Consider the following 489,832-nt stretch of genomic DNA (forward strand, 5'->3'; position numbering starts at 1 on the left):
GATGCAAACTATTGGGTGGGTTCAAAAGTCACTTGCCCACCCTGAGTCCAGTGAACCACCTCTGGTTAAGCATCAGTGAACTCAGAAGCTGGACCAGTCCATTCACCACAAATTTCCTTCTTGTTCACAGCCTTCTCAGCAGCAGCATGACAGGGAGACTTGGTGTCTCTAAATTTATATTCTACGTCCAGTTAGTTCATTGATACCATTGCATGCAAGCAGGCATGGCACAGAAACCACTGAAATGGCTGTTCTGTTAGGGGGAAGATTTTTATAGTAAATCAGAAAGAGAAGATCTCCAGAGGCATCTGAAAAAGTCCAGAGCAGAGAGAGAGACAGAGAGAGACAGAGAGAGAGAGAGAGAGAGAGAGAGAGAGAGAGAGAGAGAGAGATATCAGACATGGCCAGGAGAATAAGAGAGAATGAATATAAATAGTGGAGATAGAGAAAAACAAGATAATGAAAGATCAAGACATGAAGAGTCACACTGAGACAGCAAGAAAGCAAAAGGATAGCAAAAGAGAGAGAATAGCTAGAATAGGTGTAACTGGGTTATAGGTAGGATGAATAGCTGTGGGGAGCGAAGACCAGGAGACGGAAGGAGTTTAGGGTGGTAGAGAAGGATATGGGGAGGGCCATGATGCTAGAGTGGGGGCTCTAAAATGTATATAAGTTCTTATGAATTGGAACTGAGAAGCCTGGAGGCTCTCATGGACTTTGATATGTAAACTTTTGGGGTGACAGAAACTTTTTTATAAGTTATTTCTGAGAACCAATCCTTACATTAAAAAGACATTGAAGAGCTGGAAGAGTTTTTAGAGGTTCTTTGGTGTGACGGCAAAGGATGGGGAGGAAAGGGGTCAAAAGACAGAGAGGGAGCTGCTAGAGAAAGCCATGCCATTTGGCTTAGGCTGGTTTGGAGGCACAGGGAAACAAGCAGTCACAAGAAGAGAGGGGAGTTTTAAAGAAAAAGTGAAGCCCCGAGTGCCTTCTTAGACTCTGGCCAGTGCCTAGAAAACAAAACAAAACAAGAGATAAGTGTAAGAAAAAGCAAACATTACACAGGCCCAACAGATCCTCAGGGAAGGACTGGAGTCGGCTGCCTGCAGGAGGAACTGGGAATTCTGTTATGAAAAAGTGTATTACGTCATTGTCCTGCGAAGTGGTTCCTTAGCCAGGTGATTGGCCTGCCCAACTGTACCAACTAAGAGAAGACAATGATAGGTAGACTGTAAATAACAATGACACACAAAAGGTGCGGGCAGACCTGAAACAGCAGGTGTCTGTTGAGAAACTCCAGACAAAACAACAACAACAACAACAACAACAACAACAACACTATTCTAATGACACTCCTAGCCACACACGTGGCTCACTTTTTGCCTCTATTTTCAATTGAAAAATAAATTCAACAATATAGCTAATTCTTTCAACATGTATATACCTATTCAACTTAAACTTTAAAAGAAAATGGGTTACATTATTAATGACCAAAGTGGAGATGGAATTTTTTAACTATGTATATAGAAGACAACAGTGATCCCTAATTCCCCATCCTCTGCACAGTGCCCAGGGACAAATTAAGCTTCTCGTCATTCTCTTAGTAGGAAATGAAAAGTTGCCAAACTGTGCATAAATTAACGAAAGGCAACACATCCAGTTGTAATTCATCCTATTGCTCTGAGGGGCATAAAGTGGGAGCTGATTCATTACTGTTGCTGCTGGACTCCACAGAGAACTGGAAAGCTCTTCGCTGCTCCACCAACTCTTCTGTTGTCGACATCTGTTTGTTTGTCACATTTGAACTTACTTGATTGAAACATATATAACCTGACATCTGGAAGCTAACTTTAAAATTTAATTTTTCGGGTTGGGGATTTAGCTCAGTGATAGAGCGCTTGCCTAGCAAGCGCAAGGCCCTGGGTTCAGTCCCCAGCTCCTGAAAAAAAAAAAAAGGAAAAAAACTTAATTTTTCTTTAAAAGAATCACTTTAATCCAGACTGGCCTTTTCTGGTGGAATTTAGAAATTAGTTTCTGTCTAAACCCTGATATCAAGAAATGCTGGAAATTCTAGCGTAAAAGTCATTAGCACTTTCATTGAATTGTGTTGACTGTTTTGCAAAAATGCTAGAAAATAAAAAGCAATTAAGAAACAAAGCAAAATGAAACAAAGTGAAATGTAAGACCCTGCAGACAGGGAGGGGCACATTTCAGAGAAGAGCAATGTGATGGCCATTAGGATGAGTCTTCTTCACCTTCCAGAGTGCCATGAGCTCTTATCCTTTGGGAAGATTCTATGAAAGTTTAAGGTAAAACAAAAACAAATGTACTTTTCTTCAGGCAAATATTAGAGGATGTAAGTCTGAAATTGAGAATTTTTGTGATATCATCATAATTAATATATCTTCAAGTTTCCTAACTATGAGTATATGTAGAGGAAAATCATTAAAAACAAAGGAAATAGAAATTATTAGTTGAAAGTATGTGGTATATTACTATTATTTTTGTTGTTATTATTCTTACTTTGAGACATGGTGTCTTTAGGTAGCCCTGGATATTCTGAAACTCTATATGGAGGCCAGACTGCTCTCAAATTCAGAGATCCCACAACCTCTGCCTTCCAATTGCTTGCAAAGGCAAGCATAGTAAGGCATGTTTAAGTATATCCAGTTACTATTCTATGATTTGGTCATTGAAATGTATTGACTCTTTGTCATCAGGACTAGAACCTATTAACATGTAGAGACAGAAATTAGTAGAAAGGACAGTTTTTATTTAATTCTAGTGTTGGTAAAATGGAATAGCGCTTAAGTGGTTCTTAACCTGTGGGTCATGACTCCTTGGGTTACATATCAGATATCCTACATATAAAGTATTTATATTACGATTCATAACAGTAGCAAAATTACAGCTATGAAGTAGTAATGAAATAATTTTATGGTTGGGAGTTTCCACAACATGGGGAACTGTATTAAAGGGTTCCAGCATTAGGAAGGTTGAAAACTACTACATAGAAGAGACTCATAGTGCCAGTGGGATGGTGCATTGATTAGCAGTGCTTCAGCAGCAGACTGATGACCTGAGTTCAATTCCCAGGACCCACAGTAGAAAGAAATGATTTTGTCCTATGACTTCCACATGAATACCCACATTCACACATTCACATCACATTCAACACACACACACACACACACACACACACACACACAAACACACACACACACACACACACACACGATAATAATGGTGGTTATGATAACAATACCACATTTCAAAAGACATTCATTTCCAAGTTCTCGGGAACTCTTGTAAGTGGAAGATTCTCGAGCCTGCAGAAATTAGTTTCTGAACTTGGGGGAAGGTCCCATATGTTCAAGAATTTATAGGGCAGATACTTGCCTACTTGTTCTTCAAGGTCAACTACCTGTGTTGCTGTAAACACGCTAATTCTGAAAATGAATAATGGTCATAAATTTAAAAAGGAGAAGGTATAAATGTATGTCCCTGGAATTTACAGCTCATATGAAAAGCACAGGCTAACACAGAATCAGGTGAAAGGTAAGAAGAGGCATTAGCACAGATTTATTTACACTGGCTCTCAAAACCCAGCAAACACAAGCCTAGTAAAGTATAGCTCCCTTTTCACAATTTATTCTCATTTTTCTCTCTGTATTTAAAAACCACATTCATTTATGCATGAACACAAAGGCATGTTGTAGAGGTCAGAGAACAACTTGCTGGGTGGTTAGTCTGCCTCCATCATGTGTGTCCAGGGACCAAATTCTGGTCCTCGGGCTTGGTGGCAAGTGCCTTTACAGTCTGAGTCATCTTACCAGACCCCGGCTGTAAGTTTTTTCTGTTCGTTACATCTCACATTCTTCATGTAGTGACTCCACAGGTGAATGTTCAAACCAGGGATTCCACTTGCTCTTTAAGCGCATTCTCGTTGGTCCTAGAGGGACAAAGGATCAGAGCCTGCTTCCTGGCAGGCCTAGTAATTCAGGTTCACCCACCCATCCTTCAGTGAATTAAACCTAACCATACTAAGAGCAGACAAAGGAGGCATGTTCAACATGGGTTCACTGAGAAGAAGGATAAAGAGATCCAGTGGGACCCAACTTCCCTGTCCAGGAATTAGCATGGGGTTTGGGTTCAAGAAGGCTAAGTTAGGCATGGCCTAACAGTTCCAGTAGGTGGTGGTTCCACTCATCACTGTCCTGACTCCAGTCAAGGTGGTCTGACAAGCTGACAGCACTGTGTGAAAGCTTCTTTCCAGAAGAACAAATCCTGGTGCCCTCTGGATGGCACCAGAACCTTGCCTTTTCCTTCTCCTACCATGAGAATCCTGAAGGAGATTCCAGTTCCTTAGGGTGGGTAACTGTTCAAGAGTCTGACAGTCAAAATATCTAGATATTTTCGTGCATGTCAGCTAGTTACATTTCATACCCACCTCTCTGCCTTTTCTTCTGATATTCTGAAATTTCATATCCTTGTACCACTGAAAGGCAATTTAGTTCATAATTTTCAGAAACTAAACATGAAACTAGAAGCTTGGGAGGATACTCTCATGACCAAAGAAAGAATTCAGGGGAAACAATTTACTTTGTTGCTGTTTCTCAACTACCCCAATCACTACATCATGAAAGACCTCTGTCAACTCTGTACTAAGATAAGAAGAATTGAGGGGTTTTTGGGTTAGTGGGACACATGGTAATTTTTGTGGCTGAGACTCAGTATAGTGAAAACCTGACATTTTCATCATCTAGAAATTTATCCCCGTAAGAAATGAATATTTAAAAAAAATAGCAAAAAGCAAGGACTGAAATTGTGTTTACAAATGCTCTTGGGGAAAGAAGTCTCAGGAAGGACTGAAATCTTCTGTTATTCATTTTACTTGATTTTTTACATGCAATATGTTGTGATCATTTTCCTCTCCCCTAATTGTTCTAGATCCTCCCCTAGCCCCATACCCATCCAATTTTATGTTTTTGTCTCCTCTTAAAAACAAACAAAACAAAAATAAGACAACCCCCTTTAAAAAACACACAAAAATAAAAATAAAAATAAACAAAAATACTAATAAGACAGAAAGTACCCAAAGTAAAATGAGACAAAAATGTGCATAAATATTTTCGAGTTCATTTTGTGTTGGCCAACAACTTCTGGATATGGTGCTTGCCCTGAAGTGGAGCTAATGTATCCAAAGAGAAGCCGCTGGAGAAAACTAATGTTTTTCTTTGCAAGTGGTCCTTAATTGTAGATAACTTTTTTTGTAGGGATTGGAGCCCATTTTCACTTCTCTGTCTCAGCGCTGGGACCCCATCTGGCTTGAGCAGAGGCCCTGTGCATGCTGCCACAATCTCTGGGAGTTCCTATGTTCTTCAGTCCTAATATTTCTGGAAGCTCCTGTTTCCTTGAGGTCAAACATAACCTCTGGCTTTTATCATCTACCCATCCCCTCTTCTGCATAGATCTCTGAGCCTTGAGGGAGGGCTTTGATGAAAACATTTAATACTGAGTGTTCCAAACATTCTCTCTCTCTCTCTCTCTCTCTCTCTCAACATTGCCCTGTTGTGAGTCTCTGTGTTAGTTACCATCTATTGTAATGAAAAGCCTCAGGGCTGAGCAAGGCACTGGTATACTTTTATAGAAATATGCCATTAAGAATCAGTTTGTTGCTATTTTCCTTTAGCAGAACAATAGTATTAAGTTTTCCCCTGAGCCCAGGTTTTTGACCACTGTAGCAATGTTAGGTATGAGTTTCCTCTTATGTAATGGGCCTTAAATCCATTAGAAAGTGGTCTGTTACTCCCATAATATTTGTGCCACTGTTGTGTGAATATACCTTGCAGATAATTCACTGTGGTAGGTTGCACAGTTTGTATCTGAAGGATATGATGATTATCTTGTCCCTCTGGTAGCATACAGAGTACCTTCCAATACCATGAAGGCTAGTCAGTACAGGTAAAGCTTCTAGTTAGGCACCAACTTGACTTCTCCTTGTTTGATGACATATGTAAATGTTCTCTTCAACATTAGGGACTTACCATAAAGTTGTAGAAAGCAACCTTGGTAATAGACTGTGATGTTGGGGATTTCCATAGGACCTTTTATGGTCTATTGATAAGCTATAACCATAGCTTGATAAATTATAACCATTTTTGACACCAGAAATTTTACTTGGTAGCATAAGATGTCTCGTTGGGGCAGTGTCTCCTCTATTATTTGGTGACTTGATTTAGGTTTCTTTATATGTGTATTATTTTTAAAAGCTTCTCTGATAGTAGGTTTCCATATTTTTAAAAAGTTCTTTAGTGTTAGTTGTCTTTCTGAATAGTTCCACTTTACCCTTCTCCAAAACCCTTTCTATTTAATTCTTTTATTTTAGTTTTCCCTTTATCTCTCCATAACAATATATTCTATTTTCCCATCCTTGGAAATGTTTAGAATTGTGATACCTTTTTAATGGATTTTTCTTTAATAAGTATGTAGTGTCTTTTTCTATTTATTTTTTCTGAATAGTTGTGGTTTGAGGATTATTTTGTCAGATAATAAAATAGCTAAACCTACTTGCTTCTTGGGTACATTTGCTTGGAATGTCTTTTTATATTTGTTTACCCCGGGGTGATATCTATCTTTAATGGTGATAGATATCTTTAATATCTATCTTAGATGTAGTAGAATGATGGATTTTCCTGTTTTCTAATCCAATCTCTTTTCTTTTTATTGCCGAATTGAGAACTTTGCTATTGAGAACTATCAAAAAGCAGTATCTTTTAACTTCTGTTAGTTTGTTGTTATGATGTAGGATCCCCCACCCCACTTGATTTACTGTTCTGAAATTATTTATTCCTTATGTTTTCTTAAATGTGGTTATGTTCTTTAGCCTAAATTTTTTCTTTAGCATCTTCTATAGAGATGAATAGATAGAAATTACTTAAGTTTTGTTTTATCATCGGATATTTTTCTCTCTCCATGTATTGTGATTGATAGTTTTGCTGGGTAAAGTAATCTGGGCGGGCATCTGTGATATCTTAGAATTTCTAAAATATCTGTGTAGGTTCTTCTGTTTTCCAGAGTCTCCACTGAGAATCAGGTGATTCTAATGGGCCTGATTTTATCTGTTACTTGGTCCTTCCTATGTTACTTTTCCCATTGAAGGTTTTAATAGCCTTTCTTTGTTCTGTACATCTAATATTTTGATAATCAGATGTAATGGGAATTTGTTTTCTGGTCCTGTCTATTTAGTTTTATGTTTAAATTTCCCAAATGTTCTAAATGTTTTTTCTCTTTTTTCCGTTAATTTATTTTTTTATTCACTTTACATCCTGATTTCAGCTCCCCCCTCTCCTCCAAGTCCTCCCTCACACAGTCCTCCTACCTCCCCTCTCCTTCTCTTCTGATGCTTGAATTCTTAGAGTTAACATTTTATTTGACCGAGTTATCAATTTCTTCTTGATTAACTTCAATACCTGAGATTGATTCTTCCATGTAGTAAAATCTGTTGGCGGTATTTACCTCTGAAGTTTTGTTTGACATCCTTAATATCTATGTCCAGTTTTACTTAAGTTTGGGTTTTCTTTAATGATTCTACTTCTTTGTTAAATTCAATTCAAGGGAATGGAGGTAGGGTGAGAAAGAGGGCTCATGAAAACAGGCTGATGTAGGTCAAAATAAGTCAACTCTTGAATTATTTTTATTACTTTATTCAACTGTTTGTGTTTTCATGGACTTTATTAAAAGATTTATTCATATCCATTTAAGGTTTCTTAACATATTCATAATTGCTATTTTGAAATTCTTGTTTTATGTGTCAGCTGCATTAAATTTCTCAGGGCCTACTATAGTAGAGTTATTGACTTCTGATGGAGGCATATTGCCTTGTTTATTTATGTTTGTTTGTGGCTTTTCTGAGTATCTGAAAATACAATGCTTGAGGTGTTTCTTGATGTCAATATCCCATCTTTCTTTGTCGCTGGTGGGGGTAGTGAGGTGTTCCATTCTTTGGTTGTTGTTGCCCTCTCTGGATCCTGGCAAGTGTGGTGTCTATGAGATTAATTCATGGTGGAGAGTGCATCTACTGGTTGGTGGGTGACAGAAATGAATGGAGATGAGCTAAGAGGAAAGGTTGAGAGGAACCTCAAGAGAAAGGGATTCTAGGGAGGATCAGGGTACATACAAAGAGGTAAAGTCTACAGGGAATGGAGGTAGGGTGAGAAAGAGGGCTCATGAAAACAGGCTGATGTAGGTCAAAAATATGTCTGGAGAGGCAGGGATGGAAGAGCTAGGGGGACTCTGTGTCTGCATCACAGGGAATTGAGGTGGGATGAGAGGAGGAGTTTCTATCTATAAGATGCCGTAGGACTAAGAATAGGTCTGGAGAGAGTATAATTGAGGACAGGAAGTATAGTGAAAATCGACTACCTGAGTCCCAGCCCAGTGGGGCCATTGGAGTCCTAGTAGAAAGTGTTTCTGTAGACCAGAGGCACAAACACAAAGTACTGGAGGTGGCCTTGAAAGGAAAGCTGACAGGACCGTGAAAAAGAGCTAACTTAGGTCCACTCCAAGAGTTGGACTCTTACTCGGTTTTTAAAAATTGGAACTCCTCCTTTCTTACCACAAAAACCTGCTCAAACAACTCATACTTTACTTCAAACTCTATTCTAACATGGTCAGAGTTCCATGATTTCCATAGTTCAGGTTCCACTAAAATCCTGCCATGAATTTCCTTGTTGATGAGATTATGGATACTTAAAAAAAATCTAATAAGAATAAGTTGAACTTAACTATTATCCTTAATGTCCTTCTGGGGTACTTCATATTCCCATCTAGTAAAAACACCTCCGATTCCCTGGAGAGAATTTCTCAATGCTCAGTGTTTCCAGGGATCACTGACTTTTCTATTTCTAGGACTGAAATGGCTTGTACTTACGTGATTATTGCATTCCCCTTGAACTAACTCCGGATGTGTGAACATATCAGACAGCGAGAACTGATGAACATCATGACGGAACTACTAATAAATAGGCATTTTGTTAGACTGTCTGTTCTTCCTTGTATATTGTTAGGGTTGCAGCTAAGCAAATTGTCTACTAAAAGTACAATGAACAAGTAAAATTGTGCTATATTCATATGATGGAACATTATGCAACAAAACCATATGTTAAAATAGCATTGTAGATGAATCTCACAATCTAATCTTAGATGAAAGGAAGGCATATCACCCCAGAGGTACTTGTGTGACTATTTCCAAACAGCAGACACCTTCAGGGAAAGGGAAACATCACGACTGAGGAAAGGTCAGTGTAAGGCTTTCTGTTCTCTTCTTTGAGCTGGACGGTGCCTCATGAATGTTTTCCAGTTAGGAAATTCATTCAGTTGGATGTTTATTATGGAAGTTACACTTTCACTGTGTGTTGTGCTTTAATAGAAAATGTTACTTAAGAAGGCTAGGAATGTGCCAGCTCACATTGCCCATATTCTCACCTGTCCAGCAGGCTAACACAGGAAGATTGGTTAAGGTTAAGAACCTGAGGCCACCACATCAAACCAGATACACTCAAATTAATAGAAAAAAAAGTAGGGAAGAATCTGGAACACATGGGCACTGGAGAAAATTTCCTGTACAAAACACCAATGGCTTATGCTCTAATATCAAGAATCAGCAAATAGGACCTCATAAAACTGCAAAGCTTCTGTAAGGCAAAGGACACTGTGGTTAGGACAAAACGGCAACCAACAGATTGGGAAAAGATCTTTACCAATCCTACAACAGATAGAGGCCTTATATCCAAAATATACAAAGAACTCAAGAAGTTAGACCGCAGGGAAACAAATAACCCTATTAAAAAATGGGGTTCAGAGCTAAACAAAGAATTCACAGCTGAGGAATGCTGAATGGCTGAAAAACACTTATAGATATGTTCAACATCTTTAGTCATAAGGGAAATGCAAACCAAAACAACCTTGAGATTTCACCTCACACCAGTGAGAATGGCTAAGATCAAAAACTCAGGTGACAGCAAATGCTGGCAAGGATGTGGAGAAAGAGGAACACTCCTCCATTGTTGGTGGGGTTGCAGACTGGTACAACCGTTCTGGATATCAGTCTGGAGGTTCCTCAGAAAATTGGACATTGAACTACCTAAGGACCCAGCTATACCTCTCTTCCACATATACCCAAAAGATGCCCCAACATATAACAAAAACACATGCTCCACTATGTTCATAGCAGCCTTATTTATAATAGCCAGTAGCAGGAAAGAATCCAGATGCCCTTCAACAGAGGAATGGATACAGAAAATGTGGTACATCTACACAATGGAATATTACTCAGCTATCAAAACCACGACTTTGCAAAATTCATAGGCAAATGGATGGAACTTGAAAATATCATCCTGAGTGAGGTAACCCTATCACAGAAAAATACACATGGTATGCACTCATTGATAAGTGGATATTAGCCCAAATGCTCAAATTACCCTAGATGCACAGAACACATGAAACTCAAGAAGGATGACCAATATGCGAATGCTTCACTCCTTCAAAAGGGGAAGAAGAATGTCCTTGGGAGGGAATAGGGAGGCAAAGTGTAGAACAGAGGCAGAAGGAACACCCATTCAGAGCCTGCCCCACATGTGGCCCATACATATACAGCCACCAAACTAGATAAGATGGATGAAGCAAAGAAGTGCAGGCTGACAGGAACCGGATGTAGATCTCTCCTGAGAGACACACCCAGAATACAGCAAATACATAGGTGAATGCCATCATTAAACCACTTAACTGAGAATGGGACCCCCATTGAAGGAATCTTAGAAAGGACTGAAAGAGCTTGAAGGGGCTTGAGACCCCATATGAACAACAATGCCAACCAACCAGAGCTTCCAGGGACTAAGCCATTACCCAAAGACTATGCATGGACTGACCCTGGGCTCCAACCTCATAGGTAGCAATGAATAGCCTAGTAAGAGCACCAGTGGAAGGGGAAGCCCTTGGTCCTGCCAAGACTGAACCCCCAGTGAACGTGATTGTTGGGGGGAAGGCAGTAATGGGGGGAGGGTGGGGACGGGAACACCCATAGAGAAGGGGATGGGAGGTTAGGGGGACGGAAACCGGTGAAGGGAATAACAATCGAAATGTTAATAAGAAATACCGAAGTTAATAAAGATGAAAAAAAAAAAGAATCTGGGACAAGTCATGGACAAATAGGTACTCATCTCTCAGAAAGATGGAGGGAAAAGGAGATCCAGAGGGAGAGGGGAAGAGAGAGCAAGAAAAGGAGTGGGATAGGGAGTGAGAGGAGATGACTTATCACTTAAAAGTAATTACACATACACAGATATATATATATATATGTATATTTGGTTATATTTTAGATGAAAGGGTTAAATAGTATTTCATATATAAAATCAATTATAGTAAGTTAAGTAATTAAACATGAAATAGCACTATTAAAATCTGAAACACAAACACAAATGTGTGTTTGCTTAAAGTGAAAGGAAGAATGCAAGAAACGAAAGGTGATTTGATACATGATCTTTTCTGTTCAACATTAAAAACTAAACATGTTTTAAACATGTAAACCAAAAGATATTAATAAAAACATTGAAATATAAATGATGAACAGGAAATAAGACTTAAGAAGCAAAAACACTGAAAAACTAAGACATTGGCTCATCTACTTCAAGAGCAATAATCAATCAGGTTTGAAGGTTTGAAGGATTTTTCTTTTAAAGAACTGTATTTAGCAGTGTATGCACGATGTATTCATGTGAGTGTGCACGCCATAGTACATGGGAGTCAGAAGATAGTTTGGTAGAGTTGGTCTTCACCTCTCAACTTTACATGGCTTCTAGGAGTCAAACACTTGCAGAACAGAACAAGTGCTTCACATTGTGAGCCATTTCACTGGAGATGGCTCAGCAGTTAAGAGCACTGACTGCTCTTCCACAGGTCCTGAGTTCAATTCCCAGCAACCACATGGTGGCTCACAACTATGTGTAATGCGATCTGATGCTCTCTTCTGGTGTGTCTGAAGACAGCAATGGTGTACTCATATAAACAAAATAAATCTTTTTAAAAATCCTCACAAATTAAAAATAAAAGACTTAGACTTAAGTAAAAAAAAAAGAGAATTCAATGAATTCAATAGGACAGGAACTTAACTCAGAGCAACTTTTATGAAGCTGGCTGTATCCTTTTTTTATACATCTCACAAAAGCATTCAAATATATTTGACTGTAATACCAGTTGTATTTAAATTATTTAAATGTATTAAGTGTATTAAAATTGTCAAAAATTCTATTAAAATCATAGTCAAAACAAAATGCAAATCTTACCTTTTACAATGTGGAGAGATCTCTCCCTCAGAGTCATATATTGCCCATGACCAGAGAATACAAATAGGTCTTATGAAGCTCCAGCCCTCTTTCGCGTAGAGTGGGAGTACAGGCCCACGTCTGGAGATTTTAGACTGTATAGACAGGGCTCAATAGATGAGACTAGTCCACAGGTGTAGAACTCATCCTAGGCCTGAGGAGCAAGGAACTTGTGGACAAAGCAGGGGCAGTCTTGCTAAAATAGAAACGCCCATACTGACCCAAAACTTCAGGTTTGATTTCGGATTCACTTCCTGATTGTCAGCCTAGGCCCCTGTGATTGGCTGATTTCATCCTTTCCAGGCTACACTCAACTTTCAGGCTTAGCCCTGCCCAGCATAACTTGAATTAAGACCTAAGCATCTCTACAGGAAGTGGCTGTCAGCAGGTATGTCATTTGAAGTTGTATCTTGTCCTGCCACCCTCACCTTCTGTCTGCTATGAAATGTGTACCCCTTGGCAATACTCCAAGCCACTATAATGTCATGCCTGACCAAGGTTCCAGATGAATGGAGATAAGGACTATAGACTGGAACCTTTGACTCAAAATAAATCTTTCCACATCCATATTGTTCTGTCAATTATTTTGTCAATCACGAAATTCTAATTAGTACATAAAATAGTTGGTAGGACTAAGGTGCTTGCTCTTAAGACTGTACCTTTCTTTCATCTTTGGGATTAGTTTGCAGAGGGAATTTGGAAAAGTTTGGAGACGTGAGTTAGAGAAAATTTAGAATGACCTAAACAAATGATTGACTCTGGTTTGGAGCTCAGAGGTTCAGAACATAATAGAAATGGGGACATTTCTGTGCTCAAAAGGTTTTAGGTGAGAGGGAGAACTCTACTGGGAATTTGACTAGAGGCCAGGCAACTTTCAGCAGTCAACATTCATACCTTTTCCCTGTCTTCAGCCTTCATATATGGCTGGTTTTCAAAGTGACTACTTAGACAATATAGTGAAGAAAATTTCAAAACAGCATAGTGTTTAAGCTATAGCATTGTTTTTATGCCAATTGCTTCAAACTAGGCTTAGAGTGAGAATCAGAAGTAAAAGCTAACCAATTTAAAAGACATGCAGTTTGACCTGAAAAGGATCTCATTCAAAGGTTTGGAGCAGGCTGATGTTAATGTCTCTCTTGTTGTTTATTTGTTGTTGTTACTGTTTGTATGGTACTAGAATTGAACTCAAGGTCTTATATGTGTCCGTGTCTCTTATCTCTTCAAAGAGCAAGTTATTTGGCTGGGAATTTAGCTTGGTGGTAGAGCCTGTCAAGATTGAGGCAGTAGGTCCAATACCAGTACTGAAGAAGAAAAAGAAGTGAGAAAAGGAGGAGGAGGAGGAGGAGGAGGAGGAGGAGGAGGAGGAGGAGGAGGAGGAGGAGGAGGAGGAGGACCAGGGGAAGGAAGTCAAAGAGAAAGAGGAAGGGGAAGGGGAAGCGGAAGGAGTTAAGTACTTTGCATCAGAACAAAAGGTGTGTAGTAAGAGACTATACTCAGTACTTGAAGCTAAGGCAGGATAATTGCCCTACTTCTAGGCCTGGGCTGCAAAATGACATCCTGTTTCAATAAATACCAACAAAGTAATTCCTTGAGGGTATCTCAGAAATTGTTCATGCCTCAGCCACCAAGACAAGCTCAAGAGTGTAAATGTTTTGATTCATTTAAAGGATTTCCCTTCCAAAGACAAATTCAGGTTACCTAGTGAAGAGATGCAGGTAACCTGCCCCAGTGGAATCCTGCACTCTTTGTCCCTGCGCTGGGCCCAAACGGCCTGCGTTCCCTTCCCCAGTGTTCCCTTCCCCTAGACCCCAGTGCAGATGCCTCTGCCTTTGAAAAGGGCAAAGTGCAGCCCAAAGTCTCAGCATCTATCCATGGCACAGAACATTGCACTCCCCTTTTGTGATAATTGCTAGCACCTTCTCAGTACAGATGGCTCTTGCCTTTGAAGGAGGCAGGAGTTAGTATCCTTGAAGTGATAAGGTCCCCACTCTTGAGCTATGGGAAAGAGGCAAATAAGTGTTCCCAAACAGCTGTGACCTTTTTGTAAAACATGCTGACCTCTGATAATGGAATGAGTTACTTTTTACAAGGTCAAAAAGGTCCTTCTCCAGCTGCTCAATTCTGCCTCTCTGTCTGAATAAAAGCTATCAGCTTTGAAGGAAAGCACTCCTTCACCCCCTACCCAATCATGTAACGCCAGAGCTGGAGAGCTCCAGCTTATGCACTTTTGTAGTAGGATATGATGATTTTTTAAAATTTCCCGTTTCTTTTTTTGTCTTGCTTTTCACTTCTGATTTTGTTAATTTGGATAGTTTCTCTGTACCCTCTAGTTAGTCTAGCTAAGGGTTTATCTATCCTGTTGACTTTCTCAAAGAACCAGCTCCTAGATTCTTTGTATAGTTCTTTTTGTTTCTATTTGGTTGATTTCAGCCCTGAGTTTGATTTTTCCTGCCATGTACTTTTCTTGTGTGTATTTGCTTATTTTTGTTCTACTGCTTTTAGGTGTGCTGTCAGAGAAAATGCAAAATGCAAAAATCTTCAAACTCAAAACATCCAGGAAATCCAGGACACAGTGAGAAAAATCAAACCTAAGGATAATAGGTATAGAACAGAGCAAAGATTCCCAAATTAAAGGGCCAGTAAATATCTTCAATGAAATTATTAAAGAAAACTTCCCTAACCTAAACAAATAGATGCCCATAAACATAACAGAAGCCTACAGAACTCCAAATAGATTGGACCAGAAAAGAAATCCCTCCCATCAATAATAGTCAAAACACCAAATGCACAAAATAATGAAAGAATATTAAAAGCAATAAGGGAAAATAGTCAAGTAACATGTAAAGGCAGACCTATCAGAATCACACCAGACTTCTCAACAGAGACTATGAAAGCCAGAAGATCCTGGGCAGATGTCATACAGACCCTAAGAGAACACAAATGCCAGCCAAGGCTACTATATCCAGTAAAATTCTCAATTACCATAGATGGAGAAACCAAGATATTCCATGACAAAAACAAATGTACACAATATCTTTCCACAAATCCAGCCCTACAAGGGATAATAAATGAAAAACTCTAACACAAGGAGGGAAACTACACCCTAGAAAAAGGAGGAAATTAATCTACTTTCAAAAAAACTAAAAGACGATAGCAACACAAACATACTTCCACCTCTAACAACAAAAGTGACAGGAAAAAGCATTCATTGGTTCCTAATTTCTCTCAGCATCAATGGACTCAATTCCCCCAATAAAAAGACATAAACTAACAGACCAGATATGTAACAAGCATTTTGAACAAACACCTCAGTGACAAAGACAGTCACTACGTCAGAGCAAAAGACTGGAAAACAGTTTTCCAGACAAATGGTTTCATGAAACAAGCTGGAGTACCCATTCTAATATCGAATAAACTTTTCAGCCAAAAGTTATCAAAAAAAGGTAAAGAAGGACACTTCATATTCATTAAAGGAAAAATTCACCAAGATGAACTCTTTCTAACCTGAATATATATGCTCCAATTGCAAGGGCACCTAATTCATCAAATAAACCTTACTAAAGCTCAAAGCCCACATTGAACCTCACACAATAATAGTGGGGGACTTCAACAACCCACTGTCATCAATGGACAGATCAAGGAAACAGAAACTAAACAGAGACACAGTGTAGCTAACAGTTTTAAGCCAAATAGATTTAACAGATATCTATAAAACACTTCATCCTAAAACAAAAGAATATACCTTCTTCTCAGCACCTCATGGTACCTTCTCCAAAATTGACCATATAATCGGTCACAAAACAGGCCTCAACAGATACAAGAAGATTGACATAATCCCATGCATCCTATCAGATCACCATGGACTAAGGCTGGTCTTTAATAACAACAAAAACTACAGAAAGCCCACGTACACATGGAAGCTGAACAATGCTCTACTTAATGATAACCTGGTCAAGAAAGAAATAAAGAAAGGAATTAAAGACTTTTTAGAATTTAATAAAAATGAAGCTACAACATACCCAAACTTATGGGACACAATGAAAGCACCAAGGGCACAAATGGCCCTGGCCCAGCTCTCTGGAGGACATCTAGTTCTGAGCTATATCTGTTGACTGGTGATTAACTGCCTCTTTGGAAGAGGAGAGATTTGCACACTTTGTGTTATTTCCAGGAACCATGCTATGTGACTCCCAAGGGCTGGAGTATTGCCTGAGTGCCTCCTCAGTATCTCCTGAGTGCAGAAAATAATGCAGTAGGACTGGTGACTTCCAGCAGCTGCAGCTGGATGGATATGTTTTATCCTGGGGCCTGCAACTTTCTTTAAACTTACGTTTCTGGGCCTCAGCTTAGGTCTTTCAGTAGGTTATCAATTCTTTTAGGCCAAGATACATACACCAAGGGGCGGTATAGCTGGGTCATATATAGATTTATTTTTAGTTTTGGGAGATTTCCCATATTGATTTCCAGAGTAGCTGCATTAGTTCACGTTCTCACAAAAGGATCCTTAGCACCACTGCTGCTCCCCAACCCCGGATACCACTGTTGTTTTTGTTTTTGTTTTTTTGAATGCTAAGCAAAAACTATTTCCACATGTCTATGGTCTGGAAGTCTCAAGGCAGTGACAATAAACAAACAGGAGCACATCAGTTTCCATGTATCAGACACTGAGGTTTTGGGATTAGGGGTCTAATTTTGAATACTCCATTGCCTAGAGTTCATCCAGTACACAAGAATCGACTCTCAACTACTCCAAAACATGTGGCTTGTGTTCTTTGTCAAAGAATTTGACTTTCCTCTAGAAGAAATGGTTTAAAATAAGGTGCTTACAAAATTAAAGCTGGTGTGGAGCTCTTGCTTCTCATCTCAGTATTGGAGGTTGAGCCATAGGGTAGCCTGGGTTATATAGCCAGGCCCCATCTCAAAAAAAAAGGTGTTCTAATAGTGAAAGACATCATTCAAGTCTTCCGAGGTTCAGTTTCTTCTGGAAAATGAAGGAGTTGAGTCAGAGTCTGCCTTTTCAGCAGGCCACTTCAAAGGGTGTGTGGTGACAGCAATATAAATTCTCTAATATGAACCCTAGCAGAGAAAGGCAGGAGATAGGGCAAGACCTAGAGAAGTGACTGTGAAAAGTCAGTGGGGAGGGCTGTGACTTTGAACAAGCCAAGGCCAAGGTAAACCATCAAACATAAAGTCCTGAAAGTCTATTCTGTTTTGCTTGTTTTTGAGACGGGGTTTCATGTAGCTCAGACTGATCTCAAATTTTCTATGTAGCCAGTGATGACTGGGAACTCCTGATCCTCCTACCTCAGCACCACACTCAGTTTATGCAGCAATGAGGCTGGAACCCAAGGCTTCATGCATGCTAAGGGCACTACAGCAGCTGAGCTCTGAGAACTCTACCACTGAGTTACCATCATAACTGTCTTAGTCTCACTCTAAGAATATGATTGTGTCACTCACCCCAATGTCCACACTTGCTGTGAGCTTAGGAACACAATTAAATACCATTTATTAACTTATAAACTACAAGAAAAGTGAGACAGGCCCCACATTAGAAAAGGGAAGACATGTTGATATATTAATATCTGCAACGTCATGGAGATCCAAAACCTTTCCATTTTTTTAAATTTAAATTTAGGACATTTGGGTTTTTTAACATTTCTTTAGTTCTTTGAATATTCTGGATATTAATCATTTTACAGATGTTACAGTCTCTCCTACTCGTTGGGCTTCCCCATCACTCGGTTGATTGTTTCTGAGCTGTGCAGACACTTTGAGTTTTGTGAGGTTGTACTTGTCAATTGTTGACCTTCATTTCTGGTCAAATGAGTCCTGTGAAGAAAGTTCCGTCCTACCCCTGTATGTGCTCAGAAAGTTCCGTCCTACCCCTGTATGTTCTCAGAGGGCACCACGTATGCTTGTTTCTTTCAGTTCTAACTTTCAAATTGAGGCTAGGAACCCATTTGGAATGAATTCTTGCTCAGGGTGATAGACTGGTCTAATTTCACCTCTCTGTGTGTGGCCAATCAGCTTCCCCTCCACCAGTTACGATGCTGCCTTTTCTCCACTGTGTGTCTTTTTAAACTATCAGATGGCTATAGCTATGTGTACTTATGCTTGAGACTTTTATTCTATTAGTTACAAGTCTGCTTTTCTGCCAGTAGCATGTTGCTTTTGTCACCACAGATATATAATATATCTTAAAATCTGGAATGGCAGGATCGCTTCATGTATCCATGTTTCAAATGAGTTTTATGATTTTTTAAATTTTTATTAAAAATACTATGGTTATTTGATTGGGAATGCATGAAGTCTGTAAATTGCCTTTGGAGATTGGTCATTTTCACAATATTAATTCTATTGATCTTTGACGAGAGGATCTCTTTCCATTTTCTCATGCCTTTTTCTTCAGAGATTTGAAGATTTCATGGTAGAGGTCTTTCACTTCCCTAGTTACTTTTACTCTAAGATATTTTATAGTCTTCGAAGCTATTTTCAGTGAGTCCATGATTTCTTCCTCAGTGTTACTATTGCTGCTATGAGGGAAGACTATTGATTTTTCACAATCAATTTTGTTTCCTGCTACTTTTCTGAAAATGCTGATTGTGTCTAGGTGTCTCATGAATAATGTCATATCATGTGCAAATTTTATATATATGTATATATATATAATTTACCTTCTTTCATCTTTGTAACCTTTAATTTTCTTCTTGCTTTTTTAGAAATATGCATATTTTAAAATTAAAAACCGGCTGGAGAAATGGCTCAGTGGTTAAGAACACTGATTGCTCTTCCAGAGGTCCAGTTCCTGACCATCTACCCAACTGATTGGCTACAGTAAACGATTGTACATCTGGCCATCTCTCCTTCCAATTACATTTAGTGTACTACTTAAAGTTCTCCCTACCATGGAGACTTCTCTTGAAAAGTCTTTCAAGGCTTTCTCTGAATGGGATTGTGATGACGCTACTGTCAGCTTATGTGTGGTGTCTGTATAGCATGTAGAACCATTAGTAAACCAGGCCCTAGTCTACTCTTCCTCAGACACCTGATCATAATCATTAGTCATTCTTAAGAGTAGATGGCATTTTAACAGCATTAGAAACTATAGACATATGGGCAAGTGGGGGGGGGGGAAGAGAGAGAGAGAGAGAGAGAGAGAGAGAGAGAGAGAGAGAGAGAGAGAGAGATACACATATATATGTATATATTTCACTTCCATTTTTAGGGAATTGCTATTGTGCACATCCATATTTATGGCATGATGGGTAAGATAATCATGGGCATCTCAGGTCCCATGTTAACTTGATGGCAAATTGTCCAATATTTACTTTCTACTAGGGCCCAATATCATACCACAAGCTGCTTCTCAAAAGGAGAATAGTTGTCTACAGATGGTGATGGTAGAGCCTTGCTCTAAAATCACAAATCTCATCTGTGATTCACCTATATGGGCCTTCCAAAAGTTTCAAACAACATCCATATCTACCATTAATACCTCAAGTACTATAGGGTCTACTGGATCATATGGTGCAAATAGTAGAACAGCCTGCACAGCAGCCTGAACCCTTTGAAGAACCTTCCCTTGTTCTAGGTCCCACTCAACACTATTAGCTTCCCAAGTCACACGAGATATGGACTGAAGTAATACACTCAAAGAAGGGATGTACAACTCCCAGAATCCAAATAGGCCCACTAAATATTGTGCTTCTTGCTTGGTGTTAGGGCAGGCCATGTCTGATAATTTATCCTTCACCTTAGAGAAATATTTTTATATGTCACACACCACTAGCCTCCTAAAATTTTCACTGAGGAAGAAGGCCATTGAATTTTGGTTAAATTTTATTTCCTATCTTTTGATATATATCGTTACAAATAAGCCCAAAATGATTGCTATCTCTTGTTCACTTGGTCTGGTCAGCAGAATGCTATCAACACAGTAGGCTAGTGTGTTATTACATAGAAGAGACAGATAATTAAAATTCTTCAAACTAAATTATGATACAGGACTGAAGAGTTAATAGATCCTTGTGGTAAAACTATAAAAGTAGACTACTAGATAGGTCAGCTGAAAGAAAATTGTTTCTGGTGTTTCTTATGGACCCATATCAAAGAGGAGGTGGATTTGTTAGATCAATGACTATTTGTTCAACTATGGATACTATATCTAATACAGTAGCTGAACTCAAAGTCACTACTTGATTAAGTTTTCAGTACTCAACTGTCATTCTCTGTGATCCATCCATCTTTTGCATAGGCCAAAAAAGGAGTTGAAGAACGATGAGAACCTCTTCATCATTAAATTCTTGATGGTGGCACTGATTTCTGTCATTCCTTTGGAGACGCCATATTGTTTTGGGTTCACCATTTTTCATGAAGAGAGAACTCCAATGGCTTTCACTTGGCATTTCCATCCATAATATCCTTTGCTCCACAAATCAGAAGGAATGTGGAGTTCTACAAACTTCTTACTTTTGTTCCAATTCTGGAAGTAGAAGAATAATCACAGATTAAATCCCTGCACTCATTGGACCCACTATGTGCCAGACTTCAGCAAAGGCTGCATGAATCCCCGAGTCTCCATAAGCCCCTACCTTAAGTGGAGGGCTACAGTGCTTTTTTGTGGTCAGAACCAGCATCTAACAGTCACTATTGCAAAAGGCTAACAGTAAAATTCTGGCATATGTTTTAGCAAGATCTTTCCTCAGCGGTACCTGGCCTTTCCTTCATTCAAGTGGTAATCTGGGTCTGCAAATTGGTTTGTGTCTAGAAAATGGTACACAAGCCAAAATTTCTCCTTGTTATATTCTAATTTAGCCTTTCTCTTATTTATTTGAGATTCTTTTTTTCCTGCTTATACAGGTCAAACAAAAATGTAGCATCTATTTCAGTCCTGGAAATACCAGATTAATTATTAGCGAAAGTGTACAAGCCATGCCTCCCTAAAAATCATTTGCCTATGCTGCCTATTATGGGTCAAGCCATAGTGACATTACTTCGCCTGTGCTGCCCTCTAGGATAATTATGTTCACCTTGCCTTTGGCAATTCAGTGCTGCCACCTGGCCCCTGCTACTCCTTGGCCCAATTAAACACGTTGTATTTAAGTTATACAACTGAGAAGCAACATCTCTGACCAGAAGGTTTGGCACAAGGAAAAGAGCAATGGCCAAACTTTTCAAGTGTGCTGGTGCCTCTTCCACCATTTTGTGACTTAGAGCATTAGTGAAGGGCATGTCCTCTGGGCCTTTCTGGAGTGGAGGATTTGGCTTTGCAGAGCACACCCACTCTAGAATTACATTTTCCCTGAGCTTTAAAAATCCTTCAGCACAAAACCAAGGGATATTAGGTATCTCCAGTTCCCTTTTGGTAGGCCATCTTATAAAAACTGCTCCAGTAAACTAATCAAACAGACTTCTGACACCGCTTTTTTTTTTAAACTGTGCAAGCTTTCATGTTAAACCTAGAATCTCAGTGGACCTATCTAAATAAAGTCAGCCTGATTTAATTTTACCTTTCCATCATTATCTCATATCTTTAAAACCATTCCAACACACACTTCCCGGATTTTTTGAATGAATTAGCAAACTCTCATTTGTGTGGCGCACACACCTTTTCAAAGACCACACTTTCCATACCCTGCTGTAGGAGCCTCTTAGTCTTAAGTCTGGTAATAAGGTCTAGAGACAAGTGTTGTGGGGCACTGAGCTACATCAGTATGGATCTTCTTCCGAGGATCTTCTTCAGGCTGTCACTGTTGGTTCCAGAGAAAATGAGCAATTGATTCCCTTATACAAGAGTGAACAGGGGAATATTGCAGAGGGTAGGGGTAACAATGCATCCTCTGCTAAGGGGGGAGAGATTGTTCCTCGGGTGAGATAAACTCTTTAGAATCACAGGCTTCCAGGTCTTTGACCTCTTAATGTTGCTCCTACAGATCTTGATCCCAAGTTTCAGGATCCCACTATTCACCAATAAGTGCCTTTAGTTTAACCCCTGACACTCTCCAAGGTTCAAACCTGAATTTTCACTGTAGGTCTGCCAATGTTATAAGAGCTTGGGTTTGATTTTCTGTAACTTAAGCTTTATGGCTGCTGGAGAGAAGATTCTCTCTCAGGGCACACTTTACTTGAGTAAAATAACCTAGACCCAGAAACAGAAATATTATGTGTATTCACTTATAAGTGGGTATTAGCTGTTAGGTAGATAATTAAGCTACAGACCCAGAAATGTTATGTAAAAATGAGGGCACTGGGGGTTGGGGGGGTATAGATCTTCTTGGGAAGGGTGAATAGAGTAGATTTTCTGGATGGATTAAGGGTTTGTGGGGACTGGAGAGGGAGTGAATAGGTAGGGGTAGATGGAGGAGAGAGTGTGGGATGAGATAGCTGAAATGGGGGTTGGGGCATTTGGATTGCAGTGTAGAAACCTAAAGCAGTAGAAAATACCTGAAAACTATGAAGGCAATCTTAGTGAGAACTCCTAGTAGGGGAGGTTAGGAAGTCTGAACCGGCCATCTTTTGTAGCCAGACAAGGTTTCCTGTGGTAGGACTGGGTTCCATTCAGTTGAGTTGTTGGCTGAGGAGGTCCAGTTTGGGATCCCTAAACAACCCAATTTCATCCTAGGACAGAGGGATACTCTCTGAAAACTGATAGTAGTGTTGCAGAGGACAACATCCATACAGCTCATTAAATGGCGGGAGGAATCGCTTTGCGGCTTTCTCTAGGTCAACTAGAATACAGATATGTCAAGGTGAGCTCTAGTGGGCTTCACTCAGTGGCTAGGAATTTGTCACAGAAAATGGGGTAAATAGAGAGTTTAAGTTTATTCTTCCTTATTTGAGGTTGTAAGATTTATGCTTAGATTCTAGAGGTTGGTACATGTATATCTCAAGAACATATATCTCAGTCCTTTCTGTAAGAGCTGCCGTCACTAGACTACTGCCCAAGAACCTTCATCATCTTATCTATTCTCAATTATACCGTTAGTCTTCACCCCCAGCTCTTCTGCTATCTCTGTATCCATAACCCTTTATGCTGTGCCCTTTCAATTAGTCCAGTCAAGAGTTTGAGTTTCTCATATTTTTTGGTTGTGAGCCTAGCCTTTAATAGCTGAGCCATCTCTCCAGCCCTAGACCTTGAGTATTTTTACACTTGAATCTGCACTGGCTTATGATCAGCTTTAGCCAACAAATGAAAATGACAGTGCTAGACTTGAGACCAGGTCTCAGAAGCACCCCTTCTCTCTTAAATTTTTCCCTCCCTCTCTGTTCCTGTGTCTCCTCCTTAACCATTATTCAAATCTTGTACAAGTTGTTTCAACGACCACTGCCTATGTCCGTTAGACATAAAGGATTCTGTTTCCTTGTGGTCATCTACCTTGTGGAAATCTACCATTCTTTCAGCCCTTTCTTTCTTGATGATTGGTGAGCTACCAGTGACCCTAAGAGCTGCAATAATGACTGGCACAAAACAGCAGGTGTACTAGTGTAATCGTGGTATAAGTATCGTGGGATTAAGTAAAAACATTCTAATTGGATTTAAGTCCCTGACACAGGATGTAACTCATACCTGGTCAAGAATCTATGGTTAGGCAGGTTATAGGCCCCAAAGGAGAGCACACTACTAATATGCTGCTAAATAGATGGAGTGTTAAACTGACTTCTAACGACTTATTATTATACCCAGAGATGAGATTTTCTCTTAACCCTCATCAGAGAAGCTTAAATTTGCATAGAGGGAGATTTAACACAGAAACCCATAGCTGGCCAAAGTGCATGGAGTAAGAGACTGAAATGTTCAGCTCTCAATGTAATATAAATATTGCACCCTTCCTTAAATATATCTTATATCTGGCTTGTCTCAAAAATCACCTTTAAGCTTTATTTAGTTATGTCTCAGTTTTGTGAGGACTCCTATTAGTGGGTAATGAATTTCTTAGTTTATAATTGCCTGTTGTTTTTGTCTTGTACTTTTTGATAAGTATTTTGATGAGAAAGTAAGGGTAAATTAGTCAGTTGACAGCCTAATCTAACTCTTCTATTTTGAGCATCATCTTAATATTCTAAAAGTATTGCAAAGGTAAAGTTTTACCGTACATGTTTTTTGTGATGTAGTAAAAGTAATTCTTACTTTACTTATTGGCATTGAAACTCTTTATGATTCTTTATATCCTAAATAATCACTCATAAGGGCTGGAACAGACCAATACTTGATTCGTCATCCATCTTAAACCTTTCCTTCAAGTTTTATCTCTGACCTTGCTTTGTCTTTGTTGTGTTTCTTCCCAACAATTAATTTTACTCCTTCCTCCCTTTCTTCTCACATGTTACATACTTTGTACAGTGTCCAGGCTTTTAATAGTCTTCTCCCTACAAACTCATATTTTCAAAGGTCTTTCTAGCTTCCCCAGTTAGTGTGGTTGTTTCTATTACAGTGACAACACACCCCTGACACTATGATAGTAACTATACCATATCGTTCTTAAATTTAATTAAGCATAAATATTGAAAAAGTTTAGATTGCCTATCATGATTAGAAGTTAAATAATAAATTATTTTGTTAATAAATTAAATAAATATGTACACAAGAAGTAAGATAGAGAGGAAAGTATTGAAAGGTTCCGCAGGTCACAGCAAATATAACTGCATATATTGACAATTCAGCAAATCTCTGCATAAGATTCCTAAGACTAAAACAATGCATTAAGTCAAGTCCCAAGATAAAATACAGACATCCATTTGTTTTTATCCCTGCCTGCACTGAATAAGACTATCAATCCTTTTTTTGTTTTTAAATAATATTTATTTATCTTTACTATTTGTCTGTGAGTATTTGCCTGCATGTGACTAGGTTAACAACATCAGTGTCTTGAACCCTCACAGGGCAGAAGTGGACATTGCTCCCCCTGAAATGTCACACTAAGGACAGGGAAAGAACAGCTAGAGATGATGGCCTAGAGCTATAGGAATGTCCTATCCTGCATCACCCTTTCCTGTCCACAGAAAACAAAGATACCGACTCTGGGCCATGTTCTCCCTTTGCTCCTTCTGCATTTTTACGACTCCATTGCTTGCCCATGTGACTCTGCCTCAGTCACTTGTCCTGACTCTAGTGATTGGTGAGTGCACACTTGTTTGTTTGTTTCTTCGTTTGTTTCTCTCAAACAGGGTTTCTCTTTGTAGCCCTGGCTGTTCCAAAATTCACTCTGTAGACCAGGCTGGCCTCAAACTCATAAAGATCTGACTGTTTCTGCCTCCCAAGTGTTGGAATTTAAGGTCCATGCCACCATGGTCCAGCTGGAGTATATACTTCTTAGTTTTATGACAATGATTTAATTATTTTTGTATTTGTATGTTGGTATACCCATGCAATATTCCTACATTTTAATAGAAAGTGAAAGTCAAAAGTTATGAGACAGTTATATGATGATGATCTGAATTTGATCACTGATACACACATAGAAGGAGAGAACATACTCTCCTAAATTGTCTTCTGGCCTCCACGAAAATACTATGGTGCATGAGAACCCCCTGCAATAAATAAATAAATCCAATTTTTAAAAGATAGGGGAAAATTCAAAATCAGAAACAATAGCTTTTATAAAATCACCAAAAAAAAAAGAAATATTATGTACCTATCTTCCAAATTTTGTGTAGTATCTATATAATATATACAAATTTCAAAATCTTGTAAGATAAATAAAGCAAATATGCAAAGAACTATACTATGTTTATGTATAATAAGATATTAATGAATTGGAAATCTGTTAAAAATAACAATTCTTGCAAAATTGACCTATAAATTCCATATAATCTCAATCAAAATTGAAACAGAAGTTTTTGGTAGATATAAACTTGATTTTAAAATTTGTATGGAAAAAGAAATAAACATTAAAATAATTTGCTAAATAAGAGAGTTGGGAGACTAACATGACAAGATAATATAAGTTTACATAATCAGAATAGTATTGGCAAAAATACGAACATGCAGACCAGGGATGAAGAAGACAGCATCCAGCTGGCATTTTTTTTCTTTTAAGTCCCAAAAGCAATTCAACTGAGTCTTTAATAAAAATGGTGTTGGAATAACCTGATATGCATAAACAAACAAGTGACCAAATTAAAACAAATCATGGCCTACACATCAAAACCAAGAGGTAACAATTAATCAAAAAGGATCACAGACCAAATTATAAATATAAAACTATAAATCGTCCCAAGCTAAACCCTTATAACTTTGGTTTATCAAAAGAGTACTAAGATACAATATTAAAAGTTGGTCATTTGGGGGTTGGGGATTTAGCTCAGTGGTAGAGCGCTGGCCTAGCAAGCGCAAGGCCCTGAGTTCGTTCCCCAGCTCCGAAAAAAAAGAAAAACGAAAAAAAAAAAAAGTTGGTCATTTGAACTCCATTAAATGTAAATGTTCTCATGGAGGGAACAACTAAAAGACTTAAAAGATAAGCCACATGGCGAGGGTATTCAAAAATTACATGCTTTTCAAATAATTTGTGTACAGGACAAACAACTCTTCAAAATAAACTATATAAAAGCAAACAAGCCATTTAAAATGGGAAGATGTTTCAAAAAGATGAATCACTAAAAACGAGAGCTGGAAAACAAACACAAAAATAGACCATACCTTATCAGTCATTAGAAGTGTGCAAGTTAAGAGTATAGGGAGACATCACTGTACACCTTTGCCATAGCTGATGCTTGAGTCAGATTGAGAACTCAGGCCTCTCTGTCTTCTGGCTATCTGTTTCTTCTTCATCAAATTCATTCTTAGTAATGTTTCAGGCCTCAACTCAGGCACTAAAGTCTACTCTCAATCCCACCCTTCTTTCACCTTGCCCCACCTGGATCTAGATTACATACAGCCTCTATGTTTTGTCAGCTTGACAGTTTACCTTTTCCTGTTCCTATCAAGTGTTCAATGATTGCTTGTTTAAGTAGAAGTTTCCGTGCTCTCAACTCTAATCTAACAAATCATCATACTTCAAAAATAACTTTATATGGAGAGATAGCTATGTTCTTTCATGCAATGCCAGCCTAGAATTTGCCTTGCCCTAAAACTGCCCCAAGACTTTCTAAGAATCCCACTCAGTATCCACATGCAGGCTTACCACCACCCCTTCAAAAATTAAAACTGTCCTTTCTATCATTGCAAAGGGACAGGTGTGTAACTTGCTCTGTTCCGTAACACTAGGCGGCCTTGCCTCTGAGCTCTTGTCCTAGGCCTCAAGTCTGAGATGTTAGCCATCTAAGTCAGAAGATTTCAGTTTCCTGGCATCTTGGCTCACATAGACTACAATGGAGCAGAGAAACATTACTCAAAGTAAACAGATAGAACAAATTAGAACACTGTCAAGAGTGACAGTTGCCTGAGAATATTCAGGGCCAATTTTTGTTTGGGTCTCCTTTTTCTGGAGTTCAAGGAAAAGCTCTCTTTTGACTGATAGGCTTGGATATCATGTCACTTTGAACACTATGCATATCCTTTCCTACGAAACATTTCATTTTAGTAATATGCATGAACTGTGACTAAATTATGAATAAGCATAAGATGATAAGTAGAATATTCTCTCTAAAAGTTCTCTTAGAGAACACAGGTTGCCTTATTGTGTATACAACCCCAAAACAGTTTAAACTAAATCAGCCCCCTACCCTGCTATAACTAAAGCATGATTGAATAAAAATGTGGATGTTAATGGTCATTAAAGGGAGAAACATGTTCCACTGTTCGATGTGAAGTGTGCATGCAACTGGATGGCGCTGAGGTTTTTAGGTTACTAACAGGTTTCTGGGCACATCATTCAGAGAGGGTTATGGGTCAAATCACTTCTTATGCTAGCCAGCCCCATAATATGTCTCCATGTGGTAAGCCAGCTAAAGTCTCCATGCTGTAAGTCTCCAAAAGAGAGACCCTTACTCTCAGAAACCATGAGTGCTGCTTCAACAGCTCTTTTTCTTCCTTAGCTATATAAGCATGTGCTTCTGACATCACATTGAAGGTTTCTTCCAAAGATGGCCTCTGACCAGTCATGATTTGTGAGCACTGCAGAGGTAGGTTTCTGGCAGATGAGGCATGTAGAAAGTGCTCTACAAAAATTTGGTTATTTATTCTACCTGTTAAGCTGTGATACTTAAGGATCACACACACACACAAAAAGTGATCAATGTAGAAAAATGTCCCTAAAGGTGAAAAACTAGCATTTACATCGTGGTGGTAACCAACTGTTCTTGCTGGACTTAGGACCTATTCAAGAAGATGGAAATCGTGCTTGGAACTGAAATCATAGCCAACCACCCATGGCTGCTGATGAGTCATAGTTCTTAGAGGAAGACCTCATTTTTAGAGTTCTTCTGGGTATAGTTCTTAACTACATTCTAAATATCTATCCTTATGCTCGCAGATAAGTAAACCTCTCACCAGGTTTCGAAAGAGCTTCTTTTCCAGAGCTCGTTAGTAAAGTCACACCTAGTCAGAATGCATAGCATATCTGGACTGTGGGTTGCCAGCCTCAGTTGATGTATCTACAACACAAGCTCTACATCTAAGGTTCAGGGAACAACAGGTAAGACAAGGTAGAAAGACTGCAGTAACAGGAGGACCAGGAAGTCTGCTGCAAGATTGTATCTTCTAAATATGGCCAGGAAGCCACACATATGATGTCTCAACAATGTGGCTGCTTAAATAAGACCTGAGGAATGACAAGCTAACATAGGTGGGGATTATTGTTCAGGACCCCAACCCTACAGGCAATTAAAGGCTATTGAAAGAATTAATCTTTTCCAGGGATGAGCCCCTAAATGATTATTCAGTCCCAGAACAACACACATAAGTAGCACTGAACAGACTCAGCAAGTTGCTGAGTCTGTGTCTGATCAAAGAAACTTCAAGGAAGGAGGGGGTATAAAGAGAGGGGTTGGACGGAAAGGAGGTGGGTGATATAATTATGTTTTAATTAATTAAAAAATTATAAAATTATAAAAGCTGTGAAACTCTGGTGCCTTTTACTCTTGGTAGAAAAAAGAAATAGAAAAGAAGAAAATGCCTAGAGGAAAATAAAGCATACCTCAGGCTTGTTGCATCAACGACACCCTGAGAGATGCTGACTTATCAAGTTATCCTCATGACACAACAGGAAGAAAATCTCTTTGAGCCAAATAAATGCAGCAGAAAACCAAACCGAACGACTTAGCAATTAATCGAGGTGAATAAGCACTCTTTCTGGCAGTTCGTTGGGATTGTGTGTATTCAGATGCCTTTAATATTAATTTATACAAGAGGATTTGTTGGTTTATATTTTTCTTTCTAATTTCTGGTTTCTAATTTCTTCATTTGGTTGATCCTGGTGTCTATGGTTGAACCTCAGCCACGTGCATTCTTGGAGGTTTTCATCATACCGAAGCTCTGTATTAATTCATGTGTCAAACCTGGTGAAATGTATGCTCAGGGTTCTGTGTGGCTTTTCAGATATGGTTCGAGAAATGGTCAGCCTTAAACTCATCTGGGAGAAAGATCAGATTACTGCCAGACAAAGGGAACTGTCTATTGAGAAAGTGCTGGGCACCTGGAGTGATGAGTCTGGAAGGGAGGTGCTCTTAGGGAAGAGGAGGATACTTGAGTCTTTACTTGGTTTCCTCTTCTGTAAAGTTCTACTGCAAGAGTGTAATCAATGGCAAGAAGTGGGTCAACGAAAAGAACAGCACTGAGAAGCCACCGGTCTCACTGTTATAAGTGGGTTGGAGATGAATCCAATCAGCTCTTCAGGAAAAGGTTCTGAATTTAGAGGTATTACTGGGGTAAGGTATGGTAAGTATAGTAAGAATGCTAGAGTGTTCCGTGGGTAAGAGGAAAAAGTACACTTCTAAGATGTGGAAAATGGTTTGCCTAGGGAGTACTGAGCAGAAAAATGGAAAGAAAGAAATAAGCATTGTGAAGAGCACATGACGATTCCGTGCTCAGAACCTTCTCACTTTGTAAACAGAGCGAGCCCAAATTAGAGCAAATCAGTGACCAGCATTTCACTTTCTTTTGCATCTTGGTTGGCTGCTCAAAGAAAGGCTTGCATTTTTCCCACTTCCAATTTCCTATTTTGACAATGTGCACTGCTTAATACTAAACCTGTTTGGAAAGCTAAGCTTGCCAACAATAGATACCTAGGGCGATTTACAAGCATCGTATTTGTGACTTGCTATGGGAATACTGGAGGATGTTGTGAAACATATCTGTGAGATGGACAAGGAAGGTCCTTACAATTGAGGTAAAAACACCTGACATAGCGCACCTACCTAGAAGGTTTGTACTCATCCGTTTGAACACAACATTTGCATATACACAAAGGGGACCATACAGCCTTGGCTGGTTCCTGTTAAGCACCGCTGATGCTTGCCGGTAGTTGGAAGGATGGGGCCCTGGTATCCATAATCTGTCTGTCTGTCTATCTATCTATCTATCTATCTATCTATCTATCTATCTATCTATCTATCCATCCATCTATCTATTTATCTACTACGGGGGCGAGGAGGAGGGTGAGGGTGCGTGAGGCTGCAGGGCGGAGCACAGCTACAGAGAGCAACCCTGGCTCCTGGTTGGTTCTCAAGTCTGGTTCCCACAGAGGAACAGGCAGGAAGGGAGGGGATGCGGGAGGGAGGATAAAGCAATAAAGTGTTCTGCGTTGCCACGCACCAGGAGTCCTTGCTTGAGCCGCAACGCCACGCGCCTCTGACCCAGGAGGCCCCCTCCTGGCTCGCACAGGTTCACTAGCCGAGAGCTGCTCCAGCGGTGAGTCAGAGCAAGGCAAAAGATGCTGATCGCCCAGGACTAGCAAACCAGTTCCTCAATGCCTGGCACCACTGCAAGCCACGTGCGACCCCCGGTTCTAACCTGCGTGCAGACCGGAGCATGATCTGTGCCCAGCTGGAGGCTGCCAAGGTAAGCAGACGCCACGCTCAGACCACCAGCCTCCTCTTCTCTGCCCTCTCCCCACCCCCTTTCTGCGGCGGCTTCCTCACCCCTTCGAAGCCCCTGCAGCGCCCTCCCTCCCAAGAGCCGGGATCCACCCTTTTACCCACCCTCTCTCTTCTCCCGCGAGGTTCAATTGTTGGTTTGGGGCCGGTCGCCGCCCAAGCCGGGCTGGCATCCCAAAGCTTGGGTACAGCAGGCTGATAGGGCCCTCCCGAGGGCCCCAAAGAGAAACAAAGAAGCCCCCAAACGGGTTCGCAGCGCCTCCTCCGCCCCTGGGCGCCCTCCCAGTGGCTAGGAGATAGCAGGGGAGGGGGCGGAGAGACCTACGTAATCCCCCTTCCCAGCCCACACCCACTCCTGGTGAACCTAGGCTTTTAGACAATTGTATCGCATGGTCTCCGCTCGAACTCTCTGCTCACTCACCCGCTCCTGCAGCCCGCGGCCAGGTGCAGGCTACTGGGTGGTGACTGGCGGCGAAGATGCTCCGTGTAGGTGTTCCCCAGGAGCCTCCCCATTCCTGGCCAGTTGTGCCTCTCATCTGGGCCTGTCACCTGAGTTTCAGCGGGAGCAGCTGGTCATTTCGCCCACCCTACTGTTACCTGCACATAGGAGGGGAAAGGGGCGGGGGTTGGGGGGGGCAAGAGGGCGCAGGGAAAGCTGCATCCGGTCCAGTTTTGTCTGGAGATTCGACACATTCTCCATACTTTACCAGGCCATGACAATGCAGCAAAATCCTAGAGCTCAAAGTGGCCCTCCATTTCTCCACTCCAGGGCTTTCTGACAGCCTTGCAGCCTCGATTTCCCAGGCACTGCACTGCACTAATTTGGGGAGTGTGGATGTATGGTTTGTTCATCTCGCACACAGAGGCTGGGCAGGGTAACTTCTTTCCTGCCAAACTCAGAGTAGAGCATGGGGGCGCCGCCCGGAGGGGGGGGGGAGCTGGCAGAGAAACAGGCTGCAGAGATGCCCCAGCTTGCTGTGGTTCCGGCCACAGCTAGCCTCAGTCTGCATTGAGCTCACAGCAGATAGCATTCGGGGATTTTCCTAGCTACTGAAGACATTTTTTTCTTTTTTGACGTTGCTGTAGTTTTGGGGCTTACTTCTGGGATCAGCAGTGGTGGGAGTCTCCCTTGTTTTCCTACTTTCTTTGAAGAGATAACTATGCTGTATTCAGCAGAAGTGGATACAGGACGAACAGCATAGTTCAAAGATAAGAGGTGACCTCTCTTTTCCTGGAATTTAAAAGGCGGTTTAGGAGGTGAGGTGCCCTACCTAAAAAGGTCAACTTTAAAAGACCCCAGCGGTGTTGTGTTTCAAGGCTTTCTCAAAGGAGGTGGCCAGATCCGCTTTTCTCAACCGTGGGACTCTCCGCCTGGAAACTATCACGGTAATGGTAATTCACTCTAGCTTGGGGATTCATTTTGAAAATGTGTTTTCCACTAAGAAGGGATTACAATCCAAATGCCCACCCTAATATGAATGTGTGTAGAGACGTAGCTTGTGGCAGAATTCCCTGTCGCCTGATTCCTCTGCTTGCTACCTCCTTTGGAATGTGGCAGTGGTAAAATGAAGAACTATTTTTAGTTCTAGATCAACAGGCAAACCAGGGTCCGTAGTATTTCTTTAAAAAAAAAAATATGTTCTAGTAGATCCACCTAGGATCCCAGTCTAGGGCAATTGGTTTCTTTGCAGGATGACAGATCTCTTTTTGTGGGGATAGATCTTCATTAAGACAGTTGCCTAAATTTATACAGATTGTGACATTATTGACAAGGTTCAGGAGGCCACATCCTGAGCTGGTACAGCTTGTCATGCAGAAGGACTGCAGCTGCTGTTTATTTCCTGGATATGGCATCATTCAACTCTTACCTTTCATACTTTGGCTCCTAAAGATGGGCCTGTGGAGGCTTTGCCTTCCACGCTCTAGACATGCCGAGGAATGAACTAATACTTAAAGGGCAAAATGTAATCATTAGACAAAAGCTCTAAGTTCCATTCCTCAAGTGTAACGGGTCCAGTTAATCCTACGGTTCCCTTTAGTTCCAGCTTTCTTTGCTAAGTGATTAAGGAGGTAAGAAAAGTTAGCCAGTCCGGGAAACACAAATAATTACAGCCCAAAATAATGGATGCAAACCCCGGCTTTATTTTGGACCTAATTATTTTTAATCTTAAAATGTTTACTTCAGCTTCGGCGCTTCTCCCGGAAGTGAAGTGAGCTGATGACTTAAAACAGATCAATTTTAGTCCACTATAGAAAGAGGCTTCACAGGGGAGGGGAGCTGCAGGGCAGTAGAGGGTATGGAGTGCACTGTGTAACAGGTTATCTTACTTTCTGCTTTAATTGCTCGCTGATAATTCAGAACACTTCCAGCTTCTGATTTCTGTTTGCTTATTTCTTAATGAAAGAGGTCAGGCAGGTGTTTTGTCCTGTGCAGTAATTAGCAGTAGCATCAGGTTGACTGTCTCTGTTAGGGTTTGCTATTGCCCATAATGCTCCCATGCTCACATTGGCTACTGTTATGAGAACATCTGAGACAATGGTGCTTCTAAACAGGCAAATAGAGTATTTTGTTCATTTTGGTAACTGTTAGAAGTTAGACACAGTGAGGCATTTAATAATTGACTCTAGCCTAGCTACGCAAAACACATTTGAGCACTAATTTCCTTAAATGTTATGATCAAAACATCCTGGAATAGCTGTGCATAGTTGACTGTTCCCCTATAGCCTTTCCATTCACACAGCTAGGTTAGTGCTGAGCATACTGCAGTTATCTGAGTTGTGAATATGTTACAGCCTCCTGTTTAAATGTTACTCTGAAAGCTCAGAACAAGGCCACTATCGAACTCGCCCCTCAAGTCTGCAGCACCTAGCACTTTGCCTGGTACATGATCTGTAGTGGAGAACGTTTGCTGAATGGATTTCAGGTCATGGGAATGTTCTGTAATTGTATAGGCAGGAGGAAGGTGGGTATTTTCTGCTTCATGAGTCAGTTGGAAGAATCAGAGGGGTTACATAATATGCTTAATGGAAATGGTATGCAAGGACTCAAATGCAAGCCTTTCAGCAGATGCCTTTGAGGGAGGCTTTACTCCTCTCAAGAAAACAAACAAAACTATGTAGAGAGAACATTAAAATGCTGTAGGGTTGGGGAAAAATTTTTTTTCCTTTTTACTTCAATGGTCTGTATGTGTCATTCTATTTTGACAAAATTTTTCTGACCACTGCTTTGTTCTGTCTTAGCTTTGAAAGAAAATTGTTTGTATTCTGTTCTCTGAAGACCAAAGCATTGCTGTCACTTCTTCCTCAAGTCTAGATTCTACTGCCTAGTGCTTGCAAGGATGGCAGCCATGTCTAGGAAATGCTATAGACTGACCCATATTTGTACAAATCACATTTAACAATTATACATTATATTTCTAAAATGATCAAGTAGTTAGCGACCAATATTTCCTGAGCCAGCTTACTTTGATGGAATCTTCATGAATTCAGATTCTTAGATAGACAGGTATGTCTCACAGACATTGAGACTCCAGGACAAATCACCTTGGGAAACTAGAAAAGCCCAGGTCTTGTACCCTTCCTGCTCAAAACTCTGAGTGTTTAAGTCATTGATCTCTCTGTGACCTCCTCCTTCTCCTTCTCCTTCTCCTTCTCCTTCTCCTTCTCCTGCTTCTCCTCTTCCTCCTCCTTTTCCTCCTCTTCTTCCTTGTCCTCCCCCTCTCCCCCCACCTCTGTCTCTATCTCTGTTTCTTTCTCTCTTCATTTTACTTATTCACTTGCTCAGAGGATTTACTTTCTTTTTTAAAAGTAAGAGGTTTAGGCAGACAATGCTACAGGTCACTTAGAGAACACAATTCTGTTTGTTTACATTTATTTTATTTCATTGTGCAAACTCCAGAATTAAAATAATTAATTGATAATCAAATTAACATTTAAAATTTATATGTATTATATGATGTATGGGCATAAAGTAACTTAAGGCCACTTGGGAACACATGTGGTTTTCCTTGTGATCTTGTTGAATCTTCTGTTAACCCTATTCTCTATAGATACTTACAGTAATTCTTTCTTAACTTTATAACTAAATATATTCTGTTAAAAAAAGGTTCTTGATGTTTCTGGTTCCTAGAGTACAGCATTAAAAGGTGTACAATTTCAGAGATGTTTAGAACTTCAGGATTTGATAGTCAAGGCTTGGCTTTCATCACCATGTAGGGTGTTTTCTGAGTGATCCTTGATCAGAAGTGTTCCCTGAGGTTAACCCAACACTTTCTCTTTTCTCTTTCTCTAATTATGATTTGTCCTGTATTTCATGTCAACCTAATCTCCTGAAAAAAAACCCACCTCCCCCATTTTGAAAATGCACACCAGAGTAACACTAACACTCATCTCGTGGACTAGATTCAAGGGTAATACTACCACTTACCTTGTGGGCTACACCAAGGGAAACATCAGAATCCCATGCCTTCCCACTTGTCTTACCCATTTCTGATTACTGAAGTTTACTTGTACACATTATTTTTCCAAATTAGGGGACTGTGAAGTGGAGAGACAGTTGGAGTCTTCAAGGATGTTGTAATATTCCTGTATTTTCACAGACTTTCAACTTCACCTGAAGCATGAACTCTGGGCATTTTGTCTTTAAAGCCTCTTTTAGATATTTTAGGAAATGGAACAGCACATTGATGAATTTATATATCTTATTCCATAATGCACATACATGGGGTTATTAGTAAGTGGCTATTTTGTTTTAAGGCATGGACACTGGAGGAGAAAATGACAAGTGATCCATGTAAGATGCTGATAATACCACAGTTATTGATGCCATGCGTGATGACCACTAGATTCCTAGGTCACTGAACTTCTATGGCAACAAGACATGGGCAATCTGAGTACTGTGTGACCAGAAACCATACTTTTCTTGAATTATCAGCCAGAAGTTGAATGCACAATAAAAATATCATGTGCAGATGGGCTCTGCTGGTGTTATCTACTTTCACGTGATATTTTTGGATGAATACAGTGGATAAAATTTAAGCCTGCTTGAGGGGAGGGAGGGGTGAGCTAGAGGAGGACACCATCTGTGCCCATGATGATGCAAACTATCATGGAAACTTCATTTGGGGTCTCTTTCATGTATTTAGCAGAACAGATTTTTCATTTCACACTTTCTAGATATATTTGTATTTCACAGATGTCAGGGAAGTATCATGTGTGTGAAAGGGAAAAAAAAGACCAAAATTTACTTCTATGACCAGGGACTATAATTTAATCATGTTGTCCTTAAGTCAACACCTGTTCACACTGCAGGAATGTTGTCTGCTTTTTCTTTGGGGTTTAAGGAAACAGAAATCTTTATCCTGTACATTATTAAAAGGCAGAGATTCAGATTAAGCAGGAAAAAAGATGGAGAGATAAAAATGAAAGGCCATGCTTTGGGTGGATGAAACCTGTCAACAATTCATCATTTGCCCTCTCATCCTTGCATAAACCAGGAGTGGTTGCACACACACAAACACACACACACACACACACACACACACACACACACACACACACCTTCAGTCTTAGCACTTGGAGGTGGGAGGCAGACACTGAAGGAGCAAAAACTAGCCGTGGTTACACAGGGAGTTCCAGAACCCGTCTCAAAACCACAAGGGAAAACAAAACAAGAAACCATCACAGAGTATGAACAGTAGGTTACTGGCCTATAAAGGGCTTCTGTTTTTCTTTGCTATATTCAGAATCCCCTTCACCCCTGTGAACAAGAATTTCTGGGAAAAAAAAGTTGTATCTGATGTGGAGATGTTGAAATGTTTCAGGTTTTACCTTGAGAACTTTTTAGCCCTCTAAGTAGCTGTTCCTTGCCTACCTGTGTGTTTCATCTGCCACCCTGTGATTGATAGATAAATCCAGAATTATTATCTAGTGATAACAGATAAAAACCTTTCGAATGTATTAACAAAGCCCCATTTCTCATCAATCAAAGGGCTAAGAATTTTGACAGAGATCTCTAGCTGTGATTTTACCTTCCGATTTTCTATAACCTGCCTCTCTGATATTTCAACGATGTATTTGAAAAATGTTTGATTTATGACTTTCTTTGTACTGACACTATAAAAACTTCATGAAACTATTTCCATGTTGGAAAAGGAATCGGGTGGTAACCCAAACCTGTGTTCCTTGGCTATGGTCACCCACATTTGGCTCCAAACTAAACTCTAACTCCCTGTAAAGTGACAGCTGTGTTTGCATGGACAGTTATTGGACCCAGTGTGGGATTCTGAGGGAATAATGCATTTCTCACAACAGGAGTCGGCTGGATAGAAGCAGGGTACTGTCAAGAACCCATTCAGTCCAAGCCACTTGGAGTGCTTTCTCCAGGTAGATTGTTGGTGAATTCTTTCCAGGGTTCTCTCAAATCTCCCTTGAGTTGGCTGCTGGTCCATTTGTTTATTCTGAGCTGGTTATTTAAAGATCCTATTTGATAGATACCTGTCTGATTTTGGTTTGCTTTCAAAGTTTATGGTATATCATCTGTTTGCTTTGAAAGCATTTTGGTCTAGACATTTAGTATTGTTTGTTTGCTTGCTTGCTTTCAGATCCCCAAAGTCATTCTGGATTCTTAGGGACTTATTTTCACCTGTGGCTCCATTTTAAACCTTTCAAGACATTTTGGTCTCTGGTTTGTTTTGTCTTGGTTTTCTTTGCCTTTGAAGTGATTTATTACATTTTTTCACACTTAGCTTAGGAAATTGACGAGTGTCTGACCATAAAGAAACAAAAGATAAGAGGCATTGTCCCCTGCAACCTAACAGAGTTGTCTGTATATGGCCTTATAGGGAAATCCAACAATGCCCTTCTTCTGGGTCAGGAGGAACTTTAGTACTTGTTTGGAAGCACATAAGGCTAGATAACCCAGTGACCTTGAGCACATTCATGTTTTTATAAATGTTTTTTATAAAAGATAACCCCAAGACCCAGTGGAAGAGGATGGAGGATTTCCGATTCAAATTCACAAATTCAGTTTTGATCCAGAACGCAAATCCCTAGCTAACATTGAGAGGCTTGCAAGTTTTATTTTCAGGAGGAAGGGGGAAAATGGGGTGGGCGGCACAGAGGGATAGTTTCCAGAAAGAGGAAGTGTTTAGAGATAAAACACCCCAGGCAGCTTTCTGTGTGTGACAATTGCAAATTTTCAATCCACAAATGTTTGGGGAAAATGGGGAGGTTTAACCTCAGATAATATGGCTTTCTGCCTATCTCCTATGCGTTCTGTAATGATGATCGCATGGATGTGTGTGTGTGTGTGTGTGTGTGTGTGTGTGTGTGTGTGTGTGTGTGTGTGTGTCTGCTGATCCTTTCCCTGTAATGTTCTGAAGAACAGGCTGACCTCTGACCTCTGTGACTATTAAGGTCAAAATAGATACATTTAAATCTGTATGTTTTAACTTTATGGGAGGTTTTTTTTTTTGTTTTGTTTTTTTTTTTTTTTTTTTTTTAGTAGAAGCTGGAAAGATGGCTCATAGGTTAAGAGCATTGGTAGCTCTTCCATTAGACCTGGTTTGAGTCCTTGCATCCACATAGTGGCCCCAAATGATCTGGAACTATAGTTACAGAGAATTTGATGCCTATTCTGGCCTCCACGGGCACTGTCTTCATGGGGTACACAGATAAAATACCTATACACATAAAATAATAAAGCAATTTAAATAAACTGTCTACTTTTAAAAACTAAAAGCTAGGTGCACCTAGTTTATAACTGTGTCATGTGTGTCTATGATAACTGTTTTAACGTGTTGTTTGTGTCAAGAGAAAGTTTTAAAAGCTGTGACCATATCAGTTTCTTTTAATTTATTTTTGTGGTATGCTAAAACATTATTTATGGCATGCCTAATTAAAATGCATGTGTGTGTATATAAAACATGAATATTTTAGTAATGCCTAAATAATATATACCATTTTATAAACTTGGTACTCTGAATACCTTAAAACATTATAAAATAATATCATTGGGTCTATCAATTAATACACAAAACCCAAAAGTACTTACTGTTATTATAAAACCATAATCATTAGAGTCAGAAGATATACATTTTATTAATCTATAAAATTTAAAATGATATACATATATTTTGATAATGTTTTCCTTCCAAAAATGATTCTGAATTAATATGCCAATTAAAATTTTATTTCACACTTGAATAATAATCATGGGTAACATAAAATCATATTGTTTCTTTCCCCAAATTTTTAATATTAAAATTTAAATGTAAAGGTTTTATTAAAACCAAAGTATGTATAAAATAATGTGTATATATGTTTACTAAAGATCTTCATATTACATTACCTTTTCACAATGAGGATTCCCAAAGATATAAATAATTCCCCAAAATAATAATATGAAAAATCTTGTTTTTAAAAAAATCACATATGTATGATTGATGTATGCATGCACTGTTTACATGTGTTTGCTTTATATCATTAGGCAGGTACTAGATTGTCTTGTAAGTGCTCATATAAACTAATATTATTTTATTAGCCCACTTTCTGTTGGTTCACTGTAAAACTAAGAATTCAAGAGAACACGCTGCAACCCCAACTGCTCCAATAACAACGGTTGATTGCCCACCCAGTAACACAATTATTGAAATACAGTTCCGACCCTTGTCTCAATTTTGCGTCTATAAGATGATCTATATTACTTGAGAATAAAAGTTAATTTAAATAAATGCTTACTTCTGCTCCGCAGTGCAATTTTTTCTATTGGATAATTTCTCTCCTTTGAGATACTAAACTCTTTATTCCAGAGACCAAGAGGTTAACTTAACTCTGTGCTTTTAGATGTGTTACATTTGACTACTCTTGCTTCTTTGAAAACGAAAAAATGAACAAACTTTTCAAGGTTCATTTCTTAGCCAAGCCTGAGTAAGATACATCTCTGAACATGCCCTCTCCTGCATCCTGTGATCATTTTTTCAAAACTTGCTTCAAGGTTTACAAGGTTATTTTAAAATGTATAGATAATCTTAAAATCCTATATCTTAGTAATATAATTTGGGCAATTTTCCATCTCTGTATTTTAGCTTAAAATAAAAATAAAATTCTTTAGATACAATTGTTGTTAAATGATTTATGTGTATATTACAACGGTAAACAGCAGGTTCAAAGGAAAAATAAAAATAATGTCAAACTGCTTTGGATACTTCAATTTCAAAAGTCTAGTTTTTAAACTGACAAAAAGTTTTCTTTAAATCTTGTGAAAAAAAGATATGGGGTACCTATATTTTAAATCCAATTTCTTACAATCAAAGAACACAAACTTTTTCCTATTAAAAACATATATACTGTATTACATTTGTGTTAAAATATATACATACATAAACATATATATATATATATATATATATATATATATATAAGCTGAACTAACCTTTTTTTTTAAGATTTATTCATTTACTATATATAAGTACACTCTAGCTGCCTTCAGATACACCAGAAGAGGGCATCGGATCTCTTTACAGATGGTTGTGAGCCACCATGTGGTTGCTGGGAATTGAACTCAGGACCTCTGGAAGAGTAGTTGGGTGCTCTTAACCACTAAGCCATCTCTCTAGCCCTGAACTAACCATTTTTATTGCTATGAAAACAACAGATCTAGCACTGTAAACGGCTCCATAGCACATTTATGTTTGACCAACTAACAACTCCATTCACCCTTCCTAGAGGCAACCAAAGGTTTGGTGGAATCTTCTTCTCCAAATTATATAAACACATCAGTCCCTATTGCCACCAACATTCATAATTTCCTATACATTAAAGTATTGTTGCTTGATTAAATTGGTGTCTAAGGTGTCCTTTTTTACCGCTACATGGGTCTTATACAATTAATGTTTGTATATTTCTAATACAAGGAAATAAACAGTATTACAACGACTCTTTCTGGGTTCCATTTCTATTTCTGATCATTAAAACCAAAGGTCAGATTTTGTTATGTCTGAAAGGATATAAAATTCTGATTTTTAACAAGTTTTATTTGTTCCTCTCGATACTATTACAATATGGTCCATTAAAGCAAAAATCTTCTTTAAAAAAGAAGGTCTTAAAGAATACTATATTGTTACCTAATTTGTTCTGTAATGTGACTTTCCACTTACTGTTACAAAATAAACTGGTATAATGCCCATATAATCAAATAAATTAAGTTAGTATCCACAGAGAGAGCTGTAATAAATTTAAATATTGAAGACCAGTCTTTCCTAGTCTTATGGCTACCCACTATAATGAGCTTATAACCATGAGGTCCAAATGAACAAAAGAAAGACTAAATTGAAGACAGCAGATTTATTTAAATATTCTAAATATAAATAATATAGTTCATAGAGTACAAATACTTATAAATACAGAGATAATGTATAGTTAAACTAGGTTTTTATTAAAATTGTATAGATCATTGTTGTTTAAAAATGCATATTTCTTTCATCTGCTACCTTCAGACTAAACAGTGCTCATGATTATCTTAAGTATAATAATTCTATAATAAATCATATGGAAGTGTTATGTCAGATAGAGAAGATGAGGAAAACAACAGACAGACCTGTGTCATTGTGCTGTTAGTGCTGATATAATCCAGGAGACTTTTCCTTAATGGTTTTATCAGCTATTTAATCTTCCTTGATACTCAGCCTCATCTACATCAGATTCTGGGAATGAGCCTTTCTAGCGACGTGTAGCATTATGGTACACAATTTAAAACCAACATTTGCACCCTGCAAGTCACAGAATGTGATTGGTTCTATTGGAAAACTATTAGAGAAAAAAAGTTGTCTTTACAAAGGCTGTTTTAAGCTGTGCTGCTTAGGCTGATTAACTGAGAGAGGTTGGAATGTTCTAGGCCCAGAATTCATTTATGTAGAGCATTCTTTAGCCCTTACATATTCTTTGCTCATAAAAATGGCAAAAACAGAGTGCATTTTACTTGGGGCAGGGGGTCAGTACAGGAAGAGGTGGAGGGAGAGAGATGGCTGAAAATCCACCAAGAATTATATTTTGCTTATTTACCTAAAATATTACATTAATATGTGTGTATACATATGCGATTTAGAAAATGTTATCACGTGTGAGCTGACAGTGCTCACCGCACTAGCCATTGATTATCTATTGTGTGGTGAGACCTTTACCTGGAAGATTCGACACACGTGTCTACTCAGATCAGAAAGAGAGCCTACAACATACCCAAGCAGAAATTCCAACTTGGTGAGCCAATGCGTTTTATTGGGATTACTTACAGGAAAATAGGAGCAGCTGCATCATCAAAGCCCACCACCACATGGGTGGTAGTTCATATAAGCTAGAAAACTCAGGGCAAACTCACAGCCTGATGGCAACTGGACACGCTAGCAAATGTCCTTTCTAGTGGGCTTTGCTGGTCTTTGTTTCTCCTAGGCAGCTTGTCAGTCTCTGCTTCTTTCAGGCTGTAAGGTAAGAACCAGTTGGCATCAAAATCATCTAGTTCCAATTTCAGCCAGTCAGTGCAGTCTTCTTTAATAACAGTGGTCAAGAAAGAAGTATAGTAGAGGCAGAGGGAGGCGGGAAGGGATAGGGGGACTCCAGAGGGGAAATCAAGAAAGGGGATAACATTTGAAATGTAAGTAAAGAAAATATCCAATTAAAGAAAAGCCAATAAAAGCCTAAAAATAAATAAATAAATAAATAAATAAATATGTAAAACCAAAAAAATCAAAAAATAAAAAGAGAAACAGCATGCTAGAACAATTTTGTTTTGAAAAAATTCATACAATATATTTTGATCATATTTTCCCCTCCCCCAATTACACCCAGATTCTCACTACAGCCTTACCCATACAACTTAACAACAACAACAACAAAAAGATATCAAAACAAACCAAAACCCAATAAAGACAAAAAAGGCAAATTGAAACAAAGTCCTCCAAAATATCACTGAATTTCTTTTGTGTTGTCCAGCTACTCCTGGAATTCAGAATACCCTGAAGTGTGCTTGATGTATCAAGGGAGACTCCATTAAAGAAAACTGATTTTCCTTTTGTTATTGTGTGTCAACTACAGTTAGCTTCTTGGTTAGTGGTGGGAAACCATATCTGCTTCTTTCTCTCAGTACTGGGATCCCATCTGACTTGAACCTGTGCAGGCATATGTTGTAACAATATAGTGAGTTCATATTTTCTCCAGGCCTGTTATGTCTGGAATACACTGTTTCCTTGAAGCTGAGCGTCACCTTTGGCTATTATAATTCGTCCATTTCCTCTACCACATAGAACCTGGAATCATGAGGAGTTTGATGAAAATACCTCATTTAGGACTGAATACTCCAAACTCTCCCACTCTTTGCACACTGTCCAAAGACGATTACTGCATTAATTCTGATACAGTCAAAAAGAAGCCTCTCTGATGTGTGCTAACGGAGTCCCTGATCTATGGGTAAAGCAGCTACCATTAAGAGTAATCTTTCTGCTAAAAAGTTCCTTTAGCCGAATAATAGTAATAGTTTTTCCCCTAGGCCCATGACCTATCTAGTTTCAGATTCTAGGCTACTTTAACAGTGTCAGTTACAGGTTTTATCCTGTGGAGTAGGCCTTAATGTAATCAGAAAGTTGGTTACTCCCATAATATGTGTGCCACTATTGATCCAGTGTAAAGCCTCTGGTTAGACACCAGTTAAACTAACCCATGTTCAATGATGTAAGCGAATATTGTTTCCAGCAGTAGGACAGTATCTCTTAAAGGAACTTTGAAATATTTTCCACATTTTTTTATAATGAATAAATTTGTTAAAAGCATAATTTTAGATCCTGGTATAAAATCTTTGAGGAAAATAGTGAAATCTAACCTTTGATTTTCATCTTTTTCCTAAGAAAAAAGAAATATATTACTATGTATGTATGTATATGTATATATGTATATGTAAAACATATGCTTGTACTTTATTGGTGAATTAATAAATATTGTACATGCTTGAAGCTTATTAAGATAAATTTAACCAAGGCTCACAAATCAATTTAAGAATTATCTTATGTATATATATATATATGTATATATACACATATATATCTTTAGCTAAATAGTACACACATACACAAAGACCTGAGAAAAGGTCTGTTTGTACAAACTTTAAAAAATAATTATTTTACAGGTGGTGGATATTTTTATTTTTCATAAATAATATTTTGACTACAATTGTTATTTTGTGGCACAATTTTCCCCACTGTACATTTATTAACCTTCTTTTGCTAATCATGGGTTAGCCTAAAGACAGCCTTACTTTAAAATTATTTGTTGCTGCAATAGTTTTAGAATTTTTTGAGAATGACTTTGAGGATTATGCTGAGTTATCTAGTCATTTGTTGCTGTTATCCCCATCTGGACGTGAAATCTCATGTCCATCCCAGGAAAACACTTCCCTAACATGTTTAGTGTGTTGATTCTGTACCTTTGTTATTCTTCTCTCAGGGATTTTATTGTATATCTGTTCCTTTCTTCCTCTACCCTCCCCCTCCCGTTAAACACTGCCTGAATTTAAGAATATTTACATCTTAAAGTCTTGTGTCTTAGTCTTCCTTTTAAGTTGATATAGTCATATGACATACTGAAATTTTAAGAGATATATTTGGGAATCAGTAGGTGGTGCTTCTGTGAGGGAGCTGACTCATCTGGCAAGCTGTAGAACCTCCTTATTCTTCCACCATATTAGACACAGAATCTTACTGTGGTGACTAGACTGCTAAGAGCCATTTTGTAATCCAAGGAAAAGAGCCAAACACCGAAGATAATGAGTTCTGATGGCATCACGTACTGCCCTATCCGCTCACATTGTCCTAAAGCTGGAAGAAAGGTAAACACCTCTCTTGTATATGTGAACACCGGGATTTTGCTCGGTGCCACAGAAACCTTCTCAGATAATGGACAAAGGTAAAGCACTTGTCTGTAGCAGTTGCCTCTTTATGCATCAGTTTTTCTTCGTGTTCTCAGGTTTCTTATCCTTTCTGCAGCTCTAAGTCATTTTCACTTCATTTTTTAAAAATCTGGTTTCACTTCTATGTATTTATGATAGTTTATTCAAGATACGCAAGTATAATTTGTAAGATTTAAAAAAATTTCTGTTACACTCTTCAAAATGCATTTTTTTCTGAATCCTTATCTTTGTATGCTTACTTGACTGTTATTGATGTCACTTCCTGCTTGGGACAGTAAAGCCAGTTGGTGTTGACCAGATGACCAGAGCTTACATATTTCTTCTGCTCTAGATCCCCTGTGGGTTTCTAGAACTAAAGAGCCCTGATATTGATGAGAAGATAGAATGAACTGTCAAAAGGTGGCCACTCAGACTTTTGGCATTTATCTAATGTAGTGGTTTGAATGAGAATGAGTACCATAGATTCATATGCTTGAATACTTTGCCCCTAGTTGGTGGTATTGTTTGGGAAGAATTAAGAGATCTGGCCTTGTTGGAGGAGGTGTGCCACTGGGAGAGGGCATTGAGGTTTCAAAAGACTCCCATGTTCTCTGCTTGTGGACTGAGATGTGATCTCTCAGCTGCTGTTCCAGATACCTGCTGCCGTGTCTTCACTTTACCATCATGAATTCTAACTCTCTGGAACCATAAACCCAATTAACCTCTTTCTTTTATTAGTTGCCTACCTCTATCATTGTGTTTTATGCAATAGAAAATTGCACACGTCTCTGACATCTAACCTGCAGGATGAAGCGGAAGCCTACACATTGATGCACCAATGGTGGGCATGACCACACCTTGCCTGGGACCATGTAGATGAGCATATTTTTGATCCTCTATTTAAACATTGATCTCGCTTCAGAACGTATTGCTCACAACAACAGACAAGAAACAAATACAACTAATAAGACTTGTTTTAAATAGGAATCTCCACAAGGTTGTATGTAGTTCCGTTTTTGCCTGGTAACAAGAGGATAATAGGCCTGCAGGACTAGTCCATTCTCCATTCCCAAGAGAGGCTAAGTCTAGTCTTAGAGCAGAGAACATCCTTGCCTGGTACTTCTTCCTAAAATGGGTTGGGATTAAAAGGCTCTTGCAACTCTTACCGGGCGTGGTAAGAGGCCACCTGGAAAGGAGAATTGCGAGACAGGAGGGCCATGTGGGAGTGGTAACCACTTTCTGATAAAGAATGATCTTTTTCTTGGTGGCTCATCTGAAGCAGGTGCATGCCACAGATGGTGGCTTCCACCTTTGTATTCTTCAAAAATTACCCACTCAACACATCAGAGGTTTGTTATCCAATGCACCCACAAAGCAGATAAAAATTCTTCTCATAGCTCTGCAAAACATAGTTCTACATTCCCAGTCCTAGTTGGACCATTACAATTGAGTAATTTCCTCCCACCCAGGATTCTCTTGGTTTAACATTAAATCCACTGAGATTACAAGGTGTTTCATATGAAAAATCCATCATCTCAAATTTGTGTTTGAAATTATATTTATGACTGGTAAGTATATCCTAACTCTTCCATTTCTGAAAACTTGTAAACATGTTGGAATTAAGCAGCCTCCACACAAAGGATAACAAATGTCCACAAAATTGCTCCAGAATTACAATTGCTAACCTCCCAGTTCTCAATGATGTCTTTCTTTGCTCAAGATTTGAAAGTTAATGTCAGAATGTTATTGAACTTGGGGAATCACAACCTGTGCCCCAATCAATTCTGACTAACCCTGTCCTCAATATGTCAATAAAGGAGCCAGATTAATAGTGGAAAACAGAAAAGGGAGATTTATTCAAAGTGACCACATTGAAACAAGGGGCAAAGAGATCCAGTAAACACCTCAAGTCCATGTTTTGGGTCCTGAAGTGAGATACAGGGTCAGTGATAGGCTTCTATGTGGTCCCAGGCAAGGTGTGGTCATGCCCACCATTGATGCATCATTGTCTAGACTTCAGTTTCATCCAGAAGGTTAGATGTCAGAAATGTATGAATCTCTTTCTGAGAGACTCCTTCTAGCTGGGAATTTTCCTTCTCCCAGCATGAGAGTCCTAGAGAAGTCCACATTTCTTTGGGATTCATTGTTTCAACAGGCCGATTAATCAAATTGAGAGAGAAAAGTGACTTGTTAGAATATTTTCGTTTCTGCCATGACAACGACAAGAATCACTGAAGTAGTGTTTCTGACCCTATCTTTGGGTCCTTTCCCTCCCTTTAAGTTCCAGTTCCATTTTTTCTTCTTATACCTAACACTTTAGTTCTATTTGCTGAAGAATTTTTGTCTGCTCTCTTCAACCTGTGATACCAGGTTTACAGACCAGGAATGAACCCCTAGAGCTTCCTGGTTGTACTCCACCTTATCTTTCCAATACGACTTATCAATTAACCATAAAAATGGATAATTATCTCATTAATGTGTCCAACACAATACATCCTTACTTGGAACTTTACTTGTCTTTTGTATTAGAATATTTTCTTCATCCTTTATAATAAATTTACATTTTACCCTCTTTCGAAGCTATAGCTTAAACCCTTTCACATTGTTCTGATACTTTTGAAAAACACTATTGCCATTAAAAATGGGTTATAAGATGTTCAGATTCAGAAATTATTACATAGGTTCGTGACTTCTTGTTCTATCACAGGTTAAATATAGACAGTCACATTTACTCCAGGATGATAGGTCAGTGACCCTCCTGACTCCTTCCTATAAAGGGATTCCTACACTCAACAAGTCCAGCTGCCATGATCTTTCTCCTTTTTTGTAAAGATTTGTTTGTTTGTTTATGTGAATACACCGAGCTGTCATCAGACACACCAGGAGAGGGTTTCAGATCCCCATTACAGATGACTGTGAGCCACCATGTGGTTTCTGAGAATGGAACTCAGAACCTCTGGAAGAGCAGTCAGTGCTCTTAACCGCTGAGCCATCAGCCAACAAAGACGGCCTTATGAAGATGGCAGGGTTTTTTTTTTGTTCTAAAATGCAGTGATGTGAAATGCATCACTAATAATAATAACAGATTAATTTAAACTACATAATTAGGATAATGTAATTAATTAACCTTACCTGCGTCCTGTGTGCATACTGTAAACTAGGAGGCTTTGAATGTTTCCAGGTAAATATTATAGAAGATACAAGACAGTGTTTATATTGTATATGTAGCAGATGTAAAGTGTGAGATACAAAAATCAAACACATGACCTCCCCTAGAAATCATCTACGGAAGCTCTGTCAGAACTATTATTTTTGAGTTTTTGGTTGGGCAAATTTTAGGTAGAAAGTCCTTTCTGCTCTCCCTGTGGATGGTCATCTCATTAGCTGCTTTCTCTATAAATATCTCTATATCATGAGATAAATAGAATCACCTATGCTGGAAATAGTTTATTCATTAGCTTCTCTAAAGCACAATGCTTTTTTATTCCTGGACTATTTTTGCTGTTTTCCTTTTCTTTGACACAGTCAGGGGGCAGCTTGACCCATAACATTGAAACAAACATGCCTGAGTCTGAAGTGGGGGCAGCCAAATTCCATTTCCAGAGCCAGCTCCTCAGTGAGTTTAAACAGCACAGGACAACTCCACAACATAACCTATGCACAGCAGCTGCTTTGCTTTGGCCACCATAACTTTTGCTCCATCAGCTCCCATTTGATCCATGGAAGGTAAGAGTTCCTTGTGCCACACCTGAGCTAATTAAAAACCGCCAGTAATCATGTTGAGTTTGGATGTCTTCGATGGTTTGTATATGCTTGGCCCAGGGACTGGCACTATTAGGAGGTGTGGCCCTGTTGGAATAGGTGTGGTGTGTGAGCTAAAAGACCCTAATCCTAGCTGCCTGGAAGTCAGTCTTCTACCAGCAGCCTTCAGGTGAAGATGTAGAACTCTCAGCTCCACTTTCACCATGCCTGCCTAGATGCTGCCATGCTCCTGTCTTGATAATTGACTGACCCTCTGAAACTGTAAGCCAGCCCCAATTAGATGTTTTCCTTATAGGAGTTGCCTTGGTCATGGTGTCTGTTCACAGCAGTAAAACCCTAAGACAGTGTCCCTTCATAGGAAGGAGTAAGGAGGGTCACTGGACTATCATCTTGGGGTAAATGTGACTGTCTATACTTAACCTGTGATAGAACAAGAAGTCACCAATCTCTAAAATAATTTTTGATGAACCAGTATTTTTTTTCTTAGCAAGATTTAGATATTCCTTCAGGAGGGATGTTTTTCCAGATCTCAATTGGACCTTTTCTATCAAAGAAAAATAGATTGATAGGCCAATGATTTGAAGCATAAAGAGGGTAAGCATTAAGGGTCAAGGGAGAGAGCGAAGTCATTGGTGATAGACTGTGGAGACAGGAATGTGAGGGAGGGGAAGGTATGTGTAGAGAGACATACAGGAGAAAAGTTTGGGAAGATGGGGGCAAATCTGCCTGGCCAAAACCAAGAGATGTTCACAGGAATTGGGTTTCGAAGTTTAAGCTGATAAAAACCTGATGTGCTGAAATAGAGGAATCAAGGAGAAGACATGGGTGTAGATAAAAAGGAGACTCAAAGGTGGAAAGCTCTGGCCATTTGCTGTTTAACTGGAGGAATTTAGTCCCACTTTCACAGATGGTAGGTTCGAAAATACCAAGTCCAGGCCAGAAGTTCTGAGAATTGAGAATGACCTATCAAGGCACCTATCAAGGTCCATCTCGAGGCCCAGTTGTTCCTGAGGAATAGGAGCTACTACTTTTACTGTAGGTTTGAATAGGCCAAGTATAATTGTCTACTAGATGCTTTCTTCAGTTTAGAAATAACATCAGAAGGAAGTTCCTAAGAGTTCCTCAGACCTCCATGTGGCAACTATCGGGGAAAAATGAAAGATCCCAGGATCTGAAATGAAGTCAGCCTCCCGGCACCAGTGGGTATCCTTACCTACTTACCTGCTTAGAAAGAATGGCCAGCATTGTGCATATCTCTCAAAACTGCAAGGGTGGTCCTCTCAAGTATGGAGTTCGGTTAGAAGATAAGAAAGAGAGTGAGTTTTCTACTCTGCCAGTAGGAGTTGAGACAAACCCCTGCTCTGTTCACATGGTTTAGCCGCTAGAAACCATGGCTCCTGATGAGATTAGGTCACTGAGTCCAGAAACAAAATATGAAGAAAGCACCTGGTGATGGAAAGGTTCCTGTCAGGCTGGACCTAGAGGGAAGATCTTCCCAGGTTTCAGCACCAAAAAAAGTTATGTCTGTAGAGAAAAATGGAAGAATCGAATCAGTTGGACCTCGAAATGTCAAGAGCAGACTTTCATCAGTCTGAGAGGTTGGCACACCCAAACCCTGCTTGGTACCTCAGGTACAGGTGAACAGACTGTGAGGTCTGAGAACAGATTCTGTAGTCAAGCATATGGATGGAAGGGCTTTTGGAAGCTTCTAGATGGGAGATAAGTCAGACTGCTCATTTCTGCAACCTCTGGGCTCCTCCAGGATGTGTGATAGTGGTGGGCTGCTTTCCAGAATCTCATGGGCATTGGATGCCTAGAACCTGTTTTATGGCCCTCTCTTAAGTGCCAGTGTTACATTATTCACGTAAGAGTATGCAAATAAATGCATTTGATGTTCCTTTAAAGAGTCAAAATAATGAGCCTCCGACTTCAAGAGATAATGCGGGGATACATTGTTTCTGTGTGGTTGGAATTGCTGCTGTTCAGGTCGGCATTAACCAGGAGGTGCTAGGACTGTTAGGAAGTAGGGTAGGGACATCGTTTCCTTCTTGCAAAATGTGCTGAATGGTGTAACTAGTGATGATGAGTAAATATCTCTTTATTGAAGCATTTGTTGTGTGTTTGTTTTGTTCTTTTGGTTCCTAAAGCATATCTTTCCCCACCTTCCCAGTAAATCGATCATGAAGCATCCCTCCGAGACGCAGCAGTGGAGGGTTACTTTGGGGAAGTTCCTTTTTGTGTTCTTCAGTATTTCTTGTCCTGATGGCACATTCCAAAACCCTAACTGTGTATGTACTTGCTTGCACCATCTATTTATCACTGTGAAAATATCATCGTCTTCCTAATCTATACCTGTAACATTTGTTTTTAACTGTATTGGACGACGAGGACTGTGGTCTGTGTCTCAGTAAAAGGCTTTCTCATAGAAGAAGCCATACAGAAGCTTAAGCAGCATTTTTGAACAATGCTTTCTACGAAACTGTTTTAGAGTGAAAATAGAGCGTGCTGGGGGTGGGAGGTATAAAAGTGACAGGAAAGACTTCCAGGACCAGATAAGATGGTTTGAATAATGTGAAACGAGAGTCTCTTCTGCAGGACTCCACAGTGGCATCCATCCACACAGAGTCAAGCCCTGTCTGGGTGAGGTCACTGCACACAGCTGTGCAGGTGGTCTGCTCCGTCCCCAGTATGCAGGTCTGTGTAAACACCACCGTCAGGAGGAATACAATAATTCCAAGGGCCTAGGAACGAGACAGAATTCCTGGGAGGCAGACCTAGGGAGAAGGTCCACATCTAGTTAAGAAATACGGCAAATTTTCTTCTTCCTTACCCTCCTAACCGGAGACAAATCCTGGAAGTTTAAAACAGAGCCCTTGTGAGCTTTTTCCTGTCATTAGAGAACCCTACTGATTTACTGGCTCGTCAAGCTCAAGACGGGATCAGGACATGTTTACACTACAGCCATGGTGGGTCAAACAACCATCCTGTCTTGTTTCAAACTGACTAGCCCTAAATTAGGGTGGAAAAAACACTCCAAAGACTCTTAAAATAACAAAACAGTCTTCAAGCAGAGGTCTTCCTGTCTCTGTGTGCTCTGCCTTTTGCTCTTTGGGGTGTGCGTGCGTGCGTGCGTGCGTGCGTGCGTGCGTGTTTCCCTCGCCCCTGATAAAAGCCTTTCTTTACCAGCTGATTCTGTCTGCTTCTGCCTGCTGTGTCTGAGATTCCCCTGCTGCAGCTGCATTACTACCTGTTGCACCCAATTTGTTCTTTAATTCCTTAACTGGCAGAGAAAATGAACCTAATTAAGAACGTAGACAGTAACAATGGGATCACAGAGGGGCTATCACAGTGTTCCAGAAGCTTCTGGCTCGAAGCTACTTTTCTTCAAAGCATCTTTGAAGTGTGTTGTCTAATGAGGAGAACAGTGTCAAATCTCCATCTAATCTGTCAGAAATCCTGTAACCTTGGCAAGATTGAAGTTTGCCAGGGTCTAGCCACGAAAATGCTACCAGTTTGTACCAGACATTCTCAGAGACCCTTTTGGAGATCGTGAGTCTTCTGAGCTGCAGAAAGTGGAGGAATCTACTTCCTGACTTGAGACTCCTGCTTTTCTATTTTACTGATGCCACATTTTTCTTTCGTAATACTTAGTATTTCACAATTACTTTAATAAGGTATAATATATTAAAACATTGTATTAACATAAATTAATAACATCATCTGGGCTTCTAAGTGGTTTTCATTTTGTTTCTTTCGGTTTACTGTATCTTTTTTATTTATAATGTTTTCCTTTTTATGAAGTTCATAATTCCCCTTTGCCTCTGTCTTTCCATTTCTTTGATTTTCTTTCTTAGTTCAAACTGGTTGTGTTTCATCTTACTAGTTTTATTTTATAGTTACCTCTGAGGCATAGTCTACGGAAACAGAGACGGCATGATCACTAAAGAGGTAGACTTGGGGACAGATGACAAGTTTGACTACTGTTTTTACTGTGTCTGCCTGGTCTCAAGCAGGCCTCTGAGTTTCTCTCTTAGCCTTTAACATGGATCTGACGATGAATTGTTCTAAGTCTCCAATGAAAGACATGCGTGTAAAGTTTCCGGCCTGGGGCCTAGTGTCTAGTAAGGTTGTCTGTAATGTTAATGTTCCAGCAGTTCAAGGGTCCCCTGTAGTTTCTTCATAGGAGACTAATTCTACCAGAGGAGCTCTCAGCCTTTGTATCAGTTACTGTCAACCTGTGGCATTAAAGAAGCACAAATATTCCATCCACCTCTGTGTTGGGACAGAGAAAGCCAAATGGCTGCACTTTTTACAGCTCACTGATGTAAAAAGCTCTCACCCTCTGTCTGTACGTACTGTCCTTTGCTTGAATGTCTAAATGAGGTCACTAGGGAACGATTCTCTGTGGACCAGGAAGCACCAACCATGTGGTCCTAGAATCTCTTGAAATGAGGCCAAGAGTAAGACGTTTCACTAGGGTTCTGGTGTCACATTTACTGAGAGATTTGGATTATAGAAAACTGATTTTTTTTTCATTTGAAAGGACCACATAGGAAAAAATTTATCCATAAGAGAAGTAGTGTTCCCAACATATGAGTTCCATCACCCCCATAATAACCATATCCATCTTCACCACAAAACAGCAGGATTCTTCCAGGTGCTCTGCCCTCTCAATTTAGACGTGAGTGAGCTCAGTATTTTATCTTCCCTGAAAACTCTGACTGGACCAGACTCTTTGTTCACCCCGTATTCTGGATTTTCATAAAAATTCTCTGAGGCACTGCTCTTAGGGATGTTAGGCACTGCTGAATGGAAAGTGAGGTGATTGTTTTTGTTTCTTCATATCTGGTCTGCAAACCTTGTACCCAAATCATTTGAGAGGTGCCAAATTAACATACAATTCCAAATTCAGAACCGGACCCTATATTCTATTCTCTGTCATAAAACGATGATGAGGTGAATATTGCCTGCGCGCTGCATTTTAAGACGTTTTAAGTGTGCACTACAACGTTAGCTTTGTCACATAAATTAAGAAGTCTTCTCACACCTAGAAGGGAATGCATTGAATCTTAACCCTTAGCCAGCCTTACCCACGTGTCCACCTCGTCCCAGGCTGGCAGCTGCTTCTGTGAGGTACACTCGGCCTTGCTCTGGTCACCTTTCCATCATATAAAGCCTACTCACGCTCCTTGTCCCAGCTCTAGCCGATGCCAAGGTGATTTTCCACTCCTCCACATTACTTTGTCCACTGGTCTGGTTTTTCCAAGCATCCAGTGCCATTTATGAAGTTTCTATTTCACCACTGAACTTTGACAACAGTTTTTGGGGTCATCACCATCCACCTGCTTGCTTTCTGCACCGTACACTCAGAGATCACAGAAGTCATGGCTTAACTTGTACTCTTGCCCACGCTGCAGGATGAGAAGGGTGTGTCAGAGTTTGTGAGATGGAATCTAATGCCTACCCTGCCTGAGCTAGCAACATGGTACTGTAGTTTGGGGAATAGGAAGCTGTCTGAGGTGATGGTTCTCCTTCCCGAGCAGGAGCCTGTAGTTAGGAATCCAGACCCACTGTGCTTCTGCAGCTGCTCCATCTATTTTCCATGAAATCTGACTAAAATCTTTCTGGTATAAATTTTTCAGTCTGCCAAAAGCATGTGGCCATTCAAGCCATACCGGGAATGCTAAATTATTTATCTTGTTTGGAGTAACATGAGATCATGCGTTTTCATAGCTCAAAGTCTGCAGTGATCTGGGTAGGTTTTGTTGCTATTGTTTTTGTACTCACAAGCAGTGTTGACTCCTAAGACCATACACATTACTTCCCACCAAGGCCTTTTACCAGTGTATCGTAGATAACCTTGCTGTCCCTGGCAGGTTTCAGAATCCAATCTAGTGTACCAAGTGCTCTCATCTTTAACTGTTTTCTCCACTTCCTCTAGGACTATAAGTAGCTTCTCTGGCTTGCTCAGTTTCTGATAGCCCTGACAGTTTTGAAGAGTACCAGTCAAGTATTAATAAAAGGTCCCCATGTTGGGTTTTCTTTTTTCCCTCCTAATTATTCTAGAGATACATATTTATATGAGGAATTTCACAAAGATAAACTGCCATTGTGTCTACTATATAGTTTATTAATTGTATAAAATGTATTTGCTATATGTGTATGATTTATTGCTAGTGATATTGACCTTAGTCACTTATAGTTACTGTTATAGTTTCAGATAGGTTTGTCCACTGTGACATTTTTCTTTCTATTTGGAAGGGGATTCCTACTCTGGCTATGCTCTTACCAAGTGGAAAGTATATCTACTTCTTTAAAAGTATAAGAAAACATGGAATTCCTCTCTTTTATTAATCTGTTATCTTTTATATTTATAAGAATGGACGCATAAGTACTTATTTTATGTTTTGGGGGCAGAACTCTTAGCTTTGTCACTCAGATTCTTTAGTCATGGGTGCTCTTTCAGTTGATGCCTCACCATGTCTCTTAGATACTTTGCATCTCTGTGTGTATTTGTTTTCTAATGTTTTGATAGGTACTTCTTTCTTTTGTTGCAATATAATCTAGGTTTCTCAAGATGACTGATTAAGAGAATGGCATTTTGTAGTTTCAAATCTCATGGAATTCAATTTTATATAGGAATATCTATCAAACATTTACTTTTTTTCCTTCTGCTCTTAAAATGCCTTCTCATTTCTAAGGACAGAATGATGGATGGCTATATGAACTTATAAATAAAAGTGTGCTCATGTGTCAATTTAATTATTCTCATTTTATATGGCATAAAACATATTTTTCCAAAATAATTTACTAATTTTCTCAATGCGGTTCATTTTACATTGTGAAACTCTTTTGTTTTTAATTTTGTGTTTGTGTGTTTGTCTGGTATGTGCACTTGCACACAGGTGCCCAGAGGCCAAAGGCATTGAATTCCATTGGAATTTAGTCTCATGTGGCTGTGACTCATTCAATGTGGGTGCTGAGAACTGGATTTGGATCTTATACAAGCACAATATGTGCTTTTAACTGCAGAGCCATTTCTCCAGTCCCAAACATTTACTGTAGTTTTTATTTGCCTTTATGTATTAAGGTATTGATTGACTGGATTTTGGTTACATGAACTCAATCTACTTGACTTTTTAATCTAATTGATTGAGTCACTATTAAACCATGTTATTCTGCTCTTCCTGTCCTTTTTGGATCTTAATGAACACTTTCTTAAAGAAGGCGTGTCTTTTGCTAAAGAAGTCTAACGAACATATATTAGCCCTTACTTGAAAACTATGTCTACTCTAACTCATTGCCAAAAGACAGCTTCATGGCACAAGCGCTATCTAGAGTATGACTGCCAGGAACAACATGTGTGAAAGTTTTGTACTCAGCTCACTACTCTGAATTTTCTGTGTTACTCCATAAAAGAAAACAAAGCAAAAATTGACTTGGACTTACCAGTTTGTATCCTTTGTGGAATGATGCTTGAACATCATTTTCTCTCTTCTGTGTACTGTGGTACTAAAGGAAGCAGCCATACTAGAACTGTACCTGGATTCCCAAAGGGAATATGCAATAAAGTGTATGGTCCTTTCCACCACCTCATGCTGCCCTCTATAAGGAGTTTGTATCAGACTTTGAAGTAGCAGGGATGTCTTGAGGATGTTTGTGTTTAGGTTTCTATCAGAGTTAGCACAGCACCTCTCAACCTGTGTTTTATGATCTCTTTGATTGTTGAGCAACCTTTTCACAAGGGTCGCATATCATATAGCCTGCATATTAGATATTTATGTTATGATTCATAACATTGCATAAATTGCAGTTATGAAGTAGCAACAAAAATAAGTTTACATTTGGGTGTCACCACAACCCAAGGAACTGTGTTGAAGGGTCATAGCATTAAGAAGGTTAAGAACCACTGTCTTAACATGTGATGTCTTCCTCTTTGGGGTGACTGACTGGAGACTCAAAACTAACTATGTGGCTCACTTACATCCCAGAATTCATCTCTGATTGGACTTACTCTTTTATTTTCCATTTGTACTTTAATTTCTGTGTCCATTAATTATTTGGGTTTAGATTTAGGTTTTTGCTATGTGTTAGTTTATGTCTTTATGCCACTATAATGAACACCCAAGATGATCAGCTTTAAAAAGAAAAAAAGGTTATTTTGGCTCACAAGTATAGAGATTTCAGTCCATGGTCGATTGGATGCATTGTTTTGGGCCTGTTGTAGGCTGGTGGGAATCCATGGAGGAACAAGAACACTTACTCTCTGCAACCTAGAAGTGAAAAAGGAAGAAATGGAAGTCTCATTCTCTTGGAGTGTGTGTCTGCATGACTTAAAACTTCTCAACATCTCCCATCAGTGTCAATGGACACCAGAACTTTATCCTATGGGCCTCTGGTTAACATTCTAGATTCAACCAATACCCATCATTCTTTCTCTGTATTGGCTTTCTAGGCTTCCCTGTGCTGTGTAGAGTGTTTGCCAACATCCCTGGTTTCTGCCCATTAGTGCCACCACGTCACATTTCTGACACCCACATGTAACAGTTTAAAATGTCATGGACATTTTCATATGTTCCCTAGTGAATAACACTGGTGGTATTTGTAGTACCAATGGATCCATCTAAAAAACACTCCCACACCTGAGACTTTGGGGAACATTGTGAAGAGGAGCAAAACGATTGTAGGAGCCAGAAGATCAGGGAGTTTGCTGTGAGATTGTGTCTCCTAGTCATGTCGTAAGCTGCACCCATAAGCCTGGCTAAAGTGGCTGCCCAAATGGAGCCAAACAAGGATGACACTAGTAGATGTTCCTAAGTGGACTGAACAGGAGAGTCCTTTACAAAGAACTGAAGGCAACCAAGGAATGCTGAGAATGGGAAGAAGTACTCTTCCCCAGGAAAGATCACATCCATTAGTTATATATGCATAGATACATACATGCATGTAATAACCATTCATGAAAGAGGGCTATCAATTGAAAAGAGAGGAAGGAGGTACATATGAGAGGGTTTGGAAAAAGGAAATGAAAGAGAGAATATAATTATATTATAATCTCAAAAAGTTAGGTCACTTGCATTTATGTCAACGGTAAAATATTTTTGGAAGTCAATTGTAGTAGTGCACACTTTAAATCCAGCACTCAGGAAGCAGAGGCAGGTCAATCTCTGTAAGTTCAAGGTGAGCATGGTCTACATAGAGAATTCCAGAATAGCCAGCATTACATAGAAAGATCCTGTGTAAAAAAATTTACTTTGTTTCAAGGTAATTTATGACATTTCAAAATAGCAATAATGATATGAATAAGCCTTAACTGCTTTTTGAAAAAGAATAGAGCATGTGTATATATTTGACCCTAGAAATTGGAACAGTAATCTGTGACCAGTACGCCATCGCTATCTCTGACTCCCTGCTAATGTATTCATTTGGACCTAGGAGTGGACTTTAGCTTCAGAAGGTGCCATGCTTTTAAAGTGTTAGAAAGGAGAATGTCAACTGGACAAAGCTCCTTTGGGATATCCACTAACATTCACTCATAAGCCTGGTAAATCAGGCGATGGTGGTTGCTGGGTGTCCCTAAGTCTGTCTGGGCTGACAGCACACAAATAATGACTTTTGCTGCCTATCAAGGTATGAGTATGATCTGGGATAAGCAACCATGTGAAGGTGAGGGTGGAGAAGGGGAAAAGAGTTTGATCAGGACATAGGGACATAGAGAGAGTTTGACACGTTGAAGAGGGACACTCATTACATCTAAAGATGATTTTGGGACTGCAAGGTGTGTTTGTATTATTGTGTATCTTCTTGGCAAAGACATCATTTATCAGAGTAAAATAATTGAACTGTGAGCTTTACATGATTTGAGTCTTTTTTTAAAAGTTGCATAGAGTGCAAACATGCCTTTTGTTTTAATAAACATGATTTCATTTTGCTTTCATTATATATTCCTTTGAAGAAGAGCCATGAGGTAGCTTTTCTTTTGTTATGGCATATCAATCAAATGAAATGAAGATATTTAGAAACCCGTAAGAAGTACTTTTCAAATCAAAGATATGAAATTCATCCAAGCTGACAAATTAGATGACCACACTTACTTATACCTCTCTAGATCTTCGTATGAAGGGTAAAATGAAAGTATGTAAGGAAACAATGAATTTCTTTGCCTTAAAGACAAGCCATGTTTTTGTTGTTGTTCAAGTGGTTACTATCTTCCAGTATTCTCCAGCTATAACCCCTGATGGAATCAGACATGTAGTTCATGTATTGCTAGGAGGCACAGCACTTGCCTACCATGTAAAAGCCCTTGGGTTCATCCCAAGTTCTGACAGCAAAAGAAAAATAAAATGAAAAGTATATGCTAAAAGAGTTTGGGTTCCAAAAAACTGACCATTGGCCACGGATATCTTACAACAAACCTGAATTTTGTTTAATTGCACAACTTGTTTCTTTTCAGTCTTCCCTGTTAGGTAGCAAGCACAATTTTCCTTTGCTAAATTCCGCATTCCTGTACCTAGTAGAAGCTAGGTGCATGATGGGTACTTAATACACATGTGGGTTAGTTTGTATGTAGTAAGAGTGCAAAGTATTTCCCCAAAAAGAGTATAGCAATAATATTCAGAACTTACAGAGCACTCACTGTGTGCCATGTGGCATGCTGAGGTCTCTTACGAATGGCCTATGGAATAGACTTGGGACAGAAATGGGACTGAGCTGTGAGACATGAGAAACGATCACATAGGTCTGCCAGAAAGATGGTCATAGACCTCACGGCACTCTAGAACAAAACCATCTTCAACATTTTATACCGTTAGGCTTGGAAGGCTGAGCCTCTAGTTCTTGTCTTTGAATATGGTTCACTTTGGAGGAATGTAGACTTAAGAGAGCAGCTTTTTGCCATGGGCTGATCCTGCAAAACCCATCAACACTGCCATCAGTTCATCTCTAGTGCTCCATGGAAGAGGACTGCCCAGTGTCCTTACACACCAGCCCTCCCCAGGAGCTTTCTACCTATTAACTTTGATTTTCACTGAATCATTTGAGCTAGGTTGTAATTCGTCCATTCATACAAAGTTCGTAGAGATTAAATCACTTTTTCAGATAAGCAGGCTTTTTTTTTTTAAATATAAGATTATGGTTTAGCATGGCTAATTTCTTTTTTCTTTTTTATTATTGGATATTTTTTGTTTACATTTCAAATGTTATTCCCTTTCCCGGTTTCCCAGCCATAAGCCCCCTATCCCATCCCCCTCCCCTACTACTATAAGGGTGATCCCCCTCCCCAACCATCCTCTTCTCACCTCCCCCCCCCTTGACATTCCCCTACACTGGGGGGTCCAGCCTCAGCAGGACCAAGGGCTTTTCCTCACATTGGTGCCCACCAAGGTCACCAGATAAGCAGTTTTAACTATCTAAATTTAAGTCTGTGTCCAAAGCCTGTTTATCTTAGATTTCTTCAGAATAAAAATCAAGAAGGAGAAGAACAGGGAGTCAGGAGACTTGGAGATATCATGCCAATTTGCTGTTGATTTTGAATGTGACCTTAATTTGTTCAGTCTGTTAACAATGAGACGGAATTGCAGGGGCCATTTGAAATAGAAGATTCCCTTGGGGATTTCGTTGGAGTGAGGAGTATGAACCAGATGGTCTAGGGGAGTTGCCTGGGAGTCTATATTTATAACCAACTCTCAGGTGTTGCCTATCCTGTTCCCATCTGAAGCCTCATATGACCTTAGCTTCAAAAAACAGGGAATCTTAAAAATGTCAGTTCTTTTCTGCAAAACGATTTCAACTATCATACATGTATGTATATAAAAAGTTAAGAAAGTATGTTGCGGTAAAAATAAAAAAAGATCGTTTGCCATCAGTTCCCAAGAGCTGTGTCTGCTCGCTCCCGCTGCTAATCTTCTACGAAGTTCACAAGCCCTTTTAGCTGCTCTCTCCGCACGGTCTCCAAGGAGGTAATTACCACACCTAGCACACACACACACACACACACACACACACACACACACACACACACACACACACACACACACACTGTTCTGCAGGCTCTGTGCATTTTCACTCCGCACCGGCAACAAAACCAGACCCGCATGCTCCAACTGCCTCTCAGTCATTTCACACACTGTCCTCTTTAGTCTGGTAAAATCAAATTTCTAGAAACTTGTAATTTAGCAATTAGATTTATATGTTAAATTCTCAGTCCACAATAAATTCACAGCCAATTGATAAAGATATAAACTGCCCACCTAGAAAAGATAAAATCGATTTAGTTCACCTAAATCTGAACCATTCTCCTCCATGGACCCCATCTTGACCTTTCTCGCTTCTCCTCCTCTTCTCTCCTTCCTAGACTTTTCTGTGCATACCCTTCCTTCTCATCCAATAATAGGCTTTGCCTTATCCTGGCCCCACCTTGCTGCATAATGACATCATCCTACAGAAGTATGAACTAACTCTTATAGCACACTGGTTAATTGCTATAGGTAAAACTGGTAGATGGAGGCCTAAATTGGAAGCTGAAAGTTTATGAGGAACGTAAAATACTTGCTTGCTATCAAAATACCCTTTCTCTCTTGTTGATTATGAAAGGACATGTAACAGATTTGGAACAAATATCACCCTTAATTACTCGATCAAAATCATTTTTTTAGTAATAAGACACTTTTACCTCCTGCTCATGTGCTATGAAATACACGTCACTTCTACTGATTCTCATTCAGAGCACCCTTCCATCTGACCGTGATATAAGACTATAAGACAGACCCAGATTGAGCAACAATTTACAAAATAACTTCATTTCAAATTGGGAAACCAAAGGAGAGACTGAAGAATTTCCAGAGTTCAAAGGAGAATAAGGAGGCAAAAACAAACACCACGAAAAATCTTGGAACAAAAATTTACATCAATAAGATGTGACAACAGTCTTTTTTTTTTTTTTTTTTTTTTTTTATTAACTTGAGTATTTCTTATACATTTCGAGTGTTATTCCCTTTCCCGGTTTCCGGGCAAACATCCCCCTCCCCCCTCCCCTTCCTTATGGGTGTTCCCCTCCAAACCCTCCCCCCATTGCCGCCCTCCCCCCATAGACTAGTTCACTGGGGGTTCAGTCTTAGCAGGACCCAGGGCTTCCCCTTCCACTGGTGCTCTTACTAGGATATTCATTGCTACCTATGGGGTCAGAGTCCAGGGTCAGTCCATGTATAGTCTTTAGGTAGTGGCTTAGTCCCTGGAAGCTCTGATTGCTTGGCATTGTTGTACTTTTGGGGTCTCAAGCCCCTTCAAGCTCTTCCAGTTCTTTCTCTGATTCCTTCAATAGGGGACCTATTCTCAGTTCAGTGGTTTGCTGCTGGCATTCACCTCTGTATTTGCTGTATTCTGGCTGTGTCTCTCAGGAGAGATCTACATCCGGCTCCTGTCGGTCTGCACTTCTTTGCTTCATCCATCTTGTCTAATTGGGTGGCTGTATATGTATGGGCCACATGTGGGGCAGGCTCTGAATGGGTGTTCCTTCAGTCTCTGTTTTAATCTTTGCCTCTCCCTTCCCTGCCAAGGGTATTCTTTTTCCTCATTTAAAGAAGGAGTGAAGCATTCACATTTTGATCATCCGTTTTGAGTTTCGTTTGTTCTAGGGATCTAGGGTAATTCAAGCATTTGGGCTAATAGCCACTTATCAATGAGTGCATACCATGTATGTCTTTCTGTGATTGGGTTAGCTCACTCAGGATGATATTTTCCAGTTCCAACCATTTGCCTACGAATTTCATAAACTCGTTGTTTTTGATAGCTGAGTAATATTCCATTGTGTAGATGTACCACATTTTCTGTATCCATTCCTCTGTTGAAGGGCATCTGGGTTCTTTCCAGTTTCTGGCTATTATAAATAAGGCTGCGATGAACATAGTGGAGCACGTGTCTCTTTTATATGTTGAGGCATCTTTTGGGTATATGCCCAAGAGAGGTATAGCTGGATCCTCAGGCAGTTCAATGTCCAATTTTCTGAGGAACCTCCAGACTGATTTCCAGAATGGTTTTACCAGTCTGCAATCCCACCAACAATGGAGGAGTGTTCCTCTTTCTCCACATCCTCGCCAGCATCTGCTGTCACCTGAGTTTTTGATCTTAGCCATTCTCACTGGTGTGAGGTGAAATCTCAGGGTTGTTTTGATTTGCATTTCCCTTATGACTAAAGATGTTGAACATTTCTTTAGGTGTTTCTCGGCCATTCGGCATTCCTCAGCTGTGAATTCTTTGTTTAGCTCTGAACCCCATTTTTTAATAGGGTTATTTGTTTCCCTGCGGTCTAACTTCTTGAGTTCTTTGTATATTTTGGATATAAGGCCTCTATCTGTTGTAGGATTGGTAAAGATCTTTTCCCAATCTGTTGGTTGCCGTTTTGTCCTAACCACAGTGTCCTTTGCCTTACAGAAGCTTTGCAGTTTTATGAGATCCCATTTGTCGATTCTTGATCTTAGAGCATAAGCCATTGGTGTTTTGTTCAGGAAATTTTTTCCAGTGCCCATGTGTTCCAGATGCTTCCCTAGTTTTTCTTCTATTAGTTTGAGTGTGTCTGGTTTGATGTGGAGGTCCTTGATCCACTTGGACTTAAGCTTTGTACAGGGTGATAAGCATGGATCGATCTGCATTCTTCTACATGTTGCCCTCCAGTTGAACCAGCACCATTTGCTGAAAATGCTATCTTTTTTCCATTGGATGGTTTTGGCTCCTTTGTCAAAAATCAAGTGACCATAGGTGTGTGGGTTCATTTCTGGGTCTTCAATTCTATTCCATTGGTCTATCTGTCTGTCTCTGTACCAATACCATGCAGTTTTTATCACTATTGCTCTGTAATACTGCTTGAGTTCAGGGATAGTGATTCCCCCTGAAGTCCTTTTATTGTTGAGGATAGCTTTAGCTATCCTGGGTTTTTTGTTATTCCAGATGAATTTGCAAATTCTGCTGTCTAACTCTTTGAAGAATTGGATTGGTATTTTGATGGGGATTGCATTGAATCTGTAGATTGCTTTTGGTAAAATGGCCATTTTTACTATATTAATCCTGCCAATCCATGAGCATGGGAGATCTTTCCATCTTCTGAGGTCTTCTTCAATTTCTTTCCTCAGTGTCTTGAAGTTCTTATTGTACAGATCTTTTACTTGCTTGGTTAAAGTCACACCGAGGTACTTTATATTGTTTGGGTCTATTATGAAGGGTGTCGTTTCCCTAATTTCTTTCTCGGCTTGTTTCTCTTTTGTATAGAGGAAGGCAACTGATTTATTTGAGTTAATTTTATACCCAGCCACTTTGCTGAAGTTGTTTATCAGCTTTAGTAGTTCTCTGGTGGAACTTTTGGGATCACTTAAATATACTATCATGTCATCTGCAAATAGTGATATTTTGACCTCTTCTTTTCCGATCTGTATCCCCTTGATCTCCTTTTGTTGTCTGATTGCTCTGGCTAGAACTTCAAGAACTATATTGAATAAGTAGGGAGAGAGTGGGCAGCCTTGTCTAGTCCCTGATTTTAGTGGGATTGCTTCAAGTTTCTCTCCATTTAGTTTAATGTTAGCAACTGGTTTGCTGTATATGGCTTTTACTATGTTTATGTATGGGCCTTGAATTCCTATTCTTTCCAGGACTTTTATCATGAAGGGGTGTTGAATTTTGTCAAATGCTTTCTCAGCATCTAATGAAATGATCATGTGGTTCTGTTCTTTCAGTTTGTTTATATAATGGATCACATTGATGGTTTTCCGTATATTAAACCATCCCTGCATGCCTGGGATGAAGCCTACTTGATCATGGTGGATGATTGTTTTGATGTGCTCTTGAATTCGGTTTGCAAGAATTTTATTGAGTATTTTTGCGTCGATATTCATAAGGGAAATTGGTCTGAAGTTCTCTTTCTTTGTTGTGTCTTTGTGTGGTTTAGGTATAAGAGTAATTGTGGCTTCGTAGAAGGAATTCGGTAGGGCTCCATCTGTTTCAATTTTGTGGAACAGTTTGGATAATATTGGTATGAGGTCTTCTATGAAGGTTTGATAGAATTCTGCACTAAACCCGTCTGGACCTGGGCTCTTTTTGGTTGGGAGACCTTTAATGACTGCTTCTATTTCCTTAGGAGTTATGGGGTTGTTTAAATGGTTTATCTGTTCCTGATTTAACTTCGATACCTGGTATCTGTCTAGGAAATTGTCCATTTCCTGAAGATTTTCAAATTTTGTTGAATATAGGTTTTTATAGTAAGATCTGATGATTTTTTGAATTTCCTCTGAATCTGTAGTTATGTCTCCCTTTTCATTTCTGATTTTGTTAATTTGGACGCACTCTCTGTGTCCTCTCGTTAGTCTGGCTAAGGGTTTATCTATCTTGTTGATTTTCTCAAAGAACCAACTTTTGGTTCTGTTGATTCTTTCTATGGTCCTTTTTGTTTCTACTTGGTTGATTTCAGCTCTGAGTTTGATTATTTCCTGCCTTCTACTCCTCCTGGGTGTATTTGCTTCTTTTTGTTCTAGAGCTTTTAGGTGTGCTGTCAAGCTGCTGACATATGCTCTTTCCTGTTTCTTTCTGCAGGCACTCAGCGCTATGAGTTTTCCTCTTAGCACAGCTTTCATTGTGTCCCATAAGTTTGAGTATGTTGTATCTTCATTTTCATTAAATTCTAAAAAGTTTTTAATTTCTTTCTTTATTTCTTCCTTGACCAGGTTATCATTGAGTAGAGCATTGTTCAATTTCCACGTATATGTGGGCATTCTTCCCTTATTGTTATTGAAGACCAGTTTTAGGCCGTGGTGGTCCGATAGCACGCATGGGATTATTTCTATCTTTCTGTACCTGTTGAGGCCCGTTTTTTGACAAATTATATGGTCAATTTTGGAGAAAGTACCATGAGGAGCTGAGAAGAAGGTATATCCTTTTGCTTTAGGATAGAATGTTCTATAAATATCCGTTAAGTCCATTTGGCTCATGACTTCTCTTAGTCTGTCGACATCACTGTTTAATTTCTGTTTCCATGATCTGTCCATTGATGAGAGTGGGGTGTTGAAATCTCCCACTATTATTGTGTGAGGTGCAATGTGTGTTTTGAGCTTTAGTAAGGTTTCTTTTACGTATGTAGGTGCCCTTGTATTTGGGGCATAGATATTTAGGATTGAGAGTTCATCTTGGTGGATTTTTCCTTTGATGAATATGAAGTGTCCTTCCTTATCTTTTTTGATGACTTTTAGTTGGAAATTGATTTTATTTGATATTAGAATGGCTACTCCAGCTTGCTTCTTCTGACCATTTGCTTGGAAAGTTGTTTTCCAGCCTTTCACTCTGAGGTAGTGTCTGTCTTTGTCTCTGAGGTGTGTTTCCTGTAGGCAGCAGAATGCAGGGTCCTCGTTGCGTATCCAGTTTGTTAATCTATGTCTTTTTATTGGGGAGTTGAGGCCATTGATATTGAGAGATATTAAGGAATAGTGATTATTGTTTCCCTTTATATTCATATTTGGATGTGAGGTTATGTTTGTGTGCTTTCATTCTCTTTGTTTTGTTGCCAAGACGATTAGTTTCTTGCTTCTTCTAGGGTATAGCTTGCCTCCTTATGTTGGGCTTTACCATTTATTATCCTTTGTAGTGCTGGATTTGTAGAAAGATATTGTGTAAATTTGGTTTTGTCATGGAATATCTTGGTTTCTCCATCAATGTTAATTGAGAGTTTTGCTGGATACAGTAACCTGGGCTGGCATTTGTGTTCTCTTAGTGTCTGTATAACATCAGTCCAGGATCTTCTGGCCTTCATAGTTTCTGGCGAGAAGTCTGGTGTGATTCTGATAGGTCTCCCTTTATATGTTACTTGACCTTTTTCCCTTACTGCTTTTAATATTCTTTCTTTATTTTGTGCGTTTGGTGTTTTGACAATTATGTGACGGGAGGTGTTTCTTTTCTGGTCCAATCTATTTGGAGTTCTGTAGGCTTCTTGTATGTCTATGGGTATCTCTTTTTTTAGGTTAGGGAAGTTTTCTTCTATGATTTTGTTGAAGATATTTACTGGTCCTTTGAGCTGGGAGTCTTCACTCTCTTCTATACCTATTATCCTTAGGTTTGATCTTCTCATTGAGTCCTGGATTTCCTGTATGTTTTGGACCAGTAGCTTTTTCCGCTTTACATTATCTTTGACAGTTGAGTCAATGATTTCTATGGAATCTTCTGCTCCTGAGATTCTCTCTTCCATCTCTTGTATTCTGTTGGTGAAGCTTGTATCTACAGCTCCTTGTCTCTTCTTTTGGTTTTCTATATCCAGGGTTGTTTCCATGTGTTCTTTCTTGATTGCTTCTATTTCCATTTTTAATTCCTTCAACTGTTTGTTTGTGTTTTCCTGGAATTCTTTCAGGGATTTTTGCGATTCCTCTCTGTAGGCTTTTACTTGTTTATTAATGTTTTCCTGTGCTTCCCTAAGTGTGTTCATGTCTTTCTTGAAGTCCTCCAGCATCATGATCAAATATGATTTTGAAACTAGATCTTGCTTTTCTGGTGTGTTTGGATATTCCGTGTTTGCTTTGGTGGGAGAATTGGGCTCCGATGATGCCATGTAGTCTTGGTTTCTGTTGCTTGGGTTCCTGCGCTTGCCTCTCGCCATCAGATTATCTCTAGTGTTACTTTGTTCTGCTATTTCTGACAGTGGCTAGACTGTCCTATAAGCCTGTGTGTCAGGAGTGCTGTAGACCTGTTTTCCTCTCTTTCAGTCAGTTATGGGGACAGAGTGTTCTGCTTTCGGGCGTGTAGTTTTTCCTCTCTACAGGTCTTCAGCTGTTCCTGTGGGCCTGTGTCTTGAGTTCACCAGGCAGCTTTCTTGCAGCAGAAAATTTGGTCTTACCTGTGGTCCTGAGGCTCAAGTTCGCTCATGGGGTGCTGCCCACGGGCTCTCTGCAGCGGCAGCAATCAGGAAGACCTGTGCCGCCCCTTCCGGGAGCTTCAGTGCACCAGGGTTCCAGATGGTCTTTGGCTTTTTCCTCTGGCGTCCGAGATGTGTGTGCAGGGAGCAGTCTCTTCTGGTTTCCCAGGCTTGTCTGCCTCTCTGAAGGTTTAGCTCTCCCTCCCACGGGATTTGGGTGCAGAGAACTGTTTATCCGGTCTGTTTCTTTCAGGTTCCGGCGGTGTCTCAGGCGCAGGGGTCCCGCCGCTCCTGGGCCCTCCCCCACGGGAGCCCAGAGGCCTTATACAGTTTCCTCTTGGGCCAGGGATGTGGGCAGGGGTGAGCAGTGTTGGTGGTCTCTTCCGCTCTGCAGCCTCCGGAGTGCCCACCTGACCAGGTGATTGGGTCTCTCTCTCACCCGGTCTGGGAGCAGAGAGCTGCTGCGGGCCGGGATCCGCGGGTGTGGGACTTCCGCTAAACACAGAACGTGCCCGGTCCTAGAGAAATTCTGCTTCCGTGTGTCCCAAGCTCACCAGGCAGCTTTCGTGCAGCAGAAATTTTGGTCTTACCTGTGGTCCCGAGGCTCAGGTTCGCTCGTGGGGTGCTGCCCAGGGGCTCTCTGCAGCGGCAGCAACCGACAACAGTCTTTAGAATATGACCTTCTACAGTATTTATTTTTGACCAATATATAATAGTAATCAGATGTTAACATAAAGGTAGATTTGGTGGAGGATAACATGGCATTTGCAACTTTTCTGTAAGTCTCACTTATGTTAAAGTAATTTTTAAGTAAAAAATTCTGTGGGTATATTGTTCAGAGCTTTTTCTCTTTACTTGTCCCAAAGATTTTTTAGTACAAATGCACTCATACAGATGAGTTGTTTAAATTCTATGTGTCATGTGATTTGCAAGTAACAGTTTTGCATTCAATTATTTCATTATAAAGCCCTATATTTTACCTAAATTTAAAGTTTATTAGACAGTTGTGAACAATTGTCATGGTCTTAGCAGTCCATGTGGCATTGCTGAATCTAAACGTTTTAGTTAACAAAGTGACAACTAACACTTATTGCATTTACTGCAGATCAGGAACTGTGATGAATGTTTTAAATACCCTACCTCATAATGTCCCTCAATTACTCTATTATTACTATGTTATAGAAGTGAAAATATTTAGAGATGTAAAATAGCGTGCTTAATTTCACACCAACATTTGTCTGTGGAACCAAGACTTAAACCATTATTTAAGCTTTTAATTATACTATTTATAATGCACCTTACTAATAATAACAGTTGCTTCTCTCTCCCGGATATTATCATAGAGTCAACATTTTAAGGATTAGATCATAGTGACAAAAAAAACTTGGCCAGTGCTTTATGACCTTCAACTCAATGCAGACAAGCAGAGCAGGGTGTACAGAGAAGATGGACGTATCCAGTGACTCCTAAGACATTCCTTGCAGAGAGTAATTAAAAACAAGAAGGAATGTAGGCTGGCTCCGAAGGTAATAGCAGATTTCAGCATTGGTCCCAGAACCCCCTATACGAGTGACTAACTCAACCAAGACGCTTGACTTGGTGTTGGGTGCTCAATAAGCAGAGTGGTAAGTAGGCCAGTGATGATCCTTATCTGGTTAGGCCTCCAGCTAACTCTGGAATAATACAATATATCCGTTGTGGGAACAGAGAGAGCAAACGGAGAAAACAAGTCAGTCAATGTGCTCATTGCTGATTTCTGCTGGTGTATAGACCTCTGACTAGGCGGAGCTAAGCCTCAAAGACAGCCTGAAGATTAGTGGGCTGGAAGGCCTGAAAAAACTCAGTGGTCTGGACAACATGACTAGGCAGTTAGTTATGCTTTCACCTCAGGGTGACTACGTGCAGGAAGAAGAACATTTATCTCATAGAGGTCTCACTCGAGGTTTATATGACCCACTGCTTATATTAGTTACTACTGTGCTTGGATATAGAATGTTCTTAGACAAACTTATTCTTATGAAAACAATTGATATGCTATTATACTGTATAAATATGAACAGACAATGAAGACACTTTTTTTAGTTTGAAATATTCAAATTTTAACCTTCTCATATTCTCATATATTTAAAAAAGTAGAAATCTCTGCCTCCATCTCTACCCTCATTAATTGACTAAAAGAACTGAGTAAGTAGAAGTTATTTTTTCAGGTATTTGGGCTCCAATCAGAAGCCATCGGTGTTTTCTATGGGAATGTCATACATAAGTGTTTGTTTTAAAAGATTTATTTATCTTTAGTTTTACTTTATGGACATATCTGTGTGGAAATATGCCATCTGAGCCTTGGAGATAAGAAGGTGTTAAAACCTCTGGAGATAGTGGTGCTTGTGAGGCACCAATGTGGATTCTGGAAACCACACTCAGGTCCTTTGGAAGAAGCCCGCTAACTGCTGAGTCATCTGAAGCCCGCTAATTGCTGAGTCATCTCAGCCCTTTGTTTTATGTCAACATCTGTAGATTCCTACCCAGTGGGTTCTCGGATCTCACTGAGAATCCTAACGTAGACAATGAAGAATCATAACTGAAGACATTTAAAGAAAAATAACAGATCAAACACTTAAAGGAAGATGTGGGCTGCTTGGAAAAGATATGCTAGAATTAATAATTTAAATAAACATTGAAATATACTCCAATAGAAATGTCAAGAGTAGTTGAGGGAAAGATATTTTGCCAAAAAGACGATTTGTTTAAAAAAAAAGTAAATCCAAAATATGATTGCTGAGTAAGCTCTTCACGTTCACATTAAATAGTATTGATCATTGAACTAGGGATATAGAAGCTAACTTAGGCACAGAATGCAGAGCAAAATATAAACAACTAGGACTTATGAACGATATTCTATCCAATGTATGTTCATCCTTTCCATTCTAACTGGAGGTGCTAGCCAGTTTTATATCAACTTGACACAAGCAAGAATTATTGGAAGAGGGAACCTCAGTTGAGGAAAATGTCCCCACCAAATAGGCCTGTGGGTAAGGTTGTGGTGAATTGTCTTGATTGATGATATGTGTCTTAGAGTGTTTCAGTGCTGTGAAGAGACACCATGACCAAAGCAACCCTTAGAAGGGACAACATTTAATTGGGGCTGGCTTACTGGTTCAGAGGTTCAGTCCATTATCAAGGTTGGAGCATGGCAGCATCCCGGCTGATGTAAGGCTGCAGGAGCCGAAAGCTCTACATCTTGATCCAACAGCAGACAGGAGAAGACTGGCTTCCACATGGCTAGGAAGAGGGTCTCAAAGCCCACCCCAACAGTGACATACTTCCTCCAACAAAGTCACACATATTCCAACAAAGTCACACCTCCTAATAGTGTCACTCCCTATGTCAAGCATACTCAAACCACAACAATATGAGAAAACAGCTCACTATAGGCCACTGATAGGTTAGCTGAGCAAACAACACTCCTCCATGGCTTCTGCTTCAGCTCCTGTCTCCCAGGTCCTGTTCTGCTTGTAAGCTGGAATAAATCCCCCCAAGTTGTTTTTGCTTATGCTATTTTATCACAGAAATGGAAACCTTAACTATCACTCCAGAGCAGATGGAAATGGGGAAATTTTTAAAATATGTAAAAGAACGTTTGTGTGGCCTGAACCTGTGCTTGAGGTTTCTCCTGGAAAGGTTTTTCCCAAGCCCATGTATGATATTGAAACACATGCACATATTCACATTCTAAGGATGTGTTTTAATTTTGTGGATAAAGAGAAAGATTCTATAAACTCTGTACTACAATAGCATACAGAAGAGACTAACAGTGTCATCTGATAGAACTAGTGAGTGCTAGTTACTCAATGAGAAGCAAAGATTCACCAGGTGGTGAGCCTGCATTATTTAGTATAGATAATGTAATATTTGTACAGTCACAGGACAAATACACTTTGAGACATACTAAAAGTAAGGAAATATTCAATTGACCCATTATTTCTGAGAAAATACACCACTGGCCAGCCTGGCGGGAGCATTTTCTCCGTTGAGATTCTCTCTTCCAAAATGACTCTTGCTTGTGTTAAGGTGACATAAAAACTACTCAGGATGGAGGCTTACATCTAACTTCTCATGGTTTACTCAGTTTTCCTGATCTCATTTCCTTGAGAACCAATAGAACATTAACATTGTTATGTGGATTTGTTCAAATCAGAAAGGGCTCATACGAAACATACATAATTGGAATAAAATTATATTTCGTATTTACTCTTTCATCAGTACACAGTTACTTCTAAACACACACCAGTCTGATTCCATTTTCTGCTGCAGTAGCAAATACTACAGGCTGAGTGGTTTATAGCAACATAAAGTATTTATTGTTACATGTCTGAAGGTTGGGAATGTAAGACCAAAGTGAAGTACCTGTTAAGGACTTTCTTGCTACTCTATAACATGGCAGATTATGTATCATGTAGCAAAGGTACCCTGGGGAAGGGCAGGAGTGATTCAGCTTGCATGTGGAGGAACTCACTTTTATAACAAGACTGTGATCACAATATCTAATCTACTACTAAGGCAGAGGACCCAATCACCTCTTAGAGGTCAGTCCTACACCTTATTCTGCCATATTCATAATTAAATTCAGCATGGATCTTCAAGGAGCATTCAAGCCATACAAATGCTTATGCTTTCTACTATTGAGGTAAGTAGGATGTTTAATTTTAATTCCATAATTGCTGCCTTCGATCACTTCAGAAAATCCATTTCTCTGTGACTCTGTAATACTGCTCAAATCTCACATCATGTCTAAGAGTATTTGAAGTCAACTGTTGGGTTTGAAAATAATGGATGATTACCTTTATGAAGATCAAACTTTTAGCCTGTGGGCCTTTGGGAGGTATTTATACAAACATTGTAGGTTGGGTATAAATGCACTTTGATCAGGACATAACTTCATTCTAAGTTGAGAAGCATCTGAGTATGAAAAGGGGCATCAGAACTGAATGTAACTCATTCTGCTGGATCTTCTGGTTCCTTCTACCTATTTGTCATTATATGTTCGGATTATATGTTGCACTGGTAGCAAGAAAGTGGCCATGGCTCTTAGGACTGAGTGAGTTTGCCTTTGTTTTCAAACACAGTAAATTTATGTAGTAAACATCACATTTGATTGGCCCACAAACAGATGGCCACCTTCAAAATAGTAGATAGGTTTTACTCAATCAAATGAGATATGTCAGAAAATTCTTGGAAATTATGAAATCACAATTAAACGTAAATGTCTTCATGGAGATATAATGGATTACTATCAAGTTAAAAGTCTCCCAGAGGATTAAAATTATCTGAAGTAAACCACAAAGAGGGCATCTCTAGAGATCTAGGATGCAAAGTACTAAAGTGGCAGTTTAAAAGAAACTTTGTACTTAGGGAACAAAAACACTGAGAATTCTTCAAAGACTGTTTTATTTTTTGATAAGAATGATGTACAACACAAAGAGAAGAAACAGTGAAATGTGGAAAGCAGTTGTGAACTATAAGAATCTTGAGTATTAAAAATGGTAATGCAGTGTTCATGGAGATTTAAATATAGCTCCAGTAAAAATTGTAAATATTAACTAAATAATAATTGATGGCAAATGCTGATTTACTTAAAGCACACTATGGTGGACTTGTCAAGTACTTATCTCCATATTTATCATTAAATCTTTGTTTCTCTCTTTCTCTATAATAATTATCTTCAAGATAATAAAAGTTGTCTCATACTTACCCTGAGCCACACTGGACACCTGTTTCATAGAATTGACATGACAGAATCCCTGCTGCCCAGTGGCTGGCTCTATTCAGATACTCGTAAGCTCCAAGCCCAGCATAGTATCACAGGTGTACCAATTAGTGAACTTATAAATGCATATGAAACACGTAGACTCGAAAGGTACTTTATTCATAGGTGAAGCCTCTTATCCTGGCAAAGAACTACGTTTCACGTGCATCTTTTTTTATTTTATTCGAATGTTTTTTTTTTTTGGTTCTTTTTTTTTCCGGAGCTGGGGACCAAACCCAGGGCCTTGCGCTTCCTAGGCGAGCGCTCTACCACTGAGCTAAATCCCCAACCCTTATTCGAATGTTTACATCAATAAATCCAAAGTTACTTCTGTGATAGCTGTGGAGGGAGATTAACAGCTGTAGTTAAGCAATTAACAACATTCAATTAGAGTGGGAAAAATTACAACCATCTAAACATTATATGCAAAGAACCAACAACTGTAAAGACTTTTTGAACTTTAGCTATTTAAATAAAACAAACGCAAGAAACATTTAAAAATTTAATGCACAAAATGCCATCATATAAAGAAAAAAATCTCACATTAACGATATTGTCATAGTTTCTTTTCCAATTGCCTTGATAAAATACCTTGCAAACACAACTTAAAGAAGAAAGGATTTATTTTTGTCTCATGGTTCAAGAGTACAGTCCATCCTGATGGGGAAGTTAAAACTGCAGGAGTTTGAAGTAGTTGGTCACTTTACATCCATAATGAGGGGCAGAAACAATGAATGCATGCTGAAACTGGGGGAAAGTATGTATTCTGTGTATCCTGGACTAGGAAAATAATCGCAAGATGAGTTCTGGGACCCATTAGACCCCTGTGAGTTGGACTTTGGCTAAACTCCATTGAGCACCTAGCTTTTATAAGCTCCCACTTTTAATAGGGGTCTAAAATTCATTTGCAGTTTCCTGGAATCAATGCCAATTTAGAATGTCTGTCTGTTGGGTCCTGAAAGAGCTAATTTTCTTTATTTTCCCCCTAATATACAATTATCCCTGTTTAAGGCTATAGTTTACTTTGGGGGAAAAATGAGAGGAAGATCAATAGTAAAACTTTTCAGTATTCTGGCAAGGTCTTTCCTTGCACGGACCTGGCCTCCTTTCATTCAAGGGGTTCTGGTACACTGGTTGAGATCTAGAAACTGGTTGAGAGGATGTAATTCTCTAAACAAGAGAACCTTATATTTATTTGTTCTAGAATTTTTTGTATGTGCAGACAAACTAGGATTCAGTATGCTTCCTATCTATTTGACTTTTGAAAGCACCATGATTAATTAGCCAGACAGTAAGGTCTATAGAAATCAGACCATTATGAACATTGATTGGCCTATGCTATGCATTGTGCTAAGTATGCTCATACCACCTTGTATGATTCAAGTGGCCCTTGCTATACTAGGATCTAGTTAGACATACTGCATTTAATTAACCTACTCGAGCAGCTGCCTCTCTCACTCTAAAGTCTGGCATACAAAGAAGAGCAAAAAAAGAAAAAAAAAGAGCTCTTCAAATATGCTGCTGTCTCTCTGACCAATCTGTGTCATAGTTTTAGTCAGTTTGTTCTTCTGAGCCCTCCTACTGTGGAGTATTAGCATAGCAAACCTGCTCCAGCAGTAACTGTTGAATAATGCAGATGATAATATTTAGGAACAATACAAAGCTATCTATCAAGGAAATACACTGATTTCTTAATGTTCTTTGAGATTCTTATAGTCAAATTTTTGTTTAAGCAAATGTATTTTTTCTAAAACGCTTATGCTTATTTTAGATTTAGGTATATCAATAATGTATGTATGTATGTATGTATGTATGTATGTATGTATGTTTGTATGTATGTATGTGTACCAAAAAAGAACCTCTGAGTAAAAACCTCATTATATTAAGATCTAGATATAATTGCTATTAATACTAGATGCCCTTCAAGCATTTTTCATGTATGCATGATGCATACAATATGGAAGATACATTTATTTATGTGTTTGTTTAATTCTTTAATCTGTTTTTATACTTCAGACTTTATCCCCCTCCTGGTCCACCCTCTGACTATTCCACATCCCACACCTCCTCCCTGTCATCTCCAAGAGTATCTCCCTGCCCCCGCATGCCACCAGATCTCCCTACTCCCTGAGGCCCTAATTCTCTCAAATGTTAGGTTCATCTTCTCTGACTAAGTCCAGACCCAGCAGTTGTCTACTGTGTATGTGTCAGGGGCCTCATATCAGCTGGTGTTTGCTGTCTGGTTGGTGGCTCAGTGTCTGAGAGATCTCTCAGAGGTCCAGGTGGGTTGAGACTGCTGGTCTTCCTATGGGGTCATTTTCCTCCTCAGCTTCTCTAGCTTTGCTCTAACTCGACCACAGGGGTCACCAGCTTCTGTCCACTGGTGGGGTTTAAATATCTGCATCTCACTTTTTCAGCTGCTTGTTGGGCCTTTCAGAGAGCAGGCATGCTAAGGCCACTCTTTGTAAGCACACCATAATGTCAGTAATAGTGTGAGGACTTGGGGCCTCCCCCTGAGCTGGATTCCACTTTGGGCCTGTCACTGGACCTTCTTTTCCTCAGGTTCTTCTCCATTTTTGTTCCTGCAGTTCTTTCAGATAGGAACAATTCTGGGTCAGAGTTTTTTACTGAGGGATAGCAACCTTATCTCTTGACTTGGTGCCCTGTCTTTTTACTGGAGATGGACTCTACAAGTTCCCTCTTCCAACTGTAGCTCATTACATTTAAGGTCTGTCCCTTTGAATCCTGAAAGTCTCTCACCTCCCAGGTCTCTGGTACATTCTAAAGTGTTCCCCCCCACCTCCTACCTCCCAAGGTTGCCTGTTTAGATTCTTTCTGCTGGCCCTCAGGTCTTCAGTCCTGTTCTACCCACCCCAATAACTGATAATCTTCCCCTTCCTGTTGCCTTTCCCACCCAGGTCCCTCCCTCCTGCCTACTCCTGTAGTTGTTTTCTTCTCCCTCCCTTTGGATTGAGGCATCCTCACTTGGGCCCTTCTGCTTGTTAACCTTTGTGAGTTCTGTGGACTGTATCTTACAAATTCTGTACTTTTTTTGGCTAATATCCACCTATTATTGAGGACATACCATGCATATCCTTTTGGGTCTGAGTTACTTCACTCAGGATGATATTTTCTAATTCCATCCATTTGCCTGCCAAACTCATGATGCCCTTGTTGCTGAGTGGTATTCCATTGTTTAAATAAACCACATTTTCTGTGTCCTTTCTTCTGTTGTGTGACATCTGGGTTGTTTTCCAGCTTCTGGCTACCACAAATAAGCAAAGTGGAACATGTGCCACTGTGGCATGGTGGGGCATCTTTTGGGTATATGCTAAAGAGTGGTATAGCTGTGTTTTCAGGTAGATCTATTTCTAGTTTTCTGAGGAAACTCCAGATTGATTTCCAGAGTGGTTTTACCAGTTTGCAATCCCACCACAATGAAGGCGTGTTCCTCTTTCTCCACATCCTTGCCAGCATCTGCTTTTTTGATCTTAGCTACTCTGGTTGGTGTGAGGTGGAATCTCAGGGTTGTTTTGATTTGCATTTCCCTGATCACTAAGGACTTGAACATTTCTTTAAGTGCTTCTCAGCCATTCGAGATTCCTCTGTTGTGAATTCTGTTTAATTCTATATTCCATTTTTTCATTTTTTGATTGGGTTGTTTGGTCTCTTGTGTGGTTAGCTTCTTGAGTTCTTTGTATATTTGAATATTAACCCTCTATTGGATGTGGGGTTAGTGAAGACTTGCTGATTTGTGGTATTGGTGCAGAGACAGACACGTTGCTCAATGGAATAGAATTGAAGTCCCAGAAATAAAACCACACACTTATAGACATGTGATCTTTGACAAAGAAGCCACAAATATACAATGGAAAAAAGAAAGCACTTTCTTTTTGCAAGAATGGTGCTGGATAAACTGGCAATCTTATGAAAAATGAAAATAGATCCATACTTGTCACCTTGCACAAAGCCGAAGTCCAAGTGGTCCAAGGAACTCAACATAAAACCAATCTAATATAATCTAATAGAAGAGAAAGTGGGAAAGAACCTCAAACTCATTGGCACAGGGGAAAATTTCCTAAACAGAACTTTAATGGCTCAGGACTAAGATTAAGAATTGATAAATGGGACCTCATAGAACTGATAGCACAGGAAGATGCATTTTTAAAAATACTTTTATTAATTCTTTGAGAATTTTATGCAATATATTTTGAACTTACTCACTTTCCTCAACTCCTTTCTTTAACACTCTCTCTCTCTCTCTCTCTCTCTCTCTCTCTCTCTCTCTCTCTCTCTCTCAGCTTTCTCATCTCTGACCCCCTAACTTTAAGCTGGCTTATTTTTCCATATTGAGTCCAGTTTGTGCTGCCCAGATAGTTTTGGGATTGGGCTTGCTCTGATGTGTGAGCAGCGAACCAGATATCATATCATTAAAGAAAATTGACTCTCCCCCCACACCCAACACTATCAAATGCTAATTGCTCCACAGCTAGCAGTGGGAATCACATGCCCATTTTTCTCACTCTATGCAGAAATTTTGGATGACTAGAGCTTGCAAAAGTCTTGTGCATGCTATCACAATAATTGTGAATTCGTAAGTACATATGCCTTATTGTGTCTGGAAAACAGCTATACTCATCTGCCACCTCTGGTTCTCACAGTCTTTCCAACCTTTCCTATGCGAAGATCCCTGGGAGTCCCACTGAGCCTCTCTCTAGGTTCTAGGAAGCTGTACTTTCTCAAGAAATGTTGACATGACCCCACTGTCACTAGCTTCCAAACCATGTACTATCATTTTTCATTTTAATTGCTCTGACAAATAGCTCCTTTTAGTTCTTTTAGTTAAGAACTTTTAGTTCTTCAAAATACTTGATATAAGGGTCTCATCTAGGTCTTCTTGAGTCTGTCTTTCCCACCAATCAAGAGGTTCTTAAAACTTCAGTGAACACTAGAATTGCCTGGAAGGCCTGTTAAAATACAGATTTCTGGGAATTGCTCTCTAGAAATTCTTGTTCTCTATCTTGGAAGGACCAGAGAATTTTCTCTTTAACAGGTTTCCAGATGGTGCTGGAGCTATGATTATAAGATCTAGACTTTGAGAGTCACCACTCTGAAGATACATTCATTTTTTGAATCTGATGTCCATACAACTAACCATTTTTACATTATGTTAGTAATCTGACAGTTATGTCACCATACTTAAATCTTTTTTTAAAATTGCATACAACTTTTATTTATTAACAGTATATTCTTCTACACTTCAAAATAAAGCAAAATATCTTCTGGAAGACAAACTATTCATAACAAAATACATGCAAATAATTTTTATTATAAATGGAGAATCTCTGTGCTATATAATCTCTATAATATATACATCCCTTTCTTAGTGTGCCTTATGTATGCACATGTGTATAAGTAAGTTTAAGACATACACATGTAGATGCATATGACACACTATTTATACACACATAATTATGGAAATTTTACAGTAGTCAACTTTACAATAATTTTAGTAGCTGCACTCACTAATGTTCATAGAACAACTAAAAACAATAATATGTTTCTCTTCCCCCATATCTCAAATGCTGCCTTAATTCCTTTACAATGGTATTCTCAAAGAAATCGTTTCCTCCTATACAATGAAACAACTTTTTAAAATAATGACTCATAACGAACTATTTTACTTTTTCAGCTTTAGAAAATACATACAATCTAATTCTTCTTTATGTTTTGGATTCTTAAATGATATAATTCAACATTCCATCAGGTGATCATACCTAAATCTTTATGCAAAGAAGTATTAGTATCATGTAGAGTACTTCATAAAAAGTAGAACGTGGGTGACTATTTAAAGGTCCCGATCTTTATTGCTAAATTACCTCTCAGAAAGTTTACATGAATCTAAAGTTAGAACCAACTAATGAAGAAGCCTACAAAATAGAGAGAGGAAAGTGACAACTATAGATCTCACAGAGGATTAGTGTCTAGAATATGCAAAAGACTAAAAAACAGAAAACAAAAACAAAAAAAACCCCTCAAACCCAAAGTACAAAGGGAAAAAAACAATTTATAAGTGTGCTAGAGACCTGGCAAAAAGTCCTCTGAAGGAAGAATGCAAATGGCTAAGATTTTTTTTTAATGTTCAGCAATCATAGTATCAGGGAAATATAAATTATAACTACTTTGAGATTTTTACTTACCTTCATCAGAATGGCCAAGAGTAAAGAAACAAAAGGCATTACAGATTCTCATTCATGTGTGGATTTTAGCATTGAATCTGTATGTTTGTATTTTTGACTTGAAGCACATGTAAAATCTCAGAAACTAGAACAAAAGCATCGATGGGGATAGGAAAGAAAGATCTTAAGGTATGTGGGGAACAGCAGAACATAGGTGATACAAGAGGGGAAGGGTGAATAATATGAAATGAGGTTTAAGTAGGGAGAGGAGTAGGAAGTTAGGGTGGTGAAGGGGTGGATGGGAGTATAACTATTCCTAAGGATGTTTTAACAAGTCATAGGAAATGTACTATTTTGTAAAACTTACATTATACAAATAGAAATATATTTATATTTAATTGGAGATACTTTACATGGTATACAATGGCCCTCTTAAAATATCTAGTTGCCAAGTAAAAACCTCAATGTCTGGTGTGGGATGATTCCCTCAAATTGTTGGTTATAAAAAGTCCCTGAGAGTTTTGGAACAATACAGGTTATTGTCATTGCTGTTCCTTACTGAAAATAACTTAATGATAAGACCCTATTACTAAGTAAATCACATAATTCAGTTAGAAGACATGGAGAAATTGATTTCATGGAACTTCTTCCCTGCTTGATAGCTTTACAGCTGAAATGTGCTACATAGGCTATGTGGGGAACCCTGATATGAACCCTATTATCTACAGTAATGGCCAGCATGACAAGACAGGCCCCTGAATGCAATAACGGCATGAATGTCACTGGAGTGTCCAACTACTTTCTAGTTGTATCTAAGACTTACTCTACCAGAGGAAACACACATGTGTCATACTATTTATACGCCAAAAACTCTGAATGGTGACCTCACAGACTCTAGGAGTAAACCTAATACTATACTCTGCTAAACTGATACAGAATAAAATTGTCCTATAAATTCATATTTTTCTACACACAGATTACCTCAACTCTAAGACCTCGTCAAAGAAGGTTTTTTTCTGTAGTGGACAGGGGTTAAGGCAGAAACACAACTGGCCTGAGTGCAGAGAATGTGTTAGAGGAGTGCTCCGCCACAAAGGATGGATCTGTATCTCACAGCCCAGTGGCTCAGAGACCATCACTGACTGAGGGAATAGAAATATTTTTAAGTCAGAAGACTGGGAGGACGGAGCAAATAATGTCTTCTGGACATGAGAGGATCTCCACCCTCATGGGCTCATTAGTTGTGGTTTCCTACACATGACCTGAACAAGACAAAGCTAGTCAACATTCTAACATGAATGGAAAGTACCTCGTGGACCTTCTTCCTAACTGAGGTGTTATTGACAGTTGATTTCTGAAATATGGAGAGTTTGTTTTCCTTAAGGATATGGCTGCTGGCAGGTTTACCACACTCCAGTGGATGGCTATAGAGCAGAACAAATTAGACGGGTTATTTCTTAGGGTTTTACTGCTGTGAACAGACACCATGACCAAGGTAAGTCTTATAAAGGACAACATTTAACTGGTGTTGGCTTACAAATTCAGAGGTTCAGTCCAGTATCATCAAGGCAGGAACATGGCAGCATCCAGGCAGGTATGGTACAGGAGGAACTAAGGACTCTACATCTTCATTTGAAGGCTGCTAGCAGAATACTGGTTTCCAGGCAGCTAGGATGAGGGTTTTATAGCCCACACCCACAATGACACACCTACTCCAACACAGCCACACCTTCTAATAGTGCCACTCCCTGGGCTGAGCACAAACAAACCATCAAAGGTTATTTAAAAACATGACATGATGTTGTGAGTGGCTTAGAGATCAATCTAGAAGAATGATTTTCAACATGTGGGTCATGACAAGTTTTGGAGTTAAATGACCCTTGCACAGGGGTTGCCTAAAAACATTGGAAAGGACAGATATTTACATTAAAATTTATAACAGTAGCAAAATTGCAGTTATGAAATAGCAATGAAAAGAATTTGTGGTCATAGCATGAGGAACTGTATTAAAGGGTCACAGCATTAGGAAGGTTGAGAAAAACTTATCTAGAAGGAATGGAAGATGAATATGGTCAAAATACATTATATGAAACCCTCAAAATTTAGTAAAAGTATTAGACTAAAAAATCCAAATTGATTACAGATTTAAGATTTAGACCTGAAACTCCAAAATTTCTAGAAAAAATTGTAGAGAATATACTTCAGGGTATAGGCTCAGATAAGTACTTTGTGAATAGGCCTCCAATTATGCAGGAAATAAAAATCAATAATCAGCAAATGGGACCTCCTGAAACTAAAACAAAACAAAACACAAAAAAACCCCTTCCGTACCATATAAGTCTCATATATATCTTTGCAAATACTGCATTTTATTATTGTCTAAAATTCTTGCCAAATTGAAAGTGAGAAAATTAAACAATGCAGTGTATTTTGGTGAGTATTGCAGCTAATGAATTTTGCATCTATCTCATCCTGTGCTTCTGTATTTGTGGTTAGTATCTCAACGACCATTGTCATTTTGATATGGATCTCTACTTGTCATTTGCTTTAAAATTTAAAATATTCTTTGTAAGCCTACAAAGAGATAGGGTACAAAGAGTAGGTAAAGGTGCTTGCTACCAAGTCATGCATAACACGTAATTCTTCCAATTCCTGGACATATATGATAATCAACTCCTGAAAATTGTCCTGTGAACTCAGAGCATACACCATTGTAAACACATTTCTTTGTATGTATGAAAATGCATGCATATAAAGACATATTAGACAGAGATGATATATGATAGACAGAAAATTATAATTTTAAAGAAACTCTGTTTATAAGAATATCAATGTTTGTTTTTTATACATGCACTAATGTACTCTAAATTTTATTTGCTTTTGGATATTCTTTACTTTTCTTTTTTCTTAGTAATTATTTAATTGACTATTCTGAGAAATCTGGTTTTCCAAAAGTAAAAAAAATATACAAAATTAAATTGATATCTTATGCAATATATAAAATATCTACTCCAGATTACTTTTTTAATATTTCTTGGATTTTCTTTATTTACATTTCAAATGTTATTTCCTTTCCTGGTTTCCCATCCGTAAGGCCCATAACCCATATGCCTCCCCTTCTTCTATAAGGTTGTCCCCCTCCCCAACCATCCCCTCTTACCTCCTCCCTGCCCTGACATTCCCCTACACTGGGGGGGGGGATCCAGCTTTAGCAAGACCAAGGGCTTTTCCTCCCATTCGTGCCCAACAAAGCCATACTCTGCTACGTATGCAGCTGGAGCCATGAGTCTACCCATGTGTACTCTTTGAGTGGTGTTTTAGTCCCTGGGAAATCTGGTTGGTTGCTATTGTTGTTGTTATGGGGTTGCAAGCCCCTTCAGCTCCTTCAATCTTTTCTCTAACTCCTCCAATGCAGTCTCTGTTCTCATTTCAATGGTTTGCTGCAAGCATCCCCCTCTGAATTGTCATGCTCTGACTGAGCCTCTCAGGAGACGGATATATCAGTGTCCTGTCAGTATGCATGTCCTGGCTTCATCAATATTGTCTAGTTTTGGTGCTTGTATATATAAGGGCTGGATCCCCAGGTGGGGCAGGCTCTGAATGGCCATTCCTTCAGTCTCTGCTCCAAAATTTGCCTCTATATCCCCTTCTATGATATTTTTTCTTTCCCCTTTTAAGAAGGACTGGAGCAACCCCACTTTGGTCATCCTTCTTGAGCTCGTGTGGTCTGTGGATTGTATCTTGATAATTGGTCTAATATCCACTTATTAGTGAGTGCATTCCATATGTGGTATTTTGTAATTGGGTTACCTCACTCAGGATGATATGTTCAAGTTCTGTCCATTTGCCTATGAATTTCATGAAGTCATTGTTTTTGATAGTCAAGTAGTACTTACTGCATTGTGTAAATGTACCACTTTTTCTGTATCCATTCCTCTGTTGAAGGGCATCTGGGTTCTTTCCAACTTCTGGCTATTATAAATAAGGCTGCTATGAATGTAGTGGAGCATGTGCCTTTTTTGTATTTTGGGGCATCTTTTGTGAATGTACCCAGGAGTGGTATAGCTGGTAGTAGTATGTGCAGTTATCTGAGGAACCTCCAGACTGATTTCCAGAGTGGATATACCAGTTTGTAATCCCACCAACAATGGAGGAGTGTTCCTCTTTCTCCACATCCTCATCAGCATCTGTTGTCATCTGAGTTTTTGACTGGTGTGAGGAGGAATCTCAGGGTTGTTTTGATTTGCATTTCCCTGATGACTAAGGATGTTGAACATTTCTTTAGGTGCTTCTCAGTCATTCGATATTCCTCAGCTGAGAATTCTTTGTTTAGCTCTGTACCCCATTTTTAATAGGGCTATTTGGCTCTCTGGAGTCTAACTTCTTGAGTTCTTTGTATATTTCGAATATTAGCCCTCTATCAGATGTAGGATTGGTAAAGATCTTTTCCCAATCTGTTGGTTGATGTTTTGTCCTAATATAACAGTGTCCTTTGCCTTACAGAAGCTTTGCTTTTATGAGGTGCTATTTGTCAATTCTTGATCTTAGAGCATAAGCCATTACTGTTCTGTTCGGGAAATTTTTTCCAGTGTCCATGTATTGGAGGGTCTTCCCCAGTTTTTATTCTATTAGTTTGAGTGTATCTGCTTTGATGTGGAGGTCCTTGATCCACTTGGACTTAAGCTTTGTACAGGGTGATAAGAATGGATTGGTTTGCATTCTTCTACATGCTGACCTCCAGTTGAACCAGCACCATTAGTTGAAAATGCTATCTTTCTTCCATTGGATGGTTTTAGCTCCCTTGTCAAAGATCAAGTGACCATGGTGTGTGACTTCATTTCTGGGTCTTCAATTCTATTCCATTGATCTACTCCCCACCCCACCCCATCTCTGTACCAATATGGTACAGTTTTTATCATTATTGCTCTGTGATACTGCTTGAGGTCAGGGATGGTGATTCCCCTAGAAGTTCTTTTATGGTTGAGCATAGTTTTCCGTATTCTGGGTATTTTCTTATTCCAAAAGAATTTGCAAATTGTTCTTTCCACCTCTATGAAGAATTGAGTCACAATTTTGATGGAGATTGCATTGAATCTGTAGAATGCTTTTGGCAAAATGGCCATTTTTACTATATTAATTCTGCTAATCCATTAGCATCAGAGATCTTTCCATCTTCTGAGATCTTTTTCAATTTCTTTCTTCAGAGACTTGAAGTTCTTGTCATACATGTCTTTTACTTGCTTGGTTAGAGTTACACTGAGGTATTTTATGTTATTCAGGACTATGGTAAAGGGTATCATTTCCCTAATTTCTTTCTCAGCCTGTTTATCCTTAGAATAGAGGAAGGCTACTGATTTGTTTGAATTAATTTTATACCCAGCCACTTTGCTGAAGTTGTTTATCAGGTTTAGTGGTGCTCTCGTGAAACTTTTGGAGTCACTTAAGTACACTATCATATCATCTGCAAATAGTCTTATTTTAATGTCTTCCTTTCCAATTTGTATCCCTTTGACCTCCTTTTGTTGTCTGATTGCTCTGGCTAGAATGTCAAGAACTATATTGACTAAGTAGGGAGAGAGTGGGCAGCCTTGTCTACTCCCTGATTTTAGTGGGATTGCATTGTTTATTTCCATTTAGTTTGATGTTAGTTATTGGTTTGCTGTATATTGCTTTTATTATGTTTAGGTATGGACATTGAATTCCTGATCTTTCCAAGACTTTTAGCATGAAGGGGTGTTGAATTTTGTCAAATGTTTCTCAGCATCTAATGAGATGATCATGTGGTTTTTTTCCATTGAGCTTGTTTGCATAGTAGATTACATTGATGGATTTCCTTATATTGAATCATCCCTGCATCCGTGGGATGGAACCAACTTGATCATGATGGATGGTCGTTTTGATGTGTTCTTGGATTTGGTTTGTGAGAATTTTATTGAGTATTTTTGCATTGATATTCATAAGGGAAATTGGTCTTAAGTCCTCTTTCTTTGTTGCATCTTTGTGTGGTTTAGGTATAAGCATAATTGTGGCTTCATAAAAGGAATTGGGTAGTGCTCCTTCTGTTTCTAATTCGTGGAATAGTTTGGACAATATTGGTATGGGGCCTTCTATGAAGGTCTGATAAAATTCTGCACTAAACCCATCTGGTCCTCAGCTTTTCTTTGGTTGGGGGACTTTTAATAACTTCTATTATTTCTTTAGGAGTTATGGGGCTATTTAGATGGTTTATCAGAGCCTTATTTAACTTTGGTACCTGCTATCTGTCTAGAATATTATCCATTTCATCAAGATTTTCCAGTTTTGTTGATTATAGGCTTTTGTAGTAGGATCTGGTGGTCTTTTTCATTTCCTCAGATTCTGTTGTTATGTCTCCCCTTTCATTGCAATTTTGTTAATTTGGATACATGCTCTGTGCCCTCTAGTTAGTCTAGCTAAGGGTTTATCTATCTTGTTGATTTTCTCAAGGAACCAACTCCTGGTTTTGTTGATTCTTTCTATAGACCTTTTTGTTTATACTTGGTTGATTTCAGCTCTGATTGTGATTATTTTCTTCAGTTTACTCCTCTTGGGTATATTTGTGTCTTTTTGTTCTAGTGCTTTTAGGTGTGTTGTCCAGCTGCTAAGGTTTGCTCTGTCCAGTTTCTTTTTGGAGGCACTCAGGGCTATGCATATTCTTCTTAGTACTGCTTTCACTGTGTCCCATAAGTTTGGGTATGTTGTGCATTCATTTTCATTAAATTCTAAAAATTCTTTAATTTCTTTCTTTATTTCTTCCTTGACCAAATTATCATTGAGTAGAGTGTTGTTCAACTTCCATGTATATGTGGGCTTTCTCTTGTTTTTTGTTGTTATTGAAGACCAGCCTTAGTCCATTGTGATTGGATAGGATGCATTGGATTATTTCAATCTTCTTATATCCATTGAGGCCTGTTTTGTGACTGCTCATTTGGTCACTGTGGGAGAAGGTACCATGAGGTGCTGAGAAGCAGGTATATTCTTTTGTTTTAGGATGAAGTGTTCTATAAATATCTGTTAAATCCATTTAGTTCATAACTTCTGTAAGTTTTTCTATGTCTCTGTTTAGTTTCTGTTTCCATGATCTGTTCATTGATGAGAGTGGGGTGTTGAAATCTCCCACTATTATTGTGTGAGGTGGGATGTGTTCTTTGATCTTTAGTAAGGTTTCTTTTATGAATCTAGGTGCCCTTTCATTTGGAGCATAAATAGTCAGGATTAAGAGTTCATCTTAGTGGATTTTTCCTTTGATGCATACGAAATGTCCTTCCTTATCTTTTTGATAACTTTTGGATAAAAGCCAATTTTATTCACTATTAGAATGGCAGCTCCAGCTTGTTCCTTGGGACCATTTGCTTGGAAAGTTGTTTTTCCACCATTTACTCTGAGGCAGTGTCTGTCCTTGCTGAGGCGTGTCTCTGTTCCTAGGCTCCTGTGCCCAGCAGGCACAGCGGGCACTAGGTGGGTTCCTTTTTGGTCAAGAATGTGGGCAGGAGTAGTTGTTTCCTCTGAGCTCTCAGGATTGTCCACACTTTTGAGAGTCCAGCTTTCTCCTCTGCAGGATTTGGGTACAGAAAGCTGTGGGACTGGTTCAGTTCCAGGCACAGGGAGAAACCTTGTTTATTTTTCATAGGAAGACTTCTTTTCATTCTGGGTGTCAGAGCTCTTAATCCTTACTCTTGTATTAGTTCTTTATAATTTTATTTTCTTGGATATTTTATGTGTTTACATGTCAAATATTATCCCATTTCTCCCCTCTCCTATATCCTTCTCCCATTCCAGCTTCTATGAGGATGCTCCCATTCCTATCCACACCCACACCAACCTTAAAGCCATGGCATTACCCTACATTGGGAAAACAAGCCTTCATAGGACCCAAGGCTTTTCCTCCTATTGATGCTAAACATTTCCATCCACTGCTACATATGTCAGTGGAGTCATTAGTCCCTCCATGTGTACTCATTGGTTGGTGATTTAGTCCCTGAGAGCTCTGTTGGGGTCTGGTTGGTTGATATTGTTATTCTTCCTATGGTGTTGCAAACCCCTTCAGTTCCTTCAGTCTTTTGTCTAACCCCTCAATTGGAGTCCTCTTGTTAGGTCCGATGGTTAGCTGCAACCCTCTTCATCTGTATCAGTGGGGCTCTGGCAGTGCCTCTCAGGAGACACTCTTATCTGGCTCCTGTCAGCAAGCACTTCTTGACATTAGCAATAGTGACTGGGTTCAGTGGCTGCATACGGAATGAATCCTCAGGTGGGGCAGTCTCTGGATGACCTTTCCTTCAGTCCCTGCTCCACTCTTTGTCTTTGTATTTCCTCCCATGACTATTTTGTTCTTCCTTCTAAGAAGGAATGAAGCATCCACACTTTTCTTGAACCTCATGTGGTCTGTAATTGTATCTTGGCTATTCCAAGCTTTTGGGATAATATCCATTTATAAGTGAGTGCATATCATGTATGTTCCTTTGTAAGGGTTATCTCACTCAGGATGATATTTTCTAGTTCTATCTATTTGCCTGCTATTTTCATGTAGTCATTGTCTTAATTGTCAAGTAGTATTCCATTGTGTAGATGTACCACATTTTCTGTATACATTCTTCTGTTGAAGGGCATCTGGGTTCTTTCCAGCATCTGGCTCTTATAAATAAGGCTGTTATGAACATAGTAGAGCATGTGTTCTTGTTGTGTGTTGGAGCATCTTTTGAGTGTATGCCCAGATTGGTATAGCTGGGTCCTGAAGTAGTCAGTACTATGTCCAATTGTCTGAGGGACCGCCAGACTGATTTCCAGAGTGGTTGTACCATCTTACATTCTCACCAACAATGGAGGAGTGTTCCTATTTCTCTAAATCCTCATCAGTATTAGATATTTTTTTCTTTTTCTTTTTTCTTTTTTTCGGAGCTCGGGACTGAACCCAGGGCCTTGCGCTCGCTAGGCAAGCGCTCTACCACTGAGCTAAATCCCCAACCCCAGTATTAGATTTTTAATCTTATGGTTCACAAAGTGAAAGTTGTCCTCCATGTGACTAAGCTATAACCATTCTTCAAAGGAGAACCTTAGCGAGGAATGATTTATTTTGGTTCACTAAATAAGAGGACAGAGTATGTGATTGGGCACTGCATGGTAGTAGACCGTGTTTGTGACAATGCAGTACAAATGGGCATCTTACAAAAGCAATCAACAGATTCAATGCAACCTCCATCAAAATTTCAACTCAATTCTTCACAGAGATAGAAAGAACAACTCTCAAATTTATCTCGAATAACAAAAAAGCCCAGAATATAGAAAATCATTCTCAACAATAACTTGACCGCAAGCTCTACTCCAGAGCAATAGTGATAAAAACCACATGGTATTGATATAGAGAAAGGCACATAGATCAATGGAGTAGAGTTAAAGACTCAGAATTAAACCCACACACATGTGGTCACTTGATTTTTGACAGTAGAGCCAAAACCATCCAGTGGAAAAAAAGACATTTTTAACAAATGGTGCTGGTTTAATTGGCAGTCAGCATGTAGAAGAATGAAAATTGATCCATTCTTATTGCCTTGTACAAAATTCAAGTCCAAGTGGATCAAGACCTCCACATAGAACCAGATACTCTGAATCTAAAAGAAGAGATATTGACACAGGGGCAAATTTCCTGAACAGAACACCATTGGCTCAGGGTCTAAGCTCAACAATTGACAAATGGGACCCCATAAAATTGTGAAGCTTTTGTAAGGTAAAGGACACTGTCAATAGGATAAAATAGCAACCCACAGATTGGGAAAAAGATCTTTACCAACCCTATATTCGATAGTAGGTTAATATCCAAAATATACAAAGAACTCAAGAAGTTAGATTCCAGAGAACCAAATAACCTTATTTAAAAATGGGTAGAGAACTAAACAAAGAATTCTCAACTGATGAATTTCAAATGGCTGAGAAGCACTTAAGGAAATGTTCAATATCCTTATTCATCTGGGAGATACAAATCATAACAACCCTGAGATTATGCCTTACACCAGTCAGAATCACTAAGATCAAAAACTTAGGTGACCAGTGGAAGGGGAAGCCCTGGGTCCTGCTAAGACTGAACCCAATGGAGGGTGGCAATGGGGGAGGATGGGGAGGGGAGCACCCATAAAGGAGGGGAGGGGGAGGGATTAGGGGGATGTTTGCCCAGAAACCGGGAAAGGGAATAACACTTGAAATGTAAATAAGAAATACTCAAATTAATAAAAAAGGGAAAAATAAAATAAATAAATAAATAAATAAATAAACAAACAAACAAACTTAGGTGACAGCACATGCTGGTGAGGATGTGGAGAAAGAGGAAGACTCTTCCATTGCTGGTGGGGCTGCAAGATCATACAACCACTCTGGAAATCAGTCTGGAATTTCCTCAGAAAATTGGAAATAGTACTACCTGAGGACCCAGCTATGCAGATTCTGAGTGTATACCCAAAAGATGCTCTAACATATTGCAAAGACATATGTTCACCTATGTCCATAGCAGCCTTACTTATAATGGCCAGAAGCTGAGAGTAACCCAGATGTCCCTCAACTGAAGAATGGATACAGAAAATATGGTACTACTCAGCTATTAAAAATAATGGCTTCATGAAATTTTTAGGCAAATGGATGGAACTAGAAAATATCTTGAATGAGGTAACCCAGTCACAGAAGAACATACATGGTATGTGTTCACTGAGAGTGGATATTAGGCAAAAACCTTGGAATACCCATGATAAGGAAGACCAAAGTGTGGATGCTTCAGTTCTACTCGGAAGGGGGAAAAATAATCACAGGAGGTAGAGAGGCAAGGAATCTGGGAAGGAGAGAGTAGAAGGAGGGAAAGAGGGGCAGGATGAATTGCCAGAAGAAAAGAGGGATAAATAATGAGGGTCAAGAATTTGAATGGAGGTATGTAGCAGTGGGAGAGGGGGAACTGAGGGTAGCCAATAGAAAGTCTCAGATGCCAGGGACCCAAGAGCTTCCCAGGTCCAGGGATGACATTAGCTGAAAAATCCAAAAAAGGGAGACAAACCTGTGTTTGTTTTGGGGATGTTTATGGCTGTTGTTATTTATTGGTTTATTAAACCCTGTGTTAGAACTGCAGTGTTTACTGGCATCAGTTAATATACCTTTAAAGAATCTCATTTTTCTTTTCCTTCCAGATTCTTAAGTAACAACAAAGGCTACTTCCAAATAAAATTGTTATTGAGCCTAGTTTCTTCAAAACAACCTATAAAGTATGGGTTCATTGCATCTGAGGCACATGACCTTTTGCCTGTGAAATTTAGTACTTCAACTATTTGAAGCCTCAGAGCTCAACCATGCCCACTTGTAATTTATTTTTTATTTTACAATTTATTTATGTCTAATTTTGAAAAATTAAGACAGTGAACTATCTAATGAAATGTACACAAAAAATAGCGTTTTGAGACAGCAACACATTTCCTTTTTGTATCAGTTGAGCTAAAGATGTCAAAAAGTGCCCACTGGGAGACCAGTGGCATTTGGAATCAAGAGGGTACCAGGTATTCTTTGGACTGAGGCTACAAGTGGTATGAGCTGCCAGGTGCCTGTGCTCTGTGACCCCTGGCAAGAATAGACATGTTGCTGCTTCCTTCCCTTAGGACAGCTTAGACACTGTCCTTGATGTACTGGGAGGACGGAGTCAAACTGGAGTAGACTTGACTGAACTGTTCGTGCTACAACTAGAAAGGCAGTGTCAAGTGCACAGCTGAACTGAAATTGTATATTATTCTGAGCACTGTCTTGCTACTTTGCAGATCCTGACAGCTTGAATTTAGCTGTCAGAGAGTACTTTAAGAATGAAGGTACTCCCCTCCACATCAAACCAGACACACTCAAACTAATAGAAGAAAAACTAGGGAAGCATCTGGAACACATAGGCACTGGAAAAAATTTCCTGAACAAAACACCAATGGCTTATGCTCTAAGATCAAGAATCGACAAATGGGATCTCATAAAACTGCAAAGCTTCTGTAAGGCAAAGGACACTGTGGTTAGGACAAAACGGCAACCAACAGATTGGGAAAAGATCTTTACCAATCCTACAACAGATAGAGGCCTTATATCCAAAATATACAAAGAACTCAAGAAGTTAGACCGCAGGGAAACAAATAACCCTATTAAAAAATGGGGTTCAGAGCTAAACAAAGAATTCACAGCTGAGGAATGCCGAATGGCTGAGAAACACCTAAAGAAATGTTCAACATCTTTAGTCATAAGGGAAATGCAAATCAAAACAACCCTGAGATTTCACCTCACACCAGTGAGAATGGCTAAGATCAAAAACTCAGGTGACAGCAGATGCTGGCGAGGATGTGGAGAAAGAGGAACACTCCTCCATTGTTGGTGGGATTGCAGACTGGTACAACCATTCTGGAAATCAGTCTGGAGGTTCCTCAGAAAATTGGACATTGAACTGCCTGAGGATCCAGCTATACCTCTCTTGGGCATATACCCAAAAGATGCCTCAACATATAAAAGAGACACGTGCTCCACTATGTTCATCGCAGCCTTATTTATAATAGCCAGAAACTGGAAAGAACCCAGATGCCCTTCAACAGAGGAATGGATACAGAAAATGTGGTACATCTACACAATGGAATATTACTCAGCTATCAAAAACAACGAGTTTATGAAATTCGTAGGCAAATGGTTGGAACTGGAAAATATCATCCTGAGTGAGCTAACCCAATCACAGAAAGACATACATGGTATGCACTCATTGATAAGTGGCTATTAGCCCAAATGCTTGAATTACCCTAGATCCCTAGAACAAACGAAACTCAAGACGGATGATCAAAATGTGAATGCTTCACTCCTTCTTTAAATGAGGAAAAAGAATACCCTTGGCAGGGAAGGGAGAGGCAAAGATTAAAACAGAGACTGAAGGAACACCCATTCAGAGCCTGCCCCACATGTGGCCCATACATATACAGCCACCCAATTAGACAAGATGGATGAAGCAAAGAAGTGCAGACCGACAGGAGCCGGATGTAGATCGCTCCTGAGAGACACAGCCAGAATACAGCAAATACAGAGGCGAATGCCAGCAGCAAACCACTGAACTGAGAATAGGTCCCATGTTGAAGGAATCAGAGAAAGAACTGGAAGAGCTTGAAGGGGCTCGAGACCCCAAAAGTACAACAATGCCAAGCAACCAGAGCTTCCAGGGACTAAGCCACTACCTAAAGACTATACATGGACTGACCCTGGACTCTGACCCCATATGTAGCAATGAATATCCTAGTAAGAGCACCAGTGGAAGGGGAAGCCCTGGGTCCTGCTAAGACTGAACCCCCAGTGAACTAGTCTATGGGGGGAGGGCGGCAATGGGGGGAGGGTTGGGAGGGGAACACCCATAAGGAAGGGGAGGGGGGAGGGGGATGTTTGCCCGGAAACCGGGAAAGGGAATAACATTCGAAATGTATATAAGAAATACTCAAGTTAATAAAAAAAAAAAAGAATGAAGGTACTCCAACATAGAACACATGTTCCACTATGTTCATAGCAGCCTTATTTATAATAATCAGAAGTGGAAAGAACCCAGATGTCCCTCAAAAGAGGAATGGATACAGAAAATGTGGCACATCTACACAATGGAGTACTACTCAACAATCAAAAACAGTGACTTCATGAAATTCATAGGCAAATGGATGGAATTAGAAAATATCATCCTGAGTGAGGTAACCCAATCACAAAAAAAAAACACACATGGTATGCACTCACTAATAAGTAGTTATTAGCCCCAAAGCTCAGATTACCCAATGATACAATCCACAGACCATATGAAGCTCAAGAAGGACGACAAAGGTGCGGATGCTTCAGTCCTTCTTAGAAGGGGGAACAAAAATATTAATAGCAGGAAATATGGAGACAAAGATTGGAGCAGAGACTGAAGGAAAGACCATCCAGAGACTGCCCCACCTGGGGATCCAACCCATAAACATACAGCCACCAAACCCAGACAATATTGCTGATGCCAAGAAGTGCATGCTGACAGGAGCCTGATTTGGCTGTCTACTGGGAGGCTCTGCCAGAGTCTGACAAATACAGAGGCAGGTGCTCACAGCCAACCATTGAACTGAGAACTTGGTCCCCATTGGAGGAGTTAGAGAAATGACTGAGGGAGCTGAAGGGGCTTGCAACCCCATAAGAACAACAATACCAACCACCCAGAGCTCCCAGGGACTAGTCCACCATCCAAAGAGTACACACCTATGGCTCCAGTTGCATATGTAGCAGAGGATGACCTTGTTGGGCACCAACGGGAGGAGAAGGCCTTGGTCCTGCTAAGACTCAATGCCCAGTGTAGGGGAATGTCAGGGCAGGGGGGCAGGAAGGGGTGAGTGGGTAGGGGAAAACCCTCATAGAAAAAGCGGGAGAGAGGATTGGATAGGAGTTTATAGATGGGAAACCTGGAGAAGGGATAACATTGAAATGTAAATTAAAAAATATTCAATAAAAAAAGAATAAAGGGCTGGTATTGGAAGCAGAAGCACCCGGTCTTTGGCTCTAGTCAGGGAATTTGCCCTTGTCTTTATTTACAACTGCTCGATAGCTTCAGAATCTTTGAACTTTTGGAGAAATGCCAAAGGGTACACTTCCTTAAAGTTTAGTTTCAAGGACTTAGTCAATTAATAATCGAAAAAAGGAAATAACTAAAATATATTATCACTTTTACTAATGTAAACTTCATCAATGCATTTTTAAATTTTTATAAAGTTATTGTGCATATAACTTTCTTCCCTCTCATCTGTGACTTATGTATTCACAGTTGGAGGTTCTCAAAAGACACTGGTGGCCTATGAGCATGAAATTTATATTTTAGCATTTTACATGTGAGTTATGTTAAAGTATACATATACTCTTGGAAAATTTGGGAAAAATTAAATGAGAACCAGGCTTCTCTCTCTCTCTCTCTCTCTCTCTCTCTCTCTCTCTCTCTCTCTCTCTCCCTCCCTCCCTCCCTCCCTCCCTCCCTCCCTCCCCTCTACTCGCTCTCTCTGTGTGAGTACTATTATCAAGGTTGTTAAAGATAACTCAAACTGTAATGGTATAAAATATGTTAACTTCAGATTTCTTTGAGAACATTAGAATGTTTTTCATATTCTCTCTAAATTTGAAAAGCTGCCTTCTCGCCTGTCACCATAATTGGCTGCTGCTTACCATCCATACAATACCAGGACTTAGGACAAATGGGACTGATGCCCTCTTGAGCTTTTATTTTGACCGTGATTTATTTGGAGTGGAGGCATTTTTTTAAGAAAAAAAAAAACCATGTCATGTGGGTTGTCTAAAAATAAAGTGCATTTAAATTAAAAAAAAAAAGAAAGGCTGCCTTCTATAGAGACAGTCATCATGAATCTACTCTAATCACTTGATTTTTTATTATCATTTCCTCACAAGACAATATATCAGCCATCATGAAATGTTGATCATGTTGAATGAGCTCAATATTGAGACAAATACAACAAAAGTAACAATTCCTGTGTATTTATCATATCATATGAGTTATCCGCATGTGTTGAGTTTCTGTGTCTCAAACCAAACTTATAAGGGGTTTTTCTTTCAAATTCCTTATTCATGCATCTAGGTCAGTGGTTTTCAACCTGTAAGTCACGACTCTCTTAGTAGTCAAATGGTCCCTTATTAGAGGTCACCTCAGATCATCAGAAAACACAAATATGTACATTATGATTAATAACAGTAGCAAAATTATAGTCATGAAATAGCAACAAAATTTTATGGTTGAGGGTCACTACAAAATGAGGAACTAAATTAAAGGGTCACGGCATCAGGAAGGTTGAGAATCACAGCTCTAGATCATCAGTCAACCAATGTTCATGAGCAGTGACATGGCTCAAGCAAGTGCAAGTGGCTTGGTCTCAAGGAGGGTCACAAATGTATAGTCAAAAATCTTTTCAGGCTGGTAAAGAAGCTTGACAAGGAATGAACTAGAATCTATCTGTTGTGTAACAGTATCTACTATCTAGAAGAGCAGAGCAGGGATGGATGGGGGAAGACTGACCCCTGGCCAGCTCTCACACTATTGATAGTTTAGAAAGGATGAGAGTGGGGTTGGGGATTTGGCTCAGTGGTAGAGTGCTTACCTAGGAAGCGCAAGGTCCTGGGTTCAGTCCCCAGCCCCGGAAAAAAAAAAGAAAGGATGAGAGTCACATTAGAAGTAAAAGTTTTGGGCTGGAGAGATGGCTCAGTGGTTAAGAGCACTGGTTTACTTCCAGAAGTCCTGGGCTCAATTCCCAGCATTCCCATGGTAGATGACAGTCATCTATAACTGTAGTCTCATAGGAACCAACACACTCCTCTGGTGTGTAGTCATATATGTAGAGAAAACACACACACACACACACACACACACACACACATTAAATAAATTAATAAATCTTTTTAAAAGGAGAAGAGTAGAAACTCCCTGCTTTGCTTTACCTGTGGTTTGTGGGTCTTCCTGGAGGTTGGATCTAGGATTGAGGTTCTGGGAGACGATGATCCTCATGCAAAGCAATCAGCTCACTGGTGTTGGCAAGGATCAAAGTGATTATCATGTAAACCCGGTTCTCTCTTAAGTGTGGATATTAGAGTACGAGACTATAGGTTTTGGGCTCCTGCCTTCATCCTATACTAGGATCTTCTCCTCTTACATAAACCCCCAATGTGGTGTTTTCTATGATGTTTCTTCAGAGTGAAATCTGTACTGGTGCCATGTTCTCATGCCTTCAGAATTATGAGTTAAGTAAGTTGTCTTTCTTTATGTTCTATTTGTGTACAATCTGGCTTCAGGTGTTTCTTTAGAGAACCAAAAAAAAAAAAATGGGCAAAATGCATTACCCGTTATAAGAGGAATGCCTTGCTTATTCTATATAACAGTCTATATTACACTCCCAGACTATATTTGTTACTTGAACAAAAATATAATTGGAATAATTGTTCTTTAAAGAGTAACAAGAAATTAAAGGGAATGACTTAAAAAGTCATTCTGTGCATCAGATACAAAAATAGCGATGTGAATTTCTTACATAAACAGTGTGTGGGGGGTGCGTGTCTCACAGTTCTGGAGAGAAACTAGGATATATAGGAGCAAAACAGGATTTTAACTGACCAAGTGAGAGAGGTTCATATGATGAGCTCCAGGCAACAATGGGGCAGGTACAGTGCTTTGCCCAACTGCAAGCCATTGTACAATCACTGGAAGGAAGGAGGCAGGCAGGAGGCAAACAGGGCTTTCAATTAGTCTCCAGGGGCACCATGGCAATTATCTTTCTTGACCTAAAATAACAGAACTTTATATTTACACCGTTCTGAGTCTAAGAATGTTATATCAAAGTATATCAAGACCATGTTTCCTCCATGGACTATAGTAGAGTGTCTTTTCTTTTATCTTTGAACTGGTTTTTTTATTTATTTACATTGCAAATATTTTCTCCCTTTCAGTCTCCCCTCTGCAAACTCCCATCCCATTCCCCCTCCCCTGTGCCTCTAAGAGAGTGCTCCCATACCCACACACCTACTCTCATCTAGCATCCCCTTATGCTGGGGTATCAAGCCTCCACAGGACCAAGGGGCTCCCCTCCCAATGATGCCAGATGAGGCCATCCTCAGCTACATATGCAGCTGGAGCCATGGATTCATTGATGTATACTCTTTGGTTGATGGGGAACTCTGAGGGATGTGGTTAGTTGATATTGTTGTTCTTTCCATGGGGTTGCAATCTCCTTCAGCTCCTTCAATCTTTCCCCTAACTCTTCCATTGGGGACCCCAGGCTCAGTCCGATGGTTGGCTGGGAGTATCTGCATCTGTATTAGTCAGAGGACACCTATACCAGGCTCCTGTCAGCAAGCATTTCTTTGGCTTCAGCATTAGTGTCAAAGTATTGTGTCTGCAGATGGGATGGATCCCAAGTTGGGTGGTCTCTAGATGGCTTTTCCTTCTGTTTCTGCTCCATTTTTCGTCTCTGCATTTCCTTTAGACAGGAACAATTCTGGGTTAAATTTTTTGAAATGAGTAGGTAGCCCCATTCCTCATCTGTGGACCGTGTTTATCTACTGGGGGTGGTCTATACAGGTACTATTTCCCCTTTGTTGGGCATTTTGGATAATGTCACCCCATTGGGTCCTGGGAGCCTCTTGCTTCCCTGATGTCTGAGATTTTCTAGTGCTCTCCCCCACCCGCATTCCCCACCCACACTCCTACTTATTTATATTCATTTTCCTGCCCTCTGGACCTCTCTCCTGTCTCTGACTATACCAGATCCTGCCTTTTTTTCCCTCCCCCTCCTCTACCCATCCCAGATCCCTCCCTACCTCTACCTGCCATAATTATTTTGTTCTCCCTCCTAAGTAGGATAAAAGCATCCACATTTTGGTTTCCTTCTTGTTAAGATTCATGTGGTCTGTGAGTTGTATTGTGAGTAGTCTGAACTTTTAGGCTAATATCCATTTATCAGTGAGTGCATACCATGTGTGTCTTCTTGTGTCTGGGTTACCTCACTCAGGATAATATTTTCTAGTTCCATCCATTTGCCTGCAAATTTCATGAAGTCATTGTTTTTAATAGCTGAGTAGTACTCTATTGTGTAAATGTACCACATTTTCTGTATCCATTCTTCTGTTGAAGGACATCTAGATTGCTTCCAGCTTGTGGCTATTGTAAATAAGACTGCTGTGAACATAGTGAAACATGGATCCTTGTTATATGTTGGAGTATCTTTTGGGTATATGCCCAGAAGTGGTATAGCTGGGTTTTCAGGTAGAACTATTTCCAATTTTCTGAGGAACTGCCAGATTGTATTCTATAGTGGTTTTACCAGCTTGCAATCCCACCATCAATGGACGAGTGTTCCTCTTTCTTCACATCCTTGCCAGAATCTGTTTTCCCTTGGTTTTTGATCTTAACCAATCTGATTGGCATGAGGTAGAATCATAGAGTCATTTTGATTTAATTTCCTTGATGAATAAGGATGTTGACAATTCTTTAGGTGCTTCTCTGCCATTTGAGGTCCTCAATTGAGAATTTGGTTCTCTGGAATTGACCTTCTTGAATACTGTGCATATTTTGGATATTAGCCCTCTATCAGGTGTAGGATTGGTAAAGATCTTTTTGAAATCCTGAGGTTTTCATTTTGTCCTATTGACAGTATCCTTTGTCTTACAGAAGCTTTTCAATTTTTTGAGGTCTCAATTGTCACTTGTTGATCTTTGAGCCTGAGCCATCGGTGTTCTGTTCAGGAAATTTGCCCTGTGCCAATATGTTGGGGGTTCTTTCCCACTTTCTCTTATATTAGATTCCAAGTATTTGGTTTTAGTTGGGGGTCCTTGAAGTTGGGATACTCTTGAAGTTGAACTTTATATAAGGAGATAAGAATTAATCAATTTTCATTCTACAAGCTGATCTCCAGTTGAACCAGCACCACTTATTGAAAATGCTGTCTTTTGTCCACTGGATGGTTTTGGCTTCTTTGTCAAAGATCAAGTGACCATAGGTGTGTGGGTTCATTTCTGGGTTTTCAATTCTATTTCTCTGATCTACTTGACTGCCTCTGTTCCAATACCATGTGATTTTTATCACTATTGCTCTGTAGTAGGGCTGGAGGTCAGGGGTGGTAATTCTCCCAGAAGTTCTCTTATTGTTTCTATATCCTGGGTTTTTTGTTATTCCAAATGAATTTGAGAGTTGCTCTTTCTATCTCTGTGGAGAATTGAGTTGAAATTTTGATAGGAATTGCATTGAATCTCTAGATTGCTTTTGATAAAGTGGCCATTTATACTATATTAATTCTGCCAATCCATGAGCATGGGAGATCTTTCCATCTTCCGAGGTCTTCCTCAATGTCTTTCTTCAGAGACTTGAAGTTCTTGTCATACAGATCTTCTACTTACTTAGTCAGAGTTACCCCAAAATATTATATATTATTTGTGACTATTATGAGGGGTGTCATTTCTCTAAATTTTTCTCAACCTGTTGATCTTTTGAGTAGAGAACGGCTACTGATTTGTTTGAGCTAATATCCAGCTAATATCCACGTTGCTGAAGCTATTTATCAGCTATAGGTGTTCTCTGGTGCAATTTTTGTGGTCACTTAAGTATAATATCATATCATCTGCAAATAGTGATATTTTGACTTCTTCCTTTCCAGTTTGTATCCCTTTAACCTCCTTTTGTTGTCTAATTGCTCTGGCTAGGACTTTGAAAACTACATTGAATAGGTAGAGAGAATGTGGGCAGCCTTGTCTATTCCCTGATTTTGGTGGGATTGCTTCAAGTTCCTTTTTATTTAGTTTTAGGTTGGCTATTGGTTTGCTGTATCTTGCTTTTCCTACGCTTAGGTATAGGCCTTGAATTCCTGATCTTTTCAAGACTTTTAACCTGAAAGGGGATTAAATTTTGTCAAATGTTTTCTCAGCACCTAATGAGATGATCATGTGTTTTATTTCCTTTGAGTTTGTTTATATTGTGGATTATGTTGATAGATTTTTGTATACTGAACCATCACTGCATCCTGAGGATGAAACCTTCTTGATCATGGTAGATGATCATTATGATGTGTTCTTGGATTCTGTTGGCAAGAATTTTATTGAGTAACTTTGCACTGATAATCATAAGGGAAATTGGTCTGAAGTTCTCTTTCTTTCTTGGGTCTTGTGTGGTTTAGGCATAAGTGTAACTATGACATCAAAAAATGAATTGAGTAGTCTTCCCTCTGTTTCTATTTTGGGGAATAGTTTGGAGAGTATTGCTATTAGGTCTTCTTTGAAGGTCTGATAGAATTCTGCACTAAACCCATCTTGTCCTGGGCTTTTTGTGGTTGGGAGATTTTAATGACTGCTTCTATTTCTTGGGGAGTTATGGGACTGTTTATATGACTTATCTGGTCCTGACTGAAATTTGGTACTTGCTATCTGTGAAGAAAATTGTCCATGTCATCAAGATTTTCCAGTATTGTTGAACATCGGCTTTTGTAGTATGATCTGATGATTTTTATTTTCTCAATTTCTTTTATGTCTCTCTTTTCATTTCTGATTTTATTAATTTTGATACTCTTTCTGTGCCCTCTGGTTAGTCTGGTGAAGTGTTTATCTTTCTTGTTGATTTTCTCAGAGAACAAGCTTCTGGATTTGTTGATTCTTTTTAAAGTTCTTTTTGTTTCTACTTGGTTGATTTCAGCCCTGAATTTGATTATTTCCTCTCATGTGCTTCTCTTGCATGTATTTGCTTCCTTTTGTTCTAGAGCTTTCAGGTGTGCTGTCAAGCTGCTAGCGTATGCTCTCTCTAGTTTCTTTTTGGCACTCAGAGCTATGAGTTTTCCTTTTAGCACAGCTTTCATTGTGTCCCAAGTTTTTGTATGTTGTGCCTTCATTTTCATTACATTCTAAAAGGTCTCTAATTTCTTTCTTTTTTTCTTCTTTGACCAAGAAGTAGAGGATTGTCCATTTTCCATGTGTATATGGACTTTCTCTCTTTCTTTGTTTTTTTTTTTTTTTTGTTGTTGTTGTTGTTATTGAAGACCAGTCTTAGTCTGTGATGATCTGATAGGATGCATGGGATTATTTCAACTTTCCTGTATTGGTTGAGGCTTGTTTAGTGTATGATTATTTGGTCATTTTTGGAGAAAGTATAATGAGGTACTGAGAAAAAGATATATTCTTTTGTTTTAGGATGAAATATTCTATAGATATCTGTTAACTCCATTTGGAGCTAACTCTTCTTTGAGTTTCACTGTGTTTTCATTAGTTTCTGTTTCCATGATCTGTCCATTGTTGAGTGTGGGGGTGTTAGACTCTCACACTATAAACATGTGAAGTGCATTATGTTCTTTGAGTTTTAGTAAAGTTTTTTTTATGAATGTGGGTAACCTTGCATTTGAAGCATAGACATTCAGGATTGAGTGTTCATCTTGGTCGATTTTTTATGAGTATAAAGTGTCCTTCCTTATCTTTTCTGATAACTTTTGGTTGAAAGTTGGTTGTATTCGATATTAGAATATCTATTCCAGCATGTTCTTGGGATCATTTGCTTGGAAATTTTTTTCTAGGTGTTTCTGTGAAGTGTTGCTAAGGGAGAGGAGAGGTGGGACACTTCTTTATTGTGTGAGTTTAGGTGTACTCTTTGGCTGTTCAGCAGCACCCCAACTTCAGACAAAAGGGTCTGGTGGCACCCATCTCCTTCCAAGGTCATGATAACCAAGAATGTTTCTAAACATTGTCAGACTCCCTTCTCTAATATACCCTCCCTTCCTCTGAAAACCACTGGTCTAGGCAAAGCTAGAGGCAGAATTAAAGCATTGTAACTCTACAGTGAAACAAAAAAGAATGGACTCGATTAACACACAGGCAATTTTTTTATTGGAAATGACGAAAGCTATACATTCTTTGAGGAAATAAGATGTTATTACTTTTTACCTTTAAATCTTACACCTTTACATTCCTCAATAGGATGGCTTCCTTACTCCCAACTAGACTAGACTTCCCACTTGGAGTTAGATAACAGGGCTGCATTTCAAAGAGCCATATCAGTCATGTCTATGTAGTAAAAACATTCAGAATCCTTTTTTAAAATTTTTTACAGTAATATACTCTACACTGTCAGCATTCATAGTTACTCAGAATACAATAGAACACCATAGCACAACGTATAATCTACTAAAAGATTAGATGGTATCTCATAAATACATATAATTGTCATATATGAATTAAAATGATCAAATATAGGGTGCTAGGAATTTTCTCAATAGATAAACATACGTGCTTTGCAAACTTGAAAACTGGAGTTCCAATAACAAACACATAAGAAGGCAGTTATAGCAATGTGTGCTAGTAATCCCAGAATTGGAAGGCAAAGATAGGCAGATCTGAAAGGCTTGGTGGCCAGTCAGCCTAGTGGGAACTAAGCTTCTGGCTCAGTGAGAAACCTTGTCTCAGGACAATAAAGTTGAAGAAGGTTAGAGGGAGTTACTTAGAGTTAGCTTCCTTTGTGTGCATATAGCAATGCAACCACCTCTGCTCTCGCCTATATATACCACACCCACCCAAAATACTATACCACCACTTACTACACACAAAGGAACAAGACAAAATCATAGCTTTGTGCCTGTGGTTGGTTTCCAGATCCTTACAAATCAGCGAGGCCACACTATGAATGGCTGGCAGAAAGTTCACAAGCATGAAGTACCTTTGTACTTTGTATATGAGTTTTTTCTTTGCTTAAATCTAAAGTAAAAATAAATGAAAAAATAAGTGTGAGCTTATAAAAAATTAACATACCTGTCTTTCTTATGTGGAATGAAGATTACAACTTGTATAGCCTAGAAATTCCACAGCTCTGAGTGATAGGAAGTGCCATTTCAAATTTGTTATTCAAATTATTTAATGTAGCCATTTTTGGAAGAGAAACAAAGAAACTCAGAAAACCCTCAAATACATCCCAAGATATTATTAAAGTTTAAATGGAGAGCCAAGGGTATTCACATCTCAGAAGTCCCAAAAAGGTGGGGTCCTGCCCACCATTGGCCCATCATTGTGTGAGTTTCAGGCTCATCCTAGAAGGTGATCTAACACATTGTTAGAATTATGTGAAGTCTTGTCTGGAAAACAACACCCACTCTGGCTGGTGCTCTTTCCTTCCCAAGCATAAGATTCCTGGGAAAATTCCCATTCCTATGGTGTCCATTGTTTCAGCAATCTGACATTTAGAATGAGAGGCATAGGTATCTATTTAGAATATTTTATTTGTGCCAGACTGGATACATGGGGGTTTGGGTTTTACAATGATGTTTTCCAGAAAACCCAAGTGACAAAGAAGGGTATGAATAGGTCCAGGAAATCTCTATTTTTGGTTGTTGGTGACATTCAAACATTCTGTGCATCTCTTGTCAGAAAAATCAGAAATAAAGGAACCCAAATTACCATGTAAGCCATGGTTAACAGGATAGATAAGCTAATTACATTTTTACCACTGGACTTTTTCCTCACTAACCTGCATTTGTTCATTTCAGATATATACATATGACCAAATTAAGTTCATGTTTACCAATTCAACCATTTGTGCCTGTACTCAGATATGATGTGTATCTTAAGATTTTTTTATTAATATGTGTATTATTTATAACAAGACTAAAAGAAACCTGATGAGGAAATGGTTTATTTTTATCTTACAGTCATACTCTTATCTATTGTGGAAAGAATTCAGGTCAGGAGCTCTAACAGGGCACAACCTGAAAGCAGGAACTCATGAAGAGGCCATGAAGGAGTCCTACCTCTGGCTTGCTGTTCATGGATTGCTCAGGCTGCCTTCTTCTGGCACACAGGACCACCAGCTCAGGAGCGGCACTACACACAATGGCCTGGGCCCTTCCACATCAATCACTGATTAAGAGAATGCACCACAGGCTTGTCTATGAGTCATTCTGGTGGGAGCATTTTCTCAGTGAGGTTCCCTCTTTCCAAATGAGTCTAACTTGTGACAAGTTAACACAGTGGTAGGCAGTACAGCATATATAGTATCATTAAGATTGAAGAAAATAAACAATTCAAGGGGACTTAAGATCAGAGGTCAGCCTTTTCTGTCCTATCTCCCTTTCCCTGCTTTTGGAATCCTCCTAATTGGCATGGATCCCTACAGGGAACACAAGTGACAATTAGAACTCTGCCCTAATTATCAGACCCTCTGAGGGATACTTGGTCTTGGAAATACTCTTATTTTCTGGCTAGCAGCATGTGTAATCCGTGGGAAAAGTAATGAAGAGACTTCTGTATGTAGGGAAACTATGCTTCTTTAATTTGTGATGTTCAAGGCACAACTGGAAGGATGCAAACAAGCACGCTGTCTCACATCTCACTGGGTGACAGAGAGAGAGAAAGAGAGAGAGAGAGAGAGAGAGAGAGAGAGAGAGAGAGAGAACACTAACCCTAGCTATCAGATGTAAGTGACAAGTGACTACCATAATAAGAACTGGCCAATAGGGAATTAATCTTCAGTGTTGACAAATAAGGCATCTTGTAAAGGCGTTGTGTCTAATGAAGAATAGAGTAAATATTGGGACTCAGGGAGAGAGATCAAAAGAGATTCCGCTCTAGAAGATGGGTGGGGAGGACAGAGCACAGTAACTTTATGTCTCAAGAGTACAGAAATGTCAGAATCTATGTTTCATTCAGGAAAGACTAAAAGGGTGTGCTGGATGGCTTTATGTCCATTTGACTTAAGCAAAAGTCCTTTTAGAAAAGGGAACATTAATTGAGAAAATGACTTCCCTAGATTGGTCTATGGCCAACACTGTGGTGCATTTTCTTGATTGATAATTGTTGTAGGAGGGCCCGGATCACTGTAGGCAGTGCTGCCCCTGGCTGGTGTCACTGGCTGCTACAATAAAGCAGGCTGAGCAAGCTATGGGGTTCGAGCAGCGCTTTTCCATGGCCTCTGCTTCAGTTCCACTCTTCAGGTTCCCACCCTGACTTCCTACCCTGACTTTTCTGGATGATGTACTACACAAACTGTAACATGGAGTATACCTTTTCCTCCCCATATTACATTTGGTCATCATGTTTTATCACAGCGTTAGAAACCCTAACTAAGACGAAGGGGGGGGGGGAGAAGAAAATTAAAAGGTCAATTTGCATGGCTGAGCAGAAAGGAAAAGCTGTTTCCTGAAAATGAAGGTTAATTTTCTTAAGGACAGTACATGGAAGTTTTGATGATGGCTTCTTTAGAGCTAAGAACCTGAGTGGAATTACACTAGGTTATTGCCCCCACCCAGGCACAGTGAACATATATGGCCACCAGGGGATGCCCATTGTTCATCGTGCGTCAGAAAACTTAATAATTTCACTTGCTCAGAGAGAGCAAATGACTGACCACTATAACCTAGTTGTCCATTATTTTAAATAAAATCTGAAAGGTGTCATTGAGAAGATATTTTAAATTTATAGTTAACTTAGGGTAGGCTCTCAGTACTTAACAAAGTCCCCGTCTCTGAAACATGAAACATCGGCCTTGCTAGGGGGCCCAAGTAAAGATTCCCTATGAAGGAATGTATACCAGTATTGCCCCAGGTTTCCTGCGGTAATTAAAGCAGGTCTTAAAGTGTTTTCCTCATCTCAGCCTACTGTCCAAATCTTTCTTCCTTCCCTTCTGTAACTATTCTATAACTTGATTAAAACTTCTATCTTCTAATGTCTTAGTGATAATCACAATTCCTTCTCTACTTCCTCGTGGTTCCCTGAGACTTGGGAAGTGATTCTCTAGCCCATCCAGGGACTAAGACCTTTTGTCTTAGGAGCACCAGCTCTCTCCCTTTGATAACTTACAAGAAAAGGCTGTACACTAACAACCACAAATATACTTACAGGGATTTTGTTTCGTTTTTCAAAATACACAAACATTTACTTCCAGCCCTCTTATTAGTAAATTAGTGAACAATGGGTTTTCTCTTTGCTGTTTAAGTGATTTAGAATAGCTGACATTTCGCCATGCTTCTAAATGCAACTCACATGCAATACACTTAATCACCGTGCAGTCTTCTTTTTGTTTGACTAAAAACAAATACCTCAATCCTAAGTGGTACATCTATGTCACATCCTCTCTTTTTTTCTTCCATTTTTATTAAATTGGTATTTTTTATTTACATTTCAAATGTTATTCCCTTTCCCAGTTTCCTGTCCATCAGTCCCCTAACCCCTCTCCCTCCCCTTCTATACAGGTGTACCCCTCCCCATCCACCTCCCATTACCATCCCTCCAACAATCCCCTACACTGGGGGTCCAACCTTGGCAGAACCAAGGGCTTCCCCTTCTACTGGTGCCCCAACAAGGCTATTCACTGCTGCATATGCAGTTGGAGCCCAGGCTCAGTCCATGTGTAGTCTTTGGGTAGTGGTTTAGTCCCTAGAAGCTCTGGTTCTTTGGCATTTTTGTTCTTATGGAGTCCCAAGCCCCTTCAGCTCTTTCAGTCCTTTCTCTAATGCTAAGGCTCCAGGATCATGGTGGAATATGGGGTGGAAATAGCTTGAAGTGATGAAGGACTACATGGAATGCGTCTTCCAGACACAGCAGGGTAGCTGCACAAATGACCTCAGAGTATGTGTGATAGTATGCCCAAGCCCTGTGCAAGTCCCAATGAAAGCATAAAGATTTTTAACTATCCACCACTGACCCTGATGTGAGGACAAGTGCACCTCACAGCAAAGAATAACATAACATATTTTGGGGATGTAGCCTGACTATAGCCACCACAAAACATCTGGCCTCGATAAAGCCTGATTCAACAGTCCTGAGAAAAATGAGAATTAGGGTCAGTTTGCCCCAGAAGGAGGGTGGCCTAGAGTTGAACTGAGCCCAAGTTACAAACCAATGAAATTGCTTTGTGTGACTGTTGTCAACTACCTATGTAATTTTCCCTATAAATCCTTTCCCCTAATTGAGACTCCTCTGTCTCCTGTGTGAGATACGTGTCGTCCCCAGAGCTCTGGTTCCTCAAATACACCTCTTGTTTATTACATCAAAACTGGTTTCTCGTGAGTTCTTGGGGGTTGCGTTGTCTCGAGATTTGAGTGGGGGTCTTCCACACCCTGGTGGTCTTTCACCAGCAAGACCAAATCCTGGCTCAAAGGAAGTAAACGACGAAGTCCCACCCCTTGACAAGAAACTATTGATAATTAACAGCTGCTGGGCGGTGGACAGCCACTTGTATTTAAGAGCGGCTGCTTCTGGTAACTCATTTAGGGGTGATGGTAATACTGCAGGAAAGAGGGCTTAGGTTGCATCCTTTGCTAATGGTGGAGAATGGTGGAGAATTCACTTAAGTGTGATACACCCTTAAGAATCTGAGGGCTAAAAGTTCCATGACAACTTACAAGATCCCATTCCTTACCATTTGGTGTCCTTGCTTTAACTATTGGCATTCTCTGAGGCTGAAATTTGAATTTTCATTGTAACTAAACCAATCTTATAGTGAGGGCTCTAGGTTCTATTTTTGAAACTTGAGCTTCCTGGCTGCTGGAGAGAGGATTCTCTTCCAGGGAACACTTAGAAGCCTTTAGACTGTATATATATACCCAGAGCCAGTCAGTTTTATCACCAAGGTCATTCTTTTCCTTTGTCACCTTATCCTGATATGCCTTGACTTGCTTAGTTTTATCTAGAAACTCAGTATTTCTTTTTTGCAGTTTATCCTGAGATACTAAGAAGCAACTAACCAGTATCCTTGTTTTCATCATTTTTTGATAAATTATTAATAGTTTTCTGTATAGAATCATTAAATTTCTTGCTCACCACTGTAGGTGAATCAAAATCATCGGATGCATTTATCTAAATAAATTCATTAAATAATTTATGCTTTTGAGGTTGGAGATTTAGCTCAGTGGTAGAACGCTTGCCTAGCAAGTGCAAGGCCCTTGGTTCGGTCCCCAGCTCCAAAAAAAAGAAAATAAAGAAAAATAATTTATGCTATGGATTTTCAGTGTTTTCCAGGCTTCTAAGAGTGCCTTTGGTAACTGTAGCTATTTGTGAATTAGAAAGTCTGTTACAGATACTTAAAAGAATTCATCCTTACTGTTGTTACTCTAGAACTACTACTAGAAACACAGTCTGTATTAGTGAGAGTTCTCCAAAGGAACAGGATAGATGAAGGATGGATGGATGGATGGATGGATGGATGGATGGATGGATGGATGGATAGATAGATAGACAGACAGACAGATGATAGATAAATGACAGCTATGGAGGGTTAGAAGGAGCAGATCTATCTGGAGGGTTAGAGAAAGGGAGACCCCAGGAAATCCGATGGAACCTGAAAAGGCTTGATAGTACAGAAAAGGGGAGTCCCACAGGAGGCAGAAGGGCCTGACAACTTGGAGAAGAGGAGTTCACCCTCCCCCGCAACCTCCTCAACCCTACTCCACCACACACACCACGCCCTACCCTACCACACACTACCTCACCACATTCCAACTCATGCCAAAAGAACAATTTTCACTTTAATGAACTCTCTTGATATCCTTTATATGCAATAAAAATATCTGAACTATTGATTACTCCAGAAAATAAATAGAAGCCTCAAACATTGGAAGACTCAGTACTGCCTCCTCACAGGTTATGAAATGACTCTGATTATGAAATAAATATGAGGTGATCTTTGGCTTATTTCTGGGTTCACACGTGGTGATATCTTCAGAAATTTTTTTAGCATTACACCAATATGATGTTGTACCTCACTGGGAATTTCGATGTGTTCCCTTATATCTAAAGACCTAAATCTTGGAGTCTTGCTATCAGGAACAATATGGTATGAGTTGGTCCTTCATCACCTTTTCAACATTATTACCCACAGTCATCTTGCTTGTACTCCATTTCCAGTCAGGGCAAGCCCCTTAGTACTTAGCCATTTTGTTTAAAACAGGTTGCACATTTAGGCAAGCCTGAGCTCTAACCCTCACTCTGCTACTTGTTGGCTATTTATCTTTAGGCAAGCGATTGAATCATCCTGAGCCTTAGTTTCATCTGTAATGGCAGAACGCCTACTTCAGAGAGGTTTGTATGCATTAAATAAGTCATCATGAACCTGGAACACAACACAGGTTTGTTTGTTTTTTAGCATAATAAAGAACTTAGAGTTTCAAAGACATCATGTGTCCCTTGCAGCAGATTTTCCCTTTCTTTATAAGTTGAAAACCTAACTGCGTTCTGCTTACTGTCTATTTTCCTGCATGGTGACACTCTCTTCTGAATACTGACTATGTCTTTATCTGTTCCTACTGCTTAGCCACTCTTACGTTGTAAGTTTCTAGGGGACTCTGTTTTATATTCCTTGCCTCTGAGGGCAGAGTTATCTTATTACTCCAAACACACAGCAAAATGTTACCTTGGTTTTAATGTCCTTCACAATAGAGAAAGATTTAGTGTTTTTAGTGGTGTTTTGTTTTTGTTTTTTACATCACTCTGGGATCCACTAGACTGAACAAGGTAATCAGTGATGTTAAACAAAATATCAAATAATAATCATCCACATAGCTTACTGTCTGTGTGACAGCTGACAATAAACTAGCTGACTGACCATCACTGGCCCTTAGATTCAGATATATTCATTCTCTCTCTCTCTCTCTCTCTCTCTCTCTCTCTCTCTCTCTCTCTCTCTCTGTCTTGCTCTTTGTTTAAAAAAAAGTCTCTAGTGCAGGTTGTCCTTGAACTCCCTGCACTGCTGAGCTTGGCTTTGAACTTCTGAACCTCCTGCCTCCTTTACCTTCCCAGTGCTAGAATTAGAGGCACATACTACCACATCCAGTTTGCACAGTGTCTGCAACTGAATCCAGGACTAAGTCCCCAGTCAATAAATTTGGACTTTGTCCTCATTTTTAAAAAGATAACAAGGGCTAAATATGTCTGAGGTGCCACAGTACTTATGCACAGCCCAGAGGTGCTGAGCTTTGAACTGTGATGTTTGTACTCCCATGTTCTTTCTACTCTAACTTTCAAGTCTTAGCAATGTGTTTTAAATGCTTCCTTCTAAGGTGCTGCTTAATGAAACAGAATGTCACATGTGAGGTACCCTTTCCAAAATTCTTCCTTAAAATATCTTTCTTGTGAAAGTTGGAACCAGATTCAAATGTACAAAACCCAAAAATAATGTGTAAATAAAAACTTTTGTAGAATATTAATATCAGGCACATTTAGAAGTGCATGATCACCAAAATAAAAAGAAGACATTTTCTCTATAATACTTCATCCCCTGTTTTTTTCCTGAAATGAGAAAACATCAAAGTTGTTGAAACATACACACTCACACACACACACACACACACAGAGAGAGAGAGAGAGAGAGAGAGAGAGAGAGAGAGAGAGAGAGAGAGAGAGGCGGAGAGATTCTTGCTTTCCACAGAAAATTATAAATGGAAAAAACCCATCCTAGGATACAGGAGGTAAAGTGACTGACAGCTATGCCCAATGACTCCATTCAGAATGAACTATGCTTTTAGCTGAGGCTGAGGCAATCACACTGAAATTGTGATGGAGAGCTCTTACTCTTCAATATGAAAACTGAAAGTTGATATGCTAACACTACCTTCACTTGAGGTCTATGGTGCTTTAATGGCACTACATTGTGTTTAAGAGCAAAGCATGGTGAACAATATGTATTTTATTGGTACTTAAGCACTTATTGTGGTGGTGCTCACCCATTAAAATGAAGGCCAAATGTTGGTTGGGGGAATTTTATATATGCAGGGTTTTCTCCCCTGAAAGATCAGACAACTCCAAATAAAATTTTCTGCTGTCATTTTAAGAAACCAATGTGGTGGTAAGAATGAGGAATGTCCCCCATAGACTCAGGCATTGGAACACAGGATTCCACACTTGAGGGTGATCTTGGAGTTTTAAGAGATACAGCTTTGCTGAAGGAAATACGTCACTGGGGCAGGGCAGGCTTTGAGAATATATAACCTCACTTTCTTTTGAGTTCTCTCTTTGTACTTCATGCTTGCCGTTAATGGTGTGATCTCTAAGCTCCATGCTCTGGCTGCCTGCTGACACACTGTCCTGCTATCATGCATTCTGAACTTCTGGAACCATAAGCCAAAATAAACTCTTTCTTGTATAAGTCACCCTGGGCATGGCATTTTATCACAGCAACTAAACAGAAGTTAATACCAGAGAGTGGGCTCTTGTCTCAAAGAACCTGATCCTGTTGTTTGGTGTAGGAATGTGAGAGATTTTGGAATTTTGGCCTAGGAAAGCAGTTGGAAGGTGTAAGCAGAGCTTAAAGGACTATTTCAGTAGGAGCCTGGAAGACAGTAATGCTGAGAGCAATGTGGAAGATGCAAGCTGAGCTCAGGAGATTTCAGAGAGAAACAGTATGTTTGTGTTAGCTAGAGGCCATAGCATTCCTATGATATTTTGACAAAAGAATGTGGCTGACTTCTGCCCTTACCCTAAGAACATGATTGAGGCTAAGTTTAAAAGAAATTGACAGAGGAACTTTCAAGACTGTATAACGTCTTGTGTGGCATGTTTGTTGCTGGTAATGCTCATTTCTCATTTAAGACAACACAATTTGGTTTCTTTTTTTGGTTCTTTTTTTTCGGAGCTGGGGACTGAACCCAGGGCCTTGCGCTTCCTAGGTAAGTGCTCTACCACTGAGCTAAATCCCCAGCCCCCACAATTTGGTTTCTTAAAATAAGAGAATACATTCCGCATTTGGATTTATTTGAACACTCAGAAAGAAAAAACCACATATATAAAATTCTTCAAATATTAAAAAAGAACAAAAGGGAATACAAAATGTACAGATTGGGGAGAAAATGAACACAAGTGAGCTTAATGCTTTAGACAAGGCCTGTGATGGAAGACAGGCTCTAATTGTTGAAGTGACTACTGCTGTTAAAAAGAGGCCGTCTTGATCACGAAGCAATACAAGTGCTGCCTCGAGGCCACACTCCACATGTCTCAGCTTCATACTTGCAAAAGATCCTAGAGGGTTACTAGGACACAGTAACAAAGTCTCTGGCAAATGTGATCCGAGGTGGCTAGGGGATGTCCCAAGCTAGTAGCTAAACTCGGAAGTGACATCCATATAGTTCTGCCTTTAGAGGCATGGAGGATACAAAAATGAAGCAGTCGTGGAGTCTTCTTTTGTTTCAGACTGTCACTGGGGCAAGCTGTGAAACTGAAGCCTGGGTTGCAGTGGAGCCTGCAAGATGTTGGAGCTGAGAGAGCTGTGAGACTTCTGCCAAGATCTATAAGCAGTTAGTAGAACCAGTCCAAGAAAGATAGGTATGGTGCAGGCAGCAAAGATGGCGGGGTAGAACCAAATAATACCTTTGACATCTGGTTTAATGTTTGCCCTGCTGGGGTTTGGTGTTGATTTTGTTCAGTATTTCCTCACATTGCCCCTATGCTCTCTTTTGGAATGGTAATACATAACATAAATACATACATACAGACATACAGACAGACATACAGACATATATATACATACATAATGTGTGTATGTTCAGTGACATAATATTGTCAAAGTATACCTTTTGTCTTTAAATTGTTCAAGGTTAAAATTAATATATTACCTTGAGTCTCAGAAGAAATAAAAAAGACCTGGACTTTGAACTTTTAAGTGGTGCTAAAACTATTCAACACAATGGAGACTTCTACAGTTGGACTAAGTGCATTTTGCATTATTATATTTCCATAGCCTATGGAGGCCAGGATGAGAATCATGGTGTTTTAAATGAAAAATTTCCCCAATAAGATCAGGCCTTTGAATACTTGGCTCCCTCTTGGTTGTGTTCTTTGGAAAATTTTAGGGCACGCGGCTTTGCTTGAGGAAGTTTATTACTTGTGGGTGGGTTTCAAGAGCATATATTCTGTTTCTAGTTTACTCTCTGCTCATGTTTGTGGTTAAAGGTGTTACCTCCCTCAGGTTTCTCTACACTTATCTGCTGCCATACTGCCCCTGCCATTATGAATTCCAACACAATGAAACTCTTATACAAGGTGTCTTGGTTATGGTATTTTATCACTGCAAGAAAAAGTAGTTAATACAACAATTAACACAAAAGAGTATGTTTTCAGTGTATTTGCATCATAAATTGTCTTATTAGATAACAGAAGCGTAGTCTATGACTATCTGAACTTGTACCTTGGAGAAGTTAGATAATACCTAGGTTTCTCCAAACAAGAGTCTTTACCTAAGAGACATGTAAAAGAACCCAACACAGAATCACCTAGAAAAATATCTTTTATTTCTCACTTTATAACTAACCACTAGTTATACAGGGCAGTAAGAAATTGCCCTTTATGGTAAAATTAGTAGAGGCCAAGTTTGGTTGAACAGAAACTTCTAGCCTTTTGTCTTTGTCCACATAAGATAGAAGAATCAGTCATGTCCAGTAGCTTTAGCTCTCACTCTTTCTGGAGACCTTAAAGGATAAAGAATTCTCCAAGCTGTAGGAACTACTACTCATAACTTCACCACACTTGTGAATAGACTACACGCAGCTTTTACATACATTGTTCTAAAGTTTAGAACATTACCGTATGTGGCATAGCTTGGTGTGTGTTACTGTATTGACCCTGCAGAGTATTATGCTCACAGTGACTCCTACTGCAGTAGCTTCTTGGACAAGGTTGATACTGCAGTTTCTAGTATCCATCCTTTAAGTGGTAGGAGACTCTGTGAAGGACTTACTTGATGGTTCTGCATATTCATATCTATTTTCTTTTATTGGATTTTTTATTTACATTTTAAATGTTACCCCCTTTCCCAGTTTCCCCTCTAGAAACCCGCTATCCCATCTCCCACCCCACTTCTATGATGGTGCTCCTTCACCCCCCTACCCCTTACTCCTTTCCACTTGCCCACTGTGACATTCCCCTACACTGGGGCATCAAGCCTTGATAGGACCAAGGGCCTCTCATGTTCTCTTGGAGGTGGTTTCATCCCAGGGAGCTCACAGGGGTCTGGTTGGTTGACATTTTTGTTGTTCTTTCTCCACATCCTTGCCAGTATCTGTTGTCACCTAAATTTTGATCTTAGCCATTCTGACTGATGTGAGGTGGAATCTCAGGGTTGTTTTCGTTTGCATTTCCCTGATGACTAAGGATGTTGAACATTTCTTTAGGTGCTTCTCAGTCATTCAATCAGCTGAAAATTCTTTGTTTATGTCTGTACCCGAGTTTTTAATAGGGTTATTTGATTCTCTGGAGTCTAACTTTTTGAGTTCTTTGTATATATTGGATACTAGCCCTTTATCAGATGTAATTTCTACACACCTTTAATTCTGAACACGACACTTAAGTACAGATTCTGTATTGGTCAGTGTTTGACATCAGGTACTTCCTATTGATTTGGCCTGAGAGCTTGGGAAGACTTTATCTACATATTCCGGGCCATGGACCAACTCTATGCTTCATCTGTCTCCAGCTTACACGACCTGTGGTCACGTCCTCACCTGTGGAGGAGGGGTTGAGGCATTGGCCTACATGACTGGTCTGTCTCAAACCTCTCTACAGGGGCCTTTGCAGGGAGCAGCTACATGAGGCCCTGATATTCTGGGAAAATGGGAATTCACCTGCCCTCCCTTTTAGGGTCTACTGGGGGATTTGACCTATCTCAACCAGGAAACAGGGTACCTTTCACAGTCTGCTGCCCCAGACAAATGAATTTGCAAATTGCTTTTTCTAACTCTATGAAGAATTGAATTGGAAGTTTGATGGGGATTACATTGAATCTGTAGATTGCTTTTGGCAAGATGACCATTTTCACATATTAATCCTGCCAATCCATGAGCATGGAGTTGGTTATCATGTTTAGTGGTGGAATCTTTGGTGGAATTCTTGGCATCACTTAAGTATACTATCATACCATCTGCAAATAATGGTATTTTGACTTCTTTTCCAATTTGTCTCGCGTTGACCTCCTTTTCTGGTCTGATTGCTATGGCTGGGACTTCGAGTACTATACTGAATAGGTAGGGAGACAGTGGGTATCCTTGTCTAGTTCCTGATTTTAGTGAGATTGCTTCACATTTCTCTCCATTTAGTTTGATGCTACTGGTTTGCTGTATATGGCTTCTACTATGTTAGGTATGGGCTTGAATTCCTGATCTTTCCAGGACTTTTATCATGAAGGGGTGTTGAATTTTGTCAAATGCTTTTCAGCATCTAATGAGATGATCATGTGGGTTTTTCCTTGAGTTTCTTTATATAGTGAATTACATTGATGGATTTCCAAATATTTAACTATCCCTGCGTGCATCCTTGGGATGAAGCCTCCTTGATCATAATGGAAGATTGTTTTGATGTGTTCTTGGATTCAGTTTGCAAGAATTTTATTGAGTATTTTTGCATTGATATTCATAAAGGATATTGGTTTGAAATTCTCTTACTTTGTTGGGTCTTTGTGTGGTTTAGATATAAGCATAATTGTGGCATCATAGAAGGAATTGGTTATTATTTCTTCTGTTTCTATTTTGTGGAATAGTTTGGAGAGTATTGGTATGAGGTCTTCTATGAAGGTCTGATAGAATTCTGCATTTAACCCATCTGGTTCTGGACTTTGTTGGTTGGTAGATTTTAATGACTGCTTCTATTTCTTTAGGAATTATGGGACTGTTTTGCTGGTTTATGTGATCCTGATTTAACTTTGGTACCTGGTATCTGTCTAGAAAATTGTCTAGTTCATCCAGAATTTCCAGTGTTGTTGAATATAGGTTTTATAGTAGGATGTGATGATTTTTTTAATTTCCTCAGTTTTTGTTGTTATGTCTCCCCTTTCATTTCTCTAGGAGTTATGGGACTGTTTAGATAGTTTATCTCATGCTGATTTAACTTTGGTACTAGGTATTTGTCTAAAATATTATCTATTTCATCAATTTTTTCCAGTTTTGTTGAGTATAGGCTTTTGTAGTAGAATCTGATGAAATTTTTAAATGTCCTTAGATTCTGTGTTATGTCTCCCTTTTCATTTCTGATTTGTTAATTTGGATACTGTCTCTGTGCCCTCTGTTAGTCTGGCTAAGGTTTTATCTATCTTACTGATTTTCTCAAACAACCAGCTCCTGGTTTTGTTGATTCTTTGTGTAGTTCTTTTTTGTCTCTACTTGGTTGATTCCAGTCATGTATTTGTATTTCCTGCTGTCTACCCTGCTTGTGTGTATTTGCTTCTTTTTGTTCTAGTGCTTTTAGGTGTACTGTCAAACTGCTAGTGTATGTTCTGTCCAGTTTATTTTTGGAGGCACTTTGAGTTTTCCTCTTAGCACTGCTTTCATTGTGTCCCATAAGTTTGAGTGCATTGTGCCTTCATTTTCATTACACTCTTAAAAGTCTTTAATTTTCTTCTGCATTTCTTCCTTGATCAAGTTATAATTGAGTAGAACATTGTTCAGCTTCGATATGTATGTGGGCTTTCTGTTGTTTTCATTGTTATTGAACACCAGTCTTAGTCTATGGTGATCTGATAGGATGCATGGGATTATTTCCATTTTCATTTATCTATTGAGGCCTGTTTTGACACCAATTATATGGTCGATTTTGGAGAAGGTATCATGAGTTGCTGAGAAGAAGGTATATATTTCTGTTTTAGGATGAAATGTTCTATAGATACCTGTTAAATCCATTTGTTTCATAACTTCTATTAGTTTCTCTGTGTCTCTGTTTATTTTCTGTTTCCATGATCTGTCCATTGATGAGAGTTGGATGTTGAAGCCTCACATTATTATTGTGTGAGGTACAATGTGTGCTTTGAGCTTTGGTAAGGTTTCTTTTATGAATGTAGATGCCCTTGTATTTAGAGCATAGATATTCAAGATGGAGAGTTCATCTTGGTGGATTTTTCCTTTGATGAATATGAAGCGTCCTTCCTTATCTTTTTTGATAACTTTTGGTTGTAAGTTAATTTTATTCAATATTAGAATGGCTACTACAGCTTGTATCTTCAAACCATTTGCTTGGAAAGTTGTTTTCCAGTCTTTTAGTCTGAGGTAGTGTCTGTCTTTTCACTGAGGTATGTTTCCTGTATGCCGCAAAATGCAGGGTCCTCTTTACATATCCAGTCTTTTAGTCCATGTCTTTTTATTGAGGATTTTAATCCATTGATGGTGAGAGCTATTAGGAATCAATGCTTTTTTTCCTGTTATTTTCATTGTAAGAGGTGGAATTATGTTTGTGGGCCTCTCTTCTTTTGGGTTAGTTGAAATTAGATTACTTTCTGCTTTTCCAGGTTGTAGTTTCTCTCCTTGGGTTGGATTTTCCATCTATTATTCTTTGTAGGGCTGGATTGGTGGAAAGATATTGTGTAAATTTGGTTTTGTCATGGAATAGATTGGTTTCTCCATCTTTGTTAATTGAGAGTTTTACTGGATATAGTAGCCTGGGCTGGCATTTGTGTTCTCTTAGGATCTCTATGACATCTGCCCAGGATCTTCTGGCTTTCATAGTCTCTGATGAGAAGTCTGGTGTAATTCTGATAGGTCTGGCTTTATATATTACTTGACCTTTTTCCCTTACTGCTTTTAATATTCTTTCTTTTTTATATGCTTTTGGTGGACTATTATGTGATGGGAGGAATTTCTTTTCTGGTCCAATCTGTTTGGGGTTCTGTATGTTTATTTCCTCCTAAGAAGGATGGAAGCATCCACACTTTGATATTCCTTCTTTTTGAGCTTCATTTGGTCTGTGAATTATGTCTTGGGTATTCTGAGCTTTTGGGGTTTTTTTCATGTATCAGTGAACGCATGCCATGTCCTTTTGTGATTAGGTTACCTCACACAGGATGATATTTTCTAGTTCCATCCATTTGCCTAAGAATTCATGAAGTCATTGTTTTTAATAGCTGAATAGTACTCAAATGTGTAAATGAACTCTATTTTCTGTACCTATTCCTCTGTTGAAGGGCATCTGGGTTCTTTCCAGCTTCTGGCTATTATAAATAAGGCTGCTATCAACATAGTGGAGCATGTGTCTTTGTTGTATGTTAGAGCAGGTATGCTCCCAGGAATGATATAGCTGGGTCTTCAGGTAGTTCAATGTTCAATTTTCTGAGGAACCTCCAGACTGATTTCCAGAGTGGTTGAAATGTTCCTCTTTCTCCACATCTTTGCCAGCATCTGTTGTCACTTGAGTTTTTGATCTTAGCCACTCTGACTGGTGTGAGGTGGAATCTCAGGATTGTTTTGATTTGCATTTTCCTGTTGACCAAGGATGTCGAATATTTCTTTAGGTACTTCTCAACATTCGGTATTACTAAGTTGAGAATTCTTTGTTTAGCTTTGTACCCCATATTTTTAAAGTTTGTTTTAATTTATGTATGTAAGTGCACTGTAGTTGTCTTCAGACACACCAGAAGAGGACATCACAGATGGTTGTAGGCCAATGTGTCACTGCTGAGAATTGAACCCAGGACATCTGAAAGAACAGTCACTGTTTTTAACCTCTGAGCCATCTCTCTAGCCCCCAATACTCCATTTTTAATAGGGTTATTTGATTCTCTGGGATCTAATTTCTTGACTTCTTTGCATATATCAGATATTAGTCTTCTATCAGGTATAGAGTTGGTAAAGATTTCTCCCAATCTGTTGGTTACCATTTTGTCATATTGACAGTGTCCTTTATCTTACAAAAGCTCTGCAATTTTATGAAGTCCTATTTGTTGTTTCTTGATCTTAGAGCATAAGCCATTGGTGTTCTGTTCAGGAATTTGCTTCTGTGCCAATGTATTTGAGGCTCTTCCCTACTTGTCCTTGTATTAGTTTCAGGTATCTGGTTTTATGTGGAGGTCCTTGATCTACTTGCACTTGAGACTTGTACAAGGCTATAAGAATGGATCCATTAGCATTCTTCTACATGCTGACCTCCAGTTGAACCAGAACCATTTGTTGAAAATGCTATCTTTTTTTCCACTGGATGGTTTTAGCTCCCTATGATCAAGTGACCATAGGTGTGTGGGTTCATTTCTGGGTCTTCAATTCTATCCCATTGATCACCCTGCCTGTCTCTGTACCAATACCTTACAGTTTTTAAACACTATTTCTCTGTACTACAGCTTGAGGTTAGGGATGGTGATTCCTCAAGAAGTTCTTTTATTATTGAGAATAACTTTTGCTATCTTGGTTTTTTTCGTTATTCCAAATGAATATGCAAATTGCTCTTTCTAATTCTATGAAAAATTGATGGGGATTGCATTGAAGCTGTAGATTGCTTTCAGAAGGTTGGCCATAATTTTACTATATTAATCCTGCCAATCCATGAGCATGGGGGAATCTTTCCATCTTCTGAGATCTTCTTCAATTTCTTTCTTCAGAGACATGAAGTTCTTGTCATACAGATCTTTCACTTGCTTGGTTAGAGTCACTCCAAAGTATTTTATCTTATTTATGACTATCATGAAGGGTGTCATTTCCCTAATTTCTTTCTCAGCCTGTTTATCCTTTGAGTAGAGGAAGACTACTGATTTGTTAATTTTGTATGCAGCCACTCTGCTGAAGTTGTTTATCAGGCTTAGGAATTCTCTGGTGGAATTTTTGGGGTCACTTAATTATACTTTCGTATCATCTGCAAATACTTATTTTTTTCCTTCTTCCTTTCCAATGTACCGCTTTGACCTCCTTTTGTTGTCTGATTGCTCTAGCTAGGACATTGAGTACTGTATTGAATAGAGAGGGACAGAGTGGGCAGCCTTGTCTAGTCCCTGACTTTAATGGGATTGCTTCATGTTTCTCTCCATTTAGTTTGATGTTAGCTACTGGTTTTCTGTATATTGCTTTTACTATATTTATGTATGGGCCTTGAATTCCTGATCTTTCCAGGACTTTTATCATGAAGGTGTGTTGAATTTTGTCAAATGCTTTTCAGCATCTAATGAGATGATCATGTGGTTTTTTTCTTTTGAGTTCATTTATATAGTGGATTATGTTGATGGATTTCTGTATATTGAACCATCCCTGCTACCAGGGATGAAGCTACTTGATCATGATAGATGGTCATTTTGATGTATTCTTGGATTTAGTTTGTGAGAATTTTATTGATTATTTTTGCATTGAAATACATAAGGGAAATTTGTCTGAAGTTTTCTTTCTTTGTTGTGTCTTTGTGTGGTTTAGGTATAAGGGTACCTATGGCTTCATAGAAGAAATTGGGTAGTGCTCCCTCTGTTTCTATTTTGTGGAGTAGTTTGGACAGTATTGGTATGAGGTCTTCTATGAAGGTCTGGTAGAATACTGCACTAAATCTATCTGGTCTGGGCTTGTTTTGGTTTGGAGATTTTTAATAACTGCTTCTATTTCTTTATGAGTTATGGGACTGTGTAGATGGTTTATCTGATCCTGATTTAACTTTGGTACTTGGTATCTGTCTAGAAAATTGTCCATTTCATCCAGGTTATCCAGTTTTGTTGATTATAGGTTTTTGTAGTAGGATGCGATGGTTTTTTGAATTTCCTCAGCTTCTGTTGTTATGTCTCTCTTTTCATTTCTGATTTTGTTAATTTGAACACACTCTCTGTGTCCTCTTGTTAGTCTGGCTAAGGGTTTATCTATCTTGTTGATTTTTTTTCAAGGAACCAGCTCCTGGTTTTGTTCATTCTTTGCATAGTTCTTTTTGTTTCTACTTGGTTGATTTCAGCCCTGAGTTTGATTATTTCCTGCCATCTACTCCTCTTGCATGTATTTGCTTCTTTTTGTTCTAGAACTTTCAGGTGTGTTGTCAAGCTGCTGTTGTATGCTCTCTCCAGTTTCTTTTTGGAGGAACTCAGAGCTATGAGTTTTCCTCTTAGCACTGCATTCATTGTGTCCTATAAGTTTGAGTATGTTGTGCCTTCATTTTCATTAAATTCTAAAAAGTCTCTAATTTCTTTGTTTCTTCCTTGATCAGGTTATCATTGAGTGGAACATTGTTCAGCTTCCATTAGTATGTGGGTTTTCTCTTGTTCTTGTTGTTACTGAAGACTACTAGCCTTAGTCCATAGTGATCTGATTAGATGCATGGGAGTATTTCAATCTTCTTGAGGCCTGTAGCTGTTGAGGCCTGTTTTGTGACCAATTATTTGCTGAATTTTGGAGAAGGTACCATGAGGTGCTGAGAAGAAGGTATATACTTTTGTCTTAGGATGAAATATTTTATAGAGATCTGTTAAATCCATTTCTTTCATAACTTCTGTTAATTTCACTGTGCATCTGTTTACTTTCTGTTTCCATGTTCTGTACATTGCTGAGCATGGGGTGTTGAAGTCTTACATATTAATGTGTAAAGTGCAATGTGTTTTTTGAGATTTAGTAATTATAAATGTGGGTGCCCTTGCATTTGGAGCATAGATGTTCAGAATTGAGTGTTCATCTGGTCAATTTTTCCTTTAATGAGTATGAAGTGTCCTGCCTTATCTTTTTTGATAATTTTTGGTTGAAAGTCAATTGTATTTGATATTAGAATGGCTACTCCAGCCTGTTTCTTGGAACCATTTGCTTGGAAAATTGTTTTCCAGCCTTTCACTCTTGAGGTAGTGTCTGTATTTGTCACTGAGGTATGTTTCCTGTATGCAGAAAAATGTTGGGTCCTCTTTACATAGCCAGTCTGTTAATCTATGTCTTTTTATTATGGGATTGAGTCCTTTGATGTTGAGAGATTTTTAGGGACCAACGTTTGTTGTTTCCTATTGTTTTATGAGGTGAAATTATGTTTGTGTGGCTATCTTCTTTTGGGCGAGTTGAAATTAGTTGAAATTTCTTGCTTTTTCCAGGGTATACTTTCTCTCCTTGTGTTGGAATGTTCCATATATTATCCTCTGTAGGAATGGTGTGTGGAAAGGTATTGTGTAAACTTGGTTTTGTCACAGAATATCTCAGTTTCTCCATCTATGTTAATTGAGAGTTTTGCTGGATATAATAGCCTGGGCTGCCATTTGTGTTCCCAAGGGTCTGTATGACATCTGCCCACGATCTTCTAGCTTTCATAGTCTCTGGTGAGAAGTCTGGTTTGATTCTGATAGGTCTGCCTTTATATGTTACTTGACCTTTTTCCCCTTACTGCTTTTAATATTCTTCCTTTTGTGTGTGTGTTTGTGTGTGTGTGTGCATTTGCTGTGTTGACTAATATGTGACAGTGGGAATTTCTCTTCTGGTCCAATCTATTTGGAGTTCTGTAGGCTTCTAGTATATTCATGGGCACATCTTTCTTTAGGTTAAGGAAGTTTTCTTCTTTAATTTTGTTGAAGATATTTACTGCCCCTTTAAATTGGGAATCTTCACTCTCTTCTATACATATGATCCTTAGGTTTGTTTTTCTCATTGTGTCCTGGATTTCCTGGATGTTTTGGGTTAGGAAGTTTTGCATTTTGCATTTCCTTTAACTGTTGTGTCAATGTTTTCTATGGTATCTTCTGCCCCTGAAATTTTCTCTTCTATCTCTTCTATTCCTTTGGTTATGCTAGTATCTATGACTTCTGATCTCTTTCCTAGGTTTTCTATCTCCAGAGTTGACTCTCCTTTTGATTTCTTTATTATTTCTATTTCCTTCTTCAGATCCTGGATGGCTTTGTTCAATTCCTTCACCTGTTTGGTTGTGTTTTCCTATAATTCTTTAAGGGATTTTTGTGTTTCTTCTACCTGTTTACCTGTATTGTCCTGTATTTCTTTAATGGAGTTATTCATGTCCTTAATAAAATCCTCTGTCATCATCATGAGCTCTGATTTTATATCTGAATCTTTCTTTTCTAATGTGATGGGGTATCCAGGACTTGTTGTAGTGAGAGAACTGGTTTTTGATGATGCCAAGTAGCCTTGGTTTCTGTTGCTCATGTCCTTGTGTTTGCCTCTCCCCATCTGGTTATCTCTAGTGCTACTTACCCTTGTTGTCTCTGACTGAAGCCTTTCCCTCCTGTGACCCTGGTTGTGACAGAATTCCTCAAAGTCCAGCTATCTCTGTGATCCTGTTATTTTGGGATCCTGCAATCCTAAGAATCTGGGCTTTTCAGAGACCCTGGGAGTCGGGCTCCCTCAGGATGTTGTAGGATTCGGTGCAGAGCCAGTACCACAGCACCACAGTGGGTGCAGGTTCAGACCAGAAGGATTCCATGCCACTGGCTGGGCAAGGGTTTCTGTGTCCCTGGATCTCATAGGTCCTAGTTATTCTGGGTGTTAGGGCAGATGTTGTGGCCTCCTCACCTGTGATCCTGGGAATGCTAGAGCACCTGGGATTCAAGCTTCCTCTGGGTATTGTTCAAACACATATTTTTTAAAAATAATAATAAAAATAAAATATTTGAAAATCTAACCTATGAGTTGCTTGAAGACTTAAACATTTCAGGACATTTATCTTTTCATCACATTCTTGTGAATATTATGCAAAAAAAGTAGACCAGTAAATAGAATATGCAAGCTGACATTAGCCAGGAAACAGGTTTATTGTATAGTCTTGATACACACAGACTCAGCAGATGTCCATTTAAAGACTGAGACCCAAGCTTGTTAAACATAGCATTTTATGCCTTTTCTCTACCTTTGATTGCTCTCACCCTATAGGAACCAAAAGTGACATATATTTTGATTGGCTGCATTATGTTTGATTAATAGAGTTTGCTGAACTGCCCTATAAGTGGAAAATTTTCCCTAAGCGGCAGAATTTACCACAAGTCAAATGTGAGAGGGGAGAAATTTGGTTACTGAAGAAAGACAACAAAATACCACAGAGGGACTCTCCCTGGCCTATTGCAGGTGTTTTCTGTTAGCTTCTCATGGTTTCCTGTTACAATAGGCTCCATGCTAAGTATTCAAGGTGAATACTGAGTTCAGAATTGTTCATAAACAGTTCATTAGAACTAATTTTCAAACTATCAAAGTAACAATAGAGTATTGTTCTGTGGTCTGATAAGGGTAGAAAAACTCCAGTAAGGCTAAGAACTGAAGATTATTACCAAGGAAGAGCCAATGGAAACAGATGTCAGGCAAAGGAAGGATTAAGTGCCTTTTGCCAGTATAATATTTCCTGTGTGGATGGATGATTAGATGTGAGAGGAAGTAGACAGCAATGAAGATGTTGGTAGGAGTGGGGCCAGATCTATTTCTCCTGTTTGTACAAAGTAAGTCTCTAGGTGATATTTGGAATGTGAAGCTAGAGAAGTGGGAAAACATTAGAGAATGAAGTTACGCAGTAAGTCTTCCTTTAAGTTTTTAATAAATCATTATGTCCATTGTAGAGATTATATCTGGGGCAAGGGTAAGAATGCAGAGCATTGGGGCTGATTGTAATTAAGTGAGGAAGAGGCAGCAGAAATGGCGAGAAGCAGATGAACTCCTGAAAATTAAAGTATATAATCAGATGATCTTAGCACTTGGACAAAAACTTATGGCACAGAGTGATATATATACTAATTAATGTCGATTTCCATGTTCCTGACAAGAAGCTTTGGATGAATGGAGGAACTATTCCTAAGTCTAGACTTTAGAAAAGTGACTAGATATAAGAACAAAGACTCTCTGGGTTTGGCCAAGGTGTTCAGTGTGTGGGCACTAGGCTGGAACTCCAGATAAATGCTTTGGGTTGTCACGGACATCTAGGAGTTGTCAGTGATGGACAGTGTTGAAGGACATCTGGTTAGTTTTGTTTGTCAACTTGACACCAGTAGAGTCATTTGAGAAGATAGAAACTCAATTGAGATAGTACCACTACCTTATTGGCATATGGGCAAGTCTATGAAGCATTTTCTTGGTTAATGACTGATTTGAGAGTGCCCAGACCACTATGGGAGAGGGTGCCATGTGAAAGATACCACTCCTAGGTTGATGGTCCTGCATGATATAAGAAAGCAGACCATGTGGAGCAAGCCAGTAAGTAGTCTTCCTCAATGAGCTCTGCTTTAGTTCCTATCTTGATTTCCCACAGTCCATAGACTGTGACCTAAGATATGTAAGCCAAATAAACCCTCTCCCTCCTCATTGCTTTTGGTCATGGGTTTTTATTACAGCAATAGAATGCAAATTAACTCAAAGACTACATGTGTGAGGATGCAGCCCTAGTGTAAAATTTTAAGGACCCAAAAGTCTCCATACTAGACAAGGTTATCTGGTAAGTGGAGACCTCCAAGGGATCAAGCAGGAAGCTAGTGGCCATAACAGTGTAAAGGGCAAGAGGAAGGGAGGTCCTGTGGTCATCGTCCTGCATCATCACTGTGAACCCAGTATCTCCTGTTGTGACGTGAGGCACAGAGAAGGGCTTAGAGCATAGATGTTGGATTTGAGCAGGCCACAGTTAGGAACAAATGTACCAAGATTGCAATCTTGCTGTGACTTCTTTCCAGTGACAGAAGCTTCCTCTTCCTCTTCCTTATTTTTCTTCTTCCTCTTCCTCCTCCTCTTCTTATTTTTTAATTTTTTTGACCTTATAATACAATCACAACATTTCTCCCTTCCATTCCATCTCTCTAAACATTCCCATATATCTCTCCTTGTTCTCCTTCAAATTTATAGCCTTTTCCCACTAATTGTTATTACATGCATATATGTATACACATTATACATATATATTCCTAAATATAACCTGCTAGTCTGTATTCATTACTTGTATGTATGTTTCTAGGGCTGACCATTTGGTATTGGCTAACTAATTGCTATGCTTTTCCCCAGGGAAGATTACTTCTCCCATTTCCTGCATTTTTAGTTACCTATAGTTCTTTGAGTAGGGTTGAGGCCTCATAGGTATTTCCCCACAACACATTTTGGCATGTTGGTATGTGTTATTCTTGCTCAGCTCGTATTTGGGCAGTCATATTGGAGAGTCTCTTTGCATGTAGCTTCTGACATTACTAGGAGACAAAAATCCCAGTGCAAACTCCCTGACCTTCTGGTTTTCAGTATCTCTGTACAATGTTCTCTGAGATTTGGGTATGAGAGTGTAGATTCATTAAGACTGAGATCCTCATTCCTGTATTTTGATTAATTGTGACTTTCTGTAGTAGTTCCTGCCTCATGCAAAAAGATGTTTCCTTTATGAGCGGTTAAAAACTACACTTATCTGTAGATATGAAGATAGATTGTTGCTAGGGTATGTGGGATTGGTGAAGTAGTGGTTGTGGTTTCAGCTCCAATGTTCATGACTTCCTAACACAGAGTAGTTAGCTAGGTTTCCAGTACCAGGTATTTCCCCCTCTGGTTGAATAGGTCTTAATTACAATTAACCCTTAACTCTTAGGTCATTGTGGAATGTTATTAATTGATATAATCCATAAGCATCATAGCTGGATAAGACTGCTACTTGCCTCTCTCCTTCAGAAGCTTGCATGGTACCATCTGGTACCATAAAAACTAGTACTCAGGGAGGAATCATTCAGGTCCTACCACTTTAAAAATTCAAGGTCTCTTTAAAATTTGATCTCCTAACAGTATTCTTATAGATTAATTTTTAAAAAGCTCCATACTTATTATTCCAAATTGTGCATTAAAGCAATCAGATCAAAGCAAAACCCAAATTCAGCAGCATAAATAGTACAGTGCTAACTTCTAGGATTCATTGTATAGTTTTCTGGCTCCAAAAGGGATTTCACAGCCCCACTTCAGCTCTGCCATCTGCAGCACACATAGCTCTCCTTGCAGGTTTACTTGAGGCCTTCCAACTGCTCTTGGCAGATATCTCACTAACATGGATCTTCAATACACTTGCTTTCCATTGCAACCAATGCTGCATTGTCACTAATGGCCTTTCCTCTCCTCTCCACAGAAAGTTTGATCTTGCCATACCTTGCCAGGCTCCATCTGATCCCCATGACCCCCAACATATCTCTAAAATCAGTATCACCTGGGCAACTCTTTTATACTGTTTACTAGGTTCTTCTGCCAGCTCAAAATGTAGCCTTGGCCTTCTAAGTCCATAACTTCTGTGTACTAACCTTAAGGAATAATTTTCCTATTTTCCCAAGGAAGCACAGAATATTTCACTTCGATGCTGTTGATCTCTTATTAATTGAAGCTGATTCTTCAGTCACAGCTGATTGCAGATTCTGCACCAATATATAACATAACTCTCCACCCAGCCCAACTATAAGGGTCTTTACTTTCCTCTGAAACTCACATGCCAGGCCTCTATTGGTTGCTTTTCTTTCAGAATTCTTATAGTCTAAACTCCCCCCCACCTTTCTGGTACTCAATGGCTTTCAAATATTTCCACAATCTTCTGAGAAAATATGCTAGATGGTCAGGTCTATCGTATCCCACTCTTGGTACCAATTTCTCTTATGTTTTATCTTCTATTGCTGTGATAAAACAACCTGACCAAGAGCAACTAAGGGGACAAATGGGTTTATTCCACTTTACAGATCTGTCTTAGTTACTGTTCTATTGTTGGGAAGAAAAACCATTACCAAGGCAACTCCTAGAAAGCATTTAATTGGGTACTTGCTTACAGTTTCAAAGAGTTATTCCATGATCATCATATAGGGTCAAACATTGCAGACAAGCATGGTGTTAGAGCAGAAGCTGAGAGTTTTATACTCTGATCCCCAGGGAGCTGGCAGTGAGAATGAATGATATTGGTCATGGCATCCACCTTTAAATTTTCAAAATTCTCCAGGTGGGCAACTCCTTCAATACTGCCACACCTATTTACTAATCCTTCCCAAACAGCTTCACTCTCCCATGACTAACCATTCATTCATATATATATATATATATATATATATATATATATATATATATATATATATATATATATCCCTATATGGGCCATGCTCATTCAGTCACTCTGTCATTTAAGGAAGTTATGACAGGAACTTGAAGCAGAAAACATAGATCCTATTCCTTGCTGCATCATTCATAAGCACAAGTTTGACTAGCTTTGTTACTAAGCCTAGGCACATCTGTCTAGGGTATGGTGTGGCCCACGGTGGCCTGGTCTCCCTACATAACTTAATAGTTGGTCCAGTTTGCTTCATTGCTGTGGTAAACTACTCAAACCCACAGCAACTTAGGGAAGGAGTGGGTTTATTCCAGTTACAGGTCGTAGTCCATCATTAAGAGAGGTCATGGCAAGAATTCAAGCAGGACTTACAGGCTTGCTCAAAGGCTCCTGAAGAGCTAGCTTCCTTTTACAATCTAGGGTCCATGCTCAGGAAATGGTACCATCCATGATAATCTGGATCCTCCTTATAAGTTAGCAATCATGTCAATCCTTCTCAGACATGCCCTATGGGCATCTTAGTCTAATCTGATTAATTCCTTGGTTGAAGATCCCTTCTCAAGATGTTAAATTAACAATTAGAACTAACTAGCACATTGGACTTTCATAGCAATAAGATTCTACTGCAAAATTCCTCTAAACAGTACTTCCTGTAAACAATGCTTCCTATTTAATCTTTTATATCTGAGTACATGCCTGAATAAGTAAAGTGTTGAGATGAACTCTATGATATATTTAGCAGTTTAATCATATGTGATTAAATCCTTTGTGATAAGGAATACTTATGAGTAGCACATATCAGAGAGTTCTTTATGTAGTTTTATTAAAGGACTAGGTAGAAAAAACTTTCAATCACATGTAGGCCCTCAACAAGACCAACTCTTTGTTTATTGGAAAAAGAAAAGAACATTTCTTATGATTTTTTTAGTTCTTAAAGTTAAATGTTAAAATTAAAAATCAGATTATTTATGACATAACATTATTTGTAATATTTTACCTATGTAGATAAAATAATTATAATTGCTATGTAGCTTTTTTCCTTTCTTTTCTAAGCAAAGGATGTTGGTGGGAGTGGGGCATGTTCCTCTGTGTGGGTAATGTCACTGTTTTTCTGTGCTTGGGATACAAGCTAAGTTAACCTCATTGGACTCTTCCCCAGGAATTGATGCGCATACACGTGGTGGTTCATTATGCTGCTGCACCTGTGTAGTGTGAAGGTCAGTGTGCTTTTCTGATCATAAGAAACCATCCATGTCATTCCATTATAATCCCTTCCACTCATAATGGAATGTGCCTGAGCCCAGGAACTATTGACATTGCCCAGCCCAGAATTTCCTCAAGTGCAGTCTCAACATTTGAGATCCATCACCCACCCTGCCATGACCTGCATCTCCCAAGAATCCCACTGTGCTCCTTTTTGAAATGATGCTATTTGCATGCCAAGTCCTTCTTGTGTGATGTGTATGTACCATCGTTACAAGTAAATTTTTATGTGGAATCAATTGCTCTGTGGTGGTCCTTCAAAAGTTATATTCAAGAGCTTCTCTAGGCCTTAGGTAATTATGAAACAGTTGTTATGGTTACTTGCTCTATGCCTTGTGGTAAGAACAATGCATTTTCTTCACCCAGAGTCACAGACTCTGGGAGGATATGGGGCAAATAGAATGGGTCTCTTGCTCTTGTTTTTAAGAGTCTTCATGAAAGATGCTTTCAAATGATGTGATGGTTTGCATATTCTTGGCCGAGGGAGTGGCACTGTTAGAAAGTGTGGCCTTGTTGGAGGAAGTGTGTTATTGTGGGGTTGGCTTGGAGACCATCCTCCTAGTTCCTCCTAGGATGCTGAGTCTGTCCCTGGCTTCCTTCGGGTGGAGAGGAAGAACTCAACTCCTCCTGCACCATGCATGCCTAGATGCTATGATGCTGCCATGCTCCTGCCTTGACTGAACCTTGACTGAACCTGCCTTGGACTGAACCTCTGAACCTGTATAAGCTAGCCCCAATTAGATGTTGGCCTTTATAAAACTTACATTGGTCATGGTGTCTGTTCACAGCAATAAGACCCTAACTAAGACAGAAGTTGGTACAAGGGACTGGGGTATTGCTGTGATAGGCCTGACCATGCTTTTGTTTGGAAGAATGTGGATTTTGGGATTTTGGATTTGGAAAACAGTGGAATGCTTTAAATGGGGCTTAATGGGCTATCTTAGTAGGAATTCAGAAATAAGTCTTGGTTACTGAGAGTGATTTGAATTGTGCAGGCCTGCCTGGCCCAAGAGGTTTCAGAGAAGAATTTTGGTATGTGCTGTAAAGACTGCTTTTGTGGTGTTTTGTTGAAGAATGTGGCTACTTTTTGCCCTTGTCTGAAGAGTCTGCCTGAAACTAAGGTGAAAAGACTCAGATTAATTGCATTGACAAAGGAAGTCTCAAAACCACCCATCATAGACCTTGTTCTCTGGTTAAGTCTCATGAAGAGCATTTTAATGAAAAAAAGGGGAAGTTGAGAAAGGAAAAATACAAAATATATGGTTTGAGTATTAAAGGGACACCTGGAAGTGAGATGGAGTTGAATCCTGTGTTCAAGAATATTAAATTGAATTAAGGAAATAATGATCTTGGGGCAAGATCCCACACAGCTAAGTTAGCTCCAAGTGACTTAGTACAAACCTTTAATCACAGGAGGCAAAGACAAGCAAACTCTGAGTTCAAGGTCAGCCTAGAACAAAGTAAGTTCTAGGTGAAGAAAAACTTAAATGCAGGTGTGGTAGTACACACTTTTAATCCCAGGAGACAGGCATACAGATCTCTAAATTCAAGGCCAATCTACAGAGCAAGATCCAGGACAGCCAAGCTTAGGCAATGAAGGAGCTAAAAATACAATAGAATGAGGAGGCCATGTTCCAGCTCCTGCAAGCAGCAGAACTCAGCTTTGGCCATGGCTCTGGCTTTATATTCAAGAGGAGAAGGAGACTACTTGGCCAATTGATGCTGGTAAGCTGGAGCTAAGAAAGAGACCAGTATTCCTGAGGTGAAATCTTCTGAGAAGTGTTTTCTGAGAGCACAAAACAGCTGTGTCCCAGAGATAGTCAAGGTTGTACCTCATGCTGCAGCTGTACTTGATAGTGTGTAAGAATCACCCAGATAGTACTGGTTTTTGAAGGCATGCGGGGGTCATGAAGAGCAGCTGAGGCTGGGCATTTTGAGAGGCTATGGAAGGCCACTGATGAAGATGCACCCTCAGTTGCAATTGATGGCCCAGGACTGAAGGGGTCATGCAAGTGAGTTGAGGCTTGGCACCATGAAGAGAGCCTGTGAGAGGCTACTAGTGAAGCCTAGTTGCAATGGAAGACCCCAGGGTATTGGAGATGCCAGTACCATGGGATGATCACCAAGAACAGACAGTGGAGTGGATCAACCTGTCTGCTACAGAGGGCAGAGCTGGAGAAGTGAAGCCAGCCCTTTGGAGGATCACATGTGGATCCAAGATGTTGAAACAAGCTGCCTTGGAGATCAAAAGATGTTAAAGATGCCAGAGCCATGGAAAGCTGCTAACAGGGAACAAGCTCTGGAGAAAGAAGTTTGTTGCAGTCAACAAAGATGAAAAAGGAGCTGAAGATCTGAAGACCACTTGACATCAGACATGGAGATGGCAGAGTTTGGAGCTTACCCAGCTGGTTGCCTGTCTTAATTCAGAGATTACAGTTAAGTGATTGGATGGATATCAGAAGAGCCTTTGAACTTTGGACTTTTAACATTGTTGATACTGCTATAGACAAGGGGGACTTTGGAAGTACTAAGTGTACTTTTTTATTATACTGTGTTTAGGTATGACCTCCATAGACTCACATGTTTAAACCAGCCTATAGAAGGCCAAGGAGTGGAATGTGGTTGTTTGCATATCCTTGGCCCAGGGAGTGGCACTATTAGAAGGTGTGGCCTTGTTGGAGGAAATGTGTCACTGTGGGGTGGGCTTGGAGACCCTCTTCCTAGTTCCTCCTAGGATGCTAGTCTGTTCCTGGCTTCCTTCCGGTGAACATGTAGAACTCAGCTCCTCCTGCACCATGCCTGCCTGGATGCTGCGATGCTGCCATGATCCCACCTTGATGATAATGGACTGAATCTATGAACCTGTAAGCCAGCCCCAATTAAATGTTGGCCTTTATAAAACTTATATTGGTCATGGTGTCTGTTCACAGCAATAAGTCCCTAACTAAGACAAATGGCTTCTCTCAGAATTCCTGGCAAATTCCCTCCATCTCCTTTTCCCATGTCACTGTTACTAAACTCCCTTCCTAGAGAGAGACTAACCAATGTCTGTCCCTTCTCCTTAGGTCCTGACAAACTCAAGCATGATTTTGCAAAACTTAACTCTGGGGAGCCAACGAATTTGTAAGGCTTCCCTACAGAACCTAGGTGAGGGGTTATTTACAGGAGTATAGGCACTTCCCCAACCCCAACAGGTTGCAACTCAAAAGCTTTATGCAGCACAGATGAAGACCTTCTCTCATCAACCTAGATGAAAACTCACTCCTCTAGCCTTTCTAACCTCTATAGACTCTGGCCCCTCTCCTTGATCGCTTGAGTTGCCAAGTAAGGAACAGCTGGATATTTAGGTGGGACTTTTGTGGCCTATTTCTGCTGAGGTTTAAACCATCAATAAGAATGACTGGAATGATCTCTTACAAGGCAGAGAGGTATAGCTGAATTCCCCAAGATCATGGTTGCTTGGCTCAGAGGACTGTCACTCAAGATAGCCATTGACTTGCGGTACTCACCTTAGTTTTCAGGATCTGCAGTTCACATTTTCTTAGTACTGTGTGTCCTAATTTGCATGTTTTCCCTATGAGCTCATTCCTAAGAGGTAGATGAGATGATTGTTCCCCTTTCATATGAGAAGGAGCTGAGCTTCTCAGGCTGGAATGGATGCTGCAAAGACTCAGTTGGTGAGTGGAATGGATGCTGCAAAGACTCAGTTGGTGAGTGAAAAGCAGTGCTTCAAGTATGGTCCACATGTTTAAGCAAGAATCCCTAACACTCAGGCACTAAGTGAAACTTCATTTAATAAGTGTAAAACATTGCACTGTGCTGTGGAAATTTATTAAGCACAGCATTTGAATATTTAGCTAGTTCTTGAATTAACTATGCAAGAAGAATAAAACCCTTGCTGATTGTGTGAATAAGCATTTTACGTGTAAGGTTTAGGAAGCTCTGAATTTGCACCTAACTCTGTACTACTAAGCATCCAGAGACAGGCTTAGCATAGTAACTCTAAGTACCCATCCCCTTTCTTACTGAGAATATTCATCATCCCACCTTTCTTGTGACATGACTTTATCAGAGTTCACCAGAGGCCTTATCCTGCTCCTTTAGACTCCCTCCCTCAGACTCCCTTCTTTAGAAAGAGATTAACTTTGGCTAAATTTCCCCCATTACGCAACACTTCGATCCTTTTAGTTCCCCCTAAGCTATGCACTTATTTGACTATAAAACACTACAAAGAAAAGCCTTTAAAAGCCTCAAATAGTGTCTTTGAGGTGTTTCCAGTTGGAGGGTATTCAGGTTGGTTCCCACCATCTTAGTTTTGGTATCAGTAGGGAATGAGGGTGGTGTGGAGAGGGCTGCTGCCAGGATTAGGATTCTTGGCTAAGCTTAACCTGTAGGGGCTATTTTAAAACTCCTATTGTGAACTACACAGAACTTGAGTTAATTTAACAATTTCAATTTATATGACGACTCATTTATAAGCCAACTTGGTACCATATAAAAAATAGAAAAATATTACCACATATAGATAAAACATATTCATATAACATATGCAAAATTAGATGTGGAAATCAAAGATTTTATAGTTTTAATTTATGTCCTGCTAAAGCCAGAGTCCAGAACAGCTGGTGCCATCTGCCTATGTGCTGTCCTCTTTGTCCCCCAGAAGTTAAGAGGGATTATCGCCCAATGATCTCCAGTGTCTAGTGCATTCTGGTCCTAATGAAGCCTGAGGCTTTTTTTGGTTAGATTCTTGATATGATTATTTCTTCTGCAGCATTAAACAATCCTTAATCCAAAATTTGTGATTCTTAAGACATGACACTACCTAGAAGCAAAACAAAAAACTTCTGTCTAAAGTCACAGAGCCTAAACTAGTCACTGACCGATACAATTAGACACTTAGAAGCAAAATATTGAAATATGAAATTTGTTATATAGCCTTTAAGGTAAGGTCTCCCCCACCCCGACCTTTGTTCCATTCTTAAGTGATAAAAAGTAAAAGGTGGCCTCCTGAGATAACCTCCATTTTTTAAAGGACTCATATGTAGCAGAGGATGGCATTGTCCAGCATCAATAGGAGGCAAAGCCCTTGGTCCTGTGAAGGCTCGTTTCCCCAGTGTAAGGGAATGCCAGGGTGTTGAGGTTAGAGTGGGTGGGTGGGAGTGGGAGCATCCTCATAGAAACAGAGGAGGGGAAGGGGGGTGGGAGAGGAGGGAAGAGATAACATTTGAAATGTAAATACATAAAATATCCAAGAAAATAATATTAAAAAGAAATATGACCTATTAAGAAATAGGGCAGAATTTTCTTCCTTTTCTTGAGTAACCTTTTTTCTTATTGTATTGTTACCAATACAGTATTTTAATTCATGTGAAGAGATTCTGTACCACCACTTCACATCTATGGTCCCCTGCTGAGGTATTGTAATCACAAGAAATGTGTTCCTTATGTAGAACAGTCAGTGTACTCGGCAAATGGTTAATGGGATTTTGACTAACTAATCCATTTGTGCTTCTCCTAGCTTCCCGCTAGATCCTGTTCTGCTTTATCTAAGAGTAGGACCAAGTACAGGTCTTTCTATACTTTGGCCAAATCTCCCATTACCTGGCTGGATTATTTCAAAATAAAGTTAACCATTTCCCCCTTTAGAATAAAAGTACAATTCTACACTGTAGTATGAAGTACAAGTGATAGAGACAAGAAACTAGGGGCCTCTGGAAGCATCACTCTCAGTCAGTGAAAAGTCCTCAAAACTACCTGATGTTGTTATACATCCCCAATTCCGTGACTCTCAGGCACCCCTGCTGAACTGAGTGTACATACATGAGAGGGTTAGAACACTGCTTTGAGACCCCAGTCCTCTGGGCTTATTTATCCTGGGTTTGAATTGATCACTTTCATTGTCTCTCCAAAGACCAAGTCTGTAATATTGGAATATAAATCTCTACTATAGACATTTGACCTTGGCAGATAGAACAATATCTCTTTCTCATAAGACAGGTAAAAAGCACCATGTGGTTCGGTTTGCCAAAGAAGCAGCCTGCCTTCATCAACATCCTAGTCTTTTTCTGGATTGCTATACATATTAAAAGTGCAAATGGGCTGGGTTTTGATTTTCTTGTTTGTTTCTTCCTCATGTTTAGGGGAGAAAAATGTCTATACCAAGGTTTTGACTTTCTTGTTTTTTTTTCCTCATTTTTAGGAGAGAGGAAAAAAAAGTGTATACCACTAGGACCAATACCACTTCTCCATGCCTGAGTCTACAGTCCTAACAGGTCTCAGGGAAAATGGCAGGAGAAAGCAAAGAACAAAAGTGGCTGCTGAAAAGGGTCCATCTAGGAACATGAGCAAGCAAAGAGTTCTAGGAAATATTAGTCCTTCCAGGGGAGCTTCCCGGAGTGCGTGTGTATGCACACACACGCAAGTGCATGCGTACTTATTGGTTAAGTATCTAACCTAAGCTATGGCCTGAGTATTTCACAATGAGAATTTTCAAGTAGTGGGCACCATAATGTCTCTTAAAGACTCAATGTGTGCATAAGCTCCTGTTAGGCATACCCAGGAACGAGCAGAACAGTTAAGAGGTTAGGAAGGTCACTCCCAGCAGGATCACTAACTGATACTGGTGGACGTTACAGTTCAGTTATGCCCATTAAAATTCACAAGTTCTTATTTCTGTTACCTATGATCTTTTTCAGAACAAACGACTATAATTATTTTCTTTTTAGAAACTATTTTAGAAGAAAACCCTTATTAAAAATCTATACAACCGATATAAAATTTTGTAATTTAACAATATTTAACAAAGTCTTACAACTCAACAGATGAGGCTTTACATAAATAAATCGTACTTTTAGTAAACTATTTTTAGGTGTTTACTATCACTATAAATTACATGCTTGAAAGATCATGTATCTTTTAATGGCATATAATATCCAATCCATTTTACTGTTTTCTGAGAGCCTATTTAATTAACCTAGATATGTAATTTAGTAGATTTCAGTAAGTTAAGAGTACACACGTTCATAAGACAAGACAGTGTCAATTTATCCCGCCTTTAAACAAATCTGAACTATATATTTCTGGCGCAATAAAACAAATTAAGATCATATGCTTTTATTTTAAACCTTAAAAAATCAATATTGCTTGCAGTCTCATTTGCAAATGCGCAGCAAGGATTTTCTAGCCTCACTTTCCAGAATTAATACTTTAAAGGGGCTAGTTAGTAGAATTTCTCCCTAGAAGGCAACTAAGATAGCATGGGCTTATATTTCCCATTTCTAGAGACATTGCAGTAGAGAATTCTTAAACCCCATCTTTCTGTCTGTCTCTCTGCCCATCCCTCTGTCTCTTCAGTGCTGGGGATCTAACCCAAGACTTTGCATGTTAGGTCAGGTCTCTACCACTGAGCTAAATTCCCAGCTTCTGAATCTGTGTTTCATTAACATAACAAAAGCATCGCTCCCAGAAACTACTGGTACTATAAAGTGGTCCAAGATAAATTCGAATAGCTTCTACCCCTAAAATGTGGAATTAAAAATCAACCCAAAATCTAAAGATGAGCTCCAAACAAGGCTATTCAGGAAAACAAGCAGTGAACACCTAGTTATGCAAAGTCTAGAATTTATTGTCACGCTATCAAATAGCCATAGCATGACAAGCCTGTCAAAAAAAGATGCCTCCTTTACAATTTGCACCAAGAGCAGAAACAAACTGAAGTCCAAACTACAGTGCTTTACAACAATCTCGAATCATAAGACTGCATACAATCTGAGTCTCAGGAGATCTGATGAAATTTTCAGGTTTTTATGATTCATGGCTAAGACTTGGACCAGGGCCACATGATTAGAAATAATAACAGAGATTGTTATTATGAAAAGAAAGAATTTGTGAGAAAGAGTAGAGAATGAGCAGGGAAAATCTGGCCCATGAGATTCATTACCTTATATACACAGGTTACATACACCCAGTGGCCCTATATCACCACTTTCATTGGTTGGTTGCTTTTTGTTGTTTTCAAGCATATTCTATTGCATTTAGTTCAGATGGCTTATTTCATATACTAGTCTTGACACTGCTGTCTCCAGTCCCTTTCTCCTGCCGTGACTGCTCCCTGATAGACATATACCCTAAAATCCTTCTTCAGAGAAGTGTGGTGGGCAATCCATCTTTAGTAACTGTGTTGAAGTTGATAAAGGGTGTTGTTTTTTCCTAAGAAGTACAACAAGACTCTCCTGCTTTAATGATTAGATAGGAGGCATCAGGGTTCTTGTATTAAAAATCAGTTGTTCCTTAAAGGACTTTAGTTTAAAATTGTCACATATCTTAGAGGACACATAATTTTACAATAAAAATGTCAATCAGTAATTCCAGAGAACCAGGAAAGCCATGGCCTTGCTAGATCTGGAAGAACAATATTTGTGTGCCAGGCTGTGATCCCTTGGGTTGTTGTTGTTTAAGAGTTGTGTGGTCCACAACCACTTGTAAATCCAGCTTCATGTGACCTGACATTCTCTTTTGTCCTCCATGGGCACACATAGACACATGGTAGAAACACAAACATATATGTACTCACAAATTAAAAAAAATAATAAGTCTTAAAAAACAAAACTCCTAAACATGAGGCCATTAATAATCTTAGTATACTGATTATTAAAATCTGCATCTAGAAGCATATTATGAGATATTTCCTCTATCCTTATTAGAAAGCTTTCCAAATAATATAATTGTAGCTTGAAATAAATCCAGCAGTTAGAAGAATTGGTGAAGTCAGACACCTGGTTTAAAATGGGAACCCATGAATGTCTTAATACTGAGGAAAGAGGGGAGGCATAAAAGCAGTTGTTTTTTATTTCAGTGGTAAAAATGATCTTCTGCTGAGAGCTTTCAGTCTTTCACGTATGGGTCCAGAATTATTATTTCTACAGAGAAAAGCAAGAGGAGCCATAGTGAGGAGGTATTTTAGGATAAATAAGTCAATAGCTATCAGCATGTTACTTTGCTTTTTGAAGAGAAGTTTGAGGTCCTCCCCTGGCTCATAGACATAGGTGTTCTCTGGGCCACCAAGTAGAATCCCTTGATTTGGGGTCACTGGTTTTATCTTGAAGGTGTGAAATTAGTTGTCTGGCTTCCTAGGAGTGTGGAAGATGTGAGGATGCTTAGGGCAACCTTTGAAGACTCAACTTCTCTGCTCTTCTTTTTCTTTTAAGTGGATCCAGAACCAAGAGTTCACAATCTTTGGGCCCTAGCATTAGATAGGTACAACCAGTTTCCATATTCCTTCAGAGCTGTTTGAAATTGGTTTATGTTTATTGTGCAGTAAGGTCATTTATTAGTCTCAGAATCTAACACCAGATATAGTATGGGGAAGGAAGTTAGCTTATAGTAACTTATAAGGGCCAAACTTCATATTAGATTTTGGAGTGGTTCGAATTCTCTTGATGATGATGGATGACAACTTTGGCCAATTTTCTGAGGTTTCTTGCCTAAGCTTTACTGGTATCCTTTTAATAGTTCAGTCAGATCTTTTGATTTTTCTCTGCAGAATCTAAGTAGAGGAAAGCTTGGGACTCTAGATATCATAGCATTACTTCTGATATGAATGATGGCCCATTTGTCAGTTTGTATTAAGAAGAACACATTTGGGCTCATTTCTTTTAGAAAGTCAATGCCACATCAGCAGCCTTCTCAGCCCTAGTGGAGAAAGTGTCTATGAACATCAGATATGAAGCCTGCATTATGTGGAATGTAACTGTATTGCTGTGGCCCCCTAAAAGAATAGAACTTGTAGAACATATGTTTATTTCTTAGAGTGGTTTACAGGCTTAATTCTCTACACTTGATTTGGGATCTCTTTTGGAAAGAGTATTGACCTCCTTTCTTGCCCCAATCTATCATGAACTCAACTTTTCTAGACCAGAGGAAATGAACAGTGTTGTTCAGTTGAGCCAGATGAGGTATATCCTTGGCTGGCTAGGACATCACAAGTAGAACCATAGTCCTAAGTGAGTCTCTAGGGACTGTTTGCTGACAGGTAATAGGTGTGACCCTCTACCAGTTTCCCTATACCTTGTATCACCTAGGAAACCTTGGGTCCTTTCTCACTTCTAGGTAACTCTGCCACCAGTATTTTCCCAACAGGAAGCAACATTCTCAGCACAAATTGTTTTTTCTGACTCGCATACAGCCTGTCCTAGTAACTGTTCAAGAGTGTCATTCTGATGCAGCACCCATAGAGGACCAGAACCAGAGCTACTACAAAAATCAAGGCCAGAGCCCCCTTTAACAGTTTCATATGCTGCTCTCTATGAAGCTGTTCTTGTTGAGAAAAAAAAAACTGTATCATTTTCTTTCTAAGTGAGTGCTTTTACAAAAGGCCTGGACTGTACTATAAATATTATACATATCTTTTCTCACTTAAAATAAATTGTACTTCTGCCTAAAACCAGAGAAAAGTAGAAGAGACTTGTGCGGATAATTCAATGGTTGATTTTTTAACTAGGCTGTGCACATGACATGACTATTTCCTCAAGGCAGCCATTCAGCATAAGACGTGTGTTATTTAACTGTTCCATGTAAGCACTGCAGGGTGAATGATCTTGTTCAGGCAAAGGAATTCCATCTACATAGAATGTCGCACATGCCTCTTTTCCTGTCCTGTTGAGTTTAAGCTCATTTTTCCTTTGTTGGCAAGAGTTAAATGTTTCCTTGTATGTTTTGTTTGGTTTCTTTGTTTTCCTCTAGTACCCATACACGGCGTGCATAATCCTTAGAGAATTGAGTATCACCAATACTCTACAGCATGTCAGCGCATCACTGAGGGTCACTGCCGAGTTAACCTCAATGCAGGTTCTTGTTTACAGCTTCAGACAATAAGAAACTGTTTTCAGGATCATAATTGTATATATAGCATGAATCAATATTATGTATTTCATCTTTTTTCTTGATGAGTTTTTTAAAAAAAATCCAGATATGCAAAGTAAGAGATTTATGAGTATTCTATTCCTAGAATGGGCAGATATTGATCGTTCTGGCTCAAAGGAGCCTCATGAATGCCTGAGAATGAGATGTCCTACCCTGGAATCAGAATCCTGTGTCACACTCAGTCCAGCTTAGCTTAGTTGGATTGAGGCATGAACACAACACTTATTATTCACCCAGGAACTACTAATTTGCTGTTTCCTTTGTAGCACACAGAGTCAATGAAGGTGCTGAGGATACAACTCTAAGCAAACAGGTCTGTGCCTTAATAGGCATTTCCTTCTACTAGGGAAAGATGTTAGAACATTTTAGAATAATCATTATAAAACATTTTGTAAGGACTGGAAGTGATAAGGAGAAAGGCCAGGCAGACCCACGGTCCCCCTGATACTGTATAACATTATAGCCTAGAGGTCCCTCTGATATTGCATAATGCTATAGCCTAGAGTTCACCAAATCTATGGTCATCTCAGCAGGGTAATTTTACTTGGTTGTTAGTAAGGTTTTTAAGATTCTATTTGATAGATAATTTTCTTTTTTAAAAGAACAGTTTTTATCAAAGTTAAAAAGCTCTGTTTCTTTTAAAGAGGAGAGAGAGAGAAAGAGAGAGAGAGAGAGAGAGAGAGAGAGAGAGAGAGAGAGAGAGAGAGAGAGAGAGAAAACTCTTACAACCATTCTTGACCATGATTGCATGATTGGCAGGAGCTGAGCCAGAAGGACCTAGTAAAGGACTTGTACCCACAGGCTCATGTATTTCAACACCTTGTCATCAGTCAGTGGTGCTGTTTGGGGAGGGAATGCAGTCTTGTTGGAGGAAGTGCATCACTGAAGGTGGGCTTTGAGAGTTCATAGTCTCATCCTACTTCCAGTTCTCTTTGTGGTTTGGTTCAAAATGTGATCTTTCAGTTTCCCACTCTAGTTGCCATGTCTCACTACCGTAAACCAAAATAAACTCCTTTTCTATAAATCTTTGTCATGGTATTTTTAGAACAGTAACAGAAAAGTAACTGATATAAAGGATCTGTTCCCACTGACCTCACTTCCCTGCTGGCTCCAGAAGGTGATCCTTGCCTATTTTGATGTTATCTCTACAATCAACCATTTCCTCCATCTGGATTATGTAGGTCTCTTCATTATTAGAAGATCTTCATGTTTTTTTTTCTTTTGGGGTTTATCTTTCAATTGTGTTTTAGAGGCTGACTTTCCCTGAGGGTTGCAGGAGCTGTAAGATACCAAGTTACCACATCCACGAGCTAAGTTTTCTGGGTGAAAAAGGAAGCCTTACTTCTGTAATTAATGTTGGTTTTACAACCCTTAATGGGACAGGAAACTCAGTGTGAATTTATAAAATTTTTATTTATTCCTACTCAGCACAATTGCAGATCTAAATTTAAACTATGGCCCTGGAGATACAGTTTCATTATGCTTCTACTTCATTAAAATCCCAGCCTATTCTCTGGTTATTTCATCTTTTCGGGTATAATTTTATCTACCAAATTTTTCTTAGTCTCCTTTTCTCAAATGTAATTAGCTAAGTGATATTATGATCTTCCAATTACCATTTGCTTTGTGTCTACATGGATTTGGAGGGTCCAGGGCCATTACTTGACCAGTAAGGATGTGATCATAGCAACCACCAACTCACTGTCATTTAAGCTAGACTCTGTGCTTCACAGGATACATTATTTGGCAACATGGGCTCACATTGCATGTGTGCCAGCATCCAGCATTTCACCCTCTGGTCTCAGCTAGTTCAAACAATGTTGCCCTAGTGTTAGCTCACTTGATCTAACATCTGAGTATTTCTACCAGCACTTTGTTATCATCTATGCATTTTGATAAACCTTCTAAGCAATGCTTGATTCTAGCTTTCCTTGATCACCTTTCCTTGCCCCACACTCCCAATGCTGTACTTGTTTTCCCCCTGTAAGGGTGAGTCTCATTACAGCTGCTCTTGTACTATATTTTCCTACATTCAAGACCCAACGTCGTTTGCATCATATGAGAGCTAAGAAAGGATTGAGAACACCGATTCATGAGTGTGAACTAGCAATCCTAAATTACTAACTATACTTTAAGAAGAATTTCAGGAAACTACTGTGGACATTTGAGTTGGAAAGGTATCTGTTTATAATCAGTGTCAGTCTTTTTACTGGCTTTCCCTGTGTTCAGACAACTTCTACTGTATAAAACTTTTTTCACTTAATCTATGGGTATTTTCTGACTATTGGTTATGAGTCCGCAAACACAGACACATACACATTCATTTTATAATCTTTCATCATCGATAGGGAGACTATTTGGCTTTATTTTCCCGTGCCATTAGGACTATAGCATTCGTGGAAACAATTCAGTAAGCATAAGCTCCTAAATAAATGGTCATTAGTGGAAAAGTAAGCCAGTTTAACAGTGACTGTAGAATGTGGAAAAAACAATGTCAGTAAAAATGATTGTTATTTAATAAGTATAGACTTGAATTTCTAGTAAAACAGTACAAATATTAAGAACTGTCATATAATCCAAAACCTCACCTTACATAGAATCTGCTTCTACCAATCTTTTCTTGGGAAAGTTACTTGGCCCTGCTAGTCATAATCCCACCTACACAACAAAATTCCCTAGAGTTTGGAAGTACATGTTCAGATACTGGAATTTACTTATAAATTAGCTTTGTGTCAAGACATCTACATTTTAAAAATAATCTGAAGGGCCCCATTGGTCTCCTTTTCATAAATGAACATGGCTATCATATCCTTTACTTCCCTTGTTGCTGACAGAAGCTATTTATGGGGAAAGTATTCATTATGGATCATAGTTTCAGTCTACCATGGCAGGGACGTCAAAGCAGAGGTTCCTTCTGGTGGGTCAAGAAGCAAAGAGCCATAGCTTGAAAAGTGTCTATTTTAAAGGACCCCACCTCTCAGTGAGCTACATCTGCAGGATATCAAAATCAAATGTTCCACACACTGTCATAAGCAGTTCTACTCCGTGAGGACCCAGTGAACCTAGAGAAGATATCTCACTTACACGATCATAATGAAAGAGTGATGTCTTCAAGTTCTACATTAAACAGATGTATTATGGGAAATATTTTGTGTATATCCCAATATAAAGGCAATAAAAGTGAAATTAACAGGTAATGGGGGAGGCAGAGATCTAGTTAACCATATTTGACGTCATCATTGTCAATGTGAAAGTCAGTGGTGGTGGTGTTGATGATGCAGCAGATTCAAGTTACCCATGAGCTGTATATGCTCAAAGAAAACTGTATTAACCAGCGTTCTCTAAAGAAACAAAACTGCTGAGAGAATGGACACACACATATATACATACATAAACATACATATGCACATATAAACATAAACATGCATGCATACATACATACATACGTACGTACATACATACATACACACACAGGATTTCTTATACTAGGTTACAGGGCACTCAACAATGGCTGTATCTTAGTGGAAAGGCCAGGAATCCAGTAGTCGTTCCCATGAGAACCCTTTAACCAACAATTCAATTAGATGTGACCCAGTTCTGGTACTGGAAGCTTCGTTTGGTGACAAGAGATGGTTTGTTGGAACTCTTTCCCCCCATTATTCATTTAGAAACCCTTAATATATGTATGTATTTTAGAAAGTTTCTACTTTGCTACATCTCCATACTGCCCTTCAAATGTCCTTTAATTTTAGCTATCTCTACCTATATTCCCTCCCACAACCTTTCCCCTTCCCCTCCCGTCTGAATCCTCCATTTCAGGGACCTTTCTATCCATAATTATTTATTCTATTTCCCTTTCCAATAGAGATCTGTTCCCTCTACTTCCTTCATCTATACTTATCCTTGTAGTTATATGGTTGGTTATCATTGATTTTACAACCAATATCTATATGTAATCAAAAAAACTATATTTGTTTTTTCTGGATCTAGGTTACCTTACTCAGATGGTTTTTCCCGCTTGTACCCATTTGCCTACAAACTGCATTTTCTGACAGTTGAGTAATATTCCCTTCTGTAAATGTACCTTGTTTTCTTTTTTCCTTTCCTTTTGTTAAGAAATATCTAGGTTGTTTCCTATTTTTGTCTATTATGAATAGAGCAGCAATAAACACGGTTGAGCAAGTGTCTCTTAAAAACTTAAAAGACAAAATCCACAGGACCTTCGCATTAGATGCAGAAAAGGCCTTTGGAAAAATCCAAATTTTATCCCTTAATGATAAAAGTCCTGGAGAAAAGGAGGATACGAGGGACAATTGACAAAGTCAGTCAAAATAATGGGGGGAAAGAGTTCCAACAAACCATCTCTTGTCACCAAAGTCCACAGCCAATATCAACTTAAATAGAGAGAAACTCGGAGTGATTGTGGGCCCTCGGGCTATCCGCCTCCATCCCCCACCGCCGCTGTCCTCCCTGGCGCTTCGGGGAAGGTAGCGTTAGTGAGCGGCACACAGGGAATGACTCTGCTGCCCGATGGGATGGCAGAAGATACAGCCATGAGGCTTTCTCTCTTCTGTCCAGTCCAAAGGAAAGAAGGCCAAGGGGAAGAAGGTGGCCCCGACCCCCGCCATGGTCAAAAAACAGGAGGCCAAAAAAGTGGTCAATTCTTTGTTTGAGAAAAGGCCCAAGAACTTTGGCCTTGATCAGGACATCCAGCCCAAAAGAGATCTAACACGCTTCATCAAATGGCCCCGCTACATCAGGCTGCATCTGCAAAAGAGCCATCCTCTAGAATCGGCTCAAAGTACCTCCTGCCATCAACCAGTTCACCCAGGCCCTGGACAGGCAGTGACTCAGCTGCTTAGACTCGCCCACAAGTACAGGCCAGAGACAAAGCAGGAGAAGAAGCAAAGGCTGCTGGCCCAGGCTGAGAAGAAAGCTGCTGGCAAAGGGGACCAATCAGGGGTCAATACCGTCACCACCTTGGTGGAGAACAAGAAGGCTCAGCAGGTGGTGATTGCCCATGATGTAGACCCCATTGAGCTGGTGATTTTCCTATCTGCCCTTTGTTGAAAGATGGTCTGCCCTTTGTTGAAAGATGGGGGTGCCCTACTGCATCATCAAGGGAAAGGCCAGGCTGGGGCGCCTGGTCCACAGGAAGACGTGCACCACTGCTGCCTTCACAGAGGTTAACTCAGAAGACAAGGGTGCTCTGGCTAAGCTGGTGGAAGCTATTAGGACCAATTATAATGACAGATATGACGAGATCCGCTGCCACTGGGGAAGCAATGTCCTGGGTCCTAAGTCTGTGGCTCACATTGCCAAGCTGGAAAAGGCAAAGGCTAAAGAACTCGCCACTAAACTGGGTTAAATGTACACTTAAGCTTTCTATACATAAATATAATTACAAAACTAAAAAAAATAATAGAGAGAAACTCAAAAGCAATTCTACTAAAATCAGGAACAAAAGAAGGTTGACCACTCTCTCCATATCTATTTAATATAGTACTTGGAATCTTATCTATAACCATAAGCCAAAAGAGAAAGATTAAAAGGATAAAAATCAGAAAGGAAAGACCCAACCGCCTGGTCAGGTGGGCACTCCTGAGGCTGTAGAGCAGAAGAGACCACCAACACTGCTCACCCCTGCCCACATCCCTGGCCCAAGAGGAAACTGTATAAGGCCTCTGGGCTCCCGTGGGGGAGGGCCCAGGAGCGGCAGGACCCCTGTGCCTGAGACACCACCAGAACCAGAAGGAAACAGACCAGATAAACAGTTCTCTGCACCCAAATCCCGTGGGAGGGAGAGCTGAACCTTCAGAGAGGCAGACAAGCCTGGGAAACCAGAAGAGACTGCTCTCTGCACACACATCTCGGACGCCAGAGGAAAAAGCCAAAGACCATCTGGAACCCTGGTGCACTGAAGCTCCCGGAAACGGCGGCACAGGTCTTCCTGGTTGCTGCCGCTGCAGAGAGCCCGTGGGTAGCACCCCACGAGTGAACTTGAGCCTTGGGACCACAGGTAAGACCAACTTTTCTGCTCCAAGAAAGCTGCCTAGTGAACTCAAGACACAGGCCCACAGGAACAGCTGAAGACCTGTAGAGAGGAAAAACCACACGCCGGAAAGCAGAACACTCTGTCCCCATAACTGACTGAAAGAGAGGAAAACAGGTCTACAGCACTCCTGACACACAGGCTTATAGGACAGTCTAGCCACTGTTAGAAATAGCAGAACAAAGTAACACTAGAGATAATCTGATGGCGAGAGGCAAGCGCAGGAACCCAAGCAACAGAAACCAAGACTACATGGCACCATCGGAGCCCAATTCTCCCATCAAAACAAACATGGAATATCCAAACACACCAGAAAAGCAAGATCTAGTTCCAAAATCATTTTTGATCATGATGCTGGAGGACTTCAAGAAAGACGTGAAGAACTCCCTTAGAGAACAAGTAGAAGCCTACAGAGAGGAATCGCAAAAATGCCTGAAAGAATCGCAAAAATCCCTGAAAGAATTCCAGGAAAACATAAATAAACAAGTAGAAGCCCATAGAGAGGAGTCACAAAAATCCCTGAAAGAATTCCAGGAAAACATAAATAAACAAGTAGAAGCCCATAGAGAGGAGACACAAAAATCCCTGAAAGAATTCCAGGAAAACACAATCAAACAGTTGAAGGAATTAAAAATGGAAATAGAAGCAATCAAGAAAGAACACATGGAAACAACCCTGGATATAGAAAACCAAAAGAAGAGACAAGGAGCTGTAGATACAAGCTTCACCAACAGAATACAAGAGATGGAAGAGAGAATCTCAGGAGCAGAAGATTCCATAGAAATCATTGACTCAACTGTCAAAGATAATGTAAAGCGGAAAAAGCTACTGGTCCAAAACATACAGGAAATCCAGGACTCAATGAGAAGATCAAACCTAAGGATAATAGGTATAGAAGAGAGTGAAGACTCCCAGCTCAAAGGACCAGTAAATATCTTCAACAAAATCATAGAAGAAAACTTCCCTAACCTAAAAAAAGAGATACCCATAGACATACAAGAAGCCTACAGAACTCCAAATAGATTGGACAAGAAAAGAAACACCTCCCGTCACATAATTGTCAAAACACCAAACGCACAAAATAAAGAAAGAATATTAAAAGCAGTAAGGGAAAAAGGTCAAGTAACATATAAAGGGAGACCTATCAGAATCACACCAGACTTCTCGCCAGAAACTATGAAGGCCAGAAGATCCTGGACTGATGTCATACAGACCCTAAGAGAACACAAATGCCAGCCCAGGTTACTGTATCCAGCAAAACTCTCAATTAACATTGATGGAGAAACCAAGATATTCCATGACAAAACCAAATTTACACAATATCTTTCCACAAATCTAGCACTACAAAGGATAATAAATGGTAAAGCCCAACATAAGGAGGCAAGCTATACCCTAGAAGAAGCAAGAAACTAATCGTCTTGGCAACAAAACAAAGAGAATGAAAGCACACAAACATAACCTCACATCCAAATATGAATATAAAGGGAAACAATAATCACTATTCCTTAATATCTCTCAATATCAATGGCCTCAACTCCCCAATAAAAAGACATAGATTAACAAACTGGATACGCAACGAGGACCCTGCATTCTGCTGCCTACAGGAAACACACCTCAGAGACAAAGACAGACACTACCTCAGAGTGAAAGGCTGGAAAACAACTTTCCAAGGAAATGGTCAGAAGAAGCAAGCTGGAGTAGCCATTCTAATATCAAATAAAATCAATTTCCAACTAAAAGTCATCAAAAAAGATAAGGAAGGACACTTCATATTCATCAAAGGAAAAATCGACCAAGATGAACTCTCAATCCTAAATATCTATGCCCCAAATACAAGGGCACCTACATAGGTAAAAGAAACCTTACTAAAGCTCAAAACACACATTGCACCTCACACAATAATAGTGGGAGATTTCAACACACCACTCTCATCAATGGACAGATCATGGAAACAGAAATTAAACAGTGATGTCGACGGACTAAGAGAAGTCATGAGCCAAATGGACTTAACGGATATTTATAGAACATTCTATCCTAAAGCAAAAGGATATACCTTCTTCTCAGCTCCTCATGGTACTTTCTCCAAAATTGACCATATAATTGGTCAAAAAACGGGCCTCAACAGGTACAGAAAGATAGAAATAATCCCATGCATGCTATCGGACCACCACGGCCTAAAACTGGTCTTCAATAACAATAAGGGAAGAATCCCCACATATACGTGGAAATTGAACAATGCTCTACTCAATGATAACCTGGTCAAGGAAGAAATAAAGAAAGAAATTAAAAACTTTTTAGAATTTAATGAAAATGAAGATACAACATATCCAAATTTATGGGACACAATGAAAGCTGTGCTAAGAGGAAAACTCATAGCGCTGAGTGCCTGCAGAAAGAAACAGGAAAGAGCATATGTCAGCAGCTTGACAGCACACCTAAAAGCTCTAGGACAAAAAGAAGCAAATACACCCAGGAGGAGTAGAAGGCAGGAAATAATCGAACTCAGAGCTGAAATCAACCAAGTAGAAACAAAAAGGACCATAGAAAGAATCAACAGAACGAAAAGTTGGTTCTTTGAGAAAATCAACAAGATAGATAAACCCTTAGCCAGACTAACGAGAGGACACAGAGAGTGCGTCCAAATTAACAAAATCAGAAATGAAAAGGGAGACATAACTACAGATTCAGAGGAAATTCAAAAAATCATCAGATCTTACTATAAAAACCTATATTCAACAAAACTTGAAAATCTTCAGGAAATGGACAATTTCCTAGACAGATACCAGGTATCGAAGTTAAATCAGGAACAGATAAACCATTTAAACAACCCCATAACTCCTAAGGAAATAGAAGCAGTCATTAAAGGTCTCCCAACCAAAAAGAGCCCAGGTCCAGACGGGTTTAGTGCAGAATTCTATCAAACCTTCATAGAAGACCTCATACCAATATTATCCAAACTATTCCACAAAATTGAAACAGATGGAGCACTACCGAATTCCTTCTACAAAGCCACAATTACTCTTATACCTAAACCACACAAAGACACAACAAAGAAAGAGAACTTCAGACCAATTTCCCTTATGAATATCGATGCAAAAATACTCAATAAAATTCTGGCAAACCGAATTCAAGAGCACATCAAAACAATCATCCACCATGATCAAGTAGGCTTCATCCCAGGCATGCAGGGATGGTTTAATATACGGAAAACCATCAACGTGATCCATTATATAAACAAACTGAAAGAACAGAACCACATGATTATTTCATTAGATGCTGAGAAAGCATTTGACAAAATTCAACACCCCTTCATGATAAAAGTCCTGGAAAGAATAGGAATTCAAGGCCCATACCTAAACATAGTAAAAGCCATATACAGCAAACCAGTTGCTAACATTAAACTAAATGGAGAGAAACTTGAAGCAATCCCACTAAAATCAGGGACTAGACAAGGCTGTCCACTCTCTCCCTACTTATTCAATATAGTTCTTGAAGTTCTAGCCAGAGCATTCAGACAACAAAAGGAGATCAAGGGGATACAGATCGGAAAAGAAGAGGTCAAAATATCACTATTTGCAGATGACATGATAGTATATTTAAGTGATCCCAAAAGTTCCACCAGAGAACTACTAAAGCTGATAAACAACTTCAGCAAAGTGGCTGGGTATAAAATTAACTCAAATAAATCAGTTGCCTTCCTCTATACAAAAGAGAAACAAGCCGAGAAAGAAATTAGGGAAACGATACCCTTCATAATAGACCAAAATAATATAAAGTACCTCGGTGTGACTTTAACCAAACAAGTAAAAGATCTGTACAATAAGAACTTCAAGACACTGAGGAAAGAAATTGAAGAAGACCTCAGAAGATGGAAAGATCTCCCATGCTCATGGATTGGCAGGATTAATTTAGTAAAAATGGCCATTTTACCAAAAGCAATCTACAGATTCAATGCAATCCCCATCAAAATACCAATCCAATTCTTCAAAGAGTTAGACAGAACAATTTGCAAATTCATCTGGAATAACAAAAAAACCCAGGATAGCTAAAGCTATCCTCAACAATAAAAGGACTTCAGGGGGAATCACTATCCCTGAACTCAAGCAGTATTACAGAGCAATAGTGATAAAAACTGCGTGGTATTGGTACAGAGACAGACAGATAGACCAATGGAATAGAATTGAAGACCCAGAAATGAACCCACACACCTATGGTCACTTGATTTTTGACAAAGGAGCCAAAACCATCCAATGGAAAAAAGATAGCATTTTCAGCAAATGGTGCTGGTTCAACTGGAGGGCAACATGTAGAAGAATGCAGATCGATTCATGCTTATCACCCTGTACAAAGCTTAAGTCCAAGTGGATCAAGGACCTCCACATCAAACCAGACACACTCAAACTAATAGAAGAAAAACTAGGGAAACATCTGGAACACATGGGCACTGGAAAAAATTTCCTGAACAAAACACCAATGGCTTATGCTCTAAGATCAAGAATCGACAAATGGGATCTCATAAAACTGCAAAGCTTCTGTAAGGCAAAGGACACTGTGGTTAGGACAAAACGGCAACCAACAGATTGGGAAAAGATCTTTACCAATCCTACAACAGATAGAGGCCTTATATCCAAAATATACAAAGAACTCAAGAAGTTAGACCGCAGGGAAACAAATAACCCTATTAAAAAATGGGGTTCAGAGCTAAACAAAGAATTCACAGCTGAGGAATGCCGAATGGCTGAGAAACACCTAAAGAAATGTTCAACATCTTTAGTCATAAGGAAAATGCAAATCAAAACAACCCTGAGATTTCACCTCACACCAGTGAGAATGGCTAAGATCAAAAACTCAGGTGACAGCAGATGCTGGCGAGGATGTGGAGAAAGAGGAACACTCCTCCATTGTTGGTGGGATTGCAGACTGGTACAACCATTCTGGAAATCAGTCTGGAGGTTCCTCAGAAAATTGGACATTGAACTGCCTGAGGATCCAGCTATACCTCTCTTGGGCATATACCCAAAAGATGCCTCAACATATAAAAGAGACACGTGCTCCACCATGTTCATCGCAGCCTTATTTATAATAGCCAGAAAATGGAAAGAACCCAGATGCCCTTCAACAGAGGAATGGATACAGAAAATGTGGTACATCTACACAATGGAATACTACTCAGCTATCAAAAACAACGAGTTTATGAAATTCGTAGGCAAATGGTTGGAACTGGAAAATATCATCCTGAGTGAGCTAACCCAATCACAGAAAGACATACATGGTATGCACTCATTGATAAGTGGCTATTAGCCCAAATGCTTGAATTACCCTAGATCCCTAGAACAAACGAAACTCAAGACGGATGATCAACATGTGAATGCTTCACTCCTTCTTTAAATGAGGAAAAAGAATACCCTTGGCTGGGAAGGGAGAGGCAAAGATTAAAACAGAGACTGAAGGAACACCCATTCAGAGCCTGCCCCACAGGTGGCCCATACATATACAGCCACCCAATTGGACAAGATGGATGAAGCAAAGAAGTGCAGACCACAGGAGCCGGATGTAGATCGCTCCTGAGAGACACAGCCAGAATACAGCAAATACAGAGGCGAATGCCAGCAGCAAACCACTGAACTGAGAATAGGTCCCCCGTTGAAGGAATCAGAGAAAGAACTGGAAGAGCTTGAAGGGGCTCGAGACCCCAAAAGTACAACAATGTCAAGCAACCAGAGCTTCCAGGGACTAAGCCACTACCTAAATACTATACATGGACTGACCCTGGACTCTGACCCCATAGGTAGCAATGAATATCCTAGTAAGAGCACCAGTGGAAGGGCAAGCCCTGGGTCCTGCTAAGACTGAACCCCCAGTGAGCTAGACTATGGGGGGAGGGCGGCAATGGGGGGAGTGTTGGGAGGGGGACACCCATAAGGAAGGGGAGGGGGGAGGGGGATGTTTGCCCGGAAACCGGGAAAGGGAGTAACACTTGAAATGTATATAAGAAATACTCAAGTTAATAAAAAAAAATAATAAAAAAAATCAGAAAGGAAGAAGTCAAAGTGTTTATTTGCATATTATATGATATTGTATATAAGTGATCTTAAAATTTTCACTAGAAAATTTCTACAGCTGATTATCACTTTCAGCAAAGTAGCTAGATTCAAAATTAACTCACAAAATCAGTAGCCTTTCTATAAATAAATGACAAATGAACTGAGAAAAAAACTAGGTACACTATACCTTTCACAATAACCTCAAATAATATAAATTATCTTCGGGAATTCTAACCAAGGAAGTGAAAGACTTGTATGACCAAAACTTCAAGTCATTGAAGAAAGAAATTGAAAATATCCAGAAGATGGAAAGATCTCCCATGTTCATGGTTCAATAGGATTAACCTAAATTTACAGATTCAGTCTATCACTATGAAAATTCCAACACAATTCTACATGGCTCTTTAAAGGACAATTCCCAGCTCCATGTAGAAATACAAAATGTCCATGATAGTGAAAACTAATCAGAATAATAAAAGAACAGCCAGACGCCTCACCATCCTCAATTTCAAGTTGTACTATAGTAATAAAACCCACATGCCAATTGCATAAAAACAGACATATTGATCAATGGAACAGAAGAAGCAGGCATAAGTCTAGACACCTATTGGCACTTGATTTTTTTGATATAGATGCCAGAAAAACATACTAGGAAAAGGACATCGTCTTCAACAAATAAAGCTGGTCAAGCTGAATGGCTGCAAGCAGAAGAATGCAAATAGACCCATACTTCTCACCTTGCACGAACTGATCTCCAAATGCACTGAAGACTTTAACATAAAACCAGATACATCAAATGCAATAGAAGAGCAACTGGGGAATAAGACTTGAATCCATTGGCCCAAGAGATGACTTTCTGCACAGAATACCATTAACACAGGCACTAAGATCAAAAATTAATAAATGGGACCTCATAAAACTGAGAAACTTCTATAAGGCAAAGGACACCATCATTCACACAAAGTGGCGGCCCACAGTATTTTTCTTCTCTTCTCCAAGCTTATCTAGACAGCTGATGTGTTGACATCATTATTTGTCTCTATGTATGTCACATAAAAATGCTTAATTTCAGTGATTATCAATTGAAAGTGAATAAAGAAATAAGAACACCCATGCTCTCCCCCTTTCAGGATCACTAACCCATTATAATAATTATTGATGAACATTCCCTCCTCTTCCAACACCCACTTATTTTTTGAGGCTTATCTGCAAATAAAAATACAGTGACTTCTTTCTTTCCTATTTATATATCTATATTTATATATTTATATATCTCCTTCACTTCTCTTTGCTCTAGCAAAGAGTTCAAGTTAGACAGGAATGCAGAGAGTAGACACCTTTGTCTTGTTCCTAATTTTAATAGAAATAGTTTGAGGTTTTCTCTATTTAGAGTGAATATGGCTCATGTTGCATATTGCCTTTATTATTATGATACATATTATCTGTATTACTATTCTCTTCAGGTCTTTTATCATAAACAGATGTTGAACTTGGCAAAGGTCTTTCCTGAATCCAATGAGATATCATGTGTTTTCTGTCTATTTATATTATAGATAATATTTATTGATTTATATATATATATATATATTGAGACATCTCTGCAATCTCTGGAATGAATCTGACTTGATCATGATGGATAATCTTTCTGTTAGTGTCATAAATTTGGTTTATTAAGACCATTGGCATCTACATACATCAAAGAGATTGGCCAATAATTATCCTTTTTGTTGGATATTTGTTCGGTTTTGGTATTAGGGTAATACTGACTTTATAAATATAATTTTTGGAAGTGGACCTTCCTTTTCTATCGCATAAAACAATTTGAGGGATTCTAGTCTTAAGTCTTCTTTGAAGGTTTGGTAGCGTTCCCTGCTGTGTCCACCTCGCTCTGATATATTTCTAGTTGGGAAATTTTTAAATTATTGCCTTATTTCATTACTTGTTGTGGGTCTATTTAACTATCAGCTTCATTTTGGTTTCATTTTTATAGGTCATACATATTTAAAAATTCATCCATTTTTTGTATTTTCCAGTTTCTTGGATATATTATTTTTCTACAGTTGTGATACAATACCATAGCCACAGCAACTTATAAGACTGAGTGATTTACTTGGGGCCTGGAGTTCCAGAGGAGTAGGCTCCGTAATGGCCAGGATGGGGGTGCAGGCATAGCTACTGGACCAAGTCTAGATCTCACATGTCAAACAGCAAGTAGGAAGTGCAGAAAACTGGGAATTTAAGAAGTCTTTGAACTCTGAGTCTGCCTCCTGTGACATACTTCTTTCTTCCATAAAGGCCACTCCTTCTAAGCGTAATGTGTGGTATATTTGGAGAAAATCCCATGAGCTACTGAGAAGAATGTGTGTTCTTTAGTGTTTGAATAGAGTATTGTATAGTTATTTCATAGATATGTGTAGCGTTGTTGGCCTCTGTTTGCTCTGCCACAAGTCTCAGCTGCTTGAGGAGGCCAAACCAGGGAAGTTTGACTGTGTTTACCCCACTCATGCACCAGGCAGGTGCTGGGCTTTAGGAAAGCCCCAAGGCACTACTCTGCTGGTGGGAAAGCACATTCTTAGGTGTGGAAAAGCCAGTGCTGGCTCTGGGGTCCCTTGGGCCTGTGATGTGGATAGAGCTGTGGGATTCTCAGACTCATGGGCATCCAGGCTTGAGGCAGAGGCAGCAGGTGTGGGAAGCTCCAACTTGTCCCAGCAGAGAGATTTTGTCCTTAGCTTGGCTGCAGCAAGCCTAGTGGCAGTTGTGGCTGGAGTGCAGAGAGGCCTTCTCTGAGAGATTAGGCTGCTGCAGCTCTATAGGTGAACGCCTTCTTCATGGCTCTCCTCAGTGGATCTTGATAAAAAGAGACAGTCTGTGGTTCCAAACAGTTATTGTCGTGGCATAAGGTGAATGCATAAGATTAAATACCTTTTTCAGGGAGGAATGTCTGGGAAAGGAAGCTTATTGGCTAAGCACTCTGGGCCTCTAGTTACCTCATTAGCACAGAAAACTCTGGGGCCTACATGATTTGGTCACATCTCCTTCATGTGAGAAGCATGGCACATGTTTCCCTGCATTCTGGCAGGGAGATGGTGTTTGGCCACTGAGTCTCCAGGTCTCAACCTGCTCTACCTTACCAAACTTCCTGGCATGGTTTTACTTTTCCGTAAATCTGTTAGACTTATTATCATAAGTTACTGTCTTAGTTACTTTTTATTACTGTGAAGAGACAGCATGAGCAAGGCAAACTATAAAAGAAAACATTTAATTGGGAGCTTGCTTAAGGTTTTGGAGGGTTAGCCCATGGCCATCATAGCAGGAAGCATGGCTGCAGGCAGGCAGGCATGGTGCTGAAGCAGTAGATGAGAACTCACATCTGATCCACAAGCAAGATGCAGAAAGACTGGTCCTGGTGTCGAAGTTTAAAACTTCAAAGCCCAACCTGAGTGATTCATCTTCTTCATTAAGGTCACACTTTTAATCCCATCTAACACAAGTCCACCAGCTAGAGACCAAACTGTCGAATATATGAGCCTTTGGGGCAATTTTCATAGCCATATCATGAGAGAAAATGCATTTAATCCAACCTCAAAAGTCCCCATAGTCTTTCATAGTAGTAACACTGTTTACAAGTTCAAAGTCAGTTCTCAAACTCAAGGTAATCTCTTAACTGTAACCCCCTATAAAACTTAAAAGCAAATCACATAATTCCAAAATGCAATGGCACAGAATATGCATTACCAATCCAAACGGGAGGAATGGGGGCATAGTGAGGAAATAGCAGACCAAAGTATGACCAAAACCCATCAGGAAAAACTCCAAATTCTTTAACTCCATGTCTGATGTCAAAGGACTTATGGCTCTCTGAATTTACCAGCCATTCCAGCCTTGACTGCCACACACTTCTCTCTCATCGGCTGGTTCAGTTTCCTACATGTAGCTCTCCTTAGCAGATATCTCACAGCTCTGGCGCCTCCATCATACTGGGGGCTCCAATAATTCAGGTTTCTCCTTTCAGCTTCATTAATCACTTCTCTGGGTCTCCATGCGGGACTAGTCCACCATACAATTGCCCTCAGCAGTTTTCTTAAGTGGGGAGGAAGAAGTAAATCCCTTTACTTCTCTCATGAGTCTAAATCCAGGACCATGTGGTCTATGCTGCCCAGTACTGACACCCGTTTGAAATGCAATCGGGCCTGCTCCTGGAATTACGTTTGCAGAAGCTTTGCTTTATTGGTCCTTCCTTTTGTCGTATAAGCTTCCCTTGCTTTAGGAGGAGAAGATGCCCCAGGTATTTTGTTTTCACAAAAAATAGGATTAGATGGGTCATATTTTGTCTTTACACCTCTCATCTTTTTGAGTACAAGATTTGACTCCAACTTTACATTTCCTAGTGATCCTCTTCGAACTGAGTGTTTTGTATTTCTTTTTGCCGTCTTGCCTTTTTTTTCCACTGTAGGTTGGTTTGCATAAGAGTGATCACCAATAACATGGTGACACAGTCAATATTAGGTTGTCTTGAAATTTTCTCTGCCAAAGAGATTAGTTGAAAGCTCTTCAATTTAGTCTTAGGCAGATTCTTAGAACAAATACAAAAATCAGCCACATTCTTTGCCAAAATGTTACAAGAATAATCTCTAGTCAAGTTGCTGATATTTTCCCCCTGAAACTTCTTGAGATGGCCTCCATAGCCCACACTGCTCTTAGAACTACAAGTCTCCCATGCTCTTACTGTAGCAATGAAGGCTTGCTCACAGCATTAAACTGCTTTTCTAGTCCAAATTCCCAACTTTTATCTTTCTCTGAAAAATAAGATCATCAGCCCTGTCACAGCAGGCTACTCCATAGCACCAAATTCTGTCTTTCTTACTTTTCTATTGCTGTGCACAGACACCATGAGAGAGGAAACTTAGAAAAGAAAGCATTTAATTGGGGGTTTGCTTATAGTTTTAGAGAGTGAGTCTGTGACCATCATGGAGGAGAACATAGCACAGGAGTAGTAGATAAGATCTTACATCTGATCCACAACAGGAGACAAAGAGAAAACCTGGGCCTGGTATAGGTTTTTGCAACCTCAAAGCCCACCACACATGCTTCCTTCAACAAGGCCATATCTCCTAATCTTATCGAAAACAGTTCTACCAACAAGAGACCAAGCATTCAAATATGCAAGCCATTGGGGGGCATTTTCATCTGAACTACCACAGTGCCATTTAATTACAGAATTTCTCTATTTAGTTTTGCCAGGATGATCTGTCTATTAGTGAGGTCCCACCTTGGGATGTCTATTTCAGTCTTTGGGCAATTCAGTGTTGATGTTCAAATGGGGTTTCAGGAGTAGGTCCAGCTCAACTCAGACTAAGTGAAAACAGCACTTATTCTTTGATTTTTAAAAATTGTGCCTCTGCTTCAAATATCTTCTTCTTTTCCTATACCCACTATTCATTGTTTTGGTCTTTTTATAGTGCCCAGAGTTACTGTATGTTTTATTCTTGGTTTTTATTTTTGGGATTTGACATTTTCTTTGACTGAGTGATCCGATCCCTCTAACTTCTGATATTCTCTCATTGAATTCCTCCAGTTTTTGGCAAGGCGTTCTTATGAATTTTTGAGTTTTTATTTTGTTTTTTCTTGGGAGGGATTCTATCTCTTCATGAAATTCTGTTTCCATATAGTGAATGGTTTTCAGTATCTATTCAACTGTTTGCATTTTTGCAGTCTTCTTCATAGCATTTATCTATATCCCCTTTGAGTTCTTTAATCTTGTTTATTGTTCTTTGAAATCCTTCTTACATTTCATCAAGGTCACTTTTCTTGGGGTAACATTAATATGGGAATATTAATTTTCGGTGGAGTTACATCACTGGTACTCTTTCCTGTTAAGAAATCTTGCCTTTCTTTTGTTTAATGTTTGAAGATCTGTTTCCTATTACCTCAACTTGTTGAGTAATTGTTGACTAGCAATTGAGTAACTTGTTGAATAGCTCTATGGACCTTATAGTTCAGTCTTTGGGAAATTTAATGTTGATGTTCAAATTTCAGGTTTCAGGAATAGGTGCTGATGACTCACGCTAAGTGGGATTTCCCTGAACAAGAGCAGTGCGTCTGTAAGTTCAGAGGCTTCCCATAGGTACTGTTCAGAAGTCTGGGAGAATAAGTTAGTATATCTTCTCAGATAATGATTCCAATAGAATTGGTGATTTGAAACTGGCATTTCATACCTAATGTGGAGTAGCAGGAAGGGTCAAAAGGCAAGTGTGGGATGAATGTCTTGAGGAAAGTTGAAAAGAGGTGGATGGGGTTGCTAGCATGGGTCCAGGGCCAGGAATGGGAACAAGGACCCTCTGGCAGAGATTGATGGGGTTTGTAGCATGAGTTAGATGTCTCTAACTCACAGGGATGTAAAGAAAATGGAGGAAGATAAGAGTTATATGTCCTTTGGGCAGTTCAGGGTAGTTGGGTAGAGTTGTTGTTGTGGGTCTAGTCCCTCTTCCAAGGGAAGATTGGGCCTCAGGTCAAGGTGTGAGTATAGTTAAAGGCAGTAGTATGTGTAGAGAAGAGACCAAGTTTGTGCAACTAGGATGAATGGCTTTGGTAGGATAGGTGGAGCTGAATTGTGGGGTAGAGGAAGACACATATGCTCAACAGCTACAAATGGGAGTCAAGGGTCTCTGGCATGTGGAGGTGGTTATCAGTGTGAGTGAGGGCTCCCTATATGACAGCTATAGTCAGAAAAGGGCCATAGAAATTGGAGATAGATATCAATGGGGTTTGCATTCTCTTTCACTAATTTTGAAAAACAGTTTTGTTCCAGAAGCAGATATATGTGTGCGTGGTATGCATATGCTTGGTGAATATGTACTTGTACACTCACATGCAGAGGCCAGAGCAATATGTGGGTTGTCTTTTCTATTGGCTGCCTTATTATCTAGAAACAGGCTCTTGCACTGAACCAGAAGTTCTGAGTTTTGCTTAGACTAACTCTTCAATTGTTGGCAAGTACAGTAATGCTCTTTTTAGGTGTGTGTGTGTGTGCGCGCGCGCGTGTGCACCTGGAAAATGTACTGATTTTACATAAAATGTTGCGCACCATGATAATATAAGTTTAGCATAGTTTTCAGTAAATTAATACAAATAATTTCTATTTTGCCCTAATTTCTAATATAATATATAGATAGAATCAATATAAAATTGTATTTGAGATTTTTAGTAATACTTAAGTATATAAATCCTGAAAAAACTGATTTATACAAATATGTCATGTTAAAAATAATATGTTCAAGAAGTGCTAGACACCTGAGAGAGCAGGTGAGACCACCATTACTGCTTACATTCTTGGCCCAAGAGGAACCTATCCAGAGCTCTCAGGACACAGGAACCAAGCAATCTGGTACAGGATCTTTCCAGTTTCTGCTTGCACCCTGAGCTGACCCCGTGCCACAGCTCAATGTGCCCAGATCTCCACGGAAGAGAGCTGGTCTCCCAGTAGGGCTGACACACAGGCTTACAAGAGGGTCAAGTCACTATCAGAGACAGCAAGAACAGCTAACACCAGAGATAAGCAGATACCAAGAGGCTAGGGCAAGAACCTAAGCAATAGAAATTAAGGCCACTTGACATCATTAGAATCCAGTGTCCCCACAACAGCAAGCCCTAGATACCCCCAATACAATTGAAAAGCAAGAATTTGATTTAAAATCACAACTCATGATGATGTTAGAGAACTTTAAGAGGGACATAAAAAAACTCCCTTAAAGAAAAACAGGACAGCACAGGTAAATAGGTAAAGGAATCTGGAGATGGAAAACCTAGGAAAAAAATCAAGAGTCATACACACAAGCATTACCAACAGAATACATGAGATAGAAGAGAGAATCTCAGGGGCAGAAGATACGATAGAAAAGATTGACACAACAGTCAAAGAAAATGCAAAATACAAAAAGCTCCTAACCCAAAACATCCAGGAAATCCAGCACACAATGAGAAGATCAAATCCAAGGATAATAGGTATAAAAGAGAGCAAAGATTCTCAACATAAAGGGCCAGTAAATATCATCAACAAAATTATACAAGAAAACTTCCCTAACCTAAAGAAAGAGATGCCATAAACATACAAACCTACAGAACTGCAAATAGATTGGACCAGAAAAGAATTTCCTCCAATCACATAATAGTTAAAACACCAAATGCACAAAACAAAGAAAGAATATTAAAAGCAGTAAGGGAAAAAAGGTCAGGTAACATATAAAGGCAGACAATCAGAATCAAACCAGACTTCTCAACAGAGACCATGAAAGCTAGAAGATCCTGGGCAGACATCATACAGACTCTAGAGAACACAAATGCCAGCCCAGGCTACTCTAACCAGCAAAATTCTCAATTAACATAGATGGAGAAACAAAATATTCCATAACAAAACAAAATTTACACAAAATCTTTCTACAAATACAGCCATACAAAGGATAATTGATGGTAAACTCCAACACATGGAGGGAAATTAAAGTGTGGAAAAAGCAAGAAAGTAACCAAAAAGAAGATAGCCTCAGAAAAATGAATCTATCTCTAACAACAAAAAATAACAGGAAACAACAGACATTGGTCGCTAATATCTCTCAATATCAATGGGTTCAATTCCCTAATAAAAAGACATAGAATAACAGACTTCATACATAAAGAAGATCCAGCATTTGGCTGCATAAAGGAAACACACCTCAGTAGCAAAGGCAGAAACTATCTCAGATTAAAGGCTGTGGAATACTTTTCCTAAACAAATGGTCATAAGAAACAAGCTGGAGCAGCCATTCAAATATCAACTTTCAACCAAAAGTTATTAAAAAAGATAAGGAAGGGCACTTCATAGTCATCAAAAAATCCAACAAAATGAACTCTAATCCTGAATACCTGTATTCCAAATGCAAGAGCACCTACATTCATAAAAGAAACCTTACTAAAGCTTGAAGTACACATTGCATCTCACACAATACTAGTGGGAAACTTCAAGACCCACTATCATCAATGGACAGATCATGGAAACAGAAACTAAACAGAGACACACAGAAACTACCAGAAGTTAACGAACCAAATGGACTTAACAGATATTTATAGAACATTCCATACTAAAACAAAAGAATATACCTTCTTCTAAGCACCTCATAGTACCTTCTCCAAAATTGGCCATATAATCGGTCTCAAAACAGGCCTTAACAGATACAGGAAGATAGAAATAATCCCATGCACCCTATCAGATCACTACCACGGACTAAGGCTTGTCTTCAATAACAACAAAAATGACAGAAAGTACACACATAGAGGGAAGTTGAACAATGCTCTAGTCAATGATAATTTGGTCAAAAAAGAAATAAAGGAAGAAATTTAAAGACTTTTTAGAATTTAATGAAAATGAAGGCACAACATACCCAAACTTATGGGACACAATGAAAGCAGTGCTAAAAGGAAAACTCATAGCTCTGAGTGCCTCCAAAAAGAAACTGGAGATAGAATACATTAGCATCTTGACAGCACACCCAAAATCTCTATAACAAAAAGAAGCAAATACACCCAAGAGGAGTAGATGGCAGGAAATAATCAAACTCAGGGCTGAAATCAAATGGGACCTCATAAAACTGCAAAGCTTATGTAAGGCAAAGGACACTGTCTTTAGGACAAATCAGTAACCAACAGATTGGGAAAAGGTCTTTACCAATCCTACATCTGATAGAGGGCTAATATCCAAAATGTACAAAGAACTCAAGAAGTTAGGCCCCAGAGAGCCAAATAACCCTATTAAAAATGGGGTACAGAGCTAAACAAAGAATTCTCAACTGAGGAATATTGAATGGCTGAGAATTACCTAAAGAAATGTTAACATCCTTAATCATCAGGGAAATGCACATCAAAACAACCCTGAGATTCCACCTCACACAAGTCAGAATGGCTAAGATCAAAAAAACTCAGGTGACAACAGATGCTGGTCAGTATGTGGAGAAAGAGGAACACTCCTCCATTGCTGTATAACCACTCTGGAACTCAGTCTAGAGGTTCCTCAGAAAATTGGACATTCTACTACCTGAGGACCAACTATACCTCTCCTGGGCATATACAGAAAAGATGCTCCAACATATAACAAAGACACGTGCTCTACTATGTTCCTAGCAGCCTTATTTATAATAGCCAGATGCTAGAAAGAAGCCAGATGCCCTTCAGCAGAGGAATGGATATAGAAAATGTGGTACATCTACACAATAGTATACTACTCAGCCATTAAAAACAATGACTTCATGAAATTCATAGGCAAATGGATGGAACTCAAAAATATCATCCTGAGTGAGGTAACCCAAACAGGAAAAAAACACACATGGTATGCACTCACTGATAAGTGTATATTATCCCCAAAGCTCCAATTGCCCAAGATACAATCCACAGACCACATGAAGCTCAAGAAGAAGGACAACCAAAGTGGGAATGCTTCACTTCTTCTTGAAAGGGGGAACAAAACTATTCATAGGAGGTTATATGGAGATAAAGTTTGGAGCACAGTCAGAAGGAACAGCCATTTAGAGCCTGCCCAACCTGGAGATTCAGCCCATATATATATATATATATATACAGATGTATATATATATATATATATATGTATATATATATATATATATATATATATATATATACAGCCACCCAAAGTAGATAAGATTGATGAAGCTAAGAAATGCATGCTGACAGGAGCCTAATATAGCTGTCTCATGAGAGGCTCAGCCAGAGCATGTCAAATACAGAGGCAAATACTAGCAGCAAACCATTGAACTGAGAACGGGACCCTTGTTGCAAGAATTAAAGAAAGTATTGAAAGAGGCAAAAGGGCTTACAATTCCATAAGAACAACAACACTAACCAACCAGAGGTCCCAGGAACTAAACCACCACCCAAAGAGTATGCATGAATTGACCCCTGGCTCCAGCTGCATATGTAGCAGAGGATGGCCCAAGCCCTTGGTTCTGCCAAGGCTGGACTCCCCAGTGTAGTGAAATGTCGGGGACTGGAATGGTGCGTGGTTCAAGACGGGATCACCCTTATGGAGGGAGGGAGGGGGGCATAGGGGTTTCCAGGAAAGCAGGAAAGGGAATAACATTTGAAATGTAAATAAAAATATCCAATAAAAAGTTGAAATGTAAATAAAAAATCCAAAAAAACCCAAACAAACAAAACAAAACAAACAAAAAAGCTATATCAACCAGGCAGAGCTCTCAAAGACAAAACCACCATCCAAAGAGTGCACGTGGACAGATCCATGGCTCCAGCTGCATATGGAGCAGAGGATGGCCTTGTTGAGCATCAATGGAAGGAAAATTCCTTGGTTCTCCCAAGGTTCCATGCCCCAGTGTAGGGGGGAATGTCAGGGCAGGGAGGTAGGAATGTTTGGGTGGGTTGGAGAGCACCCTCATAGAAGCAGGGAGAGGTGGGATGGGATAGGGGGTTTATGTATGGGAAACTGGGAAAGGGGATAACGTTTGAAATTTAAATTAAAAAATATTCTATAAAAATAATATTTTCAATATGTTGAAATGTCTCAGTGCCTGTCTTATTAAGTCATAAGTCAAGGTGATCCTTAATTTAAACAGAAAAAGACACAAAGCTATATCCTGTTTGGGAATAGATTATTTTTGTGTTCGACAATGTATTTTATTCCTTCTCTCTGGTAGATGCTGGTCAAATTAATTAAATCATCTTTTTTTTACCTGAATCTTCTCCAAAGCTGACTTCCCACCCCTACTTGGTTTGGCCCTAAAATGCATACGCACACCAACGCAGCACGTCTAGAGCAGAGATGTGGTCTGAGAATGACATCTCTAAGCTCAGGGATCCATCTGAGCATGTGATACATGACCTCAAAGCCCACCCCAACAGCCAATTTGAAAGTACAGCTCACTGTCTCTGAATAAAGCCGGGGATAATAATATATCTTTTTTGGCAAATAGCCTAGTGGTAAAGAATCAGTTCTCATAGGATCAGAGACATAAAAGCTTATATGAGGCTGGAAGAGATCTAATTTTATCCACAGCCAGATCATCACAGGAAGGATAATGTATTTTTGTGGTCAGTTAATAGTTCTCTTGATATAATTTCTGTATTGTTCATAAGTCAGCAATCATTCTTGTAAGCCAGCAGATTACTGATGAGGTCACATGTTTAATGTGATATTTTCTTTTAATATGCATTACATGCAAGGCTGACCCTATTTACTAGTTATTTGGGGAATAAAAAATATATATGAGAGTGACGCAGAACAGCAGCAGTGAAAACCCTTTGCTAATGTTAGCACAAACTAGCCTAGTTCTCAGATACACTAAGAAATACGTAAGAATCTTTCTGAGGTTGAAATAATTTTCTCTTTTCTTTAACATTCATTCTTTACTTTACAAATACAATTATATTTATTTATCAGGTACAAAGAATTTTAAAATACGCCTGTATTGCAAGATGGTTATATAAGCCTAATGAACATATGCACTACCTTGCATACTTATCTTGTGTTTTTGTAATAAGAACACTTAAAATCTACTACCTTGGCATTTTAAAAAAGGAACAATACATCAAGGGTTATAGCATTAAATGACTAAAGATCTACCATTCTGAAGACTAGACAAGAGAAGCAGAAATCACAAACCACTATGGAATACATAATAATTTCAATACCTTATCTCAAAGACTTAAAATAAACAAACAAATGGAATAGTGTTAAACCTGTAATATGTCATTAGCTATAGTTAATGTAATAAAAACAGGTTTCTATTTGACTGAAATTCTGGATCTTTCACCAACATCTCTCCAACTCATTCCCACCAATCAAGCAGTAAATTTATGAGGTATACTCATGGATACTACAATAATTTTTTCTGTGACAAAACCAAAACATACCTTTATTTATATAAATAAGCTGAGTCTTTTTAATAACAGCAGGTAATATAGATAGCAAAACTCTAAAGAATATTTATAGATGGTGCAATTCTTCAAAGCTTTAGCATAAAAAGAACCTCAAGACCAAGGGAAAAATGGAAGAGGTTGTCGTGAGAGTGTCTCTGACGATGTGTATAGACAAAACTGGAGCAGGCTCTTAAAAAGCCACACTACTAGTTAAGTGGTGAGGCAGGAAGATTACAAGTTCAAGGCCTACATGGGCTATGTAGTACACTTAAAGTTAGCCTAGGAAGTTCAGTAAAACCCTGTCCCTCAACCCCAACCAAATACCTTAGTAATAGAATGCTTGCCTAAAATGTGTACGACCCTGGTTTTAGCTTCTGGTGTTACAAAACAAAAAATAAATACTCTCGAGCTATTCTAATCTATGTATTAGATTGTCAATCTGCTCTAAACCACTAAAATCAGAAACTATTCTTAATAGATGCACAGCAGTCTCTGAAGTATAACAATACACTGCTAAGACACACACTACTTAATTCTTATTGTTAGAAGTATGGTCAGAGTGAAAATGTCCATGGTCATAAAAATAAATAACCAGAATAAATTTAAAGAAGAGAAAAAGGAAAAAGGAAGAGAAGGAGGAAGAAGGGATGAGAGAGAAAATAAAAACTAGTAAGTTTTAATTTTTAATCGAAAGGAAATTCTTAAACATCAAGGGTAGGTTATAGCAAAACAGCAGGAATCCTAATTTGAGTATAAAGTCAAATTTAGTCTTATAAATAAACAAGAATGCCCAGAGTTAGGTTCCAGCAGTTTAAAGTCTAGTCCAAGTGGAAAAATGCAAGTCCAAGAGCAAGCACATGATTGTTTTTGATTGTAAAGAGCAGCCCAGACCCCTAATGGTGACCTGACTGAGAGGACTGGCTGAGATATGAGTAGATAGATATAGGGTTGGAAATTACCACAGTCCAACAGTCATGTCTACTGAAAAAGTAGCAGTAGGCCACAGAGATCAAACTCTCAGAACCACATGAAGCCTAAAAGATGAATCTTAGAGATAATACCAAGGCTGACCAACATTAAGACTGTATGGGAGTTCCTAGTGAACTGCTAGGTTGGGTCCTCAAGTCTCCAAAGCTCTAGGACAACCAAAAAAGCAACTGAATTTCCTATATCCTCCTCTGATTATTGACTTAATCATTGCTCAGCTTATATGTAAAAAACAAATATAAGGTTGTTTTCATTTATTTCAATAAATGTGCTTATTTCATTCATTTAAAGAAATGTTTAGCAAAAGTATGGGAATGGCAGGCTCTCAAAAGTGGTATCCATATTCTTTTTCTTTTCACCTTCATTGGCCAAGTATACAGAATTTCTCATTTCTACTTCTTTTTTTTAATTTTTAAAACTTTTTTACAGCTAATTATTTTTTTACTGTGAAATAGCACTTATTTTTATTTGATACAAAATATACAGAACCAAGATTGGATAACTTGCATATTACTGCATTTAAAAACAAACAAACGAGCAAAAACCATGTGACAGTCGGGAATACACAAACCTTCAGAACAGACATAGATGATACCTATAGTCAGTCATTTTTTTAATTAGATATATTTCTTTATTTACATTTCAAATGTTATTCCCTTTCACAATTTCCTTCCATAAGACCCCCCATCACCTCCCCCTCCCACATACCGGTGTTCCACCACCCATACTGCTCCCCCTCTCCGACATTCCCCTGCACTGGGCTTTCTGATAGAACTGGCATCTTTAAGACTGCTTTGGAGAAATGGCATTACCAGTGGAGGCCCATTAAGATCATACCTTATTAGAAAGCCAAAACCCTTATGTTATTTTGACTTTGAAAACCATAGGCCAAGCTCAGAAATCTTGCCATGCTTTATAAATGCCTTCCACGAGTACTAAAGACGTGTATTTCATGTCTCTCAGAATTACAGGATGGGCTCTGTGACAATGATATACAGAGAGCTTCTTGTAATTGGGAAAATGCCACACAGCAGCTTTGTTGCCATTACTCTGCAGTTCTCTTCATTCACAAGTCCAGTTTCATCTGGTTGCTTGTAACTCTTCCTGACAAATATGGAATCACTTACACATTAGAGCTAGTTATTCCCAAAGGTACATTTCTTGCCTGACATTTGTTCTTCTCTAAACATGGTTCAAGTCTTTATTGCATTCCTTGCATTCAAGATGGGAAGACCCAGGTGTTCTTTGTTCCATCAAATAAGATTCACACTGGCAGGGTCTTTTGTCTTTTTAATGAAACAATTTATTCCAATGTCTATGATCATGCTTGACATCTGGTAGGTATTGATCAGATATTTGTTCAACAAAGAAATGGAATGCAGTATAATTCCTAACGATGTTTACTGTGTCACATCTTTTTGAGATAGGTTCTAATCTCTTCATAAGACTTCTGTGATGGTACTAGTTTACTTTCTGTTGCTATGATAAACACAAATACTAAAAACAATTTGAGGAAGAAAAGGTTCATTTCAGCTTGCATTTCTTCTAAGTGAAAGTGAAATACCAAGTCAAGACAAGAACCTTGGAACTAAAGCAGACCATAGAGGAATACTGCTTACTGGATTGCTCTTTTAGCTTCTGCGTAGCTAGCTTTCTTATACAGCCAAGATTCCAAGACTAGGGATGGTACTGGACCACAGTGTGCTGTGCCCTTCTCTATCAATCTGCAATCAAGGAAACGTCCCACATACATGCCAAAGGCCAGTCTTATTGAGGCAACCCCTCAACTGGTACTCCAGGTGATGTTAAATTGACAGCTGAAGCTAACGAGGAGAGTGATTTTCTCAGTGATTATCTGTGAAGCCAAATAATACATAACCATATTTGTTGCAGGGGGATTTAGGGAAGCACTATTTGGGGATTCAGGCTTGCCATTTTCTTGGTGGATGTATTACATTTCTGTCGCTGTTACATAGGAACAAAAGAGACTTTTTTTAATTCATATTATTATCATCATCATTGTTATTATTTATTCTTCTCTTATATATTATGTCCCAACTGCAGTTTCCCCTCCCTCCCCTCCTTCCATTCTCTCCTCCACACCTCCCCTCTCCCCCAAATACAACCTTCTTTCCCTCCTCAGAAAAGAGTAGGTTTCTCAGGGCCATCAGTCAATTACATCATAACAAGCTACAATAAAACCAGGGACATATCATCACATCATATCAAGGCTTGAAGAAAGGGTCCTACAAGTAGCCAAAAGAGAACCTTTGCTCCCACTGTTAGGATTCCCACAAGAATACAAAGCTACTCAGCCATAACATTTATGCAAGGGACCAAGGTCAGACCACTACAGGATCCCTGATCTCTGTGAGCCTCCATTACTCCTGGTCATGAGGGCTATGTTTCTGTGTTATCCTTGATCCCTTTGGCTCCTCCAATGCTTTTCCCACCTCATTGTTGATATATATATATATATATATATATATATATATATATATATATATATATATATATATATATATATTCATGAGTAGATAAGTATGACCTTCTTCAGCCAGTATACTGTTACCTGTATGTATACGTTCAGGACTATCATTTTGATACTAGATAGTCTATTGGCAGGGGTTTTCCTGGGGAAGACTATTTCTCCTACTCTCAGCATTCCTTAGTTCCCTGTATCACAACCAATCAAAACATAGACCAAGCCCAACTGATACATCTATGAAACAACTTCTGTACCTAGGGCTCATGACTCATTGCAGAAGGGGATATGAGAAGATCAAAAGAGCCGGAGGAACAGAGCCTTTTCCTTGAGACTGTCTCTCCTAAGAATGTCGGAAGCTACACTCAAAAAGTCTCACCAATATGACTGCCTAAACATGAGCTGAAGAAGGACAAAAGCAACAGACATCTTAACATGGATGGGGGAAAGCCCGAGAGTCCTCACCTTAATTCAGAATAGTTTAGAATCTAAGAAACAACTACTAGGCATATACCCAAATGATGTTCCAACATATAACGAAGACACATGCTCCACTATGTTCATAGCAGTCTTATTTATGGTAGCCAGAAGCTGGGAAGAACCCAGATGCCCTTCAATGGAGGAATGGATACAGCAAAGGTGGCACATTTACACAACAGAGTACAGATATTGTTTTTAAACAATAACTTCATGAAATTCTTAGGCAAATGTATGGAATTAGAAAATATCAACCTGAGTGAGGTAAATGCAGTCACAAAAAAAAAAAAAAAACATGGTATGCACTCACTGATAAGTGGATATTAGCCCAAAATACAATTCACAGACCACAAACTCAAGAAGGAAGAACCAAGTATGGATGCTTCAGTCCTTCTTAGAAGGGGGAACAAAACACTCAAGAGAGGAAATACAGAGACAAAGTGTGGAGCAGAGACTGAAGGAAAAGCCATCCAGAGACTGCCCCACCTGGGGAGCCATCCCATATACAGACACCAAACCCAGACACTATTGCAGATGCCAAGAAATGCTGGCTGACAGGAGCCTGATATAGCTGTCTCCTGGGAGGCTCTGCCAGAGTCTAACAAATATAAAGGCAGATGCCCACAGTCAACCATTGGTCTTATCACAGGGTCTCCAATAGAGGAGTTAGAGAAAGGACTGAAGGAGCTGAAAGGGTTTGCAACCTATAGGGAGAACAACAATATCAGCCATCCAGAACCCCCAGAGCTCCCAGGGACTACAGCCCCAACCAAAGAGTACACCTGGAGGGACCCATGGCTCCAGTTACATATGTAGCAGAAGATGGACTTGTTGGGAATCAGTGGGAGGAGAGGCCCTTGATCCTGGGAAGATTCGATGCCCAAGTGTAGGGAAATGCCAAGATGGTGAGGTGGGAGTGGATGGGTTCATAGGGAAACACCATCATAGAAGCAGGGGGACGGAGGATTGAGTAGGGGGTTTCCAGAGGGAAAAGGGAATAACATTTGAAATGTAAATAAATAGAATATTCAATAAAAATAAATAAATAAAATAAAAAATCTTCATCCTTTATGAGTTCTTCATGACTCCCTTTAAATAAAGATAATTTAATGTGATAACAAAACAACAAAAGTTTAATAGCATGCACACCATTTACATATCAAGAGAATCTTAGAGAAGCAAACAAATCTCTATGGTAAATATTAGGGATTGGCCTAGCTTGCAGGTTTTAAAAAAAATATTACATGGAAAAAAAACTGGCAAAGACAAGAATAGCCAGAAATAGCCCCTCAAACTAAGTTTCTAAGTTTGCTAAACAGGCTTAGTTCATACCATCTCCATTAATTTAGCCCTTAGTAATTTAGCTTCCTTGTACAGAGAAGGAAATGTCCTATAAGTGGAGATTTCTTTTATAGATATAAATTTATCTCACAAATGGGTAATTTTAGTGTTTCCCCCTGAATCTGCAGCTAAACATTTAAACTCATTTTCATTTGAACACCTCACTATAATCACTAAAAGAGGTATATGTTGTTGTGATAATCAAATCCTCTCTTGTCATATCTTTGACTGGTACCTCTGGAACAATATCACAATATCCATAGTGGTTATTCGCCTGGCAAAACTCAGAATCCAAGAGGCTCTGCTCTCATCATAAGTTGTACAACCAGCACTGATGTGAAGCCATGTCTAAACCCAAAACAAGTATTCTCTTCTCTATAGAGGTCTCAGGGAACCAGCCACAAAAATATGAGGCTAAAGTGAAGACAGAATAAATGAAGTTCAGATAATAGCCAAGCTTACCCCATTCAGGGTGGAAGAGAAACCAGTTGTATTTTATGCAATGTCATTTGAAATTCCTCTCTTAGGAAAACACAAAGCTGTGACCATGAAAGGAACCCCGGGAAACAGATACCATCAAAAGAAAATGTGTGAATAGAAGAGAGGGATAGGCAAATAGCTCTTGTGATGATCTTCTACCTAACACTTACCATGGTAACTCTGGGTATTATTCTAATGTTATGTGAGTGAAACAAAAATTTCCATAGGGTTGATGACAGCGTTGTGTTTAACTTATATCCTACATAGTATAAAACACACCTGGTTGTTTGGATCAAATGGTCTCCCATTGCTTCTTTCTGTACTTAATTTTAACCCTCCGCATTTGGCATCAGATACCTTAAATTGCTTTGCAGAGATGAAGAGGATCTCTGAATATGGTGCAATTTTGAATTCTTAAGTTAGAAATAGCTTTATTTTGCTGCATTATTTGGCCCTTAGGCCCATGGGGGATGTCTAATGTAAATGGAAACCTCTTGGTCCACTTATTATACTATGTACTGATTCCTTCTTAAAGGCATGTGGTGCTGCATGCCCCAAAAACTCTGGTGCTCTGGTACCTTTAATGAATCCATTCACTCTCTTTAAGGGCCACATACCCATAAACACAGTTGAACACAACAAGAAAAACTTCCAAGAAAATGACAACAGTCCTATAACCATTTGTTACCACAGGGCATAGGGAGGATAATGGGAACAAGGATGCTTTTAAAATAGCACTTTTGATTTTGGCAAAGAAAATTGAATTTGCTCAGCCTTTGAGAGCCCTATAAAGTCCCCAAGGCAAATGATTTTGAAATTATCTCCTTCTAGACCCACTTGAAGAAACATTATGTAATGCCAAGAAAGGGCAGACCATAGTCCTTGTTGGTACCTTAACTCCTCAATCCCCACTTTGGTCTCATCTCAGCAACTATATATCCATTTTAAGAAGTCCAGTCTTATTTAATTGAGCTGGTATCTGGAGAAATCTAGTCATCAGCTGGTAGTACCAAAGTTCTCTGCTTTATAAATAGAGTATATTTAAGTCTGAACCATCTGGCGAGTCTTTGAGACTTTGTAGCTTTTGAACATAGAAGGTTTATTTGCCTCTTTTCCAATTAATCTCTCTATTGTCATATGTCTCATCAGGCTCAGTTACCAAATTCTCAGAAAGACAGTTTATGTGACACTTATGTTTGTTCAATTCAAGTTATTGCAATTCTAGTTGAGAACTGAGTCCATGTGTGGTTTGTTGGGGGAAAGCAAGGCAATGAAACCCTGTAGAAATGAGGCATTTCATGGTAGTTCTTGGCATCTCGCAGTGTTCTCCAGGGTGCACTGTAGAGTCTCTTAGACTTTAATTCTCTCTGGGAACATCCTATTTCTCTATCTTCTACTTGCTTGGTCTGACTCATGCTTCCTGCATAATTAATAGGCAGCTGAAATATCTCAGGTTAGCAGCAATGGTCAGTGTTGTCAACTTTACAGAATCTAAAATAACCCTTGAGATGGACCCCTATAAGGGATTATCTTGATTAGATTAATAGAGGTAGGGAGACCAACTGTCTAATTAAAGTTTCTGTTGCTATGAGAAGACCAAGGCAACTCTTACAAAGGAAAACACTTAGAAAGAGCAATTTGCAGATTCATTTTGGAATAACAAAAACCCAGGATATCGAAAACTATCCTCAACAATAAAACTTCTGGGAAAATCACCATCCGTGACCTCAAGCTATATTACAGAGCAATAGTAATAAAAACTTGTATGGTATTGGTACAGAGACAGACAGGTAGATCAATGGAATAGAAGTGAAGACCTAGAAATGAACCCACACATCTATGGTCACTTGATCTTTGACAAAGGAGCTAAAACCATTCAGTGGAAAAAAAGACAGCATTTTCAACAAATGGTGCTGGTTCAACTGGAGGTCAGCATGTAGAAGAATGCAAATCAGTCCATTCATATCACCCTGTACAAAGCTTAAGTCCAAGTGGATCACGAACCTATACATAAAACCAGATACACTCAAACTAATAGAAGAAAAAGTAGGGAAAACATCTAGATCACATAGGCACTGGGGAAAAATTCCTGAATAAAACACCAATGGCTTATGCTCTAAGATCAAGAATCAACAAATGGGATCTCATAAAACTGCAAAGCTTCTGTAAGGCAAAAGACACTGTCATTAGGCCAAAATGGCAACCAATAGATTGGGAAAAAATCTTTACCAATCCTACATCTGATAAAGGACTTATAGCCAAAATATATAAAGAACTCAAGAAGTTAGACTCCAGAAAGCCAAATAACCCTATTAAAAATAGGGTACAGAGCTAAACAAAGAATTTTCAGGTGAGGAATATCAAATGGTTGAGAAGAACTTAAAGAAATTTTCAACATCCTTAGGCATCAGGGAAATGCACATCAAAATGATCCTGAGATTCCACTTCACACAAGTCAGAATGGCTAAGATCAAAAACTCAGGTAACAACAGACACTGGTGAGGATATGGAGAAAGAGGAACACTTATCCATTGTTGGTGGGAATGTAAACTGGTACAACCACTCTGGAAATCAATCTGGAAGTTCCTCAGAAAATTGGACATTGTACTACCTGAGGACTCAGCTATACCACTCCTGGGCATATACCCAAAAGATGTTCCAACATATAACAAAGACACATGCTCCACTACATTCATAGCAGCCTTATTTATAGTACCCAGATACTGGAAAGAACCCAGATGCCCTTCAACAGAGGAATGGATACAGAAAATGTAGTACATCTACACAATGGAGTACTACTTAGCTATCAAAAAAAAATGACTTCATGAAATTCACAGGCAAATGGATGGAACTAGAAATATCCTGAGTGAAGTAACCCAATCACACAAAAGCACACATGGTATACACTCATTGATAAGTGGATATTAGTCCAAAAGCTCAAATTACCCTAGATACAATCTACCGACCACATGAAGCTCTAGAAGAAGGATAACCACAGTGTGAATGCTTCAGTCCTTCTTAAAGGGGGGAACAAAAGTATTCATAGGAGGAGATATGGAGACAAACTTTGGAGCCGAGACTGAAGGAATGGCCATTCAGAGCCTGCCCCACCTGGGAATCCAGCCCATATACATACAGCTGCCAAACCTAGACAATATTGATGAAGCCAAGAAGTGCGTGCTTACAGGAGCCTATTATAGCTGTCTTTTGAGAGGCTTAGCCAGAGCATGACAAATACAGAGGACAATGCTAGCAGCCAACCATTGAAATGAAAATGGGATCCCCATTGAAGGAGTTGGAGAAAGGATTGAAGGAGCTAAAGGAGCTTACAACCCCATAAGAACAACAATACCAACCAACCAGTGCTCCCCGGGACTAAACCACTACCCCAAAGACTATACAAGGACAGACCAATGGCTCCAGCTGCATATGTAACAGAGGATGGCCTTGTTGGGCACCAATGGCAGGAGAAGCCCTTGGTCCTGCCAAGGCTGGATCCCCCATTGTAAGGGAATGTCAGGGCAGGGAGGTGGGAAGGGGAGGTAGTTGGGGAGGTGGAACACCCTTATAGGAGAAGGGGAAGAGGGATAGGGTAGGGGGTTTATGGACAGGAAACTAGGAAAGTGAGCATTTTAAATGTAAATCAAAATATCCAACAAAAATAAATTATATAAAAAATTTTAAAAATTTAAAAAACAAAGGAAAACACTTAATTATATCTGGCTTACAGGTTTCAAGGTTCAGTCCATTATTAACAAGGCAGGAAGCATGGCAGCATCCAGGCAGACATAGTGCTGGAGGAGCTCAGAGTTCTGCATCTTGATCTGACTATGTCCAAGAGAAGACCAATTTCCAGGAAGCTAGGAGGAGTGTCTCAATCCCAACCCTACAGTGACACAGCTCCTCCAACAAAGCCACACTTACTCCATCAAGGCCACACCTCCTAATAGTGCCACTCCCCACCAAGTATATTCAAACCACCACACCCAAGTACTATAGGTGTCACTATTCTCTGGTTGCTACACTACATTGTGCTAAGTAGAGAAAAGGAGCTGAGCTGACCCACATCTTCATTGCTTTGTGCTTTCTGAGTAAAGATACAATGTAACCAGGTACTTCCTGTTCCTGCTGAAATGTCTTCCTGGTCAGTTATATCTCTGGAACTATAAGAAATTTTTTTCTCCTTTAAGTTGTTTTTACTGTTTAAATTTGTTTGCTATTTATTGAACAACTTTTAATTTAAAATTAATTTTAAAATCAATTTAATGCATAAATACTCTAATGAAATCTAACATCAACTTCCTCCCTCCTTCACCCATATTTCTTCTTACTACGTATCCCTCATAACTTCATATACTTTTTATTAAACCCACTAAATCTAATCAGAGTTATTGCCATGTGCATGACGTAAGACCACCCACAGGAATTTAACAGCCTTTCAAGATAGAACCTAAATCTTCTTTCCCTAGCAGTCATCAGTTTCCAATAGCCCCTCAGCTAGAAATGGGGCTTTGTGGGTTCTTCCCTACCCACGTCAAAAGTTTAGTTGCCCTAATGTCATAAAGGTCTTGTGCACGCAATCACTATTTCTGTGGGTTCACTTTACAATTTCCTTTTCATAACCAGAACACATCGTTTCATGAACATCTCCTATTACCTCTTTCTACCTCATCTTCTCTGGTAATTCCCAAGCTTTGGTGGATGGTGTGTTAGAGATGTCCATTGACTGCTGATAACTCTGCAATCTCTTATTCTCTGCACTTGGACAAACTGTGTCTTTATTAAATTTCCATCTGCTGCAAAAACTTACTTCTCTGATGATAGTCAAGGGCTTTATGTGTCTATGAGTATAAAGATACATATTTAAGGTACAGTTTAATTCTGTGTACATATAGCTGAATAATGGTGGTAAACTCTCCAATAGCATCTTGATCTATTCAACCTTGGACTTGTGGTCTAGCTAAGAGTACTGAGCATGAGCTCTGTCTAAATAGAGTTGGCCTTAAACCTAATCATAAATTGGTTGTTTACCTCCAAATATCCATGCCACTATTGCACCAATGGCCTATCTCTTCAAGCTGGCCATTATTATAGCTTTCGGGGTTTACAGTTGGGTAAGAAGGTGGATTATTTTCTCTTCCAATACCAAATATAACACCAAAGCACTATGAAAGCTAGCCAGAAGGGATGCAACTGCTAGGCCAGGACAAGCTTGATTTCTCCATGCCCTATGACACAAGTATATGGTATTTTCAGCAACTGAGTATTACTATAAAGTTTTTGAAGGTAAAAATGAACAATATCTACGACCTATATTGTTTAGGGGTCTATATTATCTATCTAACCATAAAGAGAGAGCCTACCACAGGCACCTGAATAAGATATTATGCCTCTAAATATATTAGGTCCATTTAATATCTCTCTAGCTTTCCTTAGCCATGGAGGGAGAGTTTGCAAGTTCTTTCTTATCTTTGACTCTAAAGCAGAACCATGTGGCAGAGAAACTATGTTTTCTGTTTGCTGAGGGTTGAACATGGTCCCACTGTTCAATTGCATCAGCATCAGTGATCTGTTTCAGATGGTTTCCTTCACTGTTTAGCTTTTCAATTTCACAAGTTGGAAGCTTAGCTGGGTGGGGTCTTGTCCTGAGGTGACCACTCTTCATTCCATTTAACATCAGATTTTCTTGAATCTCTGTGAGCGCAGGATTTACCTCAATTATATTGCTCCTTTTCTCCTCAAACTGTTACATTTTGTACTTTTTCTTGCTTAGCTTGCTCCTTTTCATTGCAGATCTACATAAGAGTGACTACTAATAACCGCATGTCAGAGTCAACATTAGGCAGACTTCTACTAACATCATGAATCCAAAGCTCTTCAATTTAGCCCCAGGCAGATTTTTCAGACATGGGCCAAAAGCAGCCACATTCTTTGCTAAAATATCACAAGACTGGTCTTTAGGTCGCTTACTAATATTCTCCTCTCAGCATTTCAAAGCACCTTCAGCACTGTCTTCCGTGTCTCCTACCAATGTGGGCCATTAAGCCCTGCTGAAAACATTCGACTGTTTTCCTAATCAGAAGTCCCAAAGTCCACATTCTGACCAGCATGGTCATGCCTATTACAGCAATACCCAGGAATCTGGTACCAACTCTGTCTTAGTCAGTGTTGTATTGTTGTGAAAAGATACCATAACACCAGCAACTGATAAAAGAAAGCATTTGATTGAGCCACCTTACAGTTTCAGAGGTTTAGTCCATTATCAACATGGCAGGAATTATTAGAGCATACAGGCAGACATGATGCTGGAGAAGTAGCTGAGAGTTCTACATCCAGATGTGCAGACAACAGGAAGAGAGCCACTGGGCCTGGCTTGTGGTTTTGAAACCTCAAACCCTCCCCAGCGACACACTTCTTCCAATAAGTCCACACCTTCTAATCCTTTAAATAGCGATATTCCCTGGTGAACAAGCATTTAAATCTATGAACCTATGAAGGGTCATTCTCTTTCAAACTACCACATAGAGCGTTGCAGTTAGATAGAATATACAGGGATTTTTTTCTGTATTTGTTGAGATTTATTTTATGTTCCATGAGCTACTGAGTAGAATTCCTTGGTATTTGGGCGGAATATTTTGGAGATATCTGTTAGGACCTTTGATATATGTTGTCATTTCAGTCTGGTGTTTCTCTACTTTTTGCGCAGATGATCTGTCCATTGGGGGACAGTGGGGTATGGGATACTGAAATCACCAATCTGTGAGTTGTGCTTAACCTCCATCTTATCAGTAATTATCAGTACTCTCTTCATAAAACTGAGTATGATTGAAATTGGAACATACGTGTTTCATATTGGAATGCCTTCTTAGTTTATTATTAGAATAATCTCCTTCTTTACAGCTTCAGATTAATTTTACATGGAAGGGTTTGGTTTTATTTTGTTTTGTTTGTTGTTTGTTGTTTTTGGTATTAGAATGGTGGCCTCTACTTTCTGCCTGGTTCAGCCTGCTTATAATGTTGAGTTTCTTTTATACAGAATAAGGGGTATTTTGTTTCTTAATCCATTCAACTAACCTATATCTTTGGGTTGAGAATCTCACTCCCTCTCTTTCTATCCCTCTCTCTCTATCCCTTTCCCCCTCTCCCTCTCTCTCCCTCTCCCCACCCTCACACTCACACTCACACTCGCACTCTCTCCCATTTTGCTGTTCTTCTGTTCTTTCAGTTGATAGACTTAATATCCTCACCTGTGGAGGAGGGGTTTGGGGCACTGGCTCTATGTGACTTGGTCTATCTCCAACCTCTCTCCGGGGCGGTGGGGGGCGGCTGCAGCTAGTGACACCCTGATCTGGGAAGCTGGGCATGTACCTGCCATTCCTTTTAGGGTCTCCTGGGTATTCAACCTATCTCGACCAGGAATCAGGGTACCTTTTGCAACTCGTCCCCTCACACGGACTGTCAGTTAGACCAGCACCATTTATTGAAGATGCTTTCTTTTTCCATTGTATATGTTTTGGCTTCTTTGTCAAAAATCAAGTGGGCATAAGTGTGTGGTTTTATTTCTGGGTCTTCAATTCTATTCCTTTGATCAACACATTTGTCTCTGTACCAATAGCATACAGTTTTTATCACTATTGCTCTGTAATAGAGCTTGAGGTCAGAGATGGTGATTCCCCCAGAAGTTCCCCTACTATTAAAAATTATTTTTGCTATTGTGGGATTTTTGCCTTTCAAGATGAATTTGAGAATTGCTTTTTTCATGTCTTTGAAGAATTGTGTTGTGATATTTATGGGGATTGCATTGAATCTGTAGATAGCCTTTGGTAGGATGGCCATTTTTACTATATTAATTCTGCCAATCCATGAGCATGGGAGATCTCTCCATTTTCTGAGACCTTCGATTTCTTTCTTGAGAGACTTGAAGTTACTGTCATACATATCCAAGATATTTGTGGTTATTGTGAAGGGAGTTGTTTCCCTAATTTCTTTCTCAGCCTGTTTATCACTTATATAATAGAAGGCTATTGATTTATTTGAGCTGGTTTTATATCTGGCCACTTTGCTAAAGTTGTTTATCAGCTGTAGATGTTCTCACAAAATTTTTGGGATTACTTATGTATACTATTTTATCATCTGCAAATAGTAATACCTTTATTTCTTCTTTGCCAATTCGTATCCCTTGATCTATTTTTGTTGTCTTTTTGTTCTAGGTAGCACTTTCAGCACTATATTAAAGAAATATGAGGAGAATGGGCATCCTTGTTGTGTCCCCATTTTAGTGGGATTGCTTCAAGTGTATCTCCATTTAACTTGATATTCACTGTTGGTTTGCAGTAAATTGCTCTTATTATGTTTAGGCCTTGAATTCCTAATCTCTCCAATATTTTTAACATGAAGGGGTGTTGGAGTTTGTCAAATTTTTTTTGCATCTAAGAAGATGATTGTGTGATTTTTATTCCTTGAGTTTGTGAATACTGAATTACATTAAAGGATTTTCATATATTGAACCAATCTTACATCCCTGGGATGAAGCCTACTTGATCATGGTAAATGATGTTTTTGATGTGTTCTTGGATGCCATTTACAAGACCTTTATTGAGTATTTTTGCATCAATATTCATAAGCGAGATTGGTCTGAAGTTCTATTTTGGTTGGGTCCTACTGTGATTTAGGTAGCAGAGTAATTGTAGCTTCATAGAATAAATTAGGTTGTGTTCCTTCTGTTTCTGTTTTATGCAATAGTTTGAGGAATGTTTGTATTAGGTCTTTTTTTGAAGATCTAGTAGAATTCTGCACTAAATCCATCTGGCACTGCGCTTTTTTTGGTTGTGACATTTTTAACAAGTGCTTCTATTTCCTTATGGGATATGGTGCTGTTTAAATAGTTTACCTGTTCTTGATTTAACTCTGATATGTGATATCTGTCTAGAAAACCATCCATTTCATCTAGATTTTTCAGTTTTGTGGAGTATAGGCTTTCCTACTAGGATGATGTTTTTTTTTTAATTTCCTCTGTTTCTATTGTTATGTTTTCTTTTTCATTTCTGACTTTGTTAATTTCGATACTGTTTCTGGGCCCTTTAATTAGTTTGGCTAGGGGTTATGTATCTTCTTGATTCTCTCAAGAGCCAGCTTTTGGTTTTGTTAATTCTTTGTATTGTTCTCTTTGTTTCTATTTGGTTGAGTTTTGCCCTGAGTTTGACTATTTCCTGCCATCTACTCCTCTTGGGTGTGTTTGCTTCTTTTTGTTCTAGAGCTCTCAGGTGTGCTGTTAAGTTGCTAGTGTAAAATCTCTCCATTTCTTTATCAGGGCCCTTGCTGCTATGAGTTTTCTTCTTAGCACTGCTTTCCTTGTGTCCCATAAGTTTGGGTATGTTGTGTCAGTATTTTCATCAAATTCCAGGAAGTCTTTAATTTCTTTCTTTATTTCTTCCCTGACCAAATTATCATTGAGTAGAGAGTTGTTCAGTTCCCACATGTATGTGGGCCTTCTGTTGTTTTTGCTGTTACCATAGGCCATGGTCATCTGATAGGATGCATGGGATTATTTCAATCTTCTTGTATTTGGTTAAGGGTTTGTGTGTGTGTGTGTGTGTGTGTGTGTGTGTGTGTGTGTGTGACCAATTATGTGGTCGATTTTGGAGAAGGAACCATGAGGTGCTAGGAAGAAGGTGTGTTTTTTTGTTTTAGGAAGAAATGTTCTGTAATTATCTGTTAAATTCATTTGGTTCATAGCCTCTATTAGTTTCTCTGTGTCTCTGTTTAGTTTCTGTTTCCATGACCTGTCCATTGCTGAGAGTGGGGTGTTGAAGTCTCCCACTATTATTGTGCGGGGTTCAGTGTGTGTTTCGAGCTTTAGTAAAATTTCTTTTAAGAATGTGAGTGTCCTTGCATTTGGACCATAGATGTTCAGAATTGAAATGTTCTCTTGATGGATTTTCCCTTTGATGACTATGACGTGTCCTTCCTCATCATGCATGACCACTTTTGGTTGAAAGTCTATTTTATTGGATATTGGGATGGCAACTCCAGTTTGTTTCTTGGGACCTTTTGCTTGGAAGAACTTGTTTCATTCTTTTACTCCAAGATAGTTTATTTCTTTGTTATTGAGATGCATTTCTTGTATACACCAAAATGATGGGTCTTGTTTGCATATCCAGTCTGTTAGCTTATGTCTTTTTATAAGTGAGTCAATTCTATTAATATTGAGAGATATTAAAGACAGGTGACTGTTGGTTCCTGTTATGTTTGTTTTTGTAGGTGGCTTTATGTACTTACGGTTCTCTCCTTTTGACTTTGTTTTGAGATGTTTAATGTCTTCTCTTTTCTTGGGTGCAGGTACCTTTCTTGGTTTGGAATTTTCCTTCTAGAATTCTCTGTAGGGCTGGATTAGTAGATAGATACTGTTTGATTTGGTTTTGTCCTGGGATATTTTGGTTTCTCCATCTATGCTGATTGAGAATTTTGCTGGGTATAGTAGCCTGGGCTGGCATTTGGTTTCTCTTAGAGTCTGTATGACCACTGTCCAGGATTTTTCTGGCTTTTAGTGTTTCTGTTGAGAAATCTGGTGTAATTCTGACAGGTCTACCTTTGTATGTTACTTGGCCCTTTTTCCTTGCAGCATTTATTCTTCCTTTGTTCTGTGTATTTAGTGTTTTGATTATATCATGAGAGGATTTTCTTTTCTGGTCCCATTTATTTGTTGTTCTATAGGTTTCATGTACCTTTATGGTCATCTTTTTCTTTAGGTTGTGGAAGTTTTCTTCTATGATTTTGTTGAAGATATTTTCAGGTCCTTTGAGCTGGGAGTCTTCATTCTCCTCTCTTCCAATTATTCTTAGATTTGGTCTTTTCATTGTGTCCTGACTTTCCTGGATGCTTTAGGTTAGGATTTTTTTTTGTTTTAAATTTTCTTTGACAGTGTGTCCATCTCTTCTATAGTATCTTCTACATCTGAGATTCTCTCTTCTATTTCCTGTATTCTTTTGGTCTTACTTACATCTGTAATTCCTGACCTCTTTCCTTTCCCATTTCCAGCTTTGCTTCTGTTTGTGTTTTCTTTATTGTTTCTATTTTCACTTTTAGGTCTTGGACCACTTTATTCAATTCCTTCACCTGAATATGCATTCCCCTATTTCTTTAAGTGATTTATTTGTTTCTTCTTTAAGGGCTTCTACCTGTTTACCTGTGTTTTTCTGTATTTCTTCCAGCGAGTTATTTATATCTTTCTTAGAGTAGTCTATTATCTTCATGAGATAGGATCTTAGGTAAGCTTCCTGATTTTCAGATGTGTTGGTATATCCATGGTTTGTTATGTTGGGAGAACCGGGTTCTGATGATACTAACATATTTCACTTTTGTTGCTTATGTTGTTGCACTTGCCATCTGATTATCCCTGGTGTTTGTAGGTCTGGGTGGCTCTGTCTAGAGTCTGCCTCCTTTCCCCTGTGTTGTTTCAGGTCTCCTGGTAGGCCTGTGGCCCTTGCTGTAGCAGACTTCTTGTGAGGCCTTCCAATTGGGAGATCTTCAGAGGGGCAGAGAAGCTGCAGATCTGTTACCCTGACTGCATTAGATCTCCTGGTCAGCCTTTTAGAGGTCTTCAGAGGAGCAATCAAGCTGTTGTCCTGGGAAGCCTATGGACCGTGTTTTCTGTTTCCCTGTGTGCAGCAGAACGCCAGGGAGGCTTTTAGTCTGTTGGGTCAGTTACCCTGCATGACACAGAGTCCCTGGGAGGTCTTCAGACTGTGGGGTCAGTTGCCCAGTTGCCCTGTGTACAGAGGAACTCCTGGGATGCCTTCAAGCTGTGGTATCCTCCGGGGAGCAGACAAGCTGGCAATCAGTTGTTCAGTTTCCCTGTGTGCAGCGGATCTCCTGGGATGTCTTCAGGCTATGGTGTCTGTTGCCCTGTGTGCAGCAGATCTTCTGGGATGCCTCAGAATGTGGTATCAGATGCTCTGAGTACAGTGGATCTTCTGGGATGCCTCAAGATGTGATGTCTTCTTGGGAGCAGATTATCTAGCACTCTGCCCAGCAGAAAGGACTGGACAGAAGGGGAATGGTATTTGGTGGACAGGAGTTTTGGGGGATGATGGGTTCCAAGTCCACTGGGCTCCCAGCAGCAGGCATGAGACTTCAGGAGTGTTCTTACCAAATACTCTGAGTGCAACAGATCTTCTAGGCTGCCTCAGGATGTGATGTCTTCCAGGGAGCAGACTAGCTAGCAGTCTTTCTCAGAAGAAAGGGATGTTGATACAGATTCCTTCTGTTCCTATTCTCTCTAGGACTTTATCCGAAGGTGTGTTATATTTTGTCAAAGAAATTCTCTTCATCTATTTAATGAGTATGTGGTTTTTGTCTTTAAGTCCATTTATGTGGTTTACTACACTTCTTCACCCATGTTTGTTGAACCATTCCAGCACATCCACATGATGAAGCAAATTTGGTCATGGTAGATAATTTTTGTGATGTATGTCAGGAGTTTGTTTTCACCTTGTATTTAATAAGACATATGAGAGTAGGTACTGTTATCTCATTTTAGAGGGAAGGTTTGCCTGAGATACCATTTTTAGATGGCAGTTATTTAAAGGCTTGAAATATAGCAGTCCACACTTTACTCTTTTTTGGGGGTTGCAGATGTTATTCTAATGCAATTTCCTTTTATAGCTTTTAACATTTTTATTTGCTTCCATTTTTGACTATAATATACCATGGAGAGGTTTCTCTGCTCATGCCTATTTAGGGATATAAATGGCTACTGCATTTGTATTTTAATTTATTTCCATATTTGGGAAATTTGGGGTTATATGTCTTATTAAACAGATTCTTGGGGCCATTAGTTACCTCAGCTTCTTCTTCTAGCCCATAGATTTCTAAATTTATTCTCTTGGCAGTATCCCAGGGCTCATGGATGAATAAATGGGCATGCTATTTTTTTTCTTATTGATGTTCAAATATAGTGTTTTTTTGCCTTGTTCTCCATCTTTCATATTCCCTTGTGTGCTTGGAAAGATCTATTGATGATGCTTTCCACTTTACTTTTGTTTGATTTATTGATCCACAGTTAGCTTCAAATTCCACAAGCAAGGCAGATTCTTCATCCTCCTAAGAATCCCAGTTTCATCACCTGGGAAGATTATTGTTCTAACTGGGGTGTCTCCCAAGTATACTGAGAGATCTCGGTTACTAAAAAGCTCACAGAGTGTTTGTGGAGGACCTGAGTTCAGCTCACAACTATGTGTAACTTGAGTTTAGGGGATCACCGTTCTTTCCTGGCCTTGTCAGACATTCCAACACACACATACATGCTCACACTTTAAAATAAAAATAAATTTAAAGTAAACTTTAGGTAACAATCACAGCACAGTCAACACACATCTTATACTATCAAGGCCTTAAGGATATAAATCATTCTGCTAGAAGGCTGCATCTATGGTTGGCAAGTGGACTACTAAGCCTTCAGCAAAGAACAGCACTGAAGTTATCAGCCATCGACCTCAGGTCCAGTGTTGGCAGACATGACTGCTATTCCCAACAGCATTCCATCCCTAACAAAAAAGGGTTGACTGCCTTTCTTCTTATACCCCAACACAGCATGCTTGAGCTGGGATACTGTTGCTTCTCTTTTGCTTATCTTTACCTACCCCTTGCCCAACTATACAAAAATCCTTCCAGGTCTGCATCTTGCCATGGGGATGTGGAAGAATAAATTCAGGCTCCCTGACCTGTAGTTGTTTTCAGGCCCCCGGTTCAAAAAATACATTCTCCTTTAAAATAATATTTGTCCCTTGGCACTTCAACTAACATGGTGATGGATGACAAAATGTATGACACTGTCTCATCAAAGCTACAACTGCTTTTGAACCTTGTGAGGTGTGCATGCATGTGTGCACACATGTGTGTGCGTGAGTGTGTGCGTGCATGTATGTGTGGGTGCGTGTATGCATGTGTGTGCGTAGGAAGGGGAGTTGAGGGTAGGGCTGCCAGTCTCTCTTCAGCATGGCCATCTGGGTTACTTTCTGTAGAAAACATTTTCTTTCTCTCTCCTAATAGGGAGCCATGTTGGCTTCTTTTCTGCGTGCTCATCTCTGCATGCTCAAGTGTCCTGTTCCCACCGTTGTGAGATCTGAAGGCTTCCTCTTTCTCTCACTTTGGAATGGAACCTTCTTGATATTTTTATTTATTCACATTCTTCTTCCGCCTTATGCAGGCATTCTGTACATTAATCGTGTTTGAATTTTCTGCCCTCCTTGGTAGAAAGAAACAAGTTCTGATTTTTTTTTCTGTTTTCATTATCCCCCTGCATGTATGACTAAAACTGGGCACAGTATAAAAATTCCAGGAGCTTCCTTGAGTAAAATAACACCTGCTTTAGGAATAAAAAACCATCCTTCTCTCTCACACAACTGAATCACTCCATCTTGTATACATTCATGATGTTTCCCTTATTATTTCTTTTCTTCTTATGATTTTCAATTTTTTAGAGATATTTTTAAAAGAACAATTTTTACTTGAAATATGCATAGTTCCCTAAAGTAATGGGAAGTGATACTTTTAAAAATAACACACATCCTCACTTGGGCCCTTCTGCTTGTTAGCCTTCTTGAGTTCCTTGAATTGTACTGGGTATTCTGTACTTTTTGTTTAGTATCCACTTATTTGTGAGCACATACCATGCATGTCCTTTTGGGTCTGAGTTACCTCACTCAGGATTCATTCCACTCTAAAAGAAACTCCTACAACACTTTTATCACAGAACAAAGTTTAAAAGGCTCACTTGTTGAAAGAAAAGTTGTTTAAAAGAGTAACTAGGGGGGCTGGAGAGATAGCTCAGGGGTTAAGAGCACTGACTGCTCTTCCAGAGGCCCTGAGTTCAATTCCCAGCAACCACATGGTGGCTCACAACCATCTGTAATGGGATCCGACGCCCTCTTCTGGTGTGTCTGAAGACAGCAACAGTGTACTCACATCCATAAAATAAATACTTAAAAAAAAAAAGAGTAACTAGGTTAACTAGTAATTAGGCGAAAATGTATTGTCTCATTTGGTTCACAAAAAAACATGTATGTCAAATGTCTTATACAATAGAAAAGAATCAGTTGTGAATCTTTAATAAAAACACCTGTTTAGGACAAGTTTAGACTTCCTTTAAACAACTTATTGTCTCTTTATTGTCTTTCTGTATTTTATTTTTATAAAGCACAATAAACCATTTATTTCATGTTAAAGAATCTTTTGATTAAAATAAAATACTAGTTACTATGCAAGGGCACAGGAGCTATAAAGAGACGAAAGCTTCACAGGCATAAGAGTAGTAGACAAGTCAACAACCATCACGATGATAGGAATCTTTGCTGGAGGGTGGAAAGGCTAATTAGAAATTGCATCCACTCTCTTGAAAATGGAAGACAAAGGAATATCAAAGCATATTTTGAGTAGGTCTATCTCCTGTCTGCAGTGTAAATGAATCAAAACTACATTTACAGCCCTCCATATTTATAACACTGTTGAATTGCCATATATTGCATTAAATGTTCATCAGATGGCGGAGAAGCCTGGTTGGGTGACAGAATAGTCTTTTAGAACCATATTTAGGTTACTGTTCTTATTCCAGGTAATGCCTTATTACCATTCAGTATTAACCAGCAAACATCTTATTTCATCAATGTTTCCATCAATGTCTTTGTTCTCACCACGTAAACCATTATTACTAGTGTAATTTGACAATTTCAAGAGAAATGTTTATTCTTTGGGGGAATTCTATAAGGCAATAGCAGAATTTACATAGGAACAAAAGAGAAACATTTTAAAATCTTTTGAGGGCCTGCTTGAAACTCATATGAAAACATTACCATCTAGAGATATGGTTTATTTTTCTGCCAATTAAAAATTAAAAGGCAGGAAAATTTCACAAAGCAGAAAGCAACATTAAAAAACTTTATAACACATGAACACATGTGTGCATGTGCGTGCATGTGCTCACACATATATACATGCACACCACAAGGTGTATAGAGAAAGACTCTTAGCAGAGCAGGGATGGGGCCTTGGAATTGAAATCCATTTTTCTTCAGGAAATCTGCAAATTTGCAAATATTTGATGATGGTGGTGGCTTGTGATAGGGCCTTTTCCCCTAATTTTGGATTGGTTCATGTAAACAAAGAAAGGGGTGCTATAGCACACAGTTTCAAGTAGACGTGCTCAGGACAGGCCTTGAACCTATCTGACCAGTCTTGGCAGGTCAGTCGAAAGATTAGGCCTTTGTCTCAGGTCAGGAGGATGGCCAAATCTCTCTGACTGTAAGAGACATGACTGACTCTTAGTCTTTCAGAATAAACACACACACACACACACACACCTTTCTCTGGTCTGAATAGTTTGCTTAGCAGGTAAAGCGCTTGGCCATTCAAGAAAGAAGACCGGAGTTCAGATCCTTAGAACCCACCTAACATGGTTTGCTTGAAACTCCAACTTCTAACGGCAAAGATAGGCAATCCCTGGAGCAAACTAGCCATATTGGCAAGCTCTGAGTTTGATTGATAGACCCTCATCTGAATAAAGCAGAAGAGTGATACACAAAGATTACCAACACAAGCACTAGGCCTCCATATCTGTACATATATATGTTTGCACACACCTATTCATAAATGCACCAACTTACGTGCAAACATACATAAAAATACATGTGCATACAATACATGTACATGAAAAGAAGAAAATCATTAGAAAGCAAAGAAAGAAACAAAGTCCTCAGCTTCCTCAAAATTAACCTAAGAATATCCTAATAGATATTAGACCTTGTAAAGGAGCCTTACTCCTGAAAATTGATAAGCAGAGCAAATACACACAGTCAATGACTGCAATTTTTAATCTATATAGAATTCTGGAGGGTCATGAGCAGGATAACTTTATGGTCTATATAGAATGAATTTAATTGTTAGTACTATGGGGTCATGCGACAGGTCATCAAGTCAATAAGATAGCCCAAATGAGTAGCCCCACATATGCCCCATTCTAGCTGGTCTTCTTATTCTAAAGAGATGCAAAGTTTATTTAAATGTGTGCAATCTGTAGACTCATATAATTTGAAGAGTAACACTGGCACTAGGGTCTGGCCCTGATGTTTGGAACACAAAGTATCATTAACTCTCACTTAATCAGTTTGTATAAAAAGGTCCAGCACCTGGAGTCTAAATAGCATGATTCAATGCTTTTTCTGGACATGTAAAACTGAAATCCCCCAAATGTTGATGTTAACCCAATCTTAGTATTCATCAATGAGGTCAGAGTCACACTTGCTTGTTTTGAAAGTGAATCTCTGCCCAAGTTCTATATGATGGCCACCTTCCCTGTTGTTAATTTTAAACACTCAGTGCTGTGAGCATTAACAACAACAACAAAACGCACTTGCAATTCTTTCTACCATAACATCAGCTCAGTGAAGAAGTTCTTCTGAGATTGGATCTAATCAACAACTGTACTGTTTAAAAGTTACTAGAATTACAAGATCCTGAATAGATATTACAGAGGGCCAAGAAACATACCAGAGAGTCAAATGTTTTGTTTTCTTTTTTTTTTAAGAGGGAGAATAACTACCTTACTCAACAGGACCATTCTTGACTGTGTGGAGGGACTGAATGCACCAGGAATGACTGAAATATTCAATGAAGATAATCATAATTGACCCTAAAAGAAAGGAAGTATAGAATTGGAACCAATTGAACAGATGGTGGAGAATTTAAAAAAAAATGTGCTTCTTTGGGAACAGGACTTCTACTCACAGTCTTCTCCTTCTAGAATCAAGTAGATTGAAGGCAGCTGGAGGAGGCAGAGATTTCAGGGGGCATGAACAGAAAGGTGCCTATGTCTTTGTTCTTGTTCTATGAATGCAGAGAACAGGCCCTTGTCCTGGAAAGCATGCTATGTGTCTTGTCTCCCATGCCCCCAAAGGGCAGCTTCCTCACACTTTATTTCCCTCAACACATCTTTTGATATCTGTCATCTTTTGATATATGTGACAGTTACTATTTTGTTTTGATTTTTTTCCTGACACTGTTCAATGTCTTCTTCTCCTACAGAATCTGTACCAGAACAGGTTTTTAGGCCTGGCTGCCATGGCATCTCCATCTAGAAACTCCCAGAGCCGACGCCGGTGCAAAGAGCCCCTCCGGTACAGCTATAACCCAGACCAATTCCACAACATAGACATCAGAAATGGTGCCCATGATGGCATCACCATCCCTCGCTCTACCAGTGACACTGACCTGGTCACCTCAGACAGCCGCTCTACACTCATGGTCAGCAGTTCCTACTATTCTATAGGGTATTCCCAGGATTTGGTGATCCACTGGGACATCAAGGAAGAAGTGGATGCCGGAGACTGGATTGGGATGTACCTTATTGGTGAGTACATTATCATCCATGACTACTTGTTAGACTGTTTCATCTAGACAGTCTGGTAGTGTGTGGTGAAAAGAAAGGTCTTATGTGAATGGTTTGTTAGTTCAATGAGAATCCTATTCATAATTCATTTTAATTTTTTGAGAAAATAATATAACTACATAATTTCCCTTTCCATTTCTTCCCTCCAAATCTTCCATGTACCTATCTTATATTTTCAAATCCATACTTTTTTCTCTTTGTTGTTAAATGCATGTGTGTGCATACATGTATAATATAGATAGCATATGTGTTTCTGAATACAACCTTCTCAGTCTGTATAATATTACTTGTATGTATGATTTGAGGGCTGATTATTTGATATTATTTGATATTGGACAACCAATTAGGAGAAGCTAGTTTTCCTGATATCACTCTCCAGTGTAATTAAAAAGCACAGTCAACTAAGTTATACTATAGTATTGTGTTTCCCAACCTGTGGGTTTGGGGGTTAAATGACCCTTTCATGGGAATCACCTAAGAGCATCAGAAAACACAGGTATTTACACTGCAATTCATAATAGCAAAATTACAGTTATGAAGTAGCAACAAAATAACTTTATGGTTGGGGATCACAACATGAGAAACTGTTTTAAAGAGTAACATCATTATAAAGTTTGCTCTCACACATTTCAATGCACAACACCAGATTTAGTAATTCACTATTATTCACTATTACAGAAAATAATGTACATTATGAGCAATTTGTAACCTTGTTTATTTTTCTGATAAAATATTTTGTCTGACTAATTAGTCAGAAAACAATTAGGAAAATATTTGATTCTCTTGACAGCTCTACATGGTGTAATTAGTGTGTGTGTGTGTGTGTGTGTGTGTGTGTGTGTGTGTGTGTGTGTGTGCGTGTAATAAAAATAAAGCAATATACATTTTGATGTTTTATGCATATAGTGGTTACTAGATATATTCAACTTCTGAACAGAAAAATTTAATAGGCCTTAAAATTAAGCTTTCAAATAAAATAACATCTACCTAAAACAGAGATGGAGAAATACCAGCAGCCCATCAAGAATACATGTGTAGTCCATGGTTGTTGTATATTTGACTATCAATACTAAATATTCAGATACTTCACTTTAAAACCCTATCTTTTATGTCTTGACAAAAGATTCCATTTAGTCAACAGAACTCCAATTAGCTAATCTTAAGCAAGCATTTATTACTCCCTTTCAACTACTCTGAATCTTCAGATTTTTCACAATCCCCCTCGTGCCTACCTTTATGGAAATGTGATTTATCACTTGAAGGAATTTTTTGTTGTCTCTGCACATACACAAGTGCATAACTTTAAAACAACTCTTTACAGTAGTATCTTACAAGTTTGTGAAGATTGATCCCATATTCTCAAGTTAAGGGAAAAAACAGAAGATAGTGTGTTAGAGAAGATAATGAATAAATGAAACTTACTGAGTGTGAACCATAGCAGGGAAAAATGAGCTGGTTGGGTTTAGTCCACTTGACACAAGCTAGAGGGACCTGAGAAGATGGACTATCAGTTGAGAAACTGTGCTCACCAGATTTTCCTGGGTGTGTGCCTATGGGGGATTTGCTCAATTAATGACTAAAGTCAGAGGGCACCATCCACCATGGGTACTATCCTCCCCTGGCAGGTGATCCTAGGTGGTATAAAGAAGCAATCTGTACCTGCAACTGAAGGTGACCTGGGCCCACAGTGCTCTGTACCCAAATCCCATGAGAGAGAGAGCTGGATTCTCAGAAGTGTGGACAATCCTCAGAGCTCAGGCGAGACCACGATTTCTGCTCACATTCCTGGCCCAAGAGTAACCTGCCTAGAGACCTCTGGACATTCATTCAGTCTCTGCTTGTGCCCAGAGCTCCACTGACTCACCTGAGAGCAGAGATAAGACCACCACTTCTGCTCCAAGGGACCCACCTGGAGCACTAGGGACACAAAAACCCAGGAGCAGTCTGGGACAGGACCCTTCCGGTTTCTGCCTGTGCCCAGAGCTGACCCAGTCCCACAGCTCTCTGTACCCAGATCCTGATGGAAGAAAGCCAGTATGCAGGAGTGCTGACAAACAGGCTCACAGGAGGGTCAAGCCACTGTCAGAGCCAGAAAGACCAGCTAACACTACAGACAACCTGATGGTGAGAGACAAGCACAGGAGCCTAAGCAACAGAAATCAAGATTATTTGGCATCATCATAATCCAGTTCTCCAACTAAAGCAACTACTGCATATCCCAACACAACAGAAAAAGCAAGATTTTGGTTTAAAATCACAACTCATGATGATGATAGAGGACTTTAAGACAGACATAAAAAACTCCCTTAAAGAATTCCAGAAAAACACAAACAAACAGGTGAAGGAATTGAACAAACCCATCTGAGATCTAAAAATGGAAATATAAACAATAAAGAAATCACAAAGGGACACAACCCTGGAGATAGAAAACCTGGAAAGAGATCAGGAGTCATAGACACAAGAATCACAACCAGAATACAAGAGATAGAAGAGAGAATCTCAGGGGCAGAAGATACCATAGAGAACATTGACACAAACTTCAAAGAAAATGTAAAATGCAAAAATTTCCTAAGCCAAAACATCTAGGAAATCCAGGATACAAGGAGATCAAACCTAAGGAAAATAGGTATAAAAGGGAACAAAGATTCCCAAAGTAAAGGGCCAATAAATGTCTTCAACAAAATTATAGAAGAACACTTTCCTAACCTCAAAAAATAGAGGCCCATAAACATACAAGAAGCCTGCAGAACTCCAAATACATTGGATTAGAAAAGAAACTCCAAAAAAAAAAAAAAAAAAGAAAAGAAAAGAAACTCCTCCCGTCACATAATAGTCAAAACACCAAATGCACAAAACAAAGAAAGAATTTTAAAAGCAGTAAGGGAAAAAGGTCAAGTAACATATAAAGGCAGACCTATCAGAATTACACAAGACTTCTCACCAGAAACTATGAAAGCCAGAAGATCCTGGGCAGATGTCATACAGACCCTAAGAGAACACAAATGCCAGCCCAGGCTACTATATCCAGCAAAACTCTCAATTAACATAGATGGTGAAACCAAGATATTCCATGACGAAACCAAGATATTTCATGACAAAACCAAGTTTATACAATACTTTTCCACAAATCCAGCCCTGAAAAGGATAATAGATGGAAAAATCCAACACAAGGAGAGAAAGTACACCCTGGAAAAAGCAAGAAAGCAATCTTCTTGCAACAAATCCAAAAGAAGAGAGCAACAAAAACATAATTCTACTCTAACAACAAAAATAACAGGAAGCAACAATTACTATTCCTTAATATCTCTTAACATCAATGGACTCAATTCTCCAATAAAAAGACAGAGACTAACAGACTGGATGTAGAAAGAGGACCCAGCACTTTGCTGCATACAGGAAACACACGGCAGTGACAAAAACAGTCACTACCTCAGAGTAAAGGGCTGGAAAACAATTTGCCAGCAAATGGTCCAAAGAAACAAGCTGGAGTAGCCATTCTAATATCAAATAAAATTGATTTTCAACCAAAAGTCATCAAAAAAGATAAGGAAGGACACTGCATATTCATCAAAGGAGAAAACCCACCAAGATGAACTCTCAATCCTGAATATCTATACTCAAGTGCAAGGGAACCTACATTCATGAAAGAAATCTGACTAAAGCTCAAAACATACCTTGCACCTCACACAATAACAGTGGGAGACTTCAATATCCCACTGTCATCAATTAACAGATCATGGAAACAGAAATTAAACAGAAACATAGGGAAACTAACAGAAGTTGTGAGCCAAATGGATTTAACACATATTTATAGAACACACCTTCTTCTCAGCACCTCATGGTACCTTCTCTAAAATTGACCATATAATTGGTCACAAAACAAACATCAAGAGAAACATATAATTGGAATGATCCCATGTATCCTATCAGATTACCACAGACTAAGACTGGTCTTCAATAACAACAAAAACTATAGAAAGCCCACATATACATGGAAGTTGAACGATGCTCTATTTAATGATAACTTGGTCAAGGAAGAAAGAAAGAAAGAAATTAAAGACTTTTTAGAGTGTAATCAACGTGAAGATACAACATACCCAAACTTATGGGACACAAAGAAAGCAATGCCAAGAGGAAAACTCATAGTTCTAAGTGACTCCAAAAAGAAACTAGAGAAAACATACACTAATGACATAACAGCACACCTAAAAGCTCTAGAACAACAAGATGCAAACACACCAAAGAGAGTAGAGGGCAGGAAATAATCAAGCTCAGGGCTGAAATCAACCAAGTAGGAACAAAAAGAACTATACAAAGAATCAACAAAACCAGGAACTGGTTCTTTGAGAAAATCAACAAGATAGATAAACCTTTAGCCAGACTAACCAGAGGGCACAGAGAATATATCCAAATTAACAAAATCGGAAGTAAAAAGGGAGACAATAGAAGAGAAATAGAGGAAATTCAAAAAATTATCAGATATTACTACAAAAGCCTATAATCAACAAAGTGGAAATCATTATGGAATGGACAATTTTCTAGACAGATACCAGGTATCAAAGTTAAATCAGGATCAGATAAACAATCTAAATTGTCCAAAAACTTTTAAAGAAATAGAAGCAATTATTAAACGTCCCCCCCTCCAAAAAAAAAAGAACCAGATGGGTTTAGTGGTGCAGAATTCTATCAGACCTTCATAGAAGGCCTAATACCAATACTGTACAAACTATTCCACAAAATAGAAACAGAAGGAGCACTACCTAATTTCTTCTATGAAGCGAAAATTATGCTTATACCTAAACCACAGAAAGACCCAACAAAGAAAGAGAACCTCAGACAGATTTCCCTTATGAATATTGATGAAAAAGTACTCAATAAAATTCTGATGAGCCAAATCCAAGAACACATCAAATGATCATCCATCATGATCAAGTAGGCTTCATCCCAAGGATACAGGGATTATTCAATATACAGAAGTCCATCAGTGTTATCCACTACATAAACAAACTCAATTAAAAAAACCATATGATCATCTCATTACATGCTGAGAAAGCATTTGACAAGGTTCAACAACCCTTCATGTTAAAAGTCTTGGAAAGATCAGGAATTCAAGGCCCATACTAAAACATAGTAAAAAATAATAAACAGCAAACCAGTAGCCAACACCAAACTAAATGGAGAGAAACTTGAAACAATCCCACTAAAACAGGGACTAGACAAGGCTACCCACTCTCTCCCTACTTATTCAAAATACTACTTGTAGTCCTAGCTAGAGCAATTAGACAACAAAAAGAGGCCAAGGGATACAAAGTGAAAAGGAAGAAGTGAAGACATCACTATTTGCAGATGGTATGATAGTATATACCAGTGACTCCTAAAGTTCCACCAGAGGACTACTGATAAACAACTTCAGCAAAGTAGCTGGATATAAAATTAATTCAAACAAATCAGTAGCCTTCCTCTACTCAAATAAGCAGCATGAGAAATTATGGGAATGATACCCTTCACAATAGTCACAAATAATATAAATTACCTCGGAGTAACTCTAACCAAGCAAGTGAAAGATCTGTATGACAAGACCTACAAGTTTCTGAAGAAAGAAATTGCAAAAGATCTCATAACATGGAAAGATCTCCCTTGCTCACGTATCGGCAAGATTAATATAGTAAAAATATCCATTTTGGCAAAAGCAATCTACATATTTAATGCAATCCCCATCAAAATTCCAACTCAATTCTTCACAGAGTTAGAAAGAACAATTTGCAAATTCATTTGGGATAACAAGAAACCCAGGTTAGCCAAAAATATCCACAACAATAAAAGAACTTCTGGGGGAATCATCATCCCTGACCTAAAGCTGTATTACAGAGCAATAGTGATAAAAAAAATTGTATGGTACTGGTACAGAGACAGGCAGTTAGATCAATGGAATAGAATTGAAGACCCAGAGATGAACCCACACACCTACAGTCACTTGGTCTTTGACAAAGAAGCTAAAACCATTCAGTGGAAAAGATAGTATTTTCAACAAATGTTGCTAGTTCAACTGGAGGTCAGCATGTAGAAGAATGCAAACCGACCCATTCTTATCACTCTGTACAAAGCTCAAGTGGATCAAGGACCTCTGCATAAAACCAGATACACTCAAATAATAGAAGAAAAAGTGGGGAAGAGTCTCGAACACATGGGCATTGTGGAAAATTTCCTGAACAAAACACCAATTGCTCTAAGATCAAGAATTGACAAATGGGACCTCATAAAATAGCAAAGCCTCTATAAGTCAAATGACACTGTCATTAGGACAGAACAGCAAGCAACAGATTGGGAAAGATCTTTACCAATCCTACATCTGATAGAGGACTAATATCCAAAATATACAAAGAACTCAAGAAGTTAGACTCCAGAGAGTCAAATAACGTGATTTAAAAATGGGGTACAAAGCTAAACAAAGAATTCACAGCTGTGGAATATCAAATGGCTGAGAAGTACCTAAAGAAATGTTCAACCTCCTTAGTCATCAGGGAAATGCAAATCAAAACCCTGAGATCCCACCTCATACCAGTCAAAATGGCTAAGATCAAAAACTCAGGTGAAGCTCGTAGCCTCCCCGCCCCTCCTGCAACGCACGACCCCGGGATCCCCCAACCCCTCCCGGCTCTCCTGCCGCCATGGCTGACAAGGAAGCGGCCTTTGACGACGCGGTGGAAGAACGTGAGATCAACGAGGAGTACAAGATATGGAAGAAGAACACCCCATTTCTTTATGATTTGGTGATGACCCATGCCCTGGAGTGGCCCAGCCTAACTGCCCAGTGGCTTCCAGATGTGACCAGGCCTGAAGGGAAAGATTTCAGCATTCATCGGCTTGTCCTGGGAACACACACATCAGATGAACAAAACCACCTTGTGATAGCCAGTGTCCAGCTCCCTAATGACGATGCTCAGTTTGATGCATCCCATTATGACAGTGAAAAAGGAGAATTTGGAGGTTTTGGTTCTGTCAGTGGGAAAATTGAAATAGAAATCAAGATCAACCATGAAGGAGAAGTAAACAGGGCCAGGTACATGCCTCAGAACCCTTGCATCATTGCAACGAAGACTCCATCCAGTGATGTTCTTGTTTTTGACTACACAAAGCACCCTTCTAAACCATAGACCCTTCTGGAGAATGCAACCCAGACTTGCGTCTCCATGGGCATCAGAAGGAAGGTTATGGGCTTTCTTGGAATCCAAATCTCAGCGGGCACTTACTTAGTGCTTCAGATGACCATACCATCTGCCTATGGGACATCAGTGCAGTTCCCAAAGAAGGAAAAGTGGTGGATGCAAAGACCATCTTTACAGGGCACACAGCAGTAGTGGAGGACGTTTCCTGGCATCTGCTCCACGAGTCTCTGTTCGGGTCAGTTGCTGATGACCAGAAACTCATGATTTGGGATACTCGTTCAAACAATACTTCCAAGCCAAGCCACTCGGTTGATGCTCACACAGCTGAAGTGAATTGCTTATCTTTCAATCCTTATAGTGAGTTCATTCTTGCCACGGGATCAGCTGACAAGACTGTTGCCTTGTGGGATCTGAGAAATCTGAAACTCAAGTTGCATTCCTTTGAATCACATAAGGATGAAATATTCCAAGTTCAATGGTCACCTCACAATGAGACTATCTTAGCTTCCAGTGGCACTGATCGTCGGCTGAATGTCTGGGATCTAAGTAAAATTGGAGAAGAACAGTCCCCAGAAGATGCAGAGGATGGCCCACCAGAGTTGTTGTTTATTCATGGTGGTCACACTGCCAAGATATCTGACTTCTCCTGGAATCCCAATGAACCTTGGGTAATTTGTTCTGTATCAGAAGACAATATCATGCAAGTGTGGCAGATGGCAGAGAACATTTATAATGATGAAGACCCTGAAGGAAGTGTGGATCCAGAAGGACAAGGATCCTAGATATGTCTGCACTTGTGATTTTAGACTCTCCTTGTTTTCCTCTGAAGCCTGAGATGGATTTAACATTGGTTTGGGACACAGACTTTGTTCAGCTGTCCAACTTCAATAGGTCCCACCAACAATGCTATTAGCCCAAACCATGGGTGTTTTCTAAATCTTAACTGGGGGGCTTAATTCCCAAAGCCTCCATTGGTGGCTTCAGTTGTGGCTGGATAGCTGAACAGAGTCTGTTTTTTGTTGTGTGTGGTTTTTACTTCTTTTTTTTCTTTCTTTCTTTCTTTCTTTTTAATCTTTTTTTCTTTTTTAAACTTGGGACCACCAAGTTGTAAAGATGTACGTTTTTACCTGGCAGTTGTACCACTGGTGCACTGTCATGTTGAGAAAGAGTGGATTGCTAGTTTGTATTTGTTTCTAAGATTAAATTAATCCTTGATAAACGTTGCTTTTGTAGGGTTAGTCTTTGACCACTATAGTTTGACGCCATCTCCATTTTGGCTAACCTGTCTCACCATCAGGCCTATTAACTCTCCATGACTAACTGTGTAAGTGCTTATAACGGAATAAATTGCTTTTCTATATAGCCCCCCCCCAAAAAAAAACTCAGGTGAAAACAGATGCTGGCAAGGATGTGGAGAAAAAGGAGCACTCCTCCCTTGTTTGTGGGATTGCAATCTCATATATCCTTTCTTCATATCAACTTAAAGGATCTTCAGAAATTTGGACACAGTATTACCTGAGGACCACACTATACCACTCCTGGGCATATACTCAAAAGATGCTCCAACATATAAAAGGACACATTCTCCACTATGTTCAGAGAAGCCTTATTTATAATAGCCAGAAGCTGGAAAGAACCCAGATGTCCTTCAACAGAGGAACAGATACAGAAATTTTGGTACACCTACACAATGGAGTACTACTCGGCTGTTAAAAACAATGAGTTCATGACATTCATAGGCAAATGGATGGAACTAGAAAATATCATCCTGAGTGAGGTAACCCAATCACAAAAGAACACACATGGTATGCACTCATTGATAAGTGGATATTAACCCAAAAGCTCCGGTTACCTAAGATACAGTCCTCAGACCACATGAAGCTCAAGAAGAAGAACAACCAAATGGCAGATGCTTCAGTCATTCTTAAATGGAGGAACAAAACTATTCATAGGAAGAGATATGGAGACAAACTTTGGAGCAGAGACTGAAGGAACATCCATTCAGAGCCTGCCCCACCTGAGGATCCAGCCCATATACATACAGCCACCAAATCCAGATAATATTACTGATGCCAAGAAGTGCATGCTGACAGGAGCCTTTTATAGCTGTCTACTGAGAGGCTAAGCCAGAGCATGATAAAAGCAGAGGTGAATGCTAGCAGCAAACCATTGAACTGAGAATGGGGTCCATGTTGGAGGAATTAGAGAAAAGATTGAAGGAACTAAAGGGCTTGCAACCCCACTAGAACAACAATACTGACCAACCAGAACTCTCAGGGACTAAACTCCTACCCAAAGACTACACATGGACAGACCCATTGCTCCAGCTGCATATGTAGCAGAGGATGGCCTTGTTGGGCACCAATGGGAGGAGAAGAGCTTGGTTCTGCCAAGGCTGGACAACCCCCCAGCCTAGGGGAATGTCAGGGCAGGGAGCCGGGAGGGGGTGGGTGGTTGGGAGAGGGAGCACCTTCATAGAAAAAGAGGGGGAAGGGGGTGGGGGTTTAGGGATGGAAAACCAGGTTCTGGGATAACATTTGAAATATAAATTAAAAAATATCCAGTAAAAACAACAACAAAAAAGCAATGTGAGTAAGCCATGGGAGCAAGTCATTGAGCAGCATTCCCCTGTGGTTGTGTGTCAATTCCTGCCTCCTGCCTCTGTAGCTCAAGCATATAGACCATGCTAGACTCTGTCAAACTGTGGTGTTTGTTACCTTGCAAGTATAGAAGGTCAATCACAGATTCTGTGGGGTAGAAAGCATTAAAAGCTCCCTAGCAGAGAAAGAGAGAAATACAGAGAAAGAGGGAAGCACAAAAGGAAGATAGAGGAAATGGTAAAGAAATAAGGCAGGTAGAAACTCATCCCCACAGAGCAGAGAAGGGGAGTATTAGGAAAAGAAAGAGACCATTAGCCATATTGAGTTTCATGAAACTTTGAATAAGTTCTGGTCTTAACATGACATTTTTGACTAAGTCAAAAGAACCATAACTCATCATTTCAGAAACTCAATCTGAAAATTTGTTATTATCATAACAGCTACATATATATAGCTGTGATATTATTTAATGCTGAATGGCAACATTTTAAATAACATCATACTTCAAATAAAGTTTCTCAATCCAAACTTATCTGTGAATCTTAATAGTTTATAATATGTATGTCCTTGGTAACTTCTGGATTTTTGGTATCTTGTCTAAGCTCAAATCACAGACTTAGACCTATAAACGTAGGGTTGGGGATGGTTATTCATCTGACCTGTCATTTCCAGATGAGGAGATGCAATGGAGCCCTCCCACAGACATGAAGCTGCCTCTTTTGCCAGTGGAGTTCCTATTGTTACTTTGAACAGCATCAAGAATGTGCTGTTCTCTTAGTAAGAGCACCAGTGGAAGGGGAAGCCCTTGGTCCTGCCAAGACTGAATCCCCAGTGAATGTGATTGTTAGGGGGAGGGTGGTAATGGGGGGAGGATGGGGAGGGGAACACCCATATAGAAGGAAGGGTTAGGGGGATGTTGGCCTGGAAACCGGAAAGGGAATAGCAATTGAAATGTAAATAAGAAATACCCAATTTAATAAAGATGGAGGAAAAAAAATGTCTTGTTCTACATCAGTAAGGCAGAGAAATGCCCAAGCAGAGCCAAATTAAGATGTGTTTTGTTAGTATATGACTTCTAGACTTCTCTAGACAAATACTATTTTCTTCTTTTATAAGAAGGTAAAGATATCTATACAAGGAAGGTTATGCTGACTCTCCAATGAGATTGTTACCAAGTGACACGTGCTTCTCTTAACTAGGACTAATAGAATCCTAGCAGTGGATTGAAGTGTTATACCATTTGGTTGCTCTTATTTGTAGAATGGCTATTATAAGATGGGTAATAGCAATAAATTAGTCTCGAAGGATGATAGTATGAAGAAGGTTCCTGTGGATTTGGTGATAGGTAGAACAGTGTTGAAGGTATAATCACACCTAATTATTAAGTGGCGTTACAGAGTAATAAAAACAGCATAGTACATGGGACCATGGTACATAGGGACCCAGAAATAAACCCATGTAGGTATAGCCAAATGATTTTTACTAAGATGTCAAAAATATTGACTATAGAAAAGACAACCTCTTCAACAAATGGTGCTGAGAAAATTGTATGTTCATATAATAGACCATGAAAGATATAATGTTAAGTTAAGATACCAGCTAGAGAGCAAAGAAAAATGTTAATTGACTATATATGTGATAGGGGACTTGTATCTATAATATACAAATAACTGAAAATCAAACACCCAAACCAAGAAGAAGAAGAAGAGGAAGAGGAAGGGGAGGGGAAGAAGAAGAAGAAGAAGAAGAAGAAGAAGAAGAAGAAGAAGAAGAAGAAGAAGAAGAAGAAGAAGAAGAAGAAGAAGAAGAAGAAGAAGAAGAAGAAGAAGAAGAAGAAGAAGAGGAGGAGGAGGAGGAGGAGGAGGAGGAAAAAGAAAAAGAAGAAGAAGAAGAAGAAGAAGAGGAGGAGGAGGAGGAGGAAGAAGAAGAAAAAGAAGAAGAAGAAGAAGAAGAAGAAGAAGAAGAAGAAGAAGAAGAAGAAGAAGAAGAAGAAGAAGAAGAAGAAGAAGAAGAAGAAGAAGAAATAATAAACTGGTTAATGAAAAAAAGTCAGTGCTTGCATAGTGAAATACACATTGCCAAGAAACTGGTTCAAAATCACTGGTCATTAGAAAAATATAAATAAAAGAGGTATTGAGATTACACCACACCCATTCAGAATGGCAGTCATGAAGAAAACAAATACCAAATATTGCCAAGAATACAGATTATAGGGAACTCTTTATACCCTATTCATGGAATATAAACTACTCTAGAGATGTAAAATTCAGTATGAAATTTCTTCACAAACCTAAAACTTTCCATATAATCAACATATATTATCTTGGAGTCCAAATCAATCATCATAGAGATACTTTCACGTTAATGATTACTAGTCACAGCCTTATTAACGATAGCAAAGTTGTAGAACCAACCTCAGTGTCTTACAAGAGAAGAATGGATTAAGAAAATAAGGTACAGGGCTAGAAAGATGACTCATCTGTTAAGAGCACAGCAGTTCCAGAGGACCCAGGTTCAATTGCCAGCATCCGCATGGCAATAACCAAAAGCACCCAACCGTCTGTAACTCTGCTCCAGGGAATCTGACACCCTCATAGAGACATAGGCAGTTAAAATACCAATGTAAATAAAATAAAAATACATTTTTAAAAGGAAATCTGATACAGATTTTTTTATCTGTAAAGAATGAAGTCATGTCATTTGTACAAAACTGGAGATCATCATGATATACAGATTAAGCCAGTCTCAGACAGAAAAATGATGGCCCTAAACTTGTGTGTGTGTGTGTGTGTGTGTGTGTGTGTGTGTGTGTGTGTGTGTATTCTCAAACTAGAGAATGAAGAAAATTAATACAAGCAGAGTAGAGAACAGCAAGGTATGGATGAGAGTACAATTAGAGCACATTATATACCAGTATCCAAATGATCTCACATGGTCATGTTTGATGAAATTTTAAAAATCAACAGTGTAAGGAGGCCCAGGATGAAGAAGAGAGGATATAAAGTGATATAAAGCCTATGAGAGAGAAAGCTAGACTCGAAGGCAAGTGCCATCAGACATCTTCTCTAAATCTCTTCATTCACAAATGAAGATCAAGTCTTAAGACTTTCACATATTTCATATAACTAAAATGCTTTTAAAAGTAAGAGTCATTGCAGTAGTTGTCAGTGATTGTGACTTTCTGTTTATGGAGGTGTTTAAGAACTAAGAAAATTCATTTGCCAAGTGTTGGGTGGAAAAACGCTCTGTTCTGATTGTGTCTTTGAATAATACCAGCTCTCTATGTGATTCCAAGGGTTAGTATTTATATCCTTTGCTCTTTTTATTTGCTGCATGTAAATATGCTGTTGGTTGATGTGCTTCTCTGCTTCTCTTTCTCCTTCTGCACTATAGGTGAAGTCTCATCTGAAAACTTTCTGGACTATAAGAACCGTGGAGTCAATGGATCTCACAGAGGCCAGATCATTTGGAAGATTGATGCCAGCTCTTACTTTGTGGAATGTGAGTACTTTTACACATTCCACATTCCTGTGGCCCAGCAGACACAGTGGATCAGAATTCAGCTGTATTCTTTTTCATTCTATTGGGGTGATTCCCCTCAACAAGATGCCTCTGCTTAGGAGCCACGTAAAAGCAGAGGCAGGTTTAATAAGAGCCTTAAAATGTTTTCAGTAGATAGCTCTATGACAGTTGCAAAATAGCCATGCAAATCCACCCATGTCATTCTTTTAATATTATGAAGGTCTTGGTTCATATCCACAAGTCTCTAGACTCAGGACACTTTAATACATGTCCTTTAGGCTTTCACGCCTTGTCTAAATTAAGTGATGAATGAAACCCTATGGTCTCACCATGTATCCTGCCTTTTAGTTTTGCCTTTGTTTTACCCACACTCCTCCAGGCTGCCTGTCCATGACACTAGTATGTTGGTAGTATTTCACACACACACATACCCCAGCTTCTGGATCTTGCTACAATAGTATAGGATTCAAATTATATACCACCAATATCAGGTAATTTCTTTGACTATTTATCCTCTTACATTTATGAATATATAAACTTGGTACTGTACCTTACTGATACATTTTCTAAATTTTCTTCTGCTCTTAGAAATAAATCCTATCTAGAGTTGTGATAGGATTGTTTCCATAGCTCTCCATATAGATGTATTTCCTGTACATTTGGTATCCTATACACGTGGTATCACATTTGGTAACACACACACACACACACACACACACACACACACACACACACACAGTGCAGACTATCCTTTTTACAGACATCCTTTTCTTTTGTATGGAGACTGCATCTAGCCCTGTGCTTTTCAGAAGCAAGCTGATGCACCAGGCCACGTATCCAGAGACCTTAACATTCTCTAGGCACGTATCAAAGGCACGCTTGCCTCCATCCAAAGCTTGATAAGCTGAGCCTCGCCGTTTTATTTATCTCAGCATTATTAAATTATAAGTGTGCATATGGATGGCCCATTATGCTCTAAACACAACACTCAATGACTTTTATAGTTCAAAGTTTCAAATTATTCCACAAAGTAGTCCAAAGGCATAAAACCCACATGATCATGTATATAATAGTGTGTGAGTCTTTTATCTAACTATAAACTTGTATTATAGACAGGAATTAAAATCTTCTTATCTTTCCTAACTTGTAATACTCCTCTCCACCCAGTAAAACCTGAACTTTGCCTTCTCTAGACACATCTTTCTTTGCAATGTTGAATTTATTTCGGATAATAGGAGCAACTCCCACATCTCAGTAAAATCTTTCTGTATCACATTTCTGCTGTTGTAATAAATACCATTACTGAGTTGCAGAGTAGTGCGTTGTACACACCACCACCCTGCCTACCCCCCAAACAGGCTGCGTCTAACCAGAGACACACAAGTGGTATCATTTGTACTTTGTGATAGTCTGTTCTGTTCTCTCTCTCTCTCTCTCTCTCTCTCTCTCTCTCTCTCTCTCTCTCTGTGTGTGTGTGTGTGTGTGTGTGTGTGTGTGTGTGTGTGTGTGTTACCGAATGTGATACCACATGTATAGGTACCACACAAGAGACACCCCCATGCCCCTACTCCAATACCCCAATAACCCCATATTCAACAAATGATGCTGGTCTAACTGGAAAATCTGCTTGTAAAATAATGCAAATAGATCCATATTTATCACCCTGCACAAAATTGAAGTCCAAGTCGATCAAAGACCTCAACATAAAACTTGATAGACTAAATCTCATATAAGTGAAAGTAGGAAAGAGCCTTGAATGCATTGGTACAGGAGACAACTTCCCGGACAGAACAGCAATGGCTCAGACCCTAACATCAACAATTGATAAGTGAGACCTCATGAAACTTAAAAGTTTCTGTAAGGCAAAAGACACTGTCAACAAGACAAAACTGCAGCCTATAGACTGAGAAAATATCTTCATTAACCCTACGTCTGACAGAGAGCTAATATCTAAAATATGTAAGAGCACTCAAGAAGTTAAACTCCAACAAACCAAATGAACCAATTAAAATGGGTCATAGAACTAAACAGAGAATTCTTAGCAGAGGAATCTGGAGTGGCCAAGAAGCACTTAGTCATCAGGGAAATGCAAATCAAAACAATTAGGAGGGTCCACCTTACACCAATCAGAATGGCTAAGATCAAAAATTCAAGGGATAGAACTTGCTGGTGAGGATGGGGAAAAAGGGAAACACTCCTCCATGGCTAGACTGTATAATGACTGTGGAAATTAATCTGGCAGTTTCTAAGAAAAATAGAAATAGTTCTACCTGAAGACCCACCTATACCACTGCTGGGGATATACCCAAAAGACGTTTCATCATCATGAATTTTTCTGGCCAATAGATAGAACTAGAAAATATCATCCTGAGTGAGGTAACACAGACCCAAAAGGACATGCATGGTATGTACTCACTGATATGTGGATGTTAGCCAAAAAATACAGAATTCTCATGATATACCTTAGAGATACAAAGACGTTAAACAAGAAGGAAGGACCAAGCAAGGATGGTTGAATAGAACTTAAAAGGTGAAACAAAATAGTCACAGGAGGCAAGGGGAGTGAGGAAACTGAGTGGGGAAGGGGATGAGGAGGGGAATCTGGGTGCAGGATCAGGTTCAGGGACAGACAGGAGAGAGGCCCAGGGGGCGAGGAGAATGAATGAAAATCTTCAGCTGGTGAAGGGGTAGGGGTTGTCCCAGAGACCTGGAGAGGCTCCCAGGAGTTGAAGCAGGTGTGTTTAGTCAAGATGCCTGACAGTGGGGATACGACCACCTCCTGTAGCCACAACACTTTCCACCCAAAATTTATCCCATCTAAAAGAAATGTAGGGATGGTGAAGACCAAGGAAAGGCCAACAAAACTAGCCCATCTTGAAACCCATCCCATGGGCCAGCACCAATCCCTAACATTATTAATGTATTTGGTTATGCTTACGGACAGGAGCCTAACATAACTGTCCTCTGAGAGGCTCTACCTAGCAGCAGGCAATAACAGAAGTAGCTGTGTATAGCCGAACCTTAGATGTAGGGCAGGGACACTTAGGGAAGAGTTGGGGGAAGGATTGGGGGCCCAGAAGTAGATGGGAATCTCACAGGAAGACAACCAGAGTCAAAAATCCTGGACCTCTGGGAGTTCTCAGAGTCTGAAACACCAACCAAAGAATGTACATGGGCCAGAAAGAGTCCCTCTGATACATACATAGCTGAGAAGCAGCTCAGTCCTCCTGACTGCCCTATCTGGCATAAGGGGGAGAGGCTGTGCCTAATCTGGCAGAGTCTTGATGTACCAGGGTGGGTGGAAACTTGGGGGGTGACCTTCTCAGAGGGATGGGGGAGTCGGGGAGGGATTCTGTGAGGGAGTGACTGGAACATGGAGCAGCATTTGGGGTATAAATAAACACATAATTTTAATTAAAAGAATACCATTAACAAAAGCAAATTAGAGAAGAATGGGGCTTACAGTTCCAGAGGCATAGAGACCACCATAGCAGAGAAAGCATGACAAGAGGCCAAGAATGCATTACAACAGGATCTGGAAACTGTCTGATCACACTGTCCATTCTTGAACAGGAAGTAGGACCAAACTATAAACTCTCAAAACCCACACCCAGTGACATACTTCCTTCAATAAAGCTCTACCTCCTAAATGTTCTACAGTGTCCCCAAACAGCCTCGCCAATGTGGAACAATAGATTTAAATACATGAACCCACTGGAAACAATTCTCATTCAAACCACCCCACTCAATAAATAAATTATTAATTAAGCTAGTGCTTAATATTTCAATGTAGAAAGCATGGAACTTAAACTCTAAGGCAACAATCAGTTACTTCTAATCTTTCTTATAGATGGACTTTGCACCTAAAATTTAATGTTCCTCCAGAGAAAAAAATTAGGTAAAGAAAGAGGACCAGGTTGTTTAGGGTTAGTCCCATGTCAAGAGAGTGTCACACAGATAGAACACGGTTGACTGTTCTTGCGATGAAGAGTTGGAAGTGAGGTACCGCTTTCTGTACAAATAGTTTCACTTTCTCAGAAAAGACACTCAGTCCACACTGGAATTCTGACCAGCCAATTTAAGGAACTCTTCCTGTTTTCATTGGGCCTGGGAAGTAGAAGCTAGAAGAGCAATGGGAAAGTGGGGGCAGTTCCCACCTTTTCACATCATTTATAACTTATACTGTCTTTCTGGTATGTTGATGGTCTTAGTAAAACAGACATGCACAGAATATCAGGGAGTCCTCATGAGTGCCCTTGTAAATTTAACTCATTGGTTCTGCAGGGCAAAGAGGTTATCATCAAACCTTTGGGTCTGTATAGCAAATACTTGTTCATCCTCTAAGCTTGGTTCTGGTTTTTTTCTTTCCATCTTTACTAAATTGGGTATTTCTTATTTACGTTTCCCGGTTTCCAGGCCAACATTCCACTAATCGCTTCCCCATTCTCCCCCCATTACCTCCCTCCCCCCAAGAATCCCTTTCACTGGGGATTCAGCCTTGGCAGGACCAAAGCTTTCCCCTTCCACTGGTGCCCTTACTAGGCTATTCATTACTACCTATGAATTTGGAGGCCAGAGTCAATCCATGTATAGTCTTTGGGTAGTGGCTTAGTCCCTGGAAGCTCTGGTTGATTGGCATTGCTGTTCATATGGGGTCTCAAGCCCCTTCAACCTCTCTCAGTCCTTTCTCTGATTCCTTCAACAAGAGTCCCATTCTCAGTTCAGTGGTTTGCTGCTGGCATTCGCCTACGTATTTGCCATATTCTGGCTGTGTCTCTCAGGAGCGATCTACATCCGGTTCCTGTCAGCCTGCACTTCTTTGCTTCATCCATCTTATCTAGTTTGGTGGCTGTATATGTATGGGCCACATGTGGGGCAGGCTCTGAATGGGTTTTCCTTCAGCCTCTGTTCTAAACTTTGCCTCCCTATCCCCTCCTAAGGGTATTCTTGTTCCCCTTTTAGAGAAGGAGTGAAGCATCTGCATTTTGGCCATCCTTCTTGAGTTTCATGTGTTTTGTGCATCTAAGGTAGTTCAAGCATTTGGGCTAATATCCACATATCAATGAGTGCATACCATGTGTGTTTTTCTTTTTTAATTTTTTCAACTTTACTAACTTTAGTATTTCTTATTTACATTTTAATTGTTATTCCCCTTCCCGGTTTCCAGGCAAACATCCCCCTAAACCCTCCCACTCCTCTTCTCTATGGGTGTTCCCCTCCCAATCCTCCAGCCATTACTGCCCTCCCACCAACAATCACGTTCACTGGGGGTTCAGTCTTGGCAGGACCAAGGGCTTCCCCTTCCACTGGTGCTCTTACTAGGCTATTCATTGCTACCTATGCAGTTGGAGTCCATGGTCAGTCCATGTATAGTCTTTGGGTAGTGGCTTAGTCCCTGGAAGCTCTGGTTGGTTGGCATTGTTGTTCATATGGGGTCTCGAGCCCCTTCAAGCTCTTTCAGTCCTTTCTAAGATTCCTTCAATGAGGGTCCCGTTCTCAGTTCAGTGGTTTAATGATGGCATTCGCCTATGTATTTGCTGTATTCTGGCTGTGTCTCTCAGGAGAGATCTACCTCCGGTTCCTGTCAGCCTGCATTTCTTTTCTTCTTTTCTTGTCTAATTGGCTGTGTATGTATGGGCCACATGTGGGGCAGGCTCTGAATGGGTGTTCCTTCTGCCTCTGTTCTAAACTTTGCGTTCCTATTCCCTCCCAAGGGTATTCTTGTTCCCCTTTTAAAGATGCAGTTAAGCATTCTCATTTTGGTCATCCTTCTTGAGTTTCATGTGTTCTGTGCATCTAGGGTAATTCGAGAATTTGGGCTAATAGCCACTTATCAATGAGTGCATACCATGTATGTTTTTCTGTGATTGGGTTGCCTCACTCAGGATGATATTATCCAGTTCCATCCATTTGCCTATGAATTTCATAAAGTCATTGTTTTTGATAACTGAGTAATATTCCATTAAGTAGATGTACCACATTTTCTGTATCCATTCCTCTGTTGAAGGGCATCTGGGTTCTTTCCAGCTTCTGGCTATTATAAATAAGGCTGCTATGAACATAGTGGAGCATGTGTCTTTGTTATATATTGGAGCATCTTTTGGGTATATGCCCAAGAGAGGTATAGCTGGGTCCTCCGGTAGTGCAATGTCCAGTTTTCTGAGGAACCTCCAGACTGATTTCCAGAACGGTTGTACCAGTCTGCAATCCCACCAACAATGGAGGACTGTTCCTCTTTCTCCACATACTCACCAGCATCTGCTGTGGCCAGAGTTTTGATCTTAGCCATTCTCCCTGGTGTGAGGTGAAATCTCAGGGTTGTTTTGGTTTACATTTCTCTTATGACTAAAGATGTTGAACATTTCTTTAGGTGTTTCTCAGCCATTCGGCATTCCTAGGCTGTGAATTCTTTGTTTAGCTCTGAACCCCATTTTTAATAGGGTTATTTGTCTCCCTGCAGTCTAACTTCATGAGTTCTTTGTATATTTTGGATATAAGCCCTCTATCAGTTGTATTATTGGTAAAGATCTTTTCCCAATCTGTTGGTTGCTGTTTTGTCCTAACCACAGTCTCCTTTGCCTTACAGAAGCTTTGTAGTCCATTTTGTTTCTACTTGGTTGATTTCAGCTCTGAGTTTGCATATTTCCTGCCTTCTACTCCTCCTGGGTGTATTTGCTTCTTTTTGTTCTAGAGTTTTCAGGTGTGCTGTCAAACTTCTGATATATGCTCTCCTGTTTCTTTCTGCAGGCACTCAGAGCTATGAGTTTTCCTTTTAGCACAGCTTTCATTGTGTCCCATAAGTTTGGGTATGTTGTACCTTCATTTTCATTAAATTCTAAAAAGTCTTTAATTTCTTTCTTTATTTCTTCCTTGACCAGGTTATCATTGAGTAGAGCATTGTTCAACTTCCATGTATATGTGGGCATTCTTCTCTTATTGTTGTTGAAGACCAGCTTTAGCCCGTGGTGGTCTGATAGGACACATGGGATTATTTCTATCTTTCTGTATCTATTGAGGCCTGTTTTATGACCGCTTATATGGTCAGTTTTGGAGAAAGTACCATGAGGTAGTGAGAAAAAGGTATATCCTTTTGTTTTAGGATAGAATGTCCTATAAACACCTCTTAAGTCCATTTGGTTCATGACTTCTCTTAGTCTGTCTATGTCTCTGTTTAATTTCTGTTTCCATGATCTGTCTATTGATGAGAATGAGGTGTTGAAATCTACTACTATTTTTGTGTGATGTGCAATGTGTGCTTTGAGCTTTAGTAAGGTTTCTTTTATGTATGTAGGTGCCCTTGTATTTGGAGCATAGATATATTTAGGATTGAGAGTTCATCTTGGTGGACTTTTCCTTTCATGAATATGAAGTGTTCTTCCTTATCTTTTTTGATGACTTTTTGTTGAAAATCGATTTTATTCGATATTAGAATGACTACTCCAACTTACTTCTTCAGACCTTTTGCTGGGAAAGTCTTTTCCAGCCTTCCACTCTAAGGTAGTGTCTGTTTTTGTCTCTGAGGTGTGTTTCCTGTAGGCAGCAAAATGCCGGGTTCTCATTACATATCGAGTTTGTTAATCTGTGTCTTTTTATTGAGGAGTTGAGTCCATTGTTGTTGAGAGATATTAAGAAATAGTGAATGTTGCTTCTGTTATCGTCATATTTGGAGGTGAGATTATGTTTTTGTGCTTGTCTTCTCTTTGTTCTGTTGCAATACGATTAGTTTCTTGCTTTTTCTAGGGTGTAGCTTGCCTCCTTATGTTGGACTTTACCATTTATTATCCTTTGTAGCGCTGGATTTGTAGAAAGATATTGTGTAAATTTGGTTTTGTCATGGAATATCTTGGTTTCTTCATCTATGTTAATTGAGAGGTTTGCTGGATACAGTAACCTGGGCTGGCATTTGTGTTCTCTTAGGGTCTGTATGACATCTGTCCAGGATCTTCTGGCTTTCATAGTCTCTGGTGAGATGTCTGGTATAATTCTGACAGGTCTGCCTTTATATGTTACTTGACCTTTTTCCCTTACTGCTTTTAATATTCTTTCTTTGTTTTGTGCATTTGGTGTTTTGACTATTATGTGACAGGAAGAGTTTCTTTTCTGGTCCAATCTATTTGGAGTTCTGTAGGCTTCTTGTATGTTTATGGACATCTCTTTCTTCAAGTCAGGGAAGTTTTCCTCTATGATTTCTTTTTAAGATATTTACTGGTCCTTTGAGTTGGGAATCTTCCCTCTCTTCTATACCTATTATCCTTAGGTTTGATCTTCTCATTGTGTCCTGGTTTTCCTGTATGTTTTGGGCCAGTGTCTTTTTCTGTTTTACATTATCTTTGACAGTTCTATCAATGATTTCTATGGAATCTTCTGCTCCTGAGATTCTCTCTTCTATCTCTTGTATTCTGTTGGTGATGCTTGTATCTATGGCTCCTTGTCTCTTCCTTTGGTTTTCTATATCCAGGGTTGTCTCCCTTTGTGCTTTCTTTATTGTTTCTATTTCCATTTCAATTCCTTCACCTGTTTGTGTTTCCTGTAATTCTTTCAGGGATTTTTGTGTTTCCTCTCTAAGGACTTCTACTTGTTTTCCTGCACTTCTCTAAGGAGTTCTTTATATCTTTCTTAAAGTCCTCCATCATCATGATCAAATGTGATTTTTAATCTAGATCTTGCTTTTCTAGTATGTTTGGATATTCAGTGTTTGCTTTGGTGGGAGAATTGAGCTCTGATTATGCCATGTTTCTGTGGCTTGGTTTCCTCTGCTTGCTCTCGCCATCAGGTTGTCTCTGGTGTTCCCCTGTTTTGCTATTTCTGACAGTTGCTTGACCATCCTATAGGCTTGTGTGTCAGGAGTGCTGTAAACCTGTTTTACTGTTTTCTTTCAGCCAGTTATGAGAACAGAGTGTTCTTCTTTCAGGCGTGTAGTCATTCCTGTCCACTGGCTTTCACCTGTCCCTGTGATCAGGAACCAGAAGGGCCTGTCCCTACTTCTCCTGGGTCCCTGTATGTGGGGGCCCAGATGCTGCTAGGTGTTTTCCTCTAGAGTCATAAATGTGGACAGAGAGTAGTCTCCTCTGGTTTCCCAGGTGTGTCTGCCCCTCTGAAGGTCTAGCTCTCCCTCCCTTGGGATTTGGGTGCAGGGAGCTGTTTGACTGGGTCCATTCAGATCTGGGCACAGTCTGGACCGAAGGACTCCTGCAGCTTCACTGCCCCTATCTTCCTGTGCCCAGAGGTCCTATACAGTTTCCTCTTGGGCCAGGAATGTGGGCAAAGGTGGGCAGAAGTGGCAGTCTCTCCTTCCCTGCAGTCTCAGGATTGCCCACACGTTTAGGCAATCGGCTCTCTCTCCCACCGGGTTTGGGAAGTCATTGGTTCTGAATAGGAAAATAGGTATTCATCATTTAAGTTATCAAGTCTGTAGCATTTTTATAGTATATAACATTACATGGACTCCCACAAAGCAAATAATTACAGAATTCTGACTCCACGAATGGTCCAGTATTTTTCTCAAGGCTCACTGAAAGAAAAACTTTTCTAATCCCTAGCTCTGTGTCTGCACCTGCTACCTGGTAGGATTTCTGTCAGTGTACCTCTTGTAGTGCCTTCTATACCACATTTGATGGTTTCATCTGTGAAGAAGGCTCTAAATCCCAAGATGAAAGTTAAAAGAAGAAGGTAAATAATAGTCCCACTGCGCTCCTGACCCTGCACCTCATCTGGGCAACACAACAGAGCTGTCCCAGCTGGTACAAGCCCATGTGAGTGGGTCCCAAGTGCATGAGAGCAGGAGAGCTGGCTCCATTCCTTGCCAGCTACAGTACTGAATGAACTAACGGTGGCATGGCAGGAGAGCTCTCCCTGATGGTGTGAGTGCAGGAAAGTTGGCAGGCTGACAGCCAGCTCAGCTACCAACCAGGCCTGGGTCCAGGGCTTTGAGTTGGCTCACCTTCATTAATTCTGATCAGGTCTGAGTGTTTCAGCACCATAAATATTGTTGCATGTGGATAGGGAAACCTTATGGTGTTCAGGTCTTTTGGGTGCTGGCAACATGTAGAACGCTTAGGCAGCGAAAGGGAGAACCACGTTGTTTTAGAAGAGACTTTCATTCGCTACACAATACTGTGAAGAACTTATCTTCTTCCAGCACTTGGCAGCTCATGCCAGTCAGGCTGTTTCTGTTAAGGCTGAGCCTGTTAATGGCTGCTGCTCTAAAGATAACCTGGATTTTTCCTTTGATTGCTAGTGATGATTCTCTCTTCTTTTTTTTTTTCCATCTTTATTAAATTCTTATTTACATTTCAATTGTTATTCCTTTTCCCGGTTTCCTAGCCAACATCCCCCTAAACCATCCCACTCCTCTTCTATATGGGTGTTCCCCTCCCCACCCTCCACCCATTACCACCCTCTCCCCAACAATCATGTTCACTCGGGGTTCAATCTAGGCAGGACCAAGGGCTTCCCCTTCACTCAGGTTGTCTGGATCCTCAGGCAGTTCAATGTCCAATTTTCTGAGGAACCTCCAGACTGATTTCCAGAATGGTTGTACCAGTCTGCAACCCCACCAACAATGGAGGAGTGTTCCTCTTTCTCCACATCCTCGCCAGCATTTGCTGTCACCTGAGTTTTTAATCTTAGCCATTCTCACTGGTATGAGGTGAAATCTCAGGGTTGTTTTGATTTGCATTCCCCTTATGACTAAAGATGTTGAACATTTCTTTAGGTTTTGTCAGCTATTCGGCATTCCTCAGCTGTGAATTCTTTGTTTAGCTCTGAACCCCATTTTTAATAGGGTTATTTGTCTCCCTGCGGTCTAACTTCTTGAGTTCTTTGTATATTTTGGATATAAGGCCTCTATCTGTTGTAGGATTGGTAAAGGTCTTTTCCCAATCTGTTGGTTGCCGTTTTGTCTTAACCACAGTGTCCTTTGCCTTCCAGAAGCTGAGCAGCTTTATGAGATCCCATTTGTCGATTCTTGATCTTAGAGCATAAGCCATTGGTGTTTTGTTCAGGAAATTTTTTCCAGTGCCCGTGTGTTCGAGATGTTTCCCCACTTTTTCTTCTATTAGTTTGAGTGTATCTGGTTTGATGTGGAGGTCCTCGATCCACTTGGACTTAAGCTTTGTACAGGGTGATAAGCATGGATCGATCTGCATTCTTCTACATGTTGACCTCCAGTTGAACCAGCACCATTTGCTGAAAATGCTATCTTTTTTCCATTTGATGGTTTTGGCTCCTTTGTCAAAAATCAAGTGCCCATAGGTGTGTGGGTTCATTTCTGGGTCTTCAATTCTGTTCCATTGGTCTATCTGTCTGTCTCTGTACCAATACCACGCAGTTTTTATCACTATTGCTCTGTAATACTGCTTGAGTTCAGGGATAGTGATTCCCCCTGAAGTCCTTTTATTGTTGAGGATAGTTTTAGCTATCCTGGGTTTTTTGTTATTCCAGATGAATTTGCAAATTGTTCTGTCTAACTCTTTGAAGAATTGGATTGGTATTTTGATGGCGATTGCATTGAATCTGTAGATTGCTTTTGGTAGTATGGCCATTTTTACTATATTAATCCTGCCAATCCATGAGCATGGGAGATCTTTCCATCTTCTGAGGTCTTCTTCAATTTCTTTCTTCAGAGTCTTGAAGTTCTTATTGTACAGATCTTTTACTTGCTTGGTTAAAGTCACACCAAGGTACTTTATATTATTTGGGTCTATTATGAAGGGTGCCGTTTCCCTAATTTCTTTCTCGGCTTGTTTCTCTTTTGTGTAGAGGAAGGCAACTGATTTATTTGAGTTAATTTTATACCCAGCCACTTTGCTGAAGTTATTTATCAGCTTTAGTAGTTCTCTGGTGGAACTTTTGGGATCACTTAAATATACTATCATATCATCTGCAAATAGTGATATTTTGACTTCTTCTTTTCCGATCTGTATCCCCTTGACCTCCTTTTGTTGTCTGATTGCTCTGGCTAGAACTTTAAGAACTATATTGAATAAGTAGGGAGAGAGTGGGCAGCCTTGTCTAGTCCCTGATTTTAGTGGGATTGCTTCAAGTTTCTCTCCATTTAGTTTAATGTTAGCAACTGGTTTGCTGTATATGGCTTTTACTATGTTTAGGTATGGGCCTTGAATTCCTATTCTTTCCAGGACTTTTATCATGAAGGGGTGTTGAATTTTGTCAAATGCTTTCTCAGCATCTAATGAAATGATCATGTGGTTTTGTTCTTTCAGTTTGTTTATATAATGGATCACATTGATGGTTTTCCGTATATTAAACCATCCCTGCATGCCTGGGATGAAGCCTACTTGATCATGGTGGATGATCATTTTGATGTGCTCTTGGATTCGGTTTGCAAGAATTTTATTGAGTATTTTTGCGTCGATATTCATAAGGGAAATTGGTCTGAAGTTCTCTTTCTTTGTTGGGTCTTTGTGTGGTTTAGGTATAAGAGTAATTGTGGCTTTATAGAAGGAAATCGGTAGTGATCCATCTGTTTCAATTTTGTGGACTAGTTTGGATAATATTGGTATGAGGTCTTCTATGAAGGTCTGATAGAATTCTGCCCTAAACCCGTCTGGACCTGGGCTCTTTTTGGTTGGGAGACCTTTAATGACTGCTTCTATTTCCTTAGGAGTTATGGGGTTGTTTAACTGGTTTATCTGTTCCTGATTTAACTTCGGTACCTGGTATCTGTCTAGGAAATTGTCCATTTCCTCCAGATTTTCAAGTTTTGTTGAATATAGGCTTTTATAGTAAGATCTGATGATTTTTTTAATTTCCCCTGAATCTGTAGTTATGTCTCCCTTTTCATTTCTGATTTTCTTAATTTGGACACACTCTCTGTGTCCTCTCGTTAGTCTGGCTAAGGGTTTATCTATCTTGTTGATTTTCTCAAAGAACCAACTTTTGGTTCTGTTGATTCTTTCTATGGTCCTTTTTGTTTCTACTTGGTTGATTTCAGCTCTGAGTTTGATTATTTCCTGCCTTCTACTCCTCCTGGGTGTATTTGCTTCTTTTTGTTCTAGAGATTTTAGGTGTGCTGTCAAGCTGCTGACATATGCTCTTTCCTGTTTCTTTCTGCAGGCACTCAGTGCTATGAGTTTTCCTCTTAGCACAGCTTTCATTGTGTCCCATAAGTTTGGGTATGTTGTACCTTCATTTGCATTAAATTCTAAAAAGTCTTTAATTTCTTTCTTTATTTCTTCCTTGACCAGGTTATCATTGAGTAGAGCATTGTTCAATTTCCACGTATATGTGGGCATTCTTCCCTTATTTTTATTATAGACCAGTTTTAGGTCGTGGTGGTCCGATAGCACGCATGGGATTATTTCTATCTTTCTGTACCTGTTGAGGCCCGTTTTTTGACCAATTATATGGTCAATTTTGGAGAAAGTACCATGAGGAGCTGAGAAGAAGGTATATCCTTTTGATTTAGGATAGAATGTTCTATCAGTATCTGTTAAGTCCATTTGGCTCATGACTTCTCTTAGTCTGTCTACGTCTCTGTTTAATTTCTGTTTCCATGATCTGTCCATTGATGAGAGTGGGGTGTTGAAGTCTCCTACTATTATTGTGTGAGGTGCAATGTGTGCTTTGAGCTTTAGTAAGGTTTCTTTTACGTATGTAGGTGCCCTTGAATTTGGGGCATAGATATTTAGGATTGAGAGTTCACATTGGTGGATTTTTCCTTTGATGAATATGAAGTGTCCTTCCTTATCTTTTTTGATGAATTTTAGTTGAAAATTGATTTTATTTGATATTAGAATGGCTACTCCAGCTTGCTTCTTCCGACCATTTGCTTGGAAAGTTGTTTTCCAGCCTTTCACTCTGAGGTAGTGTCTGTCTTTGTCTCTGAGGTGTGTTTCCTGTAGGCAGCAGAATGCAGGGTCCTCGTTGCGTATCCAGTTTGTTAATCTATGTCTTTTTATTGGGGAGTTGAGGCCATTGATGTTGAGAGATATTAAGGAATAGTGATTATTGCTTCCTGTTATATTCATATTTGTATATGAGGTTATGTTTGTGTACTTTTCTTCTCTTTGTTTTGTTGCCAATACGATTAGTTTCTTGCTTCTTCTAGGGTATAGCTTGCCTCTTTATGTTGGGCTTTACCATTTATTATCCTTTGTAGTGCTGGATTTGTAGAAAGGTATTGTGTAAATTTGGTTTTGTCATGGAATATCTTGGTTTCTCCATCTATGTTAATTGAGAGTTTTGCTGGATACAGTAACCTGGGCTGGCATTTGTGTTCTCTTAGGGTCTGTATGACATCTGTCCAGGATCTTCTGGCTTTCATAGTCTCTGGTGAGATGTCTGGTATAATTCTGATAGGTCTGCCTTTATATGATACTTGACCTTTTTCCCTTACTGCTTTTAATATTCTTTCTTTATTTTGTGCGTTTGGTGTTTTGACTATTATGTGACGGGAAGTGTTTCTTTTCTGGTCCAATCTATTTGGAGTTCTGTAGGCTTCTTGTATGCCTATGGGTATGTCTTTTTTCAGGTTAGGGAAGTTTTCTGCTATGATTTTGTTGAAGATATTTACTGGTCCTTTGAGCTGGGAGTCTTCACTCTCTTCTATACCTATTATCCTTAGGTTTGATCTTCTCATTGATTCCTGGATTTCCTGTATATTTTGGACCAGTACCTTTTTCTGCTTTACATTATCTTTGACAGTTGAGTCAATGATTTCTACGGAATCATCTCCTCCTGAGATTCTCTCTTCCATCTCTTGTATTCTGTTGGTGAAGCTCGTATCTACAGCTCCTTGTCTCTTCTTTTGGTTTTCTATATCCAGGGTTGTTTCCATGTGTTCTTTCTTGATTGCTTCTATTTCCATTTTTAATTCCTTCAACTGTTTGATTGTGTTTTCCTGGAATTCTTTCAGTGATTTTTGTGACTCCTCTCTATGGGCTTCTACTTGTTTATTTATGTTTTCCTGGAATTCTTTCAGGGATTTTTGCGATTCCTCTCTGTAGGCTTCTACTTGCTTATTAATGTTTTCCTGTGTTTCTCTAAGGGAGTTCTTCACGTCTTTCTTGAAGTCCTCCAGCATCATGATCAAATATGATTTTGAAACTAGATCTTGCTTTTCTGGTGTGTTTGGATATTCCGTGTTTGCTTTGGTGGGAGAATTGGGCTCCGATGATGCCGTGTAGTCTTGGTTACTGTTGCTTGTGTTCCTGTGCTTGCCTCTGACCATCAGATTATCTCTAGTGTTACTTTGTTCTGCTATTTCTGACAGTGGCTAGACTGTCCTATAAGCCTGTGTGTCAGGAGTGCTGTAGACCTGTTTTCCTGTTTTCTTTCAGCTAGTTATGGGGACAGAGTGTTCTGCTTTCGGGTGTGTAGTTTTTCCTATCTACAGGTCTTCAGCTGTTCCTGTGGGCCTGTGTCTTGAGTTCACCAGGCAGGTCACTTGCAACAGAAAAGTTGGTCTTACCTGTGGTCCCGAGGCTCAAGTTTGCTCGTGGGGTGCTGCCTACGATCTCTGCGGCGGCAGCAACCCAATTAATCATTTCTATATTATATTGTTATTTTTTAGGTATTAATTAGTAGCATTGCTTTCTATCCGACACCTAAACTACAATACAAATTCCGGTTAAGTAAAAGGAAGATCCATTAATAATCAAACTTCTAAATATTGAAACATAATTAAAATACATGTTTAAGGGGAGGATAGGTACAGACTTTGTCATCAATTTTTTTCAAAGACATGATATTATACTTTGAAGGTTTCCATGAGTTCTTGGTTCAAACAACCACTAATCTGCCTGTAGGATTTAACATAAGCTTGTAAGTAGTTTCTCCAAGCATTTTCTCAAAAGCATTGAAATTATTTTCATCCTCGAATGGAAAGCCATACATTCCCATTACTACCTGCTATAACACTTAGCTTAAAGTTTTCCCCCAGCATGTTGATCTCCTTGGCATCTACAGACAGTGTACCCAGTGTAGAATGACACTGACTGTGAATAGCAAGCTGCCCAAATCTCTTGCCTTACCCAGAGCTCTCAATGATTGATAGGCTATAAAAAACCTGCCACTTGGACCTGATTGTATAGACCTAATGTGATGTAATTTCCAAATACCTTGGATAATATTATAAAACTAGGCTATTAGATGGTCCACAGAAAGCTTGAAAATGCAATTAATGGCAGTATTAGATACCAGGAGGAAAAGCATGACTGAGGAAGGAAAAGCTCATGAGGAACCAGGCATTACTCAGGTCATGGGAAGTCTTACCAATGGCAATTTAATGGGTTTTTAGAAACTTGAAGAGCTAGACTAATCAGAAGGCACAGAGACAGTATCCAAATTAACAAAATCAGAAACAAAATGGAAAACATAGCAATACAAACCAAAGAAATTTTAAAAATTATCAGATCCTACTATAAAAGCCTATACTCAACAAAACTAGAAAATCTGAATGAAATGGTTAATTTTCTAGACAGATACCAGGGACCAAAGTTAAATCAGGATCCAATAACCCATATAAACAGTCCCATAACTCCTAAAGAAATAGAAGCAGTCATTAAAAGTCTCCAAACCAAAAAAGCCCAAGACCAGATGGTTTTAGTGCAGAATTCTATAAGACCTTTATAGAAGACCTAATACCAATACTCTTCAAACTATTCCACAAAACAGAAACAGAAAGAACACTACCTAATTCATTCTATGAAACCACAGTTACACTGAGACCAAAACCACACAAAGACTCAGCAAAGAGAACTTCAGACCAATTTCCCTTATGAATATTGATGCAAAATTACTCAATAAAGTTCTCACAAACCAAATCTAAGGACATATCAATACCATCATTCACCATGTTCAAGTAGGCTTCATGCCAGGTATGCAGGGATGGTTCAATATACGGAAATCTATCAACGTAATCCACTATATAAACAAACCAATCATCTCATTAAATGCTGAAAAAGCATTTGACAAAATTCAGCATCCCTTCATGTTAAAAGTATTGTACAGAACAGGAATTCAAGGCCCATACCTAAATATACTAAAAGCAATATACAACAAACCAGGAGCCAACATCAAACTAAATGGGGAGAAACTTGAAGTAATCCCACTAAAATCAGGGACTAGACAAAGCTGCCCACTCTCTCCCTATCTATTCAATATAATATGGTACTCAAAGTTCTAGCCACAGCAATTAGACCAGAAAAGGAGGTCAAAGGGATACTAATTGGAAAGGAAGAAGTCAAAATATCACTATTTGCAGATGATATGATAGTATACTTAAGTGACTCAAAATTCCACCAGAGGACTTCTTCAGCTAATAAACAACTTCACCAAAGTATCTGGATATAAAATTAACTCAAACAAATCAGTAATCTTCATCTACTCAAAGGATAAACAGGCTGATAAAGAAATTAGGGAAACAACACCCTTCACAATAGTCATAAATAATATAAAATATCTTGGTGTAACTCTAACCAAGCAAGTATAAGATCTGTATGAAAAGAAGTCTCTAAAGAAAGAAATTGACGACCTCAGAGGATGGAAAGATCTCCCATGCTTATGGATCAGCAGGATTAACATAGTAAAAATGGCCATCTTACCAAAAGCAATCTACAGATTCAATGCAGTCCCCATCAAAATTCCAACTCGATTTTACACAGAGATAGAAAGAGCAATTCTCAAATTCATTTGTAACAAGAAAAAAAAAAAAACCTTGGAGAGCAAAAGTTATTCTCAACAATAAGAGAACTTCTGGGGAATTACCATCCCTGACCTCAAACTACTACAGAGCAGTCATGATGAAAACCACATGGTATTGGTACAGACAGGCAAGTAGAATAGAATGGAATAGAGTTGAAGACCCAGAAATGAACCCATACCCATATGGTCACTTAATCTTTGACAAAGAGCCAAAACCATCCAGTACGGGGGAAAGACAGCATATTTAACAAATGTATTAAGTGGTGGTCAGCATGTAGAAGAATGCAAATTGACCCATTTTTATCTTCTTGTACAAAGCTCAAGTCCAAGTGGATAAAACACCTCCACATAAAACCAAATATGCTAAATCTTTTACAAGAGAAATTGGGAAAGAGCCTCAAACACATTGGGATGTGGGAAATATTCCTGAACAGAGCAGCAATGGTTCAGGCTCTAATACCAACTACTTACAAATGGGATCTCGTAAAATTAAAAATTTCTGTAAGGCAAAAAACACTGTCATTAGGACAAAATAGCAACCAACAGACTGAGAAAAGATCTTTACCAATCTTACATCTGATAGAGGGCTAATATCCAATATATACAAAGAACTCAAGAAGTTAGACTCCAGAGAATCAAATAACCCTATTAAAAATGGGGTACAGAGCTAAACAAAGAATTCTCAACTGAGGAGTCTCAAATGGCCAAGAAACACCTAAAGAAATGTTAAACGTCCTTAGTCCTCAGGGAAATGCAAATCAAAACAACTCTAAGATTCTACCTCACACCAGTCAGAATGGCTAAGATCAAAAACTCAGGTGACAACAGATGCTGGTGAATGTTGTGGTTTGCCCTGGAGTTATCTGTATTTTGATGCTAATTCCACTGCCCCAAGGACTGATGCCTAGTCACTTACTCAGGAATCAGGTGATTTCACCAGAACCTTCTCCCCATTGAATTTGTAAAATACAGGAGAGGGGCAGGTACAGGATAGAAGGAAACCTGTCAATGGAGGAGAAGGAAGGATGGGTGGGAGAGAAGTTTGAAGGAAGAGGAGGAGACTGGAACAGAGAGGAGGGGCGAGGAGAGGAAGAGAGAAGCCGTGGCAGGACAATGGAGGCTGATGTAAAGATCTTGTTCTGTGTATTTGCAGGTTGTTATCAATGTTCCTAAGGGATGGATGGTACGGAGCTTTGTATGTTTAAGTAGGCAATTATATCTTATCAATTGGATCTAAGATTAGTGTGTTGTGTGTTCTTTTATGTGAGGGTTTGAGTGTAGGAAAGTGTGCCCCGGCTGGAGACACTGGGCCGCCACAGCGAAGTGAAGTTGGGATGTGTTTCCGCCCAGATAATCTAGCAGATAGCTTGGGGCACCGTGGTGAGGACCTAACAGGGTAAAAGACAACTACACCTTTTTTATTTTTTATATTTTTAATATACAACAGCAGGTGAAAAGGTGGAGAAAGAGGAACACTCCTATATTGTTGGTGGGTTTGCAAGGTGGTACAACCACTCTGTGATATATTTACACAATGGAGTACTAATCAGCCATTAAAAACAATGACTTCATGAAATTCTCAGGGAAATGGTTGGAACTAGAAACTATCCTGAGTGAAATAACACAGTCACAAAAGAACACATCTGGTATGTACTCACTAATAAGTGGATTTTAGGAAAAAAAGCTCAGAATACCCATGATACAACTTACAGACCATATGAAGCTCAAGAAGAAGGAAGACCAAAGTGTGGATGCTTCAGTCCTACTTAGAAGGGGGAAAGAAATAATTTCAAGGGGGTTTGGGGTAGAGGGTGGGAAGGATTTGGGAGGAAGGGAAGAGGGGGGGAGGAAAAAAGCAGGGACAGGATCAGGTGTGGGAGGAGACGGGGAGATGTACAGAGGGTCAGGAAATTGAATAGAGGTGTGTAGCAATGGGGATGGGGGACTGGTGGTAGCTAGGAGAGCAAGAGGCTCCCAGGACTCAGTGGGGATGACATTAGCTGAAATACCCAACAAATGGGAGAGAGAACCTGTAGAGACCATAGCCAGGGGTTAGGCATGGCCCCCACTGAAAGATGGGGCCACCCATCCTTCTCAAAATTTTTAAACCAGAATTGTTCCTGTCTAAAGGAAATACAGGGACATAGAGTGGAGCAGAGACTAAAGGAAAGGCCATTCAGGGACTGCCCCACCTGGGGATCCATCCCATATGCAGTCATCACATCCAGTCACTATTGCTGATGCCAAGAAATGTTTGCTGACAGGAGCCTGATATCGATGTCTCCTGACTAGAGCCTTACCAATACAGATGCAGATGCTTACAGCCAACCATTGGACTAAGCATGGGGACTCTAATAGATGAGTTAGGGGAAAGACTGAAAGAGCTGAAGGGGTTTGCAACCCCATAGGAAGAACAATATCAACCAACCAGAGCCCTCTGAGTTCCCAGGAACTAAACCACCAATCAAATCAAAACACATGGAGGGACCCATGGCTCCCTCTGCATATGTAGCAGAAGATGGCCTTATCCTAGGTCCTGTGAAGGCTTTATGCCCCAGTGTAGCAGAATGCTAGGGAGTGTTTGGGTAGGTGAGGGAGCACCCTCATAGACGCAGGGAGAGGGAAGTGTAATAGGAGGTTTTCAGAAGGGAAACAGGGAGGGGGATAACATTTGAAATGTAAATAAATAAAATAACCAATAAAAACATTTTTAAAAAAGAAACTCGAAGAGTTAATTAAAATTTGCCAGAAAATGTTTAATCTCAATAATAACCAAGTGGATGAAATGATAATGTGTATCTATTTTAAGTTTATTTTCAGTAATATCCAACTAACAGCACTGATCGGGGTTTATGAGGCGATGGGAATCTGACATTGTGTTTTTCTTGAAGTATAAAGTGCCGTTTAGAAAGTGATGTGATGTGGCCACAGAAAGAGAAGGTCCTAGAACCGCTCATGGCTAGCCAATAGGAGAATATGGCCATGGCCACTTCTTCTAAACCAAGGAAGCCTTCTCTGCCAGTTAGGTTTAAGTCTGATTATCACCCAGGAAAATATCAAAATGACAGTAGGAAGCAACATCACCTGCAAAGAAAGCTGTAAAATGCTTAGCCAGCTGACATTATGATCCCACATAAACCTGAGATTCTATTATTAAGTATGAAAAACAGAGTGTGTTATACAGGTAGCTAGAAATTTTTATTGCTAGAAATTTTGTATTTGAACAGTTGTTGGCTAAGATTTTTCACTTTTAAAATTAATGCCAGTGATAAGAGAATATTTCTGGAACAGAAATCCATGCAGCTTACAAAATGGAGACTCCTAAAACAAAATTAATAGGTTTATTTTAATTAATGTAGGATATAATATTGTATATAATAGAGTATATAATTAGTATGTAATATTGCTATATGTGAACATAATAGTGGGTTTAATAAAATTATTCGGATGAATAAAATTATTTAAAGACAACCTGCCAAAATAGTTTAACTAAGAATAAAAGGCATCATATGACACAGTGAGCCGCAAACACTAGTCACCATCAGGTAGCAAAGGGAACTTGAAGAATTTTTTTCTACCACAGAGTTACCTGTCAGAAAGCAAGGGGGTCGGTCACACGATGATTTGGTCCTCTTATGACCACCATCACTGACATTTCCTGAATACTTAATTGAACTCTGTTTTTTGTTTGCTCAGCCACTATCAGATAGAGTAATGTATTGTGAGTCCCATTTACATTTGAAGAATCTGAGATACAAGAAAGTGACTTATTCATTGTCTCACAAACCATAAATCAAACACCACCAGGGGGGGTCCCCCCAAAACATATCTTTTCTGTTTACCATCTTTAAATACAAATCTATATCTATAACTGTACAAAAAATGTTAGCACTGACAAATATATAAATTTTAAAATATGCTTTTCTTTCATGTATTTTCCTCTCAGTCTTTTTTTTTATTTTATTAACTTGAGTATTTCTTATTTACATTTCAAGTGTTATTCCCTTTCCCGGTTTCCCGGTTTCCCCGGCAAACATCCCCCTAATCCCTCTCCCTCCCCTTCTTTATGGGTGTTCCCCTCCCCATCCTCCCTCCATTGCCGCCCTCCCACCAACAAACACATTCACTGGGAGTTCAATCTTAGCAGGACCAAGGGTTTCCCCTTCCACTGATGATCTTACTAGAATATTCATTGCAACCTATGAGGTCAGAGTCCAGGGTCAGTCCATGTATAGTCTTTAGGTAGTGGCTTAGTCAGTGGAAGCTCTAGTTGCTTGGCATTGTTGTTCATAAGGGGTCTCGAGCTCCTTCAAGCTCTTCCAGTTCTTTCTCTGATTCCTTCAACGGGGGTCCCATTCTCAATTCAGTGGTTTGCTGCTGGCATTCGCCACTGTATTTGCTGTATTCTGGCTGTGTCTCTCAGGAGCGATCTACATCCGGATCCTGTCGGCCTGCACTTCTTTGCTTCATCCATCTTGTGTAATTGGATGGCTGTATATGTATGGGCCACATGTGGGGCAGGCTCTGAATGGGTGTTCCTTCTGTCTCTGTTTTAATCTTTGCCTCTCTATTCCCTGCCAAGGGTATTCTTGTTCCCCTTTTAAAGAAGGAGTGAAGCATTCACCTTTTGATCATCCGTCTTGAGTTTCATTTGTTCTAGGCATCTAGGGTAATTCAAGCATTTGGGCTAATAGCCACTTATCAATGAGTGCATACCATGTGTGTTTTTCTGTGATTGGGTTAGCTCACTCAGGATGATATTTTCCAGTTCCGACCATTTGCCTACGAATTTCATAAAGTCATTGTTTTTGATAGCTGAGTAATATTCCATTGTGTAGATGTACCACATTTTCTGTATCCATTCCTCTGTTGAAGGGCATCTGGGTTCTTTCCAGCTTCTGGCTATTATAAATAAGGCTGCTATGAACATAGTGGAACACGTGTCTTTTTTATATGTTGGGGCATCTTTTGGGTATATGCCCAAGAGAGGTATAGCTGGATCCTCAGGCAGTTCAATGTCCAATTTTCTGAGGAACCTCCAGACTGATTTCCAGAATGGTTGTACCAGTCTGCAATCCCACCAACAATGGAGGAGTGTTCCTCTTTCTCCGCATCCTCGCCAGCATTTGCTGTCACCTGAGTTTTTGATCTTAGCCATTCTGACTGCTGTGAGGTAGAATCTCAGGGTTGTTTTGATTTGCATTTCCCTTATGACTAAAGATGTTGAACATTTCTTTAGGTGTTTCTCAGCCATTCAGCATTCCTCAGCGGTGAATTCTTTCTTTAGCTCTGAACCCCATTTTTAATAGGGTTATTTGTCTCCCTGCAGTCTAACTTCTTGAGTTCTTTGTATATTTTGCATATGGGCCCTCTATCAGTTGAAGGATTGGTAAAGGTCTTTTCCCAATCTGTTGGCTGCCGTTTTGTCCTAACCACAGTGTCCTTTGCCTTACAGAAGCTTTGCAGTTTTTTGAGATCCCATTCTTGATCTTAGAACATAAGCCATTGGTGTTTTGTTCAGGAAATTTTTTCCAGTGCCCATGTGTTGCACATGCTTCCCTAGTTTTTCTTCTATTAGTTTGAGTGTATCTGGTTTGATGTGGAGGTCCTCGATCCACTTGGACTTAAGCTTTGTACAGGGTGATAAGCATGGATCGATCTGCGTTCTTCTACATGTTGACCTCCAGTTGAACCAGCACCATTTGCTGAAAATGCTATCTTTTTTCCATTTGATGGTTTTGGCTCCTTTGTCAAAAATCAAGTGCCCATAGGTGTGTGGGTTCATTTCTGGGTCTTCAATTCTGTTCCTTTGGTCTATCTGTCTGTCTCTGTACCAATACCACGCAGTTTTTATCACTATTGCTCTGTAATACTGCTTGAGTTCAGGGATAGTGATTCCCCCTGAAGTCCTTTTATTGTTGAGGATAGTTTTAGCTATCCTGGGTTTTTTGTTATTCCAGATGAATTTGCAAATTGTTCTGTCTAACTCTTTGAAGAATTGGATTGGTATTTTGATGGCGATTGCATTGAATCTGTAGATTGCTTTTGGTAGTATGGCCATTTTTACTATATTAATCCTGCCAATCCATGAGCATGGGAGATCTTTCCATCTTCTGAGGTCTTCTTCAATTTCTTTCTTCAGAGTCTTGAAGTTCTTATTGTACAGATCTTTTACTTGCTTGGTTAAAGTCACACCGAGGTACTTTATATTATTTGGGTCTATTATGAAGGGTGCCGTTTCCCTAATTTCTTTCTCGGCTTGTTTCTCTTTTGTGTAGAGGAAGGCTACTGATTTATTTGAGTTAATTTTATACCCAGCCACTTTGCTGAAGTTGTTTATCAGCTTTAGTAGTTCTCTGGTGGAACTTTTGGGATCACTTAAATATACTATCATATCATCTGCAAATAGTGATATTTTGACTTCTTCTTTTCCGATCTGTATCCCCTTGACCTCCTTTTGTTGTCTGATTGCTCTGGCTAGAACTTTAAGAACTATATTGAATAAGTAGGGAGAGAGTGGGCAGCCTTGTCTAGTCCCTGATTTTAGTGGGATTGCTTCAAGTTTCTCTCCATTTAGTTTAATGTTAGCAACTGGTTTGCTGTATATGGCTTTTACTATGTTTAGGTATGGGCCTTGAATTCCTATTCTTTCCAGGACTTTTATCATGAAGGGGTGTTGAATTTTGTCAAATGCTTTCTCAGCATCTAATGAAATGATCATGTGGTTTTGTTCTTTCAGTTTGTTTATATAATGGATCACATTGATGGTTTTCCGTATATTAAACCATCCCTGCATGCCTGGGATGAAGCCTACTTGATCATGGTGGATGATCATTTTGATGTGCTCTTGGATTCGGTTTGCAAGAATTTTATTGAGTATTTTTGCGTCGATATTCATAAGGGAAATTGGTCTGAAGTTCCCTTTCTTTGTTGGGTCTTTGTGTGGTTTAGGTATAAGAGTAATTGTGGCTTCATAGAAGGAATTCAGTAGTGCTCCATCTGTTTCAATTTTGTGGACTAGTTTGGATAATATTGGTATGAGGTCTTCTATGAAGGTCTGATAGAATTCTGCCCTAAACCCGTCTGGACCTGGGCTCTTTTTGGTTGGGAGACCTTTAATGACTGCTTCTATTTCCTTAGGAGTTATGGGGTTGTTTAACTGGTTTATCTGTTCCTGATTTAACTTCGGTACCTGGTATCTGTCTAGGAAATTGTCCATTTCCTCCAGATTTTCAAGTTTTGTTGAATATAGGCTTTTATAGTAAGATCTGATGATTTTTTTAATTTCCCCTGAATCTGTAGTTATGTCTCCCTTTCATTTCTGATTTTCTTAATTTGGACACACTCTCTGTGTCCTCTCGTTAGTCTGGCTAAGGGTCTATCTATCTTGTTGATTTTCTCAAAGAACCAACTTTTGGTTCTGTTGATTCTTTCTATGGTCCTTTTTGTTTCTACTTGGTTGATTTCAGCTCTGAGTTTGATTATTTCCTGCCTTCTACTCCTCCTGGGTTTATTTGCTTCTTTTCGTTCTAGAGCTTTTAGGTGTGCTGTCAAGCCCCTGACATATGCTCTCTCCTGTTTCTTTCTGCAGGCACTCAGTGCTATGAGTTTTCCTCTTAGCACAGCTTTCATTGTGTCCCATAAGTTTGGGTAGGTTGTACCTTCATTTGCATTAAATTCTAAAAAGTCTTTAATTTCTTTCTTTATTTCTTCCTTGACCAGGTTACCATTGAGTAGAGCATTGTTCAATTTCCATGTATAGGTGGGCATTCTTCCCTTATTTTTATTATAGACCAGCTTTAGGCCGTGGTGGTCTGATAGCATGCCTGGGATTATTTCTATCTTTCTGTACCTGTTGAGGCCCATTTTTTGACCAATTATATGGTCAATTTTGGAGAAAGTATCATGAGGAGCTGAGAAGAAGGTATATCCTTTTGCTTTAGGATAGAATGTTCTATCAATATCCGTTAAGTCCATTTGGCTCATGACTTCTCTTAGTCTGTCTACGTCTCTGTTTAATTTCTGTTTCCATGATCTGTCCATTGATGAGAGTGGGGTGTTGAAATCTCCTACTATTATTGTATGAGGTGCAATGTGTGCTTTGAGCTTTAGTAAGGTTTCTTTTACATATGTAGGTGCCCATGAATTTGGGGCATAGATATTTAGGATTGAGAGTTCATCTTGGTGGATTTTTCCTTTGATGAATATGAAGTGTCCTTCCTTATCTTTTTTGATGAATTTTAGTTGAAAATTGATTTTATTTGATATTAGAATGGCTACTCCAGCTTTCTTCTTCTGACCATTTGCTTGGAAAGTTGTTTTCCAGCCTTTCACTCTGAGGTAGTGTCTGTCTTTGTCTCTGAGGTGTGTTTCCTGTAGGCAGCAGAATGCAGGGTCCTCGTTGCGTATCCAGTTTGTTAATCTATGTCTTTTTATTGGGGAGTTGAGGCCATTGATGTTGAGAGATATTAAGGAATAGTGATTATTGCTTCCTGTTATATTCATATTTGGATGTGAGGTTATGTTTGTGTGCTTTTCTTCTCTTTGTTTTGTTGCCAATACAATTAGTTTCTTGCTTCTTCTAGGGTATAGCTTGCCTCTTTATGTTGGGCTTTACCATTTATTATCCTTTGTAGTGCTGGATTTGTAGAAAGATATTGTGTAAATTTGGTTTTGTCATGGAATAGCTTGGTTTCTCCATCTATGTTAATTGAGAGTTTTGCTGGATACAGTAACCTGGGCTGGCATTTGTGTTCTCTTAGGGTCTGTATGACATCTGTCCAGGATCTTCTGGCTTTCATATTTTCTGGCGAAAAATCTGGTGTAATTCTGGTAGGTCTGCCTTTATATGTTACTTGACCTTTTTCCCTTACTGCTTTTAATATTCTTTCTTTATTTTGTGTATTTGATGTTTTGACTATTATGTGATGGGAAGTGTTTCTTTTCTGGTCCAATCTATTTGGAGTTCTGTAGGCTTCTTGGATGCTTATGGGTGTCTCTTTCTTTAGGTTAGGGAAGTTTTCTTCTATGATTTTTTTGAAGATATTTACTGGTCCTTTGAGCTGGGAGTCTTCACTCTCTTCTATACCTATTATCCTTAGGTTTGATCTTCTCATTGACTCCTGGATTTCCTGTATGTTTTGGACCAGTAGCTTTTTCTACTTTACATTGTCTTTGACAGTAGAGTTGATGATTTCTACGGAATCTTCTGCTCCTGAGATTCTCTCTTCCATCTCTTGTATTCTCTTGGTGAAGCTCGTATCTACAGCTCCTTGTCTCTTCTTTTGGTTGTCTATATCCAGGGTTGTTTCCATGTGTTCTTTCTTGATTCCTTCTATTTCCATTTTTAATTCCTTCAACTGTTTGATTGTGTTTTCCTGGACTTCTTTCAGGGATTTTTGTGACTCCTCTCTATGGGCTTCTACTTGTTTATTTATGATTTCCTGGAATTCTTTCAGGGATTTTTGTGACTCCTCTCTATGGGCTTCTACTTGTTTATTTATGATTTTCTGGAATTCTTTCAGGGATTTTTGTGACTCCTCTCTATGGGCTTCTACTTGTTTATTTATGATTTCCTGGAATTCTTTCAGGGATTTTTGCGATTCCTCTCTGTAAGCTTCTACTTGTTCTCTAAGGGAGTTCTTCATGTCTTTAAGTCCTCCAGCATCCTGATCAAATATCAATTTGAAACTAGATCTTGCTTTTCTAGTTTGTTTGGATATTCCGTGTTTTCTTTGGTGGGAGCATTGGGCTCCGATGATGCCAATTAGTCTTGGTTTCTGTTGGGTTCCTGCGCTTGCCTCTCGCCATCAGATTATCTCTAGTTTTACTTTGTTCTGCTATTTCTGACAGTGGCTAGACTGTCCTATAAGCCTGTGTTTCAGGAGTGCTGTAGACCTGTTTTCCTGTTTCCTTTCAGCCAGTTATGGAGACAGAGTGTTCTGCTTTCGGGCGTGTAGTTTTTTCTATCTACAGGTCTTCAGCTGTTCCTGTGGGCCTGTGTCTTGAGTTCACCAGGCAGGTCGCTTGCAGCAGAAAAGTTGGTCTTACTTGTGGTCCCGAGGCTCAAGTTTGCTCATGGGGTGTTGCTTATAAGCTCTCTGCAGCTGCAGCAACCAGGAAGATCTGTGCCACCCTTTCCGGGAGCTTTCATGCACCAGGGTTCCAGATGGCGTTTGGTGTTTTCCTCTGGAATCAGTAATGTGTGCAGAATGCAGTCTCTTCTTGTTTCCCCGGTATATCTGCCTCCCTGAAGGTTTAGCTCTCCCTCCCACGGGATTTGGGTGCAGAGAACTGTTTATCCGGTCGGTCCCTTCAGGTTCTGGCGGTGTCTCAGAGGCAGTGGACCTGCTGCTCCTGGGCCCTCCTCAGTGGGAGCCCAGAGGCCGTATACAGTTTCCTCTTGGGCCAGGGATGTGGGCAGGGGTGGGGAGTGTTGGTGGTCTCTTCCACTCTGCAGTCTCAGGGGTGCCCACCTGTCCAGGAGGTGAGGGCTCTCTCCCACGGGGTTTGGGGGCAAAGAGCTGCTGTGGGCAGGGATCCGCATGTTTGGGACTCCCGCTAAAACCCGGAAGTGTCCGGTCCTAGAGGAATTTTGTCTCCGTGTGTCCTGAGTTCACCAGGCAGGTCGCTTGCAGCAGAAAAGTTGGTCTTACCTGTGGTCCCGAGGCTCAAGTTTGCTGGTGGGGTGTTGCTTATGAGCTCTCCGTGGCGGCCGCAACCAGGAAGATCTGCACCACCCTTTCCGGGAGCTTCCGTGCACCAGGGTTCCAGATGGGGTTTGGTGTTTTCCTCTGGAATCAGTAATGTGTGCAGAGTGCAGTCTCTTCTGGTTTCCCAGGCGTGTCTGCCTCTCTGAAGGTTTAGCTCTCCCTCCCATGGGATTTGGGTGCAGAGAACTGTTTATCCGGTCGGTCCCTTCAGTTCAATCTTTTTCTTTATTATCACAATATTAATTGCACTAAATTATATAATAGGAAACTACAAAGAAATAAACTACCTAAAATCTTAGAACTACAGATTTAAAAGTAAAACCATCTAGTGAGGTAGATGGGATGCCAAGATGTTTAAGTAATGGATTTATTTAGCTTGAGTACAGAAATACTAAAGCCCATACAATTTTTCATGACATAATTTTTGAAAGAGAGACTGGTGGGGGGGGGCAACATAAACCCTCTTAAGTGTTGCATGCTGGTTCTTGAGAGGAGTCAGTCTGCACTTGCTGGAGAGTTCCCCCTGGACTATAGCTGTTTTGTCCTAGATTCCCCTAAGGACTCAGCTTCATTTTATTTTTGTCTTTCAGCTGAAACTAAGATCTGCTTCAAATACTACCACGGAGTAAGCGGGGCCCTGAGAGCTACAACCCCCAGTGTCACTGTCAAGAACTCAGCGGCTCCTGTAAGTCTCTGCTCTTCCTCCCGCTCAGACCCACCTCACATAGTTGTTTGCTTTCTTGTTTTTTTCATGCGTGTATGCACACAATTATACATGTGCACACATCTGCAACTGCACCTACACGTATATGAAGATACATTGATAGATGAAGAGTACACACATACATGCACGCACACACACACACACACACACACACACACACACACGTGCACACACACCTCTGACTAGTGATAAAGAAAAAAGAAAATCATCAAAAGCTATCCTTTTCAGAGTGCAAGCAATCTAAATGTTACAGACATTCTGGATTTCTCTCAACAAAATGTTTCCATGGGGATATACTTAGTGGCAGTGTATGAGGCTTTCTTTAAGAAACATGCTTATAATAACTGATTTTGAATATTTATATTTTTGATGTTTTAATTTCTTTTTAAACTTAAAATTAAACTAATTAGAATGTGTTGCCTCAGATTTATCTTAGTTATATGAAATGATAGACCTAGAAAAGATAAAATCTTACTTTCTGTTCTTTGGGTAAATGCAGACACTGTCTAACAAGTGAACCCAAGCAATGCACCTCAAGCCAGACTACAGCAAACCTCAGGATTCATATATGTTTGTTTTTTGTGTATTTTGGTTTTGACATTGTTATTGTTGATTATATTCTTTTGAGACATGGTCTCACCATGTAGCCCAGGCTGTCCCGGAACCAACTATTCAAGTTGGATTTACATAGATCATTCTTCCTATGCCTTCCCAGTGCTGAGATCATAGAACTGTGCCACCAAGTCCAGCTGTACATCCAGGATTTAAGTCACACCCTTTTGTTCTCTACTGTAATAATAGACAGTATCAAAAAAAATAGACATTACCTTTTCCTGAATTTCCCCCTAGTCTTTATCTTTCTACCATTTCTCGTCTTTCTTATTACTTCTTCCAGAGATTCATAAAACCTCTTCTGATCATATTCACCAATTTTTGCAACTTTCCCCATATTCATTCATCTTTTCTACACACACAACTTGATAACTTTATATCATTTTTATTCTTTTAAGATAACTTGTGGTTTGATGGGTTCTTGTTGTATTGGGGAGTTGTTTGTTTGTTTGTTGAGACAGGGTTTCCCTATGTAGCCCCAGCTGTCCTTGAACCTGCTATATAGATCACTCACAGAGTGAGTGCTGGAATTAAAAGCCTACACTACCATATCCAGCTTAAGAGCAATTTTTTGCAGCCTACATAGTTTTGGATGTGTAGTTCTGCACTGTACAGCGGTCACTTACTAGGGACTACATTCTTAGAGGAAACTGACTCTTGCTCTTCTAGTGGCTAACAAGTGCCAAGATCCAACAGCTTGGCATAAAATTCGCGCCCAGCTCCTCATGCCATCCTAGGATTTGGTCTGACTTTGGCCTGAATAGGTATTAAATATTCTGTCACACCCACAGTGAGTTCACATGTGCAGCTAGCTGCCTTGCTGTGTTGGGAAGACATTGTGTCTTTATAGTCATCTTCTACCACAGGCTCCTACACTCATTTTTCCCCTTCTTCCACAATTCCACAGTGATATCTGACCCCCTCACATGGTGGGCTGTGGTAGCATGCTCTCTTTAAGCCTGAGAATGCTGTGTTCTCTTCCTTTCTGCACCTTGACCAGTTGTGGGTCACTGCGTTGATCACCATCTACTGCAAATACAAGCTTCTCAGATAAGGAACGAGAGATGTATTCACTATGAGTATTTAAAAAGCCAGTTTAATACTATACACACTTAGGAGAATGATAGTAGTAGGCCTATGACTTGTCTAGCCATAGATTTTTAGCCTGATAATGATGCCAGGTATGGGCTGAGTCCTGTGGAGTAAGTCTAAAATACAATCAGAAAATTTGTTACATTATGGTCATGCCACTATTATACAAGTGGGCATGTCGTCCCAGACCAGTCACTTTTATAACTTTCAAGGTTCATAGCTGGGTAAGACTGATGATTAATTTTCCCCCCTAGTAGCTTGCATAGCACCTTACAGTACACTGAAAACTAGCTAGCTGGAGAGGTTGAGTCTAAGACCAATAGAGAAGGAAATGCCTTAAAAGGATGTTCTCCAACCAGTTGAGCCATCTGCAGGCTGTGCAGTGTGCTTCAGGTTTCAGTCTTTCATGAATCACGGGATTTTGGTGATGCAGCTATCATGGCATCACCTATATTCCTGTTGGTAAACTCACCCCTTAAAAAACTCACCGATTCACCAAGTTGGACTTTAGTGGTATCTGTATTTTGGTCTGTCATCAATTCTATCTCCCAGTGAATACTGTCACAACACAGTGTGAGAATCCAGTCCTAAGCCCATGTGATGCTGAGAATAGAGAGTACTTCTGGACTCTCACCACCTCATTAAAACTAAGTATATAGGTCCAGTGTAAGTACTTTCACATAAACCATATTTTAATGTGTAAGTAGTTTTTAGGGTGACTATGCTATTGTTGCCCTTATTTCTTGGTAGAATGAAACAGTTTTCAAGGTTCTCTTGCATTTCTCTATTTGATTTATATCACATTAAGGCAAACCAAAAAACATTTTTTAAGCAAATGCTCTTCCTTCTCAATTAAGATACTATTTTTTAAACTAATAGTATCTTTGAACATATGGTGTTGTAATAGAAACTAAACCTAGTTTTAATTTTAAAACACAAGTCATTTATTGGTAAAATCCAGTGAACATCTGAATTAATGTAAGCTTTTGTAATTTCATCCAGGAACTTAAGCACACTGCTCCAAAGAAAAAAATGTATTTAAATTTGCTTGAATGCATTTTAAATTCTATTTTCTCACTGATTATTGCTGGTACTACATTAATTTTTCAGGGAAAATTTTTTGGGGGCAAATTGATAGAAAGTTTAAGTTTTGGGCCCTTTTGACTTGGATTATAATAGTGGCAACATGTATTTTATTGCTGTATCAAAATGTTTGAGACTTAGAACTTAAAAATTGTTTTGTTTTGATTTAAAGTCTTGAAGGCCTTATTCTATGGTTGGTTAGTCTCAGTGTCTGGGGGCCTAGGTGAGGCAGAATGTCACTGGAAGAGAGCACACTGTAGAGAACTTTATCCATCTCATAATGGTTGGGAAGAAAACAGAAAGAGGCAAAGTTTGCATCCCAGTAACAAATGCAAGGGCTTTCCCTAACAACCTAACATCTTCCTACCAGGCCCATCACCTAAAGCTCTCACAATTTCCCAATGGTCACATGTGGTAAGAATCAAGCCTTTGACTCTATGAGCCATTCTGGAACGCTCAAGACTATAAAACAAACCATGAACACAAACTGTAACACAAACCATAGGAGTCTTTTTTAAACGATTTAAAAAAAAAACAGACTTTTTGTTCTATCTATGCTCAGAAGATGTGGACTAGACATTACCCTTTTCACTGAATGTGGTAATTGATTTTGTGTGTTTGTGCATTCATGTTATCCTGTAGGTGTGCATGAGAACCAGAGGTCAACATCAGATGTTGTTCTTCAGGATCAACCCACTTTATTTTTAAAGATAGACACTGGGGCCTGAAGATTGCTTTCTCTGACAGGAAGTTTGAGAGATCTGTCTCTGCATCCCAGAGCTGGGACGTCAACTGCCTGCCACCCTGTCTGTTCTTCCACACACATGCATGATCATGCTTGAACGCTGGTCTTCCTGCTTCCATAGAAAGCACTTCAGCGACTAACACACTGCCCCAGACCTAGTTCAATTGTTTTGTGAATTGATTCTGTTTTTTTTCTATCCCCCTTACACACCCACAACCTATTTTTGTAGTGTGCCTTTAATTCTTACCTAAATAAACACAAAAAAGAAATTTCATTCATAATCTTATGAGACAAAAATTATATTACTTATTCCTTAATGTTATGAAAATTAGTTTCTAAGTGAGATAATCCCAGCTATACCAGGAGAGGAAGAGTTCTGAAGTACTTATGAAGTACTTGTTTTTCATTTCTACCTCTTATAACTCCTTCTGTTAGCCTTTCTCAAATGACAATTTTAGAACACTTTTGATTTGAAGCAGATATAAGTCAAATGGTAAAGATAAAACAAATCCAGGGGTTGGGGATTTAGCTCAGTGGTAGAGCACTTGCCTAGCAAGCACAAGGCCCTAGGTTCGGTCCCCAGCTCCAAACAAACAAACAAACAAAAAAATCCAGACTTGAGTTCCTGTGATAAAGTCACAAACATGATTTACTAACCAGTAAAGATCAGTGCAGTCCAAATATTTACGAGAAGATTCCAGAATTGTTTTCTAGTGGATATTTGTGAGACTCTCTGAGTACTATGATGTTAAATTCTGTCTCCTATTCTTTCCAGGACTTTTAACATGAAGGGGTGTTGAATTTTGTCAAATGCTTTCTCAGCGTCTAATGAAATGATCATGTGGTTTTGTTCTTTCAGTTTGTTTATATAATGGATCACGTTGATGGTTTTCCGTATATTAAACCATCCCTGAATACCTGGGATGAAGCCTACTTGATCATGGTGGATGATTGTTTTGATGTGCTCTTGGATTCGGTTTGCCAGAATTTTATTGAGTATTTTTGCATCGATATTCATAAGGGAAATTGGTCTGAAGTTCTCTTTCTTTGTTGGGTCTTTGTGTGGTTTAGGTATAAGAGTAATTGTGGCTTCATAGAAGGAATTCGGTGGTGCTCCATCTGTTTCAATTTTGTGGAATAGTTTGGATAATATTGGTATGAGGTCTTCTATGAAGGTCTGATAGAATTCTGCACTAAACCCGTCTGGACCTGGGCTCTTTTTGGTTGGGAGACCTTTAATGACTGCTTCTCTTTCCTTAGGAGTTATGGGGTTGTTTAACTGGTTTATCTGTTCCTGGTTTAACTTCGGTACCTGGTATCTGTCTAGGAAATTGTCCATTTCCTCCAGATTTTCAAGTTTTGTTGAATATAGGCTTTTATAGTAAGATCTGATGATTTTTTTAATTTCCTCTGAATCTGTAGTTATGTCTCCCTTTTCATTTCTGATTTTCTTAATTTGGACACACTCTCTGTGTCCTCTCGTTAGTCTGGCTAACGGTTTATCTATCTTGTTGATTTTCTCAAAGAACCAACTTTTGGTTCTGTTGATTCTTTCTATGGTCCTTTTTGTTTCTACTTGGTTGATTTCAGCTCTGAGTTTGATTATTTCCTGCCTTCTACTCCTCCTGGGTGTATTTGCTTCTTTTTGTTCTAGAGCTTTTAGGTGTGCTGTCAAGCTGCTGACATATGCTCTTTCCTGTTTCTTTCTGCAGGCACTCAGTGCTATGAGTTTTCCTCTTAGCACAGCTTTCATTGTGTCCCATAAGTTTGGGTAGGTTGTACCTTCATTTTCATTAAATTCTAAAAAGTCTTTAATTTCTTTCTTTATTTCTTCCTTGACCAGGTTACCATTGAGTAGAGCATTGTTCAATTTCCACGTATATGTGGGCATTCTTCCATTTTTGTTATTGAAGACCAGTTTTAGGCCGTGGTGGTCCGATAGCACGCATGGGATTATTTCTATCTTTCTGTACCTGTTGAGGCCCATTTTTTGACCAATTATATGGTCAATTTTGGAGAAAGTACCATGAGGAGCTGAGAAGAAGGTATATCCTTTTGCTTTAGGATAGAATGTTCTATCAATATCTGTTAAGTCCATTTGACTCATGACTTCTCTTAGTCTGTCTACGTCTCTGTTTAATTTCTGTTTCCATGATCTGTCCATTGATGAGAGTGGGGTGTTGAAGTCTCCTACTATTATTGTGTGAGGTGCAATGTGTGTTTTGAGCTTTAGTAACGTTTCTTTTACGTATGTAGGTGCCCTTGAATTTGGGGCATAGATATTTAGGATTGAGAGTTCATCTTGGTGGATTTTTCCTTTGATGAATATGAAGTGTCCTTCCTTATCTTTTTTGATGAATTTTAGTTGAAAATTGATTTTATTTGATATTAGAATGGCTACTCCAGCTTGCTTCTTCCGACCATTTGCTTGGAAAGTTGTTTTCCAGCCTTTCACTCTGAGGTAGTGTCTGTCTTTGTCTCTGAGGTTTGTTTCCTGTAGGCAGCAGAATGAAGGGTCCTCGTTGCGTATCCAGTTTGTTCATCTATGTCTTTTTATTGGGGAGTTGAGGCCATTGATGTTGAGAGATATTAAGGAATAGTGATTATTGCTTCCTGTTATATTCATATTTGTATATGAGGTTATGTTTGTGTGCTTTTCTTCTCTTTGTTTTGTTGCCAATACGATTAGTTTCTTGCTTCTTCTAGGGTATAGCTTGCCTCCTTATGTTGGGCTTTACCATTTATTATCCTTTGTAGTGCTGGATTTGTAGAAAGATATTGTGTAAATTTGGTTTTGTCATGGAATAGCTTGGTTTCTCCATCTATGTTAATTGAGAGTTTTGCAGGATACAAACCTGGGCTGGCATTTGTGTTCTCTTAGGGTCTGTATGACATCTGTCCAGGATCTTCTGGCTTTCATAGTCTCTGGTGAGATGTCTGGTATAATTCTGATAGGTCTGCCTTTATATGATACTTGACCTTTTTCCCTTACTGCTTTTAATATTCTTTCTTTATTTTGTGCGTTTGGTGTTTTGACTATTATGTGACGGGAAGTGTTTCTTTTCTGGTCCAATCTATTTGGAGTTCTGTAGCCTTCTTGTATGCCTATGGGTATCTCTTTTTTTAGGTTACGGAAGTTTTCTTCTATGATTTTTTTGAAGATATTTACTGGTCCTTTGAGCTGGGAGTCTTCACTCTCTTCTATACCTATTATCCTTAGGTTTGATCTTCTCATTGACTCCTGGATTTCCTGTATGTTTTGGGCCAGTAGCTTTTTCCACTTTACATTATCTTTGACAGTTGAGTCAATGATTTCTATGGAATCTTCTGCTCCTGAGATTCTCTCTTCCATCTCTTGTATTCCCTTGGTGAAGCTCGTATCTACAGCTCCTTGTCTCTTCTTTTGGTTTTCTATATCCAGGGTTGTTTCCATGTGTTCTTTCTTCATTGCTTCTATTTCTATTTTTAATTCCTTCAACCGTTTGATTGTGTTTTCCTGGAATTCTTTCAGGGATTTTTGTGACTCCTCTCTATGGGCTTCTACTTGTTTATTTATGATTTCCTGGAATTCTTTCAGGGATTTTTGTGACTCCTCTCTATGGGCTTCTACTTATTTATTTATGATTTCCTGGAATTCTTTCAGGGATTTTTGCATTTCCTCTCTGTAGGCTTCTACTTGTTCTCTAAGGGAGTTCTTCACGTCTTTCTTGAAGTCCTCCAGCATCATGATCAAATATGATTTTGAAACTAGATCTTGCTTTTCTGGTTTGTTTGGATATTCCATGTTTGCTTTGGTGGGAGCATTGGGCTCCGATGATGCCAATTAGTCTTGGTTTCTGTTGGGTTCCTGCGCTTGCCTCTCGCCATCAGATTATCTCTAGTGTCACTTTGTTCTGCTATTTCTGACAGTGGCTAGACTGTCCTATAAGCCTGTGTGTCAGGAGTGCTGTAGACCTGTTTTCCTGTTTTCTTTCAGCCAGTTATGGGGACAGAGTGTTCTGCTTTCGGGCGTGTAGTTTTTCCTATCTACAGGTCTTCAGCTGTTACTGTGGGCCTGTGTCTGGTGTTCACCAGGCAGGTCACTTGCAGCAGAAAAGTTGGTCTTCCCTGTGGTCCCGAAGCTCAAGTTTACTCGTGGGGTGCTGTCTACGAACTCTCTACAGCGGCAGCAACCAGGAAGATCTGCGCCGCCCTTTCCAGGAGCCTCTGTGTACCAGGGTTCCAGATGGCGTTTGGTGTTTTCCTCTGGCATCAAAGATGTGTGCAGAGTGCAGTCTCTTCTGGTTTCCCAGGCGTGTCTGCCTCTCTGTAGGTTTAGCTCTCCCTCCCACGGGATTTGGGTGCAGAGAACTGTTTATCCAGTCTGTCCCTTCAGGTTCCGGCGGTGTCTCAGGCGCAGGGGTCCTGCTGCTCCTGGGTCCTCCCCCACGGGAACCCAGAGGCCATATACAGTTTCCTCTTGGGCCAGGGATGTGGGCAGGGGTGGTCAGTGTTGGTGGTCTCTTCCGCTCTGCAGCCTCAGGAGCGCCCACCTGACCAGGCGGTGAGGTCTCTCTCCCACGGGGTTTGTGAGCAGAGAGCTGCTGTTGGCCGGGACCGCGGGTTTGGGGCTCCCCTAAATTCTGTCTCTATCCCACAAAGTCAAGGGTAGAAAGGGGAAGCCATTTCGAAGAGGAAAGCTAACGGACAGATGTTCTTCCAACTGAGAGTGCAAGGCAGGTTTTGCATTTGCTCCCAATATTTCAGTAAAGGCCGAATCCTACAAAGGCCCAAAGTCCATACGGCTTGGATAATTTATCTACCGCTAGAATTGTTGCTGGTAATAGGTGCTGTGAAGCTTCACATTTAATCTTACACTTTACACTTTTGGTATCAAATATATTTTATGCACTTATCCACCACCAAAGAAAAATCCATGACAATTAGACCTAGAAACAATTAGTTTCATATCTTCTTTCATGACCTGTACTCATTACCTGCATTCAGCCTTCCTCACTCTCTAGTTAGCTTTTCTGGTCCTCTTCATGTATACTGCGCCAACATTTACATATATGCAAATTTATAACCTAATTCTGCATGTGAGAGACATGTGGTTTATTTCCTTCTGACATTGTATAACCCTGTTAAAATATTATACATTCTAGTTCCATCCACTTTTCTGCAATGTTTAGCTTCATTTTTCTTTAAGGCTGAATTTCATCTAGTTCCAATAAAAATATTTATTTATTATGATTTTTCTACAGCATGATACATTTTAAAATTATAACATTCGATGAAAAAAAGCAAGTTTCTTGGTGTTTTAAAATTTTCTGCATGTTGCTCATTTTAAGGGCAAAAGCTCGCTCTGTCACCACCCATTTTCTCTTATTAAAAGACAACACTTACTTCCAAGGAAGGGAAACAGGAAGGATTACACTTATTCCCTCATTCTATCCTTTCCCGGGTCAGTACACAGCATTGTCTTAGTGTTCTATCACTGTGAAGAGAAACCAGTACATCAGCATCTCTTGGAAAAGAAAGCAATAAAAGACAATAAAAATATGTCACTCTTGGTTGCTCTTAAGGGGCAGTCAAGGAGACAGACGAGAAATAAAACACTATGCTTTGTTGAATTCAGATCTCAATCTTTAGATGTCTGCTTAGCCTGTTTATGGAGATTTCTGTTTGTTCAAATAAGAATGACCCTCATAGATTTGAGTGCTTAGTTATGAGGGAGCGACACTATTAGAAGCTGTGGTCTTGTCAGAGTATGTGCATATTGGTTGGAAGAAGTGGGCCCCTGGGGGTAGGGTTTGGGTTTCAAATACTCAAGCCAGGCCCAGTGTTTCTCCCTACCTGCTGCCTAATAGTCTATATTAAGCTTGCATAACAGGGTTTTCTGACTTACCCATAAACAGAATTCTTCCCCAAGAAGCAGAATTTCCCACAAGCCAGAGAAGGCAAAGGGGAGGAATTTGGTTAGAGAAGAGACACTGTGAGATAGCACAAGGATGCTGACCAGCTTGTTACAGACCTTTCCTGTTAGTATCTCAGTGACCCTTGCTATAGTGTATTATCTTTTTTGATGTCTCTTTTACTTGTCTTTCGTTTTTCTTTCCTTTTACAGATTTTTAAAGGTATTGGCTCTGAGGAGACTGTGCAAAGTCAAGGAAACAGGAGGCTCATCAGCTTCTCTCTCTCAGGTACGTGTTGCTCACATAGAAGCCTTATTTATGCAGTGCTCTTGTTTGACAACTAAAGAAGAAAGCGTTACTTTTGGCTAACAATTCTAAAAATCTGTGAGTCAATTGTGGCAGGGTGCAGGCATGACAGCAAGCAGCAAGAGCCCACCCCATGCAGTGTGTTTCCTCCAACAAGGCTGCACCTCACTATAACCTCTCCAGACAGCACTACCAATAAGGAACTAAGCATTCAAATGCCTCAGCCTGTGCAGGACATTTCTCATCCAAACCACTATGTGCAGTGAACCTGAATGTCAACCACTTTTACTTGACTCTAACGAATGTACATCAATCTCTTTGTGTCTCATTTACCTCACCTCTGGGATAAAAATAAAAAGTATCTGGTCTATTGCCTTTGAATAAGCAAAAATAATGGAAATTCAGTCAGTCATAAAGTAGGAGTGTTTTGACACTGTGTGAATGGAAGTCGGCCATAATAGCAGTATCAAGAATTTACTGAGGGCAAGTTACAGAACTAAGCAGAACTTCCAGTCAACCCACTTAAGCAGAGCAGATCGAAGCTGAGCTGGTCAAAACAGCATTCTTTGGGAGTGGAGGAGTCAGTGGAATCCAAATACAGTCCATTTTAATTTATCCGATTTTAAAAAATAATAGTTGGGTATTATGTCAAGCTTTTCCTGGGGAAATGGGAGCAGGGTCTATTAACCCTGGCTGGGGAACTGATGGCAGATCAATATAACCATTGTACTGAGGTGGATATAATAATAATAAAAGATTTCATTACTGGGGCCACTTACAAGAGCATGAACAGCTCAGAGGGAGCTGCATCACTGAAAGGCCTACCTCATCATGGGTGAGAACTCGGGACAGCTGCATTATTAGAGCCCTCTGCAGATCGTACGGGCAGTGCAAGTTGGAGAGTGTTCTGCAAGAAGCTCCACAGAGATTCTCTTCTCCAGGCAACTGTTTTCTGCTTCTATGATCTCTGGTGAGGAGATTGTGGAACTGGTAGGTTTCTACTATGCAAGACTTGCAGTGGTGCTGACTTCCTAAGTCTCTCTTCCTCCCGCCTCAGTGAGGAAATGTCTTACTTTGTAGGAAATTGATGAAAAGCAAAGAGGATGTTACTTTTTTAATTTCATGACCCTATGGTGGTTCTCTAGTTTACTGACAATGGGGAAACAAGGTAAAGAGTTATAGGAAATCTGTGAGTTTTTTACAGAACTCTTCTGTAAACCAAAAATTATTTTGTCATTAGAAGTGTAAAAGAACACTGAGCTGCTCTGAGTAAAATAATACAGAAAGTCCAGAATCTTACATAATACATCTTAACTAAGTCATCTTCAAAGAACACCGTTGAATAAAACCCCAATTCTATTGACCACAAATAAAAAACTGTGACCTTAGTTTGTCAAATCAGTTCTCCATAGCAAGTGTGTCACAATCAGAGGTCTCATGAAATTTTGGGGGAAATAAATTATCACCTGTTGTGGTTTTCTAGGTTGAAGCATGTGAATATTCAACAGTGAATCCCAGATGTTATCGTGGGATGATAAAAGAAAGGAGAAGAGAAAAATTTAATAATTTTTTTACACCAGAATAAACACATGCAACCCTTGGGTTTCCATTTTCACGTTCCTATTGAAATGCTAAAAAATAACAATAGCTATACTGGTTTTCAAAAAACAGTAGAAACAAGAAAGACCACAGGAGAATTTGCCAGAAACCAAGAGTAATTTTCTATGATCAAAGTTCCAATGGTATCTTGAGGTTCAGGAAGGGTATAGCTGGAGAAAGGACAATAGCTCTGTTCCTTGGTCCCATTTTGCCTCTGTCATTCAGATATGGGCTCTTGGACAGACCAGGGAATTTTTTCTGTACCTCAGCATTACTCAGAATCAGTTAATAAGGTGTTCTGAGTTAAGTCATCTCCTGTTTTCCATGGTACATACTTTTATTATTCCAAGATGACAGTTTCCAGCATTGAAATGGAACTATAAACATGGGACTGTAAATGTGTCAACTAAAGAAAGAATCCTGGAAAGGTCACAGATAAATAATATTGTAATTAGGATATATGCACATTCATTTAATTTAGTATCTCTATCTATGATAAAAAATAAATACTGTTCAAAGAAGAAGACTCAGTGAGTACCAGGCCTACTGAGGTGAAACCCTAGGATCTACATAATGGAAAAAGAGAACCAATTCCTACAAGGTTTTCTCTGACAAACATACCTGTACCATCTTGTCACTCAAAGAAATGAAGAAAGAAAGAAAGGAAGAAAGAAAGAAATAAGAAAGAAAGAAAGGTAGAAAGAAAGAAGAAAGGAAGGAAGGAAGAAAATGTAAGAAAAAGTAAATACCAAGAGAAATAATAAAATATACTCAATGCCTTAAAGATAAAAGGAAAGATCACCTAATCCATAACTAAAGATGGTCATTAGTTTTTCTCAACTTGATAGAAACTAAAGTCTCCTTGGAAGAGGGAACTTCAGTGAAGAACTGCCTTCATAAGACTGACCTATAGCTGTGCTGTAAAACAATCTTTTTATTTGCAAATTGATGTATTGTGAGTGATGCCCGCCTGAACAAGTAGCCTTAGGCTAAGAAACCAAGCCAAGCAAGCAATAGCTAACTGTTCAACAAGTAGCTTCCCTCCATGGCCATGCCTCCGCTACTACTTAAGTTCCTGTCTTGACTTCCTTCAGTGATGGGCTGTGATCAGGATATGTAAGCCAGGTAATCCCTTTCATCACCATGTTGGTTTTGGTTCATGTTTTAAAATTGCAACAGAGAAGCGAGCAAGGACACTAAGCAAGGCCCTAAATATCACAAAGCTGACAAGACATGAGTCCACTCTGAGACTAGAAGCAGCGACAAGGATTCTAATAGTAACCAGCTGGACAACCAAACTGGACATTGCCAAACCAAAACTACAAAACTTTTCATGAAGAAGTAGTGAAAAATTTGACTGGAAGGATTTGTAGAAAAAAAGAGGAAGAACAATTGAGGAACATACATTAGAAATAGATCCCCCTCTCTACACCATGAAATCGTGCATACTCAAACATCTTAAGTAAGACTGTTCAATTGCCAAGATCTCCTCTTCCTAACACCAGAGTTTCTTGTAATTTTCATCGGTGATGAGTGCCTAGCCTCACAGAGGTGTGTTTACTTTTCTTTCTTGGTTTTCTGCTCTTTCAAAACTTTTTTTTCTGTGTATCCTTACTCAATGAAAGTCACACTTAGGGTAAAATGACTGCCCTTGGTTTCCTTGTGTCTTGACCTTGCAAAACAACTTTCTAATATGAGCAACTAACTTGTTCTAACAAAACAGCTTTGATCTAACATGTCTCCCATTAGTTTTCGTCCATGTCCACCATCCTCCTCTCACCCATTCCTATCCTCTTAATCTGTTAGTGGAGCACTGGAAATCCAGTCCAGTAAGGATCAATGATCCTCTCAGGAAAAGTAATATGTCCACAGCGCCATTTAAACTGGCATAATAAGACAAAGATTTCTTTCCCAGACACAGTATAGGCCAGGAAATGTTCCAAATAGTATTCTGTGCAGATACAAATCAGACTTTGTTTGTAATGGGAAATAGCCTAAACATTGTATAAAACAGAAAGTTTCACATATATATTAGTTACTTTTCTGTTACTGTAATAAAATAGCATGATCAAAAGCAATTTACAGAAGAGTTATTTTGAGATCATGATTCTAGAAAGATAAGAGTTTGTTGTGACTGGAAGGAATGGCTGTAGATGGCTAGATCAGAAAACTGGACGATTCTATCTTCAACTGTATATTCAAGCAGAGAGTGAACTGCAAGTAGGGTGAGACTACAGACTCTCGAAACTATCTTTAGTAACGCCTTGCACCTCTCAAAACCTTGCAAATAGTGTCACCAACTGAGGACAAGTGTTTAAATATCTGAAACTATGGACGACATTTCTCATTTAAACCAGCAGAGCGTGTTTTGGATTGTTTGTTCTTACACAGGACCTATAGATACTCAACCTCATTAAAACATGCTTAAGTAAAATACCATTTATTTTATAGATTTCCAGGCCATGGGATTGAAGAAAGGGATGTTTTTCAACCCAGACCCTTATCTGAAGATTTCCATTCAACCTGGTAAACATAGCATCTTCCCGGCCCTCCCTCATCATGGACAGGAACGGAGATCCACGATCATAGGCAACACTGTAAACCCCATCTGGCAGGCAGAGGTGAGTGTTAGGGAGTGGGGATTCTGAAAGGAAGATGAAAGATCAAAATCAAAGAAACAGTGATAAGCCCACCTCTGTGCTCCTCTTGTTGTGGAGCACAGATTCGGGTCTTGAACTCATGGCCATGAGATTCAGGCCTTACCAGGGAATCATGTTCTCTAGGGGCTTCAACTCCAGGGTCTGGAATTACTGCCCAGGCAGCACTAAGTAATACACTGTCACTGCTACTCTGAATGTAACGGCAGAATTTCTACCTTCCAGCCCAAAATTCAATCCAAGCTCCAGAAACAAATAGAAAAAGGAAAAAAAAAGAACAATAAAACAAACAAACAAAAACCCACAAGAGAAAAGAGAAAAGAAAAAGGAAGAAAAATCTTTAATAAGGCATGGCTGAGGTTGTGATCAATGCTTGACAAGGACCAGCCTTGATCTGAACGTCTCACAATTTATACAGATTCTTATAATCTTACATAAGCTTTCATCTGCAGGTGATTTTTAGGTTCCCGCCAAAAGGTACATTTTCTGAGCAATTATCAATTGGGACTTTTTTCCAGCTAACAAGATCTTTTGCTTATTCAAAGAGCTGTGGGAATCAGCTCTCAAGACCTACAGCTGTGCAAAACTGGCCTTCCCTCAAGGCTGTCTGGAAAACCTTTACCTTTCCAGATCAGAGCGAGCAGTTTGCAAGAGCAGCTTGTAATAAAGCAGAACTAGGCAGAATTTAGCCAAACATAAGTCAGAAGTGTAACTTTAATTCACTTTTTACCTTTTTCTGTTCTCTAGGTTAGTTAGTGTCTAGGTTGGTTAGTGTATTACCTAACTATCCTAAAGTTGCATCTGAATAACAATGGAGGCAGAGCCTTTCAGACACTTCTTACTTCAATGTAACTGAATGTTTTCTAAGCAAGCTTACTAGTAAATCCCTCTCAATCATATTTAACCAGTGTTAGAACTTGTTGCTTTTTCTGCCACATAGCCAATGGTTTCTTTCCTGATTCAGATCAGATGCCTCAGGCAGGAAAACACATTTAAACATGATTGGTCCCATTTCTTCATAGTTCACCACCAAGAGCTTCCAATATAAATGTGAGCCTCTATACAGCTTCCAAAGATACTAAAGTCATCAGCTTCCTGGTGTAGACAAATCATTAATCTCTAAAGTATTTCTGATTTGCTTACACCTTGCTCGACTTAAATAGGTATGAAATGTAAGCCTTGGTGGCTTGAATAATGGTATGAAGCTTGCTTACAGTAGTAAATAATTCGTTGTGTCAGGAAAGGACCTTTTGTACTTTTAAGTGTGTCTCCTCCACTAGGCGGGAGTATAGGAGTTCCTCAACAAAGCATGGATTGTGCTGGCCCTCACAATACCTACCTCCTCTCCTTGAGAATGTGTGGGAACTGGTTATAGCCTGCTCAGCTCCTTGCTTCTCATCTAATCATTTGAGAATATAGCCTGACATCTGTATGGTTGGTAGCAAAGCTGAATGAGCTGTAATACAGAGGAGCTGTGCAGACACAGAACTTGACTCAAACCCTAACCTGACCCGCTAACAGTTTTGTAAGGCTTGAGTCATCAGTTACCCTGTGAGCCTTGTAATAGCCTCATCCATCTACTCATCTCTAGCTGTAACTGATGGATGCGTACACCACCTAAGGCACTTACATCACATATTCCTTCCCTTATTATTCAGAATAAACTGTCCTTATCACCAATGTGGAATTTTTTTTCAAACATCATAAACAAGAAAGTGTAGTTAAATATTTGGAAGCAGGCTTGTTTCATTGTCTCTTGAGTTGTACCACCTTCTTGTTAAGTTTAATAACCCTTTCTAGGCTCCCCAGAAAGATTTTTTAGATCTTTGAAATAGAAATGGAGTTACACTTGAGCTACTATTAAGTTAGGAACAAATTCTAAAACACTGAAAAATGTACTATTATAGAATATTGAATTTACAGTGACATGTTCCTTTAATCCCAATTATTCTCACCAACAATTTCTGAACTACTTACTACATTCCTGGGGATAGCCCAAAATGATACAGCAATTAATTGTATCTGAAAAAATGAGCAAGTTTGCCTAATACATTTGTCACCAAGGTATTATAAGTCTTAGAAAACAGTTTTAAAATCCATACTACCTAGATGGTTTAGGATTCAAAATGTCAACTAGGATGCACTTAACATTTTAAAATATATGAGTCCTTGCTTTAAAATGTCTTTTCCTCTGGCAATATATTGAAAAATGTTCTTAATCTCTGTCCTCGGGTTTGGGCATTACTTTTTAAATGCTACCATTGAAATTAATTCAATAATTCTCATCAAAGACCTGTAGCTTAGATAGACATCGCTCACCTGTGCCTGAGGCCTTGGGTTCCATTCCCAGTGCCACAAAAACAAACAAAATGACATACAAACTCACAAAGCATCTGGCAGCTTAATGCCAGGAAAACACTGATGCTTTACCTAGATAAATCCTCAGTCTTTGACAACTGGTGCCAAATGTCACACAGTAGATAGGGTTATCTATCTATCTATCTATCTATCTATCTATCTATCTGATAGATTCTGCTTTAATACATCTGTACTTAATAAAAGGATTAAGGAAAAATCTAGATACTTACCAAAGTGAGCGTTTATTCTCATTTTAAAAGCAATTTTTTTAGAATTTTATACAATGTGTTTGGATCATATTTACCCCATCCCCAACTCCCTATAGTGATGACATTTTATCTATCCACCAAACTCTGTGTCCTCCTTCTTCTTATGGTCATCAAGTCTAATTTGCTCTATGTATATAGACTTAGGTGTTGTACTGGCTGGTTTTGTGTGTCAACTTGACACGAACTGGAGTTATCACAGAGAAGGAGTCTCAGTTGAGGAAATGCCTCCATGAGACCCAGCTGTAAGGCATTTTCTCAACTAGTGATGATCAAGGGGAGGGGACCCAGCCCATTGTGGGTAGTGCCATCCCGGGATGGTGGTCCTGAGTTTTATAAGAAAGCAAGCTGAACAAGCCAGAGGAAGCAAGCCAGTAAGTAACATTCCTCCATGGCCTCTGCATCAGCTCCTGCTTCCTTACCTGCTTAAGTTCCAGTCCTGACTTCCTTTGGTGATGGACATCATGGATGTGTAAGCTGAATAAACCCTTTCCTCCCCAACTTGCTTCTTGGTCATGATGCTTGTGCAGGAATAGGAACCCTGAAAGACAGATGTGCTATCTACCTCTGGAGCGTTGTTGACTCTACTCTTAAGAAAATGGATTCTCTCTTTTCCAGCAGCTATCTGGACTAAGGGTGGGACTTTGTACCTGCCCCCTTCTCCATGATAAAGTTCAGTCTAGCTTGAGCTTGAATAGATTTCATGCATGCTGTCATAACTGCTGTGAGTTGACACGTGCAACTTCCATTTGGTGTCCAGCAGACACTGTTTCCTCACAGTTATCCGCCACTTCTGGCTTTTTCACTAGGAATACTGAGCCTTGAAAGGAGGGGCCTTACCCTTGAAAGGAGAAGCAGGGGGCAAAGACTAAGGGTTTGTGCACACAGCTCATTACATCTCTAAGGGTTAGGAAGCCAAGATCGTGTGCTAAACATGGCCAGTTTTCACACTCTAGCTCAACGCTGATGGCTTTGCCTCTGCCTCTGAAGTCCCATGTGCAGAAGTTTCCACAACTTCCCAAAACAAAGCCACTGGGTGAAGATAACGATGAAGTATTCAAACTCATGAACCTGTAAGGAGTGTTACATGTTAAAACTATAAAACCTTTCTCTCTCTGTCTTGTTTCCTCCATTGTTACACTCCAATGTTTTCTTAGTCACTGTAGGCAATGGTCCCCATAGCACAGAGGTAAGAATTGTCCTCAAGGGTTTTAGTGTAATTAGTGGCTTGTATGATTTTATCGTCACTTTTCTTCCATATGAGCGTGTGGAATCATTCACTGTATTTTTGTTTTGCTTTGGTTTTCCCGTCAGAAACATCAAACTGCTTTTCTGCATGTTTTCTTTTGTTTGTATTAGGTTTTTGTGTAATTACCTTCTGGGTTAAGTTTAAAAAATGAAGTAAAATGAAACAAATGAAAAGATACAGGTAAAGATAACTACACAATTTCTTCATCTCTTTCTTCCTTCTAACCTCCCTGTCTTAGTCAGAGTTTTTATTCCTGCACAAGCATCATGACCAAGAAGCAAGTTGGGGAGGAAAGGGTTGATTCAGCTTACACTGCCACATTGCTGTCCATCACCAAAGGAAGTCAGGACTGGAACTCAAGCAGGTCAGGAAGCAGGAGCCGATGCAGAGAGGTCATGGAGGGATGTGACTTCCTGGCTTGCTTCCCCTGGCTTGCTTCCTCTTACACCCTCTTGCATTTATGTCCTTTTTCTTTTATTATTGTTACACATGTGTGAATAAATATAAATATAATCAGCCACATTTATTTAAGTTTGTTTGTGTGTTTACAGTTTGAATGCCAACTGCTTGGTGGTGTTTAAGTAGGGGTTTAATAGGGAAAACTAGTTTGTCCTATCTCAGAAGTCAGCCATTAACTGTAGTTCATGATGCCAGTTTTCAGAAAGAGCCTGACTTCTTGCAAGGTATGATTTGATCATATGCAATACATCTTCAAAAAGTCATCCAAGGACACTCTATGACTGCCTTTAAATGAAGCATTGTCCCTTTCTGTTCCCTGATAACACACACCTCAAACTCATCCTCTCCCAGCCTCTATTACCTGAACATAGCCCCTTAGCTCAGGCTGAACCTCCCTGTCCACACTAGAATTGGGTCTGGTTTGATCTTGCACAGTTCTTGTGTATACTGTGAGTTCATACACATAGCCGCTTTGCATGTATGTCTGGAAGATGCTGTTGCCTTGTGTTCACCCATTGCCTCTTTCTCTTCTGCTCTTTCTGCCTCCTCTTCCACAAATCCCTGAGCCCTGGGCTCAGGATGCAATGTGGAAGGACTATGTGAGGGCTGAGCATTCCACAGTCTCCCTCTCTGTGCTCTGGCATCATGTGGGTCTCTGTGTAAATCACCATGCACTACAAATAGAACTTCTCTGAGGAGCATTAATCTACAGGTAAACACAGGGCATTACGATTTGATATAATTCTATACAATACTCTACCAACTCAGCAGAAAAATAGCAGCAGGTTCTTCACTAGGCGATGTAACTTGCCTGTCTAGCCACAGCTTCTTGTTCTGATAATGGTGCCAGGAATGAGTTTCATCTTGTGGAATGGGATGAAAATCCAATCAGAAAGTTGTTGGCTGCTCCCATCGTTTTCATGTCACTTTGCTCCAGTGAGTGTGTCTTGCCAGTCCAGTCATTATTTAGCCCAAGTGGTTCAGCTGGGTGAGGTTGATGACTACGTTTCATGTCTGGTTGTGTGCATATCACACAGAACTATGGAAGCTAGCCAGTAGGGATGACCCTTTCAGACCAATACCAGCTTGATTTCTCCATGATCTGTTAAGCATATGGCGTTCAGCAATTGTATCTTACCCTCCACTTCTGTAAGGTAACCAATAACATTGCCAATAACTGTAAAGCCTGGACATGTCCAGGACCTCACTGGCCAAAAGAGTTTAACTCTGCCTAGCATTGGGATTTTAGTTTGTTAGTGGAGTGTTGTGTTGTAACTGCCTTTTAACTATGTATGTATGTATGTATGTATTATGTATGTACATATGTACATATATGTATGTGTGTATATATTCGTATATATGTGTGTATATATGTATATGTATAATATATGTTTAATGTGCATGTGTGCATATATATAGTTCATATATCTGTATATGTACTTACATATGTATGTATAGTTCAAGGGTAAGCATCTACATTAGTATGTTTTCATATGACTTGTTTGAAAGGCCTTCAAGGTTATTATTTGTCCCCATATCCCTTCCTCTACCCCATATTCCTCTCCTCCAATCCAATTTAACTCTTCTTGTTCCATGATTCTACTCGATGCTTTATACTATTGGGTTTGATCTTCTTTCCCTTGAAATCCCCCCCATTTCCTATTACCAATTCCCTGATCTCTAGGGATAGTCCAAATGAAGAACACATCTGATGAGTCTGTATGACCTCACAAAGAATGACTGATCCCAGCTCTATCAATATGTGAAATTAATTTTTTTAATTTTTAATTTTTTTAGATTAAAATAGTTTATTTAGTCACTCCAAAATTTCTCCTATACTTACCTTGGTCTCTTTCAGTTTCATGGCCTATTTCTCTTTCCCCGTTGCTACATTGTCGCGCCCACCTCGACCGGCAAGGAAGACGCAACACCGTTGGATCCTTCTCAATCAGCCTTTATTGTAGGAACACCTAATTGATAGTACGGGGACCCCGGGGAACAAAGGCACTCGCCTTAAATACAAGACAGGCTGTGGCTGTAAATTTGTCCACTGGGGATTGGTGGAGCATGAAATACCTATTTAGCATGAATATCACCCTGGCCTTGTAGGTGCTGAGGGTCTGCCAACACATGCGCTGTAGGTGTTTACCACAAACGACCACCGGATGTCGGCGCCATCTTTAGCCGCTCCCTACACTACATGAGCACAAGCATTTTTGTTGCTGAAGATCCTGAGACTTTAATAGCAGCTAATATTAATTGATCATATGTGTGTACATGTGTGTGTTTATGCCAGCACCCATACTCCCATACAACTGCCTTATATACATGTTTGCATACCCTGTGTAAGCCTTTCTGTCTACTGTATTCCACATCTCTAGTTACATATTTTCTATAGTCTATTGTTCCCTTTCCCATACAAAACAACAACACTTTCTAGTTTCCTGGCTTCTACTTTTAAAAGCCAAATTAAATATGTAACGATATTTAAAACTAGGAACCATATGTTACCTCACTCAAACAGTTCTATTCTGTTACCTGAAATATTCGTGGTTTCACTATTCTTTACAACTAATATTTCACTGAGCATGTGTGTCATATTTCCCTTATCCATTTATCAGTTGACAGACATCATCCATTTCCTGGATATTGTGTGTAGAGCAGCAATGAACATGGATATGCACGTATATAATAATGGGATATAATGTCCTTTGAATGTATACCAAAGATCTTGGTCCTGTGTTAGTTCTATTTCTAGTTTTTCAAGTAACTGATTTCCAAATTGGCTGCACTAGTTCACACAACACAACAGCATGCAAGAATACTGCACTCCCATAGGCATGCCAGCCTCTGTGGTTATCTGGAATCCCAGTAGTTGTTACTTTGACTAGAATAATATTAATGTGGTTTTATTTCCCAATTTTTTGGTTGCTAAGTATGCATACCTAATTTTTATTTAATATTTTCCATTTATTTGGTCATGTTTTCCTTCTACTAATTAGCCCCAATCTCCCCCACATCAGAAACCAATAGCATAAGTTTTGATTTCCTAAAAACTTCTTACCTACAATAAGTCACAATTTCCTGAAGTTTCTAACTAATAATAGAGTGAAACTCATTCTTGTGCAGAAGCAAGCTAGCAGGAAATCTCCAGTATTCTTGGCTGGTGGTAACCCCCATATATGTTACTTGGAAACAAGGGCCCATGAAGTGGAAAACACCTAGCTCGGGCAAAGAAAGGCATAAGCAGGTCGGGTGGCCTGGGACAGAAAAAAAAATATATATATATATATATAATCTGAATCATTCTGAATTCGTATGTGGATCAGTACTGTTGTGTCTAGAAGACTTATTTCCTCGGAGTCATTTGACTCTTCTGGTTTTTACAATCTTTGAACCTCCTATTCTGCGTAGATCCCACAGCCTTGAGGAAGGGACTTTGATGAAAGCATCCCATTTATGACTGAGTGCTTCAAAGTCTCTCATTCTCTGTACATCATCCAGTTGTGGTCTATGAAAATCTCCTCTAATACGAGTTGAGCAAGGCACTGATCTATGGTTATAGCAGGAGTCATTAGGAGTCATTTTATTGTTATGGTCCTAAAGCAAAAGACTAGTCGCAGGTTTTCCCTGTGACCTATTTAGCTTCATGTTCTTGGAATGGGTTCTACCTCATGGAGTGGATCTTGAATCTGATCAGAAAGTGGTTGATTACTTCTATAACATTTGTGCCTCTATTGCCAGTATATCTCAGTAAGGTCATTTTTACGTGTACCAGGGATTGTATCTGATTATGATTACTTTGCCCCTCTAGTAGTCTGTAGAGTAACTTATAGTACCATGAAGTTACAAGTAATAGAAGTTGCTGGTCAGTAGGAGTGAAGCTTCTAGTTAGAGACCAGTTCAATTCTCAATGTTTGATGACATAAGTATTGTTTTCAGCAATAGGGCCTTACCATCAGGTTTTACAAACTTTGTAAACATAACCTTATAAAATGGCTTGTGATGTTTGGGTGATTCCATAAGACCCCGGAGAATTCCATAAGAATTGCCAAAATCAATAAAACAAGTGATTTTTAAGTGATGGCACTGGAGGGTTTACATGGTGGCATAAACTGTCTAGATTGGGAATTGTCTTCCCTATAATTTGGTAATTTCAAATATATATATTTATACAGTAATAGATATATTACTATAATAGCTTGTTTCATATATATATATACATATATATATATATATGATGTGATTTTCATGTGATTTTTCATATGGCCTTTAGTGTTATTTGTCCATCCCCATTTTCCCTCCTCCTTGTTCATCTCTTCCCTCTTTATCATCATATTCCAGTTTTTGTCTCTACATAACTAATAAACTCTATGTTCCCTCCCTTGGGAGATCTTCTCTTACCCTTTAGTCCCTTACTAACCTCTAACCTCTGTGGTTAGTTAAATTATGGCATGCATACTAAAGGCTTAAAAGCTAACACCTACATATAAGGGAAAACATATTTGCCTTTGGGGGGCCTAGGTTACCTCATTCAGAATGATTTTTTTCCTAGCTTCATCCATATACCTCTAAATTTCGTAATTTCATTTTTCTTAGTAGATATACCACATTTTCATTATCTGTTCATCAGCTAATACACTAGGTTGTTTCCAATTTCTTGGCTATTATGAGCAGTCCAACAGTAAACAGAAATAAGCAAGTATCTCTCCAGTAAAATCTAGAGTCCTTTAGATATGAGCCGTTTAGATATATGCCCAAGGGAGGTATCACTGGCTCTTGAGGTACATTGAGCCCCAGCTCCCTGAGGAACCACATTGATTTCCAGAGTAGCTTTACCAGTTTATACTTCCGCCAGCAATGAGTAAATCTTCCCATTTCTAAGCATTCTCTCCCACATGTGCTGCCACTTGTTTCATTGATCTTGGTCATTCTGAGTACAGTAAGATGAAATCTCAGAGTAGTTTTAGTTTGCATTTTCCCTGATGGTTAAGGATGTTGAAATTTTCCTTGTTTCCCAGCCATTTGTGTTGCATCTTTTGAAATCTGTTTATTTCTATACCCCATTTTTAGTTGAATTCATTATTTTCTTGAAGTTCTTATATATTATAGATTAAAAAAATGTATCTCTCACAGATGAATAATTGGAAGACTAGTTTCATTCTTTAGCCTGCCACTTTGCCTGAATGATGGTGTCCTTCATTATGAAGGAGTTTTTCAGCTCCCATACGGTTCATGTATTAATTGTTGGTCTTAGTGCCTGAGCAATCAGGGTCATGCTCAAAAGTTCCTCTGCCGATGAGTCAAGCTCATTCCCAGGCTTTCTCTCTCTTAGTTTGAGGCCCTTGCTCCATTTGGAGATTTGTGCAGGGTGGGTCTATTTTCATTCTTCTACCTGCAGTCATCCAGTTTGATAAGCACAATTGGTTGAAGATGCTATCTCTTCTCTAGTGTGTGCTTTTGGCTTCTTTGTTTAAAATCAACTGTTCATTGATGTGTGAACTTATGTCTGGGTCTTCAGTTCGATTCCATCAAAGTGTTGGCTTTCATGACAATTCCATTCCTATACATTTGTAGTGTGATTGAAATCTGGAGTGGTGATGTCGCCAGCAGTTCTTCTATTATTCAGGATTGTTTTAGCTATCCTAGATTTTTAATGTTTCCATATGAATTTGAAGATTATTTTTCAATTTCTATGGAGAATTTTGTTAAAAATTTTATGGGGATTGTGCCAAATCTATATATTGCTTTTGGTGGAATGGCCATTTTCACAATAAAAATCATACCAATCCATGAGCATGGGAGATCTTTCATCCTCTGGTGCTTCTTCAGTTTCTTTCCTCAGTGCTTTAATGTTTTTATAACACAAGTCTTTCACTTGCTTGGTTAGAGTTAACCCAAGGTTTTTTTTTAGCCTATTGTGAAAAATAATATTTTTCTAATTTCTCTCTCATATAAGAAAACAATTAATTTTTGTAAGTTAATTTTTGTATCATGCTATTTTGATGAAGGTGTTTATTAGGTATAGACATTTCTTGGTGGAGTTTTTAGGGTTACTTTTGTATACCATCATATCATCTACAAATAAAGATACTTTGGCCTCATTCCTTCTTATTATATCTCCTTCTGCTATCTCATTGCTCTAGCTAAGACTTCAAGCACTATATTGAATAGGTATGGAGAGAGTAGACACCCCTGACTTGTTATTGATTTGAATGAAAATAATTTTTATTTCTTTTCGGTTTAGGCTGCTGTTGTCTGTGGGCTTGCTGTAAATTGGTTTTATTATGTTGAGGCATGTCTTTTGTATATGTATGCCCTCCATAACTTATGGAATGAAGGGACTTTGATGAAGACCTTTTCTTCATTTACTGAGATGACCATGTGGTTTTTATCTTTCAGACCGTTTGTGTAGTGGATTATATTTATTGGTTTATAAATTTTGAACCATCCCTGCATTTCTGGGATGAAGCCAACATGATCATGGTGGGTAATCTTTTTGTTGTCCTCTTGGATTCAGTTCGCAAGTATTTTATTGAATTTTTGAATCTATGTTCACAAGGAATTTTGGTCTATACTTTATTTATGTATGTATGTATGTATTTAATAGGATCTTTTTGTGGTTTTTGTTTCAGGATAATAGTGTCTTTCTAAAATAATAGTAAAATGTTTCTTCAGTTTTTATTTTGTGGGATTTTTCTTTGAGGAGTATTGCTGTTAATTCTTCTTTGAAAGTCTGAATAGATTATGTACTGAATCCAGAGAGTCCTGTAATTTAAGGGAGATTTTAATTACTGCCTCTACTTGTCTAGAGTTTATGGGTCTGTTTAAATTGCCTAACTGATCTTGATTTAAGTAGCTCATTTTTATCCAAAATATAGCCATTTCCTTTAGGTTTTCCAGTTTTGTTAAGTACAAATTTTTAATGTATGTCCAGAAAAGTCTCTGATTTTTCTTCATTTCTGTTATGCTATACCCTTTTCATTTCTAATTTTATTTAATTTGGAACTTCTCTCTTTTAGTTAATTTGCCTATGGGACTATTAATTTTGGTGATTTTCTCAGAGAACCAATTCCTTAAAATCCTATTCTTTCCAGGACTTCTATCATGAAGGGGTGTTGAATTTTGTCAAATGCTTTCTCAGCATCTAATGAAATGATCATGTGGTTTTTATCTTTCAGTTTGTTTATATAGTGGATTACGTTGATGGTTTTCTGTATATTAAACCATCCCTGCATGCCTGGGATGAAGCCTACTTAATCATGATGGACGATTGTTTTGATGTGCTCTTGGATTCGGTTTGCCAGAATTTTATTGAGTATTTTTGCGTCGATATTCATAAGGGAAATTGGTCTGAAGTTCTCTTTCCTTATTGGGTCTTTGTGTGGTTTAAGTATAAGAGTAATTGTGTCTTTATAGAAGGAATTCAGTAGTGCTCCATCTGTTTCAATTTTGTGGAATAGTTTGGATAGTATTGGTATGAGGTCTTCTATGAAGGTCTGATAGAATTCTGCACTGAACCCATCTGGACCTGGGCTCTTTTTGGTTGGGAGACCTTTAATGACTGCTTCTATTTCTTTAGGAGTTACGGGACTGTTTACATGGTTTATCTGTTAATGATTTACCTTCGGTACCTGGTATCTGTCTAGGAAATTGTCCATTTCCTCCAGATTTTCAACTTTTGTTGAATATAGGCCTTTGTAGTAGGATCTGATGATTTTTTAATTTCCTCTGATTCTGTTGTTATGTCTCCCTTTTCATTTCTGATTTTGTTAATTTGGACACACTCTCTGTGTCCTCTCATTAGTCTGGCTAAGGGTTTATCTATCTTGTTGATTTTCTCAAAGAACCAACTTTTGGTTCTGTTGATTCTTTCTATGGTTCTTTTTGTTTCTACTTGGTTGATTTCGGCTCTGAGTTTGATTATTTCCTGCCTTCTACTCCTCCTGGGTGTATTTGCTTCTTTTTGTTCTAGAGCTTTTAGGTGTGCTGTCAAGCCCCTGACAGGCTCTTTCCTGTTTCTTTCTGCAGGCACTCAGCGCTATGAGTTTTCCTCTTAGCACAGCTTTCATTGTGTCCCATAAGTTTGGGTATGTTGTACCTTCATTTTCATTAAATTCTAAGAAGTCTTTAATTTCTTTCTTTATTTCTTCCTTGACCAGGTTATCATTGAGTAAAGCATTGTTCAACTTCCATGTATATTTGGGCATTCTTCCCTTATTGTTGTTGAAGACCAGCTTTAACCCGTGGTGGTCTGATAGGACGCATGGGATTATTTCTATCTTTCTGTATCTATTGAGGCCTGTTTTATGACTGCTTATATGGTCAGTTTTGGAGAAGGTACCATGAGGTGGTAGAAGAAGGTATATCCTTTTGTTTTAGGATAGAATGTTCTATAAATATCTGTTAAGTCCATTTGGTTCATGACTTCTCTTAGTCTGTCTACGTCTCTGTTTAATTTCTGTTTCCATGACCTGTCCATTGATGAAAGTGGGGTGTTAAAATCTCCTACTATTATTGTTTGAGGTGCAATGTATGTTTTGAGCTTTAGTAAGGTTTTTTTATGTATATAGGTGCCCTTATTTAGAGCATAGATATTTAGGATTGAGAGTTCATCTTGGTGGATTTTTCCTTTGATGAATATGAAGTGTCCTTTCTTATCTTTTTGGATGACTTTTGGTTGAAAATTGATTTTATTCGATATTAGAATGGCTACTCCAACTTGCTTCTGCAGACCATTTGCTTGGAAAGCTGTTTTCCAGCCTTTCACTCTGAAGTAGTGTCTGCCTTTGTCTCTGAGGTGTGTTTCTTGTAGGCAGCAGAAGGCAGGGTCCTCTTTGCACATCCAGTTTGTTAATGTCTTTTTTTTAATGAATGAGGCAATTTATTAACCCAGCATCCTTTGTTCTAATACTTCTTGTTGGCAGCTGCCACCTGTCTGGCGATCCTGTGCAGGTCTCTCTGTCCCTGAGGTGTTAGCTTGCAGCCCCCATCTTGGTCCTTTTCCACCATTTTCAGCCCCTCCAGGGATTGGAGGACCCAAGCGAGCCACACTCTTAGAGCCTCTGCTGAAGTGGCTAGGCCTGACACCGTTTCTCTGCCGTCCTCTGTAGATCTTGGTCATGGAACCAACCCCTGCATGACCACAGAGGTACAGGTGCTGTGCTGTGGAAGCAGCTCGTGTGTAGAACCAGTTCTCATCATATGGGGCAAGCTCTTTATGTTTGACCAGTTTGACAGTGTCCACCCATTCGGGGACTTTCAGCTTCCCAGACTTTTTGAGGAAGGCTGCCAGAACTCTGATGAACTCCTGCTGGTTAACGTCTTTTACAGTAACTCCAAGCATCGTGCGGCCTCCGCACTGCCAGCCAGGAGAAAGGGAACTACGGGATTTCCCAGGTGCGCCAATCTATGTTTTATTGGGGAATTGAGTCCATTGATGTTGAGAGATATTAAGGAATAGTGATTGTTGCTTCCCGTTATATTCGTATTTGGATGTGAGATTATGTTTATGTGCTTCTCTTCTCTTTGTTTTGTTGCCAAGATGATTAGTTTCTTACTTTTTCTAGGGTGCAGCTTGCCTCCTTATGTTGGGCTTTACCATTTATTATCCTTTGTAGTGCTGGATTTGTAGAAAGATATTGTGTAAATTTGGTTTTGTCATGGAATATCTTGGTTTCTCCATCTATGTTAATTGAGAGTTTTGCAGGATACAGTAACCTGGGCTGGCATTTGTGTTCTCTTAGGGTCTGTATGACATCTGTCCAGGATCTTCTGGCTTTTATAGTCTCTGGTGAGAAGTCTGGTGTGATTCCGATAGGTCTGCCTTCATATGTTACTTGACCTTTTTCCCTTACTGCTTTTAATATTCTTTCTTTGTTTTGCGCATTTGGTGTTTTGACTATTATGTGACAGGAGGAGTTTCTTTTCTGGTCCAATCTATTTGGAATTTTGTAGGCTTCTTTTATGTTTATGGGCATCTCTTTCTTTAGGTTAGGGAAGTTTCCTTCTATGATTTTGTTGAAGATATTTACTGGTCCTTTGGGCTGGGAGTCTTTACTCTTTTCTATACCTATTTTCCTTAGGTTCGATCTTCTCATTGAGTCCTGGATTTCCTGTATGTTTTGGACCAGTAGCTTTTTCCGCTTTACATTATCTTTGACTGTTGTGTCAATGATTTCTATGGAATCTTCTGCTCCTGAGATTCTCTCTTCTATCTCTTGTATTCTGTTGGTGATGCTTGTATCTGTGACTCCTTGTCTCTTCCTTTGTTTTCTATATCCAGGGTTGTTTCCCTGTGTTCTTTCTATTTCCATTTTTCATTCCTTCACCTGTTTGATTATGTTTTCCTGGAATTCTTTCAGGGATTTTGGTGATTCCTCTCTATAGGCTTCTACTTTTTTAATTATGTTTTCCTGTGTTTCTCTAAGGGAGTTCTTTATGTCTTTCTTGAAGTTCTCCATCATCATGATCAAATGTAATTTAAAATCAAGATCTTGCTTTTCTGGTGTGTTTGGATATTATGTGTTTGCTTTGGTGGGAGAATTGGGCCCCAATGATGCCATGAAGTCTTGGTTTCTGTTGCTTGGGTTCCTGCACTTGCCTCTTGCCATCAGGTTGTCTCTGTTGTTACCTTGTTCTGCTATTTCTGACAGTGGCTAGACCTTCCTATAGGCCTGTGTGTCAGGAGTGCTGTAGACCTGTTTTCCTGTTTTCTTTCAGCCAGTTATGCGAACAGAGTGTTCTGCTTTCAGGCATGTAGTCTTTCCTGTCTACTGGTCTTTAGCTCTTCCTGTGGGCGTGTGTCCTGAGTCCACCAGGCAGGTCACTTGGAGCAGAAAAGTTGATCTTACCTGTGGTCCTGGGCCTGAAGTTGTTGGCGCCAGCACCGACAGGGTACCGAGAATCAGGCGAAAGCCTGTGGGATGAAGGAAACACACACACACAGGTTATTGTGTCAAGCCAGAAGAGGAAGAGAGCCCCTGGTTTCTTTATTGACCAACTATATATCCCAAGTACAGCACTTAGCAGGTATCTGCCAAGCACAGTGGGGAACCCTGGCTGAGACTTCGGTAACAAAGGACTGACTATGTGTCCTGAATAAATTAGGGAAATAACCAGGAAGGCCAGCCTAATTCTGACTCAGGTGAGAAGTACCTGGCCAGACTGTTCCCAGTTGGGGACAAAAAGCTTCCACATGCAAGGGCAGGGCTCAGCAGGGGTCAAACCTTGCTGGAGACCCAGAAGGGTCTTGTTCTGGCTGACAACATTCTGTGAATGTAAACTTCTTGTGCCATAAATTACAGGAAGAGGCTTTTGATCCTACAATCTAAGACTAAGGCCACACAGTGACAAAGCAACCAGGCCCAAATCCAATAAGGCTCCCACATGAAGTTGCTCCTAGGTTGCTGCGTTTGAGCTCTCTCTGAGGGCAGCAACCCGGAGGGCCTGCCCCGCCTTTTCCCAGGCCCCCGTGTACCGGGGTCCCAGATGGTGTTAGGTGTTTTCCTCTGGAGTCAGAAATGTGGGCAGAGTGTAGTCTCTTCTGGCTTCCCAGGCATGTCTGCCCCTCTGAAGGTTTAGCTCTCCTCCCATGGGATTTGGGTGCAGGGAGCTGTTGATCGGGTCCCTTCAGATTTGGGCAGTGTCTGGACTGCAGGGGACCTGCTGTTTGAGTGCCCCTATCTTCCTGTTCCCAGAGGCCCTATACAGTTTCCTCTTGGGCCAGGGATGTGGGCAGGTGTGGGCAGTATTGGTGGTCTCTCCTGCTCTGCAGTATTGGTGGTCTCTCCCGCTCTGCAGTCTCAAGAGTGTCCACCTGTCTGGGTGGTGAGCTCTCTCTCCCATGGGGTTTGGGAGCAGGGATCTGTGGGCCAGGCTATACCAAATCTTAATGACCTGTATTTACCTGTAGATTAATGCTCCTCAGAGAAGTTCTATTTGTAGTACATGGTAATTTACACAGAGACTCATATGATGCCAGAGCACAGAGAGTGAGACTGTGGAATACTCAGACACCACATAGTCCTTCCACATTGCATCCTGAGACCAGGGCTCAGTGATTTGTGGAAGAGGAGGCAGAAAGAGCAGAAGAGAAAGAGGCAATGGATGAACACAAGGCAACAGCATCTTCCAGACATACATGCAAAGCAGCTGTATGAACTCATAGTATGCACAAGAACTGTGCAAGATCAAACCAGACTCAATTTTAGCATGGACAGGAGGTACGAATGAAGTTCAGCCTGAGCCAAGGGGCTATGTTCAGGTGACAGCTCATGGAGAAAGAATCAGTTTTCTTTAAGAGTGTAGTTCATGGTAAGTTGGCCACGTGTCCAAGAGCACATTGGGTACACAAATTGGAATGGATAGGTTGCAAAAATGAGGACAGAAAGTTAGAGGAGAAAGTAGAACTGATAGTATGGGAAGGAGGATGTATATAGTCAACATATATTCTATGAAATTCTCAAAGAACTAATTTTTAAACAAATTTTAATAAGATAGAGCTTATTAAGAAAATAAATAAAATTATTCCTCTGCTTTCACACACTTGTGAAGTGTTATAAGTAGACGAATGTCCTACCTTCTCAGTATAGAGTCACCTTTTTTCATACCTGCAAACACCTTAGAAAACACTTTCTAAGTCATGTAGAACATGTGTCTTGGATAGGTTTCTATTGCTATGATTAAACACCATAATCAAAAGCTGCTTGGAGATGAAAGGGTTTCTCCCAGCTCACAACTCTCAGGTCTCAGTTCTTTAACTAAGGAAGTCAGAATAGGAGCTCAAGCAGGAACTGAAACAGACACCACAGAGGGATGCTGCTTCCTAGCTTGCTCCTCATGGCATGCTTGGTCTGAGGCCACCAGTCCAGGAGTAACACAACTGGCAATGATCTGGGACCTCCTACATCCATCACTATTTAAGAAAATACCCTACAGGCCTTCCTACAGCCCAGTTTTATGGCAGTGTTTTCTCATTCATTATATTGAATGCAGTAAGACAGTATACTGGTTTAAGAAAACAACAGGAGGAGGCAGAGGATGGAGTAGTGGTGTTGCCACACCTCACCAGTGGCTAGCTAAGTCTGCAGTACCAGGCATGAATTCCTTCCTAATGAGAGGGCTTTAAATTCAGTTAGGTGGCTGTTGGTTACTATCAGGATGTATGTGCCATTATTATACTTTTATGTCTCTTTCAAGCATCTTTAGTGTTAATTATCCCTCCTCTCTCCCTTTTAAATCTCCTTCTGTGTTGCCCCTCCCACCCAAGGCAAGTGTCTCTCATCAGTCTTTCCCATTCCTAATATATGAGGCCTTGATAAGTGCTTTTTTCTTTAATTTGTGCTGATTTTATTTGAATCTCAAAGATTAAGTCTACTTTTTTATCTAATCGAAATTTGATTTTATACAATTCTATACAAGTACAATGCATATTGAACCCTCTCAATTCCTACCATCTCCAACTGTCTACCATCCATGCCCAACCCCTCTCTTTCTCACAAATCTGCTTGTGATATTTGGTTTATGGTATATTGATTTATTTGATATAAAATAAAAAACTATTGATTTTATTTTTTTTTAATCCATGGGATTTAGCAAGAATCATTGTTGTGACCACAGGAGCTGTCTATTGCAGCCTGGTATGACCAGAAGAGAATGTACAACAGAAGACAATGACCTTCCCTCTCTCAGAATCCATCAATAGCTGAAGTTCAACAGTAAAGGGCATAGTCCCACAAGTCCCTCCTACTTCCATGACTGATTGTTGATATAGCTAGTCTCGTTTTGGCCTGGTGAAGGTAACCACTATTGTTGTAAGTTAATGATTTTCATGGTTACATCAAGTCTAGAGAATAGTATTTCATAGCTTTCTATCCTACTTTTCAACTCTTTGCACTTCATTTTCTGCAATGTTCTGAGTTTTAGAGTCAGATTTGTTTGGTTTTGACTATCCAAGGGGGCATGCGATTGTTATCCCTCCTTGATTAAAAACAGGTCTCACAGCATTACTAAGGCAGAGACACATGGACTGGAGCTGTCAAGCCCTATGACCTCTCAGTTAATGTTATTTGGTTTCTCATTGCAGCATTTCAGTTTCGTGTCTCTGCCAACTGATGTGCTGGAAATTGAAGTGAAGGACAAGTTTGCCAAGAGTCGTCCCATCATCAAGCGTTTCTTGGGAAAGCTGTCAATGCCAGTTCAGAGGCTACTGGAGAGACATGCCATAGGGTAAACTGTGACTGGGGTGGCTGTGCTTCCACTTACAGACCATGCCCAGGAAGGCTTGTAAACTGCCATTACAAAGTCTGATGGAAAGACAACTAAAACAGTTTCCAGTTTGGGGTCTTTTCCCACCAATATTATTTCCTGGGCCATGGCATTCAGTTAAATCCTTCCCCTTCTTGCTCTTGTGTAGTTTGTATAATACATATTGAAGAGTACAGAAAAATCATAAACAATACTGAAAAATAATACACACTTTCCTGTATTAATATAGATTTAAACTATTGCCATCGCTGTAGAAAGTATTTCGTTCCTTCACCTGTCTTGTATGTAGGACTTAACCACATACTGCACTTCCATACCAAGATGAAATACTATGTTTCTTGGAGAACATTTCTCAAAATATGCTATTTACAGAAATTTTAGATGAAAATTTGAAAGCATGCATTCTCATGGAATGATGGCAATTATGTTGGTTATATATGAAAATACGCTTTTGTGTTTAAATATTTTACATTCATATTCACCCATGATTTTTATTAAAATGAACTATGATCAGATCATCTCTTTGTATAATGTGTATTTCCTTAGGTAACAATAATATATTTGAAAATATTAGCATAGGTATTTGGCTATAATCATATCATTAATATGATATGTCTCAGAGAAATATTAAAGAATGAAAAATATTAAGCAGAATTTTAGGGTGTTTTAATTAAGTTCTCTGGGGATCTGTTTAGTAACTGACAGCATATACATGGGTTTGTGCACATAAGAAGTCTGTTAATTCTCAAACTAAAGGAAGTTTACATATATGGAGCTACTGCCACTTATTTTCACTCCTCATTCCTGTTTATAAAGACTGAACAAACAACACCCTGGCATAGGATGCCTAACATTATCACTGGCACATCATAGAAACTTCAAAGGATATGGTGTTCCATGTGACCCTTGTCTTTCATTTGGTTTCCATAACACCTCTGTAACTTAAGCATTATCTCTTCTCCATATAAGAAAGTGACTCCTGTGAAAGATAAGTCAAGGTTAAATCCACATGTGCCTCTCTCCAAGACCAAGTACAACCTGCCCCCAAGAGAGGCATACCATATTTGTTACCATAGTCTTCATTCCTACTCTACTTTCACACTTCTAATGCTCTGTCAAGTGTGGGCCAAGGGGACAAAAAGTGGGGTTTGGTAAGACATCTAATACTGCATTTATTTATTCATTCATTTATTTGTTTATTTTTACATTCCAGATTTTATTCCCCTCCTGTCCACCCCCTGAGGGTTCCACATCCCATACCACCCCACAACCTCCCCCTGTCTCCACAAGGACGTCCCCACACCATCCGCCCCACCAGACCTCTAAATTTCCTGGGGACTCCAGTCTCTTGAGGGATGGGTGCATCTTCTCTGACTGAACCCAGACCCGGGAGTCCTATGCTGTGTGTGTGTTAGAGGCCTCATCTCAGCTGGTATATGCTGCCTGGTTAGTCTAAGAGATCTCAGAGGTCCAGGTCATTTGAGACTGCTGGTCCTCCTACAGGATTGCCCTCCTCCTTAACTTCCTCCAGCTTTTCTCTAATTCAACCAGAGGGGTCACAGCTTCTGTTCAATGGTTGGGTGCACATATCTGCATCTGACTCTTTCAGCTGCTTGTTGGGTCCTTTGAAGAGTAGTCATGGTAGGTCCCTTTTGATGAATGTCCCATAGCTTCAGTAATGGTTTCAGGTCTTGGGGCTTCCCCTTGAGCTGGAACCCACTTTGGGCCTGCCATTGGACCTTCTTTTCCTTGGACTCTTTTCCATTTTCATCCCTGCATTTCTTTCAGACAGGAAGAATTATGAGTCAGAGCACTGGCTGTGAGATAATAACCCCATCCCTCACTTGATGTCCTGTCTTTCTTCTGGAGGTGGATTCAATAAGTTCCCTCTCCCCACTGTAGGGCCTTTCTTCTAGGGTCCCCCCTTCCCTTTGAGTACTGAGAGTCTCTCACTTCCCAGATCTCTGGTACACTCTAGAGGGTCTTCCCAACCTCCTTCCTCCCAAGGTCCCCTGTTTCCATTCTTTCTGCTAGCCCTCAGGGCTTCAGTCCTTTTCCTCCACCCAATACCAGATTATGTTCCCTCTCCCCCCACCACCATCTCCTTTCCCTCCTTGCCCCTCCTTCCCTTCTCCCTTGTGGTTGCTATCTTCTCCCTCCCAAGTGGAACTGAGGCATCCTCACTTGGGCCCTTCAGCTTGTTGACCTTTTTGAGTTCTGTGTACTATATCTTGGGTATTCTGTACTTTTTTTTTCTTTTTTCTTTCTTTTTTTTTGGCTAATATCCACTTATTAGTGAGAACATATCATGCATGTCCTTTTGGGTCTGAGTTACCTCACTCTGGATGACATTTTGTAGTTCCATCCATTTGCCTGCAAAACTCAAGATGTCCTCATTCTTAATAGCTGAGTAGTATTCCATTGTGTAAATGAACCACATTTTCTGTATCCATTCTTCTGTCATGAAACATCTGGGTTGTATCCAGCTTCTGGCTATCACAAATAAGGCAGCTATGAACATAGTGGAACATGTGCCCCTGTGGCATGGTGGGGCATCTCTAGGGTATATATTCCCAAGAGTGGAATAGATAAGTCCATTTCCAATCTTCTGAGGTACCTTCAAATTGATTTCTAGTACCAGTTTGGAATTCCACCAGCAATAGAGGAGTGTTCCTCTTTCTCTACATCCTTGCCAACATGTGTTGTCACCTGAGGTTTTGATCTTAATCATTCTGACTGGTATAAGGTGGAATGTTTGATTTGCATTTCTCTGATTGCTAAGGACTTTGAACATTTCTTTAGGTGCTTCTCAGCCATTTGAGAATTCTTGGTTTAGTTCTATACTCCATTTTTTGATTGGGTTGTTTGGTTTTTTTGTTGGTAAGCTTCTTGGTTTCTTTATATATTTTTAATATTAGCCTTCTGTCAGATGTGGGGTTAGTGAAGATTTTTTTCTCAATCTGTAGGATGCCAATTTGTCTTATTGATGATGACCTTTGCCTTACAGAAGCTTCCCAGTTTCATGAGGTCCCATTTATCAATTCTTGATCTTAGAGTGTGAGCCATCAGAGTTCTGTTTAGAAAATTTCTGCCTGTGCCAATGAGTTCAAGGTTCTTTCCCACTTTCTCTTCTATTAGATTCAGTGTATCTGATTTTATGTTGAGGTCTTTGATCCACTTGGACTTGAGTTTTGTGCATGGTGACAAATAGGGGTCTCTTTTCATTTTTCTACATATAGACAGCCAGTTCGACCAGCACTGAAGATGCTTTCTTTTTTCCATTGAATATTTTTTACTTCTTTGTCAAAAATCAAGTGTGTGTAAGTGTGTAGTTTTATTTCTGGGTCTTCAATTCTATTCCATTGATCAACTTGTCTGTCCCTGTCCCATGCAGTTTTTATCACTATTGCTCTGTAGTAGAGCTTGAGGTCACGGATGTTGATTTTTCCAGCCATTCTTTTATTGTTAAGAATTTCTTTCAATAGTTTGGGATTTTTGCCTTTCCATATGAATTTGAGAATTGCTCTTTCCATGTCTTTGAAGAATTGTGTTGGGATTTTCATGGGATTGCATTAAATATGTAGATTCCCTTTGGTAGGGTGGCCATTTTTACTATGTTAATTCTGCCAATCCATGAGCATGGGAGATCTCTTCATTTTCTGAGACTTCTTTAATTTCTTTCTTGAGAGATTTGAAGTTCTTATCATAAAGGTCTTTCACTTGTTTGGTTAGAGTTACCCCAAGATATTTTATATTATTTGTGACTATTGTGAAGGGAATTGTTTCCCTAATTTCTTTCTTAGCTTGATTACTATTTGTATAAAGGAAGGCTACTGATTTGTTTGAGTTAATTTTGTATCAGGCCACTTTGCTGAAGTTGTTTATCAGATATCACGTCTGCCTAACAGATACTCAGTTACTCCCTGGGGTGCTGAACTCTGGCTCATTACAGCCACAGAGAGGACTCTTCTACTTCCCTATGCTAAGTTCCTTTTTAGTATCATCCTGCAATCCCTACTCCTCACTGTGGAAGAATGTCTACTAGGTAGCAAAAGACAAAACAAACAAAAAACAAAATGAAACAAAAAAACCACACAAAGAAAGAAAAAATTGAAGTAGAAGAGGGTCTCCTCTTCTGAGCAGGAAGTTTGGTTTTCCTAGTGTTCTTGCAACTTGGAAGAAGGAAGCACAGACGAGTGAGAGCAACAGTAAGTCTTTGTGGGATTGCTTTCCACCACTGCCCCATTGGGTTTGGAAGCTCTCCAGCTTCTAATCCTCCACTTCCTAAGCTGCTTTGCCTCCTCTTTTAAGACCTGTAGCATCCATCCACTCCTATACTGCTGCCCTTTATGGAGATGTGCAATGTATAGGAACAAATTGCAGGGCTATGGCCATGAAGCAGCAATAATTTGCCTTGCACCATGGTACAACCCCAGGGCACATGTGCGCACACACACACACACACACACACACACACACACACACACACACACAATTTTCAGTCCACACTCCATTCCTCAAACTATAGCACTTTCTTTTAATTAATTGCCTTTGGTCTCTAAATTCAACTCAAGTCTTCACTTTGGAAGTGTCACAGACTACCTGGATCATTATTTGCTGCTCTTTCCTTATTCTCTGTCTAGTTCTAAGGTGTTACAGGGAGGTCCTGTGAGAACATAGAGATTTTACCCTGCCGGACACAAAGGCCAAATTCAGCACTTTCTACATGGCAGGGACTCAAACACTCTTTGCTTACTGAGTGATTGAAAGCAAAGAAAAAAAATCTTAGAAAGTGAGTGTAAAACACAGTGAACTTAATTTCCATTTGGCCATGTGATCATCTTTAGCTCTCATTACAATTAAGCTTTAGATTCAGAAAGTATTTCTTATGATCATAGTGGATGTACTTCAAAATATTGATCAATATCACTCCTTTCTAAATTGACAGAATTTTGTGGTTCATCATATTATATCTCCATATACTGTTTTAACTAACAAAATCTGACAATAAACATTTTGTCATGCTTTAATCAAGAAAAAATATTAAATACATGGATCACTAGACCATATTATTTGTTTCACAATGTCAGTTTTTTCTAAGAAGTCTTTTATTAGTGACATCAAATGATTTGTGTTTTCATTTGAATACCATAAATGAATTAATGGAGTGACTATCAGGTAAATAACCAACTGTGGACTATGCCTTTGTACCTGGATATCCCAAGGAAGTACTTTCCCAAACTCAGCCAAGGTAGAAAATATATCATTACAACTTCAGATTAATTTCTTCATGTATAGATTATGTATTTTCATTCATATATATATATATATATGCCCTATATATATGGCACCAGAATCCAGAATAGATGATATGTGTCATAATACTTGGTGTAACTGGAAGTCAAAGATCAGTGAGTACAGATCACAAGTCTCCGCCCTCTAGCAGGAGGCTTTCCATAGCTCAGCACGGACTCTCCTATGACATCTGTTCTTATACATCACATATATTCCTCCAACATATTCTGGCACATCTATTGCCAAGGAGTATTTGGAAATAAGACTCTCCGTAGGAAGATCAAGCAAAGGCATTTATAATTTTTGTCCCCTCACCTTCTCTACAACACAGATTCTCAAACTTAGTCTGTAAAAGGAGTAATTTGAGGATTTACAGGTTACCAATCTCTGTCTAAACTGTCCAACTTTTCCACTGTGGCAGAAAATAGCCATAGGCAATGTGTAAGCTAATAAGCATGGCGGTGTTCCAATAAAACAGTGTTGATAGACATTTGAATTTCACATAATTTACTCTTTTTAAGTGTTTTTTTCCCAGAGCTCATGGCCATGCCAAAATGTAAAAAGTGATAACTAAATATGATCTGTACTTTTCCTTGAGTTAGAATATTTGATAAGAATTTTTTTATTGATCCTACATATATACCTTAAAACGGGACCCCAGAGGGACCTTCACTCCCTGTGACTTCTCTGAGATCGCCTGTCCCACCAGCTGGTGTAGAAAACACACTGTGTGGTCATTAGCAAGATAAATTATTACAGAATCTGTGATGGTGCTTATTTCCTTCTAGGGATAGGGTGGTCAGCTACACACTTGGCCGCAGGCTTCCAACTGACCATGTGAGTGGACATCTGCAATTCCGATTTGAGATCACATCCTCCATCCACGCAGGTACTTTCAGCATGATCTTCATGTCTTGTTCGAGGCTGGTGTCTGTGCAGTTGTTTTCTCTGAAACACTAGTAACCATAGTTCTTTCCGAGCATGTCACGGCTGTGTAGTTCTCTGTCATCTTCATCTGACTCCTAGAAGCCCGTGATCTATCTTAGAAGTCAGGATTGCCTCCTTGATTAAAAGATTCCTCTTCACCAGAGTCCAAAGATAGATGGTTAGACAGTAGAATAGAGGTCTACAATGTGATACAAAACAGTGTCTTATTATTTTATTGCCAGAACCTCACATAAGAGATGCTCAAAAGCTGTTTAATCATTCTACACATGAGCAAATGAATGAGTGATAAAACACATGAATGCGAATCATCTCTTTATACCTAGTAACTAGTTATAGATTGGCTATGAGCTAAAAAAAATGACATATTGTTGAAGAACTACGTTTAGAAAATTAAAGGGATGATAAAGATTATGAACAGAAATTTTCAGAACCATTCTATATTCCATTTTCCATATAAAACCATACTTTCAAACAGTAATGATGAGGAGATGCCTCCTAATCCTTTTCTATTCTTCTGCAGCAGCCATATTAAATGTAACTCATGTCAAGAAATATTAAGTCCTCTTGCAAGTCTATGAGTTACTGTTAAAGCTAATGAAGCTTCTGAGAACTCAGAGCCTGAAGTATATCACCATGCAATCACTAAGCTCCAGTATACACTAGAGTGTAAGGAAATATTTTTTTCTTTCTCCTGTCACATTCAGCCTTTTGCTACATTCTTAGATTGACTCATCTGTGTGTGAATATAAAGATGGATTACAGCTTCACATTTTAGCAGAGAGATAATTTTCTTCAAATAGGGAATTGTACTAATGCATTTGAACCCCAATACCAATCTGGTGTATTTCCAACCCAGGAAGGTAGAGTTAAACAGTGTTACCTGTTAAATGTTAACAGAGTTAAACATATCTCCTTGAAAGGTAATGTGGTTGGAAGCCTTGGTTTCTGACTATTCAACACTGTAGAGGATTACAATGTAGCCCAATCCCTTGCTTTTTGTTGCAGCTGAAGACCCCTGCTTGGCCATCTCATTATCTTGCAGGATGATCCATGGGAAATGATTTAAGCAAACACAATTAATTTGCTTAGGCTTGTTAAGGAATTATAAACAGTACTGCTGTCCTTATCTCTGAAAGTCATTTTATGTAACAAACATTGTTGATCTCTGAGGTAGCGTAAAGCTAGGTTTGGGATATTAATTTTTTTCTCAGCAGTCCCTTAAAGGAGAACTTTAAAATAGCAGCCCTTCTAAAAGTTAATAATAACAATTATTAATTGTTTATTAAAATAAATAATAAAGTCATTAGCATAAATAGCACTCATTACAGAATTTTTCAGAAGCGATTGAGAAACACTCATCCACTCATATCCAGTATCTTATAGTAGAGATCCTTTACCATATTTTACATGTGCCTACGCAGAACACCAGCTCCATTGCTCTTATGAAAAGGATGACATAGTTTTCTTCTTGCCCACAGACGATGAAGAGATCTCTCTGAATGCTGAGCCTGAGTCAGCGGAAGTGCAGGACAGTGTCATGAATAGTGTGGTGGAAAACAGCAGTGGGGAGCCTCCCGGTGATGCTGCAGAATTCCTCAAGGACTTGAAGCCAGAGGCACCGAGTGAAGAGGATGGAGTGCGCGGCTCAGAAAATGAAAACCGAGAGCATGCCAGGCCAGTCGAGGAAGCTGCGGGTGCTATGGAGACCAGAGATGATAGCAAGTTCTCTGAAGGACCGGAAGAGGTTGGAGAGCTTCAGGACCCAGAGCAACATGACACCCAGCCCACTCTGAGCGCAGAAGAAGTGGCAGAGCGACTTCCCCTGGGTGAGGGTTGCCCACCCTCGCTGTTGCCAGAAGAGAGTACAGCTCTAGGCAGCAAGGCAGAAGAGGAAGCAATTCCAGAAAATGGAGCGGGAGAGGAAGAGATGCAGGAGAAGGGGAAAGATGAGGAGGAAGAAGAGGGTGTTTCTGCCCTGGAGCAAGGAGAGCCTGGACTTGAGCTGAGGGCCTCCGTGAGAAAAAAAAGCAGGCCATGTTCCTTACCTGTATCCGAGCTTGAAACAGTGATCGCATCTGCCTGTGGAGAGGCTGAGACCCCAAGGACCCACTACATCCGCATCCACACCCTACTGCACAGCATGCCCTCGGCCCAGAGGGGAAGCACCACAGAGGAGGAGGATGCCATGGAGGAGGAATCCACCCTCAAGGAGTCCTCTGAAAAGGATGGGCTCAGCGAGGTGGACACAATAGCTGCTGACCCACAGTCCATGGAAGATGGCGAGAACAATGGCGCTACTCTCTGCATGGCATCCTCTGACTGCTCTGGGGGCCATTTCTCCAATTTATCTAAAAGCATTGGCGCTGGCCAAGATGGCGAAGCTCACCCCAGCACTGGGAGTGAGAGTGACTCCAGCCCCCAGCAGGGAGCAGACCACAGTTGCGAGGGCTGTGATGCCTCATGCTGTAGCCCCTCATGCTATAGCACATCGTGCTACAGCAGCTCCTGTTATAGCAGCTCCTGTTACAGCAGCTCCTGCTACAATGGCAACAATCGGTTTGCCAGCCACACACGCTTCTCCTCGGTGGACAGCGCCAAGATCTCTGAGAGCACAGTCTTTTCTTCACAAGAGGATGAGGAGGAGGAAAACAGTGCATTCGAGTCGGTACCTGACTCGGTGCAAAGCCCAGAGCTAGATCCCGAGTCTACAAATGGGGCTGGGCCTTGGCAGGATGAACTGGCTGCCCCTGGTGGGAATGCAGCAAGAACTACTGAAGGTCTGGACTCCCCCATGGCAGGCCCTAGCAATAGGAGAGAAGGTTAGACTTCAAACCAGACCAGTGGTAATAAGACCACCATAATTATAGGACACAAGTCTCCCATGTTGTTGGTGAAGGGACTGTTCCTAAAAGGGGTGCCCTGGACATTGTATGTAGGCATTCAAGCAGTTGTCTAGGTGTGTGAATTTCTGGCACATGTCTCAAATTCACACCAAGAAATATATCCAATAGGATGTGAGCAGCTGCTTACCTATGTGTGTGCTTTTGACTAATGTCCAGAAGTAGTTGATATAAGTTAGCTTTCTGGTCTTGACAGCAACCCCACAATTAAACAAGAAGTATCAAATGATTATGAGCATCAGGTAGCAAATATACTGACTTCCTAAAACACATTAAAGATCAGTGATAGATATGGATATTAGTTGAAGAACATGGATTCTCCACCACCTCTCAGAATTCTGGGGGCCACTCCTCCAGTTTTTCCAGAAGCACTGGCTTTAGTGACAATGGCAATGCACTTTGTAAATGGGTAGACTACGTACCTTTTTCTTCTATTTTTTTCTACAAGCATGGTTCCTATTATAATAGTTGGTTCTGTTAGTCTGGGCTGTTTTAGCCGATGGAAAGGAAGAACAGCATAATCAACCAGAGTCACTCGAGTTTGAGCCTGAGCCCTGGCATCACTAACAAGCAAGGCTCCACTAACTAAACGCATCACCGGTCACATAAAGCAGAAACAGGAGGTTGTGGCAGAAGAGAACTAAAAGATTCTGTGGTACACATTGGGTTCATGTTTGGAAGAGTAACACAAAGCTAAGGGTCAGTTCTGACCATCATCACTGTCCAGGTCTCCCACGCACCCACCTCCCTGAAGGGTTATCTGACTAGTTAGGACAACTGTTTGAAATCTCTCAGAAATCTATTTCTGACTGGCAACAGGCCTCAGCTTTTTCCTCATCAAACATGAGATTCCTGGAAAAACTCAAATTTCTTCAGTCCATTGTAGCAGTAGCCTATTAGTCAGACTGAGAGAAACAAGCGTCTCTCTAGAATATCTTCCTTTCTCCCAGTCCAGTTACAATATAAATGCAAAAATTCTCTTCTCACATTTCAAATAAAATTCTAATTCAAAGGCAGCCGTCTTCAGTTTTAAAGTCAATTACTCATTCCATATAAACAAACTGGCACCTATTAAACTAATATTTCTTGTCAACATTTTGTTTCTTTTCCTTCTATAAAACTTTTACTTAAACCCCAGTTTAAAGCAGTTATCAAAAAACAAATTTGCAGACAGATGAAAAGACCAGAGTCACTTGGTCATGAGTTAGGCCCTGGAGGTAAGTCCACCATGCCACTTCCTGGCAAAAGACCTAACTGTGCCAAGTGGGTATAATTGTAGCATTGACCTCCAGGAATAAATTGAAAAGTTAAATGAGATGAGACAGGGGCATACTCTGCCTTTCTCCTAATGAGATGAGCAAGAAAGCTAACTTTAAAAAGTTACATTAAAGAAACCACCCTTTGAATCTAGCCTGGCCATGTTAGCCAAGGAAATTTTCACAAATTAAATGCTATTTAACTTTGCTCCATATAGCATCTTGGTAGTTTATGTTGACACAAATTCATAACTTTCAATTAAAAGGGAATAAAAATTAGTTTATTCTGGAGCTAAATATGACCTAGGAACCTAGGAACACAGTTTTAGGTTATATTAAATTCTAGATTCCAAAGCATTTTCCTGAAGTTTCTATAGAAACAGAATAAAAATAGTCATTAAATAATGATGCTTTTAAAAGTTATCGGTGGACACAGTGAGTAGGTGGCTACAGCCCAGTGGAGAAGCCTCAGCTACAGACCGTAGATGCTATGTGATGATGCTCTTAGCCCCTTAGTTGGTGAAGCTAGAGTGTTGTCAAGTTTATTCATTCAGTCGTGTTTTGTTCTTTCAGCTTTATCTCCTAGTGACAGGATGTTAGGTCTAACATAGAGTGGGAGTAAAGAATGGCTGTTTAATAGGTGAATAATAAACACCTCACCATGAATTGTTATTCGTCTTTGGGCCTGAAACGTCCCGTTCTTCCCACAACACTGAAATTCTAACCAGTCAATAGTGTTCACGGACACAGATTTTATAGGAAGTGTCTTTCATGCTTGTTTTTCCTACAGTTTGGCCATGTTGGTTATAATCAAAATAAAACATAAAGACTCTCTTATTTTTAGTTGAGAAATACTATCCCTTCTTGAATATTCTAAACACTTAATTTGACTCAAAGTGATGATGTGGAGCTGGGCCCTAGCACAGAGCAGAACTGCGTTCATGTTTTATTCCGTCAGCTGCCACTAAGCACCTGTCACATCCTCGAGGTTTCCTAGGGCTCACAGGCCTGTGGGTTTGCTTCCACCAAGCAGTAGTATATTTCTACAGGCTTGGAGGAACAATTAACAAGTTAGGTTGAGTTAAAATACAATGAAGGTTTTTGTTTTTTGGGGGTTTTTTTTATAAACAAAGTGTAAAGTACAGCATCTGGTGATGTTTCCTTTTTGAATTTTTTAACCCTAAACACTTATGAAAATATATGTGAATGCCATAGCTACTTACCCACAAAACCTGTGTTTGAAACAGCCACTTGTCCACAATGAGCTCTATGCTTGCATGAGGAGTAGCATCCATGATTTCTACTGGTACCTTCAAAGAGCCAGAGCATTTTAGGAATGGTGGGAATGAATGTCCAGGGAAAAATGTATTTTTAATATTAAAAAGGAACTTCTGTTCTGAGTACATCTTTATTTTTAGTTGCTAGTCATCTCTTGGAATTAAACTACTAAACTAAGCCCATCTAATATCTTTTACTAATTTATTTTCTGCTGTGTCTATAGCACTGTAGTGGGAAAAATCATTTCCAGGCATGGATGTTTTGAGAAATGTTCACTATTTCAGATCCTTCAAATATCTTGACCATTACTTTTTACTTTCTCTCTATTTTGACCCAAAGGTTAATAGAATTCACAGCAATGGTCCTGGAAGGAAAAGGAAACGATGTCTTTTGTCCTCTGGTGTGAACATACTCTGAGGCACGAAGAAAACAGTATAGGGTTGGTTGGGGGCTGTCTATGATCTGAGCCCCTCAAGGTCTCCAAAGATTGAGAGAATTATTCACTAGAATTTACGTGGTCAATCTACACACCTCAGGAGATTGTGAAACAGAAATACTGTTACAGAATTTTGTTGGGTTACTAATAAGTCTGTACTAACAGCAGTACAAGCAGTGTTCATAATAATGAGTCATGAAATCTATAGATATACTTATTTCTATAACTTCTTTGTATCTCTCTAGTTTTCTTTTGTCTATCCCACTTCTCTGTTTCAAACTTTCTTGTCTCGGTCTTCCTGACTTTTATCTAAAGCTTTGTCTATTATACATTCCTCTTTCCAGAGCACTGTTTGGCTTTTCTGACTCCTCCTCCATACAATCTGGACCAACCATGATTTCCCATGACATTTGGCTCCCCGTCATATCTTCTAATGTCCCTGTTTAGGAATTTACATTCTTGGGCCACCAGTTCCTTGATTCATCTTGGACACACTATCTGAGAGTTTCAGCTCCCTATAGCTCTGAAAAAAACAAGTCTTTTGATAGCCTTCTGTTGTTTTAATTACGAAACCCTCATATCCATGTGATCAGGTGTATTTTCCATAATCCAACAAAGCTTTTGTGAGACTTTATAAGTAATTCACTCCCTTCAAACAAGCCTGTCTCCTTCATGGGAATAAAATAAGGCTCTTTAAGTTTTTCCCTAGTGTTCCTTCCTGGTGCCACCTTCTGACCAAGATAATTCAAGTAGCTGCAGAATCAGATTCTGAACACATGTATTGATTAGTGTATTAGCATAGATCAAATTCAAAACATATTTGAATTTTTCCTCTTCCTCCTCTTCCTCCTCTTTTTTCTCTCCATTTTCCTCTTTTCCTTCTTTCTCCTCTTCTTCTTTCCTTCTGCTTTTCTTCTTCCTTCTCCTAAATAATTTGTGTCATAAATGACATGGCTATAGTAAACTGACACAAAAACTAGATTTCCCATTTTGTTTGTTGTTTCTTATGGCTATCTTTGTTTGCAGTCATGTTTTTTATAACATTGCCATAGCAATGCATATGAATGTCTTGACTATCTTGTCCATAGGTGACTGTCCTATGCTCCATAATTCCCAGCCAATAAGCCAGCTTCCTTCCTTGAGGCCTGAACATCATCACTACCCAACAATCGATGAGCCTCTTCCACCAAGTAAGCTTTAGTTTTCAAATCTATGGCTTACCTCTTCCCATCCAGTCTGACAGGTCAGTGTGAATTCATACGCAAACATCCAAAATTCTTTCCCAAGTTCCATAAATTGACTGTGTTTCTAAATAACAATACATACCTACTGTAAATCTGCTTTTATAACAAGCTTTTCTATTATATGTTATTGAAGTGATAACCAAATGCTAGTATACCTAAGATTCTGAGGGAGAGGCAAAAAAAAAAAAAAAAACATATAAAATTTCTTTACAAGACCTCGCTAGTCTTTGTCTGTGGCCTTTTAGTCCTAAATTTACCATTTCAGAATTTGCAATTGGAAGTAGAACTCTTATTTTTCTCCAGTGAATCCATTATTCACAAGTGTCTCCATAGAATAAGACAACTTTAAGCAATAGCGTTTTAAGAAATTATGCTTCCCTAACTATAACTTGCATCAAAGGTTTAAAAATTCCAAATGCCTGCTATAGTTCTTTGGCATTTCCGGGAAAACTATTTATTTTTGGTTAGAATTCATTATCACTTTACCCTAATAACTGTCCTATGTAATTAGTAATTCTTTAGTTATTTGAGCTTAGGAAATTCATTTAATCTCTAAAATATTATGTTTCATTATTTGTAGGAATAAAAGCTTTAATGTCCTCTTCTGCTAAATACTAAGTTTGGACTAAGACAGTCTGCATGTGACATTCAGGCTTAAGCTCTATCACTCCATCTAAAATATTTAGGAGAAGGAAATGAAGCTATGAGTGTTGCAAACTCATTTAACACAATTAGTACTTATGAATTCTGGAATTTTTCTGTTTGGCTTCAATATTTTTCCAAACAAAGATAATCTTTAATACTGAATAGATTAATATAAGTGCAAATGTATTCCCAAAACTCACACTTTTGCAAGAGTTTGCACTAGGCAATTTTAGTTTTCAAAAGGAGAAATGTACATTTAAGAATCCATCTGTACTTAGCAATGAATACTACTTTTTCCCTATTCAGTCATACTTTAACAGTGAGGAAATTAATGGTTGAAAAACCTTGGTGCCTCTGCAATGCAGAAGAATCATCCTAGAAGCCCTTTCATCCTTAACATTCTTTCCTAGATATCCTAAAATAGTATAGAGTCAAAGCAAGTCAGTAAGGCGTTTTCCTCTATGTTCTCTGATTCAGCCACCTGCCTTAAGCACCTACCCTAGCTTCCTTAGATGAAGGACTGTAGCCTATAAGCTAAATAAACTTTTTCCTTCTCAAGTTGCTTTTGGTCAAAATATAAATGTCCTTAACATATACACTAGCTTAAAGAGTCACCACATATATTTCTCAGAGGCCAAGCCAAACATTATCTTTTTTAATTTTTGATGGTTGATTTTTTTCTTCATTTATATACTGATTTATGATATGAGTAAAAGGGAAAGGAATAAAAATCCACTATATTTCATATATTTTCTACTTAGCATTTATTTGAAAATTTATATATAACATGTGACTTTGAATAAACATCCTCTTTCTCATACACACAAAAGAAACCCATATATATGTACATATATGCCTAGTAGAACTAGTTATGAATAATTTGATATAAAAACACTTCAAAATAACTATAGCATAAACCAATCTCAACAATTAAAAAATACTCAAATTGGGTTTTAATTTTCTATCGATATAGCAAGGAAAATATTAGAACTTTGCTAATCAATTCTGACAACAGGATTTTGTTAAGCGATCTCAAAAGGGACATGACTGTCTTGCTGATAGTCATTCATTTACCACATATTTGCTAAATGCTCTGTAGTTGGCACTGTTTTAGCTAACCAAAATGAACAATGACCGCAGCCCGCAAGGAGCATCTATATGCTAGTCTGGGAAGTGTACAATAAACAATGAAATGGGAAATAGGAGCCTAGTGATAAATGCAATGAGAAAACAGAAGTAGATGAAGGAGTCTTCTCATGTGTAGTAGACACTGGTTTGCAGTTTTAGAACTAGAAATCTAAGCAAGCCTCCCCAAGAGTGCAATAATGAATGAATGACACAGGGGAGTTACACATATAAATGCTGAGGGAAAGCTTCACAGGCAAAGGCAGCAGTTGGCAGCCACTAAGCTCCAAGTGGAGACATGATGATGAACTTAAAGAGTAAAATCAATGCATCTGAAGTCACCGAGGCAGAGAGAACACGGCTGATTATAATTATGGTCAAGTGAAACAGTACAAACCAATCACCTGGGGCCCTGTAGACAGCTGCAATTTGTTTTCAACCATCCTAAAGCTGTGACCCTTTAAAACAGTGTGCCTCTTATTGAGGTGACCCTCGATCATAAAATTTTGTTGCTTCTTACTGTTATTTTGCTACTGTTATGAATCATAGTGTAAATACTTAGGAGATAGAAGTTTGACGAGACCCACAGGTTGAAAACTGCCAGAGAGGTTTGCCTTTTATTCTGAATGAGGACACACCACAGCATTTGAGCAGGGAGATGGTATTTCCGACATGTATTTTAAAAGTTTTCCCCTGGTTGTTGTACAGGGAATAAACTGCAGAGGAAAAATAGAAGTCTATGAGATACATGTCATTGCAGTGGCCAAGATGGAAATCATTGGTGATTTGGATCAGGGTGGCAGCAGGGGACTTGTTAAGGAATGGTCATATCTGAACATACATTTTGAAGATAAGTTTGACAATATATTGAGCATCAACATGGGAGGAAAATAAAAATTAATTATGACCCAATTTTAGACTAGACTAATAGAAAAACCTTTTATAGAGGATGTTGGGTAGGAATAACCTGCCATTACATTACATTATCATAGAGATTCAGCTAGTGATAGGATGAAGTAATTAGATACATTTGTAAAGTTCAAAAAAATCTACATATAGGATATTGCATTGATTAAAATATTTAAATACACAATCCAATAATAAAGACAATGCATGTGTCACTTCTTGTTAAAACATAATTTGGTATTCAATAATTCATTTTATCCTAAACAACTCAACCTGACCTACATACTACTGTAAGTTGACTCAGTATAGAACAGACACTGCTTTCAGGGGTCTAAGTAAATTCCTGGCAACCCAGTGGTTAATCCTTCTTATAAAGCTGATGCCTAAAGATCCATTCGGATGTCTTTTTCTTTGTTTATAAGATATGTGAAAATAAATGCTTTACAAAGGAACCCAGAAAACATATTCCAATTCAGCTAATCATTTAATTAATATTTATAAAAATATAAGATGAACACTGTGTTTCAGATACTTAATGTATTAATGAAAGAGCTTAGGGTCTGATGAACATGCTTTCCAGGAGTGAGTTAGAGATTTGAAACTTTCTAAGAATGTGTTCCAGTGTTCCATTCTCCAGTCCCCCCAGCCTCTCCGGTAATTTGCAAGGTCAATAGAGAAGTCAGTGGACAAGTTCTTGCTTTCCCTTAGAGTCAGGATCTGTGTCCTCAGAACTTGCCATAGCTCCTAGTTTATAGCAAGTGTAAGTGAACTTTTCTCACTTGAATTGAAAATCACTGTTGTTATTTAAGAGTTAATCTTATTCTTCATTGATGACAGTTCAAGAAAAATTGTTTAATAATTTGTTTAATAATTTTAATGAGATTAAAAACAACAGAAATTTCAAACATTTAGAACATGATTAATTATGAAGTTATGAAATTACAAGTATATACAGTAAGATCATTGCTAAATTGGTTATTTTTCTAATAGTTAATATCTGAATTATCTAACAGTCTACTTTAGGGGAACATTCTTAGAATATACTTCTGTAACTAAACTGCATTTTCCTTCCATCTCTCATATACATTAAATTTTATATTTTCTGGTATTTGGACTTTCATTGGCCATTGACAACTTTCTAGGTTAGACATATAGCATTATGTTTCCAAACAGATATGTCATATACATACAAAACCATAAGGATGACAAATTTATCTTCCATTTAAAGCTTGAGAGTCACTATATCGTTACCTAACTCATGAGTTTTCAAGATAAAATCTGAATCAGTCCCAAAACTGTCTTCTCTCACTTAAACCAAATGGTTTTCCTCATTTTGAAACTATGTTTAGTACATCTTTAGTATTTTTAGCATGACACCATATTGGTGTCATTTCTATCACATTTTTATATATGGACCAAAGAAATTTTACTCATTACTGTGTATCATTGCTCATATCATATACCTAGTTCAGATACACAAAAATCACATTTAACTCTCAGCTTCAAGGGGTTTATTCATGGATTTCAATTCACTTCAACTTATATGTGTATAATAATCGTCTATACCTCTGCCTTGAGTCCCTCTACTCTATGTGAAGGTTACTTAGCAACAGTGTTATATATCTGTCAAATATATATATATGTATATATATATATATATAACAACAACCAAGATAAAAAGAGACCATAAATTTGAAAAAGACTAGGAAGTATATGGAGAGTTTATGAGAAGGAAAGAAATGAGGGAAATAATGTAATTATAATCTCAAAACTAAAAAAGATAATTTGAAAGATTTTATCTTTTTATCTTTTACACATTTTTAAATACAGTTTCAATTACGATATAATTTCATCACTTCCTCCCTCTCTTCCCTCCAGTCTGATGTTTGTCATATTGTTCGATTACTGCGACTTTACATTTGATCACATGGATATTTTGAAACTGTAGTTATCAATTCTTCCATTCACTCTCTTAAAAGGAAATGTAATTGCTTGAGCCCACTTAGGTTAGAAAGAAGCCCTTTTGGGGCTTGAGAGATGACTGCGTGGGTTAAGAGCACTGACTGTTCCTCTGAATAGACCCAGGTTCGATCCCAGGACCCACATGGCAGGTCACAACAGTCTGTAACTCCAGTTCCAAGAGATCTGACACCCACACACCAATGCACATAAAAGAAAATTAAATAAATCATTAGAAAGAATCTTTCTAAAAGTGCAGGTACAACATTTCAGAACTAAGTTAAAAGAGGTTTAAACACAAGATCTATTGTGACTGCCCCTAGCCTGTTAGCCTGGATGAAGAACTGATTCTCTGGCATCGTGCACCTACTTCTTCAATAACCAGCAATATTTTTGAAGCAGTAAGCAACTTTTCTTTAGACACTAATAAATTTAAGCATACGTCCTAGTCAAGGACCCACAATTACCATGGCAAAGTAGAGAGTCTGAGTACGTTAGCTCCTTTCTGGGAAGCTGATTCTCACTGCTGTCCAGCAGTCAAGGCAAATGCTAGAGGGCAAGGGCTAGAGGCATAGGAGAGTCTTTACAATGAGTCATTGGTGAGCTCTATCTTCAGAAGACCTGGAAGTGGAATATGTACACATGGTATGTACACATGGGTTAGTAGTCCGTTCTTGACTTTTCTTGTCCTATTATTAAACACTAGACTGGGAAGCTCGAATCGACAGCCATGGACGGGTCTTTTATGTGGACCATGTAAATCGCACAACCACCTGGCAGCGACCATCAATGGCGCCTACCCCAGATGGAATGATCAGATCCGGGTCTGTCCACCAGATGGAGCAGCTTAACAGAAGGTTGGTGATTGGTTTCGAATGAGATCCTAAAAGCCTGATCAGGATGGAGAGACATCCCTCTTCTGCTTTCCTGCTCACTATAAGGAAACTGAACAAAATTAATTATATTAACCAAGCTGTTCCCACTATTTTGAAGGCTAGGTTTGTAAATTAGTGACAGAAATCACATTAAGCTTGAATGATATTTAAAGATAGGTTCCTCTGTCTTACTGGTACAAGCCAGAAATCAGAAATTCTTTAATTATGGCCCCATCTCCCAGGGCATTTATCAAGGATGTGAGGATCCCTATGTGACCATATTTGGGAAGACTAGTTCATGTCCATCACGGGATGTTTCCAAAGATACAGAACTCAAAATAGTGAACATTCCAAGGGCAGTTTCCATAAAAGCTTTAAAGAAAAATTGCCTCATAGATCATGGTAGACTTAGTCCTTGTCTCATCTCTACTGTACACCCAACATCACGGAGCCCACCCTCCTTTCTCATGCACTGTACACCCATCACTTTAGAGTTTTTCCTCATCTCAGAGTCATTGTCTGACCATAAACACTGATTCTTCAGAAGTCTTTACCCGTGAAGGAATAAATGCTTAAAGATGTTTTTGAAATGGTCTATGCTGGCTCACCTGTGTGCTTTCAGCTATTTGGGATGCTGAGATAGGAGAATCTCAAGTTCAAGGCCAGCTTGGATAACATGTCAGGATCCTATAAGAAAGGGAAATTCTTCCAGGATCATTTTGGTTAGAAACTATAGCATTACTCTTGAACTTGCACAGATAAATTTTGTGTTTGGGTTGTAGCCATGGTGCTGTGTCACTTGGGCTTCAAGCCAGCAACATGTCTACTTTCTCATTCAGCAAACAGGGGCTGGAGAGGTGGCTCAGCGGTTAAGAGCACTGACTGCTCTTCCAAAGGTCCTGAGTTCAAATCCCAGCAACCACATGGTGGCTCACAACCATCTGTAATGGGATCTGATGCCCTCTTCTGGTGTTCTGAAGACAGCTACAATGTACTTATCATAATAAATGTTTAAAAAAATAAAAGTTTTTTAAAAAAAGACAGAGCAAACAATGGTTTCAGGATACTTTTTCTTATTAGAAGTGTAGGCATTCGGCTCATTTCAGTTGAAATTGCATACATATCCAGTGTTGTTTCTCAAGTGCTAAGGTAAAGAAAAGGTTGAGGGGGCTGAAAAGAATAAGAACCTAGGTTGAGGATATTTACTGATAGCAAAGCCTTTAACATTTAACTGGATCTGTCCTTTAAAAATGGACATTTTGACCTGTTAAGAACACATAGAACACATGTGATATGAAAGTTGAAGGGAAAATACTGGAGTGGAAGCGTTTAATTAAAACTGGGTGCAGAAAGATGAGGGACGGTAAGGGGTTAGAGATTTGACTACAGCTAAGTATGCATGAGGATGGTATAAAGAAACTTGCTACAGAGTAGGCTGATTGAAAATAAAAAATGAGGAACTGGACAAATATCTCGGTAGTGACAAACACTTCTTGCTCTTCTAATAGACCCAAGTTTTCTTTTCTAGTATCTATGCCCAGTAGCTCACAATCCTATGTAACTCCAGCTTCATGGGATCTGAAACCTTCTCTGGCTTTGATGGGTGCCTATACATATGTGGCATACACTCACACAGACATGAACACATACATATGCATATATGCATACAAATAGACACATATAAAAAATAAAACTTCCAAATAAATAAATAATAGGTCACTGGGAGGATGGCCCAGTCAGTAAAGTGCTGAGCATGCAATCACCAGGACCTACATCCAAATAGAACATATAAACATAGGTAACACATGTTATATAAAACATAGGTATAGCGGTGCACTCATGTAATTGCAGATCAGGAGAGCCCAAATCAGTAGGTTACTAGGTTTGTTGGACAGTTAGTCTAGATGAGTTGATCCAGCTTCAGTGAGAGATCCTGTAGCATACACAGGCTACAGCTAGGTCCCCAGCACATATGTAGCAGATGTGTAACTCAGTCATGTGGGTTCCCCAACAATTGGAGAGGGGCTGTTCCTAAAGCTGTTGCCTGTGTGTGGATCCCATTCCCCTAACTGGGCTGCCTTGTCTGGCCTCTGCAGAAGATGATATGCCTACCTCTGAAGAGGAGAAGGGTAGGGAGGAATGGGAGAGAGACTGTGTGAGTTAGGACAGCAATCAGGATGTAAAGTGAATGAATGACTGAATAAATAAATAAATAAATAAATAAATAAATAAATAAATAAATAAATGGGAAAAACATAAAGTAGAGAACCATTCAGGACCACAACCAATGTCAACCTCTAGCTACTAAATACATGTATACACACACACACACACACACACACACACACACACACACACTCATTCACATATACATATAATTGATTAACATTGAATTCTAGGTATAGAGGATTATGCTTTAGGTGAAAGTCACCAGATCATTCTTTTATTGCTTGAGTATTTCGAAGACATTTACCTTCCATTTTCCCATTAGTCACTAAGAACCATAAAGTCATTATGTCATTATTAGTCATTAATAAGAACCATAAAGGATTTTCAGTCGCAGCCTATTTCTTTTCTTTTTCCATTAATTAATTTATTTATTCACTTTACATCCTGATCCTAGTTCCCTCTTCAGATAGCTCTCAATAACCTTTCCCCTTCTCCACTGATGAAGGGGAGGCATGCTCTGGGTACCAACCCCTCCTGGAACTTTAAGTCGCTACAGGTACATCTTAGGTCCAGCCTTTGTATGTACTTTGGTTGGTGGTTCAGTCTCTGGGAGTCCCCAAGTGTCCAGATTAGTTTACTTTGTTGGTCTTCTTTTGGAGTCCCTATCTCTTCTGAGTTCCTCAGTCTTTTCCCCAACTCTTTCACCAGACTCACAGAGCTTTAATGTTTGGCTGTGGGTCTCAGAGGACAGTTATGCTAGGCTTCTGTCTGTGAATCCAGGCTAACAGATATAAACACAGCCTGAGGCTCCAAGATAGTAGAAGGTGTAAGGCAGGCCTGTAATGTATCCCTTAATCCTCTGAGGACAGATCAGCACACCGCCCACCAATTGGCCAGGGTTGCTACTGCATTCATTTATGTCCATCTTTCCTAAGGCACCTGTGTATCCAGGCTAGCAGTGACAAATATAGTTCTCAACAGTGTCTTCACATGTATGTTATGACAAGGCCTTGACCAGCAAAGAAGCATCAAGGTCCCACAGTGTGTCCCTGTGAATCCACAACCCATGCAGTCTCAGTAGTAGTTGTTTCCACCCACACATAGACCTCCATGGAGATGTGGCTGACTGGCACATTCACTAAAGTTGAGTTCACAGAGGTCTCCAAGGAATCTAAGTGCTTAGTCATAGAAGTAAGTCCCATGAGCATCCTCACATGTGGCACCATGTAGACTCGGCTGGGATCCACATTCCTCAATATTCAACTCACAGTGAACACCAGAATGCTCTTGAGGACAGACACACATGTATCTTCCTAACTCATTGAGCCATACAGCCTCATTCATGCAGTGATCAGAAACACACTCATCTAATTCCAAGTCACAATGCCTGCCGTGATATCCAGACACACAGAAGCAGGTGTAGCCATTGATTCCTTCCCAGCACACAGCCCCATTGTGGCAAGGGCCAGAAGAAGACTCATTGTGATCTGTCTCAAAGAACCTTCCAGCATATCAGAAGAACAGATAAAGATGGGTGTCCAGGTCTTCATGGCAGTGCCGCCATGTTGACAGACATTTCCTCCACAGGAATTAGTGGCAGTTTCACCTGGCAATGGTGGTGCATGCCTTTAATCCCAGCACTGGGAGGCAGAAGCAGGCAGATCTCTGAGTTCAAGGTCAGCCTGATCTAGAGAGATAGTTCAAGGACAGCCATGGCTACACAGAGAAACCCTGTCTCAGAAATAATAAAATAAACAATACCAAGATTCACTCAAATTAACTTATTCCATGCTGGTTGTGGTGGCACCTGGCCTACTCCTTCACAATCACAGAAGCAAAGCATATTGCTGGGAAGAAGTTGTCAAAACCTGCTTTTACTAGACATAAATGCATCCAATGTCCATAGGACAGCCTTTCTCTGTTTTAAGTAGGACCATCCCACCTGCAGAAAGACGCTGAAAAGGTTTAGCAAGCCAGACGGTCATCAAGCTACATGTGTAAAGGGTGCTGCTTAAACACCAAATAATGAACAAGGCCCAGCAAATCTAATCAACAAAACAATATATTTAAGAAACAAAATACCCAGATCCATGGCATGAAAATCAATAGACATTCATGGTATTTAGATAGTATAAAACAAAATGTAGTCCAAATCCCTTCCATGAAGCTGCACACACCGGGAGAGGCAGCCAGGAACCCTTCATTTGAAGTTCATATGGACAGATAAAGAAAAAATCATTTTTGCAGTTTGAGAATGTGCTGGATTCTTGTGGGAAAGCCTTTTACAGAAAGTCACGTTTTTAAACACTGCCTTTCCCGGTTTCAAGTATTTAAAGGATTCTGTGCTTTGAAAGTAGATAGCTACAAAAAGTATACTGAGAGTATACTCATTTACGATCGTCTCTAGGTATTCTTTCTGATAATCTCCAGTTACTTAGAGAAGTTTACAAGGATTCCTAGCTCACTGAAAAATGGAAAGACTTGTTAGCATTGCATCCTAAGTGAGTGAAAAGATCAAGATCTACCCTGAGACAAGCAGGGTCAAAAGCTGTAGATCAAGACTTGCCTAGAATGAAATACAGGATTATGTCTGCATTAATTACTATAGTTGGAGACTAAAGTTAAATAACTCTAATTTTATATATATGACAAGCCAAATAACAATATAAATTTTCATTATAAATAATCAATTAAAACATTTTGACTTAACTTTATTAAGTTATAATGTAAAGGCAGATTTAAATTTAAATAGAAAAAGCCTACATTCATATCACACCAACGTTTAAATTTTTAAGTAATATATTCAATATATATGGCATAGTTCTTACCTAGCTATGACATGATGACAACATAATTTCATATTTTCTTTTTTCATCATATTATGATAATGACTTACGTCACTGCCATTTCTTCAGGTCAACATTTAAATTCCTGTAAATGCTCTATAATTTAATACACTTAATGTCTCGTTATTAAATGTTCTGTTTAGTGTCTTGTGATTTTTTTTATTTAAAGACCAAGGCCATTTTAAATATTAAAAGTATCTTATATTAGAGTATTCCTTTGTGATCCTGTTCCAAAAACAGTACCACAGGGAGAGAAGCAGAGTTGGTATATTTGTTATCAATGCCTAATTTTTTAAGAATGTGGCTTTATAGATTTTGCTTGGCCAAAAATATCTTTACTTCCAGCTTGCCTCCGATCTGTGTTTGCTGATTAGCAGATATTCCTGTATTTCTGGCACTTTGGTATGGCTTATATTTGACTTCTTAGAGAATCAACATTTGCCATATCTTTAAGAATTGTAATTGATCCTTATTGTAATTAATTGTAATTAATGTATAGAATATCCTGACCTGCTGCTTTATTTGTTTGGTTAGGTTGGAGTGGTTTTGGAAGGCTTTTTTTTCCGATCTTATTACCCAATGAGCCTTTTATATATCTTTAGCTCCAAACATAACAAGTACAGGAGGACGTTGAGAGGAAATTCCTGATGAAATGGAAAAGGCAAGGCTCTTAGAGACCTGCTGAGTCAGTGACATCTGTGCTCTGGGCTTACTGGGGCCTTCTGAGTACCATCACAAAGCTCCCACATGTACTATTAGTCCTTTAAGGGAGAGAACTTTGATACGACCTAAAAGGAAAGCTGGAGAGCATGTGGCTCTGAAAAGACTGTTTAGCCATTTGGGGAAATCATAATTTCCAATATATTAGACAAGTGTCCGATAGCAGCATCTGCAGTCTTTGGCAACTCTCTGCCCCCGTTAAAGTCAGAGGTCCAGGCAGCTTCTCACTGGTGGCTGTAGTCTCCTGCCCTGGCTGCATTCCTTGTGTTTCAGCAGGATCCCAATGGGTCATCTTTCACGTTCCCATAACCTTCGCATATGCATGTAATGCTATGATCACTGAGTGGATTCCACACAGTTATAAACGGCCCTCTGAAGAAGTGCCCCCAGCACCGCTGCTGGCACAAGTGTCTTCTGACATTTTCAGAAGTGAATGATGGATGATAAACATAGAGTCTTTAGACCAGAGAATCGCAAACCCTAATGTATGAAACTGTAGCCAGACAGCTTCTTAGAAGTACAAGTTTCAATTTGCGTCAGTTAATGTAATTTAACAGGTCCTCTCTCAAGGAATTTGGAGGCCATAGTAGGAAAAGTTTGCTGCTTAAGATCGGGGGAAGAACTAGGGCCCTGACTCCTTCAGAGACTTGCTACAGAAGAACCAAGCAGGACTGAGTGCAGTCCCCACCTGATTTTGAGTTAAGACTTGACTATTTGTGCTCCTTCCTCCACCTCTTCTGCAACACCCCTCCCCATCTACTTCCTAAACATAAAGCTGATATAAGGCATATTTTGTCATAACCGGCAGGGGCTTATGGGATTTCAAAACTCCATTTCCAGATCTAACCAACATCTCCCTTCTCCTATCCACCAGTCTAGTTTAAGGTCTGCAAGTCCTGAGAAATAGATTTGCCCAGCTACCTAGTCAAATACTGTGGAGACAGGTGTCTAGTGGTTGTCTTATTGGAATTGTAGGCACTTTTGATTCCAAGGCAGTTTTTTACAATTTTTCCAACTGCCTTATTCAAAGCATTACCTAACACAAATTGGTTATGGTTCTTTCTAATGCACAGGTATCAAAACATCCAGAGAACCATTGCAACAGAGAGATCTGAAGAAGATTCTGGCAACCAAAGCTGTGAGCAAATACCAGACGGAGGAGCTGGAGGTGGAGGGAGTGACTCGGAAGCAGAATCTTCCCAATCAAACTTAGGTACTGGAGCAGGGGACCCAGAGCAGCCAGGGGACCCAGCGTGGCATGGAATGTCTGTGACAGACATGTGCAAGTCCTTACACTGCCTCATGAGATAACCATGTGACCCACAGATAAAAGAGCAGCAAATTATGGGAAAACAAGAGGGAGGAATTAGAGGCCTGACTGAAAGAGATAACAAAGCTTCCCACAGGGAGTCTTAGAAGACATAGACTCCTGTGTGGTTGAGCAATGTTTATCTGTTGGTGTCCTAAGCATTTGTCACTTATAAATAAAACATGGCACATGTTCACAATCCATTTCAAGTGAGTCTTAAGCATTTCAGATAAAATTCAGTTTAACCAAAGAGGAACCCGGACACAAAGAGGTTTCTGGTGAGTTTCTTGTTCACGAAGTCTATTATTTTTATCGTGTGTCAAGCCTTATTTTCCTGAGATTTTAGTTCTTTAAATCTAACCAAATTGAGGTGCTGGTAATGATGTTTAAGCACGAGATTGGCTTCGACTTTCTGTACCCATAACAAGCACCACCTTGAAATCCCAGGAATCCATTTCCATTAGAATTGGGTTGGTGACACACTTGCCAAAAGAAGGCCCAGGTTTAGTTTAGGTAAGCAGATATTGTAATTCTCATTCTGTCAGGTCTCAGCGGTTTGTGGCAGCATATAGATATCGAGCATGCTTATTTGATTTATTTTACACATTTACACAATGGATTTTAGTCATTTTAACTTAAATTTCCTCTCCAACTCTCTCTCTCTCTCTCTCTCTCTCTCTCTCTCCATCTTATTTTTACATAATCTGTATGTGTGTGTTCCACTGAGTTTCTTGTTTAATGGTAGACAGGAGGATGTTTCCTAGAACAAGAACACGCTATCAGTGGATAAGTAAAGAAAATGACATGAAATCCCCTCCCCGTGGGAACCTCTCCCACCCATGACGACCTGAGGATGTGCCCAATCTTGAGTAAATCTTGTGTACACAACCACAGCTGCAGTAAATTTAAATATATAATGCCAATGCCGTAACTTGAAGACATCTTTCAGTTGGCCATCCCCCTACCTACTGACTCCTTTCTTCTTAAATGCACACACACATTTCAATCAACAATTTTACATATACTCCCATAGATATGCACACACACATATGCACACATGCATACAAGTAGACACATATAAAAAAATAAAGCTTCCAAATAAAAAAAGAAATAATAGGTCACTGGGAGGATGGCCCTAGTCAGTAAAGTGCTTAGCATGCAATCACCAGGACCTAAGTCCAAAATAAAACATGTAAACATATAACATATGTTATATAAAACATAGGTGTGGCGGTGCACTCATGTAATTGCAGATCAGGAGAGCCCAAATCAGTAGGTTACTAGGTTTGTTGGACAGTTAGTCTAGATGAGCTGATCCAGCTTCAGTGAGAGATCCTGTAGCATACACAGGCTACAGCTAGGCCCCCAGCACATATGTAGCAGATGTGTAACTCAGTCATGTGGGTTCCCCAACAATTGGAGAGGGGCTGTTCCTAAAGCTGTTATTTGTCTGTGGATCCCATTCCCCTAACCGGGCTGCCTTGTCTGGCCTCAGCAGAAGATGATATGCCTACCTCTGAAGAGAAGAAGGGTAGGGAGGAATGGGGGAGAGACTGTGAGTTAGGAGCAGAAATTGGGGCAGCAATGAGGATAAAAAATGAATGAATGAATGAATGAATGAATAAATAAATAAATAAATAAATAAATAAATAAATAAATAAATGGGGAAAATATAGAGAACCATTCAGGAATACAACGGATGTCAACCTCTAGCTACTAAATACATGTATACACACACACACAATCACATACACACACACACACACACACACACACACACACACACACACACAATGCCATAACTTGAAGACATCTTTCAGTTGGCCATCCCCCTACCTACTAGCTCCTTTCTTCTTAGATGCACACACACATATTTCAATCAATAATTGTAATTGTGTCTATTCTGCTTTTTCTATCAGATGTACTAACAACCCTGGTTAGGTTGTTGTTGTTGTTGTTGTTGTTGTTGTTGTTGTTGTTGTTGTTACTTTTGTTCAGTCTTCTGAGAGAGACATGATACAATAATCAAGTAATTAAAAAGAGGATTGAAAAAAGGTTCACAGGATTATTTCTGGATTTAGTATTGAATCACATGTGGTTAACTACATAATAAACACCTTGGTTTTAGTAGATAAAACCCACAACTGCATTTACCCTTCAGATCTGCAGGTGAGCAATGCAAACTGATAAAGCTGGCAGGTTGCTTAGGATACTGCTGACCTCGCAGTCATATTTAGTCACCTGTGTCACTTATGTCACCTGTGTCACCTGTGTTAGCTAGCTGTGTGGTGGTTGGTCTTAGATGGCCTTGGTATGGAAGCTTTTCCTTTTGGCTTTTTCCATTAGTGAACATGGGGACAGAAAAGAGACAGAGATACAAGTGCTAGGGCCCCATCTCAGAATTCACATGTTGTACCTTGTGGTACCAGATGAAACAAAGCACAAGGCAAGGTCCAATTCAAGCAGAGAGGAGCTTTAAAACCCCTCAGCAGAGAGTGTTTATAGAAGGGGAAAACTTCTGTAAATTGTCTTAATTACAGGTAACATTTATAATAAAACAAGACAAAAAGACAAAGGGAAGAGAATTGAGGACATTTGAATGTAGTTGAAATTATACAAAAACATTATTAAGAAATAATGATTCCTAACTTTTAAAAACTCAAAATTTAAAATACTCCAAAAAATCCAAAATATTTAGTATGCCAACATGATGCCACAAAAGGAAAATTCTGAGGTTCATGCATAAAATTATTTAAAATATTTAAATAAAAATTTTAAATGAGGTATGATATCACATGATTTTACTCCCAATACTTAGGGAACAGAGACCAGAAAATCATGAATTTGAACTTAGGTTGCAATATAATGTGAAACTGATTTTTAAAAGTGTCATTATCTCTAGGCTCTAAGGTATAAATGGAAGATACATACATTTTATGTCCAGGCTTGTATCTCATCTATAAAATACCTCATTCTGTATATGTTTTAGAATTTGGGAAAAATCTGAAGCACTTTTGGTATCAAGCATTTTAGACAAGAAACACTTGAAGTTCTTGATATCATCATGTCACTATGAAAAAGCAAGTGTCTGCTGTGTGTGAGTGGGAGTCTGTGCCCTGCTATGGGAAGAAACATGCTTCATGCAGAAGGACTTTTCTCACAACATATTCCATTACTTTGCTTCATGTTTCTAGATCTGAGGAGAGAAGGGTCACTTTCTCCTGTCAACTCACAGAAGGTCACCTTGCTGCTGCAGTCTCCAGCAGTCAAGTTCATCACCAATCCTGAGTTCTTCACTGTGTTGCATGCCAATTATGTGAGTGCCCCTAAAACAAAGGATGGTCTGGCTTTCTGAAAACCCAAGTAGGGCTTTCTGTGGTCATTTAATAATATAAAGAGGCTACAATTTTACTCAGTGAAATTTACTCAGGGAAAAGAAGGAATTCTTTATTTATTTTATCTTCTGAGATTGTAATTACATCATTTCCTCTTCCCCTTTCTCTTTCTTCCTCCAAATTTTCCCATATGCCCTTCTCTTTACTTTTTCAAATGTATGGCTCATTTATGTGAGTCTCCCAATAAGAAAGGAATGATTAAGAATCTCTATTGCTTTCTGTTGTAGAAATTATTTAATGCTACCTCAGGGTTTCTACCCAGCCTTGATCATTCAGTTCCCAGATAAAAGACACATGTAACCTTTATATTTACAATAATCCTTAATCAGCTCTAGAGCTGGGAAGATATCTACCCTCTAGGCTATTAGAATCTACTTTTCTATCAATAACCCCAAATTCCTACTTACTAGGTTTCATCTGGGATGCTCCAATTGGCCAGCCCTCTGGGCCATGTTTTTATGGCTCACCTAACCCATGGTGGCTTCTCCTTCCTCCTCCACTGTCTTCTTCTCCTTGTGGTTCTCCTCCAACCCCAACCTGGGAATCCTAAACCCCACCTATGTCTTTTCTGCCCACCTATTGGCTATCAGCATCTTTATCTGCCAATCAAAAATAACTTGGAGGCGAGGTCACATAGTATCACTTGGGCCTGCCTGCAGACTCCAGGTCTTGAAGACCTGCACTTAGCATTACAATACACAGCATGACCAAACCTCAACAGAACTTTCTAAGGCTTTTTTGGAATCAGGTTAGTGAAAATTCCTTGGAAACAAATACATGCTGTTTTTATTGGTCTTAATTTAAAAAAAAGAAGGAAAGAAAGAAAGAGAGAGAGAGAAACCAAGAATACAAAGTTAACAAATATTACCCATTCATAACCATTATATAAGCTCATCTTTATTAAAAACATCTTAGATACTTTCTCTAATAATAACTAGGTTAGCTTTTGATACAGTTTTAAAATGTATTGGTGTTGTTTGTGATTTGGCTTCACATATATACTTTTTTTCCTTGAACTTTCAGGGATGTTTTCCCAAACTGTGCATTACAGCATTCATTAATTCTATTCCACAAGTTTTTTTTTAATTTGGGCCAGAGACTGGAATCACAAAACAGATTAGGGAGACACCTAAGTGTCAGCCGAGGTCTGTTTTGCGGAGACACATGTGTCAATGTGATATGACAGGACAGAGTCCAAACTGAGAGAGAGCAGAGTGCCTCTCATGAGGCAAAGACTGAATTGAGTCTTGGAAGTTTAAAGAGAATGGGAAGAAGACCAAGCAAATGGGGCAGTGTGTTAGGATGGATGCAGCAGCCAAGACTGCCAAGTGGCTTCACTGTGGATGGCAGACATGGAAGAAATGACGAAGCCTCAGCAGCCTGGCAAACAGCAAGGCACTATTCTACTCAGCTGGCAGCAGAAGCCCATGGTGCTCTGGGAGACCAGCTCTGATGACTGGGTAGTCTGACAAAGCATTTCTCTAGCGGAGTCTCCAAGAAGTGCTGAGAGTCCATGACTAAAGGCTGATCCAACCAATCAAGCAAAAAAAAAAAAAACGATTAAAGCCCCAAGCTCAATGAGGTGCTGAAGGAGTAGGGACAAATGGCTTAGCTCAGGGAGAATGCTGAGAAAACAGTTAATGCTGCTTGGATCGCCTATGGCCAATTGATGAATAACAGATGGAGACTCGAGAAATCCTGGGTGGTTGTTATTTGGGTGCCAGCATTAGTGGTGACCGTGAGGCAGGTGCAGTGATTTGATGCAAGGACAGAGGCTGTGACTGGAAAAGAGGAAAATGAGGGTTTAGGCAGTGGGGTAGTGGGAATCATAAAGGATGACAAGTTTGCCAGATACTGCAGATATACTCTGCTCTATATACCGGGCTTCATGTGGACCTTGGGAGTGTGAGGAACACTAGGTCGACGACCCTCTTTAGCCTCCTACAGTGTTCTTTCATCACAGTACTGTGTATATGGGTGCATGTGAGTTCTCACCCCACTGCAACATCAGACATAGCTTCATCAAGAACTTTGGTGCCTATGTAGCATAAAATTATAATTTGACTAACTTGGCAAGTCTGAAAACAGCCGTCATTTCTTCTAGTCCCCTCACCCAAAGATGTTATATAAGATTCATTAGAATGATGGGGTTCTGAAGTCCAACTTTAACTACAATAAACTACTATAATGGGTGAGATAAATAAAAGGATCAAAAGCATAGCCCTGCAGTCAGGAAATGGGAAGGAGAAGAGCAATGTTCGGAGATACAGTAAGGCCTGAGAGAGTCCAAGTGTAACTGACACTGGGAAGAAGACCCTGAAGGTCAGGTAGAATTGGCTGGGCAGATAGGCCTGGAGGAGTTGAGGGCATATTTCCTTGCTGAGCACTGCTTCTAAAGCCTGCCTTTATAGCTTACACAAATCAATACCAGGTTGTGTTCACACCATGTTCAAGTCCTCAGTGTGTTTACTCTGTCTTTTCTAACATCACAAACTCTTCCTTCATTTCTCCCAAACCATCTCAGAGTGCCTACAGGGTTTTTACAAGTAGCACTTGCCTGAAGCATATGATTTTGAAAGTCCGAAGAGATGCTCGCAATTTTGAACGCTACCAGCACAACCGGGACCTGGTGAATTTCATCAACATGTTTGCAGATACTCGGCTGGAACTGCCCCGGGGTTGGGAGATCAAAACTGATCATCAGGGAAAGGTGAGAATAATCAATATATATGGGGCTTTCCCCAAACACCAACATTCCCCAATGCAGAAGATAACGAAGAAAGTAAGGGGAGGATTGTGGGAAAGGGGGCTTATATGTCTCAGAGCTGTAATATTGGCACCTTGGGGAGAAGGGAGGCAGTGACTTCCACAACAAGTTTCTTACTCATTGCACAAAGCATATACCATGCCTTATGAGATATTTAGCATTCTTAGCTTCTTCCTTCTAGAAGCCAAATCATGCCACTGCTGTCTAGGGAGCAAAATACTGCTTGGTCCAGGACATCTGTACAACTTTACACCTTTAAATTTTCCATTGAGTGATTTTGTTCAATGGTCTGTGTCTTAGTTACTTTACTATAACCAAGTCAACTTCCAAAAAGAAAGTATTTGACACTTACGGTTTCACAGGGTTAGAACCCATGACCATCATGGCAGGAAACATAGCAGCAGACGTGGTGCTGGAGCAGTAGCATGAAGTTTACATCCCTAGCAAGGATAGTTACTGGGAACTACTGGGAAGGCACAAGTTTTGCACAACCTTAACTTCTGCCTCCAGTAACACACCTTCAAAAAGGCCACTCCTCCTAATACTTCTGTATTTGTCACTAGTCTGTTGCTCAGAGATAACATGGTGAAGGTAACTCTTATAAAGGAGAGTATTTAATTGGGGGCTTGCATAAAATTTCAGGGATTTAGTCAATGATCTTCATGGAAGCAGCAGACATGGAGGTAGGCAGGCATGGGGCTGGAGAAGTAGCTGAGAGCTACATCCTGATCTGTAGGGTGGGGGGATTGGAGGGGGGACAGGATGCTGGCATGAACTTTGAAACCTTAAAGCCCACTGCCAGTGACACATTTTCTCCAAGGCCACACCAACTCCAGCTAAGCCATGCCTCCTAGTCCTCATAGTCCTTCCTATGGTGGTTTCAATAAAAATGGCTCCCATAGGTTCATATCTGAATGCTTAGGGAGTGGCATTAAGAAGTGTGGTCTTATTTTCTGAGGAACCACCAGAGTGATTTCCAGAGTGGTTGTACCAGGTTGCAATCCCACCAATAATGGAAGAGTGTTCCTCTTTCTCTACATCCTCGCTAGCATCTGATGTCACCTGAGTTTTTGATCTTAGCCATTCTGACTGGTTTTAGGTAGAATCTCAGGGTTATTTTGACTTGCATTTCCCTAATGACTAAGAATGCCAAACATTTCTTTAGGTGCTTTGTGGCCATTCAATATTCCTCAGTTAAGAATTCTCTGTTTAGCCCTGTACCCCATTTTTAATAGGGTTATTTGATTCTCTGGAGTCTAACCTCTTGAGTTCTTTTTATATATTGGGTATTAGCCATCTATCAGATATAGGATTGATAAAGACATTGTACTACCTGAGGACCCAGCTATACCACTCCTGGACATATAACCAAAAAATGCTCCAACGTATAACAAGGACACATGTTCCACTATGTTCATAGCAGCCTTATTTGTAATAGCCAGAACCTGGAAAGAACCCAGATGTCCTTCAACAGGGGAGTGGACAATGACTTCATGAAATTGTTAGGCAAATGGATGGAACTAGAAAATATCATCATGAGTGAAGCAACCCAATTACAAAAGAACACACGTAGTATGCACTCACTGATAAGTAGATATTAGCCCAAAAGCTCAGAATACCCAAGATATAATTCACAGACCACAAGCTCAAGAAGAAGGAAGAACAAAGTGTAGATGTTTTAGTCCTTCTTAGAAGTGTGGAGCAGAGACTGAAGGAAAGGTCACCCAGAGACTGCCCCACCTGGGGATCCATCCCATATGCAGCCACCAAACCCAGACACTATTGTGGATGCCAAGAAGTGCAAGCTGACAGGAGTCTGATATAGCTGTCTCCTGAGAGGCTCTGCCAGAGCCTGACAAATACAGAAGTGGATGCTCACAGCCAACCATTGGACTGAGAATGGGGTCCCAAATGGAGAAGTTAGAGAAAGGACTGAAGGAGCTGAAGGTGTTTGCCACCCAGAAGTGAAATTTCTCTTTAAACTACATATGAATATTTATAAATCTACTTATGTGTAGGGGAGAATAAGTATTTTAGACAGTTAATAATATGATTCCTTATGACCTTTTCAAATATCTTAGCTGTTATTTTAGCCTCCTCCCTTCATCTTCCATATTTATCGCCTTCCCCTTCACTCATAAGAGCCCACATTTTTAAAATTCCCTTCATCAGATCATTTATACACTGCTATGCTCCTTTCTACTGCTCCACTACCTGTCCGCCCTGGCAGTGGTCCTTTTCTTTCTTTACCTTCTTCATTTCTGCAGTTACTTCAGGATATGTATTCACATCTAAGGATTTGGAGATGGGGTCTCTGATGAGACAGAACATGTACTCTTTATCTCTCTGGATTGGTATTACCTCATTCGACACGATCTTTTCTAGTTTGATGCATTAAGTTGCAATTTTCATTTTTTAACAACTGAATAGTATGTCATATGTTTACCTACCCCATTTTCAGTATTCATCCTTCAACTGAAGGACTCTTAGATTGTCTGTTTCCTAACTGTTGTGACTAGAGCAGCAGTAAACGTGGCTGAACAAGTGTCTACGGAATTAATTTCAAATCCTCTGGGATGGGTATAGCTGGGTCATGTTGTAATTTATTTTCAGGTTTTTGGGTATTCTTCAAACTTAAGTATACAATGGATGCACTGGTCTACAATCCTACCAAGAGTGAACAAATGTTTCTTTGTCCCCACAACATCTGACACCCCGCCCATATTTGTTGGTTGTTTGGTTGATTTTGAAAGTCCTTTCTCATGTAGGGTTCTGTTTATGTTTTCTTCTTGTAGTTTCAGTGTTTCGGGCTTCACACTGAGATCTGTGATGCATTTGCAATTAGTTTTTATACAAGGTGATAGCTATGGGTCTAATTTTACTCTTCTCCATGTTGACATGCATCCATTTTCCCAACACTATTTGTTGAAGTTTTTTCTCTAGCATATGTTTTCCATTTTTGTCAAATATTACATCACTGCAATTATGTGTATTCATATTTGTGTCTTTGGGTTTTTTTGGTCTAAATGTTTGCTATTGTTTCACACTACATTGTTTTTGTTACTATAGCTCTGTAACATGTTAAGATATGAAATTGTAATCCCTCCAGCATTGGTTTGTTTTGTTTTGTTTTTAATTGGAATTGTTTTGGCTATCCTAGGGCTGTTGTGATTCCATATGAATTTTTAGACAATTGGTTTTTTTCTTTTTTATGAAGAATAAAATGGAGATTTTGATCAGGATTACATTGAAAGGACAAGAAGCTTTTGGAAAAATGTTCATTTTGCTACATTTATTCTATTAATCAGTGAGCATGCAATATGGTAGGATACAGAATCAATTTGCACAGATCAATAGATTTCACATATACCAACAACAAACTTACAGAGAAAGAGATCATAGACATGCCCCCATTAACAATAGCCTCAAAGAAAATAAACTATCTTGGAATAAACCTAATCAAGGAGGTGAAGGACCTCTGATGAAACTGTTAAACCTCTGAAGAAAAAGGTAGAGGAGACACTGACACTAGGGTAGACATCTTTAAAAGATGACTGCTTATTATTCAGAGAATGCTGGAGGGAAAAGTGACTACTATTAAACAAAAGGAAAAAGCCCGAAACAGAAAACTAGTTGAGAGGAAGCAGAGAGAAATGTGCTAAAAATAAACATTTAAAAATTTTCTGGGGGTAGTATAAAATACACAGGATAAATATAAGCAGAATTTCATCAAGGAGGAAGACAGAGCTATGTCACTGACAGGATATTATGAACATAAAAAATAGTGCCCGACTTGACAGGAGGAAATGATCAGATTTCAACCGATGAAGGAAACGACCCCAAAGTGCAAGACTCAAAAACATTTTCATCCTTTCTATATAAGGCCCGCCCATAACCAACTAAGGAATGTAGCTTTCCCTTCATCTTTAAACCATGCATTAAAATAGTTACCATTGTCAATAGAATATTGAGCTCCTAGAATGTAGAAATCATTATTTTAATTCTTTGAGAAATCCCAAGGCCAAGAATAATGCCTAGCATTTAGGTGGCCCCCAATAAATCTATATAGGGGTGAAAGACTTACATGTAGAAGTCCCTGAAGAATAAACAAGAATAAAAGAACAGAGGAAATACTTGAAATTAAATATTAACATCAATTAAAGAACCAAATATCAACTATGAAAAATGAAACTCTCCTAATCTAAAATAAATTATTTATGTCTAGCATGATGGTGTGTCCCTATGATCTAATTAATTAGATCATTAATTAGAGAGTGTCTATGTAGTAGATCCTGTTTCATAATAAAGTGTTCAGGGAAGCAGACTCATTGAGCATTATTTTTGGTCTTTGTGGGTCAAAAATAAACTTTAAAAATAACCTTTATAAAATTATCTATGATATGATGATAAATCTGTACAAGATTTATTAAGGTAGTTTGGTATAGACCAACAATCTTCAATATTTATCTAACTTTTATCTCAGTAATCAACTCAATTTATAAGAAATTTTACTAAAGGGGTTGGGGATTTAGCTCAGTGGTAGAGCGCTTGACTAGGAAGCGCAAGGCCCTGGGTTCGATCCCCAGCTCCGAAAAAAAGAACCAAAAAAAAAAAAAAAAAAAAAAGACAGCTGTAGTGTACTTGTATATAATAAACAAATAAATCTTTAAAAAAAAAGAAATTTTACTAAAAATACAACATTCACAAATCTAAGAAACATTTAATTTATGAACCTCTAAATGGGTATTTGAATAATAAAAATCTACTTTTAACATTTTTTTGATTTAGCTGATACTTGTTTGCTTAAATTTTTATATAAGCATTTCATACATTTAATTTTTATCTATTCATGTTTCAGTCAAATTCAGATTATTATATTTTTACAACACTCTTGTCACTTTTAAATCCTCGCATTACTGATATTACTTAGTCGTTGCTCTATAAAATACTCCAGATGCGATAATCCTTAACACACCATTTGATGAACGTAGGCATGTTTTGTCTAATACCCTAGTTGAAGTCTATTTTTCATGACTTCCGGAAGCAGCATTCTATACCTTTGTAAGGTACCTCCATTTCAATGCTTTTTATTCATAATTTTAATTAAATTGCAAACTAGTGGCTCTCTATAAGGCCACTTTCATACATTTGTAATTTTAACTAACCCACTCCATACCCTATCCTCCTTAATCCCCAACACTGTGCCTTCTGAAACCCTTAACTTCTAGTGTCTAGTCCTCTAATTTCTTCCATATCACATATGTTCTGCCACCCCCTAATATTTATCTTGAACTGGATTTCAGGACAGTTGATTTCCATGTGGATTTGTCATACTCTCTTCGTTTTGCTTAACATTTTCTCCGTCTCTTTATTTCCCCACACCTTACTTCTTCTCTGCTTAAGTCTCTCTGTGTGTCATCTTATCTGTGTTCTGCTCTCCCTCCTCCCTCAGTGTATCTACCCCAATGGTGGATTCCATGTTTCCTGACTTTCACATGTATTCCAAAACAAAAGATTCAACACTAGGTTCTTTCATACGAGATAATACAGGTGGCATTATTATTTCAGAGCACAGCTTACCGCAGTATAATTTTTGTCAATTCCACCTGTTAAACTACAGATTTCATGATCTCATTTTTCTTTACAGCTGAATGCAATCTCACTGTTTTGCTTGGTTGGTCCTTTTAACACTCCAGATGATTTCCAGAATGGCTTCACAGGTTGACACATGTACAAACAGAGCAAGAATTTGCCTTTACCACCCCAATGTCAGCACTTGTTATCATTTGTATTTCTGATAATAGCCATTCTGACTGGAGTAAAATAGAGTATTAATCATTTTAATCTTTATTTACCTGGTAGTTGAGGATGTTGAGCACTTTTTAAATGTGTCTACCAGACATTTGTATTTTTTTTCTTTTAAAAACTTTCTGTGGGGTTGGGGATTTAGCTCAGTGGTAGAGCGCTTGGCCCTGGGTTCGGTCCTCAGCTCCAAAAAAAAAAAAAAAAAAAAAAAAAAAAAAAAAAAAAAAAAAACCACTTTCTGTTCAGTTCAATAGTGGTTTTAAAATTAAATTAGTTTTTTCTTAATATTTACTTCTTTGATTTTTCATATATTCTAAAATCAGACCACTTTCTCTCCTGACCTATTATTTTTTAATTCTCTCTCTCTCTCTCTCTCTCTCTCTCTCTCTCTCTCTCACACACACACACACACACACACAGACACACACACACACACACACACACAGAGAGACAGAGACAGAGACAGACAGAGACAGAGACAGAGAGAGAGCACTTGCTAGATTCTGCTGCCTGTAAAGACTCGGATTGAATAGCTTATCAGTGAGCTCATCTCTGGAAAATATTGAGTTTCCCTCTTTGAGTAGCCATTAGTTTCCTGTTGCTCTTCGTCTAGAGGGCCCTGAAGGTTTCCCCAATCTATGCTGGGATGTCAGGTAGTGTTGTCAATGAGAAGGTCTTCTTTATGCAGACTTTCCTGTCATAGAGAGAAGATATTATCTCACTGAAGACATCACAATCTGGCTCATACAAGCTCTCTATCCCATTTTCCATGAAGTTCCCTGAACCTTAGGTATAGGGATTGTGCTTGTATCAATTAGGGTTCATATCCCAAGTCAATTTTCTATATTTTAAGCAGTTGTGGCTTTCTGTAATTGTCTCCATCTTTTGCAAAAACTGTTTCTTTGATGAGGGGTGAGGGCTACATATATCTATGATATACAAATAAGTACATAGACCACAAATAGAAAAGTAGAAGGTAGGATGTTCTCCTCTAGGATCTATGACCTCACCAACTCTGAGTAGTTGGCTACGTTTTCAGTACCAGGAATGAGTTCTTTCTCCTTGAGTGGGCCTGAAGTACAGTTAAATGGCTGTTGGTAAGTCCCAAGATTTAAATGCCTCTAGTGTTGTCTTGGGATTATTTCTCTATTCTGGTGGATCACAGCCATCTATAACTCCAGTTCTAAGGGATCCAACAGCCTTTTTTAACCCTATAGACACCCGGCACACATAAGTACATATATATATATGCATATATATGCACATATATATGTTTATGTGTATGTATATATGCAAAATATATATATAACACAAGTGAAATACAAACAAATAAGCATAAAAACCAAAATAATTGAAAAATAAGGGGTCATGAATTAAAGAGGGAGTGGGGAGACAGGAGAGGAGGTGGAGGGACAGAGGAAGGGGTGAGAGTTATGTAAATGCCATAATTATGTATAAAATCTTCAAAAAATAAAATGTTTAAATCCCCATTTATTCAATAACAATGATACATTTAGATGAAAAAACATTTCTCATTGTTTCTAATTCTGTCATTCATTCTACTTTTTGAGATTCAGGCATAAAAAGTCAGTGTTCCTAAGGATTCTCAGAAATTTCAAAATTAAACATAATTCTAACAATCTTTATAGTCTGAAATTTGTATAATCAAAAGCCATGCTTAATGAACAAAATAATTAATGTAGTAAACTATAGTACTTGCAAGAACTTTTCTTTATTCAATGTCTTAAAGCTTTTACTGTAGAGAGCTTTTGTTTCCTTTATTAGGTTTATTCTCAAGTCTTTGTATTTGTGGCAGCATATGCAGTGGGTATTATGGACACCATTGTTTATCTGATTTATTTTGGTATAATTGTTATTGTTATATAAGGAGGCTATATAAGGGGATTACTTTTGTTCCCACGATTTTGCTGAATGTGTTTATCAGCTGTAAGAAGTTCTGGTTGAGTCTTTACCATTGCTTGTGTTTAGAATCAGATCTATTAATAGGAATACTTTGACTTATTTTCTTATTTGTAACCCATTCATTTTTTCTTCTGCATTATTTACTAAAACAAATGCTATATTGAAAAGGAGCAGATCTAGCAACAAAGGGTACTGAATTATTATAAACCATACAATTGAATAACCTGTTTGACCAAGCCAGTTCAAGGGAGTGAGGATTGAAAAGAAAAGGACAATTAGACAATATTATAACATGACTCCAGTCAGTGCTGAGGCTGAAGCAGCTTGACTTTTTTCCAGTCTGCTTTTATATCAGTGTAGGTACATTCAAAGAATAGGGTCAGTTCTCAGATAAAACACAAAGTGATCAAGCAAGGCAAGGAATAGAGACCATACCAGGTAGTAATCAAACAAGGCTATAAACAAAGTCCCCAGAGTCACTGGGTCTGGGGATTATCAGGATTATCAAGACAAAAGAGAAGTCACACATTCCTTGGCTGTGTTTACTTTGATCTTTGCATTAGCCCAAATGTGAATATTCTCATTTGATCCTACTTCCTCCTCCCAGCCCAGTGACAAGTACTTGCCATAATTTCTATAAGTGGCACCAAAAGTTGTCCACGTTTTCCTCTTTTTTTACTTCATAATCAAGACTGCATCTGTTTTGGATTGTTCTGACAAAAATGCCTTACTTACCTGTCCTGCAGTATGTACTTTCAAAAGCAATGCTATTCTGTATTAGGTTGGTAAGGCACTGTACAGAAACTTACCTGTTATCGACTAACAGCCTGTTAAATTAATGACTCTGTTTGGGGATCCAGTTTTTAGTTTCAAACCATGTATTCTGGCTGCCAACATATTAATGTTGTTAAAGGCAAGTTTTATCACAATGGGCTAGAATAGAAGTATTCCCAGGACAAGAAAGGCTAACAGGATCAAGCCATATAAGCCATTCTTGAAGATGGAAATACTGACTTTAAGCCGTGAATAATTTTATCAGTGAAAGATCCCCGAAGAGAGACCCTTACTCAAGTCTCGGGAAGTCTCGGACCTCAGACACAGAGAGACCATTTTGGATGTAATAAGCAAAGGTAAGGTTTATTACAGAGATCTCCGGGAGACACGAATCCCACACAGGAGACAGAGGTGTCCAACCGAGTGGCTGGGAGAAGGGCTTTTTAAAGGAAGAAGTCACAAGCTCCAGGAGTGGGGGGATGTCAAAAGGAAATACCAAAATGTCACAAGAGGAAACTCTCAAAGTCACAGAATTGTTCTTAAGACTCTAGGGTTTAAATGAGAGGAAAGGTCAAGCATTCTCCTGAGAACAGATCTTGATTGTCCTTTAGGGTAAATGTTTGTCAGAGTTGATGAGGCATCTGCATCTGAAACACATCTGGAAAGGCTTGGCCATCCGGTTTCCTGGAATACTCTCTACAGGACACAATGGCTGGAGGGCACAAAGGGGACTTGAACAAACATCACAGGGGCAGAACAAAACCCATTACTCATTTACTCAGTCCGGTGGTAAGCAAGAGGGTCAGTCTCCTGAACCAGTTCTCCTGCATTTTTAACAATCTGTCTTCCTGAGTCAGATCCTGTTGCTGAGTTTGAGCTAATTTAAAACTCTATCTTTCAATCAGCAATGCCTGCAGCATTAAAACTCAGTGGAACAGCACTCTTTAAATTCATAATCTCAGTATGCAAAGGTAAAACATCCAGAGAGGCGTTAGACTTATGTCAAATACCCTGCAAGTGTCTGAACTTTTCCCCAACTTTGGTGACTATCATTGTAAATTCTAGAAGTAACACAAATCCATTGGTATTTAGCATAACACTCGAGATGGCTTCTTACTCTTAAACTCTGAAGCTCCTCTCCAATAATTTTAATTGTATCATAAAGAACATCAATCAGTTGTTCCAAATGTCTATCTAACTCCTCTTGAATACTCAGAGCATTAGTAACATTTTTTGCTAAATGATTAACAAAAGTAGCTGTCTTAACTTCTTGTGTTAAAGCAATTGCAGAAGCAGTGGTGCGAGCTCTTAATGTAATTAGAGCTGCTAGACCAAGAATGATCAAGCCTGCTACCCTCTTACTTCTGCTTAAAGCCTGACTCACTGCTGCTAGTATCTGCAATCATTTTTCAGAATACCAAGGTTCTGTAATACTCACAGGCTGACTGACAGATCATCATAACACACATGCCAGATTTCTTTTTTTTTTTTTCTCCATTTGTTTGGTGTTTTCTTTTTTTTTTTTTTTATTAACTTGAGTATTTCTTATATACATTTCAAGTGTTATTCCCTTTCCCGGTTTCCGGGCAAACATCCCCCTCCCCCCTCCCCTTCCTTATGGGTGTTCCCCTCCCAACCCTCCCCCCATTGCCGCCCTCCCCCCATAGTCTAGTTCACTGGGGGTTCAGTCTTAGCAGGACCCAGGGCTTCCCCTTCCACTGGTGCTCTTACTAGGATATTCATTGCTACCTATGGGGTCAGAGTCCAGGGTCAGTCCATGTATAGTCTTTAGGTAGTGGCTTAGTTCCTGGAAGCTCTGGTTGCTTGGCATTGTTGTACTTTTGGGGTCTCGAGCCCCTTCAAGCTCTTCCAGTTCTTTCTCTGATTCCTTCAATAGGGGACCTATTCTCAGTTCAGTGGTTTGCTGCTGGCATTCGCCTCTGTATTTGCTGTATTCTGGCTGTGTCTCTCAGGAGCGATCTACATCCGGCTCCTGTCCGTCTGCACTTCTTTGCTTCATCCATCTTGTCTAATTGGGTGGCTGTATATGTATGGGCCACATGTGGGGCAGGCTCTAAATGGGTGTTCCTTAAGTCTCTGTTTTAATCTTTGCCTCTCCCTTCCCTGCCAAGGGTATTCTTTTTCCTCATTTAAAGAAGGAGTGAAGCATTCACATTTTGATCATCCGTCTTGAGTTTCGTTTGTTCTAGGGATCTAGGGTAATTCAAGCATTTGGGCTAATAGCCACTTATCAATGAGTGCATACCATTTATGTCTTTCTGTGATTGGGTTAGCTCACTCAGGATGATATTTTCCAGTTCCAACCATTTGCCTACGAATTTCATAAACTCGTTGTTTTTGATAGCTGAGTAATATTCCATTGTGTAGATGTACCACATTTTCTGTATCCATTCCTCTGTTGAAGGGCATCTGGGTTCTTTCCAGCTTCTGGCTATTATAAATAAGGCTGCGATGAACATAGTGGAGCACGTGTCTCTTTTATATGTTGAGGCATCTTTTGGGTATATGCCCAAGAGAGGTATAGCTGGATCCTCAGGCAGTTCAATGTCCAATTTTCTGAGGAACCTCCAGACTGATTTCCAGAATGGTTGTACCAGTCTGCAATCCCACCAACAATGGAGGAGTGTTCCTCTTTCTCCACATCCTCGCCAGCATCTGCTGTCACCTGAGTTTTTGATCTTAGCCAATCGCACTGGTGTGAGGTGTAATCTCAGGGTTGTTTTGATTTGCATTTCCCTTATGACTAAAGATGTTGAACATTTCTTTAGGTGTTTCTCAGCCATTCGGCATTCCTCAGCTGTGAATTCTTTGTTTAGCTCTGAACCCCATTTTTAATAGGGTTATTTGTTTCCCTGCGGTCTAACTTCTTGAGTTCTTTGTATATTTTGGATATAAGGCCTCTATCTGTTGTAGGATTGGTAAAGATCTTTTCCCAATCTGTTGGTTGCCGATTTGTCCTAACCACAGTGTCCTTTGCCTTACAGAAGCTTTGCAGTTTTATGAGATCCCATTTGTCGATTCTTGATCTTAGAGCATAAGCCATTGGTGTTTTGTTCAGGAAATTTTTTCCAGTGCCCATGTGTTCCAGATGTTTCCCTAGTTTTTCTTCTATTAGTTTGAGTGTGTCTGGTTTGATGTGGAGGTCCTTGATCCACTTGGACTTAAGCTTTGTACAGGGTGATAAGCATGGATCGATCTGCATTCTTCTACATGTTGCCCTCCAGTTGAACCAGCACCATTTGCTGAAAATGCTATCTTTTTTCCATTGGATGGTTTTGGCTCCTTTGTCAAAAATCAAGTGACCATAGGTGTGTGGGTTCATTTCTGCGTCTTCAATTCTATTCCATTGGTCTATCTGTCTGTCCCTGTACCAATACCATGCAGTTTTTATCACTATTGCTCTGTAATACTGCTTGAGTTCAGGGATAGTGATTCCCCCTGAAGTCCTTTTATTGTTGAGGATAGCTTTAGCTATCCTGGGTTTTTTGTTATTCCAGATGAATTTGCATATTGTTCTGTCTAACTCTTTGAAGAATTGGATTGGTATTTTGATAGGGATTGCATTGAATCTGTAGATTGCTTTTGGTAAAATGGCCATTTTTACTATATTAATCCTGCCAATCCATGAGCATGGGAGATCTTTCCATCTTCTGAGGTCTTCTTCAATTTCTTTCCTCAGTGTCTTGAAGTTCTTATTGTACAGATCTTTTACTTGCTTGGTTAAAGTCACACCGAGGTACTTTATATTATTTGGGTCTATTATGAAGGGTGTCGTTTCCCTAATTTCTTTCTCGGCTTGTTTCTCTTTTGTATAGAGGAAGGCAACTGATTTATTTGAGTTAATTTTATACCCAGCCACTTTGCTGAAGTTATTTATCAGCTTTAGTAGTTCTCTGGTGGAACTTTTGGGATCACTTAAATATACTATCATGTCATCTGCAAATAATGATATTTTGACCTCTTCTTTTCCGATCTGTATCCCTTTGATCTCCTTTTGTTGTCTGATTGCTCTGGCTAGAACTTCAAGAACTATATTGAATAAGTAGGGAGAGAGTGGGCAGCCTTGTCTAGTCCCTGATTTTAGTGGGATTGCTTCAAGTTTCTCTCCATTTAGTTTAATGTTAGCAACTGGTTTGCTGTATATGGCTTTTACTATGTTTAGGTATGGGCCTTGAATTCCTATTCTTTCCAGGACTTTTATCATGAAGGGGTGTTGAATTTTGTCAAATGCTTTCTCAGCATCTAATGAAATGATCATGTGGTTCTGTTCTTTCAGTTTGTTTATATAATGGATCACGTTGATGGTTTTCCGTATATTAAACCATCCCTGCATGCCTGGGATGAAGCCTACTTGATCATGGTGGATGATTGTTTTGATGTGCTCTTGAATTCGGTTTGCCAGAATTTTATTGAGTATTTTTGCGTCGATATTCATAAGGGAAATTGGTCTGAAGTTCTCTTTCTTTGTTGTGTCTTTGTGTGGTTTAGGTATAAGAGTAATTGTGGCTTCGTAGAAGGAATTTGGTAGGGCTCCATCTGTTTCAATTTTGTGGAATAGTTTGGATAATATTGGTATGAGGTCTTCTATGAAGGTTTGATAGAATTCTGCACTAAACCCGTCTGGACCTGGGCTCTTTTTGGTTGGGAGACCTTTAATGACTGCTTCTCTTTCCTTAGGAGTTATGGGGTTGTTTAACTGGTTTATCTGTTCCTGATTTAACTTCGATACCTGGTATCTGTCTAGGAAATTGTCCATTTCCTCCAGATTTTCAAGTTTTGTTGAATATAGGCTTTTATAGTAAGATCTGATGATTTTTTGAATTTCCTCTGAATCTGTAGTTATGTCTCCCTTTTCATTTCTGATTTTGTTAATTTGGACGCACTCTCTGTGTCCTCTCGTTAGTCTGGCTAAGGGTTTATCTATCTTGTTGATTTTCTCAAAGAACCAACTTTTGGTTCTGTTGATTCTTTCTATGGTCCTTTTTGTTTCTACTTGGTTGATTTCAGTTCTGAGTTTGATTATTTCCTGCCTTCTACTCCTCCTGGGTGTATTTGCTTCTTTTTGTTCTAGAGCTTTTAGGTGTGCTGTCAAGCTGCTGACGTATGCTCTTTCCTGTTTCTTTCTGCAGGCACTCAGCGCTATGAGTTTTCCTCTTAGCACAGCTTTCATTGTGTCCCATAAGTTTGGGTATGTTGTATCTTCATTTTCATTAAATTCTAAAAAGTTTTTAATTTCTTTCTTTATTTCTTCCTTGACCAGGTTATCATTGAGTAGAGCATTGTTCAATTTCCACGTATATGTGGGCATTCTTCCCTTATTGTTATTGAAGACCAGTTTTAGGCCGTGGTGGTCCGATAGCACGCATGGGATTATTTCTATCTTTCTGTACCTGTTGAGGCCCGTTTTTTGACCAATTATATGGTCAATTTTGGAGAAAGTGCCATGAGGAGCTGAGAAGAAGGTATATCCTTTTGCTTTAGGATAGAATGTTCTATAAATATCTGTTAAGTCCTTTTGGCTCATGACTTCTCTTAGTCTGTCGACATCACTGTTTAATTTCTGTTTCCATGATCTGTCCATTGATGAGAGTGGGGTGTTGAAATCTCCCACTATTATTGTGTGAGGTGCAATGTGTGTTTTGAGCTTTAGTAAGGTTTCTTTTATGTATGTAGGTGCCCTTGTATTTGGGGCATAGATATTTAGGATTGAGAGTTCATCTTGGTGGATTTTTCCTTTGATGAATATGAAGTGTCCTTCCTTATCTTTTTTGATGACTTTTAGTTGGAAATTGATTTTATTTGATATTAGAATGGCTACTCCAGCTTGCTTCTTCTGACCATTTGCTTGGAAAGTTGTTTTCCAGCCTTTCACTCTGAGGTAGTGTCTGTCTTTGTCTCTGAGGTGTGTTTCCTGTAGGCAGCAGAATGCAGGGTCCTCGTTGCGTATCCAGTTTGTTAATCTATGTCTTTTTATTGGGGAGTTGAGGCCATTGATATTGAGAGATATTAAGGAATAGTGATTATTGTTTCCCTTTATATTCATATTTGGATGTGAGGTTATGTTTGTGTGCTTTCATTCTCTTTGTTTTGTTGCCAAGACGATTAGTTTCTTGCTTCTTCTAGGGTATAGCTTCCCTCCTTATGTTGGGCTTTACCATTTATTATCCTTTGTAGTGCTGGATTTGTAGAAAGATATTGTGTAAATTTGGTTTTGTCATGGAATATCTTGGTTTCTCCATCAATGTTAATTGAGAGTTTTGCTGGATACAGTAACCTGGGCTGGCATTTGTGTTCTCTTAGGGTCTGTATGACATCAGTCCAGGATCTTCTGGCCTTCATAGTTTCTGGCGAGAAGTCTGGTGTGATTCTGATAGGTCTCCCTTTATATGTTACTTGACCTTTTTCCCTTACTGCTTTTAATATTCTTTCTTTATTTTGTGCGTTTGGTGCTTTGACAATTATGTGACGGGAGGTGTTTCTTTTCTGGTCCAATCTATTTGGAGTTCTGTAGGCTTCTTGTATGCCTATGGGTATCTCTTTTTTTAGGTTAGGGAAGTTTTCTTCTATGATTTTGTTGAAGATATTTACTGGTCCTTTGAGCTGGGAGTCTTCACTCTCTTCTATACCTATTATCCTTAGGTTTGATCTTCTCATTGACTCCTGGATTTCCTGTATGTTTTGGACCAGTAGCTTTTTCTGCTTTACATTATCTTTGACAGTTGAGTCAATGATTTCTATGGAATCTTCTGCTCCTGAGATTCTCTCTTCCATCTCTTGTATTCTGTTGGTGAAGCTTGTATCTACAGCTCCTTGTCTCTTCTTTTGGTTTTCTATATCCAGGGTTGTTTCCATGTGTTCTTTCTTGATTGCTTCTATTTCCATTTTTAATTCCTTCAACTGTTTGATTGTGTTTTCCTGGAATTCTTTCAGGGATTTTTGCGATTCCTCTCTGTAGGCTTCTACTTGTTTATTAATGTTTTCCTGTGTTTCCCTAAGTGTGTTCATGTCTTTCTTGAAGTCCTCCAGCATCATGATCAAATATGATTTTGAAACTAGATCTTGCTTTTCTGGTGTGTTTGAATATTCCATGTTTGTTTTGGTGGGAGAATTGGGCTCCGATGATGCCATGTAGTCTTGGTTTCTGTTGCTTGGGTTCCTGCGCTTGCCTCTCGCCATCAGATTATCTCTAGTGTTACTTTGTTCTGCTATTTCTGACAGTGGCTAGACTGTCCTATAAGCCTGTGTGTCAGGAGTGCTGTAGACCTGTTTTCCTCTCTTTCAGTCAGTTATGGGGACAGAGTGTTCTGCTTTCGGGCGTGTAGTTTTTCCTCTCTACAGGTCTTCAGCTGTTCCTGTGGGCCTGTGTCTTGAGTTCACCAGGCAGCTTTCTTGCAGCAGAAAATTTGGTCTTACCTGTGGTCCCGAGGCTCAGGTTCGCTCGTGGGGTGCTGCCCAGGGGCTCTCTGCAGCGGCAGCAACCAGGAAGACCTGTGCCGCCCCTTCCGGGAGCTTCAGTGCACCAGGGTTCCAGATGGTCTTTGGCTTTTTCCTCTGGCGTCCGAGATGTGTGTGCAGGGAGCAGTCTCTTCTGGTTTCCCAGGCTTGTCTGCCTCTCTGAAGGTTTAGCTCTCCCTCCCACGGGATTTGGGTGCAGAGAACTGTTTATCCGGTCTGTTTCTTTCCGGTTCCGGTGGTGTCTCAGGCAGGTGTCCTGCTGCTCCTGGGCCCTCCTCCACGGGAGCCCAGAGGCCTTATACAGTTTCCTCTTGGGCCAGGGATGTGGGCAGGGGTGAGCAGTGTTGTTGGTCTCTTCCGCTCTGCAGCCTCAGGAGTGCCCACCTGACCAGGCGGTTGGGTCTCTCTCTCACCGGGTCTGGGAGCAGAGAGCTGCTGCGGGCCGGGATCCGCGGGTGTGGGACTTCCGGTAAACACAGAACGTGCCCGGTCCTAGAGAAATTCTGCTTCCGTGTGTCCCAAGCTCACCAGGCAGCTTTCTTGCAGCAGAAAATTTGGTCTTACCTGTGGTCCCGAGGCTCAGGTTCGCTCGTGGGGTGCTGCCCAGGGGCTCTCTGCAGCGGCAGCAACCAGGAAGACCTGTGCCGCCCCTTCCGGGAGCTTCAGTGCACCAGGGTTCCAGATGGTCTTTGGCTTTTTCCTCTGGCGTCTGAGATGTGTGTGCAGGGAGCAGTCTCTTCTGGTTTCCCAGGCTTGTCTGCCTCTCTGAAGGTTTAGCTCTCCCTCCCACGGGATTTGGGTGCAGAGAACTGTTTATCCGGTCTGTTTCTTTCCGGTTCCGGTGGTGTCTCAGGCAGGTGTCCTGCTGCTCCTGGGCCCTCCTCCACGGGAGCCCAGAGGCCTTATACAGTTTCCTCTTGGGCCAGGGATGTGGGCAGGGGTGAGCAGTGTTGTTGGTCTCTTCCGCTCTGCAGCCTCAGGAGTGCCCACCTGACCAGGCGGTTGGGTCTCTCTCTCACCGGGTCTGGGAGCAGAGAGCTGCTGCCAGATTTCAATACACTAACACAATTAGAAAGTATACAATCAACATAGCATAGCTTACATTAAATATCGTAGAAGAAACAAAAGTAATGTTAACATAACCAATTAATTAAAGATTAGGAGCCTTAACACATGCACTTACATTTGTTCAAATGGATTCTGTCCTAATTTTATCCACTGCAAATGTAACTTCATATAAGGCAGCTGTCAAGTTTCAAATATGTCTCTGGTAATGTCCAGAACCAGCCTTCCAAATCAAGACTATCATTTTCTTTTTTCCAGTATTGGATTCATTTCTAGGCTAGTCCATGATTGAGTCAGAATAACTGGTCACATAAAAGGAAAGAGAAGAGTCATTATAACTTTTCTTGTTTGATGAATGTTTTGAAGGCAGTTTCCACAGTCTCCATGTTCTGTCCCACAAGTCTAAAAGCTTGAAGCAAGGCAGCTTGTCCAATCTGGGATATAGGCACACAAAGGTGGGTCAGGAACATATATCCAATACAGCTTCCCTGTCACCATTGTCAGGGGACTCAGAAAGCTCACAGGTCAACATTGTTCTTTGTCCTAGCATCAGCATGTCTCACCTGTCACTCTGGCAGCTAGCACGCTCCTTCAGTATCCTGCAGATCATATGACAGATCAAGATCATGCCATAGGCCAGTAAGTGAATCCTTCCATTTCACCTAGGCATCAGTATGCCTAGTTGTAGGGTGCCATAGACACTCAGCAGAGTTCCTTGGCATCCACGTTTTAAAATTTTAAATAAAAAGAACATGATTTAAATAAATTTGTGGTATACAGGGATATAATTCTCTCCCTTTTTATTTTATGAAAATATTGTTCTAAAGTTCCACAATACCTTGTCCTTAAGGAGTATAAGGAATCCCAGTAATATGGGTAACATTAAATTGTTGACAAATGTCTCAAATGCTTGACTGCAATAGCCAGTTCCATTATCTGTTTTAATCTGATTTGGAACACCCAGCGTAGAGAAACATAGGCAATAACTAATTACAGTAGTTAAAGCAGTGGTAACAAGAAAGCCTAAAAAGGTGTCAGTAGTCACATGTACATATTTTAATTTTCCAAAATCAGAAATATGATTATCATCCATTCGCCATAATTGAATAGGTGGGAACCCTTGAGGTTAACACCATTATGTGGTACAGGAAGAAATTGAAATTTTACAATTTGATGTGCACATTTTCTAGAAATATTAAATTGTTGTCTCAAGCTCTTACTATTTTGATGATATAAAAAAATGAGATTCTTTGGCTAATTGCTCCTGTGTAAGGCCTATCGTCTGCCTGGAATGCAAATGTCCTGTGGCACTGCCCTTACTAAGGGGTCTGGTCAGCTCTTATATGTCCTACAAAGTAGGGAACAGTACATCCTCTTAAATTAAGTTGTATTTGCATAAATGATTGCAAAATTTGAGAATTAGCAGTATCTTAAGAAAAGTTTCAAGCAATTGCAAATCAAAAACTTAATTTTTTTTCAACATTTCAAAAACAGTGGCTACAGCAAGCAATTCAATTATCTGTGCTGAAACAGGGAGAAAGTCAGGAGAATAAATATGTGGCCCAATTACAGATGCTCCTTTCCTATTAGATGAGCCAGCTGTAAATACAGCTGGTGCTTTCTCTATTGGTTGTGTGTACAAATTTACAGTAAATACAAAAGCATGTATAGAGGCAAATGGTAACAACTTGTCTTTTGGATAATGATTATCAATTTTGCCTGATAATTTTGCACATACAATAGGCCAAGTATCAGTATTCTGCAATAACCAATTTAATTGCTGTTTGGAATAAGGGATAATTATTTCATCAGGATCTTTCCCAAAATACTTTTGTGATTCTAACCTGTAATTATGTATTAACACAGCAGCAGCTTCAGAACAGGGTGTTAAAACTTTCTTTGGAGATGAAAAAAGATGAGTCCACATTAATGGGTCCTTTTGCTAAAGGGCTGCTGTGAGTGCAAACAGACAACTAATCATGGTCTATATAATGTATCTGTGTTGAATAGTAGCATCCTCTACTTTAGGCAAAGCTATTTGTCCCTCCCTCATCAGATAATTGTTGAGGGGAATTAGGATTTGCATCTCCCTTGAGAATATCAAACAGAGGCTTAAGTTCTCCTGTGGTGAGCTTAGGGTGAGGTCTTAGCCAATTAACATCTCCTAGAAGCTTTTAAAAATAATTTGAAGTAAATAAACTATCTTTTCTTATTTGAATTTTCTGTGCCACAATTTGTTTAGGTATAACTGATGTCCCAAATATTGAAAAGACTATTGTCTTTGAATCTTTTCTGGAACAACAACTACTCCCCAAAATTTTAAAGCTCATTGTAAAGGAACAAAACCTTGTGGTAAAACTCCTTCAGCAGGGTCAGCTAATAAAATACTATCCATATAATAAATATTATACACTAAAGGATTGAAAGTCCTAACCTCTTGTATTGAAACAGCAACAAATAGTTTATATAATGAAGGGCTATTAGCCATTCCCTGTGGCAAAAGTTTCCAATGTGTTCTTTAAAATTACAAGCAGATATGCTAAATGCGAACCTTTTACAATCATGAAGATGCAAAGGAATAGTACTAAAAAATCTTTTAAATATATAAAAATTTTATGCATATTTTTAGAATGGCTGCTGGACTAGGTAAGCCAGGTTGTAATGCTCCCATAAGTTCCTAGTTTCATTAACCTTTCATAAATCTTGCAATAATGTCCTTGCCTGATTTTTTTCTTAATTACAAATATGGGTGAGTTAAAATCTTGAGCTTATGATTGAATTGCAAACTGCAGCTAATGGAACATTGGCAGTTTAACTATATTTTTAAAGTTTCTTTTTGCAATATTAGAGTACAATCATAATTTTGGAAAGCAAAACCAATTCTTAAGCGTGCAAACAATCCATTCTCTCTAAAATCAACACCAAGTTCGTTACTTTCACATTACAAAGTTTGGCTGCCAGTTCTTATATATGAATGCATGATGGTGCAGCTTTTAACACCTCATTATTTTAAATCTTATCTTTTATAAGTCTGGTTTCTAGGACAAAAATTACATAAAATATTATCCCAATTTTGGGGTAACTATAGACTTGTTTCCTTAGGTGGCTCACACCATGTGTTGTTGCCTAGAATGATCCCAACTGAGTTACCAGTTTTAAGCCAACTTTCTGTTACCAATGTTACGAATTTTTAATCATATACCCAATAATTTATAAGCCAATGATCTATAACCAAGATATGCAGAGTATATTTATACATTTAAGAGTAGTCAGAAACAAACATGAAATGAGTGGCCACACATGTTATACTTTTAGACTAGACAAATTTTTCTTACTTTTTCTAACTGTAATTTCAGGAGGAGCACCTTGTCACCTGCTGAGCCCAATACATACAGTCACAGAGATTTTTCTAGGAGAAACAATCATCAACTCCCTTACCACAGAACTGATAAGCTGTGGGCCCGACTGTGCTTGACTCCCAGCTACAGGCGCAGGGCAACTTATCAGTTGTGCAAATTGAGATTGCCTTTTTCTGAAATGAGTTAAAACTAAATTAAGGGGTGAATGACCAGCAGATAAAGTTTTAACCATTTTTTCTTTCGAACATGAAACACAGAGCAACAATCAAGTAAGGAAATGAAAACACAGACACAAACTGACAGACATGGACAGATTGGCGCGCCAAGGGTAAACAATAGACAAGAGAGGGAAGAGAACTAGATGTGCCACCAAAGGGACCCAGATACCCTACCTCGGGGACCCAGAACCAGAATTAAGCATTCTTCCAGTAAGAGCCAGAAAGGAGGCAGGATGTTTCCCAACCTCCTCCTGTCCCTAGGAGAACTCTGAAACAGCTTATGTTCATTTCCTTCTCTTTCGTCAAACCATCCTGGACAGGGGAGAGAACTGTTTTTCTGAAACCGATGCTCTCTCTCATTTCCAGGGTTAAACTATCTCTAATCAAGGTCCAAAGACTAAAATCATCTATGTGAATTACCTTTGCTCCTCTAGATTTTAGCATAACTCTAAACACATACACAAAAAATATTCTACCATTACCTTGTCCCTTTTTACAAGGCTTATTCTCCGCTGGCCCAAATCTTTTTTTTTTAAAGTTAGAGAATACTTTATTAGTTTTTGTAATCAAACCCACGTGGATAAGACCTTACATATTTAATACAGTGTGTTACCCCTGTACAAATGGAAAAAACTTAAGTTCAACATTTCTAGACCAATATGGCTGCCAACTCAACACAGTAAACGGGGATACTTTTTTCCAAAGTTGACAGCACAGCTAAAGTTTCAAAAAATTCAAATTATATATCTGTATATATATATTTATATTTATATAAAAAGACCAATAATAGCAGTGTGTTATGCATCAACAGCAGCAACAGCTTTTCCAGGTTCTGCAGTCATCTGAACAAAACTGTAGAGACATCGAGCACACTCCATTAAAAAAAAAAAAGTAAAAAAACAAAACCCGAGAAAACAGCACAGTTCTGTTACTCTTGTGGTACCTGGCACCATTTTTTTTTAATTAGCTTCTCAATCATCATCTGGAAAGAAAACATTCTGAGCAACATCATTAAAAACAGCTCTGATAAAGCACGGTCACTACTACGTGTCATAAAGCAGGTACAAGCTATTTTACATCCACAGAGGTATGATACAGTACTGTCCTACATCTATAATACTAGAGGATACAATTTAAAAGGCATTATTTGAGACTTGATTCTACTTTTCCAGCAGAGGGCCCAAAGGATGGTGTGACACAGCTTTGTAAAGAAACATACTCTAGACAGGATTTCCTTTCACTAGTGGCACAGTTCTAAGGATTCATTCTCTCCATGAATGTCAGCTAAAACCGTTATTAAAAAAATGAAATATCCCTAGAACAAAACCGTATAACCACCGGATTCACATGAAGATGACCTAGTGGAGACAAGCTGGACCTCACCTTACCAACAAGCTATCAAATCTGTTATGTTTAAACAGTGAGACCTCCAAGGAAGGAGATGCCAAGTAGTGCTTCAAAGCTTCGGACCACAATCAAACACAGCATCCTTTTCAACAGAAGCAGAAGCTCATCTGAATATGCTCAAGGATGCTGACATCAACATTTAATCATCTCCTCACTCATCCAGGAAGAAGGGGAGATCAGTTACTACTGTACTTTATTGTGTTCGACCACATCACCATGTTACAAAAATAGCAAGCTGCCATAATAAAAAATAAGGCTCCTCTATCCAGCACCAGATAGCATCATTTTACTTTCAAGCCTAGAAATTGCACACTTGTATATAAACCAACCGAAGATGAGGATTGAGAGTTCATCTTGGTGGATTTTTCCTTTGATGAATATGAAGTGTCCTTCCTTATCTTTTTTGATGACTTTTAGTTGAAAATTGATTTTATTTGATATTAGAATGGCTACTCCAGCTTGCTTCTTCTGACCATTTGCTTGGAAAGTTGTTTTCCAGCCTTTCACTCTGAGGTAGTGTCTGTCTTTGTCTCTGAGGTGTGTTTCCTGTAGGCAGCAGAATGCAGGGTCCTCATTGCATATCCAGTTTGTTAATCTATGTCTTTTTATTGGGGAGTTGAGGCCATTGATGTTGAGAGATATTAAGGAATAGTGATTATTGCTTCCTGTTATATTCATATTTGGATGTGAGGTTATGTTTGTGTGCTTTTCTTCTCTTTGTTTTGTTGCCAAGATGATTAGTTTCTTGCTTCTTCTAGGGTATAGCTTGCCTCCTTATGTTGGGCTTTACCATTTATTATCCTTTGTAGTGCTGGATTTGTAGAAAGATATTGTGTAAATTTGGTTTTGTCATGGAATATCTTGGTTTCTCCATCTATGTTAATTGAGAGTTTTGCAGGATACAGTAACCTGGGCTGGCATTTGTGTTCTCTTAGGGTCTGTATGACATCAGTCCAGGATCTTCTGGCCTTCATAGTTTCTGGCAAAAAGTCTGGTGTGATTCTGATAGGTCTGCCTTTATATGTTACTTGACCTTTTTCCCTTACTGCTTTTAATATTCTTTCTTTATTTTGTGTGTTTGGTGTTTTGACTATTATGTGACGGGAGGTGTTTCTTTTCTGGTCCAATCTATTTGGAGTTCTGTAGGCTTCTTGTATGCCTATGGGTATCTCTTTTTTTAGGTTAGGGAAGTTTTCTTCTATGATTTTGTTGAAGATATTTACTGGTCCTTTGAGCTGGGAGTCTTCACTCTCTTCTATACCTATTATCCTTAGGTTTGATCTTCTCATTGAGTCCTGGATTTCCTGTATGTTTTGGACCAGTAGCTTTTTCTGCTTTACATTATCTTTGACAGTTGAGTCAATGATTTCTATGGAATCTTCTGCTCCCGAGATTCTCTCTTCCATCTCTTGTATTCTGTTGGTGAAACTTGTATCTATAGCTCCTTGTCTTTTCTTTTGATTTTCTATGTCCAGGGTTGTTTCCATGTGTTCTTTCTTGATTGCTTCTATTTCCATTTTTAATTCCTTCAACTGTTTGATTGTGTTTTCCTGGAATTCTTTCAGGGATTTTTGTGTCTCCTCTCTATGGGTTTCTACTTGTTTATTTATGTTTTCCTGGAATTCTTTCAGGCATTTTTGCGATTCCTCTCTGTAGGCTTCTACTTGTTCTCTAAGGGAGTTCTCCACATCTTTCTTGAAGTCCTCCAGCATCATGATCAAATACGATTTTGAAACTAGATCTTGCTTTTCTGGTGTGTTTGGATATTCCATGTTTATTTTGGTGGGAGAATTGGGCTCTGATGATGCCATGTAGTCTTGGTTTCTGTTGCTTGGGTTCCTGCGCTTGCTTCTCGCCATCAGATTATCTCTAGTGTTACTTTGTTCTGCTATTTCTGACCGTGGCTAGACTGTCCTATAAGCCTGTGTGTCAGGAGTGCTGTAGACCTGTTTTCCTGTTTTCTTTCAGCCAGTTATGGGGACAGAGTGTTCTGCTTTCGGGCGTGTAGTTTTTCCTCTCTACAGGTCTTCAGCTGTTCCTGTGGGCCTGTGTCTTGAGTTCACCAGGCAGGTTTCTTGCAGGGGAAAAGTTGGTCCTACCTGTGGTTCCAAGGCTCAAGTTTGCTCGTGGGGTACTGCCTAAGTCCTCTCCGCGGCGGCAGCAACCGGGAAGATCTGCGCCGCTCTTTCCGGGAGCCTCCGTGCACCAGGGTTCCAGATGACGTTTGGTGTTTTCCTCTGGCGTCTGGATGTGCACAGAGTGCAGTCTCTTCTGGTTTCCCAGGCGTGTCTGCCTCTCTGAAGGTTTAGCTCTCCCTCCCACGGGATGTGGGTGCAGAGAACTGTTTATCCGGTCTGTTTCCTTCAGGTTCCGGCGGTGTCTCAGGCGCAGGGGTCCTGCTGCTCCTGGGCGGCCCAAATCTTTATTACCCTTTGCCTTTGCTGCCTTTGCTCGAGCTTCCCTTCCCGAGGTGTCCTTCACTGTATCTCACTTAGTTGAGCTCCAATGTTGAGCACCATCTGACCAAGCCAGCTCAGTCAGTCAACAGGGTCTCAAGAGAAGGAATGAGGATTGAAAAGAAAAGGACAATTAGGCAACACTATAACATGACTCCAGCCAGTGCTAAGACTGAAACAGACTTATTTTTTTCCCAGTCTGCCTTTATATTAATCTAGGTACATTCAAAGAATAGGGTCAGTTCTCAGATCAAAGACAAAGTAAAAATCAAGTAAGACAAAGAACAAAGAGATCATACTGGGTAATAATCAAACAAAGCAATAAACAAAGTCACCAGAGTCACTTTGTCTGGAGATTAGCAAGAAAAAAGGGAAGTCACATATTCCTTGGCTGTATTTACCTTGATCCTTGTATTAGCCCAAATGTGAATATTCTTATCTGGTCCTACTTCCTCCTCCCAACCCAGTGATAATTTCTGTAAGTGGCATCAAAATTCACCACACCTGTTCATTAAATTTTTGTTAGTATTTTTTAATGACTTGCAGAAATAATCACAAAATGTGAAATTTTCTTCTAACAAAAGAATATCTTTTTATGTGTAGAGAACCCATAGATATTTTTATATGGCCATGAGAAAAAGAAAAGATTATGGGAAAACCTCAAAAACTATTTTTGTAGTTATCGCTCTACACTGTGATTTTGGGGGAACTTGGTTATTCTCTTCTTTCAAGTATTCTTGAATGCCCATGTGTTTATACTCATCTATTCGATGACTGTCAGGTACATTTTAAATTGTATGGAAGATAAATGGCCAAAAATAAGTATGATAACTATGGTGGCCAGTGTTGTCATCATGACAAAGACTAGAAGCATCTGAGAAATGGTCTTTGAACACATTTGCAGGATTTTCTCAGTTACATTAAATGAGGTGGGAAGACCCATACCCTGATGTGACGCTATTCTCTGGCCAGGATCCTGGACTATATGGATGGAGAAAGGGAACTGAGGAGCAGAGTGCATCCATTTGCTTTCTGGTACCTGATTGTGGGTGCAGCTGCTACAAGCTCCTACTGCCTTGACATTCCCAGCATGATCAAGGTATCCTCTAACTATTGGCCAGGACAGACTCTCTCTCCCTCAAATTTCTTTTGTTCAAGTACTTGATCAGAGCCATAGGAAATGAAACGAAGAAAATGAGCCTGTAAGAGTCATAGACTATCAGCTCCACCTCTAACTGTGTGTTGTCTTACTATCCATCTACAGTCTTTCTTTGTGGACCACAACAGTCGGGCTACTACTTTCATTGATCCCCGAATCCCTCTTCAGAATGGCCGCCTTCCCAATCATCTAACCCACCGACAGCACCTCCAGAGGCTCAGGAGTTACAGTGCTGGTGAGGTATGTTCTCTCTCTGCCGCGAATCATTCTGTCCAAGTCTCTGCTCTTCTCTGGGGCCGTAATTTTTTTTCTTAATTTCTTAGTTTTCATGACCTAGAGTTGTCTGTCCTGTGAGAGTGAAGGCATGTTGATATCTTTGCAGTGGAAGAACGAGTGATTATTGTGGGGTGCCCATTTAGCTGCCTTAATATGTCTCAGGCTGTCTTCTTTTTGTTCTTTCCTTTGTTGAAGCCACCATTACTAAAAATCTATCTGCTTTAAAGGAAATTCAAAACAAAATATCAAGAGACCTCTATACAAACAGGATATCAAAAGTATCCTACTGCCAATCTGTAGCCTGCAGATGCTAGTAAAATGACAAAATTGGTGACATTCAGTGTATGACTGACTTGAAAGCTTTCTTTAAAATGGGGATTCTCCATAATCCCCATCAAAATTCCAATTTAATTCTTCATAGAGTTAAAAAGAGTGATTCTCAAATTCATTTAGAGTAACAAAAAAAATAGGATACCAAAAACTATTCTCAATAATAAAAGAAGATCTGGGAAAAATCATCATCCCTGATGGCAAGCTGTATTACAGAGCAATACTGATTAAAAAAACCCACATGGTATTGGTACAGAAATAGGCAGGTAGATCAATGGATTAGAATTGAAGACCCAGAAATGAACCCACACACATTTGGTCACTTGATCTTTGACAAAGGAACTAAAACCATCCAGTAGAAAAAAGATAGCATCTTCAACAAATGGCTCTGGCTCAACTGGAGGTCAGCATGTAGAAGAATGCAAATTGATCCATTCTTACTCCTTGTACAAAGTTCAAGTCCAAGTGGATCAAGGACCTCCACATAAAACCAGATATGTTGAATCTAATAGAAGAGAAAGTGGGGAAGAGCATTGAACACATGAGCACAGGAGGAAATTTACTGAACAGAACACCAGTGGTTCATGCTCTAAGATCAAAAATTGACAAATGGGACTTCATACAATTGAAAAACTTTTGTAAGACAGAGGACATTGTCATTAGGACAAAACAGCAACCAACAGATTGGGAAAAGATCTTTATCAACCTTACATTTGATAGAGGGCTAATATCCAAAATATAGAACTCAAGAAGTTAGACTCCAGAGAATGAAATAACTTTATTTAAAAAATGGGGTACAGCTCTTTACCCAAATCCCATGGGGAGAGAGCTGGACTCTCAGAAGCACAGACAATCCTGAGAGCTCAGGGGAGACCACGTTTTCTACGCTTGATCTTAGCCAAAAGGCCGAGAAGCGATCCACCATTTCTGTTTACATTCCTGACCCAAGAGGAAGCCTCCTGGAGCCCTCTGAGCATAGGAATCTAGGAGTGGTAAGGGACAGGAACCTTCCAGTCTCTGCCTGCACACAGAGCTGAAAGCCACAGCTATCTATATGCAGATCCCCTTGGGAGAAAGTCAGTCTTCAGGAGAGCTTATACACAGTCTTACAAGAGGGTCAAGACACTGTCAGAGACAGCAAGACCAGTGAACACCAGAGACAAGCAGATGGCAAGAGGCAAGTGCAGGAACATAAGCAACAGAAACCAAGACTACTTGGCATCATCAGAGCCCAGTACCCCCTACCAAAGCAAATACTGGATATTCCAACGCACCATAAAAGCAAAATGTGGATTTAAAATCACATCTCATGATGATGATAGTCTTTAAGAAGGGCATAAATAACTCCCTTAAAGAAATAAAGGACAATGCAGAAAAACAAGTAGAAGCCCTTAAAGAGGAAACACAAAAATCCATTAAAGAATTACAAGAAAACACAACCAAACAGGTGAAGAAATTCAACAAAACCATCCAGGATAAAAAAAAATGGAAATAGAAATAATAAAGAAATTACAAAAAGAGACAACCCTGGAGATAAAAAAAAAAAACTAGAAAAGAGATCAGGAGTCATAGATGCAAGCATCACCAAGAGAATACAAGAGAGAGAAGAGAGAATCTCAAGGACAGAAGATACCATAGAAAACATTGACACAACCGTCAAAGATAATGTAAAACCTAATCCAGAGTACAATGAGAAGATCAAACCTAAGGATAATAGAACAGAGCTAAGACTCCCGACATAAAGGGCCAGTAAATTTCAACAAAATTATAGAAGAAAGCTTCCCTAACCTAAAGAAAGAGACTCCCATAAACATACAAAAAGCCCACAGAACTCCAAATAGATTGGACCAGAAAAGAAATTCCTTCCATCACATAATAGTAAAAAACCACCAAATACACAAAACAAATAAAGAATAAAAGCAGTAAGGGAAAAAGGTCAGACCTATCAGAATTACACCAGACTTCTCACCTGAGACTAGGAAAGCTAGAAGATCCTGGATAGATGTCATACAGACCCTAAGAAAACCCAAATGCTAGCCCAAACTACTATATTCAGCAAAACTCTAAATTAACATAGATGGAAAAACCAAGATATTCCATGACAAAACCAAATTGACAAAATAGCTTTCTACAAATCCAGGCCAACAATGGATAATAGATGGAAAACTCCAACATAAAAAGGGAAACTACACCCTAGAAAAAGCAAGAAAGTAATCTTCTTGCAACATACCCAAAAGAAGAGAGCTACCCAAATAAAATTCTACCTCTAACAGCAAAAATAACAGGAAACAACAATCTATTCCTTAATACCTCTTGACATCAATTCTCTGATAAAAAGACATAGACTTAAAGAAGACCCAGCATTTTACTGCATACAGGAAACAAACCTCAGTGACAAGGAGAGACATTACCTTAGAATAAAAGACTGGAAAACAATTTTCCAAGCAAATGGTCTCAAGAAACAAGCTGGAGTGGCCATTCTAATATCAAATAAACTTGACTTTCAACCAAAAGTTATCAAAAAAGATAAGGAAGGCACTTCATATTCACCAAAGGAAAAATCCACCAAGATTAACTCTCAATCCTGAATATCTATGCTCCAAATGCAAGAGGACCTACATTCATGACAGAAACCTTACTAAAGGTCAAAGCACACATTGCGCCTCACACAATAATAGTGGGATTTCAACATCCCACTCTCATCAATGGACAGATCATGGAAACAGCAACTAGACAGAGACATAGAGAAACTAACAGAAGTTATGAACCAAATGTTTTCTAACATCATATTCTAAAACAAAAGAATATGCCTTTTTCTCAGCACCTCATGGTACCTTCTCCAAAACGGACCATATAATCAGCCACAAAACAGGTCTCAACAGATACAAGAAGATTGACATAATCTTATGCATCCTATCAGATCACCATAGACTAAGGCTTGGTCTTCAATAAAAACAAAAATGACAGAAAGCACACATACATATGGAAGTTGAACAACATTCTATTCAATGATAACTTGGTCAAGAAAGGAATAAAGAAAGGAATCAAAAACTTTATAGAATTTAGTGAAAATGAAGGCACAACATACCCAAACTTATAGGACACAATAAAGCAGTGCTGAGACTAAAGCTCATACCTCAGAGTGCCTTTTTCAAAAGGAAACTGGAGACAGCATACATTAGTAGCTTGACAGCACACCTAAAAGCTCTAGAACAAAAAGAAGCAAATACACCCAAGAGGAGTAGACTGCAGGAAATAATCAAACTCAGGGCCAAAATCAACCAAGTAGAAACAAAAAGAACTATACAAAGAATCAACAAAACCAGGAACTGGTTCTTTGAGAAAATAAACAAGATATATAAACCCTTAGCGAGACTAAACAGAGGGCACAGAGAGTGTATCCAAATTAACAAAATCAGTGATAAAATGGGAGACATAAGAACAGAATCTGGGGAAATGCAAAAAATCATCAGATCCTACTACAAAAGCCAATACTCAGCAAAACTGGAAAAACTGGATGAAATGGACAAATTTCTAGTCAGATACTAGGTACCAAAGTTAAATCAGGATTAGATAAACCATCTAAACAGTCCCATTACTCCTAAAAGAATAAAAGCAGTCATTGAAAGTCTCCCAACCAAAAAAAAAAAAAAAAAAAGAGGCTAGGACCAGATGGGTTTAGTGTAGAATTCTACCCAGACCTTCATAGAAGACCTAATACCAATAGTATACTTTTGTATTCCACAAAATAGAAACAAAAGAAACACTAATCAATTCCTTCTATGAAGGAACAATTACTCTTATACCTAAACCACACAAAGACCCAACAAAGAAAGAGAACTTCAGACCAATTTCCCTTATTAATATTGATGTAAAAATAATCAATAAAATTCTCACAAACTGAATCCAAGAACAAATGAAAACAATCATCCATCATGACCAAGTAGACTTTATCCCAGGGATGCAGAGATGGTTAAATACATGGAAATCCATCAACATAATCCACTATATAAACAAACTCAAAGGAAAAAAACACATGATCATATCATTTTATACTGAGAAAGCATTTGAAAAAATTCAACACCCCTTCATATTAAAAGTCTTGGAAAGATCAGGAATTCAAGGCCTATACCTAAACATAGCAAAAGCAATATACAATAAACCAGTAGCTAACATCAAACTAAATGTAGAGAAACTAGAAGCAATCCCACTAAAATCAGGGACTAGACAAGGCTGCCCACTCTCTCCCTATCTATTCAGTATAGTACTCAAAAGTCCTAATCAGAGCAATGAGACAACAACAACAGGAGGTCAAGAATACAAATTGAAGAGGTAGAAGTCAAAATATCACTATTTGGAGACGATATGATAGTATACTTAAGTGGCCCAAAAAATTCCATCAGAGAACTCCTAAGCCTGATAAACAACTTCAACAAAGTGGTTGGGTATAAAATTAACTCAAACAAATCAGTAGCTTTTCCCTACTCAAAGGATAAACAGGCTGAGAAAAATTAAGGAAATGATGCCCTTCCCAGTAGTCAACCAAGCAAGTGTATTTATGACAAGAACCTCAAGTTTCTGAAGAAATTGAAGATGTCAGAACTTGGAAAGTGCTCATGGATTGGCAGGATTAATATAGTAAAAAATGGCCATTTTGCCAAAAGTAATCTACAGATTTAATCAATCTCCATCAAAATTCCAACTCAATTATTCATAGAGTTAAAAGGTTCAATTTGCAAATTCATCTGGAATAATAAAAAACCCAGGAGAGGGAAAACTATCCTCAACAATAAAAGAGCTTCTGGGGGAATCACCATCCCTAACCTCAAGCTGTATAGAGAACAATAGTGATAAAAACTGTAAGGTATTGGTACAGAGACAGGCATGTAGATCAGTGGAATAGAATTGAAGACCCAGAAATTAACCCACACACTTATGGTCACTTGATCTTTGACAAAGGAACTAAAACCATCCAGTGGAAAAAATGATAGCATTTTCAGCAAATGGAGGTCAGCATGTAGAAGAATGCAAGTCGATCCATTCTTATCCACATGTACAAAACTTAAGTGCAAGTGCATCAAGGACCTCCTCATCAAAACAGATACACTCAAACTAATAGAAGAAAAAGTGGGGAAGCATCTCGAACACATGGGCACTGGGGAAAATTTCCTGAACATAACACCAATGGCTTATGCTCTAAGATCAAGAATCGACAAATGGGACCTCATAAAATTGTCAAGCTTCTGTAAGGCAAAGGACACTGTTATTAGGACAAAATGACAACCAACAGATTGGGAAAAGATCTTTACCAATCATATATCTTTTAGAAGGCTAATATCCAGTATATACAAAGAACTCAACAAAGTAGATTCCAGAGAGTCAAATAACCCTATTAAAAATGGGGTACAAATTAAACAAAGAATTCTCAGCAGAGGAATATTGAATGGCTGAGAAGCACCTAAAGAAATGTTTAACATCCTTAGTGTTCAGGAAAATTCAATTCAAAACGACCCCTTAATACCAGTCAAAATGGCTCAGATCAAAAACTCAGGTGACAACAGATGCTGGCAAGGATGTGGAGAAAAAGGAACACTCCTCCATTGTTGGTGGGATTGCAAACTGGTACAACTTGGGAAATCAGTCTGGAGGTTCCTCAGAAAATTGGACATTGCACTACCTGAGGACCCAGCTATACCTCTCCTGGGCATATACCCAAAAGGTGCTCCAACATACAACAAAGACACATGCTCCACTGTGTTCATAGAAGCCTTATTTATAATAGCCAGAAACTGGAAAGAACCCAGATGCCCTTCAACAGAGGAATGGATACAGAAAACATGGTACATCTACACAATGGAGTACTACTCAGCTATCAAAAACAATGACTTTATGAAATTCATAGGCAAATGGATGTAACTAGAAAATATCATCCTGAGTGAAGTAACCCAATCATAAAAAAAAAAAACCACACACACACACACATGGTATGCACTCACTAATAAGGGGATGCCCGAAACCTCAGATTACCCAAGGTACAATCCATATACCTCATGAAGCTCAAGAAGAAGGATGACCAAAGGATGGATGCTTCAGTCCTTCTTAGAAGAAGGAACAAAAATAATCATGGGGGGGGGGGATATGGAGACAAAGTTTGGAGGAGAGACTGAAGGAAAGGCCATCCAGAGACTGCCCCACCTGAAGATTCAATCCATATACATACAGCCACCAAATCCAGACAATGTTGCTGATGCCAAGAAGTGCATGCTGACAGGAGCCTGATATAGCTGCCTACTGAGAGGCTGTGCCAGAGCATGACAAATACAGAGGCGAATGCTAGCAGCCAACCATTGAACTGAGAATGGGGGACTCCCCCTTGGAGGAGTTAGAGAAAAAATTTAAGAAGCAACCCCATTAGAACAACAATACCAGAACTCCCAGGGAGTAAACCACCATCCAAAGAGCACACATGGACAGACCCATGGCTCCAGCTGCATATGTAGCAGAGGATGGCCTTGTTGGGTTCCAGTAACAGGAGAAGCCCTTGGTCCTGCCAAGCCTGAACTTCCCAGTATAGGGTAATATCAGTGCGGGGAGGTGGGAAAGGGTGGATGGTTGGGTGGGGGAAAGGAGATAATATTCAAAATGTAAATAAAAAATATCCAATAAAAAATGGGGTACAGAGCTAAACAGAGAATTTTCAACTGAAGAATATCAAATGGCTGAGAAGCACTTAAAGGAAAGTTCAGCTTCCTTAGTCATCAGGGAAATGCAAATCAAAAACCACCCAGAGATCCCACCTCAAAATGGTTAAGACCAAAAACTCAGATGACAGCAGATGCTGTAGAGGATATGGAGAAAGAGGCACACTCTTCCATTGCTGGTGGGGCTGCAAGCTGATAAAACCACTTTGAAAATCAATCTAGCAGTTCCTAAGAAAATTGGAAATAGTTCTACCTGAAGACCCACCTAGACCACTAATGGACATATACCCAAAAGATGTTCCAACATATAATAAGGGCATATCCTCCACCTTGTTTATAAGCAGCCTTCTTTATAATAACCAGAAACTGGAAACAGCTCAGATATCCCTCAGCAGAAAAATAGATATAGAAAATGTGGTACATTTCCACAATGGAATACTACTCAGTCATTTAAAACAATGACTTCATGAAATTCTCAGATAAATGGATGGAACTAGAAAATATCATCGTGAATGAGGTAAAACACACACACACACACACACACACACACACACAGTATGCACTCACTGATAAGTAGATATTATAGATATTAGCCCAAGAGCTCACAATTCCCATGATACAACCCACAGACCAAATGGAGCTTAGAAGGAAGATCATGATGTGGATCCTTTGGTCCTGTATTGAGGGAGGAACAAAGTGATCTCAGGAGGTGGAGGGAAGGGGAACCTCAAAGAGAGAAAAGGGGGGGCAAATAAGGGGGCAGTATCAGGTACTGGAGGGTTGCAGAGAGGTACAGGGGGTCAGGAAATCAAATAAAAATATGTAGCAGTGGGGAATGAGGAACTGGGGGTAACCCCTGGAGGGTCCCAGATATCAGGGAAGCCAGAGGCTCCCAGGACTCAATGGGGATGACTTTAGCAGAAATGCGAACAGCAAAGGGGAGATAAAACCTGTAGAGACCACCTCCAGTAGATAGCCATGTCCCCCAGTTGAGGGATGAGGCATCCACCCATCTTAAAGTTTTTAACCCAGAAATGAACCTGTCCAAAGGAAAGGCAGGGACAAAAAAATGGAGCAGAGACTGAAGGAAGGGCCATCCAGGGACTGCCCCACTTCGGGATCCATCCTGTCTTCAGACACCAAACCCCAACACTGTTGTTATTGCCAAGAGGCCCTTGCTGAAAGGAACCTGGTCTGGCTGTTCCTTGGGAGGTTCTGCCAGAAACTGACCAATTCAGTTGGGGATGCTTGGAGTCAACCATCAGACTGAGCTTGGGGACCCCAGTGTGGGAGCTGGCAGAAGGAGTGGATGAGGAGTGCAACCCCATAGGAAGAACAATGTTGGCTGGCCTGACCACCCAGTTCTCCCAGGGACTAGACCACCAACCAAGGAGTGTACAGGGAAGAATCCATGGCTCCAGATACATAGGTAGTGGAGGATAGCCTTGTCTGACAGCAATGGGAGAGAAGGCCCTTGGTCCCAGGTAGGTTTAATGCCTCGGTGTAGGGGAATGCTGGAGTGGTGGGGTGGCAGGTGGGTGGATGGAGGCACCCTTATAGAGGCAAAGGGCAGAGGGAAGAGGGCAGATGTGGGGTAGGAAGTTGTGGAAGGGTAACTGGGAGGGCGAATATCATTTGAGATGTAAACTAATGGAATGATTAATAAAAAAAATTCTTTTCATAAGACCCTGGAGAGAACTTCAATAATACAACCATGGACTAATAATTGACAGAGAAATGAAACGGAAAAAAAGATCCAGGCCCTGTGAATACTTTGTCCCTATCCTATAGTCTTTTCCCTGGTTTTATCTTCTTTTCCCACTTAAGACTACTTTCTGCTGAGCAATGAAAGTCTTCTGACTTTCTGAGGGATCGTATTCATTACCTTTCTAAACTAGACCCTGTATCCAATACTGGTCCTTCGGGTTCCCTGACTGCCCAGGAATGTCTCCATTCAACCACTCCATCCTTTATGCTCGAGTCTCTCGCCATCCAGTATCAACACTTGGCATTTTGAGCCTACAAGGCCCAAGTGTTTTTAGCTCTAGCTTTCTCATATTTGGCCCAAAGCATCCTCACTCATCTGCCTTTGGGGCAGCTGAAATTCATTTGGCTTCTTAAACTTTTCAGTCTGGGTTAATTTTCCCAGTAAGCATGTGAGCTCAGAAGCACCATTTTTCTCTGATTCTCCATGGAACTAGGAATAGAAGGAAGCCCTTTCTGTTTAAAAGCCGTATGCATTTCAACATAACCCACCAAGTTGCAATAACTTCCTTGGGAATGAGACAAAAGGGATCTCCTAAAGTCAGGTCCCCAGTCTTCTGAAGCTGAAATTTCAGATGTATTTATTTCTATGGTTTTTTGTCTATAATTCATCAATTAATCCGCACATAAGTGATCATCAAGAATTCTCTCATTTCTATATATAAAACACACATTAATGTGAACTGGAATAATTCCCTCCAAGGAAAAACCCGTATCATTTCAGTTTCAGAAAAGTTTTTACATGTTTATTAACTGGTGAAGAAAATATGGAGACTAATACTGGGTAATCTACTCAACAAACTTCATTCAGTGCTGAGTTGTGTCCGCTCGCTTGAGGCTAAAGTGTGCTGCTGCAGCTCCAGTCCTGAAGGCTGGTTTCTAACTACCGCTGAGCAGAGTTGAGAGCTAAGTAGAAAGCCCACCAATGTGGTATATGGTCTAATTCTTGTCTCTCAAATAGCTACAGGCAATGGGAAGAACCAGAAGGAAAAATGATAGATTCACAGCCTAACTAGAAGAGGAACCGAGTACTGTGGTCAGATACTGACTGGCAGCACACTTTTGTATAGTACGGATATTGTTTATGTCACTACACAGTATGAAAGCATGACTTAGTTTTTCTATGAGGGGCAGGTCCTTTGTGACTAGAATTTAGTCCCATTTTAAGTACTGTAACTGGGTTCTTTTCAAAATTGTTAAATGTATTAAGGCTTACTTATCATACTTTTCAAGTTTTACTTTACAGCTGATACACTTGATAAATATTCCAAAGTGGAAACTCTACACACTGTTGTGATTTCTCTGTTCATTTATTTCGTTGGTTGGTCAGTTGGTCAGTCGGTTGCTTGGTTGGTCGGTTGGTTGTTTTGTTGATTTACTTTGGTTGTGAGACAGAGTGTCACCCAAGTAATCTGAACTAGTTGAGAAGTAGGCTAGCCTCAAACTATCCCCTGCTTCTATTTCCAGACATCTAAGATTACAACCATGTACCACAATGCTGGGCTCTAAAGTCTTAAGAGATAAAAATATATCTGGACTCATGGTAGAAAACTTACTACTATGTTTTAGATCTTAGGAGCTTGATTAATTTCCAAAATTGACCTATGTTTCAATTAATTGTCATAAATATGAATGTTAAACTAAACGAAGATATTTATCACAGGAGATTTGGCCAAAATTTCTAATGTAAACAGTGTAATCTGGTAATGGGGTTTGATATAAATAAACGCTTTACAGTCAAATATTAGTCAGAATCACGGTTTTTCTCTCCCACAGTTGAAAACATTGGATACATTTATATTTTTGAAACCCTAGATTTTATATGTATAAATTGAGTATAATAATTTTATTTGGTAAAAAAATTGTAATAATGAAGATACAATTTGGAAAGAAACCAGAGCAGCGATTGGAATAATAGATGCTAAACCAAGAGGGCTATTTGAGGATGGTCAACACGACCTAAAGAGCAGGTGCATCCCACATCACTGTTGAAGTTCAATGCCAACTGTCTGAAAAGAAAAACGTAAATCTGTATTTCTACTAATGCTTATGTAGAATTTATTTCTCTAGTGTTTCTGATCAGTGCATTGATTAGTATTCCTGACATTTGGCCCAGTCACTTTCACAAGATAACACACCCAACATTCCACATATTCAATTTTTAAAATTCGCTTGGTTTTTGTCACTTTAAAGATTTTTAACTTTGTTTTTCTGAATCTAGGTGAAACCAAGATATTTTAACTTTCATGCAGAAAAGAAAATGGTTTACAAGGAAAATCTGTAATTGGTGGCAGATTTTTCAATCCTACACTTTTATTTAAATTAGGCCTCAGAAGTCTCTAGAAACAGAGGAGCATCTTTGCTGGCCAGACCAGGACACAGCCTAATAGCTGCTATTCGGAGCCAACATCAACACGAGTCCTTGCCACTGGGTATGTACTCTAAGTCATTGAGCCTCTAGCAGCCCAATATTTAAAGCAGTGCTGTCTTTCCTGTGAAACCTTCAGCAGTCCTACATATTCTTTCTTTTCTCACACATTTTATGTAGATTCAGCTGTCTGAAAACAAATAAGATTCATCCTATTCTCTACTCTGGGATTAAGGGCAGGCACCACCATGCCTGGCCTCTCCTCTTACATGACACATCACAACTTTTCTCTCTTCCTTCCCATCTCTATTAGTCCTTTCTTCTAGATCCTTGTGCTCATTCTCTTCTATTCAATAATCAATTAAACTCAGAAAGAAAAAAAACAATGTTTAAGTGAAACAATTGATTCATTTTCTTGTGCTGTATGCAAGGTTTTACATTGTTTGTTGGTTTATTTGTTTACTATTGTTATCTACCTGTAATCTATATTTCCATATTTTTATGTTTTGTGACATGGTCACACTAAGTTGCTATGGCTAGACTTAAACATTCTCTCTAGCATAGACAGGCACCAAATCAAGATCTAGCTGCCTTAGATTTCTGAGTAGACTTCAGATTATAAGCCTCTGCCTCTACACCCAGCTACATGAAGGTGGTGGTTTTTAATATGGTGATTTTATTCCATCTTTAAGAATTTTATACCTGTATACAATGTGTTTTAATCGTTATTTACCTACTACTCTCCCTTCAAACTACTCCTAACCCTTCCTCTATTTTTAAGCCACCATGCCCCATTAGTGCTGCCCATATACACATGGGAATAGGACCATCTACTGGTGACTTTGTAATCTACCAAAAGACACACTACAGAAAAAAATTACTCTTCCTCTACTATCAACCGTCAAGTGCTAATAACTCTTCAGTTAGGAGTGGGGCATCAGATGCCCCTCCACATACATGCTGGGATGTTGACTGGCTTGATTTTATGGTCATATCCAGAAGACATTGTTTTGCCCCAGTCCTCACCAACCTGACCCTAAGAATCTTTCTGCCCTACTTCTTGTTGGGTATTGTGAGCCTTGAGAGGAGGGGGTGTGCTACAGTGGTCGCGTTTAGGGCTGCATACTACACAATCACCTACTCTCCACATTTTGACCAGTTGTGAGTCTCTGCAGGAACGAAGAAGCTTCTCTGATGAGCACTGAAAGTCGCACTCCTCTGTGGGCATAAAGATAAATATTAAAAAGGCAGTCTAAAACTTTGCCTATTCATTAGCATAATAACGATGGGTTCTCTCCCAAGCCTATGACCTCCCCAGCCATAGTTCTTTATCAGGTTTAGAGTAGACTTGGGAACCCTCCTGCAGAGCAGATCCTAAATCAGGGTGTGTGTGTGTGTGTGTGTGTGTGTGTGTGTGTGTGTGTGTGTGTGTGTGTAGAAGAAATAACTTTATAATTTGACAGCACTTTGGGGTTTTTTTACACAAAAAGATGAATTTATTTTGACTATACTGAGGTGCTTATTTTTTTCTAGGATATTTTATGTATTTACATTTCAAATATTGTCCCTCTTCTCTCCTCTTCCTATTTCTTTGAGGCTGCTCCCCTTCCCACCCACCCACTCCCACCTCAACACCCTGGCATTCCCCTCCTGCATCCTGGGCAACTAGACCCCCCCAGAGCTCCCAGGGACTAAAACACCATCCAAAGAGTACACATGGAGGGACTCATGACTCCAGCCACCTATGTAGCAGAGGATGGCATTGTCTGACATCAATAGAAAGAGAAGCTCTTGGTCCTAAATCAGTTTTAAAAAGGATTGGTGACCCTCTATCACATTAATGCCATCATTGCACCAATGGGAATTCTTGATTAACAGCTAAATAAGATGGTTGTTCTTCAGAGTCTTTAGTCTACGCTTCTCTTTCCACATGTGTAGGAGGAAAGCTTGCACAGTCATTATCCCAATCTCAACTATTTAATTCCAAAGCACTTGTATTAAGCAGAATGAGGTGAGAGTCTAAGTAATGGTTATTTTTATCCCTGTGACTACAAAGTCAACATAAAGCCATGGCAGCAAGGGTCCAACACTCCGGAAAGGATTTCCTTGAACTCACAAAGGATCTTTTTGTCATAATCACTTTGGAAAAGAACCATAAATACAGATGTCCTCACAGGAGAATTGTGCTTATCTTCATCATCCATCTAAACATAGATGAAGTAGCCCTCTCCTGTCCATGCAGATGACTGCTCAGATCCAATTCACTTTTACTTATCTCTTCTAAGATAATAATGCTATTGTGTCCTGTTTTTATACAGGAGCTTGGCTTTCTTAAAAATCCTTCAAACGATTACGTTATTGCCTATTAACAAGCAGGCATTTTATGGTCATCTTCCTTAACCACTGTTCTGCATTTTCTTTTCTGTTTCAGCATACAATGACAAGATTGTGGCATTTCTTCGACAGCCAAACATTTTTGAAATGCTACAAGAACGTCAGCCAAGCTTGGCAAGAAACCACACACTCAGGTAGGGTTCACCTCCCAACCCTAGAACACTTGATCCTTCCAGTTTTCTTTCCAGATTGCAAAGCAGAACCATGGAGAGGGGCCAGTGAGGCTCATGACACCTTTTATCCCTGTATATAAGTTTTAGTTCAGTCCAAAAAAGGAAGGGTCCAGTGTTCTGGAAAGTTTCTCAGAGAAAGTAGTACTATCAACTTACATAGTGTTAAAATTATTTCCACTGACTTGGAAGAAAACACAAGGAGAAACAGTTTTTATAAACATTACTTATACAAAGCACTATCTAAATTATTTTTACTTTTGAAATACAAGTGTTTCATTGATAAAACAATTAGGTAACTACCTTCAAAAATAAGCAAACACAAAGTATTATGTGCGTATGCTAACTACTTAAACCCTAGTCATGTTTAATATTTTTTGCTCCTCTTTCTTTTCTAATTGTTTTATTTGTTTACATTCCAAATGTTGTCCCCCTCTTCCCAGTAACCCTTCCAAACACTCTTCACCCCATCCCCCATCCCCATCCCCTTTGTCTCTGAGAGGGTGCTTCCCCACCTATCTCAATCTACAGGATTAGGCACAAACTCTCCCACTGAGGTCAGACAAGGCAGTCCTCTGCTACATATGTGCCTGAGGCCATGGGCCAGCGTATGCACTTTGGTGGTTTAGTCTCTGGGCGCTCCTAGGGGTCTGGGTTAGTTTACACATTTGTTCTTCCTGTGAGTTGCAATACCCTTCAGCTCCTTCAACCCTTCCCCTAACTTTTCTATAGGGTCCCTGACTTCAGTCTAACGGTTGACTGTAAGTATCTGCATCTGTCTCAGTCACCTGCTGGTAGAGCCTCTCAGAGAACAGCCATGCTAGGCTCCTGTCTTCTGCCATCCTCATGGTTGAATTTATCTTGATTTTCAGAAGTTTCTGCCTACTGGCTGAGGAAGATGAATCTTCACAATGCAATAATGTCCTCCATCTTTCACAACATTCTCAAAAGATAATATTTGGGTAATATGGCAGGCAGAGATTTCAATATAATTACATCATTTTCCTATTCCATTTCTTCTCTTTAATATATCCTTTCTTGCTCTTTTTTAAATTCTTGGCCTTATTTTTCATTATATATATGTATATATATATATATATATATACACACACACACACACACCACACACACACACACACACACACACACACACACACACACACACACACACACATAAACACAACCTGTTCAGACTTCACAGTGTTACTTGTTCAGGGTTGATGGTTGATGTTTTGGCACTGCATAATCAACTGCTTCCCCTCCCTGGAGAATAGCACTTCTGCTCTAAGCATTCCTTAGTTCTTTATCTGTAGGTCTTTATCTGTGGTTGAGGCAGTGATGTCATCTCCATTCAGATCATGTTTAGGCAGTCATCTTGGTGATACATAAAGTAGCGTCTAACAATTCTAGAAGACACAACAATGTCCCTGGTCCTCTGGCTCCTACAATCTATTCACTCACTCTTCTGCAATGATCTCTGAGTCTTAGTTACAAGGAGTTGTTGTGTTGTAAATGTATCAGTTGGGACTAAAGTCTAAAGGTCTGAATTTCAGTTGCTTGTGATTTTCTGTAATAGTTTCTGCCTGTTACAAAGAGAAGTTGCTTTGGTGAGAGGCAAAGACCGCATTTATCTGTAGTATAAAGATAAATTTATAATGCAGTTAGGAATTATATTAATCTATTAAAGTTATTGTTTTAGGATCTCCTCAAAAATCTGTGATTTCATAAACCCCGGCTAGTTCACATATGTATGTAGTGATAATTAGTGACAGAAAGAGGAGACAGATTTGGAAGAAAGCAAGGAGGGGTTTGAAACAAGACAAGGGAAGGGGAAAATTAAATAAGTATATGATAATCTTAAAAACAATAATAACAAAAATTTTTGGATTTTGTGCTCTACCAGCAATTAGCCAACTTTTCCAACAATAAACCACAAATGTCATCGTATTGTTCACAGTAACTAAATATGCATTTCAGAATTATTTTCAGGTATATTTTACTTTATTTTTTATTGGATATCTTTTTATTTACATTTCAAATGTTATTCCCTTTCCCAGTTTCCCACATGTAAGCCCTCTATCCCATCCCCATGCACTTCTTCTATAAGAGTGTTCCTCTCCTCAACCATTAACCCTCCCCATCCCCCACATTCTCCTATACTAAGGAGTCCAGTCTTTTGCAGGATCAAGGGCTTCTCCTTCTACTGGTGCCCAACAAGGTCATCCTCTACTACATATGCAACTGAAGGCATGGGTCAGTCCATGTATAGTCTTTGGGTAGTGGTTTAGTCCCTGGGAGCTCTGGTTGGTTGGCATTTTTTTATTTTTATGGGGTTGTAAGCTCCTTCAGCTCCTTCAATCCTATCTCTAGTTTCTCCAAATGATTTGCTGCTAGCATTCTCCTCTGTATTTGACATGTTCTGGCTGTGTCTCTCAGGAGGCATCTATATCCTGTTCCTGTCAGCATGCACTTCATTAATCTTATATAGTATTGATGGCTGTATATAAATATATGGGCCACGTGTGGAAAAGGATCTGAATGGCTGTTCCTTCACTCTCTGCTCCAAACTTTGCCTCCATAACTCCTCCTATGAATACTTTTGTTCCCCCTTTTAAGAAGGACTGAAGCATCTTCACTTTGGTCATCCTTCTTCTTGAACTTCATTTGGTCTGTGGATTGTATCTTGGGTAACCGGAGCTTTTGAGCTAATATCCATTTAATAGTGAGTGCATACTATGTGTGTTTTTCTGTGATTGGGTTACCTCACTCAAGATGATATTTTCTAGTTCCATCCATTTGCCTATGAATTTCATGAAGTCATTGTTTTTTATTGCTGAGTAGTACTCCATTGTGTAGATGTACCACATTTTCTCTATCCACTCCTCTGTTGACAGGAATCTGGGTTCTTTCCAGCTTCTGGCTATTATAAATAATGCTGCTATGAACATAGTAGAGTATGGGTCTTTGTTGTATGTTGGAGCATCTTTTGGGTATATGCCAAGGAAGAAGTATAGCTGGGTCCTCAGGTAGTGCAATGTCCAATTTTCTGAGGAATCTTCAGATTGTATTTCCACAGTGGTTGTACTAGCTTGCAATCCCACCAACAATGGAGGAGTTTTCCCATTTCTCCACATCCTTGCCAGCATCTGCTGTCACCTAAGTTTTTGATCTTAGCCATTCTGACTGGTGTGAGGTGGAATTTCAGGTTGTTTTGATTTCCATTTCCATGATGACCAAGGATGTTGAACATTTCTTTAGGTACTTCTCAGCCATTCAATATTCTTCAGCTGTGAATTCTTTGTTTAGCTCTGTACCCCATGTTAATAGGGTTATTTGGCTCTCTAAAGTCTAACTTCTTGAGTTACCTACAATCATATAAGAAAACTTTTTGTATATTTTGGATATTAGTCCGCTATCAAATGTAGGATTGGTAAAGATCTTTTCTCAATCTGTTGGTTGCCGATTTGTCCTAATGACAGTGTCCTTTGCCTTACATAAGCTTTGCAGTTTTATGAGGTCCCATTTGTCAATTCCTAATCTTATAGCATAAGCCATTCGTGTTCTGTTTAGTAAATTTTCCCCAGTGGCCATGTGTTCAAGGTTCTTCCCCACTCTTTCTTCTATTAGTTTGAGTGTATCTGGTTTGATGTGGAGGTCCTTGATCCACTTGGACTTAAGCTTTGTACAAGGCGATAAGAATGGATCAATCTGCATTCTTCTACACGCTGACCTCCAGTTGAACCAGCACCATTTGTTGAAAATGCTGTCTTTTTTTCCATTGGATGGTTTTGGCTCCTTTGTCAAAGAACAAGTGACCATAGGTGTGAGGGTTCATTTCTGAGTCTTCAATTCTATTCTACTGATCTATCTGTCTGCCTCTATACCAATACCATCCAGCTTTTATCATTATTGCTCTGTAATACTGCTTGAGGTCAAAGATGGTGATTCCCCCAGATGCTCTCTTATTGTTGAGAATAGTTTTCACTATCCTGGGTTTTTTGTTATTCCAAATGAGTTTACAAATTGCCCTTTCAAACTCTAGAATTGAGTTGGAATTTTGGTGGGGATTACATGGAATCTGTAGATTGCTTTTGGGGAAATGGCCATTTTTACTATATTAATCCTGCCAATCCAGAAGCATGGGAGGTCTTTCCATCTTGTGAGATCTTCTTCAAGTTCTTTCTTTAGAGACTTGAAGTTCTTGTCATACACATCTTTCACATGCTTGGTTAGAGTCACACGGAGATATTTTATGTTATTAGGGACTATTGTGAACAGTATCATTTCCCTAATTTCTTTCTCAGCCTGTTTATACTTTGAATAGAGGAAGGCTAGTGATTTGTTAATTTTATACCCAGCTACTTTGCTGAAGTTGTTTATCAGGTTTAGTAGTTCTCTAGTGGAACTTTTGGGATCACTTAAGTATACCATCATATCATCTGCAAATAGTGATATTTTGACTTCTTTCTTTCCAATTTGTATCCCTTTCACCTCCTTTTGTTGGCTGATTGCTCTGGCTAGGACTTCCAGTATTATATTGAATAAGTAGGGAAAGAGTGGGCAGCCTTGTCTAGTTCCTGATTTTAGTGGAATTGCTTCTAGTTTCTCTCCATCTAATTTAATGTTGGCTACTGGTTTGCTGTATTTTGCTTTAACTATGTTTAGGTACGGGCCTTGAATTTCTGATCTTTCCAGAACTTTTATCAAGAAGCGGTGTTGAATTTTGTCAAATGCTTTCTCAGTATAAAATGATATATATAATCATGTGGGTTTTTTTTCTTTGAGTTTGCTTATATAGTGGATTATGTTGTTGGATTCCCATATATTTAACCATACCTGCATCACTGGGATGAGGCCTACTTGATCATGATGCATAATCATTTTGGTGTGTTCTTGAATTCGGTTTGCAAGAATTTTATTGAGTATTTTTGCATCGATATTCATAAAGGAAATTGGTCTGAAGTATTCTTTCTGTGTTGGGTCTTTGTGTGGTTTAGGTAGAAGTATAATTGTGGCTTCACAGAAGGAATTTGGTAGTGGTCCTCCTGTTTCTATTTTGTGAAATAGTTTGGACAGTATTGGCATGAGGTTTTCTAGGAAGATCTGATAGAATTCTGCACTAACCCCATCTGTTCCTGGGTTCTTTTTGGATGGAAGACTTTTTTTTAGATCCAATTGATATGATATAATTTCCCACTTAAACATACAAAGCCTGGTACCATCCATCCCTTAGGAATCTTAACACCACCTGCCATGGCTTCTCACCCTCTCCTCTGTCTCTTCTCCTTTCTTTCTAGTCTCCTCCTCTTCCTTCAAACTTCTCTCCCACCCATCCTTCCTTCTCCTCCAATGACCGGCCTCCTTCTATCCTGTACCTGCCCCTCACCTGCACTTTACAAATTCAATGGGGAGAAGGTTCTGGTGAAGTCACCTGATTCCTGAATACAGTGACTAGGCAGCTGTCCTTGGGGCAGTGGAATTAGCATCAAAATACAGATAACTTCAGGGCAAACTACAGCATTTCCCCCTTTTTGCCCAGTTAAAAGACCTTTTCACTTATATATAAATTGAATACAATTATTACCATTCTACAATTTATAAAGCATATGATATACTCAACACCCAGTCCATCACTATATCAGTTAAACAGAACATTTAGTTACTCATTCCAGCTTAAGAAAGGCTTAAAATCTATATTATATCTTGGCTAGCTTGTATATTATCTGATAACTATCCAATAAAATATGTATATTCAGAGTTAAACAGCCTGATAGGCTATGAGACTATAATCAGTCTTCAACCCTGTCAGAAATCTGAGAATGACCAAATATCTATACACATAGGAAGCCTAATAAGGCTTCTATAACTTAGAGGTTGTAGAGACAAATCTCCACTAGCATAGTACCCTGTTAGCAACATGTGAGCACAAGTCTTCAGCCTTCTGGCCCAAAATCAACTGACAGACTCTTGAAATGCAGATTTTGAAGGGCTGATCACCCTGTCTTGGCAGAGTTTATCAGTCAACTATTCTGTATAATTTGTCCTTTTCTGGACAGTATTAGTCTGCAGATGAAATAGGCAATTTTGTCCAGTGGCTGCCTAGCCACAAAATATTGCCTCGCCTGGAGGTAGAGATGTTCAAATTCTTCATTAAATCCACCAAAGGGGAACTGTTAGGAGTAGAAATGTCTCAACAAAAGATAAATAATTTTAAATCTCAAATTTTGTGGATTTCTGATGTTTTTGAAAACCCTCTATCTATATAAGGTAATCTGAACTGTTGTCTCCATATCCTAAATTTTATCTTGAAAGTACTCTCACAAACTCAGAGCCATGACTTTGCTATTTGAATCTTAACTCACGGGTGTAATCAACTCAGAAGTTTGTAATGACAACAATAGAAGGACTGGCTCTAAACCTTGTACTTTTAAACTTTTTTGACAAATAAATTCTATACCCAAACAAAGATGTGATTTAAGCTTAGTTACCAAATGAGATTATGACTGTACAATTCAATCTAGCTAATTCCTCCCTGTTAAATTACAACCAATTTTAAATTCCTCATAAAAACAACTTTAGAATAACCACTTTCAGCCCCTGCAAAGTCCAGGGAATTGGGGCGACGACTCCTCCATAACTTCTTCAAGCTGTACATGGGCGTTGAGATATCCTTGGGGGTAGGGGGTAGGAAGAATGAAGCAAATGCTGTAGCCGATGTGTCCTGACTGGACCCAGCTGAAAGTCCTTGAGACCAGGATTCCAAGTAGGCACACCCTGTAAAATACAACTCTCAAGACAAAAGTATAGAATCAAGATATCTTTTTGTTTGATTCTCCTGAATCAATTTTTCAGGCAGTCTACCTCTATCAAATCTGATCAGTATGACTCTGTGAGGTTTCCAGAGCCTAAGCACACTTTTTAAAAGCACAAAGACAAAATCTTTCTCCCAAAATACTGTGTTCCTTAGTCTGAAACCAGAAAAGCTTGTATCTTGCACTCTCTCCCAGAGTAATAATATAACCAAAAACCTCAAAGTCACACCCATCATGAAAACTAAACAATTTTTAAAAAAGGAAGTAAGCTAAACAATGAGCCTGATAGGCTTTTGTACTCTGTGATATCAGGAAATGAACCCAAAATTCCCGTGGAGCCCTCGTTAAGAGAATTCGAGCTTCCTATTGTGGTAAATATCAAAAGTAACCACAAACCCTCGCTAGCCGGCATCAACGAGCCATATGGCCTTTAGAGGGGTAATTCATAAAACAAACCAAATACCTTCTATTAATTCCAATATCAATAAGCAACATATCAAACCAGGACTTTTGCCCAAAATATCTCAATCTGTTAAGCCCTCTACCCGGAGCCACAGATTTTTATTTAACCTTAATAACTTCTATAATATATGTCTTCATTCACTCTCCCTGGCATTACAGACATTTATCACAACTCTCTACATGGAGTTAGTGACCAATTTTTTTAGTGAACCATGGATGAAAAGCCCCACCTGATTCAGGTAATCTCTTTACTCTCTTCTTTCTAAAAACAAACTCAGTCTCCTTTTAATAATACCTGTAATTAAGAAGTAGCTTGTCTAACTAGGATTTCAACCCAAAATTCCTGTGGAGCCCAGGTTAAAAAGAATATGAGTATCCTGAAAGACTTCCTAAACAACTTTCTTTAAAAAGCAGCTTTTAATCTCTAACTCTCTGAGCTGCCATTATTTCTCACACAGCAGGGGACCTACAGCCTACCAGCCCAGGTGGCTTCCCTGTTTCTTTGTTTGAATTCCGGCCCTTGAGATATCACATGACTTAACATGGCACTGGCCTCCTCTTACTTAGAAAATAAAAACCTTTCTCTCAACTCTTAGAATTACTACTGGATTCTTGTCCATCACATTGGTTCGCCATCTATTGTTGTAAAAATATAATAAATAATAAAAGTATAGTTGTCTTTTGCCCTGCTAGGTCCAGCACCTCAGTGCCCCAAGATATCTGCTGGATATCTTGGTGGAAACACATCCCAGCTGCACACTTTCCTACACTCAAACCCTCACATAAAAGAACACACAATAATCTTAGATCCAATTGATAAGATATAACTGCCCACTTAAACATACAAAGCCCGCTACCATCCATCCCTTAGGAGCATTAATAACAACCTGTAAATACACAGAGCAGAATCTTAACATCACCTGCCATGGATTCTCACCCTCTCCTCTCTTGGGTGGGAGAGTTTTAATAACTCCTTCTATTTCTTTAGGAGTCATGGGACTGTTTAGCTGGTTTATCTGTTCCTGATTTAACTTTGGTACCTGGTATCTGTCTAGAGAATTGTTCATTTCCTCCACATTTTTCAGTTTTGTTGAATATAGGCCTTCTGGTCCAATCTATTTCAAGTTCTGTAGGCTTCTTGTATGATTGTGGGTATCTCTTTATTTAAGTTCGGGAACTTTTCTTCTATAATTTTGTTGAAGATATTTACTAGCCCTTTAAGTTGGGAGTCTTCACTCTTTTCTATACCTATTATCCTTAGGTTTGATCTCACTGTGTCCTACATTTCCTGGATGTTTTGGGTTAGGTGCTTTTTGCATTTTACATTATCTTTGACTCTTGTGTCAATGTTTTCTATGGTATCTTCTGCCCCTGAGATTCTCTCTTCTATCTCTTGTATTCTGTTGGAGATGCTTGCATCTATGACTCCTGATCTCTTTCCTAGGTTTTCTATCTCCAGGGTTGTCTTTCTTGGTGCTTTCTTTATTGTTTCTATTTTCATATTTAAATCCTGGATGGTTTTGTTGAATTCCTTCACCTGTTTGGTTGTGTTTTCCTGTAGTTCTTTCAAGGAAATTTGTGTTTCCTCTTTAAGAGCTTCTACTTGTTTACTTGTATTGTCCTGCATTTCTTTAAGGGAGTTGTTCATATCCTTCTTAAAGTCCTCTATCATCATCATGAGATGTGATTTTATGTCCAAATATAGCTTTTCCGGTGTGTTTGGATATCCAGTAATTGCTTTGGTGGGAGAACTGGGCTCTGATGTTGCCAAGTAATCTTGGTTTCTGTTGCTTAGGTTCCTGTGCTTGCTTCCTGCCATCAGGTTGTCTCTGGTGTTAGTTTGTCTTGCTGTCTCTGACAGTGGCATGATCCCCCGTAACCCTGTGTGCCAGCACTCTTGTAGACCTGTTTTCTTTCAGCTGGATCTGGGAACAGAATACTGTTCCTGGGGTCGTGTGACCCGAAGTCTCCAGTTGGGTTGCTTGAGGCAGAAAAGTTGGTCTTACCTCTGCTCTCAGGTATGTAGTCACTCCTGGCGACTGACTTTCAGCTCTCGGCACAGGCAGAAACCGGAAGGGTCCTGCCCCTGACTGTTCCTAGGTCCCTGTTCAGATATATTTTAAAATAAAAAGCTAACTAGTAAAATTGTAATGCTGTCAGCCAAACACTGGAGCTTGAGGAATCCTGTAGAAGAAGCAGAGGAAGGATTATAGGAGCCAGAAGAGTCAATTGTGTGAGTTTCCTGTAGTATCCTCTACCCCTCTGGCTAATAAAATCCTTCCTCCCCTTCTTTGCTCACTCTTGCCCCACGAATTGTCCCTTTTCACTTTCCTGGTTTCTGCCATTGCTAAGGATATGTACTCACATGTGAAGGTTTAGTGCTAGGAACCTCAAGTGAAATGCCAGGGGTCAGGGGTCAGGGGGTGAGAACATGGAACATGTCCTTCTGGCTCTGCGTTACCTCATTCAATATGATCTTTTCTAGTTTCAAGTATTTACCTAAAAGTTTTAAGGTTTTATTTTTCTTCACTCTATAGTATATATGTATCACATTGTCATTAGCCATGTGTCAGTTGAAGGACAGTGGGTTGTTCCCATTTCCTAGTTATTGTGAATAAGCAGATATGAACATGACTAAGTATCAGAGCAGCATGATATCCAGCCAGGGCATGGTATACAGCTGTGTTATAGGGTTGGTTCATTTTTAGCTTTCTGCGAATTCTACACATGATTTCAAGGGTGGTTGTACCAGTTTTCAATCCACATAAAAGCTTCCGTTTCTTTACGTTCCCTCCAGCATTTGTTCTTAGTTGTTTTCTTGATCTGTGCTATTCTGACTGGAGTAAGATAAAATTTCAAAGTCGTTTTTTGAAGGAACTCTGACCAACTTGAACATGGCTGTTTCAGGCCTTGCCTTTCTCCCTAGGTCCCTCTCTCTGCCTTGCTAAACATCTATTAGATTTCATTCCTAAAGCTCACTACCAAGGCTGACAGCCAAGGTCCCACTATCAAAGTATTGAAGTCCAGCAATCAAAACCCTCTTTGGCTCACCTAATTAACATTCCCAACTAAAATTAAACACCTCATCCTAACATGGAGTTTCCCCTTTTACCTTTATACACTGTTTTATGGGTCACATCTGTCTCCTCTCTATTCAGAGGCAGTCCTTTGTCCTTAATACCCCTCCCCCCACTCTTGTTCCACCCCCTCCCTCTCATCCTCTACCTCCTGTTCTTTTTACTTATTCCTTTCCCTATGTCCCTCCCCAAATAAATCTCCTTTTGTGTTGAGAACTTGGTCTTGAGGGTCCTGGACCTATAATAATCTCTCATAGTTTTGATTACCAACTTCCCTTATTTCTAGGATGATAAACAATTTTAAAAGAAATCCCTTATCCTTATCTTCCTTCTTTTGAGAATTCTTTGTTCATGTTCCAGACTCATGTTTTAAATGAGTCATTTTGGTTCTTACTAATTAAGTTCTTTATAGATTCTAATATTGATCCTCTATCAGATATTTGTATATTTGTCAGTTTCTCTCCCGTTCTGTGGGCTTCCTTTTCACTCCATTGATTGTCCCATCGTGTTTTCCTCTTGTTGAGCAGATCCTAAGTTCAATTATACAGCTGTTGGTTACCACTAAGGTATAAGTGACCCATGGCCCTACTGTATATCCTTAGGGTCATCATGCCATGATGGTTGTTGTTGTGGTTCGTGGGCATCATAGCTGGGTAGGACTATTAGTCACTTCCCTGCTTTGGAAGCTTACATGGTGCCTTCTGGTTGGTTTCCTTCTTTAGAAGCTTTCAGATCAGATCAACCTCAGGGTCCTCTAGTCCCTAATCTTAAACAGGGTGTCTTCAGCAATAGGAGTTTACCTTGCAACTCTGCAAAGGAACCAAGAGCAGTAGCAATAGCCTATAATAATTTAGGAGACTCTTGAAAAATCCTGACCAACAACTCAAACAAGGGCTTCTATGCCTGGTTTGGGAAGCTGGTATGAAATGGTCTTTGACTCTCAGAGGGGGAATTGTCATCCCAGAGGAGAAAATTCCACTTAAACTATATATACATATTTATACACTGACATACTTACCTGTATCATAGGTATTTTTAGGTAGAGAGTTAAGGAGTTGGGCTTCTGTTACTCCCTAAAATGTACATAGACCCATCTATTTTATTTTCTAAACTCCAGTTAGAGAAGCCACTATGAACATCCCTGGGTTTTGGTTATAGCAATTACTGCAGTAGTATTTTATCTCAAATGAGGGTGGACCCTAGGTCATGCCCCTGTTCAGCAACATCTTTCATATTTTAAAGAGCTCCCAAAGGTTGTCCTTACCTTTAAAAAAAAATCTCTATTCTACAATAATAATTATAGAAAGAAGTCTTCCATTTTAGAGAGAGAGGGAATGTATGAGAGATATTTGAGTGGAGAAAGATAGTGGCAGAAATGGTCTAAGTACAGTAGTCACATATGAAATCTCAAAAAAAATTAAAGACATTGAATTAAAAGCTTAATGTTTACTGTTGTGCTGTAAACAGCTAAGAAATAGACTCTACCTACATAGTCATCAATAGATGAGTGACTAAAGAAAAACTGATACATACATACAACAGAATTATATTTGACCATAAAAAATGGAAACATGACATTGAAAGAAAATGAGTAAAGCTGGAAATTATTTTAAGCAAAAGAAACCACTGTTAAGACAAACACTGACTCTTCATCTTTAGATTCTGAATCTTAAGTTTTAGATACATGTGTGGCAAAGGCTCATTTACACACGATCAGGCTTTAGGATTATGTTGTTATAACATGAAATGGACTTAAATGTCCATTCATTTGTTGATGGACATTTGCTTTACTACCAGTTTGAGGCTACTAGGAATGAAGTCCTTTTGTAGAACTATGCTGTGTATGGTTCTGTCTTCTGAACCACACTGTACACCTTCATAAGATCAGCCATGTCTACTTGCCAGAGTCCATTACATATTAGACTGTTGACATTCCCACCAAGAAGGATGCATCCAGTCTCTTCTCCCAGTCATTTGCATGCAATTCTACCCTAATGCATGTAGCCTCAGGGTTTCAGAGAGGACCTTGAATATATAGGGTGGGGGAAACTAGGGAAAGGAGACTTCATTTATTAGTCTGTAGGGAAGACATCACCCATGCTTCCAGTGCAGCTGTTCTGGGGTCTCCCATGGTCCTTCAGCTAACCACTTACTCATGATGCATAAATAAGACCAATAAATGTAATGGTCAACTATGAAAAAAAGCTTAAATAAAATGCCCATATATTTGGAGCTTCTGTCAAAGAGAGAACAACTTTGCACTGGCATTAGTCCCTGCTGGGGTAAACCAAGTGAAGGGTATATGTGATAGCTTCATATTTCCATTTTTAATTATTTTTAATTGCACCTCACCTGATATAAAAATACAAATTTAATTAAAAATTTAAATATTTAAAAATAAATCCAATCCTTAAATTTTCCCTAAATTGAGCTGTTAAAAAAAAAAGCAAATTTAACTTATTTAAAGCATGCATAGGGGTTGGGGATTTAGCTCAGTGGTAGAGCGCTTGCCTAGGAAGCGCAAGACCCTGGGTTCAGTCCCCAGCTCCGAAAAAAAAGAACCAAAAAAAAGAGAAAAAAAAAGCATGCATATATAGAGTGATTACTGGTGTTGCTATTATCTGGAAAGCAAATTGAAAAGTCAATTTGAGCAAAATCAATACTTCTTACCTTAGACTTACTTAATGTAATTTTTCAGATTAGAGTTGGAGATCAGAATGAGTAACCTGAAAAAAAAAAAAGAATGAGTAACCTGTAACTGAACCAAGACAGACTAAGAACTATGCTTTGACTAAACCTGGATGTCCTCGTCATTCTAAAGCTCTAAGGCTCCCTCTGCTCCTGTTGTGGTATTATACACTTTCTATCAGGCAGGAAGATTTTCCCTAGAGACAGATTTCACTTTGTCCTCTCATGGCTTCCACTATACCTTGAGCCAAGAGAGGTCTTTTTACAGTTCCCCCTAGCTTTACTGCGGTCTTCCCTTCTCAAGCAGACTCTGACCTTGCTATGCTCATCTTCTGAACTAGGTGAGTCTCAGATGGAGCCCTCCCTTGCAAAGATCCTAGGAATTCGAAGATGACCTTTGAGTACTATGAAATGCACCAGATATCAGAGGAATGCTGTTAGCCATGTTGCAAGAAGAGATAAAAATAAATCTAAAATGATTTATTCATTCCTTAGCTTTTGAGTTGATATGTAATACTCATTTTCCTTTCAACTTTATTCTAGGGAGAAAATCCATTATATTCGGACAGAGGGCAATCATGGACTTGAGAAATTGTCCTGTGATGCAGATCTAGTCATTTTGCTAAGGTAAGAGGTTGGACCTGAGACCTTGAAAAGCTACAGTGAAGAGGTTGGAGAAGGGATTGGAGCCAGCCTGAAAAAGATGAGAATCAAACATATGCTCTACAAGATAATAGAAGCAGAGCTTCTGTCCTTGATTGACAGCCCTTACTGTGCATCCATATTGTTAGATATATTACAAGAGCATTGGGATCTGTTATGTGCAGTTTTATGCTACCACCTTTGCTCCTGGATCTGAGACTGTGCTTCCAGCTCCCTCTCAGCTTCTCTTGAATCTGAGGAAAAAGACACATACACAGGTTGTTCCTCTATAACTTGTCTTCTTGGCACAATTGCTCAGTGCCGACATCTCCCGCCTGGAAAAGCATACCCTTACCAACTTATTATCTCCATCTCTCAATCTGCCCTAACCTTTAGTGGCTAGTCCCATCTAGTTCCTGTCAAACATCCTTGGCCACCCACCTATAGGTCCCAGCTCCCTTCCCCCCACACCTGAACCTCCCATGGTTGCTGCATTTTCTTCCTCCAAACCATGGCAGAAAAAAACCCTCTTTCCTTCCTTGTGTCTGCATTTTCCTCCTGAGACCCAGAAGTCCTGCTTGTACCTTCCATCCAGCTATTGGCCCTGGGCTTTCTTTTCTGACAAGTCAAGAACCAATTGGGTAACAGTACCTTAGCATCAGGACTGCCCCCTTCAAGAGACTTTGTTGTAGGGCTAATAAAGGGTTAAAGAACCAACGAATTTGCAAGTGGGAATTCTAGCTGCTCTTACAAAGTCTATGTATATTTCCTCATGGGGAGAGAGACAACTAACTTTCCTCTTTTTAACTTTTACAGTCTCTTTGAAGAAGAGATCATGTCCTATGTCCCCCTGCAATCTGCCTTTCACCCTGGATATAGCTTCTCTCCCCGCTGTTCACCCTGTTCCTCACCCCAGAACTCCCCAGGTAACATGGAATTCTGGCCTAGTGTCACCTAAGTTGTCCTATGTGTTTACACCAATTGAAAAAATACAGAACAGTTCTCTCTCTCTCTCTCTCTCTCTCTCTCTCTCTCTCTCTCTCTCTCTCTCTCTCTGTGTGTGTGTGTGTGTGTGTGTGTGTGTATGCTCTCTCTCTCTCTCCCCATCCTAATCAAAAGTGTACTGTAAATCAGGTATTGACAAACTAAACTGCTACCTGTTTTTATAGGTTGCCCAAGCTACAATGGGACTTGTTTATTTTTCTAAATGTTTGAGAAAGAAAATGAATATGTTCTAATAACTATCCCAGGCTAGCCTAAAGTTCATGGTTATATTGGGAGAGCATCCCAGATACTGAGATTTAAGAGTATGTCATCCTGCTCAACTGAACAATAAAATCAAATCTCAGTATCTCTAAGTAATGATTCTAATAAATCTGCCCATGCTTGGTTATATTTGTATTTTCTGTGGGATATTTCATACTTAGAGCAGTAGATATGAACAATACTAGCAAGACTGTATTACCTTAAAAGGCTAAAATATTTACTCTCTGGTCCCTTATAGAGCTGGACCTAAACCCCACCTAAACCTAGCATTGCACCCTAATGGCTGGTCCATTTCAAAGTCATTTATTACAGGCAAAAGAAAGCTTGCATAGTAATGATGTCTTGTTTATTTTAAGAAAAATAATTAAATGTGGACTATCTGGTACTGTGGGTCATACAGTATCTTCAATGTTCTTCAGATTTGTCTAATATTTTGGTCTTATATGTGTCCCTTCTGAGAATGTTGCTTTATACAAATACATACCACAGAAGAATATTTACGACTATTTCAGAAACTGTTGGAAATTCTGTTCTAATCCTAAACCCATATTCATTGATTTGTCTTAAAATGAAACTCAAACAAGGCTTTTTAAAATCAAGCACTCTAAGCCAACTCAACCCAAAGACATATCAGCTTTGATGTTTATATGCTGAGGAATGGCAGGAGGAAAGCACTAAAAAGTGTTTGTCTTCTGTAATGACTCATATCATACAGGAGTCTCCAAGCTAAGCAGAGGTGTTCGGGCAGTGTTCATTGGCATCACATGCCATGGCAACATGCACAGTGTAAATAATACATGTATTGTGTTCAGACCAAAGCTGCAATAAGGTTGTATGGAGTACAGGAGAGCTCTGTCAGACACACTGAGGACTCATTTGGTTTCAGATTAACTTTTGGTTATGTTGTGTTCAGAAAAAAATTCCACAAGCTTCCACATTCAGTTACACAGTTCATGAAATGTTGATTTAATATAAAACCCTAGCATATAAGCATGTTTCTCCTCTCAGCATCAGTATCAGTATAGAATCACAGGACATTATACATAAGGTCCTCTTGTCTCATTCTACATTCAGTTGCTTTTTAATATCAACTTATAAGAAAACTTTTCTTTAGTTCGTTTTATGTTAGTACTTTTTTTTCAGAATGTTAAAAGGGTATTTTTTTAATATTTTTTTATTAACTTGAGTATTTCTTATTTACATTTCGAATGTTATTCCCTTTCCCGGTTTCCGGGCAAACATCCCCCTAGTCCCTCCCCCTCCCGTTCTTTATGGGTGTTCCCCTCCCCACCCTCCCCCCATTGCCACCCTCCCCCCAACAATCACGTTCACTGGGGGTTCAGTCTTAGCAGGACCAAGGGCTTTCACTTACACTGGTGATCTCACTAGGATATTCATTGCTACCTATGAGGTCAGAGTCCAGGGTCAGTCCATGTATAGTCTTTAGGTAGTGGATTAGTCCCTGGAAGCTCTAGTTGCTTGGCATTGTTGTTCATAAGGGGTCTCGAGCCCCTTCAAGCTCTTCCAGTTCTTTCTCTGATTCCTTAAACAGGGGTCCTATTCTCAGTTCAGTGGTTTGTTGCTGGCATTCGCCTCTGTATTTGCTGTATTCTGGCTGTGTCTCTTCTGCCTCTGTTCTACACTTTGCCTCCCTATTCCCTGCCAAGGGTATTCTTGTTCCCCTTTTAAAGGGCATCTGGGTTCTTTTAGGTGTGCTGTCAAGCTGGTGACATATGCTCTCTCCTGTTTCTTTCTGCAGGCACTCAGCGCTATGAGTTTTCCTCTTAGCACAGCTTTCATTGTGTCCCATAAGTTTGGGTATATTGTACCTTCATTTTCATTAAATTCTAAGAAGTCTTTAATTTCTTTCTTTACTTCTTCCTTGACCAGGTTATCATTGAGTAGAGCATTATTCAACTTCCACGTATATGTGGGCGTTCTTCCCTTATTGTTATTGAAGACCACCTTTAGGCTGTGGTGGTCTGATAGCACACATGGGATTATTTCTATCTTTCTGTACCTGTTGAGGCCCGTTTTTTGACCAATTATATGGTCAATTTTGGAGAAAGTACCATGAGGAGCTGAGAAGAAGGTATATCCTTTTGCTTTAGGATAGAAGGTTCTATAAATATCTGTTAAGTCCATTTGGTTCATGACTTCTCTTAGTCTGTCTACGTTTCTGTTTAATTTCTGTTTCCATGATCTGTCCATTGATGAGAGTGGGGTGTTGAAATCTCCTACTATTATTGTGTGAGGTGCAATGTGTGCTTTGAGCTTTAGTAAGGTTTCTTTTACATATGTAGGTGCCCTTGTATTTGGGGCATAGATATTTAGGATTGAGAGTTCATCTTGGTGGATTTTTCTTTGATGAATATGAAGTGTCCTTCCTTATCTTTTTTGATGACTTTTAGTTGAAAATTGATTTTATTTGATATTAGAATGGCTACTCCAGCTTGCTTCTTCTGACCATTTGCTTGGAAAGTTGTTTTCCAGCCTTTCACTCTGAGGTAGTGTCTGTCTTTGTGTCTGAGGTGTGTTTCCTACAGGCAGCAGAATGCAGGGTCCTCGTTGCGTATCCAGTTTGTTAATCTATGTCTTTTTATTGGGGAGTTGAGACCATTGATGTTGAGAGATATTAAGGAATAGTGATTATTGCTTCCTGTTATATTCATATTTGGATGTGACGTTATGTTTGTGTGCTTTTCTTCTCTTTGTTTTGTTGCCAAGACGATTAGTTTCTTGCTTCTTCTAGGGTATAGCTTGCCTCCTTATGTTGGGCTTTACCATTTATTATCCTTTGTAGTGCTGGATTTGTAGAAAGATATTGTGTAAATTTGGTTTTGTCATGGAATAGCTTGGTTTCTCCATCTATGTTAATTGAGAGTTTTGCAGGATACAGTAACCTGGGCTGGCATTTGTGTTCTCTTAGGGTCTGTATGACATCTGTCCAGGATCTTCTGGCTTTCATACTTTCTGGCGAAAAGTCTGGTGTAATTCTGATAGGTCTGCCTTTATATGTTACTTGACCTTTTTCCCTTACTGCTTTTAATATTCTTTCTTTATTTTGTGCATTTGGTGTTTTGACTATTATGTGTCGGGAGGTGTTTCTTTTCTGGTCCAATCTATTTTTGGAGTTCTGTAGGCTTCTTGTATGCCTATGGGTATCTCTTTTTTTAGGTTAGGGAAGTTTTCTTCTATGATTTTGTTGAAGATATTTACTGGTCCTTTGAGCTGGGAGTCTTCACTCTCTTCTGTACCTATTATCCTTAGGTTTGATCTTCTCATTGAGTCCTGGATTTCCTGTATGTTTTGGACCAGTAGCTTTTTCCGCTTTACATTGTCTTTGACTGTTGAGTCGATGATTCTATGGAATCTTCTACTCCTTAGATTCTCTCTTCTATCTCTTGTATTCTGTTGGTGATGCTTGTATCTATGGCTCCTTGTCTCTTCCTTTGGTTTTCTATATCCAGGGTTGTTTCCATGTGTTCTTTCTTGATTGCTTCTATTTCCATTTTTAATTCCTTCAATTGTTTGATTGTGTTTTCCTGGAATTCTTTCAGGGATTTTTGTGATTCTTCTCTATAGGCTTCTACTTGTTTATTTATGTTTTCCTCTAATTCTTTCAGGGGTTTTTGTGATTCCTCTCTGAAGGCTTCTACTTGTTTATTTATGTTTTCCTGTGTTTCTCTAAGGGACTTCTTCATGTCTTTCTTGAAGTCCTCTAGCATCATGATCAAATATGATTTTGAAACTAGATCTTGCTTTTCTGGTGTGTTTGGATATTCTGTGTTTGCTTTGGTGGGAGAATTGGGCTCCGATGATGCCATGTAGTCTTGGTTTCTGTTGCTTGGGTTCCTGCGCTTGCCTCTCGCCATCAGATTATCTCTAGTGTTACTTTGTTCTGCTATTTCTGACAGTGGCTAGACTGTCCTATAAGCCTGTGTGTCAGGAGTGCTGTAGGCCTGTTTTCCTGTTTTCTTTCAGCCAGTTATGGGGACAGAGTGTTCTGATTTCGGGCCTGTAGTTTTTCCTATCTACAGGTCTTCAGCTGTTCCTGTGGGCCTGTGTCTTGAGTTCACCAGGCAGGTCGCTTGGAGCTGGAAGGTTTGTCTTACCTGTGGTCCCAAGGCTCAAGTTTGCTCGTGGGGTGTTGCTTATGAGCTCTCCGCTGCAGCAGCAACCAGGAAGATCTGCACCACACTTTCCGGGAGCTTCTGTGCACCAGGGTTCTAGATGGCGTTTGGTGTTTTCCTCTGGAGTCAGAGATGTGGGCCGAGTGTAGACTCTTCTGGTTTCCCAGGCGTGTCTGCCTCTCTGTAGGTTTAGCTCTCCCTCCCTCGGGATTTGGGTGCAGAGAACTGTTTATCCGGTTGGTCCCTTCAGGTTCCGGCGGTGTCTCAGATGCAGGAGACCTGCTGCTCCTGTGCCCTTACCCAAGGGAACCCAGAGGCCGTATACAGTTTCCTCTTGGGCCAGGGATGTGGGCACAGGTGGCAGTGTTGGTGGTCTCTTCCGCTCTGCAGTCTCAGGAGTGCCCACCTGTCTCGGCGGTGAGCTCTCTCTCCCACGGGGTTTGTGTATGTTAGTACTTTTGATTACCCAAAGAAATGAGCAAGTCAAGGCAATTCTCATGGAGGTGCTTTTAATAGCAAAACTCTTGAATAATTAAAGTGGAAAATATACAGTCTGATCAGGATCCACTTTTCTCTTTGCTTTTTTACTTTTGTTTAATATAAAAGTTGTTGCATGGTGTCAATAAAAGGGATTTCTTAGAGATGGCCACTAAGGCTAGGGACATGCTTCTGTGGCTCTGCTGTCACCCTGCACAGTTGTTCCTGAATGAAAAGTCATGACTGTCACCCTGTGCTTCTCTCTACAGGTTTACAGAGAGCCAGTGCCAGGGCCCCTTCACCGTACCGAAGGGATTTTGAAGCTAAGCTCCGCAATTTCTACCGAAAACTGGAAGCCAAAGGATTTGGGCAGGGTCCGGGTAAAATTAAGTGAGTACCTAGTACCAGGCTCTAAATTAAGGGACGTTCGCTTGAATGTTGAATAGATTGATATGGCAACACTATGGCCTGAAAGGGATGAGTAGGAAAATTAGAAAATTGGAGGAGAAAAAGAATAATGTACAACTAATTGCAAGGGAGAAGACAGGGAAGGGGAGGAAAAAGACAAAAAAAACTATATATTTAAGACAAAGAAGTACACAGTATCAACAGCAGACCTTTCCAGAAAATAGACACCCTTAACCCAAGCTAAAACCCTATATTTCCATTCAAGTAAGAGGAATGTAAAATTAAGGCAATTTTTGTGAACTCTTTGCAGCTTTGCAATGAAGTCCAAGTAAAACCAGTGTTACCTGCCCCAGAGGTTTATTATTTTAATTGGAAAGCTGAGCTCAGATTTAAAATCCTAACTTAAGCTACCTCCTAACCTAAGACACATGATATCACTTAACAGAAGAATAATTTCAAATACAGCTGGGTGTGTCCAGTGATAAGCATGCAGGTGTTCTTTGAGTGCCAGCATTTTGAATGTGTCAAACCCAGTATCAAGCTGACGGAACCTGTCTTGGCTTTCCCTGTCATTTTGGAAGCTAATGAGTGAAGCTGTAATAATGAGTGCTCACGATTGACTGCAATGCTCAGCACCCCGATATCACTGCTTCCACTCACTGTGCCTTTCATTCTCAGGCTCATCATCCGTCGAGACCACTTGTTGGAGGGGACCTTCAATCAGGTGATGGCATACTCTCGGAAGGAGCTCCAGAGAAACAAGCTCTACATCACCTTTGTTGGAGAGGAGGGGTGAGGCACCCGGAGCTTCATATAGATCGCTGTGGGGAAATCAAATCCCAGGAATGAGAAGCAATGTCTCTCAGGAAAGAATAGGGTGGCTACAAACCATTGGCCTAAAGTGGCTCTAAGTATAAACTCTTCGTTAGCTTTCCTCTCCCCAGGCATTCTCAAGTGTTAGGCTTCTTCCTCTTTAAAGAGAAAGAAAAAGGAAAAAAGAATCTTCACTCCAAAATGAATATATCAAATTATATACCATAGTTTTTATGTGCTTTCTGTGACTTCATTAATTACCTAAGTGTGCAATTCAACTACCTTAAAAGCAAATGAAATGAGCTTGTATGCTTGTATGAACACACCAAACATACACACACACACACCCCCCCCACACACACACACACATTTTTGTAGGAAATTTTTCTTATGCTCCCACAACAAGGCCCTGTTTGCAATGGGCCAGCTGTGTGCTTTATCTTATAGACACTTGATAGTTGAAAGGGGGAAAGTTTAAATACAGTTGTCTTCAGAGTTCATTTGTAGACATTTGGTTAAAAAGTACCCCCAAACCAATATTGTCTTCTCTAAGTTGGTACTTCTACCTGGAGTTCACTACCAAGAGGAGAGACTACTTGCTGCTTCTCAGGCCCCAAACCCGAAAGTCTTCACTAGGACCTGTATAAAAATTTATCACAAAATTGAACTTCCTGGACCTGTGCTTCCTTTGCAGGCTGGACTACAGTGGCCCTTCTCGAGAGTTCTTCTTCCTGTTGTCTCAGGAGCTCTTCAACCCTTACTATGGACTCTTTGAGTATTCTGCAAATGACACTTACACAGTGCAGATCAGCCCCATGTCGGCGTTTGTAGAAAATTATCTCGAATGGTAAGGTCTCCAATGTTTACTTTTTCCTATTTAAATTTTATTGTCTTTTTGAGTCAAAAGTAAGAAATGTTTCTTTAGGAAAACTGCCTTTGGAGCACTTAGCCAGGAATAGATGGATCCCAGGAGCCAAGATCCTAAGTTAACACCCATAGAAGCAAGAATACTACTTGTGTTTTGGCTTAGTCCCTAGGAAATCTGGTTGGTTAATACTGTTGTTCTTCTTATGGGATTGAAAACCCCTTCAGCTCCTTCAGTCCTTTCTCTAACTCCACCATTGGGGTCCCTGTCCTCAGTCTGATGGTTAGCTGCAAGCATCTAACAGATGGTTAATCTGTATCAGTAAGGCTGTGGTAGAGCCTCTCAGGAGACATCCATATCAGGCTTCTGTCAGCAAGCACTTCTTGGCATCAGCAATAGTGCCTGGGTTTGGTGGCTGCATATGAGATGGGCCAGGTGGCCTTTCCTTCAGTCTCCGTCCTACTCTTTGTCCCTGTATTTCTACCTGTAACAAGAGTACACATGGGGGGGGGGGGCTCCAGTCACATATGTAGCAGAGGATGGCATTGTCTGGCATCAATAGGAGGAGAAGCCCTTGGTCCTATGAAGGCTTCCCCAGTGTTGGGGAATGCCAGAGTGTTGAGGAGAGACTGGGTGGTTGGGAGGGGGAGCATCCTCATAGAAGCAGACTGAGGGGGAATGGGAGAGAGGGGAGCGGGAAAGGGGATAACATTTGAAATGTGAATACATAAACTATTCAATAAAAGAAATCAGAAAAAAAAAGAATACTAATCGGAGAGTGGACCCCTGAGAGCCCCACCGCAGCCGCCAGCCTAATCACCATCACACCAAACACAGCCCTCGCCGCCAGCCCCAGTCACCATCACCGCAACCATGAGCAGCAGGCCTAGACTGACTGCTAACGCTGCTATGCCACCGACGCCCAGTCTTACGTGGGTAGTGGCAGCCCAGGCGGCCTTCCGCAGGAGGCGCCCGCCAGCAGGGACAAGAAGGTCATCACAGTGAAGGTTTTAGGAACAGTAAAATGGTTCAATGTAAGGAACGGATACTGATTCATCAACAGGAATTATACCAAAGAAGACGTATTTGTACAACAAACTGCCATAAAGAAGAATAACCCCAGGAAGTACCTTTGTCGTGTAGGAGATGGAGAGACTGGAGTTTGGTGTTGAAGGAGAAAAGGGTGCGGACGCAGCAAATGATACAGGCCCTGGTGGGGTTGAGTTCAAGGCAGTAAATACGCAGCAGTATATGGTAATCATTATAGATAATATCCACATCGTAGGGGTCCTCCACACAATTACCAGCAAAATTACCAGAATAGTGAGAGTGGGGAAAAGAACGGGGGATCGAAAAGCGCTCCTGAAGGCCAGGCCCAACAAGCCAGCCCCATCGCAGACAAAGGTTCCCACCTTATTACATGCGGAGACCCTATGCACGTCGACCACAGTATTCCAACCCCACTGTGCAAGAAGTGATGGAGGGTGATGATAACCAGGGTGCAGGAGAGCAAGGTAGACCAGTAAGACAGAATATGTATCGGGGTTACAGACCACGATTCCACAGGGGCCCTCCTCGCCGAAGACAGCCTAGAGAGGTTGGCAATGAAGGGGACAAAGAAAATCAAGGAAATGAGACCCAAGGTCAGCAGCCACCTCAGGGTCGGTATCTTATCGTTACAACTTCAATTACCAACACAGACGCTCAGAGAACCCTAAACCGCAAGGTGGCAAAGAGACAAAGGCAGCCAATCCACCAGCTGAGAATCCGTCTGCTCCCGAGGCTGAGCAGGGCGGGACTGAGTAAATGCCAGCTCACCATCTCTACCATCATCTGGTTTGGTCTTCCAACAAGAAATGAATAAGACATTCCAGCAATAAGAAATGAACAAAGATTGGAGCTGAGGACCTTAAGTGCTTACTTTTTGCCTGTTGACCGGATCCACTAGAACTGTCTGCATTACCTATGCAGCAGGGGTTTTATTATTTTTACCTAAAGACGTCTCTTTTTGGTGATGACAAACGTGTTTTTAAGAGAAAAAAAAGGCCCAGTTTTTCTCAATGCACCTTTAACGGTTTTTAAATTGTTTCATATCTGGTCAACTTGAGATTTTTTTAAGATCTTCATTTTTAATTTGTAATAAAGTTTGCAACTTGATTTTTTTCAAAAAAAGTCAACAAACTGCAAGCACCTGTTAATACAGGTCTTAAATAGTAATAAAAAAATATTAATCATTACAGAGAATGAAAGAAATTACAGAGAACAAAAGACGTAGATATTATAACTGTCAATTGATATAAGATAGAATAATGCCTACTTAAAATACTCTGAGAAGACATAGATCATAAATATTGATAATTTTACAGAAACCACACATGTGCCAACGGATGCATCTCAGAGGTATTCATGGTTTTAAAATGCTCTTACCTTGAACCAGTATGCCTTTAGCATTGGATTTATATCTTAACATAACGTAAACTTCCTGAGTCAGGTGACTTCCAAGCATTCATCTGATCTGAAAATTCGGTGTTGTTTTTATTGACTTCTAACAAGGAATTATATTACCTATTATGAATGTGTGTATGAAAATCAGGGTCTGTCAGTTCTGTGTGGCTTTGTGGGCTCAGAACCTACTGTTGTTGATGGCTCCAGAAATCTACATAGAGCTCTTAGTCGCAGAGAGCTACATCATGCTAGACCTGACCTGAATATCTCATTGATCTCATTGATCCTCTTTGGGTTCTAGAGATGGCTAACACCACTCCTTTTAGAAGCAGCTCATTTATACTATTCTTAAATCAATCTATTGAGAATTCTTACATGTATTTGTTATTTTTCACACCGTTGTGACAAAATACCAGGTAAAACAAATTTAGAGCGAAAGGTAGTCTACTCCTTGTCAACTTAATAACCAAATCTGATTTTTTAAAAATTTCTTTTTTACACTCCAGATTTCATTACCCTCCTGATCCACCCTCCAACTGTTCCACATCCTATACCTCCTCCCCACACCCCTGTCTCCACGAGGATGTCCCCACCCAAACCAACCCCACAAGACCTCTGAACTCTCTGGGGCCTCCAGTCTCTTGAGGGGTAGGTGCATCTTCTCTGTCTGAACCCAGATCCAGGAGTCCTCTGCTGTGTATGAGTTGGGGGCCTCATATCAGCTGGTGTATGCTCCCTGGTTGGTGATCCAATGTCTGAAAAATCTCAGGCGTCTAGATTAATTGAGACTGCTGTTCCTCCTACAGGATCACCTTCCTCCTCAGCGTCCTCCAGATTTTCCCTAATTCAACCAGAGGGGTCAGCAGCTTCTCTTCATTGGTTGGGTGCACATATCTGTATCTGACTCTTTCAGCTGCTTTTTGGGCCTTTCAAAGGGCAGTCATGGTAGGTCCCTTTTTGTGAGCCCCCCATAGCCTCCCATGGTGTCAGGTCTTGGGGCCTCCCCTTGAGCTGGATCCCACTTTGGGCCTGTCGATGAACTTTTTTCCCTCAGGCTCTTCTCCATTTCCATCCCTGCAGTTCTTTCAGACTGGAAGAATTAGGGGTCAGAGTTTTGACTGTGGGCTAGCAACCCCATCCCTCACTTAATGCCCTGTCTTTCTGCTGGAGGTGGGCTCTACAAATTCCCTCTCCTCACTGTAGGGCTTTTCATTTAGGGTCCCCCCTCTTTGAGTCCTGGGAGTCTCTCACCTCTAAGATCTCTGGTACATTCTGGAGGGTCCTCTCAACCTCCTTCCTCCTGAGGTCACCTGTTTCCATTCTTTCTGCTGGCCCTCAAGGCTTCAGTCCTTTTCTCCCACCCAATACCAGATCATGTTCCCCTCTCCCAACCACCCCTGGTCCTCATTCCCTCCCAAGTCCTCCCTCTGTCCCCCCTTGTGGTTGCTTTCTTTTCTGTCCCAAGTGGGACTGAGGTGTCCTCACTTGGGCCCTTCAGTTGATCTTTTTGAGTTCTGTGTACTGTCTCTTGGGTATTCTGTACTTAGTTTTTTGGGGGTTGTTTCTGTTTTTGTTTCTTAGCTAATATCCACTTATTAGTGAGAACATACCATGCATGTCCTATTGGGTCTGAGTTAACTCACTCAGGATGATATTTTCTAGTCCATCTATTTGCCTGCAAAACTGGGTATGTCCTCATTCTGTTTTTTTATTATTGGATTTTTAAATTTATGTTCAAATATTATTCCCTTTCCCAGTTTCCCAGACATAAGCCCCATCCCCCCCTCCCTTCTTTTATGAGGGTTTTCCCCCACCCCAACCACCCCCCTTCCTCCACTGACATTCCCCTACACTGGGGGGTCCAGCCTTGACAGGACCAAGGACTTCTCCTCACATTGGTGCCCAACAAGGCCATCCTCTGCTACATATGCAACTGGAGCCATGGGTCTGTCCATGTTTACTCCTTGGTTGGTGGTTTAGTCCGTGGGAGCTCTGGTTGGTTGGTATGAAGATGTCCTCATTTTTAATAACTGAGTAGTATTCCATTGTGTAAATGAACCACATTATCTGTATCCATTCTTCTGTTGTGGGACATCTGGGTTGTTTCTGCTTCTGGCTATCACAAATAAGGCCACTATAAGCATAGTGGAGCATGTGCCCCTGTGACATGGTGGGACTCTTTTGGGTATATTCTCAAGAGAGGCATTGCTGAGTCTTCATGTAGATCTATTTCCAGTTTTCTAAGGAACCTTCAGTTTGATTTCCAGAGTGGTTGTACCAGTTTGCAATCTCACCAGAAATGGAGAATTGTTTCTTTTTCTCACAACCTCAACAACATGTGTTGTCACCTGAGGTCTTGATCTTGGCCATTCTGATTGGTGTAAGGTGGAATCTCAGGGTCGTTTTGATTTGCATTTCTCTGATCACCACAGACTTTGAACATTGCTTAAGGTGCTTCTCAGCCATTCAAGATTCCACTGTTGTAAGTTCTCAGTTTGGATTGGGTTGTTTAGTTTTTTGGTGGTTAGCTTCTTGAGGTTTTTTTTTATATATATATATTTTGGCTATTAGCCTTCTATCAAATGTGGGGTTAGAAAGATTTTTTTCCAAATATGGAGGTTGCCAGTTTTTCTCATTGACTAGATCCTTTGCCTTACATGAGTACAAGCTGCATGCCTAGATTGGGCAGATCCACCACAATACTGCCAGTGTACCACTGTACTCTAGTCCCCAACTGTGAGATCCCTTAGAACTTGCAGTTTCTCTAGACCACGTGCTTCAGCTCCATCTTTCTTCCACCTCCTCTTCCTTTCTTCTCTCTCTCCCCCTCCCCAACTCTTCAGCTCCACCTTCCCTTCCCCTGCCCAATCACCAGCACTTGTCTTTATTTTACAAGTTAAAATGGAGAGAAAGTTCTCATGAAGTCACCTGAATATGTGCTTCTCTTTTCGTCCTAGGCAGTCCCTCTTGGGAAAGCATAATTAGCATCAAATACAAACAGCATCAGAGCAACCCACATTTTCCTTTTTTTGTCCAGTTAAAAGGCTTTTTCCCCCAGATATAAATTGAGTACCACTATTACATTCTATAAAGTATAAGATACACTTAACACCCAGTCCACCAATAAAGCACTCTGTCATCTCTCCTAACTTGGAAGACTTATAATTCTACACCTGACTTATGTACTGGTTTAGATTGTATGTCATCTTAAGTCTATATCATCTTTCTCAACTCTAAACAGCTTGGGTTTCAACCAGTCTTCAACTCTGTCAGAAAGCCAAGAACAACTAATATTACCTGAAAATATGAGAAACACAAAACATGGCTCCCAAAACTTAGCCAACTTATAGAGACCACTGGTCACCTGGACAGTCCTTCATTCCTCAAAACATTGATGCATCAGTCTTCAGCCTTTTGGCCCAGGATCATCTGACAGACCTTTGTAATGTACAGCTTTGAAGGGCTGATTACCATGTATTGGCAGAAATTATCAGTTGACTATTCTGCATAGTCTGTCTTTTTTCTGGACAGTATTTTGTCTGTAGATGAATTGAGGCAATTCTTGCCCAGTGGCTGTCTCACCACAGTTGGAGCAACTCCACTGATGCTCAATTTCTTCTTAGAATCCAAGAAGGGATGCTGTCAGGAGCAGTCAAATTATCTTTAATAAAGAAATGTCCATAAACATCATATTCGGTGGACTTCTGATGTGTTTGAGGACTATCTATGCAAAGCATTTCTGAACTGTTAAGCCTTGACTACTCTCAGCCATTTCTAGTTGAAATGTCTCAAAAACACCCTTTTAATTACCCAGAACCTTGACTTTGCTCTCTGGCCCTTATACTTTCATTGCTTAATCATCTAAAAACACTTTATAATCGCAGTTATAGGACTGGGTCTAAGTGTTGTATTCTTCAATGTGTTGTATAGGCACAATGCCTATATGCGAGTAACAAAATTAATCTCAATTTTATATCAATAAAAATTCATACCAATGAAAACCTTAAATTTGTATCAAATAAATTCTGTATCGATGTAAGAGACTACAACTTCAACCTTGTATCAATTACAAAGATTTCTACCAATATAAGATACATCTATGTAATATTTTGTTTAAGAGTAAATTTGCGGGGTTGGGGATTTAGCTCAGTGGTAGACCGCTTGCCTAGCAAGCGCAAGGCCCTGGGTTCGGTCCCCAGCTCCAGAAAAAAAAAGAGTAAATTTGCTAACCTATCCCTACCTGTGTATTTCTTTAACTTCTATAATATACTATATCCCCTATTTCTCTTCCACCCCTTCCCTTTTACATAAGAAAGAAGGATTGATAAGAGGAAAGGGAAGGTAGAAATCCCTGAATTTATTCAACCTAAAGAAAGAGATAGCCATAAAGGTACAAGAAGGTTATAGAACACCAAAAAAAAAAAAAAAAAAAAAGAAAGAAAAAGAAAAGAAAAGAAAAGAAAAAAGAAAAAGAAAGAAAAAGAAAGAAAGAAAGAAATCTTCTCATAACGTAATAATCAAAACATTAAGCACATAGAACAAAGAAAGAATATTAAGAGCTGCAAGGGAAAAGAGCCAAGTAACATACAAAGGCCGACCTATCAGAATTACATCAGGTGAATCAACAGAGACTATGAAAGCCAGAAGAGCCTGATCAGACGTCATGCAGAGTCTAAGAGAATACTTTAAATTTTTAATACAGTTTATTTACAATTTTTCATAAAATACATTTTTGTTTTGTTTGCTCTTTTGTATTTTTCTAGTTTTTTATTGAAAATGAATTTTTTCATACAAAATAATCAGATTAAGGTTTTCCCTTTACCAACTCCTCCAAGATCATACCTTTCCTCCCATGCAAATCCACACCCTTTTTGTTTCTCATTAGAAAACAAACATTTAAAGACAATAACATAAGATAAAACAAGAGCAAACAAAAACATGAAAAAGGCAAAACAGAAAAAAGAGAACCAAAGAGAAAGCTTAAAAAAACATATAAATGTAGAGACACACACATTCATACACACAAAACTGTAAAAACACAAAACTAAAAGCCATCATATGTATGCAAAGGACCTAAAAGTTTTTTTAAAAGGAGGAAGGAATGAGAAAGAGAGTGGGGGGAGAAAATAGTATCACAAAACGTTATGAAAACCTCCCAAGATGCCGTTAGGTTGATTTTGTGTTGGCCACCTACTTCTGGGGGTGGGGCCAGCCCTTAAGAGGGGTTTGTACTTTCAGTGAGACATTATTGGAGAGAACTAACTTTTTATCTGTAAACTATTGAAGATAGCTTCTGTGTTAGGGATATGGACTTGTGTCTACTTTTCTTAATACTAAGACCACATTTGGTGCAGACCCATGCAGGCCCTGTACATGCTGTCACAATCACCACAATCTCTGAGTTTGTATGTGCCCTGACCCTACTGTGTTTAGAAGGCCATATTTCATTGTATTTCACTGGTGTTCTTATAATCTTTCCATGCCTGCTTTCTCAGAGTTGCCTCAGCCCAATGGAGGGATTTGTTTCAAAGTCTCTCACACTCTGAACACAGCTTTGATGCTCTGTACTTGTTCCCATCTACTAAAGGAAAAACCAATTCTGATGATAGCTGAACCAGCCACTGATCTACAAGTATAGAAGGATGTTTTTCAAAGTAATGCTATGGCTTGTTCAATCGCCAAACAACCCAGGCTATAGCCAAGGCTATTGGTTGCTGTCCACAAACTGAAAGGAAGGCCTTATTGCTGAAGACAGCACCTACACAATTCATTGAACATGGAGAAGTCAAACTGGTGCTACCTAAAGCCTTTACCTGAACTGTTCATGATACTGGAAAGTATTCTGCATGCTGCCAAAGAATAAAGCTAAGCACTAACCCAGCTACAAAGTCTAACTAACGTACAGTGATGATCTGCCTGCATCTTGCACTAGTGCCATAGTGACACAAAGTTTGTGGACATAACCAACCATTATCTAATTGGATTTAAGGCCCACTCCATGGTACAGATCCCTAAGTGACACTGCTCCAGTGACCATAAAATATATTTTGATCATGTCAGATATGGGTTCTATCACATAGAGTGGGCCTTAAATCCAACCAAAAAGTTGATAATAGCTGGGTGATACTGATGATTACTTTTCTCCTCTGGCATCATGCAAAGTCAGGTTCAGCACCATGGATACTAGTCAGTAGGGGTGAAGCTTCTAGTCGGGCACTGACCAAATTTCATAAGTAGTGTCTTCAACTATAGGTTCTTACCTTATCATCATCTTGTGGAGGGTAACTAAGAACCTTGACAATATTCTGTGATGTTTGTCAGAAGATATAGGGCACATTTAGACAATGACTCACCAGGATATAACTTATTTCTAACACTGGACATTTTACTTAATGGCATAAGATTCTACCTGGGGCATTTTGTCCCCTATTATATAGTGACTCCATATAAGCTACCTGTAGATATGTTTAGAAAGCTTCCACAGTAGTAGGTTTCAATATGGCTTTTCAAAAGGCCTTAATGTTAGTTGTCCCTCTCCATATCCCATCCTTTATTTTGTCCTCCCTTAATCCTTCCTTTTAATCCTCCTAATCTAGTCTTCCCTTTACCTCTTTATAACACTATATTCTATTTTCCTTTCCTTGAAAGGTTCCCATTTATAGCCTGGCAGCTTCCTAGCAATTCACAGAAAAAACTGAGGTGTTACTGTTTAACTTTTAATCCCCCCCCAAAAAAAAAAACTTCTTAAAGTGGAATGGCCAAACCAAATTGTTTAATACAGCACAATACTGACCTTGTCATTGCTTATAAAAAAATTAAGAAATATAGGAGACCCATGATAAGAGCAAAATATGTGTAATGCTACTGCCTAGTTTTTGGTTTTGGTTTTGTTTTAAGGAAAACTTAAAATGTAACATCTAAGAAGCTCAATGTTTTCTACATTGACGTTTCAGATTGCTGGGTGTGCGTCAAATGTAAAAGTGTTCACCCACAGAAATTAAGGCCTCTTTCTCACTGACTTCAGCCTCTTTGGTTATTTCAACCTGAAAATTCCACAAAGTGAGACTGAATGTATTGAATATAAGTAAAGTATTTAGACCCCTGATGAACTGAGAAACCAAATTATCAAATATATACAGTATGGGGGCTGGGGATTTAGCTCAGTGGTAGAGCGCTTACCTAGGAAGCGCAAGGCCCTGGGTTCGGTCCCCAGCTCCAAAAAAAAGAACAAGTATATATATATATATATATATATACATATATATATACATATATATATATGTATATATATATGTATATATATACACAGTATGGCTATATGTCTTCCCTTTAAAATAATCCAACATGTTCTAGCAACAAGCCACACTTATTATTTTTTTAATTACCCTGTCTGCAAATGTGAGACAGCAACATTTTCCCTGACTTTTCTCCTGTTGAGCCTGAGCTCAGAAGCAGGGTCTACACTGATAGGTGCATATGAGAGGGTATGGCATGAGCTCTTGTGTCATGGTCTAGGCTATACTTTTGCTTCCACTCCTCTGCAACTGTGGCATGTACGTCACTGTATCCAAACAGCATCTTTCTCGTGACAGGGTTTGCAGACATAGCTATGGTCACTGCTGTAAGCTGTAGACTGTAGGAAAAGCTTATCTATTCCTCATCTCATGAAGATCTAGCTGCTGTTTTCAAATATGCACTCTGTTTTAGTGTTTAAATTCTTTTGTCACCTTGTTTTGCACAAAGGGCCTTTCATAACCTCCATTACAGAGAAGACTAACATTCTAGGGAATGTTACTACTCCCATTCTTATCTTAAGGAGAAATCACAGAATTCAGAGTGGGAGGTTTCTGTCTCAAAACTGCACCATATTGGCTAGGTTTACATTTTCTGATGAGTTGAACCATAAGCCCATCCATTTCATGGGTGGCTTCTTCTGAAAATTTTTCTTCTAGAAACTTTCTTGAAATATTGATGTCAAAATCTGTTTCTGACATTAGGTGATTTCTGTTCTTTGTCAATGAGTCTTCATTTGTCTTGTTATTTATTTCATGTAAAATACAGTGAAGATGAATATTAAATTCACAATCTCCAGCTGATCGCGTATTGAGTTCAATTATGTCATATACCAATTGTCTTTGACACCCTGGCTATTTACTGTGTTGATGATCATTTCCCCCATCCAAAAAGGTATTTAAGTAATTCATACACAGAGCACTACAAGATGGAAACTTCATATTTGATACACGAGACTCTGAATTATCTCTGACAGCCATAAGTAATTTATTTGTGCTATTGATCAACATCATGTAATGATGCCACCTACGTTCTCTCTCACTTTATATGACTTCTATTCTAAAAATCTACTAAGCTTGCCCATGGAAACAGACTATGCTCCAGAGAGCCCAGACTCTTCCTCCCTTTCACTGAACTCATGACAACTCCAGACTCTTTCCAATCTTTGCTTGAGTTATTACTCTGTCTTTTAATTAATTTGATGAAATGTTTGTAAATCTTGCTGGTTTCTCAAAAAGCTAACTCTTTATTTCATAGATTCTGTGTGTGTGTGTGTGTGTGTATGTGTGTGTGTGTGTGTGTTTCATTAATTTATTTCTTCTATTTGAGTATTGTTCCTTTTTTAGACATTTTAAGTTTGTTTTTATTAATATGAAATCTCACCTTAATATAGATACTTAGTGCTATGGTCTTGCCTCTTAGAACTGCTTTGTTTCATAGGTTTGAGTGTGTTATGTCTATATTTTCATTCAACTCTAAAAAGCTTTTTATTTCCTTCTCAATTTCTGTCTTGATCCAGTTTTGACTTGGTAATTGGTGGGTCAGCCTCCATGAGTTTATACACTTTCTGCTGTTTCTATTGTCATTGGTATACAGCTTTAATAGATGGTGGTCAAGTATGATGCAGAGAATTATATCAATTGTCCTATGCCTGCTGACACTTGCTTTGTGTCCTAATATATAGTCAATTTTGCAGAAAGTTCTCTTGGCTTTTGAGAAGAAACTATATTCTTTTGTGTTTGGGTGGACTGTTCTGTAGCTGTCTCGTAGGTCCATTTGGTTTATGACATTATTTAACTCAACACATTCTCTATTTAGTTTTTGTCAGAATAAGCTGTCTATTGGCAAGAGTTGGGCATTGAAGTTACTATTACTGTGTTATGGTCAATCTTATGATTCAAGCTAAAGTAGTGCTTGCTTTATGAAGTTGTTTGGCATATAAGTATTTATTATGAAATGTTTTTCTTTTTCTGGTTATTGTGTTTTATAATTTTGATGGGTATAGTGATCTAGACTAACATATGTGATCTTCTAGAACTAACAGAGCACCCATTCAGGCCCTTCTGGCTTTAAAAGTCTCTATTGAAAGGTCAGATGGTATTCTAATGAGTCTATCTTTATATGTGACTTGGTCTTTTTCCCTTGAAGCTTTTAATACACTTTCTTTGTTCTGTATATTTAGTGTTTGATTATTATGTGTCATGGGAAGTTTCTTTTCTGGTCCTGTCTACTTGTTCCCTGTATGCCTCTTTTCTCCCAATAGGCGTCTCTTTCTTTAGATTAGGAAAATAATCTTCTCTGATTTTGTTAAAAGTATTTTTGTGCCTTTGACCTAATGTTTTTCCCCTTACTGTATGCCTATTACATCATAGGTTTGATCTTTTCATGATGCCCAAGATTTTCTGGGTGTTTTGAGCTTGGACTTTTTTAGATTTAACATTTCCTTTAATGGAGCTATCCATTGTTTCTATGTTGTCATCAAAACCTGAATTCTGTCTTCCATGTCTTTAACGCTGTTCCTGAAGCTTACCACTGAGTTGTCTGTTCGGTTTTTTTTCATTTCAAACTTTATTTCAACCTGGCAAGTCTCAGCTTTCCCAGACATGTGGCGTTTTTTGCCTCTCAAGTCTCATGAGCCCCTTCTTAATGGAGGGAATGTCTCAATTTGCAAGGAACTGTCATCCACCAGCATGTTGGTCTGATGTGTGGTTACAAGACTAGTACCTCAGGTATGACCAGAATGAGTAAATCCACAAGGAAATCCAGGAAGGAACGTCTAGGGAGCACAGAACACAGGGTGTGCTCTGTGAGAATGCAAGGATGTCATAATTAATCTTTCTGAGTCTGACTTATTTGCCTTTTTTTTCTGGAACATGGGTTATGTGTTAGTCATTAGAGCAAGGGCAAATGATCAGTGGCTACGTTGCTGAAGAAAATGACACACACACACACACACACACACACACACACACACACCCTAACAATTATTAATTGCCAATAGGTCCTCAAGAATGCAGTGGGGCCTCCCAATCTCCTCTCCTATCCTTGAGGAAATGATGACAGGCCCAATCTTGTGCAGGTTTTCTGTAGATAAAACCACAGTTATGGTTAGTTTGAGTACAAGCGACACCATAGAAAAAGAATTCCTATGCCATAGGAAAAAGACATCTTCTGGCTTCACACCTCCTATTCTCTTTCTCTCTGTCACCTCTTCTAAGATTGGAGGGGGATTATAAAACTGCCTCTTTTAGGGGCCAGCACTCCACTGTGCCTTTTCTAAGCACTTTGGCCAATTATGAGTTTCTGTATCCACTGCTACTGGGCAATCAGAAGCTTCTCTGACGAAAGCTGGGAGCAGCACTGATCTGTACACTTCTAGTTATTTGAGGGCCTTCCATATTGATGCCACAGCAGCCACAGCGGTTCACTTCCCACCAGCAATGTGTGACGTTCCTCTCCTCCCACGTCCTTGCAAGCATTTGTTATCATTTCTTTACTTGAAATGTACATCCACATTTACTGGGTCCCTTGCAGAAGTCCAAAACAACACGTACTTATATTTCCCTGACAGGTAGGGACACAGACCACCTTTTGAAACGTTCCATTTTCAGAAATAATTATGCATTTCATAATTGATTTGGATGATTTAATGTTCTGGTGTATATATTTTGAATTTTAATGAAATTTGGATGTTAATACCCATGTTGGAAATATAGTGGGGAGAAGTTTTCTTCTCATTCTGTAAGATGTCTCATTATTCATATAATTGTTTTCTGTGTAGAAGCTTTTACTTTATTTTATTTTTTACAATCCAGCCATTGTCCCACCTCCCAGTCCCCCTCCCACAGTTCCTCTCCCATTCTTCCTCCCCATGTCTCCAAGAGGATGCCCCCCGTAAGGAAATTGGAGAGATCCTATAGTAGCAATTTAACAGCACACCTGAAAGTCCTAGAACAAAAAGAAGCAAATACACCCAAAGTAGATGGCAGGAAATAGTCAAACCCAGGGCTGAAATCAACCAAGTGGAAACAAAGAGAATGATACAAACAAACAACGAAACCAAAAGCTGGTTCTTTGAAAAAATCAACACCAGAGGTAAACCCTTAGCCAAACTCACTAAAGGACACAGAGACAGCATCCAACTTAACAAAATCAGAAATGAAAAGGGAGACATAGCAACAGAAGCTGGGGAAATTAAAAAATCATCAGATCCTGCTCCAAAACCCTTTACTCAACAAAACTGGAAAACCTAGATGGATGACTTTCTAGACAGACACCACGCATCAGAGTTAAATCAAGAGCAGGTAAACTAAACAAACCGGTCATTAAAAACCTCCCAACCAAGAAAAGTCCAGGGCTTTGGTGTAGAAGCTTTTTAATTTAATGCAATTCCATTTGGGAGTTCTTTGGATTATTTCCTGTACTATCTGAATCCTTTCCAAAAAGTCTGTAACTGTACCTATATCTTGAGATGTTTTATTGCCTCCTAGTTTTACAATTTCCATTCCTATATTAAGGCATTTGAAGCGTTCTGAAGTGTTCCGTATTCAGGGTGAGGGATGTGCATCCTGGCATGATTCATATGGAAATACGCACGTTTTGGAGATACTCAAGAGATACTTTCTTATCTCTAGTGTGTACTTTTATTTTTATTTTAATAAGTCAAGTTGGACACTCATACCTGTGTGGGTTTGTTCCTTGACCCCCTGTTCCACAGTCTACAGCTCTGTTCTGTGCCAGTTCCTTGCTACTCTTATTACTATAGCTCTGTAGTGTAGTCTGAGATCACGTTGGATGGTGCCTCCAAAATGCCTCATTCTTCTTAGTGTATCAAGGGTATTTATTCTTCCACAGCATTTTGGGATTTTTTTTGTTCTATTTCCATGAAGAAAGTTCAAATCCTGATGGGAATTGCATTCGGTCTTTAATTCTTTTTTGGTAAAAATGTCCGTTTCACAATAATAATTCTTCCCATCCATTAGCACGCGGAATTATTTTTCCATATGTCTTTATTAATGTCTTCTTGTCTGTATTTCTACATTCCTATTGTGTAGGTCTTTCACCTCTTTTGCTAGCTTATTTATATATTTTTAAAATTTTTGAAGAGATCATAAGTGAACTTTTCCCTAATTGCTCTGTCTGTGAGCTTGTTGATAGTATATAGGAAAAACTTCTAAATTGTATGTTGTGATCATTTATCTACTTTGTTAAAGGTGTTTATCAAGATGAATAGTTTTCTGATGAATTCATTGGGACTTTTAAGTACAGGGTCATGTGAGCTGGAGATGGATGACTGTACTTCTTCCATGCCTGTAGCTTTCACCTTTCAGCCTATTACGCCCTGTATTAGAGGCAATGGTTTGCATGTATTCTAGTCAGTGGTTTCCATGTGTTGAGCCAATCTTGAATCCCAGAATTTGGGAGAATTTTATTCATTGGAGAAATTTAGTTATGGTTTTCTTTTTTGCCTTGTTTGGTTATTATAAGAATACACTAATTCTAGATCTGTACAGTAAGTTTGGTAATGGCTGAACCTATATAGAAGAACAATTTGAAGAGCACTGTTGTTGAAATCATTGGTAGAGTTTGTAGTAAATCCATCTGAATCGGGACTGTTTTTCAATGAGAGGCTTTATTGCTACCTCAGTCCTGTTGTCTGTTCGTGATCTGTTTAACATGTCCATGTATTCTTGATTTAATTTCAGCAAGCCAAAATGCATTTCTTTTATTTTCCTAGTGCTTTTTCTTAAGTTCTCAAAATATCTCAATTTTTCCTTTATTTAATCATAACTTATAATAACCTCTCCTTTTTCATTTTTAATTTTATCAATGGGTCTTCTCTTTGTTTAGTTTGGCTATGAAGCGGTCAATCTCATTTCAGTAATCAGCTCTTCATTTAACTCGGGCTGTGTAGTGTTCTTTAGGCTCCACATTACTGTTCCCTGGTCTGCTTTGCTCTGAGGTTTAATTGATGATTTTTAGTTTAAATGACTTACTCAAAACGGAAGTGGGGATATTGAAATTATCTATTATTGCATCAGAACTTGTCTGACTTTAATGTCCATCAGTGTTTGTTTTACAACACTGACAGACCTAACGTGAAATATATATGTGATCATTGTATTTTCTTGATAAATTGATCCCTCTATTTAAATTTAGTTGCCTTCTTTTTAAGATTTGTTTGATTTTTAATTGAGTATATATGGGTGTCTGTGTGGCATATGCACATATATGAATGAAGATACCCAGAGTCCAGGAAATGGTGTTGGATTCCATGGAGCTTCAGTAACAGGCAGTTATCACTACCTGACACGAGTGCTGGAAACTGAATTCAGGTAATGTGCCAGAATAGTGTGTGCACTGAACCACCTCTCCAGGCCATAGCCTTCTATATCTAAGTAATTTTGATTAGCTATACATTATCCAACTGTGAATTCTGTGAACTGAAATAAAGACCTGCCTGGCAATATATAGTGGTACAATAGTGGCATAAATGATAGATACCAACTGCTGTAGGATTAGACTTAAGACCCACTCCATAAAATGTAATCCATACCTGATACCATTATCAGAGACAAGAATTAAAAGTCTTCTATAACAAATATCAGAAGAGTTGGGACAGATGGGTTTTGTTGTTGTTGGTCATTGTTTTTGTTTTTTGGGGTTTTTTGTTTTTTGTTTTTTGGATATTTTTTATTTACATTTCAAACGTTATTCCCTTTCCCAGTTTCCTGTACATAAGCCCCCACCCCATACCCCTCCCCATTCCTCTATAAGGGTTTTCCCCCCTCCGAAAACATCCCCATCCCAACTCCCCATCCTGACATTCCCTTAAACTGGTGGGGTCAAGTCTAGGCAGGAACCAAGGCTTCTCTTCCCATTTGTGCATAACAAGGCCATCCTCTGCTACATATGCAGCTGGAGCCATGGGTCTATCCATGTATAGTCTTTGAGTAGTGGTTTAGTTGCTACATATGCAGCTGGAGCCATGGGTCTATCCATGTATAGTCTTTGAGTAGTGGTTTAGTTGCTACATATGCAGCTGGAGCCATGGGTCTATCCATGTATAGTCTTTGAGTAGTGGTTTAGTTGCTACATATGCAGCTGGAGCCATGGGTCTATCCATGTATAGTCTTTGAGTAGTGGTTTAGTCCCTGGGAGCTCAGATTGCTTGGTATTGTTATTCTTATGGGGTTGCAAGCTCCTTCAGCTCTTTCAATCCTTTCTCTAATTCCTCCAACAGGGACCAGGTTTCAGTTCAATAGTTTGCTGCTGGCATTTGCCTCTGTATTTCTCATGCTCTGGCTGAGCCTCTCAGGAAACAGCTATATCAGGCTACTGTCAGCAGGCACTTCTTGGCTTCATCAATTTTGTCTAGTTTTGGTGGCTGTATATATATGGGCTAGATCCCGAGGTGGGGAAGGCTCTGAATGGCCATTCCTTCAGTCTCTGCTCCAAACTTTATCTCCATATCTCCTCCTATGAATATTTTTCTCCCCCTTTTAAGAAGGAATGAAGCATATGCCCTTTGGTTATCCTTCTTCTTGAACTTCATGTGGTCTATGGATTGTATCTTGGGAAATTCAAGCTTTGGACCTAATATCCACTTATCAATTAGTGCATACCATGTATGTGGGTTGGTTTTTTGTGGGGGTTTTTTGGGGGGGCTTGGGTTACCTCACTCAGGATGATATTTTCTAGTTCCATCCATTTGCCTATGAATTTCATGAAGTCATTGTTTTTAATAGCTGAGTAGTACTCCATGGTGTAGATGTACCACATTTTCTGTATCCATTCCTCTGCTGAAGGGCATCCAGGTTCTTTCCAGCTTCTGGCTATTATAAATAAGGCTGCTATGAACATAGTGGAGCATGTGCCTTGGTGTATGTTGGAGCATCTTTTGGGTGTATGCCCAGGAGTAATATAGCTGGAACCTCAGGTAGTGCAATGTCCAACTTTCTGAGGAACCTCCATTCTCATTTCCAGAGTGGATATACCAGCTTGTAATCCCACCAACAATGGAGAAGTATTCCTCTTTCTCCACATCCTCTCCAGCATCAGTTGTCACTTGAGTTTTGATCTTAGCCATTCTGACTGGTGTGAGGTAGAATCTCAGGGTTATTTTTGATTTGCATTTCCCTGATGACTAAGGATGTTGAACATTTCTTTAGGTGCTTCTCAGCTATTCAATATTCCTCACCTGAGAATTCTTTGTTTAGCTCTGTACCCCATTTTTAATATGGTTATTTGGTTCTCTGGAGTCTAACTTCTTGAGTTCTTTGTATATATTGGATAGTAGCCCTCTATCAAATGTAGATAAAGATGTAGGTAAAGATTTTTCCCAATCTGTTGGTTGCCATTTTGTACCATTGACAGTGCCCTTTGCCTTACAGAAGCCTTGCAGATTTATGAGGTCCATTTGTCGATTCTTGATCTTAGAGCATAAACTATTGGTGTTCTGTTCAGGAAATTTACCCCAGTGCCCATGTGTTCAAGGCTCTTCCCCACTTTTTCTTCTATTAGTTTGAGCACATCTGGTTGTATTGGAGGTTCTTGATCCACTTGGACTTAAACTTTGTACAGGGCAATAAGAATGGGTCGATTTGCATTCTTCTACATGCTGACCTCCAGTTGAACCAGAACCATTTGTTGAAAATGCTATCTTTTTCCCACTGGATGGTTTTAGCTCCTTTGATAAAGGTAAGTGACCATAGGTGTGTAGTTCATCTGGGTCTTCACTTCTATTCCATTGATCTACCTGCCAGTCTCTGTACCAATACCATACAGTTTTTATCACCATTGTTCTGTAATACAGCTTAGGGTCAGAAATGGTGATTCCTCCAGAAGTTCTTTTATTCTTGAGGATAGTTTTCACTATGCTGGGTTTTTTGTTACTCCAAATGAATCTGCAAATTGAACTTTGTAACTCTATGAAGAATTAATTTGGAATTTTGATGGGGATTGCATTAAATCCGTAGTTTGCTTTTGGCAACATGACCATTTTTACTATATTAATCCTGCCAATTCATGAACATGGGAGATCCTTCCATCTTCTGAAATCTTCTTCAGTTTCTTTCTTCAGAGACTTGAAGTTCTTATCATACAGATCTTTCACTTGTTTGGTTAGAGTCACACCAAAGTATTTATGTTATTTGGGACTATTATGAAGGGTGTCATTTCCCTAATTTCTTTCTCATCCTGTTCATCCATGGAGTAGAGGAAGGCTACTGATTTGTTTGTATTAATTTTGTACCCAGCCACATTGCTGAAGTTATTTATCAGGCTTAATAGTTCTCTGGTAGAACTTTTAGGGTCACTTAAGTGTACTATCATGTCATCTGCATAGTGATATTTTGACTTCTTCCTTTCCAATTTGTATCCCATTGACCTCCATTTGCTTTCTGATTGGTCTACCTTGGACTTCAAATACTATATTGAATAAGTAGGGAGAGTGTGGGCATCCTTGTTAGTCCCTGACTTTAGTTTGATTGTTTCAAATTTCTCTCCATTTAGTTTGATGTTGGCTACTGGTTTACTGTATATAACCTTTACTGTGTTGAAGTATAGGCCTTGAATTCCTGATCTTTCTAAGACATTTACATGAAGGGATGTTGAAATTTTTTCAAATGCTTTCTAAGCATCTAATGAGATGAACATGTGGTTTTTATCTTTGAGTTTGTTTATGGAGTAGATTACATTGGTGGATTTCATTATACTGAACCATCCCTGCATCCCTGAATAAAGCCTTCTTGATGATGTTGGATGATCATTTTGATGTGTTCTTGGGTTTGATTTGCAAGAACCTTATTGAGTAATTTTATGTTGATATTCATAAGGGAAATTGGTCTGAAGTTCTCTTTCTTTGTTGGGTCTTTGTGTGGCTTAGGTATAGGCATAATTATGGCTTCATAGAAGGAATTGGGTAGCGCTCCTTCTGTTTCTATTTTGTGGAAGAGTTTGGATAATATTGGTACAAGGTCTTCTATGAAGATCTGATAGAATTCTGCACTAAACCCGTCTGGACCTGGGCTCTTTTTGGTTGGGAGACCTTTAATGACTGCTTCTATTTCCTTAGGAGTTATGGGGTTGTTTAAATGCTTTATCTGTTCCTGATTTAACTACGGTACCTGGTATCTGTCTAGGAAATTGTCCATTTCTTCCAGATTTTCAAGTTTTGTTGAATATAGGCTTTTACAGTAAGATCTGATGATTTTTTGAATTTCCTCTGAATCTGTAGTTATGTCTCCCTTTTCATTTCTGATTTTGTTAATTTGGATACACTCTCTGTGTCCTCTCGTTAGTCTGGCTAAGGGTTTATCTATCTTGTTGATTTTCTCAAAGAACCAACTTTTGGTTCTGTTGATTCTTTCTATGGTCCTTTTTGTTTCTACTTGGTTGATTTCAGCTCTGAGTTTGATTATTTCCTGCCTTCTACTCCTCCTGGGTGTATTTGCTTCTTTTTGTTCTAGAGCTTTTAGGTGTGCTGTCAAGCTGCTGACATATGCTCTTTCCTGTTTCTTTCTGCAGGCACTCAGCGCTATGAGTTTTCCTCTTAGCACAGCTTTCATTGTGTCCCGTAAGTTTGGGCATGTTGTACCTTCATTTTCATTAAATTCAAGAAGTCTTTAATTTCTTTCTTTATTTCTTCCGTGGCCAGGTTATCATTGAGTAGAGCATTGTTCAATTTCCCCGTATATGTGGGCATTCTTCCGTTATTGTTATTGAAGACCAGTTTTAGGCCATGGTGGTCCGATAGCACGCATGGGATTATTTCTCTTTCTGTACCTGTTGAGGCCCGTTTTTTGACCAATTATATGGTCAATTTTGGAGAAAGTACCATGAGGAGCTGAGAAGAAGGTATATGCTTTTGCTTTAGGATAGAATGTTCTATAAATATTTGTTAAGTTCATTTGGCTCATGAGTTTTCTTAGTCTGTCTACGTCTCTGTTTAATTTCTTTTTTTTTAGTCTTTTTTTTTCTTTTTTTTTAATTTATTTAATACTTAATAATAATTCTTTGGTTTCCGGGCAAACATTCCCCTCCCCCCTCCCCTTCCTTATGGGTGTTCCCCTCCCAACCCTCCCCCCATTGCCGCCCTCCCCCCAACAGTCTAGTTCACTGGGGGTTCAGTCTTAGCAGGACCAGGGCTTCCCCATCCACTGGTGCTCTTACTAGGATATTCATTGCTACCTATGAGGTCAGAGCCCAGGGTCAATCCATGCATAGTCTTTAGGTAGTGGCATAGTCCCTGGAAGCTATGTTGGTTGGCATTGTTCTACATATGGGGTCTCGAGCCCCTTCAAGCTCTTCCAGTTCTTTCTCTGATTCCTTCAACGGGGGACCTATTCTCAGTTCAGTGGTTTGCTGCTGGCATTCCCCTCTGTATTTGCTGTATTCTGGCTGTGTCTCTCAGGAGAGATCTACATCCGGCTCCTGTCGGTCTGCACTTCTTTGCTTCATCCATCTTGTCTAATTGGGTGGCTGTATATGTATGGGCCACATGTGGGGCAGGCTCTGAATGGGAGTTCCTTCAGTCTCTGTTTTAATCTTTGCCTCTCTCTTCCCTGCAAAGGTTTTCTTGTTCCCCTTTTAGAGAAGGACTGAAGCATTCACATTTTGATCATCCGTCTTGAGTTTCATTTGTTCTAGGGATCTAGGGTAATTCAAGCATTTGGGCTAATAGCCACTTATCAATGAGTGCATACCATGTATGTCTTTCTGTGTTTGGGTTAGCTCACTCAGGATGATATTTTCCAGTTCCAACCATTTGCCTACGAATTTCATAAACTCGTTCTTTTTGATAGCTGAGTAATATTCCATTGTGTAGATGTACCACATTTTCTGTATCCATTCCTCTGTTGAAGGGCATCTGGGTTCTTTCCAGCTTCTGGCTATTATAAATAAGGCTGCGATGAACATAGTGGAGCACGTGTCTTTTTTATATGTTGGGGCATCTTTTGGGTATATGCCCAAGAGAGGTATAGCTGGATCCTCAGGCAGTTCAATGTCCAATTTTCTGAGGAACCTCCAGACTGACTTCCAGAATGGTTGTACCAGTCTGCAATCCCACCAACAATGGAGGAGTGTTCCTCTTTCTCCACATCCTCGCCAGCATCTGCTGTCACCTGAGTTTTTGATCTTAGCCATTCTCACTGGTGTGAGGTGAAATCTCAGGGTTGTTTTGATTTGCATTTCCCTTATGACTAAAGATGTTGAACATTTCTTTAGGTGTTTCTCAGCCATTCGGCATTCCTCAGCTGTGAATTCTTTGTTTAGCTCTGAACCCCATTTTTAATAGGGTTATTTGTCTCCCTGCGGTCTAACTTCTTGAGTTCTTTGTATATTTTGGATATAAGGCCTCTATCTGTTGTAGGATTGGTAAAGATCTTTTCCCAATCTGTTGGTTGCCGATTTGTCCTAACCACAGTGTCCTTTGCCTTACAGAAGCTTTGCAGTTTTATGAGATCCAATTTGTCGATCTTGATCTTAGAGCATAAGCCATTGGTGTTTTGTTCAGGAAATTTTTTCCAGTGCCCATGTGTTCCAGATGCTTCCCTAGTTTTTCTTCTATTAGTTTGAGTGTATCAGGTTTGATGTGGAGGTCCTTGATCCACTTGGACTTAAGCTTTGTAGAGTGTGATAAGCATGGATCGATCTGCATTCTTCTACATGTTGCCCTCCAGTTGAACCAGCACCATTTGCTGAAAATGCTATCTTTTTTCCATTGGATGGTTTTGGCTCCTTTGTCAAAAATCAAGTGACCATAGGTGTGTGGGTTCATTTCTGGGTCTTCAATTCTATTCCATTGGTCTATCTGTCTGTCTCTGTACCAATACCATGCAGTTTTTATCACTATTGCTCTGTAATACTGCTTGAGTTCAGGGATAGTGATTCCCCCTGAAGTCCTCTTATTGTTGAGGATAGTTTTAGCTATCCTGGGTTTTTTGTTATTCCAGATGAATTTGCAAATTGTTCTGTCTAACTCTTTGAAGAATTGGATTGGTATTTTGATGGGGATTGCATTGAATCTGTAGATCGCTTTTGGTAAAATGGCCATTTTTACTATATTAATCCTGCCAATCCATGAGCATGGGAGATCTTTCCATCTTCTGAGGTCTTCTTCAGTTTCTTTCTTCAGAGTCTTGAAGTTCTTATTGTACAGATCTTTTACTTGCTTGGTTAAAGTCACACCGAGGTACTTTATATTATTTGGGTCTATTATGAAGGGTGTCGTTTCCCTAATTTCTTTCTCGGCTTGTTTCTCTTTTGTGTAGAGGAAGGCAACTGATTTATTTGAGTTAATTTTATACCCAGCCACTTTGCTGAAGTTGTTTATCAGCTTTAGTAGTTCTCTGGTGGAACTTTTGGGATCACTTAAATAAACTATCATATCATCTGCAAATAGTGATATTTTGACTTATTCTTTTCCGATCTGTATCCCCTTGACCTCCTTTTGTTGTCTGATTGCTCTGGCTAGAACTTCAAGAACTATATTGAATAAGTAGGGAGAGAGTGGGCAGCCTTGTCTAGTCCCTGATTTTAGTGGGATTGCTTCAAGTTTCTCTCCATTTAGTTTAATGTTAGCAACTGGTTTGCTGTATATGGCTTTTACTATGTTTAGGTATGGGCCTTGAATTCCTATTCTTTCCAGGACTTTTATCATGAAGGGGTGTTGAATTTTGTCAAATGCTTTCTCAGCATCTAATGAAATGATCATGTGGTTTTGTTCTTTCAGTTTGTTTACTTAATGGATCACGTTGATGGTTTTCCGTATATTAAACCATCCCTGCATGCCTGGGATGAAGCCTACTTGATCATGGTGGATGATTGTTTTGATGTGCTCTTGGATTCGGTTTGCCAGAATTTTATTGAGTATTTTTGCGTCGATATTCATAAGGGAAATTGGTCTGAAGTTCTCTTTCTTTGTTGGGTCTTTGTGTGGTTTAAGTATAAGAGTAATTGTGGCTTAATAGAAGGAATTCGGGAGTGATCCATCTGTTTCAATTTTGTGGAATAGTTTGGATAATATTGGTATGAGGTCTTCTATGAAGGTTTGATAGAATTCTGCACTAAACCCATCTGGACCTGGGCTCTTTTTGTTTGGGAGACCGTTAATGACTACTTCTATTTCCTTAGGAGTTATGGGGTTGTTTAAATGCTTTATCTGTTCCTGATTTAACTTCGGTACCTGGTATCTGTCTAGGAAATTGTCCATTTCCTCCAGATTTTCAAGTTTTTTTTTAATTACCTTGAGTATTTCTTATATACATTTCAAGTGTTATTCCCTTTCCCGGTTTCCGGGCAAACATCCCCTCCCCCCTCCCCTTCCTTATGGGTGTTCCCCTCCCAACCCTCCCCCCATTGCCGCCCTCCCCCCATAGTCTAGTTCACTGGGGGTTCAGTCTTAGCAGGACCCAGGGCTTCCCCTTCCACTGGTGCTCTTACTAGGATATTCATTGCTACCTATGGGGTCAGAGTCCAGGGTCAGTCCATGTATAGTCTTTAGGTAGTGGCTTAGTCCCTGGAAGCTCTGGTTGCTTGACATTGTTGTACTTTTGGGGTCTTGAGCCCCTTCAAGCTCTTCCAGTTCTTTCTCTGATTCCTTCAACGGGGGACCTATTCTCAGTTCAGTGGTTTGCTGCTGGCATTCCCCTCTGTATTTGCTGTATTCTGGCTGTGTCTCTCAGGAGCGATCTACATCCGGCTCCTGTCGGTCTGCACTTCTTTGCTTCATCCATCTTGTCTAATTGGGTGGCTGTATATGTATGGGCCACATGTGGGGCAGGCTCTGAATGAGTGTTCCTTCAGTCTCTGTTTTAATTTTCCTCTCCCTTCCCTGCCAATGGTATTCTCTTTCCTCATTTAAAGAAGGAGTGAAGCATTCGCATTTTGATCATCCGTCTTGAGTTTCGTTTGTTCTAGGGATCTAGGGTAATTCAAGCATTTGGGCTAATAGCCACTTATCAGTGAGTGCATACCATGTATGTCTTTCTGTGATTGGGTTAGCTCATTCAGGATGATATTTTCCAGTTCAAACCATTTGCCTACGAATTTCATAAACTCGTTCTTTTTGATAGCTGAGTAATATTCCATTGTGTAGATGTACCACATTTTCTGTATCCATTCCTCTGTTGAAGGGCATCTGGGTTCTTTCCAGTTTCTGGCTATTATAAATAAGGCTGCGATGAACATAGTGGAGCACGTGTCTCTTTTATATGTTGAGGCATCTTTTGGGTATATGCCCAAGAGAGGTATAGCTGGATCATCAGGCAGTTCAATGTCCAATTTTCTGAGGAACCTCCAGACTGATTTCCAGAATGGTTTTACCAGTCTGCAATCCCACCAACAATGGAGGAGTGTTCCTCTTTCTCCACATCCTCGCCAGCATCTGCTGTCACCTGAGTTTTTGATCTTAGCCATTCTCACTGGTGTGAGGTGAAATCTCAGGGTTGTTTTGATTTGCATTTCCCTTATGACTAAAGATGTTGAACATTTCTTTAGGTGTTTCTCAGCCATTCGGAATTCCTCAGCTGTGAATTCTTTGTTTAGCTCTGAACCCCATTTTTTAATAGGGTTATTTGTTTCCCTGCGGTCTAACTTCTTGAGTTCTTTGTATATTTTGGATATAAGGCCTCTATCTGTTGTAGGATTGGTAAAGATCTTTTCCCAATCTGTTGGTTGCCGATTTGTCCTAACCACAGTGTCCTTTGCCTTACAGAAGCTTTGCAGTTTTATGAGATCCCATTTGTCGATTCTTGATCTTAGAGCATAAGCCATTGGTGTTTTGTTCAGGAAATTTTTTCCAGTGCCCATGTGTTCCAGATGCTTCCCTAGTTTTTCTTCTATTAGTTTGAGTGTGTCTGGTTTGATGTGGAGGTCCTTGATCCACTTGGACTTAAGCTTTGTACAGGGTGATAAGCATGGATCGATCTGCATTCTTCTACATGTTGCCCTCCAGTTGAACCAGCACCATTTGCTGAAAATGCTATCTTTTTTCCATTGGATGGTTTTGGCTCCTTTGTCAAAAATCAAGTGACCATAGGTGTGTGGGTTCATTTCTGGGTCTTCAATTCTATTCCATTGGTCTATCTGTCTGTCTCTGTACCAATACCATGCAGTTTTTATCACTATTGCTCTGTAATACTGCTTGAGTTCAGGGATAGTGATTCCCCCTGAAGTCCTCTTATTGTTGAGGATAGTTTTAGCTATCCTGGGTTTTTTGTTATTCCAGATGAATTTGCAAATTGTTCTGTCTAACTCTTTGAAGAATTGGATTGGTATTTTGATGGGGATTGCATTGAATCTGTAGATCGCTTTTGGTAAAATGGCCATTTTTACTATATTAATCCTGCCAATCCATGAGCATGGGAGATCTTTCCATCTTCTGAGGTCTTCTTCAGTTTCTTTCTTCAGAGTCTTGAAGTTCTTATTGTACAGATCTTTTACTTGCTTGGTTAAAGTCACACCGAGGTACTTTATATTATTTGGGTCTATTATGAAGGGTGTCGTTTCCCTAATTTCTTTCTCGGCTTGTTTCTCTTTTGTGTAGAGGAAGGCAACTGATTTATTTGAGTTAATTTTATACCCAGCCACTTTGCTGAAGTTGTTTATCAGCTTTAGTAGTTCTCTGGTGGAACTTTTGGGATCACTTAAATAAACTATCATATCATCTGCAAATAGTGATATTTTGACTTATTCTTTTCCGATCTGTATCCCCTTGACCTCCTTTTGTTGTCTGATTGCTCTGGCTAGAACTTCAAGAACTATATTGAATAAGTAGGGAGAGAGTGGGCAGCCTTGTCTAGTCCCTGATTTTAGTGGGATTGCTTCAAGTTTCTCTCCATTTAGTTTAATGTTAGCAACTGGTTTGCTGTATATGGCTTTTACTATGTTTAGGTATGGGCCTTGAATTCCTATTCTTTCCAGGACTTTTATCATGAAGGGGTGTTGAATTTTGTCAAATGCTTTCTCAGCATCTAATGAAATGATCATGTGGTTTTGTTCTTTCAGTTTGTTTACTTAATGGATCACGTTGATGGTTTTCCGTATATTAAACCATCCCTGCATGCCTGGGATGAAGCCTACTTGATCATGGTGGATGATTGTTTTGATGTGCTCTTGGATTCGGTTTGCCAGAATTTTATTGAGTATTTTTGCGTCGATATTCATAAGGGAAATTGGTCTGAAGTTCTCTTTCTTTGTTGGGTCTTTGTGTGGTTTAAGTATAAGAGTAATTGTGGCTTAATAGAAGGAATTCGGGAGTGATCCATCTGTTTCAATTTTGTGGAATAGTTTGGATAATATTGGTATGAGGTCTTCTATGAAGGTTTGATAGAATTCTGCACTAAACCCATCTGGACCTGGGCTCTTTTTGTTTGGGAGACCGTTAATGACTACTTCTATTTCCTTAGGAGTTATGGGGTTGTTTAAATGCTTTATCTGTTCCTGATTTAACTTCGGTACCTGGTATCTGTCTAGGAAATTGTCCATTTCCTCCAGATTTTCAAGTTTTTTTTTAATTACCTTGAGTATTTCTTATATACATTTCAAGTGTTATTCCCTTTCCCGGTTTCCGGGCAAACATCCCCTCCCCCCTCCCCTTCCTTATGGGTGTTCCCCTCCCAACCCTCCCCCCATTGCCGCCCTCCCCCCATAGTCTAGTTCACTGGGGGTTCAGTCTTAGCAGGACCCAGGGCTTCCCCTTCCACTGGTGCTCTTACTAGGATATTCATTGCTACCTATGGGGTCAGAGTCCAGGGTCAGTCCATGTATAGTCTTTAGGTAGTGGCTTAGTCCCTGGAAGCTCTGGTTGCTTGACATTGTTGTACTTTTGGGGTCTTGAGCCCCTTCAAGCTCTTCCAGTTCTTTCTCTGATTCCTTCAACGGGGGACCTATTCTCAGTTCAGTGGTTTGCTGCTGGCATTCCCCTCTGTATTTGCTGTATTCTGGCTGTGTCTCTCAGGAGCGATCTACATCCGGCTCCTGTCGGTCTGCACTTCTTTGCTTCATCCATCTTGTCTAATTGGGTGGCTGTATATGTATGGGCCACATGTGGGGCAGGCTCTGAATGAGTGTTCCTTCAGTCTCTGTTTTAATTTTCCTCTCCCTTCCCTGCCAATGGTATTCTCTTTCCTCATTTAAAGAAGGAGTGAAGCATTCGCATTTTGATCATCCGTCTTGAGTTTCGTTTGTTCTAGGGATCTAGGGTAATTCAAGCATTTGGGCTAATAGCCACTTATCAGTGAGTGCATACCATGTATGTCTTTCTGTGATTGGGTTAGCTCATTCAGGATGATATTTTCCAGTTCAAACCATTTGCCTACGAATTTCATAAACTCGTTCTTTTTGATAGCTGAGTAATATTCCATTGTGTAGATGTACCACATTTTCTGTATCCATTCCTCTGTTGAAGGGCATCTGGGTTCTTTCCAGTTTCTGGCTATTATAAATAAGGCTGCGATGAACATAGTGGAGCACGTGTCTCTTTTATATGTTGAGGCATCTTTTGGGTATATGCCCAAGAGAGGTATAGCTGGATCATCAGGCAGTTCAATGTCCAATTTTCTGAGGAACCTCCAGACTGATTTCCAGAATGGTTTTACCAGTCTGCAATCCCACCAACAATGGAGGAGTGTTCCTCTTTCTCCACATCCTCGCCAGCATCTGCTGTCACCTGAGTTTTTGATCTTAGCCATTCTCACTGGTGTGAGGTGAAATCTCAGGGTTGTTTTGATTTGCATTTCCCTTATGACTAAAGATGTTGAACATTTCTTTAGGTGTTTCTCAGCCATTCGGAATTCCTCAGCTGTGAATTCTTTGTTTAGCTCTGAACCCCATTTTTTAATAGGGTTATTTGTTTCCCTGCGGTCTAACTTCTTGAGTTCTTTGTATATTTTGGATATAAGGCCTCTATCTGTTGTAGGATTGGTAAAGATCTTTTCCCAATCTGTTGGTTGCCGATTTGTCCTAACCACAGTGTCCTTTGCCTTACAGAAGCTTTGCAGTTTTATGAGATCCCATTTGTCGATTCTTGATCTTAGAGCATAAGCCATTGGTGTTTTGTTCAGGAAATTTTTTCCAGTGCCCATGTGTTCCAGATGCTTCCCTAGTTTTTCTTCTATTAGTTTGAGTGTGTCTGGTTTGATGTGGAGGTCCTTGATCCACTTGGACTTAAGCTTTGTACAGGGTGATAAGCATGGATCGATCTGCATTCTTCTACATGTTGCCCTCCAGTTGAACCAGCACCATTTGCTGAAAATGCTATCTTTTTTCCATTGGATGGTTTTGGCTCCTTTGTCAAAAATCAAGTGACCATAGGTGTGTGGGTTCATTTCTGGGTCTTCAATTCTATTCCATTGGTCTATCTGTCTGTCTCTGTACCAATACCATGCAGTTTTTATCACTATTGCTCTGTAATACTGCTTGAGTTCAGGGATAGTGATTCCCCCTGGAGTCCTTTTATTGTTGAGGACAGCTTTAGCTATCCTGGGTTTTTTGTTATTCCAGATGAATTTGCAAATTGTTCTGTCTAACTCTTTGAAGAATTGGATTGGTATTTTGATGGGGATTGCATTGAATCTGTAGATTGCTTTTGGTAAAATGGCCAGTTTTACTATATTTATACTGCCAATCCATGAGCATGGGAGATCTTTCCATCTTCTGAGGTCTTCTTCAATTTCTTTCCTCAGTGTCTTGAAGTTCTTATTGTACAGATCTTTTACTTGCTTGGTTAAAGTCACACCGAGGTACTTTATATTATTTGGGTCTATTATGAAGGGTGTCGTTTCCCTAATTTCTTTCTCGGCTTGTTTCTCTTTTGTGTAGAGGAAGGCAACTGATTTATTTGAGTTAATTTTATACCCAGCCACTTTGCTGAAGTTGTTTATCAGCTTTAGTAGTTCTCTGGTGGAACTTTTGGGATCACTTAAATATACTATCATGTCATCTGCAAATAGTGATATTTTGACCTCTTCTTTTCCGATCTGTATCCTCTTGATCACCTTTTGTTGTCTGATTGCTCTGGCTAGAACTTCAAGAACTATATTGAATAAGTAGGGAGAGAGTGGGCAGCCTTGTCTAGTCCCTGATTTTAGTGGGATTGCTTCAAGTTTCTCTCCATTTAGTTTAATGTTAGCAACTGGTTTGCTGTATATGGCTTTTACTATGTTTAGGTATGGGCCTTGAATTCCTATTCTTTCCAGGACTTTTATCATGAAGGGGTGTTGAATTTTGTCAAATGCTTTCTCAGCATCTAATGAAATGATCATGTGGTTATGTTCTTTCAGTTTGTTTATATAATGGATCACGTTGATGGTTTTCCGTATATTAAACCATCCCTGCATGCCTGGGATGAAGCCTACTTGATCATGGTGGATGATTGTTTTGATGTGCTCTTGGATTCGGTTTGCCATAATTTTATTGAGTATTTTTGCGTCGATATTCATAAGGGAAATTGGTTTGAAGTTCTCTTTCTTTGTTGTGTCTTTGTGTGGTTTAGGTATAAGAGTAATTGTGGCTTAATAGAAGGAATTCGGTAGGGCTCCATCTGTTTCAATTTTGTGGAATAGTTTGAATAATATTGGTATGAGGTCTTCTATGAAGGTGTGATAGAATTCTGCACTAAACCCGTCTGGACCTGGGCTCTTTTTGGTTGGGAGACCTTTAATGACTGCTTCTATTTCCGTAGGAGTTATGGGGTTGTTTAACTGGTTTATCTGTTCCTGATTTAACTTCAATACCTGGTATCTGTCTAGGAAATTGTCCATTTCCTGAAGATTTTCAAGTTTTGTTGAATATAGGTTTTTTATAGTAAGATCTGATGATTTTTTTTAATTTCCTCTGAATCTGTAGTTATGTCTCCCTTTTCATTTCTGATTTTGTTAATTTGGACACACTCTCTGGGTCCTCTCGTTAGTCTGGCTAAGGGTTTATCTATCTTGTTGATTTTCTCAAAGAACCAACTTTTGGTTCTGTTGATTCTTTCTATGGTCCTTTTTGTTTCTACTTGGTTGATTTCAGCTCTGAGTTTGATTATTTCCTGCCTTCTACTCCTCCTGGGTGTATTTGCTTCTTTTTGTTCTAGAGGTTTTAGGTGTGCTGTCAAGCTGCTGACATATGCTCTTTCCTGTTTCTTTCTGCAGGCACTCAGCGCTATGAGTTTTCCTCTTAGCACAGCTTTCATTCTGTCCCATAAGTTTGGGTATGTTGTACCTTCATTTTCATTGAATTCTAAAAAGTTTTTAATTTCTTTCTTTATTTCTTCCGTGGCCAGGTTATCATTGAGTAGAGTATTGTTCAATTTCCATGTATATGTGGGCATTCTTCCCTTATTGTTATTGAAGACCAGTTTTCGGCCGTGGTGGTCTGATAGCACGCATGGGATTATTTCTATTTTTCTGTACCTGTTGAGGCCCGTTTTTTGACCAACTATATGGTCAGTTTTGGAGAAAGTACCATGAGGAGCTCAGAAGAAGGTATATCCTTTTGCTTTAGGATAGAATGTTCTATAAATATCTGTTAAGTCCATTTGGCTCATGACTTCTCTTAGTCTGTCTATGTCTCTGTGTACTTTCTGTTTCCATGATCTGTCCATTGATGAGATTGGGGTGTTGAAATCTCCCACTATTATTGTGTGAGGTGCAATGTGTGTTTTGAGCTTTAGTAAGGTTTCCTTTACGTATGTAGGTGCCCTTGTATTTGCGGCATAGATATTTAGGATTGAGAGTTCATCTTGGTGGATTTTTCCTTTGGTGAATATGAAGTGTCCTTCCTTATCTTTTTTGATGACTTTTAGTTGAAAATTGATTTTATTTGATACTAGAATGGCTACTCCAGCTTGCTTCTTCTGACCATTTGCTTGGAAAGTTGTTTTCCAGCCTTTCACTCTGAGGTAGTGTCTGTCTTTGTCTCTGAGGTGTGTTTCCTGTAGGCAGCAGAATGCAGGGTCCTCATTGCATATCCAGTTTGTTAATCTATGTCTTTTTATTGGGGAGTTGAGGCCATTGATGTTGAGAGATATTAAGGAATAGTGATTATTGCTTCCTGTTATATTCATATTTGGATGTGAGGTTATGTTTGTGTGCTTTTCTTCTCTTTGTTTTGTTGCCAAGACCATTAGTTTCGTGCTTCTTCTAGGGTATAGCTTGCCTCCTTATGTTGGGCTTTACCCTTTATTATCCTTTTGTAGTGCTGGATTTGTAGAAAGATATTGTGTAAATTTGGTTTTGTCATGGAATATCTTGGTTTCTCCATCTATGTTAATTGAGAGTTTTGCAGGATACAGTAACCTGGGCTGGCATTTGTGTTCTCTTAGGGTCTGTATGACATCTGTCAAGGATCTTCTGGCCTTCATAGTTTCTGGCGAAAAGTCTGGTGTAATTCTGATAGGTCTGCCTTTATATGTTACTTGACCTTTTTCCCTTACTGCTTTTAATATTCTTTCTTTATTTTGTGCGTTTGGTGTTTTGACTATTATGTGACGGGAGGTGTTTCTTTTCTGGTCCAATCTATTTGGAGTTCTGTAGGCTTCTTGTATACCTATGGGTATCTCTTTCTTTAGGTTAGGGAAGTTTTCTTCTATGATTTTGTTGAAGATATTTACTGGTCCTTTGAGCTGGGAGTCTTCACTCTCTTCTATACCTATTATCCTTAGGTTTGATCTTCTCCTTGAGTCCTGGATTTCCTGTATGTTTTGGACCAGTAGCTTTTTCCGCTTTACATTATCTTTGACAGTTGAGTCAATGATTTCTATGGAATCTTCTGCTCCTGAGATTCTCTCTTCCATCTCCTGTATTCTGTTGGTGAGGCTTCTATCTACAGCTCCTTGTCTCTTCTTTTGATTTTCTATATCCAGGGTTGTTTCCATGTGTTCTTTCTTGATTGCTTCTGTTTCCATTTTTAATTCCTTCAACTGTTTGATTGTGTTTTCCTGGAATTCTTTCAGGCATTTTTGCGATTCCTCTCTGTACGCTTCTACTTGTTTTCTAAGGGAGTTCTTCACGTCTTTCTTGAAGTCCTCCAGCATCATGATCAAATATGATTTTGAAACTAGATCTTGCTTTTCTGGTGTGTTTGGATATTCCATGTTTATTTTGGTGGGAGAATTGGGCTCCGATGATGCCATGTAGTCTTGGTTTCTGTTGCTTGGGTTCCTGCGCTTGCCTCCCGCCATCAGATTATCTCTAGTGTTACTTTGTTCTGCTATTTCTGACAGTGGCTAGACTGTCTTATAAGCCTGTGTGTCAGGAGTGCTGTAGACCTGTTTTCCTGTTTTCTTTCAGCCAGTTATGGGGACAGAGTGTTCTGCTTTCGGGCGTGTAGTTTTTCCTCTCTACAGGTCTTCAGCTGTTCCTGTGGGCCTGTGTCTTGAGTTCACCATGCAGGTCACTTGCAGGGGAAAAGTTGGTCCTACCTGAGGTTCTGAGGCTCAAGTGTGCTCGTGGGGTACTGCCTAAGTCCTCTCCGGGGCGGCAACAACCGAGAAGATCTGCACCACTCTTTCCGGGAGCCTCCGTGCACCAGGGTTCCAGATGGCGTTTGGTGTTTTCCTCTGGCATCTGGATGTGCGCAGAGTGCAGTCTCTTCTGGTTTCCCAGGCGTGTCTGCCTCTCTGTAGTTTTAACTCTCCCTCCCACGGGATTTGGGTGCAGAGAACTGTTTATCCAGTCTGTTTCCTTCAGGTTCCGGCGGTGTCTCAGGCACAGGGGTCCTGCCGCTCCTGGGCCCTCCCCTACGGGAACCCAGAGGCCTTATACAGTTTCCTCTTGGGCCAGGGATATGGGCAGGGGTGGGCAGTGTTGGTGGTCTCCTCCGCTCTGCAGCCTCAGGAGTGCCCACCTGACCAGGCGGTGAGGTCTCTCTCCCACGGGATCTGGGAGCAGAGAGCTGCTGCAGGCCGGGATCCGCAGGTGTTGGACTTCCGGTAAACACAGGAAGTGCCCCGTCCTAGAGGAATTCTGCCTCCGTGTGTCCTGAGTTCACCAGGCAGGTCACTTGCAGGGGTAAAGTTGGTCCTACCTGAGGTTCCGAGGCTCAAGTGTGCTCGTGGGGTACTGCCTAAGTCCTCTCCGCAGCGGCAGCAACCGAGGAGATCTGCGCCGCTCTTTCCGGGAGCCTCTGTGCACCAGGGTTCCAGATGGCGTTTGGTGTTTTCCTCTGGCGTCTGGATGTGTGCAGAGTGCAGTCTCTTCTGGCCTCCCAGGCGTGTCCGCCTCTCTGCAGGCCCAGCTCTCCCTCCCACGGGACAGGTTCAGATGTTTAGTCCATTATCATCAAAGTGGGAGGATGACAGCATCTAGGCAGGCATGGTGCAGGCAGATCTGAGAGTTCTACATCTTTATCTGGAGGGTGCTAGTGGAGACTCCTGTTTAATTTCTGTTTCCATCATCTGTCCATTGATGAGAGTGGGGTGTTGAAGTCTCCTACTATTATTGTGTGAGGTGCAATGTGTGTTTTGAGCTTTAGTAAGGTTTCCTTTACGTATGTAGGTGCCCTTGTATTTGCGGCATAGATATTTAGGATTGAGAGTTCATCTTGGTGGATTTTTCCTTTGGTGAATATGAAGTGTCCTTCCTTATCTTTTTTGATGAATTTTAGTTGAAAATTGATTTTATTTGATACTAGAATGGCTACTCCAGCTTGCTTCTTCTTTTTTTTTTTTTTAATTTTTCTTTTTTTTTTTTTTTATTAACTTGAGTATTTCTTATATACATTTCAAGTGTTATTCCCTTTCCCGGTTTCCGGACAAACATCATCCTCCCCCCTCCCCTTCCTTATGGGTGTTCCCCTCCCAAACCTCCCCCCATTGCCACCCTCCCCGCATAGTCTAGTTCACTGGGGGTTCAGTCTTAGCAGGACCCAGGGCTTCCCCTTCCACTGGTGCTCTTACTAGGATATTCATTGCTACCTATGGGGACAGAGTCCAGGGTCAGTCCATGTATAGTCTTTAGGTAGTGGCTTAGTCCCTGGAAGCTCTGGTTGCTTGACATTGTTGTACTTTTGGGGTCTCGAGCACCTTCAAGCTCTTCCAGTTCTTTCTCTGATTCCTTCAACGGGGGACCTATTCTCAGTTCAGTGGTTTGCTGCTGGCATTCCCCTCTGTATTTGCTGTATTCTGGCTGTGTCTCTCAGGAGCGATCTACATCCGGCTCCTGTCGGTCTGCACTTCTTTGCTTCATCCATCTTGTCTAATTGGGTGGCTGTATATGTATGGGCCACCTGTGGGGCAGGCTCTGAATGGGTGTTCCTTCAGTCTCTGTTTTAATCTTTGCCTCTCCCTTCCCTGCCAAGGGTATTCTTTTTCCTCATTTAAAGAAGGAGTGAAGCATTCACATTTTGATCATCCGTCTTGAGTTTCATTTGTTCTAGGGATCTAGGGTAATTCAAGCATTTGGGCTAATAGCCACTTATCAATGAGTGCATACCATGTATGTCTTTCTGTGAGTGGGTTAGCTCACTCAGGATGATATTTTCCAGTTCAAACCATTTGCCTACGAATTTCATAAACTCGTTGTTTTTGATAGCTGAGTAATATTCCATTGTGTAGATGTACCACATTTTCTGTATCCATTCCTCTGTTGAAGGGCATCTGGGTTCTTTCCAGTTTCTGGCTATTATAAATAAGGCTGCGATGAACATAGTGGGACACGTGTCTCTTTTATATGTTGAGGCATCTTTTGGGTATATGCCCAAGAGAGGTATAGCTGGATCCTCAGGCAGTTCAATGTCCAATTTTCTGAGGAACCTCCAGACTGATTTCCAGAATGGTTTTACCAGTCTGCAATCCCACCAACAATGGAGGAGTGTTCCTCTTTCTCCACATCCTCGCCAGCATCTGCTGTCACCTGAGTTTTTGATCTTAGCCATTCTCACTGGTGTGAGGTGAAATCTCAGGGTTGTTTTGATTTGCATTTCCCTTATGACTAAAGATGTTGAACATTTCTTTAGGTGTTTCTCAGCCATTCGGCATTCCTCAGCTGTGAATTCTTTGTTTAGCTCTGAACCCCATTTTTTAATAGGGTTATTTGTTTCCCTGCGGTCTAACTTCTTGAGTTCTTTGTATATTTTGGATATAAGGCCTCTATCTGTTATAGGATTGGTAAAGATCTTTTCCCAATCTGTTGGTTGCCGTTTTGTCCTAACCACAGTGTCCTTTGCCTTACAGAAGCTTTGCAGTTTTATGAGATCCCATTTGTCGATTCTTGATCTTAGAGCATAAGCCATTGGTGTTTTGTTCAGGAAATTTTTTCCAGTGCCCATGTGTTCCAGATGCTTCCCTAGTTTTTCTTCTATTAGTTTGAGTGTGTCTGGTTTGATGTGGAGGTCCTTGATCCACTTGGACTTAAGCTTTGTACAGGGTGATAAGCATGGATCGATCTGCATTCTTCTACATGTTGCCCTCCAGTTGAACCAGCACCATTTGCTGAAAATGCTATCTTTTTTCCATTGGATGGTTTTGGCTCCTTTGTCAAAAATCAAGTGACCATAGGTGTGTGGGTTCATTTCTGGGTCTTCAATTCTATTCCATTGGTCTATCTGTCTGTCTCTGTACCAATACCATGCAGTTTTTATCACTATTGCTCTGTAATACTGCTTGAGTTCAGGGATAGTGATTCCCCCTGAAGTCCTCTTATTGTTGAGGATAACTTTAGCTATCCTGGGTTTTTTGTTATTCCAGATGAATTTGCAAATTGTTCTGTCTAACTCTTTGAAGAATTGGATTGGTATTTTGATGGGGATTGCATTGAATCTGTAGATCGCTTTTGGTAAAATGGCCATTTTTACTATATTAATCCTTACAATCCATGAGCATGGGAGATCTTTCCATCTTCTGAGGTCTTCTTCAATTTCTTTCCTCAGTGTCTTGAAGTTCTTATTGTACAGATCTTTTACTTGCTTGGTTAAAGTCACACCGAGGTACTTTATATTATTTGGGTCTATTATGAAGGGTGTCGTTTCCCTAATTTCTTTCTCGGCTTGTTTCTCTTTTGTGTAGAGGAAGGCAACTGATTTATTTGAGTTAATTTTATACCCAGCCACTTTGCTGAAGTTGTTTATCAGCTTTAGTAGTTCTCTGGTGGAACTTTTGGGATCACTTAAATATACTATCATGTCATCTGCAAATAGTGATATTTTGACCTCTTCTTTTCCGATCTGTATCCCCTTGATCTCCTTTTGTTGTCTGATTGCTCTGGCTAGAACTTCAAGAACTATATTGAATAAGTAGGGAGAGAGTGGGCAGCCTTGTCTAGTCCCTGATTTTAGTGGGATTGCTTCAAGTTTCTCTCCATTTAGTTTAATGTTAGCAACTGGTTTGCTGTATATGGCTTTTACTATGTTTAGGTATGGGCCTTGAATACCTATTCTTTCCAGGACTTTTATCATGAAGGGGTGTTGAATTTTGTCAAATGCTTTCTCAGCATCTAATGAAATGATCATGTGGTTATGTTCTTTCAGTTTGTTTATATGATGGATCACGTTGATGGTTTTCCTTATATTAAACCATCCCTGCATGCCTGGGATGAAGCCTACTTGATCATGGTGGATGATTGTTTTGATGTGCTCTTGAATTCGGTTTGCCAGAATTTTATTGAGTATTTTTGCGTCGATATTCATAAGGGAAATTGGTCTGAAGTTCTCTTTCTTTGTTGGGCCTTTGTGTGGTTTAGGTATAAGAGTAATTGTGGCTTCATAGAAGGAATTCGGTAGGGCTCCATCTGTTTCAATTTTGTGGAATAGTTTGGATAATATTGGTATAAGGTCTTCTATGAAGGTTTGATAGAATTCTGCACTAAACCCGTCTGGACCTGGGCTCTTTTTGGTTGGGAGACCTTTAATGACTGCTTCTATTTCCTTAGGAGTTATGGGGTTGTTTAACTGGTTTATCTGTTCCTGATTTAACTTCTATACCTGGTATCTGTCTAGGAAATTGTCCATTTCCTGAAGATTTTCAAGTTTTGTTGAATATAGGTTTTTATAGTAAGATCTGATGATTTTTTGAATTTCCTCTGAATCTGTAGTTATGTCTCCCTTTTCGTTTCTGATTTTGTTAATTTGGATGCACTCTCTGTGTCCTCTCGTTAGTCTGGCTAAGGGTTTATCTATCTTGTTGATTTTCTCAAAGAACCAACTTTTGGTTCTGTTGATCTTTCTATGGTCCTTTTTGTTTCTACTTGGTTGATTTCAGCTCTGAGTTTGATTATTTCCTGCCTTCTACTCCTCCTGGGTGTATTTGCTTCTTTTTGTTCTAGAGGTTTTAGGTGTGCTGTCAAGCTGCTGACATATGCTCTTTCCTGTTTCTTTCTGCAGGCACTCAGCGCTATGAGTTTTCCTCTTAGCACAGCTTTCATTCTGTCCCATAAGTTTGGGTATGTTGTACCTTCATTTTCATTAAATTCTAAAAAGTTTTTAATTTCTTTCTTTATTTCTTCCTTGACCAGGTTATCATTGAGTAGAGCATTGTTCAATTTCCACGTATATGTGGGCATTCTTCCCTTATTGTTATTGAAGACCAGTTTTAGGCCGTGGTGGTCCGATAGCACGCATGGGATTATTTCTATCTTTCTGTACCTGTTGAGGCCCGTTTTTTGACCAATTATATGGTCAATTTTGGAGAAAGTACCATGAGGAGCTGAGAAGAAGGTATATCCTTTTGCTTTAGGATAGAATGTTCTATAAATATCCGTTAAGTCCATTTGGCTCATGACTTCTCTTAGTCTGTCTACATCTCTGTTTAATTTCTGTTTCCATGATCTGTCCATTGATGAGAGTGGGGTGTTGAAATCTCCCACTATTATTGTGTGAGGTGCAATGTGTGTTTTGAGCTTTAGTAAGGTTTCTTTTACATATGTAGGTGCCCTTGTATTTGGGGCATAGATATTTAGGATTGAGACTTCATCTTGGTGGATTTTTCCTTTGATGAATATGAAGTGTCCTTCCTTATCTTTTTTGATGACTTTTAGTTGAAAATTGATTTTATTTGATATTAGAATGGCTACTCCAGCTTGCTTCTTCTGACCATTTGCTTGGAAAATTGTTTTCCAGCCTTTCACTCTGAGGTAATGTCTGTCTTTGTCTCTGAGGTGTGTTTCCTGTAGGCAGCAGAATGCAGGGTCCTCGTTCCGTATCCAGTTTGTTAATCTATGTCCTTTTATTGGGGAGTTGAGGCCATTGATATTGAGAGATATTAAGGAATAGTGATTATTGCTTTCCGTTATATTCATATTTGGAAGTGAGGTTATGATTGTGTGCTTTCATTCTCTTTGTTTTGTTGCCAAGATGATTAGTTTCTTGCTTCTAGGGTATAGCTTGCCTCCTTATGTTGGGCTTTACCCTTTATTATCCTTTGTAGTGCTGGATTTGTAGAAAGATATTGTGTAAATTTGGTTTTGTCATGGAATATCTTGGTTTCTCCATCTATGTTAATTGAGAGTTTTGCAGGATATAGTAACCTGGGCTGGCATTTGTGTTCTCTTAGGGTCTGTATGACATCTGTCGAGGATCTTCTGGCTTTCATAGTTTCTGGTGAAAAGTCTGGTGTAATTCTGATAGGTCTGCCTTTATATGTTACTTGACCTTTTTCCCTTACTGCTTTTAATATTCTTTCTTTATTTTGTGCGTTTGGTGTTTTGACTATTATGTGACGGGAGGTGTTTCTTTTCTGGTCCAATCTATTTGGAGTTCTGTAGGCTTCGTGTATACCTATGGGTATCTCTTTCTTTAGGTTAGGGAAGTTTTCTTCTATGATTTTGTTGAAGATATTTACTGGTCCTTTGAGCTGGGAGTCTTCACTCTCTTCTATACCTATTATCCTTAGGTTTGATCTTCTCATTGAGTCATGGATTTCCTGTATGTTTTGGATCAGTAGCTTTTTCTGCTTTACATTATCTTTGACAGTTGAGTCAATGATTTCTATGGAATCTTCTGCTCCTGAGATTCTCTCTTCCATCTCCTGTATTCTGTTGGTGAAGCTCGTATCTACAGCTCCTTGTCTCTTCTTTGGTTTTCTATATCCAGGGTTGTTTCCATGTGTTCTTTCTTGATTGCTTCTATTTCCATTTTTAATTCCTTCAACTGTTTGATTGTGTTTTCCTGGAATTCTTTCAGGGATTTTTGTGACCTCTATCTATGGGCTTCTACTTGTTTATTAATGATTTCCTGGAATTCTTTCAGGGATTTTTGTGACTCCTCTCTATGGGCTTCTACTTGTTTATTTATTATTTCCTGGAATTCTTTCAGGGTTTTTTGCGATTCCTCTCTGTAGGCTTCTACTTGTTCTCTAAGGGAGTTCTTCACGTCTTTTTTGAAGTCCTCCAGCATCCTGATCAAATATGATTTTGAAACTAGATCTTGCTTTTCTGGTGTGTTTGGATATTCTGTGTTTGCTTTGGTGGGAGAATTGGCTCCGATGATGCCATGTAATCTTGGTTTCTGTTGCTTGGGTTCCTGCGCTTGCCTCTCGCCATCAGATTATCTCTAGTGTTACTTTGTTCTGCTATTTCTGACAGTGGCTAGACTGTCTTATAAGCCTGTGTGTCAGGAGTGCTGTAGACCTGTTTTTCTGTTTTCTTTCAGCCAGTTATGGGGACAGAGTGTTCTGCTTTCAGGCGTGTAGTTTTTCCTATCTACAGGTCTTCAGCTGTTCCTGTGGGCCTGTGTCTTGAGTTCACCAGGCAGGTCTCTTGCAGCAGAAAAGTTGGTCTTACCTGTGGTCCCAAGGCTCAAGTTTGCTCGTGGGGTGCTGCCTACGAGCTCTCCACAGCAGCAGCAACCAGGAAGATCTGCGCCGCCCTTCCTGGGAGCCTCCGTGCACCAGGGTTCTAGATGGCATTTGGTGTTTTCCTCTGGCATCCGAGATGTGTGCATAGTGCAGTCTCTTCTGGTTTCCCAGGCGTGTCTGCCTCTCTGTAGGTTTAGCTCTCCCTCCCATGGGATTTGGGTGCAGAGAACTGTTTATGCGGTCTGTCCCTTCAGGTTCCGGTGGTGTCTCAGGCGCAGGGGTCCTACCACTCCTGGGCCCTCCCCCACAGGAACCCAGAGGCCGTATACAGTTTCCTCTTGGGCCAGAGATGTGGGCAGGGGTGGTCAGTGTTGGTGATCTCTTCTCCTCTGCAGCCTCAGGAGTGCCCACCTGACCAGGCGGTGAGGTCTCTCTCCCACGGGGTTTGGGAGCAGAGAGCTGCTGCGGGCCGGGATCCGCGGGATTGGGCATGTCTCCCTTTTCATTTCTGATTTTGTTAATTTGCATGCTCTCTGTGCCCTCTGGTTAGTCTGGGTAAGGGTTTATCAATCTTGTTGATTTTCTCAAAGAATGAGCTCCTGGTTTTGTTGATTCTTTGTATAGTTCTTTTTGTTTCTACTTGGTTGAGTTCAGCCTTGAGTTTGATTATTTCTGCAGTCTACTCATTCATCTGTGTATTTGCCCCTGTTTGTTCTAAAGCTTTAGGTGTGTTGGCAAGCTGCTAGTGTATGCTCTCTCTAGGTTCTCTTTGGAGGCTCTCAGAGCTACAGGTTTCCTTCTTAGCACAGCTTTCCTTGTGTCCCTTAACTTGTATGTTGCACCTTCATTTTCATTAAATTCTAAAAGTCTTTAATTTCTTTCTTTACTTCTTCCTTGAGCAAGTTATCGTTGAGTAGAACATTATTCAACTTCCATGTGTATTTGTTGTTGTTGGTTGTTGTGGTTGTTGTTGTTGTTGTTGTTGTTGTTGTTGTTGAAGACCAGCCTTAATCTGTGCTGATCTGATAGGATACACGGGATTATTCCAATTGTCTTGTATCTGTTGAGGCCTGTTTTGTGACTGATGATATTGTCAGTTTTGGAGAATGTACCATGACGTGCTGAGAAGAAGTTATATTCTTTTGTTTTAGAATGAAATGTTCTATAGATATGTTAAATCCATTTGGTTCATAACTTCTGTTAGTTTCTTTATGCCTCTGTTTAGTTTCTGATTCCATGATCTGTCCATTGATGAGAGTGAGATGTTGAAATGTCCCACTATTTTTGAGGTACAATGTATACTTTGAGCTTTAATAAGTTTTCTTTCATGAATGTAGATGCCCTTGTATTTGGAGCATAGATATTTAGTGTTGAGAGTTCAGTTTGGCGGATTTTTACTTTGATGAATATGAAGTGTTCTTCCTTATCTTTTTTGATAACTTTTGGTTGAAAGTCAATTTTATTCATTATTAGAATGTCTACTCCAGCTTGTTTCTTGAGACCATTTGCTTGGAAAACTGTTTTACAGCCTTTTACTCTGAGGTAATGTCTGTCTTTGTCTCTGAGGTGTGTTTCCTGCATGCAGCAAAATGCTGGGTCTTCTTCGTGTATCTAGTCTGTTAGTCTTTGTCTTTTTATTGGGGACTTGAATCCACTGATCTCAAGAGATATTAAGAAATAGTGATTGTTGTTTCCTGTTATTTTGTTGTTAAAGGTGGAATTATATTTGTGTTGCTCTCTTCTTTTGGGTTCCTTGCAAGGAGATTACTTTCTTGCTTTTTCTAGGGTGTAGTTTCCCTCTTTGTGTTGGAGTTTTCCATCTACAATCCTTTGTAATGTGAATTTGTGGAAAACTATTGTGTAAATTTGGTTTTGTCATGGAATATCTTAGTTTCTCCATCTATGTTAACTGAGAGGTTTCCTGGATATAGTAGCCTGGGCTGACATTCGTGTTCTCTTAGTGTCTGTATGATGTCTGTCCAGGATCTTCTGGCTTTCATAGTCTCTGGTAAAAGTCTGATGTAATTCTAATAGATCTGCCTTTATATGTCACTTGACTTTTTCCCTTACTGATTTTAATATACTTTCTTTGTTTTGTGTATTTGGTGTTTTGACTATTATGTGACAGGAGGAATTTCTTTTCTGGTCCAATCTATTTGGCGTTCTGTAGGCTTCTTATATGTTTATGGGCAAATCTTTCTTTAGGTTAGGATAGTTTTCTTCTATAATTTTGTTGAAGGTATTTACTGGCCCTTTAAGTTGGGAGTCTTCACTCTCTTCTACACCTATTATACTTAGGTTTGATCTTCTCATTGTGTCCTGGATTTCCTGGATATTTTGGGTTAGGAGCTTTTTGCATTTTACATTATCTTTGACAGTTGTGTCAATGTTTTCTATGGTATCTTCTACCCCTGAGATTCTCTTTTGTATCTCTTGTATTGTGTTGGTGATGGTTGTATCTATGACTTCTGATCTCTTCCTTAGGTTTCCTATCTCCAGGGTTGTTTCCCTTTGTGCTCTTTTTATTGTTTCTATTTCCATTTTTAAATCCTGGACAGTTTTGTTCAATTCCTTTACCTGTTTGGTTGTGTTTTCCTGCAATTCTTTCAGGGATTTTTGTGTTTCCTCTTTAAGGGCTTCCACTTGTTTATTTATGTCATACTGCATTTCTTTAAGGGAGCTATTTATGTCATTCTTAAAGTCCTCCATCATTATCATAAAATGTAATTTTAAATCTAAATCTTGCTTTCCCGGTGTGTTTGAATATCCAGTATTTTCTTTGGTGGGAGAACTGGGCTCTGGCCAAGTTGTCTTGATTTCTGTTTCTTAGTTTCCTGTGCTTACCTCTTGCCATCAGGTTGTCTCTGGTGTTAGGTTGTCTTGCCTTAGACCTCCTGTAGGCCTGTGTGAGCACTCCTGTTTTCTTTCATCCATTTCTGGGAACATGTGCTCTGCGCTCAGGTGTGTAGGCACTCCTGGTGACTGTCGTTCAGCTCTTGGCACAGGCAGGAATAAGATGGTTCCTGCCCCTGCCTGCTCTTAGCTCCTTGCACCCAGGGGGAACAGCTGGCACTGCTGGCACAAGGTGATTCCCTCTTGGGTCGGGAATGTGGGCAGAGGGTAGTCTCTTCTGATTTCTCAGGAGTGTTTGCACTTCAGAGGGTCTAGCTCTCTCCCCCTGGGGATTTGAGTACAGGGAGCTGTTTGACCTGTTCAGATCAGTTCAATTCTGGGCACAGACCAGAACCGCAGGTAGTGGCAACTGACTGTTCCTTTATTCCTGTGTCCAGAGGCACTATGGACTTTCCTCTTGGACCAGGGATGTGGGCAGATGTGGCAGTCTGTGCTGCAGTCTCAGGATGGTCTGCACTTCTAGGTTTTCAGCTCTCTTCCTCATGGGATTTGTTGCCTTGCTATTTTATGTTTCTTTTTTCTATACTGGAATTTACACATCTGTTATATTAGATATTTCTTCCAGTTCTATTTGGAAAGTTTCTTAGTGAAGTAACCACTCTTGAGGGTTCAACTTTATGCATCACTAAAAGAGAATAAAACAAACTTTTATGATAGCAACTATACCATGGTTGCATGTAATATATAGAAGTGTTAAACAGAAGTATACTTAAAATAAATCAAGGCCCACTATTATACCATTAATTACTAATGTCAACTAATGAAGAGTTAAGCAAATGTTAAAATAGAAAATGAAGGAAAAGATATTAGGGAGTGAAAATATAGTGATGAAAGAAGTTTAAATGAATGAAATAAAAGCAAATGAGAATCATGGAGAAGAACTGATGGGGGAAGAAATAGAACGATGGGGAAGAGAAAGAAGCAAGATATTAGGAAAAAGTAAAACTAAGAAAAGAAACACTGTTAAAAGATATCCAGATAATGAAAAAAATGTTACCAAGATTAGATGAATATAACAAAAGGAATGTGAAATCAAAACAAAATAATTTTTAAAACAAAAAATAAACTCAAAATATCACTAAATATGCAGTAGAAAAAGAGAGGAAAATTTGAAAAGCCAAAAAGAATTTTAAAAAAAGAATGTCCAATAAATGTATAAAAGAAAATAAAATAAAAACATAAATTTAAAGTATGGTAATGTATAAAATTATGAAAGAATAAACTTTTGAAATAAAAAAAAAGTCAAACTACTACTATAAGGTATGTAAAAAGGAGGGAGATATAAGGCACAGACACAAAAGAGGTGTTGATGCAGCCTTGTTCTGGGTCCTAGAAAACTGAAGCCTGTCACATACACAGAGAAGGGATACCAGCTGAACATGCATACTCTTGCCTTCTTGAAGCTTGATGTTTCTGCTGAGCCTGCAGTGGACACACATCTACCACCCATCAGCATTCATTTTACCTTTTTTTCCTTCTTGCTCTTCAGGCCATAAGCTGAGTAGTTTCCTTCAGTCCTCTGAGTATTCCCTGGGTGGCTAATGTGCTAGCTGGTGTCTCTTAAATGTGTTGGGAATGTCAGAAGCCACCATGTCTCTGTGATTTGAATAAGTGAACCTTTCTAACCTACTAATCATTAATCACAGTCTCCCTTATGAACGGGATTCGGGGACATGGCTATCTGTGTATGTCAAATCTTGTGCTGGAATTTTTAGAGTTTTTTAATTTAACAGCAGTGAACTTCATGAAACATCCATGGTTCCAGAGTTTCTACCTGCTGACCTCAGACTCCAGAGCTGTTCTCAGTTAATGAGGTCTGTTCACAGGCACTGAGGTCAGGTTGTCCTTTCTATGTATGCTTCAGTTCTTAGGCCAAGCCTCCAGAGGCTTTTTAGTGTTTGACCTGGCATCTGACCTTCTCTCATTCCACAACTGTCTCTCAGAGATTTCTTTCATCCCATGGGTGTGACATACTGAATACCTCCCTGAATCACGGTTGTTTCTGTTCACCGTAATCAGTTATCAGTTATAAGCACTAGTCTCCTTCTTGTCCTATTAAATGCTGTCCTCTGGACATGAAGTCTCTGTTACACACACAGACTCTCAGCAGCTCTGTTTATGCACAAGACCTGCATAAGATAAGGGTACTAAAAATTCCAGCATGGAGCTGGCCTCACCCCTCATTAATGAGGTATTGGTAGTTGATGATTGCTATGGGAAGAAGCAACACTTTTATTTAAAGTGTTGCCTGGCAGGATGCCTGTTCACCAGTGCATAATCCCACGTGCATATGGACTCAATGGTTTCATCTATATACATATACACATACACATATATATGCATACATATGTATGTAACAATTAATAAAAAGAGAAGCCATGGATTTGAAAGAGAACAAGGAAGTATGCATGGAAGAGAAGTTTGGAGGGAGGAGAAAGGGAAAAGGCTGCAATTTAATCTCAAAAAAGTGATATAATTTCAAAAGAAATAAAAAGAGGACTTTAAGCTAGAAGGAAAAGGGACCTCAGAGAAGAAGGAAGTGTGGGGAACGTATACTTAGGATGCATTGTATATATTTATGAAATTCTCAAAGAATAAAAATAGTTTAACAACAACACAAGGATGGCTGTCAGCCACAGTCTTCTGATGAACTCCCCCCCAGTGCTGACTTATTCCACCAGAAAAGGCATTGTGTCCACCAGAGCCACATCTGGACTTGAGGCTTGTCCTGTGGTAAGGACCATGAATATCTTCTCACCAGACTGAGTAGATTGCCTTTTAGCTGAGGCTTTTCTTCTCCTCTCCCTGATACTTTTCCTTCACAAGCCACACTGATGGCTTCTACTCCTCGTATCTGGAATTCAGTGGGCAGAGTCTTCTTCCACTTTGAACAGTGAAGTCCATGTTGGACTTCTGGTAACCTGAACAAAATAGTTATGCTGGATTCATTACTTTTACTTTCTTAGCCTGTTATTGCACGTTGCAACAAATGAATTAACACAACCTATGAGTGTTGTGTTTCCTGTGTCCAGTCTTAGCAAGGGATAGATGACTAATGGAGCTTATGTCTGGATGAAGTGGGTCTTTGTCTTACATAAAATGTCAGCAGCAAAAGTTTGCAATGACTCCTGCCTGAAAACCTGTCATTATCCTATTCTTAAAACAGGGGCCCCAAGAAAGCAAGAGATCATAATCTGGATTCTCAAATCACTGCCTCTAGATGCCTGTGAACCCTCAATAGGATGGGTGTGGCTGCTGCCTTCTTCTGTTTCTCACTCCATGAAAGTCCATCATGGATTCACAGTGGCCACAAGAAGACTCTTATCATAGCCTACATAGCATTCACAAGAAAACAGGATATTAGGATATTTCTGTTAGGCTGCAGGGTTTATCGTCATGGGCTTACCCCTATTTGTAAAATCAAATATTGACCCTCAACTCAGGACCAGCTTAGGCAGAGGTAGGAAATGGACATCCGTTCACTGCCTGCTTCTGTTTCTTAATTCTGGAGAAAGAAATAAACATGACCACAGATCATAAATATGTCTGGTAAATACCGGGTAAGAAACGCCAGATTAAATGTCACTTGGAATTGAAACATTGCTCGTGTGGGCTGGAGTAGGTGTATCTGGTTGCTTTTGCTGATTTTGTTTTGGTTCGTTGACCTCCTGTGCTCCATGGCTTTGTTTGCTTTGTCTGACTCCATTCTCAAAAACAAGCTGAACCAGACAAAAACAGCTTTGCCTTATACTATTGTTTCTTTCTTTCTGTGAGTTGGTGTCCTAGTTCATCTCCTTTGCTGTGATAAAACATGACAAAAACGGAGTTAGGGATTTAGCTTAATGGTAGGGTGCTTGCCTAGCAAGCCCAAGGCCCTGAGTTCGGTCCTTAGCTCTGGGAAAGAAAAACAAAAAACAAAAAACAAACCAAAAAAAGTGAAAGACAACAAAACATGACAAAAACAGTGTAGGGGATGAAAGCTTTATTTGGCTTATATTTCTAGGTTACATTATTGCAGGAAAATCAATGTGGCAGCATGTTAGACATCTGATTACGTCACGTCCACAGTCGAGAGCTGAGAGAAGTGAATTAACTGCTTAATACTTAGGTAGTTTCTCATATTCATGGACTCCAGAAAATGGTACCACCCACCTTCCAGCTGTGTCTCCACCATTAGTTAAGGCAATCAAGACAATCCCCCACAGATTTCCCTCACAGATTTTCCACCAGGTAATCTAGACAATCTAGACAATTTCTCATTGATACTGTCATCACAAATGATTCTATATTGTTTTAAACTGACAATTAACCTAACCATAAGAGTCAGGGTCTCACTAGGTAGCCCATTTTGCCCTTTAACTCATGATTTTCTGCTTCAGTCTCCCCAGTGCTTGGATTACAGGCATGTGTCACCACATCAGGTTCATGTCTGTGGTTTTAAAGTCCATGCAATGTCAGTGGTCAGAAGTGTGAACGTCACTTAGGAATGCTTTACTCTGGGACCCTCTGCACTGTCATTCTGTTACTGAGAGAAGGCTTCTTCCCACTCCTCATAATGCATATGTCTCTCACCTATCTTCACATTTTATACTATCTAACCTTCTTTTAGATTTCCCCTCACTTACTTCTTTACCTAATAAAACCTGGTCCCAGAAATCATCATCAAAACTAACCTTACAATGGGCAGCAGAGAATAGCTAAATGTAAGTGTAGTTATCAATCCTTGATTTGATGAGTACTTTTCTGCAGCAGATATAAACTCGACTTGATATTCTATTTGAATTTTGAGATCCCACCATTACTTTGTTGTCTTTACATCTTAATTGTGTGGGATGAAGATATGGTAGCTATGCACAATCATTATGAAAATGTAGTGTACACAAGAAATATCTTTGCATAGAGAGAAATGGGATTTTGTTATCTTCTTGTGCTTGGAATTGAATTCAGGGCCTTGAATATATTAGGCAAGTTAAAAAAAATCAATGTTTCCTGATGTATTCAGGGAACTTATTCTCTCTTCCTATTTCCTTCAGAAAAAGCCACAATCAAAGAATACCCCTTTCACAAATTTCAAGATGAAAACTACCTGTGTGTCAACTAGAAATACCTACCAATCCAAAAAGCCTACCCTTACCTTACTTTGTGCTCTGTCCCAGGAGTTCTCAAGAGACAACAGCTTTTCCCTACCACTAGCAGAAGATGTTTGACATGTCAGAAGATAATGAGAGAGAGTATGAGGAGTTGGTGCTAATTACATATGAGTTAAACAGCTAATGTTGTTAAACATCCTTCAGTTCATAGGACTTTACATGTCAATAATGCTGAGGTTCAGGAACATGTTGTATTTGTTTTTAAAGCAGCTAGTTCTAATTTTATTTTAATTGAACATTTATGAATTTTTAATGATAATTTAATTACATTATTTTCTCCTCATCTCTCCCCTCAATTCTTCCTATATCCCTTCCTTCCACCCATTTTATTGCCCCACATTACCCCCTCTAGTATATACATACACACACACATATATGTATGTATATATATACATATATATATATACATATATATATATATATTCTCCCTCTCAGCAATCATTTGTTGCTCGTGGTTCTTTGTGTAGAGTTAAAGCTGCACATGACTTCCCCCTTCCACATTAACATGTCATTGGTGCTATCCTTGTCAGTCTTGCTTAAGTATATTGTTGATACAACATGAGTGTGGCTTCCATTACACAGGACACAATCTCATGACAAATTATCTTGTCCTCTGGATCTTAAGATCTTTCCACCCCATCTTCTGAAATGTTCCCTAAGCATTAAGTGAAGGGGCTGTGTTGTAGATGTAGATAGTGGGGCTGGCTACCTCACTAAAGCTACCTTTTGACCAGTGTGGGTTTTTGTAGCTGCTTCATCTGTTGCAAAGTGAAACTTACTTGTAGATATAAGGATAAGTATTTGAAATGTTGTTAGAAATCATGCTGTCCCAGTAAAGTGGTGATAGTAGCTTCTCTTCTCAGATTCACAATCTCATGAGCCATGGGAGTTGGTTAGATTTTCTGGTATCAGGCAGGCATGATTCCTTTCCTGTTGCATAAACATTAAGTCTAGTTAAAGAGCTGTTGGTTACTGCCAAGATGAGTGTCATTTTGCATATTTGGGATATCTTGAGATGTGGTCATTGTTATAGTTCACAGGTGTCACAACTGAGTAGAACTATTGATTGCTTTTTCTTCCTTTGACAGTTTGCATAGCACTTTCTATCAAAGCTAGTTCTCAAGGAAGATTCCTTGGTTAGATCCAACTAGAACCTTCCTAATCTGGTGTCCAAAAGTCCAGACAACCCAATTAAAAATACAAAAATAAAAACAAACAAACAATAACAACAAAACAGGCTATGGATCATAAGAGAATTTTCAATAAGGACTACTTGTAACCTCTGGAAGCCAACCAAGGGCAACAACAAAGCTTATATTATTTTGAGAGTTTCTTGGACTCCAACAGTTTAAAAGGGAGTTTCTCAGGCTAGTGAAGGCTTTTTTTTTATTAGATTGTCTTTGGCTTTGGGGCAGAGTATTGTTAGCCTGAATGGCATAACTTGTGTGTGTGTGTGTGTGTGTGTGTGTGTGTGCGCGCGCGCGCGCGCGTACGTGTATCACATTCACATACACATATTAATGAACGAAACTGCTAGAAGGAAGCACAGGCAGTGCCCTAGAAGTTATAGGTTTAGGAAAAGAATTTCTGAATAGGACTGCATTTTCCCAGGAATTAAAGCCAACAATTGACAAGTAGTACCTCATAAGACTAAAAATCTTCTGTTCACCTAAGCAAACAGGAAATGCACAGAGTGGGAAAGGATCTTTGCCAGATATACATCTGACAGAGGATTTGTAGGCAGAATATATAAACTATAGCAAAAGAGGCCAGAAAAGATCCTGGATGTATCAGGCATCTAACATTATTATACAGGGAATTTAACATTATTATAGAGGGAAACTTCTAGAGCTTAGCTGACACAAATCCACTGATATTAGCTTTAGAAGGAAGTAGGTGGTACATGGATGGATGTGGTTATCACTATAACTTTGAATGTCTAGGCTTAGTGATGTTATAGTAGTCCTCCTGCCCAGCTAAGTGACTACTCCAAGTGGCTCTGAATCCATAAAATTTGTCAGGAACTGATTTTGACAGTTGTTCCTGAGAATATTGGACTGTTTACAAATTCTAAATACAGTGTGCATGGTTTTGAGACTTCTTTACCAAGTGTTTGTGCATCTGCCTTGGTCCTTCAGCCGCTTCATTGGCCAGTGGATATAAAGTACCCAGTTCTATGATGGCATTCCCAAATACCATCTGGTCCCTTTTCCGAGCATGGAGTCTGTAAAACATTTTGTGATGCAGAAGTCAAAAGTCAAGCAGAGATTACTGACTATGGCTGTTGCCAACATTTGATTCCAGTTTTCATCACTGTCATAGACAAAGACTAACTTGAAACCTATAAACACCTGTTGGTCTACTGTCTAAAATGCCTTTCCAAATTAACATTAGCTTCACTTCATTTCTTTGACAAATTACCCTGCATCCCCTTCAGTAACTCCTGACTTGACTCCTTAATCAAATTTCTAAACTGTATAATTTTTTTCAGTGTGAGAAATACTTTCCTTAATGAATTGGTTGGAAAAATCGAAGAGTACACATGGAGTAACCCATAGCTCCAGCCACATATGTAGCAGAGGATGGCCCTGTTGGTCATCAATAGGTAGCCCTTGGTCCTGTGAAGGCTCAATACACCCGTGTAGAGGAATGACAGGGCAGGGAGGCAGGAGTGAGTAGGTGGATGGGATAGCACCCTCATAGGAGCAGGAGGAGGGGAGATGGTATAGGGTGTTTCCAAGGAGAAACCAGGAAAAGGGATAACATTTGAAATGTAAGTAAATAAAATATTCAATTAAAAAAAACAAAGCAAACGCAAACAGAAAAGAAAATACAAAAACAGGGGTTTCGGATTTAGCTCAGTGGTAGAGCGCTTGCCTAGCAAGCGCAAGGCCCTGGGTTCGGTCCCCAGCTCCGAAAAAAAAAATACAAAAACAAAAGCACAAAACACACACACATGCACATAAAACACATAGAAACACAAAATCAGACACCATAATAAATAAAAGCATTATGAGACAAAAAAAAAAGAATTGGTTGGAAAAAAAGAATTGGTTGGAATCTATATTGTGAAATAATTAAAATCTAATTCTGCAAAGTTTTGTTGCAGAGATTGAAGAGAGGAATGGGAAGGAGAAGCCCTGCTATTTCCAGCTCTTGGTATAAAACAGTCATCGCATCATTAATGTAATTAGAGTCAATTACCTGACCAGTCCTGTGCATGGTCTCCCTAGATGGAAACTGTCTTAGATAGGGTTTTACTACTATGAACAGACACCATGATGAAGTCAACTCCTATAATGACAACATATAATTGGGGCTGGCTTACAGAACCAGAGATTCAGTCCATTCTCATCAAAGTGGGAACATGGTACCTTCAGAAAAGCCTGGTGCAGGAGGAACTGAGAGTTCTACAACTTCACCTGAAGACTACTAGCAGAATACTGGATTCAACAGGAGCTACAACTAGAGTATTAAAGCTCATGCCCACAGTGACACACCTGCTCTAACAAGGTCACACCTTCAAATAGTGCCATTCCCTGTGCCAAGCACATACAAACTATCACAGAGACCAACTTAAAAATACTGAAAATGAGTAACTAATATAGCCAGTCAGGTCAAATAATACATTATATTTCAGACATATTTAGGTTTGCATATTTATAGTCCATTGTAGTAAAACCAAAATATTTTTCAATTTAATTATAATTCAACAAACCTTGATAGATAGCTCCTGTGATTTAGTTATCTTTCTTTTAGTTATCTTTTTGTGATTAAAACCATGACCAAAAACAACTTATAGGAGAGTTTATTTTGGCTGAGAGATCACATCTCAACCATGTAAGAAAAAAAAAAAAACAAAAAAACAAAAACACGAGTGAGGCCCTAAAAACTCAAAACCCAGCCCCAGTGATTTTTTTTCCTTCTGAAACATCTCCAAACAGCATCTGCAACTGGGAACCTGTGGGGCTATAGAAAATTTATCATTCAAACCCACAATATTCGACTCCTGATGCCCATAAGCTTCATGTCCATATGCAAGATGCACTTAGTTCAGCTTCAAGCATTCCCAAAGTCTTTAACAGTCTCAATATTGCCAAAAGTCTAAAGTCTCTTCTAAGCCTAAAGCCAATCTCTGAATCATGTCTCCTAGAAAATAAATTTTTAAAAATGAATTATTGAAAGTATGAGATTTGCATTCACCATCGATTCCAATGAGATTCCAAAAGACTATAACTGGGAAACAAGGGTTCAACTTCTTGACACAGCTGAGCACCTAGGAAGCATCTCTCTACCAGTTCTCAGTTAGTCCTTAAACAAAGAAAGTTAGAAACTCAGATCCAAAGCACCCAAGATCCAGTGCCTTGTTAGTCCATGTGTTCTGCAAATGCTTACATATTTCTCTGAAGAAACAACATGTTAAAATTGAATAAATGAATCAATGTGAAGGCTGCAAGACATGCTAAACTTCTGGTCAAGAGAATGGAAGAATCCAGAGAAAAATTCTAGGAATAGATTACAAGAGACATAAATTGTTGTAGGTTGATGTCTATATGCAGGTGAGGGCTGGCACAAGTTAAGTCAAGGCCATGACTGGACAGTAAAAAAATAAGGTGGAACAAAGTTTTTGTAAGGCGAGAGAGAAGGAGAAGGTAGGAGATTCAGGATGGAGACGGAGAAGGATGACCCAGATCCAGATGGTCTTGAATTGCCAAGGTAGTTGGAATGGATTTCTGTAGGCAAATTCATCCTTATGGATAAATCCTTATGGTGGATTACAAGAGGGTGGTTTATATCCTTATGTATTGGTTGTAAGTTTATTGTGTGGATGTGTTGTAGATTGAGAATTTAACATAGAAATCTGAGCGTTGGGTTGCAGTTTGTTGAGTCTTGATTTTAATGGGTTACTGGGAGTTTATACCATAACTATTTGGGGGCAGATGTTGGGAATATAAACAGAGCAGTGGCAGAAAGTTAGGAGAGTGTAGCCATTGCTGGGACCAGGGGGTTGGATGCTGGAAATGTGAACAGAGGCCATAGTAAGAGAGCCACAAGATAGGCGGTCTCTCTATAGAACTGGTGTGGCAGCGACCTATCTGGATCAGAGTACTTGGGGGCAGCTTAGAGCTGCCGAGATAAATTAGTGCTAGTTCCAATGGCCCACTGGAGACTGAACTAGTGAGAGAGAGAGAGAGAGAGAGAGAGAGAGAGAGAGAGAGAGAGAGAGAGAGAGAGAGATCGCCAGGGTACATACTGGAATCATTTTGCCCTTTTTTATTTTTTACCAAAACAAACTGTCTTGCTTCTACATCTAAGGCTGAGTTCAGTCAAAAATGAGAGTCTTTAACAGAAACAAAAAGTTATCAGAATTTAAAAAAAGAATTACGACTTCTGGTTTCTGGCTGTGCCCGGTCCCACATCTCTCTATACCCAAATCCTGTGTGTAAGAGAGCTGGACTCTCAGAAGTGCAGACAATCCTGAGAGCTCAGGAGAGACTGCCACTTCTGCTCACATTCCTGGCACAAGAGGAACCTGCCTAGTGCCCTCTGGATATAGCAATATAGGAGTAGTTAGTGGTACGAACGTTCAGGTTTCTGCCTGCACCCAGAACTGAATTAAACTGGTCCCACAGCTCCCTGCACCCAAATCCCATTTGGTAGAGAGCTGGTCTCTCAGAAGTGTGAGCAATCCTGAGAGCTTAGAAGAGATAACTACTTCTGCCCACACTCCTGACCCAAAAGAAACCTGCCTAGTGCCTTCTGTGAGCATCTACACACCTGAGAGCAGAGGTAAAACCAATTCTTCTGCTCCAAGCAACCTGACTGGAGGCTTCAGGACACTCAAAGCCAAGAGCAGATCCCTGTTCCCAGATCTGGGTGAAATAAAACAGGTCCACAGGAGTGCTGACACACAGACTTACAAGAGGGTTAAGCCACTGTCAGAGACAGCAAGACAAGCTAACACCAGAGACAACCCGATGGCAAGAGGCAAGCACAGGAACCTAAGCAGCGGAAACCAAGACTACTTGGCATCATCAGAGCCCAGTTCTCCAACCAAAGCAAATACTGGATATCCAAACACACCGGAAAAGCAAAATTTGGATTTAAAAATCACATCTCCTGATGATGATAGAGATGATTAAGATGGACATAAATAACTCCCTTAAAGAAATACAAGACAATACAGGTAAACAAGTAGAAGCCCTTAAGGAGGAAACACAAAAATCCCTTAAAGAATCACAGGAAAACACAACCAAACAGGTGAAGGAATTGAACAAAACCATCCAGGATTTAAAAATGGAAATAGAAACAATAAAGAAAGCACGAAGGGAGACAACCCTGGAGATAGAAAACCTAGGAAAGAGATCAGGAGTCACAGATGCAACCATCACCAATAGAATACAAGAGATAGAAGAGAGAATCTCAGGGGCAGAAGATACCATAGAAAACATGAACACAATAGTCAAAGAAGATGTAAAATGCAAAAAGCTCCTAACCCAAAACACCAGGAAATCCAGGACACAATGAGGAGATCAAAGCTGAGGATAATACAAGAGAGCTAAGACTCCCAACTTAAAGGGCCAGTAAATATCTTCAACAAAATTATAGAAGAAAACTTCCCTAACCTAAAGAAAGAGATGCTCATAAACATACAAGAAGCTTACAGAACTCCAAATAGATTGGACCAGAAAAGAAATTCCTCCTGTCACATAATAGTCATAACACCAAATACACAAAACAAAGAAAGAATATTAAAAGCAGAAAGGGGAAAAGGTCAAGTAACATATAAAGGCAGACCTATCAGAATTATACCAGACTTCTCACCAGAGACTATGAAAGCCAGAAGATCCTGGACAGATGTCATAGAGACCCTAAGAGAACACAAATGCCAGCCCAGGCTACTATACCCAGTAAAACTCTCAATCAACAAAGATGGAGAAACCAAGATATTCCATGACAAAACCAAATTTACACAATATCTTTCTACAAATTCTGCCCTACAAAGGATAATAGATGGAAAAGTCCAACACAAGGAGGGAAATTACAGGGGGAGCAGGGGGAGGGGGAACACCCTTATAGAAGAAAGGGAAGGGGATGGGATAGGAGGTTTATGGCCAGAAAAACAAGGAAAGGTAATAACATTTAAAATGTAAATAAAAAATACCCAATAAAAAATTTTTAAAAGAAGTTGATGCAAAATGCTTACCACAGACACCCACACACAAACACTGAGTTTAATAACAAATACAATGATCACTTAACACAACCAATTCACAGTAATATTCTACAAAATCATAATTTAAATTATGTGGCTTCTTCAAGTCTAAGCTACAATGTCATCTGTACCTCTCCCTGAGCAATTTAGAAATGCAAACACTTTTCCCCATCCTACTCCATATCTCCTGCAGTAGACACTCAGCCTCCCTTGGAAAGAAATAAACAAAGAAACAAAGAAATATTCATAACTACCTGTGGCCATTTAAAGCTACACAGATCTGGGTCGTCCTTCTCTGCCTCCATCTTGGTTCTTCTCCCCTTTCTCCTCTCTCTTCCTTCCAAAACTCTGTCCCCGCCCACTTTCTCATGGCCCAATGATAGTCCCTGTCCCATCCAGTGCCAGCCCTCTCCTGCATAAAGACAATAGTCCACAGTTCCCCACTGTCTTTAAATATTAGCTACCACCTGTGACCTATATTCAAGCCTCCACCACCCAGAAAGGGCCTTTAGGTAACATTAAAAATTATCTGAATAAGCAGACACACATTGGTCAGAGAGATGTTTTCTCTTATTTTGGTCCAGGTTCCCTTTGGGTCTAAGTCAGGCTTTATAGTTTAGGTTCTTGAATTTTCCCTCCTTGATGATTTCCTCTTCTTAGATAAATAACAGCAGTCTGATCGTGGAACATAGAAGGTTTCATTTAGTACATACCAATCACATGACCATTGTTTGTGGTAAGGAGAATGGAAGCCTCCTTTCATCAATGGGCAAATTCATTTTCAGCTAAAACTGGTAGAGTTGGGCAAGAGGATACTCAGCAGTGCAGCTGTGTTCTAGGATATGTAAGGACCTTGATCCAACCACCAACACCATGAATAAAGCTGAATTTAAAATATTTGTACAAATTAACTCAAACTTCTTTGCTTAATGTTTGTTGCAGGTTTAGATTCAGCGGCCGTATCCTGGGCCTAGCTCTGATCCACCAGTACCTCTTGGATGCTTTCTTCACCAGACCCTTCTATAAGGGACTCCTGAAGCTGTAAGTGACTGCAGGATGGTTCCATGTGGCCTATCTGCAGGATGACAGAGCTGCCCTTCTTCATGTCTCTGGCCTTCTTTTGCCAATTTTGTTCCAACCATTCCTACTAAATTTCCATCATTTCTTGTTCTGTGTGTGTGTGTGTGTGTGTGTGTGTGTGTGTGTGTGTCTTCCATACATTTTAGTGCAATAAAAAGGCATTTGTGAGTATAAGAAATGACCTCTATTAGCAAAACCATATAATGAACATTAATTCATTTATGTAAAAATCATAACATTGTGAACATTGTACTGAGCACTTGAGTAGAATTGTCTTGATTTTTAGGTTACCTATGAGTCAGTAATTATTTCATGTTTATTATTGAAATTTTAGCAGTTTCTTTTAAAAAGGAAACAAATAAATTAAAGCTATTCAATTACTGTGTCATCAATACATTCAAAAGTATGGAGTAATTGTGAAATCTATGATGCTTTATTGAGAAGCCACACAATCGTGTTTGGAATGGGGCATGGAAACTCTATTTGGTTACTCAGTTTTTCTTGCTGCCTTTGAATTCTCCCAGGCCATGCGATCTGAGTGACCTGGAATACTTGGATGAGGAATTCCACCAGAGTTTACAGTGGATGAAGGACAACAACATCACAGATATTCTTGACCTCACTTTCACTGTTAACGAAGAAGTTTTTGGACAGGTTTGTGTGGTCTGGACTTGGAAAAGACATTTTGTTGTTCACTATGGTAAATGCGTAGAATAAAATTTGACCATCTTAGAAAATATGAAATGTACATTTTAATATTGTTAAAAGCATTCACATTGTTTGGCATCCAATCTCTAGAACTTTTCTTCTTTCAAAAACTGAAATTCTACCAATTAAACAACATCCTTTAACTCCTCTAACCTCCTAACTACTGAGAAATTCTGTACAATTTCAATTTTTATGATTTTGACTCTAGATCTTTCAAATAACTATCTGTTTCTTTCATCCTTGTGGTTATTGTCAATAACATTGCTATCAATGAGAGTGGACTGGATGGGCCCTACTGCCAGTTCTTGGACTATATATGCATTACATATATCCTATCTTGGGTATAGGATGGCTGAATCATATGCTAATGGAATTTTATTTTTAAATTAGGTACCAAAAATCTCACTGGTTCAAATCAAGGTCCTCTGTGAGAGCAGCCAGTGTTCTTACTGCTGAGCCATCTCTCCAGCCCTAGGACTTCTTTTTTAATAGCCCTGCCAGGGCATCTTCCTATGTCTATCACTGTCACATGGTTCTACCCCATGTGGGAGTTTTGAAAATCAAATATAATCATGGATCAGAAAACATTTACAGTATACCATAAGATATAAATTACTTCTGTAACTTCAAAACTACATAATAGTTCCTTCATTATATACACTTAGTCCTCCAGTATGCATAGATCTTGATACTACTTAACATGAAAGTTTCCCATGTGTTTTTTATAAGAATTCATTAATGTAGTATTAAATCTGTTGGTCAAACAGGTATGAGACTCTCCATATCTGTTAATGCTATCTAAATTGATATAGATTTTCTGAGATATATTTCCAGAGAAAAAGAAAAGAAAATATATAGCATATAATATATTTGTATGTATGTATGCTTAGAAAAACACATGAAATATATTTTTATATTCTCTATTACACAAAAAGATAGCACACAGATCCTAGCTCCTAGCTCATGAGTTTGTCTTTAGAAGCATGACTTCCTTTGTGAGTGGAGACCCCTCTGATTCTCTATGCTCTGCATCCTAGCCACATTCACAGCCAGCTTAGAAGAACAGATCTTTCTACCCACGTCTACTGTACTTGTCCTTAGGTATACAATAATAACTTGCCACATAACAGGGCAATTTGTTGCCCTAATTGAGATATAGAGGCATCAAGTATCAAATTATAGTGTTGGGACATTTGGCTCCTTCTACCTTAGGAAACAATCTAGGTTATTTCTCATTTGTTTCCATTATACCCCTTGAGTTAAAGAAATATGTTTCTAGGGCTGGAAAGGTGGCTCAGAGCTTAAGAGCACTGGCTGCTCTTCCAGAGGTCCTTGGTTCAATTCCCAGCAACCATGTGGTGGCTCACAACCATCTATAATGAGGTCTAGTGCCCACTTCTGGTGTCCAGGCATACATGCAAACAGAACATTGTATACATAGTAAATAAATAGACCTTGTTTTTTAAAAAAAAGAAATGTTTCTTTTCTGTACAAAAATAAATAAATAAACCGCAGCTCTTCTACGTTGCTTAAGAATTTTCTTCAAGTAACAGAAACTTTCCTTAGTAACTCCCAGGAAGGAAAAACTGCCTTTTTTGGGCTACTGTCAACCTAAATAAAAATGTCTCCTGAATGATAAGCATCATGATCCTCCTATTTATTCGCAAGGTAACAGAAAGAGAGTTGAAGTCTGGAGGTGCCAACACGCAGGTGACTGAGAAGAACAAGAAGGAGTACATCGAGAGGATGGTGAAGTGGCGTGTAGAGCGTGGTGTGGTACAGCAGACCGAGGCATTGGTCAGGGGTTTCTATGAGGTAAGAACCTGAGTGGCCCAGGAAAGCAGGCCATCGCCCTGTGCTTTGCAGTGGAGCCTGCATTCTCCTGGAGGCTGGAGGAGGAGCAGGTATTTAATAGTTCACAGCAGAGAGAAAGAAGCAGGAGAAGCCAGGTTTATAATCTCACACACAGAGGGCCTGGAACATCTAGCTGGACTGGCCAGATGAAGGGCCAGACTTCTCCATGAATGAATACCAGTCCACTCGGAAGTTAAAATATTCTCAATAAACTGTCATTGATTTGGCCCTGTTGTGCCAGTGAGGAAGCATACAGTATTTCTTGTGTAGCTTGGTGGATATGACATTTCCTCTAGTCCACTGTAACAAAAAAAGCAAGCAGAAGCACTAGAGGGTGGTAGCCACTCCTCCTGAGTGTCAGTTTTGTCACAGATCTCTGTCTTGTCATCATGTTCAGCAGTAAATTGAGAAGGCAGGACAGCTGCTAGACTTCCCATGCCCCCAAAATGATACCTCTATACTTCAATCTAGAAATTTACTTTAGAAGTTTATTTTTTAATTTACTGCCCACCACTAGTTGGTCCAAAGCAGGCAGCACTGGAGACATTCAGTTGACCTGGGATGGCACATCTGGCAGAAGATGTAAATCCATAGCACGGAGCTCTAACCAACTGGTCCTTCCCCATCCTTAGGGGAACAAGGAAATGGAGGAGGAGGGAGTAAAGGAAGGGGACTGCAAGAAACAAATAATAATGTCATGCAAAGGGCATGCAATGTAATTTGGAAACTTAAGTGTGACTTCAGAAAATCAAGTCAGAATTGCTTATGAAATTGCTCTCAGAAAAAATCTGAAATGGTAAGACATGGGATTTTCCTTCTGTCCCCAGTCCACTAAGGATTGTATTCTAAAATGGCTCAAACTACCATTGTGGCTTCTGTAGTTAAAAAAAAAGAAAAGAAAAGAAAAGAAAAGAAAGAAAGAAAGAAAGAAAGAAAGAAAGAAAGAAAGAAAGAAAGAAAGGAAGGAAGGAAGGAAGGAAGGAAGGAAGGAAAAGGAAAGGAAAGGAAAGGAAAGAAAAGAAAAGAAAAGAAAAGAAAAGAAAAGAAAAGAAAAGAAAAGAAAAGAAAAGAAAAGAAAAGAAAAGACCAAGCCTCTTGTAAGCATCAGGAATTGATTTATCATAATCTTAGAGGCTTGGGAGTCCAAGATCAAGACAGTGGCAGACTCAATGTCTGATAAGGACCAACAGCTTCACAGGTGCCAGCTCCTTGCCTAAACTCAGGATTCTGTGCTTCTTTCAGGGAACTAGCCCTATGCTGGATGATCTCTTTTATATTCTTTTACATAAAATTTTTATTGATTATTTGGGAATTTCACATCTTGAACCCCAATCACATTCACTTCCCAATCCTTCCAGGTTCCTCCCGCACCTCTAATTTCCTCCTCCTCCTCCTCCTCCTTCTCCTCCTCCTCCTCCTCCTCCTCCTCCTTCTCCTCCTCCTCCTCCTCCTCCTTCTCCTCCTCTTCCTCCTCCTCCCTTCCTCCCTCCCTCCCCTCCTCTTCTTTCTCCACTGCTGCTGCTGCTGCTTCTGCTGCTGCTCCTCCTCCTCCTCCTCCTCCTTCTCTTTTTTCTTGAGATTCACTGTATTTTGTAACACTTTATTAAGAAGGAACCTATGTCAGCACTGCTATATAAACACTTCTTAAATTATTTTATTTATATACATTCCAAATGTTGCTCCAACTCCCAGTGCCCACTGCCAGAGTTCTTTACCCCATCCTTCTTCCCTGAGGCATCAAGTCTCCCATGGCTTCCTTTGAGACGCTCTACCAGCAGCTGACTGAGACAGATGCAGATACTTACAGAGTTAGGGGAAGGATTAAAGGAACTGAAAGGGGATAGCAACCCCATAGGAAGACCAACATGGTCAGTTAACATGGATGCTTGGGAGCTCCCAGAGATTAAGCCACCAACCAAAGGCTAATCCGAGGCCCTGGGTACATAGGTAGCAGAAGACTGCCTTGTCTGGCCTCAGTGGGAGAGGATGCACCAAACTGCACCTTTTAAAAATTATTTTGAGATTATAATACAGTTACATATTTAAGGCTCCAGGGCTGAGGATAAAGATAACATGTAAGTGGAATGGAAGACATAAGTTTTCAGACTCTGCTATGATTTTAAATTTTAAAATGACCACATATTGAAATAGATGGATTATAATATTACTTTCCTAATATAATAGGCAACAGTAGTAATCATGAACCTGTGTGTGTGTGCGTGTGCGTGCGTGTGTGCGTGCGTGTGTGCGTGTGTGTGCGTGCATGTGTGTGCGTGTGTGTGCATGCGTGCGTGTGTGTGTATGCGTGCGTGTGTGCGTGTGTGTGCGTGTGTGTGTGCATGCGTGTGTGCGCACGTGCGTGCATGTGTATGTGCATGTGTGCGTGCTGCCTCTGTCTTTCAGGTTGTAGACTCAAGGCTTGTCTCAGTGTTTGACGCGAGGGAGCTGGAGCTGGTAATCGCGGGAACTGCTGAAATCGACCTGAATGACTGGAGGAATAACACTGAGTACCGGGGAGGTGAGCTAGCAGTGCTTTTAATAAAATAGGTCTTTAAGAAAAACTGTTGAAATAAAGTTGGCATGATATAACATGGGCCATTCTTTTTTTATTGGATATTTATTAATTCACATTTTAAATGTTACCCCCTTTCCTAGTTTCCCCTCCACAAACCCATATCCTGCTTCTATGAGAGTGCTCCCTCACCCACCCATCCACTCCCTCACACCTCACTACCCTGATAGTCTCCTACACTGGGGCATTGAGCCTTGGCAGGACCAAGGGCCTCTCCACCCATTGATGCCCAACAAGGCCATCCTCTGCTACATATGCAGCTGGAGCCAGGAGTTTGTCCATATGTACTCTTTGGAAGGTAGTTTAGTCTCTGGGAGCTCTGGTTGGTAGGTATTGTTGTTCTTAGGAGGTTGCAAACCCCTTCACCTCTTTCAATCTTTTCTCTAACTCCTCCACTGGGACACTGTTCTCACTTCAATGGTTTGCTGCTAGCATTCACCTCTGTATTTGTTATGCTCTGGCAGAGCCTCTCAGGAGACAGGCTCTTGTCAACATGCACTTCTTCGCATGAGCAGTATTGCCTGGATTTGGTGGCTGTGTGTATATGGGCTGGATCCCAAGGTGGGACATTCTCTGGATAGACTTTCCTTCAGTCTCTGCTCCAAATTTTGTCTCTGTATTTCCTCTATGAATATTTTTGTTCCCCCTTTTAAGAAGGACTGAAGCATTCCCACTTGGTCATCCTACTTCTTGAGTTTCATGGGGTCTGTGCATTGCATCTTGGGTAATCTGAGCTTTTGGGCTAATATCCACTTATCAGTGAGTGCGCACCATGGGTGGGTTTTTTGTTGTTGTTTTTTTGTGTGTGTGTTTTGTTTTTGTGACTGGGTTACCTCATTCAGAATAATATTTCCTAGTTCCATCTACTTGCCTGTGAATTTCATGAAGTCATTGTTGTTAATAACTGAGTAGTAGTCCATTGTGTAAATGTACCATATTTTCTGTATCTATTCCTCTGTTGAAGGAAATCTTTCCAGCTTCTGGCTATTATAAATAAGTCTGCTATTAACACAGTGGAGCATGTGTCTGTTATATGTTGGCGCATCATTTGGGTATATGCCCAGAAGTGGTATAGATGGGTCTCAGGTAGTACTATATCAAATTTTCTGAGGAACCTCCAGACTGATTTCCAGAGTGGTTGTACCAGCTTGCAATCTCACCAACAATGGAAAAGTGTTCCTTTTTCTCCACATCCTCAAGAGCATCTGTTGTTGCCTGAGTTTTTAATCTTAGCCATTCTGACTGGTGTAAGGTAGAATCTCAAGATCGTTTTGAATTGCATTTTTCTGAGGACTAAGGATATTGAACATTTCTTTAGGTGTTTCTCAGCCATTCGATAATCCTCAGCTGAGAATTCTTTTTTTAATTTGTACAACATTTTTAATAGGGCTATTTGACTCTCTGGAATCTAACTTCTTGAGTTCTTTGTATATACTGGATATTAGCCCTGTATCAGATATAGGATTGGTAAACATCTTTTGCCAATCTGTTGGTTGCTGTTTTGTCCTAATGACAGTGTCCTTTGCCTTACAGAAGCTTTGTAGTTTTATGAGGTTTCATTTGTCGATTCTTGATCTTAGAGCATAAGTCATTGGTGTTCTGTTCAGGAAATTTTCCCCAGTGTCCATGTGGTCCAGGTTCTTCCCCACTTTTTCTTCTATGAGTTTGAATGTACCTGGTTTTATGTGGAGGTCCTTGATCCACTTGGACTTCAGCTTTGTACAGGGTGATAAGAATGGATTGATTTGCATTCTTCTACATGCTGACCTCTAGTTGAAACAGCACCATTTGTTGAAAATGCTGTCTTTTTTCCACTGGATGGTTTTAGCTCCTTTGTCAAAGATCAAGTGATCATAGGTGTGCGGATTCATTTCTGTGTCTTCAATTCTATTTCATTGATCTACCTGCCTGTCTCTGTACCAATACCATACATTTTATCACTGTTTAAGGTCGGGGATTTTGATTCCTCCAGAAGTTGAGGATAGTTTTTGCTATCCTGGGTTTTTTGTAATTCCAAATGAATTTGCAAATTGCTCCTTCTAACTCCATGAAGAATTGAGCTGGAATTCTGATGGGGATTGCATTGAATCTGTAGATTACTTTTGGCAAAATGGCTATTTTTACTATATCAATCCTGCCAATCCATGAGCATGGGAGATCTTTCCATGTTCTGAGATCTTCTTCAATTTCACTCTTCAGTGACTTGAAGTTCTTCTCATACAGATCTTTCACTTGCTTGGTTAGAGTCACACTGAGGTATTTTATGTTATTTGTAACTAGTGGGAAGGGTGTCATTTCCCTAATTTCTTTCTCAGGCTGTTTATCCTTTGTGTAGGGAAAAGCTACTGATTTTTTGAGTTAATTTTATACCAACCCACTTTGCTGAAGGTGTTTATCAGGCCTAGGAGTTCTCTGGTGGATTTTTGGGGCCACTATACTATCATATCATCTGCAAATAGTGATATTTTGACTTCTTCCTCTCCAATTTGTATTGCTGACCTCCCTTTGTTGTGTGATGTCCCGCGCTACATCTCGCCAGCAGGAACGACGCGGCACACACAGAATCCTACTACAGAAAAGCTTTAATGCGTCTTGAGAGGGAGAGCATAAGCTTACAATGCGGAGACGCTGAGTGAGGAATAACCGTCCCTTATATAGGAAACTATCCTCGCCTAGGACGTGTCACTCTCTGACTGGTCGCTGCCAATTATGCCAGATGACGTACCAAAACGTACGTGTCCCTTTGAGTAGGGAAGTTACCAGGCACCTGCGTATTGCCCTTTTTACTAGGTGCGTTCTGCCGGATGCCGGTGCCATCTTGTAATGGAGTTTGTGAGGACAGCTCCTCGGACAGCTCCTCACATCTGTGAGGACAGCTCCTCGGACAGCTCCTCACATCTCCCCCTTTTCTGGTTTTTTTTTAAGCAAACAGGACACCCAGATATAGGAGGGTGAAGACAGAGGTCATATCCTCGTACAAAGTTGGCGAACCTGTACAAGAGAGATACCCTTAGGCTGTTGTTGGGACCCAGGGCACTCCCGACCCGTCGCACTGCCATTTTTCGAGGGAGGGAAAACTGGGGCAGAAACCCTCATGTAATATGACATGCCTTCCAGGGAGCATATTTGGTAGAACTTCCCTGTGCGATGCTAAGCTCGTCACCCCTCATGGGCTGCTCAAGCCGGACACTCTAATCCTGTGCAATGAACCGAGGTTCTAGGAGTGCAAGAGCTGTCCAGCCAGCGACCTGTTGCTTGAGCATGGTCAACCAGATATCGGCTGACGCTCCTTGTTCAAGGGCTACAAGCGCCTGGGCGATCACTACTTTGTCCCTTCTTGTTTGAGATCTCAATTTGCAAAGCAACCAGAGGAGTAACACTAATCCACAGCAGAGGATCACTCCAGAAAGTCCCACTCCCACCCATTCCTTGAAATAAGAGACTGCTGAGGTGATCCAGGACGACAATCCCTCCGTCAAAGACAGGTCCAGTCGGGTAGAATTTACTTGAATGATGGTCGCTCTCAGCTCCCGAAGTGTCTGTTCAAACTCCGAGGTCCAATTCTGTAACAGATGCTGTGAAAGACTCTTAGACAGATTAGCAGCTCGGGTAAATTTGTCATATTATATGGAGGTGACACAAAGGCCTGGGAGTTTTTGCTCGCAGCCAAGCTGGGCCAGTTGCCATAGAATGTCTAATTGCTCTCGGACCAGATCTATACGTTGGTTGACAAGCATAAGGCCTCCCTATATCTGAGTATTGGCCGAGGCCTGTCTGTCCCGAGCCACAGAGATGGTGGCCGATAAATCATAGATAGTTTGGGTTGTCTGTACTGAATTTGACAAGGCCAATGCCGAGGCAGTAACCGAGGCAGCGACTGCTGTCGTAGCAATAATGCCAGCAATAATAGCAGAAGTACCAAAATCTCTTTTTCCTCTAAATAAGGTCATGGTCCCCGGGGCATCAACAGGGATCGGGATAAAGCGAGGCATGCGGGTAACTACTGCGATATTTTATATGAGTAGCTGTCCAGACAGAGGCAGCAGGTTTGATGTTCCCCGTCCAGGAAAATGACAACCGTCCCTTTTCGCCCTTTCCTCCAAGTAGCATCGCCATGGGCGTAAGATCAGTGCAGCTACCATTAACCCAATGTAAGGCCACCACCATAGAGAACTGTGGCGTTAGCCACAATGTCCTCCTCACCAGTTCCCCATGTGGCCTCCCTTAACCAAGCAGAAGATTGATTACATAACATAATGCAAGGGAGATCAAAAGATGTTTTGTTGAATATGCCAAAACAAAGGCTGCCCTTAAGAGGAATAGTCCTATTTTCTTTTAGTCATTCAACCTGTGGATCCTTAGGTAAATAGGCCAACCCTAAATCCCTGTTAGTGGTACATCACCGGCATCGGGAGTGGAAAGGTTGACATTATTCCCCATCGTAGCTCGCCCTGCACCGTTGCTGGCATCCATGGAAGAAGAGTGAGGAGGTGCAGGAGTCCCAGTCCCTTCTTGATCACTTGCTGTGATGCTCCGAGTAAGTCGTACTGGGATCCATATGGGATTTTCATTGTCCTGTGGAAAAACACAGACAGCTCCCCTGGATCTTATTAAAACAGGATCCGGGCCTTTCCATTCATTTGTTAATACATCCTTCCATTTGACTAATTCTTTTGTCTCTTGGGCTCTGAGCAATGTCGCTCAGCCACTGTTTGTCCAGCTTCTCAAGATTTAAATATGATTTGAGCGTCCAATGAGCATGCTCTATGATTCCCTGTCCTTGAGGGTTGTAGGGCAGGCCCGTCAGGTGGGTAACCTGCATCTGAGCACAAAACTGATGGAATTTTTGAGATGTGTAGGCGGGGCCATTGTCAGTTTTTACACATTTTGGCTATCCCCAAGCACTCAATGCTTCAAGGCAGTGCTGAATGACATGTGTTGTTTTTTCTCCTGTAAGTGGGGTGGCATGTAGAATGCCAGAACATGTGTCTATAGATACATGCACATACTGTAATTTTCCAAAAGTAGAATTATGAGTAACATCCATTTGCCAGATTTGCAATGGCTGTATTCCTCTCGGGTTGACTCCCAGGACAAATACTATAGCCTCAACAAATCCTTCCCAAGGCGGTGACAACCCCAGACCAAAGTCCAAGAGAGGGCTGCCTCTCCGAACGTATCTACCTGCAGTTCTGAATCCTCCTTGTCGCCAAGGGATCTCCGAAGGTGCTGACGATGGTGAGGTCTTTCCCGGGTTTTTGGCACCAGATGTCCCGCGCTACGTCTCGCCAGCAGGAACGACGCGGCACACACAGGATCCTACTACAGAAAAGCTTTAATGCGTCTTGAGAGGGAGAGCATAAGCTTACAATGCGGAGACGCCGAGTGAGGAATAACCGTCCCTTATATAGGAAACTATCCTCGCCTAGGACGTGTCACTCTCTGACTGGTCGCTGCCAATTATGCCAGATGACGTACCAAAACGTACGTGTCCCTTTGAGTAGGGAAGTTACCAGGCGCCTGCGTATTGCCCTTTTTACTAGGTGCGTTCTGCCGGATGCCGGTGCCATCTTGTAATGGAGTTTGTGAGGACAGCTCCTCGGACAGCTCCTCACATCTGTGAGGACAGCTCCTCGGACAGCTCCTCACAGTGTGATTGCTCTGGTTAGAACTTTGAGTGCTGTATTGAATAGGTAGGGTGAGAGTGGGCAGTTTTGTCTAGTCCTTGATTTTAGTGGGATTGCTTCAAGTTTCTCTCCATTTTTTTTTTGATGTTGAACACTGGTTTCCTGTATATTGCTTTTATTAAGTTTAGCTATGGGCCTTGAATTACTGATCTTTCTGAGATTTTTATCATGAAGGGGTGTTGAATTTTGTCAAATGCTTTCTCAGCATCTAATGAGATGATCATGTGGGTTTTTTCTTTGAGTTTGTTTATATAGTGGACTACATTGATGGATTTCCATATATTGAATCATCCTTGTTTCCTTGGGGTGAAGGCTACTTGATCATGATAGATGATAGCTTTGATGTGTTCTTGGATTTGCTTTGCAAGAATTTTATTGAGTACTTTTGCGTCGATATTCATAAGGGAAATTGGTCTGAAGTTCTCTTTCTTTGTTGGGTCTTTGTGTGGTTTAGGTATAAGAGTAATTGTGGTTTCGTAAAAGGAATTCGGTAGTGCTCCATCTGTTTCAATTTTGTGGAATAGTTTGGATAATATTGGTACGAGGTCTTCTATGAAGGTCTGATAGAATTCTGCACTAAACCCGTCTGGACCTGGGCTCTTTTTGGTTGGGAGACCTTTAATGACTGCTTCTATTTCCTTAGGAGTTATGGGGTTGTTTAAATGGTTTATCTGTTCCTCATTTAACTTCGGTACCTGGTATCTGTCTAGGAAATTGTCCATTTCCTCCAGATTTTCAACTTTTGTTGAATATAGGCTTTTATAGTAGGATCTGATGATATTTTGAATTTCCTCTGAATCTGTAGTTATGTCTCCCTTTTCATTTCTGATTTTGTTAATTTGGACACACTCTCTGTGTCCTCTCGTTAGTCTGGCTAAGGGTTTATCTATCTTGTTGATTTTCTCAAAGAACCAACTTTTGGTTCTGTTGATTCTTTCTATGGTCCTTTTTGTTTCTACTTGGTTGATTTCAGCTCTGAGTTTGATTATTTCCTGCCTTCTACTCCTCCTGGGTGTATTTGCTTCTTTTTGCTCTAGAGCTTTTAGGTGTGCTGTCAAGCTGCTGACATATGCTCTTTCCTGTTTCTTTCTGCAGGCACTCAGCGCTATGAGTTTTCCTCTTAGCACTGCTTTCATTGTGTCCCATAAGTTTGAGTATGTTGTGCCTTCATTTTCATTAAATTCTAAGAAATCTTTCATTTCTCTCTTTATTTCTTCCTTGACCAAGTTATCATTGAATAGAGCATTGTTCAACTTTCATGTGTATGTGGGTTTTCTGCTGCTTTTGTTGTTATTGAAGACCAGCCTTAGTTTGTTGTGATCTGATAGGATGCATGGGATTATTTTTCAATCTTCTTGTATCTATTGAGGCCTGTTTTGTGACCGATTATATAGTCAGTTTTGGAGAAGGTATCATGAGGTTCTGAGAAGAAGATATATCCTTTTGTTTTAGGATGAAATGTTCTATAAATACTTGTTAAATCCATTTGGTTCATAACTTCTGTTAGTTTCTCTGTGTCTCTGTTTAGTTCTGTTTACATGATCTGTCCATTGATGGATGTGGGGTCTTTAAGTCTCCCACTGTTACTGTGTAAAGTGCAATGTATGCTTTGAACTTTAGTAAGGTTTCTTTTATGAATGTAGGTGCCCTTGCACTTGGAGCAGAGATATTTAGGATTGAGAGTTCATCTGGTGGATTTTTACTTTGATGAATATGAAGTGTCCTTCCTTATCTTTTTTTGATAACTTTTTGTTGAAAGTCGATTTTATTCGATGTTAGAATGGCTACTCCACCTTGTTTCTGTGGACCATTTGCTTGGAAAATTGTTTTCCAGCCTTTTACTCTGAGGTAGTGTCTCTCTTTGTCACTGAGGTATGCAGCAAAATGCTGGGTCCTCTTTCTTTTATACAGTCTGTTAAGTCTTTTTTTTTTTTAAATTGGGGAATTGAGTCCGGTGATGTTGAGAGGTATTAGGGACCAATGATTATTTTTATATTTTCTGTTATTTTTATTGTTAGAGGTGGAATTATGTTTGTGTGGCTATATCCTTTTGGGTTAGTTGCAAGGAGATTACTTTCTCGATCTTTCTAGGATATAGTTTCCTTCCTTGTTTTGAAGTTTTCCATCTATTATTCTCTGTAGGGATGGATTTGTGGAAAGCTTTAGTGTCAATTTTGTTTTGTCATGGAATACCTTGGTTTCCCCATCTATTTTAATTGAGAGTTTTGCTGGACATAGTAGCATGGACTAGCATTTGTGTTCTCTGAGGGTCTATAGGACATCTAGCTTTCACAGTCTCTGTTGAGAAGTCTGATGTAATTCTAATAGGTCTGCCTTTATATGTTATTTGACCTTTTTCCCTTACTGATTTTAATATTCTTTTTCTGTTTTGTTTTGTTTTGTACATTTGGTGTTTTGACTATTATGTGACGGGAGGAATTTTCTCTTCTGATTCAATCTATTTGAAGTTCTGTAGGCTTCTTGTATGTTCATGGGCATCTCTTTCTTTAGGTTAGGGAAGTTTTCTGCTATAATTTGGTTAGACATTTACTGACCCTTTAAGTTGGGAGTCTTCGCTCTCTTCTATACCTGTTATCCTTAGATTTGATCTTTTCAATGTGTCCTGGATTTCCTGGGTATTCTAAGTTAGGAGCTATTTGTGTTTTACATTTTCTTTGATGGTCGTGTCAATGTTTTCTATGGTATCTTCTGCCCCTAAGATTCTCTCTTCTATCTCTTGTATTCTGTTGGTGATTCCTGTGTCTATGATTCCTTATCTCTTTCCTAGGTTTTCTATCTCCAGCGTTGTCTCCCTTTGTGCTTTCTTTATTTTTTCTATTTTCATTTTTATATTCTGGATAGTTTTGTTCAGTTCCTTCACCTGTTTGGTTGGGTTTTCCTGTAATTCTTTAAGGGATTTTTGTGTTTACTCTTAAAGGGCTTCTACTTCTTTACCTGTATTGTCCTGTATTTCTTTAAGGGAGGTATTTATGTCCTTCTTAAAGTCCTCTATCATCATCAGGAGATGTGATTTTTAAATCCAAATATTGCTCTTCTGGTGTGTTTGGATATCCAGTATTTGCTTTGGTGGGAGTACTGGGCTCTGATGATGCCAAGTAGTCTTGCTTTCTGTTGCTTAGGTTGCTGTGCTTGCCTCTCACCATCTGGTTGTCTCTGGTGTTAGCTGGTCTTGCTGTCTCTGAGAGTGGCTTAGCCCTCCTGTAAGCCTGTGTGTCAGTTCTACTGGGAGTCCAGAGGGCTCCATGAAGGTTCCTCTTGGCCTAGAAATGTGAGCGGAACTGGTGGTCTCACCTATGCTCTAGGGTATATCAGCACTTCTGAGACTCCAGCTCTCTCCCAGTGGGATCTGGGTGCAGAGAGCTGTGTCACAGGTTCAGTTCTGGGTGCAGGCAGAAACCAGAAGGATCCTGGCCAAGACTGCTCCTTGATTCCTGTGTCCTGAGGGCTCCATGCTGGTCCTTAGGAACAGAAGTGGTGGTCTTACCTGTGCTTTCAGGTGTGTCAACACTCCTGGGAGACCAGCTTTCTCACAGTGGGATCTGGGTACAGAGTGGCCATTCTAAAATAGTGAAGTCAATAATATTTAGTACTTTCAAAACCTTATGTCAGAATAACTTCTACCTGTTTCTAAAATACTTTCACTATCTCAAGAAAGGCTGATTGATAGCCATTAAGCAGTTGTTCTCTGCCCCTTGTCCACCATGCTCCAGACACCTGGCAACCATAAATCTTTATTCTGTCTCTGTGGAATTTAACAACCTTAGAAATGTCAAATAAATCCTGTCATACAAAATACAATCCTGTGCCTGCCTTCTTTGACTTAATATACTTTTTTGAGATTCATCCATTTTCTGACATATTTTAGTATACCATGTCTTTGTATAGCTATGCGTACATCACAGCATTATCTAGAGTTGTTGCAACTGTGATTTACAATGCCTGGATTCAAGGCCCAATGCTTCTTTAGCAAATGCTATACCACTAAAAAATATCCTGAGTCCAATTTATCACTTTTTATAGCCTCCAAGGCCTTACTTCAATACAAAATGGTTTCTTGACCATCTCTGACTGAACTTCTGTTGAGGCAACAGCAATCCTTGGCATGTCATGTAAAGGCTCATGGGCAACACACTTTCTATATGTGAGCTCTCAAGTAGGCTACACGCTGTTAGAGAAACATCTTTTGCTTCTTGTATTATTTTAGCCTTCTTTGCCTCAGTCCGTCTTTGCTTCCACAAGGTTCTAACTATTCTCTCTCTCTCTCTCTCTCTCTCTCTCTCTCTCTCTCTCTCTCTCTCAATATATATATACACACATAATTTGAAAAATCATTTACTGTGTGAGTCATTTGTGAACTTTTGTTTGGTCTGCATCAAAATGAACCAAATTCTAAATCTCTCCTCTCTGTTCATATTCTATCCACCATTTCTTAACAATAAAAATTGTGGTTCTTACCATACGATTACTGTAGGGAATATTTTCCCAGAACATTTGACTTCTTAGACTAGTCATCCAAAGTAGATATAGAATGTGAACCATGTGTGTAAGTTTAAATTTATTGGGCTAGAGAGACGGCTCAGAGGTTAAGAGCACTAACTGCTCTTCCAGTGGTCCTGAGTTCAAATCCCAGCAACCACATGGTGGCTCGCAACCATCTATAGTGGAATTTGATGCCCTCTTCTGGTGTGTTTGATGAGAGGGAGAGTATATGCACATATATAAAAATAAATAAATCTTTTTTTAAAAAAGAAAACAAGATTTTAAAACAAATTTAAATTTATTTATTTGATTGTTTACTTACTTGCTAAGATAGCATCTGTCTAACCTTAGATGGCTTGGAATTTACTATGTAGACCAAAGCTGGTGTCAAACTTAGAACAAAACACCTGTCTTTGCTTTCTAAGTTTTGCATGTACTGGCACTGATTAAATTTTCTAATTGCCATATTAGAAAAAGTACAAACAAGGAATTTTAATTTATGTTTTTTAACTTAATATGTCCAAAATAACATTTTATAATATTTCAACATGGGATTGGTGTTAAGTAATTATTAGTGCAGGATATGAGTGCATATGTAGACTTTTCAAGCATCATTTTCATCAGATCAGATCAGTTCTTTCCCCAAAACATAGTCTTATTACTCACAGAAGACTTTTTCAGTAGTTTAGCCTCAAACCCTCATTTTAGGTAAAATATTAGAGAGAAATCTCAACCAATAAAACAGAGGGGGAAAGGAATAGGATACCAACTCAGCCTCCTTCAGCCAGTCACCGGGAAAGCCCTCGGCATGTCTATGCAGATCCGTTAAGAAAACCTCTAGCAATCCACTGAACTGAGAACAGTACCCCCGTTGAAGGAATCAGAGAAAGGTCTGGAAGAGCTTGAAGGGGCTCGATACCTCATATGAACAACAATGCCAACCAACCAGAGCTTCCAGGGACTAAGCCACTACCCAAAGACTATACATGGACTGACCCTGGGCTCCAACCTCATAGGTAGCAATGAATAGCCTAGTAAGAGCACCAGTGGAAGGGGAAGCCCTTGGTCCTGCCAAGACTGAACCCCCAGTGAACATGATTGTTGGGGGGGAGGGCGGTAATGTGGGGAGGAAGCCCATATAGAAGCCCATATAGGGGGATGTTGGCCTGGAAATCGGGAAGGGGAATAACAATCGAAATGTAAATAAGAAATACTCAAGTTAATAAAGATTAAAAAAAAGAAAAAGAAAACTTCTGGCATAAGTATTCAACACAAATGCTTCTGCTGAACCAGTAAGACTCCTAACGTCTCAGCAAATCCCTGGCAGGAGCCTCTACAGATACTCAATTGTTAGCTGACTTCCTGATACCTCATGTTTTCCTCATTCTCACTATTTCCTCTGCTAAGAATGCCCTCTTACTTTGCTCTACTACATAAATGCTTCCTATGCCAAACTCAAGCCCTGCTTCCTTCACAGACTTTCAATTCTACGCACATGAATCTCCCCTCTCTCCCAATGCTTCTTACGTTTGTAGTGAGTGGCGATCATTTCTCTAAATTTCTTCTCACAAGCCTAGCTTCTTCAACAGAGCCTTAAAACAACTCCGCATCCAGGCTTGACTCAAGAGAACAACTGTGTGATGGAATCAGGCTTTTCTCGTTGGGCAGTCATGACTTCTGGAAACCTGTCCTCTTCAGTCAGGCTTTACATGTAACTTCTATCTGTTCTTAAGTTCTAGACCCTCCTGTGCTATGTTGTTGCCAAAAGCTAAAACATCAAAACCAACAAACAAACAAACAAAAAATAGATGGGCTTTTTGTTCCTTACTTAAATTCACATAAGGCTAGGATATTTCAGGTTGTATCCAGTTGTTTAAATGAAAAGCAAACACCTCAGAGAAACCTCTCAAATGCCCAGCTTTGTCAAAGAGCTATATTCTAAATCAACTTGACTTAAAACCCAACCAAGTTATATAAATTAGTTTACTCTTGCCTATATCAACGCCATTATCAGCAAAATCAAGAGTTCTAAAGTTGCAGTCCAGCTAACACATATGTCTCTTCCTTCCTTCTCCTGGCCTCCCTGTCTTTCTTTAAACCAGGTTATCATGATGGCCACCTTGTGATCCGCTGGTTCTGGGCTGCAGTGGAGCGCTTCAATAATGAGCAGAGATTGAGATTACTTCAGTTTGTGACAGGAACGTCGAGTGTTCCCTATGAAGGCTTTGCAGCTCTGCGGGGGAGCAATGGGCTTCGAAGGTTCTGCATAGAGAAGTGGGGGAAGATTACATCTCTTCCCAGGTACCTGCCAACCTTCATGAACTCTGCAGAGGAAAAGCAAGCTTTGCTATTTGAGTCTTGAGTCTTTTAAGATAGAATTTTTGCTTGTCACACAGTGTACTGCTATTTGCACTACTAAAGATGTAAGTATGATGCCTCTGAAGACTTAGACTGAGACTGTATTCTTAGTGAAGTGTTGGTGGTTGATCATAGTTGAGCTGTAATGTCAAATGTGCCAATAACGGTAGACTGCCCAGTCTGTCTAAAACTTAACTTGAGTATTATGTAGGGATGTTGGAGGCAAGGCCATTACTACAAAAATGCTGGAAGTGCAAGGTAACCCCACCAAAGCAGAGCATACACCTTTAGCACATACTTAATACTCCATAGGAGAGTTAGACATTTCTGTATACATCATATTTCTTCCAGTGAAGAAAAAGTAAAGGAAGAGATAGTATTTTGGCTAATTGTTTCAGAGTTTTTAGACCATGACTGATTAGTCCTGCTACTTTGGATCTATGAGGGTATAGTATATCATGATGGAAAGTATAAGGAAAAAATCCATTTTTCTCATGACTGATATGGCATGGGATAGAAGAAGGGACAGAGAATGGAGAGAAGCAACAAGAAGAAAGAAAGAGAAATAACCAAGGGTATGTTTGAGGAAGTGTCCCTAATAACCCACCTTTTCTCACTATACTCCACATCTTAAACCTCTCATTGTTTCCCAATGGCACCCCTGCTGAACTCAAGTCTTTAACACTTAGGCCTTTGGGGAATGTGCTATGTGCAAACTATAGCAGCACCAAAATACCTTTGCTAAATTCAGAGAAGTAAAAGATTTTGTGCTGGAGAGATGGAAAAAAGATAGCATTTTCAGCAAATGGTGCTGGTTCAACTGGAGGGCAACATGTAGAAGAATGCAGATCGATCCATGCTTATCACCCTGTACAAAGCTTAAGTCCAAGTGGATCAAGGACCTCCACATCAAACCTGATACACTCAACCTAATAGAAGAAAAACTAGGGAAGCATCTGGAACACATGGGCACTGGAAAAAATTTCCTGAACAAAACACCAATGGCTTATGCTCTAAGATCAAGAATCGACAAATGAGATCTCATAAAACTGCAAAGCTTCTGTAAGGCAAAGGACACTGTGGTTAGGACAAAACGGCAACCAACAGATTGGGAAAAGATCTTTACCAATCCTATAACAGATAGAGGCCTTATATCCAAAATATACAAAGAACTCAAGAAGTTAGACCGCAGGGAAACAAATAACCCTATTAAAAAATGGGGTTCAGAGCTAAACAAAGAATTCACAGCTGAGGAATGCCGAATGGCTGAGAAACACCTAAAGAAATGTTCAACATCTTTAGTCATAAGGGAAATGCAAATCAAAACAACCCTGAGATTTCACCTCACACCAGTGAGAATGGCTAAGATCAAAAACTCAGGTGACAGCAGATGCTGGCGAGGATGTGGAGAAAGAGGAACACTCCTCCATTGTTGGTGGGATTGCAGACTGGTAAAACCATTCTGGAAATCAGTCTGGAGGTTCCTCAGAAAATTGGACATTGAACTGCCTGAGGATCCAGCCATACCTCTCTTGGGCATATACCCAAAAGATGCCTCAACATATAAAAGAGACACGTGTTCCACTATGTTCATCGCAGCCTTATTTATAATAGCCAGAAACTGGAAAGAACCCAGATGCCCTTCAACAGAGGAATGGATACAGAAAATGTGGTACATCTACACAATGGAATATTACTCAGCTATCAAAAACAACGAGTTTATGAAATTCGTAGGCAAATGGTTGGAACTGGAAAATATCATCCTGAGTGAGCTAACCCACTGACAGAAAGACATACATGGTATGCACTCATTGATAAGTGGCTATTAGCCCAAATGCTTGAATTACCCTAGATCCCTAGAACAAATGAAACTCAAGACGGATGATCAAAATGTGAATGCTTCACTCCTTCTTTAAATGAGGAAAAAGAATACCCTTGGCAGGGAAGGGAGAGGCAAAGATTAAAACAGAGACTGAAGGAACACCCATTCAGAGCCTGCCCCACAGGTGGCCCATACATATACAGCCACCCAATTAGACAAGATGGATGAAGCAAAGAAGTGCAGACCGACAGGAGCCGGATGTAGATCGCTCCTGAGAGACACAGCCAGAATACAGCAAATACAGAGGCGAATGCCAGCAGCAAACCACTGAACTGAGAATAGGTCCCCCGTTGAAGGAATCAGAGAAAGAACTGGAAGAGCTTGAAGGTGCTCGAGACCCCAAAAGTACAACAATGTCAAGCAACCAGAGCTTCCAGGGACTAAGCCACTACCTAAAGACTATACATGGACTGACCCTGGACTCTGTCCCCATAGGTAGCAATGAATATCCTAGTAAGAGCACCAGTGGAAGGGGAAGCCCTGGGTCCTGCTAAGACTGAACCCCCAGTGAACTAGACTATGCGGGGAGGGTGGCAATGGGGGGAGGTTTGGGAGGGGAACACCCATAAGGAAGGGGAGGGGGGAGGGTGATGTTTGTCCGGAAACCGGGAAAGGGAATAACACTTGAAATGTATATAAGAAATACTCAAGTTAATAAAAAAAAATAAATAAAAAAAAATAAAAAAAATAAAAGAAATGCAAAAAACAAAAAAAAACAAAAACAAAAAAAAAAGAAAATGTGGTACATCTACACAATGGAATATTACTCAGCTATCAAAAACAACGAGTTTATGAAATTCGTAGGCAAATGGTTGGAACTGGAAAATATCATCCTGAGTGAGCTAACCCAATCACAGAAAGACATACATGGTATGCACTCATTGATAAGTGGCTATTAGCCCAAATGCTTGAATTACCCTAGATCCCTAGAACAAACGAAACTCAAGACGGATGATCAAAATGTGAATGCTTCACTCCTTCTTTAAATGAGGAAAAAGAATACCCTTGGCAGGGAAGGGAGAGGCAAAGATTAAAACAGAGACTGAAGGAACACCCATTCAGAGCCTGCCCCACATGTGGCCCATACATATACAGCCACCCAATTAGACAAGATGGATGAAGCAAAGAAGTGCAGACCGACAGGAGCGGATGTAGATCGCTCCTGAGAGACACAGCCAGAATACAGCAAATATAGAGGCGAATGCCAGCAGCAAACCACTGAACTGAGAATAGGTCCCCTATTGAAGGAATCAGAGAAAGAACTGGAAGAGCTTGAAGGGGCTCGAGACCCCAAAAGTACAACAATGCCAAGCAACCAGAACTTCCAGGGACTAAGCCACTACCTAAAGACTATACATGGACTGACCCTGGACTCTGACCCCATAGGTAGCAATGAATATCCTAGTAAGAGCACCAGTGGAAAGGGAAGCCCTGGGTCCTGCTAAGACTGAACCCCCAGTGAACTAGTCTATGGGGGGAGGGCGGCAATGGGGGGAGGGTTGGGAGGGGAACACCCATAAGGAAGGGGAGGGGGGAGGGGGATGTTTGCCCGGAAACCGGGAAAGGGAATAACACTCGAAATGTATATAAGAAATACTCAAGTTAATAAAAAAAAAATAAAATAAATGAAATAAAATATAAAAAAAAAAGAAAAAAAAAGAAAAAAAAAAAAGAAGTTAAGAGCAATGCCTGTCTTTTCAGAAATCCTGGGTTCTGGTCCCAGCAGCCACATGGTGGCTCACAACCATCTAAAATGTAATATGATACCCTTGGCATGAAAGTGTGTACATCCAGATAGAGTACTCATATATAATTAATTAATTAATTAATTAATTAATTAAAATATACTTAATGAAGTCTAGTTTTCATCTAATTTTCCCAGATGTCTTGATTTCCTCAGGACAGATCATTTGCTGTTGAATGTAATGTGAAGATCTGACCAAATGTCTGCTTACCCCAGATATGAAACTGCCAGCAGACCAAAGCAATGATACCAACAATGTCCAGCTTTGTGAGCCAATGGATTTTATTGGAGATAGTTAGAGGCATATGAGCAAGAGGTTACTTACAGGAGCAGAAATAACTCTGACAGCTACATCATCTAAAACCTATTCCAGAATGGTTCACCAAAGCTGGGACTGTGGAGTGCACAGCATGCATACAGCTCAGGAGGCTGGAAAGTGTCTGTTCTAGGCCTCTCAGCTAGTATGAGCCACTTCTGGGCACGTTGGCTGATCTGAGAACATCTCTTGGCAGCCCTTTCTGTTTGTATGCCTCAGTCTCAGGGAGTTCCTGAAGCTTTTGAGTTGTATGCTTCCTGAGTTTTAAAGAGTTTCCCTGCAGGGATGAATGTACACTCTCCCTTTAGAATTTTAATTTTATTATTTAATTAAATAGTCTTACGGGCTGGAGAGATGGCTCAGTGGTTAAGAGCCCCGACTGCTCTTCCAGAGGTCCTGAGTTCAATCCCCAGCAACCACATGGTGGCTCAAAACCATCTGTAAAGAGATCTGATGCCCTCTTCTGGTGTATCTGAAGACAGCTACAGTGTGTGTGTGTGTGTGTGTGTGTGTGTGTGTGTGTGTGTGTGTGTGTGTGTGTAATGAATAAATCTTTTAAAAAAAATATTCTTACATCATTTCCCTCCTCCTTTTCTTTCTCCAAACCCCCATGGCCTTCCCCTCTCCCTCTCAAATTCATGGCTTTTTTCTTTTTTTTTTCTTTTTTTTTTTTATGAGAATTGCCATTTATTCCCAAAGTTGCCAAAATCATCACCAAGGATTCACCAGGGGTGCCAAGGGAATGTGGAGGCTCAAACACTGATTGGGAGTTGTCAGTTTAGAAAGAGGTAGAATGGGTGGGGGAACCCCAGCTGTCCCTCCCCCGTCTAATGCCATAGAAAAGGGTCCTCCTCTGGCTGGCTCCCCTCCCCATCCCCATGTCCAGTTTTTCTCAAGGGGAGGTGGGTTGGGGACTTGGGAAGAGGTTGTAGTATGAGTGGGCCCCAGGAGAGGGAAGGGCATTGGGGGGAGGGCCCTGCCCTATTTCACATGCACTCACAACACTGATCTCCCAAGGAGCAGAAATTGGGGAAGCCAGCTGAACCAGGCCTCCCTCCTACCCTGGATGGCTTTTTTTCTTTGTTACTGTTAAATGCGTGCATGCACATGCGCGTGCGCAAGCACAAAGAGAGAGAGAGAGAGAGAGAGAGAGAGAGAGAGAGAGAGAGAGAGAGAGATCACATATATAGAAATATAATTTCCTGAGTTCACTTAGTGTTGCTCGTGTGTGCATGATTTCAGGGCTGACCACTTGGTATTAGATAATCAATTAGAAGTCCCTGGAGAAGGCTAATGTTTTGTTTTGTAGAAAATTACTACACAACAATGAGTACTAGTAAATATTACCAATTGTTTAACAACAGTTGAGAATAGTTCTCGGGCTTTCCTATACTAGTTCTAGCCATCAAGACAAAAGGTATTAGCTTCATGGTTCCTCTGAGAGCTGAAAGACCCAAAAACATAAATTACCACATATCTAGCTTAATAATTTTGATAGTGAAGTTATTTGGAAACACTCTGGTTTTATTTTAGGAAAATATCATTCGGGTCATCATTCAATAATAGCCTTCCCACATAAGTCTGTAGTATGAGGAGAAGGTGAGGTACAAAACATCGCATCATAAGAACTTAGAGTAGAGGGAAATGCAGACCAAAGATAACTAATTACAACGTAAGGGAGAATCAGAGAAATTCAAGGTGCTTAAAGCAATGTGATATGAGAGTGTGAATCAGAGTTTTAATCATGATTGAGCTCCTCGGAGAAAATGCTTCAAAGCAACTGGCATTTGGTGGACATTAAGGGATAGAGCAGACAGAAATTCTAGGCTGGGTGAGCAGTATGACCCAGTTCTGGATGGAGCAAACACCAGCATATGCTCAGAAAGAAGTATTGAGTCAACAGAGGACAAAATGTCCTGAGAAATGTCCAAGAGTGATGAGATGGTTACTTTGACTAGTTGAGAACTTGAATCGCCTCTGAGAATTCAAAGATGTTTCTAAATAAAGTAACTGTGGTAGAAAGACCCACTCTAAATATACGTAGCATCGTTCCATGGATTGGGGCCTTGGATTAAATAAAGTGAACTGGATGTGAGTGTTTATCTCTCCTACTTCCTGGCTGTGGATGTCGTATGGCTATCCACCTCATGTTACTACTGTCATGTCTCCCTTACCATGATAGACTGTACCTCCACAGAAGGAGTGTTCTGTAGTGTCTCTGCTTTATCCTTTAGGGAATGCCATTGCTTTTGGTACTAAGTAGACACAGATTAAATGCAATATACACATTTCCTCTAAGGTATATATTAATACTGTTAGCTCTTAGTGTACTATCTAATTATGTCAGCCAAATCCAATGGATTTTCTTTCTGCCTTTCTAAACACCAAGAAAATCATTGTAATCATTGTCCTGCTCAAGTCTCTGTTTTTATTTAAAATATTTTATAGTAACTAAAATAAAATACTTCAGTTATCTTTTTTGAAGTGATCTAGGTCTTCCTGATACCTAAGTAATCACAGAGCTCTGCTAATATCTATTTATTTTCATATTTTCTCCAAATCAAGCCCTTAAGCCTACAGTAAGACATTCTACTGTCTCGTGAAGGCACTTGGGGCTTAAAGAGGAAGACAGGCAGAAGCACAGGGTTAAGGAAGGAGCTATTGCCAAAAGAGGATTGAATGCTGGACAAACACCAACACCATCCTCAGGTTCTCCCTCAGCAGAAAACCCCACCTTCCTTCTTCTTTCAACCCTCTTTGTTTATCTCCCAAAGAACCTGTACCATCTTAAATCCTGAGGCCACACGCTATTCTGATACTCTAGTTTGTCAGAGCAAAGGTATAGGTTTCCCCAAAGGACCTTGTAATTCTAACACTAACATCCCAAATATAATTCTGAGTGTTTAGTTTTATTCTATGGGGTGTTGTTGTTGTTGTTATTGTTGTTGTTGTTGTTGTGTTGTTCTGATTTATTTTGTTTTGTTTTAACTTGGTGTCTTTTTCTGTGCTAGTTGATGTATAACTTCAACATACCACTCACCCAACCTGGGAGGAAAAGGCATAGCATTAACTTCCAGGTGTACCAATACACTTTTTCCTGCTTTGTCAAAAGACCAGAATCAAGTTTTCATAGAAAGAAAGAGTTCCTGGCAGGAAACAGATACCAAGAAAGAATCTGTGTGGCTTCCTCTGCTCACTACTGAATTATCCACACAGGTGTTTCTTATACTGTGTATTATCCATATAAGAAGAAAGACAAAGCTAATTTAGGACAGATACTGGCAAAGATGCACTACTAAAATGAAACCCATCCTGAGCAAGGCTACATGGATGACAATGACGTGAACACTCTCCCAGGCTTGGGGAAGGAGTGTCCCACAGGCTCAGGGGTTCTTGGGGCATGTAAACGTCAGTTGATGTGTGTTCCACCTGTGTAGAAGAGTTAAACTTGTTTCCACAACACACCTGGCATGGAGAACTGGATCTCAGGATTACAGAGCACCACTATCTCTTCCAAGTAGATACTTGTGGTTTAACAAGGCCTAGAGCTCACGAGGGAGGTAAGGCTGCTCTGGAATGATTCATTAGGCATGTCTCTGCCTCTTGTGTATTATTTAAATGTCAAATTATGATAATATCATAGACTTGGTTGTTGGTTCTCTACTGTTCTTGTAATGTAGTGTAGTTTTATTTACAAATAACAACTGTTTCTCATTCTTCAATTTCCTAAACTTGTGTCTCAATAGCCATGGTTTGCCATTTGCAGTCTTTTTGATTGTCCAAAATCGTTGTCTGGCTCACTTTTCATCCCCCCTTTAAGCCATCGATGTAACCAAAAGCAGTCCTTAAAGTACCCTCCTCACCAGTGTTTTCTCCCCCACTCAGGGCACATACATGCTTCAACCGACTGGATCTCCCACCGTATCCTTCATACTCCACATTGTATGAAAAGTTGTTAACAGCAGTTGAAGAAACCAGCACCTTTGGACTTGAGTGAAGACGTGGAACCTTGCCTGACATTGTCCTGAACAGTGACATCACCCTTTCTGGGATGACTTCCTCCCCTCTTTTGACTTTGGTATTCCATGATTTTTATTTCAAAGCAAATTAGAATTGGCAAAAGCTGTGCATGAAGAATTGCCTTCTTCTAGGATCTAATCTTCAGGCTTATCTCCTCTGTTTCCAATGAACTGCTAGCCTGTATGCAATACTACAAAACAGCTGTCTCAAGGTCTGTGTATACCTCCACATACCTCCATTCCTAACAATGAAATATGAATGCAAGTTATGCTACACTTGACAAAATGGTAATAAATGTTTACTTCCGTTTCTATCATTTAAAGATAATTTGAGCTCTAAGCATTTCATGCTTTTATAGTCCCACGTCTTCCAAGCAGAACCACTATTTTTCCTAATTTCTAGCAACCATTCCAGACCTGGGAGCTGACTAATTTTTTTCCTCTCTATCTCTACATTTCCTATTCATTCTTTCCAAATGGACAGCCAAGGCCACACAGAAACTTTTTCTTCATTCAACTCATGGTTCAAAGGTGTATCAAGTCCCATCAGCCAGAACTAGCCTAGACATATGGTGCAAATATGAAACTTCCAGCAATTAACAACAGCAAGAAGGAAAAGGTTATCAGTAAATCCAAGGGTTATATGGATTATTCACTCAGCTTGAGTTCAGAGAAGTGTAGTGGGGGAGTACCCCTGGTGAACCCTCACCACCCAAGAAGCACAAAACTTGTGTACCATTTCCAAGGAGGAAATCCTAATTGCTGTAGGTTGAAGGATGAGCCTTTACCTCTAATTCTGTCACATAGAAAGTGATAAGGCTGACAGAAAAAAGGACAGGACGTATGACATTTATTCAAATCCATGAATTTTGTTTAACCTATTCTCATGCACACATAGTCCACATGAATTCCATGGCTTCTGTTGCAGCCAGGTTTATTTACTTGATAGGCCAACCTTTTGCTTCTTTTTAGCTTTGCTACTTTTCTCATTCTTTTTTCTTTTCTTTCCTTTTTTGAACTCATGTGTTCAAATTCTGTCACACCTGATGTTCACAGACACCATATACAAAGCTGCAGAGCACGATGGTGCTTGTTAAGGATCACGGGCAATATAAACTTCTCCTTCATCCATAGTGATTCTTTGAAGACACACTGACTTGTATCCAAAAAATTCATTTTTTGTAAAGCATTCAGCAAAATATCTAAGAAAATGTGTTTTTAGAAAAACAATCACAGGCTCCACAGACAGCCTGGCATCTTAAGTACATTTGAGATAAAACTAACCATAATGGTCATTTGCTATTTTTGTAACCATGTTATCCGTGTTGTCTGAAATATGACATAAATGAAAGTGGTTTTTCTTCACTGGGAAAAGAAAAGCTAAAGAGACCCAACTATTTAAATATTCGTTGTTGTAGTCAACATATTAAAATAAAAGGCAAAGTCTGAGAATGTAAACTTATGATAAAGCCGTGCCTCGTGGCTCACTATAGCAGTGTGTTTTGTTCCTGCACATTAAAATATTTTCTTAGTAAAAATTATTCACAATGCCATAACACTCTGTGTTCCTGTGTTTCTTTGTCAAGCAAGAAGTATATGTGATACAAACTTAGCTTTCTATTGCTATGGAAAAAGAAGTTTTACTGAAAATGGGGTGTATGTTGTATGAAATACAGCTTGAAGGGTGAGTAAAATTTGGCCCAAATTTCAGTATTTGAAAAATAATTCCAATGGAGCTGTTATTTATTAATGAACTGGCAACAAAAGCATTGTCAAAATCACTTTCACTAAATCTTTAACTCTTAGAATAGCATATTTAGAATTCATCTTATACATACATAAAAAATTGCAAAAAAAAAATTCAAGCATTCAAGGTTTTAACCACTTACTTGCCATACATTGAAAAGGAGGATGTTGTTCAAATGTAGAAAGCTGCTCCTGAAAAGCTTTACGATTTGCAAAAATGAGACAATCTATTAATCAGATTAAACACCAACGTGTAGAAGGAAGAAATTATCTTAGAAATGACATGTGGATAAGAAACTCAGATAAATGTGTTTTTAAATTAATTGTTAGTTGTACCTTTACCATATTGCCAGGTTCTACACGAATCCCAATAAGCAAGCATGACAACAAAAGTATTTCTAATATACTCTTTTTAGTGATTTGAGGATGTTACAAAGTATTTCAATCATATTTGCCCAACACGCTTTTCCCTAACTCCTTCAACATCCACTTCTCAATACTAAATTCCTTCTCAATGTCATGCCATCTTTTTTAGTGACCATCAAGTCCAATTTGTGCTGTCTGTTCATATCTTCAATTAGTGTGAGGCCATCCCCTGGAAGATATAAATGTGAGTTCAAGGCCAGTCAACAGAGCACGTTCCAGAACATCCAGAGTTACGTAGTGAGACTTTGTTTTGAAAAAACAAAAAGAAAAAAAAAAAGAAAGAAAGAAAACTGACTCTTAGCAGCCATCAGCTGTCAGTAGGTCCTCAGCTAAGACTGGGGCCTCATGAACCCTTCTTCAAATAGCAATCGTATAATAGAAAAATTTTAAATGCTGTCTATACTAACACCAAAGTTGCTGACAGAACGTAAAGTTTGCTTCATAGAGCCCAACACATGACTTCACCCTTTTGTGGAAGAAGGGAAACCAAAGGGAAGAAGCGCTCAAAAGCTTGTCATGGAAAGATACTTTTTACTTCACATAGGAGACTGATTTTAAAATTATGTTTAATTCAACATATATGCATATGGACATATACTATATATGTTTGCATGGGTACATGTAAGGAAAACACTGTAGAAATAGTTTTCTATTGATTTCAATGGTTGGCGATAAATTACCTCAAATCATAATTCTTTGGGTAACACAGATCTTTTGTGACCATATGTAATTCTTTGAACTGTTTTTCTCCATTAAGTCAATTATAATTACTTGTAAGTCATAACTCCCCTAAAACAAGATTTCTCTTATATCTAGTTTTATGAATATAATACAGAACCTTTTGGGAGAAGACAAAAAATTTTTAAAAAGATTTAAAAATTATGTTACAATTTGAAAAAGACAATAAGGTGTTATCATAATTTTATAGATAACACAAATACATTATTCAACAACACGAAGATGACAATCTTCCCAATAGAAATTGAGTCATCAAGATCAGAAGTTCTCTAGAACACTGAGTTCTCTGTGACATCCTGTGTATGTGAGTTGGAGAACATCCTGATGGTTTGCTGCCATCATTTTCATAGCACAAATACTTCTGGAAAGTTAAGGAAAACAATCAAATGCTAGATGATATTTTGGCAAGCTTCCATTATGAAAGGCTTAAATGGTTTTCCTGTTAATAATGAAGCTATATCATTCAACAGTAAGAGTATTCATATGGCAAGCCAGTGAGCTGAGTTTTCCACAAAACTTCTAACAGTATGAGGTCTCATTGATAGTTCGTGTATCAAGTCACGCGTCTGAAATTTGGGTTCAGAAAATTTGTAAATTGCCACAAATGTTTTCCCAGTCAAGATGAAACACTTTCAAAAGAAAGTAGTTAGAACTTTACATAACAAAATGTGGTGCTTTATTATTATTGTTGTTGTCGTTGTTATGATTATTATTATTATTATTATTATTATTATTATGTCTAACAGTGTTCGTCATTAAAACTGCAATACTGTACCATAAATGTGCGATGACTATTCCAGCCATCACAAAGTCCAAAAGAGAAAGTATTATTTTCCTGTTAATGACATGTAGTCCCTTTGTTCTAGTAGATAAAAGGTGCCTAGAGGTAGTATATAGAGTAAATATTGTTCCATTAGTCTATTTCCTGCAGCTTCCATTACCTAAGGAAATGTCCATAAGGTTTTGTTTACAAGTCTTTGTTCTAGTCAATAACAGGAGACGTCTTGTTACTGGGCTGATTTTGCTTACATCTACAAAAGAAATGTCACATGATACTCAAGACCTCGCTTTCTCTTACAATCGTACATCTTCAAGGAATGTCAATAAACTCACTTTGGTATGGCACTGAGTATGCTCCTTATTGCAAAGAGAAGTCTATAGAAAATTCTAGATCAAGCCTGTGGTCCTGCTGACTGGTACAAGGAACAAAACAATTCAGAAAGATCCCAGCTGCCCCAGCAAACAAACCTCAGAGGAAAATCATTTTTGTTATGTTCACAAACCCATGAAGAAAGGAGCAGATTTTGAAACCATATACATTCCTTGTTTATGCCTATTAGACCTCCACACAAACCATATTTCCTAAGTGTCCTTTATGTAGAGCAAGAAGACATTGATTTGTATGACATCCTATCTGTTGAGAAGTTTCTATGAAAAATTCAGACATGGCTCTTGGAAGATTATCACTGAGCAAAAATCACAAATGACCAATATAAAAAGTATGTTTTTGCACACCTGCACCCCTACCTCACACACACACACACACACACACACACACACACACACACACACACAACCCCAATGCCTGCAGCACGTAGGTGAGCTGGCCTACAGAGCAGGAGAGCAAGAGAACTATCTCAACCCCTCAGGAGCTGCAGCACATGAGAGAGCAGGCCTTGCCTGGGCAGCACAGTAGAGCTCTAGCCCTGGTGTTGAGGGTGATGGTGAGCATGTCATAAGAGCATGATCATATGAGAGCTATCTCTGACCCTCATCTTCCTTGAAGTGTCATGGGTATGAATAGGAGAGCTGGCCCCACCCCTCACCAGCTGCAGCACTTAGGAGAATGGGTCCTAGTTGCACGTGTGTGTGAAAACCAGCCCTAGGCAAAGGGCCCTGATAGTGTGGTCACAGGATTGCTAGTGGGCTGACAAACTCAGCTTCTACCCAGACCCAAATGCAGGGCTCTGAGTTGGCCTGCCCCAACATCTCCAGGGCTTTAAGTAGGCCTACCCCAACATCTAAACTCTCTGTGAACTGCTAGAGAATATGAAGGAACTGGTCCTTCATACGTGGATCTCCATGACACAGGACAAAAACAGGATGTCCAAGAGGAGTCCCAGGAAGGATCCAGAAATGATGGTGTAGCAGAATCCAGAGGACTTGACCCAGACCAATGACTCATTACAGTGGACATTTGCAAATAAAGCTGTTTGGGCAAAAGGGTATAGCATGTGACACACCACGACACACTGCAGCTTCTACAGTGAGATGGTTTTGGTTTTGGTTTTAGTTCTTGTTTTCTTTGGGGGTTTTTGTTGTTTTCTTTTGAGGAGAAGTTGCAAGGGTGGAGGCTGAATATGAAGTGATAGGGAGATGTAGGATTGAGGTACGTGATGTGAAACTCACAAAGAATCAAAAAAGGGATTTTTAAATGTGTCTTTCAGGGGGAGAGGGAAGGAGGGACCTGGGTGGGAAAGGGGACAGGGAAGGGAAGGGGGAACATGATAAGATAAGTGGGGGGGGCAGGATTGAAGCTCTGAGGGCCAGCAGGAAGAATGGAAACAGGAACCTTGGGAGGTAGGAGGTAGGGGGACCTTCTAGAATGTACTAGAGATCTGGGAGGTGACTCTCAGAACTCAAATGGAGTTAGATGAAATGTCCTACAGTGGGGAGAGGGAACTTGTAAAGTCCACCTCCAGCAAAAAGACAGGGCATCAATTGAGGGATGGGATTGCAGAGACACAAATGAAGAGCCTGAGTGAAAGGAGGTCCACTGACTGGCCCAAAGTGAGATCCAGCTCAAGGGGAGGCCCCTGACACTATTACTGGTACTATGGTATGCTCACAAACAGGAGCCTAGCATGACTGCACTCCGAAATGTTCAACAAGCAGCTGAAGGGGTCAGATGCAGATATTTATAACCAACCAATGGACACAAGCCGGGGACCCCTGTGGTGGAATTAGGGAAAAGGCTGCAAGAAGCTGAGGAGGACCAGCAGTCTCAACTAACTTGGATCCCTGAGATCTCTCACCGAGTCACCAACCAGGCAGTATATGCCTGCTGATATGAGGCCCCTGACACATATACAGCAGAGGACTGCCAGGTTTGGACTCAGTGGAAGAAGATGCATGCAACCGTCAGAGATGGTTGGGACATCCTCTTGGAGATGGGGGAAGGGTGGTGGGTGGAGGTATGGCATGAGGAACGTTCAGAGGGCAGACTGGGATGGGGATAAGACTGGACTATAAACAAGATTAAAGAATTAAAAAAAGAAAAAAAAACCCAATCTGTAGTTTTCCTGTCCAGCCATGTGACTTCATAAAATAGCTTCCTGAATTACTCAAAACTTCTCCTTTTCTTCTTTCTTTTTTCCTGAACATGCTTTCCTTAACACCTTGGGTTTCCCCAACATTTTAGGCATCCTCCTCTCTAATGCCACCCTCCAGACATTGTGCATGCAAGTTCACCATGTGTCTGACCTCCGCCCCAGCTTAAACAGCATAGCTTTTTTCCCCCCTTCTCTCACAGAAATCTGCCTGCCTCTGCCTCCACATACGAAGTGGAAATTTCTGATTTCTTTGGAGACTTCAGTTGTGACTTCAGTTGTATCATGTGATGCTTTTCTGAAAGCTGTCTTAGGAGAGAATGTTTTGCTGAGGCAGGCACATGAAAAGACATATGGTGTTTGGAAACAGTCTAAGTACAAGCAAGAGACGGTGAATGATGCTCTTGCATTGGTTCGCCTTGCAACAATTCAGTGATCTTTGCTGATCTTCACTTTATCCTGACTTCAAAGAGAGTAATGAGCCAAAGAATTTCTTCTGGTATTCTGCCTGCTTCTTGCCACTTCCGTGGACTCCTGCAGCTTCAGTAGAGCCTTGTGATTTCTTCTGGACTGAGCTGCTGATAATGTTTGGTGATTGCTGATTGGATGGGGCTGCCACTACTGATTTGTGTTTGATGTTTTGGAATGGACAAAGAAGATTGGTATAGTCCTAACGACCTCCTTTTCCTATAAATCTCCTTCCCCTGCCTCTGGTCAGTGGGCTAGAAAGGTGGTTGAAGCATTTACAAACCCTTAACAAAGTAGGTTTTAAAAAACCAAAGCCTACATACATCTCTACTGGAATCTATATGATGTTTAAATATCTTAAAGTAGAAATGGAATAATTTGGGAAGAAGGAGGGAAATAGCAGAAAGGTGTAGGGAGTCAAAGAAAAGTCACAGTATGTGTAAATATGATTAAAGCACACACATGAGCGCACTTGCTGTGGTGCGCCTGTGGAGGACAGGGACAACCTGTTAGAGTAGATTTCTGTTTCACCATGTGGCTCTTGTTAACTCAAATCATCAGGTTTGGCAGCAAGTAGTTTCACCTGTGGAGCCAAACAGACTTCCTTCTCACTGGTTAAGCCCTTCCTGTGTGGAGTCTGCCCTGAAAACTTTCTTTTCTTCTGTACCTCAATGCCCTCCTTTCAGCAAGGACTTCTGAAAAACAGGAGGACACAGTATAAAATTGTGTGAAACTTCTGGAAAACCTTTGCTCACTAACAGAGCCACTGTGTGCCAGTTAGTGGTATAACTAACACGTGCTAGTTTTCACCACATTTTAGAGTATTTCTCTGATACCTTGGGGATTCTTTTATTATTAAAATTATCCTAATTTTTAAAAAGGACTTTTAAAATTCTATTTTATGTGTACAGGTGTTTTTCTACACACACACCTGTGTGTGTGTGTGTGTGTGTGTGTGTGTGTGTGTGTGTGTGTGCGCGCGCACGCACGTGCATGTGTGTGCCTGTTGTCTGCTATGTCCACTCAGTTCCCATGGAGCTGGAATTATAGATGATTATGAGGTGCCATGTGGGTACTTGGAAATAAAGCTGGGTGTTTTGCAAGAGAATCCAGTGCTCTTAACTACTGAGCTATCTCTCCTGCCCCTAAAACAGAATTTCAACTCTCCATTCTCCTACATCAGTTTCTCCTTGTCTTCCCCACAGGATTATTACCTCCTCAGCTACTCAGAGTCAAGCCCAAGACTATCTGTATTCCTCTTCACCCTTCACTACCAGCCACACTCTCCATAAATTAGTCAATCCATCAGCAAGCTCCCCCAGACAGACTTTCAAAACATATCCTGAATTCAGCTGCTTTTCTCTAACACTGTAACAATATCATGGTTCAATCCACTGTCATCACGTATCTAGGGCTGTCACCTCTGCATCCACTTACCTTCAACTGAGTTTCTCCTTGGAGAAGCCTAGGTGATTATCACATCAAAACATCTGCTTGAAGGGGTCTCTACTGTCCTTAGAATTGACAATATTAAATAAATACATAAAATTCAATAAACATCTGAATTTGATGTTTCAGGTTATTTAAATTAACTGTAGTATTATGACTTGATCCAGAAAGGAATAACTCACAGAGATCTACAGATTCAAATATATTTATTTCTATGTGTACATGCTATATTGTGTGTTCACATGTGAAGGCCAGAGGTCAGTGTAGGGTGTTTTCTTAGTCATTCTCCTATTTCCTGTACATACACATACACACACACACACACACACACACACACACACACACACAATGTTCATACGTGTTTTGCATGCATGTATGTATGTGCAGTATATGTGTGACTTAGTGCCCAAGGACACCAGAAGACAGTGTCAGATCTCTCTAAAGTAGAACTACAGATGAGGCTGCCATATGAGAGCTTGGAATTGAACCCTAGTCCCAAGAAAGAACAATCAGTGCTTTTACCCTCTGAGCCTCTATTCTGTCCAGCTCCTATTCTCTTTTCAGATTTATTTTTATCTTTAAATTGTATATATAGGAAGTGAAGGATATAGATAGATAGATACACACACACACACACACACACACACACACACACACACATGTATATGTTAGTGCAGTTGCCTTCAGTGGCCAGAAGAAGGCACTGGATTCTCTGGAGCTGAAGTTAAAGGGCTGTGAGCTGCCTATATAGGTTCTGAAATAAGCTTTCTTCTTTGCTTTTGGTTTTGTCTGTTTGTTGTTTGCTTGGATTTGGATTTAGGTTTGGTATGGGTTTTTTGAAACAAAGCTTCTCCATGTAGCCTGTATTGGAAATAACTATGTAGACCAGGCTTGCCTCCAACTCTCAGAGACCTGTCAGTCTCATGAGTGCTAGGATCAAAGATATCTGTCACCATATCTAATCCTAACCTGAAGTTATATTTGCAAGCAGAAAATCGAAGAGTAGAAATAAAGGTTCACTAATTCCTTTATGAGTCTAAATGAGTAGAAAAAAATTAATGCTGCAAAAATTAGAATTATACACTATCCATTTGTATTAAATTTTTATAACTTACCTGGAGATGATGCTTAAAACAGATTAAGGCCTTGTTAAAAAGGCTAATACTGTGTTATTGATAAATCTTCACTACTGCTTTTAAAACTGTATAAACTGCTGACATGACTGCTCTAAGGTATGGTGAAAGGGAAACTTTTCATTGCAAAGATATGAGAAAGAGAGCAACCATAGGCATCTGGAACAGTCCAGAGCAGAGAAAGAAAGTAGACTGAACATGGCCAGCAGACTTGATGTGACCAGGGCTACCTGTGAGAGAGGGAAGAATATCAGGGAATGGAGAATACAGGAATCATCAATGAAATACCAAATACATATTCCAGACATATTCCATTAAGCACACTATTTTTCTTTACTAGCTAAATATATGTTATTCCACATGTCAGAATCCACAAGGTTCAAATTGCAATATCTCTTTAAAATAATAATACAAGCTCCTTTGTCATGTTATTCTATTAACATGATGAAGTGTCAACGACGGGTGCTGAGTCCCTGGAAGAGAATGGGGGACAAGAGAAACGAAGAAGGACACCAAGACAAGAGTCTGATCAAGGGGACAACTTTATTTTTTCCCAAGGCTGAATTTGTACCATAACAGAGGTAACAGAGGGAGGTGGGAAGTGTGAAACATTTACGCAGGCCAAGGACACAGTATTCATGTGGTCAACTGATATCAACAGGATGTTGGTTTTTCAGAAAGGTTACAGGGGTATCTTGACATCAGATGTATTTCTCAGCAAGGTCACAACTTTATCATATCATTATTCATCCTGACCACAAGATTTGTATTAGGCTTCTGCAGCTGGATGGGGATTTTTCCATGAACCCAGTCATACTTAATTCTAACCATAATAATAACATCAATAATGGAGGGCTTCAAGGGCATCACTCCCAACAATGTAGCCTTGACTCCTTTTAGGGATAAAATGAAACAGACAAAAATAAAAGTCAGTCCCATTTCAGGTAGAGAATATTTAAATATTGGGATAAAGGTCTTTAGCTTGGGGGGTGCTATCTCACATTGGAACAGGGGAAGCATAGTTTCATCCACCAGTGTCTTGATGAGCTGTGCCATGTCTTCTACACACAACAAACAATGGCAGGAGCGCGTCCCAATGTGAATGCAGCTGAGGAAGTCCTGGCAACTTCTCCTATTATTCTTTATACACAAATTATTCTTTATAAAACGGCTTGTAAAGAAAACCTCTCTCTGGAAAAAAAAGGACTTAACTTATTTTACATTTCACTTAAAATACCTGGAAAGTTAAACAAAAAAACAATTATACTTATTGTCTGATTAACTCCGGTTAGCACACTATGGTCAAGACTTATTCACTAGAGAGCTGACCCTCTGTCACAGTTCACCATACCCAGATCTGGTGGGGAGAGAGCTGGATTCTCAGAAGCGTGGACAATCCTGAGAACACAGGTGAGACCACCACATCTGCTCACATTCCTGGCCCAAGAGGAACCCACCTGGATCCCTCTGGACACAGGAACCAAGGAGCAGTCTGGGACAGGATTCTTCGAGTTTTGGCATGCACCCAGAGTTGACCCTGTGAAATAGCTCTGTGTACACAGATCCTACTGGAAGAAATCCTGTCGACAGGAGTTCTGACACAGAGGCTTAGAGGAGGATCAAGTCACAGTCAGAGAAATCAAGGCCAGCTAACACCAGAGAGAAGCAGATGGTGAGAGGCAAGCTCAAGAACCTAAGCAACAGAAAAAAAAGGCTACTTGGCATCATCAGAATCCAGTTCTCCCACCAAAGCAAATACTAGATATCCCAACTCACTGGAAAAGCATTTGATTTTAGATTTAAAATCAAATCTCATGATGGTGATAGAGGACTTTAAGAAGGACATAAATAACTCCCTTAAAGACTAGCAGGACAACACAGATAAACAAGTAGAAGACGTTAAAGAGGAAACACAAAAATCCCTTAAAGAATTACAGGAAAACAAAACCAAATAGGTGAAGGAAATGGATAAAACCATCCAGGATTTAAAAATGGAAATAGAAACAATAAAGGAATCACAAAGGGAGACAACCTTAAAGACAGAAAACATAAGAAAGAGATCAGAAGTCATAGATGCAAGCATTAACAACAGAATACAAGAGATAGAAGAGAGAATCTCAGGGGCAGAAGATGCCATAGAAAACATTGACACAACCTTCAATGAAAATGCAAAACACAAAAAGCTCTAAACAAGAACATCCAGGAAATTTCAGGATGCAATGAAAAGGCCAAACCTAAGGATAATAGGTATAGAAGAGAGCAAAGACTCCCAACTAAAAGCGCCAGTAAATACCTTCAACAAAACCATAGAAGAAAACTTCCCTAACCTAAAGAAAGAGATGCCCATAAACATACAAGAAGCCTACAGAACTCCAAATAGATTGGACCAGAAAAGAAACACCTCCCGACACATAATAGTCAAAACACCAAATGCACAAAATAAAGAAAGAATATTAAAAGCAGTAAGGGAAAAAGGTCAAGTAACATATAAAGGCAGACCTATCAGAATCACACCAGACTTTTCGCCAGAGACTATGAAAGCTAGAAGATCCTGGTCAGATGTCATACAGACCCTAAGAGAACACAAATGCCAGCCCAGCAAAACTCTCAATAAACATAGACTAAGAAATCAAAATAATCCATGACAAAACCAAATTGACACAATATTTTTCCATATATCCTGCCCTACAAAGGATAATAGATGGAAAACTCCAACACAAGGAGGTAACACACCCTAGAAAAAGCAAGGAAGTAATCTTCTTGCAACAAACCAAAAAGAAGAGAGCCAAGCAAACATAATTCCACCTCTAACAACAAAAATAACAGAAAACAACGACCATTGGTTCCTAATATCTCTCAACATCAATGGACTCAATTCCCCCCAAAAAAGACATAGACTAACAGCCTGGATATATAAAGAAGACCCAGAATTTTGCTGCATGCAGAAAACAAACACATCAGTAACAAAGACAGACACTACCTCAAAGTAAAAGACTGGAAAACAATTTTACAAGCAAAAGTCTAAATAAACAAGCTAGAGTAGGCATTCTAACATCAAATAAAATCTACTTTCAATGAAAAGTTATCAAAAAAGATAAGGAAGGACACTTCAAATTCCTCAAAGGAAAAATCCACGAATCTCAATCCTGAATACTTATGCTCCAAATGCAAGGACACCTACATTCATGAAAGAAACCTTACTAAAGCACAAAGTTCACATTGCACCTCACACAATAATAGTAGGAGATTTCAACACCCTACTCTCATCAATGGACAGATCATGGAAACAAAAACTAAAGGAAGACACAGGGAAAATGACAGTAGTTATGAACCAAATGGATTTAACAGATATTTATAGAGCATTTCATCCTAAAACAAAAGAAAATAGCTTCTTCTCAGCACCTCATGGTACCTTCTCCAAATCTGACCACATAATCAGCCACAAAACAAGCCTCAAAAGATACAAGGAGATTGAAATAATCCCATGCATCCTATCAGATCACCACAGACTAAGGCTGGTCTTCAATAACAACAAAACAACAGAAAGCCCACATACACATGGAAGCTGAACAAAGCGCTACTCAATGATAACTTGGTCAAGGAAGAAATAAAGAAATTAAAGACTTCATGTTAAAAGTCCTGGAAAGAATAGGAATTCAAGGCCCATACCTAAACATAAAAGCAATATACAGCAAACAAGTAGCCAACATCAAACTAAATGGAGAGAAACTTGAAGCAATCCCACTAAAATCAGGGACAAGACAAAGCTGCTCATTCTCTCCCTACTTATACAATATAGTACAAAAAGTACTAGCCAGAGCAATGAGACAACAAAAGGAGGTCAAAGGGATACAAATTGGATAAGAAAAAGTCAAAATATCACTCTTTGGAGATGATAGTATACTTAAATGACCCCAAAAATTCCACCACAAACGCTTAAACCTGATAAACTACTTCAGCAAAGTGGCTGGGTATAAAATTAAATCAAGCAAATCAGTAGCCTTCCTCTACTCAAAGGATAAACAGGCCGAGAAAGAAATGGGGAAATGATACCCTTCACAATAGTAAAAAATAACGGTGTGACTCTAACCAAGTAAGTGAAAGATCTGTATGATAAGAACTTCAAGCCTCTGAAGAAAGAAATTGAAGAATATCTCAGAAGATGGAAAGATCTCCCATGCTCATGGATTAGCAGGATTAATATTGTAAAAATGGCCATCCTGACAAAAGCAGTCTACAGATTCAATGCAATCCCCATCAAAATTCCAACTCAATTGTTCACAGAGTTAGAAAGACCAATTTGTCAATTAATTTGGAATAAAAAAAAAAAAACAGGGTAGGGAAAACTATTTTCAACAATAAAAGAACTTCTGGGGGAATCACCATCCCTGACCTCAAGCTGTATTACAGAGTACTCCCGATAACAACTGCATGCTATGGGTACAGAGACAGGCAGGTAAAACAGTGGAATAGAATTGAAGACCCATAAATGAACCCACACATCTATGGTCACTTGATCTTTGACAAAGGAGCTAAAACCATCCGGTGGAAAAAAGATAGCATTTTTAACAAATGGTTCTGGTTCAACTGGAGGGCAGCATGTAGAAGAATGCAAACCGACCCATTCTCATCACCATGTACAAAGTTTAACTCCAAGTGGATGAAGGACCTCCACATCAAACCAATATACTCAAAGTAATAGAAGAAAAAGTGAGGAAGAACCTAGAACACATGGGCACTGGGGAAAATTTCCTGAACAGAACACCAATGACTTGTGCTCTAAGATCAAGAATCAACAAATGGGACCTCATAAAACTGCAAAACTAATGTAAGGCAAAAGACACTGTCAATAGGACAAAATGACAACCAACAGATTGGGAAAAGATCTTTACCAATCCTGTATCTGATACAGGGCTAATATCCAATATATACAACGAACTCAAGAAGTTAGACTTCAGAGAATCAAATAACCCTATTGAAATTTGTGTACAGAGCTAAAGAATTCTTAGCTGAGGAATATCAAATAGCTGAGAAGTACCTAAAGAAATGTTCAACAACCTTAGTCATCAAGGAAATGCAAATCAAAACAACCCTGAGATTCCACCTCACAGGAGTCAGAATGACTAAGATTAAAAAAAAACTCAGGTGACAACAGATGCTGGCAAGGATGTGGAGAAAGAGGAACACTCCTCCATTGTTGGTGGGATTGCAAGCTGGTACAACCACTCTAGAAATCAATCTGGAGGTCCCTTTAAAAATTGGACATTGTACTACCTGAGGACCCAGCTATACCACTCCTGGGCATATACCGCAAAGAAGCTCCAACATATAACAAGGACACATGCTCCACTATATTCATGGCAGCCTTATTTATAATAGCCAGAAGCTGGAAAGAGCCCAGATGTCCTTCAATAGAGTAATGGATACAGAAAATATGGTATATTTACACAGTGGAGTACTATTCAGCTAACAAAAACAATGACTTCATGAAGTTTATAGGCAAATAGATGGAACTAGAAAATATCATCCTGGATGAAGTAACCCAATCACAAAAAAAGAAAACACACATAGTATGCACTCATTGATAAGTGGATATTAGCCCAAAACCTCCAATTACCCAAGATACAATCCACAAATCACATGAAACTCAAGAAGAAGGATGACCAAAGTGTGGATGCTAAAGTCCTTCTTTAAAGGGGAACAAAAATATTCATAGGAGGGGATATGGAGACAAAATTTGGAGTGAGACTAAAAGGATGGCAATTCAGAGCCTGCCCTATCTGGAGATCCAGCCCATAAATATACAGTCACCAAAACTAGATAATATTGATTAACCCAAGAAGTACATGCTAACAGGAACCTGAGAGGCCCAGCCAGAGAGTGACAAATACAGAGGCAAATGCTACCAGCAAACCACTGAACTGAGAGCAGGGTCCTTGATGGGGGAAGTAGAGAAAGGATTGGAGCTGAAGAGGCTTGTAACCTAATAAGAACAATAATACCAATGAACCAGAGCTCCCAGTGACTAAACCACTACACAAAGACTACTCATGGGGGCACTCATCACTGCAGTCCAGACACTGCCCTGATCACTCCCTGCACCCAAGTCCAGTGGGAGAGAGAGCTAGACCTTCAGAGGGGCACACACGCCTGGGAAGCCAAACGAGACTACTCTCTGCCCACATTTCTGACGCTAGGGGAAAACGCAAGCTCCAACTGGGGCCCCTGTGCACAGGGTCCCGAGCGAAGGAGGGGCAGGCCCTTCTGGTTGCTGCCCTCATGGAGAGCTGAAACCCGGATCTGAGAAGCGGCTCAAGACCTGAGACCACAGGCAAGACCAACTTTTCTGCTCCAAGTGACCTTCCTGGTAGACTCAGTACACATGCCACAGAAACAACACCTGAAGACCAGTAGACAGGAAAAGCTATACCCCTGAAAGCAGAACACTCTGTTTCCATAACTGGCTGAAAGAAAATAGGAAAACAGGCCTAGAGCACTCCTGACACACAGGCCTATAGGACGGTCTAACCACTGTCAGAAATAGCAGAACAAGGTAACATCACAGACAATGTGATGGCAAAAGGCAAGCTCAGGAACCCAAGCAACAGAAACCAAGACTACATGGCATCATCGGAGTCCAATTCTCCCACCAAAGCAAACACAGAATATCCAAACACACGAGAAAAGCAAGATAAAGATTTAAAATCACATTTGATCATGATGATAGAGGACTTCAAGAAAGACATGAAGAACTCCCGTAGAGAAATGCAGGAAAACACAAATAAACAAGCAGAAGCCGATAGAGAGGAAATGCAAAAATCCCTGAAAGAATTCCAGGAAAACACAATCAAACGTGAAGGAATAAAAATGGAAATAGAAGCAATAAAGAAAGCACAAAGGGAGACAATCCTGGATATAGAAAACCTAAGGAAGAGAGAAGGAACTGTAGATACAAGTATCACCAACAGAATGAAAGAGATAGAAGAGAGAATCTCAGGACCAGAAGATGCCATAGAAATCATCAAAACAACTGTCAAAGATAATGTAAAATGGAAAAATATCCCACACCCGTGGATCCCGGCCCGCAGCAGCTCTCTGCTCCCAAACCCCGTGGGAGAGAGACCTCACCGCCTGATCAGGTGGGCACTCCTGAGGCTGCAGAGCAGAGGAGACCACCAACACTGCCCACCCCTGCCCACATCCCCGGCCCAAGAGGCAACTGTATAAGGCCTCTGGGTTCCCGTAGGGGAGGGCCCAGGAGCGGCAGGACCCCTGCGCCTGAGACACCGCCGGAACCTGAAGGAAACAGACCGGATAAACAGTTCTCTGCACCCAAATCCCGTGGGAGGGAGAGCTAAACCTTCAGAGAGGCGGACACGCCTGGGAAACCAGAAGAGACTGCACTCTGTGCACATCCAGACGCCAGAGGAAAACACCAAACGTCATCTGGAACCCTGGTGCACGGAAGCTTCCGGAAAGAGCAGCGCAGATCTTCCCAGTTGCTGCCGCCGCGGAGAGGACTTAGGCAGTACCCCACGAGCAAACTTGAGCCTTGGAACCACAGGTAAGGACCAACTTTTCCCCTGCAAGAAACCTGCCTGGTGAACTCAAGACACAGGCCCACAGGAACAGCTGAAGACCTGTAGAGAGGAAAAACTACACGCCCGAAAGCAGAACACTCTGTCCCCATAACTGGCTGAAAGAAAACGGGAAAACCGGTCTACAGCACTCCTGACACACAGGCTTATAGGACAGTCTAGCCACGGTCAGAAATAGCAGAACAAAGTAACACTAGAGATAATCTGATGGCGAGAGGCAAGCGCAGGAACCCAAGCAACAGAAACCAAGACTACATGGCATCATCGGAGCCCAATTCTCCCACCAAAATAAACATGGAATATCCAAACACACCAGAAAAGCAAGATCTAGTTTCAAAATCGTATTTGATCATGATGCTGGAGGACTTCAAGAAAGACATAAAGAACTCCCTTAGAGAACAAGTAGAAGCCTACAGAGAGGAATCGCAAAAATCCCTGAAAGAATTCCAGGAAAACACAATCAAACAGTTGAAGGAATTAAAAATGGAAATAGAGGGGCTGGAGAGATGGCTCAGTGGTTAAGAGCACCCGACTGCTCTCCCAGAGGTCATGAGTTCAATTCCCAGCAACCACATGGTGGCTCACAACCATCTGTAAAGAGATCTGATGCCCTCTTCTGGTGTATCTGAAGACAGCTACAGTGTACTTAGAATAAGTAAATAAATCTTTTAAGAAAAATGGAAATAGAAGCAATCAAGAAAGAACACATGGAAACAACCCTGGACATAGAAAATCAAAAGAAAAGACAAGGAGCTGTAGATACAAGCTTCACCAACAGAATACAAGAGATGGAAGAGAGAATCTCGGGAGCAGAAGATTCCATAGAAATCAATGACTCAACTCTCAAAGATAATGTAAAGCAGAAAAAGCTACTGGTCCAAAACATACAGGAAATCCAGGACTCAATGAGAAGATCAAACCTAAGGATAATAGGTATAGAAGAGAGTGAAGACTCCCAGCTCAAAGGACCAGTAAATATCTTCAACAAAATCATAGAAGAAAACTTCCCTAACCTAAAAAAAGAGATACCCATAGGCATACAAGAAGCCTACAGAACTCCAAATAGATTGGACCAGAAAAGAAACACCTCCCGGCACATAATTGTCAAAACACCAAATGCACAAAATAAAGAAAGAATATTAAAAGCAGTAAGGGAAAAAGGTCAAGTAACATATAAAGGCAGACCTATCAGAATCACACCAGACTTTGCGCCAGAAACTATGAAGGCCAGAAGATCCTGGACTGATGTCATACAGACCCTAAGAGAACACAAATGCCAGCCCAGGTTACTGTATCCTGCAAAACTCTCAATTAACATGATATTCCATGACGAAACCAAATTTACACAATATCTTTCTACAAATCCAGCACTACAAAGGATAATAAAGGGTAAAGCCCAACATAAGGAGGCAAGCTATACCCTAGAAGAAGCAAGAAACTAATCGTCTTGGCAAAAAAACAAAGAGAAGAAAAGCACACAAGCATAACCTCACATCCAAATATGAATATAACAGGAAGCAATAATCACTATTCCTTAATATCTCTCAACATCAATGGCCTCAACTCCCCAATAAAAAGACATAGATTAACAAACTGGATACGCAACAAGGACCCTGCATTCTGCTGCCTACAGGAAACACACCTCAGAGACAAAGACAGACACTACCTCAGAGTGAAAGGCTGGAAAACAACTTTCCAAGCAAATGGTCAGAAGAAGCAAGCTGGAGTAGCCATTCTAATATCAAATAAAATCAATTTTCAACTAAAAGTCATCAAAAAAGATAAGGAAGGACACTTCATATTCATCAAAGGAAAAATCCACCAAGATGAACTCTCAATCCTCATCTTCGGTTGGTTTCTATACAAGTGTGCAATTTCTAGGCTTGAAAGTAAAATGATGCTATCTGGTGCTGGATAGAGGAGCCTTATTTTTTATTATGGCAGCTTGCTATTTTTGTAACATGGTGATTTGGTTGAACACAATAAAGTACAGTAGTAACTGATCTCCCCTTCTTCCTGGATGAGTGAGGAGATGATTAAATGTTGATGTCAGCATCCTTGAGCATATTCAGATGAGCTTCTGCTTCTGTTGAAAAGGATGCTGTGTTTGATTGTGGTCCGAAGCTTTGAAGCACTACTTGGCATCTCCTTCCTTGGAGGTCTCACTGTTTAAACATAACAGATTTGATAGCTTGTTGGTAAGGTGAGGTCCAGCTTGTCTCCACTAGGTCATCTTCATGTGAATCCGGTGGTTATACGGTTTTGTTCTAGGGATATTTCATTTTTTTAATAATGGTTTTAGCTGACATTCATGGAGAGAATGAATCCTTAGAACTGTGCCACTAGTGAAAGGAAATCCTGTCTAGAGTATGTTTCTTTACAAAGCTGTGTCACACCATCCTTTGGGCCCTCTGCTGGAAAAGTAGAATCAAGTCTCAAATAATGCCTTTTAAATTGTATCCTCTAGTATTATAGATGTAGGACAGTACTGTATCATACCTCTGTGGATGTAAAATAGCTTGTACCTGCTTTATGATACGTAGTAGTGACCGTGCTTTATCAGAGCTGTTTTTAATGATGTTGCTCAGAATGTTTTCTTTCCAGATGATGATTGACAAGCTAATTTAAAAAAAAAATGATGCCAGGTACCACAAGAGTAACAGAACTGTGCTGTTTTCTCGGGTTTTGTTTTTTTACTTTTTTTTTTTAATGGAGTGTGCTGGATGTCTCTACAGTTTTGTTCAGATGACTGCAGAACCTGGAAAAGCTGTTGCTGCTGTTGATGCACAACACACTGCTATTATTGGTCTTTTTATATAAATATAAATATATATATATACAGATATATAATTTGAATTTTTTGAAACTTTAGCTGTGCTGTCAACTTTGGAAAAAAGTATCCCCCTTTACTATGTTGAGTTGGCACTGTACAGAAATTAACAGCCATATTGGTCTAGAAATGTTGAACTTAAGTTTTTTCCATTTATACAGGGGTAACACACTGTATTAAATATGTAAGGTCTTATCTACGTGGGTTTGATTACAAAAACTAATAAAGTATTCTCTAAATTAAAAAAAATGGAAAAATATACTGGCCCAAAACATACAGGAAATCCAGGACAAAATGAGAATATCAAACCTAAGGATAATAGGTATAGAAGAGGGTGAAGACTCCCAACTCAAAGGACCAGTAAATATTTTCCACAAAATCACAGAAGAAAACTTCCCTAAACTAAAGAAAGAGATGCACATAAGCATACAAGAAGCCTACAGACCTCCACATAGATTGGACTAGAAAAGAAACTCCTGTCACATAATTGTCAAAACACCAAATACACAAAACAAAGAAAGAATATTAAAAGCAGTAAGGGGAAAAGGTCAAGTAACATATAAAGGCAGACTTACCAGAATTACACCAGGGTTCTCACCGGAGACTATGAAAGCCAGAAGATCCTGGACAGATGTCATACTGACCCTAAGAGAACACAAATGCCAGCCCAGGTTACTGTATCCAGCAAAACTCTCAATTAACATAGATGGAGAAACCAAGCTATTCCATGACAAAACCAAATTTACACAATATCTTTCTAAAATCCAGCACTAAAAAGGATAATAAACGGTAAAGCCCAACATAAGGAGGCAAGCTACACCCTAGAAGAAGCAAGAAACTAATCGTATTGGCAACAAAACAAAGAGAGTGAAAGCACACAAACATAACTTCACATCCAAATATGAATATAACAGGAAGCAACAATCACTATTCCTTAATATCTCTCAACATCAATGGACTCAATTCCCCAATAAAAAGACACAGATTAACAAACTGGATGCACAATGAGGACCCAACATTTTGCTGCCTGCAGGAAACACACCTCAGAAACAAAGACAGACACTACCTCAGAGTGAAAGACTGGAAAACAACTTTCCAAGCAAATGGTCAGAAGAGGCAAGCTGGACTAGCCATTCTAATATCGAATAAAATCGATTTCCAACCAAAAGTCATCAAAAAAGATAAGGAAGGACACTTCATATTCATCAAAGGAAAAATCCACCAAGATGAACCCTCAATCCTAAATATCTATGCCCCAAATAAAAGGACACCTACATATGAAAAAGAAACCTTACTAAAGCTCAAAGCACACATTGCACCTCACACAATAATAGTAGGAGATTTCAACACCCCACTCTCATCAATGGACAGATCATGGAAACAGTAATTAAACAGAGACATAGACAGACTAAGAGAAGTCAGAAACCAAATGGATTTATCAGGTATTTATAGAATATTCTATCCTAAAACAAAGGGATATAGCTTCTTTTCACCACCTCATGGTACTTTCTCCAAAATTGACCATATAATCCGTCATAAAACAGGCTCCAACAGATACAGACAGAGAGAAATAATCCCATGCATCCTATCAGACCACCACGGCCTAAAGGTGGTCTTCAGTAACAATAAGGGAAGAACGCCCACATATACGTGAAAGTAGAACAATGCTGTACTCAACAATAACTTGGTCAAGGAAGAAATAAAGAAAGAAATTAAAGACTTCTTCGAATTTAATGAAAATGAAGTTACAACATGCCCAAACTTATGGGACACAATGAAAGCTGTGCTAAGAGGAAAACTCATAGCTCTAAATGCCTGCAGAAAGAAACAGGAGACAGCATATGTCACCAGCTTGACAGCACACCTAAAAGCTTTAGAACAAAAAGAAGCAAATACACCCAGGAGGAGTAGAAGGCAGGAAATAATCAAACTCAGAGCTGAAATCAACCAAGTAGAAACAAAAAGGACCATAGAAAGAATCAACAGAACCAAAAGTTGGTTCTTTGAGAAAATCAACAAGATGGATAAACCCTTAGCCAGATTAACGAGAGGACACAGAGAGTGTGTCCAAATTAACAAAATCAGAAATGAAAAGGGAGACATAACTACAGAATCAGAGGAAATTCAAAAAAAACATCAGATCTTACCACAAAAGCCTATATTCAACAAAAGTTGAAAATCTGGAGGAAATGGACAATTTCCTAGACAGATACCAGGTACCGAAGTTAAATGAGGAACAGATAAACCATTTAAACAACCCCATAAATCCTAAGGAAACAGAAGCAGTCATTAAAGGTCTCCCAACCAAAAAGAGCCCAGGTCCAGATGGGTTTAGTGCAGAATTCTATCAGACCTTCCTTCATAGAAGACTTCATACCAATACTATCTAAACTATTTCACAAAATTGAAACAGGTGGAGCACTACCGAATTCCTTCTATGAAACCACAATTACTCTTATACCTAAACCACACAAAGACCCAACAAAGAAAGAGAACTTCAGACCACTATCCCTTTTGAATATCGATGCAAAAATACTCAATAAAATTCTTGCAAACCAAATCCAAGAGCACATCAAAACAATCATCCACCATGATCAAGTAGGCTTCATCCCAGTCATGCAGGGATGGTTTAATATACGAAAAACCATCAACATAATCCGCTATATAAACAAACTGAAAGAAACAAAACCACATGATCATTTCATTAGATGCTGAGAAAGCATTTGACAAAATTCAAAACCCCTTCATGATAAAAGTCCTTGAAAGAACAGGAATTCAAGGCCCATACTTAAACATAGTAAAAGCCATATACAGCAAACCAGTAACTAATATTAAACTAAATGGAGAGAAACATGAAGCAATACCACTAAAATCAGGGACTACACAAGGCTGCCCACTCTCTCCCTACTTATTCAATATAGTTCTCAAAGTGCTAGCCAGAGCAATCAGACAACAAAAGCAGATCAAAGGGATACAGATTAGAAAGGAAAAAGTCAAAATACCACTATTTGCAGACAATATGATTGTATACTTAACTGGTCCCAAAAGTTCCACCAGAGAACTACTAAACCTGATAAACACCTTCAGCAAAGTGGCTGGATATAAAATTAACTCAAATAAATCAGTAGCCTTCCTCTACACAAAAGAGAAACAAGCCGAGAAAGAAATTAGGGAAACAACACCCTTCATAATAGTCCCAAATGATATAAAATACCTCGGTGTGACTTTAATCAAGCAAGTGAAAGATCGGTACGATAAGACCTGCAAGCCTCTGAAGAAAGAAATTAAAGAAGACCCCAGAAGATGGAAAGATCTCCCATGCTCATGGATTGGCAGGATTAATATAGTAAAAATGGCCATTTTACCAAAGTGATCAACAGATTCAATGCAATCCCCATCAAAATTCCAACCCAATTCTTCAGAGAGTTAGACAGAACAATATGCAAATTCATCTAGAATAAAAAAAAAAAAAAAAAAAAAAAAACAGGGTAGCTAAAACTATCCTCAACAATAAAAGGACTTCAGGGGGAATCACTATCCCTGAACTCAAGCAGTATTATAGAGCAATAGTGATAAAACTGTGTTGTATTGGTACAGAGACAGACAGATAGACCAGTAGAATAGAATTGAAAACCCAGAAATGAACCCACATACCTATGGTCATTTGATTTTTGACAAAGGAGCCAAAACTGTCCAATGGAAAAAAGATAGCATTTTCAGCAAATGGTGCTGGTTCAACTGGAGGTCAGCATGTAAAAGAATGCAAATCGATCCATTCTTATCACCCTGTACAAAGCTTAAGTCCAAGTGGATCAAGGACCTCCACATCAAACCAGATACACTCAAACTAATAGAAGAAAAAGTGGGGAAGCATCTCGAACACATGGGCACTGGAGAAAATTTCCTGAAGAAAACACCAATGGCTTATGCTCTAAGATCAAGAATCGACAAATGAGATCTCCTAAAACTGCAAAGCTTCTGTAAGGCAAAGGACACTGTTGTTAGAACAAAACGGCAAACAACAGATTGGGAAAAGATCTTTACCAATTCTACAACTGATAGAGGGCTTATATCCAAAATATACAAAGAACTCAAGAAGTTAGACGGCAGGGAGACAAATAACCCTATAAAAAAATGGGGTTCACACTTCCGGTTTTTAGCGGGATTCCCAACCTCAAGCTCCCTGCCCCCAGCTCACTACTCCCAAACCCCATGGGAGAGAGAGCTCACCGCCCGGACAGGTGGGCACTCTTGAGACTGCAGAGCAGAAGAGACCACCAACACTGCCTACCCCTGCCCACATCCCTGGCCCAAGAGGAAACTGTATACGGCCTCTGGGTTCCCTTGGATAAGGGCACAGGAGCAGCAGGTCTCCTGTATCTGAGACACCGCTGGAACCTGAAGGGAACAACCGGATAAACAGTTCTGGGCACCCAAATCCCACGGGAGGGAGAGCTAAACCTTCAGAGAGGCAGACTGCCTGGGAAACCAGAAGAGACTACACTCTGCCCACATCTCTGACTCCAGAGGAAAACAGCAAATGCCATCTGGGACTCTGGTGCACAGGGGCTCCCAGAAAGGGCGGTGCAGGTCCTCCTGGTTGCTGCGCCTCGGAGAGCTCATAAGCAACACCTCACAAGCAAACTTGAGCCTCGGGACCACAGATAAGACCAACTTTTCTGCAACAAGTGACCTGCCTGGTGAACTCAGGACACAGGCCCACAGGAACAGCTGAAGACCTGTAGATAGGAAAAACTACAAGCCCAAAAGCAGAACACTCTGTTCCCATAACTGGCTGAAAGAAAACAGGAAAACCAGCCTACAGCACTCCTGACACACAGGCTTATAGGACAGTCTAGTCACTGTCAGAAATAGCAGAACAAAGTAACACTAGAAATAATCTGATGGCGAGAGGCAAGCACAGGAACTCAAGCAACAGAAACCAAGACTACATTGCATCATCGGAGACCAATTCTCCCACCAAAGCAAACATGGAATATCCAAACACACGAGAAAAGCAAGATATAGATTTAAAATCACATTTGATCATGATGATAGAGGACTTCAGAAAGACATGAAGAACTCCCTTAGAGAAATGCAGGAAAACATAAATAAACAAGTAGAAGCCTACAGAGAGGAATCACAAAAATCCCTGTAAGAATTCCAGGAAAACACAATCAAACAGTTGAAGGAATTAAAAATGGAAATAGAAGCAATCAAGAAAGAACACATGAAAACAACCCTGGATATAGAAAACCAAAGGACGAGACAAGGAGCCATAGATACAAGCATCACCAACAGAATACAAGAGATAGAAGAGAGAATCTCAGGAGCAGAAGATTCCGTAGAAATCATCGACTCAACTGTCAAACATAATGTAAAGCAGAAAAAGCTACTGGTCCAAAACATACAGGAAATCCAAGACTCAATGAGAAGATCAAACCTAAGGATAATAGGTAAAGAAGAGAGTGAAGACTCCCAGCTCAAAGGACCAGTAAATATCTTCAACAAAATCATAGAAGAAAACTTCCCTAAACTAAAGAAAGGGATGCCCGTAAACATACAAGAAGCCTAAAGAACTCCAAATAGATTGGACCAAAAAAGAAACTCCTCTCATCACATAATAGTGAAAACACCAAATGCACAAAACAAAGAAAGAATATTAAAAGCAGTAAGGGGAAAAGGTCAAGTAACATATAAAGGCAGACTTATCAGAATTACACCAGAATTCACACCAGAGACAATGAAAGCCAGAAGATCCTGGACAGATGTCATACTGACCCTAAGAGAACACAAATGCCAGCCCAGGTTACTGTACCCAGCAAAACTCTCAATTAACATAGAGGGAGAAACCAAGCTATTCCATGACAAAACCAAATTTACACACTATCTTTCTAAAATCCAGCACTACAAAGGATAATAAATGGTAAAGCCCAACATAAGGAGGCAAGCTACACCCTAGAAGAAGCAAGAAACTAATCGTATTGGCAACAAAACAAAGAGAGTGAAAGCACACAAATATAACCTCACATCCAAATATGAATATAACAGGAAGCAACAATCACTATTCCTTAATATCTCTCAACATCAATGGTCTCAACTCCCCAATAAAAAGACATAGATTAACAAACTGGATACACAACGAGGACCCTGCATTCTGCTGCCTACAGGAAACACACCTCAGAGACAAAGACAGACACTACCTCAGAGTGAAAGACTGGAAAACAACTTTCCAAGCAAATGGTCAGAAGAAGCAAGCTGGAGTAGCCATTCTAATATCAAATAAAATCAATTTTCAATTAAAAGTCATCAAAAAAGATAAGGAAGGACACTTCATATTCATCAAAGGAAAAATCCACCAAGATGAACTCTCAATCCTAAATATCTATGCCCCAAATACAAGGGCACCTACATACGTAAAAGAAACCTTACTAAAGCTCCAAACACACATTGCACCTCATACAATAATAGTAGGATATTTGAACACCCCACTCTCATCAATGGACAGATCATGGAAACAGAAATTAAACAGAGACATAGGCAGACTAAGAGAAGTCATGAACCAAATGGACTTAACAGGTATTTATAGAACATTCTATGCTAAAGCAAAAGGATATATATTCTTCTCAGCTCCTCATGGTACTTCCTCCATAATTGACCATATAATTGGCCAAAAAACGGGAATCAACAGGTACAGAAATATAGAAATAATCCCATGCATCCTATCAGACCACCACGGCCTAAAGGTGGTCTTCAGTAACAATAAGGGAAGAACGCCCACATATACATGAAAGTTGAACAACGCTGTACTCAACAATAACCTGGTCAAGGAAGAAATAAAGAAAGAAATTAAAGACTTCTTCGAATTTAATGAAAATGAAGTTACAACATGCCCAAACTTATGGGACACAATGAAAGCTGTGCTAAGAGGAAAACTCATAGCTCTAAATGCCTGCAGAAAGAAACAGGAGACAGCATATGTCACCAGCTTGACAGCATACCTAAAAGCTTTAGAACAAAAAGAAGCAAATACACCCAGGAGGAGTAGAAGGCAGGAAATAATCAAACTCAGAGCTGAAATCAACCAAGTAGAAACAAAAAGGACCATAGAAAGAATCAACAGAACCAAAAGTTGGTTCTTTGAGAAAATCAACAAGATGGATAAAACCTTAGCCAGACTAACGAGTGGACACAGAGAGTGTGTCCAAATTAACAAAATCAGAAATGAAAAGGGAGACATAACTACAGTATCAGAGGAAATTCAAAAAAACATGAGATCTTACTACAAAAGCCTATATTCAACAAAAGTTGAAAATCTGGAGGAAATGGACAATTTCCTAGACAGATACCAGGTACCGAAGTTAAATGAGGAACAGATATACCATTTAAACAACCCCATAAATCCTAAGGAAACAGAAGCAGTCATTAAAGGTCTCCCAACCAAAAAGAGCCCAGGTCCAGACGGGTTTAGTGCACAATTCTATCAGACCTTCATAGAAGACCTCATACCAATATTATCTAAACTATTCCACAAAATTGAAACAGATGGAGCACTACCGAATTCCTTCTATGAAGCCACAATTGCTCTTATACTTAAACCACACAAAGACCCAACAAAGAAAGAGAACTTCAAATCAATTTCCCTTATGAATATCGACGCAAAAATACTCAATAAAATTCTGGCAAACCGAATCCAAGAGCACATCACAACAATCATCCACCATGATCAAGTAGGCTTCATCCCAGGCATGCAGGGATGGTTTAATATACGGAAAACCATCAACATGATCCATTAAATAAACAAACTGAAAGAACAAAACCACATGATCATTTCATTAGACGCTGAGAAAGCATTTGACAAAATTCAACACCCCTTCATGATAAAAGTCCTGGAAAGAAAAGGAATTCAAGGCCCATACCTAAACATAGTAAAAGCCATATACAGCAAACCAGTTGCTAACATTAAACTAAATGGAGAGAAACTTGAAGCAATCCCACTAAAATCAGGGACTAGACAAGGCTGCCCACTCTCTCCCTACTTATTCAATATAGTTCTTGAAGGTCTAGCCAGAGCAATCAGACAACAAAAGTACATCAAGGAGATACAGATTGGAAAAGAAGAAGTCAAAATATCAGTATTTGCAGATGATATGATAGTACATTTAAGTGATCTCAAAAGTTCCACCAGAGAACTCCTAAAGCTGATAAACAACTTCATCAAAGTGGCTGGGTATAAAATTAACTCAAATAAATCAGTAGCCTTCCTCTACACAAAAGAGAAACAAGCCGAGAAAGAAATTAGGGAAACGACACCCTCCATAATAGTCCCAAATGATATAAAATACCTCGGTGTGACTTTAACCAAGCAACTGAAAGATCGGTACGATAAGACCTGCAAGCCTCTGAAGAAAGAAATTAAAGAAGAACTCAGAAGATGGAAAGATCTCCCATACTCATGAATGAGCAGGATTAATATAGTAAAAATGGCCATTTTACCAAAAGTGATCTACAGATTCAGTGCAATCCCCATCAAAATACCAATCCAATTCTTCAGAGAGTTAGACAGAACAATTTGCAAATTCATCTGGAATAACAAAAAACCCAGTATAGCTAAAACTATCCTCAACAATAAAAGGACTTCTCGGGGAATCACTATCCCTGAACTCAAGCAGTATTACAGAGCAATAGTGATAAAGACTGCATGGTATTGGTACAGAGACAGACAGATAGATCAATGGAATAGAATGGAGACCCAGAAATGAACCCACACACCTATGGGCACTTGATTTTTGACAAAGGAGAGAAAACCATTCAATGGAAAAAAGATAACATTTTCTTTCTTTTTTTTTTAATTTAGAGAATACTTTATTAGTTTTTGTAATCAAACCCACGTAGATAAGACCTTACATATTTAATACAGTGTGTTACCCCTGTACAAATGGAAAAAACTTAAGTTCAACATTTCTAGACCAATATGGCTGTTAATTTCTGTACAGTGCCAACTCAACACAGTAAATGGGGATACTTTTTTCCAAAGTTGACAGCACAGCTAAAGTTTCAAAAAATTCAAATTATATATCTGTATATATATATATATATTTATATTTATATAAAAAGACCAATAATAGCAGTGTGTTATGCATCAACAGCAGCAACAGCTTTTCCAGGTTCTGCAGTCATCTGAACAAAACTGTAGAGACATCCAGCACACTCCATTAAAAAAAAAAAAAGTAAAAAAACAAAACCCGAGAAAACAGCACAGTTCTGTTACTCTTGTGGTACCTGGCACCATTTTTTTTTAAATTAACTTCTCAATCATCAAAAAGATAACATTTTCAACAAATGGTGCTAGTTCAACTGGAGGTCAGCATGTAGAATGCAGATCAATCCATGCTTAGGTACAAAGCTTAGGTCCAAGTGGATCAAGGACCTCCTCATCAAACCAGATACACTCAAACTAATAGAAGAAAAAGTGGGGAAGCATCTCGAACACATGGGCACTGGAGAAAATTTCCTGAACAAAACACCAATTGCTTATGCTCTAAGATCAATAATGGGATCTCAAAAAACTGCAAGGCTTCTGTAAGGCAATGGACACTGTTGTTAGGACTAAACGGCAATCAACAGATTGGGAAAAGATCTCTACCAATCCTACAACAGATAGAGGGCTGATATCCAAAATATACAAAGAACTCAAGAAGTTAGACCACAGGGAGACAAATAACCCTATTAAAAAATGGGGTTCAGAGACAAACAGAGAATTTGCAGCTGAGGAATGCTGAATGGCTGAGAAACACCTAAAGAAATGTTCAACATCTTTAGTCATAAGGGGAATGCAAATCAAAACAACCCTGAAATTTCACCTCACACCCATCAGAATGGCTAAGATCAAAAACTCAGGTGACAGCAAATGCTGGCAAGGATGTGGAGAAAGAGGAACACTCCTCCATTGTTGGTGGGATTGCAGACTGGTACAACCATTCTGGAAGTCAGTCTGGAGGTTCCTCAGAAAATTGGACATTGAACTACCTGAGGACCCAGCTATACCTCTCTTGGGCATATTCCCAAAAGGTGCCCCAACATATAACAAAGACACATACTCCACTATGTTCATAGCAGCCTTATTTATAATAGCCAAAAGCTGGAAAGAACCCAGATGCCCTTCAACAGAGGAATGGTTGCAGAAAATGTGGTACATCTACACAATGGAATGTTACTCAGCTATCAAAAACAATGACTTTACGAAATTCATAGGCAAATGGATGGAACTGGAAAATATCATCCTGAGTGAGGTAACCCAATCACAGAAAAACACACATGGTATGCACTCATTGATAAGTGGCTATTAGCCCAAATTCTCGAATTACCCTAGATGCACAGAACACATGAAACTCAAGAAGGATGACCAAAATGCGAATGCTTCACTGCTTCTTTAAAAGGGGAACAAGAATACCCTTGGCAGGGAATAGGGAGGCAAAGTGTAGAACAGAGGCAGAAGGAACACCCATTCAGAGCCTGCCCCACATGTGGCCCATACATATACAGCCACCCAATTAGACAAGATGGATGAAGCAAAGAAGTGCAGGCTGACAGGAACCGGATGTAGATCTCTCCTGAGACACACGCCAGAATACAGCAAATACAGAGGCAAATGTGCCAGCAGCAAACCACTGAACTGAGAACAGGACCCCCGTTGAAGGAATCTTAGAAAGAACTGGAAGAGCTTGAAGGGGCTCGAGACCCCATATGAACAACAATGCCAAGCAACCAGAGCTTCCAGGGACTAAGCCACTACCGAAAGACTATACATGGACTGACCCTCGGCCCTGACCTCATAGGTAGCAATGAGTATCCTAGTAAGAGCACCAGTGGAAGGGGAAGCCCTGGGTCCTGCTAAGACTGAACCCCCAGTGAACGTGATTGTTGGGGGGAGGGCGGCTGTGGAAAGCCGCAATAACATTCGCCATCACAAGATGGCGCTGGCTTCCGCTGCACCAGCCCGACTTCCTTTCAGGAAGCTAGCTGTGTGTACATGGGCAAGAGTGTGTTCACGCCAAGTCTTTGCCCACCCCGGGGCGTGCCAGTGAGATCATGGGTAAGCGACCAATCAGGCGTGGACGTGCCCTGCTAGGGTTTTATAAGCAGCGCCTTTCTGGGTCCCGGGTCTCTCCTCTTCAAGATGTAATAAACGTTTTGCTACAGAAGGATCCTGGTGTCTGCGCGTGTTCTTGCTGGCAAGACCATAGCGCGGGACATATGGTGCCGAAACCCGGAAAAAACGCCTCACCATCACCGGCGCCGAGGAGAGCCTCCGTTCCCGGAGAGGGTCCAGAACTGCAGGTAAGCTCTGAGAGGCATGTTTGGTCTTGATACAGTATGTCAGAAACAGAGCGGAATGAAAGATTAAAGAGCTCAAAGAGAAAAGGTGCACATAAGAAAAAAGACCCTTCCCAAGTCCTTGGATCCAAGGAAGCGAGAGATAGGGGAAAGGACGCCCCCGGGAGAGAAACAGGGAAAGGAGGAGAAAGCCCCGAAAAGGAAAAGCCTTTATCTGGTAAAGAAGTTAGAGGCTTTGGGGCTTGATATTTCAGAAACAGACGAGCTTAGCCCCTCTGAGGAAGAGGATTTAGAAGATGAGGCAGCTCGCTATGAAGAAGAAAGATATGGGCCTAGGTGGAGAGCCACTGTGAAGAAACCGAAAGTTATGGATCCTTTGTGGACAAGGCTGGTAATTTTGTTTATTTTTTTCTTTGTGTGGGAAGCCGTTACAGCCATTAGGACAGGTCAGAGGATCCTTACAGAGCAACAAGAAAGTATGTCGGAGGGAGAAAAGGTCTCTAAAGAAAAAAAGAAAAGAAAAGGAGATAAAAGGAACACAGTATTTTGGGAGAAAAATTTTGTCTTTGTGCTTGTAAAAGGTGTGATTAGGCTCTGGAAACTTCACAGAGTCATACTGATCAGATTTGATAGAAGTAGACCGCCTGAAACATTTATTCAGGAGAATCAAACAAAAGATATTTTAATTCTAAACTTTTGTCTTCAGAGCTGTATTTTACAGAGTGTGCCTACTTGGATTCCTGGTCTCAAGGACTTTCAGCTGAGACCAGTCAGGTTTCATTTTCCTACCCCCTACCCCCAAGGACATCTCAATGCCCATGCACCGCTTGATGGAGTTAATGTAATTGGGTTGTGAGTGGAAATATTCAGGACTGTGTTTCACTTCCATACCATTTGTGAATGTCAGTCGTGCTGCTCAGATATCCCGTAATATATCTCAGTATCTTACAGGAATTGTGTTTCAACACGTTGATGGACTAGTCCAGGAATTTAGACAATCCATCGTCCATATCAACTCCACTCGAGTGGATGGTCACCGTGGAAGTGGTGGGAAAGGGGAAATCCTACCTCTCTGCTGACTCCTATTGGAATCTGGGTCCCTTTGGTGGGACACCATCTAGTTTTTCCTCTATGTCTATTGTCTGCCCTTGGTGCACCAAGCTGTCCATGTATGTCAGTTTATGTCTGTGGTTTTTGTTTCTTGTTGCTTAAATGTTTTATGTTTCATGTTCAAAAGAGAAAATGGTAAAAACTTTATCTGCCAGTCGTTCACATCTTGATTTGGTTTTAACTCATTTCAAAAAAGGAACAAATGAATAAAAAGCAGTTTCAGTCAGTCCTTGGAGCCCTGTACCTGTAGCCAGGAGTCTAGGTCAGCTGGAGAAGCTGCCCGGGGGTGAGCGTCTGTACAAGCTGATCTTAAAGGCGCCAGCAGCTCCTCAACTTCTTTGGTACAGGAGCTGATGGCTGTTTCTCTTAGAAAAATCCCTGACTTATTATTAGACTTAGCAGGTGACAAGGTGCTTCTCTTAAAATCATAGCTAGAAAAGTAAAAATGGTGCTTGGTCTAAATATTAAAGATTTGTGTAGCCAATTCAATTTTGTTTCTGGTTGGTTCTAAATGTATAATTATTCTCTACATGCCTTGGTTATGGACTATTGGCTTTTAAGTTATTGGATATGGTTAAAAATGTATAATATTGGTAACAGAAAGTTGACATAAAGCTGGTAATTTGGATAAAGTCATTCTAGACAACATGTGACATGAGCCAACCTAGGGAAACAGGTCTAAATTGAGATAATATTTTTATGGAATTCTTATTCTAGAAACCAGGCTTCTAAAAGACTTCAGGGCAATGTCTCTTTGTTGAGGTACTGGAGACCGCACCATCATGCGTTCATATGTAGGAATTGGCAGTCAAACTTTGTAGCATGAAGGATAGACTCGGTGTCTTGGAGACTGGATTTTGGAGACTAGATTGTTTGTTGGACGTTGAGTTTTGCTTTCCAAAGTTGTGGTTTGCCCTGAAGTTATCTGTATTTTAATGCTAATTCCACTGCCCCAAGGACAGCTGCCTAGTCACTACTCAGAACTCAGGTGACCTTGTGGTTGTGCTCTGGTGTTACAAGGAGAACTTAAAGATTGTGATTAAGGATTGCCAGTGTTGCATTGACTAACTCAAACTTATTTATAATGGAGAAAAAAATCAAACAGGTAGAGATTGTTACAGGATTTACAAAGGATTGGTGAGGTTTTAGAACTTGTGAGAGCATTACAGCCAGTTTGCTTACTCCAACTGCCATTTCCAGACAGATTTAGAGGATTGATTTTATGCAATTTGTTTACGTCATAGCGATTGTGAGTTTTCATTTTGTGAGCTTGCTTATGATTTTAGAGAGCCCATGAAGTGATATCATTAAAAATTTTACAAAAGAATGATATTATGTAATTTTGTTGCTTCTTCAATGTAAGAACTTAGAACTTTGAATCTTTCAGTGTATATGGAAATTTTTACTACAAATCTTTGCTCTCAAAATGAGCTTTAATATTTGGGGAGTAGCTGTTACACTACTCCAGAAAAGAATATTTGAAACTAATTTTAAGCTTCTAAGGATATGTTAATTGCCAAAGTACCTCACCTTACCAGAGGACTTAACTTTGTTATCCTCATTGGAGATAAAGCTTCAGTTGTGTTAATACAGAATTGTAGGCTAGAGTCATGGAAGTATTTTAAAAAAGAAACCTGGTGGGTCCCACACCCGCGAATCCCGGCCCGCAGCAGCTCTCTGCTCCCAGACTCCGTGGGAGGGAGACCTCACCGCCTGGTCAGGTGGGCACTCCTGAGGCTGCAGAGCGGAGGAGACCACCAACACTGCCCAACACTCCCCACATCCCTGGCCCAAGAGGAAACTGCATAAGGCCTCTGGGTTCCCGTAGGGGAGGGCCCAGGAGCGGCAGGACCCCTGCGCCTGAGACACCGCCGGAACCTGAAGGAAACAGACCAGATGAACAGTTCTCTGCACCCAAATCCTGTGGGAGGGAGAGCTAAACCTACAGAGAGGCAGACACGCCAGGGAAACCAGAAGAGACTGCACTCTGCGCACATCCAGACGCCAGAGGAAAACACCAAATGCCATCTGGAACCCTAGTGCACGGAGGCTCCCGGAAAGAGCGGCGCAGATCTCCTCGGTTGCTGCCGCCGCGGAGAGGACTTAGGCAGTACCCCACGAGCACACTTGAGCCTCGGAACCTCAGGTAGGACCAACTTTTCCCCTGCAAGAAACCTGCCTGGTGAACTCAAGACACAGGCCCACAGGAACACCTAAAGACCTGTAGAGAGGAAAAACTACAAGCCCGAAAGCAGAACACTCTGTCCCCATAACTGGCTGAAAGAAAACAGGAAAACAGGTCTACAGCACTCCTGACACACAGGCTTATAGGACAGTCTAGCTACTGTCAGAAATAGCAGAACAAAGTAACACTAGAGATAATCTAATGGCAGGAGGCAAGCGCAGGAACCCAAGCAACAGAAACCAAGACTACATGGCATCATCGGAGCCCAATTCTCCCACCAAAATAAACATGGAATATCCAAACGCACCAGAAAAGCAAGATCTAGTTTCAAAATCATATTTGATTATGATGCTAGAGGCCTTCAAGAAAGACGTGAAGAACTCCCTTAGAGAACAAGTAGAAGCCTACAGAGAAGAATCGCAAAAATGCCTGAAAGAATTCCAGGAAAACACAATCAAACAGTTGAAGGAATTAAAAATGGAAATAGAAGCAATCAAGAAAGAACACATGGAAACAACCCTGGATATAGAAAATCAAAAGAAGAGACAAGGAGCTGTAGATAGAAGCCTCACCAACAGAATACAAGAGATGGAAGAGAGAATCTCTGGAGCAGAAGATTCCCTAGAAATCATTGACTCAACTGTCAAAGATAATGTAAAGCAGAAAAAGCTACTGGTCCAAAACATACAGGAAATCCAGGACTCAATGAGAAGATCAACCTAAGGATAATAGGTATAGAAGAGAGTGAAGACTCCCAGCTCAAAGGACCAGTAAATATCTTCAACAAAATCATAGAAGAAAACTTCCCTAACCTAAAAAAAGAGATGCCCATAGACATACAAGAAGCCTACAGAACTCCAAATAGATTGGACCAGAAAAGAAACACCTCCCGTCACATGATTGTCAAAACACCAAACGCACAAAATAAAGAAAGAATATTAAAAGCAGTAAGGGAAAAAGGTCAAGTAACATATAAAGGCAGACCTATCAGAATCACACCAGACTTTGCGCCAGAAACTATGAAGGCCAGAAGATCCTGGACAGATGTCATACAGACCCTAAGAGAACACAAGTGCCAGCCCAGGTTACTGTACCCAGCAAAACTCTCAATTAACATAGATGGAGAAACCAAGATATTCCATGACAAAACCAAATTTACACAATATCTTTCTACAAATCCAGCACTACAAAGGATAATAAATGGTAAAGCCCAACATAAGGAGGCAAGCTATACCCTAGAAGAAGCAAGAAACTAATCGTATTGGCAACAAAACAAAGAGAAGAAAAGCACACAAGCATAACCTCACATCCAAATATGAATATAACAGGAAGCAATAATCACTATTCCTTAATATCTCTCAACATCAATGGCCTCAACTCCCCAATAAAAAGACATAGATTAACAAACTGGATACGCAACGAGGACCCTGCATTCTGCTGCCTACAGGAAACACACCTCAGAGATAAAGACAGACACTACCTCAGGGTGAAAGGCTGGAAAACAACTTTCCAAGCAAATGGTCAGAAGAAGCAAGCTGGAGTAGCCATTCTAATATCAAATAAAATCAATTTTCAATTAAAAGTCATCAAAAAAGATAAGGAAGGACACTTCATATTCATCAAAGGAAAAATCAACCAAGATGAACTCTCAATCCTAAATATCTATGCCCCAAATACAAGGGCACCTACATACGTAAAAGAAACCTTACTAAAGCTCAAAACACACATTGCACCTCACACAATAATAGTGGGAGATTTCAACACCCCACTCTCATCAATGGACAGATCATGGAAACAGAAATTACACAGAGACGTAGACAGACTAAGAGAAGACATGAGCCAAATGGACTTAACGGATATTTATAGAACATTCTATCCTAAAGCAAAAGGATATACCTTCTTCTCAGCTCCTCATGGTACTTTCTCCAAAATTGACCATATAGTTGGTCAAAAAACGGGCCTCAACAGGTACAGAAAGATAGAAATAATCCCATGCGTGCTATCAGACCACCACGGCCTAAAACTGGTCTTCAATAACAATAAGGGAAGAATGCCCACATATACTTGGAAATTGAACAATGCTCTACTCAATGATAACCTAGTCAAGGAAGAAATAAAGAAAGAAATTAAAAACTTTTTAGAATTTAATGAAAATGAAGGTACAACATACCCAAACTTATGGGACACAATGAAAGCTGTGCTAAGAGGAAAACTCATAGCGCTGAGTGCCTGCAGAAAGAAACAGGAAAGAGCATATGTCACCAGCTTGACAGCACACCTAAAAGCTCTAGAACAAAAAGAAGCAAATACACCCAGGAGGAGTAGAAGGCAGGAAATAATCAAACTCAGAGCTGAAATCAACCAAGTAGAAACAAAAAGGACCGTAGGAAAGAATCAACAGAACCAAAAGTTGGTTCTTTGAGAAAATCAACAAGATAGATAAACCCTTAGCCAGACTAACAAGAGGACCCAGAGAGCGTGTCCAAATTAACAAAATCAGAAATGAAAAGGGAGACATAACTACAGATTCAGAGGAAATTCAAAAAATCATCAGATCTTACTATAAAAGCCTATATTCAACAAAACTTGAAAATCTACAGGAAATGAACAATTTCCTAGACAAATATCAGGTACCGAAGTTAAATCAGGAACAGATAAACCAGTTAAACAACCCCATAACTCCTAAGGAAATAGAAGCAGTCATTAAAGGTCTCCCAACCAAAAAGAGCCCAGGTCCAGACGGGTTTAGTGCACAATTCTATCAGACCTTCATAGTAGACCTCATACCAATATTATCCAAATTGTTCCACAAAATTGAAACAGATGGAGCACTACTGAATTTCTTCAATGAAGCCACAATTACTCTTATACCTAAACCACACAAAGACCCAACAAAGAAAGAGAACTTCAGACCAATTTCCCTTAGGAATATCGATGCAAAAATACTCAATAAAATTCTGGCAAACCGAATCCAAGAGCACATCAAAACAATCATCCACCATGATCAAGTAGGCTTCATCCCAGGCATGCAGGGATGGTTTAATATACGGAAAACCATCAACGTGATCCATTATATAAACAAACTGAAAGAACAAAACCACATGATCATTTCATTAGACGCTGAGAAAGCATTTGACAAAATTCAACACCCCTTCATGATAAAAGTCCTGGAAAGAAAAGGAATTCAAGGCCCATACCTAAACATAGTAAAAGCCATATACAGCAAACCAGTTGCTAACATTAAACTAAATGGAGAGAAACTTGAAGCAATCCCACTAAAATCAGGGACTAGACAAGGCTGCCCACTCTCTCCCTACTTATTCAATATAGTTCTTGAAGTTCTAGCCAGAGCAATCAGACAACAAAAGGAGGTCAAGGGGATACAGATCGGAAAAGAAGAAGTCAAAATATCACTATTTGCAGATGATATGATAGTTTATTTAAGTGATCCCAAAAGTTCCACCAGAGAACTACTAAAGCTGATAAACAACTTCATCAAAGTGGCTGGGTATAAAATTAACTCAAATAAATCAGTAGCCTTCCTGTACACAAAAGAGAAACAAGCCGAGAAAGAAATTAGGGAAACGACACCCTTCATAATAGACCCAAATAATATAAAGTACCTCGGTGTGACTTTAACCAAGCAAGTAAAAGATCTGTACAATAAGAACTTCAAGACACTGAAGAAAGAAATTGAAGAAGACCTCAGAAGATGGAAAGATCTCCCATGCTCATGGATTGGCAGGATTAATATAGTAAAAATGGCCATTTTACCAAAAGCGATCTACAGATTCAATGCAATCCCCATCAAAATACCAATCCAATTCTTCAAAGAGTTAGACAGAACAATTTGCAAATTCATCTGGAATAACAAAAAACCCAGGATAGCTAAAACTATCCTCAACAATAAAAGGACTTCAGGGGGAATCACTATCCCTGAACTCAAGCAGTATTACAGAGCAATAGTGATAAAAACTGCATGGTATTGGTACAGAGACAGACAGATAGACCAATGGAATAGAACTGAAGACCCAGAAATGAACCCACACACCTATGGCCACTTGATTTTTGACAAAGGAGCCAAAACCATCCAATGGAAAAAAGATAGCATTTTCAGCAAATGGTGCTGGTTCAACTGGAGGGCAACATGTAGAAGAATGCAGATCGATCCATGCTTATCACCCTGTACAAAGCTTAAGTCCAAGTGGATCAAGGACCTCCACATCAAACCTGATACACTCAAACTTATAGAAGAAAAACTAGGGAAGCATCTGGAACACATGGACACTGGAAAAAATTTCCTGAACAAAACACCAATGGCTTACGCTCTAAGATCAAGAATCGACAAATGGGATCTCATAAAACTGCAAAGCTTCTGTAAGGCAAAGGACACCGTGATTAGGACAAATCGGCAACCAACAGATTGGGAAAAGATCTTTACCAATCCTACAACAGATAGAGGCCTTATATCCAAAATATACAAAGAACTCAAGAAGTTAGACCGCAGGGAGACAAATAACCCTATTAAAAAATGGGGTTCAGAGCTAAACAAAGAATTCACAGCTGAGGAATGCCGAATGGCTGAGAAACACCTAAAGAAATGTTCAACATCTTTAGTCATAAGGGAAATGCAAATCAAAACAACCCTGAGATTTCACCTCACACCAGTGAGAATGGCTAAGATCAAAAACTCAGTTGACAGCAGATGCTGGCGAGGATGCGGAGAAAGAGGAACACTCCTCCATTGTTGGTGGGATTGCAGACTGGTACAACCATTCTGGAAATCAGTCTGGAGGTTCCTCAGAAAATTGGACATTGAACTGCCTGAGGATCCAGCTATACCTCTCTTGGGCATATACCCAAAAGATGCCCCAACATATACAAAAGGCACGTGCTCCCTTCAACAGAGGAATGGATACAGAAAATATGGTACATCTACACAATGGAATATTACTCAGCTATCAAAAACAACGGCTTTATGAAATTCGTAGGCAAATGGTTGGAACTGGAAAATATCATCCTGAGCGAGCTAACCCAAACACAGAAAGACATACATAGTATGCACTCACTGATAAGTGGCTATTAGCCCAAATGCTTGAATTACCCTAGATGCCTAGAACACATGAAACTCAAGACGGATGATCAAAATGTGAATGCTTCACTCCTTCTTTAAATGAGGAAAAAGAATACCCTTGGCAGGGAAGGGAGAGGCAAAGATTAAAACAGAGACTGAAGGAACACCCATTCAGAGCCTGCCCCACATGTGGCCCTGCTAGGGTTTTATAAGCAGCACCTTTCTGGGTCCCGGGTCTCTCCTCTTCAAGATGTAATAAACACTTTGCTACAGAAGGATCCTGGTGTCTGCGCGTGTTCTTGCTGGCGAGACGATAACGCGGGACAGGCGGCAATGGGAGGAGGATGGGAAGGGGATCAACCATAAAGAAGGGAAGGGTGTGGGGTTAGGGAGATGTTGGCCTGGAAACCGGGAAAGGGAATAACACTCGAAATGTAAATAAGAAATACTCAAGTTAATAAAAAAAAATATGTATTACTATTTGAAAAAAATGGGGTTCAGAGCCAAACAGAGAATTCGCAGCTGAGGAATGCCGAATGGCTGAAAAACACCTAAAGAAATGTTCAACATCTTTAGTCATAAGGGGAATGCAAATCAAAACAACCCTGAAATTTCACCTCACACCCGTCAGAATGGCTAAGATCAAAAACTCAGGTGACAGCAAATGCTGGCAAGGATGTGGAGAAAGAGGAACACTCCTCCATTGTTGGTGGGATTGCAGACTGGTACAACCATTCTGGAAGTCAGTCTGGAGGTTCCTCAGAAAATTGGACATTGAACTACCTGAGGACCCAGCTATACCTCTCTTGGGCATATTCCCAAAAGGTGCCCCAACATATAACAAAGACACATACTCCACTATGTTCATAGCAGCCTTATTTATAATAGCCAAAAGCTGGAAAGAACCCAGATGCCCTTCAACAGAGGAATGGTTGCAGAAAATGTGGTACATCTACACAATGGAATGTTACTCAGCTATCAAAAACAATGACTTTACGAAATTCATAGGCAAATGGATGGAACTGGAAAATATCATCCTGAGTGAGGTAACCCAATCACAGAAAAACACACATGGTATGCACTCATTGATAAGTGGCTATTAGCCCAAATGCTCGAATTACCCTAGATGCACAGAACACATGAAACTCAAGAAGGATGACCAAAATGCGAATGCTTCACTCCTTCTTTAAAAGGGGAACAAGAATACCCTTGGCAGGGAATAGGGAAGCAAAGTGTAGAACAGAGGCAGAAGGAACACCCATTCAGAGCCTGCCCCACATGTGGCCCATACATATACAGCCACCCAATTAGACAAGATGGATGAAGCAAAGAAGTACAGGCTGACAGGAACCGGATGTAGATCTTTCCTGAGAGACACAGCCAGAATACAGCAAATACAGAGGCAAATGCCAGCAGCAAACCACTGAACTGAGAACAGGACCCCCGTTGAAGGAATCTTAGAAAGAACTGGAAGAGCTTGAAGGGGCTCGAGACCCCATATGAACAACAATGCCAAGCAACCAGAGCTTCCAGGGACTAAGCCACTACCTAAAGACTATACGTGGATTGACCCTCGGCTCTGACCTCATAGGTAGCAATGAATATCCTAGTAAGAGCACCAGTGAAAGGGGAAGCCCTTGGTCCTGCCAAGACTGAACCCCCAGTGAAAGTGATTATTGGGGGGAGGGTGGCAATGGGGAGAGGATGGGAAGGGGAACACCCATAAAGAAGGGAAGGGTGGGGTTGGGGATTTAGCTCAGTGGTAGAACCCTTGCCTAGGAAGCACAAGGCCCTGGGTTCGATCCCCAGCTCCGAAAAAAAAAAGAACCAAAAAAAAAAAAAAAAAAAAAGGGGAAGGGTGTGGGGTTAGGGGGATGTTGGCCTGGAAACCGGGAAAGTGAATAACAATCGAAATGTAAATAAGAAATACCCACATTAATAAAGATGGAGAGAAAAAAAAAAAGACTACACATGGACAGATCCATGGCTCCAGCTGTGTATGTAGAGGATGGCCTTCTTAGGCACCAAAGGGAGGAAAAACCCTTTGTCAGGCCTGCCTGGACCCTACCCCCCACCCCGTGTAGGGGAATGTTAGGGCCGGGAGGCGGGACATGGGGTAGATGGGGAGGGGAACATCCTTATAGAAGAAGGGGAGGGGAATGGAATAGGGAGCTTATGGACGGGAAACCGGAAAGGGAATTACATTTGAAATGTAAACAGAAAATATCCAATATAAAAAAAGATATTAGAGTAGCCAGCTTGCTTTATGCATCCGTTTGCTTGGAAAACTTTTTTCCAGCCTTTTACTCTGAGGTAATATCTATGTTTGTTGCTAAGGTGTTTCTTGTATACAGCAGAATGATGGAGCCTTTTTTCATTCATTCTGTTAGTCTGTGTCTTTTTATTAGGGAATTGAGTCCATTAATATTGGGAGACAATAATGACCAATTAATGCTAATTCCTGTTATTTTAATTGTGGTGGCAGTGTGGTCGGATAGTGGGCAGTGGGGGGGGGGGGCATGCAAACACACTTCCTTTCTTTTGGTTTTGTTGGTGTGTCATTGTTTTCCTGTGTTTTCATGGATGTAGTAACTTCCTTGAGTTGGTGTTTTCCTTCTAGTATCTTCTGTAGGGCTGGATTTTGGATAGATATTGTTTAAATTTAGTTTTGTCATGGAATACAGTTTTCTTTTCTGGTCCAATCAGTTTGGTGTTCTGTAAGTTTCTTCTATGTTTATAAGCATCTTTTTCTTTAGGTTGCGGAAATTTTCTTCTGTGATTTTGGTGAAGATATTTTCTGGGCCTTGGAGCTGAGAATCTTCTCCTTCTATTCCTGTTATTAGGTTTGGTCTTTTCATAGTGTACCAGATTTCTTAGATGTTTTGTTTCAAGAATATTTTAGATTTAACATTTTTTTACCAATATATTGATTTCTTCAATTGTATCTTCTATGCCTGAGATTCTTTCTTGCATTTCTTGTATTCTGCTGGTGATCCTTGTGTCTGTAGTTCTAATTCTTTTATGTAGGTTTTCCATGTCTAGGATTCCCTGTTTCTGCTTTCTTTATTGCTTCAACTTCCATTTTCAGGTCTTGAACAGTTTGTTTTTTAAGAACATGCCAGATCTGAGCATAGTGGCATACACCTCTTATCCCACCACATAAAGTGAAGTCACAGATATTTAAGACTTGACATACAGTGTGGATACATAAAACCCTGTCCCTAAAAGAACAAAATATGTGACCAAAAAAGTGTCTATTCAGTTGGAGGCACAAAAAGGTTTTACAGAACTTTAGGAAGAAAGAAAATACAATTCAAATTCACATTAGCATCTATTCATTCGTGACCTGAATACTAGGTGCATTTTCAATGCTTATAATACAGGTGATATTTAAATTGAAGTTGTACTTGTAACTTGCACAGTCTCTGATCTCTTCACACTGGCTTATACCACAGTGACTTTTAAGGATGTTCTTCTTTAAGGAAATTCTCCAGCTCTCTGACTCAGAACACAAGTGTGAGGCGATTCCTAGTGGTAATTTTTAGACATTAGTCTCGGAGTATATCAAGATGTAAAAAAGACCGGAAGTCCCACACCCGCGGATCCCGGCCCGCAGCAGCTCTCTGCTCCCAGACCCGGTGAGAGAGAGACCCAACCGCCTGGTCAGGTGGGCACTCCTGAGGCTGCAGAGCGGAAGAGACCACCAACACTGCTCACCCCTGCCCACATCCCTGGCCCAAGAGGAAACTGTATAAGGCCTCTGGGCTCCCGTGGGGGAGGGCCCAGGAGCGGCAGGACCCCTGCCGGAGACACCTCCGGACCCTGAAGGAAACAGACCGGATAAACAGTTCTCTGCACCCAAATCCCGTGGGAGGGAGAGCTAAACCTTCAGAGAGGCAGACAGGCCTGGGAAACCAGAAGAGACTGCTCCCTGCACACACATCTCGGACGCCAGAGGAAAAAGCCAAAGACCATCTGGAACCCTGGTGCACTGAAGCTCCCGGAAGGGGCGGCACAGGTCTTCCTGGTTGCTGCCGCTGCAGAGAGCCCCTGGGCAGCACCCCACGAGCGAACTTGAGCCTCGGGACCACAGGTAAGACCAAATTTTCTGCTGCAAGAAAGCTGCCTGGTGAGCTTGGGACACACGGAAGCAGAATTTCTCTAGAACCGGGCACGTTCTGTGTTTACCGGAAGTCCCACACCCGCGGATCCCGGCCCGCAGCAGCTCTCTGCTCCCAGACCCGGTGAGAGAGAGACCCAACCGCCTGGTCAGGTGGGCACTCCTGAGGCTGCAGAGCGGAAGAGACCACCAACACTGCTCACCCCTGCCCACATCCCTGGCCCAAGAGGAAACTGTATAAGGCCTCTGGGCTCCCGTGGGGGAGGGCCCAGGAGCGGCAGGACCCCTGCCAGAGACACCGCCGGACCCTGAAGGAAACAGACCGGATAAACAGTTCTCTGCACCCAAATCCCGTGGGAGGGAGAGCTAAACCTTCAGAGAGGCAGACAGGCCTGGGAAACCAGAAGAGACTGCTCCCTGCACACACATCTCGGACGCCAGAGGAAAAAGCCAAAGACCATCTGGAACCCTGGTGCACTGAAGCTCCCGGAAGGGGCGGCACAGGTCTTCCTGGTTGCTGCCGCTGCAGAGAGCCCCTGGGCAGCACCCCACGAGCGAACTTGAGCCTCGGGACCACAGGTAAGACCAAATTTTCTGCTGCAAGAAAGCTGCCTGGTGAGCTTGGGACACACGGAAGCAGAATTTCTCTAGAACCGGGCACGTTCTGTGTTTACCGGAAGTCCCACACCCGCGGATCCCGGCCCGCAGCAGCTCTCTGCTCCCAGACCCGGTGAGAGAGAGACCCAACCGCCTGGTCAGGTGGGCACTTCTGAGGCTGCAGAGCGGAAGAGACCACCAACACTGCTCACCCCTGCCCACATCCCTGGCCCAAGAGGAAACTGTATAAGGCCTCTGGGCTCCCGTGGGGGAGGGCCCAGGAGCGGCAGGACCCCTGCCGGAGACACCTCCGGACCCTGAAGGAAACAGACCGGATAAACAGTTCTCTGCACCCAAATCCCGTGGGAGGGAGAGCTAAACCTTCAGAGAGGCAGACAGGCCTGGGAAACCAGAAGAGACTGCTCCCTGCACACACATCTCGGACGCCAGAGGAAAAAGCCAAAGACCATCTGGAACCCTGGTGCACTGAAGCTCCCGGAAGGGGCGGCACAGGTCTTCCTGGTTGCTGCCGCTGCAGAGAGCCCCTGAACAGCACCCCACGAGCAAACCTGAGCCTCGGGACCACAGGTAAGACCAAATTTTCTGCTGCAAGAAAGCTGCCTGGTGAACTCAAGACACAGGCCCACAGGAACAGCTGAAGACCTGTAGAGAGGAAAAACTACACGCCCGAAAGCAGAACACTCTGTCCCCATAACTGACTGAAAGAGAGGAAAACAGGTATACAGCACTCCTGACACACAGGATTATAGGACAGTCTAGCCACTGTCAGAAGTAGCAGAACAAAGTAACACTAGAGATAATCTGATGGCGAGAGGCAAGCGCAGGAACCCAAGCAACAGAAACCAAGACTACATGCCATCATCGGAGCCCAATTCTCCCACCAAAACAAACATGGAATATCCAAACACACCAGAAAAGCAAGATCTAGTTTCAAAATCATATTTGATCATGATGCTGGAGGACTTCAGGAAAGACCTGAACACACTTAGGGAAGCACAGGAAAACATTAATAAACAAGTAAAAGCCTACAGAGAGGAATCGCAAAAATCCCTGAAAGAATTCCAGGAAAACACAATCAAACAGTTGAAGGAATTAAAAATGGAAATAGAAGCAATCAAGAAAGAACACATGGAAACAACCCTGGATATAGAAAACCAAAAGAAGAGACAAGGAGCTGTAGATACAAGCTTCACCAACAGAATACAAGAGATGGAAGAGAGAATCTCAGGAGCAGAAGATTCCATAGAAATCATTGACTCAACTGTCAAAGATAATGTAAAGCGGAAAAAGCTACTGGTCCAAAACATACAGGAAATCCAGGACTCAATGAGAAGATCAAACCTAAGGATAATAGGTATAGAAGAGAGTGAAGACTCCCAGCTCAAAGGACCAGTAAATATCTTCAACAAAATCATAGAAGAAAACTTCCCTAACCTAAAAAAAGAGATACCCATAGACATACAGGAAGCCTACAGAACTCCAAATAGATTGGACCAGAAAAGAAACACCTCCCGTCACATAATTGTCAAAACACCAAACGCACAAAATAAAGAAAGAATATTAAAAGCAGTAAGGGAAAAAGGTCAAGTAACATATAAAGGGAGACCTATCAGAATCACACCAGACTTCTCGCCAGAAACTATGAAGGCCAGAAGATCCTGGACTGATGTTATACAGACCCTAAGAGAACACAAATGCCAGCCCAGATTACTGTATCCAGCAAAACTCTCAATTAACATTGATGGAGAAACCAAGATATTCCATGACAAAACCAAATTTACACAATATCTTTCTACAAATCCAGCACTACAAAGGATAATAAATGGTAAAGCCCAACATAAGGAGGCAAGCTATACCCTAGAAGAAGCAAGAAACTAATCATCTTGGCAACAAAACAAAGAGAATGAAAGCACACAAACATAACCTCACATCAAATATGAATATAACGGGAAGCAATAATCACTATTCCTTAATATCTCTCAATATCAATGGCCTCAACTCCCCAATAAAAAGACATAGATTAACAAACTGGATACGCAACGAGGACCCTGCATTCTGCTGCCTACAGGAAACACACCTCAGAGACAAAGACAGACACTACCTCAGAGTGAAAGGCTGGAAAACAACTTTCCAAGCAAATGGTCAGAAGAAGCAAGCTGGAGTAGCCATTCTAATATCAAATAAAATCAATTTCCAACTAAAAGTCATCAAAAAAGATAAGGAAGGACACTTCATATTCATCAAAGGAAAAATCAACCAAGATGAACTCTCAATCCTAAATATCTATGCCCCAAATACAAGGGCACCTACATATGTAAAAGAAACCTTACTAAAGCTCAAAACACACATTGCACCTCACACAATAATAGTGGGAGATTTCAACACCCCACTCTCATCAATGGACAGATCATGGAAACAGAAATTAAACAGTGATGTAGACAGACTAAGAGAAGTCATGAGCCAAATGGACTTAACGGATATTTATAGAACATTCTATCCTAAAGCAAAAGGATATACCTTCTTCTCAGCTCCTCATGGTACTTTCTCCAAAATTGACCATATAATTGGTCAAAAAACGGGCCTCAACAGGTACAGAAAGATAGAAATAATCCCATGCGTGCTATCGGACCACCACGGCCTAAAACTGGTCTTCAATAACAATAAGGGAAGAATGCCCACATATACGTGGAAATTGAACAATGCTCTACTCAATGATAACCTGGTCAAGGAAGAAATAAAGAAAGAAATTAAAAGCTTTTTAGAATTTAATGAAAATGAAGATACAACATACTCAAACTTATGGGACACAATGAAAGCTGTGCTAAGAGGAAAACTCATAGCGCTGAGTGCCTGCAGAAAGAAACAGGAAAGAGCATATGTCAGCAGCTTGACAGCACACCTAAAAGCTCTAGAACAAAAAGAAGCAAATACACCCAGGAGGAGTAGAAGGCAGGAAATAATCAAACTCAGAGCTGAAATCAACCAAGTAGAAACAAAAAGGACCATAGAAAGAATCAACAGAACCAAAAGTTGGTTCTTTGAGAAAATCAACAAGATAGATAAACCCTTAGCCAGACTAACGAGAGGACACAGAGAGTGTGTCCAAATTAACAAAATCAGAAATGAAAAGGGAGACATAACTACAGATTCGGAGGAAATTCAAAAAATCATCAGATCTTACTATAAAAACCTATATTCAACAAAATTTGAAAATCTTCAGGAAATGGACAATTTCCTAGACAGATACCAGGTATCGAAGTTAAATCAGGAACAGATAAACCAGTTAAACAACCCCATAACTCCTAAGGAAATAGAAGCAGTCATTAAAGGTCTCCCAACCAAAAAGAGCCCAGGTCCAGACGGGTTTAGTGCAGAATTCTATCAAACCTTCATAGAAGACCTCATACCAATATTATCCAAACTATTCCACAAAATTGAAACAGATGGAGCCCTACCGAATTCCTTCTACGAAGCCACAATTACTCTTATACCTAAACCACACAAAGACACAACAAAGAAAGAGAACTTCAGACCAATTTCCCTTATGAATATCGACGCAAAAATACTCAATAAAATTCTGGCAAACCGAATTCAAGAGCACATCAAAACAATCATCCACCATGATCAAGTAGGCTTCATCCCAGGCATGCAGGGATGGTTTAATATACGGAAAACCATCAACGTGATCCATTATATAAACAAACTGAAAGAACAGAACCACATGATCATTTCATTAGATGCTGAGAAAGCATTTGACAAAATTCAACACCCCTTCATGATAAAAGTCCTGGAAAGAATAGGAATTCAAGGCCCATACCTAAACATAGTAAAAGCCATATACAGCAAACCAGTTGCTAACATTAAACTAAATGGAGAGAAACTTGAAGCAATCCCACTAAAATCAGGGACTAGACAAGGCTGCCCACTCTCTCCCTACTTATTCAATATAGTTCTTGAAGTTCTAGCCAGAGCAATCAGACAACAAAAGGAGATCAAAGGGATACAGATCGGAAAAGAAGAGGTCAAAATATCACTATTTGCAGATGACATGATAGTATATTTAAGTGATCCCAAAAGTTCCACCAGAGAACTACTAAAGCTGATAAACAACTTCAGCAAAGTGGCTGGGTATAAAATTAACTCAAATAAATCAGTTGCCTTCCTCTATACAAAAGAGAAACAAGCCGAGAAAGAAATTAGGGAAACGACACCATTCATAATAGACCCAAATAATATAAAATACCTCGGTGTGACTTTAACCAAGCAAGTAAAAGATCTGTACAATAAGAACTTCAAGACACTGAGGAAAGAAATTGAAGAAGACCTCAGAAGATGGAAAGATCTCCCATGCTCATGGATTGGCAGGATTAATATGGTAAAAATGGCCATTTTACCAAAAGCAATCTACAGATTCAATGCAATCCCCATCAAAATACCAATCCAATTCTTCAAAGAGTTAGACAGAACAATTTGCAAATTCATCTGGAATAACAAAAAACCCAGGATAGCTAAAGCAATCCTCAACAATAAAAGGACTTCAGGGGGAATCACTATCCCTGAACTCAAGCAGTATTACAGAGCAATAGTGATAAAAACTGCATGGTATTGGTACAGAGACAGACAGATAGACCAATGGAATAGAATTGAAGACCCAGAAATGAACCCACACACCTATGGTCACTTGATTTTTGACAAAGGAGCCAAAACCATCCAATGGAAAAAAGATAGCATTTTCAGCAAATGGTGCTGGTTCAACTGGAGGGCAACATGTAGAAGAATGCAGATCGATCCATGCTTATCACCCTGTACAAAGCTTAAGTCCAAGTGGATCAAGGACCTCCACATCAAACCAGACACACTCAAACTAATAGAAGAAAAACTAGGGAAGCATCTGGAACACATGGGCACTGGAAAAAATTTCCTGAACAAAACACCAATGGCTTATGCTCTAAGATCAAGAATCGACAAATGGGATCTCATAAAACTGCAAAGCTTCTGTAAGGCAAAGGACACTGTGGTTAGGACAAAACGGCAACCAACAGATTGGGAAAAGATCTTTACCAATCCTACAACAGATAGAGGCCTTATTTCCAAAATATACAAAGAACTCAAGAAGTTAGACCGCAGGGAAACAAATAACCCTATTAAAAAATGGGGTTCAGAGCTAAACAAAGAATTCACAGCTGAGGAATGCCGAATGGCTGAGAAACACCTAAAGAAATGTTCAACATCTTTAGTCATAAGGGAAATGCAAATCAAAACAACCCTGAGATTTCACCTCACACCAGTGCGATTGGCTAAGATCAAAAACTCAGGTGACAGCAGATGCTGGCGAGGATGTGGAGAAAGAGGAACACTCCTCCATTGTTGGTGGGATTGCAGACTGGTAAAACCATTCT

The 489,832-nt window shown here is 39.7% G+C and overlaps 1 protein-coding gene and 3 pseudogenes across 8 annotated transcripts; 3 read left to right on the forward strand and 1 right to left on the reverse strand.

Moving 5' to 3' along the window:
- Positions 1-31,182: 31,182 nt before the first annotated feature.
- On the forward strand, positions 31,183-444,307 carry Hecw1 (HECT, C2 and WW domain containing E3 ubiquitin protein ligase 1). Of its 8 annotated transcripts, none has more exons than XM_008771697.4 (29): positions 31,236-31,317; positions 129,240-129,297; positions 189,120-189,444; positions 202,643-202,750; positions 231,738-231,832; positions 241,510-241,585; positions 245,654-245,823; positions 264,278-264,420; positions 270,543-270,643; positions 272,181-273,521; positions 277,661-277,762; positions 283,158-283,308; positions 290,135-290,274; positions 293,565-293,686; positions 296,290-296,475; positions 322,280-322,414; positions 333,572-333,677; positions 336,045-336,141; positions 349,760-349,843; positions 350,675-350,784; positions 356,004-356,124; positions 356,821-356,934; positions 357,650-357,802; positions 414,495-414,593; positions 415,157-415,286; positions 417,009-417,155; positions 419,598-419,712; positions 432,056-432,254; positions 440,139-444,307. In XM_008771697.4, the coding sequence occupies exons 2-29, from the start codon at positions 129,271-129,273 to the stop codon at positions 440,248-440,250; spliced, it is 4,809 nt and encodes a 1,602-aa protein (XP_008769919.1). In that variant the 5' UTR covers positions 31,236-31,317; positions 129,240-129,270; the 3' UTR covers positions 440,251-444,307. The 8 variants fall into 8 exon arrangements, with proteins under 8 accessions (XP_017455974.1, XP_017455976.1, XP_017455978.1 ...); XM_017600486.3 differs by lacking the exon at positions 31,236-31,317 and adding an exon at positions 31,850-32,738; XM_017600485.3 differs by lacking the exon at positions 129,240-129,297 and having other exon boundaries at positions 31,183-31,317.
- On the forward strand, positions 196,084-198,011 carry Rbbp4-ps2 (RB binding protein 4, chromatin remodeling factor, pseudogene 2; annotated as a pseudogene).
- On the reverse strand, positions 259,088-259,582 carry LOC108348567 (40S ribosomal protein S19 pseudogene; annotated as a pseudogene).
- Positions 357,811-365,123, forward strand: LOC134482721 (Y-box-binding protein 1-like; annotated as a pseudogene).
- Positions 444,308-489,832: the final 45,525 nt, after the last annotated feature.

Source organism: Rattus norvegicus, chromosome 17, assembly GCF_036323735.1.
Source record: "Rattus norvegicus strain BN/NHsdMcwi chromosome 17, GRCr8, whole genome shotgun sequence".
Classification (NCBI taxonomy): domain Eukaryota; kingdom Metazoa; phylum Chordata; class Mammalia; order Rodentia; family Muridae; genus Rattus; species Rattus norvegicus.

What these genes read in the sequence shown, in the direction of transcription:
- Hecw1 (XM_017600485.3), top strand. Translation starts at nt 31,288, where the DNA reads ATGATCTGTGCCCAGCTGGAGGCTGCCAAG. An exon ending in AAACTGATCATCAGGGAAAG is followed by an intron (nt 296,476 to 322,279) that starts GTGAGAATAATC and finishes ATCCATCTACAG; the next exon opens with TCTTTCTTTGTGGACCACAA. An exon ending in GCAAGAAACCACACACTCAG is followed by an intron (nt 336,142 to 349,759) that starts GTAGGGTTCACC and finishes ACTTTATTCTAG; the next exon opens with GGAGAAAATCCATTATATTC.